Source organism: Equus asinus, chromosome 4 (genome assembly GCF_041296235.1).
Source record: "Equus asinus isolate D_3611 breed Donkey chromosome 4, EquAss-T2T_v2, whole genome shotgun sequence".
NCBI classification, from domain to species: Eukaryota; Metazoa; Chordata; class Mammalia; order Perissodactyla; family Equidae; genus Equus; species Equus asinus.
Window position 1 is genome coordinate 123,773,458 of NC_091793.1, and position 473,046 is coordinate 124,246,503.

Genomic DNA, 473,046 nt, shown 5'->3' on the forward strand with positions numbered 1-473,046 from the left:
TATTATATAATCTAAAGAAGAAAATCATAAAAAGGAATAAATTCTGGGCGGTGGAGTCAGAGAATTCAGGTGATTGTGTCTCTAGTAATAGAGTCAAATGATTTACATATATAAGTAGACGATAGAAAGGCTACAGTTAAGATATGAAAAGGGAAGAGTTACCTTCTTTCACAGCCTGCAAATAGGCGCATTTTTATTAGCTCACCAGTCTGCTGCTCAATGAATTTTTGACAGCTTAGGACTAATGCATCTGAAGGCACTTTAACTAAGGGCTGCTGTACAAATTCTTTGAATTAAATTTTATCTTTTATTCTAGTTCTTGTTTCCAGCTGACAATTTCTGTTAATCTTACTGTATCTTTGCTTAGGCTCTAGACCCACTGGTCCCTCTTAAATGACATAAATGCTTCCAAGGGTTTTAACATATCACTTCTCCTAGGAAGATTTTTTTTCTCTTTTCGTGCCAATGTATTCTACCATTTTGAGATATTTTGTTTACAGTGGATGCGTTTCAACTGCAGATGCCCAGAAAAACTCTTGAGACTGTTGCAGAAAGAATTCCAGGGCAGAAGGACAATAGCTGTGGTCTCTCTGAAGCTTAGTCCTTCTTTCCTCGCCCTTGAGCCACACTACAGGAGCTCCATTCTGCGCAGGTGGAGAGCCCAAGCTCAGAAACACCTTGTCCATATTACGGGAAAACAGGAAAAGTGAGATCCTCTAGTGAACAGGTTTTTTTCTTGTAGCACCTTTAGTGAGATATAGAATTCATATATCATACAATTCACCCATTTAAAGTCTACCATTCAACGTTTTTTTTTTTTTGCATATTCACAAAGCTGTGCACCCATCACCACAATCAATTTTAGAACGTTTTCGTCACCTCAAAGAGAAAGTTTGTACCCTTTAGCTGCCATCCTTCACCCTCCCTATCCGTCCTCCAGCTCTAAGCAATCACTATCTACTTTCTGTCTCGATAGATTTACCTGTTCTGGACATTTCATGTAACTGGAATCATAGAATATGGGGTCCTTTGTGACTGGCTTCTTTTAGTGAACAGTTTTGATTACTCCACGAAGCACCAGGTTAACCTAGTCACTTAAAAAATGTTGATTTAGCATATTCTATGTGCATGACCTTTGGCAGCTGTTACAGTACTGCTGCCCTTAAAGGGCCAGCTCAACTACCAACCTTATTTGTAGTTGGCATATCATGGTTAATAATTATAATTGTTAATATTAATCAATACTCAGTGCACCATAGGCTAGGTACTATGCTAAATACTTAAGAGTCTATCTTATTTAATCCACCTTGTGAGAGAGATATTATTATTTCTATGTAACAGATGAAGAAACATTTTAAAAGAATCTAAGTAGTTCTCCTAAGGTTGCATAATAAATCATGGAGAAACTTTCAAGTTCATGTCTATCTGATTCCACAAATTGGGAAGAGTTTGACATCTTTAAGACCTCACACATTATCTTTTTTTTTTGAGAAACATAACTAACTAGTTAACTAACTAACTAGCTAACTAAATACAAAATCACATCAAAGGATTATATCATAATCATATGTTTTCAATTACTTGGTATGTAAAAATGATAACATTTATTCAAATTGCTATTTATAAATGTAGTCATTCATTTATAAACTTCACAAATGTGTTTTAAAAATATATAATTCTGTTGTAGATTAGGGTTTTGGAACCTTATTTATTTATTTATTTGTTTTCTGAGGAAGATTAGCCCTGAGCTAACATCTAGCACCAATCCTCCCCTTTTTGCTGAGGAAGACTGGCCCTGAGCTAACATCTGTGCCCATCTTCCTCTACTTTATATGTGGGATGCCTGCCACAGCATGGCTTGCCAAGTGGTGTGTAGGTCCACACCTGGGATCCGAACCACTAAACCCTGGGCCCCCGAAGCAGAATGTGTGAACTTAACTGCTGTGCCACCGGGCTGGCCTCTAGAACTTTATTTTTTAATGCAGATATTCAATTTCTCTATGTAACAAAATACTTTATAGAAAACGTCAATGTTTTAGGTTCTGTTTAAACTTCTGAAATGTAAGTTTGCTGGTTGAATTAGAGCATCTTTAGGTAGGTATTCATTGTTTGAAAGAATTCTCAATTTTTATTCAATACCCAATTTAGAATTAGGGGACTTTTTCAGTTTCTTATTAAAAAACTGGGATAATGTTAAATCCTTACTGAGACGAGCTGTTCAAATGACTCAGTAGCATGCCATTGACAGTGCTCTTTAGAATTATTTACATCGGACATTTTACGGGATCTGACGGAGCATAAGCACACCTGATGTATATCAATCTGAAGACAATTTCCCTATTGCTGTCACTGATAGTCATAATGCTGTTAACATTATGCAAGTTAGGAATATATTCTTGCTATAATTTCTAAACCAGTACTTGTTTATTTATGATTTAGCATGATTTCATCATTTGTTTCCTTTATTTTTGCATTATGCTAGCCAGGTACATTTTTCTTTATTCATCTAGGGACTAACACAGAGATGACTCAGAGACAAACTTTTAGCTTTGACAACTTGAACAACAAAACACATTAACAAAATTTTTGTGTCAAATTCGGTGCAAAATTTTGTTTCTTGATAACTGCCTGCCTCATAAATCCAAGCTTCAAGTGGAGAATGGTATTAGAAATTGGAGCTTTTGCCACAAAACTAACAAAAAAGTTACCTTCCTATCCCCTGTTCCTTCACTGTTCCAAATTAACTGCTCTCCGAAGGTGCTATGTCTACTATACAGGCAGAGCCGCGAAGTGTCTTCTACTGACGTGAGTGAAAGTGTCCACTAATCCAATCAGCTGCACAATGGAAGAGCCGAGGTTCGTGACAACTGACATGCTTGTCAAACCATCAGTCTGATTTTATACATGTTAGATTCTTTTGGTTCCAGATCTGTCCTCATTCCAGGTGGTCAGGGGAGAAGGGGCAACTGGATCCTCTGAGAAGATTAAGTTTAATGAGTGATCTTAGATAACCTCTAGAGGAATTTTAATTTTTTCCAAGCAAGGGAAATTAAAGATCAGAGACACATCTCTAATTCAGACACCACAACTGAAGCATCCTCACCTGTGAGAGTGAGAGACCTAAATTCTTTGGAAGAACCAGAACTGCCATGAGACAGGACAAGGAACAGAGGTCCTATTTTGGCACAGGTCTAGGTGAGTAAATTCTGTATCCCTGGAATAAATGGGCTCAACCTATAGAGTTTCTCTTCCACACAACTGATCTCAAAGAGTTTTTCCTTAAGCATAAGGCTTCATTACAAAAGTCTATCTTGCTTTTCTGCAACTTCAGATTGAGCGCCACAGCCTGGCCTCTCCCTCCGAGTCATGCACTGATGACTCCAGGACTCTGTTCTTTCTGTTCCAAACCAAGTATGGCATACCTCTCTTCCAATAGTTTTAAAAAAAATGAACCCGTGTCAGGAAAATGTGAGTGAAAATGGTGAAACTTAAACATTTTATTGGTCTTACTAATTCAAAAGGGTTAGTCTATTGGAAAGTCTATTATTTCTATATTTCCATTATGTGCTTTTCAAAAATGAAGTTAAAATAAATTGTAGCACTCAGATCTACTCTAATATTCTTGTGATTCTATTGTTTAAATTTAAACTTTTACAAGGGCCGAACCTGTGGCACTGTGGTTAAGTTCAGTGTGCTCTGCTTTGGCGGCCTGGATTCTTGGGTTCAGATCCCGGGTGTGGACCTAACCCACTCATCAGCCATGCTGTGGTGGAAACCCACATACAAAATAGAGGAAGATTGGCTCAGATGTTAGCTCAGGGCTAATCTTCCTCTAAAGCAAAAAAAAAAGAAAAGATTGGCAACAGATGTTAGCTCAGGGCAAGTCTTCCTCATGGAAAAAAAAACCCCTTTTAAACTAAATATATGTGATTAGAATAATTAATATTAAAAGTATTTCCATGTTCATGAATTAATAACCTGATTACCAGGTCAATATTTTTAGGCCTTTAATTTGGAATGTGATTTAATACTATTTTTACTAGAGACACTGATTTATTTAATATTTAAATTAAACCCCCAAATTAGTTGAAGTTCTGGAAAGTCAGGTAGCTTAAGCTATGTAAATAACTAGCTCTTAAAAGTTTAATATAATTTAGAAGCTATGCTTTAAATTCTATTATAAAATTACATATTACAGTTATAATTTAAAAATTTACATTTTAGATCTATCTATATTTAATGACATTTTAGTACTTGTTTTGCTTATTAAGGCAATGAGGGCACATAAGTCTCACGATCATAAAAGTTTTAATATTTATAAAGTTCAAAGAAGTAATGAAAATATGAAAGAAATGCAAGTAAATAAACTACTCTGTAATAAAAAGAAAAGTCGTGTACAATTCTTCTAATGCAATTGAATAAAGTAGAAAATTCCCAGGGTTATATAGTTTAATTGATTTTAGAAGTGAGAATTATTTACTGTCTATGCAAATTAAATGCACAGGGAACAGCAAAATCTTGACTCGATTCTAGGCTATTGCCTTAAGTAGGTTAATATTATGAAAGAAAACTGCTGGAGCTCTAAATAATTTACCCTGGCTCTCTGGATGAATACATCCCGCTGCTTTCTCCCCTACTGACTTATCAATACAGAGTGAAGTGTGGCAGGAAATCAGAGCAACAGCAAAGGTTGACGGAGAAAGCTTTGCAGATGAGAGCTATGAGAGGGACGCTTTTTTTGTGGTCTTTATACAACAATCCCTGTGTCTGGTTCATTGTAATCATTCAATAAATATTTTTAGCTCATTAATGAATGGGTGGGGAATGAATTCCAAGAGCCCTTGACAGTTAGATTACGTGCTGCCTCTAGTCCTGTCACCGAGAATCAGGCTTGGAAGTGCATATTTGGCACGATCCATGGCAAGAAGTTTATTTTTAAAAATGTTTTTTTTTAAAATAAAAGAAAGGCTCAAATGAAATTTTCTATAGCTTGTCCCACACATGATGTATTCTTTCAATGACTAAGTAGTAATATCAATTCAAGTAAGGTTCATAACTTTTCAAATCTGACAAAAATCTCTTAAAAAGAAGCATATCTACTTGTTATTAAAATTTAGAATGCTGCTATAACAGAGATAAATGCTCTGTATTTAAGACTTTTAGCTAACTTTCTCCTTACACAAATAGTGCAACTGTTCTTTCTCACACTTTTACTAAGTTGGGTAATGAATATACTTTTGTGTTTCTTTCCACTTCCGAAGGCCCTGTCCTTTCTTTTGCAGTTCCTTATCAAAGCTGGCAGACATCCTACATCTGTCTTCAAACCCTTCACAGAGTTTTGAAGTTGAGGAGGAGCTTCATATGGGGTTATCTCTCTTTGCTTCTTGCAGCCTGGAGTCAAATAATTTGAGCATAAGAAACACTAAAAACAAATAATACATTGTCTCATGCCTTCGCTTTCACTTCCTTTTCTAAATAAGAGCCACATTGTATGGTGTGTCTGTGGAATTTTACAGTTTCCTAAGGAGAAAGAAATGCTGAGCAGACCTTTGCTATTCTTCAGATATCCTGGATCCTTGAGATAAACGTGGTGTTTGCATTTGGAGGAGCTCCGCTTTGGAGTGAGGGAGGTGATTGGTTGGAATACTTGGTAAAATTTCAGAAGTATTTTGTCATTGTTTGACATAAGTTGTTCTGTCTGCTCCTAAATGAAGGGCGAGGAAACTGGGAGAACAGCACGAAGTAAAGCACTCCCTGGGCCCCTGTTCCGTGCAGGGTACTCAGTGCTGGGCAACACCCTGCAAGTTTGACATCAGTCTACCTAGTGGACGAATTTAATCCCAGAAATTACTCAGAAAAAACGTCAAAGAAACACCATTGATTTTCCAAAGAAATGAGTTCCTTTTCCTTCAGTTTTGTGTGGTATTATCTTAGTATGAGCAGCATCTATTTCTCGGTCTTAGCACAGCCATGTATGACTGGCCTCGGGAGAGGTAAGAGCACGGAATCAGGAGGGACTGTCTGTGCCAGTCCTGGTTCCTCCCTTGGTTAGACATCATGCGCCCTGGACACGGGAGAATCTCTCAGTCTGCTCCTCAGTCAGGTGGGAATACAAATCCCTCCCCTGCTTCCATCATATTGTGGTTGCCGTATATCTCTACATATTTTGAGATGTAAATATCTCTGCCAATGTTCATAAATAAAAGTAACAGTAAGGGCCGGCCCAGTGGTGTAGTAGTTAAATTCACGTGCTCTGCGTTGGTGGCCCAGGGTACGGCGGGCTTGGATCTGGATGCGGACTTGCCCACTGCTCGTCAAGCCATGCTGTGGCAGCATCCCACATATAAAATAGAGGAAAATGGGCACAGATGTTAGCTTAGGGCCAATCTTCCTCATGTAAAAAAAACAAGAGTAACAGTAGTCCTGAACAACATGAGCATTGTTTCTGTCCTCAAGGATCTGTTGGGAAGGCACGAACACTTGGCAGGTCCTTTGCGGAAGAGTGTGATAAACTCAGTTCTAGGAAGAGTGAAGTCACACATCATCCTGCAAACAAAGGCTCGTCCCAGCAATGCAGGGCTGCAGTTCATCCTGACATCAGGCACCTCAGAAGGAAAAGAGCGTGTTGAACTAATGGGAATAAAAAAAGAATTCACAAGAAAGGCTACCTCATCTCCTCAACCCACGTGGAGTGGGTTGATCTAGATTTTTTTTCCTCCTTTTCCTTTTTCCTACGTGCAAGAGGCTGCATGTAGACCTAAGCTTGTACAGCTTATTCGAGCAGGAATTGTCCCAGTTATCTCTCTTTATTTGTAGCAAATTTTGATTCTGCATCTATATGAATACATCTAACTGGACCAAAAAATTTCATCTCAAGTAATTCTACTCCCCTTTTTTTTTGGTGAGGAAGATTGGCCCTGAGCTAGACTCAGAGGGAGCCAGACAAACGGCGTGTGTGCCTGGCTTTCTCTTACAGCATAAGGAACAATAACGGGCGCCTGACTGAGGTGTACCATTGGTTCTATCATTATTTTTAAAGAAAATTTCCTCAATCTATTTGCTTTATGTACTTAATTTATTTTAAGTGAAAATGTTTTTTGATAACTAAGATCTTAAAACAACCTCTTAGTGAAAAACAAATTTTGGCGCAGGATCTAAGAGATTCAGAGTCTAGTTTAACCACATCACTTTAATTTCCCCTAAGTTCTTCCTGTGTAAAACAAGGGGACTGCATTAATTGATTGCTCCTCAAGATTTCGCTCCTATTAGTTTTGCCTTGAGTCTTTTAATTAGATCTGCCATCCCTGCTTTCAGACCTGTAATCTTACACTTGTAGTGGAAGTTTTTGTCCAATTGGGTAGTGAAATCTCTTGCTGGGTGGGGAGTTGGGGAGATGAGGAGAACTGAGAGAAGGCAAAGGGATATGGCAATGAATTTCTGCCAGTTCTATGGTTATTAAAAGGTCAATCTTGTGGTTCTAGTAGAAAAGGTGATTAAGAGATATAGAAATTTATAAATCCAAAAACAAGGTCAGAGGAAGCTTGGTGCTAATTGTGTTGCTGTTTTGTTCCCTCTCTAGGTTTGTCACCTGTGTTAGTGGCTCCTGAATGTTGCCCTCTTCTGCTTCCTCACTGTTAGGAAAGGAATAGCGGGGTTTTTCAATGAGACTCACATGGAATGTTCTCTGGCAGTCTAATGGAAGAAGTGAAGCAACACTGATGCAACGGTCACTAAATGGTAGACCAAGGTGACCCCTTTTTGCTGTGTTAGCTCTCTTTCTTTCAGGGTCCGTCTCAGAGCTCCGTCCCTGGATGACTCTCCACCGTTAACCTTCTGACTTCCTTGGATGCCCAGGCTAGTTTCTTTTCACAGACGTAGGAAGTCTCTTTTACTGTCCATCCCTTTAGGGTTAATGACTCTTTTGGATAGTCTGCTTGGCCTTTGCTCAGCTTCTTTCCAAGGCCTCTGCTCTTAGTCACAGTGGTTGGGCCCATGGGTCTCAGGGGAGAGTGCTCCTCCCTTACTGTTATCTGGATCCTGGTTTTCCCACCTCATATTCCCATGACCGAGCTCTCACATGTGTTTGAGGCAACAATTCAAGAATAGCAAATGGTGGTATACCGATGATGAAAATGAATAGTAAATATTAAGTATTTAGAGGAGGAAGAGATATAGACTGATATAAACTATTTAGAGGAGGAAGAGATACAACTGGAAAAAATTCTTAGAGAATAAACAACTAGGGCAGAGAGTTGGGTGTTTTGAGATTAGGGGTAAAATGAGAGAGCAAGATTGCATGTTGGAAAAACTTGACTTTGGTACAATCCCGCTTATCTTCTGGATCTTATCTTCTATTCCTAGACGTCCACTTCCTCCAATTACCAAGTCTGTTAGTTCTTTAAATTTACTACTTTAATCGCTAATAATTTCCTTCTCCTATCACCTGTTCTCAATTATAACCACTGTCTCCCCTCTCAGCATACTCCTATTCCCCAGGTATTGATTATCTCAGCCATGCATTAAGCCATTGAAATCAAGATGGAATTAACTGGTAGAATTATTCTGCCAGGAGAATATTTCATTATAGAAGAGGAACCTACCAATCCAAATATGACTCTAAATTATAGACTGTGTCCATAGGAGATTTTGGATGCGTGAACATCTTTCTGTGCTTCTTTCCTAATCTTGGGTGGTTGGCCTGTTCTTCTAGGTTGTACTCTACTCAGGTAGTTTTCAAGAGAAATTAAAATACATGAAATTGACATTGTTATGAAAAGTAGCAGTTCCTACGCGTGCCTGACTCCTCTTTACACTTCCAGGCAGCTCCACACCCTTTTCTTACCATCCTTGCCAGCCTTGGCAGCCCTGTTGGTAAGACAAAAGGAAACCATTCTAGGCTTTTTGTTCCTATTCTAAGATACAGGTTAAGTTGACATACAATTACCAATACTTATTTTGTGACTGAAGATTACTGTCAAGGTTTTATTTAAAAATAGAGAGCAGAAGCTATTTAGAATGGTCTGATCATTGTACATTACTTTGTTTAAAGGTTTAAAATTTGAGCATTTAACATTTCCTTTTATTCCCAAGTAGAGTCCTGAAAGGAATTCTGACAATTTTTAATATAGAGATGAGTTATAACATTTCTTCCAAAAATAATCTCATGTTATGTTATGAACCTCACATATGACCTTTGTATTGTTCAACTATTCAATTTCAGCAAATCATAAAACTCTTCTGAACCTCATTTAACTATCTTTGAGATGAGATAGGGAAGATTAAATGTCAAGGTGAATGCAAACTATTTGATATATAGCAAATGTCTAATTATTATAATTAAGAACTGGTTAATAGTAACATTATAATTTTTCATTAAAAAGCTTGCGTTAAATAAGAACTATGCCCTGCTGTGTGAGCATATTTAATTACTGGATGGAAAGACTTTTGGAAAAGCACTCTGTGGAAATGCATTATAATTATCAAAAAAGTATATAATAATTTGAATATTTCAAAAGAAAATTAAAATGTTACTAAATGTTATTAAATTTCCATATTCCATAGGGATGCATGATAATTCTTCTCAATTTGTTAGCATAAAAATCCCACAATTTCAGAGATCTCTGTATATCATACATTTAGAGATTCACTGAGTGCTTAATGAAATCATGAGACAACTGTGGGAGAGAGAGTTATAGAATGGTCAAGAAGAAAGACACAAAAGGAGGGGAAAGAGCAGGAAGAAGACAAAAAAGAGGGAGAAAAATTAGGTATGTTTTGTATGATATGATTTGAAGAACTTGCCTCATTATGGAGAAATTCAAATATCAAAAGGGCCCAAAAATATCTGCATAAGCTTACCTTTTAATAAAGTATGGATTTTAGATATTGCAATCCTATGAATGAAGGTACGTTATAATCAACTCTTGATTAATGAATGGTAAAATATTTTATCTTAGAATGATAAAATGTTAGAAAGGAAAAGAACTTAGATGTATAATCCAATATAAAAACATTTGTGTTCCAAAGCATTGACTCTGCTTGCATTTGTCTAATTTTTTTCCCCAATGTGAACTTTAAGTGTTTTTTTAATAAGAAATCGGGTTTTCAGAAAAGCATAAATAAGAACGAAAATAATCATCTGACCTTCATATCAGACATAACTATCATTTGCATCTTGATATTCATTGTTTCAAAGTATTTTTTCATTATGTGTGTGTACTCACGTTTACAAACGCAAGTTTTTTTTAAAGATGAAAACTGGAATAATACAATTTACATATATTAGTTTGGAACTTTTTAAAACGAAACAGCATAGATGCATAAAAACACAATTACATCAACATTTTTAATAGTTGCATCATTGTTCAGTGCAGGTATGAATGCCCAATGTTTATTTAACTTTTCCTCCCTTGTTGGATATTTAGGTTAATTTTCCTGATGTAAGTTTTTTCCGTGAAAAATCCATAAATTTTCTCTCACTAGTCTTATTATATGCTTAATATATATTATTGAAGGTGGAACTTTGGGGCACAGGGTAAACCTAGTTTAATATCTATGTCTATATCATTATCATCAATATCTATTTCTGAATCTTTACCTGAATCTATATCAATATAACCAAATAGTACTTCAGAAAAATTAACAATTATACATCCATCATTGCCAGATGACAGAGCAGTAGATATTTTTTTTTGTTAATTAATCTTTTTTTGCTCTGAAATTTTAAATGTTTGTGAAATCGCATCTATCTTTGTCTACCTTCATGGTTTCCGCCTTGATATCAGGCCTAGGAAAACCTCCCCTTGCCTGGCTGAACTCTAATTCTTCTAGTTTCTTTGCATGGAGAAAGATACTTTATACGGCTTCTTTAACTTCTTACAATTTAACAAATGCACAGAAACAGCTAGGCATAGATGGAAATTGTCTCTCTTTTTTTGGTAGACTAGCTGAGGGATCTCCAGCTAGAAAATTTGATTTAAATTGATGTAATTGTATCTATATATTTAGAACATATGGAGCTGATAAGAATACTTCAGCATAATAAGATATTTAAGTGGGTGTAAATTATCTTAAATGGCTTCCTGTACCCTAATCTATATCATAATTGCCATTTTGGATTTTGGAAGGATGGAGGACAGGGAAGTTAATGTTAATTAGGCACAAAGAGTAAGAAGGACAGAAGAGTAGAGTTCAGTACTGGGAGTAAAAAGTACATAAGAGAAAAGATGCGTTCAGGAAAAATTTATTTTCATTAAAAAGATATCAAATCTTACATTATCATCTCAGTCATTGAATTTTACCAGTTAATTTTTTATACTCTATGATTGTTTAGATAAGTTGTAATCATTCAATTACTTAACTTGAGTCCAGATTCTCCCTCTTTCTCTCCCTCTCTTCTCTGATGTTGAATATGTGAATTTTAAAAAATTATGGCTTAATACTTAATTTTAATACTAAAATTTCCTAGGGGTTTGGAAAATTAAAACTAGTTTAGGCTTCAAAGTCCTCTTTGCAGAACAACAAATTTAAAACCTAAAGAAAAAGTCAATGTTCATGTTCTTTATCTGACCAAGTAGAAGAAAAACCTATAAGAAGCATGACCCATTCTAGCAAGATATAAAAATTATCAAAAATGTCTTATTTACAAAGTCCCAAGTTAAAAGGTTCGTATTAGTCACAATTAATGACATTTCTTCAGGAGATAATAATGTTAATATCATAGCCATTAAGCAAAATTTAGATTCTAATAATTTTAAACAAAGATAGTTTAATGGCTACAAGACTGATTCTAAGAGTTTTTTTTGGCAATGGTGTTTAGAGATAGTAACAAACAGCTTCCTCAGAAGATGGAAGCAAAGCTCAAATTACCCAAACAAAACTTTAATTAGTGGATGATTAATATGGAAATGTAGTGTTTTAATGACTTATTTGTTCATTCAACAAATATTTACTGAGTGTACATGCCAAGTCCTGTTCTAGGAACTTTGCCTGTGGCAGAGAAAAACACACTGAGTGGATAAAACATCAAAACTTTCTCAGCATGTGTTTTCATGGTCTAAAAAATAATCTCATTCAGATATTATTTCCTTCTTTAACTCCAAGCTTAATACAAATATTTAGACTTATTATAACCTCCTCCCCCATTTTCCTTGTTATGTGGTCAGTATTATATTTTCTGCAGATGAACTGAAATGTTATCAGAAGTTATATTTTAAAGTGTATTTTCTTGGGGCCAGCCCAGCGGCACAGCGGTTAAGTTTGTACGTTCCACTTCAGCAGCCTGGGGTTCACTGGATTGGATCCCGGGTGCAGACCTATGTACTGCTTATCAAGCCATGCTGTGGCAGGCGTCCCACATATAAAGTAGAGGAACATGGGCAGAGATGTTAGCTCAGGGCCCATTTTCCTCAGCAAAAAGAGGAGGATTGGCAGTGGATGTTAGCTCAGGGCCAATCTTCCTCAAAATGAATAAATAAATAAATAAATAATAAATAAATAAAATAAGGTGCATTTTCTTTTATGACTGTCACCTATCTTCAGTAATGTCTTGGCAGCTATCTGGGGATGGAATTCTGTTTATTGGTGTTGTGTGAATTCACGGATGATAAGTCACTATAATATTGCCTGCATAATACTTAGAGATATGCCATTCATAGATTGGCAGTTAAGAGAAGACAAAGAGAGAAGCGAGTCAGGCAATATACATCTTTAGGCAGAAGATGGAGTCTAAAGTATCATAAATAAGAAAATATTTTCTTAAAATGGAATCTAATATTTAAGGTGAAATGGCTCCAGAAATAAATAACAAGGTCAGAGTTCATACTTAAATGGTTGGTTAGGAGACAAAAGCAAGAGATTAAGTAGCAAAGAGGGCTGGGTAGTCATTCTCAAGTAGGTTAAAGGCAGCATTAAAAGACAGGACAAAGGTAGCCTGAGGTTTTCTGTGGCCAGAAGAAACTTGACGACTTATGGGGTTTTATTAATGTATCAGACCTTTAAGACCTTTTATCTTATCAGAGCAGAAATTTCAATGTATGACACCTTTAAGTGGAAGGACCAAGTCTATCCATGCTTATGTCATTAGAGTAATGTCTGAATGTGAGGATTGCTTTCCAGTTGGGTAAGTGACTCAGCACTGGGTCAGTATCCTCAAGACAGATGAGTTAGGTCAGATGGTGATGGGAAGATTTTTCTGTGTTTAGTGGTTTGACTTTCTCTCTTCCATTTATTACCCTCTCCCCATCTGACATAAAGTCATGGGGGCTATCAATGGAGTTTCTCATCTAAGACCAAGTACATGCTTTTATAATCCAAGAGAAGTATTTAAATGTGCGTGCATCTCACACTCATACGCTGTGGTTATTATGTCTTTGATATTTTTAATATGTATGACTTCAGATATCACTGTGTCTACTAAGGGTTCAGATCCCCTCCACACACGGACTAAACTTTCTAATGAGTATTTCAGAAGAGAAAAAGCTGAAGGCATAAAATGGAAGGCATAAGGAAGTTTCTTCCTTATTGCTATTATGTTAGAATATTAACAGAAAAAGTGCAGAGATGATAAAGTCTTTGGAAAATAAGAAACAAAAAAAGTATATAGACTTTTAATATCCTAAGGCCATTTTTGGCACATAGTTTAAAAATATTCCAAATTATTATATATCAATGAATTATATTTGATAATCATATATCAAATAAAAGAAATAATTGATGGGAAATTTTACAGCCATTGCAAGATCATAGAGAAAAGAAAAACTTGTTTCAAAGCACTATGATCTTGAAGGTATAGGAGTTCTAAGAAATTTGAAAAATTGGGCTACAAATCTCAAATACCTGAGAAAAAAGATTAAGGATCGGTTGAAAATTAATGTTTATTTTAATGCTATCAAACTATGTATTGCAATTTGTTGTTTTCTTTTCTGCTTGCTCACTAAATTAAAGTCTCTCGAGGGAGGGGCTGCCTTCTTGTTGACCATTGTATCTTCTGAGTCAGCCCAATGCCTGGTTCATCATAGGTGCACAATAAATATTTGTAAATTGAAACTGTAGAGGAATAAATGGAAGTTTTAAAAAACATCAGAATTGGTAATAGCTTTCCATTCTAAATTGTAAGATGTAGATGAAAACACCTTTCGTGGTGAAGCCATTTTCTCATTGAATAGTATATTAAGTCCTTGATTTATTTAATAAATTTATTGTTAATTAATACAATCAATTATTTGAAAAAGGAAACCCATATTTGTCAGGTTCTTTCTTTTGTGTGGGGGTATGGATTTCTCTAACTTTTTTAGCATGTATTTCCTTAATTTATTTTCAATTAGATATTAATAAAAATTGCCCCGTTATTAAAAAACATAGTAAAAAGTTATATTTGGACAGGCTAGTTGTATAATTAGTTGTATTATTAGCTGCATTGAAAGTAGATTTCAAGAGGTAAAGTATCAAAAGCAGTTTTAGATCAATGCCTCTGAGGTTTAACCCCGCAATTCCCTAGACTCTATCCATTGTGATTCAATAGTTCTTAAATCTTTGAGAAAATGACATAAAATAACAGTGGCTTATTTTTACATTGAAATATGTAGATATATGTGTATATACATATTTACGTATAATATAAATTCATAATCTTCAGTTTGGTTGTTAATTCATTATAGCAATCAACATAGTGAATATCTTTTAATTCACCTAGAATCTAGAGGATGTGTCTAGAAAAGAAAAATCTGAGAAACCCTTTCTGTAAATAAGTATAAAATAATAAAACACCTTGTCATTTAAATGTTTGATCAAATCTATGAAAATACATTTCTTAAAATGTATTTTAAAAAATAATAATCCTTTAACTTTTTTCTTAGGCTTGTAGGAGGCAGTGAGTATTTTATTACTAACATGTGCCTTCATAAAATCAGCTTGGATATTTATAGAAGAGCTGAATATAGATTGACTCAATCTCCTTATGACACATCTGCAGAAAGAAAGAAAACATAAGGGAAACTGTCAAGTATTAAGCATAACATGCAAGGCCACCTAAGATCCTGTTCTCTCATGCTATGCAAGGCAGACACTGATCTTGGGTCATAAGTAGCTCGCGCACTGTGCTTTCCACAAAAGCCTGAGGCACAGCCCTCTTTCTGGAGGTGGAATTGTGTGTGAAGATGTTGTCATCTAATTGCTTTCCTTTGCATAATATGGATGATAACCTCAAATAATGTGACTAATTTTCTACTATTAACTTCAGCCCACTTGCTTTAATTTCTTTATTCATAGAATGAAAACTTGACATTCAAAATCTTTAGTTATTTGCTCAGGCTTATACAATCAGGGAGAAAAGAAATTATGTCAAATTCAGAAGAACCTGATTTATAAGACATGAAAACTTAAAATAAGAAAATAAGCAGTCCAGTCATTCTGACACTGTCTGTCGTCTAGCTATTAGTGACTCTTTCCATCGACTGCACTAGCAAAAACATCTTCTATATACGGGATAAAACTGCCTATAACTACACACACACACACACACACACGCACACATGCATGCACGGAAATAGATGCATGTAAAAAATGGTGAAACTGAATAACATCCGTAGTCTAGTTAACGATATTGTACCAATGTTAGTTTCCTGATTTTGATATTGTTAACAGTTATACATGATGCACCATTGGGAGGAGCTGGGTGAAGGCTACACAGGACTCTGTGTACTATTTTTTCAAGTTCCTGTAAGTGTATAATTATTTCAAAATGAAAAACTTAAAAACAAAGGCGTCTAAAGAGGGAGGGAGACTATTTGATGAAAATTGCCCTAGATCAAGAATCAGAAATACATAAAACCTGGGCAAAGTCACTTAACCTCGTGCCTATGTTTCATTCTTCTTAAAAGTGTGGTGAATGGACTAAAGGACTGGGGGATCCTTTTAGCTTATAATTGAGATTATGATTTGAAAGGCAGAACTGGTGAAAATTTTGTGGTTCAGGAAACATATATCAGCAGATCAAAGTTTTCATAAAACAATTTTCTAAAAGTACAACATATTTGAAACAAAATTATTATAACTATATAGCCATTCAAGCGAATAATATTTCAGGAGCTTTTACCATAATGGCTGTCTATATAGATGGGAATATGTCCAAATACGTTCATTAAGCTCTATTCGCCTTTGTAGTTTGCTAACATAGGTACCTGTTAAGGTTGTGGCCATATATTATCAAATTACACGTGATAAGAGAAAATTCACTAACCCAATTTTAGTCCACATACTATACATGTAAGAGTTAAAAAATATCTATGGCCTGTAAGAAATGATGAAATCCGGCCATTTGTGACAACATGGATGGACCTTGAGGGTATTATGCTGAGTGAAATAAGTCAGAGGGAGAAAGTCAAATACCATATGATCTCACTCATAAGTAGAAGATAAAAACAATGACAAACAAACACATTGCATTGGAGATTGGATTGGTGGTTACCAGAGGGGAAGGGGGGAGGAGGGAGGGGAAAAGAGGTGATTAGGCTCACATGTGAGGGGATGGACTATAATTAGTTTTTGGGTGATGAACATGATGTAATCTACACAGAATTCGAAATATATTATGATGTACATCCGAAAATAAATGAATAAATGGAAAAAGAAAAGAAAAAAAAAATCTATGGCCTAAAAAAACTTGTATGTTTTACAAAATTCAATGTTTTCAATGTTTAATTTCTACAACAAAATTTTTCCCATCATTTATTTTTGAAAGTCTTTTTAGAAATAGTAACACTCGTAGCACTTTCTGAGTGTCAGCAACTTTATGTGCGTTGTGTCACTTAATCCCCACTACAGAATAGGAAGTAGGTTTTATTATTCCCTGAAGAAATGGAGGCAAAGAGAGTTAAATTCCATGACTAAGATCTCACAGCTGCTCAGTGGTGGAGTTGCGAAGGCTTGTCTGACTCTAAATGTGGCGCTCTTTCCACTGTGCCACTTTGTCCCTGAGAGTAGGAGGATATAAATTTGCTTCTTGCTGCATAACTTTATTCAATATTGCAGGCATTTATTGTCTACTGTAAATATGGGTCCCCTGAACACCAGGAGCTCTTAACCTAGTGACAAACCTTTCCAGTTTGCATTGTAACTTGTTTTCCAACTTTTGGAACCCTTGTAGACATAAGATCAGGGCCAAGTTTCATGTATTAGTTTTTACTCTCTTTTTTTTTTTTTTTAAGGAAGATTAGCCCTGAGCTAACTACTGCCAATCCTCCTCTTTTTGCTGAGGAAGACTGGCCCTAAGCTAACATCCATGCCCATCTTCCTCTGCTTTATACGTGGGACGCCTGCCACAGCATGGCTTTTGCCAAGCGGTGCCACGTCTGCACCCGGGATCCGAACCGGTGAACCCTGGGCCGCGGAGAAGCAGAACGTGCACATTTAACCACTGCGCCACTGGGCCGGCCCCCATGTATTAGTTTTTAGATATTGAGATTTAAATACTCAGGCTGATTTCAGTTTCAGATACCAGTAAAGCGTAGTGTTTAGTGGTGTCGGCTTTAGAGACAGTAGAGTTAAAATAAATTCCAGCCAACATTATTTAGTTGGGAGAGTTGCTTAAATTCTCTGTCTTAATTTCCTCATCAGGAGGTAACAACAGAAGGGATTGTATCTGCCTCAAAGGGTTGTTGTGAGGATTAAATGAGATTAGTTCCCTCAAAGGGCTTTACATCCTGACTGGTTCATGCTACTCACTGTCAGCTGTGATTACTGTTTTTATAATTATACACGAGTAGTTAGATGGAAATGTGCTCCAGTGTATCTGTTATGTAACTTTATCACAGACTTGAAACAAGAATGTCATATCAATAAAACATTTTCAGTTTTTCAATCTTCCAATTTGGCCAAATCTGTAAGCATCTAACTATGAACTGAATTATGGATATACAGCTATTGTTAATGGTCTTTTTATGCGAAAATTATCTGATCTTGGGCTGAAATTTCAACTCTAGCTGATTCACAGCTTACTGATTGTTTATAGACTCTTCTCAAGGGCATAAAGTTGAGTTATACTGCAAAACGAGGGGTAGATTTGCATTAACAGCTTCCATGATTGTGGGTGGATGCCTTCTATCTTTTAGTTTGCCTTAAGAAAGTCTCTATACCAATCACAGGATTCCAATAGCATGGAACCAGTCAGAAAAAATTCAAAGAAGGATTTGGGTAGACTCTGTTATGAAGACAGGGATGTCTCCAAAGCACACTTCTGGTAACCTGCTGGATTCAGTCCTTTGATATGACATCTTAGGACTGATACCTTTTTAAAATCCCACATTGCCATGTTATGGATGGATATTATGTGGATAACACATGGGAAATGGGTTACTTTCTATAACGTCTCAGACTCTTACATAGCAAAGTGAGTAAAAGCACAACAAGGAGTCTCATAGTAGCAAGATGCATAGAAAGGTCAATGTTTCAGTGACATTCACCTTTGAAACAAAGTATGGATTTCTGTAAGTGACAGGAACTAAAGATAAATTGACATTCAAGGTCAACATCTCCTTTCAGTTTAGGTAAGAAAATAATCTGAATTAAAGTCTTTCATATAACCTTTCTATTCCAACAATTTCTGTTCTGTCTATGTGTTTCTGCTAAAGGGTTTGAAACTATAAGTAAGTTTCTCTGTTGAGTGAAAAGAATTAGAATGTTTGATGGTAACTATCACTAATGACAGAATGAAAAGTGAACAAGGAGTTCAGTTCTTCTCTCAGCATACAATTAGGCACTTCTCACCATGATGTTGAACATTAAACGTTATCATTACACGGCCAGAGGCCAGAGGGAAACAAGCAATAAAAGACTGTAAGAAATGTATATAGTCGCGGATTTTTGAATCAAGAAATATGATTCCTATAGATAATGGAAAATAAGGAAATGGTGCTAGATGAACCTCTGTGTGTACCAAAGTTGTTTTGGTTATGTAGGGAATATGCATATAGACATTTTGGGGAGAAAACACCCTAATAGTTACTAAAGTTATATTAGCAAATTTTATCATAATAAATGAAAAGTAACATTTTTGGCAGATTTTAATTACAAAAAATGTTTGGTACAGAAATTTTACATATTGGATTTTAAATATCCTGGGACTTGTAGAATTGCGATAGCATAAGTTTACTGAAAAATAAACAATTCATGCCATTTCACACCAAATTATGTAGCAAAATATAATATGTACTGTTAGGTTTTGAGAGATAAGAGAACTCTTAAAAAGTAACGTATGACATACATTTACAAACAGATGATGTAGAATAAATACCAATATGAAGAAGAAAAGTCCCTTTTATGATGGGGACAAACTAAACAAAAAAGAGAGATTATATTACTATTTAGAAAAGTTTCAGGGAGAAATTACTAGCATAAAAACTCCTGAAAAATAATCGCCTATTTTGTTAAGTATAATAATGATGTATATATGTTCCTTAAATAGATCACGTCTTACCCGTTCGGTAGTTGGATTCTAAAGAATAACAACCTATGTTTTCAACAAATGTTTCTAAGAGTTTTCTAGACACCAGAATCAATTTGTATTGCATTTTCACCACGTATTTCCTTAAAAAAATGTTCTCAATCTTGGCAACAAGAGTACTTTATTGCTTCTGTTTGACATTGCTAGAGTTTAGTGAGTCTTAGAATTTAGGGAAGAAAAAGCTGATTAATATTGTATTTTGTTTATATGTTTAGAGACATCTATCATAGACATTCTCTAAACATGTAAATTAAAAGAAGAGGTTCTGGGTTGTTACTATTATTATTGAAGACCATTTATGAAATCTTTGTGATGGTAGGGAACTTTGATAAGCTTACAAATTGAAACAAAAGCAATTAGAGAAATGTTAGATGAGACTTTCGAGATATGGAAAACTATAAGGAATTACATATAAATATGGTTTCTTCAACTACTTAACTTATGCCCACCAAAAACTTGAATAGCTAACATGGAACTGGCTGTCAAATTTTATTGATGGTGGGAAGGCAAAGAATTAACTTTTGTTTTAAAGATGGCCCTAATTGCATTCTCATTTTTAATTTCTTGGTGAGGAAGATTAGATATATTGTCACTTTAGCAAAAATTGTATTCCCTCTTCCCAGACGCTCCCTATCTTTTCTATTCTATTCTGCTTATTTTTCCATATTATTTTTTATTATATTACTTTTTCCAATTACTTCATTTTAATATGCTCTACATTTTATTTATTCTGTTTGTTACTTATTTCTTTCTTCTCATCTAGAATGTAAGCTCCAGTTCAAGGGTCTTTATCTATTTTGTTAATTGATGCGTTCCAAATATCTAGAAGATTCCTGACTCATTGTAATCATTTAATATCTGTTAACTATTGACCAGCACCAATGCTTTTATTGATGTCCAGTTATTAAAATCTGTAAGCTGAATTACTCTTGATGAATCTCTACATGTGTGGAGCTAATTAAATGAAAGTCAACAAAGTATTTTTAGTAGGGTGCATTACTACTAGTAATGTAGAAACTTCTTGTCTGGACTCCCACAGCTTCTTCTCACCTCTCCACAGAGGCAGCCCCTTATTATTTGTCCTTCACTGATTTCTACCTGACAAAATTTCTCCCTGCTGTTCATTTATCCTCTCTCCAGACCTATCTGCTCTCCCCTTTGCACCAGTCACTACCCTGTTAGGTGGTAAATGTCTTAAAAAGGGAGTTCCAGGAGCCATCTTCCTTGACTCCTGGCTCTCTTTAAAAATGTCTGTTTATGAATTGAAAAGTCAAGTAAAAAATTTTCACATTTCTGGAAGATTTCAAATGGTGTAGGAACATTGTTATAACGCTGATTTCATTTTTGTATGGCTTTATTTGGACACAGAAGACTTCATTCTTTCTTTAAAAAAATATTTCAATCTCCAAATCCACTCTTCTGTTATGTCCAACACTAGATGTCTCTCTAGTGCCAGCCTCACTTTGTTACACACATGGGCTAGTTCAGCCTAGAGTTACACAGGACTCCAAACAAGGAGGCATTGATTCACCCAGTGTCGGCCCTGAGGAGAAAGGGGCATTTTCAGTAATGTGTATCCTCTTTGATTCCGTGTGTCCATGTGGCTAAATTTTAGCTATGGCCCTTTCGACTTACAGGTGTGACCGATCATATTATTTTACAAATGCATAGAGGTACAAAGTTTATAGAGCCCTCTCACGTGTATTAGTTCGTTCTGTCCTCACAGCAATCTTGTAAGCCAGGCATTATCTCAAATTTTATAGGTGAATAAACTGAGGCCCAGAAATGTTGCAGAACATTTTTAAATTGACAAAGCAACTAATGACTGACCCCATTTTCACTCACTGATTGTCTGATTCTCAATGCACTGCTCTTTCCTCTGCATAAAACCACGTTTGCCTAAATGAGCACTTTCAGATGACTCCTTATTATGTATATTTTGAGGTACTGTGGATCAAATACATACTCCAAACATGACAACTTTGAACCCACAAAATGTCATCTGGGCCATCTCTAAGGCATTGCTGGTTCTTTCCCTCCCTTTAGCAAGATAAAGGTGTTACAGTTCACTGCATTTAATTCTTTCATAAAATCCTACTAGAAGAACAAACATATTTTAGCTGCTACTTCTAAATTGGCTTATATGCTCAAATAACATCTAGGAGTGAGAGTCTCCCGCCTTTAGTCTGAACCTTGGGTAACCCCGGTTTGTGATTAGTTTTGAAGAGGTATACGTGTGAGCCTACATTCCTCTGTGTACTTTACTTGCTGCCAGGAGAAACATTTAATTTCCTGGTGGGAGAAAATTATCTTTAAAGGAAGAGTCCCATTCTTTCTATTGTTACTCTGAGGTTCCCTGCATGGTTTCAATCGCATCGAGGTACAAATAAAGACTCCCTTAGATTCTGGTTAAATAAATATATACAGGAAATGTTCCTTCTCACTAGTTTGTGTATTTTACATGATAATAAATCAGTCCTCTTTTGATATATTAGTAACACCCATGGACATTTTTGCAATTATGTCTTAGTAAAGTTATTGCTATATTACTTTTCTTAAAAAGCACATTAAAATATAGGAAAATGTAAAATTGGCTATAACATTTGATCACCAGTTCTGTATACTTTAGAGATTTAAAACTTACGTATACAACTCCTAACAAATTGTGAAATCTTGTTCAAGGAATGAACTTAGTGAAGCCTGTACTTAGTGGAGATTAAAGTCTTGAACGCTTAGTAAACTTCCAATTTTTCAGCTTTAATATAAGAGTAAATGTTGCTTTGGAGTTAGAAAAGGAGAAATGTGATCATTCGATTACATGGGAAAGACATTTTAAATAAAAGCTGTACATTTTCATGAAGAATTCTAATTTTTATTTGTGTTTTACTTTATTTGTGTTTTAATTGTTTTTGTCATTGGCTAAGATTTAATGGTACCTTATTTCTACAGCATTCTTGGGGCTGTGAAGTAAATAAATTTAGTTTATTTTTCAGGCTTTCTGTTTTCAGGGTGATCTCGATTCACATAGCTTCTTTTTCTTTCTCCTTTTATCCAATGGGTTTGGTTCTCCATTTTCCAGCTGATCGGCGGTTTGCCTGGCAGTCAAGAGCTCTGTCTTTGGAAACAGACAGACCTGTGTCTGAAGCTCCATTTATTGCTAATGTGATCATGGAGAGATTACTTAACCTATCTGTGGCTCTGTTTCCTCATCTATTAAATCTCAATAAAAATATCCAGAGTTGCAAGATTATTTGGAAGGATGAGGTGCAGTAATGTGTGTAATGTGTTTAGCTAAGAGCCTGGAATATGGTGAGTAGTCAATGACTGACTCCATTGCCATTAATGGCACATCTCTAGAAAAACATGTCCATTTCTGTACTTGTTGTTTATTAGTCCCTCCATGAAGAGCATTTAGAATGCCTCTTCAGAGAACATCATAGTGAAACCAAGGTAAATGTATTATTAATATCCACCTGTAATCTCTTTAGGAGAATACATAACAAAATTTTTATAAAAAATACTTTGATCATCCTTGGAAGACTTTATTTTTTGGGACTTATAAAACTTAGTGGGTTTTTTTGGATGATACACAAACATCATAAGGGAAGAATAAATTAATCAGCTTTACTCCAAGCCAGTTGCACATCCATTATCAGTCACTCAGTGGAAGTGCTATTCTTTGAAAGAAGAAGAGGATGGGGCCAGTCCTGTGGCCGAATGGCTCTGCTGCGGTGGCCCAGGGTTCGGATCCTGGGCACGGACATGGCACTGCTTATCAGGCCACGTTGAGCCGGCATCCCATATGCCACAACTGGAAGGACCTGCAACTAAGATATACAACCATGTACCAGGGGGGATTTGGGGAGATAAAGCAGGGGAAAAAAAAAAAAAAGATTGGCCACAGTTGTTAGCTCAGGTGCCAATCTTTAAAAAAAAAAAAAAAAAGAAGAGACATCTGTTGGAAAAGAGGCTGTTAGTACAACCCCACGAGTGTCCGTCTTTAAGCCAGCCTTCAAAAGGATTGAATAGGAAAAGATACAGAGGACAAAAGGAAGGAAGAGAAATACTCATCACAGAATCAGAAGACAATAGCCTTAAAGATGAGAAAAGGAAACATGAGGAAAAGAGTTTAAGTAAAGACTAGAATGAACAAATAGAATTGATGGTCCTAATGATTTTAGTGGCAGTAAATTCAATAACAAAAGCTCATCCCTTCTCCTGTCACCAGTAGTTTTGTAGTGAAGCAAACCTAGAGAAACACCTTCTCTGTTCTTCTCTGGATTGTCTTTTATGTCCCCAAATAAGTCACATGAAGCAAAGAACTGACAGTCCACAATCTCCTGGGTGTGAGGTAGAAAAGTTTGATCGTACCTGTTAACCACATTTTTGGAAATACGTAATGTTCATAGATTAATTATATCAGAGAGTAATTGAATATTTTACTCTTCACTACAATATTTTGGTGTAATATACATATAATTAAAACCATAGTCCTCTAACAACACAATTGTCTAAAACTTAAGAACATGAGGTTTCATCTAAAGAAGGAAGAATAAATAAGTTCGAGTGCTTAATACTTTAGTTTTAGAGCCTTTGAAGGTATGAAGTATTCTGAACTCAGAAATGGAATATCAAAAAAGGAATTTTAATAAATAAAAATACTTTTTATTTTAGAAATATGATTTAAATATTTTATTAAGAGATGATTTAGTAAAGCTATGGATCATATGACCCTTTCCTTTGAAGTTATTTCCAAATTTATAATATAAAAACAATTACTTTGGCAATTTGGAAGTGTTCTACTTAAAAGTACTCCTTCTCCTGTCTCTTCTTTCTTCATCTTGTCTCCTCTCCGACTCAAAGTTTGAAAGAAACTGAAACAAGTGACATTAGTTGATTTGCAATACTTTATAACTAACTTTCCCCTTTGGAAATGTGGGTTCAAATGCACTTTAAGTCACAAGGGGAATGAGTCAGATGACCCCAATTTGTTCTTCTGTGACTTTCTGTGTTGATTTCAGAGTGACTCTTGCCAAGCTCTATTTGGGAGGAGTCCAGTGATGAAATAAGAGGAGTTGAAGCCTACTTGTTCAGAGCATGACTTTAGCTACTATTGATATTTTCTCATTTTCTCTAGTTAAGAAATTCAGTGAACATTAGCAGGAGAGCAAGGACCCAATCTTGGAGACAACTAAGGTGTACTTGAAACTAGTTATAATTTAGCTTGTGTGTGTGTGTGTCTGTGTGTCTGCACATGTGTATTTACAAGGTTACAACTGATATTTTAATTTTTTTTTACTGATAAAGTTCATTTAACACCAAAATTGGATTTTCCATCATAGATATTTAAGAAGATTGTCTACGGAGCCTGTCTTAGTCAGTTTGGACTGCTGTAACAAAGTATGATAGTCTAGGTGGCTTATAAATAATAGAAATCTATTTCTCACAGTTCTGGAGGCTGGAAGTCCAAGATTAGGGTCCTAGCACAGTTGAGTGGGGCCCTCTTCCGGGTCACAGGCTTCTCATTGTATCCTCACATGGTGGAAGGGGTGAAGATCTCTGTGGAGTTTCTTTCATAAGAGCACTAATGCCATTCATGATGGTTCCACCCTCATGACCTAAGCATCCCCCAAAGGCTGCACTTCTTCATACCATGACACTGGGCATTAGGATTTCAACATATACATTTGGGGGGACACAAACATTCAGATCATAGCAGAGCCTAAACTTTGAAAGCATTTCAACAATGCCATTGCTTTTAAATCATTAATAAAAAGTTAACTATGTGTAACCAAATATATTGGTTTTACCCGATATAAGGAGTATATGGGGCATTAACTGACAAAAGTCATGTTTTGACATTTGGCATTTTGATGTGACATTATATAGAAATGATGGACAAGTAAAAACTTTTTTTTCAATATATAATTAACTCAAAGAAAGAAATTCCTCAAGTGGCAAAAATGAGAAGAAATTTTCAAGCTGGGGCCATAAGAAAGAGCTGAAGTCATGGGATTCTATGTGGTAGGAGGTTAAAATAGCATATAGGCCTTAAAGATTGAAGGCTGAGATTTTAGCATCCAAATGGGGACGAGAGGTAGGGCTTTAACAAAGACAGAACCTGGTAAGGTCTACTCTAACTGTTAAATAGGGACTACCTAAACTTTGCCACCAGTTTAGGGAAGGAATAAGGAATGTTGTTATTTATTAGGAATTATGGTTAAGAAGAAAAAGTTATCTTAGAGAAACTGAAAACCCAATCCAATGCCAGACTTTGCCATTGACTTCCTTCATGGGACACAATCCTAAATTAAGAAATTAACTGGGGGGGGGTGGGGCGGCCCCAAGGCCTAGTGGTTAAGTTCGCACATTCCACGTGGGTGGCCCAGGGTTTCGTAGCTTTGGATCCTGGGAGCGGACCTAGCACCACTCGTCAGGTCATGCTGAGGCAGCATCTCACATAGCAGAGCCAGAAGGACCTACAACTAGAATATACAACTATGTAATGGGGGGCTTCGGGGAGAAGAAGAAGAAGAAAAAAAGAAGATTGGTAACAGATGTTAGCTCAGGTACCAATCAGTAAAAAAAAAAAAAGAAATTAACTGGGGCCCCAGCAGAAACAAAAATAGAAAGTTGTAATTCTCTTCCTTTCCAAAATATTATTTAGGTTTTATTGATTTATTCAGAAAAGACAAGTCATTGGGATATTGAAATTTTATTTTATTTTATTTATTTATTTTTTAAAGATTTTATTTTTTTCCTTTTTCTCCCCAAAGCCCCCCAATACATAGTTGTATATTCTTCGTTGTGGGTCCTTCTAGTTGTGGCATGTGGGATGCTGCCTCAGCGTGGTTTGATGAGCAGTGCCATGTCCGCGCCCAGGACTCGAACCAACAAAACACTGGGCCACCTGCAGCGGGGTGCATGAACTTAACCACTCAGCCACGGGGCCAGCCCCTGAAATTTTATTTTTAATAATTGCCCCGATCGGATTCTGGAGATCCCCCTCTATACATCTCTGGCGGAGACTGACAGCCTCCTAGTTTCTACAGCTGCAGTCGTACAAATGGATGCTGTTTTTGTGGAGGACATTAACTGGTTCTTCACCGAGTCCTGTGAGCGTCTTTCCCTTGTGTTGTCTCTGATGCAGAAATCTGGTTTGGGTTCTAACCCCTGCCTTTCCTCTTTCGCTCTTGCCATAGTTCGTGTACTGATAATGCAACTGAGGGCTTTCGAAAATTCTGAGAAACTCATTCACTCCCTGTAAAGACAGATGGTGAAAGTGTTGGCTGCTTCACCGACATTTCTTCTCTTAGCATGAGTTTTCCTGTTGCTGTTTCTGTATCCCAGCAATATCAGGCTCTCTCCTGGCCAAATAAATGGCTTGGATAAGTTTAGAAGAGAGACACTCATGATTACCTCACAAGGAGGAAAATAAGTGGTTTGGATAACCCCAATTTGTTTTAGTGACTCTCTTTGTTTCTGCCTTTCCTGGCTTCAGGGAGAGAAAACCACATTTCTTCCACATGGAGGGGTGCATGAGGAGAAATAAAACCTTTCTTCATGAATTGTGCATTCCCCCCAAAATTCACCTTCTGTTTTCCTAACCCTCCTCTTATCTTGAATAAGGAGTGGGAATAGTGGCCTTGGTTCTGCAGTATAATCATCTTTCAGCAATCCTTCCACGGGTGGTTGACATCAACAGCTGAAAAATCAGTGCTTTTAGTCTCGAAGCGCTTAGCGCTTTTGCCTTAACTATGAGGCTTGGAATGCATTTTTGGTACCCAGGACCAAATAGCACTTTGCTATAGAAGAGTCAGAACAAAATAAAAACATATTCAGGAAAATTGGGACTGAGAGAATTATTACTCAGAACCCTAGTAAAGGAAACATAAATTGATGCCCTTTGAAAAGAAGGATAAGGAATACAGAGGAATAGGATGCAAGAATCAAAAATTGATTAACATATGGATTCACGTCTGCAAAGAAATCGATTAGCCTATAGATGAATCTAACTAAGAGATAAATGCTAATGGTGACTAATTCTGAGTTCCTCAAAGAAAGGAGGCTCAAACTGCATCAGAAAAATCAGAGATAAAGGATTGGAGTGCAAGCTTTCTCAGATTCTTTGATTTTCTGGAGGGAGATAGCAATACTGACCAAACTTTCAGTCTGCTAGTTCAAGAACGCATGTTAAATATTCAAGGCCAAATACTATAAGGAGAGCAATAGAGTGTAAAACAAAAACAAACCAACAAAAGACTCTGTTGCTCAATAAAGGAACGAGGAAGGATATAAGCACATAAACCACAGGAGAGATAAAAAGCAAAATGAGATATTAAAAACAAGTAAAAATAGAACAGTAATGATAATAAATGCTAAACTACTAAATTTAACTAAATTTAGGTTTAAATCTAAATTTGCTTTTTTTTTTGGCAGCTGAGATAACATCTGTTGCCAATTTTCTTTTTTGTTTTTTTTTTTTTCCTTCTTCTCCCCAAAGCCCCCCAGTACATAGTTGTATATTCTAGTTGTAGGTCCTTCTAGTTCTGCTGTGTGGGCCGACACCTCAGCATGGCTTGATGAGCAGTCCTATGTCTGTGCCCAGGATCCGAACCAATGAAACCCTGGGCCACCAAGGCGGAGTGCATGAATTTAACTGCTTGGCCACAGGGCCAGCCCCCTAAATTTACTTTTTAAAAGATAGGTAGGTTCAAATTGGATTTTAAAAATCCAGTTATATGCTGCATGAGAAATATATATAAACATGATGATACAGAAAATACTGAAATGGAAGAACATATGTAAGCAAAGATGAACCCAACTAAATCTGCTTTTGCAATATTAATAAAAGGCAAGATAAACTTTCAACCAAAAAGGATTTATGGTGAAAGGGTGCCATAATTCACTAGAAAGATACAACAATCCTCAGGGTATATATATTGAAAAACATATACTGCCTCAAAAATGCATAAAGCAAAAATTGATAGTATTAAAATTGAAATGGACAAATTATCGATCGCAGTGGGAGATTTTGATATAACTTTTTCAGAAAATGACAGATTGCATATATAAAAAATCAGGATGCATACAAAACACTACATTCAAAAACTAGGGAAGCAAATTATTTTCAAACACCCATGGAATATTTTAAAAACCCATTTAAAAATTTATGTACAATAAAATTTGCTCTTTTTCGTGCAGAGTTCTATGAATTTTGACACGTCCATACAGTAGTGTAAACACCAGCACAATCAAGATGCAGAACAGTTTTATCACTCCAGAAAAAATTACCTCATGCTACACTTTGTAATCAAATATTTCTGCCATATTAATGTCTGGAAACCACTGATTGGTTCTCTATCCCTGTAGTTTTGCCTGTTCTAGAGAGTAATGCATATGAAATTATACAGTATATAGCCTTTGGAGAAAGGCTTTTTTCTCTTAGCATAATGTACTTGAGATTCTTCAATTTCTTACAGGTATCAATAGTTCATTCCTTTTTATTGCTGAGCACTATTTCATTGTATAGATGTGCTACAATTTATTTACAATTTATCTACTCCCCAGTTCAGGGACATTTGTGTTTCTTTCAGCTTTTGGTGGTACTATTAAAATTGTTTTAAAATTACCATGGTATTTTGTGTGACTATAGGTTTTCATTTTACTTAGATAAATGCCACAGTGTGGCACTGCTGGGTTGTATGGTAAGCGTATGCTTAACTTTATAAGACATCATTCTCTGGAGTGGCTGTGTCATTGTGCATTCCTGCCAGCCTTGTATGAGAGTTCCTGTTGCTTTTCATCCTTGCTAATACTTGCCATTGTCAGTTTTTTCAAAAAAAGGCATTTTAATAGATGTGTATTGGTATCTTGCCATGATTTTTATTTTTATATTATCTTTTTCACATACTACAGGATTCAATTTGTTGAGTGTCTTAGTCCATTTAGATTGTTGTAACAAAATATCACAAACAAAATACCAGGTAGCTTATAAATAACAGAAATTTTTTTCTCACAGTTCTGGAGACTGGGAAGATCAAGATCACGGTGTCAGCTGATTGCATGTGGTTGCTGGTGAAAGCCCACTTCCTGGTTCATGGAGCATGCCTCCTTGCTGTGTCCGCACATGGTGGAGGGGTCTAGGGAGCACTGTGGGATGGTTTTATAATTCCATTCTTGAGGGGTCCACCCTCATGACCTGATCACCTCGCAAAGGTCTCCACCTACCAATACCATCACCTTTGTGGGTTAAGATTTCAACATATGGACCTTTCACATTTATATTCGTGAAGGATAATGCTCTCTAGTTTTCTTTTCTTGTAATACCTTTGACTGGTTTTAGTATCAAGGTAACGCTGGCTTCGTAAAATGAGCTGGGAAGTGTCCCCCACCCCACTTCTACTTTCTGTAAGAGATTGTGTGGAATTGGTATTATTTCTTTGTTAAATATTTGGTAGACTGCACCAGTGAAGCCACCTAGGGCTAAAGTTTTCTTATTTAGAAGGTTTTAAACTACAAAGTCAATTTTCTAATAGATGGAGACTATTTACTTTTGAATGAGTTTTGGTAATTTGTGTCTTTCAAGGAAGAGATCCATTTCATTTAAGCTGTCGAAATCATGGGCATAGATGTTCCTTTATCAGCCTTTAATGTCTGTGGAGTTGGTAGGAGAATCCTCTCTTTCATTCCTTATGTTGTTAATTTCTGTTTTCATTCAGTTCAAAATATTCTCCAAGTTCTCTTGAGACTTCTTTGACCCATGAGTCATTTAATTTTTAAATATTTAGATAGTTTATAGATATCTTTCTGTTACTGATGTTTAGAGAACATAATTTATATGAATTAAACTCTTCTAAATTTGTTAAGGATTGTTTTCTGATCTGTCTTGGGGGCTGTTCCATGTGTACTGGGAGAGAATGTAAGTTCTCTTATTGGGTGGAGCGTTCTACAAATGTCAGTTAAGTCAAGTTGGTGGATAATGTTGTTCAGGTCTCTTACGTCCTTGCTCATTTGCTGTCTACTTGCTCTGTCATGTGTATTACATATACATACGTTGAAACCTTCCCAGAAATTGTTACACATTTTACTTTCAAAAGTAACATATATTTTAGTGAACTGAGAGGAGATAAATATCAAATTATATTTATTCAGATATTTACCATTTCTTTTCTCATTCCGAAAGTTTCAAGTTTCCCTCTGGTATAATTTCTCTTAGGTATTTTATTTGAGTTTAAATTGCTTGTGCTTTGCCGAGCTTCTTGAATTTTTTCTGTAAATTTATGTTTTTCACCAAACTTGAAGTTTTTTCCGCCATCACGTCTTCAAATATTTTTTCGCACCAACCTCTTTCTCCTTTTCTTCATACACTCCAATGACACAAATAATAGATCTTTCGATATTATTATCATATTATCCTTAGGCCTCTGGTCATTTTGTTTTCAAGCTTCTTCTCTGTTATTTAGACTGGATGATTTTTATTGATCTATCTTCAAGTTCACTGATCTTTTCCTCTGTCGCCTCCATTCATCTATTGAGCCTATCTAGGGAATTTTAACATTTCAGGTATTATATATTTCAGTTTTAAAATTTCTATTTTATTCCTTTTCTTTTTCTAATAGTTTCTATTTCCCTATTAAGAATGTCTATACTGGGGCCAGAGTTCACACTCTCTGCTGTGGCGGCCCAGGGTTTCACTGGTTCAGATCCTGGGTGCGGACATGGCACCACTCTTCAGGCCACGCTGAGGCAATGTCCCACATGCCAGAACTAGAAGGACCCACAACTAAAATATACAACTATGTACTGGGGGGGATTTTGGGAGAAAAAGGAAAAAAAGGAAAATTGGCAACAGTTGTTAACTCAGGTGCCAATCTTCAAGGAAAAAAACCCAGAATGTCTATACTGCTATTCATTTCAAGAGTGTTCCACTTTACCTTATGGAGGATGGTTATAATAGCTACTTCAAAATCTTTATTCCAACATCTTTGATTTGATATCTGTTGATTTTTATTTCCCTGGAAAGTTGGTCTGATTTTCCTGGTTATTTGTATGTTGAGCAATTTTGGATTGTATCTTCAACATTTTAAAGAATGTGTTGTCAGACACTGCATCTTGTTAAAATCCTCTGAAGAAGGTTTTTTTTACCAGTCAATCAACTCAGTTAGGTTCAGACCTCAAGTTCTATCTTGCCTTCTGCGGGTGGTGGTTCCAATGTCAGTTCAGGTTTTAAAGGCTTTTCTGTGCTATCTGAGTCAGTCAAGGATTAGCGTGGGGCTTTGGATCTGGTTCATAGATGAATTCTCAAAGCCTTTGCTATGATTCTTGGGATGTGTTCCATGCATGCAGAGCTTGGGGGGGAGCCTAGGAATTCCCTTTTTCAGTTCTCTCTTTTTAGGATTTCCCTCACACTGTCTGGCTCCCAGGGGCCCCCTTCCCAGTCCCTCTGGCTGGAAGATTAGGCTTCTCTCAAAATTGTTGACTCCTACACTGCTGTATCATTCTGTGTAACTGGATACACTCTGGGGGGAAGTAGTGAAAAAAAAAGACAAAATAAAAACAGGGATTCCTCTCACACTCTTTACACAACAGAGGCCTATTTTCCTGGTTCCTCTATCCAGTGAGGGATTTTCTCAAGGTTTTAGGGGCTGGCACCCCTGCTGCTGCCTCCACAGGCACTGAAGCTGGCCTTGGGGCAGAGTAAGAAAACAAAGAGAGAGGAAAAAATATATTGGGAGTCCCCCTAACGCTCCACATTCTGTAGCTTGCAGGGGTCCCTTTTCCCAGTCTTAGGGCAAAACAGGTTTTTATCAAAGTTTTTGCTGTCTGTGCATGTTGTATAGTTTCCCAATGTGGCCCATCCTTAATTCAAAGCTGGAAGATCTCAGAGGAAAATAATCCTAGGAAACTCCTGTTGCCATACTGGTGGTTTTTAGAGTTTGACTTCTCCCCTCAACTTTCTGCTATTATTTACTTTTCAGAGTCCTCAGATAGTTGTTTTAGTATTTTGTCCAGATTTTTTAACCATAATCAGTGAGAAAAAAAGGCTCTAGGAGGCTCACTCCCCCTTGGCTGGCAACAGAAGTCCATGCAGAGAATATATTTAAAAATTGTTCATGTCCTTGCCCATAAAGAAAGTCTTTAAGAGTTGATAATACAGAAACCATGCTCTCTAAGAACAATATAATTAAATTAGAAAATAATATCAAAACACATAAATAACTCAAAGAAGAAATCATATTGAAAATTATAAACTAGTTAGATCTGAAAAACAACAGAAGCACAACTAATAGGCTACAGCAAAAATTACACTTAGAGGAAAAATTTTAACCTTAAAAGCCTGTAGGAAAAAGGTTGGAAATTTATTAGGTAAATGTTTAACTCAAGAAGTTAGGAAAATCATAGCTATTAAAAAAGTAGAAAGGAGGGGCTGGCCCCGTGGCCAAGTGGTTAAGTTCGCTCGCTCTGCTTCAGTGGCCTGGGGTTTTGCTGGTTTGGATTTTGGGCGCGGACATGGCACCACTTGTCAGGCCATGCTGAGGTGGCGTCCCACATAGCACAACCAGAGGAACCTACAACTAGAGTATACAATTATGTACTGGGGGCCTTCGGGGAGAAGAAGAAGAAGGAGGAAATAAAAAAGAAGAAGACTGGCAACAGATGTTAGCTCAGGTACCAATCTTTAAAAGAGACAAAAAGTAGAAAGGAGTAAGAATGATAACAGGAATAAATGAATCTAGAAAATCAAGCCACCGTAGAGAGAATAAGCATAATATAAAGTTTATTGTTTGAAAAGATTAAAAACTTAAGCCTCTAGTAACATTAATCAAGAAAAATCAGAGATAATCTACATTTCATATTAAATTATTTAATAGTAAATTATTCATATGTAATAATTTAATATAAAAATGTAGATTTAATAAGTAATTTTTTAGAGAATATATCTTACCAAAATGGCTTCAAGAAGATATAGAAAGCTGAATACACTTATATCCACTAAGGAAATGAAATCAGTTAGTGGTTAAAAATCTACTAAAAAAATTTAAAACGCAGGAGTCCTGGTTACTGACATACTTTTATCAAACCATCACGGACTAGATGGCTACTAACTTTAAAATTTCTATACAGAACAGAAAAGGAAGAAAAAGCCTCCTATTCCAGGCTCAGCAACTTCCTCTCTCTGTTTTCCTAGAGAAGTACCTAGAGTTCCCATTGGATAAATGGGGATAATGACCAAGGTGCCCACCTCATTAAACTGTGATGATTCAATGACAAAAAATTGAAGTGCTGAGAGCCGCATCGCACACATAATAAATGCAAAATAAATGTTAGCTCTTCTTTTCTTAATTTTATGGTAGCAAACCCAGAAAAGATCAAGGCTTAAAAGGAAAACTACTTCAATATTCTTATACATCTTATTAGAATAGATGTAAAAATACTAAGGAAATTTTAGCTAACTATATTCAGCAATGTATAAAAATACATTCATATCAAATACTGTGTTTTCTAGGATTTCAAGGATGATTTAACATTAAAAATTTTTAAAAATCTTAATATATCACTATATTAATAGTTTAAAGGAGAAAAAATATGTGGTCAATTCAATAGACGCAGAAAACCCATGTAATAAATGCAACCCTCACTCATAATGGAACTTCTAATAAACAGAATAGAAAGGAAATTGTCCACCTACCAAAGTGTAGCTACCAAAAACCTGTAGCAATGTGGAACCTTACAAAATTTCTATTAAAGTTGGGAACTAGACAAGAGTTTTATAGGAGTTCATAACCAGCACAATAAGACATGAAAATAAGTAAGAGAAATGAGAATTGGAAAGAGAGAAACTAAATGGTCATTATTTGCAGATGATGTAATTACATATACATAAAATATGAGACGCCATATAAACAAATTATTTGAACTAATAAGAGTTCAGCAGTTGCTGGATACAGAATCAAACACAAAAATCATTGGTGTTCCTATTCGTTCCCAACATCTTTAAGCTATTGTAGAAATGAAGACCAAATTCATGAAGAACAAAAACTGGAAGATACCTATATTTTTCCTGGAGGGCATGAGAATGCTGGAAAACTAGATGTTAATGGATGAGAAGACAATATTGTAAGGATATAAATTCTCCCCAAATTAATTTATAAATCCTGTACAATGTGAGGTCAGTTGATTCTAAAATTCCTATGCAACAAGAAAGGGCCAGGAGTATCTAAGCCTCTTTTGAAGAAGAAATAAGAGGAAATTCTTTGCAGATATAAAGACAAATGATAAAATTCTAAGTATTATTCTCTCTTACTATTTCTACAGGTCTAGACAAATCAACCAGTGGGAAAGAATAAAGATCCCAGGAGAAGGATTAATGCAAATATCAGAACTCAGTAGTGGTGGCATTACTAGTCATGAAAGAACAAAGTTTGTAATAAATGGTGCTGGGTAAAATTAATTATCTTTATTTAAAAAACTCTCGGTTTATACCATATTAAAAATAAATTCCAGATGGAGCAAAGACCTAAATGTGCAAAAAAATTCTTTAAAACTTTGGAAGGAAATATAGGAGAATATCATTTTAAGCAGGACCATAATAAGCACAAAACTGAAAGGAAATCATTGATAACTCTGTTAAAGTGCAAGGCTCTACCGTAAAATACTCTGAAGAAAGTTAATGAAAAGTAATAATCTGAGAGGAATAATTTACAACACAGATAAATAACAAAAAATTGATATAATGTAGTAGAAATGTCTTCTCCATATGAACAAGACCAATTACCCACTTGAAAAGTGGGGAAATAATATGAACTAAAAATTCTATGAAAAAAGAAGCTAGAATGGCAGACGGGTGAAAAGATCTTTAATCTGAAGAGTTGAGAAGGAAATGGAAAAGATTTGAAAATGGAATTTTCTTTCACATTCACCACTGGCAGACCTCTGACAATTAAAACCTCTGACAAACCCAGCTTTTGGTGGTGCGGGCAAACAAACTCTAACACCCTACTCGTGGTAGTGTAAACTGATCAGCCACTTTACAAAAACACTCAGATGACAGCAAGCAAAGTGGACTAAGAGCACAATGCATACTCCAGAAATTCCACTTTTAGGTAGACGCTTTAGAGAAGCACTTGTACTATACATGCGGAGACGTGTAGGACTATTCCTTGCAGTGCTGTTGTTAAAAAGATTGGGAAACCATCTCAATATTTACTGATGAAGAATTGATTAAATAAATTATGGTACATATTTTTTAATAGAATACTATCCAGAAGTTCAAATAAGTGAGCCAAGCTTACATGTATCAACTTTGGTACATTTGGAAGCATAATGTTATATTAAAAATTGAGAGGCAGGTATATATTATACAAAATTTAATATAATGTAAAATATATCTATAATTTTGATGGCTCTATCTAGATGTGGTAAAAGTAATACAAACCGATCCAGGAAGGATGCACAGTCTATTAATATATTGATTATCTCTAGAAAGGTAGGGAGGCTGGCAGAAGGAGAGTAGGTGTGAAAGGGGCTTTTTCTGTGTCCGCCGTTTTTCATCTCTTTCCAAGTTTCTGAAACAATTGAAAATTTAACCTTTGTAAAATCTGGGTGTTGGGTACAAACTTATTTGTAAATGTTTGAAATATTCCATTAAAAAAGGGAGGAAAATGTAAAAATTGATGAACGAAAAGAAGTAGAGGCACTTTCCGTGCATTGTGTGCCGAGTGGCGCACAGCTCTCTTAGCCCTAGTGTCGACCAGCAGAGTTTCAAATTTCTGCTGACTCTACATGTGACCCGAAGCTGAGCCTCACAGAGGGAACGTATAAACTAGAGGTCCACGCCGAGAGGGAGGGAGGTTACTGCTATTGTTAATTATTAAAAAAAAAAGAAAAGAAAAGCATCTACAGGACTCCTTACACAAACTCACGCAACCGTCAGGCTGTTGGAGAAATTAGGCACAATATGCGATTATTTTTTATACTTACTTTTCTCCTCAGGGAAACGAGAAAGTCTTTGCAAAATACATTCAGTTGAAAAATGCTGGGCTAATATAAAGTCATATGGAGTAGTTTTATTTTCCCTTCCAGAATTAGTTTATTTAAATAATTCAAAGCGTATAACTCAGGGAATGTACTGATGCTTGATTTAAATCTTTAAATTTTCTGGCTTCTCTATACACATTTGACCTAGTTTCAAAATTGAATTGACTAAATGAAGTACAGAATAAAATTTTAGTTTTTGTTGGGTCGCTCGCTCTCTCTCTCTCTCTCTCACACACACACACATACACACCAAATTCCTAAACAAAAACTTCCACAGATTATTCTTTTATTTTAAATAAACTTAAATGAATATTAATAAAAATTAGGTACATATTTCCAGAATTAGCCCATTCAGATCAATTAAAATAGTTAAAATTGTTGTGTATGTTACTCTGCGGGATGCTTTTTAAAACTTAATATGATTCCATTATATTAAAATATTAAATAATTAGTCTGCCCATGAGAAGCAGTTACTGTTAACTGGTGTGATGGTTAACTTTATGTGTCAACATGGCTAAGCTGTGCTGCTGAGTTGTTGGTCAAGTGCTAATCCAGATGTTGCTGTGAAGGTATTTTTTAGAGGTAATTAACATTTAAATCAGTAGACATTTTTGGGTAACGCAGATTACCCTCTATAATGTGGGTTGGGCCCCATCCGATCAGTTGAGCCCTTAAGAGCAAAGACTGAGGTTTCCTGAAGAAGGAATTCTCTTCCAGGCTGCAACATGGAAACCCTATCTGAATTTCCAGCCTGCTGACCTGTGAAATTTGGACTCCAGACTGCAACATCAACTCTTACCTGAGTTTCCAGCCTGCTGGCCTGTCCTAGCGATTTTGAACTTGTCAGCCCCCACAGATCATATGAACCAACTTCTTTTTTTAAAGTATGCTTTTTGGTGAGGAAGATTGGCCCTGAGCTAACATCTGATGCCAATCTTCCTCTTCTTTTTTTCCTACTCAAAACGCCAGTACACAGTTGTATATCCTAGTTGTAGGTCATTCTGGTTCTTCTATGTGGGACGCTGCCACAGCATGGCTTGATGAGTGGTGTGTAGGTCTGCAACCAGGATCCAAACCAGCAGACCCCGGGCTGCTGAAGTGGAGCACATGAACTTAACCACTTTGCCATGGGGCTGGCCCCATACGAGCCAATTTCTTAAAATCAGACAATGTCTCTTACTTTCAATCTCAATCTCTCTCTCTCTCTCCATCCTACTGGTTCTGTTTCTCTGGAGAACCCTGATTAATAGAGCCGGTTATTAAGCCAGTTGAAATCGGTGATGATCAATATTAGAATTTTCCAACTGTTTTAACACATCCTATGTACACAAACTTTTGCAAGTGACTAGGACATATTGGGTGATCAGGACAGTTTTTATGCCCCAAATAATTTAACTCTGTTTACTGTACAGATTGGAAAAGAGTTGCTCATATTTGGGATTTGAAGTACACAAACAATTCCCTAGGGCCCAGGCCGAATCCCTCTATCTGAGTCTCTCTCTGTAGCTTTAACTCTTCCATGACATACATGCAAAGAGGAGCGGAGAGGCCCTTTATCAAGAAGGGCCGTCCTGATGGAAACAGAGCTGTGATGAACGTGACCACGTACAATAGTAGTATATATAAAGCTATTTCATAGAGTGGGAAGAAAACAGAAAAACAGAAAAGGGAAGGGGAAAGCGAATCTTAGGGACATCAGCTGTCAACCATCAACAGGGAAAGAGGAATAATTTTCTAATTTTTATAGGACCTGGAGATAAAGCAGAGTGGCCTCCACACATTTTCAGTCTGTGTGAACTGAAGTAGGAATGAACAAAAAAAAAAAAGCTTTGAACCCACTGCAGGAAGAAGGAGGATGTTAGCAACTCCACCCTTTCCTCCTCCTTGTTCTTGAATCTTTCTTTGTGTTCTATTTTGTGATCTGGACACTTGGGAGATGATTTTTCTGGAAAGAGCAATTAGAATGTTTGCAGAAGGGAGCGGAGAGGGAAGTTGAATAATAATTGCAAATTTTAAATGGCAGAACATATGATTTACTAGGGTTTCCTACGCACCCAGGTCTGCCAATAAATAGATGAGATCAGTTTTCTCATCTGTGAAGTAAAGGAATTGGATGTCTCTGCTAGATGATCTCTATGGTTTCTTCCAGTTTAAACAGACTATGAAAATGGACAATGCAGAGAAAAAAGTAGTTCAGGTCCCTTATTTTCCTTCTTCCACAGAACAAAGAGAATTATGATTTGGTTTGTTTTTTCCTTATGAAGAGTGGTTGTTACATGAATAAAGACCAGAAAATAATTTATTTTATAAAGCTAAATTAACAAAACATAACTCCCAACAGACTACGTGGTCAGCCAGAAGTTTAATGGCACTATTTACGTGTATTTTTAGCTTTTCAAACATAAAGCTTGGTTCATATTAGTTAAAGAGGAGCCTTGCAAAATATTTAATTCTAACAGAGGAATAAAAAGTTGTTTCAAAACCTTTCTCCATCTTCTGTCCATACAATTTTCGAAAATAAAAATTTTTATGAGCCTAAATTTCTTCATCTTTAAAACTGGAATAACAACTTCCTATTAAGGTGGTTACAAATATTAAATGCAACGTTGTGTGTGAAAGTCCCTAACATACCCTGAACATATTTTGAACCGTTCCCTTCAAAGTTTTCTCTTCCTTCTTTCGTCTATATTCCCCATCCTGATGATCTATCCATCAAATTTTCTCTGTTGCCAAACTAGAAAGCAGGGATTTTCAAACTGTGATAATATAATCAATTTATACAGTCAATATTTAAAAACAGAAATGATAGAATATAAAAAATATTAGAGAGCATTGCACACAGTAAAGGTACGTACTGTTTCGCAGGCGCCGTTAAGGACACGTGCGTGCGTGTGTGCACATGCGTGGTGAGGTTAAGGCGCCCATCAATTGTGGGGGATGGGAGCTGCTCGATGACAGCTTTTCCCTCTCTGCCCTGGCAGGGAACATTCTGTGAAGTCTTCTACCTGCTCCTCAGAAAAAGTCCAGGTAGTACTGAGCTCTGGCTGCTAATAGGGGTGGTGAGCCCAATAAATCACCCTCATTTTGGCTTTTCCGCCTTTCCTGTTTCACTTAGTCCCTCCTTTTTTGCTCCTTGAGGAATCGTCCCCCAAGTAAAGTACCTGCCGCTCAACTCCTAGCTTTAGGCTCTGCTTTCAGGGGGAAACTAAACTCTTTTTCTTGACACCCCACAATATCTGTGAAAATTACAACGTAAACAATATTTGTGTAGTGCAAAGAGAAAACGTTTCTTGAAACATTATAGTTTACAGAATATAAACCTACTCAATCTCAAAATCTGCTCTCTACCTCTCCAGTCTCATTTTTCCTGTTTCTTCATAGGTACTGCATGCTGCATCTGACTTTTGCGACTTTGGTTTCGGAAACGTGCCTTGCTTTCTCTTGCCCCTGTCCTTTTGCATCAACTGACCCATCAGAACGTGCTGGAGATGATGGGTTCCCCCTAAGAGAAAAAATCGTGAATTAGAGTCTTTATATCCCAAGCAACTGCTCCATCGTGTGGCACAAAGTAATTGGCAAGAAATGTTTGCTAGATGAATGAATGAATAATTTACACACTATACATCGCATTCTAATTCTTGCTTTACTGGTTTCTTCTCTCCTCGGCCTGCAAGCAGGCTTTCTGAGGTCAGTTAATTTATCTTCCTCTCGTATCCCTAGTTTAAGGCCAGGAACAAATTATGGACTTGATGAATGTTTATTGAATGGATGAATGACAGAATATTGCTTAACATACTGTGTTTTAATTTTGAGTTTATCCTTCTGTCTTCCTCGCTAGGTTCTAGGGTCACACAAGCAATTTGTAGCTGAGCTCTGTACACTCAGTGTATATTCAGTACCTGGCACATTTAGATGTTTGCAATTTTTTTTAAAAAACCTGTATTATGTGTATTTTCTTGTGTTCTTTACTAGAAATAAACTTCTTAGGCAATATTTATGGATAACAGGGCCAAATATAAACATTACAAACAAGTCAATAAAATGTAGCTTTATATCTGTGATCATCTTAATGAGTCATTTTGAAGCAATATGTAATTTGGATATTACAGTTTGGTTGCCAGTGTATAGTTAAAAGAAGCCGGCTATTTGATATGAAATTCCTTGGGGAAGGATAGAGACATCAGCTTGACAAGTACTAAGCAAATTGTGACTATATGCCATAGGTGAAAAAAGAGATGCGTTAAGGTTAGCCAGATGAAATAGGAGTAGAATGAACACATTAGGAAAGTGATGAAGAAGATCGGTTGTATTAAATTTTTTAAATGATCAAGTAAAACTTCCCATTCTTATTTTAAATAGATTTAAGACTTTTTTGGTATTGACTTAAAGGATTAAGAAACACTTAGGCTAAAGATTTTTAATTTTAATTAATACGTTAAAACACAGCCTATTTAAAGTTTTGCTTTCCTCACATAAATCTTCCCAGATATTAAATACTCAACTGATGCCCTTCACTAATCAAGGGCCAGCCAGGCATGTGCCATATACCATGGCCATTGTCAGCAATAGTGTTTTATGTATACTCAACCTGCTCCTAAAGACTACATATCAATACTTGGGGTATCTAGTTCACTGTAGAAAAAACTGAATTAATGTGAATTTATCTTTATTTTATAAACAAACCTAGTTGAAATCATTAACTAAACTAGCTTGAGGAGGGTTATTTCCATAATGGAGACTGGAGGCTAGAAATTAGACTTTGCCATTATTATGGTACTAAAACAATCTGGGTAAATTGTCTCACAAATTATAGAGAGCTGGTAAAGTCAATATTGGTATAGTTCATATTATAGGACTAATGATAATTATTCTGATTGTCCTGTGCAGAAAGATAACAGTTTTTTCAAAAACATACATAGTTTTTCATTAATAATTTTCACTATTTGGAAATAACATTTTTACAAGTAGATGTTCCAAAGTAAACAGACTGATCAGATTAAAAACCTTATGCCTAGGGGCCGCCTGGTGGCGCAGCGGTTAAGTGTGCACGTTCTGCTTCTCAGTGGCCTGGGGTTTGCCAGTTCGGATCCCGGGTGCAGACATGGCACTGCTTGGTACGCCACACTGTGGTAGGCGTCCCACATATAAAGTAGAGGAAGATGGGCACGATGTTAGCTCAGGGCCAGGCTTCCTCAGCAAAAAAGAGGAGGACTGGCAGTAGTTAGCTCTGGGCTAATCTTCCTCAAAAAAAAAAAAACCCTTATGCCTAGGTTTGTTACACTTTTAAGTGTATATTGTATCTATTCAACAGAAAATATATTTATGCTTGTTTTTAAATGGGCTAGGAACATTCTATGCCTGATAATAATGATGTTTTGTACTTGTATTGTAAATTCTGAGTATTAAGTAGATATTTGTGAAGAGTGCTTTTCTCTTTTAGAGTGCTAACACTTGGTCCCTAGGGTTTTCATTTATTGCCTTTTGCAACTGTTCATTAAAAAAATGTGTATGGGGCCAGCCCCGTGGCCGAGTGGTTAAGTTCGAGTGCTCCGCTTCCGCGGCCCAGGGTTCGGATCCTGGGCGCAGACATGGCACCGCTCATCAGGCCATGTCGAGGCGGCGTCCCACGTGCCACAACTAGAGGGACCCACAACTAAAATATACAACTGTGTACTGGGGGGATTTGCGGAGAAAAAAAAGCAGGGGAAAAAAAATGTGTATGACTTCAGGCCTTCAATTAGTGCAATATTCTCACACTGAAAAAAACCACTCTCTTCCTTTAATGTTATTTGCAATATCAAAAGAAAGTTAAATACTATCACCAAATAAATAAATTTTAATATTAAGTATACCTTTTCAAATTTAGTGTTGGATATACTTTTTCAAATATTAGTGTTGAATATAACCTTTTAAACCTTCTGCCATTCTCCTTCTAAGTATATATATGCATGTGCGGCATGAGGTGGCTTAGCCCTCATTATCCCTTCTCCCGGGTTGGAAATCACTGAATTCGTTTGGATTGTCTAGATTGTTATGACAGCGGGCTTATTATTATTATCTTTTAATGTAATTGGAATGTGAAGAAGTTTATTTCCTTATCTGGGGAAATAAGGATAGGGTCCAGGGGAAAAATATGTTGGTTTGAGGTGTTGATCTGAGGCTCTATAAAGGTTTGTGTATATGGGAATCAATATTACAGTAGTTATGGAAACCGAGGGCGCTGGGAGCTGTGGCCTTAGGGAACACTACAAACCACAAGCAAGAGAAGAGGAAGGCCAAAGTGTTCTGATTCAGATGCGTGTAGTTGTAAGAATTTGGTTAGAGTGGGTCACAAAATCACTACTAGGAGTAAATATCCAGCGTGACTTCTGTGAAAAGAGAGTTTTGTCAGATTTTGTAAAATCTGGTGTTTTTCAGACTGTTTCCCTACCTTTTATTGCACTTAGTAAGATTTACTGTATAAAGTGTCCCTGAGACGCAATTAGTAGTTGCTCAGCAAACTATATCCTTGCGATCAAACCTTGAGAGGTCAGCAAGGGAAGCTGAAAAGTGCCCTAACTTTTCAATGTTTAGTTTAAATAACTATTGCATAGTTATTGCAAAAAAAAATCTTTTGAAGAATAAACTTGGTCTTTCTTGGTTGTTCCTGATCTCAATCAATCCTTTCAAGAAGAGTTTTACTTCTTATCTTAGAGCTCATCTCTCTAGGATGAATGATTTTCTCAGCTAGATAGTCCGCTGGGTTAACTTCAGTGAAATCCTGGAGATGCTAATGAAAATATTGATTATTTTCATAATAATTTGGAATTGTTAGAGTTGAAGGTTTAAAAAATTCTGAAAATTTATAGGTAAAAGATGAAATCATAGGAAGGCGATAAATAAAAATTTTATTATCAGAAAGCTAGCTACTGTCTGAGGCGGAAGTAATATCAGTCAGGTCTCCTCTTCACAGCGACCATCAGGTAGAATTATCTCTATTTAACAAACGAGAGGCCTGAAGCCCAGAACAGGGATGGAATATGACAGAGGCGTATAGTTAATTACGGGAAAACTCAAGAGTTCAAATTCGCTTCTCATTTCAAAGCCCCATTCTTTGTGATACAGCATGTTGTCTCCCAGAGGCAATATTTAAAATGCGAAAACATTGTTCCTTATCCCCTCGATATACTGAGAGTGACCGTTGTTTAATAAGCAGAAAGAAGCCAAAACAAATACAAGAAAGACTTCTTTCCTTTTCTTTCTGTGTTTTGTCAGCTGATATAAAGTTTTGATGTTCAAACTAAAAATGAAGTTTCCATTAAATAGAAAAGTCAGCAGAGAACCAAATGTTCTTCAAGAAAATCTCATTTATTTATTTTTCTCTAACAGGGTACACTAACTAAAAATATGGTCTTCATTTTTTTCTGTTTGATTTTATTTTTTTCCCTGCCAAACATCCATGGGGTGAAGCTAGAAGAACAAAACAAAACAAAACCAAAAACAAACAAACCAAAAAAAAAAAAACCAAACCCCAAACAATTGCTTATTAAAAGCTGCAAGCAATGGAGGTTGTGAAGGCTTAACTTGCCTTTCAGTGAAAGTTGACTTCTGGATGGCTGTCCAGAGCCCCTTCAGGGAAACAAATGTACAGGAAATACACAATCATCGCTCGTGGGAAAAGTTCGAAGTAACTAGAGTACATATATATTTAGCCTGAAAAGCTAAGAGTTTTGATGACAATCTAGATTGTTGTTGTATATTTTAGTCAATGTCACAACTCTTTAGAGTTGTCACTTCTTTGGGAAAATATTTCCTTCTTTTGTGTGGTTTTAATTTTTTAGCATGTGTGTGGAGATGTGGTGTTATTTTCATTCAGTCTGAGGGGTAGGCTAAAATTGGTCCTAGCTAGAATAACTGAGATTCTTTATAGAATTTTTATAAAATAACTATTATGCAAGAAGAGCAAACAGGTTATCCAGCCCCGGTAGTCTTCTTATGTAAATTGCTTAGACAAAGTATTTACAATGCATTGCTAAATTCATGTGGTGGCTAATATATTGAAGATGGACAGCCACTCTACCGGCCGGCCAATACATTAAGTAAGACATAAACAGAAAAGTGGGTGTTAAATCAACTACAGAAGATTAAGGAATTTATCAGAGCAGCTGGGGACAAGCTGTCCCTCCATACACGGCTGAGATTTTGTGCCTCTGTCTTCCCAAAAAGTTTTCATATTCTAGGTGGATCGTTTAGTGTCTAGTAAGTTAACTGCTAGAGGTGTAAGGATGCAAGGGGTAGGACAAATAGCTTGTGTCAGGAGTAAGTTCTTAAATTTGGACTCAGACACTGCATTGCTAGCCACATATCCTTTAATGAAGCACTACATTTCTAAATATGCCCAGACTGAGGGACTCTTGTCACTTGAAATACCTTATTAGCTAAGGCAACCTGTGGCTCACAAGTTAAGAGGAGCTGAGACAGAAGTCTCCGGGAAGGTCCAGCAGGCATGACATCATGCTTTAAGAGAGACTGTAAAAGTGGATTTGGACTGGCTTTGGCGCTCCTCAGTGTGTATGGGGCTGCTGATGCCCTTGCTCATAGTTTTATTTAACACTAAATTATCTGTATGTACTGATGTTGGATTATTATGTTCCGATGTAAATTTCCTATTGGGTAAGAGGGCTAAGCCACGCCCAAAGACTTCTATTTTTTTTCTGAAGGCATACCTTGCCATTGTTAAACATCCTGTGAAGTGGCTCACTTTGAATTGGGAAAATAAAGAATGGGGAAGGAGAACTTAAACAATGGGGTTACTACTATGTTTTTCTCTAAGAGTTCAGCTGCTGTGTCTGGAACTTGCATTATGGGCATATTAATACTATGGTCTAATCTCCTGATTGAGCTCATGCTTGCTACATGAAAGTAGGGACTGTGTCTGTTTTATTTACCATTGTTCATTATAGTGACTTCCGTATTATCTGGCATATAATATATGCTTCCCCCCCCAAACTTTTTTTATTGAGGTATAATTTACATAACAATAAAATATACAGATTTTTAAGAGTGCAGATAGATAGGTTTTGACAAATTTATACATGTGTAGCCACCACCCTAGTCAAGATATGGAACATTTCCATCACTCCAGAAAGTATCTTCATGCCTCTTCCCAGTCAACACCTCCCACCTCCAACCCAGGGAACGCCTCTTCCGATTTCTTTCAACCTTGGGTTAATTTTGCTGTAATAACAACAATGTAGTATATATTCCTGTGATTGCCTTCCTTCACTCTGCATAATGTTTTTGAGATTCATCCACATTATTGTTGTAAAATAGTGTGTTCTTTTTTATTTCTGAGTAGTAGTATAATGTATGAATCTGTTACAATTTTTTTATCCATTCATTTGTTGACGAACCTTTAGGATGTTTCTAGTTTGGGGCTATAATGAACAAAGCTACTATAAATATTCTTGTATGAATCTTAATGTCAAAAAATATGTTTTCATTTCTCTGGGATAAATATCTAGGAGTGAAATTGCTAGATAATTTCAGTAGTTGTATATTTAACTTTATAACACACTCCCAGACATTTTCTTGAAATGGTTGACAATTTTACACTATCACTCAGCAATGTTTGAATGAGAGTTTAGTTACTCTACATTCTCACCAAAAGTTGTATTTTAAATCTTTTTAATTTTAGCCATTCTTTAAGACATGAACTGTTACCTCATTGTGATTTTAATATACATATCTCTATTGACTAATGATATTGGGCAACTTTTTGTGTGTTTATGTTCATTCATATATCTTTCTTTGTGAAATGTCTATTAAAGGTTTGCTCATTTAAAATTGGGTTATTTGACTTTTTGTTATCAGTTATAGGAATTCTTTACAAATTTTAGATAAATTCCTTTGTCAGATATCTGTATTGCACATATTTTCCCCAGTTTATTGAATTTTTAATTTTCTAAATAGTATTATTTTCTGATGAGTAGACATGTTTAATTTTGATAAATCCAATTTATCTTTTTTTTTCTTCAGTAGTTTGAATTGCTTGTGTTATCTTTAAGAAGTCTTTGCTTGTTCTAAGTTTGCAAAGATATTCTATGTATTTTCTTTCAAAATCTTCATAGTTTAGCTTTTATGTTTAGGTATATGGTCCATGTCAAATTAATTTTGTATATGGTGTGAGGAAGGGGTCCAACCAATTGGAAGAAGACTGAGCAGTAGACAGGAAACGTCTTTAAAGCAATCTGAGGATGTAACTTGACATGTAAGCTTTAAGAATAATTATATTTGGTAACAATTTAAATTAGTATTTATGTTGTCTGACTTCCTTTATAGCAGAACATTCAGTAAAATCTTGAATTTGCAGCTTCATCTCTGGACTGCTGTTGCCCACCAGGGGTTTGAGCAGCAAGGAGAACATTTCCTTCTCTCCACCATCCAACCTTACGAACTTTTGGAGAACAGTGTGATGGGAGCGATAGCATCTTGAAGAGGTCAGTAGTCCCACAGCACTGAAAACAAGAGACGATGTTTCTTGTTATGTCCTAAGGAAGGACTGGGACAAATGAGCCTGAGTAGCTTCTGTTCATAAGTACAAGGAGAAAGCATCTTTAAGGACTCTAAAACTATCTAGGAGACATTGTAAAGAGGAATACATTCTTGCATTTAGATTGTGGGCACTCCAAATTATTGTAGTTTGAATATTAGGGGAATATGACCTAGTATTTTTACTCTCTAGCCAATGAAGCCTGAAGAGCCCTTTCCATATGTATATTAAGAAATGCATAGAAATTTAATTGCATAGTCACATGTCTAACCGAAGTAGAAGTTTATCCTCGTTCAATATGGGTGTTTGGAGATAATGCAGTGAAGATAATTCCTGGTGTTTTATATTAAAGTAAACTGATTATGATTGGCATGCAAAATCCCCTGGAAAACCTCTGCAGCAAGAAGTGCCTGGTTTCTTCAACAAACGACTTTCAAGGAAAAAAAAAGAGACAGAGAGATAGCCTATAGATGAAAATAGAGAAGATGTAACAATCTATTAAAATGTGTAGGCCTTATTAAGATCTCATTTCAAACAAATTGTAAATATGTGAACATTGGGGAAATTTAAACACTGTTTAGCAATTCAATAACAGTAATAAATTACTATTAATTTTGGAGGCGTTGTAATGATAACGTGATTGAGTTGGTGGTTGTTGAAGATTGGTAACGTGTACATGATAGCGCATTGTGTTCTTTCCTTAAGTGTGTGTTTTTAAAACTTTTCATAATAAAAAGTAAAAAAAAAGTAAATTGGTACTTGCTTGAGAGATCTTTCCATCTGACAAAAATAAGTTAAAACTTTGGTAAAACGTGAAGATTTGGGCTTAGATTGCATCTTGAAATTCCTGTTAAAGTTTACTACAAATAACGTGAGAACTTATTTTTATAGTTATGACAATTACTATTATTAATTACTCGTCAGAGCTGTGGCCAACACATTTTTTTTAATGAAAGCTCACAATTTTCCTACAAAGACATGAATATTACCAAATTCAGTGCAGAAACCCAAAATCTACTAAGATTTTACATTCACTGAATTGCTTTCTCAACTTATTTTCTCAGGTAACTCATTTCTTTTGACTTTTGATGTCAGTTTCTCTGCAGAAGGAGAAAAATAATTACATTTTGCTTGTAAGATGGTCACCAGGGAATATTGATAATGAAGACGTATCTCAATTTAAATGTAGGAATCTGAGGCTGAGGTTCTTACTAGCAAAGCTTAGATTCCTATCAGTCGTTTGTTTGCTTGGTCCCTCAAAGTTTGATACTGGCCTCTCTCTGCGACTCTTAACTCTAACTACATGTCCATATCAGCTTCAGCACATTGGCTAAAATAACTGGTGAGTTTAGTGTGTAGTGCAAGATAAAGGGAACTATAACCACCTAGTCTTAAAAATTACTAGCTGACATTGACTGAGTGCTCACTGTGTACCTGGCACTGTGTTAAGTGTTCTGTTTGTAAAAACTCATTTATTTCTGACAACAGACCAGTGGGGTAGGTGTAATTCTTACCATTTTACAGATGAAATTGAGGCCCAGAAAGTCTTAAACAGTTTTTCTATAATCATATTGCAGGTAAGTGATGGATCTTCAGCTTGAAGGCACATATCATTTGCTTAATGTTTGTGAAGAATTTTCTATTGTCAAAATACTAGCTTTTTATCCTTTTTGAAATTGAAAAAAATGGCTCAACTGTATATCCTATATTCAGGATTTTTCTTTTTATATTTTCTAGATGGAAAAGAATAATAAGGCCCTGTGATGCTCTGGAGAACTTTAATAAGCCTTTGATTCAAGCAAAGGGGTGGGACTAGTGAACACATGCAGATTCAGCTTTTTGGAGGGCAAATGTGTGCTCGGCCACGTAGTGAGCGCAGCCTTGAAGATCAGATAAATGCGTCTCTGACCGCAGGAGAACATAAGACGGGAAAAGAGAAAAATTTCAGAGAGCAGGCTGAATTGGAAGAGAAAAGTAAGGGGTTTACATTATGACTACATTAATTCATTTTTATTTTGTATTTAATAAGTTGAAAAATTGATTATTATCCTCATTCTGTTGTGTATCCAGTCAGCTCCAGACTAACTAGCTGAAAACTCTCTGTCTTGTCTTCCTGATCTGTGCGATTAGACATCATACATCCTTGGAACACACTAACCGCAGTCAGCCGTCTGATTCCTTGCCTTATTGATTAGTTGTTCTTTTCCTCCCTGCCTTACCCTGATTATTTTTTTCTAGCAGCTATCCTCAAATGTTTTGAAAGTATTCATCAACCAGTGGCCTGTGTGTCTGGTTAAAAAAAGAAAGGTTTGGCAAGTGGTTCAAATGTTCAGGAGAATCAATCAAACAAAGAACTAATCAACAAATTGTGGCACCAGTGACTTCCATTAATAAGCCAGAATGATTTCACCTCTACTTCTGGCTTCTCTTGCCCATTCTAATCATCCGAACAATCATCAGGATCTGATGTTGGCTGTCAACAGGCCAGTTATGAAATGAGTAGTGTTAATTTCTTCATGTATGTTAATAGAATTTTTAAAGTTATTATTTATTTTTATTGTGGTAAAATATACATAAAATAAAGTTTAACTTTTTATTTTTGGTGAGGAAGATTGGCCCTGAGTTAACATCTGTTGCCAATCTTCCTCTTTTTGCTTGAGGAAGATTGTCACTGAGCTAATGTCTGTGCCAGTCTTCCCCTATTTTGCATGTGGGATGCCGCCACAGCATGGCTCAACCAGCAGTGTGTAGGTCCACACCTGGGATCTGAACCCGTGGACCTGGGCCACTGAGGTGGAGTGTGCGAGCTATATCACTGGGCTGGCCCCTGAAATATAACTTTTTTTTTTAATTTAACATTTTTAAGTGTACAATTCCGTAGCATTAAGTACAGTCATATTGTTGTGCAACTATCACCACTACCCCTCTCCAGAATGTTTTGATCATCCCAAGTTGAAACGCTGTATCCATTAAACAATAGCTCCCCATTACCCTGTCTGCCCAGCCTCTGGTGCCCTTTATTCTACTTTCTGTCTTTATGAAGTTGACTCTTCTACGCACCTCATGTAAGTGGAATCACATCATATTTGTCCTTTTGTGTCTGGCTTATTTCACTTAGCGTGATGCTTTCAAGGTTCATTCGTGTAGCGTGTATCAGAAATTGTTACTAGATCTTTGATTCTAACTGCAGCAAGATTTCCCATTTGGCTCATCTGAAAATGCAACCCTTGCTAAGGAGACACCTCTCTGCCTCAGAGAATTAATAAGCTAAACATTAGGAATCCTGATTTTAACTGGCTATATTCACTAGGTTATTTGACTACATTTCAAAAATCTTTCTTATAATGATAAATTTCTGAAAAACTACATACAGTAGTCCCCCCTTATCCATGGTTTTGCTTTCTGTGAGTTTCAGTTACTCACAAACGCAAGTCAGAAGATATTATATGGAAAATTCCAATAATAAACAGTTCATAAGTTTGAAGTTGCATGCTGTTCTGAGTAGCATAATGAAATCTCACCCCGTCTCACTCTGTCCCGCCTGGGCGGTGACTCGTCCCTTTCGTCCAGCGTATCCGCACTGTATACGGTACCCGCCCACTAGTCATTCAGTAGCTGTCTTGGTTATCAGATTGATTATCATGGTATTTCAGTGCTTGTGTTTAAGTAACCCTTATTTTGCTTAATAATGGCCACAAAGCGCAAGAGTAGTGGTGCTGGCAATTCGGATATGCCAAAGAGAAGCCATAAAGTGCTTCCTTTAAGTGAGAAGATGAAGTTTTCAATAAGGAAAGAAAAAAAATCCTATGCTGAGGTTGCTAAGATCTATAGTAACTTTCATTACAGTATATTGTTATAATTGTTGTATTTTATTATTAGTTATTGTTAATCTCGTACTGTGCCTAATTTATGAGTTAAGCCTTAACATAGGTGTGTATGTATAGGAAAAAACATAGTATATATAGTGTTTGGTACTGTCCGAGGTTTCAGGTACCCTCTGGGGGTCTTGGAATGTATCCCCCATGGATAAGGGGGGACTACTGTAGTCAGTTACTTAGTTGCCTAAAATCTCTGAAGGGGGTAGTTTCAGAATGCCCATCGTTATAAAAATGGTCATAGGTCTCTGTTTGAAATTAGGGCATTTTTCATCATAAATGTTATTGTGATCTATAGGCTTTAACCTTTAACTTGCTCCTTTTTGTCAATTTTAAGACCAGATTCTTGTCACATTATGACACTATCCCAACGTCTAGTGAAAATACTTGATTTCCTGTATTAAAACAAAGGGAATAAAATTAAAATGCTTTAAGTTTTCACTTAGCTTTTAAAATATCTATCAGTATATTTGATTATATGCCTAAAACCTGACAGTCTGCCATGAAAAACATAATTTATTGATTTTTTAATCTAGCACGCACAGAAAATCATTGAAACTACCCGTTTTATTTGCTACTATTTTTGTATTTTCCTGACGTAAGAATCCCTGTTATTGTATAAATATATTTTAATTGGACACTTGAATTGAATATTTATGCATGAAGGTGTATCCTACTGCATTTGCACAGTTTTTCGCCTAATCATCTTATTCACTAGATCCATTCGACTGATTTTAGAGTACCTGCACTATGTCACTTTTCTGTTCTAGAAAACTAAAAGGTAGTTGTAAAGAAGACAGAAATTGACTCTGTCTTCACAGAAACGCTTAACTACTGGGGAAAATAGAAAAATAAAGAGACCATTGTAATGCGGTGTGACATATGCTATGGAGTCCTGAGAGCTAGTGGGCACATGGAAGAGTGTACAGTAAACACGTTAGATGGCAGCTGAGGACCCTAAGAACAGAAGCCTGAAGAGAAGGCTGTGTCGTCTTTGCTTGGTGGTGAGCCGAAGGACTTATGGGCAGACCAAGACGCTCTTCAGAAAGTGGCTGTAAATCTCATTAAAGGACAAATAGATCATTAATGACCCAAAGTTCTTTCCCTTAAACTAAATTATGGTTGCTATAACTTGAGATTTAAGCCTAAAAAGTTTAAGGCAGTAATATAACCAGGCACCCACAAAAATCACCCATTAACTGCTTAGATCTGGCCCTGCTGCCTTTAAGTGTACACACAAAACTGTTTGCCAAATGTACTCCATGGAACTTGTGTGGCAATTATTTTCAAATCACTTGAAATTTTGTGAGTATTCACAAAAGCTGATCACTTTAGCTTTAGAATTCTTGCTTTGTTGCCTGTCTTTCTAGCAATAGTTAGCTAGTAAGGCATCTTGTATATAAACCTTAATATATAATAAATACATTTATTGTATATAAATTGTATATTGTGTATTTAGGCTATTTTTAATTCAAGAGTCCAAAACCTTGCAAGCTACATTCTGTATTGGTGGTGGTGTTAAGTGTGTGTGTGTGTGTGTGTGTGTGTGTGTGTGTGTGTATGTGTGTGTGTGTGTGTGTGTGTGTGTCCCAAAAGCCTACCAGATCATGAAGAAATTAATTGTAAAAGTCAGGGCAGTGGTGAGAAATGTGGCAACACAGCTTTACTTAGCCCCGTAAACTGCTCCGTCAGAGCGACCTCTCCTCCAATTCTGACCTTTGTTTTTGGTGTGTTATAGGCAGGTTCTACATAAACGTTACTCATCTATTTAATAAGTATAAAGGCCCTACTGTGTGCCTAGGATGTTAAGTGCTGAAGTTCTTCAGCATACAATCTGAACATTTTCTCTGGAAAATAAACTTTGAACAAATAAGCATTTGATGAGCGATACAAGGAGAAATACAGAATTCACAGAAGACTCAACGCAGGCTCTCAGTTCAGGGAAAATCTTTCTGAAGAAATAAAATGTAAGCTGAGACCTGAAAGACGATTAGGAATTTGAAAATGTAAGACGGAGGGAAAGAGTGTTTTAGGCCGAGGAAACAGCCTGTGGAGAAACTTCAGGCAAAAGAGACGGAGTCTCACATTTTAAGGACTGAGAGAGGAACAAGGGAGCCTCAGAGGAAAGAGAGGAGACCTGCAGAATCCTCTTCAGGATGTGAGGCTTAATTTTATGAGCAACAGAGTTCTATGCAAGCGTTTGAATTGAGCACGTGACATGTCTAGATTTTGTTCTAAGAGATCACTCTAAGTTGTCAGGGGCATAGGAATGGGGTGCAGTGTATTGGTTTGAAACGTAATTATGAGGTAGAATCAATAGGACTTGCTGGTTGGTGTGACGTAGCTGTATAGGGAGAGGAAGGGGTCAAAAATGACTTTCAGTTTTCTGCCTCGAGAAACTATGGATAGAGACTCCACTTACTGTGGTAGGAAACTGGAGGCAACACAGACTTGAGATGACTTCAGCTGTTGAATGTGAAATACTTGTGAGAAATTCTATGACTGGATGGTACCCCAGCATGTATTAAAGTCAGCAGCACATAGCAAATCTTCAAAAGGTACTTGCTGAATGAACATCCAGCAGATATATCTGTTTAAAAATTGAACATGTGAAACTGGAATGCCAGAGTCAGATTTGTATATATCATGGAATACGTGATTATTGGAAAGAATAAAATTAGCCCACACAGAAAATGTGGCATCTAAAGGGACAGCTCCTTGAAGAATTTCATCTAATTTAAATGATGAGGAGAATAGCAGGCAAACAAGCTTTCCTTCTTTCCTTCCTTTCTTTCTCTTTTTTCTTCTAATTTAACGGGAGCCACCTGTTGAAGGAAGAGGCCATGACTCAGGATCTGAAACAGAAGGCTGATTTTACTGCTTGAGAATCACGAGAGAGCTGTGCTCGTAGGATGCAATCTCTGAACAAAGCTCAGAGGCGTGTGTGCTGGTTGAAGCTGTCACTGATCACTTGCATCAGTGGTTACTTATTTCTATGGCCAAAAGACAGCCAGCCTTTCCCTAGGAGAATAGAAACTTTTCATTCTCACTCTTCATCAGTGTGTATTTCTTCCATACCTGCAGAGGTCAGGTTAGTGGACTAATGGGTAGTAAAAAATAAAGTAGGAGTAGGCTGGCCAGCCGAGGCATTCCTGAGGCACGGGCCAAGTCCTCTTAGTTCTTGAGTCTTTTTTTTGAGTGAGTGGTGAGAAGCAATTCTTTCCTCAACTTTTTTATTATTCTTGAGTCAATAAAGTAATTTGAAAATTCTACAGCTATATTGATTTCCTTACGTATTTTCATATCGTAACCCTTTTCCCAGATAGTTAAATGTTTTTTTAATGGTGACTTTTTTAAGATTTTATTTTTTCTTTTTCTCCCCAAAGCCCCCCAGTACATAGTTGTGTAGTTTTACTTGTGGGTCCTTCTAGTTGTGGCGTGTGGGATGCTGCCTCAGCGTGGCTTGATGAGCGGTGCCATGTCTGCGCCCAGGATCTAAACTGGTGAAACCCTGGGCCGCCAAAGCAGAGCGCGTGAACTGAACCGCTTGGCCCTAATGGTGATTTTTAATGGTTGTAGATTTATTTTTTCTGTCATCACTTTGATATTTCTAGTAGAAAAATACACTTGTTGGAATCTCTTCTAAATAGCAGAATTGTTTCCTCTTCAGGTTATTAACAACTATGACTGTTTAAATTTCAGTTTTAATTGAATTAATTGGTTAATTTGGAGCTGTTAATAAATAGAAATAAATATGACTGTATTTTTGAATATCTTTTCTCCATACATAATTATGGACATTAACTATGGGTTAATAAATTAACTATGGGTTAATTTATTCTACAAGACATTAATGATTGCGTGGAATTAGGATGACCACTTCTTTTGGTGAGCATTATGGGGATATAATTGATAATTTATCCATTATTATACAGTTCACATCACTTAAAATAGCTTGCATTTAGTGCAGCATGGTTCCCAGTCACACTGTTATCATGACACCAACATTGGTCCTTTCTCGATTAGCAGCATATGATTCTAATTAAATCTGCTGGCACTGAGTCAAGTAGTAAGGATTTTATCATTATAGTGCTCTTTATGAGCCCAGGGGAGTTAAATGAACGAATTTATGGCTTATTCATTAAGTCAGGGGTCGCCAAACCATAGGCTAAATCTGGCTTGCTGCCTGTTTTTTAAATAAAGTTTTATTGGAATATAGCCACACTCATTAATTTACGTGTTGTCTATGGCTGCTCTCACGCTGCAATGGCAGATTTGAGTAGTTGCAACAGAGGCCATATGGCCCACAACACCAAAAATGTTTACTACTTGGCCCTTTACAAAAAAAAGTTTGTTGACCGCTGCATTAAATGTCGATGTTAGCTTTGCAAAACACCTACTACTTTGACTGACTTCTTGAAATTTCATCAAGCATTTATGATTTTGACACAAAACACATTTATGTTGATAGCTATTTGCCAGTAAGACACTGGTTATTATTTTGATGTTCGACTGCTAAGTGTATAAAAAGACTTGCTAAAACTTATGAAAGTCACATCTTCTGCCCTACTGTGATTCTAATAAAAGTTATCATAGTTTAATTTGGAAGTTATCTATCTGTTGACTATCGTAGGCCAATAGCAATTTGAATGTTACACCCCGTCACAATTTTAGTTGACAAAATTGTTGATAATTTAAAAAAAATTATTGGAGGCCATATAATTTAATATTTAAGATGTGTAAAATAGGTAAAATTGTAGTCTAGTCTATTCTGATACAACGTATACTTCTAGTGTAATTAGCTCATATGTGATTTTTTTTTTTGGTGAGGAAGATTTGCTCTGAGCTAATATCCATTGCCAATTTTCCTCTTTTTTCCTTTTTGCTTGAGACAGATTAGCCCTGAGCTAACATCTGTGCCAATCTTCTTCTATTTTGTATGTGGGTCGCCACCACAGCATAGCTTGATGAGTGGTGTGGGTCTGTGCCTGGGTTCTGAACCCCCAAACACCATGTTGCTGAAGCAGAATGTGCCAGACTTAACCACTACACCATGGGGCTGGCTCCCTCATATGTTATTTTAAATAGAGGAATGATTTAGTATAAAAAGAAGTTCCAGGGGCTGGCCCTGTGGCATAGTGGTTGAGTTTGGTGTGCTCTGCTTTGGCAGCCTGGGTTTGCAGGTCTGGATCCTGGGCACAGACCTACACTACTCATTAGCTGTGCTGTGGCAGTGACCCATATATAAAATAGAGGAAGATTGGCACAGATGTTAGCAGGGTGAATCTTCCTTAGCAAAAAAAAAAGTTCCACTGGTTCAAATATAGTTTTTTCCATCATATCAATTTTTTAGACATAAGTAATAGCAGTTGAATGCAAAGTATGCTTATGTAGTAGAATTCTGCTTTACTTATTAAAGAAATGAGTAATACTGTAGGATGTATTGTATGCAAAATTAGTTCACTCCACATTCTTCCTCTTGGTGACATGCTTTGTCTTGGAAATGCTTTTTGTGAAGCTCTCTCTTAATATTGGTGCATTTTGCCCTTGTCTCTATAACACAGCAGTCTCAAACATTCCTCATACTTTCTCCCATCAAACTATATTTTACTTTTTTTTTAGAAGTCCTATATTTGCTATAGTAGTTCCTTACTTATGGAATTTAATGTAACTTTTTAACTGTGCTAGAATCTTAATTAGAATTATTTTTTTAGTGTGCAGCTTAGAAAGTGGCACAGGCTTTCACTGGTTAGCCCTTTACCCTACAGTCCCATAAGCTATACTGTTTTGTGTGCAATGCAGAACATAAGGCTTTCTGAAAAAGCATACATTGTTTTATAGCAGACATTACCAACTTGTTGGAATGTTACTAGAATTAATTGAAACTATGCAAGTTAGACAGCTGTTATAGTGCCCAGCATAGTGTGTGTGTGTGTGTAGGGGGAGAGTGATGGTGTTCAAAACCAAAGTTTTGGTCCTCCTTAACTAAAGCATAAAACCTAAACTAAAGCATAAACCTTAACTAAAGTGTACTTTAATAGCTTTGGTGCCACAACTCCATTCTTTTCCTATTGTGCAACTTGTGAGTACTTGACAAATCTTAACTAACTGGCCCTAGACATGGTCATAGTTGTTGCAGCGTGCAGCTGAGCCAGGTTAAAAAGAAAACAACACTTTCTGACTAGAAAACCATAAAAAGGAGCCCCAGGGAACTGAAAAGTACTCAGGAGAAAGGAAGGAGCCTGGGAAAGTTATCCCACAAAGTTGTATGCACACTCTGAGCTCGCCCCTGAGATGTGCACATAAATCTGATCCTGAACATATCAAAGACTAAGAACTGAACAAACATGTAGACCACTGACCAGGTCCCATGCTGCTCAATGGGTGATGCACACATAGGATAAATACCAATAGCACTGTGAAGGCTTTGAAAACTGAACTGGCATTGGACCTATGGACCACAGAATGAAGGTTGGAAATTAAATTAGGTCAATTGTCTGCTAAAAGAAAATAATAACATTCTCCATAGGATTTAAATAAGACCTCAGCCCTATAACATAATGTTCAAAAAGTCCAGGATACAATCCAAAATTACTCAGCATCTAAGAACCAGGGAAATCTCGACTTGTGTGGGAAAAGACAATCAAGAGACTCCAATGCCAAGAGGACACAGATGTGGAATTATATGACAAAGACTCTACAACAGCTATTTTAAAATTCTTCATTATCGTGAGAACCCTTGAAACAAATAGAGAACTAAATGGAAATTTTAGAATGGGAAAAAACCCAATAGTTGAAATAAAAAATTCACTGGATAGGCTCAATAGCAGAGATGACAGGGGAAAGAGTCAGTCATCTTTAAGATAGATTGATAGAAATTATCAATAGAACAGAGAGAAAAAAGATTTAAAAAAAAAACGAACAGAGCCTTAGGGACCTGTGGGATAATAAAACATCAAACGTTCATGTCAGTATCTCAGAAGGAAAGGAGAAAGAGTACGGTGCTAAAAAATATTGGAAGAAATAATAGCTGAAACCTTCCCCAAATTGGTAAAACTCAGTGAATCCCAAATATGGTAAACCCAATGAAACCTATTCCCAGAAACAAAAGAACTTCTGAAAACTAAAGACAAAGAAAAAACTGGACAGCAGCCAGGGAAAAATGATGCTTACCTCTAGGGAAACAAAGATTTGGTTGACAGCATATTTCTCATCATAAACCATGAAGGACAGAAATAAATGGCATGATAAAGTTCAAGTGCTGAAAAAACAACAAAAACAAAAAACTGTCACCTCAGAATTCATTGAAAATAAACTTCAGGAATGAAGGTAAAATAAAGACATTCTCAGATGAAGGAAAAATAAGAAAATTTGTTGACAGCAGATCTGTTCTGAAAGAATTTAGTTTCCACTTGAGCTAAGCAATTAATCCTCAATGGCAACAGCACATCTGGTGGCTTGAACAATATTGTTCTACTCAAAATAAGAAAACTTCAAAAGAATGATGACTTGTGCTAAGAGGAATTGGCCAGGTGGAATTTGCTTTTACTGAGGAAAGACATATTGATGTAAAAATTTTCCTAGGGTGAATAGGAGCCATGGCCTTGAGGACATGTTCCAAGAGGAAGGACAAAAATGGCAAGTCACCTGAAACGATAACACGGTTCTGGAAAACAGGCCATACACTTAGAGCAGGCACTAAGATAACATGCCTAAACCCAGGGATGGGAATGAGCTTGCATGTCAACATAGGCTGGGTTCTTAGATATCATAATTCAAATGGTGTCTGAGGTGTCTCAGGCACAATGGGTGGGGTCACAGCAGAAGACCAGGGTATGCACTTATGCAATTTATGGGCCTCCTAGTGTATGGAGATAGGTAACTGGAGAAAGTAGCCTATTGTAGCGTACTTTAACAGCTTTAGTGCCATAACCCAGTGCTAAACAATCTTTTCCTATTGTGCAACTTGTGGAACTTTGACGAATCTTAAATGGGGCTAGAGTGTTTTCCATTGGAGATGTATGGGCTCTGTCATAAGACCCCACTCATTGAGAATCCTCATCTGTCACATGATGAAATTTGAGAAAAGAAATTTGACTACAGAATCCCGAAATGACAGAGACATGGCCTCTAACCTATACTCTTAAAATATATGGTATATGGGAAAAGGAGATTTTGAGAGGGAGGAAAGTAATTAGATAGTAATTATGTCTGGCTTTTATGGCAACCAAGTATTTATGGTACTACATGATACTGCTCTATAGTGTAACCCAGCAATTGTAGATAAAATTATTATTATAGAAGCGAAAAAAAAAAAAAGCTTGTGGCCAGCCCTGGTGGCCCACAGTATGGTGGCCCAGGTTTGGTTCCTGGGCGTGGCCCTCTACCGCTCTTTGGTGGCCATGCTGTGGCAGTGACCCAAGTACAAAATAGAGGAAGATTGGCACAGATGTTAGCTCAGGGTAAATCTTCCTCAGCAACCCCCCTCCCCAATTATGATAATATTGTTGGTGATCAAGTGTATTGGGAGACTGAATTAAAGATTCCTCAGAACAATTTTTCCTGTGGAGGAAAATTGGCTTGAAGAAAATTTAGACTTGATTAATGATAGATTGATTATAGCTATTAATCATCCAATAGATATATACTATGAAGTACAGACAGTTGTAGATCAGGAAGGCCAAAGAACTGTAAACTTAGTAAAAAGAATAAAGTCTGTGCTGGTATTCCTGGATGGTTCAGCTGCCTGTTTAAATCCATGTCAGTCCTTCACTGATTATTACAAATGCTTGGAATGTCGATGTGCATTATGATTGTTGATATGCTGTTTGATTGAGATGCATTGTTATAAGGCGAGTATTACTGTCAAACTAAGAGCGTTTTGTCATAAAAAGGTCTTGACTGCAGGTCAACAGTGCGGACTGTGTTGTGAGAATTAATTCCAACAGGCTTGGAATTATCCTGAGCTGTTCTACTGAGATAAGAATCGCACCTCTGCAGCCCTAATCCCTGGTCAAGGCACGAAATGTACTGAGTTATAGTGTTGCTTTGTAACCAAGGCCTGAGAGGAATTGTACCAGTTTGTCAGCATTATTTACTGATAACATTGAGACTGATGATTTGCATCGGGTCTCAGTGAGCCCCTGTAAGTCTCTGCTGTTGCAGCTGATTACGTAGCAAGAATATGCCTACGAGAGCAGCAGAATATATGAAACTTGGGCTGAGACCTCATTTCGGGCTCCCTGGTTTAGAGGTGCTCCGTGCACACATTGGTGATTCCTGCCTGAGAGTGAAAAGGCATCTGGTGGGGCCCTTACAGAGGAAGGACAATTGGAGCCTCTGCTGGGCCTGCCTGGACACCTTGCTCAGAGACAGCCTTCGGCTGTGATGCAGATCCTTGCTTGATGCTGTCATTATATTGTACCGTTTTCTAATGGATTTGTAAGCATTGCCATTTTGGGTCCCGTGAGTCTTCTTTAGCAGTCAACCCTTCTTTAACTGTTCCTGTCCGAATTCTAAATGGTGTTATGGGCCACGTGCTGGATGCTTGAAGGTCAGGTAATGTTCTACTCTGAACATGCCTCAAACTTGAGAGAGGCTTCCGTAAAGACTTTATAAGGTTCGGCAGAAGAATAATTTCCCAAGTTCATGTCCAACTTAATACAAAAATCACATATATCTGTAAAGGAGAGGGGACAAAAACTTTACAGGGAAAGAACAAATAAACTTATTTATTGCTGATATTTCCAGACATTTCTCATCTTAGAATGTCTAATGGTAGGGTTTTAAATTTTATATTTCAATTAAGCTTTGGCTGCGGTGGTCATGGAGATGCACCATTCAGAGCTCCTACATGAGAACCTGTTGTGGGAGCGTAATTGACTGTAGTCTTGAGCCACCAACCCTGTGAATTTGAGGCCAGGCTCTCCCCCAGGCAGTGACTCAGTGACCCCAGTCTCTCAGGCACTGACTGAGGATGGCAGGGTATTAGTGACCCCAGTCTCTCAGGCACTGACTGAGGATGGCAGGGTATTAGTGACAGCCCATTTCCGTCTGATATATGACTCCTCTAATGTCCAATGAACATATCAAAATTTAATCAAATTTTGGGCCACAATGCAAGTCTCAGTAGAATGAGAAAATTAATAAATAGCATAGTACAATTCTCTGGCCTCAATACAGTAACATTAAAATTAATAATAGACCTAGAAAAAGCCCAGAAAATAACGAACACATTCTCTCTATCAAAATGGTAAAAATATCCAAATTTTAACAATTAAGAAAAAATGATATGTTATGATCTATGAGATCAACTGAAGTAAGTTAGTTAGAAAGGCTGAAGTTTGTCTCTCTCCCCAAATTATGGCATAATATTTGCATTACAAAACAAGAAAGAATGAAAATAAATGGCTCAGTTGACAATAAATGTCCAGTGGAAGAACATTTAAAAAGACAACCAAACAAGGCGAGCAGAAGGAAAAAACCAATGAGGATAAAAGGTGAAATTAGAAACAAAGCATACAAATAACAAATACTTCAAGAGCTGTTTATTTGAAAAAACAAAACAATAGATAAGTTACCAGTTAACCTAATGAAAAAAATTTAAAAAGGGATTCAAAGAATAGAGATGGTAACTTCATGTGAGCATTTCTTATGTTCCTTCTACCCTAAAAATTAATCCATCTGCTCCTTCAGGACATCTGGAGATGGCTAGGAGCTGTCTGACTGAGGCTAAGCTTAGGCTATGGGAGAGGTCTGAGCAGAGCCAGCCTAAGACTTGGGCTAAGACCAACATAGACCCTAAGCATGTCCGTCTGTCCATAAGACACCCAGCAGATGCTGAAGAGTGGATGTGGCCTCCTGTGCCTGAGATTACAAAACAGGCTTCCAGAGAAATAGAGCTGCTGGAGGTGACAGAAAACAATATGAGCAAAAAATCCCAAACCACAGCAAAAAAAGCTTTCATAAAACCAAGTAGAGCAGAAAAAAGGGCCTCTAGAACTTTTGTTAAAGTAGTATTTTTGATCAAATTATTCTGAGTGAATTGAAGAAAAGCATCATTAATGTTGAGATCCAAAATAGTGTCAGATAGTAGTAGTTTAATGCATAAAGAAAACTTATGAGCCAAAAGTTTGAATAATACAATAATAATAAATAGTAAAATAAAGAATACGTAATAAAACGATAGTAATAAATCATATAATGTAAATAATAGGGCTCCATGGATAGAAATGGAAACAGTTGTAGGAGAGGCAGTAATTAAAAAATTAACAGAAGAAATTCTTATTCAGATGAAGAAAGACAAATACCTGCATTTTCTATGATGAAATTTACCCATTTAGGGTTTTCTGGTGTTTAAAATTTCATTAATAAAGAAGAAGAAAAATAAATCAGAATGGTTCCTCATCTGCGACACCAGCTGTTAGAATATGATTAAAAAACATTACAGACTAATGAGAGAACTGGAGCCCAAGCCACGCCAAGTTTACATTTATCTGCCAGGACAAAAGAAAGATATTTGAGAATACAAAAATATTTAGAATATGTATCATCCATATAAATCATGTGACGCAAACTGCAGAGGAAATAACTCTAATTAAACAACAAATGAATCCAAAGACTGTTCTCATCATGGGTGAAGGAGACGAGCAGAGCAAACAAGTGTCAGATGAACTAAGAGGAGGTATATGTGTACGGTTACAGCTGAATGTTCTGGATTGGAAATGCATAATGTAAGGCCAAATAAGGATCCTTGAAATGGAAAAGAATGCTACAATACTATTCCAGAAAAAATAGTGATAAAAAAGGGTAAAATAAAAAGTATTGTAAGAGTTTCATCTTATTGAGGTGTAGCAAATAGAAAGTTATGGAAAAAAGAGTTTGTTAGTATGGGAAATTGGTAGCTTTTCCCCCTTTCAAATAGTAGTACAAAAATATGCTTCTGATTACAATGCTAGGAAAAAGAAAGGAAAGGAAACAATAAACGTATGGTAACCCAATTAAATATCATTAAAAAGGACAAAGAAAGAAAGGAAAGGAAAGAAACAGCAATTAAATAAAACAGCAAAATGCAGGAAAAGGAAAACAAGAACACAATAGAGAAAAATAGGAAATAAAGCATGCGGGAGGGATTAGAAGACATACATATGAGTCATTACATAATATAGGAATGAATTGAAGTCCCTGGTTAAAAGATAGATTGGCTCAAAAAGCAAAACTGACATGATATTTTGAAGAAAAAAGTTAAGTGATTAGGGGCCAGCCCGGTGGTGCAGTGGTTAATTGTGCACGTTCCGCTTCGGCGGCCCCGGGTTCGCCGGTTCAGATACTGGGTGCGGCCATGGCACTGCTTGGCAAGCCATGCTGTGGTAGGCATCCTGCATATAAAGTGGAGGAAGATGGGCACGGATGTTAGCTCAGGGCCAGATTTCCTCAGCAAAAAAAAAAAAGGAGGATTGGCAGCAGATGTTAGCTCAGGGCTAATCTTCCTAAAAACACCTTAAGTGATTAGATAAGGGGATGAACAAAGAGATGATAGGCACACACAAGCAAAAGTAAAATCAGGAATGATTGTATTAATATGAGAAGGAATAATTTATCTATAAAACCAATAAATAAGAATAAAGATGGTCATTATATTTAGGAATACAAGGATACATTTATAAAACAATTATATTAGGAGAATTTTATTGCAGTTTTTCTGAGAATTGGACATGAATAGTAGACAAAAATAAGCAAATTTAATTTATTTTAAAAAATTTGGCTTAATAAATATATAAGGTCCTTAAATCTGTAGATATTATCTTTTTAAATTTTTCTATGAATTGGCTAAAAATTGATCAAATATTGGCCACAAAAAATGCATTTTAAAGTATGGAGAGTTTTACTAGGTAATTTCTCTGATTGTATTCATATAAAGTTAGAAATAAATAAAACATCATTGAAATATTAACTACCTGAAAATTAATAATCTCTCTCCTAAATAGTCCATGGATTAAAAAAATCAATTGAGAAATCAAAAATGATCTAGCAAAAAAGAAAGAAAAAATTTCATATCAAAACCCAGCAAAGAAACTCACTTAAATTAGAAACACACGCACAAACACACACCACACACCCATATACCACATACACACACACACACACACACGCACTATTCCAATGAAAGCCAAAAGGAAGTAGTTAATAAAGGTAAAAGTAGAGATTAATGAAATAAAAAATAAATAAAGTATAATCCAACAGCTTGTTCTTTGAAGAAGCCAATAAAGTAGACAAAACTCTTAGAAATTCAAAGGAAAAATGAGACAGAACAAATGAAAAAAGGAACATAGCCATAAAATTTGAAGTTATTAATGGATCTTAAGACAGTATAACGTAAATCTTTGGAACCAAATTAAAAAATCATGAAATCAATTGTTAACTAACAAGATATAAACTGACAAAGGAATAAAGAAGAATTGAAAATCTTGAATAAACCAATTAGTGATGACAAGATTGGAAGATCACTTAATCTACCATTGGAAATGGAATGAGGACCAGATGGTTCGACTAACTTTTAAAGATTAGAGAATTGTAATATTATTTAAACTGTTTAAAAACCCAGAAAAATCTGGAATTCTCCCTATTTTACTTATAATGCCAACATATCTTCAAACATAAATGTATTAAATGTGTGAATTATAGTACAAAAACAGAGGAAAAAAAAAGCTATTCACCATTCTCCTTTGTAAGTTTGGAAGCAGAAAGTCTAAATAAAATATTTATAAATAGCTTAGTAACTACCAAAGAATTTATCATGAATAAGAATTTTTATTGAGGAACACAAGGGTATTTCAGTACAAGAGAATTATCAAACTAATCCATTACATCAGAAATTAAAGAAGAAAACTTATAGAGCCATATTAATTACCAGAAAAACTATGGATAAAATTAAAGGCTATTCCTAATGTCGAAACTAAATCAAATAGGAATAATATGAAACAAATAAATTTTAATATAAGCTATCCTCCAAAATCTACAGCAAATAGTATTCCAAGGGGCAAAACATTAAAACCATTTAAATAATAAGGAACTACAAAGAAGTTCTTGATGTGGCCTTTATCATTCATATTTATTGTGGAGATTCTAGTAAATTCATTAAGAAAAATGATTGGTACAGACTTTGGCAAAGAAGAGCTGAAGGTGTCTTTTTGCTGATGATATATTTTATAACAAAGAAACCTAAAAGCCTCTAGTCCAAAAATAAAGATAAATCAATAAAATAATTTGGTATGGTAGCTGCACATAAAATAAATATACACAACAGAGATTTTTCTCTATGTTAGTGATAAACACTTAGCAACAGAAAAAGAAAATATTTTTCCTTCACATTAGCAAAAATATAAAATATTTATGAATGAGTTTAAAAATAAGGGCAGGACATAAAAGTCATAAAATTTAATTAAAAAAGCATAAAACAAGACTGAGAAAATGGAAAGACATTTTTACAAAAGGTTTGTGCAAATAAAATACCACCCATGTTTTTACATAGAGAGACAATGTCATAAAATACCATTCTTCCATAATTAATTAATTTTCAAACTTAATTCAATTCCAAATAGAACTCACTAGATATAGATATTTTTAAATTGGTTAACATTACCTTAAAGCTCATTTGAAAGTATCCAAGTATAAAGCAAAAAAGAAAACCACATAAACTAATTTTACTTATGAATATTAATATATCTAGTAGCTTCAAAGTATATATTTGAATAACTGGAATGAATTATCTAGAAAATAAAAAACCTTTTTTTCTGTGTTATCTACAGACTAAATGTAAAATGGGTAAGTTTTTCTATTCTCTCTCCTTTGCTGAGACAGAACTATGAACGTCTACTGATAATGGGCTGTGCACACTGAGGGTGGATTAACTATCATTTCACGGTGGGTCTCAATTCTGGCTGCACATTAGCTTCATCTGCCAAGCTTTGAAAAATCCTACTCCCCAGTCTGCAGACCAAACGAATTAAATCAGAAGCCCTTGGCTGGGACCCAGGCCTAAGTACCTGAAAAGGTCTACAAGCGAATACAATGTGAAGCCAGGTTGCAATTATTAAACAAAATCACATATTAGCAGGATTTTAAATTTCAGAAATTTAGTGACTTGCAGCCTGAGGTCAGCAAATGAGCTTAAAATAAAAATCTTTTGCAGAATCGTCATCTAATATTTTAACAATTTAAACCATTTTCTCAGTGCAAGGATCTGTTAATAGCTTGAAACTTGACTGAAGCAGTCATAGGAGCCACAGTCACTCCCTTGTGAAGCAGGCAGCACTTCCTAGTATTGAAATGAAACTGTAACCATTTCCAAATTTTGAGTTAAAGTTAACAAAATAGAATTATTCATTAAACAATTGAAACGAGCATTCAAAATAATTATTTTTCTCTAGTCAAGTCATTAGCATCCCTAAAAGGGAATATAATATCAGTATGTGTGGTGGTTAATTTTATGTGTCAACTTGGCCAGGCCACAGCACCCAGGTACTTGGTCACACACCAGTCTAGATGTTGCTGTGAAGATCATTTTTAGATGAGACTAACATTTAAATTGGTGGATTTTAAGTAAAGCAGATTACCCTCCATAATGCGCGGGCCTCATCCAGTCAGTTGAGAGCCTTAAGAGAAAAAAGATGGTGCCCTGAGAAAGCGGGAATTCTGCTGCCAGCCTGCCTTCAGACTTGAGCCGCATTGTCAGCTTTTCTCTGGGTCCTCAGCTTGACAGCCCGCCCTGCAGATTTTGGACATTCCAGCCTCTACAGTCATGTGAGCCAATTCCTTAAAAATAAACCTCTCTCTTCATATTATATACACATCCTATTGGTTCTGTTTCTCAGGGAATCCTGATTAATACAGTATATTTAAATGGGAGGCAATAAGGGGGGGTCACTAAAATAATTTTATTCCCATTTCCCACCCCTAATGTGTTCCAATATCACTGCAAAGTAAGAATTTTAGACTATTTTTTTGCTCTTGTTAAAAGTATGAGATCATAACGTCCCCAACTCAGGATGTTTGTTGTTTTGGGGGACATATTGGGCCCAATTCCCAAGGTGTCTGTTTTGCCATCAAGTCCAGCTTCTGGTCTTAGTTTGTGTTTTTTTCAGAGGGGAACTTTCAAGGTCTGGCATAAATATTCTGATCCATTTTGGGAAGAGAATAGGAGTCATGGGATTGCTTGTTTGTTTTGCTTTTTAAAAATTTGTTCTTATTTTTGTAATTTCTTGTTTCGTGGTCAAAAAGCCTCCAGTTATTCACTACTGTGTTTAGTCTTATAAGGAATACAAAAATTTCCCAATAACAGAGGTAATTAGACTTGTTTGCATTGAAACAACAAAATGGATGAAGCAATGTACGTGAGGACGTGAGGTGGGGAATTGAGTATACTTGGAGCTCAATCTGTTTCTAACCTTGGGATCTTCAGAATGAAAGTTTTGATCCCTTTGATCAATCACTTAACCAATTACCTCCACTATCCGCTCCAATTTGCTGTTTCTCAAGCAGCATTTCTCAAAACTGTTGAACCATGCCTTCTTTTGACATCTTAGTCAGTATGGTCTGCTATAACAAAGTACCAAAGACTGGGGGGCTCATAAACAACCGAAGTGTATTCTTACAGGCCGGGATGGTTGAGCTCTGGTGAGGACCCACTTCGTGGTTTATAGACAGTTGTCCTTTTGCTGGGTCCTCACAAGTCAGAAGGAGCAAGGGAGCTCTTTGGGGTCTCTTTTGTAACGGCACTAATCCCATTCTTGATGCCTCCACCCTCATGACCTAATCACTTCCCAAAGGCCCATTTCTTACTACCACCACCTTAGGGGTTAGGATTTCAACATACAAATTTTAGGGGGACACAAAGATTCAGTCTGTAACATGCACCCTCTTTTGATCACTATGAAAATCTTAGAAACCACTCTACCTCATCCCACCCATTTCTTTGAGGGAATGTGCCTCATAAGTAGGGAATCTTGGTTGGTGGAGAGAGAAAGAAGATAAAATGAAGATAAATCTTGGAAGTTTTTTAAACTTCTATTTCCTGTAGTTTGTATTAAGGAAAGAAAAGGACTTTCTTCAGATGGACACATTTTGGGGGTTTCCATCACTTCCTGAAGCCTAAAACCCATAATGTTTAAAGTTTCAGAAAAACTTTTTAATAATCCCTTAGCCTAGGATAGAAGAGAGTGATTCTTTCAGCATAGTGAGATTACTAAAATATAAAATGTTCACTAGCAGTAGATTGACCTTTGCTGCACAAAGATTGAACACTCCCAGGCCAGACCACAGCGTGGTGTTGCCTCCTTCTCTCCTCCATCCTTAGGGTATGAAGATTTCCCCTCCCTACTTATCCTGCCCCTATCCAGCTGCGGTACCTGGCGAAAGAGGGAGAAAGGCCCACAGAGCACTCCCTGGAGTCCTTATGTCAGAGAAGGTAGAATATTGTGGGAAGAGGGAAATGCCTAATGCAAATGGGAGCTTGGAACTGGGAAGGGCAGTGGGGAATCGAGAGAGCCAGAAAGACAGCTCTGCAGGGACCTGGGCGTTGTGAGATCCTGAACCACCTGGGGGTATTTATTAACCATGCAGGTTCCTAAGCCTTGACTCCAGGCCTTCTTAAGCTGAGTTTCTGAGGAGGAGGTTTAGAAATCTACATTTTATGCAGGTGTTGTTTAAGAAATATTTCTCTAGGATTAAAGTAGAATAGAACTCAGTGTAAGTCCATTAAATTAGATAAACCACTCCTGACTCGGCTGCTCTGAAGGCTGACTCCTTGAAGTCAGTCACATCGAACATTTTCCTGGTTCCATTTGCGTGGACAATTAGCTACAAGGGCCTATTTGCGCGTGTGTGTGTGTGCGCACATGTGTATTTGTGTTTGTATTAAACGACCCTCTCTTCTATATGTGGAGTAGTAGGAAGATAACTTCTAGTTAGGTGAGAAGTTGAATCTTGATGCCCTAAAAGCCAAAGGAGACTTCATGTATCTCCGACATTATTTGCTGATTTTATTTTTTTCAAATGCTACGGTGTAGTCTTACCTCCCCCATTTAAATGTTCTTGGGAACGGTGGGGCATGAAGGAGGCAGGTGTTTCTCATTTTTTCTCCACAAAGTGTTTGCATTTGGTGCTTCCCAATTTTAATGCTAATACTTCTTTTTACAAATAAAATAATTTACTTCAAAATATTTTAAAAATCTTACTTTTAACTTGTTTTCACCATGATTGATACCATTTCTATGTCAGCAATAGCCAAACATCTCTCTACAGAACCTTTGAAAACATTTTCAGAAGCATACTAAGCATCGCTTCTTCTTAATTTTTAAATAACATTTCCCTTTAATATAATTGTACTTATTGTAGATTATGTGAAAAATCTGAGAAGTATAATGTAAATTACAATCACCTGTAAATTACATCGCTGATAGACTTTGAATATGTATGTTCATTTATATGTGTATGCATATACATTACCCACACATATGCCTGAATCACCAAACACGTATAGTGGGGTTATAATATACTTTAAAAATTACTGATTCTTTTTAATTATCAGGTCATGGACACTTTCACATGACATTTAAAATCATCCTAAAATATTGTGTTTAATAACTACATAGTATTTTGTCATGTAGCTTTTTTTTCCCACATCTCTATATAAAGTTTAAGTTAGTGTTGTCAGTATTGTAATACTTAAGAATGTATTAGGTGGTCAGCTGGGAGGCCTCTGTGTGAGACCCTATCCGTTATCATGACCCCTTAGATGAATAGGTTTGAAGTGTTTCCCGGTAACAGAGATCTGTGGAAGAAAAGGCCATAAAGTAATCTTATCTGTAAAGCAGTTTCTCAGCCTGGGCACTGTTGACACTTTTGACTTTTTGGCTGGATAAGTCTTCGTTGTGGAGGGCTGTCTTGTGCATTACTGGATGTCTAGCTGCATCTCTTGCCTTTGCCTATTAGATGCCAGTAGCACTGCCCATCCCCTTCTCAGGTGTTGGGGGAAAACCACACCTGGTTGAGAACGAATCTTCAAAGAAGTTGGTCTTTAGCTGTCTGTACTTATAAACCCTTGCAAGCTGTATAAGTGAGTTTACGTCTCAGGTGGGTCCTTGAAATGCAAAACAACTGTAGAACTACTGTTAATGAGGTTGGTCATGTTATGAGATCTCTTTGAGCAGTTCGTTATTCTCTATGTCTATAACAACAATCTAGCTCCTTCCGCTTCATTGTGAAGGTCAAGGGGCTGGATAGAAAAGGAGGGATTCCTGTCAATCATCTTAGCTGAAAACATGATCCAAAACATGTGTTGCCCTCATGCTCAGCAGCAGTCTTTTATTAAAAACGTTGAATCAATTAGCTCTTTAAAACCTTAGACATCTTTTCTCTTAATCTAGGTGTTTACGGCTTTCTTTTCCCCCTGATAACAAAGTTGTTGTGTGCTTGGACACACAGCGGACTGCAGGTAGAAAGTCAGAGTTGCTGTCTACAGTCATGCGCGTTAGGTCCCGCACAAATCCAGGCACTGCTGTTCAGAACACCTAGAGGTGATGATGTCGGCTGGAGTCGGGCAATGCTCTGCTGCAGCCCTGGGACGTTGGTCTAAATTATACTCTTTTTTGATGCTGCTAAATCTAAGTGTCCTAACACTCAGTGAGTCTTACTCTTAACCATGCACAGACGTCTGTTTATTGACACTGACTGAAAGGCCCTTTCACATTTTAATGTGATTTATTTAACACGTCTCGTAGGATTGTGATGAGTTCAAAAACTGTTCCCTGCATGTGCTTCTTCGTACTTCAGAGGAGATTTCATTTCAACTAGTGCCTGGTAAGATGCGTGAAGCACTATTGGAGGCACATATTTGAAAGAAGACAATGTGGTTATAGAATCATCCACCTGAAAACGAGGTCACGGGAGCTGGCAGGAGTTAAACAAATACAAGACATGCAGCGCTCCGATAAATAACTTACTAGTAAAAGGATGAAACGTATGAAAGAGAAGAATTCTGACAGATATGGTTAGGAAAATTCTCAGGGTTGGTATGTGAATAGGAATTGCAGGATGATTAGATAAAAAATTTTTTGACATTTGACAGTTTAGAATATTTCTGTAAGCCTCCGGAGAAGTTCAATACAAGCTGAGAAAGTGCTATGGCAATACAAACTGTTCCCAGCCGCTACTCCCTATTCTTTTGGCAATGGCACTTTTTATTTGGGAGTTTACCCCACATCCCTTCTTCTGTCCTCATGCTTGGGTGGGGCTCCACCCTGTCTCAGGAGAGAAGCGTGGGCCCCAGCCCTAAAGCAATCAGTACGTCGCACTTCCCTGGCCACGTTGATAGGCTGAGGATAGACATGGGACTCAATCAAAACCACTGAGAGGTAAGAGGCTTCTGTTAACTTATATGCTTTACAAAAGGGGAAACCTAGATACGAAAGTACAGGACATGTTCCAGGAACTCTGAACAGTAGAATGTGACGGGTAAAGAGAGGAATTTTAAAGATAATGATTCACTGTAGATATCAGAAATTGTTCGATTCACTTTCTCCCACTCCTGTATACTGCCTCAATTTATTATGCACCCACTGCGTGTATGATGTAGCACTAACATTCAAACTGTTAAAAGGTAAACTGAGGCATGTTAAAAATTTTATGAGTTTATTTGTGCAGAAATCAATTCAAATAGAGCAGCATCAAAGAGGAAGTGGTTAGGAGTGCTCCACCCACAGGAGCTCGAATAGAGACTTTTATAGAGAAAAGCCAGAAGTAAAGCAAGGAAATATTTGATTGGCTATACCTTAAGAATGTGCCTTATTTGGAAAAGCCTAGCTGCTGTTTGTGATTGGTTTTCCTTAGGTTTTGATTTCTTAACCTTGAGGCATTTACAGGCTTAGGTTTTGGTTTGCCTACCTAGGCTGCTAAGATATTAGAACCACTCAGCCTAATGGCCTCCTGGTTTGATTAATTTAACAGCACTTGTCAGATGATTAAGTGAAAGGTAAATTGTTTTAAAAAGGAAATTTTTTTTTGCAAGGACATTTGATTCTGGTATGTGAAGCAAAATGAAAAGTGAAAACATTAAATGTAGAGTGGCAACGGTTTAATTTGATAATCATAGCATTACTAGGAAAGCTCATGTGGGCTCATGTCACAGTAAGACTTGAATATACACATAATTCATGTTTTTTACTTTTAATGATATGGGTGATGGGGAGGATAAAGTTGGAAGGAAGTCTAGTGATTATCAAAGGTCAGCAAGAGGGCACTGGGCAGGAGGTGGAGTTGAGTATATCCAAAGATGAATGTGAGGAATCTGAGAAATTGGATGCCTTGACAGTATTTCCTATTGCTCTCTGCAGGTGATTATGTTGGCCATGCATGTATAGTTCGCTTATGAACAATATAGTTGGATTATGACAATAAAAATGTTTGTAAAGTTTTTAGTTTTTCTGATTACGTGTCAACGTAATGACTTGGCTTAATTGTGTGATGTCAGTGAAATCTTTTTGTTATGTGAAGTCGAACTATTGCTGGTGATGAAAGGACATGCTCTAGTACAAAGAGCACACAAATCTGGAATCATAGTTTTTAATCTTGATTCCACTACTGATACACTATCTGACCTTAGTCACTTAATCCCCAGTATGCACATAAAATGTGGATAAAAATGCCAAGCATTTTTATGAGATGAAAATGTTTGTGAAGTTGGTTAATAAATGTGAGCTACAGAGAATTATTATTACGAATTATTTTGTCAGTAAAGAAACGGACCAGTAATGAGAATTTCTAAATAATTTTTCTTAGATATTATGTATTATGACAATTTGACATAGTGATTACAGAAACTTTTTTCATAAGATTTCTCAGCCCTCATTAAAACGAAAATGGCCCATTTGTTTTACATTATCCTTTTATTTTAGAGTGGAAACAGCTGAAGCATCATGTAGCCAAAGACTATGTCATAAATCTGAATACTACTCTGTACCCTATTTCAAATTAGAAATAGTCAATTAATTGTATATTTTAATTCTGGAAGGCACTCTTTAGGTCATTTTGTTAAACCATTTATAAATGAGGAAATGAAAGATGAAACAAGGTTTAATGACGTGTTATAGATCTCCCAGGTGTTCTTGATTTCCAATTTGGACTTTTTGTACTGTGAAATATAAGTAAATTATGTTCTAAATTCATCTTCCACCAGATTTAAGAATGCTTGGGCTCAATTTTTGGGAGAGCTAAAGAAAGTGCTCAGAATTTGGTGATATTCCATAGTCAGCTTAGAAATATTTCTATTTCACTACTGCAGCTTTCAGGCAATTATATCATGAATGGTCTGTCAACCTGGTACCATGGTTTGAGTGAAAGGAACTCAAAATTTTGGTAGCATTTTGTAGACAGCTGGAATCCAGCATACTGGACAGAAATCATGGTTGGACAGGCTACATTTTAGAGTGTTATGTGTGTGTCACTAACACCTGATATGAATTTTTTAAAATATGTATTTACCGTGTGAAAGTGAATGTTTTGTAGTAACTGTATCAATTAGGGTTCTGTTAAGATGTCAGGAATCATGTTAGCCCACTTAAGCAGAAAGACACTGAATTTCCCATTGCTTAAAGATTATGGTTGACTATTTCCAATAAGACCTGAGTAGTTGAAAAGTCAGCAATGTGGAGGAAAGCAAGAATTAAAGGGAATGGAGGAAGGAAGGGAGAGAAGGAAGGAAGGAAGGAGGGAGGGAGGGAGGGAGGGAGAAGATGCTGTTGGTGTCCCTCCCAGATCTCTTTTACTTGATCAGGAATCCATCCCTCAGCTGTGCAAATTTTGAGCTAACACTGGAGTTGTCCTTTGCTGACCTGATCCTCACCTGCTAGTACTTGGGAGGTTGTTTGCCTTCCATTCCTGGGGCAGCCAGTGATTGACTGATACAAAGAACAAAAGCCCAGCCCTCTTGCTTCCAGGTGAGACAACTCCGTCAGTGCTATTTACACTCTGGACTAGCCTTTACCCGAGGTCACATGCTTGCTGTCTCTTTCCCCTTCCCTGTCTTTTCCTCTGTCTCATATAGGTTTTTCCTAAAGAGAACTTTCACAGTAAATCATATGTGCCTGAATTCCTATCTCAGGCCCTGCTTCTAGGGAATTCTACTTAAGGTAAAGGAAGAAAAAGACATAGGAAAACAAAAAAATCCAATCCTGCCATCCAGCCTCGAGAGCCTTTTATGATACCATTAACATCAGGCAAACTGCTACACCTGATTTTATCTTTTACTAGTGAACCTAGTCTTTTTCCAACTATCTTTTAACTTTTCAGTGAAAACTCAATACAAATACATTCTTGTAGCAAATGCATTGAGTTCAATTCTGCTGCCAAATATAGATATCCCGTGAAACTCAGACAAAGGAGAAGGAACTAGAGAAAGAACAAACTCGATTTCCTTGTTGAAGCCTATTGATTTCATTTGTAGGGATTAGTGTTAGAATAAAGGTTGTTTTTATTTTATCCGGTGGATATAAATCAATACAATGAAACTTGTTATTGGAGAAGGTTAAAAAAAATTCAGTGTTTACCCAGGCAAATGGTATCCTTGTTAACTAATAAAGGGAAGTCAGAGGGTACATTTCTAACATGCTGAAGCATTATCTGACATTCTAAAGACATTTACCATGCTTATTCCACTAAAAAGAGAAACAATATTATGTGTGTGTGTGTGTGGGGGTGGGGAGGGGTGGGGTGGGGTTGCAGGGTGGAGTAGGCAGAAAAATGGCCTAATCCCCAGAACGTGTACATAGGTTGTTACTAGGCAAGGGGAATTACCAGGCAAATGTTGCCAATCAGTTTACTTTAAAACTGAGAGAGTGCCTGGATTTTCCAGGTGGGCCCAATGTAACGCAAGAAGCAGCAGGAGGCAAAACAAGACAGTATATGAGGGCTGCCCGCAGGAGAAAGAATTGATTGTCCAGGGCATTAGTAGATGGAATGGGGCTATGAGCCAATGAATGCTGGCAGCTTCTAGACTCTAGAAAAAGCACGGAGATGGATTTTCCCTTAGGACCTCCAGAAGGAAAGCTCTCCATCAGACTTCTGACCTACAGAACTGTAAGAAAATAAGTTTGTGTTGTTTTAAACTGCTAAATTTGTTGTAATTTGTTACAGCAATAATAGGAAGCTAATGCAGTATGTATATAGATATATTTTAAAGCTCAATGTTATTAGATTTTTTTCAACTAAAAAATAGTTAAAAAGTGTGTGGTCATTTCTACAAGTTAAAAGATACATATAAGAATTTAGTAAATTTTCTTATAGTGTCGGCACCTGGGGTGCTGATGCATGTCATTCTTTACTTTTGCAATCTTTACCCAAATGTAAACATATGATCACATATATGGCTGTTCTTATAATTAATTAATATTTGCAAAAAGTGGGATTATCCTTGCTTTTTTTGCACTTAACTCTAATACAAGTCTGATTCCATGTCAATTGGTTTAATAAATCTAACCGTTTCTTTTTCATAGCTTTGAAATTTTTCATAGTGTTGATATAGTATAATTTGCTCAACCATTCCTTATTGATCTCTGTTCATGTTTCTAGTTCTTTGTTGTTATTTTCTTTTTTGCTATGGTATACAGTGCTATAATTAACATACTCTTGTATGCATATCTATATGTGTTGGGACTGTTATATTTGTAGGATCAGTTTACCAAAAATGAGAATGCTGAATTTTGATTGTTTTTCAGTCTTGCACCTGTAGGCCAAATATATCATCAGATGTAACAAAGATAACCAGTAAACCTCACTTTATAGGTTTAGAGGCCTGTGTGTTTGCTTCTGGAATGTTTTCTTGAGAGTACAGCTCTAATGACCAGTTGCTAGGTAACACATGCCACCAGTTTGTTCTTAAATTCCCCACAGGTTTCAGTTATAAGACATGCTAATAACAATGGAAGCGAGGAGGAAAGCTGTGCAAAGTTTAGGGAAAGTTAACCAGAATACAGGGCTGCCCCACTAGAAAAGTTGTTAAACAAGTTACAATATTCAAACAGATGCAAAGTTAATAGACTGTGATCTGGGGAGTAAGATATGGTGTCCATGGCTTATACAACACTTGGAAGGGTGGGTCATACTTATTAATGGTATAATCGATATGTGAAATAACATGGTGGAATTGGAAACCTGTTTTTAACCTTTGCTCTCACTTTCTGTCTAAATTTCTTCTATCCCCTGCCCCTGGATGAGATCTTTGACAAAGGCCTCATACTTTTTTTTTTTTTTATAATTTTTTTTTTTTTAAAGATTTTATTTTTTTCCTTTTTCTCCCCAAAGCCCCCAGGTACATAGTTGCATATTCTTAGTTGTGGGTCCTTCTAGTTGTGGCATGTGGGACGCTGCCTCAGCGTGGTTTGATGAGCAGTGCCATGTCCGCGCCCAGGATTCGAACTGACGAAACACTGGGCCGCCTGCAGCGGAGCGCGCGAACTTAACCACTCGGCCACGGGGCCAGCCCCAGGCCTCATACTTTTTATAGTTATCTTAGATGAGTTCTTTGCTCCCTCCTAATCACAAAACAGAGACTTATATTAATGATTAAAACATCCAATCTTACATAGTAGGCAAAATGGGAAACTTCTTTGTGACTTAAAGCCTCTCCCTCTCATTGCTTATGTTCATTCCAGCTGGAAGTTTGCGTTAGAGGTGGGGACAGGTGACATCTTTGCCTTCATCGCTATCTTCATACTACTGCTATGTGTATCCCACTCATGGGACTGCTGGTGCCTCAGCCAGGGTGGGAGCATGAAAAGGAGGAGGAGTAAGAGGCACGAAAGCTCTTATATGAACTCGGGTAGTATCTGATGTTGATTTCCTCTGGCCTCTGCTATTGCTTGAAGTGATTCTTCCTGGGTGTTTAGTGAATTACTCTGTGATTTCCCTGGAGCTCTCTCCATGTGGGTGGTAGTTCTCCTTCATCTGTCCAGTTATGGTTCCCACACAGCTTCTGCACCTGACTCTGTACCTCCAGCCCCCCTTGATGAGATTGCCTTGACCCTCGCAGGAAGCCCTCTTGGACACCATTCAAAACCTCTTCAGGTTAGCTCTGTCTCCCAAGTGGCCCATGCCTTGTCCTTGGGAAGCCTGGCCCCTTGACCCACTGTGAGATGGTCAGTGGCTTCCCTAACCAGCACTGTGCTCTCCTGCCACAGGCTTTTTGAGCCAGCCTCCTGCCCCTTATACAATCAGCCCTGAGTTGGAGACTAGACTGGGTGTCCCCAGATCCTAGGGTATTATGTCAAACTCCTCAAGAAATGGTCTCCTTGAAGCCCTGGTGGCTTGACTTGGCACCAGGGGTAAACTCCCCATGTGTTCTCGCATACCTCCCCTAGCTCACCAGCTACTGCCTCCAAAGAAATCCTCTTAAGGTTTTCCCATGCATAACGTGCCTCTCCAACCCCTTTTAAAAGCCAGAGATGAATGAAAATCCATGTTTAGTTAAAACTGATTCTCAGACAGCTCTTTTGCAGTCCTGCTTAGGTGGTCTAGTATTTCACATGGAAATGTTAAAGTAGTTGGCATCTACTGTCCTGGACCTCAGTAGAAACTGACACAGAAATACTCCCATTCAACATCAGACTTGTAGATCCTAGAAAGTACACAGCCGGTGGATAAAGCTATGGAAAAGGAGAAACAGGCCCTGGAGGTGGTACGACCGGCAGGAATAAAGGAAAATATTGGAATATCAGTCAAATAGTCTGATGTTCAATGCAGGATTCCAGTGTCAAAAGAGGTCATATAGTTAGAAATTTAGAACAAAAACTAGTTATAAGTCCTGGGCACATAGTAGAACTGGGAGGGAGAAATCAGTAGGCTGGTAACCAGGATGCTTATGGCACATGCCACCCACCAGTTGTGAATATATTGTGTGTTTCTATTGCTTCAAGCACTAGAGGAGCTGGGTCTGTCCCTTGGATTCTAACAATATGTGTTGAGCACCTGGATTCTGCACAGGGCTGTGCTAGCTGTGCTAGGTGCTGGGGGAATGAGCTAGGTGCTGTAAAGTGTGGTCTCTGAGGTCAGGTGGGAGTAGATGACATTGTTGCCGCTATTTTGTCTTTACCCTCTTTGACCCTTCCATTTGCTTCTGTAATATATATAAGTATCTCCAGTTTAAAGAGAGCAAGGGCAGGCAGAACTGGTTAAACTGAGGTGAATTCTGACTCTTGTTAAAGCTTAGAAGTGATTTACATAAGAATCTGGAAACAAAAGGGGGGAATTAGAGTTATCAGAGAATATAAATTGCCGGTGCGCCCATTTGTATGAATAATTAAATGTTTTCCAAATTATTATTTTTGTAACAGTTGAATCAGAAAACAATAACAGAGTTTATTTGCTTTCTCAGAAATCTCAGGCATTAAGAGGAAGAAAAGGCTTTCTTGACTTAGCCTTCTTAGATTTCATTCTATCCTGTTTTAGTGTTTGCATTATTTCTAGACCAGCCTGTGGCAGAAGGCCAGCTGCAATCTGAAAGAGATCAGTCACGGTCTTTGGTGTATTAAGAATATGTTCATATTAATAGATTTCCTCTAAGGATATCTCACATCACCACTCCTGAGCCAAGTTTAAAACAATATGTGTAACACTTTGAATTCTGAGATTTCATGGAGGCAAAGGTGCCGGTCTGTATGTGAATGTTTTTGATTGCTGTCATTACATGGATTTAATTCCATTGAGGATGAAGGTGGCTCTTTGTTTTTGTGTCTCTGAGTTGAGCATCTAAGCATCTTAGTAATCTTCACTTTTTGTTGCTGTAAATAGCATATTGAGTATTAATGTACATTTTTTAAAATTAAATCTTCTGGGGACAAAAAGAGGCAAAAGAACACAGGGTAGTTCAGTGTCAAGCTCAGCGATAGAGTTTGGATCCCTTCACCCCCATTCTTGGAAATAAAACTTATAAATCCTTAAGGTCTGATGGAACCTTAGAGATCATGTAATCTGATCATCTAATTTTACAGATGAGGAAATTACAGCCCATAATCTAGACTTCACCTTGATTTGTCAAAATAGATTTTGGAACATTATTAATACTCAGAGTCACTTTCATAATAGTGTAAGCTAGAGTTTGTCATATCTGTGGTGCTTATTTGCAAGCTCATCATTGTTTAAAAGTGATTTTGGTCACATACAAGGATCAGATGTAGATTAACAATAGTTTGTGCCCAAGTTATTTGGTCAGTGGCGTTAGATCCAAAGTAGTGAGTTTGAAATTGGCAACTGGCCAAACTTATCAGTTTACTGTCTCCACTGTAGTGTAATTTTAAATCAAACATTTCTGAAGGAAACCACGCAGTCTAATTATTTGAGCTCCACAATAGGAATCAAGGATGTAGTGTTCCATATATAAATTTGGCAAAGACTGCTATTTGACAGAGAATATGATTATTACATGAATGGGTGAAGGAGGTCACTGCCTTGGATGTCTTTAGTTGGGCTGAGACGGCTGCAGGGCCAGGCTGCAACCCCTCACCAGGAAGCTGTCTGGGGTAGTAGCAGTGCAAATACACTCACTTATGGCCCAACTGAGGGTTCAGATTAATGAGAAAGGCAGACAATTAAGGGAAGACATTGTTTATCTTGCCCTGGGAATTGACCCCTGGACAGTTACATCATTTGCTCAAATGGAAACTGAACCTGATCATTTTGTCATATCCTGTCTTTTTCAATTACCTTTTGATTTTCTCTAAATCAAGAATTGCTTTTTGCAACAGAGGAAAGTGGGAAGCTACCCTGTGTTATTTTGCTCATGATGGTAATCATTCATCTGATTTTATCTGACACCCCAGATATTCTAAAGCATAAAGATCTTTAAGGCATTTATGGAAGTGTGACAGTTCTGTGTAATTCTATTCAAGATTTTAAGAGCAAAGGAAGATTCGACAATACTTCTGTTTCTACTATTGTAAATGCTGTCATCTTTGCTATTTTACCATTGTGACAGATGGTAGGACTATGTGCTAGCATAGATTGATTTTTCTTTCAGGCATCTGCCAGTTCTAAAGAATAAACACAGTACCAAAAATATAAGTACAATGGGAATATTTATAACCTGGCAATTTCATGTACAAAGAGAAAGTAAATGAATATATCTGAGAAGGAGCTGAAAAGTCTTCTTTTAAGATATTTTATTGAAATGTTTTATGTCTTCAGGGTGATTTATACTTCTGTGACATGTTTAATAATCAAGACAATGGAAAAATATGCCAATATATATCTTGACAGTCTGTTGTGCTTTTAAAATGTAAAATCATTATTTGAAGCAATTGACAAAGTATCTTTTAGCTTTTTGAGACTTGTAATAATGTACTGACTACAAGATTTTTCTAAGCATGTACTGCTTTACTATCAGAGAGCCGTGGCCTTGTTGGGGGAGATGAGGCTCATAGTACACATATACACAATGATGCAAAAGGCCTTTTTAAAGAAACATCTGCAACTGATTATAAGCATAAGTGTTTACCATATGCAAGGTACTGCATTACGTTCTTCACATATGTTGTCTCCTTTAAATTTGACAACACCCTTGCCCATACAAAATAACTGCACTTGATTTTCAGGTGAGGAATTTGAGTAACAGAAGTTAAGTGAGTTGTCTAAAGTTATGTCATGTAAAGGCAGAGTCAGAATTATACATCAAATTTGCAGGACTACAAAATTGAGAGTTGTAAATGTAGAACTATTATTTCCTTTTTTGTTTCAAGAAAAGTGTTTACTACATACCCTCACATTTTTTCCTGATGTTGAAAATATTGTCCTCTATTTATTGGCTCAGCTTGTAGGTAAGCCACAGACACAGGTCCTACATTAGGTGTAATGGGAACAATAGTTAGTTTTAAGGGATCTAACTCGATGCCTTCCTCTCCCTGAAACCCCCATCCAATCTGTTACTAAAACCTTTCCATTCTCTGGAAAGAATACTCCGAATATATCTATGTCTCTACTGTTCTGTTTTTATTACCCTAGTTCAAATCACCATCATCTTTTGCCTGGACATCCACAATATTTTCCTCCATCGCACTGTTTCTCTTCTCCAAAGCCTAGCAGGAGAAATTTATAGTATAAATTAGAACATGTCAATTTCCTGATTGAAGCTCAACATCTTCCCAATCTCTTTGGACTAAAATCAAAATTTCTTATTTTGGTGGACAAGTTCCTTAGTTCTATGGCTTCTGGCTGCCTTTGCATGCCTTCATTTCATATAACACCCCTCAGTATATTCCAGACTTGAACCACACTGTTCTCTTTCCTGTATGCCAAGCTTTGTTCTGCCTGAGGAGTCTATGTTTGTTATTTCTGCCTGGAAGGTCCTTCCCTATTCTTTCCGCTACTGTTTTATTTTTTTAAAAAAAAGTTTTATCATGAATTTTTAGCTTAAATGTCAACTACTCAGAGAGGCTTTCTTTGATTATCTAGTTTGTCTCATTATGCTTTTTCTTAACATTTGAAAACAATTTGTCATTTTATGCAGTTTTTTTGTTTATTTGTATACTAATTCTACCATACTAAATTCTCAAGTTCTATTTATTTTGGGTTCGTGACAGTATATTCTACCATTAATTCGAAACTAGGCACAAAGTTGGGGTTCAATTGTGGAAACTGAATAAAATCATCACAGTTGACTTTTATTCTGTGGTTCTTATTCATAAAATGGGAACTTGAATCAATTAGTAAAAGCATTTGTTGACCATTACATTATGTCCAGTATATTGGTGGAAAACTATGCAAAACTACATAATATATGCCATTACAATGCAAGTGCCCTTTCAGAGTTAAAGATAACGTACTTTAAGGAATGCAGAGGATGGAGCAAATAAGATTGCTTCAGAAAATAATTCACTGACATGGTGACCTGTGAGCTAGGTCTTAATGATGAATTACAATTTTTCAGGTTCAGAAGGCTGCATGGGTGATGGGGAATATTTGAGGAAACGGAAGGGCATGAATTGGCTTGAAGAAGAAGGAAAATAGATTTGGTAGGGGCACGAGCTGATTGGAATGATGTTGGGAAAGGAGCCCAAAAGTCAAATTGCATTGAAAGGCCTTCTATACAAGACTATGGAGTCTTCTATTGGGAAGCGACATGGTTCATATTATTTTATAGAAAGGTGGTGAGGAGTAAAATACATTGAAATTAGAAGAGACTGATGAGAACAGTTATATTCCAGCCAAAAAAAGTTGAAAGTCTTAATCGATTCCTGGGCTCTTAGCTACACAACAGGCACCGTGATATCTGTCAGGGATTCAGAACCACTGACCTAAAAAGAGGTAATTAGAGATACTTCTATGTTATTTATCTGTGATTGTCTCTATCTTTATACTTTATCAGTTTGACTTTTCCACATTTGACTTTTGTATACATTTTCCAGAATACATTACATTTGAAAACAGGATATTTCTCTAGCAGATTTTATATTTATCATGCAAGTGTAGGGTACAATGTAATGGAGAATATGGTGAACTCAACAGTGTTTGAGAAATAGGTGGCAGAGAGACTTCATAAATTATGGCATACTTGAGCTAAGACCTAAAATATGGGGCGGGCTCACTCCAGGCAGAGGGAGCAGCATAAGCAAAGGCACAGAGGCATGGTATGAGCCAGGAATGGCAAATAATGTAATACTCCTGGACTATAGAAATAATAAAAGTGAGGATTCTCATGTGTCCATTGATTGTGGACTTTGGATGAATGAAAGGGGACTTGGATGAAATACATAAATTTTACCATTTTGGGATTCTAGCTGAGTGTGTGGTCACCCAATAGTGAAATTGTAACATAACTGAGCAAGTTACATGTGCTATTTCAATGTGCTGGGATTCTCACCATTACTAAAGATGTTCTAAATGTTCTTTTTTCCTCATCCCAGTGGCTCTTTTAAATGTTTCCACCCTTCTCAAACTCCAACCTTACCTTGCACAATCTCTTGTAATTTATGGCTTTGAAGTTGGAGCCATCTGACAAGGGATGATGCAACTTCCTATCTTCTGGCTTCAAAGTTCCTCTGCCCTTTGCCTATCTGACTCCCATCCCTGATACTCCTTCTTGATTTTTGTTATTCCATCAAACTACTCTTTGAAATAAAGAATAAATTCATGGCCACCACTTTTTACCTCCCACTCACCTTTCGTGTCTTATAATCCGGTTACTCTTCTTACTGCTGTTTTGAAATTAATCTTGTAATTTCTTAAATTCCAGGGTGAATGAACTTCAGTCCTTCTAAGTTTTAGCTCCATTTTCTTGACTCTCCCTTCCTCCTTAGGTTTCACGCAAGACAACCTGCTTATTCTCTTTAATTAGTTTCTTTTTCACATCTCATCCTTTGTCTTTCCATGTAGATTAATTCTCAAAGTTATTTCCTTAACCAAATCTGTTCTTTACATTCTTCTTTAAACTTTTTTTTCTTTATTGATATCTACCAAATCAATATTTCCCAGGTCCAGATCGACATTTTGAAACTTCTGGTTAAAAAAAACCCCTTCCATATCCTATTTTTTAAAATCAAGCAATATTTAAGATTTTAAGCCAACAACTCCTCCTGCTTTCTTCATTCTGTTAGAGGGCCAGCAATTTCCCATCCTTAATCTCCCACCTTTAATACTGCTGATTGATTATTGAGACAGTCTCTTCTGTTTAACTTTTCTTATTTTTTCCTTCCATTCTTACTGCTATGGCTTGGCCCAAACCCTCATCTGCTGTTGTCTATAAAAGCCAGACTAATAATTTTAAGCTAGTGGGGAAAAAAATCACACCACTTCCTGGATAATAAAATCTTCAGTGGTCCCCTATTTCCTACCAAATTTAGAGGAAAAACCTCCAGATTGTAATTGAAAGTCCTCTATTATATTTTATACTCTCCTATATAAAACATAATATCTGCTTTTTATTGTTTTTAAAACAGACCCTTTATTTAGTTCATGGATGGTATATTAGTGGTCTATTGCTACATAACAAATCACTCCAACATTTAGCGGCATAAAACAAAACGCTTTTATTACCTCACCATTTCTCTGGTTCAGGAATCTGGGCATGATTTAGCTGAGTCTTGCTCATAGTCTTTCATGAGACTGCACATATTGCCCAGGGCTGGAGTCTCATCAGAACATTCATCTGGGGAAGGATCCATTTCTAACCATTTATGTGTTTTTTAGTAGGATTTAGTTCCTTGACAGTTGTTGGAATGAGGGCCTTGGTTCTTTATTGACTGTTGGCTGAAGGCTACCCTCAATTCGTTGCCGTGGGGGCTTCTCCAACATGGCAGTTTCCTTCAACTTAAGTCAGCACAAGAGAGAGTCTGCTGGCAAGAGAGAAGTTACTCTCTTATGTATCCTAATCAAAGGAGTGTCATGTCATTCCATCACCTTTGTTATATTCTATTGATTGGAAACAATAGCTTGTGCCCATACTCAAGGGCACACTCAAGGGGAGGGGATTACACAAGACTGCGAGTATCAGGAGACAGGATCACTGGAGGCTGTCTTAGAGGTATCCTGCCTCAGAGAGTTTAGATCAGGATATGGATATAAGCTGTAAATGGATAGCAACTGTACTACAGCCCCAGTGAAGGGTGCTCTTGACAGATAGTGGTTAGGGAAAAACCTTTCAATGGGTGGAGGTTTGGGTGGTGCACCTGGTCATCTGGGTGTGTGGAAGGAGAAGTGGCCTAAGGTTAGATATGTATATACTCATGTACATAGATTTGTATATATTCATATAGACTATTGACATGTAGAAATGTATATGGCTAATGGGAAATGGCTTGGCCAGCTGTTCAGGAACCTGGAAAGAAAAAGATTGAAAAATTGAAGACAAAGAGGTCCGGGGAGGAGGCATTTGGTTGTACATATGGAAGTATGTGTGAAGTTTGAAAATCTTCTTATCAAATGTTACTGTAAATCAGAGACACCTACAAGGTAAGAAGCATTAAAGAACAAAGGAGATAAAAAGACTTGATCCTAAGCCAAAATTTGTCATCAGCCATCCTGCTGCTGGCATGATGGGCACATGAATGAAGTGGCGTGGTGGTAGGAGGGAAGCTATGCATGAATCCAACAGCATGGGCTCCAACCTACTGAGACTGGTTTACCTACTGCTGCCCCTGAGTATCCACCCTGTCAGTGACAGAGGCCAAGACTAAGGCCCTGATGTGATCTCATCCCTTGAGGAGACTAACTGACCACTTGGTGACAAGTAGACAGCATTGAACCCTTTTGTCCCTGGAAAGGCCAGTGATGGCTCTGATGGTAATAACCGACATTTCAGAGATGGGTTTGCATTTCCTATCTGTGGGGTCTCAGCCAGCACTACTCTCTAAGTTTGGTTTTCATAGTGTTTGATCCACCAGCATAGGATCCTGATAACATCATGTTCATCCAGAGGACCCATTTTTATATCAAAGGTGGCATGAAAGTGGGTCTACGACTATCCTGGTCCATATAGAATGAGAAATAGATGCACAAACATAAAGATCTTTCATTCTGGCCCAACGCTAGACATCTCTGAAGGTTCTTTATAGTTTGAGAACTCTCGCTGGAGGCAGCTGAGACTGCCAGGACTGCATTGCAGCTCAACTTGTTCCTCTGCCTAATCCCGCTATGACCCTCCCACCGCTGTACAAGTATTGGTTCCAAGAACACTTCTTATTAAACGTTGTGTATGCTAATGTTTGTCTCAGAGTCCACTTTCTGGAGAATCCAATCAAGACAGACAGGATGCTAGAAAAAGTTTCATGCTAAAAAACTAGCAGAGAGGGGGCCGGCTCCGTGGCCGAGTGGTTAAGTTTGCGCGCTCTGCTGCGGCGGCCCAGGGTTGGGATCCTGGGCGCGGACATGGCACTGCTTGTCAGGCCACGTGGAGGCGGCGTCCCACATCCCACAACTAGAAGGACCTGCAACTAAGATATACAACTATGTATCCGGTGGGTTTGGGAAATAAAGCAGGGAAAAAAAAAAAAAAAAAGATTGGTAACAGTTGTTAGCCCAGGTGCCAATCTTTAAAAAAAACAAAACAAAACTAGCAGAGGACAAAATTCTTATCTCAAAGTATATACTGATATAAAAAAATTCAAGGAAATATTTTAATAAAATCTTATAAAGACATTCGTAAAGTGAATGGATTCATGAAATTATAGTGTTAACTGATAATTACAATTCTAAAATGAGTTGAATAGTTGAAGTGAGATTTTATGGAATAAATAGGAAAACTATTTCACTAACTTTGAGATGGTTTTTCTCAGGAAAAACTGTCAGCTATAGGGATTTTTTAATTCCAGAGTTGACAATAATTGGTATGGCTAAATTGATGTTTGAATAGAAACTTAACAACTGACAAAATTCACAGTAGGGTGTTGTAAACATATAGGCAGTAACTTTTTTTTTTTTTTTGAAAAGCAGAATTATTTGTGAGGTTTTTAGTTGATAAAATGTAAATCATTTCAAGTAGCGTGAAATGAAGTTTAAAAATATCTACTTAATCTTTTCCTTTTTCACTTGATCTATCATCACTTTATATTTGGAATACTCGGTTTTCTCTTTATTATATTTGTCAAAATCTTTTCTATCTCTCTCCTGATGCTGAGATAATAAAATGATTGACACCTTTGATTGCATTGTGTTTTCTCAGCTGAAAGAAGAGTTTCTTATTACTCATATCCTACAATACACTCTGTTACAATGCTATAAGTAAAAAGATCTAAACTCCCTAACAAAAGCTCTTTGGAAATTATCTTATTTTAATTATTTGTGAACAGAGTGGCTAATTGTTTATAGTTTAAGCATGATCTAGAATCAGGGAAAAAATCCCTTAAGATATCTGGGGTCATTTGTGTACCTACACTCAGCAAGAAAGCTCTACTGGGACAAGACTGTCTAAGATGGTTACACATACCCATCCACACACACAGTCACCCACCCACACACTCATCCCCCCACACACTCACCCACACATACATCTGGAGTGTTGGTGTTGACTGTTGGCTAGGGGACCTCAGTTTTCCTCCATATAGTTTTTCATCATTCAGTACTCTAGCCTGAGCTTCTTTACATGGTGACTGGCTTCCAAGAGAAACAAAAGAGAAGCTCCTAAGACCTAGGCTTGGAAGTCACACAGCATAACTTCCCTCATACTGATGGTCAAAGGAAGTCATAAGGCCAGTCCAGATTTATGGGGAGGGGACATAGCTTTTACCTCTTAATGGGAAAAGTGGCAATACTGTATCAATAAGGGCATATTCTAGAGGAGAAATTATCGTATCCATCTTTGGAAACAACCTAGAACACTAAGGCTAGAGAGAGTGACTTAGTTAAACACTAAGTTGTAGAGAGCATTGGCTGTTATAGAGTTGTTGGGGGAATGGTCGTTTGAGGAGGTGAAATTAGACTAAGAAGTTGAATAAAATGAGAGAATGGGCTATGCCAGCATAAAGGAAGAAAGAACATTCTTGCCAAGGGAATATCGATTGCAAAAGGCCCTGAAGTGGGAAAAAATCTGATGTGTTGGAGGAAATCCTACAGCTTCTTATGGTAATTGGGCAAGAAATAATTGTCTCTTGAACTAAGGAGACATTTGTGAGGGTGATAAGTTCTTTCGTTTGATATATATATGTTTTGAAATAGAACTAATAATATTTGCTTCTGGATTATATATTGGTATGAAAAAGAAGAATCAAAGATGACTGTAAGATTTTGGACCCAAACCTGGGCAAATGGAATCACCATTTAACGAGATGAAATAGTGTTCCTTAGAGCGCAGCAGACATGTATGAAAAATAAAAATTCAATTTTGGCTATTTTACTTGAGCTTCCTATGGATATCCAAGTGGACATGCTGAGTTGGAAATTAGACCTATGAACCTGGAATTCAGTAGCACGGATAGGGCTAGATGTTAAAATTTAGGACTTGACATATGTGATTTTAAAAACATGGAATTTGATGAGGTCACTCGGAACGTGATTGTAAAAGGAGAAAAGAAGAAGCCTGGGGACTAAGTTCTGGAGCATTGCAACATGTAGGGGTAGGAAGAGCAGGAAGATCCAGCAAAGAAGGCTGACAAGAAAAGTAGTTGGTGCAACGGTTAGCTAGGGAACCAATGTCATGAAAGCACATGAGGGATGAAATTGCAAGGAGGGAATTATTGGTGGGGACAAATGATGCTGAGAAGTCAAGTTAGATGAAGACTGAGATCTGACTGTGGGATACGTGTGAGACTTTGAACTCAAACAGAGCTCTTTCAGTGGAGGGTGCAGCTAGAAGAAGTGAAAATAGTGTATATAATTAATACTTATAAGATTTCTTTCTTTCTGAAAATGGGAGCCAAAAAATGGGGCATGTTTTTGTTAATTGGCGTGATCCTCAGGGAGGAAAAGATGATGCAAGAGAGAAGGAGGAGGGTGGCAAGAAGCAGTGTTTTTGATTGTAAGAGAAAAAAGAGAAAATACTCAGGCAGACCACTGGGCCTTAGATAGGGATAAGGGATTTCCACCCACTTCAATAAAATGAAAAGTATAGTTTCCCTTAAAGACTTATATAAATTGGTAGTTTTAGTGGTGGAAGATAGGAAATTTCTCGTTGAAATTTTAATTTTCCTAAGTGTAAATAAAAGCAAGATGATCGGCTAAGAGTAACATAGCAGTATAGGATTTTGAAATTTTAAGAAAGAGATGAAATAATTATTTTGGAGGAATGAAATGTGAACTGACTAAAATAAAATGTAGTACAGTCAGCAGACAGCACTAACAACCACCTGAGGTTTGTGGTAATAAACTTAAGTAGCCAGTATGCTTTTCTGTTTTTCTTCAGGTACACACAATTACCTCGGTGCAGGGGTAGGATGGGTAGCTTTTCACAAGTGGGGCTTTTCCAGGTGAGACGGCATAAGGGAGATAAAACCCTGAGGGAATGCAAAGAAGAGTTAAGATGCTGCTTCATGGGATCGAAGCTAAGTCAGGGAGGAGCTGGGGAAATCAAGAGGGTAGGGGGCAGTGGAAAGAGGTAAGGTTAGTGAACTTGAAAATCCTGGTGGAATGGGATTGCTATGTTGTGAGAAACCACAATTAACTTCCTTTTAGAACCCTGAAGATGTGGCACTCCTTGGAGGCGGGCTATCGTGAAAAATGGCTGTGACAGCAGAGACTAAAGGTGTCAAGAGTCCTGGGATGGCAGTGGGATGGATAAGCCTCAATGACCAGGATTAAATACCCTGCCAACCCAAACAGATGAGAGCTGGGATTAAGATTGAAATTTAAGGAATGAAATCAATGTAGAATTTCCTGCACACCTAAATGTATATATTTATATATGCATGGGTGTGCATTTCTTAGAAGCACAGGGGAATTTTGAAAGGGGTTTTCTTCTTTAAAAAATATTCGTGTAGGTTATAGTTTACACAGTTTTAAACATAATTTTAATTTAAAAGTCACAAAAGAAACAAAGCTTTACTGGCTTTATAACTTGAGTGCAATTTGATATAGAGCATTAAGATATCTAAAGAAAGAATGTCTCAATTTGATGCAAGTTGGTTAGTCATGGGAGCCTTTAAAAAGAATTCATGAAGACAAATTTTACAATTCCCATCCAAGCACTGCCCAGGAGAAAAGGACGCTTAGCCAGCAGACGTCGAGTATACTGACTTGTTTGGCAAGCCTATCCCTATTTTAAGATGAATTCATCAGCTGCGTGAGCTTAATTCCATTAAAAGTTGGATTTGTCTAACTTCTTTGTTTTGATTCCACATTTATTAAACAACCTCTGATTATTGTTTGTCTTTCCATGTGTGTGCCTACAAGGAGAAAATGTGTTGCTCATATGAGCTTCAAGTATTTTAGTCCCTGTAACAATTATTTCACAATGTAAATGAAGTCAGATTTTGGTTTTATTTACCTACCTCAGGAGCTTGGATAATGTGAGCTTGTTCTTGAGAAGTGGATTTGCTTTTGGAATGCTGACAAAATCAAGTTATTAGGCATGGAAAGCTGCAGGCCAATTTAGGGCCCTGGAGCATGTACCCAGGTAAAGAATACCACCCTGTGAGGCCTCCTGGGAGGCAGCCAGCCTTGTGCCTGGCAAACTCCCCTGCAATCACTGTGTACCTTGCCTACAGCTGGAACTCTGGCTCAAATTTTGCCTCTTCTGTGATGCCTTCTCTTGGCCCTGCATCCACTTTCAGCTGTCTGGGGGTGCATTTTATGGATCACGCAATCTGTTGGGCTCACAGAGAGGCTTGCCTGCTCACAAGCAAAAGTTCCCCAGGAGACACTTTAGACTTTTTCTTATAGGAAGGATATATGACTGACTGATGTCTGTCTGTCCTTAGAATCTCCCAAGCAAAAGTTCCATCTTCATGCTTTTGGTCCCAAAGAGAAAGCTTGAACTATATCCTCATTCAAATATAGTGTTCCAGAGTTCTTGCGAGGAAGGGCCAGGCCCTGCGTGAAAGTTTTCCTATAGTCCACTTTTGTGCAGAGGTGGAATGATGTTTGGTATGGGCAAGAACACACATCAGGATTTTCGATGTTAATGAAAATACAAATTTTGATCACTGGTGTGTGCTAGGAGGCTAAAATGGAAATATTTAACATCCAGTTCTCAATGAAAGTGCAGCTATGGTAGTTGACATTCCAAATGAATCATTTATGTCAGTGTATACATAAGTCAGTGTGATGCTATAATTTATAGTTTAAACTGGGACACTTTTTTTTTTTTTTTTTAAAGATTTTATTTTTTCCATTTTCTCCCCAAAGCCCCCCGGTACATAGTTGTGTATTCTTCGTTGTGGGTTCCTCTAGTTGTGGCATGTGGGACGCTGCCTCAGCGTGGTCTGACGAGCAGTGCCATGTCCGCGCCCAGGACTCGAACCAACGAAACACTGGGCCACCTGCAGCGGAGCGCGCGAACTTAACCACTCGGCCACGGGGCCAGCCCCAAAACTGGGACACTTTTGAGAATAAAGTGTGCACTATTAATTATGCCAGGAGAACTGTTAGAAACTAGAACTGTCTTGCGTAAACGGAAATGTATGGTTACCCAATATATAGGCTGGATTGATAATAAGCCGGTATATGTCAGTACAACTATACTGTTTCTTAATAGCCATCATCTCCTGCAATTTGATCAGTGCCTTATTATTATTATTTTATCAAGATCATAAAAGTTTATAACATTGTAACATTTCAGTTGTACATTATTATTTGTCAGTCACCCCATATATGTGCCCCTTTACCCTTTATGCCCAGCCCACAACCCCTTGCCCTCCCCCTCTGGTAACCACCAATCTGTTCTTTCTATCTATCTATCTATCTATCTATCTATCTATCTATCTATCTATCTATCTATCTGTCTATCTGTCTATTTTTCTATCTATCTATCTGTCTGTCTATTTTTCTATCTATCTATCTAATCTATCATCTATCTATTTACTTTTGTGAGGGAGATTGGCCCTGAGCTAGCATCTGTGGCCAATCTTCCTCTTTTTGCTTGAGGAAGATTGTTGCTCAGCTAATATCTGTGCCAATCTTCCTCTATTTTTTTGTGGGATATCACCACAGCATGGCTTGACCTGTGATGCTAGGCCCATGCCCAGGATCTGAACCTGTGAACCCTGGGCTGCTGAAGTAGAGTATGTGAACTTAACCACCGGGCCGGTCCCTAATATATTCTCTTTGTCCATGTGTTTATCTTCCACATATGAGTGAACTCATGCGGTATTTGTCTTTCTCTTTCTGGCTTATTTCGCTTGACGTCACAACCTCAAGGACCATCCATGTTGCTGAAAATGGGACGAGTTTGTCTTTTTTTTTTTTATGTCTGAGCAGTATTCTATTGTATATTTATATATACCACATCTTCTTTATCCAATCATCAGTCAGTGGGCACTTGAGTTGCTTCCACGTTGGCTATTGTGAATAATGCTGCAATGAACATATGGATGCCTAAGTCTCTTTGAATTGTTGATTTCAAGTTCTTTGGATAAATACCCAGTAGTGGAATAGTTGGGGTGTATGGTGTTTCTATTTTTAATTTTTGAGAAATCTCCATACTTTTTTTCCATAGCAGCTGCACCAGTTTGCATTCCCACCAGCAGTGTATGAGGATTCCTTTTTCTCCACATCCTATCCAACAATTGTTGTTTTTGTCTTGGTAATTACAGCCATGCTAACAGGTATAAGGTGATATCTCATTGTAGTTTTTATTTGCATTTCTCTGATGATTAGTGATGTTGAATATCTTTTCATGAGCCTGTTGCCCATCTGTACATCTTCTTTCGAAAAACATCTGTTCAGAGCCTCTGCCCATGTTTTCATTGGGTGGTTGTTTTGTGTTGTTGAGTTGTATGAGTCTTTTATATATTTTGGAGATTAACCCCCTGTTGGATATGTGATTTGAAAATATTTTCTCCCAATTTGTGGGTTGTCTTGCTGTTTTGTTCCTGTTTTCCTTTGCCTTGCAGAAGCTCTTTAGTCTGATGTAGTCCTGTTTATATTTTCTTTGTTTCTCTTGCCTAAGCAGACATGATATTCAAGAAGATCCTTCTAAGATCGATGTGAAAGAGTGTACTGCCTATATTTTCCTCTAGGAGTTTTATGGTTTCACGTCTTACCTGCAAGTTTTTAAATCCATTTTGAGTTAATTTTTGTGTATGGTGCAAGATAATGGTCTTTCATTCTTTTGCATGTGGCTGTCCAGTTTTCCCAACGTCGTTTATTGAAGAGACTTTGCTTTCTCCATTGTATGTTCTTGGCTCCTTTGTTGAAGATTAGCTGTCCATAGATGTGTGGTTTTATTTCTGGACTTTCAGTTCTGTTCCATTGATCTCTGTTTCTGTTTTTGTGCCAGCACCATGCTGTTTTGATTACTATAGCTTTGAAGTGTATTTTGAAGTTGGTGATTGTGATACCTCTCACTTTCTTCTTTTTTCTCAGGATTGCTTTAGCTATTTGGGGTCTTTTTTTGTCCCATATGAATTTTGTGATACTTTGTTCTATTTCTGTAAAGAATGTCATTGGGATTCCTTTTGGGATTGCATTGAATCTGTATATTCCTTTGGGTAGTATGAACATTTTAGCTGCATTTATTCTTCCAATCCACGTGCATGGAATGTCTTTCATTTCCTTATGTCATCATTGATTTCTTTCATTAATGTCTTAGAGTTTTCATTGTATGGATCTCTCACGATCTGGGTTAAATTTATTCCTAGGTATTTTATTCTTTTTGTTGTGATTGTAAACGGGATTGTGTTCTTGAGTTCTCTTTCTCTTAGTTCATTATTAGAGTATATAAATGCAACTGATTTTTCTAAGTTGATTTTATACCCTGCAACTTTGCTGTAGTTGTTGATTATTTCTAATAGTTTTCTGGTGGATTCTTTAGGGTTTTCTATATATAGAATTGTGTCATCTGCAAACAGTGAGAGTTTCACTTCTTCCTTGCCAATTTGGATACCTTTTATTTCATTTTCTTGCCTAAGCGCCCTGGCCAAAACCTCCAGTACTAAGTTGAATAAGAGTGGCGAGAGTGGGCTCCCTTGTCTTGTTCTTGTTCTCAGAGGGATGGCATTTAGTTTTTCCCCATTGAGTGTGATGTTGGCTGTGGGTTTGTCATATATGGCCTTTATTACGTTGAGGAACTTTCCTTCCTACTCATTTAGAGTTTTTATCATAAATGGATGCTGTATCTTGTCAATGCTTTTTCTGCAGCTATTAAGATGATCATGTGATTTTTATTCCTCATTTTGTTAATGTGGGGTATCACACTGATTGATTTGCAGATGTTGAACTGTCCCTGTGTCCCTGGTATAAATCCCACCTGATCATGCTGTATGAGCCTTTTAATATATTGCAGTATTCGATTTCCTGATATTTTGTTGAAGATGTTTGCATCTATGTTCATCAGCGATATTGGCCTGTAATTTTCCTTCTTTGTGTTGTCCTTGTCTGGCTTTGGGATTGGGGTGTTGTTGGCTTCATAGAATGAGTAAGGAAGTGTTCTGTCTTCTTTAATTTTCTGAATAGTTTTAGAAGGATAGGTGTTAAATCTTTTTTGAATGTTTGGTAGAAATATCCAGAGAAGTCATCTGGTCCTGGACTTTTATTTTTGGGGAGGTTTTGGTTACTGTTTCAATCTCTTTATTTGTGATTGGTCTATTCAGAGTCTCTATTTCTTCTTGATTAAGTTTTGGGAGGTTCTATGAGTCTAAGAATTTATCCATTTCTCCTAGATTGTTCAATTTGTTGGCATATGGTTTTCATAGTATTCTGTTATAATCCTTTGTATTTCTGTGGTATCTGTTGTAATTTCTCCTCTTTCACTTCTAATTTTACTTGTTTGAGATTTCTCTCTTTCTTTCTTAGTGAGTCTGGCTAAGAGTTTGTTAATTTTGTTTATCTTCTCAAGGAAGCAGCTTTTAGTTTCACTGATCCTTTGTACTGTTTTTTTTGTTTTGTTTCTGTTTCATTAATTTCTGCACTAGTTTTTGTTACTTCCTTCCTTCTGCTGACTTTGGGCTTTGTTCTTCTTTTCCTAGTTCTGTTAGGTGTAATTTAAGATTACTTATTTGACATTTTTCTTGTTTGTTAAGGTGGGCCTGTATTGCTATGAATTTCCCTCTTAGGACCACTTTTGTTGCTTCCCATATGAGTCGATATGGTGTATTTTCATTTTTATTTGTCTCCAGATATTTTTTGATATCTCCTTTAATTTCTTCATTATTCCATTGGTTGTTCAGTAACATATTGTTTAGTCTCCACATATTTGTCAGGTTCCCAGCTTTTTTCTTGTAGTTTATTTCTACTTTCCTAGCATTATGGTCAGAAAAGATACTTTATCATTTCAGTCTTCTTAAATTTCTTGACACATGCCTTGTTTCCCAATATATGTTCTATCTTTGAGAAAGTTCCATGTGCACTTGGGAAGAATGTGCATTCTGCTGTTTCTGGATGGAGTATTCTATATATATCTATTATGTCCATCTGGTTTAGTTTTTCATTTAATTCTACTATTTCCTTGTTGTCTTTCTGTCTGGATGATCTATACATTGATGTCAGTGGGGTGTTGAGATCCCCTACTATTATTGTGTTGCTGTTAATTTCTTCTTTTTGGTCTGCTAATATTTGCTTAATGTAGTTTGGTGCTCCTGTGTTAGGTACATAAATATTTATGTGTTATGTCCTCTTGGTGGAGTGTCCCTTTTATCATTATATGCTACCCTTCTTTGTCTCTCGTTTCCTTTTTTATCTTGAAGTCTACTTTGTCTGATGTTAAGTAGTGGCAACACATGCTTTCTTTTGCTTGTCATTAGCTTGGAGTATCATCTTCCATTCCTCCATTCTGAGCCTATTTGTCTTTAGAGCTGAGATGTGTTTCCTGGAAGTAGCGTATTGTTGGGTCTTGTTTTTTAGTGAATCCAGTAACTCTATGTCTTTTGATTGGAGAAGTCAATCCATTTACATTTAAAGTGATTATTGATGTATGAGGACTTAGTACTGCTTTTTTTTCACTTGTTTTCCAGTTGGTCTGTATTTCCCTTGTTTGATGTCCTGTGTATTTCTCACTACCATTTCAGTTTGGTGGTTCTCTATGATGGGTTTCTGTTTATTTATCATTTTTAACTCTGTTCTGATTTGTTTTTGAGGAAGATTAGCCCTGAGCTAACTACTGCCAGTCCTCCTCGTTTTTGCTGAGGAAGCCTGGCCCTGAGCTAACATCCATGCCCATCTTCCTCTACTTTATACGTGGGGCATGCCAAGCGGTGCCCTGTCTGCACCAGGGATCCGATCCGTCGAACCCCGGGCCACCGAGAAGCGGAACATGCGAACTTAACTGCTGCACCACCAGGCCAGCCCCTCTGTTCTGATTTTTTGTTTAGTGGTTACTGTGAGGTTTGTATAAGAGATATCATAGTGAGGTAGTCCATTTTCTGATAGCCTCTTATTTCCTTAGTCTAAACTATTTCTATCCCTTTCCTTTTCCTTGTCTAAGTTATTATTGTCATGGCTTATTCCATTTTGTGTTGTGATTAATATGAAGTGATTATACTTGTTTTTGATGCTTTCCTTCCCTTTATTTTTAATGTTATAATTATGTGTTTGCTATCCTGTTCTGCTAGAGAACTGCAATTTTCTGATTTTGTCTGTATGTTTATCTCCTTGCTCAAGGCTTTGTAAACTCTTTCTTTTGTTCAGGTATGAAGGCCTTCTCAATCATTTCTTGTCGTGGGGGTCTTGTGGTGATGAACTCTCTCAGCTTTTGTTTATCTGGGAAAGTTCTTATTTCTCCATTGTATCTGAGGGTAGTTTTGCTGGATAGAGTATTTTTGGCTGAAAGTTTTTGTCTTTCAGAATTTTGAATATGTCATTCCATTCTCTCCTAGCCTGTAATGTTTCTGCTGAGAAAACTGCTGAAAGCCTCATACGGGTTCCTTTGTAGGTCATTTTCTTCTGCCTTGCTGCCCTTAATATTTTTTATTCCTTATTGACTTTTGCCAGTTTTACTAATATATGCCTTGGAGAAGATCTTTTTACATTGATGTAATTAGGAGTTCTATTAGCTTCATTTACATGTAATTCTAGCTCCTTCTGCAGGTTTGGGAAGTTCTCAGCTATCATGTCTTTGAACAAGCTCTCTGCTCCTTTCTCCTTCTCTTCTCCCTCTGGAGTACTTATAATCCTTGTGTTGTATTTCCTAATTGAGTCTGATACTTCTCAGAGAATGTCTTCATTTCCTTTTAGTCTTAGTTCTCTCTCCTCCTCCATCTGCAGCATTTCTATATTTCTGTCCTCTAAACTACTAATTCTGTCCTCTGTAATATCAGCTCTGTTTTTTAAAGATTCCAGATTTTCCTTTATCTCATTCATTGTGTCCTTATCTCATTCATTATCTCATTCATTGTGTCCTCATCTCCAACATTTCTGATTGATTTTTTTAATAGTTTGAGTTTCTTTTGTGAAGAATCCTTCTTCATTAATTTTATTCCTGAGTTAATTGACCTGTATTTCTGAGTTTTCTTGTAACTCGTTGAGTTTCTTTATGATAACTATTTTGAATTATTTGTTATTTAGATTGTAAATTTCATTGACTTCAGAATTGATTCCTGGGTACTTGTCATTTTCCTTCTAGTCTGGAATGTTAATATACCTCTTCATGCTATTTGATGGGTAGACTTTTGCCCTCGCATAGTTGTAGTATCTTGTCTCAGATTCCACCTGTCACCATGGGGGGTGGGGCAGGAGCTTTGTTTTCTGAGCCCACCATGACCCCTAGCAGTTGTGCCCATCTGTTGGAAGCTGTGCTGACAAGGCCTGTCTGCATTTGCCTGCTGGCCGCCAATGCTTTGTACAAATAGGTGCAGGTACTCTGGTGGGGATCCCTTGCTCTGGTCTACCGGCCAAGCTGCTGCACCAGGTGAGGGGTGGGGTACTTTCTTTCATGTGCTTGATTGCTCCCACTCTGCACTCAGTGTACACCTGGGCTGCTTAGCTTGTTGGGGATGCCCCCACGATTGCTTAGCTGCCTCAGTATGGAGCATTCCTGTGGGCTGGGAGGCAACTGCAAGAGCAAGAGCATTCCTGCAGTGGGCTGCCTTTTCCCCCTTCTCCTCTCAGAGTCATGTTCTGGTCACTGTGTGAGGTCCTGTGCCTTAGATTGCTGCCTCTGGGTAGGGGGAGGAGATCTGTTTACCTCCTTCCACTGCCTCCCAGGGGCTCCAGCACCCCTGCCTTCAGATGATTGGCTGCATGGATCTCTCAGAGGTCTATTGTGTTGTGTGAATGTCCTCTGTTGGTTAATGAATGTCCTTTTTGTTGTATCTTAGCAGGGAGAGACTAAGGGAAGAGCTCTTCCTTAGTTTTCCTCTGTGATGCTGACATCACCAATGTCTATGCTATTTTAAAAACATCATCCTAGTATATAAGTGTAAAAAGAATTTATAATAAAAAGATTTAAACTTGTAAGATTGCTTAAGTAGTGACAGAATAAAGCTCAAGGGAGATTATGCTAAGCAATGAAGTACAGGAGAAATAAAGTTTATTTATAGTAAAGTATTTAATTTGATTATTAATAATATGCTTTATATTTTTAATTAGTAGGACAAAGGTTATATTACAGAGAGAGGTTACATTGAAAATGTGGTACTTTGAGGTAGAGGCTTTTCTGTTTATATATATTTTTTATTCTCAAGTTAAAGAATGTCATAAATACTTCTAAAATAATATCACGAGCATACTCCACATAATTTGTCATTTTTTAGTCATATTTTTAACCAATTCCAGAGACTTTCATCAAGAGAGCTATAATTAAATTAGGCATTCCCTTATTCCTTTATCTTGAGACTTTTTTTCTGATTTTTTTTTTTGCTATTGTCAGTAACAAAATGGTTATTGCTAAGATGATGTCCTCTTAGTATATTTATAAAAATAGAATTATGCATAAAATAAAAACACTTTAGGCTCTTAATATACATTGTAAAAATATTTTCAAGAGATCGTGCTAACATATAATATTACTATTGTGTGTACAAATTAAGGTCACTTAAAAAAAATCTGCAGATCCCAGTTTTACTAACAAGTTCATTCCTTGTGGTCAACTTAGAGAAATTTCTTAGAACAAGATGTTTGCTTTTTTGTGTATTAATTTTATGTTATGCCTGTATACTAGACTTCTCATAAATACACACATATTGCTTAAATTAAACAGACACTGATTTGTTTAAGCCAGTACTTATTATTTATAAATTATAATTTTTAGATGTTATACAACTTGTTTTCTTTGAAATAGTAATTGTCTTATTTGTTTTGATTTTCTGCATATCTTTCATTAACTCATCTCCAAACACTGCAAGTATAAATTTCTGTCATTATGTTCAAATGCATCCATTTATCTTTAAGACACTATCTTTATTTTACTGGTCAGGAAACAAATCTGCTTTCTGTCCTGGAGGGAGACACTGTTTCTGTCTTCCAAGGTTATTTGCTATATAAACATCCTTGAAAGATAATCTGAAACAGAAGCTGACGTAAGACATACAGAATGTGAAAGAGACCCATGGAGAAATGTCTCCCAATAATATACTTGAGTCTATTTATGGTCTTTCTATTCTATTCCACTGATCTGTTTGTCTACTCATGTTAGTACCTCATTCTTTTAATTATAGAGATGTCATAGCGTTTTAATATCTTGTAGAGGTAGACACCCTTATACATTTTCCCTTTTAGTGTTTTCTGACTATTCTTAAATTTATGAATTAACTTAGAGATAAGTGACATCTTTATGATGTTGAATCATCTTACCTAAGAATGATGGATAGCTTTCTATTTGTTCAAGTTTATTTTTTCTCTTTTGGTAGCTGTATAAATTTTTCTAATACAGTTTTGTACATTTCTTCTTATATTTATTTTTAAATATTTAATCTTTTTGCCATTATAAATTTTTTCTACTTCTATGCCATTTAACTGGTTATTTGCATATATGAATATTATTGATTTCATATATTAATATTTTATCCTACTTCTTTATTGAGTTCTTTTATTGTTGGAGCTAGTTTTATCATTGATTCTCTGGGTTTTCCAGGAATAGTATGATATCTTCTTTACCAATTATTCCTCTAATTGATTTCTCCTGTTTAAATGTATTTAGTGTCTTGAATTCAGTGTTGGAGATAGCATCCTTGCCTTGTTCCTGATCTTAGAAGATGTGCCTTTAGTGTTTCCTCATTAAGTAAGATGTCAACCTTAGGACTAAGTTATATCTTATCACGTTAAAAAAAAAAGCATCAATCAATTCCTATTTTCTTGAGTTTTTCTTTTATTTAAGAATGGATTATGGAACATTTCAAAGTTTTCTTCAGCATTTATGAAAATGATCATGCAATTTTTTCTCCTTAGTTCTATTTACATGATATTATATTAATGGATTTCCTAACATTGGGACAATCTGTCATTCCTTGAGAATATCCCACTTGGTCATGTGGTATTATTTTCTCAATATAATGGTCAATTCTGTTTGCTAATATTTTATTTAGTACTTTTGCATTGATATGAATAAGTGATATTGGTCTAAAGTTTTCTTTTTGTACTATGTTTGTTAGGCTTACCTATCAGTGTTACACTCACTTTTTTCCTGTTTCTTTTACATTAATTGTTGTTTAAGCTTTCTATCTCCAGTGCAGTAATTTTTGGTATTGTGTATTTCTCTAGGAAATTAGACATTTAAATTAGGTTTTCAAATATGTTTGCATAGAGGTCTGAAATCTGTCTCATGATTTTTTCCATTACAATGTTTATTTTCTCTTATTTTGTATTTTTATATTTGGACTTTCTTTTTTTTCCGTGATCAAGTTAGCTCATGGTTGTATATTGTTAATGAAAAAAATAGGATTTTGATTAATTAGGTCTACTCTTATTCTAGTCTCTATCATTAATTTCTGTGTTTATCTTTATGACTTCCTTCCTTCTGTTTTCTTTGGTTTACTTTATTCTTTCTCTATTTTTGGAAATGGGAATTTAATATTTTTATTTAAATTCTTTTATTTTTATTGATATGTGTATAATTGTATAATTCAGATCACTGCTTAAAGGTGTCTGTATAAATAGTGTTTTCATTATCATCAGTCATGTGCTGTGTAATAACATTTCAGTCAGTGATGGACCACATATGTGACAGGGGTCCCATAAGATTAGTACCATATAGCTTAGGTCTAGTAGGCTATACTATCTAGGTTTGTGTAAGTACCTTTACGATGTCTACACAATGACGAAATCACCTAATGATGCATTTTCAGAACATATCACTGTCGTTAAGCGATACATGACTGTATTTTTTAGAAGTTGTGTAATTTTACTTTGTATTTTTCCTTCCACAAGAGTTATTTAATAGGTGTGTTTAAAACATTCCATTTGGAAGGGTCTTTTTATTATTTGGTTTTGTTAGTAACTTCTGGTCTTATTGCATTAAGATCAGAGTATTCTTTATCTTTATAAAACTTAGTGATGTTATCTGTCTGAGCTAATTTATAGTCAATTTTTGTAAATGTTCCATGAGAACTTGAGCCTGGGGGATATTCTCTTCTTTTTGGGGTATAAAATTGATAAATTTTGATGTTCCTTAGTGATTATGTTGTTTAGGTCTTCACTATCCTAACCTATTTTTTTGCCCTCTTGATCTGTCTTGTACTGAGAGTGATATGTTAATATCTCTCCATTTATTAGTATGTTTCCATCAATGTCCTTGCATTTTCTTTAGCTTTTTGCTTGAAAAAGGTGTTTTCTGTGCTATTTAGTGTAAGGATATTTATAGCTATTATGTTCATTGTTAATTATGGTTTTCAGTGTTAACAAGTAACTTTGTCATACTTAGGCTTGAATTCTACTTTGTCTGATATCAGGATCACTACCCCTTTTTCTCTACTGTCTTTATTTGCTGGGCATAACTTTGTCTATTTATTTTTAATCTCTTTTTGGTGTGTCTGTCTCTTATATACAGCTTATAGTTGAGTCTACCTTTGTGAGCGAAATTAAAAATTTTCTTTTAATAGGTGAATTAAGCCCATTTGTTTTCATATGACTAATGTGTTTGTTCTTAACTCTGTCTTAATATTTTATAATTATACATATTATTTTGTATATTTTTCCCTTAAATATGTATGTTCCTTGCTCTTTACCTTTATTATTTTTAGTTTTCTTAACATTTAGAAAGGTTTTTATTTTTATTCTAGTGTTTACCTTTGTACTGTAACTTTTAAAATGCCTTTAGTTCCTTTTTTCTTATCATTTATTGTGTCAGTTTTTAATATCCTTTTACTCCCACCTATTGCCTATACATCAATCAGTGAGCTTATTTTGTTTCCCTTGTCCTCCCATTTTTATTGCATTATTTTTATTCTTTACACAACATATAGCATGTAGTCATCTTCCACCCATGCCCATGCCTTTATTTTAGCTTTAACTCTATATTTATAAATCCTAAAATGCTGCTTATATATCTTTTTGCTAAAGTTTTTCCAAGTTATTAGTTTTAGAAGAAGCTCATCATCTAAAAAATTCTTTAAGAATGGCTCATGGATATAGACTTCCTAAGTTTTTGTTGATATTTGATGAGAAGCTTAGATGATATAAAATCCACTTTCTTTCATTGAGTATTTAAAAAAAATATGCTACTCCATTGTTGCCTTGCTATGGTTATGTTTGAGAAGTCGTCTGCTAGTCTAATTCTTTTGCCCTCTTGTAGTTTATTTGATCTTTGGCTTGAACTTGAGGAATTTTTCTTTATCATTTAAGTCTAATAGTTTTACTAGACTATATCTTGTGGTTAGTTGATCTGGGTTAATTTTTTCATGTGGCTGGTGGGGTAGAATCAGGTCTTATTTGTGGAAAAATTTCTGGAAGATAGTTTTAAATATTAGTGCAGTTATGTTGGTTTGTTATTTTTCTTTCAGGGACTTCAATTATACCTATGCAATTCCTTCTTTGTCTTTTATTTCCAGTACTTTCTCTTTGACCATTTATTCTGCTTTCATCTCATTTTTCTTCTTCTGATTTTCTTTTAAGATTGCTTTTCTTTAATGCTTCTTATTCCCTGCTTTCCCTTTGGTGTCTTGTAACTTAGTCTGCATTGCTGAAAACATTTTTGTCCTTTTCCATTTTTTTCCAGGTTCAATCAATATTCTTGTCCTTTCTTTCTGTTTTATATCCATTTTTGTTATTAATTATTGAAGTTTTTTCTTATCTGTTTGCTTCTCAAAGTTTTTGCTTGAGTATATTTAATTCTCAGTTTGGATGTTTTCTTACAGTTTTCTTCTATTTCAAAGTTTATTTGGGGTGGGGTTTTCATCATTTGAAATCTGTTAAAAGTTGTTATCTGATTCTTTTATTCTCCTGTTCATTTTGTGGTTTTGGGATTTACAAGTTTCCTAGTTGAGTGGTCTCCTTTTCTCTCAGTGGGGAAAAATCTGGTTTCTTTAGTTGATTTTACTTTTGGGTGATGGAGGCAGGGGTTGTGTGTCTTCCAATTTTTTGTTCCTTTACTTTGTCTTCCAGATCCCTAAATTTTCTGTTTGTACTATTTTCCCCTTTACCATAGAATTGCCAAAGTATACTTTTCCCTTTCATTCTTTGCATTTTTCTTTTCCAGAAACTATACCTTTCAAAGACTGCAAGTTGAAATCATAGGTACATTTAAATGTATTCTGTGTCATAAACACTTTCACATTACTAGAATAACTTTTTAATAGTTTTACACTTCACCTGAACTTTCTCATTCTGACAGTGATTTTTGGATAAATCTTAGGCTCCTTGCAAGTCCACACTTCTCTCTGCCCCTGTAGTTTTCCCCAAAATACCCTTTCTCATCGCAGAGGCTTATAATAGGACCATGTATATCACTCACCAGAATTTGGTGTGTTTTTCCTTTTAAAAAAAATTTTATAGTTATTTTAAAGTTGGACTCCTTTTTCTTCTGTTTATGTGAAGGGAATAGTATTTTATAGTTTTATCTGTTCATGTTTTTGTTTGGTGTTATTTTGGAAGGATATATGGGGGATACAAAGATGTAGGTTGCTGCCATTATTTTAGGCTATCATAATTATCCCCATTGCTTTTTAAATAGACTTTCTTTTTAAATGGGCTTTCTGTAGTGCTTGTAAAGTTTATTCTTGCTTTTCCTCACTACCAAATTAACATTCAGATTTTTTGGTTCTAAGTTATTTATCACTTATTGACCTTTCCAGCTACCAAAATTTTATTTTTATTAACTCCTCTCTCATTTTCCCCATCTTTGGGTATTTATATCTTTGAATAATACTCAGTTTTATACCTGAGAGTTTTAGGCTAGTCAGTTTATGGAGGGACCAAGGGCTGATGTATGTTTTTAATCCACAATCTTTATCCAGAGGTTTAAGATGTTTTCATATGAGACATAGCTAAGGCTTTTCAGGAAAAAATATCCCTGTTATTTATTCTGAGAAAATTATAATATGCATGACTTAAAAGGTGCTGTCCTTATGTGTTTTAGGAAGAAAGGAGAATGAGGGTAATAATTCTCCATCTGTATAGTATATAAAAACTCCCTAGGGAGATTTGAAAGAAAGTAGAACTTCACACTCTATTTCTGTAGTTCTGACTCAGTTGGTCTGAGAGAGGACCCTGAGATATTTATTTTAAACAATCATCCTGGGTTAATTGTGATGCTGTTGTTTTAGGAACTCCACTTGACACATACTAAACTGAGGATAGACTTTAATAAAAATGAATGAAAGCCTGTCCATATGTATGTGAATTTCCTTGATAATTGAAATAGATATTGGTGGCCTTTATATATGTATTTGATATATTTATGTATATTTTATATATTATATATTTCAATATCTTTACATATATTTATATTTTAAGGAGGCTTTAGTTTCTGTCAACTTTATTTCCATTTTCTGGTTAGGAGTCTGTGGAAGAGCAACTTAAGACCACTCAGTGGTTGTTTCTCCCTATTTAGTAGCCACAGCAGTGGGGGCTGTAGACCGGTCCTTAGTGGCAGGCTGAGTGCTCCAGTCTTTGGTATGGAAGTGCTGAATAGGCACGGAGGGCACTTGTATGCCTTCAGGCCAGTCTGCAACCTCAGGTTGAAGAGCAGTAAATTTGGGAGTGGGAACAGTCCATTCATCCTGAAATTCCTCCTTGGTCACAGCCTTTTCAGCAGTGGCCTGCTCTTCCTTGTCAATATCTTCAGGAACTCTGTAGATGTAGAGATCAGGCATGACCTCTGGGAGACGGTGCCATGTATGCACAGGACTTCCCCAGCCAGTGTCCACCACATCTGACCCACTGAGTGAGCTTCCTTGTTTCATGGGATGGCAGTGTCCACACAGAGAAGAGAAAAGTCTGTCTTACACAGACCCATGATAGTTAACATAGGATGCCTCTGTGAGAGGCTGGTGGTTAGCCCTGGAATCAGTAGCCACCGGAAGTCATGGCTCCTGGAAGGCTGCTTGGATCTGGTTAGTGAAGGTTCCAGGAATGAAGAGGCCCCAGTAGTACTGGCTCCAGGGGCAGCAGCCAACTTCAGCACGGCTTGCTGGCCAGTATTCCTGGATGATATGATACTGATGTCAGCTGAGTTTTCAACAGCAACAATGGTGTGAGCTGCCAGCAGATGCTTCTCCCAGGTTCTCTTCAGATTTCTGAGGTAAGGTCATCACTTTTCTTTTTGTAGATAATTATTCCATTTGCAAATCAAGGTTGGTGCCACCTAAGTGGGTTCTTGCTGCAGGGAATTTGAAGACATCCTCCTCCTTCATTTTCAGGACATCAAGGGCTCTGGTGAAAGTTTTCTGTTGTGAAAGTTTCCCTTTGAATTATTGCAGTAACCCAGTACAACACCGTGGGGACCACTCTCTGGGTAGCATGGAAAGGCTTGGTGGCATTTATCCTGAGTGTTTTAGTTGTGGCAGTCATTATTTCTTATCAACATTTACTTCTCCTCTACTTCTGGAACAGAAGAGAATTGTATTTATATACTCTCCTAGGGCTAGATGTGGTCTGTAACAAAATAATAATAAAATTAAAGAGGTTAGAATAAGTGTAATAATGCCTATTTCATTTGCTAATTTTTTATAACATATTAGCCTCTATGAAGTTGCTCAAAAGAGTAAATAGGAGAGATTTCATCAAGATGGCAGCATAGGCAGACTATGAATTCACCTCCTCGCATAAACACAACCAGGTTACAACTATTCTTGGAAAAATTACCCTGGAGAGGGAACTGAAAACTGGATTTAAAACCCCCTGCAACAAGGGACAGTCCTGACTAAGGCAGAAGGCAGAAATTCCTTCTGGAGAGAAAAAAAAAACCACCTTTGCGAGCAGCAGAGTTTCACAGCCAGCCAGCCAGGAGCCACCCTAGGGTACGCAGCCCTCCCTGGAGGAGTGAGGACCTGAGCAGGGACATGTTACTGCTATAAGCATCCTTCAGACTCAGCACAAGTGAGACAGGTGTCCTACTATTTGGCTTCACTGGCTATTAACTGCAACAGGGGATACCCCCAGAAAAGCTATCAGATAAAAGCTGAAAAAACCCAGCTCTTAAAGAGCCAATGCACAAATTCACCCATCTCAGAGAGCAACCTAAAATCACCAAAAAGAAAGCTGCACAGTCTTTTGGTGAAAAGAGACTCACATGGTAGTCTCTGGATGCATCTCAGTGAGAGGTGAGACCTCTCCAGAGACAGAGATATTGGTGGCAGCCATTGTTGTGACCTAGTACATGTGTGCTGACACAGATGCTGGCAGATGCCATTGAAGATATTCCCCTGGTCTGTTAGCTGTTGTGTCTGCCATACCCACTAGAGTGCAGATTTAATCCAGTTCAGCCTGGGCAGGCAGCCCACCCTAGGGACTGGGCCCAACCAACAGAAAGCCCTCAGGCTACTTGTGGGCCTGCATAGACTGAGTTATTTGATCCTTTACAGGCAGGTGAGTGTGTCTGCCTCTATGGGGCAGGGCCTGTATGAGGGCCAGGTGAACTGTGGGGGACATTGGTAGATAGTTGAGGGCCTCTGCAATGGGGCAACTGGGTATGCTCCAGGGGGTCAGGAAGTGTGCATGGGCCAGGGTTGTGTTGACAGTGTGTGTGGACCTGTTGTTTGTGGGGGGGGGGTAGGGCTTATCAGTGATGGAAGACCTGTGCTTCACAAAGAGCCACAATGAGGATCAGCCCACCTTCCAAAATCTGAAACAATAGGGTGCTCCCATGCCTAGGGCCAGCCCCACCCAGCTTCAATCCTAAGATAGCTGACATCAGCCTTCCAGGCCTGAGGCCTACAGCAACTGGAACCCCCAGAGCCTAGCAACCAGATACACTGGGGCCTACTCAATTAACAGGAAACTGCAACAGGAGTGTGCCATTAGACCTTGTAGCCAATGGTACTGGGGCTCCTCAAACCTGATTTACAAACAGCCAGCCAGGGAGGGAAAGACTAGATTCCCTGGGTGCCTGCAGTAAGAGCAACGTTGCCACAGCAGAATGACAAAAGTAGCCCATACAGAGGTCACTCCTGGAACATTTGGACTGGTGATGAGAGGGAAGCACACTGCCAGGCCTCAAAAGGCATCTCTTACGTAAGGTCACTTCTCCAAGATCAGGAGACATAGCTGACTCACCTAATACAAAGATATAAGCACAGAAAAAGAGGCATAATGAGGAGGCAAAGGAATACATTCCAAGCAAGGGAACAGAAAAAAACCCTAGAAAAAGAACTAAATGAAACAGAAATAAACAATTTACCTGACAAAGAGTTCAAACAAAAACTCATAAAGATACTCACTGGTATTGGGAGAAGACTGGATGAACCCAGTGAGAACATCAACAAAGAATTGGAAAATATAAAGAAGAACCAATCAGAAATGAAGAATACAATACTGGAAATGAAAAATTCACTAGAGAGACTCAATAGCAGACTAGATGATAAGAATGGATCAGCCAGCTGGATGAAAGGCTGGAGGAAATCACCCAACTGAACAGACAAAAAAAAAAAAAGAATTAGAATGAGAACAGTCTAAGGGAACTCTGGGACAATATCAAGCACACTAACATTCGTATTATAGGTGTCCCAGAAGGAGAGAGAGACAAAGGGGCAGAGAATCTATTTGAAAAAGTAATAGATGAAAACTTTCCTAACCTAAGGAAGCAGACTGACATCCAAGTACAGGAAGCACAAAGAGCACCAAACAAGATAAACCCAAAGAGGCCCACATCAAGACACATTACAATTAAAAGGTCCAAAATTAAAGACAGAATCCTAAAAGTGGCAAGAGAAAGGCAACAAGTGACATACAAAGGAAAGCCCATAAGGCTATTGGCAGATTTCTCAGCTGAAACCCTACAGGCGAGAAGAGAATGGCACGACTTATTTAAAATTATGAAAGGAAAAAACCTACAGCCAAGAATATTCTATCCAGCAAGGTTATCATTCAGAATGGAAGGGGAGATAAAGAGTTTCCAAGACAAGCAAAAATTAAAGGAGTTTATCACCAAGAAACCAGTTATATAAGAAATGCTGAAGGGACTTATTTAAGTGGGAAAGAGAAGACCACAAATAGGAATAAGAAAATTATCAAAAAACAAAACAAAACAAAACAGGCAGTAAAATCACTCATAAAGGCAAAAATACAGTAAAGATAGCAGATCAACCACCTATGAAGATAATATGAAGGTTAAAAGACAAAAGTACTAAAATTACCTATTTCAATAATAAGAGGATAATGGATATACACACAAAATAAGATATTAGATATGATTTCAAAAACATAAAATGTGGAAGGAGGGTAGTAAAAAAGTAGAGCTTGAAGAAAGAGATAAAGCTAAAGAGGTTATCAACTCAATATAGATTGCTATATACGTAGAATATTATATAGGAACCTCACAGTCATCACAAAACCTATAATAAATAAACAAGTAAGAGGAAAGAAATCAAACATATTACTAAAGAAAGCCATCAAACCACAAGGGAAGAGAGCGAGAGAAGAAGAAAGGAACAGAGAAGAACTCCTAAAACACCCAGAAAAAAAAGTAACAAAATGGCAACAAACACATATTTGTCAATAGCTACTTTAAATGTCAATGGACTAAATTCTCCAATCAAAAAGGCATAGGATGGCCAATTGGATAAAAAAACAAGACCCATATATATGCTGCATATAAGACACACATCTCAGACCTAAACACACTCAAACTGGAAGTGAAAGACCACTTCTGGGTATTTATCCAAAGAACTTGAAAACACAAAGGCATAAAGATACATGCACCCCTATGTTCATTGCAGCATTATTCACAATAGCCAAGACTTGGAAGCAACCTACGTGCCCATGAAGGGACGAATGGATAAAGAAGATGTGGCATATATACACAATGGAATACTACTCAGCCATAAGAAATGATGAAATCTGGCTATCTGTGACAACCTGGATGGACCTTGAGGGTATTATGCTAAGCAAAATAAGTCAGAGGGAGAAAGTGAAATACCATATGATCTTACTCAGAAGTAGAAGATTAAAACGACGACAAACAGATAGCAAGAGAGATTGGATTGCTGGTTACCAGATAGGAAGCGGGGAGAGAGGAAGGTAAAAGGGGTGATTAGGCACATGAATGGTAATGGATTGTGATTAGTCTTTGGGTGGTGAACACAATGTAATCTACACAGGATTTGAAATATTACAACATACACTTGAAAGTTGTATAATGTTATAATCCAGTGTTACTGCAATAAAAAAAGTAAAAAAAAAATTAGAAAAAGGTAAATAAATCTTCATTAGTATGCACCTTGGAGGATATCATGTGAGAGAAAGCCCTAGAAAAATCAGCACTTTTAGTTTTGAATATTTGTTCTTTTGATTTTTTTAAAGACTTTATTCTTTTCCTTTTTCTCCCCAAAGTCCCCTGGTACATAGTTGTATATCTTCGTTGTGGGTCCTTCTAGTTGTGGCATGTGGGATGCTGCCTCAGCATGGCTTGATGAGTGGTGCCATGTCCGCGCCCAGGGTTCGAACCAACGAAACACTGGGCCGCCTGCAGCGGAGTGCGCGAACTTAACTACTTGGCCACGGGGCCAGCCCCTTGTTCTCTTGATTTTTGATTTGCAGTTTATACTTGAAACCATTCATTGGTTTCTGTGTCTGTAGTGTTTTACTTTGTGTAGCATTTCTTCTACAGAAGTCATGGAGTCTCTTTATAAACCTCTGGATGATGAATGACCATCTCGTTGAGGTGCCCCCAAGTTTCCATCTCCCTAGTAATTGTGGCCCATGCTATCCAGCCTATATGCTAAGTCTGTCAATTACAAACATATCTTCAAAATTTAGTAAAGATCTCAGTCTATTCTGGGTGCTATAATAAAGTACCATAGACTAGGTGTCTTATAAACACAGAAACTTATTTCTCACAGTTCTAGAGGCTGGAAATCAGATGTGAGCGTGCCAGCATTTTTGAATTTTTGTGAAGACCCTCTTTTGGGTTGCAGACTGCTAACTTCTCCTTGTATCCTCACGTGGCAGAAAGAGTGAGCTAGCTCTCTGGGCCCCTTATTAAGACACTAATCCCATTCATGAAGGCTTAACCCTTATAACCTAATTACCTCTCAGAGGCCCCACTTTCAAATACTATCACAGTGGAATTAGGGTTTCAGCATATGAATTTTGGGGAGACACACAGTCCACTGCAAGATCCATTCAGACATTTTTGCATGATAAAAGAATATGTCACTGGCAACAATTTTGTTATGTGCGTTACCTAATATAAAAGTAAAACAGTCTTTGTACTTTATTCAATAATTACAAAAAGAATAAGAGAAATAAAAAGTGTGCTCTTCAAAGATGGAAGACATTGCTCTAGAAATTGGTATAGTGCCTTGCATACTAAATGCAGCTATTTGAACTCAGAATAAATTTTATTCAGCTTTGTCTATATAGGAAAACCTTATTACTCTTGGCAGGAGATGATTTTTATATTTTGTATTCTAACTTCTTCTACCCAACTAAGCCCATTTTGCTTGCGAACTTTTATTGAGAAATTATTATTTGCCAGGCACTGTTCTGATGCTCTACGTCTAAAATCTCAGCTAATGCTTATTACAACACTATGATGCAGGTGCTGTTATTATCTTAATTTTAGAGAAAAATAACCTGAAGAACAGGAAAATGAAGTAATTTGTCCCTGATTGCTTAGTTAATAGTTAGAACAACTAAGGTTTATGCCTTGTGTCTCCTTCAGAACTTTTTATATTACCAGTACTCTGCAGTTATTTCTTTAACTTGTGGCAAATGGCAACATCCATCCTTATATCTGAGATGATTCAAAGCACCTGGCCTGGAGCCTCGCACACAAAACCCATCTAAAGTTTGTTTGCTGTGGCCTTGTTTTAAACAACCCAGGGCACACTTATACTCGTTACTAACCAAAAGTTGCATAGTAAGAAGAAAAATATATTTTGTCTCCTTTATTTGGATGAATTTAAAACTAGTAGAATTTTGCTCACCTATACAGACAGAAAATTGGAAATTTTATAAAATTAGGAAGCAACAATTATGCACAAGTATAGCCCATCTTAGCCTGTTTTCAAAGTTATAAAGATTCTACCCAGAGAAGAAAATGGTACTGTTCTCAAGAACACTGTGCTTTGTCTTTTGTGTGTGTTATTACATATGCTTCTCTTACTCTTCCTAATATTTCTCAAGAGGTACACTTCCATCAACTGTGAATCAAACAATATCTATTGTGCAATGCTGAGATGGACAGCACTCATGCCTTTATTGTGTTTCATAGTGTGTTATTTTGGGATTAAAGTGGAAAAAATCCAGATGGCTGATATAATTTGTCTTGGGTGATTTTTCAGTTGTTAAATAGACGTTACTGACATGTAATATTGAAAGCCAACTTTTAAGAGAAGTTTGGAACAACCTCTACCAAAGGGAATTGTGCCATAGCTATTTCACTATCCAGAGAAAACAAGATGTAATCAGAACATGTTCTATCTTACTTACTGATTCTTTCATTTGCGTGGTATGAATGTAAGTTTTTTCCCCCAGCTTTATTGAGGTATAATTGACAGATAAAGTTGTATATATTTAACGTTTACAACGTGATGATTTAATATAGCATACATTATAAAATGATTACCACAATCAAGCTAATTAACACTACCATCACCTCATAGTTACCTTTTTTTGTGTGTGGTGTGTGGTGAGAACACTCAAGATCTACTCTCTTACGGGGCTGGCCCTGTGGCCAAGTGGTTAAATTCGCATGCTCTGCTTCAGCGGCCCAGGGTTTCACCTGTTCAGATCCTGGGCACAGACCTAGCACCACTCATCAGGCCATGCAGAGGCACCATCCCACATAGCAGAGCTAGAAGAACCTACAACTAGAATATACAACCATGTACTTGGGGGCTTTGGGGAGAAAAAGAAAAAAAAGTTTGGCAGCAGATGTTAGCTCAGGGCCAATCTAAAAAAAAAGATCTACCCTCTTAGCAAATTTCAAGTACACTATGCTATTATTAATTATATTCACCATGCGCTACATTAGATACCCAGAACATATTCATCTTATAATTGAAAGTTTTTATACTTGGACCATATCTCCCCATTTCTCCCTCTCCCCTGATAACCACCATTCTACTCTCTGGTTCTGAGTTTGACTTTTTTAGATTCTATATGTAAGTGTGATTATGCAGTGTGCATGTAGTTTTTAGTATTATATACTAATTCAACTTGTGAAGCAACTATATTAAAAACAGAAATTAGACTTTAAAAAATTTGAGGGAACATTTTTGGATGTATAATATTTATCTCCTTATTGACTTAAGTGTTGTTAAATGGAAATTGAACCCCAGTTTAAAACCTTTGTTTAAGATAGCAACTTGTGGAATTGTGTGTACACCTCGAATGGTAAGCAATATCTTCTTTGAGGTTCATTTTTCTTTGGTGAGATGTTTCTGAAACTCTGGTTTCGACAGGGATGTGTGAATGTTGTAAGTGACAAAAACTCTTTTCAAATATAGAGTGCCTCTTGTTCTTTGTGTAGCCCAGGCATCTAGACCAGTACCTGGCACCGAGCAGGCAATCGATCCACATCTGCAGAGTGAATGAATGAAACAATAATAAGACTTGTCTCTTCTCGATGGGTGAAGTTTTTTTTCCATGTGGGGACCCAATTTTGCTTTTATATCTGTTGTAGTGTATGCTTAACTTTCTAACAATTCATCAATGAAACTAACATGGATCTTAAGTTATCTAAATCTGGTTGTTTGAGGCAGAGAACATGTACTAGAATTTTAACAGGGTATGAGATGAAGAGGTATGTGTTGTCACTTACAGAAGTCCTTAAATCCCATCAGAGAGTATTTGGATTTGGTTTAATAAGCCGTTATCAGTATTTGAGAGAGTGAAATCTAAGTACTGCTTTTGGATTTGCTTGCAGAAGGAAGAATTAGTCCAGAGAATATGGGAGCAGAAAGGCAAACAAAAATACCTGTCAGTAGATATATGCTAATTGTTTAACAAAGTGGAGAAGCAACATATATTTTAAGTGTACACATTTTCCTTGTAGCTAACTTAAACCATGTCCTACTTTGACCCATTTCAAAGGCTTCTGGATGTAATAGTTTACTACTCTTTTCACTGGTCCCAAGACAAAAACAAAAGCCCAGTGACAAATAATAGATCAGCCCAGTGTAGATGGGGGCAGGTCTGTACTGCTGTTGCTTGGGAGTGAATACAGCAACCTCTGAGTAGAAAGTGATCCTGGTGGAGCAAGTATTTAATAAGTGGAAGTGAGAAGCCAATAAAAGGAACATCTCTTAATTTCTTTCCATCTTTATAATTTCATAAACTCTTATACATATTGAATTAGAATTAGAATAATATAAAGAATGCCAGAAAACTCATCATTCCCGAAGGGACCCTAGAAGGCATAAGTGAGGTAAGGGTCACCAGCAATGTTAAACACAAGATGAGAAGAGAATTTTGTTTTGACTGTATAGAGATCTTCACAGTGTGCCTGCATTTATATAGTTTGAAGTACTGAGGGTTTCTAGAACTCGGGACATGCCATTATTAATTTTCTAGAGCAAAAGCACACCTAAAAGTCAAGCATAAAAGATTTTTGAATTGATTTTTTCTTGCATTATTTACCACTACTCCTTCCCACTTACATGTGATCATCACAAACTACGTGATTGCTAACCAAATGTCCTCTCATTGTTTTGCTTATTGATTTTATGTTAAAATTCCAAAGAAAAACTAAAACAATAAATGTGATCCCTGAAGACCCATACTTCAGGTAATTATATTTTTTCTAATACATTGCTCTTGTGTTTAAGGAATTAATATTCATTGTTTTGAATATAAATTCTTCTTTGTATTTGAAAGTTTGACATGTTTTCTCCTTGGCTTGTGAAAATATTGACAAATTCTCAACATATATCTTTTTGGACGCTCACGGATGAAACACCCTCTTTCTCAGCAGTTAGCAAAATCTACTTTTGTGTGATCAGCCAAATTGGCCCTTATTGCTGCCTCTTAACTCTGACTTTTAACAAGTGCCAAGACACTTTTGGGGAAAATTGCAAATGGGAGAAATATGAGCATTTGTTGAGATTCTCTACTATCTGATTAGAATATTATGTTTCTTTTTCCTTGTGGAGTAGGATTCTCACTTATGAAAATCTTCCCCATCCAATAATTTTTCAAGGCCCCAGGAGAATCCTTGGGCAATTAAAACTGAGAACTCTGTTACAGAATCTTCCTTAAGTCCAGGGCCTTGCAGAGTGTTTGGGTAAGAATAACATGCCAAAGTACATGTTTTTGTTATTCATAACAACAAAAACTGGAAGAAATTATAGTCAAAGCACTCTTTATATACCTATTCGACTTTTTAAATGCAGTGATTTATTTACTTTATCAAACTAATCATACAAATGTAATTTGCCTTCATTCTTCTCTTTCAACATTCACTCCTGTGAAAGACTGTTAACACTCTTATAAGCCCACCTGTAACCCATGAGGAAACTATTCCTACATTTATCTCTCTAGTCCTGGTCATTTTGGCATGTTCTGGTCCACTCTTTATGATGTTACAAAACCATGTAATGGAATCTAATAATAACCACTGCCTTATATTTATACAGTGCTTTTAACCTTTAAAACACTTTTTTAGATTTGCTTTAATATTAGGATAAAGTCTTATGATTCTTAAATCATGTTCATTTGCTATCCTACCACTAGCATGCATTAAATAGACCCCTAACCAAATTCTATAACTGCTTTTTTTTTTTAAAGAAAAAGGTATAACTATGTTAGAAATAACTGTTTTCCATGTGAAGAAAATATTGATTCTACCTTGTTCTGAAGTGCTTGTGCAATATCTGAAATATTGTTTTTAGGCCAGGATGTTACTCTGTAAGAGCAATAAATGAAAGCCATCCAGATTATGAGCATTCTGCAAAACAGTCATACAAAGAATAGCTGAAATAGATGGGAATGGTTACCTGGATAAAAGGAACACTTAGGACTCCTTCTGTGTAGTATGGTAAGAATAAAGACCAGTAGATGGAAGTTACAGAAAGATGGAACTGAGTCCAATTTGAAGAATACATTTATTATACATGCTTGTGTCCCTGGTGCCTAGAGTCGTATCTGGCAAATGTGAGTTCACAGGAAATATTTGTTGTTGTAGATGATCAAAGATGAATATATTAATCTTTTTATAAAAGGAGTGAGCTCATTGTCACTGCATATATCAGGCAGAGGCTCTATAAACTTTGGTTGAAAATGTTGTAGAAAGAATTCCTGCATTAGGAGTGATGTTGGACCTGTGCCACCTCTTAGTTTCTTTCCATATTTATGTATTTATAATTTTATAAGTTCTTATCCATATTAAAGAGCCTTGTATTGGTGTCTTTAATGCTAAACATAACATTTACAAGATAAAAGTTTTCTTTTTAATGTGAGAGGTTTTCCCTTGACTTTTTAGATTTAAAAAGCTTAATTTAGACTTTTAATGGACTGACTGTCTTAGTAATTCATAGCCTGGCTTATTCAAAAGGATCAAAACATCAAAATCACTAGTTTCAGAGTGACGTCAGCATGACGGCAGAGTGAGTAGTTCCCTTTGTCTCTCCCTTCTAAGTTAAAACAAAATGGACATTTATTAACCAACAGGAGGATTTCCTACACAGCACAATTGGGCTCCTGAGACATCTACACAGTTATACATCTGAAGGTGGGTGGATTGGATCCCTGGGAAACAGTAGAACTAGGTAAGTGGACCCTTCCCTCTCCATGCTGGCAGCGATACAGGTTGCAGATCCTCAAACAGTGGCTGGCATGACTGTAAGGGGAGGTGGGGGAGCCTGGGCTGCATGTCAAAGCTTTTGGAATGATAGCCTGACCCATGGGAGTTCCCACCATGCCATGGTTGCCCCAACCATGGGAATGCGTTCCACTGAGTGGTGGTGGCTCAGCCCTGAAGGAGCCCTACCCACTAAGTGCAGAGGCTCAGCCAAACCACCTGGGACTGCAGAGCTGGCCCCCATGAAATAAGTGCCCTCCCTCCTAGTGCAGCAGCTCAACCAGTCCCTTGCTGAGTGGAGCAGGTCATCCTGCATGAGAGCAATCCTCCTGCTGAGCACAGAGACCCCACCTGTTAGTGTGTGTGTGACCTGCAGAGGGACTGGCCAGATCATGCAAATGCAGAGCACACCTACCAGCACAACTTGCAGCAGATGGGGCAGGATGAGAGAATACAGCTCCTGCTCCCCTCCAGTGGTGGCAGGTGAGTCTGTGACCTGATACTAACACAAATGCACCAGCAAAGAATCAATTCATCAAACACCATGAAGAACTACAGTAAGACTTCAGAGTAGAAGGGAAATGACAAGTCTCCAGAAACCAATCCTGAATTCACAGAAATTTACAATCTAATGACAGAGAATTCAAAATAGTTGTCATAAAGAAACTCAAAGAGTTACAAGAAAACTCAGTTCAATGAGCTCAGGAATAAGATTAATGAGGAGAAGGAATACTTCACCAGAGAAGTTGAAGCCCTTATAAAAAAAATCTTACAGGAATTCTGGAGATGAAGAACACAATTAATGAGATAAAAATAATCTAGTAACCATAAAAAATAGAGCTAACCTTATATAGGAGAGAATAGTTGACCCATGAGACAGAAATCTACAAATGCTTCAGGTGGAGGAGGAGAGGAAAGATTTTTTAAAAAATGAAGAAATTCTTTGAGAAATATCTGACTCAATTAGGAAAAGAAACATAAGGATTATAAGTATTCCAGAGGGAGATGAGAGGGAGAAAGGAGCAGAGAGCTTGTTCAAATAAATAATAGCTGAGAACTTCCCAAACCTGGGGAAGGAACAGGATTTACAAGTACATGAAGCCAATAGAACTCCTAATTACATCAATGCAAAAAGACCTTGTCCAAGACATATGATAGTAAAACTGGCAAAAGTAAATGACAAAGAAAAAATATTAAGGGCAGAAAGGCAAAATAAAATAACCTACAAAGGAACCCCTATCAGGCTTTCAGCAGATTTCTCAGCAGAAACTCTACAGGCTAGGAGAGAATGGAATTATATATTCAAAATTCTGAAAGACTTTCAGCCAAGAGTACTTTGTCCAGCAAAACTATCTTCAGATACAATAGAGAAATAAAAACTTTCTCCGAGAAACAAAACCTGAAGGAGTTCATTGCCACAAGACCCCCACTACACAAAATGATCAAGAAGGCCCTCATACCTGACCAAAAGAAAGGGTTTACAAAGCCTTGAGCAAAGAGATAAACAGACAAAATCAGGAAATTTCAGCTCTCTATCAGAACAGGTTATCAAACAATTAAAACATGAAAGATAAAGGGAATGAAAGCATAAAACATTATAAACACTTCAATTTAGTCAGAAACTCATAACACAAAGAATGATTTGTGACAACAATAAGTCAGAAGGGCAAGAGGAAAAGAATGGAACTTGCTCAGGCTAATGGAGATAAGATAGTCCATTTTCTGATAGCCTCTTATCTATGAGGTCTTTTATATAAACATCATTGTAACTACTAAACAAAAAATCAGAGTAGAGCCACAAATCATAAATAATGAGGAAACCATCACAGAAAGCCACCAAACTGAATTAGCAGTCATAAATATGAGGGAAAATAAAAAATAGAAATACAGAACGACTGGAAAACAAGAAATAAAATGACAGTATTAAGCCCTCATATATCAATAACCACTAAATGTAAATAGACTGAATTCTCCAATCAAGACGCAGAGTGGCTGGATAGATTAAAAAACAAGACCCAACAATATGCTGCCTTCAGGAAACACATCTCAGCTCTAAAGACAAACATAAGCTCAGAGTAAAGGGATGGAAGATGATACTCTAAGCAAATGGCAAACAAAAGAAAGGAGGTGTTGCCATACTTATATCAAACAAAGTAGACTTCAAGATAAAAAAGGCAATGAAAGACAAAGAGGGGTAGTGTATAATGACAAAAGGGACATTCCACCAAGAGGACATAATACTTATAAATACATATGCACCTAACGCAGGAGCACCAAAGTATATAAAGCAACTATTAACAGATCTAAAGGGAGAAATTGACAGCAACACAATAATAGTAGGGAAGCTCAGCACCCAACTTACATCAATGGATATCATCCAGACAGAAAGTCAGCAAGGAAACAGTGGCCTTAAATGAAACTCTAGACCAGATGGACTTAATAGATGTATACTATAGGACATTCCTTCCAAACCCAGAAGAACACATGTTCTCAAGTACACATGGAACATTCTCAAAGAGAGACGATATGTTGGGAAACAAGTCAATTCTCAAGAAATTTACAAAGATTGAATCATATCAAGCATCTTTTCTGACAACAGTGCTATGAAACTAGAAATAAACTGCAAGAGAAAAGCTGGGAAAGTCACAAATATGTGAAGACTAAACAATGTGCTAATGAACAACCATTGGATCAATGAAGAAATCAAAAGAGAAATAAAATAAAATAAAAGGAGAAAAATGAAAATAAATCACAGCATACCAACTCTTATGGACAGCAAGAGCAGTACTAAGAGGGCAATTTATAGCAATGCAGGCCCACTTCAACAAAGAAGAAAAATCTCAAATAAGTAATCTTAAACTACACCTAACAGAACTAGAAAAAGAAGAACAAACAAAGCCCAAAGTCAGCAGAAGGAGGGAAGTAACAAAAATTAGAGCAGAAATTAACAAAATAGAGACTAAAAAAACAGTAGAAAGGATCAGTGAAACTAATTGCTGGTTGTTTGACAAGATGAGCAGAACTGACAGACTCACTAAGAGAAAAAGAGAGAAGGCCTCATTAAGTAAAATTAAAAATCAAAGAGGATAAATTACAATGGATACCACAGAAATACAAAGGATTATGAGAATACTATGAAAAACTATATGCCAACAAATTGGATTTAACCTAGAAGAAGTGGATAAAATCTTAGACTTGTAAATCTCCTAAAAGTGATTCAAGAAGAAATAGAGAATCTGAATAGACCAATCACAAGTAAAGAGATTGAAACAGTAATCAGAAAACTCCCAAAAAACAAAAATCCAGGACCAGATGGCTTCTGTGCAGAATTCTATCAAACATTCAAAGAAGATTTTAATACCTGTCCTTCTCAAGCTATTCCCCAAAATTGAAGAAGACAGAACACATCCTAACTCATTATATGAGGTCAACATTACCCTGGTACCAAAACCAGATGGCCATATAGGACAAGGCACCGTCATACTTAGTGAAAAACTAAAAGCCATCCCTCCGAGAACAGGAACAAGACAAAGTTGCCCACTCTCGCCACTCCTATCCAACATAGTACTGAAGATTTTGTCCAGAGCAATCAGGCAATTAAAAGAAATAAAAGGGATCTAAATTGGCAAGGAAGCAGTAAAACTTTCCCTGTTTGCAGATGACATGATTCTATATATAGAAAATGCTAAAGAATCCACCATAAAACTATTAGAGATGATCAACAATGACAGCAATGCTGCAAGGTACAAAATCAACCTAGAAAAATCAGTTGCATTTCTATACACTGATAACAGACTAGCAGAGAGAGAACTCAAGAATACAATCCCATTTACAATTGCAACAAAAAGGATAAAATATCTAGGAATAAATTTAACCAAGGAGGTGAAAGACCTATACAAGTAAAAGTATAAGACATTATTGAAAGAAATCAAAGTCAGAAAGACATGGAAGGATATTCCATGCTCATGGATTAGAAGAATAAATAGAGTTAAATTGTCCATATTACCTAAAGCAATCTACAGATTCAATGCAATCTCAATCAGAATCCCAATGCATTCTTCATGGAAATAGAACAAAGTCTCCTAAAATTCATCTGGGGCAACAAAAGACCCCGAATAGCCAAAGCAATCCTGAGAAAAAAGAACAAAGTGGGAGGTATCACTATCCCAAACTTCAAAATATACTACAGAGCTATAGTAATCAAAACAGAATGGTACGGACACAAAAACAGACACCCAGATCAAAGCAAGAGAGTTGAAAGCCCAGAAATAAAACCACACATCTACAGACAGCTAATCTTTGATGAAGGAACCAAGAACATACAGTGGAGACAGGAAAGTCTATTCAGTAAATAGTATTGGGAAAACTGGACAGCCACATGCAAAAGAGTGAAAGTAGACCATTATCTTACACCATACACAGAAATCAACTTGAAGTGGAGTAAAGTCTTGAATGTAAGATGTGAAACCATAAAACTCCTAGAAGAAAATATAAGCAGTAGACTCTTTGACGTCAGTCTTAGCAGCATCTTTTTGAATACCATGTCTACTCAGGCAAGAGAAACAATAGAAAAAATAAACCATTGGTACTACATCAGACCAAAAATCTTCTGCAAGGCAAAGGAAACCATGAACAAAACAAAAACACAATTCACCAACTGGGAGAAAATATTTGCAAATCATATATCTGACAAGAGGTTAATTTCCAAAATATATAAAGAACTCATGCAACTCAACAACAAAAAACCACACAGCCTGATCAAAAAGTGGACAGATGATATGAATATTTTTCCAGAGAAGATATACAGATGGCCAATAGGCACATGAAAAGACGATTAACATCACTAATCATTAGGGAAATGCAAATCAAGATTGCAATGAAATATCATCTTATGCCCATTAGAATGGCTATAATTACCAAGACAAAAAGTAACAAATGTTGGAGAGGATGTGGAGAAAAGGGAACCCTCATGCACTACTGGTGGAAATTCAAACTGGTGCAGCCACTATGGAAAAGAGTATGGCAATTTCTCAAAAAATTAAACAGAAATATCATATGACTCAACTTTCCCATTGCTGGGTATTTATCCAAAGAACATGAAATCAACAATAGAAAGAGATTTATGTACCCCTATGTTTATTGCAGCATTATTCACAATAGCAGAGACGTGGAAGCAAACCAAGTGCCCATCAACTGATGAATGGATAAAGATGTGGTATACATATGGAATAAAATGTCCATAAAAAAGGACAAAATCATCCCATTTGCAATAACACAAATGGACCTCAGGGGCGTTATGTTAAGCAAAATAAGCTACACAGACAAATACAAACACTACATGATTTTGTTCACATGTGGAAGATAAATAAACATGTGGATAAAGAGAACAGATTAGTGGTTGCCAGAGGGGAAGGGGGTTGGGGGGAAGGAGGAAGGGGTAAAGGGGCACATAACATATGGTGATGGATAAAACCTAGACTATTTGGTGGTGGGCATGATGCAGTCTATACAGAAATTGATATGTAGTAATGCACACCTGAAATTACACAATGCTGTAAACCAATATGACATAAGTAAAATAAAAGCCAAACAAACACAAACAACAACAGCAACAACAAAAATCACCAGTTTCAGACCATGGAAGTCTAAGAAATTGTTTCCTTGTTACACCTCAGTCTAACTTCTGTTTCTGTTTTTGAGTGGAAAATGTCCCTGATTATGATGAGAATTTTGACTTTCAACTCCATTTCTAATTTCTGGTCTGTTTCTACTATTGGTCAAGTGATATCAGGACCCTAATCTGATGCCACATGGAGCAACAGTAGTGGTCACTCTTGCTGCTTACCTTGGCCCAGTTTATGTTCCATACTCCCTTTCCTGACTTTAGTAATCTTTAATTGTTCATGAAACACAAGCAGTCAATGAATATTTGTTACTTTGTTTTTTCCAATAGAAGAGTAATTGCAACTGATGAGACTGAAGAGGGACATGAGGAAAGGGAGTGGAGTACTGTGGAGTGAGGCAGAGTTCTCCAACACTACTCCTTTCTTGTGCTTTATTCTCAGTCTCCTGCCCTCATCCTTCTGCTTATCTTCAGAAAATCTTTTTTTTTTTAAATATGGTGATTTTTTTAAAGAGTGGCCCTGAGCTAACATCTGTTACCAATCTTTGATTTTATCCTTCTTTTTCTCCCCAGAGCCCCCCCAGTAAATAGCTATATATGCTAGTTGTAGGTCCTTCTATTTTTGCTATGTGGGACATTGCCTCAGCTTGTCTTGATGAGAGGTACTAGGTCCATGCCCAGGATCTGAACTGGTGAAACCCTGGGCCACCAAAGTGGAGCACGTGAACTTAACCACTTAGCCACAGGGCTGGCCCCCAGAAAGTCAGCCAGGTCTTTCATAAGACCACTGAGACCACACGTTCCTGGACATATATACACCATATTAACAAATATTTCTATAATATCTCCAAGACAACACTTAGATATTTCCAAGTCATCTGACTGCGATATGCTAGCTTTTGTTAATTCTATACCTCTAAGTGTGGGAAGGTCAGTTTCTCCATGCAAGGTCCTTGTGTTTTTTCTTTCCTTTTTAAAAAATATACTTTATTTTTTAGAACAGTTTTAGCTTCACAGAAAACTTGAGTGAAATGTACACAGGTTTCTCTATACCCTCTGCCCTTACACATCCATAGCCTCCCTCATTATCAACATCCTCCACCAGAGTGGTATATTTGTTATGATTGTTGAACTGACATTGATACTTATTATCATGCAATGTCCATAATTTACATTAAGTTTCTCTCAGTGTCCGATTCTATGAGTTTGGACATATTTTTAATGATTCATATCCACCATTATATATCATTCAGAATAGTTTCATTGCCCTAAAAATCCTCTGTGCTCTACCCATCCATCTCTCCCTTTCCCTAAGCCCCTGGCAACCTCTGATATTTTTACTCTCTCCATACTTTTGCCTTTTCCAGAATGTCATATATTTGGGATCATACAGTATATAGCCTTTTCAGATTGGCTATTTTCATTTAGTAATGCACACACGTTTAAGGATCCTCCATGTCTTTTCATGGCTTGACAGCTCACTTCATTTTAGTGCTGAATAATATTCTATTGTCTAGGTGTACCACAGTTTATTCACCTACTGAAGGACATCTTGTTTGCTTTCAAGTTTGGCGATAAAGAATAAAGCTGCTGTAAAATATGTGGGCAGATGTTTGCGTGCATATAAGTTTTCAACACTTTGGAAAAATACCAAGGGGAAATGATTGCATGTTTAATTTTGTAAAGTGCCAAACTGTCTTCCAAAGTGGCTGTACCAGTTTGCAGTCCCACCAGCAATCAACAGGTTGTGTTGTTCCACATTCTCACCAGCATTTGGTGTTGTCAGTGTTCTGGATTTTGGCCATTCTAGTAAGTGTGTACTAGTATCTTATTGTTTTAATTTGCATTTCCCTAGTGACAGATGATGTGGAACATCTTTTCATCTGCCTGTTTGCCATCAGTACATCTTCTTTGGTAAGATGTCTGTTACAGTCTTTGGCCTATTTTTTTTAATCTGGTTGGTTTACTTATTGTTGTGTTTCAAGAGTTCTTTGTACATTTTGGATAACAGTACTTTATCAGATGTGTCTTTTGCAAATGCTTTCTCCAAGGCTGTGGTTTGTCTTTTCATTTTGTTGACAGTGCCTTTCACAGAGCAGAAATTTTTCATTTTAACGAAGTCTAGCTTGTCAATTATTTCTTTCATGGATCATGCCTTTGGTGTTGTATCTAAAATGTCATTGCCATACTCAAGGGCATCTAGATTTTCTAGGAATTTTATAGTTTTGCATTTTACATTTAGGTCTGTGATCCATTTTGAGTTAATTTTTGTGAAGGGTTTAAGGTCTGTGTCTAGATTAACTTTTTTTCATTAAAAAAATGAATGAAATGGAGGCTGGATCCAAGATGGCGCCGTGAGTAGTTCTCTTTGTCTCTCCCCCTTCGAGTCTACAATTATTTGGACACTTATCGCTTAACAAAGGATACCCAGACAGCATCTCAGGACGTCTGAGAGACCCACGTGACTATACATCGGAAGGCAGATGGACTTTCCTCCGGGAGGATGTGGAAATAGGTGAAAACTCTCTGACCCCGACCGAACAGCCTAGTACCCGCAAGCGGCTTTCTTCCAACGGATGCCCCCAGAAGATCAACACACATCTAGGGCAGGAGCGAGCACACAACAGAGGAGCGATGGTGGAAACAGGTGACCAGAACCCTACCTAAACCCCCCGCAATTACTCCTAAACGCAGAGGGAAACTTTGGAGTTGCACACCTGGGCCCGCAGGGAGAGTCTCTCCCCGCCATTGGCAGGGAGATCCCACCTGGTGTTTGCGGTGCCCGGAGGGTCCCAGAGAGAGTCGCTGAGGGTACGGAGGTCCCCCGGCTGCCACTGACTGCACGGTGGGGCTAGGGATTGCTGGAGATCTCGGAGATCTTGGAGAGGACTGGGGCTGGGTGAAGCTGCAGAGGCCGGCTCCACGCCCTGGAGGGGAAGCTCCAGAGTTCCGCCCGGGCAGCAGACAAAACTCTCTGTCTGCCATTAGCGGAGGGGCCATGACCAGCATTCACGGCTCTGGGAAAGTCCTGGAGAGAATCCCAGAGGGCGAGGTGACCTCCAGCTGCCATTGCCTGCCCCGTGGGACTAAGGATTGCCGGAGATCTCAGAGCGGACTGGGGCTGGGTGAAGCTCCAGGGGCCGGCTCTGCGCCCCGGAGGGGAAGCTCTGGAGTTCCGCCCGGGCAGCAGACAGGGCTCTCTGTCTGCCATTAGCGGAGGGGCCATGACCAGCATTCACAACTCCAGGAAAGTCCCGGAGAGAACCCCAGAGGGCGGGGCAACCCTCAGCTGCCATTGCCCACCCTGTGGGGCTAGGGATTGCTGGAGATCTCGGAGAGGTCTGGGGCTGGGTGAAGCTCCAGAGTTCTGCCCAGGCCGCAGACAAAACTCTCTGTCTGCCATTAGCGGAGGGGCCACACCCAGCATTCACGGCTCTGGGAAAGTCCCGGAGAGAATCCCAGAGGGAAGGGCGACCTCCAGCTGCTGTTGCCCACCCCATGGGGCTAAGGATTGCCGGAGATCTCGGAGAGGACTGGGGCTGGGTGGAGCTCCAGAGGCCCACTCCGCACCCCAGAGGGGAAGCTCCAGAGTTCTGCCCGGGCAGCAGACAAAACTCTCTGTTTGCCATTAGTGGAGGGGCCACGCCCAACATTCACAACTCCAGGAGGTCCCGGAGGGAATCCCAGAGGGCGAGGTGACCCCAGGCTGCCGTTGCCCACCCCGTGGGGCTGGGGATTGCTGGAGATCTTGGAGATCTCGGAGATCTCGGAGAGGACTGAGGCTGGGTGAAGCTCCAGAGGCCGGCTCTGCGGACTGGAGGGGAAGCTCCGAGTTCTGCCCGGGCAGCAGACAAAACTCTCTGTCTGCTATTAGCGGAGGGGCCACACCCAGCATCCACAATACTGGGAGGGTCCCGGAGAGGAGAATATCAGGCAGGGCAGCAGCTGACCAGCTACCACTGAAATCAGGATCTCCAGCTATCCCCCAAGACAGGGCAAAGGGCTCCCCAAGTTCCTGGGGAACAAGACTGGGGCTGGGGGGAGCTCCAGTGACCCAGCTCCATAGGCTAGGGGGAAACCCTACAGGCTCACAGCAGCCTCAGGGAAAGCCTCTGCACAGCACCAGTAGAAAGCACCCAGCCGGCAGCCACAAGGCTGGAAGACCCTGGGACAAAAGTAGCATAGCTAGGTGAACTAACCACAGACTGTAGAAGATGCCAATAGCTCTCCTGTGACCCATAGTGGACAAGTGAGATTTTCTGGGTGCCGACAGTGACAGAGCGACAAATATAAGTAATCCCACCCCTGGCCGCTGGAAAAGCCCATAACACTGTTGCAGACCCTAAGGAGGGAGCACGTCTAGGTGGGCTGCAACAGTAGGCACCAGCAGCCTGAAGCCCCCCTGTGACAGCCCCCACAGCAGAGGAGGGAATCCAAAGGACCACTGTGACTACGAGGAGGGGCCCAGGCCCAGTTAGCAACTGCGGATAGGGTTCCTGGTTGGTGCAGTGTAAACAGCTGCTCCCCCACCACAGCAGCAGAAACAAGTGAAAGGAGCAACTAAACTCTATCTCTATGTGGAGGCACAAATCAACAACATCAAGCAATATGAAAAAATACATTAAATCTCCAGAACAGAAGGAAAATAACAAATACACAGAAAACAATCCCAAAGAAAATGAGATATATAACCTAAATGATGATGACTTCAAAACAGCCATCATTAAAATACTCAATGAGTTAAGAGAGAATTCTGACCGACAACTCAACGAGTTCAGGAGCTATGTCACAAAAGAGTTTGATACGATAAAGAAGAACCAAACAGAAATATTGGAAATGAAGAACACAATAGAGGAGATTAAGAAAAATGTAGATGCTCTGAACAGTAGGGCCGATAATATGGAGGAAAGAATTAGCAATTTGGAAGATGGCAATATAGAATTGCTGCAGGCAGAGGAGGAGAGAGAAGCAAGACTAAAAAGAAATGAAGAAACTCTCCGAGAATTATCAGACACAATTAGGAGAAGCAACGTAAGGATTATAGGTATACCAGAGGGAGAAGAGAAGGAGAAAGGGGCAGAAAGCCTATTCAAAGAAATAATGGCTGAGAACTTCCCAAATCTGGTGAGAGAGATGGATCTTCAGGTGACAGAAGCCAATAGATCTCCAAACTTTATCAATGCAAGAAGACCAACTCCACGGCATATAGTAGTGAAGCTAGCAAAAGTCAACAACAAGGAGAAAATACTAAGGACAGCCAGGCAAAAGAAACTAACCTACAAAGGAACCCCCACCAGGCTATCAGCAGATTTCTCAGCAGAAACTTTACAGGCTAGAAGAGAGTGGAATGATATATTCAAAAATCTGAAGGACAAAAATCTACAGCCGAGAATTCTCTACCCAGCGAAAATATCCTTCAAATACGGTGGAGAAGTAAAAACTTTCCCAGATAAACAAAAATTAAGGGAGTTCATTGCCACAAAACCTCCTCTTCAGGAAATCCTCAGGAAAACCCTCATTCCTGAAAAACCCAAAAAAGGAAAGGGGCTACAAAACCAAGAGCAGAGGAGATAAGTAGAAGGACAACAACAGAAAGTAGCAGCTCTTCATCAGAACAGATTAAACCATGGGACGAGAAACAAAGGAAATTGAAGAAAACCGGAAAACAAGACACAAAATGGTAGTGGTAGGCCCCCACATCTCAATAATCACTCTAAATGTAAATGGATTGAACTCCCCAATCAAAAGACACAGAGTGGCAGGATGGATCAAAGAACAAGACCCAACAATATGCTGCCTCCAGGAAACACACCTCAGCCCCAAAGACAAACACAGACTCAGAGTGAAGGGATGGAGAACAATACTCCAAGCTAATAATGAACAAAAGAAAGCAGGTGTCGCTATACTAATATCAGACAAGGTAGATTTCAAAGCAAAACAGATAAAGAAAGACAAAGAGGGACAGTATATAATGATAAAAGGGACTCTCCACCAAGAAGACATAACACTTATAAATATATACGCACCCAACACAGGAGCGCCAAAATTTGTAAAGCAACTCTTAATAGAACTAAAAGAAGACATCAACAACAATACAATAATAGTAGGGGACCTCAACACACCATTAACACCAATGGACAGAACATCCAGACAGAAAATCAACAAGGAAATAATAGAATTAAATGAAAAATCAGACCAGGTGTACTTAATAGACATATATAGAACACTTCATCCAAAAACAGCAGGTTACACATTCTTCTCAAGTGCACATGGAACATTCTCAAGGATTGACCATATTTTGGGAACCAAAGCAAACATCAATAAATACAAGAGAGTTGAAATAATATCAAGCATCTTTTCTGATCATAATGCTATTAAACTAGAAATCAACTACAAGAAAAAAGCAGAGAAAGGTGCAAAAATGTGGAGACTAAACAACACGCTTCAGAACAAACAATGGATCATTGAAGAAATTAAAGAAGAAATCAAATATTATCTGGAGACAAATGAAAATGAGAACATGGCATACCAAATCATTTGGGATGCAGCAAAAGCAGTCCTAAGAGGAAATTCATCACAATACAGGCTCACCTCACTAAACAAGAAAAAGCTCACATAAGCAACCTCAAACGACACCTAACAGAACTAGAAAAAGAAGAACAAACAAAGCCCAGAGTCAGTAGAAGGAGGGAAATAATAAAAATAAGAGCAGAAATAAACGATATTGAAACAAAAAAGACAATAGAAAGGATCAATGAAACAAAGAGTTGGTTCTTCGAAAGAATTAGCAAAATTGACAAACCCTTAGCCAGACTCACCAAGAAAAGAAGAGAGAAATCGCAAATAAATAAAATTAGGAATGAGAGAGGAGAAATCACAACAGATACCAATGAAATACAAGAGACCATAAGAGAATACTATGAAAAACTATATGCCAACAAATTGAACAACCTGGAAGAAATGGACAAATTCCTAGACTCCTACAACCTCCCCAAACTGAATCAGGAAGAAATGGAGAATCTGAATAGGCCAATCACAAGTAAGGAAATAGAAACGGAAATCAAAAACCTCCCCAAAAATAAGAGTCCAGGACCAGACGGCTTCTCTGGAGAATTCTACCAAACATTCAAAGAAGATTTAATACCTATTCTTCTCAAACTGTTCCAGAAAATTGAGAAAGATGGAGTACTCCCTAACACATTCTATGAAGCCAACATCACTCTGATCCCCAAACCTGACAAGGACAACACAAAGAAGGAGAACTACAGACCGATATCACTGATGAACATAGATGCAAAAATCCTCAATAAAATTTTGGCAAACCGAATACAGCAATACCTCAAAAAGATTATACACCAGGGGCTGGCCCCGTGGCTGAGTGGTTAAGTTCGCGCACTCCGCAGCAGGCGGCCCAGTGTTTCGTTAGTTCGAATCCTGGGCGCGGACATGGCACTGCTCATCAGACCACGCTGAGGCAGCGTCCCACATGCCACAACTAGAAGAACCCACAACGAAGAATACACAACTATGTACCTGGGGGCTTTGGGGAGAAAAAGGAAAAAAATAAAATCTTTAAAAAAAAAAAAGATTATACACCATGATCAAGTGGGATTTATACCAGGGACACAGGGATGGTTCAACATCCGCAAGTCAATCAACGTGATACACTACATCAACAAAATGAAAAACAAAAACCACATGATCATCTCAATAGATGCAGAGAAAGCATTCGACAAGATCTAACACCCATTTATGATAAAAACCCTCAATAAAATGGGTATAGAAGGAAAGTACCTCAACATAATAAAGGCCATATATGACAGACCCACAGCCAACATCATACTCAATGGACAAAAACTGAAAGCCATCCCTCTGAGGACAGGAACAAGACAAGGGTGCCCACTTTCACCACTCCTATTCAACATAGTACTGGAGGTGCTGGCCAGAGCAATTCGGCAGGAAAAAGAAATAAAAGGAATCCAAATAGGTAACGAAGAAGTAAAACTCTCACTGTTTGCAGACGACATGATCTTATGTATAGAAAACCCCAAAGAATCCATAGAAAAACTATTAGAAATAATCAACTACAGCAAAGTAGCAGGGTATAAAATTAACGTGCATAAATCAGTAGCATTTCTATACACTAACAATGAACTAACAGAAAAAGAACTCAAGAACTCAATCCCATTCACAATCGCAACGAAAAGAATAAAATACCTTGGGATAAACTTAACCAAGGAAGTGAAGGATCTATACAATGAAAACTACAAGACTTTCTTGAAAGAAATTGACGATGACATAAAGAGATGGAAAGCCATTCCATGCACATGGATTGGAAGAATAAACATAGTTAAAATGTCCATACTACCTAAAGCAATCTACAGATTCAATGCTATCCCAATCAGAATCCCAAGAACATTCTTCACAGAAATTGAACAAACAATCCTAAAATTCATATGGGGCAACAAAAGACCACGAATTGCTAAAGCAATCCTGAGCAAGAAAAACAAAGCCGGCGGAATCACAATCCCCGATTTCAAAACATACTACAAAGCTACAGTGATCAAAACAGCATGGTAGTGGTACAAAAACAGGTCCACAGATCAATGGAACAGAATTGAAAGCCCAGAGATAAAACCACACATCTATGGACAGCTAATCTTTGACAAAGGAGCAGAGGGCCTACAATGGAGAAAAGAAAGTCTCTTCAACAAATGGTGCTGGGAAAACTGGACAGCCACATGCAAAAGATTGAAAATTGACCATTCTTTTTCACCACACACCAAAATAAACTCAAAATGGATCAAAGACCTAAAGATTAGGCCTGAGACAATAAGTCTTTTGGAAGAGAATATAGGCAGTACACTCTTTGACATCAGTTTCAAAAGAATCTTTTCGGACACTATAACTCCCCAGTTGAGGGAACCAATAGAAAGAATAAACAAATGGGACTTCATCAGACTAAAGAGCTTCTTCAAGGCAAGGGAAAACAGGATTGAAACAAAAAAAACAGCTCACTAATTGGGAAAAAATATTTACAAGCCACTTATCTGACAAAGGGTTAATCTCCATAATATACAAAGAACTCACACTGCTTAACAACAAAAAAACAAACAACCCGATCAAAAAATGGGCAGAGGACATGAACAGACATTTCTCAAAAGAAGATATGAATATGGCCAAGAGACACATGAAAAGATGTTCATCATCGCTAATCATCAGGGAAATGCAAATCAAAACTACACTAAGATATCACCTTACACCCTTTAGATTGGCAAAAACATCCAAAACCAAGAGCAACAAATGTTGGAGAGGTTGTGGAGAAAAAGGAACCCTCATACACTGTTGGTGGGAATGCAAACTGGTACAGCCACTATGGAAAACAGTATGGAGATTTCTCAAAAAGTTAAAAATAGAAATACCCTATGACCCAGCCATCCCATTACTGGGTATCTATCCTAAGAACCTGAAATCAGAAATCTCAAGAGTCCCTTGCACCCCCATGTTCATCGCAGCATTATTTACAATAGCCAAGACATGGAACCAACCTACATGCCCAGAAACTGATGATTGGATAAAGAAGATGTGGTATATATACACAATGGAATACTACTCAGCCATAAAAAAAGACAAAATTGGCCCATTCACAGCAACATGGATGGATCACGAGGGTATTATGTTAAGCGAAATAAGCCAGTCAGAGAAAGACGAACTCTATATGACTCCACTCATAGGTGGAAGTTAGTATATTGATAAGGAGATCTGATCGGTGGTTACCAGGGAAAAGGGGGGGTGGGGGGAGGGCACAAAGGGGGAAGTGGTGTACCCACAACATGACTAACAAAAATGTACAACTGAAATCTCACAAGGTTGTAATCTATCATATCATTAATAATAAAAAAAAAATGAATGAAATGTCCACTTGTTCCAGCATCATTTGTTGAAGACTGTCTTTTCTCCATTGTATTGCCTTTGCTCCTTTGTCAAAGATCAGTTGACTGTATTTCTGTTAATCTATTTCTGGACTTTATGTTCTGTTCTTTAGAGCTAGTTTTATATTCTTTCAACAATACCACACTATCTTCATTACTGTAACTTTATAGTAAGTCTTGATGTCACACAGTGTCAGTCCTTCAACTTTGTTCTTCTCCTTCAATATTGTATTGGCTATTCTCGGTCTTTTGCCCCTCCATACAAACTTTAGAATCAGTTTGTTGTTATTCACAAAATATCTTTCTGGGATTTTGAGTGGGACTGTGTTCAATCTACAGATCAAATTGGGAAGAACTGCCATCTTGATAATATTGAGTCTCCCTATACATGAACATGGACTATCTCTCCATTTATTTAGATCTCCGTTGATTTCTTTTATCAGAATTTTGTAGTTTTCCTCATATATATTTGTAAATATTTTTTTAGGTGTACATCTAAGTATTTAATTTTGGGGAATGCAGATGTAAATAGTATTTTTTTAAAATTTCAAATTCCACTTGTTCATTGTTGGTGTATAGGAAAGTGATTGACTTTTGTATATTAACCTTGTATCCTGCAACCTAGCTTTAATTTTTCATTAGTTTCAGGAGGTTTTTTCCTGTTAATTCCTTCAGACTTTCTATGTAAACAATCATGTCATCTGCAAACAAAGACTGTTTCTTTCTTCCCAGTATGCCTTTTATTTATTTATTTTTCTCTGACTGCGTTAGCTAGGACTTCCAGTATGATGCTGAAAAGGAGAGGTGAGAGGAGATGTTACCTTCTTATCTTAGTGGGAAAGCTTCTAGTTTCTCACCATCAAGTATGGGGTTAGCTGTAGGTTTTTAATAGATATTCTTTGTGAAGTTGAGGAAGTTTCCCTTCTCTTCCTAGTGTTGAGTTTTTATCTTGAATGTTGGATTTTGTCATATGCTTTTTCTGCATCTATTGATATGATCCTGTAATTTTCTTCTTAGTCTGTTGATATGATGGGTTAAATTAATTGATTTTTGAATGTTGAACCAGCTTTGCATACCTAGCTTTGCATGACCAAATCCCTCTTGGTCATGGTGTATAATTCTGTTTATACATTGCTAGATGTGATTTGCCAATGTTTTGTTGAGGATTTTACATCTAAAGCCATGATAAATTTTGGTCTGTAGTTTTCTTTTCTTGTAATGTCATTGTCTGGTTTTGGTGTTAAGTGAATGCTGGCCTCATAGATTGAGTTAGGAAATATTCCCTCTGCTTATATGTTTAGAAAGAGCTTGTAGAGAATTGGTATAATCTCTTCCTTAAATGTTTGGTAGAATGCACCAGTAAACCCACCTGGGCCTGGTGTTTTCTGTTTTATAGGGTTATTAATTATCAATTCAATTTATTTAATAGAAATAGACCTATTAAGATGGTCTTTTTCTTCTTGTATGAGTTTTGGCAGATTGCATCTTTTAAAGAATTGGTCCATTTCATCTAGGTTATCAAATTTCTGGGCATAGAGTTGTTCATAATATTGCTTTATCCTTCTAATATCCATGGAATTTGTAGTTATGTCCCTTCTTTCACTTCTCTCTTTTTTTGTTAGTTAGCCTGGCTAGAGCCTTATCAATTTTATGGATCTTTTCAAAGAATCAACTTTTGGTTTTATTGATACTCTCTATTGATTTTCATTTTTCAATTTCATTGAGTTCTCTAATTTTTGTTTCTTTTGGATTTAATTTGCTCTTATTTTTCAAGTTTCCCTAGCTAGAAGCTTAGCTGATTTATTTTAGAACTTTTTTCTTTTCCAACGTATGCATTCGGTGTTCTAAATTTTCCTCTAAGCACTGCTTTTGATGTAACCCACTAATAATAAGCTGTGATTTCATTTTGATAAGTTTAATAAGTTCTGTTTTCATTTTCATTGAGTTAAAAATATTTTTAAGTTTCTCTTGAGATTTTTTCTTGGATGCATGTGTTATTTAGAAGTGTGTTGTTTAATCTCCAAGTATTTGGGGGACTTTTAGCTATCTTTCTGTCATTGATTTCTACTTTAAATTCTATTGTGGTCTGAAAGCAGGGTTGGTAGGATTTATATTCTTTTAAATTTGTTAAGGTGTGTTTTATGGCCAACAATGTGGTTTATCTTGGTACATGTTCCACGTCAGCTTGAGAAGAATGTGTATTCTGCAGTTGTTGAAGTAGTCTGTAGATGTCAATTATATTCAGTTGATTGATGGTGCTGTTGAATTCAACTATGTCCTAACTGAATTTCTGCCTGCTGGATATGTCCATTTCTGAGAGGGGCGATGAGGTCTCCCACTGTAATAGTGGATTCATCTATTTCTCTGTGCTGTTCTATCAGTTTTTGCTTCATGTATTTTGATGTTCTGGTGTTAGGCACATGTATGTTAAGAATTGCTATGTTTTCTTGGAGAATTGACGCCTTTATCATTACATAATATTTTTCTTTATCCCTGACAGCTTTCCTTGCTTTCAAGTGTACTCTGTCTGAAGTTAATATAACTACTCCTGCTTTCCTTTAATTAGTGTTAGCATGGTATATTTTTTCCATCCATTTACTTTTAATCTATATGTCTATATATTTAAAGTGAATTTCTTATAGACAACCTATAGTTGGGTTTTGTTTTTTGATCTACTCTGACAATTTCTTTCTGTTAATTGCTGTATTTAGGCCATCGATGTTCAAAGTGATTATCAGTATAGTTGGATTAATATCTATCACGTTCGTTACTGTTTTCTATTTAATGACCTTGTTCTTTGTTCCCATTTTTTCTTTCACTCTTCTTCTCCCATTTGAGCATTTCATGATTCCATTTCTCTCCTTTCTTAGCATATCAGCTATACTTCTTTCTTTACTTTTTTTTTAGTGGTTGCCCTAGAGTTTGCAAATAATACTTCACAGGTAATGTGAGTACCTTATAATAACAAAATAATCCTAATTTCTCCTTCCTATTCCTTGTATCTTTGCTGTCATTCATTTTACTTATACAGTAGCATATATATATATTTTGGAATACATTGTTGCTATTATTTTAAAAAACATCTATTTAATCAATTAAGAATAAGAAAAATAAGAGTTTTTATTTTACCATCACATATTCCTCTCCAGTGCTCTTCCTTTATGTAGATCCAAATTTCTGGCCCATATAATTTTCCCTCTTTCTAAAGAATTTCTTTTAACATTTCTTGCAGGGCAGATCTGCTGGCAACAAATACCCTCACTTTTTGTTTGTCTGAGAAAGTCTTTTATTTCTCTAACACTGTTGAAGGATAATTGTACAGGGTACAGAATTCTAGGTTGGTGGAGTTTTATTTTTTTCAACCCTTTAAATATTTCACTCTATTCTCCTTTTGCTTGCCTGGTTTCTCAGGAGAAAGCAGATGTAATTCTTGTCCTTGCTCCTCTATAGGTAAGATATTTTTTTCTTCTGGCTTCTGTCAGGATATTTTCTTTATCTTGATTTTCTGTAGTTTGAATGTGATATGCCTGGGGATAGTTTTGGGGGGCATTTATCCTGCTTGGTGTTCTCTGAGCTTCCTGAATCTCTGGCTTGGTATCTGACATTAATTTGGAGAAATTCTTTGTCATTATTTCTTCAAATATTTTTTTCTGTTCCTTTCTCTCTTCTCCTTTTGGTATTACCATTACACATGTTACATCTTTTAGTAGTTGTCCCACAATTCTTGGATATTCTGTTTAATCTTTTTAAGTCTTTCTTTGTTTGCTTTTCCATTTTAGAGGTTTCTATTGAGAGAGACTCAAGCTGAGATATTCTTTCCTTAGCCATGTCCACTCTACTAATAAGCACATCAAAGACATTCTTCATTTCTGTTAGTGTTTTTGATCTCTAGAATTTGTTTTTGGTTCTTTTTTAGAATTCTCATCTCTCAGCTCACATTGCCCATCTGTTCTTACATGATGCTCTTTACTTTATCCATTAGATAAATGAATATTAATCATAGTTGTTTTAAATTCCCAGTCTTATGTTTCCAACATCCTTGCCATGTCTTGTTTTGATGCTTGCTCTGTCTCTTCAAATTGTGTCTTTTGCCTTTTGGTATGTGTTGTAATTTTTTCTTGATACCTGGACATGAGGTACCAGGTAAAAGGAACTGCTGTAAATAGGTCTTTAGCAATGTAGTAGTAAGGTGTGGGAGAGGGGAAGAGTTCTCTAGCCCAAAGACTAAGTTTCAGGCATTTAGTGAGCCTGTGCCTCTGGGCTGTGAACTTCAGAAGTGCTTCTTAATTTCTGTCTCTTCCTTTGGGAGAACAGGATGGCTAGAGTGGACTGGAGTTGGGTGTTCTCTTCCTCCAGGTCAGTTAGGTGCTAATAAAACCCCAGCAGGTTAGGGTCTGGTTAATTACGTTTTCCTGAGAGCAAGCCTTGTTAAGAAGAACAGAGTGCTGTGGTGTGTTTCAAAATAGTTCCTTTTCCCCTCCCTCTGGCAGAAGCATGAGGGAATTTTTCTCTGATATTCACTATGAGAACTTGGTCGAGCTTCTGGAGGTAAAACCCACAAAAGCATGGGGGCACCTGTAATTGGGTTCTCCTGGAGTTTTTAACTCTCAGAGTTGTCTGCATTAAACCTCCAGAAATTCATCAATTACTGATTAGGTTTTCTACCCTGGCACTGCTTCCTGTGGTGGTTCCTGCTTGTACATTTCTGCTCTAAGTTGTGATTCTCTGTATTCACCTGTTGGTTTCTCCAGTTTTGGAGGCAGCCATTTGCCTGTGACCTTACTTCTCTTACATATCTAAGAAAAGTTGTTGATTTTTCAGTTTGTTCAGTCTTTTGCTTGTTAGGACTGAGTGGTGACTTCCAAGCTCCTTATGTGCTAGACCAGAAACTGGAATCTGCCTTTGGTTTTTCAAAGTACTCAGAATGTGTCAATTTGGTAATGTTTTCTTCTAATTGGAGCAGATAATATTATCTTATTTTTTCAAAACACACCCCTACCCCTGGAAAAAATCAACTTATTTTTATAAGTAACAATACCTTTAAAACATTATTTTGTGTATTGTAGGATGATTTCTCATTAAAACTTTTTATAAGCATTATTTTAAACTATACAATTGATTTTCTCACTCAGTTTCAGAAAATGTTATTTTTTCATGTGCATTGGATTGTACAGTCTTTATCCAGCAGAGTGCTAAATCTTGTTCTACTTCCTCCATTGTGTATTAGGTATATTAGTTAGTATTAGTTATCCTAATTACATGATCAGATTGATCAGTGAGCCATATGTTGCCAGGCCATGAGAAGCTACCTTTGTCTCTGTTCAAGAAGCATGCATATCACCTAGACACCTGGGACTTGGAGCTGGCTCTGTAACTGCATGAAACTAAGTTTGTTCACTTTGAGATATATTGGACTCTGGCATCATGTTAGGTAGGGGCATTAAAAAAATATTATATAAGAGAAAGACCTGTGGATATTGGCCATTGAAGTAGTAGAAGTCAGTTGTTATTCCCTTTCACTTCCCACATTTATTCCTCTTCTTTCTTCCTCTAAAATTCTCTCTACTATGAATCCAGTCCATATGATATCAATGGGTGTGATCCAGTTTTCCTACCATAGTGATGAACATGTGATCTAGTTTCACCAATCACAAAGTTATTGCTTTAAATTTGAACACATGATCCAAATAGGGCTAAACAGTCTGTTTGGGGATATAGTGTAGACATTAAGAGAATTAGTGTCTCTTTTCTCTTGGATATTAAGTTTTAGAATGGTATAATGTAGAGCTACTGCCATCTTCCTTGCACAATTAGAAGAAGTCATTTTGGTTGGAAGAAAAAGAGGCCAGTGAGGATGGAAGGCAGAGGAAGAATGAGTGCTGACAATACTGTGGCACACCAGCAAGTCAGTAGCCATGCCTGAAGCAAGAACACAGGACAGCTAAGTTGGCTGGGTGAGAATATCAGTCTGAATTAATGTGTCACATGGATATGTTACCTTCCCCTTCTTGCCCTTGAGTTAAGAGAACTTTAAATTAACATTAGGATTTGAGGGGCTGTGTGGCACTATAGATATTTGTAATACCTGCAGTGGAAGGATATGTAATTGACTTCAAGACTGTTCTTTGAATGTGGTTTCTCTAGCATTGAACTTTACTAGAATCTTCTTTATCGTTATCAAATGGTTATGATGGTCAGGGATCACAAAGATTTGTCCCGCAGAGCCCTACACATTGGATGCTCTTGGACTATTGCTATGCATCTTTGGCATTTCTTCAGACCTAGTCCAGGTTAAGGTCTCATACTTCGAAGAAGCTCCATTCCTAGGTTGATGTTGGCTTGGTAAATCATATGTAAACAGCATTATTGAAGGGTATGTATTTAATGTTTAAAATTGCCCTTTACTGTTTTGCATTTTATGATTTTCTATCTTTTTCTCTTGCTGAAGTGAGAAAATGTATGAACAAGTACTTCATGTAAAAGACGCCAAACAAATACTCCTTTTTCATTGGTTTCCACTAGGGAGATGTTTAGCAATAGATAAGATCAGTGTGCTATATGTTATGGATTGCAGCATAAATAAGAAGCTAAGGAGATTTATTTCCATTTCTTAAACTTCCCTGAACAATTTGCTGTTTTTGAAAACTAGAGAAATCTCTTAAACCACACAAAAACAAGAAATGTGCTTTAAGTATCTATTATCACACAACTCGACTTTGTCAGTCAGAACTATTATCCATTTAGTTTCATGTTTAGGATAGGAGTGAGACTATAAATCAATGGGAACTGTGATTACTAGCAAATGGAGAAACATTTAATGGACTTTTTTGGTGGGTTTCACTCTAAAGATTAATCTTTTAAAAACAGTTGGTTGTTTGAGTGAGGATGGAATTTATATATCAAATTTTGATAAGGATGATAGCTAGTATTCAGATTTGCATCAGAAAGCTGGTATTTGCAAAGATAGCTGATAGTGGAGAATAGCAGAGAAAGCAAGTAAGAAATGTCAAAGGATACGGTAACCACCAAGGTGTAAGTGGTGAATTTGTTGTTGGGGCTTCTGTAAGAAGGGGTCACTGCTCTGCATCTTGGGCACCCAAATACAAAGCCTGTGGTGGCTTGTACTCATATTCTTGATAATCCCCAAAATCTGTAGACAAAACCAAAAAATAAAAAAAAAATTAAAAGAATGATATTTTGGCCATTTGGATAAGGGCATACTCTGAATATGTTTGGCTATTTGGTAATTCTTAAATCCTTTAAGAAGGAAAAAAATTTTGCTATTCTCACTTTCTGAGATTTATAAAATCCTCTCTCTTATCTGATGACAGCTGACTGAATATCTCTTCAGATGAAAAATCCTTAAATAATATGTCAGTATCTTCTCAAAGAAATGTAAAACTAAGACGTCATGTTTTATTATTTAAAGGATTCTTTATTCATTAATTCAATTATCAGATTTTTGTAGAATACTTAATAATGCTGGGAATAATTTTAGGTGCTGGGATACAAAGATTAATGTGAACATCCCTCCTCTATAATATAGATTGGAGAAGGGAGAGTTAAACACATAATTTCAATAAAGGGAAAACCACAATGATATAAGCCATGATGAGCACAAAGGAGAGCATGCATTTAATTGCCTGGAAAGTGACATAATTAATATTTTAAAGATGAATATGCTATTAACCTTAATAAGCAGTGAAGAATGAGAAAGCAGATTTGGGGGAGAAGGTAATGAATTTAATTTTTGGCATACTGAGTTTGAGGGACAATCCAGTGGACACACCGGAAGACAGTTATGCATATGGTTCTAGACCAGAGAGCAAGTTCTCGAGTAGAGTTATAGAAGTCATCAAAGAATATGTGGCAGTTGAAATCATCAGTGTGGGTATTGAGAAGAGAAAACGTGTAAGGTTGGTACCATGAATAACATTAAAAGTTACAGTAAAGGAGGGGCTGGCCCCGTGGCCGAGTGGTTAAGTTCGCGCGCTCTGCTGCAGGCAGCCCAGTGTTTCGTTGGTTCGAATCCTGGGCGCGGACATGGCACTGCTCATCAGACCACGCTGAGGCAGCGTCCCACATGCCACAACTAGAAGAACCCACAACGAAGAATATACAACTATGTACCGGGGGGCTTTGGGGAGAAAAGGGAAATAATAAAAATCTTTAAAAAAAAAAAAGTTACAGTAAAGGAAAATGTGACTGAAAAGGAGTAATTGTGACAGTAGGAAAAAGTAGTGTCATGGAAGCCATGAGTAAAAAAGACATCCTAGAATTAGGAGTGGTCAGTATTATGAGATGCTGTTTTCAGATTTAGAAACATAAAGGTTGAAAGGAATCCACTGGATTTATCACTTAAAAAATTGTTAGTGTCTTTAACAAGAGATTATTACAGTGGTATTGGAAGCCAAAGTGCATTTTGAATATTTTATCACTAGGTGTAATAGAGTCCTCACAAATTTATAAAAAGATATAATTGTTTACATTTCTTATTTCCATTTTTCTTTTCTATGTTAGAGAACTAGAACAGCCAGAGGTACAGCTAATGTTTTGATACAGGATATTTTGTCCTTTATTGCTTTTTTAAAAAAGTAATAGCACATAATGGAACTAGACTTCTATTTTCCCAGCATAAGGCTAAGGCAATAACTTTAAGTTCAGTTTCCAAGTGGCTAATAAATCTAAAATGGAAGTGGAAATCAAGCAGAATGCACAATTGTTTATTCTGCCTAAGTGCATTTGATTTCTTAGTTCTCTTTGCTTTATACTTGGAGAACAGGTTTCTTTCCCAATTAAAGATGGTTGGTGCTGTTACACTTTATAACTGAAAGCATATATAAGTCCAGATGAATCATTATAATAAAAGGAGCTATTTTACTCTGTGACAACCTTGGATCATATTTGAAAGATTTTGAATAGAGTGAGGCCTAATAATTGACTTTAAAGTCAGTACTTAAAGATAGAAACAAGCAAAAATTGGTGGGTAAAAAGAAATGTTTGCAAGAATTTATGAAAACCTATGATCTAATTCTTACTCCTTGTGTACAAAAATTTTATTTTTATGTTTATAAATATAAAATTTTTGTTACCTTATACTTTAAATAAAATTCAGTGGTCATTATAATTAAAAATTTCTGAATGCTACAGGCTACTCTTTCTTTCTGACTATCAGGTAATGACCAAATTCTCAATTTTTAAATTTAAATGTATCATTTTTCTTGTCCTCCTTTCCCCCAACTATGCAATTATTATTTTGTAAAATAATGTAATAAGGAGTTCAGGGATATAGATGTGATTTGAATGGTAGTTTTTTTTGTTTGCTTGTTGTGAACTCTGTTTCATGATATTTTATGTTTTAAATTTCTTTTCAGCCATTCTATTTTAAAAAAGTACTTCTGTAGTTTTTGAAAAAATATTTTCAAACTAATGTTCCAAGGTTTTAAACTAATTGATGCTGTTTTCCCTCCCTAGAATTTGCTTCCATGACCTTTTACCTCAACTTTTGTTTCCCAATCTACAGATTCTACCTTTGTCATCTTCCTCAGAATACCGTCCTTTGGATCCCTAGTGGACTTTGGAATAGGCATTTGGGAAACTGTTCTGCACATTATCCAATAGTTAGAATAAGAGTTGTGTTACAAAATTTAGGCCTAATTTCAACATGACTATTGAGAGACTATAACTTATTTCCTAATAGAATTTCCATCTGCCAGTGAACAAAGAGAAAATAATAGATGTCTTTTGGGACGTGAAGCAAAACAATCCCAAACAAAAAAATTCTTTTCAGGATTTAATTATTGGTCAAGTGAATTAATGTTTACTATTAGAGGCAAACCATTAAATATCTAAAGTGATTCTTAATTCTTAACATAGTCTCTTTATTTGACGGAATTAAAGACAGTAACATGGAGTAAAACCTGAACACGGAATAAAACCAAAGAAACTACAAATCATTTTTGTTTCTATTTTGTTTTACTTCATAATACTCTTTCTTTCTATGTGTGAGGAATGATGACAGACTAAATATTTCTTTCTCAGGTGATCATTTTCAATTAATTAACAAATGTTTATTGAGTACTTACTATGTGCTGGGTACTTTACTAAGTACAGAGTGAACGAGAAACATGAAAAATAGTGAAACAAAGAAAATGGAAATTATGGAAATCATAAGAATCTTTTCATAATACTACTGTTTACTACTGTCTGCCCTAGGCAATTTATACATTTTAAAATGCAAATATTTTAGATATAGGTCGGTAGAAAGTTAAATTTACAAGATATATCACAGCTGTTAATGGTATTTGGGCTGAAGTTCTATAGTTAAGTGAGAGAGTTGTAGAAGATTGTTATAAAAAGCTACTCTTATGTCTATTTCTGTAGTCATTTGAAAAGGATATAAGAAAAGAAAGGACTGAAAAAATAGATCAATCCGTATTTGAAGAACCAAAAAACCTAATGGAATCAATGGCCGTTCTGACTGTCAATGCTGTCAAATGAAACATTTCCAGCTCTATTCAAAATAAGCAGTTCTATTCTGTTTGGTAAATTTATATACAGATCGTTTTGGCACAGGACCACCATTGTATTGAATAGATAGCTGAGGGAAGAAAAGCCAGAAAAACCTTCGAACATTGCTTATAGTTCTAAGTAAGTAAATACCTTTAACTGTTTTGAAATTTGCTCTTTACAAATTCCTGCACCTATAAATTCTCTCTCTGAGAGATCTGCTGATGTAGTGGGAATATTTTTAAACAAAGAAGTTCAGGAAATCCAGAGTATTAAGAGTACAGTCTTCCCAGCTCATGTTTGTTTTCTTGCTTCTTTTGACAAGCTCTCAGAAGTACTCTTCTTACAGTACTAAATTTATTATATTTGTTGTCACGACCTATTATTGAGATGGCTAGGATCATCCTCAGTTTATTCGTGAGCTACTTTTCTTCACCACGGCATCAAAGGAAGAAGAAACCAAATTGTGTATTTATTGCAATTAATTAAAAAAAATTTAGTTTTAAACTCCTAAGTAGAAGGCTTGGCCTTAATGTGTTTGATAGAATCATTTTGGAGATTTTCTTAATTGGTTACAAGCAATAGAAATAACTCAAGGTATCATAATCAAAACTCAATGGAATTTGCTAAGAGGATACTTGTTAGGAGGGTTATTTCACGAGATCCAGTGGAAGTTTCAACAACCAGTCCTTGGGAAGAACACAAACCAGGACAGTGCAGTGACTCTTAGCAGCCATAATATACGCAACAGTTTCTTATATCAGGGGCTGTCTGTGGACTTGGAAAGAACACAGGAGACCCAAATATTCTCTCTGCACTTCTGGTCCAGAGTCTATCCTACTAGCACAGCAAGTCTCATTTCAGGGTATTTCTCCTTTCATACTCATGCCAAAAATTTGACAAACTGAAAATTATTCCTATGAAGGTAAGCAATGATAAATCCAAGGAAAGAAAGGGAAAGGAACATTGCCCACTGCCCAGAGCACAGATCTTCTAAGGCATATACCCAGCTTCTCCGACATGGGGTGCATCTTACTGATGAAAGTCTAGCCCTTGGCTCCATGATTCCCAAACTGTCCTTGGATTTGATCCATCTCATTTAACACTCTATTCCTAGGGAGTGGAATGAGGATGATGCTTTAGAAGGCCTTATATCTCCTTAGAATCCAACTTAAGGATCAAAATTTCATCTTTTGGGAAGATGATAAAATGAAGTTCTTCTTAGAATTTTTTTTTACCATTGCATAATAATCTTCCGAGTTATATTCTGTAATTTTTGTTTTCATTGAGGAGCTTATAAGTTTTCTAGCCCTGCACAGCTTTTTCCTTTAAATCACTAGGATGGTACATGAAGTGGTAACTAGCATCTCTGTATTTTTGAAACAGAACCTCTTTCCTCCCATCACATCCCAACTTCTGACCTTATCTTTTTCTCCCTGACCTATACCCAACCCCCATTTTTGCCTTCATCTTTTATTCTACCACTTACCATCGACTCTCATCCTTTAGTTTTTCCTCTTTTCCCGGCTTTAAACATGGATCTTCATTTTTGTTACAAACTAAGCATGCTAATTTTGTTTTAGGCAACTTAGGATAATTATTCCTCCAACCTAGCAGAATCCCTTTAGATAATGTTCCCGCTAGCATCACCCTAGACACAGAAGTGGAATCAGTAATGGAATTGGCAGGTCTAGAAGGGAATTCTTCAAGAAGGATAGTGTTTAAACAATAGATGAAGAGTTCCTGTAAGACAAACATGCTGTTTTAAAATTTTTAGATATTCTCTGATAAAATACAATTTAATAATTTTTATGGTTAACTATATATATGGTTTTAATACAAAACATTAGTCTCTAAATATGTACATTGAATTGGACCTCTCGTGATCAGTGACAACATTAACATTCAAGTCATTTTGGAATTGGCCTTTAAAGTCTTTAAAATATCTGAATTTACCACACATTAATCTACTAATTTGGTTGCACAGACAGTACTTGAGATTTACTTGGTCATTAAATAGGATTTATTGTTCTTGTAAATTATCAGTAGCTCAATTTTACATAAATTATAACTTAATTTAGTACTGTTGCATGAATATGGAAAGCATAGAGTATTTTCTTTAAGTTGTTTTCAGAACTCTTTAAGCTGTTTTCAGAACTCTGATTTGTTTATTGGACAAGAATGCTATTAGAATTTTAACTTATTCCAAGTAAAATATATTTATTTAAACATACTTTAGAAAGCATGATGTTGCCTGGCCACAAAATCTGTTCCTTTTGAAAAAAATGCAAAACATTTATCAATTCCCAAGAAAGCAGCTTATTTCTTTTGAAAATATTAAATTTGACTATTGAAAAAATAAAGATTGTCTTGCAGCATCAAGTTGCGTTGTTAAAAAAATAAAATTTATCTAAAATGTAGATTTGATGGACAGTGCTCTAAGCATGGTTGTTTATAACAGTTTCTATTTGGTCCACTGAAATTTCCAACATTTATGCTTATCAAATGACAGAAGGAGAGCACCAGGAGTTCATCTCTAGCCATCTGATTCTTGGGTGGGTGGTGGGGAGTAACTAGAATTTCCTCTGCTTCATCTCATTGAGGGTGCAGATGGGGTCTCAGCAACTCATATGGGAGTTCCCATTTGTTCACGCAGGACTTCACACGACTTCTGGAAATCTCAACGGAGTGAATCAAAGGTATGGAAGCATGAGTCCAATCATTTAGGGTGTTGTGCCACTACTCCTGCCACCCAATTTTTCACGACCACTGCAATCATTTCTTAGAGTACAACAGTTTCTAAGGGCTCCAATGGGTAGTAATGTCTTTCACCAGAATTCAGTAAGTTCCTCTCTATTTTCCTGGGCATTATTGCTCTGATGCTAGTACATTGATACATCCTAAGGAAGCTTCTGCTGTTTCCCTGATCACTGCCTGTGCTCTACTGGATCTTCATGATGCTAAAGCTGCCCATGGTCTACAGGAAAGTGGAAGGTGCGTCTGTTTACATTACACCTTCTGAAGGGTCCTAAAAGAGCTCTGTTTTACTCCTGCTGTTCCACAGGGCTCTGAGCACCATTTTTGCCTAATACAAATGGAGACAAAAAGGAGAAATCACTAATATCTTGGATACTTTCTTACTGTCTCATGGTTTCTTCTGTTTCCATCACTTCTAGTTTTCAATTTAATTCAGGGAACATTATGTTGAACATTTACTATGTAGATCATATTATTTTATTCTTTGTGAGGAAGAAGAAAACGGCATGACTCCTGCCTCAAAGATCTTACAATCCACTGGAGGAGATATTTTTAAATTCATTTTTTCAGCAATGATTCATTGGAAACAGTGATGTAAGGGACATAAGTAATTGTTCAAGGGAATTCATATGAAGTATTAATTCCTATAGGAATGATGGGCATTCCTGATGAAAGTAGAATTAGGGCTTGTCTTTGAAAGAAGTGAGCATTTTCAATAAGTTGGTTTTAGGGGAGAGAGAAGAGAAAGGACAGTCTATCCAAAGCACACAGATTCAGAAAAACAGATGTGGGAAATACTAGGATGATGGGTAGCATGGGAGAGTAAAACCATCGGGGGTTGGGAGGATATGCTGAGGTAAGCAAAATGGTAAATTGGGACTAGTTTGTGTAAGATTAAAATTGCATGCTGGGGGGCTTGGACTTAATTCTAGATGTATTGGAGAGAAATGGAAAGTTTTACTTCAAAGATACGTGAAGAACTTTGTTTCAGAAAGAATAAATTTGTGCTTTGATGAATTGGAAAAGCTAGAAACTGATAATAAGGCTCAATTACAGGTCTCTTGTAATGACTGAGGCAGCCATAGAGTGCCAAAAAGAATATTTACTATTATCCCTGAATTAGCTAAGGCCCAAATCTGAGAACAAAAGTCAGCTCTCACTTTACAAGAAATAGCAATCAGCATACAACTGGAAATAACTACCTCCTGGCTGGACTCATTAAATATTGGCCAAACCCTCAACAATATTTCACCACCTTCCTGCCCAGTCACAATAAGAAGAGGAGTGAGAGAGGTGAGGGACGTTGGCCTTGTGGGTAGAACATTATTTTAGTGGAAGTTTACTCCCTCTCCTTTAAGCATGTAGGAGCTTTTTATAGTATTCTGCCACATAAGGAAAATCCCAGAAAATAAAGGCTAAAGATATCTGAACAGAGAGATTGACATCTGAATCTCTAGTGGGAAACATGATAAATTGCAAACACATACGCTCACTCTGATGTCACTCAAGGATCAGAGTGTGTAGTGAGGGAGTCCTTGGGAGATAATTTTGGGATTCTGGGAATATGGGGTATTTTCCTTTTCAGTTCCCTCCCTCTACTATTGGAAAGAAAAGGGAGTTGTTTCATGTGTGTTTTCTGAAGTTGGGTAGGGGAAGGGTTCTTGAACCAGGATTTGGAATTACCAAGGTGAGCAGAACTGGAAGGACTATAGAGTAACGAAGAAATTTGGAAAAGTTTAGGAAAACTTGCATTATGGAAGAGGACCCCAAATCTTCCCATAGCTTCACGTGAAAGATCAAGAAGTTACATGAGCAGAAGCCAAGGGACCACTTGATGGCACATCCAATTTAGCAAAGGCAGACACAAACATCCCCAGAAGGAGTCCTCAGCTTAAGGCTTTTGAGCAAATTAGACAAAAATCACCACTCTGGGTGCTTTTGACCCAGCCCTGAGAAACTGAGTGAAGGCTGGATTTCAGCCTCCAATCATCCCCTCAGCTGGGAGTCCTTGTGCCCAGCAGCAAGGAGGACAGGGTGACGCTGAACATTACTCCTAGAAAACGACATGCACCAACCATGTGAAGATCACCCCATGAGCAGAGAACATGAGCATCAGATAAAACAGACTGAATCAGAAGGCTACAAGGAATGTCTTTTACCATTATGTGGGCAGTAACATTAAGACAGATTTGTCTTCCCTATCTTCCTTCTTGCCTCAATAGCAGTGAAACTAGTGCCCAGAAAAGGGAAGAAGAGAGATCTCTGAATCAGGCCAACCATGCACACCCCTCATTCTTAGCAAGTGGGACTCAGTTCTACTCTTTTTGGGGAAGACATAAACATGGAATAAAATTTGAGAATGAACTTTTTAAAAAAGAGCAGAACTGAGTCTTAAAAAGAAAATGAGACAGCAATAATAGCCTAATGTAACAAGAAAGGGATGGAATTTAGCCAATATCTCATTAAATGGAACATAGCATCTCTGGAAGGCAATTACTGGGAAAATTAATATTATTTTATGCTGATACCCTTATGACTTGAAACTCTTCGGTAAACTGGTTACACATTAAACTATGAGGGCTTGGATTAAAAAAAGCAAAGAAGTGGGAATTAAGCCAACATAAATTATTTAACCTTATTTATAGATTACCCAGCTATTAAACATTATCTCCTCTCTGTTCTTTCACTTCTATCGTATATTTCTGTCTAAATCAGCAGTTTTGCAGATATTGTGAGCCATATCTATACTTTGCATATCCACGTTGCCAAGTTTCATATTTTTGGATATTTCCCAATAAGTCTTTAAGAACTTTTCAGTACTCTCAATCTCTACTCCAGTCTCTGAAATCTGGTCATTTTAACTCTGATTGGCATTATCTTTTAATACCAAAAAAAGGGAACACTGTCTTCCTTAAATGCCCTATAAAGGAGTATCATTAGAAACACATTGATTCTCAATTTTTCTAATGACATATTTTCTTAGGCAGGTTCTTTTTATTGCTTGCTTTTGCTTTCAAATGGAAGATAAAAGTGGCACTATTTAAGGGAACTGAAAAGTGAATTTAAAAACTTTTAGTAAATTTTATGAAAAATTTTTCCTTCAGGTTGTTTATATTTCTGTTGGACTACATTTTGGATTTTGTAAATTCAAGAGGAAAACATGCATCAGATCCGTTTATTTAAAGCAATGTAGTGATCAGAAGAACAATTGATTATTTAAAGGTAACTATTTCTCAGAATCACTGGTTTATTTCTAAATATGTATGCATCACTGGATTTTCTTTCTTTTTTTTTTTAAAGAAACTCTATGTCAACACATATAATACAATTCAAATATAAATTCTTGTACCAGAATTACAAATATATTAATGAAGATAAGTTTTGCCTTTCCATGAAGAAAAGGAAACGTACCTCTAATGTACAGTTTAAGGCAATATTGACTTGAGAATATTAGAATTAGTCAAAATATAGCTCTCATATTATTTTAGTGCTAGACTTATTAGGTTTGAGAGACATCCTATTCTCATGGGTGATATATTTACTTACCAATTACTACGGTTAGTAGGTGGATAATTTCTGTGTATGGCTTATACATGCATCTTATTTCTTATTTGGTTCAAGTTCAGGATGACATTGTTGGATACTATCAAACTATGAGATTCAGATTTTTCAGAGCTAATAGAACCCTATATGTTGGCTGCAGATGGAATAAGATCTTCTAATCTGATTCTCCTCTTTGAGTTAATAAGAGTTATGTCATTGTTTAGTTACAGAACCTGAACTTACACCAAGGAATCCAAAATTCTCAGTGTAGTGTTATATTTCCCCTACCCCCATGCTCTCTGACTTCTAAGTAAACTTTTTTTTTCAAACAAAAAAGACTGTGATGTGACTGAGTTTAAAGTGTGTATCACTTCTGTCACATGTAAATGATGTTGAAATTCTTGGAAAAGGAGAAAATGGTATGAGGAGCTGGAGGATGGAAGATTGTCATTTGATATTTCTTATCTCCTCAGTTCTTCTTCCTAAAATCCCATTGAAAACAGCATTTTTTTCTTTTAATTCTCTCAATAACGAATACCAACTCCTTTAAGAGAGCAGAGAAAGAGGAAGGATTAGAAAGAATGTCATCCCAGGGTGTCTGAACGCTGTTAAACTACTGAAGGCGATTTACATTTTCAAAGAACCTGGGATGTAGTCTTTCCTGTTATTGTGAGAAGACACAACTATGTAGTTGAAATGTAAAATGGTCTAAGAATTATACAGTGAATGAGGTCTATGGCATTTTGGCAATATTATTATCAAAAATATGGAAAATAGTATTTCTAAAGAAGAATAAAGTTCATTTTTTGAGGGAAGAGTAAGTGTGACTTCAGTTGTCAAGAATTCAAGTTTTTTGAAGTCCAGCAACTTCAGGATAAAATACAAATTCCTTAACTTAGTAAATGAGAGATTTTGTGACTTGGCTACTGTCCCACCTCTTCAGCTTTGCTTCTGGTGTCCTCTTGCGTCTTCCCTGTGCCTTTGTCACTCTGGATAGCTGGTTTCCTATACTTTCTTTCCTCTGTATTTCTTTTTCTTTTTGGCAAATGCAGTCTCCCGTCGTCCCCCAGCTCATTTTCAAGACTCAGTTCAGGTGAATGCCACTGTGTGCAATTTTATGTAATCCTCCGTCTGATAATTTACAAACAATTTTTTTTGCCTGTTTGTCTTCCCCAATGCTAAGTGAGCAAAGGTGCCTTTTATCCCTTTATCCATTATCCATCTGGTGCTTAGTTTTTGCTCATACAACGTTTCTTCAAAAAAATAAATAGATGAGTGATGTGAGAGTTAAGAAATTCAAGTGAAGAGAAACAAAGCACATGTACTCAATTAGGAGTGACTTCCCTTCTCCAGCTGGTAGGAACTTGTCCACCTTCTATGAGCATATCTTGTACTTTTTCTCTGAAATTTTCTCCTAGGGAAAAAAAAATCAGTCCTATGAAAATGTTCCTGTGTTCACAGATTATTCATAAAAGAATGACATGTAGCGTTTTACAAATTGAGATGTCTTTTGTGACACCCAGTGATATCGGCCACGCTCACCTCTGACATCGGTGAGTTTACTATAGTTCATTTCTGCACCAATGGGTCAATTTATGGTATTCAAGACTCAGTAGCAGTACTGACATTTTAGCCAAACACTGATGGAACAGGATCACAGGGCCTCACATCAGTTAACATAGTCTGTGTTCCGACCAGTGAATTTCAACTGGCCTCAGTAAAATTGGAATTTGCTTATGAGATTTGTCTTTCTAGTCAATCATTTTGTTTACAAAATAAATCTAGGAATTTTTTTTGTATTAAGCTTTAGCTGAAAAATACATGGTCTCTATTTTTACTGGAAAAAGTTTCTCGCCTTCCAGAGATGGATTTCTTTCATTTGTATTTTTAACACTTGTTTTATCAGAAAGTTTTAATTAAGACTCACAAATGAGGAATTTTAGACCCTGGCAGTACTCTGATTTTAATTTTCTTCACACTGTTTTCATGCATTTCAGTTTGCCCTCCACAAAGACGTTCAGAATCCTGTGATTAAAAGAGTAGCATATATGTCAAAAGGGCGAAAGGACTCAAATCGAGGCAACTTCAAGAGCTAGGAAATCTCCACTTCACAAAAATATGAAATATAAAGATCATTATTTTTATTTTTCTCCTTTCACCCTAGCTATATTTTATTTTTAGTGATGGATTTTGCCTGTTTAGGAAGAGATGGGCTACTCAATATTGGGCTTGATTTCTGTTTCTTACTTTGACCCAATGAGCTTAAAGGCAAGGCCCAGCACCTCTTTGTTTGCTCTGCTGTCATCATCCCCATCTTAAAAATGTTTTATTTAGAAATTTCTGAGAGCAGTTGATTGTACAGTTTATCAGATACGCTGTTATATTTCCATGAAGTTAAAAGAAAACTCATTGCAAAGGCTCAAATAGGAAGCAATTTATTATTTTAGTTCTGAGAGAAATCTGTTTTTTTCCAAGTGTTATGTTAATTTAATTCTCAACTTGAGCATCAAGTTCCACAGCTAATGAAGCACTTACAATGGGCACATAATAGAAGCATCTTTGCGTGTAGAATTAAAGTCTGATTCTGTGACTCTGACTCTAGCAATTTCCACTTGTAGTGTACTGTCACAGGAAGGAGGCACTGAAGTCTAGTCATAATTTTTGGAAAAGAAGGATTTTAATATAAACCTGGAGAACGATGAGATAGAGTTAAATTCTTTAGTTTTTCTTCCCCCTTCTCTCTTGTGTTATTCTTAAACAATACAAACAACGTTTTTCCTAATTTCATTTCTTATGAGGACACTGCTATGGTCTGAATGTTTGTGTCCCCCCCAAATTCACCTGTTGGAATCCTAATGCCAAATGTGATGGTGTCAGAAGGTAGGGCCTTTGGGAGGTAATTATGTCATGAGGGTGGGGCCCTCATGAATGGGATTAGTGCTCTTATAAAAGACATTCCAGAGAAATCCTTAGCCCCTTCTGCTAGGTGAGGATATAATGAGAAGTCTGTGACCTGGGAGAGAACCTGCACTCTGGCCATGCTGGCACCCTGATCTCAGACTTCCAGCCTCCAGAACTGTGAGACATAAATTTCTGTTGTTGATAAGCCACTGAGTCTTCTGGTGTGTTTTGTTATAGCAGCCCAGATAGACTAAGACAGAGGTGATAGTCAAGAGTAGGGGGAAGGAATTCATAGACAAAAAATAATACCAATGGTGTAACCTCATAGAAAGAGTCTCTCTTAGCTTGCTGCTTTTCAGTTTCTTTCTTTTCATTCCACAGTGCAGGTGCTGTAAGTAGTCATTCTAAATTCATTTAATAGAATCATGATAGTGATGTGTGAGTTGTGTTTTATAGGAAATTAAATGTTTCATGGTACTTTACAAGGTATATTGACATTGGATATTGACATTTATTTATAGTTAGTGCAAATTAACTATGAACATATATAACCATGTTATTGCAACTATATTTTTCATAGGTTCAAATTATATTAAAGATTTATTATAAGCTACATGTGGGCTAAAATTGGAACCCAAAAGTCACTGGAAGCTGTGTCAGGTCCAGAGATGGGACAAACAACTCTGTCTATCTCCGTCTCATGGGCAAAACAAAATCTCTCTCCTTTCTTTTTGTTGTTTTTCTGCAGCATTCTTTCTCTATATCTGCTGTAATCTCCCATTACTGCTGACTGGTTGATCCTGATTCTTTTCCCTCTAATCGGTTTAATTTTCCTTCTCCTCATTGCTTCTGGCTATTCATGGTTTCTGCTGTTTCATAACATGATTTTTTCATAATTACTCAAGGCTCCTAACTCTACCTCAATTTTTACAGCCTTAACTCTTCTTCAAATCTTTTCCTGGCTTTAGCTCCTGCTGCTAGCCGCCTTGTTCTCTTTCCCATTTTAAATTCCCCAAAGCGATTTGATTGGCTCACCTCCTCTTTTGGCATCAGACCATGTCATAAATCTATTCCAGTCTTTAGATTGGATGTCCTTAGGTCCAATCAACTGTAGATGGGGTCATGCATCATGGGATGCAATCACATTTAGAAGAGACCATAACTGAATTAAGAGTAATGTTCTAAGCAAGGCAGAAACCCTGAAGCTTCAGGAGCAGAGGAGACATCTGTTTAACTTGTAAAGTTCTCAGCATAGCACCATTGGCAAATGGGAATTTATAATACTATAATTTTGATGGTCATTCATTCATTCACATAATATTATTTTTTATATAGCATTGAACAACTCTATGCCAAACACTATTCCAGCCTTTGAGGTTATAGTACTGATCAAAAATAAAAATTGCTCTTATGAAGCTTGCATCCTCGTGGAGAGAGGCAACAATGAAAAATGGCAGTGGTAAGTGCTATGAAGGTGGTGGTAAATGCTATGAAAAAGAATAAAGCAGGTTATGGGGATAGAGACCCATGGTATGTGTCTGGGATGATGGGAGGAATTGTTATTTTATGTAACATCAGGGTTGTTCGCTTTAAAAGGTGGCATTTGAATAGAGACACAATTCAAAGCCCTCCTTAGCTATTTACCTTTGACTATTCTCAAAGGAGTTTGCTCACACTGATAGATTTTAATATTTTTAAAATGAGAAAAGATAATGAGTTTTTTGGTTTGTTTGTTTATTTGCTTGATACTACCAAGGAAAAAGGATATCGATGAGATTATGTTCTGCTTTTGCAGTTAATATTGCATAGAGGGGAACCCCACGGGATAGGAAGGGAGAAAAATAAAAGAATCTGTTCTTAAAGATGCTGAAAAGAAGGGAGCCAGCCAGCTTCAGCCTGAATCTGAGATGAGGTTTTGCATCTTGGATGTTAGCTATATGATGGCACAATAATATCTGAAACAGAACTCATCTTTCACCTCTATGCCAATCTTATGTTTTGATGTTATATTGCATTATACTAAATCTATCAAACTAGAATACCACACTCAACTTCAGTGTTACTGTCTTTCACCTCTCCCTGACACACACAATTAGTCAGCAATTCCCATCCATCATCTTATTGAGCCATCTACAAAATATGTTCACTGCTTCCTGTTTCTTATGACTTGGCCTTCATCCAGGCCTCTACAATTTCCATCTCGAATTATTGCCGCATATTCCCAACTAGTCTCCTTGATACCAATCCTTTTTTATCCCAGACCATACCCTGATACAAGAGCCATCTTCTTAAATAGACAAAGCTGATTTTTCTATACACAGACTTAAAATCCTCTGAAGGCTCTTGATTATCTCATATGGTGATTCCAAACATGGGCTCTGGTGTTGATCAGACTTGAATTTGAATATGTTTAACATTCTATGCTTTATTTCTCTTATCTCTCCCCACAACATCCCATGATCTGGAAAACACTTACCCTTTCTTTAAGACCTAGTTCAAATGTCACTATTGAGGAAGAAGGGAAATACTTCCTACACATGTTGACTCTTTCCATGTGGAAGGATCTCTACAAACAGGACTTTTTGTGCCCTCCTTACTTTTCTTAGGAGAGGTGGAAAGACTCTCAGATTGGTGAATTTGGGAGGAAGAACTGGGCATGCATGGTTCTGCTCCCTCATCTCACTTTCTTCTTGGGAGCTGGCCTATGGAGAGGACATGTTTTCTCTTCCTCTTTCTGCCATGTGGTGAAAGGGCCTAGTCTCTTCTTCCTAATTCTGAGACTCCATATTCCTAAGCCCATTGTTACTGCATATAGAAGGCACCTGGCATAGATTAGGTGCTCGATAAATGATTGTTAAACAGATTGAATGAATAATAAAAGTGAAATTGGTTCTGCATCAAGGTGCAGAACTCTGACAAAGAAAAGCCATATTTTGGTGTAGCCCTTTTGAGTTCCAGTGGTCAACTACCTGAGGAAGGCTCTTCCACCATCTTCAGAAAGTGCTAATTCCTCTTTGGTGGACTGTGATTTTCTGTACGTTAAAAATCGCCTTGTGCTGCTTGCAAAATTCCCTGCAAATTTCTAGGTGCACCCTCAAGATTATGATTCAGTAGCTTTGAAGTCTAGGCCAACAACCGATCATTTGAACAAGCACCATGGGAGATTTTTCAAACGCAATTTGGCTGCTGTCTTTAGGGTCTTAAAGAACTTTGTTTATATGTCATTACTGTGTTTTATTTATTCACATACCTGTTTCCCCTAGTAGATTTTGAACACGTTCGGTTATTTGTCTCAGCATTTCAAACACATAACACAGAACCTAGAACCTAGTAGCTAGTCAATACATGTTTGTTGATAAAGACACACATGAGGCTTGTGCTTCCTCTTTTATTTATAAAGCCAGCATGTTGGGATATTCAAAAAGAACACAATGAAGACATCATTATTCCATTAAATGAGTTCACTATTAGCTTATGAACAGTCCAAAATTCATGTGTTTTTCAAACTGCGTAACTTTTAGCATGTTTTTTTAAAAAATACAAAACATCTCTTTTCCATGCATAATTCATAATTCTACACTAAACTGTCACAGAGTCTTTTTTTAAAAACCATGGTAAAACAATGTCATAAAAAATCCATGCTATATATAATGCATTTTCTTTATTTTATCCTGAGGTTTGGCCATATCATAAACACATCAAATGTTCTCAGCTCTCCTAGCTTTCACTTGCATATATTTTTCATCTGATCACAACAGCATGTTTGCTAGGCAACAGAAAGAGGAAAATCTTTCAAAACATAAATCCATGAATACCCCTCAAGAGAGGAAAAGGCAATATTTGCTGCATTACTTAGGGAGTGATAGGAAAGAGAAAAAAAGTCAAATCAACTCCTTTGCAGCTGCGCTTCGGTATTCAAGGCCACACCTGGACCGGGTAAAATGTCTCTGATTAGAAAGCTTTGGCTAAAAGGAAAAGTTGCTGCCTGAAAAAGCAGATTGTGTCTTTGGGGATTCCTTTTGGCTATTTCAGTACTTAACAGATGTACTAGCTTAAGTTTTATCTTCTGAAAATAGCATGGAGCATGTAGGAGCACTGCATTTCTTCTTGAAAATTTCCACAGTGAATTTGGGTGTTTAAAATGTATTTAGAAATTGGCAGTGTATTAGCTAGAAACATCTCCCAAGATCTCATTTATCCCAAGATCCCATTTTATCCTAAAGTATAATTATTTACTGTGTCGGTATGTTATGAGTGTGGTATCGGTATATTCTAATTGCAAAACTGAAATGATTTTGCAAATGTTCTACAGTCACAGGTTGGGGTACACATATTCTTTTCAAGTCTGAATTATCTAAATGGCAAATATTTGTTGTAATAATCTGCCTCTTTTATATATAAGGTATACCCCGAGGAGGAAACACACACACGCATTCTTGGATTCCTTAAAATAAGTCCTCATATCAATGGTAAAATAATAATATCTTCCTTATTTTATCATTTTAATCCAACTGGTAAACATTTTGTTTCACAGTATTCATATTTAACATGGCTAACATAAAGTTAAGCAATAAATGAACTACCTTCCTTTCATAAACATGCATTGTGTCCATGTGAAATCTAAATATAATTTTGATCAAAATGTTCCAGGGACAGAGGAGTAACATATGTAATAGTAAATTGTATTCGAATGGGTTGGAGTTAAGTTATGGGAACTGTTCTTATATCCAATGGTAACATTAGGAACTTTAATTAGACCCATAGTGATTCCCATGAGCATTATTTTACGAAGATAAACATTACATTTTAAAAACCTACCCAGGAAGAAGTACCGAAGTACTTGTACTTGTATTGCCAATATCGTCAATTATATTGCCAATTAGTTTGCCCTGGAACTTAAGATAAAAAAGAATATCTATTGAATTGGTGAAAAACTCTATTATTTAGAATTTTTATTAATAGTAATGACAATAAAAATTCCCTGATGATTTGGGAATGTGTCAATATAATAATTACTAACTTTAATTAGAATGAGGAACATTTAAAAGCTTAATAGATAGGCTTTCTAGATCATTAAAGCATTTCTTTTAGTTCTTCAAGTAGATTTATTTTGGTGGTCATACAAAATATTAAAGTACCAGTCATGTAAACTGATTTTACAGGGTTTATACTAGTAATGTGCAGAGAGAAGATTTGTTAAATAATTGTAGACAAGGGACCATTTATTGAGGAATAAGGAACAGGTAATAAAAATTCTTGACTATTAACCCTGTTGGGCAGTACCTGAGGAACGATTGTGTCAATTGCTGTTGTTATCTCAAAGAAGGATTTTATTAAAACAGGCTGCTAAGGAATCAGAATAATTTATTGATTGATTTAGAGCATTTTCCACAGTTGTGTACTATTAAGTGACATTTTCCACAATTTGTAAAATCATATTGACTCTTCATTTATCTTATATGCCTTTAAGTTGAAAGCATAAATTATTGACAGAGAAAACAACTTTAATAAAGAAATTAGAGGACTTGAGTTTATGTGCTAATTTTGGCTCTAGCCAGATATTGAATCTTTAAAAATAAAGATGAGAAGTATCCAGTCATGTCAAGACTCAGGTAAGAGCTTTCGCTGCAGAGGCAAGAGAAAATGACAAGAGCCATGTGAATGAACTTGCACCAAGAAACAGTAAATCCAGTATTGCTCGAACATGGTGAGCAAAACGGAGGTGACAGTAGAGAGAAGTAGTTAGGGGCAGATAATGTTAGATAATGTTAATGATGAGGAGTTGGATTTTATTTTAAATTAAAAAAATCCATATAAAGTTTATGTCAGAGGCTGATATGATTTAATTTATCTAGCAAAAAGAATACTATGGTGACTGTGTGGAGAGGACTATTTTGTGCTACATGTTGTGGCCAAATTTTATGTACGCGTGGATATGGCTATGAATATGTATATTGTCAATGCAAATAATCCATAATCAATCTAGAAATCAAAATTGGGATGAGTTTATTATGAGCCAGATCTGAGGACTAGCCAGGGGCCTTCCTTCCCCAAGGAAGGATGGGCACCAAAGAAGTGGGGGTGTACAGAGTGGTTATATACCATCTTGTAACAAAGAGCATATATCACATATGATAGGAATGTCTTATTTACAGTTGTCATGAGATGCTGAGTTGGCACAGCACATCAGTGATCAGCAGGTCAGTGATCACAAGGTGAGCATAGCAGGTTAGTAATTAATCCTTAGTTCCCAGGAAGAGATGCTTCTTAAAGGAATGCTGATATGGGGGGAAGCTACATCCCTCTCTTTAAGGGCATCATTCTTGTCTTTGGGACATAGTAAATATTTGAAGTGGATGCACAATGTATGCTCAACAGGCCACGTCAGGCCCTTTTGGAAAAACAAGGTCAGGATGAATTAGTTTCAAATCTAATGGTTTCCTTGTAGACTCCAATATATCCTATTGCTTTTCACTTATTTATCAATATGCATACCAATGTATGTTCAGAAATCAAATGAATTGATGAGCGATTGAATTAAATTTGATTTGATGAATTAAAATGGTTGTGTAAAAATTTCTGCTAATGGAAAAATACATCAGTAAAAATCTAGTTGGATAACAAGGGCATTCAATGAAAATCTAGATGTTGTATATAGGGAGATGATATGAGGTGCTAATTGATACCTGGAGGTTGGATATCACTGGAACCAGGAACTAGCAACAATAGGATGCTGCTCCTAGATGTGAAGGGGCAAGGGAAGGGAGCAATGTTCTTAGAGCTGCGTGAGAGCTGGTCCCTGATAGAGGGAGTCCTCATAAGGAGCTATAGAAATGGAGAAACATTTCTCTGTCTGACCATTGATACCAAAACCCAGTGGAAGCAACATCCCAACCTTGTTTTCTTCTTCCCCTCTCATCTACTGCTGGTGCCTCCAATTGGCTGAACCTAATTCAAGTCTGAAGGTTAAGGAGGCCTGATGCTACAGTCTGTGGACGTCAGCCTCCCATGGCACGGAGTGGTGCAGACAGAAGTGGACATGGATTTGGGTGGACAAAAGGAGGTGAACCATGCACATTTGTTACACAGTTAGTTCTCAAAACAACACTATGTAGTAGGTACTGTTACTATCTCTACTTGACAAATAAGAAATAACCCTATTTCAGAAACCACAGAAAGGTTAACTAACTTGCCAGAGGAAGTGTTTAAGCAAAGATTTAATCCCAGATGGTCCATCTCCAGGGCAACTATTGAGAACAGGTTTCCAGGTTCTCTAAGATTGAAGTCAAAGAAGGCTTGCTGGTAGGCAGGAGACTCATTGTGCCTCTTGGGGATGAGAGACACCTCACTGGTTTGGCAGCATTTACCATCCAGAGATACGAGGAGATGGCAGCCTTGTGCAGTATTTTCATGTTTGGGAATAGGAGTTATTCCTTAGCCCCCAATTGAAAGATCCCAAGAAAACCACTTCCAAACTATGTAATAAGAAGAGACTGACATGTCTCTTCCAGTTGAAAGACTGCTGAGGTTGCTGCTCTCACTCATGCTGTCAGACCCTTGAGGATATGGCGGTGCACCTTGATAGGGTGAGTCAAAGCCTGCCCCCTCCTTTAAATTCCTGATTCCTTAAATGTAGAGAAGTCATACACATTCACAGAAAAGCTGCATATTGGATGCCACAGGCAAAGTTTAGACATACGAAGAATTCATATGGTGCCAAAAACTGGGCATCAGTTGTAGGTTGTGACCTCATCTTCCCAGGGACCACTGATACTTAAGGAAGCTGCTTATAATTGAGTTGTTCATGAGTGAGGTGTGTTGAGGCCAACCTGTCCACCTCGGCTCATGCGTAAGAAGTCGATCAGCAGTGGTGACCAACGGAGTGGAGATTACTATTTCACCAATAACAAAAACGTAAATTGCCTTTTTTCTTTTGAGTTGACCTTGAGATTAAAGTTTTTAAATGAAGAGGACTAAGTCCAACTAGAATAAACCTGTTTTAAAATCAATACTTATAAAATTGAGCTACTGGGTCTCCAAGGAAGTCTTTTATTCAGTGGAAAAGGTGGTTTGATGGAGCAGTGCTGGTAAACATTATTGGAAAATAATCTCATATTTATGTCTGAAGGAGTTATACTTGCTTTGATTTTAGATTATACACAGTTCTCTGTCACATGAAATTCTTTTGAGAGCAAAGTGATGCATGAATGAGTAAGTAAATAAAGTCTAGTTTCTAGCCTATGTAGGTTGGTTTTGTTATATGCTTTAAATGAAATAACTTTTTGTAACTAGTTACTAATTTAGTTATACTTCAGAGGAGTGCCTTTTCTACTGACCCTTTTGAAGCCTATTGAATGTAGTTAGTGGTATGTTTTTATCCCGCCCAAACTCATAGTGTAAAAGCTTGCCAGTGTTGCTCCATTCCCTCATATTCCTCTCCACTCTCTTATATTCCTTATCTTAAGTGACTAAAGCATTTAGAGCTGCGCCTGGTATAGAATAACTAAATAGTAATAGAGTGGCAATAGTAGTAGTAGTCATTATAGTCATCATTAACACTATTTACTGTATCTACCAAGCAAGAAATTTGTGTCCTTCACTCATTCCTTTCATGTGTTAAGTTTATAGCCATTCCACATCTTCTGCCTTGTATTGTCTGTCGTCATATCACTGTGATTGAATCTCATTGTATGAGACTGACCTTTCTTCTCTACCCACTGTCATTGAGTTAGTTTGGGCCCATATCATCTCATCTTTGTGCAAGTACCTCACAGGCAAGAGGACTCCTATTCTGGACTGTTCTCTTTAGAGGAACACCCTCTCCCAGCCAAGCCTCCATGGGTGAGAAGTCTGTGGAGCCAAGGGGGAATGTGCTTCTTAGACCCTATGCCTATCACCCTGGACTGGACTACACTCCAGGAGCCCAGGACTTTTCAAGGACCTCTTCTCTGGTTCTGTCTTCCAGGGGCTTGGGTGGGGACTCATAGGACTGGATTATGGCCAAAGGTTCTTCGTTTCCTGGGGATGGGTGGTGGTGGTAGTGGGTGGCTTTCTGTCTGAGATCCCTGGTGGTGAAGGGGAGAGCTGGATGATTGAACAGCAGGAAGTAACACAGGTCAGAGCCTCCATTTATACCCTTGTCCCATCCCACAAATGTCAGCAGCAGGTCTGTCGGATAAATTAATCATTTCCTAATTAGCCTTCCTCTCTCTAGTCTCTTGCCACACACTTCCTTCTCTAGTTTAATAGTTTCTCGTAGCTTCTCATTAGTCACAGGAATAGTCTAACCTTCTTGGCAAGACATATAAGGCTTTACATTATGTCCCAGGTTCATCTTTTGGCTTCATTCTGCACGTCAGTCTCCACACACTCCACTTTCCATGTCTTCTGAGTGTCTTACAATTTTCTGTACACATTGCGTATCTATATTTCCATACACATTCCATGCACAATACATCTCTACGTAAAAACTGCATGATTTCCCACTTTCTTGAAGTTCTTCCCCATCTCTCTGCCTTTAAGAAGATGCCCATTTATTCCTCAAGATTCAGGTTAAATTCAGCCCCATCTGTGAAGATTTTCTGGTCTCCTGTAGCTTGTTTCTTGCTCCTCTGTGCAGTTGCCCACTTTATACCTTCCTTGATTATGACTTTTTACATTATGCTGTGCTTATTTGTTTGAGCATCTGTCATCTTTGTCAGAACCTGAATGATTCAAGGACGAGGGTCTCATTTATCTTTCTGAGTCTTCACACTATCTCCTCCTCAACCTGCATCCTGGTTCCTATAGGAGAAGCTCATTGCATGCTTTTAGAAAAAAAGGAGGGAAAGAAGAATGGTTTATATCACGTTTTGCCCTATTCTCCCTATTGAGGCTGCTTCTATTGTTCATTTTTTTCATTTATTCCATTTCTTTGATTTAAATATATCAGTCTGGTCCTTCACCTGTTAGTGGAGATGGAGTATGCCTCTGCCGCATTTCTTATGCTTTATAAACTTAGAAATAATTATAAGTTAGTCTTAATTGATATTTATTACCTCATTTGTCAGAATTGACAGTTAATAAGGAATTGTTTCTATGTAAGTAATACGTAAAATAGGTTTTTCGATAAAAGAAAATATTTTGTCAACTTTTTATTTTGCTTTGGCCAACTGCATGCTGTAGTTAAGAACTAACACCAAAACTGGTTTTTATTCTCAGTCAAAATTGAAGCTGTAAGGCAAGAAGTTTCTCCAGCCTTGGACCTTCAATAGAGATCTTTTATCGTGAGACAGACACAGCAAAATCCAGAGACACTCACATGTTATTTTCATGTGCAGTCTGTGATTATCTGGACATAATTGTATTAATAAAATAATCCACCAAGTTCTTAACATGGAAAATTTGAGAGAGTTTTACTAGAGGAATAGATAGGCCATCATTTCATAAGGTTTTTGAGGAAAAACATGCAATAAAGCAATTATTAAATAATGGAGACATTAATCTACCTTCTTTTATAGTGTTTTAAAATTTCTGGGAAACTTGGCAGTACTATGAGGGAACTAAACTATGTGCCAGAATCTGTACTAAGCGCTCCACATATCTTATTATTTAATTTAACCATCATTAATTAGGACAGTATTCTCCCCACGCTACAGTTTAGCAAGTGGTTACTTGGAGAAATTAAGTAGCCTGTTCAAAGTCACGTAGCGCTTTTGGAACTAAGATTCAGATATTTTATGTGACTAAGAATGCCTGCGCTTAACCATTATACTATAAATCTTAGACTGCATGTAGCCATACTACATGTAACCTACACAGAAGCATATGGAATGCTGAGAAATGGTTAAAGACATCTGTCCGAATATCTTTGAGCTGCATAGGGCTTAAAAAAAAACACAGAACATCTGCCATTTTCTCTCTGCAAGCTTTTAGTGTATCTTAAAACAGCAATGAAGTTAAGGATACTTCCTGGGGATTAAGGATGGGCTAGAATTAAAGGCCAAATGCTTTCAACAACAACTCCTAATCAAAGATAATCCGCCGGAAATGCCTTGTATCCTCATCATTGTGTAATTGCAAGTTCCTTACTTGAATTTGCTACCTGAATCTACTGCCTCCTTCAACTTCTGTTAATTATTAAGGTTGAGGCCTCAGGAGTAAGTAGCCTTTCTCTGTGACTCAATAGCCATACACTCTTCCCACTCCCAAATACATGTTCCTGGAGAAAAACATTACTTGATCCTAAAACACTTTAGAAAATGTATCTATTAATTTATTCCTTAATTATAAAATGTGACAATATTAATTTGGTATTTAAAGCAAAATGTGACTTAAACTCTCCCTACCTCCATCCTATAAATGACATCCTTGCCTAGTATACTGACAATATTAATTTTCAAGTCATCTTGAATCAAATCACTTCCCATATATAATCTTATAACTGTAGGACAAAGAGCTAAAAGAGGGCAACCAAGGCAATTTACTTTTACTCTTTGGGGAAATGAAAATCCTGACAACTACTGAATGACTCGCTCTCGGTTGGACACTGACTGAAAATTCCATGTTATGAGGAATGGGAATGCTTTATTTTTAAACTATAGGCAATCAGGTTTTTCTTTCAGTCTCTTGGCTGCTGAATTTCCTCTTGGCATTTGAAAATGCAAGGCCATCTTTAAGTTGTTTCCTTTGCAACTTTGCCTCATGTGAGAAATGCGAACACAAGGAAAGTTGTATACATATATGATTGGTTGCTTCAGAGTATTATTTTTAGTGGCTGCCTTTTATATGTATTCTTTAAAAAAATGTAGGTTGTAATCCCTTCTAGTGAGTCCTAGGAGTAGATAAATAATGAGGCGAAGCTCAGGAAATGTCAGAGGAAGGTGCATCCTGGGAGTGTGTTAGCCCATCACTTTCAGGAAGTGACAATCTAGTCCTCTGTCAAGTTGGTCTGTTCTGGCCTTCTCAATGTGGCAAGCTTCCTCCGATTCATGCCTCTGTAAGTAGTTATGGCTCAAATAGGAGTGGCTCTCCTCGGCTTCAAACTCCCTTCTAGGAAAAGGTCTCCATCATTCACCATTTCCTACAATTGTTATACCTCAAGCTGAAAAAGCTGTGCCTAGCTGGGAAAAGGCGGGATTCTGGAACTCTCCTTTTCCTGTCTATCACCTGAATTAAAGCCAGAGGGAGGGGAAAGGGATATAACACATCATGATATCTCCCCTGAAAGTGGAATTTTACAAAAAAGTTTTAGAAACTTACAGCTAATTCTTGAATGGGTGCTTTAATTTGCAAAGATTTAGAACCCCCTAGGGAATGTAATATTTCCAAAGTTAGGTTTATATTTTTCTTGACATGTCCTCCCTCAACCCCATCTTTAACATATCACAGCATTCTAAGTTACTTTACTTGAAAATGATTAAACAGAGCTCGAGAGGAATCACATTCTTTATTTTTCCTTGCAGTGTTCTATTGCCAATGGGAAGCCCCGCTCTGTGGCTGTCGAGCTGATGGCCGACAGTGTGCAGTCTGGGTTAGACTGTTCCAGAGAGTGTCTGCACATTTCTCAGGCACTCTGTGAACTCATCTGTGCTTTCTGCAGTATTTGTTAGTAAAATGGAAGTAAAAAAAAATAAATAACAGTAGTCTATAAATTCTTCCTAGGGATCCGCTATCACGGGAAGTCGCACAGGCTGCTTTGTGGGCAGTTTTCAAAGCTCGGTCCACCACCTCCTCTAAGGAAATCACACCATCATTTTACTCAAAAGAAAAGGAGTTCTATTTTCCATCAGTACGAAAATAGTCTAAATCAAGGATGACCGTTGATCTAATGCCAATGTCAATGTGTAGCATCCATGCCTTTTACCCAGCATAAAAATAGAAAGTGACATAAGATTAAAGATTTTATTATCACAGCAAGTAGGGATTTACTCTTGTTAAAATAAAATTTTTTCACCAGAAATTTTCACATGTAGGTAAAAGTTTAAGGGTTGTATTCCTACGTTCATAGCATCTGCAACATAGACCATTAAACAAAGTTGACCCACAAGTAACACTGGATGTTGTACGTAAAATTCTAGCAAAGATAAATTGCAAAGAAATCCTTCTTTCTGACATGTTCATTCACTCAGTGTTGAGTAAATTAGACCGAATTGTCCGTAATGCAAAAAAAGTCAGGGAAACATAAAGTTACATTCTAGGCAGTTCTTGATTGTATTCTTTTAGTTAAATATGGAAACAAAACTGATGAATACTTTAGAGAAGTATTTAATTTTCTTTTGCCTTTTTTTCCCCTCACATGCCCATTTTCTTGATGTTTCAGGGAAGATTTTTAAAAAATATGTCATCTGCCATTTCTCGTGTTTGCTTGCTTTCCTTGTAAAATGAAACTGTTTTTCCACACAGAGTTTTGTTATTTAAACCATTCTGGAGGGAACGTCGGCAGCTGTGATGCGATTCTAATATTCAGTGGCCCCTTTGTGGAAGTTTCTTTAGCGACCCAGTTGCTCCCCGCGAGCAGCCTCGGAGCCTGCTGCCCTGGGCGCGGAGGCTCCCGGGCCCCAGCCGGCAGGGCGCACTGGCTTTCTGGGCTTCTGCTTTATTTTTCAGGATATTTCCTGGCCTCATTGTGATCACTTTTTCATTGTCAGCCAGCTCGTGAACTCTCAGGAACAGACATCCTCACAAACAAAATGACATTATGAAAAACAGACCCCAGATATTGGCACATCAGCAAAACAGATGGGGATTTGGGAAAGGAAAAAAAAAGGGAAAAAACTTTTTGGGAAAAATTGGCATAGCTCTACTATATACAAAATGTTGCTCTGTTCTCTACCATCCAAAGCAATACAAATTTTAACCTAAACAAGGGAATTCTAATGTAAATTATGTTAAAAGTGAACATACTGCATTAGTTGATAGAAGGAATTCAATTGTAGGATTCTAAAGGTCTCTAGGCAAATCTCTGGGTTACTGGTAATGAACTTAGATTTAAGAATTTCAGAAGCTCAGTAAATTTAAACAATTGAACCAAAGTTTGACTGTAGAAGATTTGTTTTATGTAATATTAAATATTTATTTTGATTAAAACCCCTAGTCCTCCTAATTAAGCCAAACTCAAAATAATGATTGATTAAAGAATTGTGAAATAAAGACTTTTTTTCTAACAATGAGATCTAACATTTGTTGAGATTTTACAAAGGATTAGGCACTATGTTAAAAAAAAATCTGCGTTATTTCATTTAAGCCTCACAATAACCCTATAATGAAGATAATTTTATCATCTCATTTTTTAAAAAAATGAAGAAACTTGGAATTAGGCAAGTTGGCCTAGCTCTCACAGCTAGCACATGGTGGAGCTGGGACCGGACCCCTGGCCAGTCTGATTCCAGAGACTGCTCTTAGCTGCTACACCCTGCTAACTAACTCTACTTTCTTTCAATCGTTCTTGATGCCTCTGGTTCTCAACTTTGGTTACACACTAAATAATCCAGAGAGTTAAAAAAAAAATCTGATGCCCAGACCTCACCCCAGAGCAATTACATCAGAATTTCTATAGTCGGGAGATCTGATTCAGGCATTAATAATTTTAAAAGTTTTATGGGTTATTCTGAATTGCAGTTAAGATTTAGAACCACTAGTCTAAACCAATAATGTTCCAGGCGGTGAGATTACAAGATGAGAATGATAAAGTTCCTTCTCTCATAGGCGAGTCTATTAGTTTCCTGTGGCTGGTGTAACAAAACTACCACAAACTTGAGGCTTAAAAGAACGGAAGTTTATTTTCTCACAGTTTTGGAGGCTCTAAGGGAGAATCCATTCCTTGGCTCTTCCAGTTTCTCGTGGCTGCCAGCATTCCTCGGCCTGTGTCTAAACATGTGATTACATTTAGGGCCTACCTGGATAATCCAGGATAATCCCCCCATCTCAAGATCCTAATTTAATCACATCTGCAAAGATCCTTTTTCCAAAGAATGGAGCATTGACAAGTTCCAGGGATCAGGACCTGATATCTTTGGGTGGCCATTATTCAACCAGCTATGAGGAGTCGGCCACCTGAAGGTAGAATTCAAATACAAATAAAAACTGCTATGAAGAAGGGTGATCCTTACAGTGATCTTCACAATAGGTCCAGAGAAATTATGGTGATAAAGGGAAGCCAACACTTTAACCGAGGGGTTTTTTTTGGCCCTTCATATGACATTCTCTTAAATATCACTTACTCTATATACGTAAAGGCCACTCTTTAAGTGGCCACCACTTTTCAGATTTAACTTTTAAAACAGTGGATCTCAAATTTTGATATGAATCAGGATTACTAGGGGAAGTTATTAAAATATAGATACTTGTGAGTGACTGACTATTTCAGAATCTCTGAAGGTGGGTCCAGGACTTCTACTTTTGGGAGTTCCTCCGATGATTCTAATGGAAAACAAAGTTCAAGTTTCTTGAAAGGTTGTATTTGTTATTTTAAAAATATATTTTTTTTATTGTCATAGTTTGAATTTTTCCAAAAATCTTGACATGTAGAGAACAGCTTTACACTTGGAATTTGAAATTTCTATTATCAGTGTGCTGTTAATGGAAACAAAAATCTGGATGCGATAACAGGAGAGAAGAAAAGACATTTGACTCTTTTATGGTCACTTAAGAATTTGATGGTCTGGAGAAAGAGTGAGGATATGTATATATGGATGACAATGCTTATGAAATATCTTTTTTTTCTTAGAGTTATTGATATTCAAATTTTTGATAAATTCTTTAGCTTTTAAAAAATTAATAATCCTTAAGAAATATACATATATTATAGAATGTTTAGGACAAGTACTTTCTCCAGGCTAAACAATATATATTCATATCTTTGTATTTGTCCAAACTTTTTTTTTTTTTTAACAAAAATGCTGTTCTAATAGTAGATCTCTGGGAATTTCTAGACATATTGCCCTAGCAGTTGTGAACACTTGGAATTGCCTAGTAACTGACAATAGATTTTCCTGCTACAAATGTGACTAATAGTATAAAAGCTTCCCACTTCTTGTGAAGTTCATCTTCAGTTCAATTGTAAAGACGACAGGGTTTGGAGAAAAAATAGTATGACTCTGCAACTTGTCAGCCAGGTGATCTTGACCCACTTACTTATCCTCATCTCTAATATAGGGTTAATATTACTTATTCATAGAATTGTTGGGAGAGTTAAATGATAACACATACTTAAAGTTTATAGCATAGAGCCTAACACGGATTAGATTCTTTACAAAAGTTATTTATCAGCTTCAGAAAAGGCCAATAGTTGGATGATTACAGGAAAGAACTTACCAGTTCTAAAGATGTTCATTTCTTACTGGAATTCTTAGCATGTCACAGAAGCTTAGAGGCCTCCAAGCAGATATCAACACAGTTGAGATAATGATTATAACCAGGCCCTAAACGGAGAAGATCAGAAGAATGAGTCATTGGTTCTATAAAGGTTTACTTATTGATGAATATAGACTCAATTTGACTTTGTTCTGCATAGTAAGCCCAAGTATACACTATATACTCTTCCTTACTGAATTTCATTGATGTAGATCTTTTTGTTCAACTCTTCATTATTACTTCACTAAACACTAAATTCATGCTCTTAAGGCATGAGTTAGAGTCTAATCTTAGTCACAATCAAGGACATAAGGAATATAACATGCTTTCAATTTTACTATCTATGTCATCCAGAAGCACTCACTGTAGCAGATTTAATTTTGTTTTTCAGGTAAATGGATTTGGTCAGCAAAATCAAATGATCTTGGAAACATCAGCTTGATAAACATACAAATGAACTTTAACCTGTGCTAAATGCTTTTTATTTCCTGAGAATTATTGAACAACGTTTTCAGGGAAAGTTAAATAGATTCACTACAAACTGTTACATCTAGACTCTTTTTCAATTTACACAAGGTTATATATTGTTATGGCAAAATGATACTATTTTAATATATTTCATTTCAATATATTAGTTCAGAAACTGTATTCTGTGCTATTTACATTTCAAATGTCTTAAGCATAGAGAAGAAAATTGAATGTCCTATCTAAACTTTAATCTTATTGTTAAATACATGGGTTTAGGCATTTCTTCAAAAAAAAAAAAAAAGAAAGGTATAGATTTGTAAGTATAAGTAAAGGCACCAAATCAAATCCTGGAAGGGAAACTTCAGAGGGTTAGAAGAGGTTCAAATATATGCATCAGGATCTCAACCTCAAAACTTACATACAGTAGCATATTTTAACAATTGTTAAAGCATGTAGGAAAGTTCAAGGATAATGGTCAGTTAGTTGCTGTACACGGTCAAGTGCTAAAACACAAATCCAGTTAATATGTATGGAAGTGATTATATGATAAAGAATAAGTCAGTTGTGAGCCGCAGAAACGTGTTGTTTATACGCAATGGGCTGAACAGAAAAGCGAAGAACCGTAGCTTTACTGTGACACCAAATGTAAATAAGAACCTAAAATGCTGCAAGAAACTGACGACAGCCCCTTAGTTCCTACGTGGACGCTCTGTCTTGAACAATTTAAAAATCTCATCTCCGAGGGTCAGTTAGCTCGGTTGGTTAGAGCATGGTGCTAAAAAAATATCATCTCATCCAGAGAGGTTACAGTGATTAGCTCATTTAATGACAATACTATTATTAAGAATAAGCATTTATTAGCAAGCACACTGATAGGTATTTCATATTTATTCTCTCATTTAACCCTTGCAACAATTCTCAGATGTTCCATTATCCCTATTTCAAAGCTCTTTAAACTAAGGCACATAGAAATATAATAACTTGCCCAGGGTCACTCACTGGAAGTGACAGAACCAGGATTCAGTCATAAATCCTTTTGACTCTGGGGATCATGCTCTTAACTACTTTAATCTGTTACCTCTCTTTTTGTCTTAATTTCCGGAATTTGTAACATTTATCCAAACAGAATTACTTTTATCATATTTTTATGTTAATATATATTAACTGTGATCACAATTTTCCCTTTAAATTTTACCTCTTTCTCCTTTCCATTTCTAATTCATTTACCTTAAAACTTCTTTCATGTTTGTCCACTTTTCTGCTATGTAATTAGGCTATAGGAAATAACATCTCATATATAGGTAGATAATAATAAATATTTAATGATGATTATGAAAGTGGCATGCTAAAGGACAAATACATGGGTTTTTTAATATATGAAATATAAATGTATAAAACTAAGAAAATGGCTAATTTGTTGTATTACTTTTATAAGTGTGGCTGAGGCATGGAGGGGATTTCATTAATGGCTTTTTGGTTAAAAGAACAGTTAGCAAAAATTTAGAAAGTAATATAAATGAAGTCTGAAAAAATTCTGCAAACCATTAAGAATATCACGGGAATAAAATGAAAGATTAGAAAAGATGGTAAAGAGGAAATATAATGCATTTTTAGCTGAAAATTAGCTGAACGTTTGCCAACTCCTGACCTAGCCTAAGCCCAGGCTTATTGATCCAACAGGCAAATGGAGAAATACAGTGTATTTTGTATCAGAGAAGCATATCAGAAAAGGTTAAATTTCATAAGAAAACAAAGAAATTGCCTTAAAACAAGATTCCAGTTATCTTTTATCAAATATAGAACGATTAAAGTAAATGACAATTTCTAGGATTTCTAGTTATGAAAGTATTTAAAGTAAATATTAAAAAGCTCACTCTTACTTTTTGGTAGAAATATTATTGGCATAAATGAGGGAGCAAAGCAGTAATATATATCTGGAGGGGAGGGAAGAACTCTCTTCTACCTTCTTTGAGTCTCTGGTTGGGCCCAAGAATTAAATTGCCATAAGACAGCTTAATGGAAGAAAAGCATATAAATTTTATTAAATTTTCACATGTGCGTGGCAGCCTTCGCAAGAAAATGAAGCCCTGAAGAAGTGACCAGGGCAGGAAAGCTTTTATACCTTTTAGACAACTTGGATAATTCTGCTCACTCACTCTTGCGTCTCTGCCTTGGAATGAGAAGAGCATGCCCAGGCTAGTCCACTGGTCCCTCTGAAGCAGAGCAGATCACCCCAGCTGAACTCGACCTAGATCCAGAGACTTTCAGCTGACATTCAGCAAAGTGAGAGAGCTAGGATGAGGTCAGCAGAGCTGTCCAGCCTTCAGCCGCTGAACTCTGAGATGCACAAGAGATCAATGTTCATTGTGGATGCTGCTGAGTTTTGGGGTGGTTTGCTACACATCAAAAGTTGAAGCTTATAGACACATTTTAATAAGAAAAATATCCATGCATTCAAGCATGACAAACCACGTTTGGGGTGTAAAGCAAATAATTAACAATGGTTACTCTGGGTTTATGAATATGGGGAATTTTAATTTTTTCTTTATATTTATGTATTAAAATATCTATACAATAAACATGTATTATTTGCCATAAATGGAATTTTAAATAAAAATTATAATAAAGTTATCTTCTTCCATTTTAAAAAGAATAAATTTCTGTTGAAAGTTTCTTGTTAATCCAAATAAAATTTTTTCCTCAGAAAATAAGAAATGATTCCTGAAAAGTGATAGGAATAAAGTATATGAATCAACTATTCAGTATTATAATCTCTGCATTTAGTGGCTTTTACTGATTGGATTTTGGGCTCAAGGTAATGCTACATATAGTTTAAAAATAGACTTTAGTTTACTCTTTCTGTTTCCTAGACAAAATGTGAGTAGTCTGTTTTCTGCCACTAAAAACTTTACCCAACTTTTTCATGGCTAAATATAATTTTTCCAGGGATATTCTCTTAGAAAAAGTTGAAATAATGTTTTAAATGCTTCTATAGTATTTGTTGAATGATATTTGAGACAAATAAGAACCTCTTTGCTTTTGATCTAAAACAGGTGAGATTAATTCATCCATAGCTTTGAAAATTACCCTGGGAGATTTTGGGGTTTTGTAGTATTATTTTCACAAATGATTGTTTCAAAGTCTGAGAAAATTGCAAGTTATATTTCATATTTCTCTTTTCTTCAGTCCTCACATCTAATCCATCAGCGAGTCCTGACACTACTTTTTTTCACCTCCACTTTTATCATTATTTTGTCAAAGTATAATTTTTAACGTTAGAAACATGACTTTTTTACAAATATCATTTGAGCATGTGCCAGACATTTATTTAAATCAATGAGGGAATCAGCAGGAAAGTAAAGCTAGTTGAAGGAGCATTTGAAGAAGAGAGTTTGATATAGTCTGTTAAGAAAGGCATGCTGAAATAAGTTTGCAAATTTAGGGACAAAACTGGTTAATATCCTACAGGGGAATAAAATTACAATCTTTGAGACCGCCTTTCTTCTGGAAAGAAATTATTTACATCTCTAATGAAAACCTACAAGTCAACGTGTAACTTCACCGATTCTTAGCCTTATTCAATAGTAAATAGCAAAGCAAACATACTCTGGGGAATTAAATTATTCCTGGGTAATCCTGTCAGATAATGCTGCAGTCTGACACTGAAATTACATGTAGGTATTCTATTGATTTGATAGACATTTTGAATGTTTTTTTCTTAATATTTTCCCCTTGTGATCATAAATAATCTCCAAAGAATATTCTTCATCAAAAAAGGCTGGTCTTCTTGTGTTTTGACCGGATTAACGTACGTAGAGGTTAGTAAAAGGCAGTAATTAAACATGGAAGCTTCTCTAAACTGTAGTCAGCAAGTTTAGAGTCATTCAGTTATCAGCAACTCTTATTGCCGGAGAATTAACTTCTTTCTAGAGATTGTAAAAGGAAAACATTAAAAGTAATAAGAATATACCAAAATAAATTGTGTTGGATAAAATATGCCCACTAATTCTTTTCTGCTTTTTCCATCGTCTTTTTAAACTTTGGTCGGCCTTGTAAGTTTCTTTAACCAATACAATTCAGCAGAAATGGGTGTGTTGTGTGTCTTTCCACTACTGGATCACATTAGAATCGCATCAAACACACCCATTTTGATAAATACTTGTGGCATAAATGAATGAAAACTCGAAGAAATTTGTCTTGACACTATTTGTCCAGTTGACAAATAAATTTTTACTGAAAGGAGACTGTGTGTTTCACCTGTGTACTAAGGAGCTTCCTAGATAAACTTCTGGAGTGAGCAGTTGTCTTTGTCCTCCTTGTCTTTCTGAGGCAGGCTCTCTCCTAGTTCAGAATTCTTGTGCTGGCTGTTCTCAAGTCATGGCAGCAGCCCATGTTGCGTTCTTTACGTGTAGTGTCCCATTATCTTTTTAAATACGTTTCTTTTATTCAAACCCCTGGAAGTCTCTGTCAAAGCATGATGGGTAATGAGTTAATCAGACAAACCAATCTCTGCCTCAGTATTAGCTATGTAAGAGGAAGCACAGAATAAAGATCATGGGGTTTGGAGTCAGACTCAAAAAGACTGTTGTGGGTCATAACACTACCCTTTGGTTAATAATTGTGTGAATTTAGACTGGTTATTTTATTTCTCAAGCCTCCATTTTTCCATAGGTAAATGAGGGAACATAATCCTACTAAGTGAGTGGTTGCGAAGATTTAAAGGAGCCATGTCCACATCTCTCCTATTACATAGTAACGGATTAAGTAATTGTAGCTATTGTAAGGGGAGATTTTTTTCCACAAATGTCATATTGCCTCTAACTAGATGTCCCCAGAAGAAATAGGGGATTTTAATGGTGAGAAACGGGAGAGATCTTGGGTTAGGTGCCTTCTTCCTAGACAGTCAGCCATCTCCATCTTCTCTGGGGCAAATGCTTCTTACTTTGGAAGAAGAAACTTCAAGACATAAATGGTGAATTTTCCCATTTGGGAAATTGACTGACTAATCCTAGCCAAGCAGTCAGAAGAAATTTTAATCACTCTGCCAAGAATAGCTGCAATTTTTGAACCTGCCGTAAATTATAAGATTTGAAATTATATTTATGGTAGATGTTTTACAGTTCTGTTTATATGACATAAAAGCTTGATAGAATCTCTTGATGTGATTATTTTTTTAATTGAGCCCTTCTCAGAGAATCTGTTACTATGTGGCAGTTAAATACAGGTTGTGTTTACAGAGCACTTCTTTTTTTTTTAGCAATAGTTTCTCCTCTTCTAGCCGTCTGCTTTCCTAGGTTCTGTAGAAATGGAAACTGAACAGGCCACCGTGGGTGAGGGGAAGGCGAAATGCTGGCTAAGGAGTAATTTAAAGCATGTTGAATCAGTGAATAGCAAAACAGGACAGATAATATTTTTTGGTCCTTGGGAAAATGTAATTATAAAAATGTTTTTTTTCTAATTCCTCAAGTTTGTATTCTTTGAAAATTAACTAAAATCCTAAAACTCATTTCAGGTGATGTGGTTCATCTAGCCTCCGCTCAAGAAGATGTTATCGCTATTCCTTCAAGAGCAGATTAACTCTTAATTGATAGAGACTTACATTCATAATTGGATTTCCTTTGGTCAAAGTTAACTTCTGCAAACTTTCAGCTAATGAGTTCATCTTCTATTACTGTATTCTATAACTAAGAGCTTAGTTTTCAGGTTAGGTTTTTTTTTTTTTACCTTTTTCTTAGAAATTTCAGAACATAGTTCAAGAGCACATTTGAGGTGTTTGTTGTTGGAGTACAACACGTCTGCCCTCTGTATCCGCAGTTGGTTGAATCTATGGACGCGAAATCTGGGGAGAGGGAGAGTGGACTGTATTCATTGTACTACGCCATTTTATATGACTAAGAGACTCCAGCATCTGCGTGGGTTACTGGAACCACTTCCCAGTTGATACTGAGGGACGACTGTGTATTTACTTCACATTAGAAAGAGTAGTTAAGGCTCTTTTGTTTTCCTGATTTTTATTTACGGCGTTAAAGTTATGCTTTAGGGAAGAGATGCTAATTAGTACTGGAGTGAATATGATCAATGTTGGTACTAAGATCAAACTCCTTCTCTTCCTCAATAATTAATTGGGAGGAGAGGGGCTATGTTAACGTGGAAATCACTTTTAACTCATTTTGTCTATTTGGTTTAGGAACAGCCTGACATTGTTTAAAAGAGCATACCTTTAGAGTACTCAAATTTTCCATGAAACTCCATTTGCTCCGTTTAAAAGAGTCAGCTGTTCTACCTTTGTTTTAGCTGTCCTCTGCTATGCTTACTCTGGTGGCAGGAATCACCTTTCAAAGGTCACGCAGAGCCAGTAAAAGCCATTCACTCAGTGCCAGTGGTATTCTGGTTCCTCCGTGACCTATCCCATTATTACTCAGTGCTATATTTTTGAAATCTATTATCCATTCATTAATAGCATAACATGGGGGAGGGGTGGACTGTTTCCTTTTGGGCTTTAACAGAATGGATTAAAACTCCTTAGTTCCTATGCACCTAAAATATATTCTAAGAGTTCTGTCCATCTATGCTTTTTTGTGGCTTATCCAACCCACAGTCTTTGTATATTTGCAGCATTTGTAGCTTTCTCAGTTATTACTTATAGTTTAATCAGATCTTAAGATTCTCCTTAAATGTTTAGAAAGTTATTTGGCTTCAGCCATCTGTTAGTAATGATACTAATACTGTCATTGATTCTAAAAGTTTTCTGATACTTAAAAGTTTGTCTCTATGAAAATGAAACTATTTGAAATTCTTTCTAAAGTCAAACCAAAATGAAAGAAATAAGCCATTCAATAGGAGCTCAAGGTGGGCCTTAGGGGAATTTTAATGTCTTCCTAATTTCCATTGGCACTCCCCTACACTGCCCCGACCCCACCCATGCACACACACAGACACACAGAGATGACTTCATCAATAAGGACAATTGACATTTCCTTATCGTGTGTAAAATGTTACACAAAGGCAGCATCAAAGCTAGTCTACTCATCTAATCTCCTTCCTAAGTCTCTTCTGTATAAACATTTGACAACTGCTTCTGATGTCACCCTCAATTTCCTTGTATGTGTTCTGAAGATACTGAATTAGATGCTATATGATTTCTTACATCTTTAAATTTTTATACTAAGTTTTTTCACCCAGTAGTATGTACATATGAATAATGAGATTGAAGAGAGTAAAATAGGAAACTATAAAACTTCCTGAAAATTGCATATATTTGGGGGCAGACCCGGTGGCACAGCAGTTAAGTTCGCATGTTCTGCTTTGGCGGCCCGGGTTTGCCAGTTCGAATCCCGGGTGCGGACATGGCACTGCTTGACAAGCCACGCTGTGGTAGGCGTCCCACATATAAAGTAGAGGAAGATGGGTATGGATGTTAGCTCAGGGCCAGTCTTCCTCAGCAAAAAGAGGAGGATTGGTGGCAGATGTTAGCTCAGGGCTAATCTTCCTCAAAAAAAAATTGCATATATTTGTGTAGGAAGTGTAGACTGATATTATTTCAATGGTTTTTCATCATTGAAGTTGGTAGTAGTCTATTCCTAGATGCTAAACATGAGCTAGTCACTGACTTCAATGTAATAAACACAGGAAACACATTCCTTTAAGGATATCAGTCTCTGCTGGAGGGAAAGGGACAAATGCAAACACTACATTGGACTTATGGGATGGCAGACAACTGGGCTATGTCTAAAATATAGTTCTTGTTACATTATAGACACAATATATATTTGTTAAATTACCTAACGTTTTTTGTCTTGTCAACATTTTATTGAGATATAGTTGACATATTAATTTCAAGAGTATACATAATGATACATGTGTATGCTGCAAAATGATCACCACAACATGTCTAGTTAACATCTATCACCACACATAGTTACACATTTTTTTCTTGGGATGAGAACATTTAAGATCTACTCTCTTAGCAACTTTCAAATATATAATACAGTATTAACTATAGTCACCATGCACATTACATCCCAGGGCTTATTTATTTTATGATTGGAATTACCTAATATCTTCAGAGACACGTAGGTAGATTATTCTTTCTGAGTTCCTTATATCCGAAAAATGACATCACTACCGAGCTTACTCAAACCAGAATGCTGGATTCCTTGGCTCTCATCTCGTCATTGCACTATCTTTTTTTAAAAAAAAGTATTCTTAAGGCTCCCTTTTTTTTTTTTTGGAAGAGAAAGAGTTGCCCTAAGCTAACGTCTGTTGCCAATCTTCCTCCTTTATCCTACCCCCGCCCCCCCTCGCCCCCCAGCCCCAGTATATACTTGTGTGTAGTTGTAAGTTCTTCTGATTCTTCATGAGCCGCCACCACAGCATGGCTAACAAATGAGTGGTGTAGTTCCATGCCCAGGAACCCGGCCTGGGCCCCTGAAGTGCAGTGTGCCGAACTTTAATGGCTAGGCCATCAAAGCTGGCTGCTCATTGCTCTCTCTTATTCTCCACATCCATCCAATCATCTGTTGAACTTGTGCACTTCTTGCCATCCCAATCCACTTAGTTCAGAACACTATTATTTCTCTCCTCGATTACAGCAATGGCTTAGCATAGCTATGCTCTATTCTTTATGTACTATTCTACAATTTGCCTTCCAAACTTGATTCATACTGAAGTCTTTTTGGTTCTAGCATTCCCTGTAGCTTATCTTTATGATATCTTTGTACCTGATCTTTTTTTGGGTCCTGAGATACTATATCCCCTTCATCTTCTGGTGAATTTCTCAAATTAGGTAAATTTATTTCTGGTAATTTTTCTGAGCCGTACAATCTGGGTTAGATGTCTTTCCAACATGCTTGTACAGAATATTGCACTAATTCCATTGTTACAGTCAGCAGATTATATTTTAATTGTCTGTTTATTTGTATCAGTGACTGGAGGATAACCTCTCTGAGAGCTGAGGATCTGTTCTGTTCAGTATTGTTTCTTTAGCACCTAGCACGATGCCTGCTATATCATAGGCATTCATTCATTTATTGGATTGTTAGATATAGGACAAAGGTTGGCAAACTATGGGCTATGGGGCAGTCATCTATTTTTGTAAATAAAATTTTGTTGGAAAGTAGCCATGGCTACTAGTTTATGTATTGTCTCTGGCTTTTTCTGCACTACGACAGCCGAAATGAGTAATTGAAACAGACATTCTGTGGACTGCAAAGTCTAAAATAATTACTGTGTGGTCTTTTGATGAAAAGTTTGGTGATGTTGATATAGGGCTATGCAGGTTTTTTATTTCTTCTTGAGTGAGTTTCCGTAGTTTGTGTTTTTCAAGGGATTTGTCCTTTTAATCCAAGTTATCAAGTTTATTGACATAAAGTTATTCAAAATATTCCTAAATTATCATTTTTAATATAGGAGGATCTGCAGTGATCCTCCTTTTTTATGCCTGATATTGATAATTTGTATTCATTCCTTTTTTTCCTTGACTAATTTGCCTAGCAATTTATCAAATGTTTTGATCTTTTCAAATAACCAGATATTAGTTTTATTAATTTTCTTTATTGTTTCCAATCTCACTGATTTTGACTCTTACCTTTCTTATTTCATTCCTTCTACTTGCCTGGGGTATAATTTGTTCTTTTATTTATGGTCTGAAGGATGCTTCTCTTGCTGGAGTTCCCTAGGCTTCTTGAATCTGTGGTTTGTTGTTTTCATTAATATTTGAAATTCTCAGGCACTATTTTTTCAAGTATTTTTTTCTGTTCTTTTCTCTCTTTTCATTCTGGGATGTCAGCTGCACATATGATAGAGCATATGATTTTGTCATACAGTTCTTGAATCTTCTGTTTTATTTTTTCTCTATTCTTTTTATCTTTGTGTTTCTTTGTGTTCTGTTATATTCTGTTAACATTTAAATGAGTGGACTTTGACTAAAGCAAATTGCCATCGATAATGCGAGTGGGCCCCATCTAATCAGTTAAAAGCCTTAAGAGAAAAAAGACTGAAGTCTTCTGATGAAGAGGGAATGTTTCTCCCAGACCGCCTTGGGACTCGAGCTGTAGCATCAGCTCTTCCCTGGCCAGCCTGCTCTTCAGATCTGGAAGTCTCTGGCCCCTCCAAATGCATGAGACAATGCCTTGAAATCTCTCTCTCTCTGGTATATGTGTGTGAGGTGTGTGAGTATGTACCTGTCTCCTATTGGTTCTTTTTCTCTGGAGAACTATAATACGAGACTTCATACCCTCCACCCAGTTACCAAGACAATGTTACATGTTTTAGTTGTTTGTGATGGTAGCATCTCATTTCTGGTACCAATTTCTGTTTTATTTATCTATTGCTGTCTGACAAACCATCTCAAAATTTAGGAGGTTAAAACAATACTCTTATTTTTGTGTTCATGATTCTATGTGTCAAGAATTTGGGCAGGGAATAATCTCTGCTCCATGATGTCTGGGACTTCAGCTGGATGGCTCAAATGGCTGGCAGATGGTAGGGATGGTTTCCCTGGGGCCATATGTCTGTGGCCTCAGTTCTGAGTGGTAGCTGAGTTTCTTGGTTCTCTTCCATGTGATCTCACAATCTGTCAAACTTGAGTTTCTCCACTGCATAGTGGTTTCAGGGTCCTGAGAATGTTCTAATATACACACACTTATTGAGACTCTGCTTGCATCATTTTTGCTGCATTAGTCTACTAGGGCTGCTATAACAAAATGCAACAGACTAGGTGGCCTAAACAACAGAAATTTATTTCTCACATTTCTCTGGAGGTTGGAAGTCCAAGATCAAGTTGCTTTCAGGGTTCTTTTCTCATGAAGCATCTCTCCTTGGCTTGCAGATGGCCAACTTCTCACTGTGTCCTTACAAGGCATTTTCTCTGTGTTCACACATCCCTGGTGTCTCTTCCTCTTCTTATAAGGACACCAGTCCTATTGGATTTAGGCTCTACCCCATGACCTTATTAACTTCAAGAGCTTCCTTAAAGGCCCTTTCTCTTATATAATCCCATTGGGGGTTAGGGCTTCAACCTGTGAATTTGGAAAGTGACGCAATTCAATCTATAACATTTGCTAATGTCCCATAGGGCAAGCAAGGTGTGATAGACAAGCTCAAAGTCAACATGGGGAGGTATTACAGTGGGGCAGGAACACTGGAGGTGTGGTTCAATAGGAGTCCACCAATAGTTTACTGATTGGGAAAGATGTATTTACATCTCAGAAAAACAAAAATGTACACATTAGCCTTCCCAGAGTTCAGAACTGACCTATCAAGCAATTGCTATAGAGAGAGGAGAAATTAGGTGGCTAATAGATTATTTAAGGCCAAATTAAAGCTTTGTTGTTGCCGTTATAGGATTACAGAGATGAAGTAAGTAAGGCCTCATATATCAACAGCAGAAATTACCCTAATTGGTTTGATCTAATTTTATTTTGGGGAAATTTCAGTAATTCTTGTCAATATCCTAGCCAAAGACTACCAGGAACACATCTGCAGTTCAGCAACTTGGGTTTATTACTCATCATAGTGAGGGAGAATGGACACCATGAGAGAGTCTGGGGCACCTTGGTATTAGGGTGTTAGAAAGGACTTGTTATAGGATTTGGGCTTTGGTTGGGTGATTTTGGGGAGGGTCCAAGTAATTGAGGGTTTGCTACAGATTGGCTGTTGTCAGAAAGAGAGGACAATTCTATGACTGGCTTCTAAACAAATCTTTAGGGAGGGTAGACTAGAGTAGAGACTAAAGCAGTGATTGGTAAAAAGAGTCATATTGGCTGGCAGTGGGGAGTGTTTAGAATTTTGTGCCTGGACAAGGTTCATATTTTGTCTGTGTTCAGATGTGCTTATGGAGTGGTTTGTTTTTGCCTTGATCCATCTTGGTCACAGAGTAGCGTTGTCTGATATTGATGTTCTGCATGATTATTTCTGTTCAGCAGGAGAACCCAAGGTCTCAATGTCACCACTATGCTAACTCCTGGATGTCAGGAGCTGGCTTTTCTTTCTAGTTCTTGTTCCTTCATTCCCCTTAGTTGGGAACAAAATACTTGATACAAACTTCTGTTTTAGTATGTTCAAAGTAAATACATTTCACATGACAAATAAGTAGGTCTTTGGAGATTATCTGTGTTAGTTCCAAGTTTTATTCTTTTGTTTTCCTGGCCTGGACACAGAGTGAGCTTCATGGAATCCACAGAGGAAATCCCTGTGCCTCTCTCTCTCCTCGTTCTGCAAGCACCCACGCATGTCTCCCCAGCTTTCCAGAATCCAGACTGCCTCTGAAGCACCACCCTCAGGCTGTCCTTTTGAGCTGAGTGTCTTGGGCCTTTCCTCCTTCATTATCCATCAGGATATACTTGCCCTGTCTCATTTCCTCAGTTCCCACAGCTGCATTAAAAATTTGGCTAACAAATCCTTGTTAATGCTTTATTGCTTTTTTAACACTTCATGGCAAATCCTGTTTCATTGTGGTTTCCTGGAAATAATCCTTGACTTCAAAATGTGAAGGCTTTGTGGACTGGAAGTGCAAGAGTTATTTGGGGCCAGACAGAGTGCTTTACTCCCCCTCATATTTCCCGAACAAAGCTGGTGGCTTTCTCCCCTGTTGGTCCCAGTTACAGACAATTCTTTTTATAAAGTCACAGTGAGAAGATTTGCTTATTAATGTTCTGGCAGGCCTTGGGAAGTGTAAACCCTAGCAGCCTCATTCTGGGAGGGGTGTCAAGGACGCCCTGTGCTTTGGAATGCCAGTTTCTGATAGAGGATAGAGAAAAGAATCTTTCATTATTTCGTTGCTGATTTTCCAACAATAGGCAAGCTCTCTCTAAATCATACCTTTGATGTATTTGAGATATGGGATTATTCCGATTTTAGTGCAAAGTCCAAATAGTTACTTAACTCAGCAGATGGTTCTTGTCATTCGCTTCAACAAAAATCTGATCTCCCTTATCTAAAAGTAAGTGTTCTGTGGAAAGGATTCAAAGAATAAAATCACATATTTATAGGGTGATTAATTATTTTTATCAATATGCCTTAACATCAAAGAGGATTTCACACTCATCCTGAGAGTACCACATGGCCTCCATAATTATTAGATTTCATTCCAGGGATGAAAAATTTAAATAGTTTTACTACTGAGTAATGTATTTAGCATGTGTGTTAGAATGATTTCCAGTGGTTATTGGAAGTTATCTCTTTGCAACACTGATTGCAGAAAAAGCTTTCAGCTGCTGCCGCAGTAAAACAGATGAGGGAGCGCCTATCACTGGGGGTGTTTGCTCTACTTGAGGGTGATGGATGGCTAGGTAACTACCAAAGGATGCATTAAAACATTCGTGTAATTCCTGACATTCCTAGGAAAGAAAGATGCTTTTACCGTGGCTTTTATAGAGAAACTTCCAATAAATAAAAATGGAGACCACAGGAGAGACAATGACTGAAATTGATTTGTTTGTTTCAAATACTTATTTTATTATTAAGTAATGCTGTAAATCTGGGCAATTTACTTAAAACTGAGAAAATACAAACTTTATAATGCATTAGAAACAAGATAAAGCTCAGAACTAACCTCCTAGAAAAATGTATGATGTCATGTAAAATTATGCCCCAAATGCGTGGGTATCCTTGCACTTTTCACTGACTTCAGCAATATCAGTGTTACAAAGAAAAATCTGTTGATAAGCTTAAGAAGCTCCAATATGTCTACTATTTGACCTTTATAAATAAATAGATCTAACTCAAGGACAAGGTAGTTGTTATGAATTGAATTTTGTCCTCCCATAATTCACATGTTGGAAATTCTAACCCCCACTCAGAATGTGACCTTATTTGGAAATAGGGTTGTTGTAGACATAATTAGTTAAGACAAGGCCATGCTGGAGTATGGTGGACCCCTAATCCAAGACAACTGGTGTCCTTACTAAAAGGGGAAATTTGGACACAGAGATGCACACGGGGAGAATTCCATGTGAAGACGAAAGCAGAAGTTGGAGTGATGCTTCCCCAAGCCAAGAGATGCCAAAATTTGTCAGCAAACCCCCTGAAGCCAGGAGAGAGGCATGGAAGAGTTTCTCTCTCTCAGTCCTCCAAAGGAAGCCATGCTGCTGATTTTGGACTTCTAGACTCCAGACCTGTGAGACATACATTTCTGTCATTTAAGTCCTTCAATTTGTAGTACTTTGTAATGAAAACTAATGTAGCAATGCAAACCTCTCATTTTCATTTTTATGTTAAATGACTGAACTTATGGCCTAAGGACCTGAATATAAAGATTGTGTGTAACTTTCTGAGGTCCAAGTAAATAACAATACAGTTTCATTTTTACCATATATCATTTATGTTATTTACTATAGAAAATGTATCAATAGGACAAACTAAATATTTTGTTATTTTAATATAAATTATATGGAAGCAATAACATACTTTATAAAAGAACACAAATCATAAGTGTATAATTGTATAGTTTTGAGAAGGTAAATATATATATCCATATCTTTAGGCCTTTGATCAAGAAATACATTAGTTAGAACCAGCACCCTTTTTTAAAAAAAATTATCATTTTAACCATTCCTAAGTGTACAATTCAGTGGCATTAAATACATACACAGTATTGTGAAACCATCATCACTGCCTATACCCAAAACATTTCATCATCTCCATCTGTACACATTAAAAAATAAGCCACCTCTCCACGCCTCCAACGTCTGGAAACCTCTATTCTACTTTCTCATCTATGAATATAAGAGGAATCATACAATATTTGTCCTTTTGTGTCTAGCTTATTTCATTGAATATAATGTATTCAAGATCCGTTCATGTTATTATATATATATCAAAATTTCATTTGTTTTTATGGGTGAATAATGTTCCATTGTGTATATATCACATTTTGTTTGTCCATTCATCTGATGATGGACAATTGGGTTGTTTCCCTCTTTTGGCTGTTGTGAATAGTACTCCATGAACATTGGTGTACAGATATCTAAGTCCCTGCTGTCAATTCTTTTGATATATACCTAAGAGCAGAATTGCTGGGTTATATGGTAGTTGTATGTTTAACCCGTTGAAACTGCCAAACCGTTGTCCACAGCAGCTGCACCATTTTACACTCCCACCAGAAAGGCAGGAGGGTTCCAATTTCTTCACATCTTGGCCAACACTTGTTATTTTCCATTCTTTTCTATTACAGTCATTCTAGTAGGTAGGAAGTGCTATCTAATTGTGGTTTTGGTTTGTGTTTCCCTATTGAGTAATGATATTGAGCATCTTTTCATGTCCTGATTGGCCATTTATATATTTTCTCTTGGAGAAACATCTGTTCAAGGCCTTTGCTCATTTTTGAATTGTGTTGCTTGTTTTTCTGTTGTTTTAGGAGTTCTTTGTGTGTTCTGGATCTTAATCACTTGTTAGACATAGGATTTCCGAATATTTTCTCCTAAAGGGTATTTTTTTCTTTCTTGTAGTATCCCTTGATACACAAAAATTCTTTGTTTTGGTGACGTTCAATTTATCTATTTTTTTCTTTTGTTGCCTGCACTTTTGGTGTCATAACCACGAAATTGTTGCCAAATCCAGTGTCACAAAGATTTCCCACAATGTTTTATTCTAAGAGTTTAATAGTTTTAGTTCTTAAATTTAGGTCTTTGCTGCATTTTGAGTTAATTGTCGTACATTGTGTAAGACAAAGCCAACTTCATTCTTTTGCATGTGAATATCCAGTTTCCCAGCACCATTTGTTGAAAAGACTGTCCTTTCCCCATTGAATGGTTTTGGCACCCTTATCAAGTTCAATTGGCTGTCTGTGTGAATTTATTTCTGGGCTCTCTATTCTTTTCCATTTGTCTGTATGTCCTTATGCCAGTGCCGTACTTTTAATTACTGTAATTTTGTAGTAAGTTTTGAAGTTAGGAAGTTTCAGTCCTCCACTTTATTCTTCTTTTTCAAGATTATTTTGGCTATTCAGGGCCCCTTGCAGTTCCATATGAATCTGAGGATTGGCCTTTCCAATTCTACGAAAAAGGCTGTTGGAATTTTTGTAGAGATTGCACTGAATCTGAAGTCTTTTGTCACCTTTCAGTCAGTTTCACCTTTTCCCACCACCAAAGGTAACCACTTTTCTGACTTCTAACATGAGATATTAGTTCTACCTGTGTTAGCCATATTTTTACATAAGAAAAATAAAAAATCTTGGGTTTTTATTTTTTTTGGTGAGGAAGATCAGCCCTGAGCTAACTTCTGTTGCTGATCTTCCTCTTTTTGCTTGAGGAAGATTGTCGCTGAGCTAACATCTGTGCCAGCCTTGCTCTTTTTTGTATGTGGGACACCGCCACAGCATGGCTTGATGAGTGGTGTATAGGTCCATGCCCAGGATCCAAACCCATAAATCCTGGGCCCCCAAAGCGGAGCGCTCAGACTTTATGGCTATGCCACTGGGCCAGCCCCTGAAGTCTTGATTTTTTTCAAAGAGAATATTATGTTACTAGAAACAAATTTTCTTTGTGGAATATTTGAGCATAGTTTAGCCATAAAATTTCCAGATTTTTATTTTACCTATAAGAGTTTAAGAATTCTAAATTTATATTTTTATATTTATTTTGAAACAGTATCAAACTTACAGAAAAGTTACATGAATAGTATAAAAGATCTTTTTTCCTGACCTGTTTGAGAGTAAGTTGCCGACATGGATGATCTATCACCCAAGAATATTTGATATGTAATTCCTACAAAAAAGGGACATTTTCCTACATAACCACAATCCAACCATCAAAATCACAAAATGAATAAATACACTGATACTTTACTGCCATCAAATACTCAGACTCAATTAAACTTTCACCAAATATCCTAATAACATCACTTCTGCTGAAACCATTCCATCAAGGACTACGTGTTGCAATCAATAGTGGTGATGTCTCTTTAGCCACCTTAAATCTGAAACAGTTCCTCAGTGTTTCCTTGCCTTCACGATCATGCAACTTTTGAAAATTACAAGACAGTTATTTTGTAGAACGTCCCTTACTTTGTTTCAGTCTGATGATTCCTCATTATAGATTCAGGGTATGTATTTTTGTCAGGAATATCACAAATGTGATGCTGATTTATACTTGTATTTGCTCAGATGGTACACAATTTTGATTTGTTTCTTTACTGATTTCATCACTAGATTCAGCTGGTGTTTGCCAGATTTCCTATGTAATTTTTTCTCTTTGTAATTTATAACTATTTTGTGGGGAGGTGCTTTGAGAATATATAAATATCCCATTCCTCATCAAATTTTCATGAGCTTGTTTTAGCATCCATTAATGCTTCTCAGCTGAATTATTAGGATGACGCTTGCCACACAGTGATTTTTGATTCCATCATTACTTCTGCATTTATTGGTTGGCATTTCACTGGGAGAAAAAAGCTTTCTCTTCTCGCCTTAACTAATTAATTAAAATAGAGAGTCATGTATTTATATTTTGTTTAATGAATTATAATCCATTAGTATCATTGTTTATTTTGATACTCAAATTTTATTAGATTTGGTCAGTTAGAGCCCCTTCAAGGTGGTTTCTGCATCCTTTTGACATGGCCCCATCTTTCTTTGAGCAATTCCTTGCTTTCACCTAAAGATACTTCAGGCTCATCTTGTACTTTCTTTGTCCCAGCCCTGGAATTCACCACTTCTTTAAAGAGCTCTAGTTCCTTTTAGAAAAGAATGATATTTGAAAATCAAGATTAGATGTCAAGTGAGCTTATCACTATTGGGATATTGCTGTTCCCAGGCCCTCTGAGTGGACACAGCAAGGGACTAGTTTGTATTTTTTTTTTATTAATTCTATATTTGCATATACAAATATATATATTCAAATACATCTTATATAGAAGAGAATATTATACACACACGCATATATACACACATAAGTTTAGTTAACTACCTATCTCCCTATCTATCTATCTATCGCTGAGTCCACATCATCACCAATTCGACACCACAGGATTCATTCTAGTTTTCTTCCTTTCCATAGTTGAAACTCTTTTCTGACAAGAAGAAACCTGGCCTCTGTTGTCTTCATACACCAGCTTCTTAGGTCAATGCTCCCTGACTGTAATCAACTTCTCATTCCTGTTACCACTATCCATCCATTAACAACACCCTTTTCATGAATTCTTGCTCTGATACCCAATTCTAGGCACCTCTTCATGCAAAAACCCTATGACATGCCACTGTGGGCTGAAAATGCCATGTAGGTGTAGCCTAAAGCACCATGCAGTTGGAGCTTGCAGTAATAATACAGGATAATTTAGATATGAAATTGGCCGTACATAATATTTGCCAGTCTTTTCCTTTTGTTGCTGAGAAATTTTGACAGAAAAACAGTGTAATTTCATCATGGCCACTGGCCCTGTGGCAGTATTAGAGTGTCCAAGTCTGCTTTCCTACTCCCAAATGAAATCTATACTCAGGAAAGTCTGCCTCTCAGAGGTAAATAGCAGGTGTTACTTTTATCCCAGGTTTTAGAAGAATTAGCTACACTGTGATCTTGTGGAGGCTACCTGGGAAGTCGATAATGATTTATAAAGTGAAGTTCTCCAGGTCAAACCAGACCAGACGCCAACATTGGCACCAATCTCACTGTTGGTGACCTTAAACAAACAAAAAGACATATTATGAATAAAACTAGTTAGTCTAACAAATTAATTTGCTCATGAAATCTACTCTATAATAAACTAAAGTTTGTAAAGGTTTACATTTTAAATAAAATTCAACATTTTCTTTTACATTTTAAATAAAATTCAACATTTTCTTTAGATAGATAAAATCATAGAACACTTATGTTAGTATAAGACATTTATTTATGGAGTTTAAATGCATACTCTGATTAATGAGTGTGTAAAACTTACTACCACTCCATTTCTAGAACTATTTTAGTCTGAGGCATATGGTTAACAATAATTTAGTCTCAGAAATATATCTTCTTTTGATAAAAGATTCCATTTAGAAAAACTGCCAAAATTCATTTAAGTCACTTGGTGAAAAATAGGTCATCAAATTGATAAATGTAATTTTTGTTAAAAAATTATGAATCTAATAAGGAATCTATAAATTTTATCATGTATCTTGAGTTCTATCTTTAAATCAAATTAGATTTCCAGAACGCTATAGTTTTGGATAAGTAACTTCAGAAATATCTTCACTGAAATATATTTCATTGATAGTCTCTTGGATCTTGAACAATAATTGGTAAAAATTTACTTTCTTATGAATGCTTTAATTTGCATAAAACATCCTTAAAATGTTGATCATTTGCTTTTAAAAATTATTTAATTACTCTTGTGAAAGAACTCATACAGTTATTCTTTCTGTGAATGCAGTACTGGTGAAATTTTTCTTTCTCTCTTTTTTGAGCAGATTTCTCATCTTTTTTGAGATAATAAGAGTTACACCATTCCCTGTGTTTCCCTTTTTGCTGAGACTTCTAGAAAGCTCAAAGTTTCTTGCAAAATCACATAAACTATATCAGCCTCAGAGGCAAGTGTATTTGCTACTGTTTCTTTCCACAAAGCTTTCTTTTTTAAAAAGGCATGTATATTTAATATAGTCTTTTATTTTAAGCTTCCAGAAATGGAATATTTGAAGTTATGTATTTGTAGATCACTAATTTACATATAAGACTGATCTCTAAGTAGGAAACATAGCAGCTTTGTCAGACTGCATCGGCTCCCACAGAAGATGGCAGCCCTTTTTGGGTGTATAATTGAAGGCATTGTAGACATTTTGATTATGTAGTATTTTCAGCATCTGTAATAAATAAATAACAGTGACCTAAATAACCTGGAATTTATTTCTCACTCATGTAGTAGTCTAAGCGTTAGGAGTCCAGAACTTGTACTACGATTATATAAGAACCCGGATTCTTTCTGTCTTGTTGCCCTGCCTATCCCTTGTGTATTGCCAGAGGTGTGCAGGTAAACTGGTTCTCTCAAAAAAAAAATTCCTGACTTGTGGTGATTGATGATTTTTGTGGTGTAAATACTCAATAATAGTTGATTTTAAGCTACCAATGCTTTAACCACTGGCTTGGAAAATTCCTGAAAATTTGACTGTCAGCTCTGGCAAGTGGGCATGAGCTTAGCTCCAGCACAGCCTGGGGTGTTGCCCTCATCTTTATGGTCGTGATGACTCACCAGCAGGGCCACATTTCAGTGAGAGGAAAAGTGCCCTTCTCTTAGGAGTGTGACTTGATGTTGCACACATCATTTCCCTTTCCATCCTACTAGCCAGAAGTCAATCACATGCCTACACCTGGCAGACAGGTAGGCTAGGGAAATATTGTCTTTATTCTGTTTAGCTAATTATGTGCCTAGCTAAAAACTGGAGTTTGGTTCTTAGAGAACAAGGAAAGAAAGGCATTGGTGAATAGCAGCAGATTTTGTCACAGACGGGCATTAAAAAATCAGTGACATTAATTTATAGTCATGACTATGAGAATGACAATAATGACTATAATGAAGAAAGTTTTTATAAGTAAGTTAATATATGACAGCTGTTAATTTGAAGAGTTTTTCATTTCAACTAACAATGGAAGAAGTAATAATCAGTGTCTCATTAATAATAGGCAAAGAACAATGAAATGCTAAGTTACAACAATGACAAAAATCACAGATGTTTTCAGGAATTAAATATGATGTTTGTACTAATCCATTATCATTATATGTTTTTCACAAGGTTCCCTGGTGGAGTTTTAAAACAGTTATTAAAGATTGTATATTAATAGACTAGGTTAAGAAAAACGTTGAACTTTGAGAAGTCTTTCTTACTCCCAAGCTGTCTGCTACTGAAAATAAAACAACACTGGTTTTGGTAAATTTTATTTCCCAAGGAGTTCAGATTAAAGTATGAATAATCCCCGAGAAGTTGTCTATAAATCACAGTTGAACAACTGGGTTGGTTTTGTTTAGAGAGAAAGATAAATAAAGGTGTCCTTGACAACCAGTACGTTTCACATAAGACTCTCGAGTTCATATTAAAAGCAGATTTTTATTGTGCTCTTCAGACTCACAAATCAAAATACCATCTCTGTGCTAATCAGTGTACTCTCTTCAGTGTGTTACACCACCTGCTTCCTGCGTAACGTCACCTACTAATCCTCCTTATGTCTCTCCAGACAGTAGAATATACCCTGAAGGGAGGTTGCATCCATCTCATTCCCTTAGAGAATTTCACATGATTGAACCCCAATCACATCAGATATTTGTTAATTTATATCTTTCGTCTTTCCCCCCAGCTTTATGGAGGCATAATTGACAAATAAAAATTGTATATTAAGATACAATGTGATGAGTTATGAATACATTGTAAGTTGATTGTCACAGTCAAGTTAATTCGCTCATCTATCACCTTACATAGTTACTTTTTTTTTTGCAAGGTGAGAACACTTAAGATCTACTCTTTTACCACACGTCAAGTATACAATACAGTATTATTAACTGTAGTCACCATGCTGTGCATTAGATCCCCAGAACTTATTCATCTTCTAACTATCTTTCACTTTTTTATCATTTTTACAAAAATCCCAGGAGACATTTTATATCATATTTTCCTCACTTAAAGCAGAAGTCTTATTTCTAATATAAACACTGATCCCAGAATAATTTTTATGTAGATAAATCTGGTTTTTGTTTGTGAATTTTTTCTGTGCTCTTAGTTGTTTTATCAACCCAGGTCTATTATTTTCCACCCTGAGTTGCCAAAGTCTTGTGGTTACCATTTCCCTTTTAAAAATCAGTAGCATTTCTCTTTCTTCAGGGACCTATTCTCTGCTTCCAAGGACCTAAGTACATTCATATTTGTTCATTTGTTCATTCATTCTTTAATGATTAAATATTATTTATTTAATAAGAAATTAAATATTTACTAAATATCTCCATTGTGAGTATACAAAGTTTTATAGAGAAATGACATCTATATTCTGAAAGACACTATGGAGTCCACAAATTTGTAGAAAGACACAATGTCTTGTTCTCAAGGAATTTATAACCCAGTAAAAGAATACACACTTAGAAAAGAAGAGAACGCATACAAATGTAGAAACTAGTGTGTATGGGAGTTCAGAGAAGTGAGGGGCCACTTGGTGGCACATTCATGGTGGGTTTGGAATGGGTACCACGGAAATATAATTGCAGTGGAGATGGTAGCTTAGCATGCGACATCTATTCCACTCTTCTACTACTAATGTGCTTCCTGTAATGAAGAGGCTGGAAAGCTAAAAACTGCATTTCTCATAAGCCTTTGCAACTAGCATGGTTTGACCAATGACGTGCTTGCATGTGAGATTTGGAGGACAGAATTGAAGTGAAGGCCTGATTCTACTGTTTCTGCTGTTATGCCCAGGAAGCAATTTTCCTACCTCCTCACCTCCTTCCTTGGTAGTGTTGGCAGAGATCCCAGGGTCCCGCCACTAGCCTCAGGGATGTTGAGAGATAAAGCATGGGGAATCAAATTGGTGATTCTAGCTGTCTCAGTGTGGTGTTGAGGCCTGTAGTAGCAGTGGCTTCTTGATAGTGGCCATCTCCTGATTTTGGTAGTTCCCTGTGGCAATGTGGATCTGAAGCAAGTTGTCTCCCCATCAAAGAGGTATTGATGGTCCTTTGCAATGGTACTGGTTTTGAGTATCAACCTAGAACCTGTTCCTTTTGCAGTCCTGAGAATGCTGTAAGCCATTTAGTGCACTATAATAAATTCTTTTGGTTTTAAACTAGCTAGATAGGCTTTTGTCTCTGCAACTGACCACTAACCAATACAGTAATCTTGTAAAATCTTCTTCCTCTTTTTTTATATGAAAATATGATTGAGTAGAACATTTCAGACAAAATGAGTAGCTCAAGCAGAAACAGAAACTGCAATATTTGTGTAGGAGTTCACTCTCAGAACCAAGCAGCTGGAGCTAAAATGTTAGGGACACTATGGAGACTTGGCTGAAAGTACAATTTGGAGAGAACATGATTGCCAGGCTGAGGAGGCTGTCTTTTATCAGCCAGACACTGGGGAGTCAGGTGATCTGTGAGTATTAATCTGGAAGTGGGATTTGGAACAGATTTGAGGAAGTGGAGACTGAAAAGGGCCTGATCCACTAGAAAGGTAATGCAAATAGGATAAAAAGGATACAATCAATATGAGAAAAATCTCATGGGACGGTGCTGGGTGAGTTTGGGTGTACATTTTAATTGTGATGTTCTGGATAAATGTGCTATGCATCTCCAACTTTGTAGGCTGAATCCTTGGTGAGAAGATGGAATGGACTTCAGTGCAGGCAGTGGAAATGTTAGATGCGCAAGGTGGGAGAGGGGATGGGGAGGGGAAAATTGCTGTCAAATGAAATGAGCTAGTGAATGTCAGAAATGTTTCCCATAAGCAAGAACTGTCTACCCTGACAATGTTGTTGGCTTCAAATTGAATTTATAGAAAATTAAGCAGTTGTAGATAGATTCTCCTTATATCATAATAATCCACTATAGCCAGTTGGCTCTAAGTTAAGGACTTATTTAATTATTATTTATGAGTATACTTCAAGACCACTGCACTTAGAAGGTCAGGTTCTGCCTTACTTTTTTGTGTACGAGTTTAAACAAATCACCTGAACTTTCTGAGTCTAAATTTCTCCATCTGCAAAATGGTGATTATAATACCTGCCTTAAAGTTTTGAAGGGCTGTTTTCAAGAATTAATTATTTTATTTTGAAGGACCATCTTATTCAGTATTCTGTTCCAAACTCTAAATGGAACTAACTATATTCAGCATCTCTGATCTCTCTCATCACATTTTGGAATACAGAGAAATAACTTAAACTGCAATAAAATAGTCTCACTATAAATTTTTAAAAATCCTAATTACAGTGTAGTAAGACATTGAGAATAGCATATTTATTCTAGAAAATATTACTCCAGGGGACAATACTCTAACAACGACAACAATATATATACTATTGAACAGATATTAGATGAAAGTCACTGTTTTGAGTTCTTTACAGGCCTTAACTCATTTAATCCTCACAAGAAACCTATGAGGAAGGTATTAAATGATAAAACAGGGATATTCATTGAATGTTTAAAACAAATGCAGCAAATGTTCTCTTTCTGTTCAAATTTAGCCTAGAAGGCTAATTCTGCTCGATTTGTCTTATTTACTTCTCTTTTTATGTTTCATACTTACTGAGAATTCTATTAAGGTTACAACCATTGGCTTAATTTCTCTGTGACTAAAAAGGAACCCATATTTTGGTGTGGTAGCTGAAACTCTTATTACATAACTCAAAAACTTACAGTTTAAAATATTTTTTGCTTAGATTCTCTCTTATAAAATATTACTTACACTGTTTCAGTTTCATTTTTATCATTATTTGCCTGGTATAGCTTCCCCCTTCCCACTTTCTATGTAACATTTCTTTTAAGAAGGTGTCCAATAGAGTGTGTATGAGGATCTTTTCTTCTAATTCAATCTGACAAATTTTGTCACATGATATAATCAAGCTGCATTTGTTGTAATTACTAAATTTTTATTTTCTAATGTGTACGTGTTTTCCTTTAACCAGGCATTTCTTTGCCTTTTTTCCCTTTCTTTTGTACCTTGTATTTGTTCATGTTCATTTTTGTATTTGATTTTCAGCCATTTTAACTATGATGTGCCAATAACTGGTTTTATTTTAATGTACGCTGCTATGGTTTATAGTGCTTTCTGAAGTATCTTCAGCTTTTAAAAATTTGTGACCATTTTCTATTCAACTATTGTCTCTATCCCATCTTTCCTTTTTTCTCCTTTATGGGCTCCAAATACCTGTTCATTGACCCTTTCACTATGACTAATATATCTTTATACATTTTTCTTATTTTCCATTTCGTTACCTCTTTGTGCTTCATATTTGATATTTTATTCTGAGCCACATTCTAATTCACTGCATCTCTCTTCAGAGCTGTCTAATCCTCTAGAAAACCTATTTATTGCAATTACTTTTACTTTTCAATTTTTGAATTATTTGATTCTTTTATATTGTTCTACTTCTTGGCTGAAATTCTTCATTTTGTCATTTAATATTAGTGCATATTAATCTCTGTTGTTTTGAAATTATTTTGTCCAGACTCCAATATCTGGGTCTCTGGTAGGTCTGTTTTGATTTGCTGATTTTTCTCTTCATGTAATTTTCAGTCAGTTCCTTTCTTTTCTTATTTTCTATGTTGTCTCTTTTCTATTGAGTACCATAAATTAATATGAAAAATGTTAGATGTGATGTTATGTTTTTAGATCATATTATTTTCTCCAGAGAAGATTTTTCTTTTGCTTCTGGTAGGTAAGTACATTGTAGCTGGTTCAGCTTAATCCAATTAGACTTTTAGCTGATTCAAAGGTGGTCTTGAATCTTTGTGAAGGCTAGTTTATTTCCAGCTCACATTTACTCCTAGAATGTATGCCTTTGGGAATACAAACTAAATGCTCAGGGTCTATAATAGGATTCCTCTGTCTTGGTTGATTCTTGGATCTGATTTTCATCTTTAGCGTTATGAAATTGCCAAAGGCTGTTTGTTTTCAGCTTCTTAGCCTCTCAGCTATACTTTCTGTTCCTCCTCTTACCTTCTCAGACACTGTTATAGAGCTAACAAATGTCTCCATGGAATATTTCCTCCTCCTCATACTAATCTCAGATCTTCTGCTGCCCATTAATCCTCTCAGCCATTCTCTGCCTTTTGGGGGAGAAGGGAGAAATAGGAAATCTCAAGCCGCTGTTCCCCTGCTACCCTGGAGAGTATAAAATCCTTTGAGGTCCTTCTACCTTTATACTTCTCTAAGCCTTTCCATTCTACCACTCAGGAATCATGGAGTAAATGGTGGTTCTCTATAAGACTGAAGATTCTTGAGCAATTTGGGATGCTAGGCTACAGTTCCTTCTGCTCTGAATTCTTCCAACCGCATGAGGGCAAGATCTGCACGTATGGGTTTCTGTTGTCCCAGTTAACTACCGGAGCTTATTAGCCTAGAGTTTAGGTCATTAGGCTCATTCTCAGAGACTCATCAGTGCTTACATTCTAGTCATGTTCTTTCTGATTTTTTCTTCTTTGCTCGCTCGTCCACGTCTTATCATGTTAGGACAGGGAAGCAGCTCTTTCCTCACTTATTTTTCCCACTGTCTGTATTGTGGTTAAATCTAGCTCTATGTTCACACAGTTCTACGTCCTATGTTTCACTCTTGATATTTAAAGTCAAGTTTCTGAGATTACTAACAATTAGAAATAACCCTTTTCTCACTCAAACATGCTCTTTTAATTGGAAGCAAGAGCTTTCAAACTTACAGTCTGCTATAGTTTTATAAAAGTCAACTTGGAGGAACAGTGCTCTGCTGCCTGTGAGGCACTGTACTCCCCCACTCCATGGATTGTTTTCCCTTAAATAAGGGACATTATATTTATTACTAAACTGTTTTAGTTTTGTCATTTGACAGTTTTGGTGACAAGATGGGAGCTGCAGATGGCTGTTGAGGATTCTGGGCATGGCTCCTAGATGCAAGTGAAGGTACCCATACAGCCATTTTGGTTCATTGCCTCTTTGGCGACCCTCCGCAGTCTCTGGGAAGCTTCTCTTGGATCAAGCTCCACTTATTTTGCATTCTGAGCTCTTTGAGTTTTTTTGTCCTAATCCTTCTGGGTGGAAAATTGGGGTGTGAGAGACTCCAGAATTTTCATAGGGTGAAAATTGGGGTATGAGAGACTTTAGATTTTCCCAGTGAAACTTAGTGGGCCACAACATTTGGGTTTCTAGCCGGCCCAATCTGCAAGGAAGTGCCTTCTGGAGGTCCAGTCAGGTCTTAGGAACTGTGCACAGGCAGTAACTCTGCTTGAATCATGATGACTATTTCAAGGGAAGATAATGGGTACCCTTCAATCTAAAGAAAGCAAGATGGCAGCCATTAGGAGACTCACAAAGCTTTGAGGTAAGTCCACAGCATAAACCACCGGGGGACTTTGGAAATCAATTAAGGTAAGAAATTCAGACTTTTTTGATCAAAGGCACAGCAAATCTAAGTAGGTACAAGTCAGACTATTAAAAGCTGTTAGGGTGTCTGCCACTATGAAGACATCTCCTGAAAAGAATGAAAGATCTGTTTCTAATGGAAATCTTAGAAGCGAAAGCCACAAAATTGTGGGCACTGGCTGAGCACCTAAGAGCTGATAGAGTGCTCACCACCTAACTCTATGACTCCCATGCTAAGATAAGTTGGTTATGGAGTGTATTAGAGCAACACTAGGTCACTTGTCCATCTCAAGAAAATTTCCATGCAACGAGGTACACTGTGAAACACCACAAAATCCTCAAAGCAGGAGAACATCCCTTTTAGGTATTTGTTTGCCTTCAAGAGACCCAAGGCTTAGCTAAAGAAATGGGATCCTCAAGTTTCAAAGAATTGAGCGTGCCACCTTCCAGCACACCTGCTTATTTTATGCTTAAGAACTGGGGTCCTGGAAGCTGTAGACATCTACAAAAATGGCAAAATATTACTAAGACAATGTAGAATTACAATGGCCATTATGGGGAATGTTCCAATTAGACAAGATCATTCATTTAAGAAACGCACTTGAAAGTAATGGTTCCCAAATCAAATAAACAGAATGGGATACCTATTTTAATTGGCATGCAACCATCTCCTAAAGGCTTCAAGATTCCAAAATAGCTTCATGGAAGTATTTATTGCAAGACACTAATGAAAAATTAAGGATACAATTGGGGCTGGCCCCGTGGCCGAGTGGTTAAGTTTGTGCGCTCCGCTGCAGGCAGCCCAGTGTTTCGTCAGTTCGAATCCTGGGCGCGGACATGGCACTGCTCATCAAACCACACTGAGGTGGCGTCCCACATGCCACAACTAGAAGGACCCACAACAAAGAATATACAACTATGTACTGGGGGGCTTTGGGGAGAAAAAGGAAAAAAAATAAAATCTTAAAAAAACCACAAAAATTAAGGATACAAGAGGTGCCTAAACCAAAAGACTATAGGACTGATATGTCTCCTACTACTCCTCTCTATCCTCCTTTACCTCAGTACTTATGGTCTACTAATCATCTATCTGAATTGCCTTTCCACTCTGAGGAGACTAAAGACTATAAACAAAAGTCTGCCAATTTAGTGGCATTACAGACACCCCATATATAACCTCAAAGAAGGCCCCTAGTTGGCCCTCTCAGGGTTGTCAGCACTCTGAGGAATTATCCAATAAACTGCTACTGATACCAGCTCAACACAAGGTTGACATAAGGGAAGCCATACTGTAGAAAAGAAACCATATTATAATTTTAAATGACCTCTGATTAACTAGCCCAGATATGCTTTGTAGATTTTTTGGCCCCTCCCAGCTGCTTTAAGATGATAACTTTTGTTCCTTTGAGTTCCTTAGGAATGTGATGACCCCCAGGCAGAGAGCCTATGCTGATAGCCATCATCAATGACAACTGAAAGATCAGGGGATAAGGCATTGCTCCATTCTCTGATGCATATCCAGTAAGCAAAGGACTATCAGGAACTGGGACCATATGTCTGCCCCACCCAGAGACTACCCAACTCCCCCACCTGGAGACCAGCCCCATATATAACTGGCCTGTAGTCTTTGTTCTGGGAGATGGTTCTTTTGGACATGAGTCAGCCATCTTCCCTCTTGCTAACAAGCTGTAACAGAGTCCTTTCTCTCCTACCACTTTGCCTCCTGCCTATTGGCTTGTCTTGCGGCGAGCAGATGATCCCCCTTGGGCAGTAACACTACCAGTTATTCCTGTAAACAGCCAAGGGGAAAATAAAATGAAAATTAATGGAAAACTTTGCCAAATTCTGGTAGATACACTCTCTAGTTTAAAACCTAATTGCTCTGGAGTCTGCAGATGGGATCTTGGGAAAACCAAAGAAGTCAGCATAGGGTGAGAATTCTTACCAAAGTCAGCTCTCCTGTATCTCTCCCTGTAGTGCCCAGTTAAGAGAGGAAGGTAAAATTTCATGTAGACCCATTTTTTCCAAATCCATACCCATTGGTTGTCAATCCTTTCTCTCCCAGGGGCAGCTGTTGCCTTTTTGTTTGTCTCATTTAGTGTCCTGACATTTTGCCTTGGCAACTCTCAGGTTGGGGGCCCCAAAACATGGCTAGACAGAAATATGGGTTGTACTGTATTTATTGCTAGATATGGCTGGGCAGAAATGTGGGTTGCACTTCATTTGCAGCAGGGGTCCTACCAACTGTTGCCAGCTCTCAGGGGAATTGTCTGTCTTTTTTTCTTTTGATTATCTTTGGGAGTGGCTCTGGATCTTGGGAGGGCAGCATCTTTTCATGGTCTTTGGGGATGGCTCCTGGGTCCATGGGGTGGTTCAATACTGCCAGGAATATTTATTGTTTGTCCCAGCTGAAATCTGACAAGATATTAAAAGGATGTTTTTAGGTAGCTCTATGGTCAGAAGTTGGGCAAATAGGAAGCTGATATTCAGAGCCTGATAGGAACTTTTTATTATGCCTTTTCACCTAAGCTAAGTGTATCCAGAGGAGAGAAAAAACATTCCAATGGCAAAGCTCTAAATCTAGAACATAGGAATCTTTTGATTTCCATCTTAGTTGGAGGTCTTCTCCTGGATATAAAAAAGCAAATTGAAGAAAATGTAGTTGCATGGCTGGGTCAGCCCCTTGATGTCATTCAGGTTGCAACCCAAGTCTTTGAGGAATTAAAAACAGCTGTCCTTGTCCTATAAAGTGAATCTTTACATGAACAGAAATGCAGCTCTAGAAGCAATTCAAAGCCCACCTATCCTTTTTACCAATCACCAAACCTCCCCTATTCATCTCAAAAGCCTTGTAGGTATTGTAAAAATTCTGGCCTTAGGAAACAAAAGTCCTTCCTGGAGAAACTTGAATTCTTTTCCTGTGCCTTTGAGATGTAAATGTTCTACTTGGTCTTTTCTAGGAACTCTTATCTAGACCATCTCTTTGAAATGCAAACTTTAGGGAGGTAATTCTTATCAGAGGAAAAAAAGATGAGGAAAGGCTATTTGCAAGCTAGGTGAATGAAAACGTGTCTTCTACACAAATATTACCAAAAAGTTCAAGCCATCTGAGCAGATAACCTTATCTTATTCCATCTGCCAGAGATACAATTTGGATCCAGCTGTTCATTTATAAACTAGTGAGTTTTGCATTATTGTTCTCTCTCATGGCTAGAATTTTAAAATGAAAGCTGTAAGATCTCTGTTTACCTCTGTATGTTTAGATATGTTTGTGTATGTTATAAATGTATGATTTTTTTTTACCTCTAGATAGTATTGCCAAAATTAATTTGTAAAGAGCTCTATTTAATTGGGTTAAAGAAAATTAAGCATTTGTATAAATAAAGTATACTGCCAGAAATACAGAGACTAATGAAAACGCTTTTCTAGTTCATGTGATCTAGGATAATCTTTAATAAATAAAAGCTAGTTTAAGTTTGTGGTTTAATTATATAACAGGCATGTATTTAGAGTTATCAGCATTAAATATAATACATTTATTCTACCTCGGTTTACTGAAAGTGAACTAAGCTCATGTTATCTCCATTATCGGAATTGTTAGCAAGAACAATAACTTAAGATGGCAGTTAGCTATTTAATGTTTCAGGAAACTTTCATGAGTAATCTAAACATAATTGTTAAAAACAAGTAAATTAAGTACATGTAACATAAAAGTTTATAAATAGACTTTTCAACAGTAAAAAAAGTCAATATAAATGTAAATGCTTTGAACCTTTGTTTTTCTACGCCCACTTGAAGGCAGTGCATATAAAACTCCTCTTTAAAGTTTGGATGATTGGAGGAGGCAAGATTAGGAGTAATCTGCAATTAAGTAGAGTGCTAAGTGTGTAGTATCCTGAGATAAGTGGTATAGCTATGGTGACAATTATTATGTCAGTCATTTATTGGCTCCCTGCTATGTTTCTGAAGTGTCCAAAGTGTTTTGTGAATCTGTATGATTTTCTCAACAACTTTGTGAAGTTAAGATAGTTACAGTTGAAAAACAAAAATCTTAGATACGAGTAACTTGCTCTACTCAATAGTAAGTGGTAATTCTAAGATTTGAGCTCAGATTTGTTGGACTCCAAAACTCTGTGAATTTACTTTCTGTTATGGATGAATTTTAGTTAGTATTTATTTTATTCCTCTCAAAATAATAGTGGTAATATGGAGCATTACCTGAGAAAGGCAACTCAATTTATAAAATACTGATTTCAAATGAAATTTTATCTTGTATTTGATAACTGTTTTATAAGCTGTTGCAATGTTTTCTTTTCTTTTCTTTTTTCTATGTATACCCATTTCATTTTCTAGATTAGAAGTTTTTGAAGGCAAGGTTTTCTTTTTTTCCTTTTGTATTTGTTACTATATTTATCACAGTAAATCCCAAACAAGTTCTTGATGATTATCACCTCTGGTGGTTTTTCTTCCGAAAAAGACTTTTAGATCATTTTTGTTAATTATTGTCATGTTTGTTCAATCTCCTTTATTTTGAAATAGTTATTCAGCCTTTTACTGATTTTTGAAGAGGCCACCTTCATTGTGTCATTGTTTCTGACTCTTGCACCAGAAAATACATTGTCTAGGTACTTAATGATTGACTGAAATTCCTTTAAAAGGGAAATCAGGGCTTTTTTTGTTTGTTTTTAAATTACAACTTACAGGTAAAGTTAAATATTCAAAGTTTACAGAAGTTAATGAAACATGAATATAAATTTATACTACAGTTTAAATGAAAAATATCAGAGAATTTCTAAATTACATATTATGACATGAAAGAGAGAAGAAAGACCAAGTTAACACTGAGAATTAAAGGGAAGAATCTCAGACGATAAGGAAGAAGTTTACAAAATATTGTTTTTCACAACTTTCCTTGAGACCAGCTCTGATAGTTAGCATGACCCATAAGTTGAAGTAAGGGTGCCATATTTTTTCTTTTCATATCTATATACCAGGACAGTAAGATTTGATTCCAAACAATGATCAAGCAGATTTCCACTTTCTGTTCTTTCAGGAAGAAAGTTTAATTCATGGTAAACTGGTATAGTATAGAAACAATATATCAAAATATAAATTCAGGAACTGCATTTGAATAAATGCCAGAGTGAGAGGGGAAAAGATGCTGGAATAAGACACACCTAGGGACAGAAACCATAGTATTAATAATAGCAACAATTAATAGAGCAATGACTATTCATGAACACTGTGCTAACATTGCCTCATGTAATCCTTAGGACAACTCAAGGTGGGTTTCATTACACTTGTTTTCCAGAGCAGGAAACTGAGGTTTAGAGAGGGTAAGTTAATTATTCAGCTTTACGCAGGTAGTAATGAACAGTCTAGATATTGTCATAGGTCTGTCTTACTCCAAAAGAATCCCTTGGCTTCTAGGTTAATATTGCCTCTCAAATGCATCCTGCACCAGTGCTATTTTTATATCTTTGAGTCTCAATTTTCTTGTTTGTAAAATGTAAATAAAAATCTTCACAGAGTGAAAGAATTATATGCAAGCTGACTGATCATAATAGCCATAAAATATATCACTCCTTGCTTATCATACCCCAGACCTTTCCATTGTCAGTACATTGCTAAAGAATTTTAACTGTCAAATATACTTAATTATAACGCATGTCTTAGATCTCAGAAATAATAGTTGAAAAAAATTCCCAGCCTATAGTCTCTATTACTTATTGGTGGACAGAAAAGAAACGTGTATTCAGTACTTGATGCGGTAGTCCTCCCTTACACGCTGTTTCACTTTCCGCCATTTCAGTTACCTGTGGTCAACCGTGGTCCAAAATTATTAAATGGAAGATTCCAGAAATAAACAATTTATAAGTTTTAAAATGCTCGCCATTTTGAGTAGCATGATGAAATTTCATGCCGTCTTGCTCCTTCCTGCTCAGGACGTGAATCATCCCTTTGTCCAGCATATCTACACTGTATATGGTATGCGCCTATTAGTCACTTCATAGCTGCCTCGGTTATCAGATTAACTGTCATGGTATCGGAGTGCTTGTGTTCAATTAACCCTTGTTTTACTTAATAATGGCCCCAAAGTGCAAGAATAGTGATGCTGGCAATTCAGATACGCTGAAGAGAAGCCTGTAAAGTGCTTCCTTTAAGTGAAAAGGTGAAAGTTCTTGAATTAATAAAGAAAGAAAAAAAATCCTATGCTGAGGTTGCTAAGATCTATGGTGACTTTCATCCAAGTAAATTGTTATAATTGTTCTACTTTATTATTGGTTTTTGTTGTTAATCTTACTGTGCCTAATTTATAAATTAAACTTATCATAGGTATGTATGCCTAGGAACAAACGTGGTATGTATAGGGTTCGGCACTATTCGAAGCTGCAGGCATCCACTGGGGGTCTTGGAATGTACCTCCGGGGCATAAGGGGGAACTAGTGTATTACCTAATTTTATCCACTTCTCTTTTTGTTGCTACATCCTCAGGATAATAATTTGACCTTCCCTTTGAACTTTGATTTTTTTTTTGGTCATGTATTTTTAGGTTCCTGAATTAACAGGAAAAAAATTAACACCGTTTTCTCTTTTCCACAGCCCTCTTTTTGTTTACATTTCCTTTTCGACCACCCATCTCCCTAGGTAACGAAGCAAACAAATGAAAACCTTTTATTTTCAAAAAATTAAGATAAAAATTGAGGAGTAAATGTGGATTGTCTTTTCAGATGCTTACGTAACTAAGAAGAAAAGCAAAAATACCTCTCACTTATATTCTTACATTTATCCACCAGCTGCTTGCCTCTCTTGGAACCCTCTGTGGTCAAGCTGACACCAAAGGCCTCACAGGTGAGGGCATGAAGACCAGCAATTACCCTTTGATCTTAAGATCACTCCATTACATGTTTCTTTATCTTCCTTTTTTGTTTCTTTTCTTTATGTGAAACCATATGTGCTGTCAGGATAAAATCATTTCACATGTTCAAAGTAAACAAAACTGCTCATTCTGGTCAAACATGCCTCAGAAGTTTCTTCCAGGGACGCTACAAACGAGACAAAATCTTTATATGACTTTTCAAATCATGCTCTCATTATGTTTGCAAGTGCTTTATTTTTTGAAAGTTTCTAAAATTTTGCTTGCAAATTATCTGATTCAGCTCAAGAAATCCCTATTATATTTTTTTAAAAAAGGAATTAAAAATACCAGTGAAATCTGTTAAATAAAATATCACTCCTGCACTAAACCATTAGTCAAAATCCTGAGCAGATTTAGTTTGTAAAGCATGGTTATTAGAGTTGGGGGATGTGGCCAGGGCATCTGGAGGCATCAGAAAAGGCTTCTGCAATCTACACTGAAATTACAGCAATATTTCTTAACACCCTGGGGAGCTATTTATTTGACCCTTGTATACTATTAGAAACCTTTAGCTGTTTCAAACCAAAGTTGGCAAAAATAAGTGAGGAAAACAGCATGGTTGCTCTTTTCCAGTAGCATAGTGGCCCACGTATCTTAAGGTTGAACAACAACAAAAATCAATGTAAGAATAATACAATTCAAAAGCTACATGATCAGTTAGAGATCTCATGTCAAGAACTTTAAAAATCAACTGTGATGAATCTATAATTTCATCACACAACATATTTTCCACCCCAGAAACATGTCTACTTTGTATCCAACTTGTAGCTTACTCAGAACTCCAGCTTTCAAGGAGGGCTTCCTCTGGGAACCACTATGTAATTATGTCTCAAAATGCATACCTTGTCTGTAGTCAGATCACATCTTACTTACGTCTGAGGCTGGCAGGTAACCCTCTGATTATATTTATGTATCCCACTTACAACCATAAGCTTCTGCATCACACTGGCTACCCTAGGCCAGGCTAGTGTGCCTGGATGGACTGATACTTGAGATGATTGCTATTTAATAAGCACTTACTGTGTGTCAGGCTCTGTGCTAGGTGGTTTATAAACATTTCTAATTAGCTTTAAACATTTAGTATTGTTTTTCTAGTATGTACACAAGAAAATTAAAACTTGGGAAGGTTAAATGGTTTGCCAAGAATACATGGCTATTAAATGGCAATCTTGGGACTGAAATACAAATCTCATCCCCAAATCTGGGGTATTTCTACCATAAATTATCGTGTACAGAGATGTTTAACAGAATGAAAGGATCATTGAGAGTGGACCAGGTGGAAATGGTCTTATGCTCCAAATATTATGGCATTCATTTTGGGTCAACCATTACAGGGCAGTCATTTCTTTTACTATTATCAACTCTTAATATATTACTACCGGTTTTATGGTTTGTGTAATTAACAGGACAACATATTTGGGAGGAAAAAATGTTCATTCAGTTTAAATATGTTTGGATGTAATGAACTTATGGTACTTGTCATATATTCAGTTTACCTTTTTTAATCCAGTGGTAAGGAAATTCTGCAAGTCAGTGCCTTTTGACTGTCCTCTCCATGTAAACACAGAAATTGTATGGTGGCCTTTTTTATATCCTTTGAGTATCAGAGAGAATCACTGTAAAGGGACAAATTTAATCATTTGTCAAAGCTGCCAGCTGGAATCTTAAGTGGAAATTCTGCAGGAAGACAATGCCTGTTAATGCTTTCAGATGTTTGTTTCAGACCTAAAAAATTGCTGGATCATTCATTCTTAAAAGCTTATTATTGTTTTAGTTGTGTGAAGGTACATTTCCTATTTCTTTTGATTTATAGCTCTCCATTCTTATGAATGGTAGCCATTTTCCACAGGCAACTGTGCAATGAAAGAAAAGAATTAAAAGATAGTTGATTCCATGTCCTGTGGAGTAGCTTTTATCTGTGTTGTTAAGAATTCCATTTTTTTTCTTTTTGTAATTATTTTACTCACCTGCTTCTATATATGTAATGGAGTAATGTTTTTCCAGTTATGTTTAGCATTATATAGGCAATTATCTAGATTACAGAGAGTGATTCGTTAAAAAAAAAGGATAATGCAAAGTTATCATGTGGCTATAACTTATCAAAATTTTAAAACATACATATCTGGTTTTTTAAAAATTTTAAATAAGAAGGATCTGGCTATTTATCTTTGCTTTTATAATTTACTTTGAAAATATATATTCAGTAGAATTTCTTTTTATGGTAATAAAAATGTGAACTAGAATTGTATTTTTCTGAGTTACAAATCAGTAGAGCACAGAATCAACACAGGTCTATAAATTGTCCTTAAACACTGAATTAAACACAAGTAAACAAATAATTTTCATTATAACTGCTTTATAGTATGTATATAGACTAGATTTTTTTTAAGCTTATATTTTAATATAGCATATATGGAAACTGTATAAATATAGTTTTAAAATATTACAGCCTTTTAAACTCTATGACAGACCAATTTTATCCTATTTAAAATAAATGTTTGATCCTTTGGACTCAAAAAATTAACTTTTCCAATTTGAATTTTTCCCTCTTCATTCACCATGGCAGATGCATATCAGTCATCAACTTTTTCATACTGACTCACAACGTGATTTCCTTAACAAGTTCATTTGAAGGTCATTAATGTCTTGCTTTCCAAGTATTTTAGTCTCATTAGGTGTTGTACATTGTAACAGAAGTTCAATATGAGATGATGAAAATTTTGTATAAAGCTACAGGCAGTTTTACATGGTGGAAAATATACGTTATATTAAATACAGTGGCTTAATGTTTTTCCATGTTTTATTCTGTACATTGAATGTGAAATATCCCATTTCAAGTGGAATTAAAACATTCCCTTAAAACCAGAAACCCAGAAAGTACACAATAATATGAAATATTCAAAATGAAAATTATCTGTGAATAACTTTTGATTGGGTGACTACTGTCCTAGTAGCAGAGTGTCTGTGTGATTTGTAGAAAGTAACACTTCATTAACATCCTCCTGTGGTAAATGAGGTCAATCCTCCTGAATTTACCTTCAGGAATTTAAAGCACTTGGTCTTCACATTTCCTGGGTGACGGACTCCTTTAAGTTTCTGACGATGCCATTCCCATACATAGATACTATCTTATGTACAGTGGCAAAGATTCCCAGACCACCTGAAGCTTGTAAACCATTGTGATGAATCTTTATGTGCCTGAATGGGGGAACAGACATCTCTTGGGGTACTTTCAGCTTTTGAATCTATGAAACGTATTTGGGGGCAGCTACACTGTATCATACCATTGCCAGTCTCAGCTACAAAAGGCAGAGTCTCCTGAAAAACAGAAGCAAACTGAAAGTCCTTTCTGTTCATGGGCTTGGCCACATTCAGCTTCCTCCTTCTTCGACTTTTATTTCTGCATGCCAATCTTCTGGAAATATTATAGAAAAAAACTGCCTGTTTGTTTACAGAATGTGTAATAGGCTTTCTAGGTTATTTGATGACAATGTACTTTTAGTTGCATCACCTCCCAAGACCAAGTGTGCTTTTTTTTATCTTAGAAAGAAAAAAGGAGAAAAGGGAAAGTAAGTGTATTGCCATCAAATAACAAAATAATTTGTCTTTGAATTAAAGAACACATTGAAATGAGAAAAGAAGAGCTCATTTTTTCATACTGGTTTAAATTTTATTGTGGTAAGAACACTTAACATGAGATCTACCCTCAACAAATTGTTAAATATACAATACAGTATTGTTGACTAGAGGGACAGTGTTATACAGCAAAACTTATTCATCTTGTTGAGCTGAAACTCTATGCTGTTGATTACTAACTAACTCCCTACTTCCTCTTCTCTCTAGCCCACTGCAACCACCATTTATTCTTTGCTATTATAAATTTGACTATTGTTGAACTCATTTTTAACACTTCACCCAATGTTGCAATTAAACTTTTTTAAAGCAATATCAACTTACATTTTGGAATGATATGAATGAAATTATATTAGTAAAACTAGTTCCATTGTTTCTAGCATTATTTGAATGTAGCCAAATGGCTCAGTTTAAATGTCTTTATCACTTAGTAAGTTATGGAGAACAAAACTTTGGCTCTAAATTAGTTAAGATGATTAGGCAACACTAATTAAGGGCACAGAATGTGCCAGACCATGAGATATTGCTCTAGCCTTCAGAGAACTTACTCCTGTACTTAGATAAAATATGCATACATTAATAATTACTAAAGTACAAAACAGTAACTCCAGAACGCTCTCATCTTACTTATGAGACATACCTATAAAGTGAGGTGGGTTGTTAAATTGGGAAAATAAAAAATAGCAATTGAAAGTGTGCCTATGTAGTATGTGTGTTTTAATATGTGAGCTACTTTATACTTGGGATAACTTATTGATTAAAAAATTATGTGAAAGTTGAACTTCGACATATTGTAAAACAATAAGTATAAGTCATTACTAAATGTTAAATGCATTACCTATTACATTTACCCAGTACTTTCTAGGTTTTTAACTGAGGTCCATGGTTGATTTTCAGAGGATCTGTAAATTCCCCAAAATTTTAATAAAAACTGTTGTGTATCTTTGTACACATATATTTTTCTGGGAAAAAAGTCCTTAGTTTTCAACAGCTTGTAAAAAGTATCTGTAACACAGAAAAGGTTACGGGTTACTACATTATTTGTCCTGATTATTCAATGTAAATTAAAAAAAATAAATCAAAAACACTGATGTAATTATTTATTCCCAGAGAGTTAGCATGAAATAATAGACTGATTAGAGTCTTTGGGCTGGAATGATATTACTCAAATGTTCAGTGTAGAAAACAAATATAAGCCCATAGCAATGTGAAAAGAGAAAGTTTTCCATGAACCTAATAACCCAAGAGAAGGGAAATATGACTATAAGTCAAAGATGATGAAATTCATTTAAAGTGGTGCTTTCTGGCGGGAAGACCCTCATTAAGAATGAACACAGTTTCACAATATTTCATGCAATGTCTTTCTATTGGAGCTTTTTCTTCCCAGTTTAGTTAATGTTGTGTTAATTTGTTAAACAACCAGAATCATCTGGGAAGTATTTAAGTGTGAAATTATTGATGATGATCAATTAGGTAGAGAGTGTCCTTTATTTGTTATTTTGAAATATGCAAATAATGTTTTAAAAATGTTAACGGATATTAATGGTCACCAGATATGTTATAGGATGCTGGTTAAATTTGAATTTCAGATGAATGGTGAGTAATTTTTAGCATAACTGCGTTCCAAATATTGCACATATACTAAAATGTACATATACTAAAAAGTTATTTGCTGTTTATCTGAAATTGAAATATAAATGTGTTTGCTGTATCTTTTTATTTGCTAAATCTAGTAGCCCTTTATACTTATTAGATGCTGAAAATAATTTAAAAGGCACAGAAAATCACTTTATTGCATTAAATTTTAAAATAAGCAGTATAAGGAAGAAATTCCCTTGAGAGTTAATATTCTCTTATCAAAGTATAAAAATAAGTACTTTCTATCTATCTATAACAGCAGATTAATATACATAGTAAAGAAAAACTCACAACAGTTTAAATTTTAAATAGAGATGTATTCTGTTTGGTAATGGAAGGAAGGATTCAAATATTACTTTTCACAGGACTCTGTATCTATATTGTAAAAACATGCCCTCTAAAAATAAACACATTCCAGGATTGAAGATGTTGTGTCAAATGTTTGTGGTGGGTAGGATGTAAGAAACAATGAATAAAGTGTTGGAGCTCTGTCACATTACTAAGTGTGGATTTACCGTGATTATGTTTAAATTAGTAGCCATGGTGCTGTCCTGATGCATGTATGTAGAGAAAGGGAGGAAAAATATGATGGAAGAGGAGAATGTTGAAGGGCCCTTGAAAAGTGGGAGAGAGAGAAGGATAAAGGAGCAAAAGTAAGTCTCGACAGTGGAAGGATAAGGGAAAACAAAAAGTAGACTCTAAGAGCAGCAAAGAGTTAAATTAGCAAATTGGATTGAGAATGTTCTGTCTGGAAAAGGAAAGGAAATATAATTCACAGAGTTTCTTAAGGCTAAAAAGTCAGTTGAGAAAGGGAGGCAGAGGGTTGGGGGAGGGGAGGAGGCAATACTCATACAAATTCCAGATGGGGTGTGTAAGATAGCAACACAAAGTGTAATTGGACATCACACAGCTGAAGATGTAGTTGTTAGGAGGTAGGTTTGAGTGAGTAATGTGATGGCTGAATGTATCACACACACACAGCGTTAGTTGTTAGAAATAGTTTAGTAAGAGTATGTGATTATTATGGCCAGTTATTGGTTGCTATGTATGTATCCCAAATAAAATTGTTTTTTGGATAGTAGAATATGAGATGTGTAAATTGCACGCTTGGCTCACTCTCTTGCACCTTGTTTGGGTGAAAGAAAGTGTAAAGAAGTTTCACTCATTTACACACTTATTGTTTGTAGAAGAACCCTATCTTGTGACCCCCAAGTCATCATATAGCACATGGAATGAAAAAAAGTTCAATATGTATTAGTTGTATGTATGAATGAAAGGAAAGGAACCCAGAGGTATTCACAAATATTGCACTAAAGCAACTCCATTTCCTGAACAGTTGCAGAGCTTGCTCTTATATTTAAGGATAGAAGTTAAACCAATCTGCTTTAGTCAGTGAGGGAAATTAGTTTTTTAAAAAGAAAAGAAAAAACCTCTGCTCTTTGAATATCAGTTTCAAGATTCAACGTCACCGTTCATTAATAGACATGCAGATATATAAGCCAAATATATTTTCAGTATAGCCAGAGCATTAGCCCAAATCAAACTTAAATGGCAAACTATGCTAAACTCTTTAATTCTATGTGAAATAAAACTTCTTTAAAAATAAAGAACTGCTATAATTTAAAGGAGAATGAAACAGGCATATGGGAACCCATACTGAGGTAATTATAAAGAAAATATAAATCATTTAGGATAATATGTTCTTGAAGCGCTCATAACACTTTGAAGACTTTGAGAAGAAACGCCCCTCCACTCAGGTTCCCAGACCTATCCAGCTGCTTGTAACTCAGCTAGTTGTAACATGTTTGTTTAAACTAGTTGTTTTTTTAAAAATATTCTTATAATTTTTGGAAGCTATCTTTATTAGGAGTGCCTCAATTCTAATTTATTTATATCTAAAAGTGATTTAGAAGGAAAAAGCAAATTAAGACACAAGGAGATATAGTTTTATGCCCTCTAGATGGGGAAAAATTTAAGAAGTCTGACAATATCAAATATTGGAGACTGCTCTTGAGAGTCAAAATTGTCCAACAATTTTCAAAACAATTGAGCAGTTTGTTGTAAAAATAATTCATTCCTAGAAAAACCTTTGTACAAGTGCACCATAAGACATGCACAAGAATGTTTTAATGGCACGATTTGCAAATGAAAAACACTGGAAGCAAACCAAATGTACACTGACAAAATTAGTTTAAAAATTGTGATGCCTTCACAAAATGGAGTGCTCCAAAAAATGAAGAAACTGTAGTGTTATGGATGCTGTGATGTGCCACCAGATTCTCCCCTCCCACACTGAGGCACTGGCTCTTCCAGCTGCCGGGAGTACTGTTTGCTAATAGGTAATAGCTGAACTGCACTTAGGGAATCACCCTTGGTCAAAGATGGCTGTCTTCACAGGGGCAGCAGCCCACCTCTAAGAGGCTATGAAGGCCTGGCTGCTTTCCTTCAAATTTGGACTTCTCTGAAGGGCCACCCTAGCTTCAGAGCTTCCCCTGTGTTTAGTCAAAATCTTTGTTGCAACTGCTTTGCTGTTCAATGTCTTCCTTACCCAGTTCTCCTTTCCTCATCTCTCACAGGTCTGGTTCCTGAGAGCACTTCCCAATAAACCACTTTAACACAAGTTTTTTTCAGAGACTGTTTTCTAGAAACCTGAACTATGGCAGATAGTAGAGTAGTGTTGGAAACAGATACTGAATGGGAATTTTGGAGCTGGATCACCAGTTGGCCAGCTGCCAATGAGGACCTCATCACTCACTGATAGTAGACGGAATACTTATAACACTAGGCATGATGTAGTGGTAAAATTGCTAAGTTTCATTAGTTGTGATAAAAAAACAGGGGTAACAGTTTACATAGTAATGTACTGCAGATGTAGTATCTCTGTACTGGAAAGGTTTCGGGGGAGTAGAAATTACAAGAACTATGGATTCAGAGGGCTGTTGGGGTGGGGAGAGGTTGAGGGAGATCAGTGCTTGCGAAAAAGAACACACTTATGATTGAAACTATAAAATATTGATGAAAGAAGTTGACAAAGACAAATAAATGGAAAGATATCCTGTATTCTTGGATTAGAAGAGTTAATATCGTGAAAATGTATATACTACATGCTTCCTTATTTCAAACTATATGACAAAGCTATAGTAATTAAAACAGTATGGTATTGGCATAAAAAAAGAGACATAGACCAATGGAAGAGAATAGAGAGCCCAGAAATAAATTCACACATATATGGTCAACTAATCTATGACAGGTATGCCAAGAACACACAATGGGGAAAGGATTCTCCAATAAATAGTGTTGGGAAACCCAGATATCCACATGCAAAAGAATGAAGTTGGACCCTTGTCTTGCACGATATATAAAAATCAACTCAAAGTGGATTTTAAAAAACCTTAAATGTGAGACCTGAAACTGTAAAACTCCTAGAAGTAAAAATAGGAAAAAAGCTCCTTGACATGGGTCTCGGCAATGATTTTTTTGATACAACACCAAAAGCAAGGCAACAAAAGCAAATATAAATAAGTGGGACTGCATCAGACTGAAAAGCTTCTGCATGGCATGGAAAACAATCAACAAAATGAAAAGGCAACCTATAGAATGACAGAAAATAATTGAAAAACATATATCTGATAAGGGATTAATATCCAAAACATGTAAGGAACTCATACTATTAAGTTGCAAAAAAAGCAACCCAATTAAAAAATGGGCAAAAGACCTGAATAGGCATTTCTCCAAAGAAAACATACAAATGGATGGCCAACAGGTGTGTGAAACGGTACTCATCATCATTAATCATTAGGGAAATGCAAATCAAAACCATAAAGAAAATGGTATATGTGAAATCTAAGAAAGTCAAACTCATAGAACCAGGGAGTAGAGTGGTGGTTACCAGGAGCTGGGGGGTGGGGAAAATGGGGAGATGTTGGTCAAAAGGTACAAACTTTCCGTTATAAGATGAATAAGTTCTGAGGATCTAATGTACAGTAAGATGACTATCATTAATGATATTATATACTTGAAATTTGCTAATATCTTAAACGTTCTCACCACACCCAAAAAAAGAAAAGGTAACTATGTAAGGTGATAGATATGTGAATTAACTTGACTATGGTAATGATTTTACAGTGTATACATATGTCAATGCATCACATTGTATCTTAATATACAATTTTATATACAATTAATATACAATTTTTATTTGTCAATTATATCTCAATAAAGCAGAAAAAAATAAATAAACAATTTTTTAAAAATATATCTACTGTCTTGCCCCAGGGCTATTTTCTCTATCCTCTGTCAGATGTAGTCTGGAGGAAACTGGACATTCTGTAGAAGATCACATTGGCCCATTATACAGATATAATGATGTCGATTATCATGTTCATCAGTACATGGCAAGTACTGTGGTAAGACACTTACACTCAAGAGGGTGGGAGATGGCCTTAAGAAGATGCAGGGGGTTGCTACAACAGTAAAATTTGGGAGGTCCAGTCGTCTGGAGGATTCAAGCCATTCTGGAAGAAGGGATATTTCTTTAAGTTCTTTGAGTCACTCCTCTGGGATACCAGTGGGCCTCTTTTCCTGGGGGACTCTTCTAAGAAAGGTTAGTTCAGCAAAACATAGCCCCTACTACTACAGCTGTTTTTGAAGCCAGCACTGCTACTCATTGTCTCCCTTCTATTTTCTCCATTATACATTCCCCTCACTCTCAGCTACCACCAGATCAGCTGATCTCAGTGTCTTAACTAATGGTGTGACTCAAGCCCTCATCCCTGAGGGGTCTGAGCTTCTGGTCACCCTAACCTTCTTAGGCAATGGCTACCACACTTATAATTTATAGTCAAAACTGGGCAAGGGAGTGTCCAGTGGCACCCAAGTAGATGCTCTAGCCAAAAGTATTTCTCCCTACCTACATCTACATCATGAAGAGGGGTCCTACTTCTTCCTGATGATCAGGGTCAACTAACACTGCCAAGATGGTGATGTCAAAAGGATACCAGCTTGAAAGGGTGTGTCACTGGCCAAATCTGGGAAAATTTTAGCGTCATAACAAACAATGTCAATAGCAGATTTTAATTGAATAAAATAATCCATTAGTCCATATGGATTAAATATTTAAGTAAGTAAATAAATAGATATGTTTGGGCGGTGAGGGGGTGGAGAAGCCCTTCCTCAGAGTAGAACGAAGCTAACAAATGGAGAAGAAATAACAGAATTAGAAAAATCACTGTTAGGCAAACATAGTAATTGATTCAGGAAAGACTCATAACATGCATTCTAGAACTAGTGGATGAATATTGAGAACATAATCTATATTTAAAATGTCCCTGAGGGGCTGGCCCCATGGCCAAGTGGTTAAAGTTGCATGTGCTCCACTTCAGCAGCCTGTGTTCACAGGTTCGGATCTTGGGTGCAGACCTACTCCACTCATCAGCCATGCTGTGGAGGTATCCCACATACAAAAAATAGAGGAAGGTTAGCACAGATGTTAGTTAGGGATAATCTACCTCAAGCAAAAAAGAGGAAGATTGACATCGGTTGTTAGCTCAGGGTGAATCTTCCTCACCAAAAAAAAATAATAAAATGTGCCTGAAAAGTCACCTGGAAAGACAAGAAAAGTTATTTTCATTGTCTCAAAGTATTTGTTCATAAGAAGTTATTAATTATAAAGGAAAGTATAGTAATTTTGTAGCAAAGAAACCTCTCAGACACCACCTTAATCAAGTGATCAAAGTTAATGTCACCAGTAATGTGACATGATGATACAATGGGAAGAATACACCACCGCTTCTTGGGTGTTCCCATTAAAATGGATAACCTGAATCTAATCATGAGTAAACATCCAACAAACCCAAAGTTTTACAAAATAATGTCAAGGCTACACACCACAAGGGATACAGAGAAACTCTAGCAGATTGGAGGAGAGTAAGGAGACACGACCGCTGAGTGCAACATGTGATCCCACATTGGGTCTTGGATTATAGATATTTTAAAAAATCGTTTTGCTATGGATAACATTGTTAGAACTGTTGCCCAAATTTGACTGAAGCCCGTGGATTGATGGTGGTATTATATAAATCTCAGTTTCCTGATTTCGATGTACTCAGATTAGGTAAGAAAGTATCCTTGTCTTTTAGGAAATACCTAGTGAAAATTTTAGCAGTAATAAAGCATCAAGTCTGTAACTTACACTCTAGTAGGTTAGGAAAAAAATATATATACATATACTGTATATAAAATATAATACATAATTATATACCATTATATATTATAATATGTATAGAAGGGGAGGTGGAGAGAAAGATAAATCAAGTATTTAAAATGATTTTAAATGTTAGTGATTGGAGAACTGTGTGATAGTATATGAGAATTCTTTGGATTAGTGCAATGTTTCTATAAATTTAAAATTATTTTAAAATAAAAAGTTAAAAAGCTAACCTCGTTAAAGTGACCCATAAAAGAGATATATAATAGTTTGAAAACTGTGATTCAAAGCACATGAGCTGGCTCCTCATTTTTCAATGAACCTCAAAACAGGATGAGACACTTCATTTCCCTATTGGTAAGCAGGACTATAGGATTTGTGGTTTGGATTTTATTCGTAGAATTCTTTTGAGGTTCTGGTTTCTAATTCACGTGCAGCTTCGTAAACTCACCATGGTTCATGGCTTCTTGTTCATGTTTCCCAATTTGTGAGACTGAATTATGAAATAGCATAGGTCAGATGCATATGGTGGAGCCAAATTTATCTTAGTGATTCCTTATTGAGTATTTAGGAGTGCTGAATTGCTTTACATTAAAATTAAATATCAACAAAATTCAGGGGATAGAAATGCTTTGGATAGAAATTGTCTAAAACATTTTTGTGAATAAAACTACCAGCTCCATGAAATAGTAGATTTTAAAATAACAAATATGGAGCAATGAAATAGTGACCACCTGCAGACTCTGTAGGGATGCTGATGATGTCAAATCCGCTGAATAGCATTATGTTAAAGAAAAAAACCTCAAATGACTCAAATTAATCCTACTACTGCCATTTTAGTCTGATACACCTAACAAGTTATTCAAATAATATTGTAGCCTTCAAATGTACAAAACATCCCATGTATGTCCATCCAAGTCTTCCATTTTTTGGAGACATAATACTCTACAAACATCTATGGGAACCTTTTCCACAAGGTGCTGCTTCTTCTTACTAAGACTCTAATAGTCACATTCTTCTTCTCCCTCCCTCTTCTCCTCCTCTACCACTTGCTCCCTCCCTCTTCATTTCCCCTTCCCCTTCTCCTTCTCTTTCTTCCTTTAACCATAATCTTGTTTTCACAACACAGCTGGGTCTTGGTGAAAGTTATAGAATTGGCATAATTGCCAGATTTATTTCTTATATTGGAGAGAATGGAAAACTCCTGTTATGACAGTGGCTATAAGATCTCTGATCTAAATCTGAGTAATGTCTAGAAGAAACAATGAATGCTTTGTTTAGAAGATTTGCCTTTGGTTTGCCTTTTCCAAAACAGTGTGAGTGCAGGATAGAACATTTATCTGGTATATTCAATCAACATAGACAGTCAAAGTTTTTCCACAAAATGATACATCTTGGTTATATTACATTGAAATTTATGTCAGCCATCCCTGAATTTTCCACAGTGCAGATATGAAGCCAAAAAAGAGTAGAAAATCTTTCATGGAGCCTTAGTGTGTTGGGGTGGGGTGGAGCTAATACTCTACCAAGAAAAGTCAGTGAACAAGACATCTGAAGAGCAAACTCAAGGACGGTTGGCAGGAAACCAAAATTCTTAAAAAAAAAAAAGATTTCACAGTGAGGTTAGGTCCATGAAAGTAACAATAATTGCTATCAGTTTGAGGAAGAAGAGACTAAGTGTTTTATTTTTAATAGAAAATGTGATAGATTGAGGCTGAAAGTCAGAAGGAGTCACAGGAAGAGTTGGGGAGGAGAGGAAGTAGGGACGATGGAAGTCAAAAATGCATTGCTCTAAGGATCATTTACACACATTGATTTGTATTTTTTTATTGGATTTTATCAGCAAAATAGTGCTTATAATTCATCCATCAGTTTTAATTACTGAGACACATTATTCTGAACCAAATTATTCTCCCTCCATGACCCAGGGTTATGAAAAAATTAAACCTAAATGTATTGTGTGTACTACCCTAATAAACATAATTTAAAATATGTACTAAAGAAAAGTCTTTCTTTTTTTAACTCTTCAAGTAAGCCTTTGTTAGAGAAAAAAGTCATTGAGAATGTGATCCATGTTAAAAATGTGCCTGAAAAAGCCATTACATAGTAACTATGTTAAAAAGATGTGTGTCTCATCACATCATTTTGACCAGCCTTGATTTACTGGGGAGTTGACTAGTCAATCATGACACTGGGAGGAAGTGACCCAGGATCAAAGACTCCTCCAGTGTTACTGTAATTTCTACAGAGTGTCTCCTCTTTGATGCTACTTGTTTGTGATAATTTAAGACCATTCCTTCCTCCAGAAAGAGCAAATAGAATTCCCTCTTTTCCAATTCTTTAGAAGAAAATTTCTTAATAACATTCTTTGATTGTTTAATAAATGCTGTTTCATGTGAAAAAGTCTGATTTATTCATAAAATATGTTAGCCTCTGATTATGGGTTAGTTTAAATTTTATTTGGGTTTCATGTTGTAACGATCCACTTATTTCTGCTTTTACCCTTGACCAGATTCTAACTTGAGGTTACCCTTATTTATTCTTTTTTAGAATCTACCGATGAATGAAAACATGACATTGTTTAATCCTCTTTTAAATGGCAAAACTCAGTGGGAGTTACTCACTGGCAATAAACCCATCTGGGAAATTAAACTGATTGTGAAAACATGCCACAAATTTGCTTTAGGCTTGTGTCTTTTAAATAGTTCAAAGTGAGAACTTTAAAACTGAATCATGTAGATCCATTTTGAGCTTCGTTTATGGGAGGGTGAAATAATTGGTTCTGTGACCCGGGGACTAGGTAACCTTGGTCGCTTAACCACTCTGGTCCTCACTTGTCTTATTTACAGAGGGAGAAAATTGGACTACATGACTTCCACGGGGCCTACAGCTCTGTGATTCTGTGATTTGCCTCTTTCTGCTCCATGAGTGTGACTCCAATATGTACAGACAAAAACATGTCAAAGGCATAGCCCCATGTCTAGGCCATTGTGAGCCGCTAGTACATAATTAATTGAATCAACAAATAAAGGGTACTTTGAGAGGGAATCGACATAACTTAAGCCTCTGTGTCTTTGAACTTGTCCTTCCCTCTGCTTGGAATTGCTTTCCCCAGTTCTTCACATGGCAGGTTCCTCATCACTCTTACTGAAGACTGAGTGTCACTTCCTCCAGGTTGTCCTTTCTGACCACCTGTCCCAGGGAAACTTATAAAGGTCCAGTTTGTCCCCTGAGAAATTTCTCCAGGAGATTTATTTTAGGAAAGTTATTTAATGGCCCTGGTAATCATAAACACATTATTTTGACATAATGAGTTAAATAGTGTACTGGAAGGAATTGAACATTCAAATGTAATGAGTTTGATTGATTAAAAGAGAGTGTTCTTTGGAGATTAAGCAATAATTGCAGATGTTGAGTTTCCTGCTTGAAACATGTGCTGATTCAAGGGGCTTAAATGTTGAAAGCATTTGATTGATTATTAAATACTTTCTTTAAAATATGTAAAAGGGAATTGATCCAATTCTTTATTTTATTTTATTTTTTTTGAGGAAGATTAGCCCTGAGCTAACATCTGCTGCCAATCCTCCTCTTTTTGCTGAGGAAGATTGGCCCTGAGCTAACATCTGTGCCCATCTTCCTCTGTTTTACATGTGGGATGCCTGCCACAGCTTGGCTTGATACATAGTGCGTAGGTCCACATCCAGGATCTGAACTAGTGAACCCCGGGCCGCCAAAGTGGAACATACGACCTTAACCGCTGCGCCACCAGGCTGGCTCCAATCCAATTCTTTCTTTACTCCAGCATTCAGCATGTAGGAAAAAGGCCTGATGTGTCAACTGAAGCCCTAGGGTAGTAAATTTACCCTTATAAAAGTTGAGCGTCACTGTGATAGAGTTAACATCCTCTAGACTGTGAGTTTCCTGTTTTTGATGGTCTTGACAGTTTTGAGGAGTGCTGGCCAAGAATTTTGTAGAATGTCTCTCAATTTGGGTTAGTCTGATGTTTTTCTCATAGTTAGACTGTGGTTCCGGGCTTTTGGGGAAATGACCACAGAGGTGAAATGCCATTGTCATGTGAGAGAGTTTTGCATTCTGTTCGTCATGATGGGACATCACTCTATATAATTGTCTGATATATACAGATTACATAGTATTGATAGAAAAAGTTTTGTTTATAAATTTATTTTTATGTTTAATATCTGTCTCCCAACAAACTATGTTAGATCCATGAAAGCGAATATTTGGCTGTCTTTTCCATCACTTTGTCCCTAGAGTCTTGAAGAGTTTGGGGCATCTAACAGAAGAGTGATGGATTGTTGAGTGGGTGAACAAATGAGTGAATGTATCTTATGTATAGGTAGCTGAATCCCACCTCAACTCCATTTGGATGCTGTGGCCAATATATAGAGTAATATACCAAGGCGAGTTCTCTCAATTTGGATATAATGTCAAAAACAAGTCACCCCTCGAGCTTTAAACTAATACAAATCAATAGATAGTAGTTGAGATTAATCATCTACGGAGGTACCCTAATCTAAGAGGTGGTCTTAGATTGGAGTATTCCCTAAATCAAATCAAGAAGATCAGAGTTTACATAAATCCAGTCACAGAGACCAGCATATATCCTTTGGGGGTGGGGTGTATCAAGTCAGTGTCCCACTAGAACCATGAAAACAGAGGGAACTTAATACTAGGAATTGGCTGCTAAGATGTTAGGAGGTCGAAAAGCAAAAACAAGGAGGTGAAAATTAGGAATAGCAGGATGATGCCACTCCATAAAACTGGAGAAGCAACAGGAAAACTTCATTACCTGTAGCCCATGATCCCTGGGCCACTGAGGCCGTTGCTCCTGGATCTGAGCTGCCTGCTCAGGAACCCAGGATACTGCCTGTGCCTGCTGTTGGCGCTTCTGCTTCCTCTGTAGCAACTGCAAGAGGCACTGCTAGTGCTGGGAAAACGGCCTCTCCTTTCTTCCCACCTTTCAAACTTCTGTCAGTGACCCCATTGACAACAGGTGACTAACAGGTAGTACTATCTGGCAAGGGAGTCTAGGCAGTGTATTTACAGGCTTTCCGAACGAGGAATAGAGAGAAGGCTTGGCTGAGAGGCACCAGTGAGCAATGAGCGCAGGTGGAATGACTGAGCTATAACTGACATTTTATACTGTCAGTAAGATCAGTAAACTTTTACTGAAAAACTCTTGTAAAGAAGGTATACAAGATATAAACAAAGCGTTCTGCTAAATGTTTAGGAAACCCAAAATGTCTTAGATACAAATCCTGGTTACTACAGGAGCTGCTATAGTGGGAACAGACACATTCATAATTAAAAATATGCAAGGCAGGTAGTACCAAATATCCTACTAAGAATATAAACAAAGTAGTAAGTAAGGACAAAGGAGAAAGTCATTAACGTTAATTGGAGAAACCTGTGTTAAAAGGGTGGTCCTATGTAACCTGATTGGCTTGTTTAAATTCTAGTTCTGCTATTTCCTTTCTATAAGATCTTAGGCAAGATTTTCAACCTCTTCGTGCTTCACTTTCCTCCTCTGTGAAATAATAATAATGAGGAAAATGATAGCACCAACCCCAACAGATTATGAGAGTTTGATGGAGTCATTCATATAAAGCTGAAAATAAAATCTAACAGTCCTGGGACCAAATAAGGGCCTATAAATATTTGTTAGTTTCTTGTAAATGTTTTGATTATGAGTTAAAACAACAACAGCAACAAAAGGAGTTGGGTCCTTTCCAGTGATCTGTGTACTTCTAATATGGCCTGGGGACACAGTGCTTTGATTATAAGACACAAGTATTCTATATGTCCAGGCAAGAATATCTTACTAGTGGAAAATCAAGTTTTACAAATCAAGAATACAAATTTGGGGGCTGGCCCAGTGGTACAGAGGTTAAGTTTGCATACTCCGCTTCAGCGGCCCAGGGTTTGCTGCTTTGGATCCCAGGTGCCGACCTATGCACTGCTGGTCAAGCCATGCTGTGGCAGGCATCCTACATATAAAGTAGAGAAAGATAGGCACAGATGTTAACTCACGGCCAGTCTTCCTCAGCAAAAAAGAGGAGGATTGGTTGCAGATGTTACCTCAGGGCTAATCTGCCTGAAAAAAAAAAAATCCAAATTTGTCATTTAATAGAAAATTTATCTTTAGATTTGTGATTTTGTTTTCACACAAAATCTTAAGTATATTAAAAATCTAACTCTGGGGCCTAGCCCAGTGACATAGTGGTTAAGTTCAGCACACTCCACTTTGGCAGCCCAGGTTTGTGGGTTTGGATCCCTGGTATGGACCTACACTGCTCATCAAGCCATGCTGTAGCAGCAACCCAAATACAAAGTAGAGGAAGATTGGCACAGATGTTAGCTCAGGACCACTCTTCCTTAAGTAAAAAGAGGAAGATTGACAACAGAGGTTAGCTGAGGGCCAATCTTCTTCACCACAAAATAAAAATAAAAAAATAAAAAATCTAGCTCTGGTTTCTCCTAGTGCATTTAATATTGGAGATATCCCATGTGTTTGTTAAAGGTTGAATAAAATTGCTGCTAAGTTGTTCCTTTGTATATTATGAAGTCATGGAATTTTAGACATATGAATTCTTAAAGATTATATTGTTCAACTTTACTCTCTGCAGCTGAAGCTCAGAAAAGTGAGGGAGCATGTCCAGTAGTTACCAGCTCTTTAGTTAGGCATTGGCAAAGCTGAGAATAAAGAACATCTTCTAGTTTCTGTAATTGTTGGCCTTCCACTTTTCAACATTCTTGCTTACTGCTCATATTTATTTTTTTCCCAGATTAGAAATGTTTCCTTTCATTATCTTTTTACTATGAGGCTTAGTTGTTTTCTTGTGTTTTTTGTTTTTTGTTTTGCTGAGGCAGATTTGCCCTGAGCTAATCTTGTGCTAATCTTCGTCTATTTTATATGTGGGTCACTGCCACAGCATGGTGAATGAGTGGTGTAGGTCAGTGCCCAGGATCTCAACCTGTGAACCCAGGGTTCTGAAGCAGGGCATGCTGAGCTTAATCACTGTGCCACAGGGCTGGCCCCTTAGTTTTTTTTAATTAGTAATTTTTCACAATTCTGGTTTATAAAAAGTATTTTGCTTTCCCTTGTTTCAGTTTTGCTTTTCAAGAGTTAATATGCCTATTCTCTGCATTCAAAAGTTTTAGCAATTCAAGCACATACTTATTGTCTTTTCTGGTATATTGTTGTGCATATAGGCATGACACCAAATTGTCTGTTTACATTTATAACACGATTGCAATGAAAAAGATTATAAAAATTTCCACATCTCAGCCAACCTACATCTTAAGTCTTAAACTCAGAAGTCAGTCATGGAAGTTAGAAACATTGGAAATATAAATACAGAAATAAATCCATTCTATAAAAGCAACTTAATTTTTCGAAAGGAATAATTTTGAATATTGCCCATCTTAATGGTATTCAAGAAACACAACTATCAGTGACTTGGGAGAGTGATTATAAGAAGGAATCATTGATCTTTTTAAATATGAAGCAATAAGTGAAAAAACAATATCATTGAAGGCTTTAGATATGCTCAAATAAACTATTAGCGAAGCAAAATGAAATAATGCTGTCTAAGGGGAATGGCAAATAAGCCAAGACATTGTGGACGGGATTGACTAATAATTCATACATCACGCCTTCTGCTCCACCCCGATGAAGACTTTCGTCATTGACTTTCTCAGGAAGAGTAAGCCTTCATTCTTTGGGGTACTATATGACTTTTGAAGTACCTCCAGCATACTACTTAACACATTTATTTTAATTACTGCCTCTGTCTTCCTCATAGGCTAAGGGATCATTGCAAGGATATGTCTTTCATTCATTCATGCATTTATTCCTTAATCCACCCATCCATTCAAACATTCATCTACTTATTCTCACATTCAGAAGTTATCTGAATAGGGCAGACTGGTTGAAGTTGATTATGCACATTCTAAACTTGAAGTCTCCTATGACTTACAAAATAGGTCCCAGGAAATAAATATGGGGCACACATTTCAAGTAGTTGTTGTGGTTCAGTACACACTATTTATGTCTCACCAGTCCAGGTTTCAGGAAAAAACAAACAAACAAACAGTGAACTCCATATATCCTGAGATACTCACATGCTAAGCTCCCCCTCTACTTTGTATGACAAGGATTATCTTATAACCATGGGGGAAGCTACTCAAATCCACAAACACCTTAGACACCTAAAAACCAAAAGGTGTACACTGACTGTAGAAGGCTTTTTGATATCATAAACCAAAAGAATTTTCTGCATAGTAAACCTGGATTATGCCCTGGATTCTTACCATATGTATATACTTGCCCTCAGAGTCAGAAGCTAGAGAATTTATTGATCATCAGATTACATTAAGCATTTTTTTGTTAATTCCTCACTTTCCCCTGATGAATCTCATCTTCTTCCACCATGAACTTAATGCAGCGTGAACATGACATTTCTTCATGTTTGCCCCTCTTAAATGTTGGCACAGATACCATAGCGCCCCTTAGAACTCCCGGTGCCTACAACCTCAGTGAGCTGCAAGGAGGTAGCTTTTTAGACATTCTTGAGCCAATTCGGACATTTCATGATGTCCTTAAGGCTGTATGATGCCCTGGCCGTATGGCAACGTTTCAGCCTCTGGACTGAGAATTGCTAGTGAATCTAGATCATATTTTGACATTTCCCCTCAATTTTGCTTCCCAAATAACCACTGACCTGGGTGATCATAAGAGCTGATAACAATATGATTTCTGGTTCAATACTGAGAAGCATGCCTTCAAAAGCACAGAGATGGCATCCCTCTCTATCTTGTCTAACCAACATAACTATTTCTTACTAGATAAAAAAGTCTCTTATACATGAAGCCTCTGGACTATCAAATATTCAGTCATCTCAGTATACATTTATTATAGGCCTTTCATTTGTCTTCTCTTGCCCCTACCTTTCCACTCTTAACATCACAGCTAGCGGGCTTTCACAATCCACAATGTGGGAATTTACATTGGCCATGCAAGGATTCAAAAACCTATCCTACCCCAAATCCTATCACTATATTATAAGAAACATTCATGCATAATAGCAGAAGGAACTTGCTTTATAAAAGAAGGCCTAAGTACCAGACGCTGGTCTTAGGTAAAGTAAAATGATCCATTTTGTGAAAGAAACTACCGGATACCAAGAGCACCTTGGTATGCTGCATGAAGACTTGGAAGATGTGACCCCATGACAATGAAACCTGGGAAATAAAATTTAGGACAATTCAGGTAGATTAAAATGTTTAGAAACCACTGGAGGATATTGAGCAGGAATTGGCATGATGTGACATGTTTTCATTGGGTTAGCTGTAACAGCAAAGGAAACTTATGGAGACAATTACAAAACTATTTAGTCCAGGTCAGAGATGTGGTTAAAAGCAGTTGGATTCCAGATATATTTTGAAGGTAAAGCAGACGGGATTTGCTCATGAATTAGATGTAAATATAAGGGAAAGGGAGAAGTCAAGGATAAACCCAAGGTTTTTCACTTAAATAATTGGAAGATGGAAGTGCCACATTTTAAATGGAAAAGATGGTAGAGAGAGAAATTTGTAAGGACAGCTCAGGGTTTCAATTTTGGACTGATTGAGTTTGTTATATCCATTAAATATTCAAGTGAAGATGTCAAGTAGGTATTTGAATATAGGAGTCAAGTTCAGAGGCATGATCTGGACCAGATACATACATATGAGAATTGCCAAAGTATAGATGGTGTTTAAATCCAAATGACCCAAAAAGATCACCTAAGGAGTGAGCGTAGAGGGGTTAAGGACTGAAGCCCTTCACTGCTTAGAGATTAGAGAGACGAAGAAAAAACAATAAAGGGATTGAGAAGGAACAACCAGCAATCTAGGAGGAAAAGCAACGGAGCGTGGTGCCTCAGAATCCAAGTAAAGAACATCGTCTAAGGAGGAAGGAATCGTCATTGTGCCAAATGCTGCTGCTGAGTCAGGTGCAGAGAGAATCAATCATTAAATTACAAGTCATCGTCATATATTTTAGAACATTATGGTAGGTTTTAAACTATAGAAATTTGTGGACAATTCTTTTTCCATAAAGTAGACCTTGAGCTCAACAAATACATTTGTTGTTTTTAAATACTCTGAGTAAAAGAACCTCTTCTGGTGTTGTTACAATCAATATGCAGCCTGTGTAGACTCAAGCTATTACATTTAAGATTTTGGTATCAAAGTACTAGCCCTGTGTCTTGGGGAAAGCTGCATTAACACGGTTTGTTTCTATCTGGTTAGGTTACAGGTTGCAGTAAGACTAAGAAGAAACATATTTTACTATTTTTAGATAAAAGAAAAAAACATAATTGCTTGAAGGCTGACAATTGAGTTTTTCCAATTTGATGTAAGAAATTTTTTTCTTTTAGCTAATTGCCCAATGAACTTTAAGTTTCTGATAGTCCAAATTTATACTCAGTATTCCCTTGGCAACTGTCATAAACAGACTCAGACATTCAGTTTTTCTCTAAAAAATGATCCAGAGTTATATAAATCTCATTTGTGAATGCAACTTTAAAGAAATCCTTAGGTACAACTTAAATGGTATATTTAAAAATAGAGGGGCTGGCCTGGCAGCACAGCGGTTAAGTGTGCACGCTCCGCTTTGGCGGCCTGGGGTTCGCTGGTTCGGATCCCGGGTGCGGACATGGCATCGCTTGGCAAGCCATGCTGTCGTAGGCATCCCACATATAAAGTAGAGGAAGATGGGCATGGATGTAAGCTCGGGGCCAGTCTTCCTCAGCAAAAAGAGGAGGATTGGTAGCAGGTGTTAGCTCAGGGCTAATCTTCCTCAAAAAAAAAAAAAAAAATAGAGGCACTATATATGGTATATTCACTACTATCAAACAGCTGAAATATTGTGTAAAGCGGATAGAAAGTTATACAATTTAAAACTTGGGGGGAAATCACATTATTTTAAATTTAATTTTAAAGGCCTGTTTTATCTCAGATCTTTGTCAAGATGATATTTATTCATTCAATCACATTATTAACAATGCAATAAATAAATGTGGTTGTTTTTGCTTTCTTCTTTGGAAGTCTTGGCTATAGGCAGAGAAATGAGTCACTTTAATATTTTGCTCAAGAATAATATTTGTAACAATGCTAAGATAGGCTTTACTTTTAATGTAAGTATTATCTCTTGTTGCCACATTGTATAATCAGGGCATGGGGACATGAGACATGGGACAAAGATACATATTTTTTCAAATAATTATAACATGCAAGACCTGGATGTGTTTCTCTGGGCAGCATTTTACAATACTCCAGTTGACATTTGGTCTCAAGTTCCTCCACTGAGAAATCAATATAGAAAAGTATGGCCTTATTTCAGGGCTCCACCCAAAGCTGCTGGTGATTATGTTTCAAAAGATTTCCTCTGCAGATTTTCCACTGCCTTCACAGGAGCTCTGAAACACTTGGGATGAGACACCATTTCCTTTATTTACGGGAAGTGTTGCTAAGTTGGGGCCTCTATACTTACCCTGACATTTTGCTTCAGAAAGATAGGAGAAAGAAAAATAACCAAGACTTTTGGCAGCTCGTTTCTGTATGATTATGAAACAGGGTTACCTGAAAAGTGGCATGTCCTACGGAAATAGCAACAATGAAAATAGAGTAGTTAAGGGGTAATTATTGTTGCTACACATTCTGGACAATTTTTTAAATAGAGAAATTTCTAATTTTATTTTAAATGCTGTTATTAATAATACTTTAAATAAATTACCACACAAAATATGATATTAAACATTAAATTATGGCTTTTTATAAATAAGGCACTGGCTCATTCAGTCAATCGACCACTCTTGATTTTAGCTACATCTGAGAAATGCCAGGAGGGGTCACGCAAGAGAGCAAAATCGACAAAGTAACAAAGTAAAATCTCTCCCCATTTGCATTCTTTTCTATTTGCCCTAAAAATACATAGAAACGTTGCATTGTTTAAGGAAGAATGTCTACACAGCATTTGCAAAACCCAAGGCTAACTCTTCCTTTGCTTTGCCGGCACGTGTCAATCCTACTTAGCTTACATTTTCCTGCCAGGAAGCCATTTGGGTTTAATTTTGGGATTTCCAAGGAAATTATTAGCAACAAAAAATAAGTGGGGAAGATGACAGACTCTTTTTTTCTCATAAAGGATGAATGAAATTGGAGATGACATTTTATGTAGAAGTTTAACTCATATATTTTAATTTATTTTTATAGTAACACGAAATAACATTGTTTTACTATCACCATAGTTATTAAAATACGAGCATAAGTGTTTAAAGGAGATAATTGTGTATTTAAGTGGCTGCTTCTATCCATTATTTATTTAAACTCTAGATCAAGAGTTCATCGTAGGTAGTGAAAAAATGGAATTAGAGCTACATAAGAATAAGACCAGATTTTCTTGAACTCAAGTGAGAGTAATTATAGTAAAATATAAGTACTTTAAAAAAACCCAAATGCATAGAAAATATATGAAGACAGATTAAAATTACTTATTGGAGAGACTATGGAATGTGCTCAAAAACTTATTTTTTAACCTGTCTTACATTATGTTATCACACAGAAAGAGTAAAACAAAATTTAAATCACAAAAGCATTAAGACAGAAAAATGATTCTTACTTAATTCAAGAGCCAGTGGAAACTTCTCAGCCATTAGTGTGAAGAATGGCTAATTTGACTGGAGAGGAATTACCTGATGAATATTTGAAAGATTATTAAAATACCAAAAAATGCCAGTTTGCAGAGATATCATGTACAGAGGGGAACATAAAAAATTACTGAATAATCCAGATACCCATGTAAAATCATGTTAGGTTTTTTTTTTCCTAGAAAAATATGTGAAAAGGTTAACTCAAGTTTTCCACAAATACAAAACAAGGAGAGCAAATTAAAGGAAAAGAAAGAATTGCAATGAGGGAAGAATGTTTCACATAGCCAGAGAGGGGAATAAAAGCAGAAAGAAAATGAGGTGAAAAACTCTTGCATGTGCAAGATGGAGAGTTCTGAGTGAGACATTCAGGAGAGGACTAGAATTTGGGAGGAAAAGACAGAAGAAATCTAAGTAGTTTTAAGATGAGTTAGTGTTGTTTCTTTGAGCTTGGCACTTCTGAGAGTAATTTACCTCTGGTTGCATCATTGATTGGTGCTGTTTCTAATAAAGATGGTGATGATGAGAGCTAACATCTCAAAGAATTTACTATGTTTCAGGAACTGTGCTAAGCACTTTACGTTTATTGTCTCTTGGAACGCTTAAAACAACTCTGTAAGAGTTTACAGATGAGTAAACTAATGTTCAAAGAGATTAGAAAACTTGTTCTTGGTCACATGGCTAGCAAGGATTTGTCAAGACAGACATGCATGACAGATTTCCAGCTCCGAAGCCAGGTCATCATTGGTTTTGCTCTGTGATCTTCCCAAAGGCTCTTCAATGGAGAGGGTCCATCCTAAAAGGAATAATAATTTTAACCCAGAGGTGTTTTTTTTTTTCCTTTTGGGATGCCGCAGCACACATGCTTCTAGCCTTGGCTTACAACGGGATTACAAATCAGAGTCAAATATTTCCAAACCTCTTGTAAAGTATCCCTGAGGTTCATACCATAAATGATGTTTGTGGGGAGAAGGGGCGGAGGGACAAACAGACACTCAATTTTACAAAACAAAGAGGAAGAAAGGAAATAAGAGAGGAAGAAAAGGACAAAAAAAGAAAGAAGAAAACCAAGGCAGAGAAGCAAAAGTCCAAAAAAAGAGATAGTGAAAATTATTGAAATATTAATTAATTAGCAATATTCTCTTCCAAGAAGAGGCTTGCATGACTGAAGTTTGATACTAACAGTGCGAAGTCATGTGGGATGAAGAATGTGTGAAATAATAGCTAACACCTAAGACTCACATGCATTAGACACTCTTCTAAACTTTACGGATATTAACCAGTTTAAAGTAAATCAATTCTATAAACTAGGTGCTATTATCATTCCTACTTAAGAGATGAGGAAACTAAATCTCAGAAAGTGACAGCCACCAATGTTCCACAGCTAAAAGTGGCAAAGCTGGGAAACAAAACCTGAGTCGTCTTTGGAGTTCATAATCTAAAAGTTCTTCCCAAAATGTAAAAATACAAGCTTTCATTAACGCTAGGAAACCTCTTTACTCCCTCCACTGAAGCCTAGTAGCTTTGGTAGGGCTAGAACAATTCTTTCCAAATATTGATGTCTATGCAAATCACTTACAGACCTTGCGATAATCCAGATTTTGATGAGTAGGTCTGGAGTGGGGCCTAGGATTCTGCAGGTCTAATAAGTTCGGTTAAAAAAATGATTAAAGAAGACAATGTAGGTGATGCAAACAAACTTTAACACTTCATGAAGCACACTGTCTCCTTTGGGAGACCTGTAAAAGGAGGTGGGAGGCAGAAAGCTTTTGTAGGCTAGAGAATGAAGAACAAGGAAGAGACAAACAGAAAATAGCTGCTGGCTGGGGCCACAGAGTCAACCTTGTTTGGAGTGAGAAGGAACAAGGAAATAAGTATAGAGCCCAGAGTTGGCTTGGCTTTGTGGTTTGGCTGACTGGATATACTGCATTGCTGGTCAAGCCGAGCGTTCACAGGGCATGAAAGTTATCTAACTTGGTTCGCTGACGTGGCACCCTGGGCAGGAGCAGCTTCATATTGGGCCTAGAAAGTTATTTCATCAGTTCCCATGTGGTGCTGATGCTGTGAGTCCACAGACAACACCGTAAGTAGCAAAGGTTTACAATTCTACTGTAGGCTCCTGAAAGGAGTCGGGGGTGGGAGAGCATTATGAAATGAGAAGGAGTTCAAGCACCAAGGTAGTTAAAACACATGATCCATATTGCATAGACCTTTAGAAATTAGGTGGTCTCAGAGGTCATCACGCTGAAGTAATTTATTTTGAAAATGAGGTCATGCTTGAAGGGACCTGTGTCTTGGTTATACAGCAGGTCAGTGAAGACAACCTGTGGCTCTTGTTCCTGGGCCTTTGCTCTGTTTATATTCTATCATAGCAATTCCAAAGGATGTACCTACTCTCATTGTCTAACTTGGTCTCTTAAGGAGGATTAATCATGCCTATTTTTTTAACAAGGGATTTGAAAACCTTGTCTTCTAATCTTCATTAAAACATATTCCTGGTTTGAAGAAATGTGGAGTTATAAATGAAAAGAAGGGGCTTTCTATTAGTCAGGGTTCTCCAGAGGGACAGAACCCATAGGAGATACACACACACACACGCACACACACACACACACACACACACACACAATGAAATGGCTCAGGCAGTTATAGAAGCCGAGAGGTCCTAAGATCTGCAGTCAGCAAGCTGCAAACCCAGGATTGCAATGGTATAATTTCCAGTCCAAAAGCCAGCAGGCTTGAGACCCAGGAGCTGATGTTTCAGTCTGAGTTCAAAGTCGGGAAGAAATCAGTGTCCCAGCTCCAAGCAGTCAAGTTGGAAGACTTTCCTCTTATTCAGGGGAGAGTCAGACTTTTTGTTCTATTCAGGCCTTCAACTGCGTGGATGAGGACCTCCCACATTGGGGAGGGCAATCGGCTTTACTCAGTCTACTGGGCCAAATGTTCATTCCATCCGGAAACATCCTCCCAGACACACTCAGAATAATGTTTGACCAAATTTCTGAGCACCCCGTGGCCCAGTCAAGATGATACATAAAAGTAAACATCACAGGCTTTGAAAACTTGACGATACATTAGAAAAAGTTTACATAGAAATATGTCAGTTTTGTAGTTGCATTTAAGTCTTGAATGAATTAAGACTGTAAAATTAAGGCTGGACAAACCATACCTGGTCAAATTTCATAACTATGCGATCAGCATTGAGAAACCTATTTTTATTCTTCAGGTGCCCAACAGGTGGTGCTATGCCTTAATTTACTACGTGAGTGCCAGGATTATTATTATTATAATGTTATTATTATTATTTAGTTGCCTCCTTTGTGAAGAAAAAGAATTATAGCAGTCAGTTTAGCAATCAGTGAAAAAACTGGAAGCCATTCTTCATAAGCCAGTAGCTATTCAAAACTCAGTTCTCCTACCTCCAAACTTTTTGACTTGGAGAAAGTTACCTAACCTCTGAAATTGAGGTTTCTATCTCTAAAAATATGGAAAATAAATAGGGCCTTCCCCTGGTGGTGATTAATTGAAATAATACATAAGAACTACTATCCCAGTGTCTGGCACTTAGTAAAAAATCAGTAAATGCTAGCTACTGTTGCTATCTTTATTTCTAAAAATTATTTTCTAAAATAAATTACTATTCTCATTATATTTAGCATGTATGGAATATGTTGCATTTGATGTGTGTTCCACATTAAAATAAAGTCTGTGTACTAAGTTTCTAAAGAAAATGTATCAGAAGAAAACATGTTAAATTGTTGTATTCAGCAGTAATAAAGATATTTTTTTAATAAATTTCTAATGTGTTATAATACTTTAAATGGATATTTTATGATCACTTCTTTAATAACTTCTCAGGATTCATGTGTACTTGGCAGTTTAACAAAATTCTATTTCCTGTGCGTAGATTCTTTTATGGTTTACTCTTGCCATTAGTGATTTAATTCTATTCATTCCATTTCTGAAGAGAAAGTCATAATGATAAAGTTGAAATGGAGAAGAATATGTGATTTAGGGTAATGTTATGTTTGACATTATTTAATTATGGCTATTCTTGCTAAAGAATTCTGAGGCTGAAGACTGTCACTTTGTAGAAAAGAATGATTATCATGTTAAGCTCTTTGTAAAACATCTTGCAGATTATAATTAAAATGTTCGGCTAATAACATAGTAAGTTTCTACTCTTCTATTAAACTTATCAGTTAAAAGAATACTGCTAAAGATGTCTACTGACAAGAACTGATTCTCTTTGGAGTCTTAGTAACTTTCTGATGTAACGTGGAGGTTTTGTCAAAATGCCCTAGGACTTTAGGAACATTTGACAGTGACTATTTTTCTATCAATGACTTTCCATATAAAGGAAGTTCTTATAAAGCATAAAATTGTGTTATTTCTACATCTACTCACTTGACGTTTAACCAAAGACATTGCTACTGATCCTTCAGGAAAGGAGCAGAGTGAGAGATACATCCCAAAGCAGCTGTATGGCAGTGGACTGAAAAGTGGACAAGCAGCCAGAGGTTCATACTCTAGTTGGCCTAGGCAACTGTCTTACTATTTGACCTTGAAGAAAAACTTTACTATGTACCTCAACTTCCCCCATTTTAAAGAATAGCTAATTATTAACAGCACAAAACTGACTGAGAATGTGAACCTTCCTACCTACCAGAAATCCCTTGATTTAAAAAGAAAAGATATGGATTTTATGAAGAATAAATCCCTAATGACGTTGGAAGAAAGTCTCTGGACCACAGTGTTAAAACCATTTGGAGAAAGTTAGATATGGATTGATGAAGGATATCATAGCTCTAAGTTCATAAACTGATGTCTACTTGGGAGGATGCTTTAGCAGCAGTTCAGGCATGTCTCAAGGACAGCAGTACTAGAAGAAAGAGGATGGTCCTAGGACAAGGATATTGAACTATATATATTCATACGGAGAGCCCACATTAGATCCCTTTCTGTAGCCAGCCCCCAATCCTTATGTTGAAGTATTTACTCAATCTGAAGCAGAGAGTGTGAGGATTTGGGTTGGAGCACACCAGACAGTTAGTGTCTTGGAGGGAAGAGAAATCCTCAAACCAGAAGTTATGCTATTGTCTCAGTTTTCTAACAGAATATCTAACTTGTCAACCACATTATCACGAGGAGCATGTTCCTCTAAACAAAACCAGTATTCACAAAAAAGGGAACACATATTCTCAAAATGATATTGAACAAAGCAATATCATCAGATATTTGAAGAAAGCAGTGAACGGGACACCAGGGACTAATTTCCAAGAGAAAATTCATTTAATAGCATGCACAGAAGATATTAAACTAAGTCACACATCTACAAAATGAGAATAGAGAATCAATTAGAGATCTTAGAAATAAAAAGCGATTATTGAAATTAGAGTTCGAAAGAAGGGCTAAAAAGAATAGTGCAGCTGCTGAGTAAATTCTTAACTAAAAATCTGAACTGCAGACATCTCCCAGAACAAGGTGAAAAGAAACAGAGTTGGCAGTATGACACAGAAGTTAAGAGAAGTGGAGGAAATCTCTAAAAGTTTCAGCATTTATTAGGAGTTTAAGAAGGAAGAAGCAGAAAAACGGTAGAGAGGAAACAGGTAAATAATAAAGAACATTTCCCAGAACTGAAGGAGGCATAAGAGGCATTAGTGCTGGACAAAGGGGAGTTGAGCAGTGTCCTGAGCGAGTGAGTCAAATAAAAGGCTACCCCAAACAAAAAAGAGCAAATCCTATATTTTTCAGAAAGGAAAATAAGGGTACCTGCAAAAAATGAAAAATCAGGCTGGCATCAGATGTCTCCTAAGTAAGACGGGTTGTTAGAAGACAATGAACAGTACCATCAGAGTGCTAAGGGAGAAGCTATGTTGGACCTAGTTTCTTATACGCAGGAAAACATTAGCATTCAGGGAATGTGGGAAAATAGATGTATTTCCAAGATTTACCCACTCTCAGGTCTTTCTTGGTATAGTTACGCAAATGTGCACATGAATAAATGAAAAATAAATTACAGACTGAGGATGACATGGTACTCGTGGACTAGCGGTGAGCAACAACAACAAAATAAGCTGTAAAATCTGTAGTCAAGTCTAAGTTACTATTGATGCATAATATTAAAGCAAAAAAGATAATAATTAACAACTAAAATCTTGGAAGTTTCAACATGAGAGAGATGTGTATGAGTGAGTGTGTGTAGGTGTGAGTGGAGTGGGGGATTTAAAGGCCCAAGAAGACTCTTGTTTTATTTAATGGGATGTCAGAGACTGATTAATGGTAGATTTTGATAGAAAACATAAAATTAAATGTGTGTGAAAAATTTAGCATAGTCACCATTAAAAATTGAAATAGACTGTTTCCAGGCTATTAAAGTAGAAAAGCTGAAATACTTCCAACTGACTAGAGGGGACGAAACCACGCAAATACATTCTGTAGAATATTCACACATAAAATAGGATGGCTAGAATTAATATAAATAAATTGGCATTCACAATAAACGTGGATGTATTTAGTTCCCGCAAAAGACAATAAATCTTACATGAGATAAAATTATAAACTTTGCTATCATTTGCTCATAGGTTCGATTAGCCCAGAACATTCTTATTTTATACTGTTGCCTCACCATATTCCCTTCGTTAAAGTTCTGTGCCTCAGGGAGATGTAAGCAGCTTATAGAATGAGAGAAAAGCTTCAGTATTTGCATATTAATAAGATTGTTCTGGCAATATATGAAAGAGAGATTGAAGAAAAGAGGCAGTTGAAATTCTCTGGAGATTCTCAAGTTACAATTTCATACAGAGGTCAACTAAAACAGAGCGTACTGTAGCAGGAATACTGAAGAATGCTTATGGATATTACTGAAAAAATCCTGTGTAAACGATTCTATTAAATGCTATGGGGAGGAGTATGCTATGTGTGCTGTAACATCACATAAAAGAGGGACTAGAATGACCTGTGGGGTAAAGAAAGTTTCCCAGGGGACCTAATTTTATATTGTTTCCTATGTGATTAATAAGCATTAGCTTGGGGAAATGGGCACTGAAGGAGACAGCAGAGTGCCCCCCGAAAGGAAAGAGGAGATGGAAAGGGACGTGGTTCTAGGACAGAAAAATTACCAACGTGGATGGCATGTAGGAGTAAAAAGGGACATGGGGTTAGGGTGCGTACGTAGGTGGGCAGAGTTTGGATTAAGGATTTTTTTTTGAAATTGCATTTTTAGAGAAACGAGAAGTCATTGTAGGTTTTAAGGCAGAGGAGGGTGATAATAATAGAATTGTGTCTTTCAAAGAATAGTCTCTGTCTAAAGAACAGATAGTTGAGAGAATATGTTTGCAGAGCGATTAGTAGTCGAAGTGAGAGAAGACAGTGACTTGGACTAGGATGATGGTTGAAGAGTTGGAAAGACGCAGGCCATATTTAACAAACACTAAATAGAAGCAACAGGAATTGATGCTAGGATGTGAGTACCATCCTTTTCTATTGCTGCATAACAAATTACCACAGATTTAGCAACTTTAAAACAACACCCCTTTGTTTATTCACAGATCTGTAGGTCGGAAGTGCAGTAGTGTGGCTGGAAATTCTGTTTAGGTATCAGGAGACTGAAATGAGGGATTTCTGATGAATTCTCATCTGGAGTCTCTGGGGAAAATGCACTTCAAAAGTCATTCATGTTGTTGGCAGAACATCTGTTCTTGCAGTTGTAAAATTGAGGCCTCATTTTTTGGCTGGCAGTCAGCCAGGGTCTGTTCTCAGCAACTAGAGGGTGCTTGCATTCCTTGTCATGTGACCCCCTTTATCTTGGAAGCCTACAGTGCAGAGTCTCCCTCCTGTGGAATACCCCTCCACTTCACATCCCATTGGACAGGAAGAGCCTATCCTTTTAAAGTACTCACCTGATTAGATCTGGCCCTGGGAGGATAGTCTCCCTTGCTTAAAGTCAGCTGTGCCATGTACCACAACGTAATCACAAGACTGATATTTCATCATAGCCACTGGGCCTTTCCACAGCCTCAGAGAGGGGATTATAAAAGGACCTGGGTCATGAGCGGCCTTGTAGATTTCTGCCTACCGCATTGAGATTTCAGGATATCTCAAGGCTAACGTCCAGGTGTTGGCCTTGGCTCATTGGGTGGATGGTGGTGCCATTTCCTGAGATACAGTTTGACAGCACAAGTTAGTTTGGGACATTTTTGAATTTGAGGATTCTTGTCTAAAAAAGCAAGTGGTGATATTGCTCTGAACATGTGAATCAAATACTCAGAATTCTTAGAATACTAAGGTGCACTATGAATTTTTAAATGTGTACCACATTTCTCAAACATGTTTGATCAAAGAAACTTGATTTCACAGAGCATTGAAGGACAAGTGCTGTATGGGGGGAAATCATCTTAAGGTATAATTCAGAACAGAGAATATAAAGAAAGTCATCAGTCATGGGGAGTCTGAAGATCATTTTTATCATCTATAAGGAAATGAAGCAGAAATGCTATGCTCTATCACAGGAAGTTTGCAAGAATCCTGTATTATTCCAGTAAAAAAAATCTTAGGAAGCAAGCCCTCAAGTAGCTTACTGTCTTTTGCATTATCTTGGCTCATTAAGGTGAACAGAATTTGAGAGTTTATTTCTCTGGACGAGTTTAAATACAATGAAATTTTCCTGAGATTATGGAAGAAAAGGAATTTGGGGGGTTTTTCTTTTCCTTTTAGGAAGCTAATATTCTTTTATTTGTTATGCCCTGTAATATAACTGCTTGTGGTTTATGGAAATACGCTAAAACGACAAGAGAACAAAATTTCTAAAGGATAAGTTTTATTAATTATGAGAAATGTGTGATGTTGAACAAAACAAAATAAGTACAAAGAAATGAGAGCTCAGGGATCTGTTTTACCATCCCAGTAAATTTCATGTAGGAAAGAAAAAACATACAGAGAAGAAGGAGAGGATGTTCCAGCAAGACTTGAAGCAATATCAGCCTTTGTGAGGTGAGCCATGGAAGTCCTTGGGAAGGTAAATTGTATAATTTGTCTGTTTAACATGACTGAATAAAAATAATAGAACAATCTCGGGGAGAGTGATAGTGCACCCTTGATGGGAATGTAAAGCAGCAGGGAAAAAAGAACAAATTCTCAATCCCCGAAACCAGCAGATATTTGCTTCAGTCAAAATGAGCTAAAGTCAGTTCACGTTCAATAATTGTAAACCCAATGAATATGTCCTGTGCAATTTTTGTACTCTTTTTTAGAAAAAGAGTATTTGTTTTTAGAATCTTTAGACTCCAGAGTCTTTAGAAAAGTCTCTATGTGGTGAACCCTAAACAAATAAGTAATGAAAGTACATCTAATTTGTAACTCTACTTTTTCTTAAAATCCAAAGAACTGAGAAATGGTGAAATCTTCAAAACTTTATATTAGATAGCAACACTTGTTAGAAAATTAGAAAAAGGTAAATGAGCTCACAAAGTTATTTCTCACAGTTGTGGGATTCTGCACCTGTAGATGACTAACCTCATGTTTCATTAAGGCATCCTTCATAAAGAGAATTGGTAATGACCTTGTTGAATGAGTAGTCTGTGTCCGCCTAAGTACCACTGGCAGCTTCTACCAATGTTAAGGGATGTGATGCCATTGACTGACTTTCATTTTACTGAACAAAATATTGAATCAAATAATCAAAAATCCTGCAAGCAGTTTTAACGGCCCTGTTAACATGCCCAGCATTTTTCTACTTGACAATTTGAATTGGTGGTTCTGTGTCTTAATAAGTTGTAACAAATAAGATGAACAGAGACTCTTCTCCCTCCTCCAATAATTTAATAATTTAAACCTTAATGTTCCTACAAATATTGACCTGGGTAAGAAAAGAACAAAAAATGGAAAATATATCAAGGATTTGGAGACTAGAAAATTATATGGAATTACTGATGTGAGTTATCCTGTAGTCAGGTCTTTATCCTGTTGTCAGAAAAGATGTTTTAAGCAGGAAGATCAATGTCTTGGTGATAGTGTTTTTACTGGTATGCAAATAAAGTGTCAAATCAATAGTTTTATCAATGTGACCTTCTTTGAACACTGGTTATAACAAAAAGATTGTGGCTTCAGATAACTTGTGCTTGAATTCTGGAAGCTGCATTTACAAATTGTCTAAACTGATGCAATATATGTAATGTTTTGGGCCTAGGTTTCTTCACACTGAATTTGGAGCTCACAAGGTTGCTGTAGGAAATAAATAAATAGTGCAGGAGGAGAACCAGAAATATAGTGATGTATAATAATAATTATTATTATAAACCTCAGAAATTGTGATATTTAATTCTGCAGAAGAGAATTAAGTTCACTGGCCCAAGTTGACAGAGCTTGAATTTAACCATCAACTTAAAAACCAAATTTCCACTACTTTTCCTTTGCAGATGATTCTCTCTTCAATATTCATCAATTAAGTCAAATTGACACTTCTGTTTTCAATTGAACTAATGTATTGCATTAAAATTTCCTAAACTCATTATAGCTTACTGGCGGCCTAATGACTGCAGTATATTTCAATTTTACAAGGACAGAAAGTGCAGGAGCCTATTCTAAATTTTATTTGATATTTATCCCTTTTTCCCTATTGCTCTAGTTGGGATTTTCTTCCCTCTTCCTATTTCCACCTTTCGTTCACAGCAAAAGTCAGAGGTGCCCTGTCTCCCCACCTCTCCCAAATCCCTACCCATAATATGTTCAGTCCTTATTCTTCACTTTATCTCCACATTATTTCAGCACATTGTAGATGGGGATTCAGTATCAAAGAACTGGCAGGATTTCTGGGTAAGGTGAAAGAGGAGGAAACCCTATGTGGTGGTGGTTGCCTTCTATGACCTTTTGTCCAAGGCTACAACAACCTGACTCCAGTAATAGATTCATTGGCAGCATCGTCAGCTCCACTCTATCTTTTGGCGTTTTGATTCTTAGAAGATTGTAGATGGACGAATAGGACTCTTAAACCGAATTCAACTGAAGTAAAAAACATCATTTTTCCCTCTTTTTCCCTTTCTTTTTGGCAAGCTAGAAACAGTCCAGATTCTCCAAACTTAGGAAAATGAAACTTCTCTCACCTCCATGCCTTCCCTAGTTGCTGCCCTTTTCTCTCCTCACCACATTCATGAGCTGTCAAAGCATGGACTACTATCTCCTCTGCTTTTTCTTTCATTCATTCTTTTATCATTAATTTTATTGCGAGATACAGCATACATAAAAAAGAGTGTAGAAAACATATATATTCATTTTGAAGAATAATTATAAAGGAAACACCCCTGTTACCACCACCCAAGTCAACAATAAGACGTTGCCAAGCATTCTAGAAACTTGCGGGTGCTTCTCTGCAATCATGAACTCCTCTTGCCTTCTTAAGTTATCCACTCATATGATTTTTTTTTTTTTAAAGATTGGAACCTGAGCTAACAACTGTTGCCAATCTTCTTCTTTTTTTTTGCTTTCTGGTTTTATCCCCAAATCCCCCCAGTACATAGTTGTATATTTTAGTTGCAGGTCCTTCTAGTTGTGGCATGTGGGACGCTGCCTGATGAGTGGTGCCATGTCCACGCCCAGGATCCGAACCAGTGAAACCCTGGGCCAACGCAGTGGAGCGCATGAACTTAACCACTCAGCCTCGGGGCTGGCCCCTGGTATGATGTTTTGATAATAATTTTGTGACTTTTCTTTAGTTTTACTACCTTGTATAGATAAAAGATGGTTTAATTTTGCCTATTTTTCTTTTTTATATATATGCAATCACAGAGTATGTATGCTTTTTAAAATTCCATGTAACATTTGTGACATTCATTGATTTGTCCTATCTAGCTATATTTGTTCATTTTTGCTTCTGTACATCTTACTAATGATGGACAAGATGAATGATCTCATATTATTTCCTGATTCATGTACAAGATTTTCTCTTGGTTGTATACCTAGGATATCAATTGCTGGCTTATAGACTGTGTGCTTCTGCAGCCTTAGTAGATAAGAACAAACTGTCTTCCAAATGGCTGTATGAATTTACAGTCACACCAATGGTCTATGAGAGTTACTGTTACCAAACCCTCATCAGTGCAAGTTATTGTGATTTTATAATTTTTGCAAACTAAGGGTATATAAAAGTTAAAAACAATCAATGTTTATCTAAATGTGCTCCTTTTACTTCTCTTTCTTTGTTTTGATGATAAAACCAAAATTCACAGATAATAAGGAACATAAAGCTAGTGTTGTGTGTTGAATGGTGGCACCCCAAAGGATATGTCTACCCAGAATGTGTCAGTGTGACCTTATTAGGAAAAAGGGTCTTTGCTGATATAATTAAGGTGAAAATCGCAAGCTGAGATTATCCTGGGTTAGCATAGAACCTAAATCCAATTTTAAGTGTTTTTATAAGAGAAGAGAAGGGGAAAGACACACAGGAAAGAAGGCCACGTGAAAACAGAGGCACAGATTGGAGTTATGCAGCCCCAAGCTAAGGAAGGCCTGTAGCCACCAAGCAAGGAAGGATTCTCGTCTAGAACCTTCACAGGGAGTGCAGCAGTGCCAAAACTTTGATCTTACACTTCTGGCCTCCAGAACTGTGAGAGAATAAATTTCTGCTATTTTCAGCTACCTAGTTTATTTTAGAGATATATGGAAGCCATGAGTATTAGCTTCTATTGCTGTTTAACAAATTTTAGTGGCTTAAAACAGCACAAATTTACTATCTTACTGTTCTGGAGGTCAGTGTCTGAAATGGGTCTCGCTGGCTAAAACTCCTTCTGGAGTTTCTAGAGGAGGATCTCTTTCCTTGGTCTTTCCAGCTTCTAGAGGCTGCCTACAATTCCTTGGCTTGTGGCCCCCTCCATCTTAAAAGCCAATAATGGCCTGTTGAGTCTTCCTCACTGAGAAAGGGAAGGAGACATACTTCTGAACTAGCGGAAGAAATGACAATGGAAACAGAAAAGGGCAGATAAATCTACAAAATGCAACAGATAAGCCTGGGACCACAAACACTGGAAGCTCTACCCACCCCCAGCTCTGCTCCCCACTGTGACCTCACACCCTCCTCATATCCCAGGCTGCTGGAGGTCCTGTCCTGCTACATAACATCTGCCACCTATGTCTAAAGTAGTCTTTATGAATTAATTCCATGAAAAGTGACCATGAAAAAACCCAAAATCTTGTATAATTGCTTGAAAATGAATAAAAGAAAATAAAACTTATTTATGTGCAACTTATATTACTTCTTTAAATAAGCAATTCATACTTTCCTGTTTCAAGTAACTATTTCAATATATTTTATTCAAATATGAGTAGATGGTGTGCTTTTGTGATTTAACTTAATTTGGTACTTAAAAAATTTCTTCTCTCCAAATTTCTTCTATTTCCAAAGAAATGGAAAACCAGCACATCTACATTTAATCACAGGTTGTATTGTTATTACCTCTGAGGATAGGAATAATTAGTGAACATTTTACCTACTTGTATTTTTTTGCCTTTTGAGACATGAAACAAAAATTAAATCATGTTATTAGACTGTAATATTTAATTAAAAAATTTAAACTAAAAATAAGTATACAGAATGGTAATTGATGAAGCATGGATAATGAACTCTCCAGATTCCTTTTGGAAGAAACCCAAAACACTAGCTGTTATAAATGAGTCATCACAATCTTTAAAATCTAAAAGCATAATCTTTAGTCATTCTTCTCTTCTTATAAAAGAGTGCTTAGCAAGGAGGCAGTGCCACGGAAAGCAAAGAGCATTGCACATAGAGTGAAAAGACATGGCCCTGAGTTCTAGGACATTATTGGGTCAATTATTTTTTTAATAAAATGAGGGCAATAATATTCACCCTATCTACATTGCAAAGTTGCCCTGAGAATTCCATAGGATAATATACGACAAAGTATCTTATATATGTAAATATGTTATAAGGAGAAAAATTTTACTGTGTTGCTTTATGAAATTCTGAATTCAGATATTAAGTTTGTAGGTCTGAGATCTGAACATGTTTGAAAAAAGATGTGTCCAAATAAATGTAGGAAAAATGTCTACTAAAATGTGGCATCATTCCCTTTTTTGCAATTTTATGCAAATTGGGGGTGAAGGTGCATTTGACTTATGAACATCCACATGGGAGAACAATGTAAATTTGAACAGGTGATGGGGGAAATCTTAATTGACTGTGTTCCTACCATTGCCATCATTACCTTCTTGCAGAAATGATACTATACTGCAGGAGATGATGAGATGCATATGAATTCTCTCTCCTACCTTTTCATGAATTAGGGAGAAGTTACACAATGACCCTTATTATCCTCCTGCATTGAGAGCCATCTTTAGATGGTCTGGTTCCTATAGAACTAGGAGGCTCATCCACTGAACCTGGAGAGACGATGGGCTTGTGATTGCTAGAAAACCAGTATTTCCTCCCACCTGGCCACATCCTTCCCCCAGCACTCCCCAGAAACTTGTAGGGGGAAAAAAGATCTATGTCCCAAGGATCAGTGGAAGTTGCTCAACTTGGTTTAGAGCAAGAGCAGTAGCAAGAGACACAAGATCCTAAGCATCCCTGTTGTTATCAGAAGGAAATGCACAAAGAACATGTTGATAACTGATGTCCAAATGTCTCTAATTTTATGTGTATCTTTAATAAAATATTTTAAGATAAATGAAATGGTTATATTTGAGCTTTTAGCATATTTTGTTTTATTATCTATATAATAATAATATTTTCTAGTAAATTTCATTTTGGCATAATATAGATTAAATATATTTCGTTGCACTAATCTCAAATTACTATTTGTTACGTTGTTTACAAAGAAAATTGTATGCAAAGTTTCATGTGAATAATAATTAAAAACATTTTTTGAATGTGACCTGTTTATAAATTGGGAACTATATGCTAGTCGATAAATTTTCAGTGTATCTGATTATTCATGTTTATACCACATTAATGTTTTTAATTAAAAGAATTTTTTAGAGCAATTTTAGGTTTACAGAAAATTGATCAGATCAAACACAGTTCCCATATACTCCATTTCTCCTCTGCTCAGTTTCCTCTATTATTAGCATTTTGCATTAATGTGGTACATTTGTCACAATTAATCAACTGATACTGACACATTATTATTAACTAAAGTCTATAATTTATGTTAGGGTTCACTTTTTGTGCTGTACAGTTCTATGAATTCTGACAAATGCTTAGTGTCACCTATCCACCATTACAGCATCATACAGAATAGTTTCACTGCCCTCAAAATCCCATATTCCATGTATTCAACTCTCTTCCTCTCTCCTCAAGCTTCTGGAACCAGCGATCTTTTTACTGTCTCTGTAGTTTTACCTTTCCAAAATGTCATGTAGTTGCATCATACATTATGTAGCCTTTTCAGACTGGCTTTCTTAGCAGTAGGAATAAGGGTCTTAGAAATAGGTATAAGCCTTCTCTTAGTAATAAGCATAAGGTTCTTCCATACTTTTGTGGCATCAAACTCATTGCTTTATATAGCTGAATAATATTCCATGGTTGGAATGTACCACAGTTTGTTTATCCATTCATCCTTTGAGGAACACCTTGGTTGCTTCCAGTTTTTGACAATTATGAATAAAGCTGCTGTAAAAATACATGTGCAGGTTTTTGTACAGACATAGTTTTCAACTCATTTGGGTAAATACCTCTGAGTGTGATTGCAGGATTCTTTAGTAAAACTATGTAAGCTTTGTAAGAAACTGCCAAACTGTCAAACTGTCTTCCAAAGTGGTTGAACTATTTTGCATTTCCCTCAGCACCAAATGAGAATTCCTGTTGCTCTGTATTCTTGCCGTTATTTGATATTGTCAGGTTTTTTGATTTTAGCCCTTCTAATAGATGTGTAGTGGTAACTCATTGTTTTAATTTGCAGTTCTCTAATGACATAGGATGTTGAGCATCTTTTGTTATGCTAATTTCCCATCTGTTTATTTTCTTTGGTGAAGTGTCTGTTCAGATCTTTTGCCTTTTTTAATTGTTTTTTTATTGCTAAATTTTGAGTTCTTTAGATATTTTGTATACAAATCTTTCATAAGATATACGTTTTGCAAAAATTTTTCCTTCTGTGGCTCCTGTTTTTATTCTCTTAACAGTGTCTTTCTCAGAGTAGTTTTTTATTTGAATGAAGTCCAATTTACCAATCGATTTTCTTTCTGTGGATCATGCTTTTAGTGTTGTATCTAAGAAATTATCACCAAATCCTTGGTCATGCAGATTTTCTCCTATGTTTTCTAGAATTTTTATGGTTTTGCAGGTTACATTTAGATCTTACATTGAGTTAATTTTTGTAAAAAGCATAATGACAGTGTTTAGATTTACTTATTTATGTATTTGGATATCTGATTTTCCACCAATAGTTTTTGAAAATACTATCTCTTTTCCACTGAATTGCCTGTGTTTCCTTGTCAATGAGCAGTTGACTATATTTGTGTGGGACCATTTCTGGACACTTTATACTATTCATTGATCTATTTGTCTATTCTTTCATCAGTTCCATACTCTCTTGATTATTGTAGCTTTATGCTAAATCTTGAGATTGAATGGTGTTAGTACTTTGATTTTGTTCTTCTTCAGTATTGTGTTGGCTATTTTGTGTTTTTGGCTTTCCACTTAAACATTGGAAACACTTTGTTGATATTCCCAAAATAACTGCTGGGATTTTGATTGTGATTGCATTAAATCTATAGATCAAGTTAGGAAGAACTGATATGTTAATATTATTGAGTCTTCCTATCCATGAACATGGAATATCTCTTCATTTATTTGTCTTCTTTGATATCTTTCATCAGAGTTTTATAGTTTTCCTTGTATCTTGTACATAATTTATTACAACTATTCCTAAGCATTTTGTTTTTTTTAGTGCTAATGCAAATGGCATTTTGTTTTTAATGTCAAATTCCAATTTTTCATTGCTGGTAGATAGGAAAGCATTTGTGTATTAAACTTGTATCCTGCAAGCTTGCTATAATTGTTTATCATTCCCGGAGTTCTTTTGTTGTTGTTGATTATTTGGGGATTTTCTATAAAGACAATCATGTTTTCTGTGAACAAATTCAGTTTAATTCTTCCTTCCCAATCTGTCTACCTTTTATTTCCAGGCTTTGGATTTTATCAAATGCTTTTTCTGCATCTATTGACATGATCACTGATTTTTCTTCTTTAGCTTGTTAGCGTGATGGATTATGTTGATTGATTTTTGGATGTTGAATGAGCCTTGTATTCCTGGGACCAATTCCATTTGGTTATGCGTACAATTATTTTTATACATTGTTGAATTCAACATGCTAGTACTTTGTTGAGAATTTTTGCATCTATGTTCATGAAAGATATTTATCTGTAGCTTTTCTTTCTTGAAGTATTTTTGTCTGATTTTGGTGTTAGAGTAATGCTGGCCTCATAGAATAAGTTAGGAAGTATTTCTTCTGTTTCTGCTTTCAGAAAGAGATTGTAGATAATTGGTATCTTTTTATTACATTAATTTTAAGAATTATAAATCTACTCTCTGACTCTTAACAAATGCATGATTACTATATCCCCAACTTTGTATTGTTTTAATACTTATATGGATTTCCAACTCTATGTTTTCATATTATATAGTGTAGATTGAATTACTGGCCCCAATTCTTTACCCTATTTTACATCTGTGCCCTTTGCTTTCTGACTTTGCAGTTCTCAACACATGATTTTGGACTGAACCACGTGACTTGCTTTGACCAACAGGACTTTACAAGATGTGATGCAAGAAAACACTTGATATATTCTGGCACAATATGGCTTGCCCTCTTTACTTTCTGGCATCCACAACAGAAGAACAAACATGTTGCAGTTAACCTCTTGATCCAAATTAAATGAGACATTTGGAGTAGATATAGAGCCAATCTACAGTTTGGAGCCAAATCCAGACCAGTGTAGCTGAGCCCAGCCTAAATCAGCTTATCTTCAGCCAACCTGAAGATGCATAAGAAAGAATCAAGTCACTAAGATTTGTTGTGTTTTATGAGAGGAGCATTAATAGCTACAGAAATTGGTTCCTAGAAGTCGGATGTTTTACTAGTTTAATGAAAGTGAGTTTGAGTAAGAAACTAAGATTCCTTTAGAATAATTTTTCAAATTTTTATTATTATAGTATTACAACTTGTAAAAAATATTCAGGAGCTGAATACATTATTCAACCTGAGGACAAGTTTTGATAAAAATAAAGCGGGTGAGTCAAGTTTACAACTTTGTGTCATTGGCAGCTCTGTTGACTTCTATTTTAAATACATAGCCTGTATAATTAAAAAAATGGGGAAATATTTTTATGCTCAATGATATCTCTCACTATTTTATTTTCTTTCACATCATAAATGGATTGATTTATTAGAAAAACTTAGTTTTGATAGAAAAACATCATATTCTCCTTTTGATTTTAAATATGTTGGTGTATGGAGTAGAGTTAAGACCCTATTTGTTTTACGTAATCTTTTCCCATTATTTCAGTGTTCGTTAAGCTTGGTTTTCCAACCCTGGGTATACTCTTCACCAGGATTGCCTTACCAGCTCTCTTTCCATAATTTTAAATCTTTTTTGAACAAATTTTATATGCAGACTTGATTTTTGACAGAAGTGGAATTGCTTTAATAACTCTTCAAATGAAAATTTAATGAGGTGGGAGAGAAATATGAAGATTCTTTGGCTTCCCAATAGAAATTCAACAATAGGAAACAAAATGATTTAGACAAATATGTAAAGGAAAAAAGTTGAAAATGTTAAGAATACCACATATCTGATATGCAGAAACTGTCATTGAATAATGCCTACTGAAGGGATTAATAATTTTCTTTTTACAATCAACATCATGTTATTGCAAACTATGTCTTCCACAATTTACACTCTTTCTGTAAACTGATGAAATATAATATAGTTCCTCAAATAATATTCACTTATCAGAACCACTTGGTAAACATCCCTATTGTTTTGTGGAAAACTATAGATGGGAAAGCTCCCTGTATAAAGTGCTTAACAATTTCTTTAATGAATGAACATTCTCTACTCATTATCTCTAAAATGGATTTATAAATAAAGTATTAATGTCTCCAACATCCTAAAACCTGGCTTCAGTCGCCAGTCAAATTAACAGGTTGAAGCCATAATAATATTTCCCAGAAGACCCTGTTGGTTGTGTCCAATGGAAAAAAGTCACTAAGTATAGTGTGTGGTCTGAATTAGTAAAATTTCTACGTTAAAAAGTAACTAAATTTGAAGTAAATGATTTAGTCCTTGAGATATGTGAAAAAAGTGTAAAATCTAATTTAATTTATATTTTCTAACATCATTCCTATCTTATTTTTCTGTCAAGCTCATCAGCCATGTTCCCCTACAGAATAATTAACATTTCTGATGTTTCCATTAGATAAAGAGTTTTGATTCAAACATGTTTTTTCTCAAGAATCACTTTAAGCTGTTGTAAAATTTGTTGCTTGAAAACAAACGTGTCCTTTTGTTTTTATAATACATGTGTAATGTATTATTTAAGTGCAGTACTGTATATTGTTTAGGTATAAGTACCTGCAAGTTATACATATTTCCAAGAAAGCCAAAGATTGTTCATACATAAATAATTTAATGTATTGTTTAACCCATTGATTAGATTTAATGACACTTTGAATTGCTATTAAAGCTTATAAACAGTCTGGGTAGATGAAAGATTCTCTTATGATGCTGTTTCCAAGTTATCTTTCTCTTACACAATTTTCTTTCTTCCACAAATTTATTATGAATTAAGAATAGAAATAGTTTTAAATATAACTTTTTAAAAATGATATGATAAAAACCTTAAAATTATTCTTTCAGTAATTACCTATTTAATAGTAAATGGGTGATAGCTCTTCAAATTTAGCTGCAGAAAAATTCAGGTCCAGATTGGTCTAATCTTATTCAAAATGACTGGTTACCTGGGCACACTTGGTGGGATGGATTACAAACCAGCAAAAAATATTTCTCTATGATCTCCTTAGTAGTCACCAATAAATACCTTGGAAAATAAAAACAATATTAATTCCATCTTGATTGAAATTAGTGATTACAATACTAGTTCCAGTATTTAAGCATTCCAGTAAATCATAGTTTTTTAAGTTCTTAATATATATATTTTTCTTAGTGTAATACTGTTATTTCATCAATTTAAAACCTGATTTCTGAATCATTTACATCTGAAGTTCAGGATCAATGACTCTATTATGTGTAAAAATCACAAACTAATGGGCGGTCTCAATTCTAGACAGATCTGTGCAAAAAGATCTAGAATTGCAAAAGGAGCCGTATTGTGCTACAGCAAAGTTTAAATTACAATAATTCTTATTCTCATTTAAATATTTTCTAAACATATGGAATATGATCATTTGGTATTACAATTAACATTTAACATTCCATCAGAATCTTAACCTATACATGAAGAATTTAAAGGGAAACAAAAGTAAATGCTTGTATTGAAACAATATCTAGAACTTTTGTCAATAAATGTATTGTAGTTTGTATTCATTATTATTTGGTCAGGAAAATGGAAACTTCTCCAAGTGTTTCAAACAGGAAGGAATTTAAAACAGGCAATTAGAAGCTAATAAAACTATCGGAGGGCCATAGGCACAAAGCTCAGGAAAGCCACACTAGTTCTAGGATATCAGGATATACAGGGATAGCTGGAAACAACCAAAATGGTTTTTATCAACTGTCTACACCCCTGAGTTGAGTTATTTGCAGAATTGAGTTACATTGCAAAAGGATTCTCGGATGTCACTGGCAATGTTTCATATTAGCATCTTCCAAAGCACACGTATTTACCCACTGCTACTCCAAATGGGAAAAGGGCTTCCTCTTCTCTTTTTCTTTCCAAATCTTGTTCGATTGCTTCTCAGTGGCAAAATCTAGCCTGGAACTATGCTGATAAGCACTCTGGGAAATGTGGTAGAATTTTTAGACTTCCAACCCTTATAATAAGGGAGAGATTATGGACGGTGACACTATTTCTGACTACTAGCACACAGTTAATTTTTCTTACAAATGTTCAAAAAGATATCCCCCGAATTATCAAATGCAAGATAGGATTATTTGAAAGGAAAGATTACAGAGAAAGGTATTTGTAATTAGCTTTACAGCATCACCTCACCATTCTCTCTGTTTCCTGGCTCTTTATCTTCCTCAGTCTTCTTACTACCCTCTGCCTTAACTCTCCCACACCTTGCTTATTCCTGTCCTACATTCACAGTCCTACCAAAGTTTTCAGGTACGTGGTGTTGAAGGATACTGAGCCAATCTAGGTGGAAAAGCCCAAAACAAGTTTGGAGCATGGCATTATGGAGAATAGGGGTCAAGATAGGAAGGCCCTGGCCTAGGATGGGGTGGCCAGTCCCGGGGTTTCAGTCACTGCTGTATTTTTCCACAAATTAACCCTGGAGAGTCTGAAGGGAGACCCAGTTCATTGTCACTGGCTACTTGAATGGAGTCCAAGCTGATCAGAGGATGGAGCTCAGGACGCCCTGGTGGAGCAGGAGAAGCAGATCAATTGGGAACAGAGTACACGGGATTACCAAGACCAGTGCATGGAATCACCATCTTGGTGATCTGCATACCCTGGACCCAATAGTCCTCTCTCTCCTACTCTATAAGACAAAGCCCATATTGTTATCAACTTACGGTTTTACTTGATGCTTTATAATATGTTTATATCTTTATTTATTAGAAATGTGTTAACTGTTTGGTTTTACTTTTTTGTGAACTCTGAACAGATTTTTACAAAATAAGCCATATTAATGCTGACATCTTGGTATACCCTGAAATAAATTCTGACATTCGTTATGATGTTGCCATTTGGCTCATGTTGCAATTACTAAACAATGCCAAGGCTCATCTATAACCCTAAATTGCAAATGTAATAAAGTGAAAAAAAAAAGTTAAGAAAGATGGCTGAATACAATGCCCATGGCTGAAGGTTTGAAACAAATTTCTTAAAGCAAATTTCTTTGTAGTGTGTGGCATACACTCTAGAACAAAACTGACAATACCATGTTTGGGATAATGGGAATAGAGAAGTGAGAACAGCTGGAGTCAGGAGCTTCTCAGCTGTAGATTGGCCCAAATGAGGCACAAGACAGTGAATGAGGAGTCACACAGATGTGTTTGCAATCAGCCAGTGGAGGAGAAAGATTCTGACCTATACAGCTGCCTAGATGCCAATGTCTGTGGTCTGGGAGAAGAAAATGTAAAATTACTTCTTCAAACACACAACTGCTCAAACATAATCATAAATTTGAATAAAATAAGTAAAGTAAAATAAAACTAAGTGAATTAAGCATTTTACTTTGGAAGATAGAAAAAGACTGCAGTGTGAACTTGAAGGAAACAGAAAGAATTATTAAATATAAAAGCTGAAAATAATGAAATAATTGAGAAATATGAGAAATAACGAATAAGTCAAGACATGATTCTTTGGAAAAAAGAAAATAAAGTAGATAAACATTTAACTAATCTAATTACAAAATAGCTGGGAAAGTGTCGAGGGTAAATTACCAAACTAAGAAATGAAAATGAATGGAAATTAAGACTAGTAAAATTAGTTGGTTCTTCCCTTTGCAAATAGAATTGAAACCATGGTTCATAGTCACCATCTTTGGCTTGTTCACTGTCTAATGGAAAAGACATTTATAGTTCATCATTATTATGATGTTCCCTGAAGGTTTTTAGTAGTTTTTTAGTTTAGTAAATAGATTTTAACAAATTAAGGAAGTTCCATTCTATTCTCTGTTTCTTTGATCATGAATGGGCGTTGAATTTTATCACGTATCCTCTTTGTATCCATTGAAATGATCATATGGTTTTGTTTTTCACTCTGTTAATGTGGTGAATCACATTTGCTGATGTTCAAATGCTAAAGAAAACTTGCATTAGTGGGATAAACCCCACTTTTTATGACCTATCTTTCTAGTGTCACTAGATTCAATTTACTAATACTTTGTTAATTTTTGCATCTGTTTCAAAAGGCACATGGACATGTAAATTTATTTTTGTTATATTGTTTTAAAGTTTGGTATTAGGATATTACTGAATTTCTACAGAGTTTTGAAAACTTGGAGGTGAAGCATGCACCAATGAATAAATTTAGCCCTGGATTTTTCATTTTGAGACATTTTTTAATACAGAATCAGTATACTTCATAGATATAGGACTAATCAGATTTTATATTTCTTCTTTTGTCAATGTTTGAAAATGAATTTGCTCATTCATTTAGTTGTGAATGAATGAAAGTAAGTTATCAATGAACGAAGTTTTAGTTATCTTTATTGTTTCTAGTTTAATTCTGCTATGATCAGACAACACAATTGTATGATTTCATCTCTTTGAAAATTATTGAGGTTTCCTGTATGTCCAGCAGATGGTCTGTTTTAGCAAGTGTTTGATATGTACTTGAAAAGGAAAAGAAAATGCTTTGCCTTTATTAAGTGTCGTATTCTATACGTGTCAATTAGGTAAAGTTTGTAAATAATAATGAACAAATTTCTATCCCCACTAAGATTTGTCTCCTTATTCTAGCAATTACTAAGAGAAATGGGTTAAAATTTCCAACTATGGTTACCATACATTTATTTTTTTAGTTATATTAAAATTTGCTTTAGATGTCTTGAAGCCATGTTATGAAATTTCCCTTTATCTTTAGTGTTATATATTGTTTTAAAGAGCAACACAACACAGCGATCAATAGAACTTATTGAACTCTTACTTTATTCCACTCATCTTCTAAGTTCTTTGCATATATTAGCACATTTAATCTTCACAACAACACTATGAGTTAACTATTTTTAATATTTCAATTTTATAGATAAGTTACCCGAGGTTCAGAGCAACTTGGAAGTCTACATATGTAGTAAATGGCAGCAACGGCATTTGAACTCAACCAGTCTAGACCCAAATGCTTTTTATTTATTTATTTGTTTTATTTTATTTTACTTTTGACCTAAATGCTTTCATTAGCTGCAGAATACTGACTTAAGTAAATGAATGGTTATGCCACATTTTTTGGTAGAAAGACTCTAAAATAACAGTCTGGCAAGTTATTATTGTTGTTATTAAGAGCCAGAAAGTAAATATTTTGGGCTTTTTGTGCCAAATACAATTTTTTTAAACAACCCTTTAAAAATATAAAAAACATTCTGAGCTCACAAGCCATACACAACTAGATGGTTTGCCAGATATGTCCCATGGGCCATAGTTTGCAAACTCCTGCTCTACACCATGAAGATATGAATTCTCCCTAAGTTTTATGCACAAGTTAAATATCGTTTCAATAATAATCTACTGCCTTATTTGAATGGGGAAGAACTAGAGAAACTGAAAATGAATTTTATATGAAGAAAAATAAATAAGGAAGTAAAAGCAGAAAATTTGGAAATGAAAAAGCAGAAGCTGTAGGGGGTAATTATTCATGAAACATAACATATTGCAAAAGCTCCGTTAATTAAAACAGTGGATGAAACATACACTATCACTGCTTCCATATGTTTGCATAGTAGTGATGGTTACAGGTGACAAGTAAATAAATATGGAGTGTATCACATGTAATAAACACTATGATGAAAAACAAAACAGGAAGAGGACAGTAAATCAAAGGGAGATGCAACTTTTCCTGTATGGTAAGGGAAATTTTGTCTGTGAAGTAATTTGAATATCTAGAGAAGTTGAAAATGCTCGTTTCTAATACTGAGGAATTCTAATTTTACATATATCTTGAAAAGCAGTGTTTCTCAATCTTAGATGCACATTAGAATCATTTGGAAGCTTTTAAACATGCTAATGCCTGTACCCAGGAGACTTGTATTTATTTTATCCAGGGTGAGCACAGGCATCAGTATTTTGTAAAGTATCTTCAGGTGACTCTTATGTGCAGCCAAGCATGAAGATCTTGCTTTAGAGAAACTCCTGGGGAGAATAAATATGCTTGTAACTACAAGGAAATATGTACAAGAATACATATCGCAGCTTGTTTAAAAATCTGGCACACTGGAAACAATTTAAATGTCTTTCAACATGTGAATCTGTAACTATTGTATAATGATATAAAGGAATATCATGAAGCAGTGAAAATATGTAACCAGAACTATATATATATCAAGTTGTGAAAATATCCAGTCACACTGTTAAGAAAAATAATTTTTAATGGTAAGTACAGAATATTGTAGTATATGAAATATGTTTTTAAAAATTGCAATTCAGACTGTGTGGCATATGACCAAAGTAGAAATCATCACAGGAAAATTCATAGCACTAGTCTATAAAATTTGGAATCAAGAATGAATAGGGTTGGTGTCAAGATGGTAGAGTAGGCAGACTCTGAACTCACCTCCTCCCATGGATGCAACAAATTTACTACTCTCGGAACAATTACCCCTGAGAGAGAACTGAAAACTGGATAAAAAGAACCCTCACAACAAGGTACAGTTCTGACTGAGGTGGAAGATGAAGAAATTCCTTCCTGGAGAGAAAAAAACCCACCTTTGCAAGCCAAGGCACTTCATGGCTGGTTGGGAGCCTTCCTTGGAGGAGTAGGGGACCTGAGCAGGGAAGAATTACCACTATGAGCATCCTTTGGACTCAGCACAATGGAGATAAGTCTCATAATATCTGGCTTTGCTGGTTACTAACAACAACGAGGAATGCTGCCAGGAAAGCTATTGGACAAAAGGGGAAAAAAGCCAGTTCTTAAAAGACCCATGCACAAATTCACCCATTTTTGAAAGCAACCTAAAATCACCAGAAAGAAATGTACACAGTCCTTTGGTGAAAAGAGACTGACCTGTCAGGCTCTGGGTGCATCTTGGCAAGAGGGGAGACCTCCCTGTGGACTGAGACATTGGTAGCAGCCATTATTGTGACCTAGTACAGGAATGCTGACACAGACACTGGCAGATGCCTTTCGAGTTCTTCCACTGGGCAGTCCAGGGTCTGCCCCACCCACTAGAGCACTGATTTAATCCAGCTCAGCCAGGGCAGGCAGCCTGACCTATGAACTGGCCCCACCCAACAGCAAGCCCTTGGGCAACTTGTGGGCCTGCATAGGCTGGGTGCCTGGATCCTCTGCAGCTGGGAGAGTGGGTCAACTTCAGCCAGGCAGGGCATGTGAGAGGAGCAGGTGGAGTGTGGGGGACATTGGTGGAGTGTGTGGGACCTCTGCAGTGAGGCAACTGGGTCCGCTTCTGGAGGTCAGGGCAGGTGCAAGGGGAAGGACTGTGTTGATGGTGTGTGTGGCTCTGTGGGTGGTGGGGCTTAGCTGCAGAAGACTTGTGCTTCTCAAACAGCCACATAGGAGATTGACCCCACATTCCAAAGCCTGAAACAACCGGTTTCTCCCATGCCTGGGGCCAGCCCCACTTAGCTGCAATCCTCAGAGAGCTGACAACAGCCTTGCAGGCCAGAGCCCTACAACAATTGAAAACTCCTGAGCTTAGCAACCACTAATGCTGGGGGCCAACTCATTTAACAGAAAAACTGCAACCAGAATGTGCTATTAGATCTTGTAGCTAACTGTGCTGGAACTCACCATGCCCCATGAAGTGACTGAAGGAGTCACAGCAGCCACACCATTACAACCAGCTGGCTAGGAGGACAGCCTAGACTCCCTGAGAACCTGCAGCAAGAGCAACCCTGCCACAACAGAAGGACACATGTGGCCCACACAGGGGACACCCCTGGAACACTTGAAACCAGTGACAAGAGGGAATCACACTGCTGGGCCTCATAAGGCCTCTCTTACATAAGGCCATCTCTCCAAGATCAGGAGATGTAGTTGACCTACCTAATACATAGATACAAGAACAGAGAAAGAGGCAAAATGAAGAGGCAAAGGAATACGTTTCAAGTAAGGGAACAGGACAAAACCCTAGAAAAAGAACTAAATGATAAAGAAATAAACTATCTACCTGACAGAGTTCAAACAAAATGTCATAAGGATGCTCATTGATCTTGGGAGAAGAATGGATGAACTCAGTGAGAACTTCAACAAAGAATTGGAAAATATAAAAAAGAACCAATCAAAAATGAAGAATACAATACTGGGAATGAAAAATTCACCAAAGGGACTCAATAGCAGAGTAGATGATAGAGAAGAACATATGAACAATCTGGACGAAGACTTGAGGAAATCACCCAAGCTGAAAAGATAAAAGAAAAAAAGAATTAAAAAGCATGAGAAGAGTCTAAAGGACCTCTTGGGCAAAATAAAGCACACTAACATTTGTAATATAGGTGTCCCAGAAGGAGAAGAGAGAGACAAAAGGGCAGAGAATCTGTTTGAAGAAATAATAGCTGAAAACTTTCCTAACCTAAGGAAGGAAACAGACATCCAGGTACAAGAGGCACAGATGGTACCAAACAAGATAAATCCAAAGGGGCCCACACCAAGGCATATTATAGTTAAAATGTCAAGAATTAAAGATAAAGAGAGAATCCTAAAAGCCGCAAGAGACATGCAATGTTTCATACAAAAGAAACCCCATAAGGCTATCAGCTGACTTCTCAGCAGAAAGCTTACAGGCTTGAAGGGAGTGGCATGATATATTTAAAGTGCTGAAAGGAGAAACCTACAGCCAAGAATACTCTATCTGGCAAGGTTATCATTAATAATGCAAGGAGAGAGAAAGAGTTTCCCAGACAAGCAAAAAATAAAGGAGTTTATCACCAAGAAAACAGTTTTACAAGAAATGCTAAAGGAATTTGTTTGAGTGGGAAGGAGAAGACCACAAATAGTAATAAGAAAATTGTCCAAAAAAAAGGCAGTAAAATCACTGTCAAAGGCAAAAATACAGTAAAGGTAGCAGATGAACCACCTATGAAGATAATATGAAGATCAAGAGACAAAAGCACTAAAATTACCTATTTCCATGATAAGAGGGTAATGAATACATACAAAAACAAAAAGGAGATTAGATATAATATCAAAAACATAAAATGTCAGGGGAGGGAAGTAAAAGAATACAACTTTTAGAAAGAGGTTGAACTAAAGAGACCATCAACTTCATATAGATTGCTATATATGTAGGTTATTATATAGAAACCTAATGGTAATCACAAACCAGGAACCTATAATAAAACACAAAAATTGAGAGAAAGGAACCCAAACATAATAGTAAGAAAGCCGTCAAACCACAAGAGAAGAGAACAAGAGAAGAAAGGAAAGAGAAGAATTAGTAAAACACCCAGAAAAGGAAACAAAATGACAATAAGTACATACTTATCAATAGCTACTTTAAATCTCAATGGACGAAATGTTCCAATCAAAGGCATAGAGTGGCTGATTGGATAAAAAATCAAGACCCATATATATGCTGCATACAAGAGACACATTTCAGACCTAAACACACTCACAAACTGAAAGTAAAGGGATGGAAAATGATACTCCATGGAAATAGCAGTGAAAGAAAGCTAGGGTAGCAATACTTATATCAGACAAAATAGACTTTAAAAGAAAAACTGTAACAAGAGACAAAGAAAGGCACTACATAATGATAAATAGAACAATCCAACAAGAGGATGTAACACTTGCAAATATCTATGCACCCAACATAGGAGCACCTAAATATATAGAGCAATTATTAATAGACATAAAAGCAGAAAAAGACAGTAACACAATAACAGTAGGGGACTTTAACACTCCACCAAAAGATAGATCACCCAAACAGAAGATCAGTAAGGAAACATTGGCCTTAAACAACACATTAGACCACATGGACTTAGTAGATATATACAGAACATTCCATCCAAAAACTGCAGAATACACATTCTTTTCAAATGTTCATGGAACATTCTCCAGGGTTGATCACACATTAGGTCACAAAACAAGTCTCAATAAATTTAAGAAGTTTGAAATAATACCAAGCATCTTTTTGTGAACACAACAGTATGAAACTAGAAATCAACTGCAGGAAGAAAATCAGAAAACCCATAAATATGTTTTTAAACATGTTTAAAACAAATATGTTCTTAAAATGCTATTGAACAACTATGGGGTCAATGAAGAAATCAAAGGAGAAATCAAAAAAAAATCTGCAGACAAATGAAAATGAAAATTTGACATGCAAAAATCTATGGGATTCAGCAAAAGCAATTCTAAGATGGAAGATTATGGCAATATAGGTTTACCTCAACAAACAGGAAAAATCTAAAATAAACAATATAAAAGTGCTCCTAACAGAACCAGAAAAAGAAAAACAAACAAAGCCCAAAATCAGTAGAAGGAAGGAAATAATAAAAACCAGAGCAGAAATAAATGAAATAGAGACTAAAATAACAGTAGAAAAATAAATGAAACCAAGAGCTGGTTCTTTGAAAAGATAAGCAAAGTTGACAAACTTTTAACTAGACTAACCAAGAAAAAGAGAGAAGGCTCAAGTAAATAAAATCAGAAATGAAAGAGGAGAAATTACAACAGACATCTCAGAAATACAGAAGATTATAAGAGAATACTGTGAAAAGTTGTATACCAACAAGTTGGATAATCTAGAAGAAATGGATAAATTCCTAGAATCATACAACCTTCCAAAACTGAATCAAGAAGAAACAGAGAATTTGAATAGACCAATCACGAGTAAGAAAAATGAAAAAGTAATCAAAAACCTCCCAAAAAATAAAGGTCCAGGACCAGATGGCTTCCTTGGTGAATTCTACCAAACATTCAAAGAAGACTGAATACTTATCTTTCTCAAACTCTTCCAAAAAGTTGAAGAGGAAGGAAGATTCCCAACTCCTTCTACAAAGCCAATATTACCCTGATACCAAAACCAGACGAGGACAACACAAAACAAGAAAATTACAGGCCAATATCAGCGATGAACATCGATGCAAAAATCCTCAATAAAACACTAGCAAATTGAATACAACAGTACATTAAAAAGATCAGACACCATGATCAAGTGGGATTTGCTCCAGGGATGCAGGGATGGTTCAACATCTGCAAACCAATCAACATGATGCACTACACTAAAAAATGAAGAATAAAAATCACATGATCATCTCATTAGATGGAGGGAAGGTATTTCACAAGATACAGCATCGATTTGTGATAAAAACTCTGAATAAAATGAGCATAGAAGGAAAGTACCTCAACATAATAAAGGCCATATACAACAAACCCACAGCTAATATTTTCAATAGAGAAGAAGTGAAAGTTATCCCTTTAAGAACAGGAACCAGACAAGAATATCCACTTTCACCACCGTTTTTTGTTTGTTTGTTTTTGTTTTTTGAGGAAGATTAGCCCTGAGCTAACATCCACTGCCAAACCTCCTCTTTTTGCTGAGGAAGACTGGCCCTGAGCTAACATTTGTGCCCATCTTCATCTACTTTATATGTGGGATGCCTACCACAGCATGGTCTGACAAATGGTGTGCAGGTCCACACCTCGGATCCAAACCAGCGAACCCCAGGCCACCGAAGTGGAATGTGCAAACTTAACTGCTGTGCCACCCAGCTGGCCCTTATTTCATGATACATTTTTAATGTTTACAAAGTTACTTGTTTTGATTTAAGACTACATGATACTAAAATGTGCAAACATCAACAGTTTCAAATTGTCCAGATTGTAGCATTAGGAAGAGAAAATATCTGAATGATGAACTGAATCTTTCACTTCTCTACTTGACTATTTCATGTTTTTTGGTCGCAGGATTTATTTCTAAATCTTTTTTATTGTGAATTGAATTTCCCAAGACAGCTGACTTCTTATGATTGTGTTCTTCAGAATTTTACAATAGTGTGTTCATTTTATTTTAAAAATATTATGTTTATTTTAAGTTAAATGTGTCATAATAAACAATGCACATTGTGTGAAAATGAAAATATATAAAGTGAAAAGCAAGTCTCCTTCTGAAACTCATTCCCTAAAGGCAACCACTAGGTATAGATTATTTTTTGTAAAATTCCAGAAATGTTTTGTTTACAAGTATGTATAAATGTACATTTCTGTGAACTCAAGTAGGAACATACTGTAAACACTGTCATATATCTTTTTTTTTTCACTGAATTTATCCTGGTGATCCTTAGTATCAGCACGAATAAATGTATCTATTTGTCTTACCCCTGAAGTAGCTTAAATAGCGCCAGCTTATGTGTTAGAGGTTTTGACAAGGCTAACCTCTGAAATATTTGAGCCTCCTGCCTTTTAGGGATGTAGCACTTCTAAAGTATTTTTCTCCCATGACGATTGTTCTTTTTTGGGATTTCTCTCTTCTGGGCTCAAATTTGGTTATTCGTGTTTTCCTATAAGAAGTTATTTTTCTAACATTTCAAAAACACTAATATTCCTATCAATTTTCTCTTTTGTGGTAATTTTCTTATTCCCATTTTTAATCGTTTGTGTGCTTTCTCCTTTTGTTTCTTAATTAAAATAGATGGTAGTTTGTCTATTCCCTCCAATAGAAAGCTCTTCATGATACATGTATCTGTATAAGCATAGAACTATATAATTTCAGCATTTATCTTATTTATTTTTGTAGTTTTCTTATTTTTTAATGGTTTGAACAGAATATTTACTATATTTTTATTCATTCTTTTTTTGGCTTAAAAGATTAGTAATTTATTACTCTATATTACAGAAAGTTCAGGAGTAGGGCAGTTTCAGAATTGGTTAATTCAGTGGCTCAATACTGTCACCAGAGATCCAGGTTCCAAGCTTTTGTTCCGCCATTTTCGTCAAGGTGGCCTAGCTTCCCTTGTAGTGGCAAGATGACCGCTGCAGTTTCCCAGTCCCTTTGAGAAACAGCAACAAGTAGAGGCAGAGTTGGACCCTGTTGACCAGACCTAGGCCACATACTCCTTGCTAATCTCATCATTAATTAAGGTGAACGCCACAGACTCACCAAAATTCACCCCTTGGACCTGGGCAAGCCTTGCTTATGTCCTCAAGAGGACTGTGGACACCTGAATAAAATCATGGATCTCATCAGCAAGGAAGAAAGGGCAGTGGCCAGTGTGGACGCCTTTCCAATATTGTTTTATTGTTTCCCATAAATAACAAAAAAATTCTCTTTCAGTTGAGAGGCTGAGTGAAAAGTTGCCTTCCTTAGGTATATTGTTTTCAGCTTACACTCTTAGTGGTGAAAAAAATACCAAGAGGAGACTGAAACCATTGGAAAAACGTCCAGAACAAAGAACAAACGCTCTCCCTGGAAGGAAAGGTTTTGATCTTACAATCATAGCTGCATTTATTCTTTCACTTCCAAAGTCCATAAAAATACTTCTAAGCAAAATTAACTTCCAAGTCCATAAAAGTGGGATTTATCATTTACAGCATGACATTCATAGTATCCATTTTTGGTCCTGGCAAGGGGAAACTGAGAGAAAGGTGTGAAGAGTTCCTAGTCTTTGAAGATGACTAACAACGTAGTATACAGTTACTTATATTCCTGAAATCAAAGTATGCAGTTGTATTCGCTCAAATCTAACCAGCAAGAGAGCTTAAGTACAATTTAACTTATAACCTTTTTTCTCCCCAATACAGTTGTGTTAGGTGTTCTTTTTACTTTTTATACTTATTTATTTATTTTTTTATGGCAGTAACTAGTTTATAACATTATATAAATTTTAGGTGTATATCACTATATTTCAATTTCTGTGTAGATTACATCATGTTCACCACCCAAAAACTAATTGCAATCCATCACCACACACATGTGCCTAATCACCCCTTTCGCCCCTCTTCCTCCTCCCTTCCCCTCTGGTAACCACCAATCCAATCTCTGTCTCTATGTGACGGTTTGTTGTTTTTATCTTCTACTTATGAGTAAGATCATACCGTATTTGACTTTCTCCCTCTGACTTATTTCACTTAGCATAATATTCTCAAGGTCCATCCATGTTGTCACAAATGGCCAGATTTCATCATTTCTTATGGCTGAGTAATATTCCCTTGTGTAGATATACCACATCTTCTTTATCCATTCGTCCCTTGATGGGCACCTAGGTTGCTTCCAAGTTTTGACTATTGTGAATAATACTGCAATGAACATAGGGGTGCATGTACCTTTACATGTTCCTGTTTTCATATTCTTTGGAGAAATACACATCAGTGGAATAGCTGGACCATATGGTGTTCTATTCTTAAATTTTTGAGGAATCTCCACACTATTTTCCATAGTGGCTGCACCAGTTTTCACTCCCACCAGCAGTGTATGAGAGTTTCCTTCTCTCCACATCCTCTCCAACACTTATTGTTTCCTGTCTTGTTAATTATAGCCATTCTGATGAGAGTGAGCTGATACCTCATTGTAGTTTTGATTTGCTTTTCCCTGATAGTTAATGATGTTGAGCATCTTTTCCTGTGGCTGTTGGCCATCTGTAAATCTTCTTTGGAGAAATGTCTGTTCAGATCTTTTTGCCCATTTTTTAACTGAGTTGTTAGTTTTTTTGTTGTTGAGATGTATGTGTTCTTTACATATTTTGGATATTAACCCCTTATCAGATATAGGGTTTGCAAACATCTTCTCCCAATTGTTAGTTTGCCTTTTCATTTAGTTGACAGTTTCCTTTGCTGCACAGAAGGCTTTTAGTCTGATGTAGTCACAATTGTTTATTTTTTCCTATTGTTTTCCTTGCCCGATCAGGCACGGAATTTGAAAATACGCTGCTAAGACCCATGTCAAAGAGCATACTGCCTATGTTTTCTTCTAGAAGTTTAATGGTTTCAGGTCTTACCTTCAAGTCTTTAATCCATTTTCAGTTAATTTTTGTGCATGGTGCAAGATAATGGTCTACTTTCATTCTTTTGCCTGTGGCTGTCCAGCTTCCCCAACACCATTTGTTAAAGAGACTTTCCTTTCTCCATTGTATGTTCTTGGCTCCCTCGTTGAAAATTAGGTGTCCATAGATGTGTGGGTTTATTTCTGAACTCTCGATTCTTTTCTATTGAGCTGTGTGTCTGTTTTTGTGCCAGTGCCATGCTGCTTTGGTTACTATGGTTTTGTAGTATACTTTGAAATCAGGAGTGTGATACCTCCAGCTTTGTTCTTTTTTCTCAGGATTCCTTTGGCTATTTGGGGTCTTTTGTTGTTCCATATAAATTTTATGTTTCTTTGTTCTATTTCTGTGAAAAATGTTGCTAGTGTTTGATCAGCATTGCACTGAACCTGTAGATTGCTATAGGAAGTATGGACATTTTAACTATGTTAATTCTACCAATCCAAGAGTATGGAATATCTTTCCATTTCTTCATGTCTTCTTCAATTTCTTTCAAAAATGTTTTATAGTTTTCGGTGTCCAGATCTTTCACCTCTTTGGTTAAGTTTATACCTAGGTATTTTATTCTTTCTGTTGCAATTGTAAATGGGATTGTATTATTAATTTCTCTTTCTGCTACTTCATTGTTACTGTATAAAAACACAACTGATTTTTGTATGTTGATTTTGTACCCTGCAACTTTATCATATTCATTTAATTTTTCTAAAAGCTTTTAGTGGCTTCTTTAGGGTTTTCTATATATAAAAATCTATATATAAATCTCTCTATAAAATTTCTATATATAAAATCTGCAAATGGTGACAGTTTCATTTCTTCCTTTCCAGTTTGGACCCCTTGTATTTCTTTTTCTTGCCTGATTGCTCTGGCTAGGACTTCCAATACTAGGTTAAATAAGATTGGTGAGACCAGCCTGGTTACAGAGATGGTAAAATGTGAATAACTGTGCATCTTAAAATTAATAAAATATAATAATGCCAGAGTGCTATATAAGGAAATAGTATTTATGTGCATATGTAAAAGCAGTTTATAAGAATGTCTGTTGCTCTACAGCCTCAGCAATATTTGGCATTATCAGACTTGATAATTTTTACTGGGACTCTGAATATAAAATAGTATTCTGGTTGTAACTTGCATTTCGCAATTAGTTAACTTTTACATCTGACCGCTTATATGAATTATATATAATTTCTGATTTCTTTTGTAGTTTTCATTATTGATCTTGCCAGATAGTCTATTATTCTTTTCAAAAAGAGATTAATTTAGAAAGATTTAAAAATTATTTTCAATTTTATGAATTTTAAAATTATCATTTTGTTATTGCATTCCAACCGTTGCATGCGGACAAAGAACAGGTTCTGTGTAAAACCAGTTCTCTGAATTTTGTTGAATCTTGTTTTATAGCCTATGCTTGATCAACTTTATATTCCAAGTTTGAGTCAAATGAATATTATCCAGATGTTAGGTAGAATGTTCCATACATGTCTGTTGATCAAGCACGTTAATTTTGTTATTCAAATATTTTATAGGTCAAGAACCGTAAAGATATTTTCATATGACAACTGAAGGTTATCCTTTTTCATGGTTAATTTGGTCAAAAGACAAAGCATTTTTGTAAATGCAAAGTAGTTTTGTAAATTCTTGCACTTGCACAAATGAATGAGACATTGTAAGATTGGTGTTTTTTTTCTCCCCAAGGCCCTCTGGTACATAGTTGTATATTCTTCGTTGTGGGTCCTTCTAGTTGTGGCATGTGGGACGCCGCCTCAGCGTGGTTTGATGAGCAGTGCCATGTCCGCGCCCAGGATTTGAACCAGTGAAACACTGGGCGGCCTGCAGCGGAGCACGCGAACTTAACCACTCGGCCATGGGGCCAGCCCTGTAAGATTTGTTTTTAATATATTTTTTATTACATAAGGTATAGTTGCTATTTATTTTAGAAAAACCCAATAATTGTGCTAAATTTTTAGAATTTGTAAAATGGTAAATTTGATCTTCTTTGATGAAAACTATAGTTCATGGTTGTTTATGTAATTTATATATATTTTTTCATGAATTGACAGTTCTATATAATAATCATATTTAGTTTTAAATATTGGAGGAGATTTATTGTGGTTTTAAATTGCATTTATACTACCAATGCTTTATTATGAACTATTTTAATCATAGAGTGAATGGCTCCTCATGAGAATTAGCCCCTCAGTCTCTTAATGAGGTGAGTAGTCAGGCCAAGCTTGAAAGGAGTCAAATTCCTTTTGCTTCGTGATATCTACAATTTTATGTGATTCTCCTGCACAGAGCCCCAAAACATTTTACAAAGGACAAATTTGGATCAACAGAAGATTAAATGTAAAATTCAATAGCTTAACTGCCTTAAAATCTTGTAGGACACAATGTGTATCAACTAAACAGTATACATGTCATTATAGAAACAAGGAAGCAGGCTGGAGCATTGGTGCTAATTATAGCTTCTTAAGTCTTCAAAATAAATGGGTTAAATAGTGATAAATGCCTTCATCAGTTTGATATGTTCTTAATTTTGAAAAATGATGTAAGGCAGGAAAGATTGTTAAAGCTAAAATATCAGGAAATTACCTCATTTTAAAACAACATCTGACAATAAAAATGAGGTGATACCCTGGATAGCCTGTATTGTGGTTTAAATGTGAGTTGCGATATAAATGATTTCAGTCAAATACTTCCACCTTCTTGAACTCTTGGCCAATCTGTCTTCATTATGACACAGTGATGGTAAACAATCTATCAAAAAAGTTATATATTATAAATATTCTATATTCATAAGGAGTGTTGATTACTTTCCGTAGACTCCTAATTATTCTCCACGCCTTAGCTAGTTTTCCTGCTAGATACGATTTCCGTTTTAAAGTACTCCATACATGCTGAATCCTCCTTTAGTCCCCATTGCTTATACAATTAAATCTAAATGCACTGGCCTGGGATTAAACGTCTCCTGTAAATGCCAAGATTGTAAGTCTGGTGTGCCTGAAACAGTCTACGTTTATACCCGTTATCCTGGCATATTTGTTAGTAGTGTGCCTTTCACTCTTGAAAATGTTCTGTTTCAGAATATATAATCATCCTATCCATAATCAAATTCCAGCCAACTTTCTCAATTATATCTTATACTGAAGTGTGTTTTATACATCTCATTCTCAACATGAAGTAAATTGCTTTATGCTCCCTGTGTGTTTTTCCTTCTTTTCTCTTCTTGCACCTCTGTTTATACAGTGTTTTTGTCCTCTCTGAAATGATCTTCATCCTCGATTGTTTTTGTCTCTCCTTCAGTATCCATCTTAGATGTCACCCCTTTCACAAAAACTTGATTCCCGATTGGAGGCAATCTCTTCTTTCTCTAACTTATATGCTGTTTTACCTAGATTCGATTAACAGTACAATTTTCTGTTTTGACTTGAGGCTGTTTAGTAAACATCTGACCTACCCTACTTGATTCAATGTTTCTTTGAAGCAGAATCAGTGCTTTACTGTTTTATCATTCATGGCGCCAAACATCTAGGACATGACCAACAAATACTGGTTGATTAAATAAATGGAAAATTTTAAGTCATACATTTTGGTATATTAAAAAAGTTGCATATCCAAAATAATTATGTTAATCAGTGTAAAGGAGTTGTGAAAAAGACAAAATAAAATTTAGCATTATTTAAGATTATGTTAATTAGATTTCTGTCTCAAATTAATGGGCATTGGACCTTATATTTTGTATGGTATAATTAAATAATTCAGAATTTTAAAACTCACAATGTTTAAAAGTTTTGAAGCCTATGAAAAAATAGTTGAATACTCTTATTTTGTGATAGTTTTAACTTTCCCTGCGTGCTGATCCTCAAACCGCTAAATTCCACTCCTGAGTGATTAAACTCAATACCTTTCTATAAATAATTTACAACGAAATTTGAAGTCCTGAATCAGTCTTACAAACTATTTGCTGTTCTTTTAGTCCATTTATAGGTATTTCCAAAGTTGTTTTACAGAGAAAATATTGCAATAGTATTCATAAATTTAACAAAAACAAACAAAAAAAGCAAAATCCCTTCTCTAGGAAAAGGAAGCAAATTTGTATTTGAGAAAAATTGCTTTTATTCCGTTCCAACATTGACATACCGTGAAAGGGTTAATGCCATGTTGGTCATATATTTGGAAATGAAATAAAAGAAATACAATGATCAAAAACGTTTCTGAAAGGTGACTAATAATTTTTTAAAGTAGGTGTGATATCCCAGTAAAGAGAGGTTTGTAGTGGATTATTTTACAATATGTCCAAGGCTATAAAGTAAAAATATATTTTATATAATATACATATATGTGTATATATTTAAATGTTAAAGAAGAAGTCATTGCTCTTTAGGTAAATGGAGAAAACATTGTACTGAATTATGTTGTTTTTAGCCACCTCGTAAAATGTACCAGACAAATTATTATATTAACATTGCTTTGTGATGTCATTTTATTTGCTTCTTGTAGAATGTTTTAAACAAAAATCTTTAAAAAGTTATCAATGCATGTCCCAAACACAAAGGTAGATATTTTGGTTTTAAAAATTATGATATTTTAAATATTACTAGCAATAGAAAATGCTTCCTGAGCTGCTGAAAGGAGGCTCTGCCCTCACTTTGAAACCTACTGATTTAGGGAGCTCCAGGCTAACCAGCTTTGTACTTCTTAAGCCACGTTTCTTCAGGACTCGTGCTTTAAAACTGCTTAGGGTAGAGCCTTCACCATAGACCTCGGATGGGGCAGTAAATCCACTGACTCTTAAAGTCTGTGAAAACTAGGAAAGAAAGAAATTAGATCTTTTGAATTCTAACTTGTTGCTTTTGTTGTTTTTCTACATCCAAAGTCTTTCTTACAATATAGAGTCTGAGAAAAATTGTATAAAAAGTCAGAGGGAAAATTAATATTTTCTATTTAACTAAGCAAGCCCCTAAAAATGAAGTGATTTGATAATAAAAATCCCTTGGCACTAGGATACTGAGCCAGTAGCTACTAAAAAGATGCATGGTGATAAGGTCCATTATGAGATTCAGAGTGAAAAAAGACGCAGTCTATTCAAATGATTTAGCTGTTCCAAAGCTACATGGCATCGAGGACAGTAGATAAAAAGAAGTACAATCCTCTATTGTTGGCCTGACTGTCATTTGCCAAGGTGATTGTACCTCCCATGTCTTATTTTATAAAAAACTCTTTTCTTCTATAAATTATTATATTATTATTATTTCTTAAATTGTTTTTTCCAGTAACTTTATTGAGATCATAATGGTATGTAACATGTAATTTTGAGTGTACATTATTATTTATCAATTTCTGAATAGACTTCATTGTGCTCACCACCAGTAGTCTAATTTTTGTCCATCACCATACATATGTGCCCCTTTATCCCTTTCACCCACCCCCTATCCCCCTTAGCCTCTGGTAACTACTAGTCTGTTCTCTTTATCCATGCATTTATCATCTTCCACATATGGGTGAAATAGTGCAGTATTAGTCTTTCTCTGTCTGGCTTATTTAGCTTAACATCATACCCTCAAGTTGCATCCATGTTGTTTCAAATGGGGTGATTTTGTCTTTTTTAATGGCTGAGTAGTATTCCATTGTATATGTATACCACATCTTCTTTACCCATTCATCTGTAGAAGGGCACTTGGGTTGCTTCCACATCTTGGCTATTGTGAATAATGCTGCAATGAACATAGGGGTGCTTAAATCTCTTTGTATCATTGGTTTCAAGTTCTTTGGCTAAATACCCAGCAGTGGGATAGCTGGATCATATAGTATTTCTATTTTTCATTTTTTGAAAATCTCCATACTGTTTTCCATAGTGGCTGCGCCAGTTTGTATTCCCACCAGCAGTGTTTTCTCCATATCGTCTCCAAAATTTGTTGGTTTTTGTTTTCGTAATTATAGCCATTCTGACCAGTGTGAGGTGGTATCTCATGGTAGTTTTGATTTGCATTTCCCTAATAATTAGTGACGTTGAACATCTTTTCATGTGCCTGTTGGCCAGCTGTATATCTTCTTTGGAAAAATGTGTATTCGTATCTTCTGCCCATTTATTGATTGGGTTGTTTGTTTTTTTGTTGTTGAGTTGTGTATATTTTGGAGAGCAACCCCTTGTCAGATAAATGATTTGCAAATATTTTCTCCCACTTGGTGGGTTCTCTTTTCATTTTGTTCACGGTTTCCTTTGCTTTGCAGAAGATGTTTGGTCTGATGTAGTCCTACTTGTTAACTCCTTCTTTTGTTCCCCTTGCCTGAGTAGACATGGTATTTGAAAAGATGTTGCTAAGACCAATGTCAAATAATGTACTGCCTATATTTTCTTCTAGAAGTTTTATGGTTTCAGGTCTTACATTCAAGTCTTTACTCCATTTCGAGTTAATTTTTGTATTTAGTGTAAGATAGTGGTCTAGTTTTATTCTTTTGCATGCGGCTGTCCAGTTGTCCCAACACCATTTATTGAAGAGGCTTTACTTTTTCTGTCGTGTGTTCTTGGCTCCTTTGTCAAAGATTAACTGTCCAAAGATGTGTGATTTTATTTCTGGCTTTTAAATTCTCTTCCATTGATCTGTGTGTCTGTTTTTGTGCCAGGACCGTGCTGTTTCGATTACTATAGCTCTGTAGTATATATTGAAGTCAAGGATTGTGATGTCTACATCTTTGCTCTTTTTTCTCAGGATTGCTCTTGCTATTTGAGGTCTTTTATGTTCCATATAAATTTTGGGATTATTTGTTCTATTTCTGTGAAGAATGTCATTGGCATTCTGATTGGGACTGCATTGAATCTGCAGATTGCTTTAGGTAGTGTGTTTGATGAACTAATCTTTTGTTGGAGGATTTGTGGAAGTATTAGTTCACAGATTCTACCTGTTACCATTAGGGGGAAGCTTGAGCAGAGTTTCTGGTCTCACCCAGTCTGCTAGAAGCTTCTGGGTCCTGTGGATGCTTGTGCCAGCCTGGGGAGATTTCAAGCGCTGTGTGGACTGTGCTTGATGGGCTGGGATTCTTCACCGGGACCGAGCTAGAGCCACGGTGGCCTGGTGGGCTCCCCTCCACTGCTGGGAAAGTGATCATGAGTGGGCTAAGGGCGGCCACTGCCTCTTCCTACAGTCACCATGGGGCACATTCCCTCTTTCTGGGCTCAGCAGTACTAGGGGCAGTTGTGTGGGCCCGGAGTGCACTTGCCCCAATGTGTAGATGCTGCTGTCTCTGCTTGCAGTCAACCAGCTGCTGTGCTTGGTAGGTGGGGCCTCCTTGCCTGGACAGAGCTAGAGCCATTCCTTTGGGCTACACAAGCACGGTGGGCTCCCCGCACCCTGGGAAGGTGATCACGAGTGGGTTAAGGACTACCACCACCTCTTCCTACAATTGTCCCAGGGCACCTTCCCACTTTCTGGGCGTTTGTGCCAGGCTGTAAAGCATTCAGGCACATGCACAGGGCTACCAGAGGAGGGCAGGGAGTGCTCACCTATCTCCACCACTTCCCAGAGAGCCAGTCAGTCTACCCTCAGGTGTACAGCTCAGGTGTCCTGTTGTGCTGTGTGGGCTTGCTCCTTTGGTCAATAAATGTCCATTTGGTTGTAGCTCAAAATGGGGAGAGACAAAGGGAACAGCTCACTCCGCCATGTTGCCGACTTCACCCTCCTGATCTCTTTAAATCTGTCTTTCTTGTATCCTAAGACTTCAGCAGACATGGACACAGAGAGAATATTAATGTGACTTTAATTGCAACTAAAATGTGATGAAGTGATGCTGTAGAAATACAATTTGACAAGAAAGCTTTAACTGCAACACAGAATAATATAGATCTGAGGATATTACAAGTTTAAAAGTTCATAAAGTTTAAATTTATTTTACACTTGTTATTCAATAAACATATTTTCTAAATGCTTCACAAATCACATTTTATACATATTGACTCTTCTTATATCATGAAATTTCCATCCTGCATGTCATTACAGCATTAGGGAAATAAAAGTTCTAGTGCAAAGACTTCTGGCGAAAGTATTAAATTTAACCACTATTGTTCTGTTTTCAGAAAACCAGTTGTTAAAAAATAATATTTTAAAATAACAAAAATTAATTTTTGTTGGGTAGTGGTTGAAATGGTATTATTTCTCATTTCAGTCGTAGTAATGTATACTCTGTTTATATTGTGTCTATAAAGATTCTTAATACTCTTTGAGATTAGTTAGCTTCCTTTCTGCTTGAATGATTTCATGTGTTCCTCACACAGGATATTGATCTTTGCACTCTAAGCCATGATGATTTCTTTTACTCTGTTTTTTCCAGCTTTCCTGGAAAGCCTTCCACTTTTCATCTCCTTCTTCACCTCAGCCCTGCCTTTTTATTTTTTTCCTACACACAACCATTCAGCTATTTGAAGTCCAGATCAATTTCTATTTACGGAGTCTTCACTGGTGATTCAAAGTTAATTAAATTCAACAGTATTTATTGTGCACACTATGTAATTTATCACCTAATTATACCCATTTATGTTATCTTGCACTGTGCTATAATTCTTTTTTGTACATGCACATCTTTTCTTTCAAATAAGATTATAAATAGTTAGAAGTTCAGGATTAAATTAACAGCATACCACACAGAGATAGATTCTTGTATGCTTTTGATATTTACAAATGTGCTTGACTTATTACAGGGAATTTATTTTATGCTAGAAGTGGTTCTTTAGGACTCTGTCCTGTGCTTTGGATAAGTTTCTGAAACAAACTAAAGAACATACTTCTGTAGAAAATTTACTTAGTAGATGACAGCAGCAAAACTGTGGAATAGGTGATACCAGCCATTGTCCTCCTGCAAAACGATAATTAGATAGTGATCCATGAAGAAAAATAGCCCTGGGAGGGCTCAAGGGTTTGATTAAAAACCTGCTGCAACATAGTGGAGCAAAAGATAGAGAATAACCACACAGAAAGAATTGCTGAGGTGGTTAGCATGGCGTGGCTCAGGCATCTGGAAATGATTGGAAACAAAGAAGGGCAGGGGCTGTCAGGAACAGCCACACAGTGGGTACCACTGTGGTCCCCAGTGGCCTGCTCTGTGGAGGAACCTGGTAGCCTTTGCCACTGAGGACCTCAACAGCCCCCATGACAGCTGTGGATTCTCCACAGCATTCACAGTGGAGAACCCCATAGTTTTCAATGACATAGATCCCAGCAGCCTGCTCTGCAGAAAGAGCCACTGATGTACCACCCTGGAACAGAGGCTGCCGACCTGCTCCCAAACCTATGAACTCCCTGGATCCCAGAGCCACAGCCACTCCATGTGCACTTGAATTCCAGTCCCTGGCTCCATGGCCACCCCAGGAGCTCCTGCACCTGAGACACTGGAGATAGAGCTTTAATGGGCTAGCCTGCATCCCAAACCTCAGAGCTGTTGTTCCTCAACACGTGCCCACACTTTGGACCTCAGCTCTGCAACCACTCCACAAATGCCTGCACCTCACACACATTGCCAACTCGGCAGAGAAGGCACCAGTGCATGAGACACCAGTGCCACAAGCATGCCTGTTATCTAGACCCAGTACCACGAGGGATCCCCTTGGAAATAACAGAGATCAGGATAGAAATAAATGATAGAGAGACTAGAAGAGCAATAGAAAAGATCAACGAAATTAGGAGTTGGTTTTTTAAAAAGACACACACACAAAAAAACAATTGGCAAACCTTCAGCTAGACTCATTAAGAAAAAGAGAGAAAAGACTCAAAAATATAAAATCAGAAATGAAAGAGGAGAGTTACAACTGATACCGCAAAAATACAAAGAATCATAAGAGACTACTGTGAGCAATTATACACTAACAAATTGGATAACCTAGAAGAAATGAATAAATTCCTGGAAACATACAACCTACCAAGACTGAATCAGGAAGAAATAGAAAATTTGAACAGACCACTAATGAGTAGGGAGATTGAACCAGCAGTCACAAGTCTCCCAGGAAAAGCCCAGGATCAGGTGGCTTCACAGGTGAATTCTACTAAACATTTAAATGAGAATTAATGCCAATCCTTCTCAAACTTCCCAAAAATTGAAGAGAAGGGGACACTTCCAAACTCATTTTACAAGGCCAGCGTTATCCTCATACCAAAACCAGACAAGAACACTATAACAAAAGAAAATTACAGGACAATATCCTTGGCAAACATAGATATAAAATCCTTGCAAACTGAATTCAGCAGCACATTAAGAGGCTCATACACCACAATCAAGCAGAATTAATCCCTGGGATGAAAGGATCATTCAACATATGCAAATAAATCAAAGTGATACATCACATTAATAGAATGAAGTGAAAATATCATATGGTTATCTTTATAGATGCAGAAGAAGCATTTGATAAAGGTCAACATCTTTTCATGTTAAAATCTCTCAATAAATTAGATATAGAAGCAATGCACCTCAACATAAGAAAGGTCACATAAGATAGGCCTACAGGTAACATCATACCCAGTGAGGGAAAACTGAAAGATTTTCCTCTAAGATCAGGAACAGGGCATGCCCACTCTCCCTACTTCTATTCAGCTTAATACTGTAAGTCCTGGCCAGAGCAATTAGGCAAGAAAATGAAGTAAAATGCATCCAAATTGGAAAAGAAGAAGTAAAATTATCTCTGTTCACAGATGACGTGATTGTAAAAGTAGAAAACTCTAAAGATTACACACACAAAACTGTTAGAACTAATAAAAACATTCAGTAAAGTTATAGCATACAAAATCAACATACAAAAATCATTTGTGTTCTATACACTATCAACAAGCAATCTGAAAAGGAAGTTAAGAAAACAATCCCTTTTAAAATAGCATCAGAAAGAATAAAATACTTAGGAATAAACTTAACCAAGGAGGTGAAAGATTTATACACTGAAAATTACAAAATATTACTGAAATAAATTAGAGAAGACAAATAAGAGAAACATCCCATGTTCATGGACTGGAAGAATTAGCATTGTTGAAATGACCATATGATTCAATTTACAAATGTCAGTGATCTACAGATTCCATGCAGTCCCTATCAAATTCCAATGACATTTTTCACAGAAATAAAAAAAAAAATCCTAAAAATCTTATGGAACCACAAAGGACCCCAAAGAGCCAAAAATAAAGAACAAATCTAGAGGCCTCACACTTCCTGATTTCAAAACTTATTACAAAGCAATAGTAATCAAAACAGTATGGCAGTAGCATAAAGACAGACATATAGATCAACGGAACAGAATGGAGAGCCCAGAAATAAACTGATGCATTTGTAGTAAACTGACCTGCAACAGGGGTGCTAAGAGTACACACTGTGAAAAGAATAGAGTCTTCAACAAATGGTGATGGGTATATTGGATATCCACATGAGGAAAAATGAAACTGGAACCCTATCTCACACCATACACAGAAATCAACTCCAGATGGATTAAAGACTTAAATGTAAGACCTGAAATTATAAAACCCCTAGAAGAAAGCAGAAGGAAAAAGCTCCTTGGGGGGCTGGCCCCATGATGTGGTGGTTAAGTTCAGCATGCTCTGCTTCAGAGGCTCAGGTTTGAGGGTTTGGATACTGGGTGCAGACCTACACCACTCATCAGCCATGCTGTGGTGGTGACCCATGTATAAAGTGAAGAGAGATGGGCACAGATGTTAGCTCAGGGCTAATCTTCCTCAGCAAAAAAGAAAAAAAAAAGCTCCTTGACATTGTTGTTCCAAATGGGACTACATCTAACTAGAAAGTTTCTGTACAGCAAGGGAAACAATCAATAAAATAAAAAGGCGACCTATGGAATGAGCAAAAATATTTGTAAATCATGTATCTGATAAGGGATTAATACTTACATAAGGAAATGATTCAACTCAATAGCAAAAAATAATGTAATAACCCAATGAAAAATGTTCAAAGTACTTGAGTAGACATTTTTCCAAAGAATATATACAAATGGCCAATAGGTATATGAAAGATGCTCAACATTACAAATCTTAGGGAAATGAAAATCAAAACCACAATGAGATATCACCTCATACCTGTTAGGCTACCTATTATCAAAATGTTAAAAGATAAGAAATATTAGCAAGGATGTGGAGTAAAGAGAACCCTTGTATGCTGTTGGTGGGAAAGTAAACTGGTACATCTGCTTTGGGAAATGGTATGGAAGTTCCTCAAAATATTAAAAATAGAAATACCATATGATCCAACAATCCCACTTCTGGGAATATGTCAAAGGAAATTAAATCAGTACCTTAAGGAGATATCTGCACTCCCGTGTTCATTGCAGAATTATTCACAGCCATCAAGATATGCAAATGACCTAAGTGTCTGTTGACAGGTGAATGGATAAAGAAAAGTGGTATATAGATATAGTGGAATATTATTCAGCTTTAAAAGAGAAGGAAATCCTGTCACATGCTACAACATAGATGAACCTTGAGAAATTATGCAAACTGAAATAAGCTAGACACAGAAAGACAAGTCCTGTATGATCTCACTTATACCTGGAATCTAAAAAGAAGCTGAACTCAAAGTATGGAGTAGAATGGTGGTTACCAGAGGTTAGAGGGTGTAGGAAAAGGGGAGATGTTTGCCAAAGGATAGAAACTTTCAGTTATAAGATGAATAAGTTCTGAAGAATAATGTACAGCATGGTGTACATCATACATAGTTAATCATAATGTATTATTACATTAAGAGAATAAATCATGTTTTCTCACCCACCCCCCAGACACACACGAAGGTAACTATGTGAGGTGATGGATATGTCAATTATCTTGATTGTGGTAATCATTTCACAATGTAAACATATATCAAAACATCACGTTGCACACCTTGAAAACATACAACATTAGTTTATCAATCATATCTTAATAAAGCTGGAACAAAAAGAGAAAATTTATTTTGTATTCCTGTATGACCTGCTCTGTAGAAAAGCAATTCTCTGACTGAGGTCCATGGGACATCTATATTTTAACTACTTTGTAATTTTTCAGAAATGGAGATTTATTACTTCCATAGATGACATGCTTTATCTAAATTTCTGTGGATCAGGCTGGGGATATGCATTTTAAGCATGCCTGCCAGCTGCATCTTATACTCTCTAAAGTTTCAAAACTGTTGAATAGGAATTCAATGAATTGACTTTTTAAAATCTCCTCAGGCTATTAAAGCAATTGAAGATGAAGCATGCAATAATTTTGCTATTTTTTTTGGTAAGTAGAAGATAATATGATCCTAATAATTTACATTTGTAAAGTACTGTACAGTTATCAAAACACATACACATTAAACATATATATTAAAATATTTATAGATTTATAAATATATAAAATAAATGTTTTTAAAATTTTAAGCTTTAACCCTAAAAATATAGTTTTATTAATTTTTACACTGTATTCATGAAGTAGAATCTAGAAGGAATAACTCTCAGCTGATTAGGATATATATTCAAATGTATGAAAATTTATGCATAATCATCTAAGGGCAAATTAAACAAATCTTCAGCTGATATTCCAAAATGTGCCTTAAAAGTAAATGTCAAATGCGTGTGAGTTTATTTTATAAAAAATGCAGTATATGGGGGCCAGCTTGGTGGCACAGTGGTTAAGTTCATGCACTCCACTCCAGCAGCCCGGGTTCACATGTTCAGATGCCTGGTGTGGACCTACATACCGCTCATCAAGCCAGGCTGTGACAGCATCCCACAAATAAAATAAAAGAAGATTGGCACAGATGTTAGCTTAGGGACAATATTCCTCAAGCAAGAAGAGGAAGATTGGCAACAGATGTTAGCTCAGGACCAATCTTCCCACCAAAAAAAAAAAAAAAAAACCAATATGTGAATATTTGCCAAACGTGGACATTGTTTCTTGGTTGATATAGATTGTTTTAGTAAAACAAAATTTCAGTGGATCAGATAACATCAACTGTGTAAAAGCTGATCAAGAAGGAAGAGTTGTGAATCTGTTTTCAAGTGAGAAAATTTTAACATCGCTTTATGAGGATAAGGTTCAAAACATTTTTTTAAATAAGTAAACTCATAGTCTTCTCCAGGAACTCTAAGTCAGAAAGAGTTAGACACTAAGCTGATATATCCTCAGATTTTGAGGAAAAGTTTTTTAAAAGACAATATGCAATGATATTTTTATTTGTCTTTGAACTCTATTTCTGCGTCTTGAGGTGCAGAGGTTTGGAAATTTCAAACCGCTCTGCCTTAGTACAGACTTAACAGGACCAATCATTTTATTGAGTTCAAGAGCGGATTCCTCAACACAGACTTTTAGGGCAAGATTTCTATTAATAGTGGCGTACTCAAGGCACATTTTCTAGGGGAAATAAGACCCTATTAATAATTTTAAGTACTATGTCTCTTCTAAATAAGTATTTTAGTTCTCTCTCTCTCTCTTTCTTATACGTGGTTCTATTAACAACCCTTTTCCACGTGGTCCCTCAGGAAAAATAAACGTTGCTTTGATGTTTATAAGTTTTATTTTCCCCCCATTGATTGTCAGCAAACAAGTAAAAGCTCTGTGATCTCTGAAGTCTCTGTGTGAGGGCAGCTTACCTAGGCCTCCTTCCATTTAATACATAAGTTTCCGTCTATACTCATATCAAAACAAGATTATTCAACCAACAATAAAGATTTCTATTTTTTTATGATCAAGGCATAATCCATCCAATACAGCTATTCCATCATCGCATTTACTTGCCTTGAACATGGTGGCTCCGAAGTCCCCAAGCACATTTGTTAGGGATATTTTATACTCCTGCTTAAATTTTTCTTACAGATTTTATTTTACCCAGTATCTTCTGGATATCTTCTTCTGGGCTGACAAGAGAAAATCATCAAAGAATTCCATGACAGGTATTTTAAGGTCTTTGCTTGTGCGTTGGTGGAATTGAGAATTTTCTTTTTCACGGACTTTGTGCGCAAAGACTCCCTCTAACTCCTCATATTTCTGGTCAGAGACTGTGTGAGGTTGATTCCTGCAGGCTTCAGTCACTTAGTTCTATCAGAACATTTGCCCATAATAAATGTCATCTGTGAAAATGTATATGGAGAGAGAATGATCCACTTTAAAATCATCAGCAGCAAATAACATCTGTGCAATCACAACTTGACTGAGCTGGTCAGATTTTTTAATATACATTAAATAAACATATACAATTAGCATAATAATGTTCGGCCTTTTATCACCTATAATTATCTTATTCTTATTTGCATTATAGCAGCCATGAATATTGGGCAATTTTATTTCTCTGATAGTTGAAGAAATAGGATTTGCTCACGATTTTCATTCAGTATTTCCCAGTGAGATATTCAGGCACTGTGCCAGGGATGTGCAGATTCAAAAGTTGAGTGAGACACAGAATCAATCCTAACAAGTAGGACTTACTTTATCTGAAAGAGAAAAAGACAATTTTGCACTCTCTCCTCTGTTTTCCTCCTGTCTTAGTTATCCAAGCCTCGCGGAATGGCCTGCTGTGCACTGCGGCTTGAGGGATTTGAGGATCCATTAATTCCCAAATATTTGTCCTCTGGACCCATACAGTGTAGCTACTCCAACCCACGTGGCCTGACAGTTTAGCCCCCAGAGCAAGTAGGTAATGAAATAGAAGAAAGTGCTTTGCATTTCGGGGAGACGAGCATGGAAAGAGAGGAGTCTGGAAAAGTAAAGGAAATGTTTAAAGCATAGAAAATCATGGAGAAGGATGTTCCCTGAGGTATAGCATAGCATGGAAACAAAATGAACACACCATTTACCCAGGTGTCGGGGAGGGAACTAGAGGGGGAATTGGGAAAGCAGTTCAAATCAACTTTCCCTGTGGCTGGCTGTAAATACCGTACTAAGGAAACATTTCTTTCTGACATATGGGATGCTTATGATATCTGGCTCAGTATCTTTAGCCTTAATGATTTCAAACAATTAAGCAGACTATTGGTGATTGAGGACAGGACGTCCCGAGCATGAAAGATGTCGTAGCTGGGACAAAGCATTTGTACTGTTTGTGCCTGGAAGATAGAAACTCTGTGTTGCTTTCTTTCTTCGGGCAGGGAAAACTTATGTTCTACACTGCGTGCACCTTGCATTTCAGTCGGGAAAGACGGGGGCATTGGTGCAGTACTACTCTAGAAGGTTCTCATGGGAAAAGAAAAACATTGGCCCAGTGAATGAGAACAGCCAGATAAAATGATTACACTCCATTGTGTCACTCTGTGAGTCCACCCAGTTATGTCATGGAACAGGATATACGTGTGTATACAATGGAATTAGTATTCAATATAAGAAGCATTTTTTCCTCAATTATTTCAAGTATATAAACAAAAGAGGTTCATTTGTATTTACTTTACTCCGTGTATCTGAATATGTACACAGAGATTGCTGGGGAAAAGATTTAATCTGATTTAGATATACTAAGTCAAAGTGTCATTAGGAATTTTGTTCCTCTCAAAATTATGAATGCAAGATTTTGTTATTTTGGATATATTGTGCTGGTCTTTGATATCTTAATACTTGAAAGAAAGGGTTTTATGGTAAACAATGGTTTTCATAGTATTATTTTCCTGACTATATCAAGAGCTCTTGTTCTTTTCTGTTCGGTGGAAAGAATAAACAGACTATTTCTCTTTCAGCTAATAAAGTCGTGCATGCAGACGTTCACATCATTTGGAATAAACACATAAGGAGAGTTGATTCATTTTGCTAGCATCTTCTTTCAACTAAATTTAAAAAATCTATGCTGAAAGAATACTATAAAGTGATAATGGTGACAATTTTTGTAAAATTTGGTTTATTCCCTAAACACAAATTTTTGTTTCTTAGAAATTTAATGTTTTTCCTATATTTTATGTAAATAAAATATTAATTGACAACTTTGTGTTCTGAGGACAAAATGTATAGAAAGTCATTTTAGTTAAGCTTTTTAATTTTATTTATTTTCAGTTTCAAGAAACTAAGTCTCAATTAATTTAGGAGATTATAGATTTGTTGGAAAGATACATGTACACAGAGAATCCAGAAAAAGGTGGGCGCAAAGTAACTGGTTACAGTTGAGCTGCACATTGATCTTTGAATTAGTGGCTTTTCTTTTTATAGTTGAGACACAGCTACATGTTTCCATGTTCCTATCTTTACCATTTGGCTTCTTTATCCTCTTCTTTTTATCTTTTCTCCACCTCATTAGTTTAGCTTCTTTATAATTTTGATGGCTTTATTATTTCAGTTTTGAAAACTGAAGCCCTTTACAACCCGGCCCTCATTCGGCCTTCTCTTTCTTATGACTGTTCAGTTTCTCCATCTGACGATGCCCTTACACCCTTATTTGACATCCTCACGTCACAGACCTGACAATTGTATTGGCCAATCCCATCTGTCATTCCAGACTTGACGAATGACTGTTCAATCTGAGGATTGGCTGCCCTTGGATCGTATATCCATTTCTAGTCCAATCTGTGGTAGGACTAGGTCGTGTGAGTCTAAATATGGGTTAACTGTTCATCAGTGGAAAAGCTAGAGCTTGAATTTCCTTTAGGAGAAACTGCAGGCTTGGAAGGAACAGTGATTGGTACATCTGAGATAAAAGATTCTGTCTTGTCCAGCACAAAAGAACGTGTTCCAATATTACGCATCATTTTTTTCATTTTTGTTTTCTTATTTGGCAACTCAATTCATACATGATATACATAAACCATTAATTTAGGGTAAAAGACATTGGACTTTGTATCTCTTCTTAGTCCAAGAATAAGGATATTTTATGTGGGTGTGTTATCAAAGTAAATTATCAATGATAGTGACTGGTGCTGTGACCCCTGCAAGCCAGGTCATTTGACCATATATCCTGCATTTTATAGGGTGATCCCTCCACCCCATCTATAATCTTCAGGAGCCTTGCCTGCTGGTAGGTACGTATTTCATACGTGATCACGCTCTTTGGTACTTCGTAACCTGGGATAGGTCAGTAATGACTCTTGTAAGTGCCTCTGTGCAGTAGGAATTATGATTCCTTCCAGTACAGGTTTTTCTGGGTATGTTTGGAAGTGGCAGTGCTGTTGAATTAGTATTCCCATTTTCTCATCAGTTTTCCATTTCAAGATGTTCTTGGTACTTAGTACTGCACAGAGATTCTTTGTAATAAATGGATGACAGTTCTTAAGTGATCTTTACTTGTTTCCCACAAAATGAGAATAAGTCCTCTATACAATATGCACACTGATTTGAAGATTTAATGCTGAAGCATTAATATAAACATCATTAATCTTATGATCAAGTTCATAGCTATTATTAGCAATTGTGTGTGGTACTCTCATCTTTGATTATATAAATTAGACATACCACACAGTATTACATGTACTCCTAAACTTTTGTTAAAATTGTAAATGTTATTCATGGTTTTCACACTACCAAATTTCAACCTGAATTTATAATTATAATCTCAACTTGTAATTAATTCATTCAGTGGTTCCATAAATATTCTTTGAAGTCCTACTGTTTTTGGGGAACTTTTACTAGATGTTGGAGATATAGATACAAACACAAGTGACCTAGAGTTTACAGGGGGATGCATAATTTGTGTAGCGCTTGGTAAGACAATAGAAGGAGTACTGTGAAGAGAGTATAAGCATGTGCTGTGGAAGGTCGCATATGGTCACTTATCTTGGCCTGGGGAGAGAGGAGTTACTGAAGAGTTTCCATAGGGAATCATTTTTTAATTAATTTATTGATGTATAATTTATATACAATAAAATGGATGCATTAGCTCTACAAGTTGATGACTTTTGACAAACATACACAGCTGTGTAAACTCCACCCCAATTAAGGCATAGAGCTTTCAATATTCTGTCTTTCCTTAAGGAGCCCTCCCCATCAGCCCTCATAGTATGGGTAATTTTTGAAATGAGCTTTTAAGAGGCCTATGAGTAATTAATTAACTGTGTAAAAAGAAGGAGAGGGAAAAGCACCTGACTAAAAGTAGGGCTTCTGTCAGAGAGTATAGGAAGATGAGGCCAGAAAAGTCAGTAGAATTAGATTCTAGAGACCCTGAAAGCCATTTCAAGGTTTTCAATTTTACCCTTATGGTAATGAAGAGTCTTTGAATGGGTTTAAGCTTAGGTGAGTCATGATAATAGCAGTAAAGTTAGTGATGATAATATTAATATTAATAATAATAGTAGTGATATTGAGTGCTTACTAAGGAGTAGGCACTTATATGCATGACTTAATTTAACTTTGTAAGAAGGACGCTTTTCTTATCCATTAAAGATGTGAGAAGATGGAACCTCAGAAATAGGAAACGAATTGCACCTTCACAATGAGTAAGAACTCTTGGGAGGATGTCACACAGAGGCTCATGTCATTTCACCTTCAACGTCAAGTGTTTTTTGAAACATTGACAGTAAATTCACAGATAAATAGAAATCAGCTAGGCTGGTAGCGGAGGTATAAAACAAATGAGAAATAATGAGGTCTGTACAGTGCAGGAGAGGAAGAGTCCTGTTCGAGAGATGATTAGGAGATTGAATTTACAGGGCTTAATAATAAATCATTGGGGGAAGGATTTACTAAGAGAGTGCTGAGGATCATTCCCAACTTAAGTGATTAGATGATGGAATTACCACAAATAATGATAATAGAAGGAGAAACAGGTGTGGAGGTGGCAAGTTCACTGTTGGCCATGCTGAATTTATGTACCTATATGACTTCCAAGTGTTAAAGTCTGGCAGGAAGTTAGGAATATGGGTCTAAATTTCTGAAAAGATTTCTGGACTGTTGAGAAAGACAAAATCGCTGGTGTATAGGTCTTTATTAAAGCCAGAGAGAAAGTAAGTAATTAGCAGAAGAAGGCTAAGGTTAGAACAGGCAAACATTATTCTTCAAGGAATGCTGGGGAAAAACAAAAGGGATCTATCTAGCAGCAAGCAGGAAGAGTAATAGAGAAGAGTATCTTGGAAATCCAGGGCTGCTGGGTTTCCTAATGCTTTTGTTCAATGACACCACAAATAACATGGAGAAGTGAAAGGAAAGAAGAGATTCAAAGTGTTCATTGCATTTTGAATCCAGGTGGTCACTGATAATTAGAGTGAAAGTAGTTTCTTTGATAGGGGAAGATGTCTAACTGAAATGCAGAGGCATGAGTGGGAAAAGGAAATATAGACAATGCATATGGAAAACTCAAGAAGCTTGACTATGAGGGAAGGAAACAGATGAAACTGATGGGAATATGGTTATAGGAAATCATAAAACTGAGGGAGCTTTTTTTTTTTTTTGCCTAATGGGAAATAGGTGATAAACTTTATGCAAAAAAAAAAAAAATAGAGACAGTAAACAAAAACAAAAAAAGAGGAAAGAATGGTGAAAAAGAAGAGGTACTTAAGAGAGCAAGATACCTGAGGATATAGGAAGGGATGATTTTTGAGCACAGATGGAGGGATAAGGCAGTGAGGCCACTGTGACCCAGCCGTTGGTAGCAGTCTACCAATAGGCATAGGGCATAGGTGGGAGAGCAGGCATTTATAGTGGAGGCGATTTCCCTGGTCCTGTGTTTATGGAACATCAGAGCATGACTATCCTCCTTTGGTAGCAGTGGGGTGGGGAGCTGCAAGAAAAACCGTGGATTCTCTGTTCCCTTAAGGCAAGTCCTGTGGGCAGTGCTTTCTAATGCGGTGCAGATTCAGAGGCCATATTTATGATGAAATTAGTATCACAGAAGGTGCAGTGAAAAATTTTCAGGAGGAGGGGACTTGTTCGTAACAGATACTTCCGTTTTAAGTTTTACTCCATGAAGCATCATTTCCAAGTTCAGAAACCTAGGTGGCCTCTAATTGTTATTAACGACTTCTCAAGAGCCCTGCCTGCTTCCTCCTATTAAGTGTGTGTTTTTTCTTGCTCTATTCTGTTGCTTAGACTATTTTCTGCGGTTCTTCCTATTGCTTTCTCATTGAATTTTCTTATCTTTTCTCACATTTGTTTCCTCGTGATAGGGCAGGGCTTAGTCCCCCTGGTTCCACATTATACTACTCTCACAGAAAACATTCTTTTTTCAGTGTGTGTGGAGGGATGCGTTGGTGGGGGGAAAATGTTTCGAGAGAGAGAGTGAATGGAAATAGTGAGTGGGGGTTATATCAAGAGACCGTTATCTTCCATCACTTTCTTTCCTGCAATTTCAGTGATGACATTTCTGATAACATTGGCAAGAACTTAATAGGCCTGTTTTTTCCTGATTTTTAGTATATGCTTCAGTAAATTAATGGTTCAAGTTATACTATAAGTTCAAGAAGTTAAAGGGGAAAACGCAATTGCCTAGTGAATCTTGAGAAAATATGAGAGCTTAATTTCGGTGCCAGGCAGAAATATTCTTTGTATGAAATAGGTAAGAGTTATTCTGTGACGTGCAAAATGAAACATATAAGCTTGACAATAGATAGATTTTGTAATAGCATAAACATTAAAATAAGTAGAGTGCAAAAATACTGTATGGGAAAGGTCAATGCCAGTTAGAAATCATGAAGAAAGTTAACTTATTCAAGTAGATATTCGATTTTACTACTTTAGAAGATTCAGTTATTTTATTTTGACTTTGTAGTCTTCCCCGAGCAGTGAAGATGTTTTGCTTTTGAGAGTAGGCAAAGATTTGACCCCTGTATATCTCAGAGGACTTAGTATAAGCTTTTTGTGTCTGTGTGCAAAAGATAAGGCAATTCTTTAATAGTGTGTATATTTGTTTGAAAGTACGTGCAGTTCTGAGAGTGACTATATTCCATAGTCACATAATGTGTCTATAGAAAAGAATCAAGGAAGCCAAAAAAACCCCCCAAAAAACCCACCCTTCTTATCACTTCTATTATAATTTCTCACAAGATTCTTGTTTTCCTAAAAAATGGTATTTGATTTATTTAGCATCAATGTTTAGCACAGTGCCCATGAGGTAATAAATTCTCAACAAATGTTTGTTGAATAAATGAGTGAATTTGGAACAAACTGTTCTAATTCAATTTGTCCAGTTTCTAGATAGAATTCGTAGAGATGAACGAGATTTGATTTTGAGTCTTGGAAAATGCTAGACTAAACTCAAGCAATCTCAGTTTTCAAGTTTTATTGTAAAACGCTAATTACATAATTAGTTTATGCTAAATTCAGGAAATTGCCTGTTCCGCTAAACAATGGTTACTTATTTGGAAAGAGGTTACTATACCACTTCTTTTAGAGTGAAAATCTGCACTGAGCTGTTGTAACTTTTTCCTTATGAACAAGGCCATAACAAATACTGCATATATACATCTGTGTACGCATCTCTTCCTGTCTCCAAAAGATACTTCCTAGAAAGAGATTTCCTGGGAAGAAGAGCATCACAGATTAATGTTTTTGATGCACATGTGGTTGCAAGGTCACTCTCTTTGCTTTTTCAACCAGCAGGTAAGAGGGGAAAGAACCTAGAAGAAGTTCATTACTGTCATTAATTTCCCAGCCAGGAAGTGGCACCCGTCAATTCTGCTCCGAGTTCTGTTAAATTCTGTGGTAAAAACTTGCTCGCATGGACATTTTTGTTTATTTGTTTTTCTGATGAAGAATCTGCAATGTGATGGATTCAAGATATGGGTAAAGAATTAGTAAAAAAAATTTAGTATATAGTCAAATTCTAACTTAAAAATTGAACTATTGTGATTGGCCTCCTATTATAACGTTTCTTAAATTGCTAAATTATCTAACTTCGAGCTCATAGAGGTCTTCATGAAAGAATCCTATTTTATTATACCCCTGTATTTATAGTAACTACATTGGATATCTCTCTCTGTCAGGAACAATTCTTAGTACAAATCGTGTCATAATTAAAATAGTTAAAAATAGGTGAAAATACCCAGGTGAAAGAAAAAGATGATTAAGGATAATATGTCTCATCAACAGTTACTATATAAAAAAATGGGACCATAACTCAGAGTATCCTGTATTTCTTTTATGTATTTATGTTTTATTTTTATTTTTAATTTTTTTTTGCTGAGGAAGATCAGCTCTGAGCTAATATCTATTACCAATCTTCCTCAATTTTTGCTTAAAGATTAGCCCTGAGCTAACATCTGTGCCAATCTTCCTCCACTTTATGTGTGGGTCACCACCACAACATGGCTGATGAGTGATGTAGGTCCATGCTCAGGATCCAAACCCACAAACCCAGACTGCTGAAGTGGAGCATGCACAACTTAACCACTATGCCATGGGGCTTGCCCCATCCTCCCATCCTTTTATACTTTGTTGTTTCTTTTGTAGTTGCCATCTTTTTAAAGCCTACAAGAACACTCAGATGAATTAGGGTAAAATTCATCAGCTAAACAGTTTTATGTAATTCATCTAGCTGGATTTTTTTTTCTAGGTATTGTCTGTTAAGTTACTTTCACAGATTTAAGTTTTAGCAGTTCAAAGGGAAAGAACAAGCTTTCCTGCATTTATTTAAAAATAGAACTATTTCTGGGGTCAGCCCTGTGGCATAGTGGTTAAGTTTGCGCACTCCGCTTGGGCAGCCTGGGGTTCGCAGGTTCGGATCCCAGGCAAGGGACTATGCACCACTCATCTAGCCATGCTGTGGCAGCATCCCACATACAAAATTGAAGAAGATTGGCACAAATGTTAGCTCAGCAACAGAATTCCTCAAGCAAAAAGAGGAGGATTGGCAACATATGTTAGCTCAGGGCCACTCTTCTTCACCAAAAAATAAAAATAAATAAAATAAAAATAGAACTATTTCTAATTAGTTTTCAGATTATTTTTACTGATTTTAATGATGCCCTTATTGTCCCTAGCAAAATACTTGGGTAAACTGTATCTTACATAAACAAAGGTCAAAATAGTTTTTGTACCATAATTAAGCACTTGCATACAGAAATGTTTGGTAATCAAATTAGACTACAAAGTTGAATGTCAAGTGGTAATTAGTTTTCTGAAAATGTTTGATGCACTTTTAAATCATACTTCCCATAAAATCCTTAACTTATGTATATTTTATTAACCAAACAATATCATGTAATAAGAAATATTGTTCAGGTAATCATATCTCTTTGAATGCTATAAACAGTATAGTTATTTCTACTCCTATGAACTTTGTGATTATCAATTTCTAAGACCATCAGACAGTTAAAAAGCATAATAATCACATTCAATCATTTCCATAGTATAAGGTCTTAAAAACTGTTTCATATATATCATAAAGATAATTGTTTGGTACTTTTTGAATTTATTTTACCTGTTAAAATTTTTTTTATATTTCAAAGAATAGCAGGGGATCAAAGGAACTTAAACTGTTCCTTTTCCCCCTGTAAGTCATGCAACAAGGCAGGGGCACAGGGGTGCGGTTAGGCAGTGGATAGGATAACGTGCCTGTACCATTCTCGCTCGTATTGCGGCTCTAGGAAACACTCCATCTGTGCCGGCTGTAGGAGAATGCATTGCTGTTCTCTGTGAAAGTTTTATAAAACAAAGCACTATGTCTCTTCTGTCTTCCCAGAAAAAACAGAAAATACAGCAAACAGTATTTGGTATCAGTCCTCCAGGAAAATGAGAGAGGAAATTTTGATGATAATTATCTCCTGCATTTGTGCCTCCAAATTAGGTTTGGGTTGGCAATAGGCATAGGGATAATGTAAAAAGTTTAGAAACTTTGCAAAAGAATACGCTGTTTGAAATGTTTAAGTACAAAATTGTCAATCACATTGTGACATGAGCACTAAGAAAGAAAAGAGTTCTGATAGAGATGTTATTCATTAATTGATTTCATTAATAATGAAATTAATGCAGTGTTCACGTCTTTAAAAAAATGTTTTTAAAAGAACGGAAACTATCAGGGTGCTTCTCACATGCAAAATCTAGAAATCGCATTATGATATTTTGTTTCAGATAGATAGACAGACAGGCAGATATATGTCCTGGGTCATAATATAAAATATACCTATACACTGGGTAGTAGTTTAAAAAGTTAGAAAAAATTCATTTGAGAATTAGTTTCATTTTTGCATGTAACAGCCAGTTCAAGTGGAAAAATAGCTCATGCACAGGATTAATATGTTCTGTTTGTGTGAGGAGCAAGCCACTAAAGTTTCAGGTTTGACTAGAAAAGGTGGTGACTAGTAATGGCAATCTATCAGTTTTGAATCCCAGTTTTATCCCTAAACATGGAATGTCATACTGAGAGGAAGGGAAAAAGAGACGTGAGATGATCACCTTCAGTATTATGAAAAGTAAATTGCTCGTTTTCCTTATAGGGTAACATTCTGGTTCCTAAAAATGTATATTTACATAACAGTGAAAAGATAAAGTTTTGTTATACAACAAAAGGTGACAAAAAGGAAGTGTTTTTCGGAAACTGTTATCAGAGTTACTGCTGACAGCATAACGCACAAACGTACAACTTCAGGTTATTAGTTGTGACACAAAAGAAGGCCATGTAGAGAAATATATTTTACAAAGACAGCACTCCAGAAGATTGCAGAGTGCATAACGTTTTTTTATTATTCTAAATGGAAAAATGTACAACTTTAAAAATTGGAAAAGTATATGTTTTGAATCTGAGTGAAAAAGATGAAATGCAGTTTTCTTGTGAAAAGGAATAAAAAGTGAACTCTTCCCCTCTCCTTAGTTGCTGATGTTTTTCGTTTATCAGACAGGGAAGCGCGCCTTACAGAAGCTTCCCTTATTGGAACTGCTGCCTCGCAGGGGTCTTATTTTCTTTCTCTCTTTTTTTTCTTTTAGAAAATACAGTATTGTCATCTAAACTTCAAGCAATTAGAAAAATTTATACTGGAAGTATTATTTTTTAGAGAAAAGTGTAATGTGAAAGCTATTCCATAGTGGGGTATATCTTATTATTTTAGACTTTCAAGGCCTCCACTTGGAATAGCTTTAATCCCGGGAGATACTGTCTTTCAGACATAAAGTTTTGCTGACCTTACATTTACAATGTTAGTGGTAATGATAATGTTGTTTTTCGTATTTTTAAACTATGAAACAGAGTACTTCAAAGTACTTTATATGAGTAAATCTCTTCATCTTCAGTTCCCAGTAGACAGTTTTGGCTAATGACTGCAAATAATATCAATTGCTGTTCTTGAGAAATGGGAAGAAAAAGGACAGAAAGAGAAATTCACTTTCTCAGTGAGTCATTAGCAGAACTTGAAATTGTACCATATCAGTGATATTTCCCAATACTTTATGAGTAATTTCTATTTTTCTTTCACATGCCTATAATAGGAGAAAGACATTTATTAATTCTGCATCCATAATAAAAGCAATATTCCACCTAAAGATTAATACTGAATACAATGAATTTCTTTTTTTTCAAGATAAAATCATTACAACATGTTTGAAATTTACCAAAAAAATAAAGAACAGTTTTCTAATCTCAAAAAGAAACAAGTGTAAGTTGCAAAGTTAGCGTATTTAATTAGATATCATTTTAATTTATGACTTAAAATCAAGTAAATAATGATAGCCAAAATTCAAAATTCTGTGAGGCACAGCAATATCTTTTAAAATTTTAATCAAACCAGGATACTAGTTAGACCTATCCCTCAAATCTTAGACAAATGCTTCTGACTTCTGAAAGAACAAAGGCAATTTTTAACGTTCTCAGTTGGAAGAAGAGGTATTCCTATTTAGTTTTATTATCACCATGGAAATTGGATTGGAGATTGAAACTAGAGTAGAAGGTCAACTTTTTTTGTCTTGCAGTTATGAACATGTAGTGGGGTGGAGTTAATACTTAGCTTGGAATCACAAAACCGGGTTCAGGTCCCCAACTGCACTGTATTAAGAGCATGATCTTAACACAAGTCACTTTTGACCTTTCAGTTCCAGTTTCCTTATCTGCAAACCGATGATAATGGTGCTTATCTCACAGTAATGCAACTAAGTTTGAATTGTTAGAACCTTTTGTAATTAGTAATACTATACAGAAATAAATTCTTATTCTGTAAGACCCTGAGTTATTGTAAATGTATCTTTTGTTTGAAATAAATTAGCTTTTCGTAAATCATAAATGAAATCATATTGCATATACATGATGTGTGGAGAAAATAAATGTTGCGCAAAGTTGTTTCAAAGCACAGAAAATTTGGAAAACATGACTGTTGAGAATAATGCAATGCCTTTTGTTTACAAGATGAGAAGCTTGATTCTACTTTATTATCATCTTTAATCAATTTGTTTCTATTACAGCAAAGATAACTGGTATTTATTAAATCTGAAGAATAATGTGAAAACCTTGGCTCAGAGTATCTTTTCCCTTTGTTAACCTTTTCCCTGTTAGGTACAGTGTCCAAGCAGAAGTTGTAATAATAAGTACGAGTTAATGCTTTCCTTCTCAAAACTTATTAGATCAATAGAGATGATACAAACATTTTCCATTCCAACATTTCCTCTCATAAGGACAGAATAAATATGATAATATTTATAAAAGAGATTTGATTCATAGTACTTGGTCATATCAACATATTTATAAGTCAAAACTCTCTTAGGCACTAAGCATGTCATTCTCTGTTGAAGGAGCTTCCTATTCTCTCCCTAAATACTCCTTTGTGTCTGTTTTTCTTCTTCTCCTCATCTAACTTAAAGAAAAATTTCTAATCTTTTGATTTTGATTAATCTTTTGATTAACTTCTTCAATCTCACTTTCTTCTGAATTCATTAGGCTAGTTTTCTTCTTATCAGCGTCTTTAACTTCTCACTCTCCGGCTCTCTGTTCTAAGACCAAAAGTATTTTTGAGGGTTCTCATAAAAACACTTCTTGTTCTCTCTACAATTTTTTAAAGTTCCACTCTATGTAAACTTTTATTCTTAACTGGGCCTCTTACTCATCTACGATTGCTTGTTTCTACTCCTCACAGCTCATACACATCTTGAGTTTGGCTTTGGCCACCACTTCTCTAAGACTTGTTCCTGAGGGTTTAACGTGCTTTGACTTCAGTGTTCCTCCTGTTTGAATTTTTAACAGGCTCCGTCACTATTAGCTGTTTGATATAAGTGTGTGGTTGATGGTATTTGACGGTATTTGACTAGATCCCTGACATGCTTAAATCCTGCTTTGCCAGTCACCTCTGTCGATATCATTTTCTTACTGAGAGAAGGCCAAAGAATAATGGAAACAAATTATTACTTTATTTTCAGTTAAACCAGTGCCAGTAACCCCCATTTATAAGCACTTGTAGAAATAGATCATTATAATGTCCCAAACTACCTCATCTTACCACTCCAAGATCAATAGGAAAAATGAAAAAATCCGAAATATCACACGGAGATATTGAAGTTCTCAAAATGAAACTTCTCTTATTTGGATAAAGTTCCAAAATAACTAAAATCCATTGCTCTCCCTTTGATTATTGTCTTGTTTTGTTCATCTCAGAAAGAGTTCCACTCAGATCTCTGGGTGGTCTGAATTCCTTCTACAGCATTTGCAACATGGGCCACTTTCACTGGAATGGGTGTAGCCATTTCAGTGCATTCAAATTTGATTCATTCAATCCCATTTCTTGTGTGTTCCACTTTTTCAAAATTTCAAGAATAACCAAGTTCACAAAAATAGCCCTAAACTTAATAAATTTAGACTGCACCAAAGATAATATAGGAATGTATTATCTAAACTCCAATTCCATTATATCAATAAAAAAATAATGTACCCAGAGCCCAGTGACCGTTACATTCGGATCCCTTCTTGCTATCATCAGTCATAGACCACAACTAAGGCTCAGAGTTACTTGGAATAAACAGGATACACAGAGAATATGTAAGACAAAAAACAAAACTAACCCTAAAAGCTTCTTGGTTTCTTACTCTTTGGGATACTAGTCAGTCCATACCAGTTATCCAAAAGTCATAACATGTGGACTTAAACTACATCAGATGAAATCCCCCTTCAAAAAACTAATTATAGAAGTTGCAGGTGCTCTCAGCTTCATAGTGACTTTCATACAGATATCCCAAACCTAGGGATTCAGAGGAAAGGCCAATGAGAAGTAACATTATCTCCTCCTCAAATCTTTCTATTTATCAGAGTTTTCACTGTCTGGGTCCTGATTAATTGTCATTAAGACCATTCTTTTTCATCATCTATTTCTTTTCTTCAGTTGCAAGACTTCATTTTCTAACAGAGAAAAATAACATTCCTTCAGTCACATCTAAATACAGAAGGAAAAAAAATGACCAATAAACCATCTAAAGCAAACGGATCTGGGTACATTCTCTTGTGTCTCTAATCAACTCACATCACTGTAAAGATGCTGATGCAAACCTCAGGACCTAGACTTCTGCTAAAGAGGACTTCTTTAGTCTTTGTGGACAGCAGCCATGGTTCAGAATGCATCTGTATAATAAAGATGAGTGTATTTGAAAGTAATCCGTCCTTTCCCTCACAAGGTCTTTACTTCACACAGGGCTCCAAAGTCCTGAAGAAATGGGACTTCCATTATGATCAGGGGCTCCAGGCAACTAGGCTCCATCACTTTTCTTTTACTATAAATATAGCTGCAATCACACCTGCTAATACTAGTTATAACCCACGCTTACGAAACACTTTTGAGCTTTAAATATACCCACATAGTACTAGTACTTAGATAGTAGTCTCTGAATATGACAATGATGAGACTATTTGGATATATTAGAAATAATAGTGAGATTTTGATGGAATTCAAGCTAAGAATCTAAGAATTACTCTGTGTGCTGAATAAATAGTGTTTCTTGTCTCTCATGTACATCATTATCCATTTATACTTTTTTTTTTATCACTGGAGCTAGAGGACTAAAAACTAATTTAACACGCCCTAGCTTCCTGTTATGTTACACTAGTAGGTGGCACTGATAGAAGACAAGAAAGAGGCAAGAAGAGCCATTCCCTTTCATTTGTTTATAAGGTGGAAAGCTGTTACATTCTTCCAAGAGAAGCAGAAGAAACAACAGCTCTCCAGCAACTCAGCCTCAGGCTTGATAAGAGCTTCTTAATCTTTGTGGAACAGCCCTTTTTGCCCTTTTGCTTTTCCAGTCCCATTTATACCACTTGGTCTTTTGGCACTACCAAAAGCATTGTAACCAATTTCATGACTTAAACCATCACTGTCTACTGGATTTCCAGAATTATTATTTTTCCCCTGCCTGAACGTTGATGGAAAGATTTCCTGGTATGAGGAATGGGATCAGGAAACATATCCACAAAGTTAGGCATCTAGGATTTGTGATTTGACTTAACTGGATTTCAGTGCAGTGATGACCTCATTGATAGTGGAAAATTGGAGGCTGGTAGTCAAAATTATGCAATGGAAAAACAGTCATTCAAGTTACTTTCTGTGATTGTCTTGTATGAAGTGCCTAAGGAAGACAAAATTTTGGGAAACCAAGGGTCTGCGGCACTTGATCATAATAGAGTAAATGGTGACTAAATGGAGGGTGAGGACAACCGCCTTTGGCTTATCTGCAGAGATTATGAAAATAAAATGTCAAGCTGAGTGTTTTAATCAGCTCAAGTGATTGTAAGAAAACCAGAGAGCTTCTGGTATTGGCCTAAAATTATTTATTTTCTCTAATAGTTGCAAAGCTGCTATAGATAAAAATAAGACTCAAAATTTGATTCTGTGGGTGAAAAATTACAAAGTAAGTTGAATTCACAATATTGCCAGTTTTTATTTGAATGCATAACCTAGGAAGAGGTAGCTTATACACAGTATAATGGCACTAATTTCTGCAATATAAAAAATTTCCATTTCTTATTGGTAGGAACCTGCAGAATATGTACTGAAATTTTTCTAGGGATATTAGCCCAAAGAGAGTAAAAGACAACATCTGAGTCAAGTTTATCAGTATTAGTACACTTACCAGAGCTTCTTGAATCAATATGTTACCTCAAGCAGCAGCTAGGAGTGGCTCTAATACTTTGCTCAGTTGATTGACTGAAACTTTAACCTGTATTCAGTGAGGTTTAGAGCCCAGAATATCCCTTCTATATACCTCTTTAACATAACATAAAAGAGAGTATCCAAAGTCTTACGGCAGCAGGAATATTAGAGTGAATTTATCACATGTGATTTTCCTTTGCATCCACCAGGAAGCTCAGAGGACATTCCCTTTAGCAATGCATTGAAAAATCTTGAAAATGTTTGCATTGTTTTCTCTCTAAAATTTGAGAATGAGGCAAGATCAAGTCAAAAAATATGTTTCCCGATTTCAGTGGAGATGGTGGGTATGGGCAAAGACTAAGTGGTAGCGCTTAACTGACAAGTCAAGGTGGGCATAGTCAGTAAAGGACAGAAGGGCTTGAGTGACAATAAGAATATCGAATGGGGGCTGGCCCTATGTCCAAGTGATTAAAGTTCTGCGCACTCTGCTTCAGAGGCACAGGTTCGCAGGTTTGGATCCTGGTTGTGGACCTACTCCACTTGTTAGCCATGCTGTGGAGGCAACCCACATACAAAGTAGAGGAAGATTGGCACAGGGGTTAGCTCAGGGCAAAGCTTCCTCACCACCATCAGCAACAAAAACAACAAAAAACAAAAAAAGAATATCAGAATGGTTTTTCCTTTATCACTAGGTAATTCTTCAGTTTCTAGAACTGAACTAGGCACTCAAGTCCAGTTTCAAGAACTTAGCCATTTTGCATACATTTGCCAGAACAAAGACCCAGAACCTCATGAATAAAGGTGAGGCTAGTCACCTTGTAAAGGGGCATGAGACATCACCACAATTATGTACCGTTAATTTTCTTCTGTGCTTTTCCCCAAGGGACTACACACCATTATTGAGAATTACTGTGCATTGGAAAAATGGAAATACTCAGACCTTTATCAGATTACTAGAACAATAGCTTTGAATAAATTGGCTTTACTCAATGGAGATCTAAACCATCATTATGGTCCACTGATCAGAGAGGGGAGTTATTGATGACAGATAATAAATGTTGATTGGAACTAAGTCCATCTCCTAGTGGATCCAGTGGGTCTGTGGGTACAACCTGTGGCTCTTTTCCCTATCTGTAATGAGTTGTTGGAAGACATATTTAGCAACCAGCACAATACCCATGTGGCTTCTTAATCTGTGGAGTAGGAGCTATTGTGAAAAGAAAGATCATGGGAAAAGCTTTAAAATTACCCTCTTTACCTGAATAATAAACCAAAAACAATGCTTTCCCCCTGGCGGAATTGCAGAAATCAATGCCATCATTAATAACTCGAAAAATGCATATATGATTACAATCATATTTCAATTTTACTCAATTATTTAGCATGCAAAATAATTACCTGCAAAGAAACACAGCAAAAGCTGGGCAAGTCTTGAAAAATGACATTTAATTATTACAAATTTAATCAAATTGCAGATGGTATTCTAAATATGATCTCTTTACTAGAGAGATCAACCGTCTTATTGGTATGCACCATTTTTCTTATTCCCATGATTCTATGCCCTGCATTATTGAATAGCACTAGTGACACAGGCTCATTTTGCTAAGATATGTTTCTGATTAGTCTAGCTGAAGCTAATTTTTTTTATTTTTCTCTCTCCTTTTTTTAGCTTAATTACTATTACATTGACTTCCTCACATTTGTACAACACTTCACAGCTTGCAAAGTATTCTCTCATGTATTTACTTTGTCTTTAAAACTTACTTTGATGTAGGTATTTCCTTTTCATTTTCCCAATGAAGGAACTATTATCATATGTATAGTCTCCCTCATAGTTTTCCCAAATGTGGTTAATAATTTTCCCAGGGGCAAAAGGGTACTTAACCAAGAAGAGGAGACTTCAATCCAGATTTTCTTAAGTGAATCCCAGACTCTGTGTGTGTTCACTGAGAACAGATCAAAGAGCAGGTGAGGGCTGCGTTGATGCCTGCACACTGCCTTCAATAGAATGATATCTCTCTGTGGAATTATAAATTACGAAGAACCGGAAAGACTTCAAGGATCCAACCCACTCATTTTACAGACAAAGAAACTGTTATAAACGTTTGAAAGTGTTACAAATATACACCAAGGGGACAAAAGTTTCCTTTCCTGATCTAGTACTTTAAAGATCTAAGAGAAAACAGGTTGTCCATTATTCAGTTCTAGTATATGACTTCTTTACAACTACAGTATATTTTTAATAATATATCATATCTGAAATGTTTCTTAAACTTTAGTAATTATTATTGTTTTGGCTGATATTTCTAACCTTTTGTGAGTAAAAGAATACAGGTGGCATTGAAGAGATCAAAATAAAGCAAATCCAACTGATTACTGTAGTTTAATATGTCAGGATGTCAAGATGAATTCAAACCCTTTTCCCTCCTAAAATAGTTGCAAGAAGTGAAGGCAAACAAAGAGGAAGTAAATGTTGTATAGAGTCAAGACAGCTGGTATTTGTTAACAGTATTCATGGGTCATATTGAAGTCAGTGGGAAGAAGTGATGGGTGGGGAAATTTCTTTTCTTTTTTCCAGATGGCTTCTGTAGCTTAGCTTGTCAGAATAAAAGGCTGATGATGGAATATGAGTGTGTATGTTGAGGCCTAAGCTTACCACAGCTTTGACTGGACAGGAAGATGTTTCTTAATAGCCTGGGCCCATTCTTTATATCCTTTGTTTTAGGAGGCATTGTACTATTTTGGAAAGAACACAGAAATTAGCATTAAAATACTTGGGTTGCAATCCTGTCTGTGTGGCCTTGGGCAAGTGTTTTAACTACTTTAGGCTAAGCATCTTAATCCATAAAGCAAGGAAAAAATCAAACTAATAGAAATTTTATATGCCCAAGATTAGGCAGTGGTTATGAAATGGTACACTATTAATCATTACCTAAATTTTAACTTAATAAATGTCACATACACATATATACATAATGGGTGCATATCAAGGATGAGTCTTTTCTGATCATTTCAGCTCTATAATGCCAACTTCTCCTTCTAAAAATAGTTGAATAGCTGGTTGAAGTGGCAGCCACCGTAAATAATTAAAAAGCTGGAGTCAATATATGAAATAACTGTTTTCAGATTTTGAACAAAAATTTATAAAACTATAATATCTAAAATAAAGGAAACAAATGGGACAACCTCAGAATAGTCAGTTTTCTGCCTGGAGGCAATGTCTGGATGTTAGCACAGAGATGGGGACAATAGGAGCGTGGCAGTCAGGCTGAGCAGACGAAACAGAAATTGGTCACTTACAGCTACCGAAGTGGCTGCAACTGGTGGGATGACAGAGTAAAGAAAATTTTGCAGAGAAACAACAGGAGAACTGAGAGTAGGAAGTATCCTGCTGTTGATTCTGTAACTTGCTCAAAGTATTTAAATCAATCACGTACCATAAGGAAAAAGTCTATTTGAACAATTTGCTTTCTTTAGGCATCACTGAAATATTTCAGAATAACCTATCTTCTGATTCCTTCTGGATTTGGAATATCTAAATCTCATACTCCTCACTCCTACATTGACCTTTGAGAAGATCTCAAACCATTGTTTTAAAAAGAGATGCATGGGGTGAAAATAAGAAATACTCTAAGACTCTAAGTCCAAAGGATGGATGTGTCAATATGTGAAACAATCAGAACTCAGACATTTCTTAGGAAAATATCCAAAGTCCTACTCTTTGTGTCTCTTAAAGATAGCCTTCTGTGAGACGGTACTTACATCATGAGAATGAGTGTCATTGCAAATGTCTGTTACTAATCATCTATATACTCACAAATCATGGCACAAGTTGCCAAAGCTTCTGTGTAAACATTAAAAAATGGAATTTTTTAGCTTAACTAACATTTATATTCTCATTTTCCTGTTTTTGCATTTATTAAAAAAATATGAACGACTTCAAGCACACAAAAAAGTAACAAAGAACAAAATAAAACAAATTATGTAATGCAGTGATTAAGAACATGGCCTCAAGAGACAAAATGCATGGGTTCAAACCCAGTTCAACCTTGATTTACTGAGCAATTTTGATCAGCTTCCTTTACTTCCCTGCCTCAATTTTTATTCTATAAAATGGAAAGAATATATACTTTTCTTATGGGTTGTTATGATGGTAGATGTAAAGAACTGAATGGTATTAGGGAGACTTTAATAAATAGGAGCCATTTTAATATGTAACATTCAGTTTTGTCAAATCTTTCTATTGAGACACATTTGTTTTAGATCTCTGTCTCATTTTTAACAATTAAACTATGATATGAAGTTTGAAGTCCCTTAATTTTTTCCCCTTTTCTCTCCCTAGAGATGGCAAATGAGTTTGGCTTTTATCATTCCCATGCCTGTTATTATAATTTTTATATATTTATGCAACTATAATCATACATATGTTGTTTTATGGATTAAATTTAGAATTCCACACTTAGTGCCCAGGTTTAATAAATAAGGATGCTAATTTTTCAAAATGTGTGTTTAAATCAGCTTTTAAAAAAAGGGATTGTGCAGCTGTATCTTCTGTTGAGCAAAAATTCAGCCTTTTGTGACTTGATTGTCAGATAAAAGATCAGATATATAAATAGCCTTACGTTATTTCTCAGAGGATATATCTTTCATCTGTTAAAATATATCCCACAATTATAAAGTGATTAAACCCTAAACACAAGGGTATTGTAAATAACATTTCAGTTAATTAAAACTGCAAAGCATTTGTTTGTAAATAATCTTGGACTCATGCAGTTGATTTCTATCAAGCTAAAAGATGGGCTTGGGTTTAGAAATGCACATAAGGGACTGATGAGAAATTGGATATTACTATCTGGGAAACAAGCAATAAAATACTATAACACTCTTAAGTAATAGCTGAGAGAGAGAGGGAGAGGGAAGTGCTGGGGGAGACAGAGGGAGAGGAGAAATAGCTTCAGCTAGACTACCCAGAGACACGTCTTAGCAAAATGAGCTTCTGTTACTAGTGCTGTTGAAGAATGGAGCAGATAGATATCATGGGAATAAGGAAAACAGGGCCTGAATGGTGCATCAGTTTGACTTGATGGACCCCCAGGGCTTTGTTGTTCTTGTATGAGAACGTGCTTCTGTGTTCATTCATCAAACGTGGTGCTATAGCATTTCATCATAACAGAAACATCATATTTTCAAATCGAGCTCTCATGGAATCTCTTATAAATCGTCTCTTCTTAAGATGCATATAGTTTTATGTTTCTGTTTCCAAGGTGATCTTCTTATGTAATTCACCTGGAATTTCACTTATTCTACTTAGCCACAATCACATAATATATGGGATTTTAAATATAGTTGCCTAATGAGGTCTTATGAACCATGAAACCTTCCAGCCAACAAAGACATTCATTTTCTCAATTAATCCCATCATATTAAATTATTATTCAGAATTATTTTTAAATTAGACAGTAATTTTTGCCTCCTTCCATCTCTTTTTCTTCTCTCTCTCTCTCACTTTGTTATTATTTTCTGAAAACACTTTTGGACAAGGACCTGTGCTAGGAAATTCAAGTGGTTAAAAAAAAAGTAAGTTATATGAGCCATGTATTCAAGTATATTTTAATCTAAGGATAGAGGGTTCAGATAAGCACAAAGAAAACTATATATACAGCTCAAAGATGTTAAGAATCTCACCAGAGAATAAATAAACTAGTATGAGAACACTGAGAAGGGATAGGGTATACACAGGGAGAACTGCAGGATTAAGAAAGAAGTAAAAATAGTTCAGAAAAAAATTGACAGAAATTTAATTAATGGAGATAGAAGAGAAATAGGAACATGCATAGTGATTTTAGGGGGAAATAAAATGCACTTTTGCTGACACAAGAGATGTGAGGAAGAGTAGCGAATGTGTAAAGTGAAAGGAGATTGCAGGGAATCCTGAACTCCCCCAGTCGGAATTTCAGTAGGCAATGGGGAGTGAATGAAGAATTGGAGGAGCTTACTGGCATGATATAGATAAGCTTTAGGCAAATCTTCTGATTTGAAAACATTTGAAATTTTCTTCATGTCTTCAAAATTTAGAAAATTGCATGGATGTGTGTAGATATGGAATGTTTCCAAGAGATCTGAGTTTTCTGTTCATTATTTTGTTATCAATTTCTAGTTTTATTGCCTTGTGATCAAAATATGCAGTCTGGTCTCTCACCTTGTTTTGCATTCTCCAGTGTTTTGTATAAAACTCAATGTACATTCTAGATAAGTCTCAACTGTTCTTTTTTTCACCTTTATTCTAATTGCCACTGTCACATCATCCTCCACTTCAGCCTGTCAGTCAAACAGTACAGTAGTTAGAGACTCAATTCCAAAATGCTATTTTGATCATGTTACTCCTCTATTAATCCTCATTTAATGGCTGCCCATTGTTTAGTTGCTTACAGGTTTAAATTAAGGTCTTTTTACCAAGAATTCAGGTACCATCATGAGCCATGCCTTTCTTTCCAGCCTTATTTCCCATGTCTCTCAGAATTGTTTTTCCTATATAATAGTCATGAAGAAATAACTTCTTTCAAAGGCATGCCTTTATGTCTTTGAATTTGCCGTTTATTCTCCTTGTCTGTTTTTCTATCTTCTAGTCTTTCTTGATGATGCATTGCAAGTATCCAGGAAGGATTTTTTTTTCTGACTTCTGTAGGCGCAATTACTTAACCCTACTCTATAACTTTTTCACATAACTCTCTTATCATTTTGTTTTTTGAAATGCAACTACTTGAAGACTGATGTGTCTGCTTCACTAGACTGTAAGTTCTTGGAGTCTGTGCCTTCTCTGCTAAAGGATAGTAGAGAGCACAGAGCAAACAAATTTTTGTTGATTGGTTGGATGAATAAATTATCCATTCTGCAGGATAGTAGTAGGTACATAATAAGCATAGATATCTGTTGAGTGGATGGATATAAAAAATCCATGGCACATTAGGATTTTTTTTTGAAAACCCTCAAATAAGAAACTTATATGTGCTTATTATATTAGTATACGCCTATTTATGCTTTTATCTGAGTCCTCATCTAATTATAGATCATTTCTGAAATTTGGCGCAGTTGAAATGATCGTGGAAATAGGATAACTTTTATTGCTACCATTAATTTAATTGTAGACAACTACAGTGATTTGTCCTATAATTGTGTATATGCAGACTTCTTAAATATAATAGAAACAGCAGTTATTACTATAGGCAGGAATTTAAAAGATGGCAATAGTAGAGCCTGAAAAGAGTTAATTCTAGAGACAGCCTAAAAATTGGTTTGTTTCTGCCCAATCAAAGCCATGATGACTGTAGGTCAGAAGAGGGCAGCAAGTGCAGCCCAGGTAAGAAACACGGCCTTGACAAAATGGCCTGAGACGAGCCGAGGAGAATGCCTGAAAGAACCCTGGAGGATTCGGGAAGCATTTGGCAGTGGAGAAATGTAAGCGACCCAAGGAACTAACCTACTGTCTTTGTACCAGGAACAGCAGCCAACATAACAGATAAAATAAAAAGAATAAAACAAAAATATTGTTTTTACCTTCATTACCACATTTTAATTTTTGAAACAGTTCTCTGTGGTATAGATAACTAGATACCACCTGAGGGAAATAATACTCTAAGAGGGAACTACTAGGAAAGAATAGAGCCAGGACTTCTCTCAGATAACCTAGCCACGAGGAATGTGAGGAAGTCAGGTTGACAAGAGGCAGAGCCAGTAAGCTTTCAAGCTAGAAAGCAAAGGCCGAGAGCAGGGTCCAAGTATTAAAAGTAAAAGGAGAGCATCGGGAGGCCAGAATGAGGGCACAGATTAAGAGTATCCATGACTATGGATTTTGAAGGGATGGTGGTGCTGGATTCTGAAGTCTTGAAAAGCGTTCCTCCTGTTTAAAGATGCTTTGTTATGCCCAGAATCAGTGTGAGATGTTATATGGCTACCACATTTGTCTTGTTGGAACTCAAATCTTTTGACATCTCTTCATTGCCCAGTGAATTTTAAATACCAGTTATAGCATGGCATTTAAGGTTAAGTGTGATTTATTCATAACTTAGCCATCTCTAGTCCCATTGCCTTCTTCCTATTTGGTGCACCACCAACATTTTACATAGATTTCTCTTGTATAATTTGAAGCATTGTATTCAAGTTTGGTTGAATTGTCTCCTGTTTCTTCCCTCCCATCCTCTACTAAATTTGAACTGCTCAGGAGCGGGGATAGCATCATATAACAGGCAAATTTTGTTAAATGAGCACTGTTAGTACTCATCCCAATATAGACTAAGTTTTTTAACCGTGTCATAGAGCATAAAATTTTGCAATTTAATTGTAAGTCACTCTCTACTAGTAACTGAGGTGACGTTACAGCCAAAATTAACACAATTCTTTTCCTGTTTCAATGGCAGAAATGTTCTCTGCATTGGGGCTTTATTTGTAGACAAAGTAGGTGCTAAAAACCCTCAATACCCACAAGTCTGTCATAAAACTGCCAACAGAGAGAATTTCAAAAATTTCTACCATTACAGGCACACTTGCACAAGGGTACAATCAGAAGGTCACTCTAAAAAATACACATTATGACCACCTCCCTACTCATGTTCCCCCCCCCCACTCTGTCTCTATTTTTTTGAGGCTGAAAGGCAAAAGAGAAAATTTCTTCTAATTGAAATGAAATTGTCACCATTTCCCTTTTACCTATAAACATATTTTCCCCCTTGGCCTACATACAATGTAAATATTTACTTTCTTAATTATTTGAGTCAAGCTCTCTGCTTTCTAATTATTGCTATATTTCTTTACATTTTTCTCTCTTAAATTTAATCAACGTGTATAGTGCCCAGTAAACCAGTATGTCAAAATCTTATTGGTATAAAGATCAAAAAAATCAATGTTGCTCAATTATAAGAATTAATTACTGAAGACAAGCTTTAGCCAATCCATTGTTCATTTTAACTGATCTAACATGATTTTTTTTTTTTTTTTTATAACTTAAGTGACAAAGTTTAATAAACATGTAGCTTGTGGAATCTGCAGAAGATAGTAGCAGGAAGCATTGCACATAAGTTAATATGGTTAAGAAACATTGATCTGCTATATGAATTTAATTGGCTCTGTAATGTTTCATAATTTATTTGACCTGATGGACATTTAGGTTGTTGGTGCATTAACTTGTTTATACATCTTTGCATACATTGTTTTTCATTAGGTTATACTTTGAAGTGGAATTGTTGAGTATCTACATTTTTTAAGGCTTTCAATGAGTATTGACAAATTATCCTCCACAAAAGCTGTATAAAGTTCTTCCAGTATATATGACTGTCCCTATTCCCATCATTGAGACAATGGTCGTTTTCATGGTTTTTTATTCTTCACCAGTTTAAGGGCAAAACATTCCTTAATTTTGATTACCAGTGATGATAAGCAGTCATACATATGTTTACTGACCGTTTTTTATGTCAATTTTTGACCTTTGTCATCTTTCAAGAGAGGGTGTTAATATTTTTCCTAGTGATTTTTTTTTTTTTTTATTAATGTTATGATGGATTACAAGCTTGTGAAATTTCAGTTGTACATTTTTGTTAGTCATGTTGTGGGTACACCACTTCCCCCTCTGTACCCTCCCCCCACCCCCCCTTTTCCCTGGTAACCACCGATCAGATCTCCTTCTCAATATACTAATTTCCACCTATGAGTGGAGTCATATAGAGTTCGTCTTTCTCTGACTGACTTATTTCGCTTAACATAATGCCCTCGAGGTCCATCCACATTGTTGTGAATGGGCCAATTTCGTCTTTTTTTATGGCTGAGTAGTATTCCATTGTGTATATATACCACATCTTCTTTATCCAATCATCAGTTTCTGGGCATGTAGGCTGGTTCCACGTCTTGGCTATTGTAAATAATGCTGCGATGAACATAGGGGTGCAACGGACTCTTGAGATATCTGATATCAGGTTCTTAGGATAGATACCCAGTAATGGGATGGCTGGGTCATAGGGTATTTCTATTTTTAACTTTTTGAGAAATCTCCATACTGTTTTCCATAGTGGCTGTACCAGTTTGCATTCCCACCAACAGTGTATGAGGGTTCCTCTTTCTCCACAACCTCTCCAACATTTGTCGTTCTTGGTTTTGGATGTTTTTGCCAATCTAACGGGGGTAAGGTGATATCTTAGTGTAGTTTTGATTTGCATTTCCCTGATGATTAGCGATGATGAACATCTTTTCATGTGTCTATTGGCCATATTCATATCTTCTTTTGAGAAATGTCTGTTCATGTCCTCTGCCCATTTTTTGATCGGGTTGTTTGTTTTTTTGTTGTTAAGCAGTGTGAGTTCTTTGTATATTATGGAGATTAACCCTTTGTCGGATAAGTGGCTTGTAAATATTTTTTCCCAATTAGTGAGCTGTTTTTTTGTTTCAATTCTGTTTTCCCTTGCCTTGAAGAAGCTCTTTAGTCTGATGAAGTCCCATTTGTTTATTCTTTCTATTGTTTCCCTCAACTGAGGAGTTACAGTGTCCGAAAAGATTCTTTTGAAACTGATGTCAAAGAGTGTACTGCCTATATTCTCTTCCAAAAGACTTATTGTCTCAGGCCTAATCTTTAGGTCTTTGATCCATTTTGAGTTTATTTTGGTGTGTGGTGAAAAAGAATGGTCGATTTTCAATCTTTTGCATGTGGCTGTCCAGTTTTCCCAGCACCATTTGTTGAAGAGACTTTCTTTTCTCCATTGTAGGTCCTCTGCTCCTTTGTCGAAGATTAGCTGTCCATAGATGTGTGGTTTTATCTCTGGGCTTTCAATTCTGTTCCATTGATCTGTGCACCTGTTTTTGTACCAGTACCATGCTGTTTTGATCACTGTGGCTTTGTAGTATGTTTTGAAATCAGGTATTGTGATTCCGCCGGCTTTGTTTTTCTTGCTCAAGATTGCTTTAGCAATTCGTGGTCTTTTGTTCCCCCATATGAATTTTAGGATTGTTTGTTGAATTTCTGTGAAGAATGTTCTTGGGATTCTGATTGGGATAGCATTGAATCTGTATATTGCTTTGGGTAGTATGGACATTTTAACTATGTTTATTCTTCCAATCCATGTGCAAGGAATGTCTTTCCATCTCTTTATGTCATCGTCAATTTCTTTCAAGAAAGTCTTGTAGTTTTCATTGTATAGATCCTTCACTTCCTTGGTTAAGTTTATCCCAAGGTATTTTATTCTTTTCGTTGCGATTGTGAATGGGATAGAGTTCTTGAGTTCTTTTTCTGTTAGTTTATTGTTAGTGTATAGAAATGCTACTGATTTATGCACGTTAATTTTATACCCTGCTACTTTGCTGTAGTTGTTGATTATTTCTAATAGTTTTTCTGTGGATTCTTTGGGGTTTTCTATGTATAAGATCATGTCGTCTGCAAACAACGCGAGTTTTACTTCTTCGTTACCTATTTGGATTCCTTTTATTTTTTTTTCCTGCCGAATTGCTCTGGCCAGCACCTCCAGTACTATGTTGAATAGGAGTGGTGAAAGTGGGCACCCTTGTCTTGTTCCTGTCCTCAGAGGGATGGCTTTCAGCTTTTGTCCATTGAGTATGATGTTGGCTGTGGGTCTATCATATATGGCCTTTATTATGTTGAGGTACTTTCCTTCTATACCCATTTTACTGAGGGTTTTTATCATAAATGGGTGTTGGATCTTGTCGAATGCTTTCTCTGCGTCTATTGAGATGATCATGTGGTTTTTGTTTTTCATTTTGTTGATGTAGTGTATCACGTTGATTGACTTGCGGATGTTGAACCATCCCTGTGTCCCTGGTATAAATCCCACTTGATCATGGTGTATAATCTTTTTGATGTATTGCTGTAATCGGTTTGCCAAAATTTTGTTGAGGATTTTTGCATCTATGTTCATCAGTGATATCGGCCTGTAGTTCTCCTTCTTTGTGTTGTCCTTGTCAGGTTTGGGGATCAGAGTGATGTTGGCTTCATAGAATGTGTTAGGGAGTTCTCCATCTTTCTCAATTTTCTGGAACAGTTTGAGGAGAATAGGTATTAAGTCTTCTTTGAATGTTTGGTAGAATTCTCCAGAGAAGCCGTCTGGTCCTGGACTCTTGTTTTTGGGGAGGTTTTTGATTACCGTTTCTATTTCCTTACTTGTGATTGGTCTATTCAGATTCTCCATTTCTTCCTGATTCAGTTTGGGGAGATTGTAGGAGTCTAGGAATTTGTCCATTTCTTCCAAGTTGTTCAATTTGTTGGCATATAGTTTTTCATAGTATTCTCTTATGATCTCTTGTATTTCATTGGTATCTGTTGTGATTTCTCCTCTCTCATTCCTGATTTTATTAATTTGCGCTTTCTCTCTTCTTTTCTTGGTGAGTCTGGCTAGGGGTTTGTCAATTTTGTTAATTCTTTCGAAGAACCAACTCTTTGTTTCATTGATCCTTTCTATTGTCTTTTTTGTTTCAATATCGTTTATTTCTGCTCTTATTTTTATTATTTCCCTCCTTCTACTGACTCTGGGCTTTGTTTGTTCTTCTTTTTCTAGTTCTGTTAGGTGTCGTTTGAGGTTGCTTACGTGAGCTTTTTCTTGTTTAGTGAGGTGAGCCTGTATTGCGATGAATTTCCCTCTTAGGACTGCTTTTGCTGCATCCCAAATGATTTGGTATGTCGTGTTCTCATTTTCATTTGTCTCCAGATAATATTTGATTTCTTCTTTAATTTCTTCAATGATCCATTGTTTGTTCAGAAGCGTGTTGTTTAGTCTCCACATTTTTGCACCTTTCTCTGCTTTTTTCTTGTAGTTGATTTCTAGTTTAATAGCATTATGATCAGAAAAGATGCTTGATATTATTTCAACTCTCTTGTATTTATTGATGTTTGCTTTGTTTCCCAAAATATGGTCAATCCTTGAGAATGTTCCATGTGCACTTGAGAAGAATGTGTAACCTGCTGTTTTTGGATGAAGTGTTCTATATATATCTATTAAGTCCATCTGGTCTAATTTTTCATTTAATTCTATTATTTCCTTGTTGATTTTCTGTCTGGATGTTCTGTCCATTGGTGTTAATGGTGTGTTGAGGTCCCCTACTATTATTGTATTGTTGTTGATGTCTTCTTTTAGTTCTATTAAGAGTTGCTTTACAAATTTTGGTGCTCCTGTGTTGGGTGCGTATATATTTATAAGTGTTATGTCTTCTTGGCGGAGAGTCCCTTTTATCATTATATACTGTCCCTCTTTATCTTTCTTTATCTGTTTTGCTTTGAAATCTACCTTGTCTGATATTAGTATAGCGACACCTGCTTTCTTTTGTTCATTATTAGCTTGGAGTATTGTTCTCCATCCCTTCACTCTGAGTCTGTGTTTGTCTTTGGGGCTGAGGTGTGTTTCCTGGAGGCAGCATATTGTTGGGTCTTGTTCTTTGATCCATCCTGCCACTCTGTGTCTTTTGATTGGGGAGTTCAATCCATTTACATTTAGAGTGATTATTGAGACGTGGGGGCCTACCACTCCCATTTTGTGTCTTGTTTTCCGGTTTTCTTCAGTTTCCTTTGTTTCTCGTCCCATGGTTTAATCTGTTCTGATGTAGAGCTACTACTCTCTGTTGTTGTCCTTCTACTTATCTCCTCTGCTCTTGGTTTTGTAGCCCCTTTCCTTTTTTGGATTTTTCAGGAATGAGGGTTTTCCTGAGGATTTCCTGAAGAGGAGGTTTTGTGGCAATGAACTCCCTTAATTTTTGTTTGTCTGGGAAAGTTTTTATTTCTCCATCGTATTTGAAGGATATTTTCGCTGGGTAGAGAATTCTCGGCTGTAGATTTTTGTCCTTCAGATTTTTGAATATATCATTCCACTCTCTTCTAGCCTGTAAAGTTTCTGCTGAGAAATCTGCTGATAGCCTGATGGGGGTTCCTTTGTAGGTTAGTTTCTTTTGCCTGGCTGTCCTTAATATTTTCTCCTTGTCGTTGACTTTTGCTAGCTTCACTACTATATGCCGTGGAGTTGGTCTTCTTGCATTGATAAAGTTTGGAGATCTATTGGCTTCTGTCACCTGAAGATCCATCTCCCTCACCAGATTTGGGAAGTTCTCAGCCATTATTTCTTTGAATAGGTTTTCTGCCCCTTTCTCCTTCTCTTCTCCCTCTGGTATACCTATAATCCTTACGTTGCATCTCCTAATTGTGTCTGATAATTCTCGGAGAGTTTCTTCATTTCTTTTAAGTCTTGCTTCTCTCTCCTCCTCTGCCTGCAACAATTCTATATTGCCATCTTCCAAATTGCTAATTCTTTCCTCCATATTATCGGCCCTACTGTTCAGAGCATCTAGATTTTTCTTAATCTCCTCTATTGTGTTCTTCATTTCCAATATTTCTGTTTGGTTCTTCTTTATCGTATCAAACTCTTTTGTGACATAGCTCCTGAACTCGTTGAGTTGTCGGTCAGAATTCTCTCTTAACTCATTGAGAATCTTAATGATGGCTGTTTTGAAGTCGTCGTCATTTAGGTTATACATCTCATTTTCTTTGGGATTGTTTTCTGTGTATTTGTTGCTTTCTTTCTGTTCTGGAGATTTAATGTATTTTTTCATATTGCTTGATGTTGTTGATTTGTGCCTCCGCATGGAGATAGAGTTTAGTTGCTCCTTTCACTTGTTTCAGCTGCTGCGGTGGGAGGAGCAGCTGTTTATATTTCACCAACCAGGAACCCTGTCCGTAGTTGCTAACTGGGCCTGGGCCCCTCTTCGTAGCCACAGTGGCCCTTTGGATTCCCTCCTCTGCCGTGGGGGCCGTCACAGGGGGGGCTTCAGGCTGCAGGTGCCTACTGTTGCAGCCCACCTAGATGTGCTCTCTCCTTGGGGTCTGCAATGGTGTTATGGGCTTTTCCAGCAGCCAGGGGTGGGATCACTTATATTTGTCGCAGACAAAACTCTCTGTCCGCTGCCTGGGCGGAGCTCCGGCGCTTCCCCTCTGGGTCGCAGGACCGGCCTTTGAAAATTCCCCCCGCCCCGGTCCTCTCCGAGATCTCCGGCAATCCCTAGTCCCACGGGGCGGGCAACGGCAGCTGGGAGATCTCCGTGTCCTCCGTGTCTCTCTCTGGGACCCTCCGGGCGCCCCGAGCACCAGGCTGGATCCCCCCGCCAATGGCGGGGAGAGACTCTCCCCGTGGGCTCAGGTGTGCAACTCCAAAGTTTCCCTCTGCGTTTAGGAGTAATTGCAGGGGGTTTAGGTAGGGTTCTGGTCACCTGTTTCCACCGTCGCTCCTCTGTTGTGTTCTCGCTCCTGCCCTAGACGTGCGTAGGTCCTCTGGGGGCGTCCGTTGGAAGAAAGCCGCTTGCGGGTACCAGGCTGCCCGTCGGGGTCGGAGAGCCCTCACCTATTTCCACATCCTCCCGGAGGAAAGTCCATCCGCCTTCCGATGTATAGTCGCGTGGGTGTCTCAGACGTCCTGAGATGCTGTCTGGATATCCTTTGTCAAGCGATAAGTGTCCAAATAATTGTAGACTCGAAGGGCTAGAGACAAAGAGGACTACTCACGATGCCATCTTGGCTCTTCTCTTCTAACATGATATTTATATACCAATATCATGGTTGAAAGGCTTGTCTGAGAAATATTATTCTAATCCTGCCAGGACCAAAAACAAACTTTCTGAGGCCATTATCTAATTTCACATCTATGTTTTAAAAACATATCGTATATATAGTATGGATTCACCATTTTCTCTAAGGAAATTTTATTTTGTTTTTGGCTGTTGTAACATAAAATTCTAAGATTACTAAAAAGTGGGTGAATGTAATATATAACAAAATTTGTTTCTAATACTTTTATTTTAACCAAGTCTGTAATTCTTTTAGTAATTATCTGGACAATGGCTATGTAATTAAGATTTTCAAAGGACAAAGCCAAATCTGCATTTTGTTTCAAAAAAGGATTTTCAATTTTAATAACAATATATTTATAAATGTATGTTTTAAGCAAGAAATGTTCAAGCATAATATCCCTACAATTTACTCGGCAAATGAAGGATGTATATTCTGGAAATACTTCTTATCATTTCCACTTCCAGTATCTAAACATTGGAAAAAAATGTTTCCAACTGGAATTAGAATATTTTATACTTGATTCCTAAATTTTCTGTAGAATATCACATAGTAAAATTATATTTTCTATTAATTTCAGAAATACATATTTAACATGGAAGAATAATTTTAATTGAAAGTAAAAAATTGCCCTAGGAAAGAAAAATATTCACTTAGATTTTTTTCTGTTCACATCATTCATAATAAATTTTTTTTCTATTTGTCAGAAAAAAAAAGAGCAAATAATACAGATGTCACATTGATATTAGAAACAGATAGCCATTCACTGCAATGTGTATTATTTTTAGAACTTTGATTTGGCAAGACTACTTTGTATTTTTTCAAAAAGGAAAAAATCATTTAGAATATGCATCGGGACCACACCACCTCCATTTAGAGAAAACACAAACAAGTGAGCACGAGGCGGGCTCCCCTGTGTGAACTAATCTGTGTGGCAGAAGGTCAAGAGCAGCCACACTCTCCCATCTGTTTGCGAGCTGCCCTGAACCATCTGATTCAAAGAAATTCCATTTTCCTCTGGCAAAGGGCACACTTCTCTAAGATTTGAAGATTTCAGTGCTTCTCAGAAGGAGAAATAGGTATACAATAGTAAACCTAATAATCCTTTATTTGGCAACAATGAGAATTTTACTTTAAAAATAAAATACAACCACTAAGAGATAGTTATATTATTTATTGAGGAACTCAGAAGAAGCAAATAAAAATGAATAATTTGGAATTGTTGGAAAGCACAGTATTCATGTGATAAAATGGATTACAAAATATGCAGAGAATTGAGTCAATCATTGACAGCTTTTTGGAGAAATGTTTTGTGTGCATGCACACACACACACACACACGCACACATATATTTCCTTTTCACAGTGGAAATATTGCCCTTGTATTTAGTACCCAGTTTTATCCCATTGTTTTTGAAGACCAGGATGTGATTCATTCCAAAAATAGCTTTCTCCAGTATAAAGTGTCTGAATAAAAATAGTTTGTTGTTGTAGTATTCAGGAAAGTCTAAAGTTGTGTGTGTGTGTGCGTGTGCATGTGTTAACACTTAGCAGCCTCATAACGTTGCTAAAGAATTACAGGGTAGTGGAATACTATGCATGGAAGGATCATTTAATAGCTTATGATGATAAGGACATGAAAGAATATGTTGCTTCTTAGATATAGTGGATATCTGGTTTAAATATCAGTCTTTTTTATTAACGGCTAAACACAGTTTGCTTTAATTTATGTAATACCTTTCAATAATAACATGTTGACATTTTAAATTAACTTTTAAAATTTCATATTTTTTCCTCTTTTAATGTATACTGCATTTTATATGTTTCACATGAGCCAACATCTCACTGGGGAATGTTCTGACATTTAATGTTTCTCATTATTATTGTTTATTATATAATTTTATAATGATTCTTTACTTTCAACAACTTTTCTGTCTTTTTTTTTGGTGAGGAAGATTGGCCCTGAGCTAACATCTGTTGCCAGTCTTCCTCTATTTTGCATATGAGTCCCAGCCACAGCATGGCTTGATGAGTGGTATAGGTCAGCACCTGGGATCCAAACCCGTGAACCTGGGCTGCTGAAGTGCAGCATGCCAAACTCAACCACTGCACCACCGGGCTAGCCCCAATCATTTTTAAATATAAAAGAAAGAAGACTTTATGGCAAAAAAAGGCGAAGAAATAAAATGAAAAATTGCTTATGTTTGTGAGTACTTGTTTTGTGTTGTTTTACATTTTTGTTTTGTTTTAAACGAGATTGTACTTGATTTTACATTACAGTAACAGATGGGTTTTTCGAGCTTTTTTTCCTGAGTTCAACAATACTGTTAACCAAAAGCCTGAGTAATACAATATCTATGTGGTGAGAGTTTTAAAAAAGCTTCTCATCTCACACCAGTAATAATTTATCTGAAAAGGACTCTACTTAGGAAAGCAAATAAGAACTTTAATATCATTAGGATCTAAGGGTGTTGACAATGAAGGCCATCTTGTTTTCAGTGACTGAGTATACTATCCCAGCAGTTTTTTCTACTGAAGTTCAAAGTGACCATTCCTTTAGTCTGCTTCAGAATTCATTCAAGTGATTTTAAGATAAATATGTCCTAACATTAACACAATAAGTTGTATTTGTGAGTGTCAATGCAATTCCAGAGCAAACAAAACGTTATTCAAAACTAAAATTTTTTGAGATTAAATTTCTAGAATGATCTTTATAATCACACCAGTTCATATCCCTCCAACCACTTTATTTCCTCCCCTTAGCAGGGGAGTTTTCTGTCATCAGTTCTCCACTGGTGTAATCCAATGTTCAAATACAGGAAGCCATCATTAGGAGTGAGCCAGACTCTGTTATATGTTAAAAGAACTGAGGGTTTTCCTTGTCATTCTGTCTTTGCAAATGGCGATGAATATTCATTAAGCTAGGGGAAGATTTGCCAGCTGCAAATCTTTGCAAGGTGCCCTAGTGCTCCTAGTCGAAAGGAAAACAAAGATTATAAAGCCTCTATTTAGGTGCATCCTAAAGGGTGAAGAAAGTAAGCTGGCAAAAGTGTTCTCAGGGAAAAATGTTCTAGCTCACACATTTTAAAGGAATATGTGCCCTTTGTGTTTTGTTTTTTTGCAAAACTGTGATTTTCAGTTTTTCCCGAGATCGTCTTAAAATGGCAAAAAGGGAAGGCTATATCAGAATTACACTAATCCTTAATTTTATTTCCCTTCTGCTGTATTATGGGGATCTAGACTGAGGTTAAGAGTTTTGCTTTTGTTTTTAACAAAATGTGAGGCTGTGAAGTAGGCAACACTTTGTATTGAGTCAATATCATGGGGATGGAGCATTTCTGCCTTATGAGAACCGCATCTTCCTTATAAAAGTCTGTGTTGAATTCTTGTATACTAAAATATTTGCATTAGTTCTGCGTTTTCTTATGTTGAAATATTGACCACATTTAAACTCAAAAGAAATACGCTCAGATGTGTTGGAAAAATGTTAACTGTATTTACTAAATCATAGCGTATTTTCAGATTTTGTATTTCTTTAAAGAAGAACATGCCTACATTTTAATGTATCAGCCTAAAATGCAAAATTGGCAAGTTTTACTTTCACTTGTCTCCAAACTTCAGAGTGAGAGTTAATAATTGTTTAAATCTATGTTAATTTGTATTACATGATCATGTATTTGTTCACTTTAAGTCAATTAGGAGTAGTAAAACTATTATTTTGTTCTCAAAATAATTATTTTTTTAATTAAAAGGCTCTCCTCTTGGACAGGGAGCAAAAAGAAGAGTTTCCTGCAAGCCAATATTAGTTTACTGATTGCTTGGAACCATTTGGTTATGAAAAGAGGAGTAGATTCTCAGGGAAAGAAATGACCCATTTAAATCCCCACTCAGACCATGGTCCTTTTTTGGCAATTCGCGTTAAGGTACTTACATAAAATGGACAGTGTCTGTCTTCCTAAATCATTGCTGTCCAACCGGTTATTCTTGATATACTGCTTCATCTTTTAAAAAAATTTTAAATATAATTGACATATAACATTGTGTAAGTTTAAGGTGTACATGGGTTGATTTGATACATTTATATATTGCAATATGATAACCACCCTAATGTTAGCCAACATCTCTATCATGTCATGTAATTCTCATTTCTGTTTTGTGTTGGAAACCATTGAGATCTAGTCTCTTAATAACTTTGAAGTTTATAATACAGTATTATTATTTATAATCACTGTGCATACATTAGGTCTCCAGACTCCTACTCTCCAGCCCCTCATAACCACCGTTCTACTCTCTGTTTTTTACAAGTTTAGCTTTGATAAACTACTTAATCTTAGGATTCTCTGACTCCCTATGATTTTGTGGGACTTCCAAGTGTCAATATCCTCCCTTTGTGAAAATGAAAAATCCATTCCCGAACGAGTTTGTAAAAGTATGCTGGATGCTCTAAAATGATACACTAGATGACCCCTTGGCTGTAAAATCATTATAGTACAATTAGGTCAAAAGGGCTCTTAGGTCATACTTAACGTTTTTACTTTTATAGGATAGTTGGAAGATACTGCTGATAAATTGTTTTAGTTCTCTATGATATACTTATGTCTATGATAAACACTTAGAGAAAACATTTTTAAGGCAGTATAGTATGTGTAGAGTTGATTTCAGATTTAATTAAATTTCTAAATCTGGATCAGTTTTCTTGGAACAATGTCCTAACTGGCTCTCAGCAGCTTTTTGGCTGCCTTGGAGCTGACCCTGAATGTGACTTTCTCAGGGGGGCCTTGCTGATCCTCTTTCCTCTTCAACTAGGTGAGGTGAGATCCTACCTACATTTTTCCTTTCATAACACACTATACAATTTCAGTTCTTTTGTTGCTAGTTATATTCCACCCCTCCCACAAATTGTCAGCTTCATGATGGTACACACTCTGTATATTTCTATCCCTCTTATCTGTACTGTATTCCCAGCACCTAGCAAGTTGACTGTTGAGTTGATGAATAAACACATTAAGTTTTTAATTTTGCCATTGGAATAACTCAATCTGTTATACTGATTTTTAGTTTCATGCTCATACACATATTACCTGACTGGCACAAGGTTACAAGTTGCCGCCAATAATTGGTGAAACTGAAAATAATAGGTACATAATTATAGCCACATCAGCAAATTAGAATAACAGCAAATACCTAAAACAAATAAATATTCCGTATCATCATCACTTATCATTAGTGTTTTCATTCACTCATTTGTTCAAGGAATATTTATTGAGCATCTATTGCTAGGCACTGGGGAGATAGCAGTCACCAGGGCAGAAAATATCCAAACTTACAGGGCCTACATTTTAATAGAAGCCAACAAAGCATTACTATGTAAGCAAATACTAAATGAAAAGATAAAAATAATTAAAGAAAATAAACCAAACAGGTTAATAGGATGAAGAGTAACTAGTTGGGGAAGAGAGGGATAGGGGGACACATTATAGAGGGTGTTTGGGAAGATTGCTCTGAGGAAGTGACATTTGCCCTATCTCATGAGAAGGAGTCAATCAATAAATTCATTATATCAGAAAAATCCTACTTTTTGTCTAAGATCTTTAATAAAATGATGAACTGCATGAAACACAGGACATACTTTAATCATTCATTCATTTAGTCCACAAATTATAATTTTTCAAATAGAAACTTGAGAGTAATAAATTATAAATTTAAAAGTATAAATTAATTTATAAATTAAATTGGTGAAAAATATTTTAATTCTTTCAGGATCTTAGCAGAGAATATGAGAGATCTTCTTAGCATTAGTTTCAAAATTTGATACACAATATAAGATCTATGAAACCATAGTAGATTTTAGGAGAAAGAGAAAGATTCAAAGTACCCTTCACATAAAGCATAGATACTATTATTAGCTTCTTGATATATATATATATATAAAATATATATATATTTAGTATTTCCTTGACAGCCATGTTATCATCTATAGGAAAATATTTTTTCCTAAATTCAGACAGTTGAGAATAAAGATGTTATCGTGTATGGAATTTGCTTTGTGTAGTGGTCATGTGCAAAGGATAGGAGATGGAAGGATAATTTGGTTCAGTTTAGTAACTGCTAAAAGTGGGATAACTTTAATATGAAGTATATGGAATTAGCAACATCAAAGGAACTTCTCGCAATGTCTAACACAGAAGAGCTGAGTGGTGATAAGTACGGTATGCTTTGTCTGATATTTGTTTGGCCTCTGTTAATTGTGAATAAAAATCCAAATGTTAGCTAGCGTGTTTCAGTTCTGTCTATATTTAGCAAAAACAGCTTTTATAAGAATTGTATCCCTTTTTAATGTTCTTAGTTGTACCAACCTAAAATTGTGAATCTAAATTTTTATATCATTATTGTAACACAAGGAAGAAGCATCAGTTGACAAGAAAGTATAGAGTTAAGCCTAAATCACATCTCTTTGCCTTCAGAATGAGAAAAAAAAATCCTGGAATGATTTTATATGGCTATTTATAGCTAGTATTAATTTCATTGATATTTGTATTTTCAAGAACCACAATTCTTCAGACTGTATCAGGGAACAAAAGGGCATCTTCCTCTCTTTCTCTTCCGTTTGTCTGAATATTTAGGTACACTCACCCTTTGAATGTTTAAAATTAGACATTCTCACGGTCTTTCTTGGCTTTTCAATGCTAGATACAAAAATATCAACAAGAGTTATCTGTGTTCTCAATTTAATTGCTCTTTGTTTTGATATTTACCAAATACCTTTTTCCTCAACTAGTTAAAAATTCATAAAATATAAATAATAAACATAAACATACGTAAGTTGTCTCTGTGTTGTGTTATGTTTTGTTTTCTTTTGTTTTGTTTTGTTGGTAGGGTCTGGTTTGCACCCAGAAACGAGGCTCCTTATCCTAATGGTGAACATTTTCCCTACCCCAGACCTCTGCAGGCTTCGAGAACCATGGTGGGGCACGAAGTGTCCTTTGTTAACTTGCACGAAGTCTGTACAACGTGTTGACTAGTAGCAGAGCCTCCAAGGGCAGAGGACTTCCACTCAAATCCTAGATCTGTTGCCTCTTTGTCTCTGGAAACTTCTGGAAACTAGTTTACTCTGTACCTTCTTTCACTTATTGATAAAAGGAGGACCACAATATTGTACTCACTTCCTAATGCCGTTGTGAGGACTGACAATGAATGTACGTAAATTACTTAGAATAGGGCTCATATGTAGAAACACTACACAAAGTGTTAGCTGCTATTATTATTCTCACTTCCCTCCCTCTGAGGGAAGGGAAATATGTAGACCGTGTATCCTACTTCTGTTGTTGAGCCCCTGGGTAGGCAAAGACAGGTGAGGGAATTAAATTGCAACATCAGAGAAATTGTGAAGATTACATTGTAAAGTACTTAGATGACTACCTGATATATAGAACACACTACATAAATGTATTCACCTAACTTTATCTTTTTCTTAGTTAACAGAATTGATAGATTATTTTTATTAAGGTAAAATTGATATATAACATTGTATTAGTTCCAGGTATACAACATAATGATCCAGTATTTGTATATATTGCAAGATTATCACACAGTTAAGGCCAGTTAATATCTGGACCATATATTGTTACAAACTTTTTTATAACTATAACTCTGTTTGGATTATTTTTGATTCATTTGCTTTTTAACCAAAAGAACACAGTGCTGAATGACAAATAAGTGGCCAAGAAATTTGATTTTTGTCGCAGTTTCAGAAAGTTCCCTCAGCTTTTATTGATTTAGGATTTTTTAATATATTAAATCTTCCTAGCCAGTCACATCTGGGATGAATGCTAGCTCTTCTCTTTCCTAGTTATGTGATCTTGGGCAAGTTACAAAATCTCTGTGAATCTCAATTTCTTCATCTGCAAAATGGAGACATCATAACTGTGTGAAAAATTTATTGTGAAGATTTAAAAAAAAGAGATTTAGAAATGTTAGCATTCACACCTAGAAGGACCCACAACTAAAAGACTATACAACTATATACCGGGGGGATAAAGAAATCTTAGCATCATGTATCACGTCAAGCAGATAGGGTAGCACTAAATAAATGGTATTAGCTCTTCTCTACCTTTTTCCTAATGGTCCAAATTACCATTGACTGGTTGATCTCAGCTTCTTGCTCTTACATGGCCGTCCTTCTTCGCTGTCAAGTCAACTGAGGTAACATGCACACAAAAACACTGGCAACACAAAATGCACTATACACATGTGATAATTTTAAAAATTAGCATTAATAACTTCTCTACTATGGCTATCATCATGTTCGACCTTAGACCATCTGGTTTCCTTTAAATGTTCTCTCACTATTCTTTCTCTTGTATGACTTCAACAATCCCTTCCAGGCCCTTTGGGCATGAAATTTCAATCTTCCTCATCTCCTCCTTTCACTCTTTTCATAATCAAAATCTTGCAAAATATTCCTCTGAGAAAAGTTTTTATTTCATTTGTCCCTTTTTATCTATCCTAGTAGGATAACCCTTGGTGAAAGTTTTAGCCACATGATGAAGTTTTCTTTCAAATCAATGCTCCCTTGCTGTTGATAAAAATCCTCCACCTAACCCACAGATTCTCTTTTTCTGGAATTTTCAAGTTCATTGCTGAACACCTCAAGGTGCTCAGATTTCCCCTTATTTATATGACTTTTTTCTTTCTTTTTCATTCAGCACATACCCCCTTTTTTCTTCAATTTCCATTGATAAAGTAAATAATTTTAAGATTCAGTGGGATTATTGGCCATTTTGAACAGTAACAAATGACATAAAAATGATTTTATTTTGTATTATTGAATTAATGTTATTTTGAAAATTGAGCAATATAAAAATGAACAATTTATTTTTTTCATAGCTGGTAAATTCTAACTCAAGACATAGCCATTATAACATCATTTAAACATGGCTTAGAAACTGTTGTCTAGTATAAATGTACATAGACGTATTAATAATGATGTACTAACCATAGTTTTTCAGCAAAAATATGACATTATTTTAATACGTATAACAAGGAAAAATGCTTTCTGCCTACCTATGTGTTTGCTTAACTCACTGGACAAACAGTGGCTGGGAAAGTGCAATTCAGACTGTGATTCCTTTAAAGTTAGGAGTGTTTCCAATTTGATGAAAGAAGAGAGGGGAGTGGGAGAAAAGGAAAGGTTTGAAAAACATTATTCCAGTGGCGTTTGTCTCCTTTGGTAATTTTAATTTTTACTATAACAGATCCATAAACTTATGACACTCTGAGTTGGATTGACTTCAGCTGTTTAGAAGAAAGTAATTACGATTACTGTCCTCAAGCCAAGATAACAACACACCAATTGTGACTAGCCAAGAAGCCTGGAATTCACAAACTGCCTTATATTTATTTATTTCTTCATTTTGGCTGTTTATCAGGAAGTGACTTCAGTAAAGAAGAGCCGTATTTCATTTATTAAGTAAACTCTCAAAACTCTGAGATGGATGGTGCATATGCTATATTCAAAACTACTCTTTCAAAACGTGTATATATAGACATTCACTGCATTTAATTTGACTCACACATTTTTAATCATTTGAAAAAATAAGTTCATGATGACATGAGTGAATTTGGTTTTTAAACTCTTTGCTTTTGTTTCTGAAGTATCTTATTGACCTATGTGCAATACCTAAAAGCAGAGGAGATATATATGTATTTAAAAAAAATAATTTTTCCTCAATAGTAAATCTAATGACGATATAGAATACAAATTAAAATTTCAGGAATCCTTAAGAGCAGAATTGAATGGAAAGATTCTATGAATAAACTGAAGGCAAGTCTTGGTTGATATGATTTTGATAGCTGTAGATCTAAAAATACTTTCCCAAAAGTTGTTTGTAGCAAACACTAGAACATCTAAATAAGAGGGAAAACTTTCCTGATTCAAATGCCCCTTTATTTCTATTCTAAATACTAAACAAAATAGGAACATTTTTGGGAGCTAATTAATTTTTTTAAATACCCTGTTTTATTTTAGAATTCTATCAACCTTGTTTTTTTAATTGGGCCTTCAAAAGTACTCTTAATTACAGCCTTGGAATTATTTCATTTCTGATCTCTCTCTGTCCTTTCTGGGTTCCTGAACTTTTGGGTAATTATAGGTCCCTTGGAGTATCTGCTAAATGTTATTGACTGTTTCTCCATTAAAAAAAATACCGTAAATCATTCCATGTCTTAAAGCCCATTAATGGTGCCTACGTTAAGAAGCCTTGTTTTTCCATTTCACTCTTCTTTCTCTCTGTATACCTAAATGCGTATTAGAGAAAATAATATCAAACACGGTGTAGGAGCATGATGATCATGTTCACTGGAACTAACTTGAAAACTAGACTTTTGCTTAAGGGCTTCTATGTTAGTTCTGGGCTGTGTTTTACACATATGTTCACACTGTCATGGAACACCTACTATTTAGGGGCAAAGAATAACAAAAAGAGAGTCCTTTTCCTTTTCGACGTTTCTAATACGAGTTTATTGAATTTGTGAAATTGCACTTTCTTCAAGATAGACAATCTCATGGTGTAATTGCATAAATAATATTTCCCTAATCTCCTCCTATGCACCCTTTAAATCTTTTACACCCGACTTGTTTATTAGCTATTTTAACTACTGAATTCCATAACTTCCTTTTTTTCATTATACGTAACATACTGATTTCTCTTTTTATCCAAAATTTAAATTGTTTCTTAAAGGAATTTTTTATGATGCATTTCTAGTAACACAATGCTTTGCAAATCTCTTGGCCAGTAGAGACCTAGTTTTAGAAGACTACAGATGCTGTGAGGGCAGGCACACTGTCTGTCTTTATTCACCATTGACTGCATCTCTTGCACAATGCCTTGCACAGTATAGGAACTGAATAAATACTTGTCGAATAAATGAGTGAATTAAAAAGAACATGATACAAATCAGGCAGGATATTGCAATTGCCATTGAATAGAAGTCAATTACAGTATTTCCTAGTAAACTTCAGTGTTTCTGAATACAACCTTTTACCTTTGCAAGGAGGTAGAACAGATCATTGAAATACCCACAATATTTTTCACAGAACTCCATCACTAAAGCCATAGATTTTATTCTCTAAGAGAGGCCAATAGAATCTTCCTTGAGGGGTATTTGTTCTTTCTAATTCAATTATAACATACTTATACTCTTCAAGACAAATCATATTTAAAAAAATTATATGTGGGTAGACAATAATTTGTAGAATTAGCAATAGCAAGAGAATCATAGCTAATAACCTATCATAAAGGCCTGGAGCACTAGGACCAAAAGCATATCTAGAGCAAGAGATAGAATTCATGTTGATGAAGCTACACATTCCTGTAAAGTGGTATGCATATTATATTAGTGCTCATCGTTATTAAAAATGTAGAATATATAAATGAATTAATGTTAAATAATTAAAATTACATTGGAGTTTACCCAAATTTGAACTATTGTAAATCATTATTACACTGACCATTGTAACATTAAGCTGAAAGGAGATATGAAATGGCTTTAAAAAGATATTCAAAAGAAATTTTGGCATGAATGTTCATTTATGCATACATAAGTTAAAATTATTGTGCATTTATTATATTAGAGATGGAGGCACACATGAATAATACAGTGGAGAAGACAGATACCAAAACCAATTACTACTGTAATGTGTAACCAGTGATATAATCACTGTGTGAACATGAGTTCTTTGGAAGAAGAAAACAGAATAACTACTTGCCTGAGGGAGTGAGGAAAGGCCACGGATGAGATACATTTGAACTGGGGCTGAACAATGAGTGGGAGTTTGCCAAGAGGAGGAGATGGAGTAGGGTATTCCAGGAACAATGTTCTGAAAGCATGTTGTGTGTTAGGGAACGAGAAGGTCAGTATGCTTGGCACAAAACCATGGAGCAGGGAGCGTGGGTAGAGAAATAATTTGTGTCCGGGTTACGAAAGACCTAACATTCTGTGCAAAAGATTTTGAACTTTATACTTAGGGTAATGGTAAGGCAGAGGTCTCAGGTAGAAAAACGAAATGATCCAATTTGATCTGGGTAAAGAATATTAAATATTGGGAGCAGCATGTGGATAATTGCCTGGCGAGGGGAGAGATCAACAGTAGAAGGCCCGATAGAAAGAAATAATACTCCAAGTGAAAGAGTTTAAGGAACTGAACTATGACAGTGGAAGAAGAAGACAGAATGATATTCCTGAGACATTAGTGAGAACAAATTAATAGATAATGGAGGTTGATTGAACATAGATAGCCAGGAAAAGAGAGTATGTTAGAGGATAATTAAAATTTGAGCTTAAGAGAAGACAGAAGATGGCAACCCTCATTAAATACAGAATACTGAGGAAGATCAGGTTTAACAGGACAGGTAAGTAGTTCTACTTTTGACATATTGACATGAGATGATTTGGGGATATTAGCTCAATATTTCCAATAACCAATTTTCCTTTGTTTCCTTTCTTCTTTTTTTTTTCTCATCCTCTCCCCTTCTTTTTCTGTTTCTTCTGTTTCTCCTGTTTCTTCAATATGAATGTGATAGTTGAAGCCATGACACTAATTGGGATCACCAAGAGAGAGCAAATATGACTGGAGAAGGTAATCAAGCACAGCCAGTGAATAACTTGTATTTAAGAGATGGTTAGAAGAGGAACAGTTGTTGCCAAGAAGGGCTCACTGCCCTATGTGCATAGAAGCCAATGCTACAGAACCAGCTTTTGAGAGAAGAAAGAGCTTTATTGCAGGGTCAAGAAGCAAGGAGACAGGAGGCAAGGCTCAAATCTGTCTCCCTGAGTTGAAGTGGGGACTGACTTTTAAGGAGTTGGGGATGGGATTGGCTATACAAAATGTTAGCTTGGTGGAATCTGATTGGGAGGTAGGAGTGTAACAGTCTAATAAGTCTGATGTGCTACAAATGAAGGGACCCCTCACTTCTTGTTAGGTTCCCCATTCTGCCTTCTCTTCACATTGAATTGCATGGTTAGGAAACTTGTTTCCCAGGTAGCTTGAGGTCATCCAAGGACAAGGTTTCCATCTTCTGAACATGCTCTAGCCACATGACTTGCAGTTTTTGTTTGTTACCCCTCCAAAACAACTTTTGATACATCATTATCGATACAATAGGGCCAGTCCAAATTGGTCTATGATGGTTACACAGTCAGTAAAGATAGAGAAAAAATGATAAACAAAAATAAGTAGGAAAACAAAAGATCAATGACATCTTAGAAGTTAAAGAGGAGAGTTGAAAGAAGTCAACTTGTCAGACTTAGCAAATTATGCAGAGGCTGAGGAGTAAGAGGATATTGGTGTCCTTGGTAACATTAGTAAGTATGAAAGATTTTAATTAATCCATTTATTAATTTATTCAATGGGCATTTTTCAAATCTTCTATGTGTTTGAGCTTGGGACACAAATATCAACAACATGTACCATAATGTACATTGAAGTGAAATGAGATTTCTACACTATCCATAATTTTGCCAGCAAAAGAGTCCATTATGGGTAGATGATTGTGGTTACATTCAGGCTTTACACTGCAGCCCTCTCCCTAAGAATGATATTTCTATCAAAGATGCCCTTCATTATATGGTATCTATCACCATCTGCTCCATACCTCTTTTTAATGAACAAAGGATGTGAACCAAATGGGAATTTCTATCAAAATGGTTACTAAATACTTGTTACTTGAAGCAACAATTCTGTAGAAAATTTTCCCAATCATCACCACCACACACCCATTATCAACAGCCACACATCATTATTTAAAATTCCTGGATAAAATGTGAATTATATAAGTAAACTTTTTTATTTGTCAATTAGAAACACAAATGTTCCCTTCACACTTTAACTATTTATCTTTAAAAACAAATGACTCATCCAACCATGAACAGTCTATTGAGAGAAAAGGAACTAATATGAAAGAAATAGCTATAAAAGAGTTTGGCACATAAAATTTTGATAAATAGTAACTATGAAAACAACATAAAGTGTCTAGTAAAATACGTAATACTTAATGCATAGTAGCTGTTTAACAAGCCTAAACCTAAAACTCTGTTCATTGAAATGTCCTCCATTTCTTAGTATCCTACTAGATGTTATAAATATCTTAACTAATGTACTTCATACAAAGTCCTAAAAGTTGGTATTTTGCCTTCTTGCTGTGGAGAAAAAGAAACAAAGACACAACAAGTTAAGCAACTAGGCTAAGGTAGAAAACGGCAGAACTAGGATTTGCACATTGGCCTTTGTCACTCAGAATTCTGTGCAACTAAACATGATGTGACCCAGCCTGCTTCTCCTTTAAAAACTTTTCCTTACTGCTTCGTCCGTCTTCTGATTTCATTTCTTTTCTTATATTTTGCATTTCCCATAAGTTGTTACCAGGCATCCAGAAAAGCAATTGATTTTCTGAAACTCCTTTACTATGTACTTGCTCCCAAGATCAGTTACTTGGGAAACCTCAGTTTCACGTAGGGAATCTGTACTATAAAATCCCTCAGGAGTGTCAATGTTACTAATATTTTATACATCTAACAGTTCAAAATAGTTTCATCAAGACTAAGATTTTCTCTCTCTCTCTAACAGACACACTGAGTTCTCTCTTCATTTAACTGGAAGCAAGCACCCTAAAAAGTGGATCTTGTGGACAAGAAAATGGGAAAACAGGAAATAATAATTAAAGCAGCACTTAGTAATATAAGTTTCAGAGCTACATTATCTTTTTCTTGCTTTTCATGTAAAAGAGACCCATATACAATTAATCAAGTGATTGGCTATGATCATGTACTCCTTAATAAGTGCTCATCCTCCCTTCTACACTTGAGAAGATTAGAGATGATCACAGTTCTACCGATACTTTCCCAGCTGCTTATTCTCTGAATCAGAATGAATCTGAGAATGTCTTAGAGATCTTGGGTGCTAATGAAAATTTTCACTTATTTTGATAAAGAAGGAAACTAAGAAATTATTTTCTTTTGTAATTTAGCATCTGTATTTCAATCATTCTCCCTACTGCTACTTTTTTCAGTAAAAAAGTAGTGTTTAACAGTGAAATGATCCAGGTCTTATCCTTGGAGAAATCTAAGTGGCTTTTTACTTGACATTCTCAAATTTTAAAAGCCTGTAGTCAAATTTGGCAGGACTTATTTATTACTAAACCTATTTGATTGCTGGTTTTCCCACATATTTAGTGATGTAGCTCCATTCTGAGATCTGGCTGCTGCCCACCATCCTGGGAATACTCTTTAAGCATACATATTTGCTTTTCCGTAACACACATTAATGCTGGTCCCTGATACACTTTCTCACTCTAGCTCCCTCTATGCTCAGTAAAATATTGCCATGTCTTTTAATAGCTTTCAAGCTATTCTTGAATGGAATAGTTATATGGGCAAAGAATTTGTTTGCACTGGGCCCAGGAGAATGTAATAATGTGAGAATTCTGAGCTGGACATCAATTTCTAGAACATAGTGTGTAAAGAATATCCTGTATATTGATTCCCCGTAACATCATCTTTTTCTTTCAACTCTTATTTGTGCATCTGTCTCTTCCCTCTGCTAGGAAGGGTTGCTAAATGTATAATCTAATCCATTAACACTCACAAATATAACTCAGGACTAATGTTAATTAAGAATGCACAGTCACAAGGAGGAGAGGCTATAAAACAAAAGAGTTTATCGCCACACAACTTTTTTTTATACTTTTGCCTGAGAAGAAATAGACATGCACAAGAAGAAATTAAATACTCCAGAGGCAGCTAATCTAATTTGGAACAAGACTAACTCTGAATTATAAATGCAAAATCAACTTTCAGAATTTAAATCAATTATAGATGTAAAGATCCCTTCACTATTCATCAGTTCATATCAAGATCTACACAATTGGATTTAAAAATTTCTATCGTGGAGATTTTTCTGAAAAGTGACCTGGGTAAGAATAAGAGGAATAGAATGAGTTCTCTATCATTACAGTGAATCATTCATCACTCAGAAGCTAGACTTCATATGCACAGTATGCTTAGAGATGCTGAGTTTTTAGGCATGTACATTTGAAAAGATCAAAACTAGACACATTTTCTCTGGTTTGGTTTCTTGAACATGGCATGCTGATTACTTGCAGATTTCTTTCCTTAATCAAGGTAAAAATAAGTAAAATGTGTTCATCTTTGATAATGATGTTGATATTTTGTATCGATTCATATTATTACTATGAAAGGAGGCCAGCTATTTAACATATAAATCTTTATACAGTGCATTTGCTATGCTCTGATAGCAAAAAATTATTTAAGCATTTCTTCTCAATGTGTGTGATCTTCAAGTTCTTCTACACTCTTACTTGCCAACATCCTCACAATATTTTTAAACAATTCTAGGTTTTGATTTAAAAGCTGACCATACTTTCTTCCAAGTGTTGCTATTGATAGCTAAGTGATGCTATCATTTACAAAGTGTAGTCCCAGGGCCAGTTGCATCAGCATAACCTGGGAACTTGTTCAAAATACAAGTTTTCAGGTTCCCCCCAGATTGGCTGAATCAGAAACTTTGGGGGCAGGGCCCAGTAATTTGTGTCTTAAGCTTTCTAGGGAATTCTGATGTACACTCAACTTTAAGAACAACTGCTCTTCTAAACTATGGCTTTTCACTATTTTGTGTATCTTTGTCTCCTTTGACAATATTGTAAAGCCTATGGATCTTATTTTTAAATATCCAAACTAAAAATACATAATTATTAAGGAAATAGATTATATTGAAATTCAGTTATTTAAATATTAAAAACAAATTTGTGATATAATAATATATCTGATAAAATAATGATATATATGTGACACAATATTATATATGTGCATCTTTCTTAACAGATTTAACTAACAAGATTCATGGGAAAGTCTAATAACTACATAGTTTAAAAATATTGGGAACCATCAACTTAATATAGATTGGTATATACATAGGTTATTATATATGAACTTCATGGTAATCATAAACCAGAAACCTGTAATAAATACACAAAAAATTAAGAGAAAGGAACCCAAACATAGTACTAACAGAAGCCATCAAGCCACAAGAGAAGAAAGAAATAGAGAAGAACTACAGAAACACCCAGAAAAAAGTAACAAAATGGGAATAAGTACATACTTTTCAACAGCTGCTTTAAATGTCAATGGACTACATATTCCAATAAAAAGGCATGAGGTGGCTGATTGGATAACAAAATAAGACCCAGGGGCTGGCCCTGTGGCGAATGGTTAAAGTTCTGTGCACTCTGTTTGGCAGCCCATGTTCTCAGGTTCAGATCCCAGGCTTGGACCTACTCCACTCATTAGCCATGCTGTGGAGGCATCCCACATACAAAAAAGTAGAGGAAGATTGGCATACATGTTAGCTCAGGGAGAATCTTCCTCACAAAAAAATGAAAAGAAAATTTAAAAAACAAAGCAAAACAAGACCTGTATAGATGCTGCATACAAGAGACATACTTCAGACCTAAAGACACTCACAAACTGAAAGTGAAGGTATGGAAAAGGTACTCCATGCAAATGGCAATGAAAAGAAAGCTGGAGTAGCAATACTTATATCAGACAAAATAGACTTTAAAACAAATACTATAACAAGAGACAAAGAAGGGCACTACATAATGATAAAGGGAACAATCCAACAAGAGGATATAACACATAAACATCTATGTACCTGACATAGGAGCACCTAAATATATAAGGCAACTATTAACAGACATAAAAGGAGAAATAGACAGTAATCCAGTAATAGTAGGGGACTTTAACACTCCACTTACACCAATGGATAGATCATCCAAACAGAAGATCAATAAGGAAACATTGGCCTTAAATGACACATTAGGCCAGATGGACGTAGTAGATATATAGAGACCATTTCATCCAAAACCGGCATAACACACATTCTTTTCAAATGCACATGGAACATTCTCCAGGATTGATCACTCATTAGGTCACAAAACAAGTCTTAATAAGTTTAAGAAGATTGAAATAATTCCAAGCATCTTTTCTGACCACAATGGTATGAAACTAGAAATCAACTACAGGAAGAAAATTGGAAAAGCCACAAATACGTGGAGATTAAACAAAATGCTACCAAACAACTATTGGGTCAATGAAGAAATCAAAGGAGAAATCAAAAAATACCTGGAGACATGAAAATGAAAACATGACACACCAAAATTTATGGGATATGGCAAAAGCAGTTCTAAGAGGGAAGTTTATGGCAATACAGGCCTACCTCAACAAATAAGAAAAATCTCAAATAAACAATCTAACAGTGTACCTAAAGGAACTAGAAAAAAAATAACAAAGCCCAAAATCAGTAGAGGGAAGGAAATAATAAAAATCAGAGCAGAAATAAATGAAATAGGGAGTGAAAAACAAGAGAAGAGAAAAACTCAAAGAAATGAAGAGCTGGTTATTTGAAAAGATAAACAAAATTGACAAACCTTTAGCTAGACTCACCAAGAAAAAAAGACAGAAGCACCAAATAAAATAAACCAGAAATGAAAGAGGAGAAATAACAACAGACACCTCAGAGATACAAAAGATTATGAGAATAGTAGAAAAAGCTATACGTCAACAAATTGGATGATCTAGAAGAAACTGATAAATTTTTAGAATCATACAACCTTCCAAAACTGAATCAATAAGAAATAGAGAATTTGAGTAGACCAATCACCAGTAAGGAGATTTAAACAGTAACCAAAAACCTCCCAAAAAATAAAAGTCCAGGACCAGACAGCTTCCCTCGTGAATTCTACCAAACATTCAAAGAAGACTTAATACCTATCCTTCACAAACTCTTCCAGAAAATTGAAGAGGAGGGGAAGCTTCCTAATGCATTTTATGAAGCCAACATTACCCTGATACCAAAACAAGACAAGGATGATATAAAAAAGAAAATTACAGGCCAATATCACTGATATATTAAAAAGATCATACACCATGATCAAGCGGGACTTATTCCAGGGATGTAGAGATGGTTGACATTCACAAGTCATCCAACATGATACACCACATTAACAAAATGAAGAATAAAAATCACATGACCATCTCCTTAGATGCAGAGAAAGCATTTGACAAGATACAGCATCCACTTATGATAAAAACTCTGAATAAAATGGGCATATAAGGAAAGTAACTCAACATAATAAAGGCCATATATGACAAACCCGTAGCTAATATCATTCTCAATGGACAAAAATTGAAAGCTGCTCCTCTAAGAACAGGAATCAGACAAGGATGCCCACTCTCACCACTCTTATTTAACATTGTATTGGAAGTCCTAGCCAGAGCAATCAGGCAAGAAAAAGAAATAAAAGTCATCCAAATTGGAAAGGAAGAAGTGAAACTGTTTAAGTGAAAGAAGTGAAAGAAGTGAAAATTTGCAGATGACATGATTTTATATATAGAAAATCCGAAATAATCCACAAAAAACTTTTATAAATAATAGATGAATACAGTAAAGTTTCAGGATACAAAATCCACATACAAAGATCAGTTTTGTTTCTATACAAACTTCTATAATGAAGTAGCAGAAAAAGAAATTAACAATACAATCCCATTTACAATTGCAACAAAAAGAATAAAATACCTAGGAATAAATGTACCTAAGAAGTGAAAGATCTGTACACTGAAAACTATAAAACGTTGTTGAAAGAAATTGGGGAAGACACAAAGAAATGGAAAGATATTCCATGCTCTTGGATTGGAAAAATTAGCATAGTTAAAATATTCCATACTTCCTAAAACAATCTACAGGTTCAACGCAATCCCTATCAAAGTTCCAACAACACTTTCCACAGAATCCTAAAATTTGTATGGAACAACAAAAGACCCCAAATAGCCAAAGGAATCCTGAGAAAGAGAACAAAGCTGGAGGTATCACACTCCCTGATTTCAAAATATACGACAGAGCTACCGTAACCAAAACAGCATGGTACTGGCACAAAAACAGACACACAAGTCAATGGAACAGAATTGAGAGCCCAGAAATAAACCTACGCATATATGGACAGCTAATTTTCAACAAGGGACCCAAGAACATATAATGAGAAAGGAAAATCTCTTCAGCAAGTGGTGTTGGGAAAACCGCACAGCCACGTGCAAAAGAATGAAAGTCTACCATTATCTTACACCGTACACAAAAATTAACTCTAAATGGATTAAAGACTTGAATGTAAGACCTGAAACCATGAACCTTCTAGAAGGAAATATAGATAGTACATTCTTCGACATGGGTTTTAGCAGCATATTTTCAAGTACTATGTTTGATTGGTCAAGGGGAAACAATAGAAAAAATAAACAAATAGGACTACATCAAGCTAAAAATCTTCTGCACAGCAAAGGAAACCACCAACAAAATGAAAAGACAACCTAACAACTGGGAGAAGATATTTGCAAGCCATATATCTGATAAGGGGTCAATATCCAAAATATGTGAAGAACTCATACATCTCAACAACAAAAAAACTAACAAACCAATTAAAAAATGGGCAAAAGATCTGAACAGACATTTCTCCAAAGATGATTTACAGAAGGGCAAGAAGAATGTGAAAAGGTGTTCAACATCATTAAATATCAGGGAAATGCAAATCAAAACTACAATGAGATATCACTTCACTCCCATCAGAATGGCTATAATTAACAAGATAGGAAACAATAAGTGTTGGAGAGGATATGGAGACAAGGGAACCCTTGTATACTGCTGGTGGGAGTGGAAACTTGTGAGGCCATTATGGAAAACAGTATGGAGATTCCTAAAAAAAATCAAAAATAGATCTACCATATGATCCAGCTATTCCACTGCTGGGTATTTATCCACAGAACATGAAAACATGAATGTGTAAAGATACATGCACCCCCTATGTTCATTGCAGCATTATTCACAATAGCCAACACTTGGAAGCAACCTAGCTTCCCATCAAGAGATGAATGGATAAGGAAGTGTGGTATATATACACAATGCAATACTACTCAGCCATAAGAAAGGATGAAATCCAGCCATTTGTGACAACATGGATGGACTTTGAGGGTATTATGCTAAATGAAATGAGTCAGAGGGAGAAAGTCAAATACAGTATGATCTTACTCATAAGTAGAAGATAAAAACAACAACAAACAACCACACAGAGACAGAGATTGGATTGATGGTTACCAGAGGGGAAGGGGGGAGGGGGGAGGGAGGATGGCAAAAGTGGTAACTAGGTACACGCGTGCGGTGATGGATTATAATTAATCTATAGGTAGTGAACATGATGTAATCTACACAGAAATCAAATTATAATCATGTACACTTGAAATTTATATAATGTTATAAACCAATGTTACTGCAATAAAAAATAAATAAATAAAAATACTGATGATCAAAGATGTTATTTCCAGATATCTGCAACAATCAAAATGTGATATGACAATGTCTGTGATTTATATTCATGACAACGTCACAGATATTACTAATACTCTTGTGCTTTCTGCCTACATTCATAATTGAAGGAGACACTGAATTTCAGCCAGCAGTTATTAAAAATAAATTATGAGTTTTCTTTGCATCTAAATTCATGGATCCTTTCAATTTCATCCACACACTCCTAGAGGAAAAGGCAGCTTGCAAGATGGGTAATTTTCAGCCAGTCTGAAAAATGTTTATCTTGTAATCTGATAAACACAATATATTGTAAAACAACATAGCTGACAGGATATGAATTAAATGTGTTCTGGAAGCCATAGAATAAAATGTTCTCCTCCAGAGCACCTCGTGGTCTAACACCTGTGACAGTCTAAGCATAGCTAATCCAGTAGTTTACTGGAAATTACCAACAGTGTTACATATTTTCCTGCTTAATCATACAAGACCTTCATATTCATTATATTTTTAAATTTCTTTCCACGTGCTTTGCAAATCTTTACTTGTCACTTTATGTATTAATTGACAACTCTTAATTCTTTAGAACCTCTTAGAAACAGTGAATTTTCAACTGTTCTCTTCATGTTGTCACTGCTAGCTCCATTTGAGGAAATGGATAGTCAAAGTTCACATAAACAAGTCAAGGTCATGGAGCACAATTCAGGGCCATGACTCCCACTCAGTTCCACATTTCTGGTTCTGTGTTCTGGCCTTGAGGGCCACAGCTGCAGAGAGGCAGGTAGCCAATGAGACCTGGCCTGGCTGCCATGTGAGATAGCCGAGTGAAGATATCAGTTGAATGAAAAGAACAAAAAAGGATTTTTTTCTATTTCAGCCACTGATGACAGACTACTCAAACAGGAAATAATCAGAGTATAAAAGCATGAATCTACTTTCATGATGAGAAAGGAGAGACAATAGACTGACAGAAAAAAACCCACGTCTCTGTTTTGTAGATGGGACCTTGTACAGTACAAGAGGAATGTTTGCCAATTCCCTATTTTGGAAGCCATTATTTTAAATCCATGTCTTTGCCTTTCAGCTCCCTTTATTTGACAGATTCTTCCCCCAAGCCCTGATCATCAAAGGATAATAAAAGTTCTTCTAAGGGGCTTTCTTAGAAAATATTTTTTTCTATGTTGTCTCTTGTTGGCAGTTCCTACTGTTTCTAGTATCAAATACTGACACTGATTTCTGGTCTTAACTTTATAATTTGGAAACAGTGTGACATTCAAATGCCCAGTTTTATTAATCAATTGAGGACTACGTTTGCCCTGGTGATTCAAATATATTTTAATAGACGAGAGAAGAGGAACAAATATTTATTGAGTGCCTCCTATGTGCGAAGCTCTAATAATTTAGAGGAAGCAGTGTAACACAGGAAAGAAGGTAACACATCCAACTGGCAGGTGGGGTAGAGGGAAAGAAATGGAGTCTCTGCAGATGTTACAGCTATTCAGGGAGCCAGAGGCTGGCAGTGAGGAGGAAGAGAACAAAGAGACTATACGTGCGGGAAGAACCCGAGAGCATCCTAGTGGGGTGTAATTGTCTGCAAAAGATCAGCAGTAGCAGCAATCAACCAAAGTATTTTGGTGATGCGGTGTGCTGAGTTTCCTCCTTCAGATTTTGCCAAGGGTGTAGAAATGCGTGCAGGCAGCTGCAGATGGAAAATTTAAGAAAGATGGAGGACAGGGCAAATCTATCTAATGTGGAACAGAGCTGACTGTGTTTTTATAGGACAGCGAGGAGGGAAAGCACTGTTTTCTGTTAGTTTCTGTTTATCATCATAATATCTGCATTTGGAGAGTTGAACAAAAGCAAAGAGGAGACAGCCTTGCATAGCCTCTGTGCAGGAGGGCGTGCAAGGAGCCATTGAGGGAGGGCTTCTTTCCGAGGACTGGTGTCTCCAGAGAAAGAACAACTGCCCCACAAACTCTGATGCTTACATCAATGTTTAGGAATGCAGCAGATATTTATTATTATGTTAATGCCAGGAAATAAAGAATTTTAGATGATCTTTAGAACAACAGTGAAGGTGGTTTAAAAATCTATCAGTAGAAGAAACTTGTGACTTCTGGAGGAACCCTATTGCAATTCTACTTAGCAAGTCAAAGATAAAGATTGTTAGTCACTTTTGGGAGTGGCCCATGCTTTGTCACTTTGAGTGAAGGTATAATAATTGATTGAGAGAGTTGTTAGAATAATACTAGTGAAACTAGCTCTTTTCATTCTTATTGCTAAGAATTATTAAGTTGTGACTGCTCAAAAATAGCAGGTAAACGTGGCGTTTAGTACACACAATAAAAGCATGCAATAGATCTATGGGGAAGAAGAAAAAGAAAAGAAAAGAAAGGACTAGCCCCATAGCCGAGGGGTTAAGTTGTTGCTCTCCACTTTGGCGGCCCGGGCTTGGCTGGTTTGGATCCTGGGCGTGGACCTAGTATCGCTTATCAAGCCATGCTGTGGCAGCATCCCACATAGAAGAACTAGAATGACCTACCGCTGGGATACACAACTATGTACCAGGGCTTTGGGGAGGAAAAAAAAAAAGAGGGAGATTGGCAACAGATGTTAGCTCAGGGCCAATCTTAAAAAAAAAAAAAAAAAAACGGCTTAACTATTGAATATGTGCTTTTCAGTTGGATCAGGAACGCTTTGGAGTAGAACTGAATAAGGGAACATAGAATTCATTATCCAAACCAAGAAGTGTTTATCTAGGAAAGCACTCAGGCTTTTTCTAATATCTGTGGAGCCTGAGGCAAGAATACAAATTGAAGTCCCTGTATTTGACATATTTCAAGTATATAAAGGAAGCCACGAAACTATTAAGTAACTTTCTATTTCTGTCTTTACAAATAAATATTCAAAACACACAAGAAGATTAGATTCTCAGAATTCTCAGAATCCTTGGAGTTTTGTGCAGGAACATGCTGGTAGGGGGTTAGCTGGCCCCTGGCCCCCAGAAGGCTGTTTTCTGTCCATCGCCACTCCTCCTTGTGCTGGTGGGGCCTCTCATGTGGATATAAGTGCACACTTCAGCCTGCCCATCTAAGTTCTGTTCATTTCTAAGTGTAAACAACCATCCCGTGGCCAATTCATGAGGCTAGGGGTGGGCATAGAAGAGGCATGGTCTGTCATCATAAAGGGGAATCCAGCCAAAAGACTCATGCAGTTCCTGAACACACAACATAGGCCATTTAGGCTGGAAGCTCTGGGCTCTCAAGGTGCCCAGGACATGGTGGGAAGGGGAGGATTAAGCTCTAGGTGGACATGTTTCGGTGGCTCAGATAACTCCTCAACACACAGAAAGAGATCAAGCTAGAGGAAGGCCAGAGTTGGGGTCTCTAAGGTGCCAGGATGGAACATAACCCTTTTCTCGTGGATCTGAGGCCAGTACTATAAATGCTAGGCTGGAATTGATGCCAGGACAACAAGCAACAAACCTAGACTCTTGAGTAAACTGGGATGTATGCTTACCCTAAGTTTACGGAGCACTCACTAGAGTGTAAACTGCAGTCTGCAAAAGTGTCCTGGGTGTGTAGACAAGGATCAGACAGGTTTGTTGTAAAAAAAGAACTCTTTGTATATCCTGGGAGATGGAGAGCATTCTTATACAACTTTATATGAATAAGTAATAGTAAAAACAGGAGATAAATACAGCTGGGCAAGCTTCCTGGACAGAATCAAAAGGAGGAAAATGACTCTGGCTGCATTTGTTACATGAATACGAAGAAATAAATGCTAATGTGACCAAAATGAACTTTAAAGAGGGAGAATTTTGAAGTTTGTGAGGAAACTGGAGGTCCTATGAAGAGGAAGTTCAAGAAGACAGCTGTCGGCAACTGTCTGGAAATAGATGTGAGTAATAAGATAATTTTTATGGAACTCTTATTTCAGAAAAGGGAGTGCTATTTGATTTACAGAGGGAATGTAAATTTTAGTTTTGTTGTTACATTTGGTTTGTTTGCTTTATTTATTTATTTTTTTTTGAGGAAGATTAGCCCTGAGCTAACTACTGTCAATCCTCCTCTTTTTGCTGAGGAAGACTGGCCCTGAGCTAACATCCATGCCCATCTTCCTCCACTGTATACGTGAGACGCCTGCCACAGCATGGCTTTTTTGCCACATGGTGCCATGTCCGCACCCTGGATATGAACTGGCAAGCCCCGGGCCACTGAAGCAGAATGTGCTCCCTTAACCACTGTGCCACCGGGCTGGCCCCTGTTTGCTTTATTTTGAGGTAATGGGTAGTATAGAGAGAACTTCCAATGAAATAATAGAATGTTATGGATTGAATGTTTGTGTCCCCCCCAAAATTCATATGTTGAAGCCCTGATTCCCCTGTGTGGCTCTATTTGGAGACAGGGCCTCTAAGGAATTAATGAAGGTTAAATGAGATCATAAAGCTGGGGCCACGATCCAATAGGACTTGTGTTCCTATAAGAAGAGACACCAGAGAGCTCACTCGCTCTCTCTCCACGTGCCCAAATAAGAGACCATCTGAGCACAGAGCGAGATGGCAGCTGCCTACAAGCCAAGGGAAGAGGCCTCAGAGTGAGACCTTGATCTTAGCACCTTGCTGGCACCTCAGTCTTGCACTTTTCAGCTTCCGGAACTGTGAGAAATAAATTTCTGTTGATTAAACCACCCAGTCTATGGTATTTTTGTTATGGGGCCTGAGCAGACTCAGACATGGAGGAAACAATAAGAGACCGGGAATTAAATAGATGAATGTATTTCCAGACAATTTAAGACAGTAATGGGATGGAATATAATACATAGCTTGAGATTAGATGAAGGTCAAAGGAAAGTTAAAAGGAAATTGTGAAGGACAAATTGAAATAGCAAAAATATTTAAGAAACACCTTAAAACAAAATTATACGATGAAAATATTTGGGCTTTCATGAAGCCAAAGAAATGCCTTCTAGCTGGGTTTACTGAGACAAGAGAATGTACATGGAATTTAGAAACAACGGAGTATCCATTCAGTTTTGCTGATAATGTGGTCCAACGGGTTTTACGTACGCCTAGATTATCCACAGATGTGGTTCGACATCCATCAATCTATTAAGTCACTGAAATTATATGCTTATAATTGTAACTTGAAAAAACAAACAACTGGCATCTCCACTCCTTTTCCAGGCAAAAATTAATGAGGAGGAAGGCTTTTTTCGAGAGACTTCTACACCTAACCGATGATGGTTTCCATGCATTTGCACTCGTAAAGCCAAGTGAGTGACCATTACCAGTTATGTGGCTTGTTAATAAGCCCCTTTCTTACACCTGGTATTCCAGCAGTGGCACATTTTTAAAGAAGAGAAAAGTAAGAAAGGAAAAGAATTAATGATTCTCTGGGTGATAATGTCATTCCACTTCCCGTTCTGATTACCATTTTCTGCTTCATTTACGGCAAAATACTTCAAAAGTGTTCTACACACTTCCTTTCCCCCTGTTCTCTGTTCTCTGTTCTTCTATTCCTGTGCCATTACCACGGTTTTAATTATTAAGTTACGTAATATCTGTCTGGACTTTTCGCCCACCCCCCTTGTTTAGGGCCTTCACGACTATTTTATTTTTATTACTCCATGTGATGTTTAGAATCAGCATGTCTGGTTTCAAAATAATTACCTACTATTATTTTCATTTGGCTCATAAATACTTTATAATTTATTTAGGGGCAAACTGACATCTTTATGATAATTTTCCTATTCAAGAACATGCTGTGTCTTTCCAAGAATTGATGTCCTCTCTTGTGACCATTAGTAGTGTTTAAAATATATATCATTCATTTCTTGTTTAATTTGTTTCTATTTATCTTCTCTTGATGCCATTACAAATTTGCTCCTTTTTTACGCATTGCATCTTTGACCTGGTCATTATACGTATACTTGGAAAATAGCGATTTGTGTACGTTTACTCTGTGTTCCTACATTTCTGAATTCTCTGAGTGCTTGGATTAGCATTCCAGATGTGTCCATGTCTATCATCAGAAAATCTTGATAGTTTTCTCCTCCTTTCCAAATTTTACACCTTTATTTTATTTAGTTTGTTTTGTTTGGCATTGTCGAATTACATTGGCTGGTTCTTCTAGTTGGGTATTAAATTACAGTGGTGATACATAATCATTCCCATCTTGATCTTTACTCTAGGGGCAAAGCTTCTAGTATTTTTCTATTGACATGATGCTGACTTTGGGGTTGAGGCATCTTTTATCATGTCAATAAAGTGTTTGTAAAGTCTTATTTATTTTTACTTTTTGAAATTAAATACATAATTGCATTTTGTCGAGTGCTCCTCCACTATCTTTCAAGATAACTATTTGATGTTTTTCTCTTTAATTCTATTAACACGATGTATTAAGTTAACAGATTTCTAAATATTGATTCATCCTTGCATTCCTGAGATATATCTTACTTGGTTATGAAATATCTTTTAATATACATGGAATTCTGTTTGCCAATATTTTACTTTAGTCTTGCGTCTTCAATAGTCATAATATATTTTATGTTTTGTTTTGTTTTGTTTTTTTGAGGAAGATTAGCTCTGAGCTAACTGCTGCCAATCCTCCTCTTTTTGCTGAGGAAGACTGGCCCTGAGCTCACATCCGTGCCCATCTTCCTCTACTTTATATGTGGGATGCCTACCACAGCATAAGTTGCCAAGTGGTGCTATGTTCCCACCCCAGATCCGAACCAGCGAACCCCGGGCCACCAAAGCGTAACTTGTGCATTTAACTGCTGTGCCACCCGGCCAGCCCCCTCATAAGATATTAATTGTACTTTTTTGGGTGCAATATTAGTTTTTAAATTCAATGATATTCTCACTTCATAAAAATAATTTGGAAGGTTTACTTTTCTAAGTATGTTAATTATGTCTTTTGTTTCTTTTCATATATTTTTGTCCACTTTTGAATTGTAGAGAGGTGATTCCAGTTTCCTACTACTGTTGTGTTTTTGTCTAGTTCTCCTTGTATCTCCTTTTAATTTCTACATTCATTTATTCATAACAGTGCAGGTATTTGTAAGTGTCGTGCTTTCTTTGGGACTTGTAGCCTTTAACCCTATTTTTCTCAATTAACGCCTTTTCAGACAACCTAAATTCCTCCCTGTCTGATGTTAAGATCATGACCATTGCTTTTTCATTCGTTTGTCTGGATTTGCCTGGTCGCCTACCCTTGTCCATTCTTGTATTTTCAAAGTTTCTGAATCACGTTTTTGGTTTGTCTTTTTCTCCCTCAACGAAATGGCTTTACTTGTAATCCAGTTTGAAAATCTGTTAATATGTAAGTTAAGCCTTATGCTTATAAATACCAGATGCATTGGATTTAATTCTGCCATATTATTTTTATGTCATGTTTCCTACTTTTTATGGTAGTTCAAAAAAGTATTTTATGATAATCCATTTCTCTGAAACCCACTTTAATGAGGATTTTGTCTCAACAACCCCACTGAAAGTGCCTTTGTCAATGTCACTAAGGACCCTCATGTTGCCAAAAGCATTAATGAAATTCTTGGCTTCGTTTTGGCTTAAGCCCCAGCAGCATGTTACAAGGCTAGCTACGCTGTCTTTTTTGAAAGTTTCTTCAACTGGCTTTGGGAATAATACTCTCATGTGGTGTTCCTTCTACCATACTGGATGCTCTGCCTTATCTTTTTCTGGCTTCTCTACCATATCCTACCTACCTAATATTGGGGGAAAGGACCCCAGAACTCAGGCCTTGAATTTATTTTCTTCTCTATTTACTTTTATTTCCTGAGTGGATTCATCCAATTTCAAAGTTTTCAGTGCCTTTGACATGTTGACTACTCCCATGTTAATACCTCAAGCCCACACTCCTCCTGGTCTTTAGACTCATGGACTGAGGAGCCTACTTCACATCTCTACTTGGATACCCAATGGAATGCCAATCTTATCATGATCAGCATTGTGCTCTTGATTTCTCAAACCAATGTGCCCCTCTCTCATCGCTTCCTCTTTTAGTAAATGGTGAAAGTGACTTCATTCTCCTCAGTGCTCAAGGAAAACAAGACAACAAAAAGCAAAATAGTACAAAATTGAAACCATCCTTGACTCTTAAATTTATATCCAATCAAGGAGCATATCCTGTCGGCTCCAGTTCTGTGTATATCCAGAATCCTATGATTTCCCATGGACCAACCTCATCTCTTGCCTGTACAACTGCAATAGCATCCTGACTGGTCTCCCTGATTCCATCTTGCTTCCACTCTGCTTTCACCTGTGTTACTATATAGTTTATTCTCCTCTCATCAGTCAAAATGAACTTTTTAAAATGCATTTCACATGTCAGATTATTGCACTCCTCTTTCCCAAACCCTCCTGTCCTTCCAGAGAATAAAAGTTAAAATCAACACCTTGGCTTCCAAGGCTCTAGATGATGTGGTTACTAGCAACTCTCTGGTCTCATCTCTTTCAGTTCCCTTCCCTCCATCTTCTTGAGGTTCCTCAAACTCTTAAGCACAATCCCACCACAGCACCTGCGTACTTCATGTTGCCAATGATGCCTCCCATCCCCAATAACCACACAGCTCTCTCATGTCTCTGCTCATATGTCATCCCATTGGAGAAACCCTTCCTGATGACCTGATCTAAAATAATACTTCTCTTATACAAGAGGGATTTGCTGAATGACAAAATGGATTCCTAGGTAGTTCTGAGGTTCAGGCAAGGCTTTTGTCTATTCTCCCACTACACTTTTATAAACAAGAGCAAAAGTGAAAGAAAAAAAATAAAGAAAATTCCCTGGTGTTTGAATTGAAATAAGTAGCTTGTTTGCTGGGTGTATCCTGCTTTTGTGTAGCATGGTTGTGCAGCCAGAAATGTGGAGTTTGCAAAACAGTCTGAAGTGGGCAGAGGTGTAACTCTACTGTTGATTTCGTAAAGTTTTGGCCACACACATGCAAGAGGAGCATATGCTCTATGAGGGGCTGAGAGGAGACTGAGGTGACTCTCTGCCATCCTATTTATTCTATTTGCTTCCTTTGTTCCTTGCTTGCTGTAAGCTGTGGTATAAACTTGTCAAGCTATTTAGCATAATATTTCTGGCACGTTTAGAATATAGCATGAGGAATTTTGATCCAAGGGAGGTGTTGTCTCTGGGTCAAAGCCTGGGACTTGTTGATATCGCTTCCAGTTGGAACATAGAAACTTTCATTTTGCACGTGGGAGCATTGAGACCAGATTTAATTCAACTCTTTTTAATTCTACATGTTTCTGTAAGCCGTGTTGTAAAATTATTTGCATAGTTTGAATTGTAGCTTTCATAGGTTCAAAACAAAGATGCAGAATGCAAAGGAGTTAGTTCAGAAATGTCTAGTTGAAAGTAAACTGAAAACTGTGAGGCTGTAAAATCCTATTTGGGTTGTAAAACTCCACGGAGAAACTCCATTTTATACTGCAGTGTTCCTAGGATTGTGCTTTTTAAACAGTAGATGCTGAGTACACTTTGTCGAGTTAAGTTTATTTAATAATCTGATCTCTGTTTTAAGATATTGGTTCGATATTGTGAATTCAATGACATTTCTTAATATATATCACACTTCACGATTTTCATCAAGAGACATACCTTCAGAACTGATAGTCAGCAACTACACAATGGGTAGGATCTGTTCTGATATTTCAAACTTATGTAGTCTAAATCTAACCGGAATATGGTTTTCGTATTCTGAATGTGGTATATTAGATTTATTTAAACCTTAAGGCATTAAGCATTTCTGTATATACATCAGTAATAACTGCATGAATGTCAATGGGCAAAGTAGGGAGAATAGGAGAAATAAACCTGCACATGAGAAAGGTGAGTTCCATGTTGCAAAGAAACACTATCATTATCTAGATGTCTGCGGGTGAAGATAATATCCGTTTTGTACAGTTTTTGAAAGAGCTGTTTAACAAACATTCAACCTTACTATCTACAATTGGCCCTCACATCCCCACATGGTTCCTCTTTCTCTCCACTTACATTTCAGTGAATGAAAATTGTGAAAGACTTTAAAATGGTTAAACATTTGAGAAGGTTGTATCACTTCCAGTGCAACCTTGCAGGTTACCTCTGTTTTGTTTTGTTTTTGAAATATTCTGTAACTAAGTTGTCAGAACAGATAATCATGCAAATAATTCCGTCATAGAAATGCAAATCTCTTCTGTCCAGTGGAATGCAATTGATTATTGCCCTTGGATAAGCTCTTTTTCATCTCTTTGTGAATTCTTTTCAGCATTTATTTATTTATTTATTTGTTGATGAGGAAGATTGGCCCTGAGCTAACACCTGTTGCCAATCCTCCTCTTTTTGCTTGAGGAAGAGTGGCCCTGAGCTAACATCTGTGCCCATCTTCCTCTATTTTGTATATGGGTCACTGCCACAGCATGGCTTGATGAGTGGTGTAGATCTGTGCCAGGGAGTGTGTAATGGTTGCTGTCTTTGGATTTATTAATGACTTATAAAGTCTCTCGGATTAAATGGTTCTGTTCTGATTGGCTTACAAAGATGCATAAGTGCTTACATAAATTGAATATCCCAGAAAATAAGGAAAATTGACAGACAATCAGGAAATTAAACTTCTAATACTTTAAATGTGCTCCCCTCTCTCTCTGTTTCTCTCTCCATATGCGTATATATATATATGTGTGTATTCTTACAAAACTCTTATTTTAAGAATCTAAGTTCATGTTATTAAGGTAAGTCTTTGGCATATGTGACTAGTTTAATAATTTTGATTCAATAAACACAACTATCTTTTCTCTCATTTATTAGTATTAGTGATAACAGAAACATACCTTATATTAACTTGTGGGTTTTTTCATAGACTTATTCTGACCCAAAACCTTACTACTGATGCAGAAGCTAATATTACTCCTACATAATGTTTAAGATTATGGAAAATGTACTTCTGTGTTCTAGTAAATCAAATCATTATCCTGACATACTCTTTATTTCAATATTTTGTAGTATGTCAACTTGAAGATACCTTCCAAGACCTTTAGGTAGTTTAAAATCTCGGACTGATATTAAATTGAGTTAATTAATGGATAATCATTGGGTATATGTATTATTTCTATGTAAGAAAATATTGACCAATTCATTATTAAGTGTAATTTTAAGTGCATATTCTTTGTTTGTTTCTTATCTTTATATATTATAGACACACTATATCTTTGGCTTATGCTCATATTTGCCATTTTCTAAAGATGTAAAAGGGATGTGTATAGATGTAGAAAGTTGTTTTATTTGTGTTCACAAGCTTTGCTCATCTGCGAAATTGCTTGGGTTTGACAGACAGTTCTCAATTTCCATTCCCCAATATTCTCTGAAATAGAAGTTAGTTGGTTTTATTAAAAGTTATAATTAAAGGGCCAGCCCCATGGCCGAGTGGTTAAGTTTGTGCACTCTGCTTCAGCTGCCCAGTGTTCTGCTGGTCTGGATCCTGGGCACAGACCTAGCACCGCTCATCAAGCTATGCTGAGGCAGTGTCTCACATAGCAGAACTAGAGGGACCTGCAACTAGAATATACAATTGTGCACTGGGGGGCTTCAGGGAGAAGAAAAAAAAAGGAAAAGAAAAGGAAGATTGGCAACACATGTTAGCTCAGGGCCAATCTTTAAAAAAAAAGTTATAATTAAGAAAAATGGGTAAATGATGCTTAGGAGCAAAAGTGACTCAGATTTTTGCTTTGTGTTTGTATGGTCTCTAAGTGTCTTTACGCTTTGGGGCTTATTGAGGACCCTACAGAGCTTCTCTTTGTAGATTATAATTATTGGTATTCACTTGTATTAGAAACTAAGTGTGAGAACTTGTAAGAATATTTGATTTTTGACCATTCGAGTATAGCAGTGAGGACCACATTGCATGTTAACATAAATAATACCTTACTATTAATATAAAATTGGTTCTTAGCTCATGGATCTCCTAGAGCTGTTCTGAAGTGTTATTTGTACAGAATATAGAAGAACATATGGAAGGACAAAACTTGCAAAGGGAATACTATTTCCCTTGGTTTATAAATCCTGAGTCTAAAAAGAAACTATGACGTGTGTTAAAATGTCCAGAGAGTTTGTTCAGTCTTAATTGGCCTCAGGCTTGGTTCCTTGGTTTACTGATTATTGCCTTCACCTACAATATATTTTTTAGTTTCAATGAAATCTGCCTAGGCACCAAAGATTTTATGTCTTACCAAGTTAATATTCTGTGCTTTATGTTGACTTTGCTTATGTGCTTGATCAAAAACAAAAAAGACACAAAAAATCTAACAACAGTCTCCTTATTAATGAAGGAACTAAAATTCTTTAAGAATGTGTTACTATGTATTATATTTTTAATGTGTGTCTTCACTTTGATTAAATAGATAACTGAGTATTGTTTTTCCGCCTCCCATAATCCTATCTAATCTAGCGTCTAAATTTTCTCTGATATCTTTTGTTTTTTTAATTGTCACCTTTCCAGAAATCATATTCTATATATAAAGAAACAGAATAAAATTTCAGGACGCATTTTAAACTTAAACTGTTATTGAAATGTCTCAAAAGGCCTTGAAAATCTCAAAGATTTATTATTTCACCTTATAAAGAACATCTTAAAGACAACTGTTTTGTTTGATGTATCAGCATTGTAATAGTTGTAGGGGGAGAGTTGTCAAATCAGAAGAGACCCCCATTCTTCCTTAGGTTAAATTTCTGTAGATAAAATATTAACATGAACATTTCAGAATTTGTAAGTTTTATGGAAAGTCCCTGGAAGTTTGTCATTGCACTTGTTTTCCATAATGCTTTAACCTTGGAGGAAACACTGAACAAAATTCTATGCCAAGTTGTACTATAATTATCAGTGCCCAGGCAACACTTTGCCTGACGAGATTATGCAACAATAAAGTGCTATCGGTCATAATTTCAGTTATTATTTAAACTGTTGTTTGGCCTCAGTCTTACTTCTTTAATTTGAAGCTCATATCTTCTAGACCAGTGGTTCTCAATTTAGGGTGCACATTAGACTGGCCCATGGAGTTTTAGAAAAATCTTACTGAATCTCTTTACTTGATGTTCTTAGTATAAAAATATATATCAGGTGGCCGGCCTGATGACAAAATGGTTAAGTTCACGTGCTCCGCTTTGGCAGCCTGGGGTTTGCTGGTTCAGACCCCGGGTGCAGGACCTATGTACCACTTATCAAGCCATGCTGTGGCAGGTGTCCCACATATAAAATAACGAAGACGGACACAGATGTTAGCTCAGGGCCAATCTTCCTCAAAAAAAAAAGAAAGAAAAAATATATATACCAGGACTACTATATTATAACTCAAGATGTATTACCTTTTGTCTCATTTTTTTGAAAGGTTTTGTTATCCTTCTTTTTCTTACCACGAAAATAACAATATTTCATTGTGAGTTGCATTATTCTTATTATGAACTCTCATTAGGACTTTCACTCGAAAATGATCACTAATCAACTAACTACAGTCATTTTACATCTCTGTCATACATCTATGTTGTTTATTTGTTTTTCTCTTGTGTTTGCCTAAATATTCTGCTATATAGAGGTATCATGCTCCCTGATTTCAAAATATATGACAAAGCCATAGTAACCAAAACAGCATGGTACTGGCACAAAAACAGACACACAGATCAACAGAACAAAATCGAGAGCCCAGAAATAAACCCACGTATTCATGGACAGCTAATATTTGACAAGGGAGCCAAGAGCATACGATGGAGAAAGGAGAGTCTCTTCAATAAATGGTGTTGGGAAACTGGACAGTCACATGCAAAAGAATGAAAGTAGACCATTCCCTTACACCATGCACAAAAGTCAACTCAAAATGGATTAAAGACCTGAATGTAAGACCCAAAACCATGAGACTTCTAGAAGAAAACATAGGCAGTATGCTCTTTGACATTGGTCTTAGCAGCATATTTTCAAGTCCCATGTCTGACTGGGCAAGGGAAACAAAAGAAAAAATGAACAAATGGGACTACATCAAACTAAAAAGCTTCTGCACAGCAAAGGAAACCATCAACAAAACAAAAAGACAACCTAACAATTGGGAGAAGATATTTGAAAACCGTATGTCAGATAAGGGGTTAATATGCAAAATATACAAAGAACTCATAGAGCTCAACAACAAAAAAATCAACAATCTAATTAAAAAATGGGCCAAGGATCTGAACAGAGATTTCTCCAAAGAAGATATACAAATGGCCAAGAGGCATATGAGAAGATGCTCAACATCATTAACTATCAGGGAAATGCAAATCAAAACTACAATGAGGTATCACCTCACTCTGGTCAGGATGGCTATAATCAACAAGACAGGAAACAACACATGTTGGAGAGGATGTGGAGAGAAGGGAAGCCTCATACACTGCTGGTGGGAGTGCAAACTGGTGCAGCCACTATGGAAAGCAGTATGGAGTATTCTCAGAAAATTAAGAATAGATCTACCATATGGTCCAGCTATCCCACTGTTGGGTATTTATCCCAAGAACATGCAAACACAAAGGCATAAAGATACATGCATCCCTATGTTCATTGCAGCATTATTCACAATAGCCAAGACTTGGAAGCAACCTAGATGCCCATCAAGGGACAAATGGATAAAGAAGATGTGGTATTTATACACAATGGAATACTACTCAGTCATAAGAAATGACGAAATCTGGCCATTTGCGACAACATGGATGGACTTTGAGGGTATTATGCTGAGTGAAATAAAAGAGAGGGAGAAAGTCAAATACGATATGATCTCACTCATAAGTAGAAGATAAAAACAATGACAAACAAACACACAGCATTGGAGAATGGATTGCTGATTACCATAGAGGAAGAGGGGAGGGCAAAAGGGGTGATTAGGCTCACATGTGAGGGGATGGACTATAATCAGTTTTTGGATGGTGAACATGATGTAATTTACACAGAATTCGAAATATATAATGATGTACATCTGAAAGCTATATAATGTTATAATCCAATGTTACTTCAATTAAAAAAGTAAATAAATAAATAAATATTCTGCTATAATCTATAGACCAGAATTTGTATCTTCAGTACATAAGGACAATCTCAGAAGCTCCTAGAAAATAAACATACTAAATTTTTCAAACTACTGACACCTCAAAGAATAGATGTTTGGGTACACACTTAAACTTTCAGACTGCACCAGTGGAGTGAACCAGGATTTTGAGAACACTTTTTCAGTTGCACAAGAGACAGCTCGTGAGATTCCTAGTCTGAGATCCAGCAGAACAATTAATTTCTTAAGGGTGAAGGAACTGATAAGAGAATATTTGATTATGATTATTTGTGTGGAATATTTTTAATATTTCATTTGCTCTCTATATAAGTAAACCTCTTTTCTTTCATTTTAAGATATCTAACCCACAATTTTATAAGCTTTATTTTGAAACTGAAATAAAACATTTAAAAATAATATCAGATTCTAACTGATCTCCCAGAATCTTAGGGAAAAAAAACTTTATTAAGTATTCATACTTTTCATGGTAATATAGTTATTTACCGTATTTACCATTTAGCATTGATTCAGTAAGAAGATATTCTCCTTCCTATCAGTATATATTGAGCAAATGGATTGTGTACTGAAGGACTTAACTTGAAGGGTCATATTTGAGAACGACGGTCATCAAATTATGGTCATTTGTGGGAAGACTTTGACTGCTCTTATGCAGTAAATACTTACAATGCCCTCCTAGGGAAACTGGCCTGATATCTGGCTCAAGGGTCCCACACAGGCTCATGGATGGTAAGGGAGATCAATTCTGGCATGCCAAGAATCATGTCAGATTTGGGGAACCTTAAGAAAAGAGGAATTCACCCAAAGTTTTAGATACAGTGGGTAAAATCTTGGGTAGAGAGATCTCTTTTTTTGGCATGATTTGTTAGTCTCAAGATGACCAAAAAAACAGGCTTTTGAAAATCCAATCCAAGATTCCTTATAAATCTTCCAAGCAAAAGTTAAGTTTGTGGCCTTAGTGGTTGTTCAGTGCTGTATGGTTAATGAATTAGATAAATTAGATTAAATGGACATATTCCTCGAAAAATATAAACACCAAAAATGGCTCCAAAAAACAGGCAATCTGAATAGACCTATGCCAAGAGAAGGATTTGAATCAGTAATCAAAAAACTACCCACCTCTGGTCCATATCCACATGGCTTCACAACTGAGTTTCACCAAATGTTCAAAAAGAGTTAATACAAACTCTTCAAATAATTCTTCACGAACGCTTCAAAAAATAGAAGAGGAGGGAATGCTTCCAAAATCATTCTATGAGACTGGTATTACCCTGATACCAAAAGCAGACAAAGACATCACAAGAAATGAAAACTACAGACCAATATCTCTTATGAATATGAGAGACGCAAAAGTCTTCAACAAAATACTACCAAACTGAATTCAGCAACATATAAAAAGGACTAGACACCATGACCAAGAGGGATTTATTCCAGGGATTCAAGATTGTTTGAACATCTGGAAATTAATTAATGTAATACATCATATCAATAGAATATTAAATAAAAATTGCATGATCATCTCAACAGATGCAGAAAAAGCACCTGACAAAATCCAACACCCTTTCATGACAAAAGCAATCAGCAAACCAGGAATAGAAGGGAACTTCCTCAATGTGATAAAAGGCATCTACAAAAAAATCCACAGTTAACGTACTTAATGATGAAAGACTGGATGCTTTCCCCTAAGATCAGGAACAATGATATATGCTCTTGCCAATTCTATTCAATGGAGCTTCTAGCCACGGCATTTAGACAACAAAGAAAGAAAAGGCATTCAGATTCAAAAGGAAGAAGTAAAACTATATCTGTTTACAGATGGCCTGATCTTTTATACAGAAAATTGTAAAGAATCTACTAAAATATATTAAAACTAAGAAATGAGTTCAGCAAGGTTGCAGGATAGAAGACCAATATTCAAAAGTCAATTTTATTTCTATACACTTGCAATAGGCAATCCAAAAGTGAAATTAAGAAAGCAATTCCATTTGTAATAGTATCAAAAAAAATAAAATGCTTAGAAATAAATTTAACAAATGAAGTACCAACATACTCTGAAAACTAGGGAACATTGAAAGTAATCAAAGATTTAAGTAAGAGTAAAGTCATCCAATGTTCATAAATCTGAAGATTTAATAACATTTAACATTAAAGTGGCAATACTCCCCAAGTTATCTACAGATTCAATGCAATCTCTATCATAATCTCAGCTGACTTCTTTGTACAAATTGACAAGCTCATTCTAAAATGCATATGGAGTTGCAAGAGATCTAGCATAGCCAAAACAATTGTGAAAAAGAAGAAAAAAGTAGAATAACTAACACTTCCTTATTTCAAAACTTACTACAAATCAAAGGTAATCAAGACAGTGTGGTTTGGGTGCAAAGGCAGATAGAAGTTAGAGTTCAGAAGTAAATCCATATATCTATGGTCAATAGATTTTCAATAAGGATACCAAGACAAGGATACTCTTCAATGGAAGAAAATAATCTTTTCAACAAGTAGTGCTGGGACAAACATATAGTCACATGCAAAAGAATAAATTTGGACCCTTTCCTCATACCATATACAAAAATTAACCCAAAACGGATGAAAGACTAAGAGCAAAAACTATCAATTCCTTAGAAGAAACCATAGGGGTAAATCTTCACGATCTTGAATTTGGCAAACAATTCTTAGATATGACACCAGAAGTATAAGCAACAAAAGAAAAAAAATAGAGGGGCCAGCCTGGTGGCGCAGTGGTTAAGTTTGCATGTTCCACTTTGGTGGCCCAGGATTCGCTGGTTTGGAACCCAGGTGTGAACCTATACACCACTTGTCAAGCCATGCTGTGGCAGCTATCCCATGCATAAAGTAAAGAAAGATGGGCACAGATGTTAGCTCAGGCCAGTCTTTCTCAGAAAAAAAAGAGGAGGATTTGTGGCAGATGTTAGCTCAGGGCTAATCTTCCTTAAAAAAAAAAAAAATAGATAAATTGTATTTCATCAAAATGATAACCTTTTGTAGTTTGAAGGACACCATCAAGAAAGTGATAACACAGAATGGAAGAAAATATTTGCAACTATATATCTAATAAGGGACCTGTATGTGTAATATATGAAAAATCCTCTCAACTCAATAATAAAAAGACAAATAATCCAATTAAAAATGGACAAAGGATCTGAATAGACATTTCTCCAAAGAAGACATACAAATGGCCAGTAAACATGAAAAAAGGCTCAACATCATGAGCCATCAAAAAATGCAAATTAAAACCACAGATATCATTTCACACCTGTGGGGATGGTTAAAATAAAAAAGATAATGATAAGTGTTGGAGAATAGTGGAGAAATTATAACCTTCATACATGGTTAGTGGTAATGTAAGATGTTTGGAAAACAATCTGGTAGTTCCTCAAACAAACACATTTAACACATGACCCAGCCTTTCCATTCCTAGGTATATACTCAAGTGAAATTAAAGAATATCTCCAAACAAAAACTTGTACACAAGTGTTTCTAGTAGCATTATTCATAATAGCCAAGAGATGGAAACAACACAAATGTCTATCAGCAGACAAATGGATAAACAAAATGTGATAAATTCATGCAATGGAATAATTCAGGCATAAAAAGGAATGAAATACTGATACGTGCTAAAACATGAATGAACCTCGAAAACGTTATAAGTCAAAGGAGTCAGACACGAAAGATCACATTCTATAGGATTCCATTCATCTGAAAGTTCAGAATAGGGAAGTCTATTGAGACAGAAAGTAGATTAGTGGTGCTTAGAGCTGTGGTGGGAACAGGGATGGGAGGATAAAAGCATGATAGCTAAAGGATATGTGATTTCTTCTTGAGGTCATGAAAATGTAATAAAATTGACCAGGGGAATGGCAACACATGTCTTTGAAGAAATGAAAATATACTATACTAATATAATATACTAAAAGCTACTTTAAATGAGTGAATTGTATGGTATGTTAAACATATCTCAAGGAAGCTGTTAAAAAATGCAATATGACTGTAGATTTGTGAAATAAACTTAAGGAAATCTAAATTATAAATTAACACCCTTGCCCACCTATGTAAATAATCAGACCAAACTTTAAGAAACCAGACTTATTTTTTTTTTTTTTGAGGAAGATTAGCCCTGAGCTAACATCTGTGCCCATCTTCCTCTACTTTATATGTGGGACGCCCCCTGAGCATGGCTTGATAAGCAGTGCATAGGTCTGCACCTAGTCTCCGAACCAGAGAGCCCTGGGCCACGGAAGCAGAGCGCATGAACTTAATTGCTATGCCACTGAGCTGACCCCAAACTAGCCTTATTTTTGATCAAGAATATTTATTCTTTGAAATTATTATAATCACAAGAAAGGGATATTGTAAGAAAAAAATGCAAAATCCTTTGAAATGGATATATATATATATATACACCTCCTCTCCTATATGTATATATATATCCCCTCTCTCTCTATATATATTAGATTATTATATATATATGTGTGTGTGTATCTCTCTCTATATGTACATATACATATATACAAAAGAGTATTGTGTGTGTAATATACTGTTCTCTTGTTATATTTTAGAGTTGTTACAGTGTCCTTTTAGTGCTTTCTAGTGTGCCCTTCTGGGTTGTCTTGACCTTTCATTATTTTGAGCTATTTTACAGATATGTTACTTGCAGGAAAACTGATAATAATGTACATTATTCTTGATCATGGAAATATGAATTAGATATTCAATGGAATGCAACTGATTATTTCCCTGAGCATTGAACTGTTTTGCATCTATTTATGAATTCATTTTATCATTTCTTGTGTTCTTCTATATGTGTGATATTTTGAGTTCTTTGAATGGTTGTAACATCTTACTGGTTCTCTCATTAATGAATAAATTAAAAAACACCTGTGATATGTTTTCATTTTATATTTTTGTGATTCACAATTTTGTCCTCTTTTATTTTTTATTTTCTTACGGAGGTAACATTGATTGATAATATTATATAAATTTCAGGTGTACATCATTGTATTTTGACTTCTGTATAGACTATGTTGTGTTTACCACCAATATCTAGTTGCCCCTTTACCCCTTTCTCCCCGCCCCTACCCCCTTCCCCTCTGGTAACCACCAATCTGTTCTCTGTATCTTTCTGTTTGTTTGTTGCCATTCTTATTTTTTTATCTTCCGTATATGAGTGAAATCATAAGGTATGCCCTCTTTTAAAAATTATCTTTAGCTAGTTCTTTTCCTTTTTCTTTGTGCTATTCAATACTACACAGTGGAATATAGTGGGGAAAGAAGACAAAGCCCTGTACATTCTCCTATTTTTCAGCATCCTTTTCTTTCTTTCAGCCTAGGAAGGAATTTGCATACACTGCATTTATTTGGAATCTTCTAGCTTAAAAAACAAATTCACAACTTTTTAAAAATTGGTTTATGGAAGGATTTACAGGTTTATTGATGACTTCAGAGAGGGTAACAGAGATGAGAGTCATTGATTTTAAGAGTTATTCCACTGATTACTGTAAAGAATTATGTTTGTAAGTTAAATTATTCAGCAGTCCAGTAAAAATGAATGAAAATCAACTTTAACTCATAACTTTAATATTTTCATACAATCAAAAAATAGAGATATACATTAAGTAGGCATAACATGAGTTGTTTTAATTGTCCAGAATATCTTGGGTATGTTTTACAGAATAAAGAAATGGTGCTTCCTATTAGCAGATTAAAACCAAGAGAAAATTAAAACAAATTCACATTTTAAAAAAATTGTTAAGCAATAAATACAGCACTACAGCTACAATTTTTTCTATGTACACCAGATTACATCTGAACAAACACTAAATTCCAGAATGGATATTTTATGAATAAATGCACTGGAAAATAACTGTATAAAATAAAAAAAGATAGATTAGAATTTTTAAAAATTAAAGTATGACTTATACAGTACTTGCAGGAAAATAGCAGATCCAAATTTTAAAAGTTAGAAATTCCCAAAATTAGTTTTTAGATACCAACGAAGTTTGCTTTTAAAAATATTGATTGTACCTTTTCTTCATGAGTAAGATACAAAGGAGATGTTAATTAGCACTTCAGCTTTAGAGAAGACTAATATTTAAAAATATTACCCCTAAAAAATGTGGATCAAAACTGAGACTAATTAATCATGGGCTGTCTCCACCTGAACACTGTGCAATAGGTGATTCTTGGCCATAAAGGAAATCTGATCGAAAATTAATATGACAACAGCACAGTAAAAATACTTGACAGCCACAACATGATTTTAACATGATAGCTGATAATGCGATATCTTCTACTGTCGTTTATAGGTGAGACTTGACAGTTTGTCTGGAAGGATGCTGAAATATGTGAACAGCATCAGCAAAGGATTTGAATCTGCGTCTTTGACTAATAAATAGCAAAAGAATCAATTTGTTTAACAGAATTTTTGTATAATTTAGGCAACAGAAAGTCCAGAATAGCCTGCATTCCTTTTTGTGACAGCGTGCTGTAAAATTCACAAATTTGAAGTTCACTTAATAAAACCTTTACACATATATAGATAAATTATAAATTATAAATGTATTGACTAGGCCATTTAACATGCTAATTCTTACTAATTTAGCTAATTTTCCTGGACAATTTCAAATGATTTCTGAAGTCACCATCTATTGACAGTTTAAGAAACAACCTATGATGACTAAGTCACTCAGTTTAATCCATTTTAAGCAGATTGACCCACTGCAAAAATGCATACACATAATGACTTCTCCTCCCAAAATTGACTTTTACTAATTGAAGGCATTTTTGTTTTTTAGAAATTTCAGTGGAAAATAACATTAGGGAAACTGAGTCCCATTTAAATGTCACTTTAATTCGTTGGCAAGATGTCCTTCCACCTTCCTTTAATTATTTCATAAACGTTCTGACAAGTCTTCCTCAATGATGGAGTCAAGTCTTTCACCGATTTGTTTTATCATTTATAGTAGCTCTATTAAAATATTAAAACATTGTGTATGATAGATAATGTATTGCCATAGTTTTTTTAAAACTAGCCTGAAACATTTCCAAAGCTGTGTATCTTCTTATAGTAAAAGTCAGAAAAGTAATATTTTTAATGGGGTAAAAACCGTAAGAGTAGTGGATTGGCATTTATTACAGTAGGAGTTGTTTATATTTTCTGGATTAGAATGCAAGTTCATCGTCAAAATAAGAAAAAGAAATATGTCAAACATACCTATTCTTAAGGTATGAATCATCAAAGCTAATATACTCAATAAAACAATGGCCTTGAATTTTTTTAATAAATATATCTTATCATAGATATTTCTGATATCTTAGTTTTTAAACAAACTTCTGATGCTGGCATCTGGTTGTCTTTAAAATATTTACCAAATATAGAATTCCAGACTCTATTTTATTATAAAATCAGCCCAGACATAGTATCAGATATTAACATGCACACATTGTTACGTTATGTGTTTGTTTTTAAAAATCTTACCTAGATTGTATGTATTTGATTTGAGACTATAAAATAGAATAACAAAGTATTTACAAGCTCATTTTTCACAACAATTTTTTTTACAAACTTCCAAGAAAATAAGAAATCCTTCATTGATTTCCTTCATGTAAAATACCTGCTAATTTGTCTACACAGTAGAAATGGAAGGGGCATAGTTTCTATTTACAGATACAGGGAAACTGATTCCCTCCCACTTGTGTAGTAAGATAGGAAAGTAGCTGCAAGGTGTTCTGTAGTATCAACAAGGTGTCTCCCTGATAATACCAAAGTGGAATTGCATATTATAATACTATCCATCAATTCTCAAAAGCAGATATGACACAGGGGGCAGCTGTGACATATCAGCAAATGAGTAGCCAAAAGCAGTTCTGCTCAATTGCCTTCCTTGGGGAGAATAGGGTGAGCCAACAGGAATAATTAAGTCTTTATCTGGTCCGTTGCAAAGGGGAGACACAAAAAGGGCTAGAACACTTTCTGGGCAAAAAAATCAAATGCACCAATGAATATGGGATAAAGATTTTAAAAACAAATGAAAAGCTAATTTTCTCTCCAAGTCTATAGGCCTTGGCTAGGTCTCTTTAGGCAACAAGAGTAGAGTGATGCCCAATGTGTATGTGGACTTTTACAGTCTTATTCATTTGTGAATTCATGCAGTGGTGTGCTGGAACTGGCTCACGCCAGCCTACAAGAGTTGATTGTGTTTATATTTTCCCAATTCCACATTCAGTGACGTCAAGTTGACAGCTTAAAATCAGCCGTGGTAAGAGTATTTACACCGCAGAAACTGGCAAACGTTACACATCAGAGCTTTGTTTCCCCATAGAGCTGCTTGTTAAACATTATCAACACATTTCTGACTTCATGGAGGGTTTTCTTTGTGGCATTCAAAAAACTCATTGAATATCAAAGTCTTCTAGTTGTAAAGTCATGGATCCGGGTCTTTGAGATAGGAGTGGCATAAAATAGTTAAGTAACCCTCCCTCCATTATCAATCATATAACTTCCCTGGCTTTAAGATAATATTTTCAATATCAGGCATGCTTTTTCCATTTAAGTGTTCGCTAGGATAGTCATGACTGTAACCTGTACCATCACTGATTGTTGACACTGTGTAAGATGCAGTACGGAGGGCATCTGAATGGGAAAAGCTGTTTCCAAATTGGATTTTATATTGATTCCAGTTTCTTTTCAAAATTGCTTGAACCTATCAATCAAAAAGAAATAGAAAGACAAGAGCAATCCATTAACTGAAATGAAGATATTCTATTTAATACTACAATAAATTATGTAGTATAGCTTTTTTTCTAAAAAATGCATTGATGTTAATTAGTGACTAAAATTGCCTTATTTCCTTACTTAATTTAAAAAATAATTGAGCAAGCCATCTTTACGTTAGGGAATTCACTGCAATTATTCTGTACTTTTAGACTCCGTGAATATTTTTCTTTCCATGCCTTATCTCTGAAGCTTTAATAATGCATAAGAATGTATTGTTTTTGAACAAATAGTTAATCCAGACACCCCATTTACAAGCTTGCATGCACAACATCCAGCTTTATATAAAAATCTTTACGAATAAACTGAGAAGAGAATTAATGGTGCCCCTCTGCCTGGATGAATTTGAAGTTTATCAACTCTTCCTTGTTCTCTGCCTGGGGTTAGAGATCAGGCCTAGGTAAGCCATATAGAGTGACTTTGGTTTTAATTGAACGTAAGACACCAAGGTGATTTTCTTCACATTGAGTCAGCGAGCACAAATGGGAATATTCAAATACATCTCCAACTCAATCACCTGGACATTTCCAGATGTCTGATGAGTAAGCAGACCAGCTTGGGGCAGTCTGCTTGGGGCTGATACATTCTAGGTTATGAATGTATTAGCCACATCCCTGTAACCTGATCTATGTCTTCCCAAAGCATGCACAGCTTTGAGTTGTCTTCCCCAAACTCTCTACTGCTTTTTGACCCTTTGATTTCAAAGGAAATCCGAGCACCTAAAAGCAATTTTCCATACAGTATACATGTATTCTGTAATACATATAATTCATGTATTACAAACATACTCATGCAAAAATTGTTTAACTTTCTGCTAAGTATATAGAAGTCCTCAACTTTTTATTCACTTTATTCATGTGTACACCTCAATATTAAACTTTAAAATAGGGCTGGCTTATTTCAGTCTTCTCGTTTTCCTGTCAAATAGATCAAGAAAACTTACTTCTCCAAATTACAAACAATCTCTAGCAAATATCATGGGATACTTTAAAGTCTTGTTAGTGTCTCCTATACTCTGTTACTTAAAATGAACAGACTGTTTTATTGTCTCATTCATGTTTTATCATGTAGAAAAACAGAAGAAACAAATATGAAGTCAATGAGTTTCTTTAGTTAGAATTCAAAATGAGTTATTAGAATTTCATGGTAGCTTTTCTATCCTCTGTAATTCAAAAATCATGTAATTAGAAATACAATAAATTGATTTTAGAAGTTATATTATTATGAAACTCAGAACTTCAGGACTTTCAAGCTTATTTCTATATCTGAAGGAAATAATTTATATTTATATTTATGTAAATTTTCTTTGAAAAGAGCATTTATAGGACAACACATATATTTATCTGGCAAAAAAATTACACTTTGTTTCCCTCATGGTTAAGTAACGTATTTATAAATTTTGCAAATAATATATATAAATTAAGGTAATTTACAAATAATATCTGCATATGTAATATCTTCAAGAACACAAGCAAATAAATGGAATGGCTTTAGAGTGTGACTTTTAAACACATATTCAGGGATTTAAAGCAAAAATGACTTTTGGCCAATTTTCTAATTATTTCTGCTGAGAATTGGTTTTGATCCTAGTTTTTATGCTAAAATAATTTCTCCTCACTTTGTTACTGAATGCTGGGCTGATTGAATACGTACACTATATAGTTTCTGGTTGAAAGGAAGAGGAAGGTAGCTCTGTACCAAAGATTCTACATAAATGTGGAGAAGAAGCTGACAGGAAGAAATATCTTAGCTGTGAACATAGTACTTACAGTTTTAAAAATGAAAGCTTCAATTCAATTCTAAAAGCCACAATGGTTTTTGAAATATCTGAATGGTTTGTTCTCGAAACATCTAGTTTGACTAAAATCATCACCCTATTTCTTTCTTGACAATAAATCATCAGAAAAACCATGGAAAGTTTATGTCTTGAACTGTGGGAACTTATTTACTGAAGTTAAAAATAAACCTAATTAAGACCCACAGGCCTTGTAGACATCTGTTTGTTTATATTATCCTCTATAAGGATGTTATGTTTTCCATCTGCTTCCTCTAATACAATATCACACCTGTTCAACAGAACATTAAAGTGGCCACTCTTAATAAACTTTTAATGTGAAAAAATTAATGGAGAAACATAAGAAGAAAAACTGCCTTTGGAAGGGAAGATAGCCTGGTATTATTAAAGATATGAAAATATTTCTCATTATTTTACATATGAGTGTTATATAAATAGTAAGGCCAACTGTTTAGAATATAACATTACAACTTTATATGCCCATTAGCACCTGATAAGGAACCGACTCTTTACTCCTTAACCTAGATCACTGAGGAGATATTTAATAAAGCTTCATATAAAAATTCTACCTACTTCTCATTATAGAATGTGGGTTTGGTTATTTTCAACAAATCTTTTGCTCACCCTGTAAAACTCTCTATGCTCAGGTGTTGTTAAATATACCCACGAGACTAGGGAGGGCCCTTCTGAGGACCAGAGTCCCTAGTTTACGTTAACAGTGTGCATTTTTGTCTTAGTGGACTAGAGATGAGATGAATGGGGCCTGAGCACTTGTCAAGTCACAGTTATTTAGTGAGAAATGCAAATAGGATTATTGTGGCTAAAAAAATAAAACGTGAAAGTAAAGAAATAGAGATATTAAGCTGAAGACAAGCCATTTGACCTAATGTGTAAAGCAAGAAGGAAACTAAGCCTGAGCAAATGATTTTAAGAAGTACGGCACGTAGTTGGAACCACACAAAATGAATCTGGCAGCTGTAGCTTCGTGTTGTGAGAGTGGGAAAAACTAAGAGGCAAAGAGACAAAGAAGGAGGGATTATAGTATTTCCTAAGATGAGAAATGAATCATACACAAACAGGGATTGTATCTCGAGAGATGAAGAAAATGGGACAGATATTGAAGATGTTGTGAAGAACTGAAGATTTGGCAACAACTTGGCTAGAAGGTTTTATATTATTGTAATTTTCCACTGCCAAAATTTCCTCAATTTTAGGACATGGCAGAAGATCAGAGTCTGCGTCTCTTTTGCTTACACAGATCAAGTGCAACAAGAGTGCTAGGCATTAGTTTGGATATCCCCTGGGCACTCTTTCTAAATAAAAGGGTCACTTTGACATTTGATTCCAATATGATTAATGTTCCCATTTGTACATGTATTTTTGAAAATGAGTGAGGGCAAATCTAACAAGGAATCTGTAATGTACTAAGTATCTACTGCGGGTGGAGCCTGGTGCTAAAAACGTTGCATTTCTAGCTTTCATGAATCCTGGTGAGTCTTGTGTAGGAACTTGCTTTGATTCCCCTTTGATAAAGGTAGACACTGAGACTCCAGGAGGTTCGGAGTATTACCCAAGATATCACAGCCAGGAGCGAAGTGGCATCTTTAGGGTTTAAATGCATTGATGTGGCAGTGACTTTATTCTATCCTGCCTCAAAAAATATTTCACTAGTGATTATGTTTTGTACATTTAAAAATTACCCTTCACAAAAATGAAATCTGTTTCTGCAAATGCAGAGGTGTACCTTTCATATTTCACTCATGTTTTTTGGCACGTTGTCCATGTCTCTCTCATCTATATTTAACTGTAAAATCCTATATAGGCAGTAGATAAGATTGTCTAATTCAGTTTACACAATAAGAAATTTATAGAGATAGGTAATAAATGTTGTTTAAATTTTGTTATCAAAACAAATGAGTTATCTATTCTTCCTAATTTCATTCTCTGTCTATATTTTTCATTGACTTCAGAAAAACAGTCACTCTTGTCCTCCGTATAGGAGAAAAATCATGGAGAGATGATTAAAAATATGCACTATAGTCTATTATGCTGGACAGTGCTACACTCCATTTAAAAAATATATGTATGTATAAAATAAAGATCTACATTTTAAAATTAAAATGTTTTAAATTTAATGACAGAATTAAACATGAAATATTATTATATGCTGAGAAAGAAATCAAATATTACTTAAGCAAAGGAAAGCAATATTTTACAGTTTTTCGTGACATGTATATGATTTCCAATGTTGATTCATTTTACAGGAATGATTCTCATAGTTATGCCAACTGGTTCTACGTGTCCCCTATCTGAAGCTTCGTGATAAGCTTCATAGTTACCAAGCATCCACTTCTCACTCAGTTACTGTCTGGATTTCTAAACTGTAGAATTTTGCCAAAATCCTCCAACAGGTTAAAATTTGTCAAGTAGATTAAAACGATGTAAAGAGGTGAATCAGCATGGCTCAAACCACTGAGCAATAGCACGATTCATATGCATAAGAAATATGGTACCAGTTTCTAAAATGCCTGAAACTTTCCATTTAGGAAAGTCTTGGATGTAAATCTTGAAATGTCTGAGAGCATGTTGCCATATTACAAATTAGAGCATTCTATTCTACTAAAGTTCCTAACCCACTGCATCTCTTCCCTGTCTAACTGAGTTTAATTATTTTAAATCCTTTTATATACACCTTAAAATTGATTCCAAAGACCACATTGTGGACCAGTCAAAAAAACAGAGAAAAGGAGAAAATGAAAACGAGCCAATTCTATTTCCTATTAGAGTGTGTGTATTGTTCTATGACATGAAGTGTTGCCTACCACCATACTTAGGTCGAAGTACAGACTTAATAGGATTGTTCAAAAAATAGGTCAAAAGACTGGATGAATAAAGTCACTGTGGAATATTGTAAAGTGAAGCTGAATTTGCCCTAGTCTTCAACTCCAATATGACCTGAGCTTTTGGGAAACAGAATTGCATCATGAAGAGAGATTCTATGATTCTTTTTCCTGACAGAAATGGAATTTGAAAGAATTGTTCCTAGAGAATTTATAATTCTCTCATTTTTTAAAGAGAAATATATATTGCAAATATAAAATGATAAAAGGAATAAAATCAATCACCATACCTCTCCATTAAAGAAGCAGAAAATTGTAGAGACCAAAAGACCCTATAAAAGAAAAATAGAATTATCTGATTTCAAATGGAAAAGAGACATTATTTGTAACCAACTTGCTGCATACATAATAAAAACAAAACCAAAGCTATATGTAAGTTTAATACCAGATTTCGCAAGCTGCGTTCCTGATTCAAGAACAGCATACTGATAGTGCATAAGGATGTGCATGATGTGGTCGTATACCTCCAAGAACACCATACCTGGTAGTGCATAAGGATGTGCATGATGTAGTCATACACCTCCTCTGCAATCCTTCCTTCAGGTCGCCATGGAATCAGCACAAACTCAATGCCAAGTAATGGCACCAGGATAAGCGTAGCCCTCACAGCTTTCATGTAGAGATTAGATTCTGCTTGGTGAGTAACTTTTAACTTGGTGATGAGAACACGTACAATATTTAATAGGAAAAAAAGATTAACCTAAAAGAAAATGAAATGGTATATGAAAATTATTTAATATTAAGAAGCATTATTGAGGATCTTTAATTTTATACATCTTGGAATATTTTCAATGTGCAAGAATAAAGGGAATATTTGCCTAAGATATTAATTTGTATTTCTGGAATTGTGATTTATTAATTTAACAAGTACACCAATTTTAATGGACTTGGATTTTAGAAAAATAAAATTATGGTGGAAGTAATATGAAACACGTTCAGTTGAGGAATACATGAGTGTTTTTCTCAGCTCATTTTCTTATGAAATTTTTTGAATTTTGCTATGGTCCAAAAATTAAAGCTTTTGAATATTTTCAGCTCAAAGGAAAGAACTGTTTATTTTTTCAATTGTTTAATTCTTTCAACAAATGCTTATTTTTTAAAGTCCCTTCTCTGTACCAGTGTCCACACTAGGTACTTTCCAAATATATATTACACCATAATAACAATTTTCATCTTTTTGGTTTATCCTTCCTGTGTTTCTTTTTGTAACAATAATCCTCAAAACTCCCCAAGATATTATTGTAATCCTCTTTATCTTTTTGAGTAGGCTGAATCACACACTTGAACCAGTTGATATTCAACCTAGATCGTCCTAGAGATAAAAAAAATCTTGGCACCTCACGCGGCCTTCTGTTAATGACTTTCTGTAATTACATATTTACTGTGTGTTAACAACATTCCCCAAGAGAAAACATTCTCTTTAAAAAGGAGACATAAAACTTCAAAAATATAGTCCGGATAACTAAGTTACTCAGAAAACGGACAGAGTTCTGCTGAAATACATTTCTTTCTCTCTGATTACTTTCTCTCTTTCTTATCTTTATCCAAGTCAATATCTTTCACATCTGTTTATTTTCTCTATGCCCATTCTTTACGTATTCCATAGGATTATGGACACTAACTCCAGATGAGACCCTTAGGACTCCTATGCTATTATGCTCTTTTCTTTTCTTTTTTTCTCACCTTGACTTCTACCATCTGTGCTTGTTTAATAATCCAAAAATTTCAAAGTGCATACCAATATGCAATTGATACCACATACCTTAATAAATTGGAATAATAACGGTAGCACCTCATTTAATGTAGAAAACAATGAACAAATAACATACATTTGCTGATGTAAGGCATGTGTTATGAAAATAACTGGGCATAAAAACATTCCACTATTATTCCTAGAGAAGTCAATGGAACATATGCTTCAAAAATAGACAGCACGCTCTAATCCTGATGGAAACACATCTATGAAAAGTAACATGGTTACTGATACAGGAATGTCTCTGCTAAAGACAAAAGCAGAATAAGCCGTTTCAACAGGTGTAAGAATGAAACATGACAAATCAACACATCAGCTGTTATTCTGCCCATCCTACTGCACTCCCTTCGTGAGCATTCATTTCTGTTTTAAAAGTTTTGACTAAATGGAAACTACTAACAGCCCATAGAAGAAAAAATAATAATGCTATTTTACCTGCTTATAAATTTAGAATATGAAATATTTTATAATCCTAATATGCAAAAACCATAAATTATAAAAATCAGAAGAAAAGCTGCAATTTAGATGCCCATTATATGAAGCTTTCTAAATGCCAAGTGCTTCTTCAAAATGGTAAGTCTGATTTAAAATGTGAAACTAGAAAATCATCCTACTTCACTTTTTGCAAATACTTGCATTTATTTTAAATAAAAATAGTACAATAATTTTAAATTTCAGATGAACTATGTCTGAATCTCATCTATCTTAGAGCAAAACTAGTTCAGAAGAAAGCTGTTTTTACTTGAACGCCCATAAAGTTCCCATAGCTAGGAGGTACAACAGGACATTTTCATGTCACGAGACCAACCTAAGGTCATGACGGGAAGCAGGGGGAGTCAGCACCGTGGCGGTAGGAGGATTCCTGGAAACCATTCTCATTCTAGAACAACCAGCAATCACTTCACCGGGCACCGAAGTGACTTAAGCATCCCTCGCTAAACACAGATTGAATGTATCCCCTCTCAACTTCCCCTTAGCAGGATCTCAAAACTGCTGTAGCCGCGCCTGTACCACCCTGCTCAAGGACAAATGTGACAGAGGAAGTCCGAGTGGAAAGAAAGGGATTGCAATTGAAATATCTTATTTATACAAAACATATGACCATGTTAAACAATTGCTTGTGCCCCTCCCAAGACCTTGCAATTGGCCAGGACCAGTGAGGAGCCTCAGAGCTTAAACAAGGACAGAACAATTTGTCCTGGTAGAAAAATAGGCTCCTAATCTTTTCTTAGGCCAAGAAAATGCAAAAAGTTACAAGCAAATCATGTGGATTTCACTTCCTGTCTTACTGAGCAACTTGAAGGGCTATCTTCCTATGTGACGTTTTACCCCAGCTGGGCCATCTACTCTTGCCTCTCAGAGTGGATGTGGACAGGCTTTTCCAAGGATTGTTAGTTGCTGTTACATTTTGCATTTGCTGAATGTTTTTACTTATTTCCTGAACCACTCTGATTTAGGCATTTGAATCACATACCCCTCTGCAGACTCAGATCTCTGGTAATAAAATTTTGCCTTGTATTTGTTCTGTAAGCTCTGGGTGGTCCAAACAATGGATCTTAACTTCTTTGAACTCTCCTCCAAACAGAACCATGGTATCATGTAGAAACTACAAGTGAGCGTTCTTTCAAGAGTTTGTTATATATTCCAGGCACTGTATTAGTCATTTAACAGGATGCATCTCATTTAATCCTTACAATACTCTGTGACGTATTTATTCTTATTATTCCATAATCACAGATGAGAAAACAAAGACATAGAGCAGGTAAAAATAAAATCAAACAGACTTGCCCTGAAGCACAGCCAGCAGTGGTAGAGCTGGGTTTCAATGCTGGCTTTTTCAAAGAACACAAAGGAGGCTGTCTCAGGGTACAGCTTAGACACCGTGTGTCAAAATGTCCCTAGCATGTGCAAAGAGCAGGGAAAGGAAATTCTCTCGCTCTGAAATTTTCAGTAGAATCTACATTAAGGCATGTTAAAATCTCCATAAGAGATGTAAGAAATTCCATGAGTTGATTTTCTGAACTGGCTCTCTTGTGTGGCCCAGAACAAATCAGGAATTTGACACTTATTACATGCCTTATACATGCCAGGTTAAACGCTTATTATGTATTAACTCATATAATTCCTTGTTAAAAAAATTAAAAGTTGCTATTATTAAATTCTCTATTTTAAAAATGAGAGACTTGAGGCACAGAATGATTAGTTTAATTCTGTAAGGTCACACAGCAGGTAAGAGGTGGAAGAAGAGTTCAGAATTTACCCTCTAATTTTTAAGACACACTTTTGAGAATTAGTTAACAATAATACATTTGAGAATGGCTTGAACAGTGTTCTAACATAACTGGATACTAAATTGCAGCTAGCAAATATAGTAAAATAATAGAAGAAAATTTGTCTAAAAAAGAATCTGAAAACAAGGGTTGGACAGCTTCAAATTTTGGCTTGACATACCACCTTTGTCTTTTTGTATATAATTAAATATCAGCTGTAATTACAGTCTTGAAGACTGCAATTGCATTCTGGTCTCTCATGCTCTATGAGAGAAAGCATGTTAATTTGGATTAATTTATTTCCCCTTTGAAACAATGTAATGAAAGCCTTGAATGTGAGTTTCATTTCCCTGCAACCACCTTTAAAAATGTCCAATTGGTGCACTTGTATTAAGTAATGATCATTATAATAATAAAACAACAGTTTAAGCAATACTCTCTTTCCAAATTAAAGTCTTTTCTTTATAGGAATATTGCTGTTATTACCAACATAGGTGTGTAGGTGTTTCCAGTTTGCCCTCCCTAGCTACTAGAGCCAGCCTCTGCCCTTCTCTGTTCTGCTCGGTGCCCCAGGAGGCCCCGAGTCATCTCTGAGAACTGCGTCATAACCCAGGCTTTCTTGCCTCTGACGTTTGCTGCATTTGGTCAACGGGAGGAACCAAGAGAGAGAAGTCTGAGTATTTCTTTCTCCTTCCTTTGCTCTGCAGGCTGTGGTTTGGGCAGTGGCTGTGTTCCTTTACGCAGGACCACCTCCCCCAACACTTGCCCAATTACGGGAACTGTTCTGTCCCCTGTTTAGGTCTAGCTGTAATAACAACTTTCCACTGTTGGTTCTTGGTGCCTCACCACCCCTTATGAATTAGTTCCTTTACTCTTCCTGCCAGCACCTCAAATATAATACTGTCATTAAATCTTCTTCAGTTAAACACTGGCAGCGTGTCGTCTGGATCCTGAAGAATACCATAGGCTAGATGACTCAGAAAATAAAGTTGAAATATGAGCAATGAGGAAAAAAGAAGAATTTTAATTACATACCAGTAAAGCAGCACAAATTGGGCCATGGATAATGTAGAGGAGATGGGTATCAGAACTGATCCAGCAGCTAGGGGAAAAAACAGAAATTATATTGAAGATTTTCATTTTACGTAGTTCCAATAGAAATCAGAAAGAGAGATTATCTTACTTGTCATTGTAATATAAGCTTCTGGCAACAGCATGTATACAAGCAGGAATCAGTGGAAATCCTGTAAATATTAAAGAAAATGAAAATAAATAGGCAACTGTCTCTATCAATGGAACTCCTAAAATAGGTCATGAAATATGAAACACAGAGATACTCTAGGAGCAAATATATATATATATATATATATATATGTTTATTGAGTAAATATCATCTGTATACTCAAGCAGTAAATATGGTAAAGTATTAGGTATTTGTATTTTGAGGTTTGTGTGTGTAAGTTTTCTTCTAATAGAAGTCATTTTGAATCAATGGGCTCCAGAGCCTAAGTTCCTAATTGTGCTGCCTAAGCCTCAAGGATTCGAAGAACCCCAGCATTCACAGATTTTCTGTGAGATGGAGTTGGCCAATATTTGGTAGATGATCTGATGTGGGAAGAAGTTGAGAGCAACTGTGTGAAGAAGAAGAGAAGGAAGAAAGAGATGATTTGTGTATCAGAAATTTTGCATGTTTTGAGCATTCTAAATCAGATTTTTCAAACATGAAATGAAGAAATATATAGGTCTCTGTTTTTATAGGTATATCCCTTTATAAAGGTAACCCAAATGCACTAAAGATGGTGTGTGTCTGTATACGCCTCTGTATATATCTATATCCATTATCTGACTGTATAGATAGCTGACGGAAGATAGATAGATAGATAGATAATATAATTTCAGTTATGTTCTTGGAAACTAGTCTTACTGAATTCATTTTCAGCATTTTGTTTTGCATTATTCCTGTTATTTTTTTAATATGCTAGAAGTGAATCATTGTTTGCTTTGTAAATAATACCATTTCAGCAGATTGTGTGGAAAAAATAGATCTTTTGCACGCCTTTATTCAATAACTGATCCCTCTTAGATAACATTACAATATTTTTTTTAAACAAACATTTTTAGAATGGAACATCAAAGCTGGTTAAGCCCAATGCCGTCAATTTGCACGGGAAGAAAAAGGAGATTCAGAACACTAAAAAGACTAGATCCCTAATTCATGATTCTAATTCTGTTGTTTTAGTCACTACATATTTAGCCAAGATACACATCGGAATATTAAACAGAAGAAACCCACAGTGTATTATTAATTGACCTCTGACTACCGAAAACAATGAGTCAGTGGTACTTTGTTTAAATATTTCAATTTGTAGCAATAAGCAAAGGTTAATCACCTGATATTGTTTAAAAATGATTAATAAGTATGTTTTTGTTACAAAGGAACTCTGCATCCTCCAAAAGCTTTCTTAATAAGGTGAATCAACAGATATGTGTAATAGCACTTACCCCAGCCAAGAAAATAATACCACATCAAGTGTTGCTTCTCTGCAAACACAGCCACCACAATGAGTGTGTGTAGGTAAATGCCTTCACAGAGCATCCAGAAGTAATTACAGCCCATCAGGTAATGATGAATGAACTGGGACACTTTACAACTAATCTGGGAGAAAAAAAGAAAGCAATCAGGATTTAGTTGTTTACGAATTCACAGGAAAAGCAATAGTCTAGTTTAGCTCAATTATATAGAAACACAGAATTTTCTCTTCTCTATGCAAAATCTTAGACACTAATGATTCAGGTTTGTAAAATGCCAGCCTGCATCCTCATCTAATGGTGTCTCTAAAGCTTTTAGCCACTGACTCTAAGGATTTATAATGGCCCCTCCAAGGAAATGTGTAAATTCTAAATCTGCTACATTTAGTGGGTGTATATTTTCCTAAGGTGTTTTAGTTATTATGCAATTATAAGTATAAAAGTGTCACACATGAATGACTTTACACCTATTTTAGTTATGTCATCCCGAACTCCTTGATTGTTGCATTCTGTTGGAAAAATCTCAATAATTATCTTAATAATTTTAAAAGCAATTCATGAAAAGTGCCCAACTCTTGGAAAGTCTTGCATATTATACGCCACCACGACAAATATTTAGTAATCTAATGAGCCCATAATTTTTCTTATTCAAATGTGGTGTTTGAGGGTTAGTGTAAGTAAAAAGAAGAAAATGTTATGGTTTTCCTTCCTCTTTTCCTGAAGTTTCCACTTTCTCTTCCCTTCTCTAAGAGGGAACTTCAAATATAGGGTAAAGAGAACACAAAGGAGTAAGACACATAGTTTACTCCCTTAACAAGGGGAGTAAGTTGAAAACTCTCCTAGAGATACACGGCCAATGACTCCCATCAGCTCCAATTTCTAGTCTGGGACACAATAAATGTTTAGTAGCAATTACTATTATTTTTGAAATAAATATTTTTTTCACTAAAAAGAAAATTGGAAACGAAATGCACTGGAAAATAAATACTGGGTTACCATAGAATAGTAATAATAATATTTTCATATGAGTTAGCTTAAAATACTTTCAATACATATTGTTTTATTTAAACCTTAACATAATTCTCTGAGGCATGATTTATCACTAGTCATATATCTGAAAGATAAAAAACTGAGTACTGGAGAAGTTAAGTGATTTGCTAATATTCATACGACATCAATCAAAGCTGTACCCTGAACACAAGTCCTGTATTTCCAATTTTGTTCTCATGATTATACACAATGCCTTCTAACTGAAGGTCATTTACAAAACCTATTGTGTCATTAAATACATCTGCAGAATGCGTGACATTAAATTTTAAATAACATACCTTGATGTCAAACACAATATTATATTAACAAAGTCCTCTCGAAGGTAAAAAGGAGTTATTCAACTATATTATATAGAAATAATAGACTTCAGCTTCAAATTTTTATCTGCATACTTTTTAGATATACATATATAACTGGGTTTCTAACTCCTGATATTATTTAAAAAATTAATCTATAAACTATTATGATAAAAAGAACTTAAAGCACGCTTCAGAAAAATATTTTTGTGAAGGCCATTGCTGATATAAACAGACAAATTTTCCTAGACTATATTAAAGATCACTATATTACAGTTTGCGATTTGTGTGTTAAACACAACATCCTTGTATATAAAGGTAAGATTTCGAATCTCTTGCTCTGCAGCTCCATGACAAAACTCTGACTCTCCTTGTTTTAGAGAAATTCACTCAAAAATGGCAGGACATTAGTTAGTTTTTTGTATGGCTAATTATACCCAACGTGTTTCCTCACCCAGTGACTTTAGAGTGGAACATAGACTAGATTAAGCGATCCGGATGCACATGTGCAAACAATGCAGAGAATTTTAGAATTTTGGAAATTACCCTAAAAACACACATAAAACACATATGAGAGTATTGTTTTTTGACCCATTGAGTGAAAATTCCTTCCCTTTCCTGATTTCAGTAACTGGATAATCTTTAAAAAACCACTTTATATATAAATATATATATATATATATATACACACACATACCCCTCCACAAGTCCACATCCAAAACTTAAATATGGATACTACAAACATTATGAAAGCAGATGATTTTAAAAACTTGAATTTATTTATGTTATTTGTGCAGATATTTTCATTTAAATATAGCTTACATATACATATAGGTTGCATAAAACATATATATTTGTATAGATTTGTATAAGTAAATTTTAGCTTATGTTTTAAAAATAGAGCTTTTATGTTATGACAGTCTCTGTGCTTATTTTTGTGTGTCTTTTGATACTCATCCTACAAATTGTGCTTCTAAAAAGCCTGTAAGGAAACGATTTATAAATGTTTGCTGAGAAGATAAGGACATGATAGAGCACTTTAAAAATGTTATGTTAATAAAGTTTAACATTATATAGACAATGTATAATTCATTTCCCTGCCAGTTTTATTAACTCTTTAAAGTCAGCCTGATGCCAAACATACAACTTAATTTAAATTTTCTATTTTCATGTGCTGTTTTTTCTAACTACACAGAGTTGGTTACTTGGATTGATTTTTCACTTAGTTGAGTAAATGTTATGTAGTCATAAACCCTATGTCCCAACAGCAGAGGGACTCTAGCTGTAAAATGACATGAAGATATGTGTGACATACATAAATAATTGAAGCAGAGAAATGCATTCCTTCCTTTGACAGTCAATCTTTATAACTTGGGGAATATTAAGATATATTTACCTTTCTGGATTGGAATATAGCTACATATACTCTCTATATGGCAGACCTTAAAATATACATGTATGAGCCCTTAATTACACACATAATACATGTGTCTGGGCCCCCCACCCTCCCATCTCTTCTCCACTAACCACTTGAACCCAAGGACACAACCTTATTTTACTTACAGGATTTGTGGCCACCAAGGCCTGGTTGTTGGCCACTGCAGTGAGATGAATGATTGTCACAACAGAGTTACAAACAAAAGAGAAGAACAGATTTTTGTGCAAGGTAATTCTTTGGCAACTTAGGCTCCTAAAAGGCAAGAGAAACCAAAGGATGTTGACATCATAAAATGTTTCCACATTTTTTATTAATAATCATTTAAATAAGATACATTTACAATTCATAGCAGCTGCTCCAAATTTGGAGGAATTGTTCTTTCTCTCTAAGTTTCATCATGGTAAAAATCTTAATTAGAGAAAACCTCTAATTCCTTAAAACATAGAGATAAATGTGCTGCTTCAGTACAGGTAGACATACATAGCGATAGGAAATTTGTCTTTACAAGACCTCTATATAAATTTCTTCTGTTAATCTCTCAACATGATTAATGTTTAATTCATTCTGAAAATGTAGAAGCTGAGATTCAGTGAAATTAGATAATTGATCAAAAAATCACGCAGCTAATGAATTTGAAACTTTGGATTTGTCTGTCACATTCTTACACAGATGATGCTCTGTTCATTACACCACGTAGGTTGTTCTCTTTGTATAACCTGTTGATGGTTGTTTCTGGTTGTTCTGTTTACACTGTACAGCCTTTCTGTGGTGGTGGTGGTTATGCAGACCGACCATGAGAAAGATAACATTGTATTCACAATAGATAAATTGATAAAAATATAGACTTAGCAACCAATGAAGTTTGTTCAGCTTTACTGAATTTTTTTCTAATTGGCCCAGCCATAGATAAGATATAAAAATATTACCACCTTTTACTGGAGGTCCTCATATATAAAACAAATTAAATGAGTGTTATGGATTTCATATAGAAATAGATTTCAGGAAAAGTCATCCTTAATGACAAGTAATGCTGCTCTTCAGATTCGATCCTCATTTACTCTCCAAGATGGCCCCTCTGTGACTGCTTTCCTGTGCTCAAAGACCAGCTCGAACACTGCTTCCTTCATGAAGCATTCATTCTAAGGCTTATTATGGGTAAAGTTTTAAAATAATAGAAAGGAATACATTTGAAATTGAACACTTAGTATCAAAACAAAGCACACATGTAGGAAGACATGAGGAGTCATTTCATTACAGAGACCTAAAAGCTCATTTTGTGTTCTTACAAAATTACGCAATTAATAGGGTCAACCTAGATAATCCACCCCAATAACTCCAACCCCAAATGACGTCTACTTTGGAAAATTTAAGGAGATTTTAACCTAATTTTATCATGCCATCACCTTATCCTAAACAGACTATGTGCTCAGGATATTATAGTTCGGCAGGGATGCCAAGGTTTTCTATATTTAAAAATGCAAAGTTTAGCTATTTTGTCTCGGAAATTTCTTCTGGTTGTACATCTGTGATTCTCTATATAGTTTTAGTATTTTAAAGGATCTTGAAGTGAGTTCAATTGGAATCAATATTTATAGATTTTCAACACCTGCCTTCCACAGAGGTGGGTACTGTCAGGGATACTTCTGTGAAAGGCTGCGTGAACAAGGTGGCTCTTGGGTCAATCACTGCCTTTTAAACCATCATCCACCAACAAGAAGGTGAAGTCTAGCTGGAGTCCATCAAAATAGAAACAGCTGGGAGCTGCTAGTATTTTCATGTTAGACAGTATTTGATTTGACTTTGCAGTGCCTGAGAGTAGTGAGAGGCAGGCAGTGATCGAGCTACAGAGTGGAGATGATATTTTGTAGAAAAGAAGAATCTACAAGTTTTGAACAACAGAGTGGCACGATTCCTGTTATTATTTAAGGAAAGTCAACGTTGAGGCCAAGATGGTTCCATTTTCAATAAAATGTCACAGCAGTGACACGAGTGCTTTGTGTTCACGGAGGGTGAAGGGAATTGATGAATATGAGAAGAGGTGTAGGAAAGAATATTCTTTCCAAATCATTTGGAGTATGTGTGGTTTATTTCTTGCATCTATTATTCTTCTGTGAAGAACATTATGAACATATAAAATTTGTCCACATGGTCTTACTTTAAAATGCCTGCCTTGAGCTTAACACGCATCCACGGAGTGCCAACTATTGTTTAGGGAAAAACTGCTTACCCATGCAAATACTCACTTTTTTAGAATTTAAAAATGTTTTCCTTAACTGGGCTATTTTGCCCTTTTCTGCTGAACACACTTATATCCAGGTCCATTGGCTAAGACATGTATATAAACAACAAAATTTCATAGCTTTCAAATTATGACCAAAAGCCTTTGAGGGTTTGCTTAGACAGCAAATCAGAAATGTTTGTAAAGAGTTTATCAGAATGAAGGAAACCAAACATTAAAGAAGGTTTTCAAAAATAGCAATTCATGATAGAATTATGAGCAGAAAGATAGGAGCTGAGGAACACAAAACACACAGCATTTATATTATAACTGTTGATATTTATAATATTTACATGTGCAAAGATTGGAAGTAAAATAAAATGCTAACTGTAGTTAGTTGAAAAACAATTTTAATTTTCCTTGTGTACACTTAAACTTCCTTTTACTCTCTATGATGGTCTGTATTTCTGTTCCTCTTAGAATTCCCTCCCTTCTAATGACTCTGCTCCTGCGTCAACCTGGCTTGAAAGTTAAGGACTTAAAAATGAGCTGCTGGTGTCTGTTCTCTTTTAAAGATGTGATTATTGTGAGTACAGTCTCAAAAGAATGGCTTCTTATTCTCTTACTGTGTGATACAAAGACATACAGCATTTTCCTCCTTTAGACCCAAACAATGCCATATTATGGGCAACATTTTGAAATACAGAGTCAAATCCTATTATAAATGAAATATTTAATATCCAAACCAAACAAATACTTAATAGAACATGTGAAATTGTTTCAGTACAGAGACAAAGCCTATTGTGAGTATTTCACAAAATTATTCAAATAATATAGTCAACATAGATAATCCACCCTATATAACTTAAACCAAATACTTCTGCTTTGGAAAACCTGATAGCTAGTTTAGCTGTCCATACCATTGTAACTAACTGGACCCTTGCCGAATCATTTCACTTCACGCTGTGTAAACGTGACCTACTATCTACAATGCTAGCCTATTGCTATTGCTTTAGTTTCTTCCATTTCTTCCTCCAGGTTCTGTGCAACTTAATGCAGACATGCTATCTGACATATGTTTTCTATCAATGTCTAGTAGTAAAAAGGGCTCATAGTTTTCTAGTGATACATATTGTTTTCTTCTAAATGTATTCATTAATATGTGTAAGTACATTAGTACAAATAAAATCAACTTATAAACGAAAACCAAAACATGTACTTGGTTTGTTTAAATGAAACTCTAAAAATATTTAGGTATTTCTCAAATGTTAACCTGCAACCAATTTCACCTACTCTAAATTTTTAAATGTGCTATTTTACGCAAAATATTAAACAATTGTTTTATAGGCTTAGAGAATGTTTTACAAAAAACTCTCCTGCTTTCTTTGAATGTCATAATATCCCTTTCTATCCTAGCATAACCACAGAATAGAAAATGTGGTTTGTGGGTCTGGATTGTTTCCATTTCATATTCTCTACATATAATTATTTTAGGACAGTATTTCACTATGCAATTTTGACAAGCAGAGTTGTAGAGGCAGTTAGTGTAAGTATGTCAACAGAACCGTTACACTGCATGCATAATATAACTATGCCTTTCAGTTCTTGTTTGGAACAATTAGAAGCAGATAGTATCTAGTCAGTACACATAATTCAGTGTGAATTTTGAAACATGACCTGAAAGTGAATCGGGACTATGCCACCTACTGACAGTATGACTTTGGGCAAGTTATTTAAAAACTCTAATCCTCAGTTTCCTCATCTGTAACATAGGAATAACAATAGTACTTCATAGGTTTGGCTGGAAGCTTAAACGAGATCAGTAATGTCTAGTGCTCAGCATAGTGTCCAACCCTTGGTAAACACTCAATGTTAAGTTAGCTATTATTTTTTTAGCATAGTTATCATATGGCTGGTTGTAATCAAGTTCTCTAATGGTTTTCTCACATAAATAATAAAATAGCATCAAGGTTCACGTCAGTAACATAAAACTGCCCACGTTTTAAGTAATGCAAAGAAACAGTAAATTGTCATGTTTTTCTTACAGAACACAATAATTTAGCATTAGAAAGACAATTTCCATGTGATGAAGGCCAATAACTTGAGCAATCTAAATTATCTTCTCAAAGAATTTCATCCTCCCCAGAATTGTCTCCTTCCACCTTCATTGTCAGGCTGACCCCAAGAATTATGCTGCTTCTTATTCAAGGCTCTGCCACAGAATGGATAAAATACTTGTCTTTGTTTCCCATTTGGTTTTGACAGGAGGTGGAAATTTCCAAATTACTTTCCTCAATACTAGTCCTGAGCAAAACTAGTCATGGAAAGAGGAAGTACAAGCAATGTAAGAACAGCCTGTCTACGATGTACTGCTTTCTTATGCTCTTTTATCTAATTTAATTTCCAAATGCTCAGCTCTTTTCCCAAGAAAACACTAGCCATGTGTCCAAGAGCAAAGTTCATGCCAATCTGAACACTGCCAAAAATAACAGGCAGAAAGCAATAAATCTATTAAAAGAAGCAGCAGTATGGCTATCTTTTGTCTCCTAAATGGAAACTTGAGGTGATGGAATCACCTGGTTATGTGTGACACAAAGCAGACATAACCTCTATCAGCAGCTCTCTTTTGGAGGCTGCTGGTGATCCATATGGTCAGATTAGAAAAAGTATTAGAGTGTTTCAGCCCGGGTGCTCAATGAAGTTCCCTCTGGAGGGGAAATGTTTGCTCTTGCTCCATCATGCTCCCTCCTCCCCTGCCCCTGCCTTTCAGGGCTGCTCATGTAATGTGAGTCCAGGCTGTGTAAGGAACAGACATGCTCATTTTGTGTGGCCAACTGGTTTTCTCCCATGTGTGAACCCCCTCAGTGCAAGTGCTCTCCCTGGTCTCCTGAGAGGCAGGAAACTGAGAGAAGAAATGTCAGCCTGTCTGAATGCCTGTGATTCTCACCCTCCAAAAAACCCCTTTTAGAGGCCAATTCATAATAACAGTAGTCACCATTTATTGAGCCATTAGAATATCCCAGGCACAGAGATAAGGACTTTACATTCATTATCTAATTTACACCCCCTTGAAGTATCATTATCCTTTTATAAAATTGAGGTCAGTTGCTCAAGGTCACAATCTTAGGGGATCTGTTGAATTTGAGTGTTGAAGTTTTTAAGAAAGTAATAAGGCTTTATCTCTTTTAATATTCATTTAGTCACTTATAAGTATTGATGCATAAGTAACATATTGTACATTGTTTCTGGATACTGGGGAAACAGTTGTGAATAATACAGAGCGAGACCCTGATCCCATGTCACTCATGTGACAGGGAAGGGTAAATAGACACATAAATTACATAATGTAGTTCTAGATAGTGTTATACGCTTTTTAGAAGTTAAAATAGGACTGAAATGTAGATAAAAACTCTGGCCAGAATGAGGAGAATATTCAAGATAGAACTGAAACAGGAGAAGATAGGGGAGAAAAGCGTCCCAAGCACCCAGTATCCAAGTTTAAAAGGAAAAGTTTAAAGTTAAAGCTTAAAGTTTTTGAGGTGCAAGAAGGACGGTGTAACAGAGCATAAGGCAAGACTCCACATTGTTTTTTTTCCATCCTAAGACGAAGAAAATTAAATTTAAAGAGCATAATTTGCCAAATGACTTTTCGATCCTGAAGTTCATACTCTGGTGTGTTACATCTTCACGTTGCGTCAGCAAATGTTAGCAGTGTAATATCCAGTCATTCTTGGGTTTTGTTTTTCCTAACTTACTAAAAAGATGACACAGTTTAGAGGGTTTACTTTGACTTTCTCCTCACATATCATCATATCTGTGGGTACGGTCTAGGAAAATAAACTATGCTGCAAGAGTGGAAATCCAGATTGCAAAATATATTACGACTTTGGGGAGAAAAATGTTATATTTTTCATTTTCTCTATTTCAATTGACAAAGTTTGATCCATTCAAATTACGGTATAGTCTTTACACCAAGCAATGGATCGTTAGCTTTCTTGAAATGACTTGTCATTCTACTCCCATGAAAATTTAGCTATGCTTAAATAGCACTTATGTTTCAAGTTGCTCAGGCAAAATAGATGGAATACACTTAGATAGAAGTTGCATTTTTATCAAAAATATCAACAGAAATATGTGATCTTTAACATTCAGCTATAGCTTTAGATAATAAATTTACTGTTTAACATAAGTCCAAATTCTTTAATTCAGTTATTTACTTTATATTTCCATACCTGGGACTCCTCTCTAAAACCAATAATACCAATTACATTATAGTGGAACTGGTTGTTGTTAGAGTAAATCCATTACTTTTTGCATCACTCTGTCCTTATTCAAATATTATACTCTAATGTGGAAATGCAGTGCTTTTATTATGTAATCACAGTAGACGTATTTAAAGAGATTTCCAACCAAGACTTGCATTATTGAATAGGCATGCTTCTGGCTCTCACCACGTTCAGTTTGAGGAGGGTGGAGTTTTCAGCACATTGATTAAAATTCATCAATTTGGAAATACACTCAGTGAGTATGATCTAATAAAACATTACGTGAAAAACTATTGTTAATTAAACATTATCCAAAGGAAAGCTGAAGGACATCTGGGATGCACGGTCCTGGGTGGGCGCTGAGAGAGATGTGATTTAGGGACCACCAGACGACTATTTCTGACCTCAGCCGTTGTCAAACCTCTGCCAGTGCAGATTTGCCAGGTTTTAAATAACTTCTCTAAGGGAAAGTTCTGATTTGCTGCAACAGGTGCATCGGGGTATGATTTTTAGAGGAAGACTCTTTGTTTTGTATGTTTCAATGCAGGCTTTAAATACTCAGCTTTGTTAAAAATCTGTTTGAAGATTGAATCATGAACAGTTTTCAGGAGAAAAATGATAGCTTAAAGAAGAAACCTATACTTGTTCTAACTCAAAGAGATAGATGAAGAAACTGGAAATGAGATAAAAGTTCACAATTTTGACTGAATATATTCAGATATGAGCTAAGAAAAAAAGGTGAGTATTTGGGTCACTTGTCCTGGAAAGCAGAAACATTAGCATTAAAGAATTATTTTATTAAGTTGAAAAAGCTTTGGCCTACTAACCGGATAGATTATTTTTGCTGAATTTTATTTAGGATCTTATCTACCTAGAAATGATATCATTGTCTGCATAGTTGCAAATATGCAGCTTAGCTCTAAAATCATTTGGAATCAGTGTCAGAAATGTCAGGAGAATTGAGATGTTTACAAAAAAAAAGAACCTTTTTTCCCCATACAAGTCAGATGTTATACGCGCTCTTTTATGGGCAAGAAGATGGAGCCCTTTGTCTGGGTTGAAAGTAAGAACAAGATTTGCTATGCTCTCAGATTCTAAACAGTAATTAAAATATAATTTATAACTAATTCCAGTAAAGTTTATTTATTTTTTTTATCTAAAGGGTTCTGCTTTGTTTTTCCAAGGATCATTATGAGTAAGAGTCATTGCCTCTCAGGGCTTGGCAAATCGCAATGTTCTGTCTCTCTCTCTTCCCCTCCCTTTCTCTTCCCTTTCTTTTTATCTCCCGCTCTGACTTTCCTTTAATTGGCTCTAATATAAAACTGAAGTATATCTGGTAAATAGTGTTTCATGTTCTCTGTTTCTAATTTAAAGCATGGATGAGTAGTAAACTTTTCTTTTCTCTCTCTAAGTAAAAAATAACAAACAGTACCCTAAATCAACTTTTTGTATGGCTCTTGGTTTTTATTAGGATGGATCAGTGACTCTCAATTAACAAATAGGAAAAAAAGGTGCCTCTACCAGAGACCAAGCAAGAATGACTGCAGTATGAGGAACTGGGCTAAGAAGCAGAAAGGAGCTACTGACAGATTTTTTATACACAATGATTTTATGTGAAACCTCAGCTCCTTTAGGAATTGTGTCCAGGTTAGTTGGAAGAAGGCTAAAATTTCTATTGCTCCTGACTATATTAACGTGCTTCATTAACCATTCACTTCCACCATGTCTGAGGTGGCCTTGGTCTTCCTTCAACCTCGTTGCAGAGTATCCTATGTTGTTTTACACAGATGCTTCTACTGACTAGAATTTTAAGGAGTCTTAGTCTAATGCCTTTCTTTGTTGATGGAGACAACAAAGGCCAGACAACTCAAGGGACTTGTCCAAGGTCCCAGATAAGGCATGGGAAAGTCAGTCGCATGGGAAACAAGCTTCCAAGTCAGTTCACATCTTCAGTCCTCAAAAGTGTGGTTAAGTGCCTACCATGTGCAAGGTCCTGTACTAAGCCCTGGACTGTGTAAAAGAACAAAGCAGAGATGATTCCTGCTCTCATGGAGCTCGCTTTGTGACATTCTTTTCATTACTTACCATTTTAGCGGATAGCTGTTTTTGGTAGGTGGTGGTTTTTCCTATTTTAGGAGATGGTTCTGGGGAGTGTACATTAGAGGATTTTACAATCAAAGACCACAAATTCTTGAACATGGTTTCAAGTACTGAGTTAGCTATGTGGTATCTTGTGGGCATAAAAAAGTTTTATTATTTTTGACTAATTTACTTAACCACTAGTTCTTATGACATAATTATACTACTAATTTGGTATATATAAAATCTTTCATTCATTGTTTACTTATTTTTCTACATGAACATTGGAACCATTTCTTTATAAATATGGTGCATATAAAACTAGAAATTGTGTCTTTAATTTTTTTCTTCAAGGCACCACTGGTATAATATGCCTAGCAGGGCTAAATATTTATATAAAAATCTTTTAATGGACTAATAAGAAAGAGCGATAACTATGCCAATAATAGACAGTGTTTTCCAAACTAGACACTTCGCTTAACACTGCAGATATATTCTCAGCCCTTATACCAAATCTATGCTATAGATACTAACAGTGTCTGCATTTTAAAGATGTGAAATGGAGGATTAGAGAAACAAAAGAACTTTCTCCAAGCTACACAGCAAGCAGGTGATAAAGGTGCAATCTGGGACCAGATGTGCTTATATAGAGCAAATATTCTTAACCACTCTCCTGTAATTAAGGATGTCTAGACATATGAAAAGTATTTAGAATGCTATACCTGGATCTTACTTGAAGAGGCTTTCTTATGTTTTACCTAAAGCCTGAGAACGTATAATAAGAAATAAAAATTCATTTGTAGCTTTGCTTCTGTCTGTTCAAATTCTCCATTTTTAAAAGACAAAGTCAAATAAAATTACTAAGCCAAACAGAAAGAACACAGATCAGGATTAACCCTGGATAACTTAGTTAACTACTTAGAACATAAGTAAAATTGGGTGTTGGACTAGATAATCTCTTCATTTCTTTCCTGTGTTTTTTTTTTTACTGAGGAAGATTAGCCCTGAGCTAACATCTCTGCCAATCTTCCTCCACTTTATATGTGGGTCACCACCACAGCATGGCTGACAATTGGTATAGGTCCATGCCTGGGATCCGAACTGTGAACTGGGGCTGCTGAAGCAAAGCATGCTGAACTTAACCACTATGCCATGGGACTGGCCCCTCTCTTCATTTCTTATGGTTTACAATTTCTACCTGTTGAAATTCTACCCATCATTTAACACTTGTTTCAATGAGATTATCACCTCAGGAGTTTTCCCATAGCTCTATGTAGTACCACAATAACTTGTTTTTTACTTTGTATTTCTATTCTACAGAGGTAATGTTAGATGACTACGTAAGTGTATTCTATATGCCTTCATGATTGCTATAGTCTAATGACAAAATTAGTGCCTCTTATCATTTATTGAGAGATTGCTGCATGCCAGGTCCTATATGACGCTTCTTTGCTCAGTATTTTAAACAATATTATGATTCATTATAAAGAAACTGAAGCTCACTGAAAAGCAGAATCAGCCTAAGTCCATATTATTAGTAAGTGGTGATGGCAAGATTTGACTATATCACATGTTTTTAATTACTGTATTACATTATCCAATAAAATTAACTTATGCTTGAAATCAAGTGCTCACCTGTCATGCTAATTCACCATTAAAGATTTTTTTTTCAATTTACTGTAGAGAATGAACAGTTCACTGTACTTTCAGTATAAACTTTAAGTATAAGCAATGTAATTAGTTGAAACTTTATTTTTTCTTTTATATACAGGCCAAACCAAATTCCATATATTAGCAAGTCACTAATTCGCTTTAACAAAACTTTGCCTATGTAGTGTGCTATACATCTTTTTAAAAGATAAAGAAATTTTAGCAAATAACAAATACATGTGTTTAATGCATACAGTTCTCTTGATTAAAAAAAAAACTGCCTCTATTTCTAGAGAAAAAAAGGCCTATTTGTTCTTCAAACATGAGAACAACGTTTGGAGCAACATGAAATTTCTAATCTCTCTTTTAAAATGAGAAATGAATCTACAGATCATATCTTTAAAGCTAAAGTACTTAGCATATATGTATACAATTTCAGTTTTGTAAAAAGTGTTTTTCCATAGAAACAATAAATTAATTCTGCAGTTTTAAATCTTAAGCCTTCAATTAAAAATTAAAATTACTTGTGAGTATTGGTTGAATAGTATTTGCTGTTTTAAATAAAAATATATAAATACAGATATAAAAATATTGAACCAGATTTTCTTTCAATTCCTAATCAATAATAAATACAGCTTATCTGTGTAGATTGCTTTTATCTTGCAAAATACTTTCACGATGCTCACTTCCCTGATATTGAAATTATGTACTTTGAATAAAAACATTAACTCCTTGGTTCTAATCCTATTTACTGAATGGCTGGTCATTCATAGGCTTAGAAGTAGCATTAAAGATCATTCCTTTCAGCTGTAAATCCAGTATAGTAATCACCCATTTCAAAATTCCTGATAGGTTGACATCTAATTTCTGTCGGAAAATCTTGACTGACAGGAAGGTCAATTGGTCACTTGGTGGTTCATTCTACGTTTTTAGCTGGTAGAGTTTTTAATTTTTTTTAAGTGAGACAAATATTTTCTTTATGTTATTATACAAACTCTATTCCCAATTATAGTCAGGTGAATTCTTGAAGTCATCTATTGTGCCCCCTATATTTTATCTTTTTCTGGCTTAACATTCTTGGTACCTCAACTCCCTGATCAGTAGACATTAGTCTCTTCAATTTCTTCACTGTCCTGATAGGCCAATTCTTATGACATCTTCTTTTCCTCTTACAACGTCAGTCCAGAGTAGACAGAATAAATGGCTGGACTGATTAGAGATTTGGAATTGATACTTCACATTTATTGGTGTAGTCTGGCTTCCAGCATTGTTTTCACTTGACAGTCCGCTACTGCCTCGTTAGTTCACAGCAAGCATTTGTTCAATCAAATCCTGGGCTCTTTCATGAAGGAGTTGTGTTAATTTTGCATTTGACTTTATGGAATTAGTGTAGGGCTTTATGTATTTATATCCTTGCTAAATTCAAACTTGTTTGGGGCTATAGGGCTTAGAATTCTAGGAGACAGTTGTTCTCTCTTTTTTTATTTTTTTATTTATTTTTATTAATTAACTAATTAATTTTTTGAGGGAGATTAGCCCTGAGCTAACATCCACTACCAATCCTCCTCTTTTTGCTGAGGAAGACAGGCCCTGAGCTAACATCTGTGCCCATCTTCCTCTATTTTATATGTGGGACACCTGCCACAGCATGGCTTGCCAAGCGGTGCCATGTCCGCACCCGGGATCAGAACCAGTGAACCCCAGGCCACCAAAGTGGAACATGCGCACTTAACCACTGCACCACCGGGCCAGCCCCCAGTTGTTCTCTCTTTGACTGCTGATTTTGCATGCAACATAACTGCTGCACTTCTCAATTTCATGTCCTTCAGAAATTTAATATGTTTGAATACTTTGACTTATTACATACAAAATAAAAAGAGGTCATTTAATCTGAAGGGTCTCAGCTGTATTAGTTTTAAATTTGCAGAGATGATGGTCTCCTAAATGGTAATTAAAAATTTACTCCAAGTCCACTACAACTAGTTGCAGTTTTACAACTACTACAACAAGGAATTTAGGAAGGTTTCACTGAGGAAATGATGCTCAAGTTGAGATCTGAAAGATGAATACATTTAACTGTGCTAGAGGAGAAGGGGAGAGAAGAGGCAGAATATTCAATTATAGGACATGCTAATGGTTTTGACTTTCTATAAATTACAATAGGAAGTTAAATTTTTAAAGCAAAGGATGACAAAATCAGATCTATATTTGATTTAAATCTGAAAATATTCTGGCTGCATTGTTTAGAATTGAATGAGGGTGGTGAAAGTGGTTTTACTGAGGCTAGGTAAGACAAGGTTGGTGGTGGCGACAGTAGAGATGAAACAAATTGGATAGACTGGAGGGCTGTTAGGAGGTTAAATCCACAGAGTATGAGGAAAGAGTGATAGGGAAGAAAACTGAGAAGGTGTCACAGACTGCTCCTAAATTTCTGGCTAATGCAACTAGATTGCTGGTAAGTGGTATTTGTAAAGATGGGTCTGGAAGAAACACTGCTTTGGGTTAGGAGGAGGTAGACACTGTGAATTTGTTTTGAACATGTTTGAGATGCTTTTGAGATGATGTATTTCAAGAGCCGTAAAAAGATGTATATCCTTTGACCAAACAATCCCAAGTCTCTGGGAATGTAGCTAAAAAAATAGTGCAAAATATGGGAAAAGTTATGCCTCAAAATGTCCATTGCAGTGTTTTTTTATTAACGGGAAAAATTGGAAGAAATGTTAATGTTCAAAAATGGAGGAATGCGCCCGGCCCCGTGGCCAAGTGGTTAAGTTCGGGCGCTCCGCTGTGGCGGCCCAGGGTTTCACTGGTTCAGATCCTGGGCGCAGACATGGCACTACTCATCAGGCCATGCTGAGGCGGCATCCCACATGCCACAACTGGAAGGACCCACAACTAAAATATACAATTTTGTACTGGGAGAATTTGGGGAGAAAAAGCAGAAAAACAAAAGAAGATTGGCAACAGTTGTTAGCTCAGGTGCAATCTTTAGGGAAAAAAAAGAAGAATGATTTAATAAACTTTTGTCAACTTACTAAGTGGAATATTATTTAGCTAATTAAATGGTTGTTTTTAAAAACTCTTTAGTGACATGGAAAAATTATATAGTGCTAAATTATAAAAACAGTTAAAATAATTGTTACATTGCAATTAAAACTGTAAAAACAAATGAAAATGAAATGAAACTGGAAAAATACAAAAAGTGATCAATAAGATGTTAGAATTATGTGCATATTTTTCTTTTCTTTATTTAAAAATTAGTTACATGCTTAAATTGTTTTTTATTTTTTTAAAATGTGGCAAATTTAAGTGCAAGTCTCGTTTCTCAACATTATAGCCTGTTTGTTTTTAATTAAGGACTGAATTCTTTTTCCTGAAGTTAGAAATATTTAAAACACAACTTTTTCCCAAGAAGATTTATAGGACAATCTTAAATAACTCTTACGATTTCTATTTTATGCCTTTATGGTAAAGGCTGGTCTATTTTATACGCAGTCATAGTCATAAAAGTCTTCATGTTAAAAAAAGAATTTTGGCTAATATTAGTTACACTTAAATTAACTCTCTCTTTGTGTTTGTTTATAGATGTGGTAGATACGTAATTTTTGTGAACTGAAAGTCTGAGTTCTAGAGTATTGCATAAATTTTAAGGCAACTCGTTGCATCATTTAGTTCCAAGAACCAAAGAGAGTCATATTTTCAAATTTAGATACTTTGTATTTTTAAATTGTACAGATTTTGTTTCCAGGAATGAAGAAAAAAAATGAACTATTTCTTTCTTAAACTGTTTGTTCCTTTTATTATACTAAATGAGAGTTTGAAATTTTAATTTCATTTTGTTTTTAAATTAACTAAATTAAATATTAACCTAGTTTTGTTGCTATATTTTACCAATGTTTGTTAGCATCAGCAATACTGTTTCACTTTGTTAATTAGCATAAATAATATATCACTGCAGACTTGAGGACTTTATTTAAAAATTGTCACTTTGGAAAATGGTTTATTTTCCATTTTTCAGAGCTATTTTTAGGCTATTAGACAATCATAATAAAGTTTTTGCTACTCCAAAGATAGTATTAATTTCAAAAATCTTGCATAAACTAGGAGCATATTCAAGAGTACAGATGGAGCTTTAATAAGCTATATATAAGTAACTGATGTGATGTAACTAATTGTAAAGGCAGTGACTGAGAACTGGCAGTTTGTTTTGAGCAAGAACATTTTGGTGACTTGTTGCAAAATATAGTATGGTAAATTTAAGTCTTTCAGAAATGTTTTCCATATTTTAGGATAAAAATTCTTTTCAACTTCTTTTGATATACATTTTGCACAATTTACTAAAGAAAATGTCCAATTTTAAAAATGTACACATGTTTAATTAGCTTTATTCAGAGTAGAGTTTTTAAAATCAGTTTCTAATGGTGCCTAGATAATGTCATAAATCAAAAGCCCCATTAAAAAGTTTTCATGTGGATTCCTCAAAGTAATTGATATTGAAGATTCTTAAGAAGGCACAAGTTTCCAAAAATGTTAATTCTGGTACAATCTCTAGATCCCATGATTTTGAACCCAGGAGAGGTAACAGTTGGTTGGTTCATATATTATTTGATGTACTCTGAATATTTGATGGACTATGAGCTTAAAGTTGGTGCTCCAGTTACATAAGTACTTAACATCCAGCTGTCTGATAATTTCTCGATTTGGATTATTTTCACGTGCTACTACTCTAGCTGGTTCTAAAGCTGTTGATGTTTCAAGATGACTGTTAAAGAAGAAGAAGAAGGCAAAGGACGAGGGGAAGAGGAAGAGAAGAAGGAAGGGAAGAGGAGGGGACAGCTAAGATAATGAATATGGTGATGAAGCTACAGTGAAATACAGCTACTCACTCTTCACACAGCACTCTGTGATTGTGATCAAAATTATGAAAACCATGTTAATGCATAAAATAATGTATACATGTTTTGGAATTTACTTTCCTATAATTTAAAAAATCACTTGTTGATTAATTGAATCAAGAAATTGCAGCTGACTCTCCCTCCCCCAAAAAAGGAGTAAATTTCAAGTAAAGTTCAAAGTATAATTTAACCATTTTAACAATGATCCCCTCAAACCAGGAAAAATAACCTAATCATAATATATTGGGATTCTTATTTTTAATAATATATATTAAATGCCATTGTTATTATTCACACAAAATACGGGTTCCTATAATGTACCATGTATACTGATACTAAAATTGACCAAGAGGTTGAAAATTCAGTTAAGAAGGACTGTAATATTTGACAGTTTCCAAAGCAAATATGGATAGGTTTACATATTGATTTTGGCTCCTTTCTTACTATATGACTTCATTATTATATGTCTACTAATTTTTTAAAGTCAGACTTCAGATATTTCATCAACCTCCTCGCTCTATATTTCTACAAAGTCAAGATAAGTTCAACATATTTCAAACATTCAATTTATTTTAAATATTATAAATCATCATCAATATTTTGTATATTTTATCAGCACGTGAGACGAACATGCACATGACACTACATTCACCAAAGACAACCGGTAAATTTAAAAAATATTTTACATGTACTTACTTGAAATAAAAGAATATGCCAAGCGAGATAAGCAGTGATGCAATAGACAGTCCGTGTCCAATTATAGTCAGGTAAAACAAATTCAGGGCAGTCTATAATTTATATGAATAAAAAAATGAAGGCTTATATCAATACTAATAATACTTACAATACTTATAATCACTACATGTGTATTAACTCAAATTCAATACAATATATTTTAAAAAACGTGATCTGATGGCATTACCATTTAGCTTATAAACCAAGAAATACTTGAATATGTCTGATATGAAGAATATCTATGCAAATTTATTGAGTAACCTTAAATTTATAAATCACAAGCCCTTTCTGTTTAAGAAATTAGAAATTTATTAAATATGTGAAGGAATAATTTTATTGATCTAGCTTGTGCAACATATGAAACCATTTTATATTTTGCAGGATATTGACAATTCTCACTGTATCACTTTGTGCACCTTAAATCAAACACAATTTGATGATTTTTGTTCGTTTGTTTGCTTAGGCTTAAATGCCAGATAAGGCTTTCTTTCCCAAATGGGTTTTTCTTTTTCCTGTGACAAATTTGAGGCTCCAAGACAAATCTGAACATAGTAACTTATAGGAACCTCTGATCTGTACAGATACAAACTAAATTTCTCCTTGTTTGACTTTTTCTCTTCGATTTTTATTTGCCTGTATTCCACTTATTTGCAACTTACCATTTTATTGTATATGTTTATAATTCTCTTCAAACCCTTCTCTGAATATGCAAAGAATACATGATTTATAAGTACAATGATAGCTGACAGTTATCAAGTGCTTACTACATGCTTGTTAGTTTTCTAAGTATTTTGTTTATATTAAGTCAAACCTTATTAAAAAAAAAAAAAACCCCTGAAGGTGGGTTTATTGTTATCCTCATTTTATACCTGAGGGGACCGAGGCAGAGAGAGGTCATGGCTTACCAAAGTCACAGAGCTGGTAAAGGGCAGAAAGTCAGACATCAGGATTCAGATTTAATCACTGTGAGAAATTGCCTTTGTCTACACTCCAGTGAAAATATATACAGGCACTTTCTATCAAAGCTTTATCATTGTGACACACCGTGACTAACCTTGACTTTAACATATGGAGTTAAAAGTGGGCCTGTGAGTGAGGGACTGACAGCCAGTCAGATGGGAAGCCTTCTGCTAAGGGGCAGATGACCTGTAAACCCTGCTGGGCTCATCCTGTTTACTGGAGCACAATTCCCCCACGTAATTCTAGAAATTCCACCACAAATGAAAATTTTCCCTTTTCTTACACTTTTAAGGTATGTTTTCCTTGGAAAATTTGAAGCCCCAATCCTGAGCCATTGACTTGTAAATACGTTGTTACCTAGCAGGATGGCTTCCTCAGTGAATGGCAGAATCAATGATAATTATTGCCATAAAGATATTTTTCTTCATTGCTTTCTTAAGGCGTATTAGGAAAACACTGTACAATGGAATGGAGCACTAACTGAATTTCTCCAGTGCTGTATCAGTAACTAACTTTTTAAAGAGAGAGTGTAAATGAAATTTCAATTTATAATTATTACATACCTTCACTTTCTCGTGTGTGTTAACATTACATTGGGTATAATTTGTCCACGTTCTATTGCTTTCTGGATGTCTAAACCAGTTTCCATCTTGGTCACAGATCTTTGTAACTTTTTCTTTAATGTTAAAAAAGAAAAAGGTAATTAGTTAACCTAGGGTTTGCTAAATAGATGTCAAAGATATTTGAAAATAAATTCTGCTTTTACCTGAAGGATCAAAATCCTGAAAGTAATCAGGGCAGTGCTGCATTGATTCGGTTCCTGCAGCAACATCATTCCAGCACAGCCATCCATCCCAGGTTCTGTTGCAGTAAATGCCTTAAGGAGAAAGTACAGATTAGGGTTCGCTAACCGCTTCTACTTAGACGTGAAGCCACAGAGTCTTAATAGTGGGTTCACACTGACATGGAATAAAGACTGTCTATTGAAAATGAAGACATCATATAAAATCTATAGCAACAACTTAGATTTTTCACCAAGTAATCATTAGAATAACTAATTGCTAAATTAAATGTAGAAATAGCTGAAAAAAATATAAAAAGTTTCGCTTTAATTCTAGTTCTCAAAGATAGCTACTTATTCAATAAATCAGTGGTCTTTGCTGGTTGTCCTTAACCTGAAAGTAGTGGTTAATTAGCATTCCTATGCTTGAAATTAAAAAAATATTGGAAATCAGAAACATTTTATTTTAGAAACTGCGTTCTTGGGCCAAGGTGTTAGTATATTCTGAACCGAAGAAGTGAATGTTCCAATGTTTCCTATTTCATCATATTAACCCTGACACATAGTTATTTAGGCCCCTCCACCAAATTCTAGCACTCACTTTCCTTCCTTTTCTTTTCAACTGGAATAGAGTGTTTATTTATTTATTTTAAATGTTTTGGTGCAGAAGATTGGCCCTGAGCTAACATCTGTGCCAATCTTCCTCTATTTTGCATGTGGGTCGGCACCATGGCAAGGCTTGATGAGTGATGTGTGGGTGTGCACCTGGGATCTAAACCCATGAACACCGGGCTGCCAAAGTGGAGCGAGGAAACTTAACCACTACGCCACCGGGCCAGCCCCAGTAAGTGTTTAATAAAAAACTTCTTACATGAAAAAATATAAAATTGTTTAAAGGCATAGAGAAATAAAATGATCATTGTTCCAAAGATCTAACAGTCTAGAATCAAAGAAAGTAATTTTCCACCTTGTCAGGTAAGCACACATTGATAGAAACCTGAATGCTACATGAGATGTTTATTTTTTTAACAGATTTTTACAGCACTCTCAGAATCAATCTAGCCTTCATGGAAGTAGGAAAGATTCTCTTGACCTGAAAGTCTAAATAATTCTCAATTTTTAGAAAAACCTCAGATAACCTCAGTTTTCTCTCTTGTGATTTTCAAATACTTATTTAAGTAGTTTGCATCCATCTATTACTAAATAAAATGTGTTTTGTGCCCTAGCAGAGAAAAATTTGCTGATATCACTTTAGAAAGCATCTCAAATGATTCCTTATCACTGCTCCAAAATATTCCATCTGGTTAACAACAACACTGGCAGCATGATAGACTGCAAGGTCCAGAATTTTTCAAACCATGTTGTATGTCATTTGAGACATGAGAAAGTATTCCATTAAAAAATTTTGTGGTCAGGGGCTGGCTCGGTAGTGTAGCGGTTAAGTTGGCGCACCCTGCTTTGGTGGCCTGGGGTTTGCAGGCCAGGATCCCAGGCACAGACCTGGGCACCACTTATCAAGCCATGCTGTGGCAGGTGTTCCACATATAAAATAGACGAAGATGTTAGCTCAGGGCCAATCTTCGTGACTGAAAAGAGGAAGACTGGTGGCAGATGTTAGCTCAGAGCTAATCTTCCTCAAAAAAACACAAAAAGTTTGTGGTCAAATAAATTTGGGAAACACAAAGTTAAAATAAAGACAGTTCTTTATTGCAAGACATGCTAGAGTATTTAAAATTACAAAGAGCATTATGAAGCTCCAAGAGGAAGATTTACAATGCAGTGATCCTAAACTCATTTTATCACAAAATTGTTTTATTATGAAACTCTCATAGAGATATTCCTATTGTTCAACAATTAGATTTGAAGCCTGCTTTTACATATATCTAGGTAATCTGGAAGGTGTTAATTCAATAGTTTTAAACTAATAACACTGAGATTTTAATGAAATAAAGTAAAAAGCCAGATCAGTTAACACAGAATTTGAATATAATTTTTAATTACTTGATAATTTGACCACTATTGACCTAATATTAGATAATTTGCCATTGTCTGGTGTATTTTACAGATATTTTTTAACTGGCTGAGTATATTATAATAAAAATGTTTGGACAGGTATGTCTAAATACTTCTCCAAAGATGAAGTAATTTTATTATTCAGTTAAATTAAGATTCTAAAAGTTGACCAATGTAGAAAAATCACCTTTTTCTCTTTCTCACAAGCAAGTTCATTTTAACAGTTAAAAATAGTAATAATAACCTACTTATAACATTAAATTTATATAAGAAACAGTATGTATTATACTATCAAATATTTTCCCCCAAATTTTAAGATCTTTGTTTCCAATGATAATTTATCACTTTAGAAATATCTAAAATCTTTTCATTTTGCTTGGTTTCAGTGTGAGTTTTGTGTTTTATACCTTGAAGATGACCCTGTCTTTAGGGTTGGCAGGTAAAAGACAGAGCCTGTTTTTGGTTTTGGTTTTTGCTGAATCTGGTAACGCTACTTCAGCTACTTATATTTGCATCCTCAGAATTGAAGCAAATATCTGGCACTTAATAGGCCCTCAATACATGTGACAAAAATATCTAAAGAACACCTTATGGAAACAGAAGCACTTAGATTTCATTAGCTTTGCTACCAAATGTCCTATGCAAAGTATGTGTTTGGCCAAAAAAAAAAAAAATTGTTTGTCATTCTGTTATGCAAGCTCCTATGAAGATTGTGAAAAAAGGAAACACAGATTCCATAAACTGAAAATCGACTGTCAGTGATTCAATTCAAGACATATACTTATTTGATATTTTCAATATCTTTATTTATCCCTAAAAATACCCCTGTTGCACATAGTTTATTTACATAGAATTTTCTAAAAGGAGCAAGATAAATTATGTCATAAATATTCTCCATAAATAAATAGTTAAAACTGCAGATATACCAGAAAAACTAGAAGCTAACACATTTTTAATAAGGAAGCTAAGGAACCCATAATGATGTAATGGGGTAGTTTAAAAAATATATATATATATCAAATAATTTAAAATTAAATAGTCATGTTTACCTTCTATTTGTTGAATAGGGTCTTGCATAATTTTTTGGTAACATTCATATTGAGCTGTCATGATTTTATTTCTAGTAACACTCAACTGAATTGAGTCATCAGGGATCTCTTCTTCTGATTCTGCTGTGACAAGAATCTAAGGAATTAAAAAAAAAATAAAACTTCAGAATTGTGAGAATGTCTGTGGGAGGCTGGCTGTCACCGTGGAAAACTCTAAGTGCAGTGATGTACTGCGTGGTCAGCTGGCTCTAAGGGGAACTCTCTGATTCAGTGTTTGCCAGTTTCCATGGTACAAATATCCCCACCATGCCCAATTTGAGGCCACCTATAAGAAGTTGCCACTGGCAGCGTTGGGAAGCACAGTCAGCAGTCGGCTCTCAGCAGCCTGTGGGAGCTGGCTCCAAGACATGTTCTGGAATGCAGACTGAGCTGTGTTCGAAACCCACCTCTACTTTTTCTCCTGCTCTGTGAATGTAGGCAAGATTCTTAACCCCCTAAGCCTCTGCTTTCTTAGGTAAAATGAGATGAAATAGTATTAAGACAACAGAGGGGAAGTATCTAGCATTTAATTACGAGGTAAATGCTCAAAATTGTTGTCATTTTTATCACTATATTTTGATAATCAAAATAATGACAAGTTCATCTATGATGCTGGTAAATAGAATTTTTATTGTATGCATATCAATAAAGTTTTTGGACAAAGTCTATGTTTATGTTCTTCCAATTTAGTAGCACTATTTTAAGCTTCACTTCCACTTTAATTTCTATGATTTTTTCCCCATTTTATGATATGAGTCCTGTAAAAATATCTCTTAAATCTTATTTTTCCTTCACTTTTCCATTATTTCTATTAACTATTTTCTATAAGCAGTTATCTTTCTACTCTTATTTTGTTCTCTTGTTCTTGATTTTCTCTTCTCTACCAGGAAGCTGAATTTAGTAAAGTCTGAATAGTAATATTCCCTCAGTGTGTAGCACCACTGAAGTTTCACCATCTCCTGACCACCATTTAACATTAACTCTTTCCTCTTTTTTTGGTTTCAATTTCCTAATAAGGATTTCTGCAGCAGGCGTGCTGCACAAGTAATAAATGGAAATTTATAACATCAAGAAAATTAATATTTTTTTCTCTTGTTCTCAGGAAGTTTATAGAACTGCATAAAACCTGTATCATTTTTACTCTTGCTTAAAATAAGAACTCAGATTTGAACACCATCTGAATGAACTCAAGAGAAACGGTCACAATTTCTTAAATTACAATAATCAGATTGGTAATCGGTTCCAGAATTACCTACAGGAAACCAGTGTTGGCCCGAGCAGCTCATTGGCATGCTCAATGGAGGGTGTGAGCTGAAGAAACAGAAGAGCTGTTTCTTGAATTCTGGTCTATTTACCTAAGATAACATCTAAGAAGTGCAGAATTTGGACCGCTTGAGACTTGAGAATGTTTTCAAATACAAATGTTAACAGGAATGTAGTCTTGCTTTTTTCCCTGTTTAGGTTTTGTACATTTTGTTGTGTCTCTTTGTTTGAATCTGTGTGGGGTTTGCTTGGTTGGGAACACAAGAGGAGAGAAAATTATTTGCTGGCACAGAATTAGATGAGTTTATGTCTCTCGGTTTCTCATACATGTAATGAGATAAAGGTGCAGTCACTGTTTTAATATGAGAGAGACAGAGAAAAAATATGAACAAAATATTTCTGTAAATAAAAATAAATTAAATGTATAAGGCCCCTCCAGTATAGCAATTGCTTTTCAGTCATCCGTAGTCTATCCTCCACTTCCGTTCCCACATAGCCCCATATACCTGCAGAGGCAGGCATGAGAGCAAACACTCACAGCCATAGCTGCTCCAAACTTAGCATCAGTGCCTGTCAGAAAATGGACACTTCATACTTGTTTGAATGAATAGCTGAGGAAATTAATTTAAAATATAGTGCATGGTTCTGAATCGCTTTTCAGTCAATATAAGTCAATCAGTTGGCAGAATGGGAGAAAAATCAACAGGTTGGAATCTGCTTTTTTGATAGATCTAACTTAGAATCAACAGATCTGGTTGAAAATATTTTATCTGCTACTACAACAGTACTATAGAGCCATTCTGATAATTACTTTCCGCTGGTGTCTTGAGCATGGGTATCCACTGACCTTCCTCACTTCGAAGTCCCCTGCTCACACACCCTGCCCACCATCCTATAGTGCCTGCTGTCGGATTAATCGCCTAAAAGTGCCCACTGAAAGGAAATGAATTATTGCTGTATTGATTGGATATAAAAATTTACTTAATTTATGCATCAAATATGTGCATGTCATTTTGTTGTCATTAACCGTTATCAATTATTGGTATATTGGAAGTGAAAACAGAAATAATCAGAGATAGGGAGATACATTAGAGGAATTTATGCTTACCATAAAAAAAGGCAAGAGAAACACAAAATACAGGATACACTTTTTCTCCATCATTAAAGCCAAAATGAAATATGCTATATAATATAAATCAAACTGCAATAGAAAATGAAAGAAATATAATTCATCAATATTGTGAAATATAGATGGTTCTCAATGGATAATTTTTTTTAAAACTACACAATAATTTTGCTTTAAAGCTTTCATTAATAGTCTTATGTTTTACAAATGTTAAGAGCATCATGGCTTAAAGTACTAAAGAACTTAATTAAATACATTTTAATTTAATTAGCCTTACCATCAGGAAAGCGTCTTACATATATATTTTTAAGTAATTAGAAAACATCTTGCTTTCTTTTCCTTTACCAAAATTGAGATAAAATGATTAAAATACCAAAATAAAGAGTTTCACAAGAACACAAAAAAAAGCTTACCTTTATTTCCTATGAGTATTAATCTCATTTTTATTTTTCTGATTAATTTAAGGGAGAAAATTGTTCTCAGGTCAATTTCTTGGGAATCAACATGCATATGTCATAAAAATGGCCTTATAATTTAATACAAATTATTCTTCATTTCAGGATTCAATTGGTTTTTTTTAATCAGGAAATAAAAGATTCCCTAAGTCATCTACATTACTAAAATAAGTTTACAGGAGATGGGCAATACCAAATAAAAGTCTTTCTGTTAAATATTTCTAATGGGAGATACGATTCTGAGCTAATGAAAAATAACGTCTAAAACACCACTCCCTACCTTCTTAATTCTAAGATACAAACATTGCTAAGGTAAAGTGTATATTGCTTACTCCCTATAAGGCTCCTGAGCAACCTACTCTCACAGTATTCTTATGAGATATAAATGATCACTTATTTAACTGAATGTGTAAAAAATATTTTTCAAAGAAGATAAAAAAATTCCAATCAGTAGATATTTGTCAGTGAACTAAGCACTTGGATTTAATTTCATTAGGAAACTTGTCATGATTTTTGTTACAGGGCAAATATAAGAATAAGAATCATAAAAATCTTTCCACATGCTTTGATTATTTTTATTATCACAAGCAACGAGAGCACATCATTAACTAGCACGGAGAATCTGTGCCATTGCTTGCCCTCACCAATTACTCACCTAGAAGCAGCTTTTCTTTTTAATTGTAGCAATCTTCCAAATAATGTTTTCTCTTCTATCAGCTATATTGGGTTTTTCTTACTAGTTGACCTTAAGAAAAATATAACCAAAAAATCAAGAAGCATTGTATTAATTTTAAATATAAAAAAAGTAGCATGAGGAAAACAATGAATCAAAGTTTTTGCAATTCAGTAATTAATGAGTTGATATGTTAGTTTTTATTGCATTGTACTATGAGAAAATCTAATTTTCCAGGACTTACAAGCACAATTGTCTCCAGACTCAAATCACATTTTCTCTTGGATCATATTCGACATCGTCTTGAGGAATTTCTTAAATCCACGGGTCATGACCTGAAATATTGATTGATATGATAATTTAACATTATTTTAATAAACCAAAATCATTTCCATCATAAATTGAAATTTTCAAAGAAAATACCACTTTCAAAATGATATTTTTATTAAGCTATTCCAATTTTTTTTTTTAAAGATTGGCACCTAAGCTAATATCTGTTGCCAATTTTTTTTCTTCTCTTCTCCCCCAAGTCCCCCAGTACACAGTTGTATATTCTAGTTGTAGGTCTTTCTGGTTGTGCTATGTAGGACACCACTTCAGCAGGGCTTGATGAACAGTGATATGTACGCACCCAGGATATGAACCAGCGAAAACCTGGGCCGCCAAGCAGAGTATGCAAACTTAACCATTCAGCCAGAGGGTTCGCACTAAGCTACTCCAATTTCTCAAAATCTCTTTTGCTTACAATATATTTGAATTTTGTCACAAATATTTGTTGTTTTCCATTATTTGGAGAAACTTACATCAATTTTCATTTATCCGGGATTGTTGAGACACTGAGCAATTAACTGAATATTTTAAGTAAATTTCAAAAAACTAGAACATGATAAAAAGTCTTTTAAATTAAACAATAGCTTAGTCTTCCTTTGAATAACTTTATCTAATCATTTATTGGGATGTGTTATTAGTCTTAGTTCCGTATGTCTATTTCCCTTGCTGGTATGGTTTCTGAAAGCCAGAAACCGTATCTGATTGATTTTTGTATTCTTTGTGCCTGGCAGTTAATTTACATTTGGTGTATAAATGAATGAATAAATAAATGAAAAAGTGAATCAATAAAGTACTTTAGGATTTTAAACTTACAACCAAGAATGCTAATCATAACTATTAATTAACTGTCGTTTCTTCTAGTAGAAGGCTTTAGATGGTGTTTGAATCTATACTGACAATGAAAATTGGAAAAAAAGTTCTTATATCAGCATGTTTACTTTCTTACAAGATAATGTCCTGAAAACTATTCAGTTTTCGAGTTCTGTGGTGGTTTTGATATTGAATAAACAGTAATGTACTGTACTGACTTTGGAAGTCATAAAGTTAAGCCAAATTGAAGACATTGGTAATTTACGTTTTTCTGTATTAAATATATATAGTCCAGGAATATACAAGTAAGAATGTAAAGAAATATTATTCTCTTTGGAAGTCAGATAGGTGTTTATGCAACAATGTTTTGATTACACATGAGTCAAGATTAAATTACCTTTAATATGTACATGGGCTCAAAACTCGAAGTGGAAAGTTCTTCAAAAAAGATGTTTAGAGTTTTCCCAAACCCGACATATTTGAAAAACATTTCACCCAACACTAGCAGGTATTTTTGTTGCTTATCTAATAGGCTTCAAAATCAGAGATCCAAAATATCTTAGTGAAATCTCTTAGTGTTCGCTGGATCATCTTGGCACTAATAATTCAAGAGGGATTTATTCAACTCACAAAATATTCATCAATGCAAATAATTCCACTTTTATAGTTTTCCTTCTTCACCCTATTTCCTAGTGATTGGGAAAATGTGCTCCTAGGAACAAGGTTGTATCTTGCACTATGTAAACTTGCGGCACATCTAATTAAGAGGGCAGATCTATGGCCCCTGGTTTTATCAAGGATGCAGCAACAAGTTTGGGTGGCAGACTTTCAAACACATGGTGGATAGGTGTACTCTCCATGAGATCTGGCAATGTCCATTTTATGTGGTGATCCAGTCACTTGAGTCATCTTCTCTCTCAAGGCCCTATCAAATTTTCCAGCCAGCAGACACATGTGGTGAGTGGTCCAAAATGGAGGAATCACACCTTTAACTAAGAGCTCTTTAGGTCAATAATGGAGGGATCATGACTGGCCAGGTAGATAATACCATTGCAGATACGTCTGAAGTTCAGGTTAGACTGAGTCTCATATTGGTAGATGTAATGACATGACCGTTATCAGGAGAAGCATATTTGATTGGTTCTTGGCATACTGCCTCTAATACGCTCATTTAGCAAATGGATCTCTTTTCTATATTTAGCTTATTCCAAATTTATCTTTGCTAAAATACATTTGATATTAACTGACCAAAACTATTGAGCAAATCATTGTAAACCTCTTTCAGATCTTGTTAAATTATTTACTGATAACTGAGTCACATGTTGCCTCATGAAATATAGTAGCAGCTCTCATTCAATTTTGAGGAAAGATAAAATACATACTTAAAGGAGGTCAAGTCAAATGAATAAATCTGCCGGTGTATTTTTCCTACTGGGCTCAGGTTTGTTGGTAGGTAAAGGACTTCTTCAAAACTGAGAAAGCTCTAATTTAAACTCTGAAGTGAATTTGTAATCACAATGGTATAGTATTAGTTACTGGCATTTTCTCTTTCTAACTGCTAGCCTCACGGATCCTGTAAGTACTATTTTATTTTCACTTCTCAAAATTAAACAAAGTGGAAGATTTCTCTCTACTGCTAGAAACAAAATAATTTTTACACATGGAATAAAAAATAGCTTATTTCTAAATAGTCCTATGCAATTTGCCCAGAGAATCACCAACATAAAATAGAAATAATTTATCTCATCACAGAAAACTTTGAGAAATGAAGAATGTCTTAAAATCTCAAACAGCTTTTGAAATATAGCTTCCTAGTCACTCAGGGCTTTATGTAACATCATTCTGGTTTCATTTCTTAAAATCACCATAGATCCACACCACAAGTCATTTTTCATGGATCTGTGTTTCCAAGTTCATAAATTTCAACCAATCTTCTTGGCTTACTTCAGTGTAAAGGGATGTTTTATTCTACATAAAAATTATCAGTCAGTGTGACTTAATCAATACTAATTTATCAGAACACAAAACACAAATTCTGTAAATGCATCTTAATGCCTTACAAACTGGCTTCTTATCTTCCCAAAGTTTTATTATTCCTAAAAACACTTTCCATAAATTTATTTTTCTTTATAATAATTCTTATTTTTAGTTGAGTCACCCAAACATAATATTAAAAGTGTATGTTCACTCCAAGATTAAGAAAAAAAAGAAAACTTTCATCTTCCACTCCTCCATTCTCCATTTCCAAAGTATCTCGAATTTTTACAGGCCCTGAGCCATATTCTTTTCTCCATTTATTTACCCAGTCACTATAAAGTTGGCTAACAGAAGCATTTCCCCACATATCTAATTTGCCATTAAGTATCCTGAACCTTTGTTTGAGCAAAATGAGGCTGTTTCCTATCTAATACATGCCTTCTTTTATGGCGTATTGAACAAGCTACATTTCTCCTGAATCAAAGCAAGGAATAAGTGCTTTTCCCCAATTCCAATATTCCACACTTGTATGGCAAATAGAAACTTCTTTCTGTCATTCTATACTATGAAGAATACATTGTGTCACTGAGAAAAATGTCAAAGTACAAGATCCTGGTTACCTTTATTCTGTCCTCACTGCTTATTTTTTGGTAAAAGCTTAGACTTCATGCTAGAATTATTCATGCAAATTACTGTCTTTATTTCCAATAGAGTCTTTGAGAAAGAAATGTCAGTGTAAGATTTCAATTCCCCACTCCCAGCCTGGCCTAGAATGTCCCTAACACTTTCAATACACCAAGAGGTAAGAAAATTAAAATATAAAGAGACTTCTCATTCCTAACGATCCGTTACTCATGTAAGAAACTCAAACTATAAGTCCTTTTTTGTAATATCACTTGGAGCTTGCATTATTTTTCAGGCTATTGAATGAACAGGTACCAAATCACTGATGTAGTGTAAACCAGCGTTCCTCAAAGTGTGGGTTCACGGATCCCTGCTTGAGAATCACCACCAGAACTTGCTGAACATGTTAGAGTGTCTAGGCCCCACCACAGACCCTCTGAATCAGAATCTTCGGGAGATGAACTTGGGAATCTGCATTTTTAGTAAGCACCCGGGGAAATTCTTGGCCTGTTAGATTTTGGGAAGCACAATATAAATACATCATCCTCATTGGGCATGCTGAAACCTGGACAGACTTAAATTCATTCCTCTAAGTACTGACCAGACTACTTGAAAAAGAACTATCAAGTATAAATCAAGCAAAATATTCTGCAATGTTCCGAGGCACAATTAATGTCCCAGAACTCCCAGAACAAGTTATCCAAATATCTATTTTAAAACATATCATGTCATGTTGTAATTATTCCTTTGTGTGTCTGTTTGTGCCACTAGATTGTGAGCACAGTAAGAATAGGACTTGCATCATTACCATCTTGGTGACTCCAAACCCTAGCAGAGCCAGGGCATAAAGAGGTTACAGAGAAAGTGTATTTTGAGTGGATTACTTACAAAATGAATTTAATCAAATTGAAGAAACCTGGTGTTTTAGGATGTTCTTAATCCTCTCAAGCATATTATAATTTTCTGACACCTTTAAATAAATATCATTCCTGGGGCTGGCCCCGTGGCTGAGTGGTCAAGTTCTCGCACTCCGCTGCAGGCAGCCCAGTGTTTCGTTGGTTCGAATCCTGGGCGCGGACACGGTACTGCTCATCAAGCCACACTGAGGCAGCGTCCCACATGCCACAACTAGAAGGACCCACAACTAAAGAATATACAACTATGTACAGAGGGGCTTTGGGGAGAAAAAGGAAAAAAAAAATATATCATTCCTGGATTCTACTCCTAGAAATTCCGATTCAGTTCATCTTGATTGGGGCCCAGGGATAAGCATTTTTTCAGGTTTTCCAGGTGATTCTAATGTATAGCTACAATTGAGAACCAGTGGTACAGATGGAAAAGTCCTGTGGTAGGCAGAATAATGAGGCCCCAAATATTTGCATGCCTTAATCCCCAGAATCTGTGATTTTAAGGTTATGGACCTTAAAATAGAAAGATTATCCTAGATTATTGTGAATTATCCTGGTAGGCCTAAATGAATCATTTGAACCCTTCAAAGTAGAAAAAGAATGTTGAGGAGTCAGAGAGATGCAGCAGAAAAGAAAGCTGAAGAGATAACACGAGATAAGGAATTGATGCCCTGCTGCTGGCTCCGCCAGATCTATAGAACTATGAGGGTGTTGGTTTAAGCCACTAAGTTTGTAGCAGTTTGTTACAACTGTAGTAGAAGACTAATTACAAATCCTCACCTGATCAAGAATTACATTTTCTCTCCAAACTTAAGTGGTAAGTTTCTGCTTCTCACTGACTGGTCATCTCTCCCAACTTTGGAAATCATAGTGCAAGGCAGTCACATTAGCTAGCAGCATCTCTTTCCAGCTGCTCCTAAATTGCTTTGTGATTTTGAGAAAATCAATTCAACTCTTTTCTGCTTGGTTTATCCAACTAGAAAATGAGTACTGAACTTGATCTTTAGCTCTGTTTTCTATTGCATACTTGTTAGAAGATGTATGCTGGCATCAGAGAGACATCGCTTCAAATTCCAGTTCTTGCAGCACTTAACCTCTCTAAACCTATCTCCTGACAGGAAAATGGGTGTACGAACAGTGGCTCAATCAATGTGGCCTAGAATTTTTATAACTTGTCTGGTCAAGTTGTTTTATTTTTATTTTTTTAATTTAATTTTATGCATGTGTGAGGAAGATTGGCCCTGAGCTAACATCTGTTGCCAATGTTCCTCTTTTTGCTTGAGGTAGATTGTCTCTGAGCCAACATCCGTGCCAACCTTTCTCTATTTTATGTGGGACACCACCACAGCATGGCTTGACGGGTGGTGCTAGGTCTGTGCCTGGAATCCAAACCTGCGATCCCTGGACCACTGAAGCAGAGCACACAAATTTAACGGCTACACCACCCGGCTGACCCCTAGTCAGGTTGTTTTAAATGTTAAATTACATGACAAATATAAAGAACATGTTCATAATAAACTCCCAATAAGCATTAGCTATTGCTATTATCTGCATTATTCTATGATTCTAATTAGTTATGGCAATGATAATCTCAACTGAATGAACCAGGGAAGTACAGTATACATATTTTAGTGACTTGGCCAAGGTCCCCCAGATGCCTAGGGCTGACCCCAAGCTAAGAATTTAGATTCTTTCACTCTAAATTCAGGGCCCTTTGCCCTACACCATACTGACTCAGAGAACTGAGTCATTTATTTGGATAATTAAGGTTTAAAAAGGTCAGGATACGTTTCTATTTTGCTCATTCAGTTCTTTTGCCTAACTATCCAATTTTTTGCGTTTCATTTCACTTCTATTCATCAAACACATTTATATTTTTTCTTACACAATGTCTTATTTTAACTCATTTTCTTAGTAATGTTGTGATAGTAGATTTTTTCTAAACTTACATGAGTAAGTGGCTTGACAACTCAGACTTGCCATTCTGGTAAGTTACCAAAATAAAAACCACATATATTATCTTACTCTCGAGCATTTTAAAATGCATTTTAAATTAAGAAATCCTTCCAGGAATTCAGTTAGTCATCTTACCCTATTTATTGAGCATCTGCTTTTACCTAGTTGTGTAGGGAGATAAAAGTGAATATAAGTTAAGACTTCTGACCTCAACAAAAATACTTATCAAGTTGAAGAGCAGTAATCTTATGCTGATTTTAGAGGCTCAGTTCATTACTTTTAAACACAGCCCGTAGGACTCATTTATGAGGTGCTGAGGGGGATGATTTCACGAACATTTAAGACAGGAAGTTAGTCCTGGCTTCAGTCAATATGCTGTCATTCAATGAGCTTGAGCGAGTTACACCCCTCCCAGGTGTCTCTTTTATAAAATGAAAGAATAGGACAAGATCAGTTTAAGCCTTGGGTAGGGGTTCAAAATTTATGCAAAAAGAAAAAAGTGGTTGGCATACAGGAATACTTCTGTTCAAAATAACCCAAATCCACAACATCCTTGAAACTAAGTCATTCCTGACACCATCTTTTCTGGCTCAGGAAGACTTTCCGTGGGTCTCCTACCACCAATTGGCCCAGGAGTTTGAGCTGGAATTTGAAGACTGTGGACAATGGACCTTTTGGCTCCCTGAGTTTTCTTGTCACATTGGAGTTCGTGGAAAAGTTATCTAGGCCAAAACAAATCACATCTTGATTTCACCTCATCTTCTACTGCCTCCTTTTAGAACTATTCTTACATTTTAGAGGCCGTTTGGGGAAAGTCTAGCTCTCTCTTCTCCGCTGCAAAAAATCGAAATTAGAAAAGCAAACATACTTCTTCATAAGCTCCCTTGCCAGACTTCTCAGAATGGAATCTAATCAGTTCATCTAGGCCAAGCTAAACTGATTGCTGTCATCATTCGAATAGCCTTAACGCTCCTGGGACTGGAAACCAACAGTTTCTGAATTTTGGCTACATTGGGTTTTTATCTCTTTTGCATTTCACAGAAAATGACCTAGGTAAAAATTTAAAAATTACAGAGTGTCAGAAATTACAGGACATGTTAAGAAATGATTCAACAGTGCATAAATTCCACAAGGTAATCAATTGAAACAGTAAGAAAGTTTATTACATTTAGTTCATCAAAGTGAGAGGCTGCCCCATTGGTGTAGTGGTTGAGTTCATGCACTCCACTTCAGCGGCCTGGGGTGCACGAGTTTGGGGCCCAGGTGCAGACCTACACACTGCTCATCAAGCCATGGGCAGCATCCTATGTACAAAATAGAGGAGGATTGGCACAGATGTTAGCTCAGCAACAATCTTCCTCGGAAAGAAAGAGGAAGATTGGCAAGAGATGTTAGCTCAGGGTCTCTTCCTCACAAAGAAAAAAAATCATATGAATGACCGAGTATATAAGCACATCTAATAGCCAATTTTTAAAAGTCAACAAAAATTCTCATAAAAACCTCTAGAAGGTATTTTATTTTTAAAGAGACACCTGAGTTTAATTATGACTATTAAGTTCTACATGCTAAGAAAACATATATCGTAAATGGTGCTGGGTAGTATTGCCATAAACATCTTTGCTGCAAGCATTTTTGTTGCATAACTAATTGGCTATAAGGCAGTTTTGCCATAAAAGATTAAAAAATAACTGTTGAGAGATTGAGGTTTTTTTGTTTTTTGTTTTTTGGTGCCATTTTTCCATTGATGAATCAACCACCATTAGAGGTTAAAAAAAAATAGCTGGTCACCAGGTTTTTTTTCTTGTCGGTTTCTTTTCATTTCTCCACTGATGAAGTTCTCGAAGTTACTCCCATTTTTATGTGATATTAATCTTAGCTAGCCCTCATAATGGTCTACACAGTAATGAGCAGATGCTGGTCTTAAAACAGTTAGCGTTTCTTCCAGCTAGCGATGTTTTCTTGATGGCTTTATCAAGCTGACATGACAATGACGTGCCCGAAGAGTTGTTTTTTTATTTTGAAACATACTACATTGCAAGAGAATAAGAGAGCCAAGGGCCTCTTCTTTGAGGGCGCAGAGTTGAACCCACATTTCCCAAAGAACAAAAACACGTGCTTAGTTAAGTACTATCCACAAAAAAAATAAAATCAGTTTTTTGTGCAGTATTACCATGAATCTACGTACACGTTTTAAATGTATTCAAATATTTAGTATTTTGTAATAAAGTCTTTTTAATTTTATTTATTTATTCATGTTTTATTATGTCCTTTTTAATTAATATCTCTGTTATTTTTCATGATTTTATCTTTTATGGAAAAATTGCCTTACGGTCAATTAGTTATGTAACGAAAATGCTTGCAGCAAAGATGTCTGCAGCAAAGATGCTTGCGGGGAAACTACTGACCACGATTGTCAATATTGTCCTATTGACTAGTGAGACAGTTTTCTTTTTTCCAGAGAGATATTGAAATAAATAAAGTGACATTTGACTGATCTTCAATAATTAGCATAACAGAGGGACAACGTGTGATATCAGTTACAAGCAGAGGCGGTAGTTAGACTGGCTACAAATGTGAGTTAGCCTTCCTGATGTTAAGACCCAATTTGGCCTCACACTGGCAAGCTAAACAAGTTCTGTAAGAATAGTTTTCTCATTTGCAAAATAGTTCCTAAAGCAGAAGGCTATTGTGAAAATAAAATGAGATAGTGCACAAAAACCTTTTAGAACTCAGTAAATGTTAGCTACTATTATATCATGTTAAAATTTTTAGAAATATAAGTAAACTTATACATTTTAAGTTATTTGCCATAATTTCAATAGCATTATAAGTGAAAATTAACCCTCTATTTTAAGGTGATGGTCATATGCATCTTGGGTTTTTTTATCTTCTACAGAAATAATAAGATTTTTTAAATTCTATCACTTAAGTCAGTTAGGAAAATATCAAATAAAGCAAATAATAACAAGTATATTCCCAAATATGATGTCCATCTATGATGTTAATATCACTGCATATTTCCTAATATTGAGTTTATATAAACTAAAGCTCTGCGGATTGTTTGTATATGTTGTAATCAGTCACATCTTAAAGAGTATAACATGCTAATCCAATTAAAAACAAGATACAAAATTGCCCAGGTTTGACTTTAATTTTAGGTTGACGATGAAAGCTTTTACCAGCACTGTACTGGAACCCCAAAAAAAAGTTGACTCTGCTTACTTTCTAATCTAATGAACATTCCAGGTTGAATAACCATTAAAGAGAGATAATATTGTGATTAAATTTGGGACTTCATTTTACACTCTGAAGTACTTACTCACGGGAATAATCTTCCCATTGTGGACATAATTAACCATTTTCCGGTGATTTTGGTCACCCTCTTTTTATTGGAAAGAGGCAAGCTGCCAAACCCCAGCCCAAATAGTAAAAGGTGGGAGGGAGCCTAAAAAAAATGCTTTGTACTTGGTGGAGCGCTCTCCCTCCAGGAGATGTAATATGGAAAGAATTGCTTGCTCAAAGAGCATAGAAGCAAAACACATTTTTCTAGCCCTTTGGACTAAGAGCTTTACACTTATTTCCCTTCCACAAAGTTAGGAGTCAAAATCTATGTGAAAACATGCTTTCTTCCATAGACGATGAAATCAAAAAATATATAATTCTGCTGGAATTTTAACTTAACCTAGCAGTCCATCATCAAAATTATGGTATTTTTGGTATTTGGAGCTTTCAATCTTTCTCCAAAAAAATTTTATGTGACACCTTTTAGCATTTCTCAGGACTTGGGAAGCACACACACGCTGCTGATACTGTTGGTCCAGCACGTGTTCTTTTTTTCTCTGATGGAATGAACCTTTCTTCCCAATAGAGAATCTATTCCCTCTTGTTCAAGTGAGGCTGGCTTCCTGGTCACTGAGGTAGGAAGTGACTGAAATCTGGGCAGACTAGCACAGTCCTCTGATTTAGATTGGCGTAGGCATGGAAATGTGGTCCAAGCCACGCCATCAGAATTCTCCCTGGGACATCTCTGTTAGTGTTATCAGGGAAGGTTTTCTCTTTCTGCGGAGGTTGCAAAGCAAGGAGAGCATGATTATTGGGCTCCCCTCATGCATCCTTCCTACCACATGGAGAAAACCTATCCCAAAAAATGAAGTCAAGCAGAGGCTATCAGATGAGAGCTGGGGATTGGTGGAGACTGCAGGACGTTAGAGCCCTAGAGTCTGGCCACATCTGAAATCAGCTCCCATAATGGATTTCTTCATCCATGTAACCAGTAAGTTACACTTTATGCCTAAACAAGATTGATTTGTTGTTTTATCTCTTGCAACCAAAACATTTCTAACTAACACTACGAGAAATGCTGGTATAATGGAAAGATTACCAAGAAAATTCCATTTTCCATTCTACCTAGCTTACAGAGCCTGAATATTCTTAGGTTAGTCACTGCCAGGCCTCAGTTTCCTGACCTGTAAAATAAGATGACTTCAAGCTCCTTTCTATCTTGTAATCTAAGTATCTAAAGATTACTCTCTTTTACATCAAAGCAAAGCATCATTATTAATTCCCAAAGCATATTCCAAGCCCCGCTAATAGGAGTGCAGAAACTAACGTTTACACCCAAATGTATCTATGAGGTGATTATTTTCTCTAAATCTGAAATAGACTTAGCAGTATATGCTCTTGGATAATCTACAGCTAATATGTGCCTGTGGCAAGATATTTGCAGCCAGCTCAAAAAGTAATGCGACCCTTTGATGAAAACATATGAACAATTTTTTGTGACCTAGTGTTTGGCAATGTTTTTTAGATGTGATACCCAAAGCACAAATGGCAAAAAAATAGACAAATTGGACTGCATCAAAATTAGAAACTTTTGTGCAACAAATGATACCATCAAGAAAATGAAGCAGCAACTCACAGAATGGGAGAAAATATTTGCAAATCAGATATTTGACAGAGGACTTGTGTCTAGAATATATAAAGAACTTTGAAAAGAACTTTTACTACTCTATAATAAAAAAACAAACAACCCAATTAAAACATGGGCAAAAGATCTGAAAAGACATTTCTCTAAAGAAGATATACCGATGACCAATAATCTCATGATAAAAATGATCAACATCACTACTTATAGGGAAATCAATTCAAAACCAAAATAAGATACAACTTCATACCCACTAGGACAGCTATGATAAAAAAGAGACAGTAATAAATATAGGAAAGGATGTGGAGAAATGTAACCATTATATATGGCTGGTGGGAATGTAAAATGGCATAGCCGCTTTGCAAAACAGTTTGACAGTTCTTCAAAATTTTAAACCTAGAGTTACCATATGACCCAGCAATTCCATTCCTAGGTATACACCCAAGAGAAATAAAAACATATGTCCCAACAAACACTTGTATATGAATGTTCAAGCAGCATTATTATTTATTTGTTTTTAGGAAGATTAGCCCTGAGCTAACATCTGCCTCCAATTCTCCTCCTTTATGCTGAGGAAGACTGGCCCTGCTTAATTCAAGGATGGTGACAAGGCGCATGGGTCTGGGCCTGGGATCTGAACTGGCAAACCCCGGGCCGCCTAAGTGGAGCTCGTGAACTTAACTGCTATGCCACCGGGCTGGCCCCAATGGATCCTATTTAAAATTAAGGGAAGTTTTCCAGGTATATCACTATACCTTTTGCCTTAACTATATATAATGTTTATTTTTTTATAAATTAAAAGTTATTTCTGAAGGGAAATACAATATTTGCATATGAATTAAAAAGTAGTTTCTGAAAGCAAATTTCAAGGAAAGTGCACTTTTCCTTACAAATCAAAACAGTCCAAACATATAAAACATAGCTAAATTTTGTTGTTGTTGAACATGAAATTGAAGGAACGATTTAAACTTTCCATTCATGGGATGCTCTGTAAGCTAGGCAGGTTTTTTGGTCAATGTGTTTTGTTTTATAATGTGAACATATTTATCTCTTGACAAAGGAGAGAGAGAGAAAACTGGATGTTCTGCTCAGCATAATTCTTTCCTTAGATACACATGACTTTGCATTTCCTTTTTTTTCTTTAAAAAAAACAGCTTTATTATGATATAAATCACATACCATATAGTCTACCAATTTAAAGTGTATAATTCTATGGTTTTAGTGTATTCACAGGGTTGTGCAACTATCACCACAATCTAATTTTAGAACACTCCCATTGCCACTCTCCTCTAGCCCTAAGCAACCACTAATATGGTCTCTCTCTCTATACATTTGCCTACTCTGGACATTTCATATAAATGGAATCATACAATATGTGTCTTTTGTGACTGGCTTCTTTTACTTAGCTTAATGTTTACAAGGTTTATCCATGTTGTAGCATGTTTTAGTACTCCTTTTATTTTATTCCCAAATGATATACCATTGTATGGATATATCACATTTTGTTTATCCATTCATCAGTTGATGGACATTTGAATTGTTTCCACTTTTTAGCTATTAAAAATAATGCTGCTGGGGCCAGCCTGGTGGCACAGCGGTTAAGTGCTCACATTCTGCTTCGGCGGCCCAGGGTTCGCTGGTTCGGATCCCGGGTGCGGACAGGGCACCACATGACAAGCCATGCTGTAGTAGGCGTCCCACATATAAAGTAGAGGAAGATGGGCACGGATGTCAGCTCAGGGCTAATCTTCCCCAACAAGAAGAGGATGATTGGCAGCTGATGTTAGCTCAGGGCTAATCTTCCTTGGTAAAAAAATAGTATCCATAATTGTTTATCTTTTTTCTCCTGACAGTGATTTGTTGTTTTAAAGTTTGCGCAGTCTTTTATTTCGTTTTTCACAAGAGTAGAAAACTGACCACTTATATACAAATGCAGATATTTTTATAACATTTATGATATATTTTAATTGTGTTATTACAAACAATAACAACAAGAAAAAAACCATACAGGAATATTAGCAAGAAAGAGAAGAGAAATTATTGAACTTTAGATCATTCTTGGAAATTAACTTGGGTTAAAAATCTTATATCCTAATATTTCCCTTCTGAAGTTATTACTAGGTAAAACTAATTGTGTTATTACTAGGTAAAAGGAAAGTGCAGGAAAGATGGAAAGAAGAAAGTGACGAAGGAAGGAAGAAAAGAAGGAAGGGAGGGAGGAAAGAAGGAAGGGTAGGAAGGAAGGAAGGAAGGGAGGGAGGAAGGAAGAAAGGAAAACAGGGAGGGAGGAAGGAAGGATGTGAAGGAGGAAGGGTGGGAAAGAGGGAGGCTGGGAAGAAGGAAGGAAAGAGAAAAATCAATGTAGGTGTCTCAGGTAAATGCATAGTTGATTTAAAATTAACTCTGTTCTCCATTATTTTTATAAAGAAGCAAACAGAATGTTGATAATACTGAAATTTGTCCCTTGACAAGATTTCTAATTCTTACACCATTAAACATAATTCCATCTTAGTGTTTTTTAATATATTCATTTATTTATTCATTCATTCAAACATTTATTTGGAAACTGGTATATTCCAAAAGCTATGTTAATTACTCAGGATACAGAAATGCTATTATTTCTGCTCTCAGAAATAGTCAAAACCTTGTAGGGGAAAGCAGATTTACAAATATGGATAACGAAGTGTTATTGGTAGTCAATAAATATTTTTTAGTGTCTGATCAGATGGAATGATGCATTTTACATGGAAGTATATGTGTGTGTGGGTGGGTGTGTATGCATGTGGAGAGAGAGAGAAAGAGAGACATCGAGAATATGACACTTAAATGGAGTATCAAAAAGTCAGTAACACGGAAGTACCAGGTGCTTGAAAGATGCAGGTATGTTAAGAGATAAGGCTTTCCAGGAAGACAAGAAAGCAAATTAAAGATGGTATCTTTTGTCCTGTTGAAGAGTTTTGAATTAATGCTCTAGGCTAGAGATTTTCATGTAAGATGCCCCCTCTGATTGCTGGTGGTGGCAGGCAGGACAGCTGTACCAGCAGTGTTGAAGTTGAATCTAGACTCAGTGAGAGTCAACTGATGCTTCAGTGATGTCTGCCAGGGGCACCATCCTGAGAAGGAACGACATGTATTCCAAATATTTGCTAACCTGGCTGCAAATAATGAATAAAAATTGTGGGAGAACTCAGCAGTCCAGCACTATGACAAGATATTTTTTTTAGAAAATAGGATGATTAATTCAAAGACGGTGACAAGGAAAGTTGCAGAGAGACAAATCAGAATACTGCAGCAACTTCTAAGTAAGTGAGGCAAGAAAGTAATCCTGAAGGCTGGAACCTGGAACGAAGAATAACAACAGCGCGGATGGAGGAGGTCGGCCGCGTGGTGTAGTGGTTAAGTTTGCGCACTCTGCTTTGGCAGCCGGGGGTTCACAGGTTGGGATCCCAGGTGCAGACCTAACGCTGTTGGTCAGCCATTCTGTGGTGACATCGCACAGCTCAGGGACAATCTTCCTCAAGCAAAATGAGGAAGATTGGCAATAGATGTTAGCTCAGGGCCTCTTCCTCACACACACAATAATAATAATAATAATATTAATAATAGTGGGGATGGAGAGGAGTATTTAAAAGTTGGAGATATTAAAATGGTTTAATCTATGAGCATATGAGAACTTAGCAAATGTAAGAAACCTGAAGAGATTCCCCAAATTCTAACGTGAGCATCTGAGTAGGTTCTAATCACTAATATAGGGAATCTAGCAGCAGAAAAGGGGTGGTGGGAAAATTTTTGCATACAGATCAGACATTTTGAAGAAGAAAGTGTCTCGGAGTGTTTGTCTAGAGAGTTCTGGAGGTCAGTAAGGGAGAGCCTCAAAATAGAAAGTTCACTCTCATCATCATGTAATAGTAAATGGTGACATTTTGTCCAGAAAGACTGTCCGTCATGGGAAGGGAGTAGACAGTGTAGTCTAAGAGGTGTGTCTGTGAATTGAATTGGAGCACATTTCAAACCGTCAGTGTTTAAGGAATTCAAAGTAAGTAAGAAGGTGCAGTGATAGAGGACAGAGTTAGAACTTTCTAGGGACAAAGACCTAGAGACTCAAAAGCCTGGGTACAGAAATGAGCCAAGCTTGTGTGAGGGAAAGTGAAGGTGCAGGCCTGCAGGGCACTCGAGAGTCTTTGGGGGAATTAATGAGTAGAAAACTGCATATGGGATGGAGAAATTTGCTGGGCACACAGTCCCGTGATGCCCTCTACAAAGTGCTGTAAATTGCGCACATACCAAACACAGCTTATTTTTAATTATTTACCCTGTGACTAAGTCTGGGTTGTAATTTAAAAATAGATTTTCCAGTGCAGAAGAAGTCGCACAGGAAGAAGCTCTTTGCTGAATTAAGCCGTGCTTAAGTGAGAACCGCTGCTTCAGAACAACACGTTCTCTGTGAAAAAAGATGGCAAAGCCATTTCGGTGAGTCTAACCTTTGCGGAGTGCTATTATCAACTCAATTGTATGTTTTTTCCTGTTTCACAAACATGTTCCCAAAAGACTTTTAAAATAGCTTTCTTTCCTGCTAAATTGTTGTGCCAAGCACTTTTTCTGAATCTCAGCCTTAATGGATGAGGATGTGTTAAAGAAAAAATGCCCTGTCACGCTTGACATAGTGTATGTAACAGACCTTAACAACCACAGTAAAACATTTTCCTGACTTGACTGCTTCCTCTCTAAGTCTTAAGATGGTGCATTTTAGTGAAAATGCAAAATACCTTGAAGAAACAAAAGAAGAGACAATTGCCCCGAAAATTTACCATTTTAAAAAGTCAAGTCAAAAATCTGTCCTCTTGAGTAAGATTTTTTTCCCCAATAAAGAGGAAAAAAATCATTACGGAAAATAAGTCCTTTTTTTGTAAAAGTTAAAATACCTGAAAGAGAGTAACTTAATCCTATAGAATTGTTCCCTAGGTACCTAATAAGCCGTTTTCCGGGGGGAGGCGCGGGGAGAGAAGAGAATCACAACATCCTGAGGTCTGTCTTGGTCGCTTCAAATTAATCCTATGCATTGTTAGGGTTGTCATATTATGTGTGTCTGTCTTTCCAGCCAGAAGTGTTTCCCACCGAAAGTCTGTACAGCAATGTCAGCGGGGGAAAAAGCCACAGAAGAAGATGAAAGTAAATAAAAGATAGCCTGATGGCCACTTTGCTGGAGGCAAGGGCTGGAAAACTCACATGTGGCTTTCTGGGGCAGGAGTCAATAAGTCTGTCTGAATAGTATGCTGCTTTTGGCAGCAGATAACATTTTTTAAAAAAATAGCAGTAGGGGACTTGTATTGGCAAAAAAAAAAAAAAAGACAGGAAAACAGTAGAAAGCAAGATGCAGGAGAGAGAGGACAGGTTCTGCGTGGACAGGCGCTGGTTTGGGATACTAGCTTCGGGATTTCCTAACCGAGAATGTAGACGGAAATCAACCCTTGCCTGGGTTTCTGCGGCTCCCCCGGATGGGCGTGCCACAGGTCTCTCAAATATCCTGTGGGGCTTAAATCTCAGAACCCGAAATCACCTGTCACAATCTGCGAGGTGATAAGTATTTGAGAGGTAATGATCCCTCTCTTCCCTGCAGCAGAAAGAAAATGTCTTATTTTCTTAATTGGTCCCAGTGAAAAGACTAGCAATTTTGAATAAAATTGCGTGTGAATATTTAACTATGCCAATATTCTCGGCTTTCTGTCAAAGAGAACTTCATCGGCCACCAAAGGCATGGGATTTAACATATTCAAGGGAGAGTGACAATGGGTGTCATCTCCAAAATCACTTGTCTTCTCTTCATAGCTACTTTGCTTTGTGCATAACAGTGCTGACCCTTACTCTGTTAGGAGGTGCATATATATTACATATATATGTATTAGGTCTTTCTTCAAAGAATGGTAATAAACACCACGGCTCAAGTCTTCCTCATCTTTTCTTTGGATCTCTGACAATATTATTAAGGAAGTGAAGTCTTTTCTGCTTTGTCACAAACACCTACCCTAAGAAGACTTCTGTGTTTGTTATCAACTGTTGATTTTTATTTGCTTAATCATTTTCTGGATCAGGAACACCAGTGAAACTGAATGTCTCATATACCTTATCTGGATATAGCAAGGGGTTATTAGTTAGAGATAAAACGGTGCAAGGATATAAAATGTAACTGGTTCTAGGAGAAAGAAAGAAAAGCCAGAATGGTTATTAGTTATTTTGTTGTCCAAAATAATAATTAAGACATAATACATACATACAAAATAATTAAAACAAAATAATCAAATCAGTAGTGTTATTAATTTAATTAAACAAAAATTATTATTTATGTTTTAAAACATAATGTTGACTTTTAATATAAAATAGTACCAATGTTGGGCTATGTATTTATCACTTCTTTCGTATTGTCAAAATTTGATTCTGGACCACCCCACCACCATCCCCAGAGGAAAAAAAAAAACGTTATGTTCATGTTTGGCAAAGAAACAATAAAAACAAGACTTTATCATCTAAAATGACTTTTTAGGCTTGAAAATAATTTGTTGTACTGTAAAATTGCATATATTTTGATTTAGCTTTTACTATTTTATGAAAATTATTTGTAAGAAAACATGTACTTTTAAAAATTGGAAATTAATTCTTTAACTAGTGAAGATGTACAGAATATTCAATCCACAATTCAAACTTAAATTTCCTGCTAAACATCTTCATCATGAAAAACATCTTAGGAGAATTCTGCCTCTGTCTGATGGAAGGTACGCTGGCGAGAAAAAATACAACCAGGATGTACTGGATGTAACATTATTTGTTTTGTTTATTTATTTAGTTAGATCTATGGTCTTTTTAACTAACCGCTTCTTATAATGCTGTTGTTGGCACTTAGAGTCAGTGATCAGTAAATGTTTGAAAAAAGACATGGTTTGGTCCCCTTTTTCAGAGAGCGTGTATGTGTGTGCGCACACAGTTATAATATGAGAGACAGTGAGACAGGGAGAGGGAGCTAAAACTGGAAGACAGAAGGAAAGGTTTTCCTAGTTTATTGCCTAGTCAGGGAAGGAGTGATGGACTCAACATTATTAAACATATACATCAACTATTTAACTGGAAAATCTTTTAGTCGGATGTAGGAAAAGCAGAATTTTGGAAAAAACAGAGCTATTTTGTCTAATAATGCTAACGATGCTTTATGAAGGATCTGATTACTGTCTTTTCAGGACTTTGGCTCTCAAGAAATCCTCAAGAAATCCTATCTGAACTTCTCATTTCCTTTGACTTCCCTCCTCATTACCTCTGCTCCTTTTTTAAGCATCCTTGAATAGCGCATTATCACCCTAAACCTGGGTCTGTTTTTCTATCTTCCCCTCCAAATGTGAGTGCTATTTGAGGGCATTAGAAAGCATTGCCTTACTCAGCTGCAAGTCCCCAGGGCACTGCCTGGTGTGTCACTGAGTTTTTAAATAAATAAATAAATGAAATAATTATCTGCTACAAAATATGTGTCCATAGTTATAATAATTCACATTGTTTTAATGATTTACAAAGACTGATCACAGCAAAATTTATGTGTCTTACGAAGAGTAAAAGACTAGTTAAGAATGTTTGTCTCCACCACTGGTAAAATGAAGAAGAGACTTAAACTAGTCAAAGAAAGTGTTTTCTCATACTTTGAAGAAAATTTTAAAAGTTGGTAGGTGATAACATCATGGTAATCAAAACAGGAAAGTTATGAACATTTTCAAATGAACTACTTCTTTTAATTTTTAAATAGCACATTTTCAAAATTTTAGTCATGTATTTTTGCCTGTTAATCCTAGAAATCTGTGCTGACGTTGACTTTTATTCACTTCTATTTTAAGGGAAAAAAATCCAAATTTAAAAATAAGTGAATGAGAAGTCCTCGGGCATGAGGTGAGGACTGAGAGATATAAATATATACTGCTTGATATTAAAGCCTTCTTTAGCAATAAGCATATATTTAGGTAAAAAATTGCATTTAAAAAATTCAAATAGCATCAGGTTGAATGTGAATAAACCCAAGGTTCTAATTTTAACGAACCTGGAGATGGCAGCGGGAACAGATTGAAGGCTGGTTCTAATAACAACACATGTGGCCTAGGCTTCCTGTGTATAGCGCATTAAGGTTGCTAATATTCCACCTCTACATGTCATCTTGGTTTCCATCACCATGCAAGCTCTGTATAATTTGAGCAAAACCATTTATCTTTGGTAGTCTCAGTTTTGAGGTTGTTTTTTGTTTTTTTGTAAAATAAGAGTATTGGACTAGATTCTTAAGGTCCTTTTTTTTTTCTTTAATTCTATTATTCTGAGGGAAAAATATCAATTATATCCAAGACACATATATTAATGCAAATACATTAAGTATTGAAGCCCCCCCAAAAAAGGGGAACTTTTTCCCACTAATTTATTTCAGATATGCATGCACCAAAATATTACAGTTTGCAAAATAATGCTATTTTGATGTTTATTTACATAGTTAGAAAACATATTTGGATTTTGTTTTTTAGCTAATAGTGAGGTTTTTTTCATTTTTTTCTTTCTCCTAATGTCTTCATTAATAGATGAGTAAGGCAACATTTAAGAAGCATGACAATATATTTTAAAGTTTATTTAAAATATTGTTAAGAAGTAGAGAATCTAGAAATGAAATCCAAAGACGACTAACATGATATTCATAAAATTACGTTATGTACTATGTATCTTTCTTTTAAAAAGTTAGGATGATGCAGGACCCCAGACACCGGCTGCAGAAATAAACCAATGAATTCACTATGATCTTGCGCTGGAGTCCTCTGTTGCCTACAAGGGAAAACTTGAAAACTCTCTTCTGCAGCTGGTTGTTTCTGCTCTTGTGATAGTCCCGGACGGCGTTTGGACTTTATTGTAATTCACATACAAACCCTCCCCTCTCAGAAAAGCTACCAACAAAATTTTAGTAAAGGAAATGAAGTAATGTAATCATGGTATAGCGGAGTGAAATGATTATACTCCAGTGATAGCTAAAAAATAGCTAGATCAAGAAAAAAAATAAGATTTACAAATGCGGTTTTTTTCTTTAGGCTTTTTTTCCTGTTCTCCCTTCCTCTATGCTCTACACAATTTGTAATTAGAACATTATGTGGAAATATAGAATTTGCTTTTTCCTAAAAATGAAGTAGCAATTACATTTTAAAGAGGGCACAAATAAATTAATTCAGAGCACATAAAATGTTTCCAATTACTCTCGGTTAAAGGTCTGAAGTCTTTCCTCCTCCCCTCTTCTCCTCCCCATGGTTTTCTCCCAGGACTGTAAGAGTCACTGTGAGCTCTTTGTAAGAAATGTTTTACATGTGAATGCCTTTAATTGACTCTGTTTACCAAATAATGATGGATAATAGCCCTGAAATCCCTGGGAAAATGTTTATCACATTAAAGTCTTTTCCCCCCCTCCTCCTTTGGATCAGCTTTTCAAACAAATTTATTTGTTTTGATTCAGGAAATAACCTTAGTAGAGCCTCAGGATTTTCCTCTGGACCAACAAAGGAGATATTATTGTGATCTAAGCATCTGTCAGAGAGAGAGGGAGAGAGAAAGAGAGAGAGAGAGAGAATAGTCCAGATGGAGAAAGTAACATGGGCAAAAGAAGTAACAAAGACAAAGAGAAAAGCATGAATATCAAATGGGCAAAATATTTACATCTCAGAATTTCAAATTTTAAAGAGATTGAAACACTCATTCTGTTTTCCTTGACATCGTATATTACTATATGTGATTACTGTCAGCTGTTATATTTTAAACCTTATAAGGTAATTGCTATCTCTATCTGATGGTGGCTCTATCTGTAATGGTTATATCATACTTGTTCCAAGTTAATTAAATTCTATCAGCCCCACTCCCATAGGAGGAAAGCAAGAGAAACTTAAAGGACTATAATATTATTTAAGATGTTATTATTCACATAGCAAAAGGACAAAAGTGGGGCCAGATCAGTGGCGCAGCAGTTAAGTGCACACATTCTGCTTCAGTGGCCCGAGGTTCACCGGTTCAGATCCCTGGTGTGGACATGGCACCACTTAGCAAGCCATGCTGTGGTAGGTGTCCCACATAGAAAACAGAGGAAGATGAGCACACATGTGCACTCAGGGCCAGTCTTCCTCAGCAAAAAGAGGAGGATTGGCAGCAGTTAGCTCAGGGCTAATAATATATCCTATTTAGGGCTGATGTGACTATTACATGAGAAATTAGTATGTAGGGAGCTAAGAACATTTTCTGGCACACTAGTAAGCACTCAGTTAGTTATTATTATGAAACAAGTTTAATACTAGATATCATTAATTGTTGTCACCCGGCAGGAAGAATGGAAAGCACCACGGGCTAGCCCCATGGCTGAGTGGTTAAGTTTGCGTACTCCGCTTCAGCAGCCTGGGGTTCACTAGTTCAGATCCTGGGCCTGACATACACTGCTCATCAAGCCATGCTGTGGTGACATCCCACATAGAAGAACTAGAATGATTTACAACTAGGATATACAACTATGTACTGTGGCTTTGGGGAGAAAAGGAAAAAAAGAGGAAGATTGGCAATAGATGTTAGCTCAGGGCCAATCTTCCTCACCAAAAAAAAAAAGAAGAAGAAGAAGAATGGACTGGAAAGTACCATAACTCAATTGGGATTTCAGCATAACAAATATTTTATTTATGAAAAATTTCATTTATGGAAGGGAAGTTCTCTTTTCTCCTATGTTTTATTAGGGTGTGAGGATGGGAAAGTAGTGTAATTATAGTTATCTAAGAAAACCAATTAGCATATTTTTATCCAAAGAGGTTTTTAAATTCCTCAATATTAGTCAACAGTGTTTCATTCTTAAATGTAAAAGTAACTTTAGATATTAAAGTTATAAGTACATGACATTTTAAACCAACTGCTCACATATTAATGTAGGCAGCAGAGTGTCATAATGAAATCATTTAAAATCCACTTTTCATTGAGAGGTAATAATTATTAGCCACCAAATCTATAGAAGATTGAAAACACAATCTTTCTTTTATCATAATAGAATAAATAATGCCTAACATCAAAGGACATACGTGAATCTTGGCTAAAAATGGTATCTGACTGGCAACCTATGCAATGTATGCCATCTGCTATCTTTATGCCAGTTACACCTTGAATACACAGAAGTTGAAGAAACACACCTCAAAACACTGACATTTAAGACAGATTTTCCCAGGATGGTGGAGGCACTCCAGTTACTGTAGAGCTGGACCCAGAAACAATAAGCGCCTACCCAAAAACAGAAAGTTGACACACACATCATCCCAAATTCACTATCTTCTCTGAAACTCAGAGGATTGAGAGCTGTGCTCTTCAAGAAATTAGTAAGTGTGGGCGTTTTTGTTTTTGTTTTTGTTTTAAGGCAGCCAGAGAAATGTGTCTATTCTTTTTGTATTTTTTTACCATTCATCCAGGAATTTCATTTCCCAGAAAACAAGAAATACCCCTTGTTTGTTGATTGGTTGATTGATTGATTTGGTTAGGAGTAGACACAGGTGCTATCTTAATAATCTCTGTGGTTAAGTGTTAATCCCATAAATCCAGCCCTATAGGGAAGGAGTGAAGTAGCAAGAGGCCTGGTAGCAATATATTGAAGTTCCTGGAGAAAGAGGTTTTTATGCATTCTATTGGTCAAAGTGTGAGAACTCCAGATGATAATATTTGGGATAGAGAATATGAGACAATTCTACACTAGAAAAATCTAGACAAATGCTGAGATAAATGCTTCCTAAATGTTGAGACTTTGGTTAAAAGCTATGTGTATATGCCTGTCTTTGAACTTCTGACACGAAAAGGGGTTTTGATGAAACCCTAGAGAACAGTGAGCATAGTCAAAGTCAATACTCAAAATGTCTGTTGGCAAGCAGATGTATCTTCACATTATGATCAGCAAGAAAAATAAAATAAATGATTTTTCTAAGGGGCATTATTGCAAAATATTGAAGGATTAAGGAAAGAGAAACATATCTTTTTGAAGAATCTGAGGAAAAGTATAGATCTGAAAAGTATACTTACTGACATAGAAAACATTTTTATAGAGTCTTGCAGCTTCTAATAGTGTCTATGACAGGAAACTAGTAGTTTCTCTGACGTCAACTTGGCATTCAGCCATGAAAAGTCTTTTAATTGTGAATGATTTATAAAATATTTGGCTTAAAAATTCTTTTTTGAAGGGCTGATATGTAAGAAGCTTTTACATAACAATTTAAGTTTGGGAGTAACTGGTATATTGAAGATATGGATTATTATTTTTTAAATAGGGAACCAACTTAGTTATTACCCAGGATAACTTTAAAATTTTTCAAGTAACTCTTACCTATTTCAATGCCATATTCTTCTGTGAAATAATTTCTTAGAAATTGTTAGCATTATGAACTAAATTTTTCCCCAAAAAATTCACATATTTTTTAAATTAACTAAATGATTTTTTTGAGGAAGATTGCCCTGAGCTAACATCTGCCTCCAATCCTCCTCTTATTTGCTGAAGAGGATTAGCCCTGAGCTAAAATCTGTGCCCATCTTCCTCTGTTTTATATGTAGTACGCCTGCCACAGCACGGCTTGATAAGCAGTATGTAGGTCTGCACCTGGGATCTGAACTGGCAAACTCCAGGCCACAGAAGTGAAGTGCATGAACTTAATTGCTATGCCACTGGGCCAGCCTCCAAAAATTCATACGTTGAAGCACTAAGCCCCAACACGACTCTATTTAGAGATAGGTTCTTTAAGGAAATAATTAAAATTAAATGAGGTCATCATTGTGGGGGCCTTAATCTAATAAGACTAATGTCCTTATGAGAAGAGAAAAAGACACTAGGGATGCTCATATACAGAGAAAGGCCATGTGAGGGCACAGTGAGAAAGTGGACATCTATAAGCTAAGAAGAGAGGGCTCATGAAAAACCAAACCTGCCAACACTTTGATCTTGGCCTTCCAGCCTTCAGAAATGTGAGAAAATTAATTTATGTTGTTTAAGCCTTCTGGTGTGTGATATTTTTATATGGCAGCCCTACCAGCCTAATACAGCTGGGTTGAGTCAGTTCTTAGAGCTTGACTCTAAAGTACAACCTGGAGAAAAATTTCCAAGAATTTTATAAATGGCATTGCAAAAATTATCTCAATTTAAACACTGTCTTATTAATGAATAGGCCATTTCATTTACTTAAAGTTAGGGCAAAGAAATATATCTTAATTTGCAAAAGAGCTATTTATGCTAACTAAAGAAAATATTTACTGATAACTGAGGAATGACATCAGCATCATGACAGAGTGAGTTCTTCCCTTAGTCTCTTCCCTCCAAGTCACAACTAAACAGACATTAATTAACCAGCAGAGGATTCCCTGCACAGCACAACAGGACTTCTGAGAGCCTACACAGCTATACATTTGAAGATGGGTAGACTGGATCCCTGGAAGGCAGTGGAACTAGACGAGTGCACTCCTCCCCCTCCCCAGTGGCAGCAAGCCAGGTCATGGATCCCTACAGTGGCCAGTGTGACTGTAAGAGGAGGTGGGGATGGCCCAGCCTTCACAAATGCTTTCAGGGGTGCAGCCCAATCTGTGAGAGTGTCCACTGTGCTACAGCAGCACTGCTGATGGGAACACTTTACACCCAGTGGTGCAGGCTCAGGGCTGTGAAGGCACCTGCCCACTGAGCACAGTGCAGGAGGGAAGGTGCCCTGCCCACTCAGAAGGCACCTCTGCCTGTGGAGCACAGTAGCTCACAGAACCCACCAAGTGAGGGCTCAGCCCATGTGAAGGCTCCCTTCCTGCCTAGTGTGCAGCAGCTCAGCTGGTTCCCTGCCAAGCACAGAGGCCTCATCTACAGTGCCCAATCCACTCAACTAGCACAGAGGCCCTGCCCACGTGAGTGCAACCTGCAGAGCAGCTACAACCAGGCTGAGCAAATTCAGAGTAGCAAAACTTACAACAGTCAGGGCAGGATCAGAAAACACAGCTCTTGCTCCTCCCCAGCAGTAGCAGGTGGAATCTGTGATCTGATACTACCAAAAATGTGCCAGTAAAGGATCAATTCTTCCAACACCATGAAGAACTCAGTAACACTTCAGAGCAGAAGGAAAATGACGATTTTCCAGAAACCAATCCTGAAGTTACAGAAATGTATAATCTAAATTTCAGAGAATTCAAAATAACTGTCATAAAGAAACTCAATGAGCTATAAGAAAACTCAGAAAGACGGTTCAATGAGCTTGGGAATAAAACTAATGAGAATAAGGAATACTTCAGCAAAGAGATTGACACTCTAAAAAAAACCCAAGCAGAAATTCTGGATATGAAGAACACAACTAATGAGATAAAAAATAATCTAGAAACCATAAAAAACAGACTTGATATTACGGAGGACAGAATTAGTGAATTAGAGAACAGAAATATAGAAATGCTACAGGTAGAGGAGGAGAGAGAGCTAAGATTTTTTAAAAAATGAAGAAATTCTTTGAGAAATATCTGACTCAATTAGTAAAGGCAATATAAGGATTATGGATAATCCAGAAGAAGAGAGGGAAAAAGGAGCAGAGAGCTTGTTCAAAGAAATAATAGCTGAGAATTTCCCAAACCTGGAGAAGTAACTGGACTTACAAGTACATGAAGCCAATAGAACTCCTAATTACATTAATGCAAAAAGTCCTTCTCCAAGGCATATAATAGTAAAACTGGCAAATGTCAATGACAAAGCAAAAATATTAGGGGCGGCATGGCAGAGGAAAATAATCTACAAGGAAACTCTATCAGGCATTCAGTAGATTTCTCAGCAGAAACCTTATAGGCTAGGAGAGAATGGAATGATGTATTCAAAACACTGAGAGACAAAAACTTCCAGCCAAGCATACTCTATCCAGCAAAACCATCCTTCAGATATGATGGAGAAATAAAAGATTTCCCAGATAAATAAAAGCTGAGAGAGTTCATGACCACTATACCTCCCTTACAAGAAATAATGAAGGAAGCTCTCCTACCTGTAATAAAAATACAAAGATTTACAAAGCTTTGAGCAAGGAGATAAATAGACAAAATAAAAAAATTGCAGATCTCTATCAGAACAGGTTAAAACAATTATAATGTAAAATATAAAGGGAAGGAAAGCATAAAAACTAACTATAAACACTCAATCACAAAATCACAACACAAAAAAGAATTTGTGACAACAACAACTCAGAATGGAAAGACAAAAGGGAAGGCATGTCTTTAGGTTAATGGAAATAGGAGTGTATCAGAAAATGGGCTATCTTTTCTATGAGATCTTTTATACAAACTTCATGGTAACCACTAAACAAACAATCAGAGTAGAGCCACAAATCATAAGTAAAGAGAAAACTATCAGAGAAAACCACCAAACTGAAATGGCAGTCAGAAATACAAGAGAAGAGAGACAATGGAAATATAGAACAACAGGAAAACAAAAGAAAATGGCAGTATTAAGCCCTCATATATGAATAATAACTCTAAATGTAAATGGATTGAATTTTCCAATCAAAGCAGAGTGACTGGATAGATTCAAAAACAAGACCCAACAACATGCTGCTTCCAGGAAACACATCTCAGCTCTAAAGACAAACACAGGCTCAGAGTCAAGGGGTGGAAGACAATACTCCAAGCAAATGGAAAGTAAAAGAAAGTAGGTGTTGCCGTACTTATATCAGACAAAGCAGACTTCAAGATAAAAAAGACAATGAGAGACAAGGAGGGTCAGTATCTAATGATAAAAGGGACATTCCACCAAGATGACATAACACTTATGAATATATATGCACCTAAGACAGGAGCATCAAAGTATATAAGGCAACTACTTATGGACCTAAAGGGACAAATTGACAGAAACAAAATAATAGCAGAGGACCTTGACATCCCACTTACATCAATGGATAGACCAGCTAGACAGAAATTTAACAAGGAAATGGTGGTCTTAAGTGAAACACTAGACTAGATGGACTTAATAGATATATATAGAACACTTCATCCAAAAACAGAACAACACACATTCTTCTCAGGTGCTTATGGAACATTCTCAAAGATAGACCATGTGTTGGTTAACAAAGCAAGGCTTAATAAATTTAATAATATTGAAGTCATATCAAACATCTTTTCTGACCACAATGCTATAAAACTAGAAATCAACTACAAGAAAAAAGTTTGGAAAGTCACAAATATGTGGAGACTAAACAACATGCTACTGAACAACCATTGGATCATTGAAGAAATCAAAGGAGAAATCGAAAAATAGCTGGAGACAAGTGAAAATGAAAATATAACATACCAACACTCATGGGATGCTGCAAAAGTGATTCTAAGAGGGAAATTCTTAACAACACAGACCTACCTCAACAAACAAGAAAAATCTCAAATAAGTAATTTTAAACTACACCTAACAGAACTAGAAAAAGAAGAACAAAGCCCAAACTCAGCAGAAGGAGGTAAATTATAAAAATTAGAGCAGAAATAAATGAAACAGAAACAAGAAAACACTAGAAAGGACCAATGAAACTAAGAGCTGACTCTGAAAAGACAGACAAAATTGACAAACCCTTAGCCAGACTCACTAAGACAAAAAGAGAAAAGTCTCAAATAAATAAAATTAAAAATTAAAAAAGAGAAATTACAATGGATACCACAGAAATACAAAAGACTATGAAAAACTATATGCCAACAAATTGGATAACCTAGAAGAAGTGGATAAATTCTTAGACTCGTACGACCTCCCAAAACTGAATCAAGAAGGAATAGAGAATCTGAATAGATCAATTATAAGTTAAGAGACTGAAAAAGTAATAAAAAACCTCCCAAAGACAAAAGTCTAGGACCAGATGTCTTCTCTGGAGAATCCTACCAAACATTCAAAGAAGATTTAGTACCTATCCTTTGCAAACTACTCCAAAAAATTGAAGAAAACAGAATGCTTCCTAAATCATTCTATGAGGCCAAGATCACCCTGATCACAAAACCAGACAAGGACACCACAAAGAAGGAAAATTACATGCCAATATCACTGATGAACATAGAGGCAAAAATCCTCAACAAAACACTGGCAAACTGGATATAGCAGTATATTAAAAGAATGATACACCATGATCAAGTGGGATATACACCAGGGATGCAGAGATGGCTCAATATCCACAAATCAATCAATGTGATACACCACATTAACAGAACAAGGAATAAACATCACATAATTATTTCAATAGATGCAGATCCAACATCCATTTATGATAAAAACTCTCAATAAAATGGGTATAGAAGGAAACAACCTCAACATAACAAAAGCAATATATGACAAACCCACTGCCAACATCATAGTCAATGGGGAAAAACTGTGAGCCATCCCTCTGAGAACAGGAACAAGACAAGGGTGCCCACTTTTTCCAATCCTATTCAACATCATACTGGGGGTTTTGGCTAGAGTAATTAGGCAAGAAATGGAATAAAAGATATCCAAATTGGAAAGGAAGAAGTGAAACTCTCACTGATCGCAAACAACATCATTCTATATAGAAAACCATAAAGAATCCACCAGCAAACTATTAGAAATAATCAACAACTAGAGCAAAGTTGCAGGGTACAAAATCAACTTACAAAAATCACTTGCATTTCTATACACTAATAACAAACAGAAAGAGAACTCAAGAATACAATCTCATTTACAATTGCAGCAAAAATAATAAAATATCTAGGAATAAATTTAACCAAGGAGGTGAAAGACCTATACATGGGAAACTATAAAACACTATTGAAAGAAATCAAAGAAGACAAAGAAATAGGAAGATATTCCAAGCTCAGGGATTGGAAGAATAAACAAAGTTAAAATGTCCTTACATGAAGCAATCTACAGATTCAATGCAATCCCAATCAGAGTCCCAATGATATTCTTCATGGAAGTAGAACAAAGAATGCTAAAATTTATACAGAATGACAATAGACCCCAAATAGCCAAAGCAATCTTGAGAAAAAAGAACAAACTTGGAGGCATCAGAATCTCTGACTTCAAAAGGTACTACAAAGCTATAGTAATCAAAACAGCATGGTACTGGCACAAAAACAGACACACAGATCAATGGAACAGAACTGAAAGCCCAGAAATAAAACCACATATCTGTGGACAGCTAATCCTTGACAAAGGAGCCAAAAACATACAATGGAGAAAGGAAAGTCTTCAATAAACACTGTTGGGAAAACAGGAGAGCCACACGCAAAAGAATGAAAATAGACCATTCTCTTATACCGTACACAAAAATCAACCCCAAATGGATGAAAGATTTGAATGTAAGACTTGAAACCATAAAACTCCTAGAAGAAAATATAGGCAGTACACTCTTTGACATCAGGCTTAGCAGCATCTTTTTGAATACCATGTCTATTCAGGCAAGGGAAACAAAAGAAAAAATAAATAATTGGGACTACATCACACTAAAAATCTTCTGCAAGGCAAAGGAAACCATGAAAATAATGAAAAGGTAACCCTGGGTTACCTGGTAACTGGGAGAAAATATTTTAAAATCTATATTCAACAAAAGGTTAATTTCTAGAATATGTAAAGAACTCATACAAGTCAACAACAAAAAAACAAACAATCCAATCAAAAAATGGGCAGAGGATTGGGGCTGGCCTGGTGGCCTAGTGGTAAGTTCACATGCTCCCCTTCAGCAGCCAGGTCTGCACAGGTTTGGATCACAGGTGCAGACCTACACACTGCTCATCAAGTCATGCTGTGGCAGCATCCCACATACAAAATAGAGGAAGACTAGCATAAATGTTAGCTGAGTGACAATCTTCCTCAAGTAAAAAGAGAAAGATTTGCAATAGATGTTAGCTCAGGGCCAATGTTCCACACCAAAAGAAAACAAAAATGAGCAGAGGATAAGCAGACATTTTTCCAAAGAAGATATACATATGCCCAACAGGCACATGTAAAGGTGTTTAACATCACTAATTATTAGGGAAATGCAAATCAAAACTACAATGAGATATCACCTTATACCCATCAGAATGGCTATAATTACCAACACAAGAAATAAATGTTCGAAAGGATGTGGATGAAAGGGAACCCTCACACACTGCTGGTGGGAATGCAAACTGGTGCAGCCACTATGGAAAATAGTATAGGGATTTCTCAAAAAATTAAAAATAAAAATAATGTATGATCCCGCAATTCCACTACTGGATATTTATCCAAAGAACATGAAATCAACCATAGAAAGAGATGTTTGCACCCCTATGTTCATTGCAGCATTATTCCCAATAATGGGAATTATTAGACGTGGAAGCAACTCAAGTGTATACACAATGGAATACTACTCAGCTATAAGAAAGTCATCCCATTTGCAACAACGTGGATGGAGCTTGAGGGTTTTATGTTAAATGAAATGAGCCAGACAGAGAAAGACAAACACCGTATGGTTTCACTCACATGTGCAAGGTAAACTAACAAGTGGACGAAAAGAATAGATTAGTTGTTACTGGGGGAGGAGGGCAGGGGGGCGGCGAAAGGGGTAGAGAGGCACATATGCATGGTGAGGAAAAAAATTACACTTTGGGTGGTTAGCATGAGGCAGTGTATACAGAAACTGATATAGGATAATATACACCTAAAATTACACAATGTTATAAAGTAATACGACCTCGATAAAATAAATGAAACAATAAAAAAAGAAAGAAATGGAGATTCTCAAGCCCCACCCAAATCTCCTGCGTCAGAAACACAGCGCCCAGCAGTTAAAAAAAAAAAAAAAAGAAAGAAAAATATTTACTGTATATGAGTTTAAATTAAAATGCATCAAAAAGGCCTTCTTTGGATTACTGTAACTAGAGGTATTAATCCACCTCTAAAGAATCTATTATATATGTATATTATGTTATGAAGATAAATAGCATAATATTAAGCCATTAAACATAGCAGTTTAAAAAATACTACGATTAATGGCTAATCTTTTTGGAAGCAGTGTCTGGCTCTCATGCCAACTTAATCTCCGTTTGCCCTACTCCTTGAATCTTCAGTTGCTATAGTCACACTGAACTATACATTCTTAATAGCAATTACTCCAAAATCTATAAAATGAAATAGATGCTAACATTTCTAAGAGTGCTTTCAGAATAAGAACATTAAAAATCATTTTCATGTAGTGGTTGCCATTAATTAAATCTGTTAATATTTCATATTTTTAGAAGATAATATCTTTCCCAGATAGTGAATATAAGAGAGAAGTTTCTGTCAAGAATCAGTTTGATTAAAAGAATCATTTAATAAACTAGTTCTGGAAGAGATCAAATTTCTTTCGTGAGATTATGATGTAATATTTATAATGCGTATCTTGGAAATATCTCATTTGTTGAACCACTGTTCTTTGAAAGTGTAAAAATAGCATTATAATGAAACTGCTTGAAAGTATGGCTCAAATAGGTTGTCATAATCATATTTCTTCTTCTTTTGAAATTTTTTTAAAAGAAAAAGACATGGACCAATAGGGAGAGGCAGCTGTCCTTGTGGGGAAGCTCATTGTAGAGCATGATGCCTTTGCCAAGTTTTATGTATTTGCCTACAGCTACAAAAAATATATACATATTCAAAGAATACATTAAAACCAGCTGTGAATTCTTATCGACTACTGCCAGAAGGAAAATAAATCATTAAGGGACTCATATAACTTAATTGGGAATCCAAACTCAACAGGAGATAATATGAATTTATATTTCAGGACTATATATGTTTGAGTGGTATGTTGAGTGAAAAGAAAAAAAAATTTTGAAATGTGCATGTAAAGGATATAAGAGAGTAGAGGTGTCGGGGAAGGCTAGTGTTCAGAAAAGAAGATGAAGGAAAGCAAATTTCTAATATCTAGTCTTGGATTATTTACACATAAATATAGTAACCATATATGTCTAGGAGTTTATTTTTAAGTGGATTTAATACGTCAGAATATTGAATGCCTTGCATGGGTTTTGAGAAAGGATTTACTTAAGGCTTTCAAAGCCATTTGAGAATTTCCTCTGAACACATTAAAGGGTATCTGTGAATGCTGACTTACAAGAATTTACATGTTCCCTTTCTTAGGTAGAACTATCTAAACCGTGAATAGATTAATCCCTATGGTTACGTACATCAACGGCAAGACTTCCCATGTGGAAGAAGCTATATTCGTTTTTTCCCTTCTGAAAATAACCTTATTAGGATATAACACATACCTTCTTATTGCCAGGTGACTCATATGAAAGCACAAGAGACTTTAAATCAGTTAGGTAATCCCATAGTTCACTTACTATTTTCATGAATTCAAATACTTTGAAACCTAGTCTTGGTTCCATACTATTTAAATATTTACCTTAATTATACCTAACTAAACTTGTGCGTAATTATTCTTGTGACTGAAATCTTGTTAGGCCCCAGAAGCCTCTGGATATCTAGCCATATTATCAATAATTCACAAATTCCTAATTTTATCTGCACCTTAGAACATGGGACCTCCAGCATCCTACAGCGTCCCAAGTGTCTGTTGGGATCTCTAAAGGGATGGTTCACAAGCCAGTCCCTTTCTTAGGACCAACACACACCATTCTTTCTCTAGTACTCTGACCTCTCTCTAGTCCTCTGCCCTTAGAATCACTGAAATTGACCTTACTCTTGCCATTTCTTACTACTTCATCCTGAAAATGATATCACAAAGACACTATCTCCTGCCCCTCTAAAAGTGTTCAACTCTTGGGGTGCCAGCGTCCTGTTGTGTCCTGTGCAGAGCTGGGCCTTAGACTTTACCCTCTGCTGTCTTGCCACCTAGACCCTAAGACAGCACAATTCCTGTCCAGAGTTTTACTAATTTGATCGTGAAAATATCTCCTCTGTCTTCAGCTCCCTAGAAGCTCCCGACCAGTTTAAATGTCCAGTAAAGCACAGGTACCATGCCCACCTCTGAGTCTTTATGTCCTCATCATCGTAGCTTAGGTCCCACAAAACAAAACAAAACAACCTCCTATTTCCTTCTTCGGCAATATTCAAATTCTTTTGCATATTATTTCAAGCATATAAATGCTGGTGAGCCGGTAGGAGGAAGTGGAGAAAGGAGGGGTATTTAGACTAAGCATCCCATCCTGGTTCTACCAACTAATAAAAGGAGAGCAGAAATTGTCAGGAACTCATTGAGGTAGTATTTAGAAATCTCTTACCAAAATATCAGCAATAAATAGTAGGAAATAAATTATTACAAACCAAGGTTTAATTTGATGTTATAACAACTTAAGTGAGAATTATAGGGTAATTTAAACAGTAATAGCTACCATTTATTGAGTGTTTCTGTGTGCTAAGCACTGCTGTAGGCACTAGAAGCATGCTATCATACTCAATTCTAAGAGCAATGAGTCCCTTCTCTTTTTCTGTATACAGAAACTAAAGCTTGAACTCATCTCACTAATGGAGAGCAAAAGTGGATCCCAACCTGAGACGCTCTGACTCCCAAACATATACTCTTAACCAGAACTACCACCAGACTCTGATGTATTTCAAATAGTCACTGTCTATCTAGATATTGATCAGTAGTATTCTGAAGTTTATATGAAGCACATGCCCCCCATAGAGCAAAACCATCACTGAGAGAACAATGTCGTTGGAGCGTTTGCTTACTATGTGCCCACCACCAAGCTAGATCCTAGAGGGAGGATATTAAAATAAATAATACCCTCTTTTCTTTTACATTCAATTTGGTTTCCTTACTTATATTAAGACCATTAAAGTATACTTCAGAAAAGATGGGCTATTTTAAATAATCCTGTGAAACTTCTCCCTTGGAATTGCTCACTTTATGAGCAATCACTTAAGACTTGAGATCTTTCTGATTACAGAATTTTTTTTTCAGAATTAGCAAAACAGTATGCAACATGATTTTTGGAAGATTATTTAGTGAGGTATCTGTTGGTAAGCCATGAACGTGCGACCAGTTGACAATTTAGGAGAATTGATCTTAGAAGACACTTTTAACTCAGTATTTTATTTTGAAATTAATTACACATACAGCAAGTACCTATATTTTTGCATACAATTCTAGTGGAAACACAGACCATTCGAAATGATTCAAAACTTCAGGAGCCAAGGCTTAACTCAATGCCATTTATAGCAACTACAGTTAGAAGGACCTAAGGGTTTCATTAATAATAGTAATAATAGCTTTTATCTGATGAGAACCAACTTTATGCATTTTGAGCTTATTATTTTGTTTAAATATCATTTGTTCATAATATAAACAACATCAATTTGACACAAAATCTTTACTCTATAGATGAGAACATGGAGGACCAGAGAAGTGAAATATCTTGACCACATTCATGCGAGTGGACAGTGGCAAAGGGGAGCTAGAAACACATGCCCTAACTCAGATCCCTGTCCGTTACCCTGTGCATCTCTGGGAACTCACCCTAGATACACACATCCTGTGAAATGAGCTAACGGTATCCTCAAAATAAAGTCCAAACACCCAATTACATCCACAAATGATCAGGCTTTTTATTACTGAAATTTCAATTGAAAATTAGCATTTTTAGAAAATATATATTTACGTATGGGTTCAGGTAGATTGAAAAATCAATGACACAAAAGAGTTACGTTTAACGACCAGAGTCTGTGCTTTGTCTTTAATTTCGTCTACTTCACCAATGCTTGCAGTTGGCTTGATGCCCCTGCTAACAGGTTGAGCTTCATCTTGTATAATAGAAAACATTTTTTCTCAATCCTTTTTCAATATAAAAACTTATTGCCTGGTCAGTTTCTTAAGGCCTTGGTACTAAATAGGGCCAAGTTGCTTACATAAAGAGAAAAAAATACAATAAAGTGGCAATTGAGAGACCTGGATAGACAGAGTGGCCACAAAGTCTCTAAGCACATGTGTGTGCTGTTAATTGAGTAGCATAATCATGTCAGAATATGGAAAGCAATTTCAGAAAATTATTTGATAGAGCCAATTTTTTTTTCAGTAGAAATATCAATCACAAGACTGAATAGGGGTTGCACCAGAACTGCATAAGAGATCTTGCAGCAACAATTATCCTGAAATGTAAGATACATCAGCATATTGTGTGCTCCCAATTAGAAAATACCTTGACAAATTCGATGGACAATTGGATTGGAGATGAATCCAAAATGAGGTGGTTTATTGAAGCCCATATTTAGCAGTATGTGACTAATTGCTTGGGGCACCATGACAGGGAAGATTTATCGAATCTGTCTAACAATTGTCAGGATCTTAGAGTAAATATCAGAAAATGCTTTGCTAAGTTCCAAGTTCACCAGATACGAAAATGTCCAGAAGAACATGGGAAAAATTAAATTTATGTGAAGAATGGAGTGTTGCTTATAGATAACTTCTAAGAGGCATAATTAGATAGTTTGTGGTCATTTTATAGAACAGTCAATACAAGTATATTGAAGAGAAATACATACTAATTCTGGTTGTCATACCAGGATACTATTTTGTTTCATTTAACCAGTCTATTTATTTGCCTGCTTCCCATTTTTCATTTCAGAAATGCAGGGTTTGTATCAAAAAAGCTGTTAGGATCCTTCTAGTCCTTTAAAGCTATAAAGCTAATACATTAGAAGATTGAATATAGAGCTTTTAACAGCTCTGTGCCCAGAAGTGGCACGAAAGACTTCCAAGTTATGGAGCGGTAATAGACTAGAAATTATAATTCACATTACAGCATTTACAAAAGACTTAAAAGAGAAAAAACGGTTTTTGTCTGTTCACTACTAAACTTTTTCAAAGACAAATTTGACCTTCAAAGACATCAATCTAGACAGTAATAATAGAATATTATAGAGGCATTGTTCTGGCTACAAAGATACAGAGCTTTCCAAACCAGCCACTACAAAATGTGAACAAAAAAATATAGTCTTAGTCTTTTAAATTTAATATATCTATGTGAACAAACACATTTCTTTCTCTTCATTGTCATTGCATGAATTTTTTCTCAGAATGCATTTAAAGTTCAGCTAATGTGCTTCAAGTTTACATTATGCACCTATGTATGTTTGCTTGTATTCCTATATAATTTTCCACCAAATAGTTTATCAAATGTCATGTAGAATCTGAGATGTCATAAAAACATTCAATATCATTGTTCCCTATAAAGAAAACACAAAACTTATCTTAATAGGATTTGTTGAGGAATATTTGTATCATCTGGCTGAAGGCTAAATTCTAAGGTCTGCTATGATTCAGAAAATTTACTCTAATGATGGGAAAATTCATTCTAAATTATTTTGTGATTTTATGCGTATGTGTATATTAGTGTTGCCAGTGATAAAGCAACCAGTGTGTCATGTCACTGCTCTCTGGATCCTTTCACGAATGTACAAAGGCTTTGGAAAAAATTAAGAGTAAATAGGGAACAATAAACTTTTTAAGGAAATAAGTAACTAAGATTAGCACAGTCTCTATAAAATGGAATCCCAAATGATTTGAAGTTAGAGTTTGTTACTAATTATATAGTAAATGTGAAAAACAAGTTTATATATGAGATAATAAAAAATAATAAATTCAACATGGTCATAATTTTTCTTTATAGATCAGGACTCTCCTGCTTAAAGCCTAATTAACAATAGCCAAATTTGACTTACAAAATGTGGATGTGCCCAATGAGGTAATTCTTTACAATGGGAATTGATAGCTGTTTGTTTCTCAAATTTCTCTCACTCAAGGTGATCTTTGGAGTCACGGAGACAAAACATTTGACTGAAGTGTTGAATTTTCAATATGGAGGTTTTGGTGTCATGTAAAACAGCCTAAAACAATAAGAGTGGGTCAAAGGCTTGCTTGAGTTAATTAATTGTCACCAAGTCTATTCGCCAGGATTATTGAATCATAGCTTTAGTTTCCTTTAAATCCAGGGTCTGTTTCTCATCAGGAGGCAAGCTTTAGATTCAGCATGTTAAAAGCTACAAGTATTGGTGTTGGGTTTTCCTTTGTCTCACATCTGCATCAGTCTGAGAAAGCAAAGAACTTTTAGCCACAGCAGGAACTTCCTGTAAAATATAGTAAATGACTGTGCTTTCCTCATATGCCACACCCTTTCTTTCTTCGTAGGTCCTAGATACTTCTCTACTACTCTGGGTAGAAATATGCTCACTTTCACAGGAATCAATAAATGTAAGTGTGTTATCATTTGTTTTTAATAACTAGTAGACCTATAAATAATACATCATTAAATGTATTAGCAGGATGTTATACAATAATGGAACAAGCCACAAGGTGGAAAGGCTTTCCCATCTGGCATATTGTGACTGATGGAGTAACATAGACAGAAAATTAGATAATCTCAGAAAGGTATAAATATGGACACTTTAGGAAGAACTAGCATATTTATAATTCTAATAGGTACAAATGAATTGTGGCATAGCCGGACTGATAATACACTTTGTCAAATTCATGCTAGGGTGTCCATGTTTTGGGAACAAGGAAGATTTTGTCAAAATTGATACGGTTCATAAAAAGATAACTAATTTGCTTTGAAAGAAGGCTCAAATAAGGCCTGGAAGAGGATGGAAGACAAATGAAACAATAGCAAAATATCTAAGTGAAACAAATTTTGTGTGTGTATAGGGAGGTGTTTTTTTTTTTCAATGTGGGGTTTTCCTACATAGGGGAAATCCACACCCCATTGTCTATCAGAATTCATCAGGAGTCTAGTGGACTCTGAGAATTGGTCTGAGGGGTCTGATTCTTAATCATAAGTATGAGTCTATCCCACTGAATAAGCTTTTCAAGTATGATAAAAACTCGAGATAAGTGCTGTCTGTTCACTGATTGCTTATTTTATGGGTCAATGCATCTTGGAAAAAGACTGTGGAATTTTCCCCACATCTAATGACAACCTCTTATGGTTTTGCCAATGTATAATGTTTTTCATTATCAAAAATAGAACTTCATTATCAAAAATATGTGAGCTATTTGCTAATAATCATAAGTTACAAATATAAATTATTACACATAGAATTATAAGATTTAGTTGCAAAGGATCTTCTTAACCTTCTTATAATTTATTATCCTCAATAACAAAAGAGAAGCCCTTTTGCTATCTTCCAACCTATTGCTTGCAAAGCCTTATATTCATTTGCTTACTGATAGTACCAACAGCTCATTTCCCTGTGATACATGCAGTATCTAGTCACGTTACTTACTCCAGATTCAATTTATCCTCTTCTAATTAAGTCAAGTTAAGAACCTGAAGTTAATTGTTCTGGTTACAAATGCACTGTACAACGAAAGGTATGCTATAACTCATTATATGGTATAAGAAAACATTATACGCATATCTATTAATGAACTTATTTTAAGTGCATTCCTCATGGGGGAGGGAGTGCAAAGACGAATTGAACACGCCAATCCAGTGCAGTGTTCTTCTAACTTTTCTGTTGACACCATCTCTCAAATAATTTTGAAAAAACATCCATTTAAGTTGACAGGTCATTTGCAAAACATATGGCCGATTTTAAATGTTGACATTTTCAACATTTAACTGTTATATCATTTTTTTAAATGTTCTCAATGAAATATACGTGCAACAACAAGTTAATGCCTATCGCAGTCATTTATAAATAAATGAATGCACTTTTCTTGACAGTGGGAAAGTTTACTTCATTTCTTGGTCTCTTTGACATCATATTCTACTCCAGGATCCACCTTCCCCCGACACAATTTTATGCTACTGAAATATATCTTTATTTTTCAAATTCTTTTAATTGATCACCTGAAAGCCAGCAAAAAGCAAATAAAGAAAAAGAAGGGAGTAAACACAGAGTGGAGCCAGAAAGGGGGAGGGAGGGAGCTAGACCACTGAGAGAGTAGGTGACATTTTAAAAATCAAAATGTCGTGATGTCTTCCTTTTCCTTTGAAGAGTTTGCATGACTTCTATGCAAATCTCTTCTAATCATTTCATAGGAAATTTTAAGTGACATCTTCCTGCTCAAAATCTTCTATGCAAGAAAATATGTATCTAGGTCAAAATTTTATTTGAAAGAATTTCCTATTCAAGTGGTTGTCAATGAATGTTTTAAAAATTCCTTGATTGTATTACTGTTACAATTTTTATTAGAAATAATAATAATGATGATGATGTTGATAATAATAGTAGCTAATGCTTTGGAAGGCTTACTAAATTCCAAGCCCTGATCTAAGCACTACATATTTCTACAACTACTTGTCTCTATCAATTCATATACAGAGTGGTCCCCAAGTCTGGAAACATGATTGACATAGTGTAGATGATTTGCTCACTTATAATACATGAAAAAGTCATATTTAAGTTTTCAGACTTTATGATCACATTATTAAAAACATATAGGTAGGTACTATGTTTATCCCAGGTTTACCTATGAGGAAACTGAGGCACAAGTAGATTTATTAACTTCACCACGTGATTAAAAAGTGGTCACTTCAGGATTTGAACTAGGCACTTTGACTCTAGAGTTTATACTCTAGATCAAAACATAATAAATTTATTACAAATTTTGATACATAATTTTTAAACACAAAAAGTAAAATGTTTTTCTTTTTTTCTGGGGAAGACTGGAACTGAGCTAACATCTGTACCCATCTTCCTCTATTTTATATGTGGGATGCCTGCCACAGCGTGGCTCAACAAGCTGTGCCCAGGTCCGTACCCAGGATCCGAACCGGTGAGGTCAAGGCCACTGAACTGGAGCATGTGAACTTGACTGCTATGCCATGGGGCCAGCCCCCAAAACTAAAATTTTATTAGAAATATATCACTTAATGAGATGAAGAAAGAGGGGAGCTCATGTGTCTTTTTGAAGGTGGTTTGGCAAACATCAGTGTATCCATTGTCCCTCTCCCCTCTTTGATGGCCTAGGACATCATTACACCTTGCAGAAATGCTTTGTAGTAAGACTCAGAGGGTGAGAGAATGCTTGTGTGTATGCGTGTGTGTGTGTGTGAATAGAAGTGAAAGGAAGATTATGAAAGGAAAGGTAAAAAAGGAGAACTAGCTTGACACTGAGACTTTAGGAATTTTCTATGATAGATCAGTTTTAGGATGGAGTTCAAATGAAGGCTAAGGATCTAGAAATTGACTTCTATAAAACAGGTTGTTTCTGCCTAACCCTTAGGGGGTATGCATGCCCCAGTTTGTAGATCACTGGTCCAAAGTGTTAGACATATTAAATGATGAATTCAATTCTACCAAAAATAAAAACGCATTGCATTTGAGAACCATTATGCTGGGCATTGTAGTCAGAAAAATGAGTAAGACCTAAATTGTAATTTAGTGTAAAGCAAATGTGAAAAGGAACAAATGATAAGTAAATACATTTATGAAAGTTTATAGAAATCCTGAAGTGACCACTTTTTAATCACTTAGGAGAGTTTAGTGATTTGCCTCATATCCCACAGCAGTGGGAGACGAGCTAAGACTAGGAGTTCCCTTTCCTGAGTCTCAGTTCTGTGCTTCTTTTATTGGCTTAAAATTAAAACACATATGGGTTGGCCTGGTGGCGCAGTGTTTAAGTTCTCATGTTCCACTTCAGCAGCCCGGGGCTTGTCGGCTAGGACCTCGGGTGTGGAGCTACGCTCTGCTTGTCAAGCCATGCTGGGGCAGGCATCCCATGTATAAAGTAGAGGAAGATGGGCACAGATGTTAGCTCAGGGCCAGTTTTGCTCAGCAAAAAAGAGGAGGATTGGTGGCAGATGTTAGCTCTGGGCTAATCTTCCTCAAAAAAAAAAATTCAAACCATGTATGAGTCAAAATAATATTTTTAAATAATATGATAGCAAACTGCAACTGATTCTCAGTTATATTTTTTAATCTCTCCAGGGACGATTTTTCAACTTCTTTCTTGGTGGAATTTAAATACATATCCACTTTAAACTGTACTTGTTAGAAACAAAATTTTAAAAATTACAGAAGGGGCAGTGAACTTCTCACAAAAAAATCTTACCATACTCCTGTGAGACCAACCTAATGAAGGGAAAGCAATTTAAATTTGGACCTTTCATTGACAAGCCACTTCCAATTTATCTCCTTCAAACTGTCCAGTATATGTCAGGATTTATAAGTTGAAAGACACTTAGAAAAAATATTGTGTAATCCTCTTAATTTCCACGTGAAGATGACTGGCACACACAGATAGTGGAGGCCAAAATCAATTTTTGCTTAGTAGGTAAATTTTCTTCCACTTAATACTCTTTCTTATACGTCTTCATTAAGCAAAATTGAGGCCTTATAAAAATTGATCTGGCACCACTTCACATAAAACAGTTCAGGAAGAAAAATCCAGCTGTCAGGTATAAGTAGGCATTTTGAGCATTGTACTAAGGAACAGTGAGTCATATGAAATGTAATGTGCAAAGGAAGCTGACACATAAAAGGAGAGAAAAACAATGATGGCTTCCCAAAGACATGCTGTGGGACAAAGAATAATTATAGAGGGTCTATTTTTGGGTCTGGCAGAATGACTTGGGAATTTAAAAATCACAGCTTAAGTACAGGAGATGAAATTATGTCACTCAGCTTTGAATTAAAGATAAAATAATTTAGTAGGCTTTATTTTTCTTTAATGCTGTTATAGTTGATTAAGATGATCCATGATTGAATTGTGAAATACTTTGCAGTCTAAAAATAAATTAGGACAGGAAAGTTACTTTAGTTTTGTTGAGAAGGGGGCTGTGAGGTGTGATAACAATTGCATAATTAATATCTTATCTGACATGGTACTATAATGCCAAATATAAATAAGAGGGCGAATCCATCTGTAACAGTCATCTTTTTTGGACGCACCAATACCCCTAAAGCTTGTAATTAATGCCCAGGATTAAGATTGAAACTGCTTTGCCAGGAGTTTTAAAAATAGTATCTAGAGTGATTTTAACTTTTAAAACAGCTTGCTCCCTATTTTTCTGTTCCCTTCTTTATAAATAAGATATCCTCTCACGTTCCAACTATGGGGAAGTTTTACATCCATTTTTAGGAACATATCAGTCACTATTTAAATCAGAAAACAAAGAAGTCTACTGAAGAAAGGAATTTAGTTCAAATGAACAACATAGTGCTATTATTTTATAACATTAAACATAATTTGTTTTCTATATATGTGTGTATACATATATATATATCTAGTTATAACAATAGTTATAATATTTGCCACAGACATTATATGTGTGTGTGTGTGATGTTTTTGTGTTGGTGGCTAATGTTATTAAATTACTAATATTACTAAATCTGATAGAACCCATTCCAATTATTTAACATTTCTAGTCCTCTAGCCAAGGGAACAGAAACATGGGGGCTAAATCCACACTCAAACGTCCTAAGGAAATGACTTTGTAATTTTGACAGATGTCTATTAGTCCCTCTTTAATCAGTATTTTGTCGGATTATCTTTCAAAGTTCCCTTTATTCAGAAGTTAGTTGAAGTTAAACTGTATATTATTCTGTGAAATCTTTCTTATTATCATTAACATTTTCATATTATCCTTGACTTCTTTGGAAATCCAACACATTGCTTTCATTAGGTCATGAATGGTCTTTTGGAATGTATGCAATACCTGAAAGTAGGGCCATCCAAGGTTTTGACAGGTGGCAACACAAGTGGTTGGTGCATCATCGTAGGACCCTGGATGACAAGAGAACATTCCTGTGAATTTGGCAATATTATTAGTGGATAGTGGGCTTTTATAGAACTTAACTTAAAATTATATACTAGCGTGTTTCTTTGTTAAAATCATGAACATATGTATTTTAAATGCTGCATTTGAGAGGGAAGTTGGGAGAAGATGTATCAGGCACAATTAGATTGCCACCATGCTAACCTGGAAGTGATCAAGAACTTTGTTCCTGCCGTCTTATATCTTAAGCATGAGGATTTTAAGGGATACAAACATGGAGGATGGTACCTGTTGTTCAAGATCTTAGCACTAGGAAGAGGTGGACGCTCTGAAATGTTCAGCAGAAAGGTTGCTCCTGGTAGATAGGATGACTTGGCCAATGGTTCTGAGGAGGGAATAATGTGGCTGGTTTAAAGTACAGAAAGAGAGTCAACGTAATAAAGGTCGAGTGAATGAGGGGGAAAAAGTGATGTAGAACTTGCCAAGAGGGAGCCAGAGGCTAGACCATGTCAGCAATGAAATTTAACTCTCTTTAAACACAGGGCGTTACTAACTAGTGAGATTTGTCCACTGCTAAACAGACTTAATGTCTACAAACGTGCTTTACATGTATCTTCTCAGAATCAAACTAATGTTGAAAGCAAGATACAGCCATAATCTAGCACATTTCCCTTTGCATTTACACAGTATATGGACTTGTAGAACTTCAAAAATGTCAAATTTGCATTTGCAAACTATTTATCTTCATTAGCTTTTCTTGTGATTTGAGAGGCTTTTATTGAACTTACCCTTATGGATTATCAATTTGCTGCTACTTCTAAGAATAACATCTGAATTATTGCCAAGGATTTCTATAAAAGCAATAGGGATCTTATGTGAAAACTCAGAAGTATTAAGAACGCCTATGTTAAAAGCAATCTTTGCAATCAAATCTTTTGTGAATCAAAAAACATTTTTTAATTATTTTGTAAAATTGCTTTTTAAAATTTTACCTCTTCGTATATTTTAATCATTTATTATATGTTATCATAAATTGTCTAGTATATGTTGCTGTTAAGATTGGAGTCTGGTCACATTAAACAGAGGTGTATTTTTACATCAATAGAGACTCTGCATTTATTTAGAATCTGGATTTCGTACAAGCTATTTTGGAAAAAATAACTTGTCAGTCTCAGGCTTTACCAGCATACATATGGAATTCAGAAGGTTCAAAGTTGAAGTTTATTTTGAATATTTTCCCAACTTGCTAGAAAATACCACTAGAAATAGAAATGACCACAGAGTGTTATTTTTTCTGCATGGGTCTAGAAATTTTATTTTTCTTCCCAGCTGAAATTGTATGGAAGAATCTTTCTACCCTTTTGGTGATTTGGAATAAGCAGAAAATAAATATATCAATGATTACTTCTGGCTACCAGAAAATTTACTGATGAGTTAATTTTGGTTAGTAAATGTGTTGCACATATTAATAAAGTAATCTATATGTCAGTATGGTCTTACTTCCACTTTCCTCTGAAAAATATCAATATCTGTAGTACCAAAAAACAGATCACTATCCAAGAAAAGAGAATACAAATAAAATATTACAAAGCCTTAATAAAAACCATAGCGATACCTAGAAAAAACTCAAAAGAAACCCAATTTTGTTCAAGTAGCACCACCGGCTGAAGTGAGTACACAATGAAGTCAAAATTAACTAAACCTTAAAAACACAGAAAAGAGATACAGCAAATAAGAATAATAGAGAAAACTTCTTGATATAGTGTTGCCATAGTGAAGCACAACAATTAAGCCAAAAGAATAAAAGGCAAATCTAAGCATATTTATTAAGAGGAAATCAGAACCCTGAAGAAATATATTGGTTAAATTCAGCTGATGGATCTAAGGGCAATCAAGTGGTTTCCAAAATGAGGAATCCTGTGAAAGACACAAACTCCAATGCCTTCTGTGAGGTTTTTATATATCAGAAACAGTTTTATAACAGTAGAAAGAGAGATGCTACCTCTTTCAAGAGGCTTGTAAGCTTCATAAATGATTTAAAATATTCAAAAAACTATAACAAGCACACATGTCATTATACACTTGTCCTAACTCATAAAATGCACAACGCCAAGAGTGAATCCTAACGTATTTTGGGTGATCATGATGTGTCAATGTAGGTTCATCGGTTGTAACAAATGTCCCACTCTAGTCAGGGATGTTGATAGTGGGGGAGGCTGTGCATGTGCGGAGAGAGCAGGTATATGGGAAATCTTTGTACCTTCCACTGAATTTTGCTGTGAACCTAAACCTGCTCTAAAAATAAAATCTGTTCAAAAAAAAAAAAGCACACAGACATCTGAATGGAATTATTTGTTTTCTTCCTCTCTATTTTAAAGGGGACGTGTATCTGATGGAGTTTTTAGATAAAGGGAAATGGAAAGTTAGGGATATGATTCGAGGCATTGTCAATCTGTGTTCTTATTCATTATAAGAAATGCTATTCATAGAGTCCCAGTTTTGAAAGCAATAAAACAATCTTTCCTGGACTACCTAATCAAAAATAGATGGTTAGTCCTTTTCTTAAATAATTATAAACAAAAGTGGCTTAACTGTAATTCCTCAACATCAAGCCACTGCTACCCAATTAGAAGCAAATGTTTCAGAGGAAAATTTTAATTCATTTTACATACAAATTTGCTGTGAGTCATAATTAGGGCAATGCAAATTAAAACCACAATGAAACACTATGTTATACCCACTAGACCGGGAAAAATTAAAAAGTTTGACAATACTACAAAATATTGGATGTGATGTAATGGAAACCTCAGACGTTGTTGGTTGGTGGGGGGAGTATAAATTGGTACAGGCACTTTGATTGCTAGGATCCTGAAATCTCACTTGTAAATATATTCCCTAAAGAAACTCAGACACATGTGTACCAGGAGATATGTAAAAAAAAAAAAAAAAAATTCGTTCATTTCTTCATTGTTTGTAATAGCAAAATGGTGGAAGCAATCCAGATGTCCCTCAGCAGGAGAAAGTATAAATACATTGTGATCCATTCTTGTTATGGAATACTGCAACAGTGAAAAGAAAAAACCACAGCTACACATGTTAACACTGATGCTTCTCCAAAACATAGCCCTGAACGAAAGAAGTAAGTCTCTGAAGACTGTATTCAGAACGATTTCACTTCCGTAAAAGCAAAAATTAAAACAACAAAACTAAATAATATATTGCTTAGAAATTCATATATATGTGATAAAAAAGTAAAGCAAGAGAATGACTGGTACAAATTTAGTTTAATGGCTTACTTTTGGGGACATGTATGTGACTTAATCAGGGAGGAACATGATGGACAAAATGGCTTCTAGATATACAGGTATTTATTTATATGCATGAGATTTTAAAAATTATAAAAAGTTTTTGTAGAACAGTATGCAGAGTATGATTCCTTTGAAATCATGGATTCGTTGTGAATCTATGGATCAAAATACATAAAAATGCAATGTGCTTCAAATAGGTCAGAGGGGTTGGGTGGGAAATGCAGCTGCCTCACACAGTACTGATCCAAGTTGAAAGTTCACTTCCTTTTGTCAGAATATTGTTAAGATTAGACCTCTTTTAAGATTTTACAGTTAAATCATAGTCATATACACAATTTAAACACTTTGAACTTTACAAATATGATTTAGGTGTGTGAATTCTATTTGACTTTAGTTTACTTTCCTAGTTAAATGCAGGAAGTTTTGGAACACCAATGATGAACAACCCATGAATCAATGTATATGTGTGTCTGTGCGTGTGTGTGTGTGCACTTACCCCTGGGTCCAGTGAAAGAGAAAAAGGTCAGTAAAGTTGTATGTATTTTGGATTATTATCAAATTCCTAAGACTTTTAAGTTAGGATGATTCAGACAGGGAAAATCTGTCCCCCGAATCAGAAAACTAATAATTCTCAAAGCCAGAATTAGAAGGGAAAGTAATAATCTCTTGTTATTTATGTGTAGTTCACTGTGAATTTATACTTACTGCTTCATTATTTAGAAAGAGAATGACTTGATTTAAACATGTGCCTTGTTCACTCTTTTGTTATTGTAAATTTGAACCTTATGGTGTTGTTATGTCTTATGCTCACAATGTCCAGACTTCGGGAAAGAGAAAGCTGCTTTGAGGGCACACAGGGATCATTTAAACATCACCTCCCTCTGTGTGCTGAGCCACCCCAGACTGATTCCAGGAGGTCTGGAATGAGAAGAAGGACTTGCATTTTACCAAACAGCTTTGCTGCTTTAAATGTGGTGTGATTGATTAAAGTAGCCCAATTTCTGGGCTACCTTTTGAGAAATTGTCCTAGACAAAGACCTGTCAGTAGGTCAGATTCTACGAACCCTCCAGTCAAAGGGAGAGTCATTACCTTGAGCAATTGGGTCCAAGTGTTAGAAGATGATTACCATCCAGAAGGTAGTGTTTGCTTCTCACAACTTCTTCATAAACAATCTTCACCTCTTATCAGAAGAAATAACCCCTAGGCTTAACACTCACCTCCATTCCCCAAACAAAAGAGCAGACAAAGTTTTCCTATCTGAAATGTTAGACCAAGCAGCTGGAAGGCATTTGCATATCAACTTTGTGTGCATGGCCATGTATCCAAACTGTCTCCACATCTTAATTGATGCAGTTCAGTGCTGCATTTTTATTTCCTAACCTTTCTGGTGAATACAATATGTCTTATTGAACCAATTTATCTTTATCTTTTTATAGCCTTTCCTTTTATGTTCTTTCTCATTTCCTTTTTGTTCTGTTCACTCCCCTTTTCTCTCTCTGGTTTCTTTTACTTCCAAATGCCATTCTTCACTCTGGTTTTATATCAGTCTTTTACTCAGTAAGCAATAATTACTAAGATAAATACATTGTTACAGTCATATAGCTTTATTCTCTAGGTGAGAATTCTGAATCTTCTCTGTTCTCTGTTCTCCTGATTGGTCCTTAACTCCGTAATTGTTCCTTTCATTTCTAGTTTCATCAACTTCTGAGTAAATCTCCTAACATTTCACCTTGCCATTTACCAAGACACTGTCACCAGACCTGTAACAAAATGCAGTGTCCTGATTTTACTCCAAGGGACAAAAGTTTAGGGTGTGTAAAATTTTTAAATTATATGTTTAAAAACATACAATTAAAAATGTGATACATGTAAACACAGAGAGCTCATCCACTCCTTTAGAAATAAATGAAGTGAGGACCTGCTTAGTAAAAGAAATCAGTTAAAATAAGACCAATCAGACAATTGTTAACAACATTTGTTTGTGGGCAACAATATGAATTAAAAAATTGATTTAAGGTCATATTTCACGCTATAGACTAGCTAGTTATGTCTCTGGTGTTACTAGCAATCTCCTGGAATAGAGATCCTTAACATAATCAAGGTGATCTAGCATATTTAAGAGCTGAAGAACTACTAAAACAGATATGAGTTTTATTCTATACCCTTAAATCCACTATTCAATAGAGAGTCAATTGTAATAATTAGTGAAACTGTTATAAATTGACAGCAACTTTTTATACTTAATTTAGGATCAGACAGTTAGGCTTCAAAACATCTGTTTTCATCCTACAAGTAACGCCATATTAGAAAAGGCTCTCAAGAATATGTGGTGCCTCTGCAGAATCTGAATGAGAGGGAACAAATCTTTTGGCAACGCCTTTTTCTGAACAGGACTACTGGGAGTACCCACTTGTCACTGTAGGGACTGATACTAGCTTGAGAAAGTGTGAAGTGTCTCTGCTCAGTGTGACAAAGTGATCATTTGTGCATTCCAATTTAATTGCAAAGTACTTGAATTAAAAATTCTATCAAGGTTTTTATTCTGTAAAGTTTATTTTAAGTGCCTTTTCCACCATTTCATCAAGCCCATCTAGATTAGAAATTGTCACTCTTTTGTCTTTTAAAAATTATTTTGTTCAGTTTTATTTTATTATTATTCTTGTCTATTTTAAGCTACTTGGTGGAAAATGGGTTGTAGAATATTGGGTTCTCATGCTATGTATAAATATACCAGAAATAAATTGAATGTAGACTAATTCTTAAAACAAAATACAGTTTTTGTAAGGACATTATTATCATTTGTGATTTCTAATAATAACTATTTGAAAGCATATTATTCAATAATGACCACATCAAATGAATTCAGAAAGTTCTGGAAGACTTAAAGAAAAAGGTATTTTACAATTTACTTTTTACGTTTTGAGCAATACTTCATTTAGGACAGAGAGTTGCTTAATCTAAACTAGTTTGTTGCTTACGGTTTAAAATCCATCAGTGTGTTAATATGTGGTGATAATACATTGAAGCAAAGTAAAATTACAACCTTGATGTATTTTATATGCCTATTTTCCCTGAAATCTCTGGATGTATTTTGAGGATTAGTCTTTTTCTCAAATGAAAATTGTTGTTTCCCTGAATGATACACATACCTCGGCTCAGAAGGAAAAATAACTCAATTGTGATATTTCTAGGTGAACGGACAATTAATATTCTGAGTCTCAAACACATGGAGAATTTAAAATAGAAAAGTATAGCTATAACTTGTGATTTGTGTCAATTCAGAAGACATATTTTATGAAAATCCATCATGAGGCTCTCAAACAAATCATGATTTTATTTAATGACAAATATATATTTCAATTTATAAAATAGTCCTTTGGCTTTTAAGTATGGAAAACTTGCAAGACTGTACGATGACGAAAGGCCATTGACAGTTGGCATTCTTTTTAGAATTATCTTTAAATATTTACGAATCAACAAATCAACACTTTAAAAAGCTTTATAAATTCCAGATTAACAAACGTAACACATCAATTATTGAGCAGATGTAGAATTTTTGGCAATTAAACAGTCCTTGTATTTAACCATATATGCTTTTTTAAAAGATTGATTTACTTTCTTTTGATTTCACTGCTAAGTTTTTCTTCTCCTTCTATAGCCTTAGTGCTATTGTCCAGAAAGGCAATAAGAATGGAGTAAGACTTTGTTGGGAAGCAACAGTTGGCAAGTCTGCCAGTTTCAACAAGAAATTCTGCCAATTTCAGGCATTCTTTGGCCAGTTGGGGAAATGCTCCAACATTTTGTGTTAAAATACTGAGCAACCTTCTCATTTACCCTAGTTTGAAAGGTCACTCTTCAGAATTCAGTGAAACCTGAACACTAAACACATTACAGAAATCATCTCTACTAATTTATTTCCCTTTACAGAAGTAGTGAAGGGATAAATATTAGGTCGATTTAAGAATAATAAAATGGTAATTACTTTCTGAATTTTTCTCTTTGGCAACGTGTCATGGTTCTAACACCTTCAGAATCTCAGCTCCAGCATCTATTGCATAAAGACTGGTATAAAGAAACATATTCCTTCATTTAATCATTTATTAAGCAATTGTTAAGCACCAACCATAGGCAGGCACTTCTCTAGGTGCTCAAGACATGTTGTGGGACAAAACCAGGCAGAAGTGTTCTACTTGCAAGTTAGTAGTATGGACAGAAAGTAAACAATAATGTAGAAAATATGTAAATTATAGTGAGTGGTTTGCTGCAAAGTGAATGGCGTTACAGGAAAAAGCTAGGACAAACTAAAATAGATGAAGATGGGCAAGAGGGTTGTGGTAGTGTCAGTACAGGTTGATTTTAAATAGTGATTAGGTTAAGCCCTGTAGAAAAGTTTATATCTGAGCAAAGACTACAGGGAGGAAAGAGACCTAGCCATACGGATACCTGGGAGAAGAGCGTTCTGTGCTCATTAAAAGAAACCCACGGGTAACTTTTAATCCTCCTTTAGATAATGTGTTTACCTGCCTTTGAATTAGAGGTACTAGCAAGATATAAACTTGTCTGGAGGTGAAGGACTCAACAAAACGAAGCAATACTAACATCTGGAATCCAGGAACTATAGACCCACATATAAGGAAAATGAACACTTTTTTCATATTCAGGTGCTATAATGATGCATATGTGATGAAGAGTAGAGAAAAGGGGAGAGATAAACTTAGGAAGTTACTCGGTTAATTCACTCAAATAAGTATTCCTTCATTAATTTCTATTATCTTCTTATATCAATAAAGTAATACAATGCACAATGATCTTTGTTGCCTGTGACAAATTTGATTTAATTCCAAAGAGCTATTCAAATTGGGATGGATATACTGTGCTAGCTCTTCAGATAGAAAAGCTTATACATTGTATTTGCAGACTGTTTCCCTTCCACGTTTATAACATTATGCAATTATGTCTGGAAGAAAAACATAGACCAGGATGTGGGGCAACCCTTGAAGTCTAAACGATTTTGAGTAATTAGGAGCAGAATGTTGTCTAAATGTAAAAGTCTAACTTTTTTTTGTTAAGTACGTGCTCTTTCAGGACCTACAGCATAGTTAGACTTAATGAAACCCTCTGAGCACACACTGAGCTGGAGTCTCTTATTTCTAAGTTAGGAACCCATGAACTAGATTTATTTAGCTTATTGAGGTCTCCACCTTCAGAAACTACACGTAACATTAAAAGTTTTGAGCATATAGTCTTTTATGGTATGCACACTAGTAGAATTGAGATAGCTGAGAACTTGTAAGCTTAAATATGCAGTCCTTTATGATACTGGAGTGGTGACAGTTGAGAACTTAGTGAACAAACAGCTTTCAGGGTTAATCTGAAAAATTACACAGTTAGTGGATTTTTAAAGGATGTTTGAGTGATACTAAAAAAGCCCTCTTTGTTAATTTTGGTGTATTTATTTTGAAGGAAGTAGGCAGGAATATGGCTCACAAAATATGGACATATATTAATTTTATGATCAAAAAGACTGAGTAAGTCTCTTGGAATAATTTTTGAACTGATAACATGGAACACGGCACAGGAAATCCTTTTGGAAAATGTATAATTAAGGAAGTTAACTCATGTGAGGAACTCAATTAATTAAAGTATTAAACAACATTTAGGAAAGCCATTTTATGGGTTTCACCCTTCAGTTTGTTCCCGACCTTAATACTTGTTCATATCTCATTGGAAGGCCTTCCTGTTCAAATTAATGAAACCAAACATTCTTCAAAGTTTTATTCTTAAGAATATCATTTTCTTTAACCACATTCTTTTTGTCTTAAAAAGGAACAATTTCTGATACACAACCATGACCTTTGTGATGGATTTAGATGCAAGGAAATATTTCTGTTAAAGTATGAAATGTCAGAATTAGAAGCAGTTGAAAAGATGCTTTAGAATATCTTAACCAAAGCACATACAATTCAGTAGAATCCATTAGATTGTTCTTCACTTCAGGTGGGGTTTTATTTTTTTTTGATGTTTCATCTGTAATCCAAGGTTTCCTAAATATCATAAATATATACAGAAAATATCTGATTTATCAGGTTTTGTCATTTTAGAAAACACTCTAGTTACGGAATTCAGTCTTGATCTTGTGACAAGACAAAAAATAGAGTATCGGCCAGCAGCACAGATCAAGAGTTCATGCTTTAATCAGCACCGTCTTACACTGAACTGAGGTGGAGCTGATGTTGTCCAGAGCCCGGGTCCTGTCTTGCTTACCTTTGACCTCTAGCTTGGAGCCTGGCACATTGTGAGCACTTGCTAAACCGAGGATCATGATGTTTAACCCTAGCACCCCCTAACAGCAAGAATGGCACAGTTATATGAGTTAAAACACAGCTGTTCTCCGACAGGATGAAATTCTGTTGTGAACAGAAATTTCCCCATTTAAGATATACTGTAATGAGAACACATTTTAGTTTGCTAAGAATAAGAGCAATTCTGGAAGGTCCTATGTGGATCACGTAGAGGAAAACATGCTACCTTTCTTTTTGAAGTGTAGAAGTCTTATAGCCTTTTATATTTCTTTACCCTCCTCTATTTACAATATAATTATTTTAAACATTTACTCTACATTCATTTAGAACCACATCAGACTGCCCATCTCCAAAAAAAAGCCCTGAACAACTGGAGAATATATACCATGCTATGGTTGGATGACTAAACATTATTAAGTTGTCTATCCTTATAAATGTAACTGGTGAGTTCACTGCAATTCCAATGATCATTCCTGTAGGAACGTTTGAAGAATTCCCAAGTCTAAAAGCCTATATAATTGGGGGAAGAAAAAGAGCAAATATGTATGAATCCCCCTCCTAGCTGTGATGGTTAATTTTATGGGTTAACTTGGCTAGGCCTAAGGTGCACAGTTGTTTGATCAAACACTGGTCTAGATGTTGCTGTGAAGGTATTTTGTAGATGTGATTGACATCTACCATCCGTTGACTTTAAGGAAATTGATTACCCTCAGTAATGTGTGTGAGCCTCATCGAATCAATTGAACGCTTTAAGAGCAAACACTGAAGTTTCCCAAAGAAGAAGGAATTCTTCTTGAAGATTTTTTTTTTTTCCATGCTGCTGGACACCTGAGGCCAGAAAGTAGCTCCTGGGCATTTGCTTTGGAGGAACCTGAGGATTAGGTAGGTGCAGGTGAAGGAACTTAGTGGACGGAGAGCGGTGCAGAAAGGAAGATGGGAAATTAACAGTCGCAGATTCTAGCTACTATGTTGCTTCCCCCTCTCCCGCCCCCCCCCCCCCCCGCCCTGGAGCCCTGCAGTATTGCCCTCTGGTTGATGGAAATAATCTTATAGGCCATTTGTTTCTGATGTCCATGTCTGTTTTTTGAGTGCTCAGATACTTATAAGCTGAGGTGGCTGAAAAATATACACATATAATTTACCTCATTCTAAAAAAATAATTATTTGAATTAATTAGCATAGGTTCATAAATAAGAGTCTAAGAACTCTTAATGGATCCATCAAAAAGGAAGATCCCATGAAACTCACGCAACTCTATGCAAATGAGAGGCCTTATGAATACAGATGAGTTTACTTTGTCTGGGAGAGAGAGTTTATAGTTTTCATGGCATTCTCAATGTGGGCTATAATTACTAAAATATTAAAAAACAAGTTTTTAGAATAAATTATCTTAAACCAAAACCTAAATGAGTGTTTACCATCCTATTGCACAGGTACTCTTTCATCATGTTTTTGAAATATAATATATAAGAAAATATGTGTCTACCATTAGGCAGTAGTAAGAAGTCCCTGTAATAAAGACATTTTTACAAAAACAAAATAAGCACCAAAAACTTGGAGCCCTACAAATTGAGTTTAATCTGGTCATTCTTAATGTTCTTTTAATTTTGAGCTTCTGCAGCTGTTATACTAGTCAAAACTAAAAATTTCCTGGTGAACATCTAAATTTGTCTCTAATGTACTAAATTCCACAAAATCCATGCAAGCAACAACAATAAATTTACTTTTATTATCTTGTGTTAGAAGAGATTGAGTTTAAATTTGGTGGATCGTTGTCCTCATTCAACTTTGTGCATAATCAGTAATAAGAGGGCTAATAGTAGGTAATACACAATAGCACAACAAAATAGGATTTGGAGTCACAATGGACGTAAGTTCAAGTTGAAGATTTGTCAATGATGATTGACTTTGGACTCACCACGTACTTCATTGAGCTTAATGTGTAAAAAAAAGAAAAAGCAATAATTTCTTTTTAATATACCTTTATAAACTGTTAGTATGAGACACTTTTTAAGTGCTCAAGTTCTATAGAAATGGTGATTAATATCAGTTTTCTTAGATTCTGGCATATATCATATATGGCAAAAGTGTGATCAGTCTAAAAGTTGTGGTCACAAACCACACACATCCCTGTCTGTGAAGAGGTTGTATTCTGTCTGTGTGTTGACTGGAATGAGCTTTTGTGTGGAAGCAAGTTATGTCCTCAGTCCTGTTCACAGAAGATTTATGATGAGCACTAACATTGTTGGAGACCTACTAAGTGCCAAGTGCTGTGCTAAACATTTTCTATGTATTGTTTCCTGGATTCCTCACCAAACCCTGTAAAGCAGTATTATTGACACTTCCATTTTGTTGATGAGAAAGGGGAACTAAGAAATGGTGAATTTGGGGTTCATGTGCCAATGATCTGAAGCCAAAGTCCATTAAGCTGCACTACTGCAATATAGCTCATATTTTAACTGTGGTATATTAGGTTTTTTTTTCTTTTCATTTTTTGCAATTGATAAGAAGGAAGTGGGAAACAAAAGCATGATTTTTTAAAAAAATTCCTGCTGATCACACAAACTCACAGACTAACCTGGGAACCTAAGATTATTTACTCTGTCATTGTTTCAGTAGAATGACGCATTCTATGCTTTAACCTAAGGTTCTGGGAATAGCATCCATTGGCTCTAGGGAGGACGAGGTACCAGGAACCAATTGGAAAGGGAAGCAGACTTGTTGAGAGTATGAGGTCTGGAGCCAGCTGGCCAGGATTCAAGTCCTGGCTTTGCCATTTGATAGCTAAGTGACCTTGGGCAAATTTACTCAAGAGCTCTGTGCCTTGGTTTTGGAGTTTCTTATCTGCAAACAAAGATACTAATAATATTTCCTAGGGTTTTTGGGAAGATTAAATGAGTTTATACATGAGTAATTAATATTGTACATGGCACATGGTGAACTCTCAAAGAAATTAGCTAAATAATCTCGGCAGCAGCAAACCATTTATTAAAAGAAGTTCTCTTGGGGCTGGCCTGGTGGCATAGTGGTTAAGTTCGCATGCTTGCTTTGGCAGCCCAGGGTTTGCAGGTTCAGATCCCAGGTGCAGACCTACACACTGCCCATCGAGCCATGCTGTGGTGGTTTCCCACACACAACATAGAGGAAGGTTGGCAGAGATGTCAGCCCAGCAACAATCTTCCTCACCAAATAAATAACTAAAAGTGGTTCTCTTGTATGAGTGCAGTGTGGAAAGATGAGCCCACTGCTAACTTCTGGAGGGAGAGCTGCTGTAGGAAGGCAGACTCTCCTGTTTGAGGCAAAAAGAAGTTTTTGTCCCTCAGGGATATTAGGATATATGTGTCCAATAGCGCATCCTTCCTCTAAAACTGTCAAGGACCAGAGGGTAAAGCTGACAATAAATATATACATCTACGCGAATAAACCTGACAAGTTCCAGGATATTTTAGTTAATTAACTGGGACTTAATGAAATTGTGTTGAACGCTTTTAAAATGTAGCAATGTCTTTACTACACATGACATGAATGCTGTCTAATTGTACTCCATTCCAGGCAGTTGCTTCAAACCACCATTATATCTAAATTTCTAAAACACAAATGCATAAGTGATATTTTTTTGCCTTAGCTAATAGATTATATCGGCATTTTTTTAAAAAAGTTTTAAATCCAAATTATTGACAACAAATTTTTTGAGAAAACATGTGTAGATTGATTAATAACATTTCAGCGTTACTCTAATATTAGGTTTCCATTATCTAAGTAAAAACAAGTCTCCTATTTCTGCCTCACATTTGAAAATAACTACAGAATTAAGGGAAAAAAATCATGGTTTTGTGTTGATGACATTCTTTTCCCATAGTTTTAATTCTCCTTATTTTTGTTATAACTTTATTCTTTTCTAGTACTTACCAAAGTTTCAATTTTTTCTTCAAATTATCCTTGGAAGGCAGATAAAACTGAGATTTACACGCAAAATATCTGCATAACAATTGGTCTCAGGTTCATTAGTGGGCATGGGTTCAAATTAATATTCATTTGTAAAATTTGTGAAATCAGTACTTGGAGATAAGACAAGTTTATCTTAGTTTTGGTTGATAAAACCTAGACCATGTGCTCATGAATATGCTGATAATCCTCCCCATGAATAAGCTGTAAGGAGAGGGGCACTCTGGTAAACCAGCTGGTTACTATTTCATTCTATCACTGCTATTGAATACACGACATGGAATGGTCAGGAGTCTCTATGGTTTTATGAGAAACACAACTGAGCTCAGGTTAACCTAAACCTGAATAGAGAAATACCAACAGATTTATACAAAAGTTTATGCCACCTTACCATTTTTCAAGTTATGTTCCAAGTTAAAGGAAATAAAATTTCTCTGAAAATTGGGCTCCATCCAATAACCTCAATAAAGTATAGAGCTCCAGCCTCAATACCATAGGGATGGTATTTATTTATGTAGATTTATGTTGGGTTGAGTTGAGATTTCTGTTCTTTTAATTGGTAGTAAGGTAGGAAACATATCATACATTTAATTAAAACCATGAAGCAATAAGATAAACCTTCCTTTACATTTTAAAAATAAATACACTATTTTGACCATTTTTGCAAACAATAATATTAATGTGTTAGTTTTGCATAATACTATCTCTTTTAAGTTAACGAACTAGTTTAAAGGGAAAAAAGGAACAAAATATGATCTAGGAAAATATTTGCAACTTATCATCTGATAATAATACTAGTAACCTAATAAACATAGACCCTAATTCAGTTCACAGCCAGAGATTCTATTTTATTTTCTAATAATAATAAGTAAGACTTCTATTACGTCTTTAAAAATTAAATTCACTTCTTTGTTTTTTGTAAAATAACATTAAATTAAAAAACTAATTTGATTTTAAGATTACTCAAATATGGGAAAATTCAGATTATTTGATCTAATCTGATTTAATGAACAATATTATAATCCTAATTAGACATGAAAAAACAATAATCTGGATTTATTGAGGACTTTTCTGTTTAAATTGGAATGGCAATAGAATGTATAAAAATATATTTTCTATTATTTAAGTGGGTTTTGTTGATTTAATTATCACATATCTAATCACGTGTTCTCTTTTCCTGAATCACACTGGACCAATATTTATATTCCAAATTTTACAAGTAAATGTATTCTACCTATTATTTCTTCAATTTTGCACTAATGAAGACTATTTACCTTCAAAATTATAAACCAATTTATAAGTAGGTGAACTAAAATTAAGGTGTGAAAACTATCCAGATACTTTGATTGCATAACTCCTAGTCTTAAAAGAATTTGGGCAGAAATGGTTGTCTATGTGAATAAATGGGAAAGATATTGAGATATCTGTTTGGTACACAGACCTGATCTCGTGTTTCTGGTCAATTTTTATTTTCCACCTAAATGCATCAAAACGTTTTCTGATATTAAATGAGAGGATTTCTTGAAATAATAGTGCAGCATGCTAGAAGTACTTTGGTAGAAAAAGAGATCTTTCCTGAGAAATTATAAACATTTATAGTTCACACATGGACTTCAAAACCAGACACAGACAAATGTTTTAAATAGCTGTGCACTGATTTTCCATCTTAAGTGTCTTCCCTGATCGTCTGATTGAGACAAGAACTGAGGTGCTTCAAACTTGACTCTCTGAGTGTCTTTCATTAACACCATTGGAATGATACAGCTTATGTTTATGGGTTAAAAGCTTCTCTGAATCCTAAACAGAGATAAGGAAGAAAGCCAATTTTGACTTGAAATAATGTTCTTTGAATATATTTGTTTTCTGAAAAGTTGACACCATAATCATATCTCCAAAAACAGAATTATTTTTTCAAGCTGCATTCAAAGTCATACCTAAGAGTATGAAATGTTTCGTTTAGTGAATGCATATTTTGACCCTTTAAAAATCATTTTGTTCATTTATCTATAAAAGTTTCTAAGGCAGTTCTTAAAAATTAAGTTAATATCAAATTTTAACCATGGAGATAAAAATTAAAAGCAAAATATTGTTACAATGGTTACACAATGATCTAAGTTAGAAATATCTAATACTATTAACTGAAGTCTGATTAGTTTTTACGTGTTTTTCAAAGAATTTTTCCACATTAACATAAAGCATATAAGGTAATCTTTTTTGTCTTAATATTATTTTGAAATTTTTATTGAAATAAACTTCTGTTATGTCTCAAATAATGCTAAAATATCTACCAGTGAATGTGAATATTCTCATCAATATGTTAGGGTATTGACTCCCTTTAAACCTGTTTGTATCCTGGGCATCATTGGTGAGTAAAGGACATACACCTTGAACGTGTATGTAACATAATTTTTAAAATTTCAGACCGAGTTCTAATTTATTTTTATTTTTCTGTTATTCCAAGTTTTTCAAAGTGAATGAGTAATTTTATATATTACAAAAATTTACATATTTTAACTAATCAAATAATATTTTGGCATACGCTAAGCTATAGTAGGAAAAAAAGACAGTGTAGCAATAACCAAAAGCATATTTCTTAAAGACAACTGAATGGTACAGGTATAACATATTTCAGCTCACATTATTCATATAATTTCTCAACTCTGTGCTTCATTTTACATATTTAGAATTGGCCTTAGACTCTGTGCATTAATTTTATGATCCTATAGGGTACTATCATCCAGAAAAAAAATGAATTCTTTGTGACTGAAAGCATGCATTGATACTCTGATATTCTCTTATCATTAAAGAAAGCAAACTTTAAAATATGAATTCTTATTTCAAGCTTTCAATTATTTTCTCAAATAATGTCTTTGCCTAATGACCCTCAATATTCATTGCCTACTGTTTTTAACAGTATTTTTTTGAAAAATAAAGATTATAAGCCATACTATTAGTACAGTTACAAAAATTTAATTAAATTATGCAATAAAATTATGTTTTTTGGGCGAGCAATTAAATAAAACTTAGAGAAGTTTGGGGAGTTCCTTATTATAAAGTATGATATTAACTTGATATTAGTATCATACCTCCTTCTAAAGAATAATCTCAATTAAAAATTATGCTATTTTAATTTTTGTTACTAACCCATGGCATTGGGTTAGGCATTTAATGTGTTCTTTCCATTTCCTCCTCTCATGATCTAATGACTATTTACAAAGTCATATTCTAAAAACACTTTTTCCATTTCTACACGTGTCAGGGAACTCAATACAATTAATGATTGAAAGGAGATAGGAAATCAGCTACAATATTTTTAAATCAGATTTAATTGAAGTTTTCATTATTTGGAGAAATTTGTGGAAAAACTGAGTAGAAAATTATGAAGGAGTTACTCAGAATGAGTTTGTAGTCCACTGCTAACGTGCCGGATTATGGGTGATTAAGCACAGGATTTCTCCGTTGAAGGACATTTTGCAGAGTATAATTTCATTTAGGTATGAAAATACATGTAAATTATGTCAAACCATATACTTGAACACAAATCTGACATCCAACTTTTTCTTGGCAACAAATTTGTGATATCGCTATACCAACAACTTATTAAAGAGACACTAGTTTCTTAAATTGCCCAGGACAGTCTGTACTGTTGAAAGAAGCATTAACAGATGTTTCATCTCAACATTTCAGTAAGTTTTATTCTGGAAATTCTTTTTTTTTTTTAAACACCCACTTTAATTTCTCTGTTTAATAATTTGATATAATTATTTGGGAAAACTGTTAGTTTTCTTTATCCACAATTATCTCAATATCACACCCTCCCCCCAAAGCTTGCAGAGGGATACCAGACAAATTGAAGTAACACATTCTATTAGCTAAAGATTTTTGAAGTTAGAGTTAATATAGAAATCTGAACATTTTCTCACCCCTAGCTGTTTTTTTCCCTTTGTAGCCCACCCCATGATCCGATGCAGCGGAAACAGTTCAGAGTTAGCAAAAGAGAGATTTAAACACATCTGGCAACAACAAACAATGAAAATTCCATTAGTTCAATAGTTAGAGATGTGTGTATAAATAGAGGTGAAATGCAAATAGAAGGCAAATATAACAAATCCAAGTGATTACTTTTCTTTTAATTCTCCATTGTGTTCAACAGCTGAGTGAGTGAGACTCTGAGACCCCGTAAATAGTTGTTCTTTCACCTCTTTCATAGAGGACTGATTATATGGAAAGTTTAAAGACCCCTCCTGGGGGAAAAAATGTTTTCCTGCTGTCAAAATTCAATCTTAGCTAGTAGCAGCTAATTTTAAAAGGCATTGTTCCTTGATTAAGATGTTTGTTCAGAAGCATGCCTTTTAATGCATTTAGGTTTTTATTACTTGCTAAATTTATTTTCTAGAATATCACTGCACATAATATTATCTCATAGTAGTAGATTTTGTATACATCTTGGGGTAACATACTGTGGTTTCTTTAACGTGAAATAAATGAAAATATGTTTCAACATCATTTCAACGTCACTAAATTCTGTAGTAGAAACATTGTCAAACTACATGAGAACACTACTCGGAGTAAATATATTTGTTGTGAATAATGTACTTACCCAGCACAGCTCCTAAGGAAATTCTTGGTGAGATATTCTTAGGATGGAATTTGATTTTCTGAGATTCCGCAGGGGAGATTTACCCCCAGGCTAGGTGGGGAAGAGGGAGAGCCTTGCAATGTGATCCTGCAGGCAGGGTGAGGTCCAGTTAGCAGAGCTGGATGATCCTAAAGCAGGAGGTGACACTCTTTGCTGGAGAGAGAGGACTGTTCTGAGTAGATTGGAAGTGTTGTCACATTGTATGTGCTCAGCAGCAGAAGGGAAACATCAGAGCTTCCTGTTACATCACTCTGACCCCGCCTGCAGTTAGTGTTAGGTTACTTTCTTTCTCAAATAGCATTCCCCAGGAAAGCAGCACTCCTTTCTTCTTCTGAGACAAGAGCAAGATGCAGCCTGAACAGACAGAGATCATATGCTGTATGAATACATTGTGAGCAGCAAAAGCTGGCTGGATTTCACCTTGACTGAGTTCTGTTAGAACTTGCCAAACAGAGCTGCCTGTGATTTGAAGGAAATCTGAATGTAACATTCTACTCAAAGAGTTAAAGGAATCACGAGAGTGTGTGTGCGTGTGTGTGCTGAATTATACCTCACAAAGCATCGAGGACATTTTTTGTCTAACGTGTCTATCTTTGTAAATGAACACAGAAAAATAATAACTGCTCCCATCATAATTAAATCTATGATCTGACTCATTAATTTGGAGCGCTCATAATCAGAGCTCTTCCTTGATCAGTTTTCCATAATTAATGACAAAACTTTATCCTGTATGTTTTTCAACTTTTTTTTACTTTGTTCATGACATAATTACGTATGTGTGTCATAAACAAAACATTTGTGTGTGTGTGTATGTTGTGTGTGTATATATATATTCATATACGTAGAATTATTTTTCATTATCTATAAGTATACATTTTAGAGAAAATACCCCTTTGAGAATATATTCATAAGACTAAAATAATTGTACATATTTTTAAATATTGGACTTAATTATGCTATCACCTATGAAATAAAAAAGCAATTTATACTACAACATTTATACCTCAAAATAGCCTTAACAAAAATGCAGGTAATTTATAAACATAATATTATGAAACAATGTAAAATGTGTAACATACATTAATTTTTTAGAAAAAGTTCTGCCTCAAAATATAATTTTATTCTAAATGTGTTTAATGAATCATTGGAAACTATCAGGGAAGAAAATTTTAAATTTGAAATGCACTTGTCTTTTGATAATGAGGTATATCTGTGAGATACAGCAATAATTATAATTGCTGAAACCTCAACACCATTGAAAATCACTTAATTTATCTGGGCATCAATTTTTTCTCATCGGTAACTAGAAGAGATGGATCAAATAATATCTAAAATCCCTTCTATCTCTAAGACTTTGAATCAACAAATTATGTAACATTTAGAAATAGATAAGACATTGTAGTGATTATTCAATTCTTCGTAAATTTGAGATCAGAGGCACTGAGAAATGGGGAAGTCATTGCAATTCAGGAACAAAATGAGATGCTCACACTCTTTGTAGACTAACAAAGGAGGACAAGGCAACATAAATTAAAGGGATATCATGTTTCCAAAGCAGTATGCTCCTGTTGTCATTTTTATTACCTGGATCCACAGAAGTAACTTACCACACAATCTTCGATATTAAAGTCAATAGGATCAAGGTCAATAAAAATACATACATGCAAAAAATAGGGTACATACCAATCTCCATCAATTATACTTAAAAGACTTGTAAGAAACTGAATTCAAACCTATTTGGTTCTTAGGAGAAAGAAAATAACCAGAGGAGTTAAACAGCCAGGTTATAGAATATTGTATTTCCAGTATGGCTTGGTTTTGCTTTGCCTTGGGAGGCTGCTGAGGTGTACCTCATTTTGAGCTATTTCCTTCAACCCATGAGAAGGAAAGTAGATGTTGCAGATCATCGCTGGCTCCACGAACAGTGGCTCTTTAATCAGAACGCTGATGTGGATATTCCCAGGTGAAAGCTTTGCTGAATTCTGCTGTGGAGGGAGCACATATCCCAGGGAACCACTAAGAAAGAAGTACAAAGCACTGGGATTGGACCAAGAAACGTGAAATTCCAGTCCTCGTTCTGACACTTTCTTGTGTGTCCTCTAACGAAACTTTTTAGGTGCCCGTGCTTTCATTTTAAAACTCAGAGCAGAATCATATACTAGATTTTTTTGTTTGTTTGTTTTTTTGCTGAGGAAGATTCACCTTGAGCTAACATCTGTTGCCAATCTACCTCTTTTTGCTTGAGGAAGATTTGCTGTGAGCTAATATCTGTGCTAATCTTCCTCTATTTTGTATGTGGGTCGCTGTCACAGCCTGGCTGCCAATGAGTGGTGTAGGTCCATGTCCAGGAATGGAACCAGGGCCACCAAAGCAGAGGGTAACAAACTTAACCACTAGGCCACAGGGCCAGCCCTAGATTTTAATATTTGTATGATCACTGTCCATGTTTTCTCATCTCCTATGTTTAGTATAGTATCTGACCCCTAGAAAGAGATCAATATATAGCTTTTCAATTTAAGTTATGAAAAACTAAAATTTTTCCCAATAAGTTTGCAAAAGCATTACTTTTTTCCCCAAAGATTCATTGATTTCATTTACACTAGTGAAGTCTAGTAAATGAAAAAAAATCTATGCTTTGAACTTATGTCGTAAGACTCTTAAACCAACGCTCTTTCTCCTCTACTATACAGCAAGTGTTATACTAAGTGGAAGGCTAATAGGTTAGGTTATAGTATTTATGTTCAAGTTATTGGTCAGGCACATGGTTATTGTCCCTAAAGACTCTAATAATTTTCATCACTATCATCTATAAACCTTATTCAGAAATAACAAGCAAACTGCATCCCACTAATCAGATCCTTAAGAGTTGCCGTTTCATAAACTCCAGGTGAAATAAACGGCTTGAAGACTTCCAGGGAGCTCTGGGTATGGGGGGACAAGTGAAAAGATAGATAATGCAAACTTCTCAAGTACACACTGAAGCATGATGAAAAATATTTGGAAAAATGCAGTAGAACAAATTGAAAATATTTCAATAATCAATGAGGTGATTCTTAGCCAATGTGGCATTAATCAATACATTAATTCAGCCTTCTGTATTTCATATATATATATATATAAATATATATATATAAAATAATGTTTCCCAGAACAATTTGAAGACACTTGCTAATCATTTAATATGCAGTGTGATCGGGCTTATATTTTGAGCTAGATACTGTATTAGTTGTGTTGGGGAGTTATGGAAAAATAGGATGTGTCCTGCTGTCTAGTTGTTTACAGCACAGATTGACTATCACACAAGGAATCATGTGCCAAATTCTCTGCAATTAGCAACTAATGCTGCCAACACAGGGTCTAGATGTAAACACGCAGGACACTGTCAATAAGATTCTCTATAGAACTGAGCAATGGTGTATAAATGAAGAATGACAGATATAATGATAAAATAATCATATTGGTCTATTTCAGAATACTGCACACAGGGTTGTGCCTACTCTTGCAGTCCCGTGTCAGGCTTACAAGCACTGCAGTCCCTTAATAATGAGTACCGATGACCATGTGAAATGCCCTTTGACTCACACTCAGGATGAGACGAACTCAAAATCTGAGGATTACTGTTTATATTATTCGACCGAGTTAGTTAAATTAGACGAGAAATGTTGTTTGACAAATTTAGTTCTCTACAGGCTGAACTGACCACTTCTTTTGAATTCATGTGGCTACTTCCTTGGAGCGTAGTTCCGCTACAAAAGCAAACAAGCAAAACAAAACAAAACGCCTTTACATGAAACGTTATGAACAGACCGTCCTGGTAAGGGTTCAGGGAAGAACTTTGAAAATGATTTCGATGAAGTTTTTCAGGTTTTATGCTGTGGGTTAATAATTCCTCTGTGCTCTCAATTGTCTGAAAGTCATTACTTACACTGAGAGAGAATTATGCAGTCAACAAAATTATGTATACCATGCTTTATTAAAAATGCACCAAAAATTTGAGGAGAAGCATATAATTTTTTATAATCTTTATGTCAAAAAATTCTAGTAATGAAATAAGTCAACCTGAACTTTTATTATTTTACCTAACAATTGCTTAGCATTTTTCAAGTTATTTTGTTACTAAATGAATTGCATTTAGTAAAAGGACCTGGATCTGATGGCTGGACCATTGAGAGTGAATATGCTATTTTCTATTATTAAAATCAGAGGGCTGATTGCGCACATAATTTATCATCTTGAGGGAAATCATAATGTTTGTCATAACATCAAATATTTTTAAAATATTTGCTATGAATACGAATTTGAAAAGAGCAGAAAATTTTAAATATGAAATGAGTAACATTATATCAGGTCCATATATAGAAAAACAAAACTATTTTACTGGCCTATAAATAGTATTTCTTTTAGTATTTTATAATTTGTTTCCCCAAGAGAGTCAAACAACATGTCAAAAACAATTGGCTAAAAAGTTGCCTACTCTTTTCATTGATTCTTGTTAAGTTCTGATGGACCTGGATCTTGCAAGGAACTCAACATTTTATTATAGATCTTCATGAGTGTTTGAGCCTCTCCTCCCGGGAAACGGGGGATAGTTGCTAGAATAAACAGCTAGCTCTAGTAAATGAGATATACCATGGACTAATTAAAAATGAAAATTTTAACACAACGAGATTATAAGTGCTCACTTAAATGAGGGTACAGAATGAACTTCTTCCAGGTGAACACCCTCAATTAGAGTGATCGTATGCCCCGGCTTGCTAGGGCAGTCCCAGTTTATATAAACTAGGACACCCCACGAAGTGTCCTAGTTTAGATGAAAAATTATACGTGGTCACCCTAGCCATACTTATCCATACTGCATTGACAAGTGATACATAAATACTGAGAGTGAGTGAGTGATTTGTTTGGGAAACTGGAGCCTTCTTTCCCAGAAGAATTGAAAGTAATTCTATTTCTAGGATAGTTTTGGTTGGAATTGATAAAGATGCTCTTTTCACCTCTGGATATGTATTTATTGTGAGCTTATTCTGAAATGCTTCTTATTTGCTGAATATCAATCAACTGTGAAAATAAATGGTTTTCTTAACTTTGTGTTTATGCATATTACCGTAAGTAGTATTTGATTAAATGACTGTGTCTTATATTTTGCTTACAATTTAATCATTAAGTTCTAAAGATGCCAAGTAGTATGAAAGTTTTCCCAGTACAGACTATTTTATTCAGCAACTATTGTCATATTTGTATAACTTGTAAAATTATTAACAATTTCTATTTTTCTCTTCGATAATTCACTCATACTTATCATTCTATTATATACAGTGAAAGTTTTTAAATATATAGGAATGTGTAACTATATATAATGCATATATTAAAGAATAATACAACATACTTGCCTAAGAATTCTTACCACCTTTAAGATCCTTTTTATACTTAGCTTTGAGGAGTTGGGTATCTATAGTCCCATCCTGCCACCTAGTGTTAAACATTCTCAAATTGCAAAAAGTCTGAAATAATAATGAAATTGTTTTTCTCTAATGAAAAAAATCCCAACAACTAGGGAAGATTCTTAAGAAAACATTCTGATGCACATGATAATGAGAGTTGTAATGGGCAGGTAATTAAAGTATCAGTTGGTACATATGTAGTGAAAAGAAGGTGTACTTCATAAAATATTTTGATGCAAACAAATCATTAAATAAATGTTAAGGGTCCCACCCTGTGGCCGAGTGGCAGCCCAGGGTTTCGCCAGTTCGGATCCTGGGTGTGGACATGGCACCGCTCATTAAGCCATGCCGAGGCACCATCTCTCATAGCACAACTGAAAGGACCTACAACTAGAATATACAACTACATGCTGGGGGGCTTTGGGGAGAAGAAGAAAAAGAAAGATGTTTGGCAACAGATGTTAGCTCAGCTGCCAATCTTTAAAAAAAAATTTAAAAAATGTTAAAACATAAGTAAAAATTACAAATTAAAATGACATATCATTTTTGTCTTCCAATGAATATATATATTACATGTACATGTATTATATGTATGTGCATGTAATATATATATATATATTTAAATATTTGAAATGATCTAAAGCCAGACAACTCTGAAGCCCATGGCTAGGATAAAGTAAATTAACCCATAGGTATCTGATCAGGAATAGAAATAAGATCTTCAAAAGCTCACAACAGTGTGAAAAGTGTTTCTCACATCTGATAAGCAAGGCCCTCTAATATCTAAGCATGAAAAGTATTTATTCTACCACTGTATGTTAGGAAAAAAATCAATTATTAATTCGCTATAATCCTGCCCTGGCTTAATACAGCTGACATTTGAGAGAGGCAGTATGTGGGGGGCATATTAATTACCTCTGAGGTCTGTCTCTATAAACACTTGTAAGGTTTCGGAACCACATTAATTGATCATCTACCATGCGCCAAGCATTTGGATGGATACTGGGAGTACAAAGTTTGGTAATGGGGACATGGTCCCTGCTCTTAAGGAATTTACTTTCTTTCCTTTGGTAGACATTTAGAAAAATGTACTTATTTTTGCTCATATTGCTTAAATACTCAGATTGCTAAAAAGCAGTATGTTCAATGACTGAAGGTAGGATGGAGGGAAAACATATTTCTTGTAAAAAAGAGGGTAATAATTACTCTGGAACCTAAAAGTCAAGAAATATAAGGCATTCAATACATTAGGAAGAAGTCTGTTCTCAGTAGGGCTTCCCAGAAGCAGAGCTTGAGAGAAGGATTTGGGTGCCCATGACTTACTAAAGGAGAGCTCTTTAGGCTTTAGGAAAAAACATTAAGGGAGGGAATGAAGCAGGACTGGAAGAAGAAGGAGGTGAGCGAGCATATGGTCTCAGGTAAAATCTAGATTTGGCATAACCAATGGGGTAGGGCTCTGGGGTGTAAATTGCATATCAGAGTTGTCCTCCCATGATGCAAGGGAGTCTGTCTTTAGTAGCTCAGACACTTAGTCAGACACTGTCACCGTGGGAGCGGAGAACATAAATTCTAGGCAAAGTAACTACCATCAGCTGAAGATAATTTGGAGAAGGCTGCAGCTGGGAGTTATTAGTCGCCAATTCTCCCAGAAACTGGGAGCTGAGTGCACCAGCTCAATAAAGGGCATGTGGGAGGGGCACCAAAGCAGAGTTTACTAGGAAGACTATTGCAAGTACACAAAATCTGTTCAAGTGCTGCACCTAGATTGCTTCTAGAGCCTGGAGACCAGTGAGCATGAAAAGAATCCCATGTGAATACATCAGGACATAGAATGTAGGGCCATGTAGACTGTGGGAAGGAATTTGTATTTTACTCTACTTGGAATGAGTCACGCAATCCAAATCAAGTTTTATGCTTTGTTCTGGTGCGACTGGGTGGGGCTGGGGTGAGGAACCAAGGACAAAACGCTTTCCTGGGAAATGTTCTGTGTCTTTCTGCAAGTTATTAGCTGTCATTAATGCCCACAGTGTTGACCATAGACCCTTATATATGGTAGCCTTCAAATTCATTTCTCATGGTATGGGGGATATTCAGAAAATAAAAATACTACAATTGGACAACTCTCTTTTTTGGATTAATTGTAAGAAATCATAAAAACAAATTCAATTTTGGGTTGCATTGACTATTGTATTGTTGAGTACTTAACAATATCTAGTAGTGCTGTTGGGTCTCTGTTTTGTTTTGGGGGAGGTTGAGGAAGAAAAGTAATGTTGTTGATGACTGGCACTTTTCCAGAAATATGCTATACACTTTAGATACTTTCTTTAACTCTGTGAAGATTTTATTTTCACTTTTCAAATGAAAGAACAGAATCTTAGTAAGTTTATACAACTGGAAATTGGTCAAACTGGAACTTGAAACCTAAGTTATTTAGTTTTTAAAACTGTCCTTTACAACATTATTAGCAAAATATTTAATCTGGCAAACTACTTCAGATATTTTTGGAAGAAAATTGTATGGACTATAAGTCAAATGGCATCGGTTGCTGGGGCTTTGGTAGATAATTCCACATTGACAAAATGAAAATAATGAGTATTAACAATTTAGGAAAACAGCACAATGTTCAGCAAATTTATGTTAAAGCATTACCACTAGCTTGGCTATTTTTCTATTTAAATATATTTGTATTCTGATTTTTATCTGCATCATATATTTCCAATAGTATTCATATATGAATGATAGTGTATGTTTCTGAATATTTGGGAGGATGACACAAAGAATAATGGAGGTCATTTTTTAAACTTAAAATTTCTTAGAAACATAAGGCATATTTAAATATTTTAAGATGAGTTTTACATAGGTTTATTAGAGAACTATAAAGAACATTCACCAATTTTACTCGTTTTTACCCATGTCGAAATTTTCATATTAAAAATATTATTAGCACCTCAGGCAATTATCTAAAAAATTATTAAAAATGTTAAAAATTCTCAATATATAATTTTTACATTTTCCTCCATTAATCTTGTTAACAGTAAAGCCAATTATATTAATCCCCTCATTTGTCAGTTATAAAATTGTTACTTTAGCAAGCAAAATTTACCTAAAAGTTCCTACTTTAACTTTCAATTGCCTTACTTATTTGAATAATTGTTACAGTTCAAAGAGGCTATATTCTAAAACTCTGAAATATTAAATACTCAACTAATTGTAATACTATTGGCTATCCTTTTATTGAATACATATGATGGAGCAAACACTATGCTAAGTACTTTACACATGTGCTCTCATTTACACTCACAATCATTTCACAGACAAAGAAGACAGGATTAGCGACCCCAAGATTTACTGGGCTCAAATCCAAGTTGATTTCAATCCGAATCCTGTGCTCTTTATTATTGTATTTGATTGGGTGTTTTATTTTTTCTTCCACAATCCTTAAAATATTCTTTATTTGCTTCTGACAGTTTATTGACAGTGAGAAGAAAGGAGAAACTGTGGGATTTACTGGATTTTAAAGATTTTCTCCCTAATTAAATGATCCTTTGCGTCTGTGTGTGTATGTGTGGGTGGGTGGGTGGGTGGGTGTGTATAGCTTGTGAAGGAGAAAAACAGAACTTGCAAAAGATTAAATGAAAATTTTCCTAACATATACTAGCTTTACAATTCTAAAGACTTTCTCATTGAACAGTGGCAGATATTTTGAGTAAAAAAATCTTAATTGTTTATTTCTTCATCTCTGGAGTAGCAATTTCTTGGCTAGATGGGTCATTTAGGTAGCTCACAGCTGTTCACATTTTGAAACTCTGGAAATTTCCCTAGAGTGACTTATAAATTTTATGGAACATTTTGTTGAGAGTGGGGAATATGTTAACAAAAGAAAGACTATTGGAAAGTCAAAATTCTTGCCTTCTGATTCCAAAAAGTTACAAAGAAGAAGGAAGTAGCAGTTTCCTCTGGCTTCTAACTTGAGAGCACCTGCAGCTTAAGACAGTGCAGAACATTAGAATTACACCCTCTGTGAAAGTACAGATTAAATACGGATCAAAACCCCGAAAACACTCAGATTCATATTTGATGTAGCCGATCTTATAAAGAATGAAGAACAGCAACCCGTCAGGAATGTGTGGAGGAATGCGTTAATTCTGGCTGTTTAGGATTTGCTTAACTCTTATTAGAATAAATTATAATTTGAAATAAGACTTTGGTACTAGAATTAACTTGTTCTTCTCTAAATTTTACCAGCTCTTTTAGGAACGATTTAAATAAAAAAGAGATTACTTTCAAAATTGTCAAAGCTTTTCATGAGCTTGAAATGCCTTGATGAGTTACTGTAAATCAGAAGCACATTTATTATATTCTCTAGAACACATATAATCTTGAGTGGGGGGAGAAGTTAATGGTTCAGAAAACTTTTTTTTTTTTAATTGTAAACAAAATCCAAATGTTAAGGCATTTGGAATCTCCCAAATTGAGTGGGGCCCCCATAAGGTAGTAACTTAGAAGCTTCTGTAAAAGCTTCTGATATTTGGGGATCAATCAGGCACTGACAAAGGAAGTCCGTTACAGGCGTAGTCAGCTCAGATGTGGCAGGCTGCATCAACATAGGCTGGTTTTGAAGGAACATAGCAGACCACTGAAAATGCCCACCTTATGCTAGGAGGGATGGGCGTTGTTACTGAGAGAAAAGTCTGGCTGATGTTGATTTTTGTTTTCTAATCACAAAACATCCTTACAATTTTTGACTTACTGTATATTGGTGTTGGACGCTTTTTAAAGAGAAATCATTTTCATAAAATCCTGAAATGCCCAAATTAAAAGAATTCTTATAGGAAGTCTAGTCCAAAACATTTGTTCTAAATATGAGTAAATGTGGAGCCGAAGAAGTTTGATGACAAAACAAATTCATCCACCACGCAGTGTTGGTGTTGGTACAAGAAACCGTATCTCTTAGTTCACACTCCAGAACTATTCCCCCAAGCTCTGATGGGAAGTGAAAGCATTAAACAATTTTATATTTATTTTAATTAATTTTTATTTTTCAGCGAAGCACTACAGGCACATAATTGAAAGATCAATTAACATTAAAGACTTATAACAAGTAAACAGCTATTCTTCATTCTCAGACTTCACGCCCAACTTTATTCTGGCTTCCTTCCATTCTCGCCATTTAGATGTACAATTGCATTTTTATTTCTACTTCTCTGTATGTGACTTATTCTCCCATATTCTTCTCTGTCCTGTAGGAATTTTTTCTTCATCACTAGTATGTGAAATTGTGTGCGTGTGTGTGTAGAGGGTGTGCTGGGTGGGTTTTCCTTTGCTGGGTAGCATTCACCATTTCAATGAAGAAAACCTGTGTCATCTAGTTCTACAAAATCTCCCCCCTCTATTTTGTCTTTTCTATTTTCTGGACCTTCTGTTACTTCAAGATTTGGCTCCTGAATTGATGGCTTACTGTTCTTTTTTTTTTCCTATCATTTTCCTTTTCTGTGGCTTTTTCTTTCAATAGCTTAGAGATTTTCTTCACTTTTTCTTCCATTTCTTGATTTTTTAAAAAACATATTTAGCGTATTTAAAAAATTTTTTCCTTTATAAGCTAATGTTCTTATTATTATCTTCTTTATCTGAAAATACTAACTAGAAGAATTACAATAAATAGAAAAATATTTGCTCTTTTTATGTTCCTCAACGACGTATTTGAATTTTTTCTATGGGTTTTTTTTTTCCTAAAGGTTTTTTAAAACATCTTTTGTGCGATTTCGTGTTAGGTATGTTAGGGTTTTGTTCTACTGTGGCTAGAATATATTTTCTATTTAGTTTACAGAAATGCTATTGATTGCATATGTTGAAATTGTCTATAGGAATCTTGCCAAACTCCAGTATTATTTCTAATTGTTGTCTTAGATTCTCTTGGATTTAAAATTATGACAAGCATATTATATGACAATAACAATGATGCAATATTTATATCTAATTACTGTTTCTTGTTTTTTGCTTTGGCTGTAAAATTAAGACTGCCTGGATATGTTCAATATTAATGGTAACGGAGGACATCTTAATCCTGTTCCTGAGTTTAGTGGGAATGTTTATAAAATTTTACCACTAAGTATAATATGTTATAACATTGGTAGATATTGGTAGATATCCTTTATCAAATTAAGAAAGGTCTCTTCTTTAGCTTGCTAAATGTTTTTAATCATGAAACACGTGTTGAATTTAATCAAATGATTTTTCTTTATCCATTTAATATAATAATTTATACTTTTTTTCTGTTAGTATTTTTATTACATTAAACAATGATCAAATTTGAACCATCTTTATATTTCTTACTAAATCATCAGTATTACTGGTTTTTCCTTTTGCCTTAGATTCCAGTATGTTTCAGTTACTAATCCCATCTTTTTAAAAAGCTTGGTATTTTCATGAATTTTTACTTTATTTTTGACTTTTTAAAAAAATACTGCATTACAATTTTATCCTGGTTACTGAGATTTTTTTTGTGTCCCCTCAAATTTTGTGCCTGAGACAAGTGCTTCACTTGCCTTGCTCTAATTCAAGCCCTGCCACTCAGATCACAAATTTCAGGTAGTGCTTATACCAACCAGAAATCTGGGGGTGGACTTGTGAGTCAAACCTAGTTAATCGGAAAGTCACATTTCTTAAAACATGGTGTTGAGGTCAAGGCTAGCCATAAGACATTTGGGTCAAAGACACTGAGACCAGATTTTGTTGTTGTTGTTGAGGTCATAATAGTTTATAACATTGTAAAATTTCAGTTGTATATTATTATTTGTCAGTCACCAAATAAGTGTGTCCCTTTACTCCTTATATCCACCCCCAACCACCTTTCCCTCCGGAAACCAGTAATCTGTTCTCTTTGTCCATGTATTAGTTTATCTTTCACATATGAGTGAAATCATATGGTGTTTGTCTTTCTCTGTCTGGTATATTTTGCTTACCTTCAAGGTCCATCCATGTTGTTGCAAATGAGATGATTTTGTCTTCTTATGGGTGAGTAGTATTCCTTTGTATATATTTACCACATCTTCTTTATCCATTCATCAGTCAATGGGCACTTGGGTTGCTTCCACATCTTGGCTATTGTGAATAATGCTACAATGAACATGGCGGTGAATAAATCTCTTTGAATTGTCAATTTCAAGTTCTTTGGATAAATACCCAGTAGTGGGGTAGCTGGGTTGTATGGTATTTCTATTTTTAATTTTTTGAGAAATCTCCATGCTGTTTTCTATAGTGGCTGCACCAGTTTGCATTTCCACTAGCAGCATATGATGGTTCCCTTCTTGCAACATCCTCTCAAGCATTTGTTATTTTTTGTCTTGGTAATTATAGCCATTTTAATGGATGTAATGTGATATCTCAGTGTAGTTTTGATTTGCATTTCCCTGATGATTAATGATGTGGAACATCTTTTCATGTGCCTATTGGCCATCTGTATATATTCTTTGGAAAATTGTTCATATCCTCGGCCCGACTTTTGATCGGGTTGGTTTTTTTGTTGTTCAGTGGTGTGAGTTCTTTATATATTTTGGAGATCAACCCCTTTCTGGATATATGATTTGCCAATATTTTCTCCCAGTTGGTGGGTTATCTTTTCATTTTGTTCATGGTTTTCTTTGCCTTGCAGAAGCTCTTTAGTCTGATGAAGTCCCATTTGTTTATTTTTTCTTTTGTTTCCCTTGCCTGAGTAGACATCGTATTTGAAAAGATCCCTTTAAGACCTATGTCAAAGAGTGTACTGCCTATATTTTCTTCTAGGAGTTTTAAGGTTTCAAATCTTACCTTCAAGTAATTTGATCCTATTTGATCCATTTTGAGTTAATTTTTGTGTATGGCAAAAGATAAGGCTCTACTTTCATTCTATTGCATATGGCTGTCCAGTTTTCCCAACACCATTTATTGAAGAGCCTTTCCTTTCACCGTCATATGTTTTTAGCTCCTTTGTCAAAGATCAACTGTCCATAGATGTGTCATTTTATTTTTGGACTTTCAATTCTGATCCATTGATCTCTCTGTCTGTTTTTGTACCAGTAGCATGCTCTTTTAATTACTATAGCTTTGTAGTATATTTTGAAGTCAGGGATTCTGGTGCCCCCACTTGTGTTCTTTTTTCTCAAGATTGCTTTAACTATTTGGGGTCTTTTGTTGCCCCATGTGAATTTTAGGTTTCTTTGTTCTATTTCCATGAAGAATGTCATTGGGATTCTGATTGGGAGTGCATTGAATCTGTAGATTGCTTTAGGTAGGAGGAACATTTTAACCATGTTTATTCTTCTAACCCATGTATATGGAATATCTTTCCATTTCTTTATGTCATCATCAGTTTCTCTCAATAATGTCTTATAGTTTTCCATAAATAGGTCGTTTACCTCGTTGGTTAAATTTTATGCTAGATATTGTATTCTTTTTGTTGTGATTGTAAATGAGATTGTAATCTTGAGTTCTCTGTTAGTTCGTTATTAGAGTATAGAAATGCAACCGATTTTTCTAAGTTGATTTTCTACTCTGCAAATTTGCTGTAGTTGTTGATTATTCCTAACAGTTTCTGATGGATTCTTTAAAGTTTTCTGTACATAAAATCATGTCACCTGTAAGCAGTGAAAATTTTACTTCTTCATTGCCAACTTGGATATCCTTTGTTTCTTTTTCTTACCTAATTGCTCTCACCAATACCTCCAGTACTATGTTGAATGAGTGGCAAGAGTGGGCACCCTCTTCTTGTTCCTTTTCTCAGAAGGATGGCTTTTAGTTTTTCCCCATTGAGTATGATGTTGTCTGTGGGTTTTTCATATATCATCTTTATTATGTTGAGGTAATTTCCTTCTATACCCATTTTATTGAGAGCTTTTATCATAAATTGATGTTGGATCTTGTCAAGTGCTTTCTCTGTGTCTATTGAATTGATCATGTGGTTTTTATCTCTCATTTTGTTAATGTGGTTTATCACATTGATTGATCTGCAGATGTTGAACCATCCCTGTGTTCCTGGTATGAATCCCACTTAATCATGGTGTATGATACTTTTAAGGCATTGCTGTATTTGGTTTGCCAATATGCTGTTGAGAATTTTTGCATTTATATTTACCAGCGATATTAGCCTGTAATTATCCTTCTTTGTGTTGTCCTTGTCTGGCTTTGAGATCAGGATAATGTTTGCCTCAGAAAATGTGCTAGGAAGTGTTCCATCTTCTTCAACTTTTTGGAATAGTTTCATAAGAGTAGGTATTAAATCTTCTTTGAATGTTTGGTAGAATTCTCCAGAGAAGCCATCTGGTGCTGGACTTTTGTTTTTTGGGAGTTTTTTGATTACTGTTTCAATCTCTACTTGTGACTGGTCTAGTCAGATTCTCTATTTTTTCTTGATTCAGTTTTGGGAGGTTGTATGAGTCAAAGAATTTATCCATTTCTTCTAGATTGTCCAATTTGTTTCAAAGTATTCTCTTATAATCCTTTGTATTTCTGTGATATCTGTTGTAATTTCTCGTCTTTCATTTCTAATTTTATTTATCTAAGGCTTCTCTCCTTCTTTGTTAGTGAGTCTGGCTAAGGATTTGTCAATTTTGTTTATCTCCTCAAAGAACCAGATCTTAGTTTCATTGATCCTTTCTACCGTTTTTTTTTGGTTTCTATTTCATTTATTTCTTCTCTAATTTTTATTATTTCCCTCCTTCTGCTGACTTCGAACTTTGTTTGTTCTTCTTTTTCTAATTCTGTTAGGAGTAGTTTAAGATTACTTATTTGAGATTTTTCTTATTTGCTAAGGTGGGCCTGTATTGCTATTAATTTCCCTCTTGAGACTGCTTTTGCTGCCTCCCATATGAGTTGGTATGAGGTATTTTCATTTTTATTTGTCTCCAGATATTTTTTGATTCCTTCTTTAATCTTTTAAATGATCCATTGGTTTTTCAGTAGCATGTTGTTTAGTCTCCATGTATTTGTCACTTTCCCAGCTTTTTTCTTGTGGTTGATTTCCAGTTTCATAGCATTATGGTCAGGAAAGATGCTTGATATGATTTCAGTCTTCTTAAATTTATCAAGGCTTGCCTCTTTTCCTCAGCATATTGACTATCTTTGTGAATGTTCCATGTACGCTTGAGAAGAATGTGTACTCGGCTGTTTTTCAATGGAGTGTTCTCTATATGTCTATTAAGTCCATCTGGCCTAGTTTTTCGTTTAATTCCACTATTTCCTTTTTGACTTTCTGTCTGGATGATCTATCCATTGATGTAAGTGGGATGTTAAGGTCCTCTACTATTACTTGATTGTTGTTAATATTTCCTTTAAGGTGTCTTAATAGTTGCTTTATGTACTTTGGTGCTCCTATGTTGGGCATGTATGTTTTTATAAGTGTGATGTCTTGTTGGTGGAGTGTCCCTTTTGTCATTATATACTGTCCCTCTTTGTCTCTCATTGCCTTTTGTCTTGTGAAGTCTGCTTTGTCTGATGTAAGTATGGCAACACCTGCTTTCTTTTGTTTGCCCTTAACTTGGAGTATCATCTTCCATCCCTTCACTCAGAGCCTGTGTTTGTCTTTAGAGCTGAGCTGTATTTCCTGGATGCAGCATACTCTTGGGTCCATCCAGCCAGTCATATGATTGGAGAATTCAATCCATTTACATTTAGAGTGATCATTGGTATATGAAGGCTTATTACTGCCATTTTATCACTTTTTTTCAGTTGTTCTATATTTCCCTTGTTTCTCATCTCATGTATTTTGGACTGTCAGTTCAGTTACGTAATTCTCTATGATGATTTTCTCAGTTTTCTCTCTTTTTTTTTACTTGTGTCTCTGTTCTCATTGTTTGCTTAGTGGTTACCGTGAGATTTATATAAAAAATCTCATAGATGAGATAGTCTATTTTCCGATAGCCTCTTATTTCCTTAGTCTAATCAGGTTCCATCCCTTTCCTCTTCCCCATCTAAGTTATTGTCACAACTCATTCCATTTTGTGTTGTGAGTTTGTGGTTAAAATGATGAGATTATCATTATTTTGATGTTTTCCTTCCCTTTATTTTTAATGTTATAATTAAATGTTTGTCAACCTGTTCTGATAGAGAGCTGCAGTTTTTTTTTTATTTTGCCTACCTATTATCTCCTTGCTCAAAGTTTTGTAAACCCTTTCTATTTTGTTTCAGGTATGAGAGCCTTCTTGATCATTTCTTGTAGGGGAGGCCTTGTGGCAATGAACTCCCTCAGATTTTGTTTATCTGGGAATGTTTTCATTTCTCCAACATATCTGAAGAATATTTTCACTGGATAGAGTATTTTTGGCTGAAAGTTTTTATCTTTCAGAATTTTGAATATATCACTCCACTCTCTCCTAGCCTGTAAGATCTGCTGAGAAATCCACTGAAAGCCTGATAGGGGTTCCTTTGTAAGTTATTTTCTTCTGTCTTGCTGCCCTTAATATTTTTTGTCATTGACTTTTGCCAATTTTACTACTATATGCCTTGGAGAAGGTCTTTTTGCATTGATCTAATTAGGAGTTCTGTTATTTCTTTTACTTATAACTCCTGCTCCTTGCCAGTTTTAGGAAGCTCTCAGATATTATTTCTTTGGACAAGCTCTCTGCTTCTATCTCCCTCTCTTCTCCCCTGGAATGCCTATGTTCCTTATGTTGCATTTCCTAATTGATTTTGATATTTCTCAGAGAATTATTTCATTTCTTTTTAGATTTATTTTTCTCTCCTCCTCCATCTGAAGCATGTCTGTATTTCTTTCCTCCAAATTGTTAATTCTGCCCTTCATGATGTCAGCTCTGTTATTGAAGGACTACAGATTTTTCTGTATTTCATTGTGTTTTTTATCTCCAACATTTCTGATTGATTTTTCTGTGTAGTTTCAATCTCTTTTGTGAAGAATTCCCTCTGGTCATTAATTTTATTCCTGATTTCATTGAACTGTCTTTCTGAATTTTCTTGTAATTCATTGAATTTTCTTATGATAGATATTTTGAATTCTCTGTCATTTAGATTATAAATTTATATGCCTTCAGTATTGATTTCTGGGTGCTTGTCATTTTCCTTCTGGTCTGGAGTATTAATGTACCTCATCATATTATTTGATGGGGTGGATTTGTGACTTCACATATTGGTAGTGTCTGGTGGCAGATTCCACCTGCCACCACTGATTGGTGGTGGTGGGGGGTCAGGAGCTGTGTATTCTGAGCCTGCCAAAAACCCTGGCATCTGTGCCTGTCCATTGGGATCTATGCTGACAGTGCCTCTGTGATTGCCTGCTGGCAGCTGCTGCTTTACTAATGTATTTGTATATCCTCTGGTGGGGTTCCCTTGGTTTAACTCACTGGCTGAGCTGGTTCACTGGACAGGAGGAGGGGTGCTTTCTTCCATGTGAGTGATCCTGGGATCATTCTCACTCTGCCCTAGCTATCTGCCCTCCTGGGCTGCTGGCTTGATGAGAACATCTCTGTGATAACTTAGCCTCCTATGCAGGTAGCTTACCTACAGCTGAAAGGCAATTTCAAGAGCAAAGTTGTTCCCACAGAGATCCCCTCACCCAGAGCTGCATGCAGTCCCACACCCTATGTCACTGCTGGGGAGGGAAAGGAGATCCCTTTACCTCCTCCCACTTCCTCCTGGGGGGTCCAGCACCTCCACCTTCAGACGTATGACTGTGTGGTTCTCTCAGGTGTCTACTGTGTTGTATGAATGTCTCCTGTTGGTTTATAAATGTCCTTCTCATTGTGTCTTAGAGGAGAGAGTCTATGGGAAGAGCTCACTCTGCCATGAAGCTGATGTTGCTCTTCTCTGGAATCCTCCGGAATTCTCTGGAATCTGGAATCACATGAAGCAGAGATGCTGGAAACCTCTGAATCTTCTGTGAGCTTTTTAATCCTCCTTCTCTCCTCCCTGCCCATTTATCAGAGTCATTAAATTTCATGTTTAAACCAAAAATCTAATCATCTCCTTTAACTGCTCAGAAACCATCACTTAGTCATATGGATTAAGGTTCTTCCATGTCTTCTTATGGCTTAGCAGCTCATATGTTTTTGGTGCTGAATAATATTTCATCGTCTATATGTAACACAGTTTACCCATTCATCTACTGAAGGACATCTGGATTGCTTCCAAGTTTTGGCAATTATGAATAAAGTTGCTCTAAATATCTGTGTGCAGGTTTTTGTGTGGACATACATTTTCAAATTCTTAGGGTAAATACCAAGAAACATGTTTGCTGGATGATATGGTAAGAGTATGTTTAGTTTTATAAGAAACTCTCAAACTGTCTTCCAAAGTGGCTGTACTATTTTTCATTCCCACCAGCAATAAATAAGGGTTGCTCTTGCTCTTTGCCAGCATTTGATGGTGTCAGTGTACCTGATTTTGGCCATTCTAATAGGTGTGTAGTCATAGCTCATTGTTTTAATTTATATTTCCATGATGACATATAATGTGAACCATCTTTTAACATGCTATTTGCTGTCTGCATATCTTCTTTGGTAAGATATCTGTTAAAAAAGACTTTGGTCCATTTTTAAATAGAGAGTCTTTTGTTTTCTTATTGTTGACTTTTAAGAATTCTTTAAATATTTTGGATAAGAATTTTTTTATCAGATGATCTTTTGCAAATATTTTCTCCCAGTCTGTGGCTTGTCTTCTAATATCTTGATATTGTCTTTTGCAGATGCAAAGTTTTTAATTTTAATGAAGTCTAACTTCTCAATTATTTCTTTCATGGATCGTCCCCAAGGCCAGGACTTTAATTAGATTCTTTGAGGTAAGAGAGTCCAAACTTTTCTAGTTCTAGAAATCTTTGCTCTGAGAGGATGTGGGCCTTAAATTTTGGAAGTCATCTTGAAATCTTGTGAGATTAGGAATAAAGAGAAATACTGTTGAGCAGCAGAATTAGGGGCAAAGACAGACTGAGTTTTGATGAAAACATGAGGTCTTGAATCCATCCATAATAAAGTCAAATACCTCTAGCCTTTTCAATTTGTAGTCAAATATATCCCTGTTTTGTTTCAGACTGTTTGGACCAGAATTTTTCTCATCTGTGTTGAGGAAATCATATTCATAGTCCTAATGCTCTATTTTTTTGTATTATATGATTAAATGACTGCCTGCCTCTTTCTCCCTCTGGTAAAATGAAATGCCATGTACCGCTACTCCCTTTAAAAGTGGTCTGAATAATTCTAGCCAAGACACCAGCTACGTGGTTAGAGTAGTTCAGAGATTGGGGCCTGAGGGACTGACAAGATCTAGGTTCCCTGTTCTGTATAGCAGGATGCAGGAAAAGCAATTAAGGTGTGTCCTCGCTAATGTCGTTGAGAAAGAACTGAAAGTCAAAAGTTGGAAAAACTACATACAAATGCTAATTTCATAAAAAAACAGACAAGAGTAAGTGCAGGTGATAAAAATTCAAGAAGTCCACTAACCAGTGGCTACATTAGTGTGATTTTCTTCTTTCTTCTTCTATGGAGAGTGGCCAGGCCACCTTCAACGTGTAGTTATGATATATATCTAAATATACATAGCATATTTATATAATTACATAAGAAATGATTGATAGAAATTTAGATGGAATAGAGCAAATGTAGAATATTAGGATTGTAAAGAATAGTATCCTAATTTGTTTGACAAGTAGGAAATCATTATAGATGCAGATTTGTAATTGAAAGGGGATTATTAGGAAATTCCAATTAAAGAGGTAAAAATGGACTGGAGCTTATGAAACATTTTTTTTCTTTGTCTTTGGGCTTTTTACCTTTGTGATAAGTGAAGAACACTAATTTATTTTTTAAGTGTAAAAAATTTCATGAGTACAGCAGTAAAACTTTATTACTCAGGATAATACACTTTACTTCTTATAATGTAAAAAATAAAATCATTTGAGCTGTTTTTAGCATGACTTAATTTTGAACAAATAAACAAAATAGGTAAATATAAGTATATGCTGTATAATATAAATCTATATAAAATTCACAGTTAGATGCATTTGATTATGCAAAACAAAGCAAGACAAAACCACCAGAGGGCTTCTATTTAAAAACATAGTAAAAATAATATTCACATGCATTAAACATTGCAAACCATCTTAGTGTATGTCTTTTTTGACTAAGTAATGAAGCCATGAATGGTAATTGGAGAAAACAATTAGTCAACTCACCAATGTGCTGTTTATATGTCCTTGGCAACTTGCCACTCGACCTAAGGAGACTTTAGCCTTTATTTGAAGATATTGCTATCCATGTATAAATGACAACAGAGCATATTTCACAATGGATTTTGATTTCCAAAGTTTTTTGGATTTTTTGGCATTCTTTGCTCAAATTCCACAGCAAAGATTCAGTTTAAAGCAGTTGCTTGTGTACTGAATATTTGAAATTAAGATACAAAGTTTTTCTTTAGTGAAAAAATTGAAATTATTTTGGGGTCATATAATTTTTATGCCGTAGGATGAAAATTATGTATAATTGTATGTTAGGACTTTTCATATTCTGTCTCAAAACATGGTGATTTCATAACTCATATCAGTTGGACCCTGGATTCGGATGAATGGTCTGGAGGGGATCAGATTTTTGAATAAGAAATCAGCATGAATAAGCTGAGTAATTAAAGATATTTTCAGTGAACAGCGAATACTCTTTTAACTAAATTGAAGTATTCATGAAAGAGTAGTGTAGCTAAGTCCAAATATACATATATATATATATATATATATATATATATAAATTGTGGGGAATTGGGTAAGGTTAAGTACCAACTACTGAGTCCTTGAAGGGTTTGGGGTAGTGGTGAAATATACTGAATTAATTCTTAGGAATTAAATCAATACTCATGTGAAGAATACAGTGAAGGTAAAAAGCCTGGGAGTTGGATGAGCTTATGAAGAAGGAGGCAACAGTGTTTGGAGACTGATTAGATGTGGTATATGAGGGAAAATACGAAGTCAAGACTGGGTTCAAACTTTCAAACCTGAGGAACAGGCAGAATTATAATACTATTGCTAGAAATTAGTCATTAAGCTAAACTAAATGGATGAAATGGTTAGTTGTTTCTAGATGACAAGTTCCAATTTAAATACGAAATTAGAAGTGAACAGTATAGAGACTGAAATGTGCATGATGAGGCTGTTGGGATGCTGGACTGCACATGGCTCAGCAGAGAAGGAAAGGAATGGATCTGGATATAGTGAATTAACTCCAGAGAATGTTAGTTAAAACCCTGAGAGTAAACAGCACTTGGATTTTCTAGTGGAATCTTCCTTACTGATAATTTTCTCTTCCTCTTCTACAGAAATGGCATGCCTGTTTTTTCTTTTAAGCATGAATTTCTGGCTGTATTGTGTGTAATCATTTATCCTAATGATAAATCAACAGGTTTCAGGAGGTTCAAATATTATTGCTATTTTGGGAGCAGAACATTTTGTCAAACAATAAAATTAGGAAGTACATAG

At 36.0% G+C, this 473,046-nt stretch overlaps 1 protein-coding gene and 2 long non-coding RNA genes across 8 annotated transcripts; 2 read left to right on the plus strand and 1 right to left on the minus strand.

The window, feature by feature from the left end:
- Positions 1 to 71,289: 71,289 nt before the first annotated feature.
- Positions 71,290 to 245,697, plus strand: LOC123285190 (uncharacterized). Of its 4 annotated transcripts, none has more exons than XR_011502914.1 (5): positions 194,354 to 194,842; positions 201,681 to 201,735; positions 234,911 to 234,982; positions 237,518 to 237,660; positions 243,696 to 244,243. It is a non-coding gene; the product is annotated as an uncharacterized lncRNA (long non-coding RNA). The 4 variants fall into 4 exon arrangements; XR_006526768.2 differs by having other exon boundaries at positions 194,739 to 194,842; positions 234,911 to 235,007; positions 243,696 to 245,697; XR_011502911.1 differs by lacking the exons at positions 194,354 to 194,842; positions 201,681 to 201,735 and adding an exon at positions 71,290 to 71,355 and having other exon boundaries at positions 234,911 to 235,007; positions 243,696 to 245,435.
- Positions 245,698 to 261,473: 15,776 nt separating this feature from the next.
- Positions 261,474 to 427,547, plus strand: LOC139045133 (uncharacterized). Its single transcript, XR_011502916.1, has 3 exons — positions 261,474 to 261,656; positions 405,646 to 405,768; positions 427,434 to 427,547. It is a non-coding gene; the product is annotated as an uncharacterized lncRNA (long non-coding RNA).
- CALCRL (calcitonin receptor like receptor) lies at positions 348,167 to 451,661 on the minus strand. 3 transcript variants are annotated; one of them, XM_014852906.3, is made up of 17 exons: positions 451,126 to 451,661; positions 432,910 to 432,977; positions 426,968 to 427,132; positions 390,014 to 390,104; positions 389,752 to 389,841; positions 388,624 to 388,716; positions 386,214 to 386,349; positions 383,137 to 383,247; positions 382,934 to 383,046; positions 381,372 to 381,463; positions 365,694 to 365,820; positions 362,758 to 362,911; positions 361,439 to 361,499; positions 361,291 to 361,357; positions 356,714 to 356,932; positions 356,463 to 356,504; positions 348,167 to 351,466 (listed from the first exon to the last, which is right to left on the minus strand). In XM_014852906.3, exons 6-17 carry the CDS (start codon positions 388,675 to 388,677, stop codon positions 351,251 to 351,253), a joined length of 1,392 nt encoding a protein of 463 aa, XP_014708392.1. In that variant the 5' UTR covers positions 388,678 to 388,716; positions 389,752 to 389,841; positions 390,014 to 390,104; positions 426,968 to 427,132; positions 432,910 to 432,977; positions 451,126 to 451,661; the 3' UTR covers positions 348,167 to 351,250. The 3 variants fall into 3 exon arrangements, with proteins under 3 accessions (XP_014708392.1, XP_014708394.1, XP_014708393.1); XM_014852908.3 differs by lacking the exon at positions 426,968 to 427,132 and having other exon boundaries at positions 451,126 to 451,546; XM_014852907.3 differs by lacking the exons at positions 426,968 to 427,132; positions 432,910 to 432,977 and having other exon boundaries at positions 451,126 to 451,380.
- Positions 451,662 to 473,046: the final 21,385 nt, after the last annotated feature.

Bases quoted from the DNA above. Each gene is read 5' to 3' on its own strand.
- CALCRL (XM_014852906.3), bottom strand. From the start codon at position 388,677: ATGATGGAGAAAAAGTGTATCCTGTATTTTGTGTTTCTCTTGCCTTTT. The intron at 383,248-386,213 runs GTAAACATGACT...TTTCTCCTTAAG, and splicing joins CCCTATTCAACAAATAGAAG to GCATTTACTGCAACAGAACC. The intron at 383,047-383,136 runs GTAAAAGCAGAA...TTAACATTAAAG, and splicing joins TCAGGATTTTGATCCTTCAG to AAAAAGTTACAAAGATCTGT.